The 429,727-nt window shown below is 37.4% G+C and overlaps 10 protein-coding genes and 1 non-coding gene across 15 annotated transcripts; 7 read left to right on the top strand and 4 right to left on the bottom strand.

Moving 5' to 3' along the window:
* Nucleotides 1–63,179: 63,179 nt before the first annotated feature.
* Nucleotides 63,180–133,889, bottom strand: LOC140756866 (uncharacterized). Its single transcript, XM_073092398.1, has 11 exons — nucleotides 131,852–133,889; nucleotides 106,540–106,962; nucleotides 73,824–73,935; nucleotides 72,117–72,592; nucleotides 71,521–71,663; nucleotides 70,964–71,060; nucleotides 68,199–68,596; nucleotides 67,545–67,694; nucleotides 66,402–66,576; nucleotides 65,730–66,011; nucleotides 63,180–64,105 (listed from the first exon to the last, which is right to left on the bottom strand). Exons 1-11 carry the CDS (start codon nucleotides 133,508–133,510, stop codon nucleotides 63,773–63,775), a joined length of 4,248 nt encoding a protein of 1,415 aa, XP_072948499.1. The 5' UTR covers nucleotides 133,511–133,889; the 3' UTR covers nucleotides 63,180–63,772.
* Nucleotides 133,890–144,219: 10,330 nt separating this feature from the next.
* On the top strand, nucleotides 144,220–265,068 carry dsb (scavenger receptor class B member debris buster). The gene is made up of 13 exons (XM_073092336.1): nucleotides 144,220–144,374; nucleotides 216,165–216,311; nucleotides 249,722–249,813; nucleotides 250,441–250,601; nucleotides 255,465–255,603; nucleotides 256,233–256,360; nucleotides 257,134–257,218; nucleotides 258,147–258,277; nucleotides 260,170–260,291; nucleotides 260,965–261,099; nucleotides 261,545–261,663; nucleotides 262,841–262,972; nucleotides 263,612–265,068. The coding sequence occupies exons 2-13, from the start codon at nucleotides 216,191–216,193 to the stop codon at nucleotides 264,104–264,106; spliced, it is 1,860 nt and encodes a 619-aa protein (XP_072948437.1). The 5' UTR covers nucleotides 144,220–144,374; nucleotides 216,165–216,190; the 3' UTR covers nucleotides 264,107–265,068.
* Nucleotides 265,069–276,204: 11,136 nt separating this feature from the next.
* Nucleotides 276,205–323,327, bottom strand: LOC140756995 (homeobox protein PKNOX2). Of its 2 annotated transcripts, none has more exons than XM_073092542.1 (12): nucleotides 322,979–323,327; nucleotides 286,672–286,774; nucleotides 285,706–285,895; nucleotides 284,739–284,868; nucleotides 283,904–283,980; nucleotides 283,003–283,093; nucleotides 281,887–281,958; nucleotides 281,152–281,303; nucleotides 280,137–280,272; nucleotides 279,313–279,393; nucleotides 278,478–278,603; nucleotides 276,205–277,323 (listed from the first exon to the last, which is right to left on the bottom strand). In XM_073092542.1, the coding sequence occupies exons 2-11, from the start codon at nucleotides 286,743–286,745 to the stop codon at nucleotides 278,479–278,481; spliced, it is 1,128 nt and encodes a 375-aa protein (XP_072948643.1). In that variant the 5' UTR covers nucleotides 286,746–286,774; nucleotides 322,979–323,327; the 3' UTR covers nucleotides 276,205–277,323; nucleotide 278,478. The 2 variants fall into 2 exon arrangements, with proteins under 2 accessions (XP_072948643.1, XP_072948644.1); XM_073092543.1 differs by lacking the exon at nucleotides 322,979–323,327 and adding an exon at nucleotides 322,398–322,410.
* A 1,277-nt stretch (nucleotides 323,328–324,604) lies between these two features.
* LOC140756879 (importin subunit alpha-1) lies at nucleotides 324,605–341,218 on the top strand. Its single transcript, XM_073092413.1, has 11 exons — nucleotides 324,605–324,765; nucleotides 325,420–325,573; nucleotides 326,020–326,167; nucleotides 326,792–326,873; nucleotides 327,941–328,158; nucleotides 328,892–328,983; nucleotides 329,695–329,873; nucleotides 330,492–330,685; nucleotides 337,474–337,645; nucleotides 338,789–338,890; nucleotides 339,512–341,218. The coding sequence occupies exons 1-11, from the start codon at nucleotides 324,709–324,711 to the stop codon at nucleotides 339,638–339,640; spliced, it is 1,527 nt and encodes a 508-aa protein (XP_072948514.1). The 5' UTR covers nucleotides 324,605–324,708; the 3' UTR covers nucleotides 339,641–341,218.
* Nucleotides 341,219–345,522: 4,304 nt separating this feature from the next.
* LOC140756801 (uncharacterized) lies at nucleotides 345,523–350,641 on the top strand. 2 transcript variants are annotated; one of them, XM_073092338.1, is made up of 7 exons: nucleotides 345,523–346,081; nucleotides 346,800–346,888; nucleotides 347,252–347,411; nucleotides 347,827–347,957; nucleotides 348,705–348,768; nucleotides 349,293–349,410; nucleotides 350,301–350,641. In XM_073092338.1, exons 2-7 carry the CDS (start codon nucleotides 346,801–346,803, stop codon nucleotides 350,433–350,435), a joined length of 696 nt encoding a protein of 231 aa, XP_072948439.1. In that variant the 5' UTR covers nucleotides 345,523–346,081; nucleotide 346,800; the 3' UTR covers nucleotides 350,436–350,641. The 2 variants fall into 2 exon arrangements, with proteins under 2 accessions (XP_072948439.1, XP_072948438.1); XM_073092337.1 differs by lacking the exon at nucleotides 345,523–346,081 and having other exon boundaries at nucleotides 346,588–346,888.
* Nucleotides 350,642–351,623: 982 nt separating this feature from the next.
* LOC140757000 (uncharacterized) lies at nucleotides 351,624–356,554 on the top strand. 2 transcript variants are annotated; one of them, XM_073092550.1, is made up of 7 exons: nucleotides 351,624–351,978; nucleotides 352,712–352,800; nucleotides 353,164–353,323; nucleotides 353,739–353,869; nucleotides 354,616–354,679; nucleotides 355,197–355,314; nucleotides 356,192–356,554. In XM_073092550.1, the coding sequence occupies exons 2-7, from the start codon at nucleotides 352,713–352,715 to the stop codon at nucleotides 356,324–356,326; spliced, it is 696 nt and encodes a 231-aa protein (XP_072948651.1). In that variant the 5' UTR covers nucleotides 351,624–351,978; nucleotide 352,712; the 3' UTR covers nucleotides 356,327–356,554. The 2 variants fall into 2 exon arrangements, with proteins under 2 accessions (XP_072948651.1, XP_072948650.1); XM_073092549.1 differs by lacking the exon at nucleotides 351,624–351,978 and having other exon boundaries at nucleotides 352,055–352,800.
* A 1,934-nt stretch (nucleotides 356,555–358,488) lies between these two features.
* LOC140757044 (uncharacterized) lies at nucleotides 358,489–362,443 on the top strand. Its single transcript, XM_073092598.1, has 6 exons — nucleotides 358,489–358,700; nucleotides 358,831–358,993; nucleotides 359,765–359,895; nucleotides 360,376–360,439; nucleotides 361,425–361,542; nucleotides 362,188–362,443. The coding sequence occupies exons 1-6, from the start codon at nucleotides 358,613–358,615 to the stop codon at nucleotides 362,386–362,388; spliced, it is 765 nt and encodes a 254-aa protein (XP_072948699.1). The 5' UTR covers nucleotides 358,489–358,612; the 3' UTR covers nucleotides 362,389–362,443.
* A 1,327-nt stretch (nucleotides 362,444–363,770) lies between these two features.
* Nucleotides 363,771–380,188, bottom strand: LOC140757004 (ankyrin repeat domain-containing protein 61). 2 transcript variants are annotated; one of them, XM_073092554.1, is made up of 11 exons: nucleotides 379,977–380,188; nucleotides 371,990–372,100; nucleotides 370,969–371,123; nucleotides 370,420–370,552; nucleotides 369,810–369,992; nucleotides 369,113–369,218; nucleotides 368,459–368,599; nucleotides 367,865–367,933; nucleotides 366,985–367,076; nucleotides 366,141–366,290; nucleotides 363,771–365,408 (listed from the first exon to the last, which is right to left on the bottom strand). In XM_073092554.1, the coding sequence occupies exons 2-11, from the start codon at nucleotides 372,098–372,100 to the stop codon at nucleotides 365,088–365,090; spliced, it is 1,461 nt and encodes a 486-aa protein (XP_072948655.1). In that variant the 5' UTR covers nucleotides 379,977–380,188; the 3' UTR covers nucleotides 363,771–365,087. The 2 variants fall into 2 exon arrangements, with proteins under 2 accessions (XP_072948655.1, XP_072948656.1); XM_073092555.1 differs by lacking the exon at nucleotides 367,865–367,933.
* A 3,316-nt stretch (nucleotides 380,189–383,504) lies between these two features.
* On the top strand, nucleotides 383,505–390,817 carry LOC140756973 (uncharacterized). The gene is made up of 5 exons (XM_073092519.1): nucleotides 383,505–383,549; nucleotides 384,829–385,006; nucleotides 385,808–385,977; nucleotides 387,037–387,203; nucleotides 390,610–390,817. The coding sequence occupies exons 2-5, from the start codon at nucleotides 384,829–384,831 to the stop codon at nucleotides 390,809–390,811; spliced, it is 717 nt and encodes a 238-aa protein (XP_072948620.1). The 5' UTR covers nucleotides 383,505–383,549; the 3' UTR covers nucleotides 390,812–390,817.
* Nucleotides 388,773–390,245, top strand: LOC140756972 (uncharacterized). The gene has a single exon (XM_073092518.1). It carries the CDS (start codon nucleotides 388,875–388,877, stop codon nucleotides 390,243–390,245), a length of 1,371 nt encoding a protein of 456 aa, XP_072948619.1. The 5' UTR covers nucleotides 388,773–388,874.
* A 31,815-nt stretch (nucleotides 390,818–422,632) lies between the features above and the next one.
* Nucleotides 422,633–422,705, bottom strand: TRNAK-CUU (transfer RNA lysine (anticodon CUU)). Its single transcript has one exon. It is a non-coding gene; the product is annotated as a tRNA-Lys (tRNA).
* Between the last annotated feature and the right edge of the window lie 7,022 nt (nucleotides 422,706–429,727).

Raw genomic sequence — 429,727 nt, 5'->3', positions numbered from 1 at the left:
ATTAGATATTTCTACCTGAGGTCGGCCACAGATGCGCCGCTACCTCTGAGTTCTAAGCTAGAACGCCTCGGATAAGTATGTCTCTCTTACCACACCCTTCAAAGCAGAACACAGCACCGCTTAAAACTGCTGTTATGAGGTAGAAATAGGCGTGGAAGTGATGCCGCCGGAGTCAGAGAACCCTTTGTGGTTCGACTTCGACTTATTTTTTTATTTTTTAAAGTTAACTATAATAAATAACTCTAATATTTTCATAATACATACTGTGTTTTATTTATTTGTTGTGTTATTTTTTCAACATTTCTTTGGGGTCACTCGAGACCGAATGCGACTAATTGGGCGATTAAATCAAATCAAATAAATCTTTATTTACAAATAAGGTTATACAATAGGTGTTAAATTAATATTATGTTCTCTCATTTTGCTAAAAAGCATGCAAATATAAAATTATAGTTACTTAGTATTACAATTATTAATTATGTTTATGTTAATTATTTTATAAAATATATTTTAGAGTCAATTTTTAACCAGTGTCAATATTTAATTTACTAATGTCACATTGAAATAGTTTTATGATTTAAATATTTACTAAATAAGATTTTCTTTATGCGCCTAATTAAGGGTTAAAGCGGCCTATCTTCAGTAACCATTGATCATGTAATTGAAATGCTTCATCATCATCAACCCATTACTGTCCCACTGCTGGGTCTTCTCTCATAATGCGAAGGATTGGCCATAGTCCACCGCTCTGGACAAATGCGAATTGGTTGGTAGACTTCACATACCTTTGAAAATTTTATTTTTTAAGATTTCTCAGGTATGCAGGTTTCCTCACGATGTTTTCCTTCAACGTTTTATCAAGTGATAATTAACTTGTAATACGCACATAAGTTTGAAAAATCAGCGATGCGTGCCTGGGATTTGAACCTCGGACCTCTCGACCAAGAGGCCGAGTTTCTTAACCACTAGGCTATCCATGCCAGTAAGCGCCAACTTCAAATAACACAATTTTTATAGGCGGGCTATCTTCTGTAATCATTGATCAAATAAATCAAATGCTTCATTGAAATACATTATCACATAATCCACAATTACTTTCCCCACTTCCGTGTTTGATAAAGTTGCGTGTTCTGACATATTAACTGACGGTCTGACGGTCTTAATTAATGCGATTATTATGTCAGTTTTCCTCCACAATGTCCGGCTTTGAAGCAAACGCTGTGGTGGAATTTCCTTGTAATGTGATGAGATTTTTGTTGATGGGTATTTTTGTATGCTTCTTGTTTATAATATTGAAAAACAAACGAGTAGGCAGTCCAGCTGATGGTAAGTTACTGCTGCTGAAGATCATCTGTAATCAACCCAGATAAATAAACGCTTTCTACACTCACAACCACACTAGGATTCCCTGTATCGTGGGTGCCATGGACACACACAGAGACAAATACACAAACAGTCAGACCCAGAAACAGTAACCTAGTCTAGCCGGGGATCGAACCCGGGATCCCCTGCGTGTCAGACCGGTATTGTGATCGCTTCGCCACGCAGGTCTTCAGATTAGATTAGATTCCTACCTAAGGTCGGTCACAGGTGCGCTGCTACCCGTGAGGACTAAGCTGGAACGCCTCGGAAAGGTATCTCACTTACCACACCCTTCAAACCAGAACACAGCAGCGCTACACTGTTATTAGTTTTCTTTTATATATATTTAACCTAACGATAAGGCAGACGGGCAACCTGGTGGAAAGCAGTGACCGTCACGTATGGACATTTGCAACACCTAAGCTTTCCGGCTTTCCAATACATCGTTGGTAAAAATAAGTGAGGCGGTGGTGCCGCCGGAATCAAATCACAGAGGGCTCTACGTTCTATCTACCATAATTCTATCATTATTCTTAGATTAGGTGGGGGGAAACTAAAATAGTCCTGATGCAACACTCGCTCACCTTTGCATTCTAAGTCATTAAATTCATTTCATCAATTGTTGTAACTAATTATTGACACCCACATGACGCATGACATACGTAAGGCCAATGCAAGGTTGTGAGGAGAAATTCAAGATTATTTGTTTGTGAATCTTGTGACTAATGTTGGTTTTTTTAATAACAAATGACCATTTTTTTATAATATAGGATGACGAGCATGCAGTCCAGCTGATAGTAAGTGGCTACTGCCGTTAATAGACATATGTAATCAACGCCAAGTAAGATCAGATTCCTACCGAAGGTCGGCCACAGATGCGCCGCTACCTCTGAGGATTAAGCTAAAACCTGGAAAAGTATGTCTCCCTTACCACACTTCAAACCAGAACACAGCAGCGCTACACTGCTGTTATAACAGAAATAGGTGTGGCGGTGGTGGAACCACAGATGGTTCTACCTTCAAAATTCTAATCTAGCTATTAGTTCGTAAGTAATTTCGCTTGTTTTTTTGTATGTATGTTTTTGGATTGCATTGTGTAATATGTATTATAAATTACTGTTGTTGCTTAAGTTTTTGAAATAAATAATATATCTATATATCGCTCTATCGATTACAATCGTATAAAAAGTTATTTTCAATATGTATGGCGCCACGAACAACGCATGAGTCTATAATATCGCTTCATCTTTTAAGTGTGTCAGGATTTGTATTTACCTAAACATCTGACTCAGTCAAGGTTGGCTGATTCAAGTGACAAAGGATGTTGAATATGTATCATAATTCTATATATATAATAAGGATGTAAGATTTGTCTGTCTGTCCATTGAATAAATTTACAAAAAAAAGCTAAAAACTGAGAAAAAGTATAAATAGCAATTTCTAACATTTTTAACAGATTAAAAAAATGAGGTTCTGTATGTATGTATGTATGTAGTATGTGTGTAATGTGTATGTATGTATGTATTTATGTTTGTATGTATGTATATAAGTATGTATGTTAGTAAGTTTGTATGTCCGCAATTTTTCAAAAACTGCTAATCCAATTTGGATGGGCTTTTGGTTATTAAAACTTTTGTCTGTTTGAAAGCGTATTAAACCTTAACTGCTAAATTGTATTTAATGGTTTTTTCTATATTCATAGTCCGTATCTTGACTTAACTTTGTCTTTATTTCATTCAAATCGATTTACTCTATCAGAAGTTATTCCAATTTAAAGTCAGAAGTATTTTTTCTATATTGCATAACGTGTGCGGAGCGGAGTTTCAGTTTACAGTGTGCTCTGAGCTTGATAGATGGCGTTGTACAATTGACATTATTCTAAATCGCGAATGAAGTCGCAGGCCCAGCTTGTCTATATATATAAAAGTAAATGTTTGTCTGTATGTCCTTTATAGAATTGTAAACTATGCATTTGATCATGTGACGATCTTTAGCAAAGTTGTGCATGAGCCCACGAAGGTTTCTGAGTTGGTACGACTAATTCGACAGATGGCGCCACTGTCATTCCAATGAAGGTATAAATTTTCAGTTACATATGAGGCTGCTAGAACCAGGGTGGCCTTACTGCATTTTAATGATTTTTGACCTATCTGTATTTTCGTAATTTAAAAATGTTGTATAGTCAGATTTATTATCGGAAAATCCAAAATTGGTGAAAGGTTACTTAGGTCTCAATAATTTAGATCTAGATTAGATACAAGAAATCTATTATTATGTCTGTCTGATATTTTTAGATATGCCTTAAAAATAGTGACTTTTTTTTAGGAAAAAGAGGTATCAATTGACCTTGCGGTCTTACTGATAGTACTTAAGTTTGAAGTAAGTTTGAAGGTGGTAGAACCCTTTGTGGTTCGACTCAGGCGGCACCACCGCCACTTTCTGTCTAATAACAGCAGTGTAGCGCTGCTGTGTTCCGGTTTGAAAGGTGTGGTAAGGGAGACATACTTTTCCGAGGCGGTCCAGCTTAGAACTCAGGGGTAGCGGCGCATCTGTGGCCGACTTCAGGTAGGAATATCTAGTCCATCTCGGGTTGATTATGACTGTCCATGGGCAACAGTAGCCACTTACCATCAGATGCATGCATTACTTCTCCAATCTTATGAAAAAACAGGATCAAGAATCTTTATGTCATTTACTAATTATTATTATTTGCAATTTCAATTTCGTAAAGGGTACAAAAGGGCGTCCTAAAGGCTGTAATTGTAATATGACAAGACACGCAGTAATGTCTGTCAGACTGTCGGTGTTCACTCACGCGTAGATCCGGGTTCAATCTAGCTTGTAAGGCAGAGGACACATATTTGTTGCTAAGGCAAATTATTATTAAGTTTAGTCCGAAAACTGCTAGTCCGCTCTGAATATAGAAATGAATCGCGTCGCGTCGCAAATTGTATGTCTATACCTGCTCGCAACAACTTCAGCGGACTAGCAGTTTGGCGCGGACTATACAAGTAGTTAATTTTGATGCAAGATTGGGCCTATTTGGCCACTGCTGGGTACGGGTCTCCACTCGGAATTAGAGGGATTAGTCACAGTATAAGGATGTATATAGTATTGCAACTCGGCCCTGACCTTGAATTATATACCTACAGGGGAGCTGGGCGAGGGTTCGCTTTAGGGCTGCGCGCCTGCAGTATTTTAATTATGTCTGAATTTCTTGTAGTTTTTTTATTGTAAATATTATATTTTAGCCTTTATATAGCCGGTCCTTAGTAGGTGAGAGGTTAACTGACATTTTGTTTTAGTGGAAAATAATAAATTATAAAAAATAAGTCGAAAATTAGTAGGTATGAAAGTGTAGTTATAATTTGATCATGTTCAATGAGAAAAGCTTTTGCTAAATTATCATTCGCATGTCATTTTCCTACGTCCTATCCCTTTGTTTATTTATGAATCCATTTATGTTACTTGGTAATAAGTCGAAATACCAATCTTTTAAAAAAGAAACAAATCATGTTGGTACTTACTAGTACAGACGCTATATAATTGTTTAAATAAAGATAAACTGCCTAAAAACCGTCACACCGACCGCTCATCACTGTGGCACATTCGCGCCTGTTCGCGTACCGAGTGCATACCGAAGTCGAGGCGCGTAGGTATAACTTGCGTACCGTGCGTTTGTATGAAGATAGAACTGTATAGATACTTATACTGTGCCATAGTCCACCGCGCTGGCCAAGTGCGTATTGGCAGCCTTCACATACCTTTGAAAACATTTTTTTTCTCAGGTATGTAGGTTTCCTCACGATGTTTTCCGTCACCGTTAGAGCAAGTGCGAATCTAAATATATATAACTCAAAAGTGACTGACTGACATAGTGATCTACGCACGCACAGCCCAAACCATCATATTATCATAACATCTACCTGCATGCCAAATTTCAGCCCGATCCGGGCTGTAATTTGGCATGCAGGCATCCGCTAAGAAAGAATTTTGAACAATTCTACCCCCAAGGGGATAAAATAGGGGATGAAAATATTACTTCGTAACGCAAGTGAAGCCGCAGGCAAAAGCTCGTTAATTTATAATACGCACATAACTTTGATAAATCAGAACGTGCCTGGATACAACCATGGACCCCTCGATTGAGTGTGTTTCAACCACTAGACGACCTGCTTGAAACATTATTAAAATTAATTTTAATCTCTAGTTATTAATTAATTTAAAGTGTATCCCCCACTTAGATCACACGCTGTGTTTTTGTATAAAAATACAATAATATATAAAATATTATGGCTTTAAGAAAGAATATAAACTATTTCATATCAAGTTTTGATTCTAGTTTTATCTTTATATTCGCCATTTTCTCGTGTATTTATCTTATGGAAGATTCAAACAGACACATTTTGTTAAAATAACATTGTTTAAGGTAAAATCCTTTGTGGTTCGTGGAAGGCATCACCGCCATACCTATTTTTGCCTTATACCTAGCATGCCTTTAATTTTAACTATTTTATTTGTTACTAGCTGACCCGGCAAACGTTGTGTTGCCATATAAATAAAAAAATGTTAAGGGTGAACAACCCTTACCACTTGGGGTATGAAAAATAGATAGTAGCCGATTCTCAGACCTACTGAATATGCATATAAAATTTGGTGAAAATCGGTAAAGCCGTTTCGGAGGGGTACGGTAACTAACATTGTGACACGAGAATTTTATATATAAGACTATAGCGACCATAGTAACATTCACAGTTTTAACATTTCAAATGGATAGACTATTACGATTTAAGAGATAAGGCCCTGTGACAGGTGGTAGAAACCTTTGTTGTTCGACTCCGGCGGCACCATCGTCACACCTATGTCTGTTATAACAGCAGTGTTAAGCGCTGTTGTGTTCTGTGAAGTGTGGTAAGGGAGTTTACACGCGATGTTCTGACCTACTTCTGTTATTAATAACAAATCTATCTAACGTATTGCCTTTTTTTTTTTTTGTTGACGAGGGGGAAACCTTCAAAAGGTACCCGACGCCATGGGAGTGACGCCGTGTTATGTGGGATTTTTACCGCACTAAAACCCCCCCGGTGGCCGTCCTCAGCGTTTCGTGGAGAACTCCGGGATCTCCAACGGAACACAACTGGAGATCTAACGTATTGCCTACCAAGGTTCGAAATTTGACAATATCTGCCTATTACAAATTTTCAAAATTCGATTTCGTTATTATTATTTAGCCCTAAAGGATACTAAAGCTGAGGCCGATCCCAGGTAGAAGTAACTCTATCTGAGATTGATTACAGATGTCCGTACGGTAGTGACTTACCATCAGGTGGACTGCATGCTCGTTTACTACCTCTACATCATAAAAAACTTTATTTAAAAAGTCTAAAACTTAATAAGTAATACTACAACATACATTATGCAAATTAGACTAATTGCCAAGTGCAAGTCGAACTCGCACATGGAGGGTTCTGCACAAAACATTTTATTATTTTTAGTATTTGTTATCATAGCAGCCTTAGTAGTGAATGCATTGTGAAAATTCGAACTGTCTATCTATTACGGTTCAATAGATAAAGCGAAAAAGGTCTGAAAAATAGCACTTTCTTGTATGGCGACCCCTATTTATTTTCAACTTTGTTTTGATGTGAAACATCTATAGCCGCACGTACAACCGATTTCTGGCGTGGCGACGCATGCCGTGTATATACAGTTATATTCAGTAGTGTGTACGGTGTGGCGTTTTGTGAAGTCACTAATTAAACGAATTAAGTAGTCACGATTTGAAATAAATTCGTAAATTTTTGTATTTAATGAAAATAAATGTTTATTCAATAAATAGTCATCGTTATCTGGAAAAAAATCGTAATATTTTATTTTATCATTATGACATATTTAGTTCCTATCACAATATGTTCTTTTCTGCATATTACTTTTACAAAATAATGTCGATGTTTCACATCTGCCAGGCGTCCCGTGACGGCTCACATGTTTTTTAATTTTAGTATTTGTTATAACATCCACCGTTATACATATTCAAGTGTCTATCGGTTCACAAGACAAACAGACAGACGGACAGACAGCGGAGGCTTAGTAATAGGGTTTTTACCTATTAGGTACGGAACCCTAGACATCCTTATTATAAGAGGAAAATTATGAATTTAAACTATTCTATACTTTCATATTATTGTGCATATCTGTGCAATATTGTCAAGGACATAAGGATTAATAAAATGAATCGTGCCACTGTTACGAAACTAATTTTAGGTAAAATATCTTAGTCAACGTGTATTAATTTGTTAGTTTGGTATTATTCATTCAATATCTGTTTTTATGTGTCAGTGATAGCCTAGTGGTTAAGAAACTTGGCCTCTTGGTCGAGGGGTCCGAGGTTCAAATTCCAGGCACGCCTGATTTTTCAGTTATGTGCGTATTAGAAATTAACTTCCACTTGCTTAAAACGCTAAAGGAAAAATTGTGAGGATTTTTCTTTTTTAAGTACTTGAAAATCGTAAAAATTTTTTTCAAAGGTATGTGAAGTCTACCAATAAAACGCTTTCTACACTCCCAGCTTTATTGCCCCAATGCTGGCGTGGGCGTCCCTCAGAATGAGAAGGATTAGGTCCAATAGCGAAATATCATTTCATTCCTAAATGATCTAAAACTACATTTTTTTAATATTTGTCAAACACGAAATTAGATTTTCTTGTTAGGAGTGAGTAATCTTTACTAATCTATGTAAACATAAAGATTATACCATATAAATGTATATTTTGCAAAGAGTTTTTCTTAAATATTTTAGTGCATATTCGCATTGATTTCAAATCCATTTTAATATATGCAAACTCAATGTCATTGGTTTTGGTGATAGTAATATTCCGTTGGATGCGTCACTTGAGGACTATACGTGGTGCGACGCACGAATACTGAAATGAAATCAAATTTGTACCGCTTAGTCATTCATGAAGGTTTTTATATAATATAGTAGTAGCAGACGAGCATGCAGTCCACCTGATGGTAAGTGGCTACTGCCGCCCATAAACATTCATAATCAACCTCATATGGATTAGATATTCCTACCTGAGGTCGGCCACAGACGCGCCGTTACCCCTGAGTTCTAAGCTAGAACGCCTCGGATAAGTATGTCTCCCTTACCACACCCTTCAAACCAGAACACAGCTCCGCCTAACACTGCTGTTATGAGGTAGAAATAGGTGTGGAGGTGGTGCCGCCGGAGTCGGAGAACCCTTTGTGGTTTGACTTCGACTTATGTTTTTATTTTTTAAAGTTAACTATAATGAATAACTCTAATACTTCATAGTACATACTGTGTTTTATTTATTTGTTGTGTTATTTTTTCAACATTTCTTTGGGGTCACTTGAGACCAAATGCGACTAATTGGGCAATCAAATCAAATGAAATGAATCTTTATTTACAAATAAGGTTATACAATAGGTGTTAAATTAATATTATGTTCTCTCATTTTGCCAAAAAGCATGCAAATATAAAATTATAGTTAGTATTACAATTATTAATTATGTTTATGTCAATTATTTTATAAAATATATTTAGAGTCCATTTTTAACCAGTGCCAATATGTTATTTACTAATGTCACTTTGAAATAATTTTATTATTTATAATATTCACTAAATAAAATTTTCTTTATGCGCCTAAGGGTTAAAGCGGCCTATCTTCAGTAACCATTGATCAAATTAATTAAATACTTCGTTGAAATACATCATCATCATCATCATCAACTCATTACTGTCCCACTGCTGGGCACGGGTCTCCTCTCAGAATGAGAAGGATTAGGCCATAGTCCACTGCGCTGGACAAGTGCGTTGGTAGACTTCATATACCTTTGCAAACATTTCTTTATGCTTCCTCAGGTATGCAGGTTTCCTCACGATGTTTTCCTTCACTGTTTAAGCAAGTGATAATTAATTTCTAATACGCACATAAATTCGAAAAATCAGAGATGCGTGGGACTTGAACCTCGGACCCCTCGATCAAGAGGTCGAGTTTCTTAACCACGAGACTATCACTGTTATAGTGCCAACTTCAAATAATACAATTTAAAAGGCAGTCTTTCTTCAGTAATCCTTGATCAAATAAATCAAATGCTTCATTGAAATTCATTATCATATAATCCACAATTACTTTCCCCACTTCCGTGTTTGATAAAATTGCGTGTTCTGACATATTAACTGACGGTCTGACGGTCTTAATTAATGCGATTATTATGTCAGTTTTCCTCCACAATGTCCGGCTTTGAAGCAAACGCTGTGGTGGAATTTCGTTGAAATGTGATGAGATTTTTGTTGATGGATATTTTTGTTTGATTTTGAAGGTGGTAGAACCCTTTGTGGTTCGACTCCGGCGGCACCACCGCCACACCTATTTCTGCCTCATAATAGCAGTGTTAACTGCTGTGTTCCAGCTTGAAGGGTGTGCTAAGGGAGACATACTTTTCCGAGGCGTACCACCTTAGTCCTCAGGGGTAGCAGCGCATCTGTGGCTGATTTCAGGTGGGAGTATCCGATCCTATCTGGGGTTGATTACAGATGTCCATGGGCAGTAGCCACTTACCATCAGATGGACTGCATGCTCGTCTGCTACTCCCATATTATGTAAGAAAAACTTTTTTTATAATGTTGAAAAAACATATGAGTACCTGCTGCCACCAATGGAAATTTGTAATCAACCCCAGATAAGATTAGATTCCTACTTGAAGTCGACCATAGATTTTTTTTTATCGTTTAACCTAACGATTAGGCAGACGTGCTACCTGATGGAAAGCAGTCACCGTCGCCTATGGACATTTGCAACACCAGAGGAGTCGCCAATGCATCGCCGGCTTTGTATGAGAGCTCTTTTTGCACCTTGTTTGAAGAGCCCCATGTCATAGCGCTCCGGGAATACCTCAGGAGGAAGTTCATTCCACATCTTACACGTCCGCGGCAAGAACGTCCGTGCAAACCGAACCGTGGAGGACCGCCACGAGTCCAGTTGGTGTGGATGGAACTTCATCCTTCGGCGAGTGGTGCGATGGAGGAATGGTGACGTAGGCACCAGGTCAAACAGTTCCTCGGAACACCCACCATTGTAAAGCCGGTAGAACACACAGAGGGAACCTATGTCCCTCCGCAAACTCAAAGGTTCTAACCGATCGGAGATCACCGGGTCGTTGACGATTCGGACCGCGCGTTTCTGCACGGAGTCAAGTGGGTTAAGTTGGTATTGGGGCGCCCCTGCCCAGAGATGTGAGCAGTACTCCATGTGGGGTCTCACTTGCGCCTTATAAAGCAGACGGAGTTGCCCCGCGCTGAAGTACCGCTTCGATCTGTTCAAGACGCCCAGTTTTCTTGATGCCAACTTCGCCTTAACATCCAAATGACCCCGGTACCGCACGTCACACGATATGTCAACTCCCGGGATCCCCACACTTTTACCAATGGTGAGCGGGATACCTTGGAACCGTGGCGCTATGACGAATGAGGTTTTTTTAGCGGTAAACGCGCAGACTTGTGTCTTCGTGGGGTTAAAATCAACAAGGTTAAGTCGACCCCATGCTTCATTTTTTATAATATTGGAAAAGCAAATGAGTAGATAGTCCATCTGATGGCAATCTATTGCCGCCCATGGACAGTTATAATCAACCCCAGATAAGATTAGATTCCTACTTGAGATCAACTACAGATGCACTGCTACTCCAGAGCCCTTACTAAGCTGGAACGCCTCGAAAAAGTATGTCTCCCTTACTACACCCTTCAAACCAGAACACAGCAGCGCTACACTAGTGTTATTAGTTTTTTTTTATATATATATTTAACCTAACGATAAGGCAGACGGGCAACCTGGTGGAAAGCAGTCACCGTCACGTATGGACATTTGCAACACCTAAGCTTTCCGGCTTTCCAATGCATCGTTGGTAAAAATAAGTGAGGCGCTGGAATCAAATCAAAGAGGTCTCTACGTTCTATCTACCATAATTCTATCATTATTCTTAGTTTAGGTGGGAGAAAACTAAAATAGTCCTGATGCAACACTCGCTCACCTTTGCATTCTAAGTCATTAAATTCATTTCATCAATTGTTGTAACTAATTATTGACACCCACACGACGCATGACATACGTAAGGCCAATGCAAGGTTGTGAGGAGAAATTCAAGTTTGTTTGTTTGTGAATCTTGTGACTAATGTTGGTTTTTTTAATAACAAATGACCATTTTTTATAATATAGGATGACGAGCATGCAGTCCAGCTGATAGTAAATGTCTGCAGCCGTCAGTAAACATCTGTATTTAACGCCAATTAAAATAAGATTCCTAACGCAGGTCGGCCACAGATGCGCTTCTACCTCTGAGGACTAAGGCCTCGGAAAAGTATGTCGCCCTTACCACACTACAAACCAGAACACAGCAGCGCTCAGCTGTTATAACAGAAATAGGTGTGGCGGTGGTGCCGCCGCCGTCGAACCACAGAAGGTTCTACCACCTTCATCCGTCGCTTAAATGCGTCGCCATTTCTGAGGATTAAAATGTTGCCTAGCTTAGGTAGAAGTTTAATTTTATCGAGGGTCGATTACAGATGTCCATGAGCGACGGTGACCACCATCAGATAGCTCGTTTCCTTTTTTTTTCGTGGGGAAACCCGTCAAGGGTTCCTCTCAGCCGCGAGGACAGGGGAGAGGATATGCCGGACTCCTACCGGCTAAAACCTCACGGCAACGGCGTCTGCCCATAACAGGGCCCGTCTCTGTGTGGGAAGGAGCTGGAGCTACTCCATCCCGTCGTCTTTGAGAAGCGCGTGGGAACACCGCGCGCGCCACCTCGAGGCTTATGATGTTTTTGACGTAGGACACCTCCGTGTCCTACGCCAATGCCTCCAGATAGCTCGTTTCCTATTCCAACCTTATAAAAAAAGTACTTCATTTCAATAAATAAGGCGCCACGAACAACGCATGAGTCTATAATATCGCTTCATCTTTTAAGTATGTCAGGATTTGTATTTACCTAAACATCTGACTCAGTCAAGGTTGGCTGATTCAAGTGACAAAGGATGTTGAATATGTATCATAATTCTATATATAATAGGGTTGTAAGGTTTGTCTGTCTGTACATTGAATATATTTGCAAAAATGTTAAAAACTGAGAAAAAATAATAATAGCAATTTCTAACATTTTTAACTGATTTAAAAAATGAGGTTCTGTATTGGATCAATTTGTATGTATGTATGTATGTATGTATGTATGTATGTATGGATGTATGTATGTATGTATGTATGTTTGTATGTATGTATGTAATGTATCATACATAATTTGTATTTTTTTTTTCAAAATTGCTAATCAAATTTGAATGGGTTTTTGGTTATTACAACTTTTGTCTGTATGTTTGTCTGTTTAAAATCGCATAAAACCAAAACCACTAAATTATATGTAATGATTTTTTTCTATATTCATAGTCTTTATCTTGACTTAACTTTGTCTTTATATCATTCCAATCGATCTACTCTATCAAAAGTTATTACAATTTAAAGTCTGAAGTATTTTTTCTATATTGCATGACGTGTGCGGAGCGGAGTTTCAGTTTACAGTGTGCTCTGAGCTTGATAGATGGCGTTGTACAATTGACATTATTCTGAATCGCGAATAAAGTCGCAGGCACAACTTTTTTACATATATAAAAATGAATGTTTGTCTGTATGTCCTTTATAGACTCGTAAACTATCGATTTGATTATGTGATGATCTTTAGCAAAGTTGTGCATGAGCCCACGAAGATTTCTGGATGGTACGACCAATTTTCGACAGATGGCGCCACTGTCATTCCAATGAAGGTACAAATTTTCAATTATATATGAGGCTGCTAGAACCAGAGTGGCCTAACTGCATTTTAATTATTTTTGACCTATTATCTGTATTTTCGTAATTAAAACATGTAGTAGATACAGTTCGCGTAAAATTGCTAGTCCGCTCTGAATATATAAATGAATCGCGTCGCCATCAAATTGTATGACTACACCTACTCGCAACAACTTCAGAGCGGATTATACAATTTTACTTTTCTCCATATTGCAAATCGTTTTTGTAGTTAGGCTATTCTGGTTCTAACAGCCTCATATACCTTTTTTTTTATTTACGAGGGGGAAACCTTCAAAAGGTACCCGACGACGTGGGAGCGACGCCGGGTTATGTGGGATTTTTACCGCACTAAAATCCCCCCGGTTGCCGTCCTCAACGCTTGTTGGAGTACTCCGGGATCTTCGAGGGAACACAACCGGAGTCCTCCGAGCGCGATGCCCCGGTCGGGCTCTGCCCTGGGGGGAGCACTTTACGCTCCTCCCTCACATCTGGTGTTTACGACGGCATGCGACCACACATGCCGCCGTCCTTCCCGGGATCGCTTACTGGACGGCTAGAGCTCCCACTCTTGCCACCCGCAACCCCGGAAGCCCCCTTTTAGTCGCCTCTTACGACAGGCAGGGGATACCGTAGCCCTATTCTAGTCCCGGAACTAGCCTCATATACCTATGACATGTTATTTTTTTAAACGCGAACGAAGCCGCGGGCTTTACTAGTTTATAATAAATATAAAACATTGAATTCACAATTGGTGAATCAAACTAAAGTTACATTCAAGGGTCTAAATGTCATATTTATAAATTTATTTTATAATGTCATATTTACGCATTGTTCAAGATTAAGTTAATGTTAATATAAACGGTATAAGGCCACGTTTATATACATTAAGTTTATATATAATAAATATGAAAATTTTAGTGGTACGGAACCCGTTTGAAGGTGGTAGACCCCTTTGTGGTTCGATTTCGGCGGCACCACCGCCACCCCTATTTCTGCCTAATAACAGCAGTGTTAGGCGCTGCTGTGTTCCGGTTTGAAGGGTGTGGTAAGAGAGACAGACTTTTCTGAGGTGTTCCAGCTTAGTCCTTAGGGGTAGCGACGCATTTGTGGCCGACCTCAGGTAGGAATATCATATCTGGGGTTGATTACAGATGTCCATGGGCGGCAGTAGCCACTTACCACCACGTACCATCAGGTGGACTGCATGCTCGTCTGCTACTTCTATATTATAAAAAAAACCTCCGTGTGCTCCGTTCCTGCCTGAGATTGACCGCAGATGCACCGCTACTCATGAGGACTAACTTGGAACGCCTCGGATATCCTTCAAAGCGGAACACAGCAGCGCTTAACACTGCTGTTATAACAGAAATAATAGCGGTGGTGCCTGAATCGAAACTTCAAAAAGTTTGAAAAACACCGATTACTTAGTAGAATACTAAGTCACCTAGTTAATCCTAGTTAATCCCTCCGTACAATTGTCAATATTTTTTGTACACATAATGTAATTATGACAGATCACCTGATTAATTATAGATCGAGATCTGTGCATAGATTGTGAAACATAAACCATTGTTAAGACACTAATTAAACAATTATTAGAATTATTATTAATTACATTGTACAAAGAAAGTCATTATATTACGATTTCCTACATGATTACAATAAATGTCAGGTTTTATTATGAAATCTATTTTTTTAATTTGTGTAGCAAACAACCTGATGGTAAGTCACTGTCCATGGACATCTGTCGTCATCAACCTATGACTGTCCCACTGCTGGGCACGGGTCTCCTCTCAGAATGAGGATTAGGCCATAGTCCACCGCGCTGGACAAGTGCGTGTTGATAGACTTCACATACCTTTGAGATCTCAAGTATGCTGGTTTCCTCGCGATATTTTCCTTCACCACGAAAGCAAGTGATAGTTAATTCCTAATCCGCAGATAATTTTGAAAAATATGGGGTGTTTACCTGGGTTTCGAACCTCGGACCTCTCGATTGAAAGGGAACGTTTTAACTAGGCAATCGCGGTTTATTTGTCGGTAACCTAGGATTCTAATCCGGACCTTTGACACAATGACAAATGATGGCATTCAAAAAAAGAGAATAATTATTATTAAAAAAAAAAGACAAACCCACTGAGTTTCTTACCGGATCTTCTCAGTAGAGGTCGCGTTCCGATCCTGTAGTAGTTTAAGAAAAATATTGTACCTGACAATTTGTAAGTGCCGTCGTTGGCCTATACAAAAATAAATATATTTCATTTCATTTCATTTCAAATTTCCAAAATATTTGTCACTTCAAATTTCCAAAAAAGATAAAATAGTACAGTAAATTGGAGAAAAATACTAGCATTAGCCAAAATTACGCAAAAATGATTTTTTCGCAATGGTTAACATAACATCGTTAGTCTACTTAACATAGTATCTAAAATAAGCCTAAGTAGCAAGTGGCAACCAATTATTTGAGCTTTATAAGGCGTGAATTGGCATCACATGGTCACAATGACATCACATGGTAAAAAGAGCTCTCCCCCAAAGCCGGCGATGCATCGGCGACTCCTCTGGTGTTGCAAATGTCCATAGGCGACGGTGACTGCTTTCCATCAGGTAGCCCGTCTGCCTCATCGTTTAGGTAACCATTACTGTCCCACAGCTGGGCACGGTCTCTCAGAAGCGATTTTACGAGGCGATTCTTTGTCATTAGATGTAGTTGTTTTAAAGATGTAAGAAACTTGCACGACGTTCCCATTTAGCTATTAGTAGTACTTTCGTTTGAAGGGTTATTGGGTGTGATTGTACATACGACGCATTCCAATTTAGTCTTTAGAGTCACTCGACTTAGTCTCATTCTTCCTACACTCTACACTCACTTTCTACAGTCACAGCCCCACCCCTAGGATTCCCTGTATCGTGGGCCATGGACACACACAAAGACGAATACACAAACACCCAGACCCAGAACAGATATCTAAATTCATTTAGATATCTATCTGGCCGGGGATCGAACCTGGGACCGTCCGCGTCAGACCGGTATGGTGACCGCTCCGCCACGCGGGTCGTCTTTAGAGGCACTCGGGTTTGAAAAGTGTAAGGTGACGCGTTCCAATTTAGTCCGTACTAGTGTTTGCCCGCGGCTTCGCCCGCGTTTAAAAGAAAATAATATAACATACTAACATACATAAAACTGTAAATTCGTAAAACTAATAAATATAGTTCAAAAAACTAAAAAACACGCTTTTATGATAAAATTAACTAAAAAGTAGAAAATCTAAATGAATCTAGGAATCAATTAAGGAACAGTAAATAGTATAATTGTGGAATAAATCTACAAAGTTTGAACGAAATCTGGCCGTTTAAAGTGGGTCAAAATCGCGCCCAAAGAAGTCGGTTACAAACATACAAACAAACATACAAACATACAGGTGAAGCTAATAAAAAGCGTGTAAAAAAGGCTTCAACTTTGCTAAAGATCATCACTTGATCAAATGCATAGTTTACGATTCAATCCTTACTAATATCGATTAAAATAATCGATGTTTTAGGTCCAATAGATCGATCCTCCGAATAATCGATCGTAGATCGCCATCCCTAGTTCCCGTAGGATTTCCGGGATAAAAACTATCCTATGTCCTTTCTCGGGTCTCCGACTATCTTTGTACAAAATTTCATGAAAATCGGTTCAGTGGTTTGGACGTGAAGAAGAGACAACCAGACAGACAGACAGACAGACAGACAGACAGAGTTACTTTCGGATTTATAATATTAGTAAGGATGATAGGCTAACTCCTCGGCCAAGTTCTCTTATACAAGGCATTCCAGCTTAATCAAATTTGCGACGTATCTGTGTCCGACCTGAGATAGGACGCCTAACTTATCTGTTTTTTTTAATAATATAGGAGTAGCAGATGAGCATGCAGTCCACCTGATGTAAGTGGCTACTGCCGCCTTGGACATCGGCAACCAACCCCAGATAGAATTAGATATTTCTACCTGAGGTCGGCCACAGATGCGCCGCTACCCCTGAGGACTAAGCTGGAACGCCTCGGAAAAGTATGTCTCCCTTACCACACTTCAAACCAGAACACAGCAGCGCTAAACACTGCTGTTATTAGGCAGAAATAGGTGTGGCAGTGGTGCCGCCGGAGTCGAACCACAAAGGGTTCTACCTTCAAAATTACACTTGATCACAGACGTCCATACCATGGATGGCAGTGACCTGACCATGAGGTGGATGACTTCACAACTTCTATAAAAATCCACAGTTCATCTTACGGTACCAGCCTGATTTAATTAAAGAAGATGGCGTCATTCTTAATTGTTGTACAAACAAAGATATGGTTATGTCTAGATAAGAACATCAAGCAATTATATTTTTTTATAGGAGTAGCAGATGAGCATGCATGAATGTAAGTGGCTACTGCTGAAAATCTGTAATCAACCTCAGATAGGATGAGATTAAAATTAAAGCCTATATCACTCCCAAAATTTAGCCGAATCCAACGACACCTCATATGTTAATCCGTCAAGCCGTTTGTGCTGCAGCGTGACACAGAATGACACATACATACATATTACATACAAACATACCTACATACACATAGATTATGCAAGGTGCATAAACATAGATTATGTATGTTTCATGGGCAACTGTATTCGCTACTACAATAAAATACCTGACCACATTTTGAACCTCACAGAAAAAAAGTTCAAACATGTCGTTAAACAAACGCTATGTAAAAAAAGCGTACTATAAACTAAGTGATTATTTGACTGACAAAACGGTGTGGTCTGAAGTAGTTTCAGTTCCACATGTACCATTAGGTTAAGTTTAACATTGTAAAAAACATTTTTTTTAAAGTTGTGTGTTATGGAGTTTCTTTCGCCGCTTCTTCTCCATAATGAAACACCTTGTGAAGTGGTGGTAGTTGTATTGACATTCAAAAAGTGTTCTGTAAAGAACCTATTTTGAATAAAAAAAATGATTTGATTTGATTTGATTTGATATACATACATAAATGCATAACTGGATTCTTTGTATACCTATGCTTTATTTAGCCACATCCAGCCAAATAATATTCAATGTAAATATAATTACACATTTTTAGACATCAATTTTCTAGTTCTTTTTGATAATTAAAAATTTATTACGGACTAGCTTCCTGTACGACTAGATTAATTTTCTTGATTTAAATTTGAAAACGTTTGATACGATTTTCAAATTTGTTTTTGTAAACGGATGTTCTAAGAATTTATTGATTGTTATGTGCCTATTAGAAATTAATAAGTTTAGCGGTAAAGGAAAATTTGACAAAGAAACGTATACCTGAGAGTTCTTAAGAAAAAAGGTCTCAAAAATCATAGATTAGTAAAGATACTTCGCCGCCTTGAAATTGAATGAAGCCACAAACGGCTTATTAGTAAGTTCTTTTTTGAATTCTTGACAAATAAAAACATTTTTAGAGAAAATTTTCGAATAAATAACTAATACTGAGTAATTTACATAATCAATAAATAATTATTTCAAATATTTTTGGGACATTTTAGCACGGAGACGTGGCAAAACTTTTTACGCAACTATTTCAATTATCAAAACTGGGTACATTTTCTTGTTAGGAGTGAGTAATCTTTACTAATCTATGTCAAAAATGTATAAAGTTTACTGCCGCACTTGGCCTAAGCTCGTCTTCTACTCAGTAGTCGGACAGTAATGTTTTGACTTTGAAACGAACTTACATTTGATCTGATTGTAAGACATCATCATCATCATCAACCCATTATTGTCCCACTGCTGGGCACGGGTCTCTTCTCATAATGAGAAGGATTATGCCATAGTCCACCGCGCTGGACAAGTATTGGTAGACTTCACATACCTTTGAGTTTTTTTTATATAAATCTCTCAGGTATGCAGGTTTCCTCACGATTTCCTTCACCGTTTAAGCAAGTGGTAATTAATTTGTAATACGCACATAACTTTTAAATCAGAGTTGCGTGCCTGGGATTTGAAACTCGGACCTCTCGATCGGGAGGCCAAGTTTCTTTACCACTAGGCTATCACTGCTGATTGTATGTACCCTATGGATATTTGTAATCGATCCCACATAGGATAAGCAACTTATTTGAGGTCAGTCAAAGCATTGTCAATTCTGAAGACTAAGTTGGAACGTTACACATAAGTGTCTCCTTACCACACTTCAAACCAGAACAGAGCAGCGCTACTCTACTGCCAGTCTGTGCGGCGAGCGTGAAGCTCACCTGGGTGGAGCCCGACTGGGCAACGCGCTAAGAGTCCAGTTGCGTTCCTTTGGAGATCCCGGAGTCGTCTACGCAGCGCCGAGGACGGCCACCGGGAGGGTTTTAGTGCGGTAAGAGTCCCACATAACCCTGTGTCGCTTCCACGGCATCGGGTACCTTTTGAAGGTTTCACCCTCATGAACAAAAAAAAAGAAAAAAATACTGCTGTTATAACAGAAATAGGTGTGACGGTGGTGCCGAAGTTGAACCACGATAGCTCTGCCAGTTTAAATAAAACACCAAATTTCCTTTATCTTCTCGCAACCCGTCAAGAGATGGCGCTACACGTTTCTGAATCACGCTATCAAAGTTTTCTCAACATCTTGCATATATACCAGCTCTGAACTGAGACTTGGAGCACGGCCGCTGTCCGGACATGATCACCTAGCACATAGAGAGATCTCACTTTGCCAAAAACCCCAAAGGCTTCTCTAATTATACAACTAATTTAAATAATCCTACAACACGACATATCGACACGATGTCGTAACGTTAAGTCGTGTCGTGTCGTTGTCACGTCGTATCGTAAAACATGTTTGACGCGTCGGAACTCATATATCCTTCACAACACGTCAAACCAGAACACACCTAGAAGTCTAGAAATATACACGTTTCTAGCCTTAGACCAAAAATAAGATAGACTTGAATAGAACCGTCTGTGGTTCGACTCCGGCACCACCGCCACATCTAATTCTGTTATAACAGCAGTGTAGTGTTGCTGTGTTCTGGTTTGAAGAGTAAGGGAAATATTGGACTTTTCCGAGGCATTCCAGCTTAGTCCTCAGAGGTAATGCATTTACGGCCGATCACAGATAGGACTTTAAGATTCAAAAGAATCTGGGGGTAGTAGAAGAATTACATTAATTTCATCTGAGATGATTATCATGATGATGATGATGATATCCATGGGCGGCAGTAGCCACTTAACATCAGGTGGACTGCAAGCTCGGTTGCTACACTTATACTAAAAAAATGCGTGAGAAGCATGCACTTCTTAAACTTCAATTTTATAAACAAATATAAATAAATCAAACTTGTAGTTCGCAAAATAAACATAAATGCAAGTTATTCTTCATTATTCTTTTAATAGTTCTTCATTATTCTTAAGTTTTAAGTAGTCTACCTGATGGTAAGTCACTGCCGTATGAATATCTGTAACCAACTCCAAATAGAGCAGGTTCTACCTGAAGCCGGTCACAGTTGCCACTCCTGAGGACTAGTGTCGCTTCTTCAAACTTTCAAAAAATTCAATTCATTCAATTCAAAAAATTCAAAGTCAATCTATTTTTTTAAAACATAAAAGATGTTTAAAATATTTATATGGTCTCATAAGATGTTCTTAAGTTAGCTAATAACGAAATAATTTAAGACAAGAGACTGAATAAATTAACCGACTTGGTATTACATGGATCTCACAACTTTTTACGAATTAAGTTGTGAGGCTTGTTTTTTTACAAGTTAGTTTTTGATGGCATACGTCTTTATTTTTTAGTCTAAGCATCCATATTGCATTTCTAAACCTATGTCTGACTGTCATCAAGTTTCAAAACTTGCAACTTATATTCCAACGGTGATAACCCCATACAAAAGGTCAGTATATAAATTTACATACATACTTTTCCATACACGGCAATCCAACCCTTATTTCATACACCACAAAGCAAAAAATCGTTTAAAATTTCAACACCAGATGTTTATAATTGCTTGCTTTTTAAAATACGGCTTTGTAAGGGTCTTTTAAGGGTGTTTTTTGAACGTGGTTGTGTGTGTGAGGGTATCTATGAATCATATTAGGGATATGTTCCTAGACAGGTGTTTTGTTTACAAACTAAAGCGTTATTCATATTGATAAGGGCAAGGGAGTGATATAGGGTTTGTTGTTGAAAGGTGCCTCAATACTTAGGCTGGCTTTTGACGAAGTGGGAAATAAAAAAATAAAATAAAAAGACGCCTTAGACGTTTGTGGTGGTAGAACCCTTTGTGGTTCGACTCCGGCGGCACCATCGTCACACCTGTTTCTGTTATAACAGCAGTGTAGCGCTGCTGTGTTCTGGTTTGAAGGTAGCGGTAAGGTGGTACATTCCGAGACATTCAAGCTTAGTCCTCAGGGATGGCGGCGCATTTGTGGCCGACCTCATTAATCTAATCTAATCTGGGATTGATTACAGATGTCCATGGGCGGCAGTAGCCACTTACCATCAGGTGGAATACATGTTCGTCTGCTAATCCTATAATTAATTAATTTATAACATACATTTCAAATCAAAATATCAGGTAAATGAAATTTCAACTTTATTTTTCTTTGAGAGACCATACTTCCACAAGGCTGTCACTATTTCAAATTTTTATTTTATGATCGTATAATTAACCAATTAGAATATTATAACGGCATTTTCTACAAATATAATTTTGCATAATATAATAGTCTAAACAGAATATTGTGTGTTTGCACGCGAAAACTATAAAGCATTTGACAATTTTAATAACAGCAGTATTAAAGGCTGCTGTGGTGATGAACCCTTTTCGACTCCGTCGGCACCACCGCCACACCTATTTCTGTTATAACAGCAGTGTTAAGCGCTGCTGTGTTCTGGTTTGAAGTGTGGTAAGGGAGAAATACTTGTCCGAGGCAGCTCCGTTCCCAGGGGTAGCGGCGCACCTGTGGCCGACTAAGGTAGGAATCTAATCTTATCTAGGGTTGATTATACATGTTCATGGGCGGCAGTAGCCACTTACCATCATTGACTGCAAGCTCATCTGCTACTCGTATATTATAAAAAAACCATAACATTTTTCAATTTCGAAAGGTACCAGTATGGTTCGACCGAGAAAACCTCGGAAAAGTATGTCTTTTACTACTTTCAAACCGGAACACAGCAGCGTTTAACACTGCTGTTATCAGCAGAAATAGATGTGGCGGTGGTGGAGTTTTTTAAATGCGGTTAAAACCGTGAGGCAAACCTAGTGAATAATATTCGCAACATTAATAACTCATTCGACGCAATATCGCACGATTAAAAAAACAAAATGGCGTAACGCAGCGCTTATAATTTTAAATTTGATCAATTTATTTACGGAACATAGGAAATAGCTATCTTATGGCCTAGATACTAGATTTATTGGCTTGTCTATACTTTTATAAATGCTAGCAAAAGTTTGTCTGTATGTCTGTCTGTCTGTTTTGTGTCATTCAAAATATGTAAATCAAAACTAACCTAACCTAACCTAACCAAATGGATCTCTGTTATTTGATATAAATAAATAAATTAAATTAAATTAATTAAAAGCAGTGAGTAGGTTGAATATTTTGTGATTCGGCTACGGAGGCACCACTGTCACACTTATTTCTTCTATAACAGCAGTGTAGCGCTGCTGTGTTCTGGTATAAAGTTTGGTAAGGTAGAAACACGCGGTATTCCAACTTTGTCCTTTGGGGTAGTAACGGTGTGGCCTAACTCAGGTATTTTTCTATAATATGTATATCAATGACAAACATGCAGTCCACACGATGATAAGTAGCTACCATGGACAACTGTTGATTACTCCAGATAAGATAAGAATCCTATCTCGGTCGACCACAGATACGTTGCTATCCCTGAGGACTAAATTGGAACGCCTCGGATAAGTATATCTCCTTTATCACAAACTTCAAACTAGAACACAGCAGCGCTTAACACTGCTGTTATAACAGAAGTAAGTGTGGCGGTGTCGCCGGAGTCGAACCACAAAGATCTACCTTCAAAGTCACGGGAAAAGACTAGTCGTAACTAACGCTTATCGCTATCGCTTGACGATACAACAAGTCATCTTTACATAATATTATATTATATGTCTTAATTTTATTTTATTAATGAATTCCTTGTATATTATAAACGAAGAGAGATTAATACTACATATTTATAATTCTAGGATATACATAAAGAATACATGGTATATCATATTTTATGTGAAAGGTTATGGACAGATGAACAAGGTTTCTAGTTTTTTAGTTATTTGCAAATGAAAATGAAGGTGACATTAGAAAAGATGGAAGGTAATCATTTTCGAGCGTATGCATGTATGTGTCATTCTTTGTCACATCATCAACCCATTACTGTTCCACTGCTGGGCACGGGTCTCCTCTCAGAATGAGAAGGATTAGGCCATAGTCCACCGCGCTGGACAAGTGCGTGCTGGTAGACTTCACATACCTTTGAGATTTTTTTTAATCTCGCAGATATGCAGGTTTCCTCACGATGTTTTCCTTCACCGTTTAGCAACTGATAATTAATTTCTAATACGCACATAACTTAGAAAAATCGGAGGTGCCTGGGATTTGAACCTCGTACCCCTCGATCGAGAGGCCGAGTTTCTTAACCACTAGGCTATCACTGCTTTCGATTGGAGGGTCCGAGGTTCGAATCAGGCTGAACCTATGACTGTTCAAAGTTGTGTGTTGGAAATTAATCATTTGTTATAACGTGAAGAAAAACATCGTGAGGAAACCTACGCGTTGGGTGGTAGAACCCTTTGTGATTCGACTCCGGCGGCACCACCGCCACACCTATTTCTGCCTAATGAGTAACAGTAGCGTAAGGCGCTGCTGTATTCTGGTTTGAAGGGTGTACTAAGAGATACATACTTTTCCGAGGCGTTCCAGATTGGTTCTCAGGGGTAGCGGCACATCTGTGGCCGACCTCAGGTAGGAATATCTAATCCTATCTGGGGTTGATTACAAATGTCCATGGGCGACAGTAGCCACTTACCATCGGGTGGACTGCATGCTCGTCTGCTACTCCTATATTATAAAAAAAAAAAACATACAACGACCCGCGTGGCTGCGCGGTCACCATACCGGTCTGACGCGCAAAGGGTCCCGGGTTCGATCCCCGGCCAGACAGATCTCTAAATAATGAATTTAGATTTCTGATTCTGGGTCTGGTCTTGTTCATTTCTCTTTGTGTGTTTCCATGGCACCCACGACACATTGAAGGTGGTAAAACCCTTTGTGGTTCGACTCCGGCGGCACCACCGTCACACCTAATAACTAACTTCTACCTAATAACAGCAGTGTTAGGCGCTGCTGTGTTCCGGTTGAAGGTGTGGTAAGTGAGACATACTTTCGATATACATACAAGGCGTTCCAGCTTGGTTCTCAGGGGTAGCAGCGCATCTGTGGTCGACCTCAGGTAGGAATCTAATCCTATATGGAGTCGATTACAGATGTTCATGGGCGGCAGTAGCCACTTATCATCAGGTGGACTACATGCTCGTCTGCTACTACTATATTATCAAAAAAAACATTTTAACTGAGTCAGACGATTGTCATCTAGTGATTCATACTGTGAATAGGAATTGAACTTATCAAATTTTATAGGAGTCAAAATTGGTACCAATATGTTGCCTTGAATGTTTAAACTAGTTTAGACTCACGACTCTGTCTGAGAACGTATATATACGAGTATTTAAGACATAGGTAGGTATAGTCCGCGTAAAACTGCTAGTCGGCTCTGAATATAGAAATGAATTGCGTCGCCATGGCAAATTGTGTGACTACACCTGCTCGCAACAACTTCAGAGCGGACTACGCTTACCAACATAGCTCTCAAAATTAGCAGGCTGAAGTGGCAATGGGCCGGCCACATCGCTCGAAGGACCGATAACCGGTGGGAAAGGAAGGTCCTTAAGTGGCGACCACGCGTATGCAAAAGGAGTTCAGGCCGCCCCCCGACCAGGTGGACCGACGACCTGAAGAAGACGGCGGGAAACCGCTGGATTCAAAGGGCACGGGACCTGTTGGAGTTGCGCCAATTAGGGGAGGCCTATGTCCAGCCGTGGACCTCGAAAGGCTGATGGATGGAAGTTAAAAATAATAATTTTGTATACTTACATAAGGAATATTCTTTAAGTCACACCTCAAATCAAATCATCTGCACACAGACAGCCTAAGGCACAATTTTTATATATTTACATACATAAAAAATATATATCGAAGTCAAAATCAGTAACTGCACCCTTGAACTTATAAACTTTACAACAATGGTCTTTGAGCATCTTTGTACTTAATGTAATGCCATATTTGAATAAAGATATGCGAACATAAAGTTAAGGTGTGTTTACACTGTTTTAGGGTTCCGTAATCAAAGGGTAAAAACGGAACCCTATTACTAAGACTTCGCTGTATGTCCGGCTGTCACAGGGCTATATCTCTAGAGCATTATTATAAAACCAGTTATGTCACATTGTCAAATTGTTATAATACTTATTAGTAAACGGTTTGTAAAAATGTCAATCGTCTTCCTAGTACGGTTTAACAGTTAGATCGAAAAATGCCGACAAATACCGGTTTGTTGTATGGAGACGCCTTTAATATTCAACTTTATTTTAATTTTAGTATTTGTTGTTATAGCGGCCACCGTTATGCATCCTCTGTAATTTCATGTGTCTATCTATTACGGTTCCGGAGATATAGCCCTGTGACAGACGGACAGACAGCGAAGTCTTAGTAATAGGGTTCCGTTTTTACCCTTTGAGTACGGAACCCTAAAAATAGATGGCCCTTATAACACTTTCAAAGGTTATGGAACCAGTATGGTTCGACCTGGGAGGTACCACCGTCACACATATTTCCAGCATGAAGCAGTTCCGTGTTTCGGTAGAAGAGTAGATTGACTTACATATGAGGACCTTAGTCCTCAGTGGCAACTGTGATCGGCTTCAGGTAGATCCTGTTCTATATGGAGTTGGTTACAGGTCCATACAGAGACTTACCATCAGGTGGAATGCATTCTCATTTTATAAAAAAATAGAATTTTTCGTGAGTTTGTAGGAGACCCGATGTACACTTCTTACTAATTTCCATTATTAATAATCTATCTTTGGCAAAGGGAGATCTCCCTGCGGGCTAGGTGATCATGCCCGGGGAGCGGCCGTGCTCCGACAGTCTCAGTTCAGAGCTTCATATATACGCAAGATGTTCAGAAAACTTCGATAGCGTGATTCAGGAGCGCCATCTCTTGACGAGTAGCGGGAAGTCGCTACATATCAATCTAATTTTGTTTATCAAGGATCATAATTTATCAATATCTAGTAGAAAGAAATTGTTAAATTCCGACCTTTGGTAGGATTTGCCTTGGATAAATTGAATTTAAATAACCCATACTAGTCATATTTTGAAAATTAAATGCATATTCACCATTACAACGAGCCAGTATTTTTTGATTTCAGTAAATACATGATAAAAACATTACTGTAGTAATTTTAATATTTTCTTTTTGTTTAAAAAATTAAAACGCATCCATTAAAACGTAGTTCAATTCTGTTATTGTTAAGTGGCATTGTAAATATTTATAAACGGACAAAGAATCAGAATTATGAAGGTATCATAATAATTAGAAATGGCTTTCGTTTGTTCGTTCGTTGTAATATAGGAATAGCTGGCGAGCATGCAGTCCACCTGATGGTAAGTGACTACTACCGCCCATGGACATCTTTAATCAACCCCAGATTACATTAGATTCCTACCTGAGGTCGGCCACAGATGCCGCTACTCCTGAGGACTAAGCTGGAACGCCTCGGAAAAGTCTGTCTCCCTTACACACCCTTCAAAACGGAACACAGCAGCGCCTAACACTGCTATTATTAGGTAGAAATAAGTGTGGCGGTGGTGCCGCCGGAGTCCAACCACAAAGGGTTCTACCACCTACACCTATGGCTAGATTAGTTATAAAACGCTAAATAAACGCTTTCTACACTCATACTACACACTAGGATTCCCTGTGTCGTTGGTGCCATGCACACACAGAGACAAATACACAAACACCCAGACCCAGAACAGATATCTAAATTCATCATATAGATATCTGTCTGGCCGGGGATCGAACCCGAAACACCATGCTCGTCTGACCGGTATGATGACCACTCCGCCACGCGGGTCGTCAAATAATACAACAAGAAACCAAAATAAATAATTAAATAGTTTTTAAATCAATAAATTATATAAATGCCGTGTCTATCTCCCATTAACGCTATATATAGCCACTAAGCGAATATCTGGCCACATTAATAAGATTACCAACATCTTGAGGTCACCACAATCACATCGAAATTGGTCCGCTATTGTGCAATGACCCTGGATCCTTATTGGGAGGTGCGTAATGCTTTAACAGTCACGCGAGCGTGCACGCGGGCGTTTTATTAACCATTTTTAGTTAGTTCATAGTGTTAGAAATATATTCAAATTATATATTTACTAGTTTTTCCTCGCGGCTTCGCCCGCGTTTAAAAGAAAGTAATATAACATACTAACATACATAAAACTGTAAATTCGTACCTTCAACTTTGCTAAAGATCATCACTTGATCAAATGCATAGTTTACGATTCAATCTTTACTAATATCGATTAAAATAATCGATGTTTTGGGTCCTAAAGATTAATCGATCTTAGATCGCCATCCCTAGTTCCCGTGGGATTTCCGGGATAAAAATCTTATGCCCTTTCTTGGGTCTCAGACTATTTTTGTACAAAATTTCATTAAAATCGGTTCAGTGGTTTAGGCGCGAAGAAGAGACAACCAGACAGACAGACAGACAGAGTTACTTTCGGATATATAATATTAGTAAGGATTATAATCCTTATATTTATAGTAAGTATCGTTTAAATAGTAGGGGAGCCCACGATGCTATGTATGTATATGTAGAAACTCGAGCGTCATTGGGACCTATACGATTGTGTAGATTAGACGTTAGAATGAAGAAAAGATTATATGATACTTTTCGATTCAGCGGGGGTTTTCTTATTCTGACGATTTGAGAAAAAATAGTATGAGAATGTATGAGGAATAATGTATTTTCCTAAAAATGAGCCTATTCCTTTAGTTTGTGATATATTATTACTTCCCATAATCATGCTAAGAAGTGACACTATCAGATAGCATAATAATACAGGGTGTTTTTTTTTTTCAAAATTACAATTTTTTCACTACTTATTTGTGGTAATCGGCAGATTATGATGTTTTCCGTTTTCTAGCATTATATCCTTTATATTAAATAGAAAATTGACCGCGCTCGAGCATGTCCAGTGATCGATGTTTTTACTAATGACTGATTTTTACTAATGGATACTAATGACGGGCTTCCCTGTGCAAACCCCCCGACATAGAAAGCTCATTTATGGTTTAGGATACTCTACAGGGAGTAAGATATCTCCCATATCCGCTCTTGGGTTGCCCAACAAAATTATTTCTTGTTATTTTTATAATAATAAGTTCCCATTTATATAGTCACTGACTGGTATGATTGTATGAGTTAGCATAATAAAGAAAAAAGAACGCTCTTGACGTTTCAGTTGTATTTTGCGCGGGAATAATAAAAAGTTGTAAATTGGATCAAGAAATACTCGTAGTTTTATTCTCTTAACTGATATAGTCCGCGTTAAACTGCTAGTCCGCTCTGAATATAGAAATGAATCGCGTTGCCATAGCAAATTGTATGACTACACCTGCTCGCAACAACTTCAGAGCGGACTAGCAATTTGGCGCAAAGTATACTTTATATATATATATTATTTTTTTTCAAAAACAGATGAATTTGAAAGACAAGTGATAGCCTAGTGGTTGAAAATGGCTCTCGATCGAGGGGTCCGAGGTTCAAATCCCAGGCACGCAACTCTGATTTTTCAAAGTTATGTGCTTATTAAAAAATAATTATAAGCTGCTTTAACGATGAATGTAAACATCGTGAGGAAACCTGCATATATGAGACATTTAAAAAAATGTGAAGTTACCAATACGCACTTGGCCAGCGCGGTGAACTATGGCCTAATCTTTCTCATTCTGAGTGGACCCTTGCCCAGCAGTGACAGTAATAGATTGATGATAACTCGAAAAAAACTTTACTGTAGTTGAATAGTAATTATAAAAACAGAAAACCCGATTGCTTAAAAATCATCATCATCACCATTGGGTAAAAAATACGAGCATTACCAATCGACGTATAGAAAGGAAAAATAACCAAAACTTTGAACAAATAACCGATAGGTCAGTGGCGTGCATCCTGGAGAATTAATTTCGCGTTAATATTGTGGCGTTCGGCACCAAAGGTCGTGACTCAATGCCACTGTGAACTATTGATGTGGTAATTGTGGATAAAAATGATAGGAAGTGCGTTCTAAAGCATAGATAGTGAGGTTAGGTTAGGTTGGCTCGGGGTTGGAGTACTCTGGTGTATAAATTAATTAAAATCATCATTTTGCTTTCAATTTTCAAAGGTGGAGGTCTATTTCGACACCACCGCTACGTCTATTTCTGTTATAACAGCAGTGTAGCGCTGCTGTGTTCTGGTTTGAAGTGTGGTAAGGGAGACATACTTTTCCGAGGCGTTCCAGCTTTGGCTTTAGGGGTAGCGGCGCATTTGTGGCCGACCGCAGGGATATCTAATCCTATCTGGGGTTGATTACAGATGTCAAAGGACAGAAGCCACTAACTATCAGGCGGATTGAATGCTCGTCTGCTACTCTTATATTATAAAAAAATCATAGCTTGTGGCTCATAACTCATCATAACTCAAAATTTTAATTAAACTTATAGGGCCACTTACTGATAAAAAGAACGTGTTTCAAGCAAGTTAGTTTTATAAAACTACTAGCTGACCCGGCAAACGTTGTGTTGCCATTTAAATAAAAAAATGTTAAGGGTGAACAACCCAACCACTTAGGGATATGAAAAATAGATAGTAGCCGATTCTCAGACCTACTGAATATGCATATAAAATTTGGTGAAGATCGGTAAAGCCGTTTCGGAGGAGTACGGTAACTAATATTGTGACACGAGAATTTTATATATAAGATTATCATAGAGCAGTGATAGCTTAGAAGTTGAAACTCTGCATCTCGATCGAGGGGTTGGATGTTCAAATTCTAGGCACCCCTGATTTTTCAAAGTTAGGTGCGTATTAGAAATGAATTATCCCTAGCTTATACAATGAAAAACGACGCGAGGAAACCTGCATACCTGAGATATTTATATAAAAAAGTTGTTTAAGATGTGATGTCTACCAATACGCTAGGGCAGCGCGGTGGACTATGGCCTAATCCTCATTCTGAAAGGAGACCCATGCCCAGCAGTGGGACAGTAATGGATTATCGTTCAGCCCTACATAGTAATTGTTGGAATGTAGCAAAAACCCAAGCCTCTCATCTAGTCTAATATATAAAATTCTCGTGTCACAGTTTTCGTTGCCATACTCCTCCGAAACGGCTTGACCGATTTTGATGAATTTTTTTGTGCTTATCCGGTATCTATGAGAATCGGCCAACATCTATTTTTCATCCCCCTAAATGTTAGGGGTAGTACAACCCTATTTTTTTTATTTATATGGCAATACAACGTTTGCTGAGTCAGCTATTTATATATAATATTCAAGTAGGTTGTACCTGATAAAGCTGGCAGCTGAAAAACATATATTTTACTTCTTCTGATTTGTCATTCTGTCAATGATTCGATATAATAAAAAGTATCTTTTTGGAGTGAATTTTATTTTATTATATTTCATAGTTTATTTTCTCGTTCTCCTGTGGCCATTCAACAATAATATTCAATGTCTATTACGCCTGTGCATTATTTCTGTACACTGCAATTTAATTTAAATCTTGCCCTTGTTTTCGATAAATGTCATGATTACCATCTCTGGCAGAGGTGCTGCCATTGTTTTAAATAAATATTGTTTATGCATGCAAGCAGTGATCGACTATTGGTTAGATTCGAGGGATCCAAAGTTTAAATCCCAGGAACTAAAATCAGAGATTTTTCATATTCAGTTATCACTTAGGAAAACATAATGAGGAAACCAAAAAGTACTTCATCAAATCTGAAGGTGAAGGTGGTAAGACCCTCTGTGGTACGACTCCGACGTCACCACCACCACGCTTATGTCTACCTAACAGCTGTGATAAGGGGGACATACTTTTCCGAGGCGATCCAGCTAAGTTTATTAAGCTATTGCATAGCTTTTATCGCGGGCTTTGAGCGCGGCGACCGAATCGAGAAATTCCGTAACGAAAATAAGTAACACCTTTCAACAACTCGGTTGCCTGGAGACTTGATATCCAACTATCAAGTCTCCAGGCAACCGAGTTGTTGACTGTCAATAGAAAAATATGGATATAATTGAATAAAGTATTATTTTACATTCCTTATTATTTTATTTGATATTGGCGACGAGATGTCGAATGAACTAAAAAACAATAAGGAAATACGAGCCACATTACGTGGGTTAATGAAACGAACCGAAAATTACATTTTTATTATTATTATTATTATTTATAATATGTGAGTAGCAGACGAGCATGCAGTCCACCTGATGGTAAGTGGCTACTGCCGCCCATGGACATCTGTAATCAACCCCAGATAGGATTAGATATTCCTACCTGAGGTCGGCCACAGATGCGCCGCTACCCCTGAGGACTAAGCTGGAACGCCTCGGAAAAGTCTGTCTCCCTTACCACACCCTTCAAACCGGAACACAGCAGCGCCTAACACTGCAGTTATTAGGTAGAAATAGGTGTGGCGGTGGTGCCGCCGGAGTCGAACCACAAAGGGTTCTACCACCTTCCATAACCTTCTTTCCTTCCTTCTTTCCTTAGTTTATAACTTAGTATAATTTGGTGGAGTTTTATTTTTCCTTATATTATTATGTACTCTCCAATGTGGTACCATCTTCTTGTGTCCCAAGGGGCCCTTATTCCTTTGGCCGTGGACGAGTGCTACTGGCGTACCCGTGGTCCCGACAAAAGGTGTCCAGAGGAGCACCGTGGGGTTTTAGCTGGTAAGAGTCCGGCATATCCTCTCTGCTGCCCCCGCAGCTGAGAGGAACCCATGGAGGGTTTTCCCCACAAAAACAAAAGGGGCCTTATTTCTTAAGGCGGCCTTGGTAACATCCTTGTGCCCTTAAAATATTTCAATAACGTATATTTAGCACAGAGCTCACAAACATTTCTCAATGTGCCATATGCAGGTAACAGCTGCGAGCTGGTAATTCCGTTGGAGCTAAATTCATAATCCAAATAATGTAGCTCACTTACCAACAGCAATAAGCGAGAAAAGGTTTAAAAATAAACGCTTCAGTCTCACATAAACATAGATTAGTAAAGATTACTCACTCCTAACAAGGAAATGTACCCAGTTTTGAGAATTGAAATAGTTGCGTAAAAAAGTTTTGCCACGTCTCCGTGCTAAAATGTCCCTAAAATAATTGAAATAATTATTTATTTATTACGTAAATTACGCAGTATTAGTTATTTATTCGTAAATTTTCTCTAAAAATGTTTTTATTTGTCAAGAATTCAAAAAAAGAACTTACTAAAATACTGGCTCTACGGTGGTGAGTGTTCCGAGGAACTATTTGACCTGATGCCTACGTCACCATTCCTCCATCGCACTCGCCGAAGGATGAAGTTCCATCCACACCAACTGGACTCGTGGCGGTCCTCCACGTTCGGTTTTCACGGACGTTCTTGCCGCGGACGTGCAAGATGTGGAATTAACTTCCTCCTGAGGTATTCCCGGAGCGCTATGACATGGGGATCTTCAAAAAAGGTGTAAAAAGAGCTCTCCTCCAAAGTCTGCGATGCATTGGCGACTCATCGTTTAGATATAAATATAAGATAAATAAATAAAGCGTAAAAATACTACCGTATAAGCTTTCAAATCAAATTTGGATGGCGCCAAATTTGATAAGTAGTTTTTGGGAAAATCGCGGACATACACATACATACATACTTACATAGCATTTTTGATGCCAGTTAATCCTTACCTAATATTATAAATCCGAAAGTAAATCTGTCTGTCTGTCTGTCTGTCTGTCTGTCTCTTCTTCACGCCTAAACCACTGAACCGATTTCAATGAAATTTTGTACAAAGATAGTCTGAGACCCGAGAAAGGACATAGGATAGTTTTTATCCCGAAAATCCCACGGGAACTAGGGATGGCGATCTAAGATCGATTAATCGGAGAATCGATCTTTTGGACCAAAAAAAATCGATTATTTTAATCGATTAGTAAGGATTGAATCGTAAACTATGCATTTGATCAAGTGATGATCTTTAGCAAATTTGTTGTCCATGAGCCCACGAAGGTTTCAGAGTTGGTACGACCAATTTTCGCCAGATGGCGCCACTGTCATTCCAATGAGGGTACGAATTTTTAGTATTATGTATGTTAGTATGTCATATTATTTTCTTTTAAACGCGGGCGAAGGCGTGGGCAAAAACTAGTTGACAGTTAAAACCGTGTGGAGGCCTAATTTTTCTGCCTTCACTTTCCTTCCACCACCATCGCTCATCGTACATCGCTTGTACTGAGGCAAGGTACAGCTACGTTTCAAAGCGGATTTATATAAGCTTTACATTTTAGGGCATGGACCGTCATGGCATGATGCGTCTATTTTTAGCTCGGATTTAAAGGTATGTAAATATTTGTATTTTTAAACGGAATTTCGACTTTTCGCTGCGATGGTATTACACTCCTATATTTTTTTTATTATGTAGGAATAGCAGACGAGCATACAATCCACCCAATGACAAGTGGCCACTGCCGCCCATGGACATAATCAACCCCAGATATTCCAACCTGAGGTCGGCCACAGATGCGCCGCTACCCCTGAGGACTAAACTGGAACGCCTCGGATAGTATATTTATCATGGTTTAAGATGCCAATATCCCACCTTCACCGAGCTGGTTAATGGATGAAAAGTTTTTTATATTAAATTAAATAAGTCAAAAAATATATTGGGTTGTCTGCATGATTTCAGTCCAGACTATAATATTTTTTTATCCCCGTCACAACTCCTAGGTAGGCAGGAAAACAGGTTTTTTTTATCTTATAAGAATAGGAAATCACTGTAGTTCCGGGACTAGAATAGGGCTACGGTAGACCCTGCCTGTCGTAAGAGGCAACTAAAAGGGGGCTTCCGGGGTTGCGGGCGGGTGTACTTCCGTTTAGCCCATACCTCCAATCGATCTGAATTTTGGTACACATATGGATTTTGGCTCCCTGATTAAGAATATCATACTCAAAATACCCGCAAATTATATTTTCAAGGTCAACTTGCTGAAAATGATTTTTTTATGGTTTTCCGGATACATTGCAACAAACATGAACGTTAGAGAAAAATGTTTCAAGCAAAAATTGTAAACGCTAAAAACATCAACATTTTTTGTTCTGTATGTTTTCCGCATAAACCCAGTTGTTTGGGAGAAAAATGTGGTGCACTTCCGAAAGCCCCCACGTCCGATCGATTTGAAACTTGGCACAGACTTTCCTTTGGATGTACGAAGACAACCCCTAAAGGGTTTTTGGCGCATACCCATAGTTGCCGAGAAATTAAATTATGAATATTGCATTTTAGCACACGCGTTATATTTATATAGTGCGGAGTTTTCTTTAGTCGGTAATGTAACTTTGCATGTCCCAACCTAACCTAGCCAGTAATATAGTATTTCGTATAGCCTAGCCTATAGTGTTCGTATTGAATTGGTTAGGTTAGGGTGGAACATATAAGACAATATAAAACTAAGCGAGCAGGGCGCTGCAGCGCCCTGCGAGCGGGTGGGTCCAATCCAGACCTTACCTTTATTCATGATCACAGGTATATCGTACTCAAAATACCCGCAAATAATATTTCCAAGGTCAAATTGCTCAAAATCGTTTTTGAGTACGATATTCTTCATCTGCGGGTTAAAATCCATAGTCGTACCAAATTTCAGATCGATCGGAGGTATGGGCTAAACGGAAGTTTATCCTTGCGAGCGGCAAGAGATGGAGCTCGACCGTCCAGTAAGCGACTCCGGGAAGGACGGCGGAATGTGTGGTCACATACCGTCGTGAACAAGATGGTAGGAGGAGCGAAAACTGCTCCCCCAGAGTAGAGCCCGATCGGGGCATCGCGCTTGGAGGACTCTGGTTGTGTTTCGTCGGAGATTCCGGAGTTCTCCAAAAAGCGTTGAGGACGGCCACCGGGGGTTTAGTGCGGAAAAAATCCCATATAGGCATCGCTCCCACGTCGTCGGGTACCTTTTGAAAGTTTCTCGCTAGAAAAGAAAAATACATGATAATTGAAAATCACATATAAAGTACACATCATTACATAAAAACCGTTTAACCCAAATATATTTACCTATATCGAAGAGATTTGGATAAACCCATGATTCACCATACTAATATTGAACGCGGTTTTCCTTATATGGCGTCGTCATGGCATTGTTTATTGTATGTCTGTCCATCTGTATACCGAACAGGATATGTTAAAATTTAATAGTTTTATTTTTCTAAAAAAATCCTATTATTTTGTTATTAATAATATTTTTTTTATAATATAGGAGTAGCAGACGAGCATGCAGTCCACCTGAAGCTACTGCCGTATGTACATCTGAAATCAACCGCAGATAGGATAAAATATTCAAACCTTAGATCAGCCACAGATGCGCTGCTACCCCTGAGGACTAAGCTGGAACGCCTCGGAAAAGTATGTCTTTATCACACAATAGAAGTAGCGAACGAGCATGCAGTCCACCTGATGGTAGCTACTGCATTGGATGTCTGTAATCAACCCCAGATGAAAGTCCTATCTGAGGTTGCTTATAGATGATTGCTACCACTGAGGTTTAAGTTAGAAATGTAACCTAACCATACCCTTCGAACCGGAACACAGCAGCGCTACACTGCTGTTATAACAGAAATAGGTGTGGCGGTGGTGCCGAAGTCGAACCACAAAGAGTTCTACCACCTTGATACACATGCTTAAATAATATAATTTTTATACTCATAGACTCACACTAGAATTATACTTGTCGTAGGTACTTGTCCCTGTAGTTCCGGGACTAGAATAGGGCTACGGTATCCCCTGCCTGTCGTAGGAGGCGACTAAAAGGGGGCTTCCGGGGTTGCGGGTGGCAAGAGTGGGATCTCGAACCGTCCGGAGAGCAACCCCGGGAAGAACGGCGGCATGTGTGGTTGCATGCCGTCGTAAACACCAGGTGTGCGGGAGGAGCATAAAGTGCTCCCCCCAGGGCAGAGCCCGACCGGGGCATCGCGCTCGGAGTACCTTTTGAAGGTTTCCCCCTCGAAAACAAAAACAAAAAAAAAAGGTACTATAAACACACAAAGATGAATATGCAAAATCCTAAAATCACCGTAGTACCAGTATGGTTCGTCCGGGGTGGTAGAAAGTTGTATGAATGCCCTCTGCGGTTCGACTCCGGCGGCACCACCGCCTCACCTATTTTTCTTATAATAGCAGTGTTAGGCGCTACTCTGTTCTGGTTTAAAGGGTGAGAGAGACATACTTATCCGTGGCATTCCAGCTTAGTCCTCAGTGGCAACTGTGATCGGCTTCAGGTAGAACCTGTTCTATATGGAGTTTTTTTTTTATTATAACATAGGAGTAGCAGACGAGCATGCAGTCCACCTGATGGTAAGTGGCTACTGCCGCCCATGGACATCTGTAATCAACCCCAGATAGGATTAGATATTCCTACCCGAGGTTGGACACATGCGCCGCTACTCCTGAGGACTAAGCTGGAACGCCTCGGAAAAGTATGTCTCCCTTACCACACCTTTCAAACCAGAACACAGCAGCGCTTAACACTGCTGTTGTAACAGAAATAGATGTGGTGGTGGTGCCGCCGCAGTCGAACCGCAAAGGGTTCTACCACCTTCAAAGGAGTTGGTTACAGATGTCCATACAGTGACTTACCATCAGGTGAACTGCATGGGTTTGCTTATCTTAAAGAGGCTAACAATCATAAATATTTAATATAAAACCTACAATTTAAAAAGCTGTTAAAAGATCATATCTACACCTTATCATATAATCTTGACAAATGGTTATTATAGCATCTTTAATACTATTTTAGACGGAACTTGTATCATTCTATTATACCTAAACAACGTTCTAGGCAAATATCTATTCATATATCTTATCTTTTAGGATCTGAAGGTTATATAGTGACCTTGGGAATGGAATTGGGAGCCCTTTTATGAACTAAAAATGCAAATGAAAACATACACTTTACTACATTCCTGAAAGATTATTTTATATAATATAAGATTCAGTATCAACTCCATTCTTTATTTTCTTTGACAATCCATTCTATGACATCTTATTCTTTAAACAATATCCTTCTTTTTTTATATAGTTGTGCGCTAAATTGCTGCTTAGCAGGTTATTAAGAGAAAATAATTAAAAAAAGTATTGTATTTAAAATGTACGCTTACATTCTATTCTAATTAAACAACATTCTAGTCAGAATATATATTCATATATCTTTTTAGAATCTGAAGGTTACATAAGGACCTTGGGAATAGGTTTTAGAGCCCTTTTTAACCAACTTCATAGGAAGTACATATGTGAATGAAAACACATATATTCATTTTTTTTTAATAGACTTAGCAAATTAACGTGTAGTCCATTTGATGGTTTGGCGGCGGGAGACATCCATGTGTGCTAGGACAGTCTCAGTTCGGATGTATAAATGCAAGATGTTGATAAAACTTCGATAGTGTGATTCAGAATACGTGTAGCGCCATCTCTTGACGAGTAGTCGCTACAATGGTAAGTGGCAACTGTCGCTTATGGACATATCCAACTAAATATAGAGCAGATTCTACCTGAAGCCGATCACAGTTGCAAAGCCTCTCCTGAAATAGTCGCCTCATGTGTAAATTAGGCGTAATCGTCATCATCATCGACCCACTGCTGGGCACGGGTCTCTCAGAATAAGAAGGATTAGGACATAGTCCACCGCGCTGGCCAAGTGCGTATTGGTAGACTTCACACATCTTTCTTTTTACCACGCTTTTATTAGCTTGACCTGTATAATTATATGTAACGGAATCTTTGAACATTGATTTTTACACACTGAAAGCTCCGAATAATATAAAACTCTGAACATTTCAAGAACCGTGACAATACACGATTTCAATAATTTTGTCCCATTCTCCACAGGATCGTCAAGATTACCGAATTTCCTTCTGCGATTTTAGCATGGTTTTTCGTTTTTAACTATAATTATTTTTACTTAGAATTATCAGACATGTAAGTTTCCTCACAATGTTTTCCTTCACCGTTTAAGGAAGTGATAATTAATTTCTAATAGGCATAAATTTGAGAAATCATTACCTGGAATTTGACCCCAGACCAAAAAAGATACCAAAATTCAGACCACTAGGTCATCATTGCTTTCTTACGTAATTTTAAACGAAAATAATCGCGTTAATCCAAAAAGGTTTAAAACTAATAAAATTATGAATGGTTGTCAACTTTACCGCGTGATTTATTAAGCTGTCCATGTTTATATGTTACGAAGGTAACATTAATAATAATAATACTGTTTTACTATTCTCTTAACGCTATTCGATTATTAAAATCGATTTTACCACGCTTTTATTAGCTTTACCTGTATGTTAATTTGTACCTATTTCTTTTATAACAGCAGTGTTAAGCGCTGCTATATTCTGGTGTGTGTGTGGTAAGGACGACATACGCTTAGAGGCGTTCCAGCTTAGTCCTCAAGGGTAGCGAAGCATCTGTTGCCGACCTCAAGTGGGAAACTAGTTTTATCTGGGGTTGATTACAGATGTCCATGGGGGGCAGTCACGTCATCAGGTGGACTGCATGCTCGTCTGCTACTCCTATATTATAAAAAAAACCTGTATTTAAGTATGTATCTGGTTATGTAACGGAATCTTTAAACATCATTTGTACCCACTTTGAACGATCAGGTTAAATCAAAATTTTGAACACGTATGAGCGAGGACGATTTTAATAATTTTGTCCTATTTTCCTCATCAGGATCGTCAGGATTAAGGATTTTCCTTGTACGATTTTAGCTTGGTTTTTAGTTTTTTGAACTAAGTATATTTGTTTATATCATCGAATTATGATCCTCATGGCGGAGCGGTCACCATGCCGGTCTGACGCGTAAAAAGTCCCGGGTTCGATCCACAGCCAGACAGATATCTGAATGATAAATTTAGATATCTGTTCTGGTTCGGGGTATTTGTCTTAATGTTTTTCTATGACTTAAATCGGAATCGTTAATTCTTAATAAATCGATTTTATACTTGTACTTATCGAGTTGTAAAGTCTCGATTAAGAAAACATTGGACATCACTTCAAGATTGTTCAGGATGTAAAAAATCGGCCAAGTGTGAAACGAGCTAGCACAAGGAGGATTCCGTACCACCATTTTATTTATATTTTTTGTTTATTTATTTATATTTTTTATTTTTAAGTTAATTATTACAAAAGACTTATATATAACGAGCTTTTGCCCGCGGCCTCGCTCGCGTTACGAAGTAATATTTTCATCCCCTATTTTATCAGCTTGGGGGTAGAATTGATCAAAAGCATGCCAAATTTCAGTCCGATCCGTCCAGTGGTTTGGGCTGTGCGTTGATAGATCACTATGTCAGTCAGTCACCTTTGAGTTATATATATTTAGATTTCGTGCTAAGGTACTGCTTATTCCTAAAAAATCTTCTTACAGCAGACCTGTAAAAGGAGATGGGTTCACACATGGTGGATATGCGTGCACTTGACTGAATAAGGATATGTTATTACTTATTTTAATACAGATATAATACCTAAGAAGGTGATAGAACCCTTTGTGGTTCAACTCCGGCGGCACCACCGCTACACCTATTTCTGTGTGGTAAGGGAGACATACTTTTCCGAGGTGTTCCAGCTTAGTCCCCAGAGGTAGCGGCGAATCCTATCTGGGGTTGATTACAGATGTCCATGACCTCTTAAAATATGGAATGAAATTTACTGCGGAACCCTAAAAATAAGGTTATTGTACCATTTATGGCACTCTTAATTAACATTATGTAATGATTCATATTTTTATGTCATAATAGTGAACCATATTTTATGGCCGTCCAAAAACATCCTATCTATCTTTTTTGGGTCTGAGATCAACGGTATCTTTATAAAAATAGGCAGACAAAACTTTTAAGAACTTATTCGCTTTTTTAGGACAGATTTTCGTTTTTGGTTTTATGTATGTCTTTTATAATATATAAGTAGCAGACGAGCATGCAGTCCACCTGATGGTAAGTGGCTACTGTCGTATGGACATCTGTAATCAACCCCAGATAATTAGATTCCTATCTGAGGTTGGTGACAGATATACCGCTTCCCCTGAGGACTAAGCTGGAACGCCTTAAAGAAGTATATCTCTCTTAACACAACCTTCCAACCGGAACACAGCAGCTTAACACTGCTGTTATAACAGACATAGGTGTGGCGGTGGTGCCGCCGGAGTCGAACAGAGGGCTCTACCACCTTCAAAATATATACACCCGCTGGCATTAGGTAAAAAGAGACAGCATTTACATCAAACGACTATCACCTCTTTTAGGGTTCCGTACCCACAGGGTACAAACGGAACCCTATTACTAAGACTTTACTGTCTGTCCGTATGTCACAGGGCTCTATCTTCTAAACCCTAATAGATAGACACTTGAAATTTTTACAGAGTATGTATAAGGGGTAGGTTTTACAGAGTATGTAAGCAGTGATAGCCTAGTGGTTAAGAAACGCGGCCTCACGATCGACGGGTCCGCGGTTCAAATCCCAGGCACGCACCTCTGATTTTCAAATTTATGTGCGTATAAGAAAATAATTATGACTTGCTTAGACGGTGAAGGAAAACATCGTGAGGAAACCTGCATACCTGAGAGATTTATAAGAAAAAATCTCAAAGGTATGTGAAGTCTACCAATACGCACTTGGCCAGCGCGGTGGACTATGGCCTAATCCTTCTCATTCTGAGGGGAGACCCGTGCCCAGCAGTGGGACAGTGATGGGTTGATGATGATGATGATGATGTATAAGGGTGGCCGCTATAATTGCAAATACTAAAAATTAAATAAAGTTGAATATTAAAGGGGGTCTCCATGCAACGAACCGGTATTTTTCGATCTAACTGTTAAACCCTACTAGGAAGATGGTTGAAATTTTTACAATCCGTTTATTACTATAACTGCTATTATAATAAATACAAATAAGAACAATAAAACATTTTTTTTTTTTTGAACTTTTTATATATTGTATATAGATTTATAGTTTGTAAATAGAAAATAAAAACACTTAAAAGTAAAAAAAAAACATATTTTAATATAGTTATTTTAATTTAATTATACGTTGTTTACGTAACATCATCACCCCAACGCCATCTATTGTTGTTTCATATAACTAACTATTAAAAAAGTAAAAATTAATGAACATTTGTTGGTACGGAAGTCTCAATGTGCGAGTTGGACTCATACTTGGCGAATTATTATATCACGTTATGTTTTGTTTATACTAAAACCTGATTTGAACTTTACATACAAGTTATTTCACGAATGTGTATGTAAATAGATTATGTACACTTGTACAAGGAAATAATTATTCATCTTATACATGTCTTATACTAAACTTGTTAATTTGCGGAAATCTGCAAATAACATTGATTAGTAATATCGCTTAATAATAATGAGATTTTTAACCGACTTCAAAAAGGAGGTGTTTTTCAATTTGGCCGGTATGTTTTTTTATATATATATATATATATTTTTTATAATATAGGAGTAGCAGACGAGCATGCAATCCACCTGATGGTAAGTGGTTACTGCCGCCCATGGACATCTGTAATCAACCCCAGATAGGATTAGATATTCCTACCTGAGGTCAGCCACAGATGCGCCGCTACCCCTGAGGACTAAGCTGGAACGCCTCGGAAAAGTTTGTCCCCCTCACCACACCCTTCAAACCGGAACACAGTAGCGCCTAACACTGCTGTTATTAGGTAGAAATAGGTGTGGCGGTGGTGGCGCCGGAGTCGAACCACAAAGGGTTAGTTACTCCGCCGTTAGTGGACCGATTTTAATTATTCTTTTTTTATTGTGTAGAGACGAGCTGGAAGTTGGTCCCACATTCATAACTATGTACTAAACCAACATTTATTTGAATTATTTTTTACTTAGTGACATAGAAGTCGGTTGAATTTTTTGTTTAAAATTTTTTTGTAGTATTTTGTCAACGTCATTACTGTCCCACTGCTGGGCACGGGTCTCAGAATGAGAATTAAGCCATAGTCCACTTCACTGACCAAGTGCATAGTGGTAGACTTCACATATCATTAAGATCTTTTTTATAAATCTTTTAGGTATGCAGGTTTCCTCACGATGTTTTCCTTCACATTTTAAGCAAGTGATAATTAATTTCTAATATGCACATAACTTTGAAATATCAAAGGTGGCTGGGATTCGAACCTCGGACCCCTCGTTCGAAGCAGAGTTTCAACTGCAAAACTATCACTTATTTTTTAAGTTTTATGTATTAGAAGGTAATTTAAGATTGCAGAATCCTCCGTGGTTCTCTGAAGGCATCGCCATACTTATTTCTGTTATAACAGCAGTGTAGCCTTGCTGTGTTCTGGTTTGAAGTGAGGTAAGGGAGACACGAGGCGTTCCAACTTACTCCTTAAGATAGCAATGCATGTAGCTGACCGTAGGTACGAATTTAATTTTATTTTAAAGCATCATAAAGCGTTTTATCAAAACGCTTTGTGATTCGTCTCCGGCGGCACCACGGCCACACCTATTTCTGTTATAACAGGAGTGATAAGCGCTGCTGTGTTCTGGTTTGAAGGGTGGTAAGGGAGACATACTTTTCCGAGGCATTCCAGCTTAGTCCTTAAGGGTAGCGGCGTATCTGTAGCCTTTACGTAGGAATATCTAATCCTATCTGGGGTTAATTACAGATGTCCATAAGCGGCAGTAGCTTCCCATCAGTCGGACTTTTTACAACCGATTTCATTAAAATCTAGAATTTCAGGGACATAGGGACTTCACAACACCTATTAACATTTAAGATAATTATATTTAGATGACACGTTGTAAATAAAATGGGTGTTGATAGGAATTGTGTAAAAACGTGACATTGGGACCATTGCACGATATGTTAATTAGATTAACGAGAATAATGATGAAATGGTGATCGTTTGGGTGTAAAATGATGTAACTCACGGATTTTCGCTTTCTAATGATTTTAATAAGTCTTGGTTTTTTCCTTATTTTGTTAAAATTTGATTATTCTTAGTGTCTTACCTTGGTGATTGTTAATGTTTCATTATTTGGATCCCGAGGGTTTCCTTGTCGCCTAAGCAGATTTTCAAGGGTATGAATATACCCACGTTTTGGGATACCAAACAGATATTATTATAAATACTCACATATTATATAATTATAATTCTCCTATCTATATATATGAAAGTGAATGCTTGTCTGTATGTCCTGTATAGAATTTTAAACTACGTATTTGATCATGATGATCTTTAGCAAAATTGTTGTGCATGTGCCTATGAAGGTTTCTAAGTTGGTTCGGCCAATTATCGACAGATAGCGCCACTGTCATTCCAATGAAGATAAATTTTCAGTTATATTGATGTCATGTTTAGTCTTTTAAAACGTGGGCGAAGCCGCGGGCTCTACTAGTTGATTATATTTGTAGCTACATTAAATAATTACATTAGTAAATCATCAATTTTATCGATCTTATAATAATAATAATAATAATGCTTTATTGCCACACAAGATACAAAAAAAAAAGATAACAAACTTAAATCTAATTTACATTTTGTTGTAAGCAAAGGAGGAGTCTCAGCTTGTGCTAGCACGGGTTACCTCGTGCAGCGCTGTTTTTCAGACTCTCCCTCTCCCTCAGGTGTTGTTTGGGGAGTTCTTATCAATTAGATCAGATAATATTTCGTAGTGTTACCAGTGGTATTTAAAACTCTATCTACAGATACAAGGGGCCCCGGCACTACACTGAAATTACGTGACAATGACCTAATATTAAAATAACCATGTTAAATACTAAGTATTTACTTTCAAAATTAACGTTTCCCACGCATACCTATATAAAACTTTTTCCAAACTTTTGTCACCAATTCAAAAATGTCTCATAGTATTCATTGAAATACTTTGAGTAAATATTAGTTATTCTATAACGTTCGCTTCAGTATGGAGGTGTTAAAGCTTGCAAATCGTCACAATATCTTTGATAAGTAAAATAGAAAGATACTTCACCGCTTTAAAATTGGACGAAGCCACAAAAGGCTGATTTGTTGTTTGAATTTTTGACAAATAAAAACTTTTTTAGAGAAACGTATTAATAACGAATACTGCGTATGACGTAATAAATAATTATTTCAAACATTTTACAGTTTTTTTTCATCTTAGAAATAGAAATAGAAATACTTTATTGCTTTTCAGATTAGGTTCATTACAATATATGTGTCCAGAGCCTCCTTTTAAGCAAAATATGCCTGTGTTAGGATTCTCTGCTCTTCCGCAGGGTTTACATAATACTATATAAAAATAACAAGTTACATATCATTACCAGTATTTCACAAGTACATAATATTAAAACTGTTCGTGCACTTGCATTTTTGTGAGCAATTGTATAAATAAATGCTTGTATGTGCGTGTGTGTATGAGAAACAATATCTTGACAAATAAAAAACATTTTTAGAGTAAATGTACGTATAAATAACGAATACTACGTACTTCACATAATAAATAAGTATTTCAAACATTTTAGAGACATTTTAGCACGGAGACGTGGCATAAATATTTACGCAACAACATCAATTCTTAAAACTGGTCATACTTTTTTGTTAGGAGTGATCAATCTATGTATTTTACTCATCTAAGTAATATCTATATTAAATCTTATGTGTGTTTGTATGTGTGTGTGTTGAGTAAATTTTCTAGTCCAATGTCATGTCGTAAAATCCGTTTATAATAGTAGAATCGTAAGAATTTTGCATATTTATGTAAGGTATAATGTGTCTATTATTGGAAATCAATATACAGGTTCTAACGACAATAATTAGCTATCACTTGGTGATCAGATTGTCATATAGTATCTCTTTAATTGAGCTGAAGTAGAAAATGGGCATACAGCCTAACAGTACAGTTTTTAAGGTAGAACCCGCTGAGGTTTGACTCCAACGGCATCATCGCCACACTTATTTCTGTTATAACAGCAGTGTAGCGCTGCTGTGTTCTGGTTTTAAGTGTGCTAAGGGAGACATACTTTTCCGAGGCGTGCCAGCTTAGTCCTCAAGGGTAGCGGCGCGTCTGTGGCCAACCTCAAGTAGGAATCTAATCTTATCTGGGGTTGATCACAGATGTCCACGAGCGGCAAAAGCCACTTACCATCAGATGGACTACATGCTCGTCTACTACTCTTAAAAAATACCTGTATTTTCATTTCTAATGTTTATGTCTCCTCAAATTTGATTCAAGTGGTAAATTTGCAGTAATTAACGCATAATAAATATTTAAAAAAATATATTTTTGAAAATTAAAATATATTACTTAAGTCACTTTTGTCCAAAATTCTCCGATCACGAGCTACTAATAACATTTGAAATGCAAAAGCTATGAGATATAACACTATTAAACAGTATAGAGCATATAATGTGTCAGCATGAGAGTATATTTTGGTACATTCGCTAAGAAAATATTTCGTCTAGATTTTTAATATGTAAATTTAGGTAAATTCATTTTGTATTTAAAAAAGCTTCAATATTCGAATTTAGACTTATACTAGCTGTCTTTAAATGTTAAGGTTGAACAACCCTTATCACTTAGGGGTATGAAAAATAGATAGTAGCCGATTCTCAGACCTACTGAATATGCATATAAAATTTGGTGAAAATCGGTTAAGCCGTTTCGGAGGAGTACGGTAACTAACATTGTGACACGAGAATTTTATATATAAGATTTCTAGAATAAAGCACTTACATTTCGGTTAAATGGTGTGGATGACTGACTTACATATGAGGTTTCTTAGTACTCAGGAGTAACTGTGATCGGCTTCAGGTAGAACATGTTCTATATGGAGTTGTTACAGATGTCCGTGAGCGCCAGCGAAATGAAATGAAATATATTTATTTTGTATAGGCCATTTTTTTTTTTTTTTGTCGAGGGGGAAACCTTCAAAAGGTACCCGACAACGTGGGAGCGACGCCGAGTTATGTGGGATTTTTACCGCACTAAAACCCCCCCGGTGGCCGTCCTCTGCGCTGCGTTGAGGACTCCGGGATCTCCAAAGGAACGCAACCGGAGTCCTCTAAGCGCGTTGCCCCGTCGGGCTCCGCCCAGGTGAGCTTGACGCTCGCCACACCATCTGGTGTATACGACGGTATGCGACCACACATACCGTCGTCCTTCCCGGGGCCGCTGGCCGGGCGGTTCGAGCTCCCACTCTTGCCGCCCGCAACCCCGGAAGCCCCCTTTTAGTCGCCTCTTACGACAGGCAGGAGATACCGTAGCCCTATTCTAGTCCCGGAACTACAGGGACATATTTTGTATAGGCCTATGGTGGCACTTACAAATTGTCAGTTACAATATTTTTTCTTAAACTACTGCCGGATCGGAACGCGACCTTAACTGAGAAGATCCGGTAAGAAACTCATTGGGTTTGTCCTTTTTTTTACCACGTTTTTATTAGCTTGGGTTGTATGTATGTAACGGAATCTTTACGGAACGGAACGCTTACCTTCACGTGGACTGCATGCTGGTTTGCTACTTTATAAATAAATCATCTGAAGGGTCACCTTTCTAAAGGCAAAGGTCACCCTTTGTGGCGGTGGTGCCTCCAGTTTCGAACCCTGACAATGTTTTTATTCACACCATTCTACCTAATAATAGCAGGGTTAACCGCTGCTGTGCTCTGCTTTGAAGGGGGATATACTTATTTGAGGCGTTCCAACTTAGTCCCCAGGGACAGTTACGGCATGGCTGATCTCAGCTAAGAATCCAATCTAATCTGGGGTTGATTATAGATCTCCACACGACAGTGACTTACAATCAGGTGGATTGTATGCACGTTTGCTTTACGTTTCATAAAGAAATCAAATCTTTAAACTTTTAAATCAAGTCAAGTTTGTGCAATAAGTATAACCTTCCTCAGCCCTTCGGAATTGATAGTGCCATCCTTATCAAATATGTTAATTAAAACATTCTCAGGAATGTGTAAATTAGTTTTTAATGAACAACATTCCTCAGTTTGTAAAAGTGTAGAAATTAATCATAAGTTAAAGTTCTCACACTCAAGTTTACTTTTTTATAATAAAGGAGTAGCAGACGAGCATGCAGTCCACCCGATGGTAAGTGGCTACTGCCGTTGGTGATTTGTAATCAACCCCAGATAAGATTAGATTCCTACCTGAGATCGACCACAGGTGTGCCGCTACCCCTGAACACTAAGCTGGAATGTAAAGTAAACATACATAATTGTAAATCAATCATGTATTTTTTCTGTATAAAATTACTAGCTTGTATCCGCGATTTCGCTCGCGGTCAGTGGTTTTTAAATATCCTTCGAGTACGGTACTTACTTTTCGGATAAAAGGTTTTCTTTTTCTGAATCTCTCGTTAAGACGTAAAAGCGTATAACACAAATAAACGAACAAACTCACATTTGCATGTATATGTAGTATGTATGTATGTATATTTTTTTTTTGTTAACGAGGGGGAAACCTTCAAAAGGTACCCGGTGCCGTGGGAGCGACACGGGGTTATGTGGGACTCTTACCGCACTAAAACCCCCCCGGTGGCCGTCCTCAGCGCTGCGTAGAGGACTCCGGGATCTCCAACGGAACGCAACCGGAGTCCTCTTAGCGCTGTGCCCCGTCGGGTTCCGCCCAGGTGAGCTTGATGCTCACCACACCGTCTGGTGTGCACGACGGTATGCGACCACACATACCGCCGTCCTTCCCGGGGTCAAATTAAAGTGTAGTAAGACCTTACCTATAAAATCTGTGACGTTTAACCTTTTTTTTTTTTTTTTTTTTTTACGAGGGGGAAACCTTCAAAAGGTACCCGACGACGTGGGAGCGACGCCGGGTTATGTGGGATTTTTACCGCACTAAAACCCCCCCGGTGGTCGTCCTCAACGCTTGTTGGAGAACTCCGGGATCTCCGAGGGAACACAACCGGAGTCCTCCAAGCGCAATGCCCCGATCGGGCTCTACCCTGGGGGAGAACTTTTGGCTCCTCCCACACAATCTGGTGTTTACGACGGTATGCGACCACACATACCGTCGTCCTTCCCGGGGTTGCTTGCTGGACGGTCCGAGCTCCCACTCTTGCCACCCGCAACCCCGGAAGCCCCCTTTTAGTCGCCTCTTACGACAGGCAGGGGATACCGTAGCCCTATTCTATTCCCGAGACTACAGGGACAGTGACGTTTAACCTAACACACTGATTTTCATATTTCGTGAAAATTTTCGCTCTTTTTTTAATACAAGATATATTTTTATTACATAATGTGGTCACGTCGCTGACAACACATACGCTTAACTTATAAAATAACCGTTATGGTATAGGGAAGGGTGTTCCCTAAAATCGAACTTAATAATAATCCTCAATCGTCCCTAAAAAGTAAACTATTTCTGCCTGATATTACAAATCCCAAAGGTCAATTGTGACTGGTTTAGTAGTGTGTTTACGACATATCTCATCAGCGAAAGTCCATTCACCTCCACATCTATACCTCATGACAGCAGTGGAAACGGTGGTGTGTTCTGGTTTGAAGTGTGGTAAGGGAGACATACTTTTCCTCGTTCCAGCTTAGTCCTCAGAGTAGCGGCGCATCTGTAGCCGACCTCAGGTAGGAATATCTAATCAAAGATTTCAAAGATTTATTCATCATAATAATACCTATATACGTACAAGCAAACTTAATATCGTAAACAGCTTAAATTACCATCACCACTTACGCCACTATAAAGCCACTTACCATCAGGTGGACTGTATGCTCGTATGCTACTCCTATATTATAAAAAACAAATAAGAATCACCCCTACATACCAAACTATTTCTGCCCGACATTTCAAAAACCCAAAGGTCAATTGTGACTGGTTTAGTAGCGTGTTTATGACATATCTCATCAACGAAAGTCCTTTTTTTATCAACGACATTTAAATACATCGCTTTTTATATCAGAGGTTCTCAAATTTATAGCGCTAAATATCCCTATTACAATATTTAAGCAACCGCAAACCCTTTTAGCTAGCTAGAGATAGAATAAAATGAATAATAAAATATAATTAATAAAGAAATAGTCACAAAAGTCAATAGTTATGTTTTAATTAATGTATTCATGTTTTTTTTCGTGCAAATCGAATAGTTTTTAGAAGCCATTATGTTTTGATTTGACCGTACGTACGAGTAGGTACACGAATTATTATGTAAGTGGTCATCGTCAACTCATTAATGTCCCACTGTTGGGCATCAGTGTTCTCAAAATAAGAAAGGAAATTATCCTAATCATGTCCGGCGTACATTTGTAGATTGGTAAATTTTACACACCTTTGTGAACTATTTTAAATAACACTAAGGGATGTATTCTTCATTAATGAAGCAAGTGGTAATACTTAATTACCTGCAAAAATAAAAGACCTGGGATTTAGATTTCAAACCATTTTAGTTTCACCGCTTAGCGTACCCCTTTTTAGCTATTGAACCCCAAGGGGTACACGTACCACACTTTGAGAACCTATATTTAGTTTTATACAATTCATCAGCATTGACATGTGAATGGTTTTGATCTTTTGACCTGGATTTCGATTGGAAAAGCTGATAGCCTCGCAACCTTGACTACATCCTGCTACTAGCTGGTTTGGCAGATGTTCTGCCTTCCGGTAGATGGCGTGATATTCGTAAACGGTTATGTATTGCGTACCATTGTGAGTATGTGACCGCATACCGTTGAAAACATAATAATATGACACTTCTCGAGTAATGAGTCCGGTTGTAGTCCATAGGAGATCCATGGTCTTCCACGCAGTGGTGAAGACGGCCACGGCAGTGGCGACTTAAGGGGTGGAACTTGGGCCACCGCCCACGGCCTCGCAGCCCAGGGGGCTTCGCGCCTCTAGCGGTAACCGAAAAAAAAGATCGCTGGAATGAACCCATGACTGGAATACATATTCCCTTGAAGACATTTGTAAAAGGTTATAAAATTAGATCAGTTTTTAGATTGAGGGCCTCATTCAACATTCCACCTCGGGCCTCTGACGAGCTTAGTCTGCCATTGGGCCTACATCTTCTTTTTTTCTTCTTTAATTCAATTTAATTCATTTATTGCAGGATTTATTTATATAATATAGGAGTAGCAGACGACCTGATGGTCAGTGGTTACTGCCGTCCATGGACATATGTAATCAACCCCAGGTAGGATTAGATATTCCTACCTGAGGTCGGCCACAGATGCGCCGCTACCCCTGAGGACTAAGCTGGAAAGCTTCGAAAAAGTATGTCTCCCTTACCACACCCTTCAAACCAGAACACGGAAGCGCTTGACACTACTGTTAATAGGCAGAAATAGGTGTGGCGGTGGAAAATCTTTAGTACCTATGTCCACTCTATAGCCCTTCATATTATTTAATTTTGAGAAGGTGGTAGAACCCTCTGTGGTTCGACTCCGGCGGCACCACCGCCACACCTATTTCTGCCTTATAACAGCAGCGTTAGGCGCTGCTGTGTTCCGTTTTGAAGGGTGTGGTAAGGGAGACAGACTTTTCCGAGGCGTTCCATCTTAGTCCTCAGGGGTAGCGGCGCATCTGTGGTCGACTTTAAATAGGAATATCTGATCCGTTCCGTGGTTGCTTGCAGATGTCCCTGGGCGGCAGTAGCCACTTACCATCAGGTGGACTGCATGCTCGTCTGCTACTCCCATATAACAAAAAAATCTTGTAACTTAAATCAAAGATCATCATCATGATCTACCTTATTGCAAAATCCTTATCTCTCATCTGACAAATATACAAGAAATTAATGAATGGAATTGTAATAATCAGTAATCTTATGTATTTATCCCCATTTTTCTATTCTTCTCATAATGGAAAATATACATCATTAAAATCTGACTGATGGCTGTTTCCACGGCACTTACGTCAATTTTATCAGTGAGTAATAAAATTAGTGTTGACCAATTTTTGCCTACATAAATTCTTAAATTAGGCAAAAATTGTATTGAATTGATTTATTACTAACCGGTGTAACCATGTTCTAGTCCGCTCTGAATATAGAAAAGAATCGCGTCACCATAGAAAATTGCGTGACTACACCTGCTTGCGACAACTTCAGAGCGGACTAGCAGTTTGGCGCGGACTGTACCAAAAATCTTTTATAACCCTTCTACCATCACATAGGTATTAAGGTTTTAAATTTAGCCTCTTGAAAGGGGAGTCGCAGGTTCGAATGTAGACAGTATCCTCTAATTTTTCAAAATTGTGTACTTATGTTAGAAATATATTAAAATAATTTAATTATATAATTATTTACTTCAATTATATTGTCTTATTTTCACGATGTGTTATTTTTATAATAATAACATCTCATTTATATAGTCACTGGCTGCTACGATTGTATGAGTTAGCATAAAAAAGAAAAAGAACGCGTCTTGACGTTTTAGTTGTATTTTGCGCAGCAATAATAAAAGTTGTAAATTGGTTCAAGAACTACTTTTATTATTTCACTATTAAAAATAATCACCGTCCTTTTAAATGTGCTCTGGTGTATATGAAGTCTACCAATCCGCACTTGGATAGCTGTGGACTGTGGCCTAAATCTTTTATTTTTGAGAGGAAACCCGTGCCCAGTAGTGGAAGAATAGGTAATAACTACAACAATTAAGTTATAATATATATTCAATTAATTAGCCTAGTGCTTAAGAAACTCGGCCTCTCGATCGAGGGTTCCGAGGTTCAAATCCCGGGCACGCTCTCATTTTTCAAAGTTACGTGCGTAGTAGAAATTAATTATCCATTGCTAAAAGGTGAAGGAAAACATCGTGAGAAACCTGAATACCTGAGAGATTTATAAAAAAAATCTCAAAGGTATGTGAAGTCTATCAATACGCACTTGGCGAGCGCGGTGGACTATGGCCTAATCCTTCTCATTATGAGAGGAGACCCGTGCCCAGCAATGGTACAGTAATGGGTTGATGATGATGATGATGATATATTCAATGAAATGATAAATGAATTCTTAGGAAAGTAACTTGTAAAAATCTGACAAATAATCTGTTAACAACAACTCATTGAGAAAGACGCTAAGTAGGTTAGTAAGGCAGTAGCAATCAAATTAATATGTAGATTTTAATTAACGACGATCTATAAATCCAATTAAAAGATGGTGGAATCTTTTGTGATTCGACTCCGGTGGCATCACCGTTACATATGATACGCCTGTTATAAAAATAATCAATATTTTCCAATCGTTATAAAAATAATAATCAAACTTGACCAATTTGTGCCTACCAAGAAATTTATGAATTTTTTTAGGCAATCATTGTCAAATTTTGAATTTTGGTAAGTCAAAATTGGTACATATTGTATTACGAACGGCTCATACCAGTAAGTTTAGACATTACATTTATCTATACTAATATTATAAAGAGGAAAACTTTGTTTGTTTGATTGTAATGAATATGCTCAAAAACTACTGGAACGATTTTAAAAATTCTTTCACCATTCGAAAGTTACATTATCCACGAGTAACATAGGCTATATTTTATATGAAATAATAAATATTTGATAAATAGATTTTGAGGCGGTACAAAGTTTGCCGGGTCAGCTAGTTTATATATAAAGTAGGTATGTTTTATATTTGTGTTAAGGTGGTACAACTCTTCGTGGTTAGACTCCGGCACCATCGTTCATATACCTATAGTTGGCTTAGAGTAACAGGGATAGTCGCTGTTTACTTCTGGTTTGAAGGATGTGGTAAGGCTGAAACTTACCTTCTAACGTTCCACAAGAAGCAACATATCTGTGGTGGACCTCAGGTAGGTATCTGGGTTTGATTAAAGCTGTTCATGGGTAGTATCTATTTTTCATTACGTTGACAGGCTCATTTGCTACTTCTATATAAAAAAAGATCATAATTATACATAATTATCATGACGTAACACTCCGACGTAACCATTTTCGTTACAAAAATCGTTTCACCACTTTTTTCTCTCTCAAAGCACGTCTAAAGAATAACTAGTCTCAAAAACGAGAAAATTTATAACAAAATCACACAACAATGGAAACAAACAATATCATGCGACATAGACAATAATTGTTACAATCTAATTGCAAAAAACGATGCGTGACTCTACATTGTTATGGCGCATTTCCGATAATTTTTATAATTGCTTTGCGAAAATCAATGACTTGATTATTAAGCAGGAATTGCTATATTTATTTAATCTGACTTCTGTTGTTACGTACTAGGCCTCGATTAGGTTGCCCTTGTAGTTCCGGAACCAGTTCTTACCATGAGTTTTCAAAACATCCCACAATTTTACGTTACGTTTACTCAATCCATTATTCTGTTCCGTTTGCTTCAGTAGTCTGAGTAAACGTTACAATAAGTAAGTGCTCAAGTCTTTTTGTCTACCTCACATGTTAGACAAAAGAGAGACAAAACATAAGGCGCCATTTTAGACATTTAATGTTACGTTACTGACACTACAGTTCTGATACAATCCGCTAGGGGCGCTGATTGGAAATTGTATGGGTAAATACGTAAACAAATACCAAAACAATCATATTTGTCAAAACGTAAAAGCTCATGGTAAGGGTACAGAATAGAGCTACGGTATTACTTAATTATCGTAAGAGGCTATTTTAGAGTAGGAGCTCGAACTGTTCAACCACTGTTGCGTCCTGGAAAGGACGGTGCTAAGTGTGGTTGCATACTGTCGTACACACCAGATGGTGTGGCGAGCATATTCACCTAGACGGAACCTTTTTTTATATAAAATAGGAGTAGCAGACGAGCATGCAGTCCACCTGATAGTAAGTGGCTACTGCCGCACATGGACATCTGTAATCAACCCTAGATAAGAACAGTCACACCTGAGGTCGGCCACAGATGCGTGGCTACCCCTGAGGACGAGGCTGGAACGCCTCGGACAAGTATGTCTCCCTTACCACCACCCTTCAAACCTAAACACAGCAGCGCTTAACACTGTTATTATTAGACAGAAATAGGTGCGGTGCGGTGGTGGTGTCTCCATTGAACCACCGATAATTCTACCACCATTACGATTCTAAGCTCTGTATTAAAGGTAAATAAAACCACAAAATAACTGTCTTAATAATATATTTCAAAGTTAAAAATAAAATAAAACTAACCAACTAAAAATCTAACTAAATATACATAAACTAACTGGCACATATATTATCTACACTCAAATATATCTATCTAATCTTTTAGCATCGGCGATCGATTTGATTGCTTCAGACGACAGCGATCAAACGCTACATTCCGCACACGTTTGAGAAGTCTCAGTTATTTTTGAATGGATGCAGCATAAAGACGTTAAAACGCACGTTCTAACAAGTCGCCAATACGTGATGCATTATCGATGTAAATGCCAAAACGTATATCGCCGATACCAAAGCTAGGTAGCCTGCTAGGGCCATTAATATTGATGATGATGATTATAAGTAATAATCAATCTTAACCAATTTTTGCCTATCAATTTAAAAGTGACAATTCTTCTAGGCTTTTCAATTCTATTGTTCTTATTGTCATATTGGCAACTTTTGGCAAGCAAAAATTTGTTAAAATCGATAATTACTAACGAAGTTAATGTTACATATAGACACCGGGTCTTGAACTAATTTAACAAAAAACATGTTCGATAAATATGCAAACATATACAGGGTGTTTTTTCAAAGGGTACCCAAATTGACACAGATGGTTCAGAAGCGGTTAAATAACCGATTTTTGAAATAAAATAATAAAAAAAATGTTAAGAAATATTGAACCATTTTATCCCCTAAATACAGAACTCATGGACATGATTTCAACAACGAAAACTATCATTCATAAGTTCTGCTATTTATTATCACACACTACTCTGAGCGCTCGCACACAAACATAAAAACTATGCAGGGAGATATCGGTAATATTCGGCTAGCGATCGCCTAGTTTCGTACAACCCCTTTCCCCCTCGTCCTCGCAGACACCTGTGATGCGCACCCGCCGCCCGCCGGCCGCCAGTGGCGCCAGTCGACCGTGACCGATTTTCGAATGTGTTTGCTATTTTTTATGAGTGAAAATGGCGGCACAAAATCAAATAAGTTATACGAACCGCGAGTATTATGAGATGGTACGGTGCTACATTTTAAATGGTAAAAGTTTACGTGGTGCGCAAAGACTTTATGAAAGTGACTCTTTACCGCGTTTACAAATACATGGAAATAACTTAAGAGTACCTAATACGACGACGATTTTAGCAGCTCCGTTAGACTCCGTTAGCTCCTTTAGACTTTTATTTATGGGGAGCAATTAAAAGACTTGTTTACGTTGAGGAAGCCCAGAGTTATGAGAACCTACGCAATAAAATAATTACAGATTTTAGTGAAGTGAAAAGTGTCCAGACACAAATAATGTTAAAAAACAATTTAAAAAAGCGTGCTCAGCTATTGAGAGAAATGGACTCCACTTTGAACAGTTTTTGAAATACCAGTGATATGTAGACAATGTAAATACCAGTGTGTTTTATAAGGGACATTCAATAATTATGTAATTAGGTAAGTTAATTTGCTGTAAATAGTTGATTCCAATTTTTTAAATACGCCATAAAATTTATACATTCGTTTTAAAACAATAAAGTCGTAATGTGGGTAGTGTGTATTTGTTCATTATGACGGTCCTAAGGCCTTGTGTGCGTGTCAGTCTCAATGAAGAACCGCGCGTCGGCATACTTGTATTACGAGTTTGTGTGCGTTAGTGCTAGTGTCATTATCAATGACTGCGCGTACTATGCAACGGTTGTCCATAATGTACGCAGAATTTGGAATAACTTAGAATTAATGTAATTAAATAATTAAGAGGGATTTTAAAGTTTTGACATTTTGTACATAACATTATTGATGTCTAGAATATGGTAAAAAAATTTGGGTACCCTTTGAAAAAACACCCTGTATATATGACTTTATGTTAAAACAACTTGTAAAATATTGTACATCTTGACTATGATGAAGTTATATTGATTATGATATACCAATAACATATTTTAATTTCAATGTTAAGTAATACTATAAACACAATTTGAAACAATATAATCTATTTAAAATATAATCCAATATATTACATCAAATCAAATAAAATATAATTTTAAACTGTGAACGTCTGGTTCGTTCTGCAGTCGAAAGACAACTAACACGTTATTGTAGCACCTTGTCCATTTTGTAGCACATTTCCTTCGGACGTTTTTGAGTCGACCCAATGTCTATTAATTACTCGATCAATGTGATTATTCATCATGATTTTAGTTTTTTTCGAGATATTTTTATACAAAATGACATGTTAATATACAGATCTTTATGGCAGTGTATATAGATATAAAAAGCATATTCAGATTATAAGAAAAAGCAGAAGGAATGTACATAAATGAAACTAAGCAAATATATAAGCAAATATATATCAGACACCTTTAGAAATACAATGACCAAGTGCAAAATAAATAATTATAGTTTAAAAACTAAAAACCTCGCTAAAATCGCACAAGGACAATCGTTAATCCTGATTCCTGACGATCCTGATGAGGTGAATGGGATAAAATTATTAAAATCGTGTATTGTCATCGGTTCTTGATAATTGTTCGAAATCTTAAATTAATCGGACCGTTCAAAGTGGGTAAGAATCGAGTTCAAAGATTCCGTTACATACATACATACATACATACAGGTGAAGCTAATAAAAGCGTGGTAAAAATCGTCAGATCAACCTTCCCATTATGAGAGGAGACCTGCTGGGCACGCAGCAGTGGGACAGTAATGGGTTGCTGATGATGATGAAAAATCGTCAAACTTGTGTATAAAAACACTTTAAAAAGTGCCAAAACTATCCACATTATGAGAGGAGACCCGTGCCCAGCAGTGGGACAGTATTGGGTTGCTGATGGTGATGAAAAATCTTCAAACTTATGTATAAACACACTTCAAAAAGTGCCAAAACTATCCAATGCATTGACTCTCGTGTGCTCACCGTACCCGCTAGATGGCGGCAGTGTCGATGTCAGTACCCTTACCATGAGTTTTTACGTTTTGACAAATATGACTGTTTTGGTATTTGTTTACGTATTTGCCCATACAATTTCCAATCAGCGCCCCTAGCGGATTGTATCACAACTATAGTGTCAGTAAAGTAACATTAAATGTCTAAATTGACAAAATGGCGCTTTATGTTTTGTCTCACTTTTTTGCGAACATGTGAGGCAGACAGAAAGACTTGAGCACTTACTTATTGTCACGTTTACTCAGTCTACTGAAGCAAACGGAACAGAATAATGGATTGAGTAAACGTAACGTAAAATTGTGGGATGTTTTGAAAACTCATGGTAAGGGTACAAGAGGCAGCTGAAGGCAACGCGCCTCATTCTAATGCATTTCTCTCGAGTGTGTGGTATTTGCATTACATCATTGTATTTCTAAATGTGCTATATATTTAATATTCTGGAAGATAGCAATTGAAAAAGTTATTTTACAAGTCAGTTTTTTTTTTAATATTTTGAAACAAAATCAGTTTTAGCACAGATTTCAAAACACTAGACGATAAACATTTCATTTATGAAATTACTAAAAAAATATCATATTTAGTCAAAATTTCGATTTTGAAGACTTTTCGACTAAAACGAAATGATTATATATTTAGTATAGTTGTAATGTAGAGAATAGGCTCCATCTGAATATTTCCTAAAATCTATGATTGCTTAAAAAAAAAATACAAGATTCATAGCACATACTTATCATCTAAATAACTTAAATAAGAACTAAACTTAGTTAAAAATAGTTTTTAAAACTAACTACAGTGGGTACATACATGTTATATATTAAAATAAAAATAAAATATAAAAGAAATAAAAGTAACAGTCTTTACACAATTACAGACTACTTATATACAAATAATATCAAATTTGCGTCCACACACTTGGCAAACATCGACAAATTGTTACGAATACAAACGTGTGGATAGAGCGTTTGACTTGGTTCGTGTGTCGGTGTATTACAAAATCAAAGAAAAAAAAATGCTTTCTACACTCACAGCCCCACACTAAGATTCCCTGTCATGGCTATGAACACACAGACATTACAGACACCCAGACCCAGAACTGATATATAAATTCATCAATCATATACAGGGTGTCCCGTAAGTACCACGACAAACTTGGGGAGAACATAGGTGAGGGTCTGACCTCTCTGGGGAAAAAAAATTACCTTAGTAAAAGTGTCACCGTTTTTGCACTATCAATTGTTTTAGATTTTTTGAGAAATTCAGGCCTCTTCAACTTCTTTCGTTAACTGCGTGTACAAATTTGGTGATGCAGTGTTTATTTTTTCTGTTAAATACTATCAGATAGTTGGTCTATCATATTGAAATGTAAATTGGTTAAAAGGTGTAAAGGAACCATGAAAAAAATAGGGATATTTTTAGATTTTAATTTTTTTACTATTTTTCCCTCAACTTTGACTCGTCGTTGTGAAAAAAAAGTGTACTGGACTATAAGTGTACATTGCACAAAAAAATATGTCCAGTTAATATTGATTTCAAAAAGGTACCACACTTACCATTTAAAGTTAAGGAAAAAAAGTTAAGGCCGTTTTTGCATGAAAGGTACTGAAACCAACTAAAACGTAATAATCGAGTTTTTATTTAAATTACGGTTTCTACCGACTCACAACGTGTCAGGCAGTACTAAATCACATTATTACCTGGTTACACACTTAAAAATATCATTCTTCATTTGTAAAAAAACAATTTAGTAACTAACTAGCAAACAGAGTAATACAATTTATTAAGTCAATTTTTACCTATTTTGAACTGTCGTTTCGAAGTGAAACTTCGTACATGTATGTAATTTGAATGACAATACCATAATTTAACATCTTGGAACAGATCTGATGATGGAGCCAGCAGGTGCATGGTTAGTTTCTTAGTAAATCCCTCGAGTTTGGGCTAAATTGGTAAGAGATCTACCATCCATATCCTGGCTCCATCATCAGATCTGTTCCAAGATGTCAAATTATGGTATTGTCATTCAAATTACATACATGTACGAAGTTTCACTTCGAAACGACAGTTCAAAATAGGTAAAAATTGACTTAATAAATTGTATTACTCTGTTTGCTAGTTAGTTACTAAATTGTTTTTTTACAAATGAAGAATGATATTTTTAAGTGTGTAACCAGGTAATAATGTGATTTAGTACTGCCTGACACGTTGTGAGTCGGTAGAAACCGTAATTTAAATAAAAACTCGATTATTACGTTTTAGTTGGTTTCAGTACCTTTCATGCAAAAACGGCCTTAACTTTTTTTCCTTAACTTTAAATGGTAAGTGTGGTACCTTTTTGAAATCAATATTAACTGGACATATTTTTTTGTGCAATGTACACTTATAGTCCAGTACACTTTTTTTTCACAACGACGAGTCAAAGTTGAGGGAAAAATAGTAAAAAAATTAAAATCTAAAAATATCCCTATTTTTTTCATGGTTCCTTTACATCTTTTAACCAATTTACATTTCAATATGATAGACCAACTATCTGATACTATTTAACAGAAAAAATAAACACTGCATCACCAAATTTGTACACGCAGTTAACGAAAGAAGTTGAAGAGGCCTGAATTTCTCAAAAAATCTAAAACAATTGATAGTGCAAAAACGGTGACACTTTTACTAAGGTAATTTTTTTTCCCCAGAGAGGTCAGACCCTCACCTATGTTCTCCCCAAGTTTGTCGTGGTACTTACGGGACACCCTGTATATTACATTTGTAACTAACAAAATGGATCTCTGTTGTCCGAAAATAAAATTATATATCTATCTGGCCGGGGATCAAACCCGGGACCTTTGCGCGTCAGACCCACATGATGACCGCTCTTTGCCACAAACATTTGCGACGCGTCCACACGTTGGCGTTGAGGTTTGGTGTTTGAAAGTTCCAAGTGTGTGGATACAACATGTATACTACAACCAAAGAAAGCACTATATACAATAATATCATGTATATAAACTGTTGACTTATATAGGATATTTATCAACTGGGTTAAAAGACCAAAATTTTTATATATTTTATAATATAGGAGTAGCAGACTAGCATGCAGTCCACCTGGTAAGCTATTGCCGCCCATGGACATCTGTAATCAAACCCAGATAGGATTAGAGTCCTACCTGAGATCGGCCACAGATGCGTCGCTACCCCTGAGGACTAAGCTATAATTGAGTGTCATATGATATGACGTCATTTAGTGACGTCATTGGAGGAGTAGGGGGATTCGAGACGCTAATAAAAATATTTGGATTATTTTACACACAATAATATTTATATTACAGTTACATTTTTAAAATTATACTCATTTATCTAACAACCATGATTATTAAGTAGTACTAAATCAAAAGTAACATAAAAATAATTATTTACATTTATTTAAAGGCTTAAAAGTGGTAGAACCCTATGTGTTCGACTCCGGCAGTACCGCCACACCTATTTCTGTTATAACAGCAGTGTTAAGCGCTGCTGTGTTCTGGTTTGAAGGGTGTGGCAAGGGAGACGAGGCGTTCCAGCTTAGTCCTCAGCGGTAGCGGCGCATCTGTGCCCGACCTCGAGTAGGAATATCTAATCCTATCTGGGGTTGATTACAGATGTCCATATGACATAAACCACTTACCATCAGGTGGACATGATCGTTTGCTATTCCTATATTATAAAAAAATATATGACAGTGGTATATTGTATTGGGATTTCTTTCCTGTCACGGAGTGACCGCGGATCTGGTCCGCACGCCACATACATGTACACAACAATTTACAGTCAAAATTAATAACAACCAAATTTCAATAAAAAAAAAATACATTTAGGATATACAGGGTGAATTTTTCAGGCCTTCAGAGGCCAAATCTGAAACTATAAAAAAATTAAAATGCTGAAAGTTACGAGGCCCATTTGAAAAATTCACCCTGTATATTTTAAAATGGAATGATTTTTTCTAGCCAATATTATTTCGATTAAATAAATTGCAATATAAAATGCCTATTTGCCTTCCACTTTTTATTTACAATGTGTGAATAGGACTAAATACACAAATAATATTTAATACACAATTAACATAGTTAGTAAACCAATACATTTTATATAAGAATTCTAATTCGTTGTTAAAACTGCCAATGGCACAAAAAAACGCTTTCTACACAGCCCCACACTAACATTATCTGCGTCGTGGGTGTCCTTAACGCACACAAAGACGAATACACAAACACCCAGACCCAGAAAAAGAAATCTAAATTCATCATTTAGATATCTGTCTGGCTGGGGATCGAACCTAGACACTCTGCGCGTCAGAACGATATGGGAACCGCTCTGCCATTCTGCCTTACTAAGGATACACCATAGAGCTAGATATCCCTTATAAAAGGTTGGAAGCCACTGCTATTATAACCTTTATGGTCCCTAACTTAAAGATTGAGAACCTCTGCTACTAAATTTGACAATAAAAAGCCTGTATTGATTAAAACAAACATTAATCTACATTTAATATGAGATTTTTATATAACGGGTATTACGTTATTAATATTTAATCTATCCAATGTTTTACCAAAGCTTAACATTTGAAAATTTCTTCAGATTCATAATTAGGTGTCCAAAATGTAAACAAAGGTGTTGACCTATCAAGAAAATACGTTTCAAATGGTCGTTTCTCATTTTTGACGATATTAATACAACGATAATAAAGAAATAATCATTATCGGTTCAGTATATCCGAAGATTTACCCTTACAAACAAATAAAGTTACAAACTTTACCTCTTTATAATATTAGTATAGATATAAGGCACTTACGTCTAAAGCACTGAGATTCCATTATTAGTTATGTACAAAAAAATACAGCAATTAAACAAAAAACAAAAAGTTACGGATATTTTTCGAAAAATTACCTCCTTGAACACTTGGAATTGAATACCAACGAATATTTTTCAAAAAAAAAAAAAAAACTTTTTCGAGCTCGCCGTCCACTTTTGGATTCACTTTTGGATTCATATGTCAATACTAATATGAGTACTAAACCAAGAAAGTTTAGTTATTTTTCATTCGTTCAGTGTTTCATTCAAAATAAACCCCGCCTCCTTTTGTAATGCATCCTCATATCATCGTCACTCATCTCTGTCTCCAATTTCAAGTACACATTTTCAAAAATCTACACATTTTGGGCTCCGCCCCGTTTTATTTATTTACAGACCGTATATCGCCGTAGACTCATCAGACAATTTTCAAAAATCCTACGCAACCAAATCCCTCAACTTCTAGACATTTAAGGCACTCTTTCCAAAAAAAAAAAAACAAAAATACAAATTTCCAAAAATTCTACGCGACCAAATCCCTAAGCTTCGTCTTCAAAAGCTTCACCTTCCTGTTCATAGCGTTCCTATAGCTCAGTTTCGACTCCGCCCCTTTTTGTTAATTCACAGACCTTACTTAGCAAGTAATTTTCCAAAAAATCTACGCGACTAAACCCCTCAAACTCTAGACATTTTAGGCACTTTTTCCAAAAAAAAAAAATAATAAAAATTTCCAAAAATCCTACGCGACCAAATCCCTCAACTTCGTCTTCAAAAGCTTCACCTTCCTGTTCATAGCGTTCCTGTAGCTCAGCTTCGACTCCGCCCCTTTTTGGCCCGCTCTCGGCCTGCTCCTGGACCGCTCCAGGAACAGCTCGTAGAAGTTCGGCAGCGGCGTGTCCACCAGCTCCGAGTCCGGGACCGATGAGACCGATGAGTCCGATGAGTCCGATGAGTGATGAGTGTGGTATATAGCCATGAGATTGTATTGTTTATTAAATACAAAATATTGCTGACCGAAATATGACGTATATTTTTCAAAAATATGACCTTTTGAATTACTGAATTGTTTTTAAAATTAGATTAAATAAAGGAAGAAGACTCCGCCCCTTTTTGTAACACACACTGATATCATTGACACTCACAAATTAGTCCAATTTCAAGTACACATTTTTGACTCCGCCCCTTTTTGTTCGTTCACAGACTTTATATCCTTAGTCTGCAGGTATATTCCAAAAAATCTACTCAACTGAATCCTTCGAATTCTAGACATTTTTTCCAAAAAAAAAAAACACCAAATTACAAATTTTCAAAAATCCTAGGCAACCAAATCCCTAAGCTTCGTCTTCAAAAGCTTCACCTTCCTGTTCATAGCGTTCCTGTAGCTCAGCTTCGACTCCGCCCCTTTTTGGCCCGCTCTCGGCCTGCTCCTGGACCGCTCCAGGAACAGCTCGTAGAAGTTCGGCAGCGGCGTGTCCACTAGCTCCGAGTCCGGGACCGATGAGACCGATGAGTCCGATGAGTCCGATGAGTGATGAGTGTGGTATATTGCCATGTTTTGGATGAAATGGTTGAACATGGCCGTTTCCGTGAACCATTCGAGGAAGAACTGGTTTTGTTTCGACGTCGCGTTCTTTATGAAGGCCTCTTTCTGTAAAAGGAAATATAAATAAGTAAAAATAATAAGTAACTTGTAAATAAGTATAATTATAAGTAATAATAATATATTTATTATTAGTTTAACCCTTTGGGTTAGGATAGGAGCAAAAAACTAATGTATTCCATATATAATGTATTTCACCTTATCCTGCAATAAATAAATGAATTGAATTGAAAAATTGAATTGAATTGATTTGACTTGAATAGATCACCAAAGAAATATATTAGAATTAAGAATAGGGTAAATTAAAATAATGTATTTTATTGTTAAAAGGCGAAGTATAAATAATAGTTCAAAAAACAAAAAAAAATAGAGCACCAAAAAAAAAAAATTTGAATTGAAAATAGGGTAAATAAAAAATAATGTATTTTATTGTAAACAAAAAGGGAAATACTCGTATAAATAATAGAAATAATACTAAAAGATATTCTTAAATAGAACACCATAGAAATAAATTTTAATTAATAATAGTGTAATCAACGAAAAAAATAGTAAAAAAAGGCGTGAAAAATATACTGGTACAGTTTAGAAGGTGATAGAAACTCTTGTGGTTCGACTCCGGCGGCACCGCCGTCATACCAATTTCTGTTATAGCAGCAGTGTTGAGCGCTGCTGCGTTCCGGTTTGAAGTGTAGTATAATATGTCTCTCTTACTTTCATTTTATTCCCGGCTAGGAAAAAGATATTTTAAAAAACGAATGATGCAGTTTTAGTTTTAATGAAAATCGGCCTCGTAACTCCTTTCAGCACTTTTCGCTAATCCTTATAGTTGAAGGCTATTATTAATCTGGCTAATCTAATCCTGGCTAATCCTTATTTGGCCCTTAAGGCCCATTTGAAAAATTCACCCTGTATATATTTGATGTACAAACACATAACTACTTTCCTATTATATATGAACTTCCTCCTGAGGTATTCCCTGAGCGCTATGACATGGGTCTCAAGAGGGGTGCAAAAAGAGCTCTCCTCCAAAGCCGGCGATACATTGGCGACTCCTCTGGTGTTGCAAATGTCCATAGGCGATAGTGACTGCTTTCCATCAGGTATAGTCTGAGTCATAATTAGGTGTCCAAAATGTAAACAAAGGTGTTGTTGACGTATCAAGAAAATACGTTTCAAATGGTAGTTTCTTATTTTTGACAATATTAAATTATTACAACAATAATAAAATAATAATCTAAATAAATTAAGATCAATTCACATTTTCTTATATTTATATCACCTCAATTTCGTTACATACAGTAATAATAATAAAAAACAAGCTTTATGGTAGAAAATTAAAATGTGATAATGGTAACACAATCAACCCAAAACATTTCTTGTGCCATCATTTCAAGTTTCATAGCTGATGTTATTCATTTTCGTGATTGTAATCGAACTTGAATGTATTATCGTTTTCATAGCGCGTTTGTTAAATTGTGAATAATTGTATTTTTTTGTTTTTTGTTGAGTTTGTTAAAGTTATTGTTTCTTGTTAATTTTGACAGTGACATTTGTTTGTTTACATTTTGGACACCTAATTATGAATCAGACTATAGCCCGTCTGCCTTATCGTTAGGTATAAATAAAAAAAAAATACTATGTATAATAATAAATAACATAAAACAATACTCACATCAAAAACAACCCCATTCTTCCCCAAATCACCATGCTTCACTTCCCCGCTCGAGAAATATTTCCAAAAATCTCCCAAAATGTCGACGAAGAATCTCAAAAACGCCTCAGATATCAACACGTTTCTCGTCTTAGTGTCCTCAATCTGTCTGTCCTTATTCTTTAAGGACTCCATTTGTAGAGACGTCTTTAAAGTCTTGAAACTCGTTGTAGGTAGGATTGTCGACTCGTCGCCTTGTAGGCATTGTACCTTGTTGGGTAGAGTTAGGTCTATGAGCATACCCTGGGGAAGAAGAGATCAAATTACTGTTAATAATTATTTGATAAAGATGTATATGCCATCAAAAACATTACTTGTACAAAATAATCAAGTCACATACAAACACAACTTAATTCTTCTACCAGAAAAAGTTGTGAGATCCATGTAATATCAAGTCGGTTAAAATTTTCAGTCTCTACTTAAGGGACCTTCTGAATTGAATTATTTCGTTCGTTTCGTTCGTTAACGATATCTTATGTGACCATATCAATATTAATAATCTTTTATGTTTTAAATAAATAAATTAACTTGGCAATCTTACTTAACAATCTCAATCCCAGAGACTACACAACACTTTCTTCTACAGCCCATCTCCACCATTGGTACCTAAAACAGTGTGACGGTAGTACCCACCTCCTCGAATGTATCCGCGCGTGTGGCGGGCGAGGCGAGCGCGGCGGCGAGTATCGGCAGCGGCGCGAGCAGCACGTCGCGGCGGATCGCGCGCGGCACGCAGCTGATCAGCGGCTGCTGCCACACCAGAGGATATAGGGACGCTTGGAGAGCCGATAGGCAGGCTGATACTGTGCTGCAATGAGGGAGAGGTACAAAGATTAGTATAAAGAGTGAAACTGAAGGAAAATAAACAGCTCCTTAGTATGAAAGATAAGCACGCGTAAGTGGCTCGCGCGTTTATGTATACGCGTGCTTGCGTGCGCGCATGTATGTGTATGTGTGTGTATATCAAGACAACCGTTACCTAAATCAACAACACTTATATCCCCACACCTTGCTCTAGAATTACACTCCTAAATCTCGCGAACCAGTATCTCATTAGATAAATATACTGCATTCACCTCGAGGTTCGAATCCAAAATAGAAACCAAAGTTCTCAAGGGCGTGTGACTTCTACCAATCCGCACTTGGCTAACGCTGTAGATCATAGCCTAAACCCCTTTCACTCTGAAAGGAGACCCGCGCTCAGCAGTGGAATAGTAACGGGTTGATTTCGACCACTTCCACCATCACCACCCCTTACTCACATTACCTCAAACCGATAAATAGTTCAACATTACTTAAACCCCCTATAACTCACACCATATTTGACGTCACATACGTAACCGCCTTCTGCCCGAAATCTGGTTAGGTATTCCGCTACCCTTTATGAGGGCACCAGTGCCATGACGTCATCGAACCCCCCCTTACCTTCTGCACACTCACCTCAGCTCGTCCCCCACCACCACCACCTTCCTCTCGAGCAGCAACGACGAAAAAAGCGCCGTGACGTCACCGTGACGTCATCGCCCCCCTCCCCCGCTCTCTGCACACTCACCTCAGCTCATCCCCCACCACCACCACCTTCCTCTCGAGCAGCAGCGACGAAACCAGCGCCGTGACGTCACCGTGACGTCATCGCCCCCCCCCCCCTGCCCTCTGCACACTCACCTCAGCTCGTCCCCCACCACCACCACCTTCCTCTCGAGCAGCAGCGACGAAGCCAGCGCCGTGACGTCACCGTGACGTCATCGCCCCCCCCCCTGCCCTCTGCACACTCACCTCAGCTCGTCCCCCACCACCACCACCTTCCTCTCGAGCAGCAGCGACGAGAACACCTTGATAAGGAGACCAGCCCCGAAGGCGTCTAGCAGTGTGGACATATCGTCATCATCTACACGCGGTTCCAGGGGACGTTTTATTGTATGCGTCCTGAAAGAAGAAAAGTATTATTGTTATAACAAAGAACCCTTGAAAGTGGTAAAACACTTAGTGGTCCGCCTCGGAAAAGTATATCTCCCTTACCACACTTCAAACCAGAATACAGCAGCGCTTAACGCTGCTGTTATAACAGAAATAGGTGTGGCGGTTGTACAGCCTGAGGCGAACCGATTCGGGAAAATAATGCAAGTGTTTATTTTACAAAAACCGACTCATAAAAATCAAGACCATGAAGTTCGCCACTACCGAACCACATTGCAAAAATCAACTATCAAAAAGATAATTTCAAATAGATATATAGTTTTTTTGTCCGATGATCACTATAATTTCGGTTCACTTAACTCATTTTCATTTTGAGCAGACTATGTTTGGATGCAATGTTACACACGTGCTCGCAACAACTTCAGAGCGGACTAGCAGTTTGGCGGGGACTATACTTTATATCTTCTAAAATTTAAATTATCGATTTAAAATAAATATTACTATTTCACTCACCTGGGCCCTTCGACGTTAATCAGAACACTCTTAGGGCTGTTATTATTCTCCACATCGTAAAATTCCGGTAATTCGTGCGCATCGGACACTTCGTCCGGTCTGTCCGATTTTTCCGATTTATCGGACACACTCTCCGTCACATCCGATAACGTTTCCTTCTTCACACATACATTCACCTCAGTTCTCGAGTCCAAACGCCTCTGATCCGGCAGAGTTTTACATTTGGCTAAATTTGACAAATTTTTGGAAATTTTCGAAAACTCCTCAACATTTTTGCTTGTGTACGTAATAGTGATTTGTTCTCCGGGATTCGGGAAATCCATTTCGAAGAGTTGTTGGAGGATTTGGTTTATTTCGATTTCTGAATCGCCGTGGTGTGATTCTATTTCTTGTAATATCTGCGAAATATGTAAAGCACCTTTAGAAATCTTTCATCATCATCAACCCATTACTGTCCTACTGCTGGGCACTGGTCTCCTCTCAGAATGAGAAGGATTAGGCCATAGTCCACCGCGCTGGACAAGTGCGTATTGGTAGACTTCACATACCTATGAGATGTTTTTTATATATCTCAGGTATGTAGGTTTCCTCAGAATATTTTCCTTCACCCTTTAAGCAAGTGATAATTAATTTCTAATACGCACATCATTTTGAAAAGACAGTGATGCGTGCCTGGGATTTGAACCTCGGACCCCTCGATCAAGAGGCCGAGTTTCTTAACCACTATCTATAAGCTATCACTGCCTTTCTGCTATCACTCGCAGGTAAAAGCTAGTAATTTATAAACGCAAAAAATCAGTAGGAAAGAAGGCAAAAGGCAGGAAAGTTCTTTGTATTTATATAACAATCCATTTATAATATCAATGACATGATTATAATTATTATTTTAAGTATATTTTAAGTATATACCATTTAATACTACTAAATTTTTAAAATCATCCCCAATTAAAGCAGTGACCATCCTTAAAGAGAATTTAAGTCAGTGTCACATTAAATTTAAATTTAGACGTATTTTAATTAATGACATATTAAAAGCTTTTAAAGAATTAACTGTTAAAAATACAGAGGACATTTGGGGAATGTCAGTAAAAGTTTGTACATCAATCATTAAAACTTTAGCTCCCTACTTAGTCACTATTTTTAATATGTGTGTTGATCAGGGCTGTTTCCCTGATTTAATGAAACATAGCAAAATAATTCCATTGTTTAAGGCAGGTGATACTAAAGATCCCAACAATTATAGACCCATCTCAGTACTGCCTGTTCTAAGTAAAATTTTTGAAAAGATCCTCTTACACCAAATGTTGCTTCATTTTAAACTAAATAATCTTTTACATCAAAAGCAATTTGGCTTTACTAAAGGCCGTTCTACCACAGATGCTGGTGTTCAATTGCTGCGACATATTTTTGATTGTTGGGAACAAGCACATGATGCTATAGGTATTTTTTGTGACTTGTCTAAAGCTTTTGATTGTGTTGATCATAAAACCTTATTGTTAAAATTACAATATTATGGTATTCAGGGAAATTCTCTAAAGTTGATAAATTCTTATTTAAACAATAGAGTCCAACGAGTGCAAGTAAATGGAGCATTATCAGCAGGTTCTAATATTAAAATAGGTGTACCTCAGGGCTCCATCCTAGGTCCGTTTCTATTTTTAGTTTATATAAATGATTTGCCAAATGTAGTAAAGGATTTATCTGAGGTTGTTTTGTTTGCTGATGACACTTCCTTGGTGTTTAGAGTAAAACGACAATCACAGGATATGAACGATATTAATGAAACTCTTTGTTGGATTCAGAACTGGTTTGATGCAAACAACCTACTCTTAAATTCTAATAAAACTAAATGTATTAAATTTATGCTACCAAATGTAAGGAGTACGGGGATGAATGTCGCTCTAAATGGTGAGACTTTGCAATTCGTCAATGAAACTGTTTTCTTGGGGATTACCATTGATTCTAAACTCCAGTGGGGTCCCCACATCTCTGCTTTGTCCAGCAGACTTAGTACTGCAGCTTTTGCAGTCAGAAGAATTAGACAGTTAACAGACATACCCACTGCCAGACTAGTCTATTTCAGTTACTTTCACAGCATTATGTCTTATGGCATTCTACTGTGGGGCAGTGCTGCTGACATAGACTCTATATTTACTATTCAAAAAAGAGCAATAAGGTCAATATATAGTCTGCGGCGTGGTGAGTCCCTAAGAGAACTGTTTCCCACTATTAATATATTGACGGTGCATAGTCAATACATTTATGAAAATATTATGTATGTAAGAAAACACACTGATATGTTTGAAAAAAATAGTAACCACCATAACTTTAATACCAGAAATAGAAATAAATTAGCAATTCCTAAACATAGATTATGTAAGGTGGCTAGATCTTTCGTGGGCAACTGTATTCGCTACTACAATAAAATACCCGACCACATTTTGAATCTCACAGAAAAAAAGTTTAAACATGTCGTTAAACTAACGCTATGTAAAAAAGCGTACTATAAAGTAAGTGATTATTTGACTGACAAAACGGTGTGGTCTGAATTAGCTCCAGCTCCACATGTACCATTACGTTAAGTTAACATTGTCAAAAACATTTTTTTTTAAAAGATGTGTGTTATGGAGTTTCTTTCGCCGCTTCTTCTCCATAACGAAACACCTTGTGAAGTGGTGGTAGTTGCTTTGACATTCAAAAAGTGATCTGTAAAGAACCTATTTTGAATAAAAAAATTTGATTTGATTTGATTTGATATTATTTACCTTATAGTAAAAACCAGGCGCCCTATATTTTCCAATTAAACAGTAGCATAGGGGAAGACATGTGGTACCACCCTCTGGTATCACACGACGGCAGTAACTGAAAACAAAGAGAGAAAACATAAAGCTTCTAGATTTTTCTAGAAAAAAATAGAAATTTGAGGGAACTCCTTAACGAAAAGTAGCAGGGGTTTTGTTTATGACTTTTCGGATTCATAGCATCAAGCAATTATAAGAGGCATTTATCCAATTACCACAGTGTAAGTAGAATTAGAAAATTAAACCATATTGTTATTTAATTTAAGGAATTGATCATTAAACGAATTCCCAGAAGAAATAGGTTATCTATTCGTAGTGTATGTAATTTATTCGGACACACTGCTTACGTTGTGATTCAGCGAAAAATCACTCCCGGAGAGTATCTCGTAGTTTTTTTTCCAAACATTTTTTTTATCTTTTTTATCTTTTAAGTACAATGAAAGTATTTTTCGACGCCAAATAATATTCACTCACTTAAAAGACCTTTCCAGCCCTGAAAAAGACCAAAAAGACCAACTCACCCATAAGACCGTTCGCCCAGTTCATCAGTGAGCACCAGGGAGTAGCACTGAGCACCTTTACCGCTGACCACACACTCCTCTTTGGACTCCGAGCTGATGGTTTCAGGGAAGATCAGGTTCTCTATGTGCGGTGGGACTTGTACCTGAAATATTTTGATGATTATCAACATTTTTTTATGACCCAATCAAGCTTTTATATATATAGCTATAGCAGCTTATTCCTCAGGGGTAGCAGCGCATCTGTGGCCCATCTCAGGTGGGAATATCTAATCCTATCTGGGGTCTATTGTAGACGTCCATGAGCAGAAGTAGCTATATGGACATCTATAACCATCTCCATATAGAACAGGTTCTACCTGAAGCCGATCAGGCATTGCCACTGAGGACTAAGATAGCCTTACATGTATACCCTCTAAATGTTCATTAGCTATATGTCTTAAAGTGTGGAGTTTCTGTTGGAGTTTCTTGCGCCGCTTCTTCTCCATAGCGAAACACCTTCCGAAGCGGTAGTTTGTTGACTTTAAAAAGTATTCTATGTGAATCCATTTTGAATAAATGAGATTTGTTTTGATTAAAAGTTTCATTACTAAACTCACCTGACTAGGAAAAACACTCTTCACATACGCCTCCCCCGTCATATAATTCAACCCTACCAACAAGCACACATTGAACAACCCTCTCTCCCGGGGCTCGAAGGGTAGACTTATATCCACACAACCCGTCTTCTCATCAATACTCAGATCATCCAAACTATCCATGCTGTTATCCGCAAAATCATCCTTCATCGACAGAACATTTCCTGTTGAATCTGTTAGGTTAAACTTCGAATCGGTGGAATCAGTCCTATCCATTTTATCTCTCAAGTTACTCTGAGATGTTCGAAAACTCTTCCAAGATCGGAAAGTTGAGTAGGGATTGTCGATAATCTCGGATTTGTACGAACAGATCGATGTTTGGTGCCTGAAGCGGAGGGATTTCAGATTCCTTTGGTCCAAGTACGCGACGCGGGAAGACACCCTGCGTACGTAGTTTTTGCGATTCTCTGTCAAACTGCGCGTTAGTTTTATTGATTCTGTGAAAATTAAAAAAAAATATATTTTAATATATAAATTTTAGTACTTAATACAAAACAGTACGTTTTACTCTTTTCATTCATTTTTTATTTGATAGGCTATGTGATTCGCGCGCGCTTAGAACACGTCCGTCTCTCGCCACCACCGGAGAAGAAATGACTCGAGTCGACGGGTTGCAATGTCACATTCATTATACGAAAGCGGGACTACCTGCTTTTATACTAATAAAAATCACATTACACAAACTACAATAATTGTGGTCGAATTTTGGCAACAACAAGACTAGTAAATTCAAGTCTTAAGATCACAATATCGAAGAGAAAATTGATTATGTAATCAAACAAGAGGTTATCTATAAATGAAATATAGGGAGGTGTACAAAATAAGATAATGTCGTGACATTGGTAAAGGTATCTAAGGTTGATACTATTTTTGACAACACATTCAAAATAAATTATAATTATACTGAGTTAAGAAGTAATTTATATCAAGTAAACTGCATTGGTTTTTTTAAGTATATAAAATGGGGCAAGAGTGGGAGCTCCAACCGTCCAGCAAGGACCCCGGGAAGGACGGCGGTATGTGTGTTCGACTCCCGTCGTAAACACCAGATGGTGTGGGAGGAGCGGAAAGTGTTTCCCCTAGGGCAGAGCCCGATCGAGGCATCGGGCATTTGGGGCTTGGGGGGGTGTATAGTGCTGTAAAAAATCCACATAACCGTCGTCGCTCCCACGTCGTCGGGTATCTTTTTTAAAGGTACACTCGTAAACAAAAAAAGGGACAGGCGGGGTTTCGAAAAATGTGACTAACTGTGACAGGGGAGGGGTGAACAAAGTCAAGAAATTCGTGTAACGTAATTTATGGATTACCTTATTGAAAAAGAGCGTTAAACAGTTACAGTCTGCGTCAAACTTCTAGTCCGCTCTGAAGTTGATGCGCGCAAGTGTAGTCAGAGAGCCAATGGGGTCGAGCACAACTACAAGCATATACACCGTAGCAACAGTAAGGGCACACTAACGCAGCTATGTACCCGTGGGGTGGTGGGGGGATCCGCGCTGTCTTCGTCCGGCTAATATCTACAATTTGCTATTGCGATCTGTACCCGTGGGGTGGTGGGGGGATCCGCGCTGTCTTCGTCCGGCTACTACAATTACTGTTGCGATGCGACACGTTTCTATATTCAGAGCGGACTAAAGTTTGGCGCGGACTCTAAACAACGAGTGATCTCACCTTCGCTAGTGCTCCCATCTGACTGCTCCGTTGGGAAGCTGGACGGCTTGTGATCGTCCATGTTGCATGCAGCCGTCACCGTCTCGTATATCTCCGTCATCAGACGGTTTAGCTGGAAAGAGGAAAAAAAACATTAAATATTTAAGAGAAATTCCCTGGTATACCCCGAGCGCTATGATACGATAAATGATAACATAACTTTTCATAAAAGCAGGGTTAAGCGCTGCTGTGTTCTGGTTTGAAGGGTGTGGTAAGGGAGACATACTTTTCCGAGGCGTTCCAGTTTAGTCCTCAGGGGTAACGGCTCAACTGTGGCCGACGTCGGTAGGAATATCTAATCCTGTCTGGGGTTGATTACAGATGTCCATTGGCAGTAGCCTTACGATCAGATGGACTGCATGCTCGTCTGCTACTCCTATATTATAAAAAATGAGGTATCTCCCATATCTTAACCTGCCGCGCTCGAGTCACTCCCGAAAACCCCTCTTGGGCTCCCCTACTATAGAGAGTTATATCACTTCTTCCTTTGTTTGAAAGTACGGAATCCGATCGCTCAAAGTTGGCCAGATATTTATGTCTTATACATATATCTGAGTCCATATAATTAGATACCTATAAACATAATCAGTTTGTTTACTACGGAAATATTACACGGAAGTTTAGTTTTCCACACTATAACAAATGGTGTCATAGGCAGATGTAGATCACCGATACGATTAAATGGTCCTATATTTAATAAAGTGCCTAGTAAAGTGATTGAATCCAAATCTAGAGCATTGATACCCAAAGTTTATGTTGACCCCCAGGTGTTAAGGTCTATACATAGATTAGTAAAGATTACTAACTCCTAACAAGAAAATGTACCCAGTTTTGAGAATTGAAACAGTTGCGTAAAAGAGTTTTGCCACGTCTCCGTGCTAAAATGTCCCTAAAATATTTGAAATAAATATTTATTTATTATGTAAATTACGCAGTTTTAGTTATTTATTCGTAAATGTTGTCTAAAAATGTTTTTATTTGTCAAGAATTAAAAATAAGAACTTACTAATAAGCTGTTTGTGGCTTCATTCAATTTCAAGGCGGCGAAGTATCTTTACTAATCTATGGGTCTATATGTGAGCGATGAAAAAATTGGAGGTCTAGTGGAATGGCAGCAATGGTCCATATGTGTGTGTGTCTCATTTTAACAAATTGTGTATTTATCGTCGAAGATAGCCACCGAATGGGTGTTATTGTGGTAAGTCCCACATAATCTCTGTAAAAACATAATGCATGGGAATTTACGAAGTTTTCCCCCGTCACCAAAAAAAAATACGATACTGGCGTGTCTCTTAACGAGAAGGGGGTCCATGTTATTTGTTATTACGAGACGAAAAGTTTGAGAACCTCTGATGTAGAGACTTGGCACAGAACTTACGCGAAGGGTGATAGGAATGGTCGTACTAGGAGTCTGGTGTCATATGCGAATAAATAATAAGCAAAGTGCGAGTCGAACTCGCACACTGATGGTTCCGTACCACCAAATTTTTTTTGTTATTTTTTATGCAAGTTTTTTTAGACGGAAAAAGTAATAAATAGTAAACATTACCGAAATACTTAACAATGTTTTTTTTTTTTTCATTTCTATTTTTAGCATAGCAGCTCCAGAAATAATGAAATTAAAAATATTTGTATTTAAATTTAAAACCCTACATAAATATATTATCGTACTGTTAACATACCTATACCTGTTACACTTTACGTTGGCTAAAACTTCACTAATACCCGTGCCCAGCAGTGGGAAAATAGATACGTTATTACAACCACCAATAAGTACTTTATATTACTTTATAAGGGTCTAAAGGTCACAGGGCAAGAAGTAACGTGAATTTTATACAAATATTTGACTATGATAACCTTATGGTCTTCTGATTACGTATTTCTAAGTTTAATGTCATTAACGTTAGAAATAAGGATAAAACTTCGCAACAAACTTATATTTATCATCGTAAACCATTACTGTCCCACTGCTGAGCACGGGTCTCCTCTCAGAATCAAAAGGATTAGGCCATAGTCCACCGCGCTGGACAAGTGCGAATTGGTAGACTTCACATAAAACGTTTTTTATAAGGAATCTCAGGTATGCAGGTTTGCTAACGATGTTTTCCTTTATCGTTTAAGAAAATGATAATTATTTTGTACTACGCACATAACTTTGAAAAATTAAATGTGTTTGAACCACAGACCCCTCGAATAATAGATATAATTTCTGAACCACTAGGCTATAATTGCTTACAAATTGAACTAAGTATTGTTATATTAATTATCCAAAAAATATAGAGCAACAAACCTGAATAGAGATCCATAAAGATATATAACATTTCAAAAGTCACAAACATAAAAAATAAAAACACATCACTTAGTTTTGGCACCATTTATTATCCCACTGCTGGGCACGGGTCTCCTCTCAGAAGAAAGGTAGCCGACACTGGTCAAATGCAAATAGAATTATTATTAATTAATAATATTAATATCCAAAACACTTTTTAAAAACACCTGTATCAATTTGGATGGCATCAAGTCACAACAACCAATGCACAATTTAATTAAATAACACAATTAAATTAATAATTAATTAATTTACACAATTTTCCTACACCGTTCAACACAGAAATTGTAAATGATCTAATTTATGCAATTATGAACCATAAAATATATACCGACGATATCTCATTATTACGATAGCCCGGGTCGACGTTATGCAGAATGAAGACAATTGTTTAATAAATTAATTTTCCTTATATTACTCTGAGCTTCTTTATGATTAATTCTTACAAAACTTTAGGCATAGGAAATACCGCTGTGGCGTCTTATATGTGTCGTAAAGATTCATATTTTTAAATGGTTCAGTACTCTTAGCATGAGCTTTTACGTTTTTACAAAAATGACTGTTTTTGTTTTTTTTACGTATTTCCCATACTATTCCAATGAGTTCTGATACGATCCGCTAGGAGCGCTGGAATGTATGGGCAAACACGTAAACAAATACCAAAACAGTCATTTTTGTACAAAACGTAAAAGCTCATACTAAGGGTGCAGTTGTGACAGACAAATAGAAAACAAAAAAAAAAGATGGTGGTATAACCATTTGTGAATCGACTCCGGCGGCATCACCGCTACACTTATTTTTTTAATAACATCAGTATTAAGCGCTTCGTTATGTTTGAAGGGTGTGGTAGTTAAGACATACTTATCCGAGACGTTCCAACTTAGTCCTCAGGGGTAGCAACGAGTTCGTCTTCAAGTTCATGGAGGACTCTCCTGAACCAATTCAAATCTACTTATTCGCACTTGGCCAGCGCGGTGAACTATATCCTAAATTCCTCTCACTCTGAGAGGAGACCCGTGCCTAGAGGTAAGTTATTCCAATTTTTATTTTTTATTGTTTAGCCTAACGATTAAGCAGACATGTTACCTCATGGAAAGTAGTTAACGTCGCCTATGGACATTTGCAACACCAGAGGAGTCGCCAATGCATCGCCGGCTTTGGAGGATAGCTCTTTTTGCACCTTTTTGAAGAGACGTTGCACGAACACAGTGACACGTGATTTACATTTTATTAAAAATAACCTTCACCAAGGAATTTATATTTTAACGCAATTGCATTGAAATATTAAATCAAATATAATTAAACACAGGATATGCATACATATATGACATCTGTGTAAAAACATGGGAACAAATCCCCATTGTTTTAAACATACAACGGGCTATATAGAATTTTCTCACACTTAGGATTGAAACGTGATCTCATATAACCATACACAAAGCAATGGTTATTAGAATAAGTTTAAGTTATTTTTGTCTTACATTATTTTATACAACATGCGAAAAATTGTCACCATGGAATCATCAAACTATTGTTCCTCTTAATAAGAGTGCTACGGTGAAAATGGGTAATTTAGGGCCTATAACTATTACCGTCCCTAAGGCCGAGGCCCTTGTCCCTTGTACTTTCGGGACCAGAATATAGCTACGGTATATCTCGACTGTCGTAAGAGGCGACTATAAAGAAGCTTCAGGGTTGCAGGGGGCAACAATGGAAACTCAAAAACCTTTCAGCCAGTGAACCCGGGAAGGACCGTCATAAACACCTGAGGGTGTGGTGAGATCACATGTGCAGAACTCAAAAGGAGACTGCGCTCGGAGGGTTCCGGTTGTGGTCCATCGGAAATCCCGGAGTCCTCTACTTAGTGCTGACGGCAAAGAGATTGACAACCGTAACCAACTTCATATAGAATCACAGATCCGTTGCCACTTCTGAGGAGTAAGATGGTCGTCTAAGATGTAACTCAGCCGTAAAGGTCAAAAGTGCTTAAGCATATATTTTTTCATATTTTCATGATAAGTGCTTATATATTTTATGAAGTAAATATAAAAGCATGCATTGCACCAGTCTAGCTTAAGACGAAGCCGCGTTCGAAGCTAGTACGATAACTTTAACTTGGTTCCCTTTCGCATAACGACCTCTGGGTCACTAAACAACATTGTGCGTGACACATTGCTGCGATAACGCCGAAAAGTGATGTACTTGTATCGTACATCGATATCGATTAAATTCTTGTGTATATCTAAATATATATAACTCAAAGGTGACTGACTGACATAGTGATCTATCAACGCACAGCCCAAACCACTGGACGGATCGGGCTGAAATTTGGCATGCAGGTATAGATGTTATGACGTAGGCATCCGCTAAGAAAGGATTTTGATCAATTGGGGTAGCCCAAGGGGATAAAATAGGGGATGAAAGTTTGTATAAATCTTCTTAGTTAATAATATTACTTCGTAACGCGAGCGAAGCCGCGCGCAAAGCTCGTAAATGTATAAGATTTGTATTTTTAACAGGCTTTTGTAATGCGAATAGTAGTTATCGATAGAAATCTGATAAGCCTAAATACAATGATATCTTTATTAGTTGAGGTTTAATACGAATGGATGCAATCTAGCAAAAAACCTTTTTTTTATATAATTTAGGAGTAGCATACAAGCATGTTCTCCACCTGATGATAAGTAGCTACTGCCGCCCATGGACATGTGTAATCAACCCCAGGTAGGATTAGATTAGCTTTTCCTGACTTTGATATTTTTGCGGATTCATGGCAAAATGTGTTAAAAGTGTGTCTAAAGCACACTGACAAATAATATTGATTTTTTATTTTATTTTTTTTCTTCTATTTTGACATCGACAGTTATCATTTAATGTTCATCTTAAATTGTATTTTTTTTTTCTTGTATTCTGTTTTTTTTTTTCTTTTTTTTTTTTAAAATATAATTATTAGAATTTTGAATAATCATGGAAACAATGTAACATTTTATACTTAACTATTGTATTTTCATAACTTGTCTCTTATCATCATTGACATTATTTTTTTTTATTTATTATTATTATTATTATTATTTTTTTTTTTTTTATTATTATTATAATCAACATCGACATTGTGAAATGATGTAATTTATTTTATCTGTCTATTGAAATTTATTATTTATAATGATTGTTAATAAGTGTAATTGGTGCATAACCGTTCTTCTTAACATTAAACAATAAATAAATAAATAAATAAATAAAAATAAATAGATATTCCTACCTGAGGTCGGCCACAGATGGGTTGCTATCCATGAGGACTAAGCTGGAACGCCTGGGAAAGTATGTCTCCCTTACCACACCCTTCAAACAGAACACAGCAGCGCTTAACACTGTTATTAGGCAGAAATAGAGTCCAACCACAGAGTGTTCCATCCAAATCAATCACAATCTAAAAGTTCACAAATTACTTTTAAATTATAAGCTCTAATAATAACAGAATCAAAAGCTCATTACACATAATTCATTCCGACGTGTCGCCTCTTACTAATGATATAAAACTTGTTTATTAACATACGATCCGACCAGTTTTCACACGTCTGTAAAGCTAGAAAGGTCAAGTCGGCAGAATCACTCGTTTTATATCTCAACATTTAGTGCTCATTTAGTGCTAATTTAGTGCTGATAACAGATATTTGGTGCTGTGATAGGGGGACTAAAAATGAGAACACTGCTAACTTTACATTAAGCTAGCAGTGTACCATTCGTGACCGCGCTATGATACGGCAGAATCACTCGTTTTATATCTCAACATTTAGTGCTCATTTAGTGCTAATTTAGTGCTGATAACAGATATTTGGTGCTGTGATAGGGGGACTAAAAATGAGAACACTGCTAACTTTACATTAAGCTAGCAGTGTACCATTCGTGACCGCGCTATGATACGGCAGAATCACTCGTTTTATATCTCAACATTTAGTGCTCATTTAGTGCTAATTTAGTGCTGATAACAGATATTTGGTGCTGTGATAGGGGGACTAAAAATGAGAACACTGCTAACTTTACATTAAGCTAGCAGTGTACCATTCGTGACCGCGCTATGATACGGCAGAATCACTCGCTTTATATCTCAACATTTAGTGCTCATTTAGTGCTAATTTAGTGCTGATAACAGATATTTGGTGCTGTGATAGGGGGACTAAAAATGAGAACACTGCTAACTTTACATTAAGCTAGCAGTGTACCATTCGTGACCGCGCTATGATACGGCAGAATCACTCGTTTTATATCTCAAAATTTAGTGCTCATTTAGTGCTAATTTAGTGCTGATAACAGATATTTGGTGCTGTGATAGGGGGACTAAAAATGAGAACACTGCTAACTTTACATTAAGCTAGCAGTGTACCATTCGTGACCGCGCTATGATACAGTTGGAGCGAGAGGCACATCACCTAATAATTTAGTGCTCAATTAGTGCTGCCTGTACAAGCAAACAGATATTTCAAAAAAAAATTTTTTCAATTTTTAAGTATAGATAACTGCTGACATAACGATACGAGCAATCATAGAGCTGAAAGATGACTTTAAAATCGGTATAATAGCAATAGTACTACTTTTAATTATGTAGATTATTGTACCATTTGACCGTATAAATAACTGATTAGAATTGGGAAATAGTCACTATCCTAAGAATTATCTTATGGTTCCAATTACTTTTTTGGGATTATATGTCAGGAATATTCTGTCCTTCTGTTACCTTGGGGTATTATGATAGAGATTTTCAATGCGTTGAGTTTTTGACAAATTTTAATAATTTAGTCATTGCGAAGTCATTTCCAGTGACCCTACTAAAAAAAATGTTATCGTGTTGGCAGCATAACTCATGACAGAAAAAATCAAATTGAATCTTATCTTTCAGTTGAATCCTCAAATTAGAAATTCGACGAAGAAAAAAAATTATAATTTGAATTTTCGGTAGTTTAAAAAAAACCTCAAATTTCTCTAAAACTTGCTCTAAACTTTGATATTGTAAAAATAGTTGTAATAAAAAAAACCGTTTATTCGAGTCCTTATCAATAGTATCTCGAACACATGTAATAAATTTCGCTAAAATTTTGTCAACCAATTTTGATAACATCGTTTCAAAAAAACGTGTTTAGAATTTTTAGTTTACGTTTAATTCAGCTTGAGAGCAAAATTTCCTAAGCTCTATCTCCTACACTGTTACGCCGATCGACTTGAAAATTTGAACGAATATTGTAAACATATTGTAAAATTTCATAAGCTCAATTAAAAAGATTTGATTATTCTGAAGCTCCCAAACCTATGTAACCCTTAAATCACGTAATTCATGAATCGTGGAATTAATTATTGTAAAGGTGAATAGTTCAGAACGCGTATTTAACTTTGATTGTTGTTAATTGAATTGTTGATGAAGTGGTTTATACAACAGATGAATTTCATAGAAAGAAAACTATATTATGTATCTAGAAGTATACAGAGTGACATTATACATACTTCAACAGTTAATACAATTTTTTCCTTATATAAAAATGTAAACTTGAAATTATTAGTCTTAAATTCTTAAAGTCTTAAATCTCAAAAATTTGCAGGTTATCCGTAACATTTCTATTATATTATTTAAGGGGACCCGATGGTCTAGCGGCCTAAAATTTAAGCTTTTCTAAAAAAAAATATTTCTATATGAAGGTATGACTAACGCTTTCAAATTTTTTTTTACACTTATTCTGTTACTTGTTATCTACACAAAAATGGAAATTAAGACCAAAAAAAAATTTTTTCACACACACACACACACACAGCGGCTCCATCGCTAGGGGAGTCAGGGTCGTTTCCTGTGACCTTATAACGTTGAGATCTGATGAAAACTCGATATTTGCAATACAGAATAATACCTATAACTTTTCGATTATTGAAAATCTTCGATTTTTTTAGCGGGCAGTTGAATAATGATTTTCCTAAAATTTTTTCTGGGTTCACCGGTTGCATTAATTTAGCACTAATTTGTAACTCTTTTCAATTTCACCAATACCGATTTTAAAGTCATCTTTCAGCTCTATGATTGCTCTTATCGTTATGTCAGCAGTTATCTATACTTAAAAATTGAATTTTTTTTTTTTGAAAAATCTGTTCGCTTGTACAGGCAGCACTAATTGAGCACTAAATTATTAGCTGATGTGCCTCTCGCTCCAAGTGTATCATAGCGCGGTCACGAATGGTACACTGCTAGCTTAATGTAAAGTTAGCAGTGTTCTCATTTTTAGTCCCCCTATCACAGCACCAAATATCTGTTATCAGCACTAAATTAGCACTAAATGAGCACTAAATGTTGAGATATAAAACGAGTGATTCTGCCGTATCATAGCGCGGTCACGAATGGTACACTGCTAGCTTAATGTAAAGTTAGCAGTGTTCTCATTTTTAGTCCCCCTATCACAGCACCAAATATCTGTTATCAGCACTAAATTAGCACTAAATGAGCACTAAATGTTGAGATATAAAACGAGTGATTCTGCCGTATCATAGCGCGGTCACGAATGGTACACTGCTAGCTTAATGTAAAGTTAGCAGTGTTCTCATTTTTAGTCCCCCTATCACAGCACCAAATATCTGTTATCAGCACTAAATTAGCACTAAATGAGCACTAAATGTTGAGATATAAAACGAGTGATTCTGCCGACTTGACCTTTCTAGCTTTACAGACGTAGTTTTCACTTTATGTTGCGATAGAAACCATTCATTAATACGCGTTTGATTACCCGGATTCGTCCGAGGTTTTTTGCATTCCACGCTTACACCTTAAAAATAGTCCGCGCCAAACTGTAGTGTAGTCATACAATTTGCTATGGCGACGCGATTCATTTCTATATTCAGAGCGGACTGGCAGTTTTACGCGGACTATAATATCTGAACATGTATTACTTCCCTGTAAAAGTACTTTCCTATGCTATTATTGAAACTTCCATCGAAATTACTTCTTTAACTTTTTCGTTTCATTTACTTACAACAAATAGTTGTAACAAATAAAAATTATAGTTTAAAAACTAAAAACCACGCTAAAATAGCATAAGGAAGATCGTTTATTTGTATTTTTTTTACTCTTAAATTGTTATGAGGACTATTTTCGAAATTGACTGTCTTATTTATTATTAACTAGTTTTATAACCGTGCATATTGTTTATTTATTTTGTCTATTTGAAATTGTAATGTGTGTTGCAATATTCCTGAATAAAGTATTTTCTTTCTTTCTTTCTTTCTTCAATCCAGATTCCTGACGATCTTGATGAAGAGACTGGGATAAAAATATTAAAATCGTGTATTGTCACCGTTCTTCATAATTGTTCAAAATTTTAAAGTGGGTAAATCGTGTTCAAAGATTCCGTTACAACATACATACATACAGGTCAAGCTAATAAAAGCGTGGTAAAAAAAAAACAAATTACAAGAGGGTCTCCATCCAAAAAATTAGTAAATTTCAGCATTTAATTATGTAAATTGTAATACTTTCATTTTCATTTTATTTACATGTACGATTTCGACTTAGCTCATTTATGTATTGCTGATCACAGGCCTCTCTACAAACAACTTAAGTATATCTGAAGTATGCCTTCAAAGGGAACTTCTATGACTATTACTTTCTATGACGTAACAAAAAACACACACCAGAATTAAGTAAAAAACAGACAACAAACCAACTATATTTATTTATATAGAGAGAAATCTTAAATTAATTATCATAAATAATTAGATATTCATCACACTTGATCAAACCATATAAACGCTTTCTATGAAGCCTCCAATATTGTTTTTAGTCTCCAAGAGGATTCACTGTGTTGTGGGTGCTATACACACACAAAGATAAGGCAAACACCCAGACCCTACACGAAATAGGATGCACGAAATGAAATACGAATTGGGACCGAAAACAATTAAATAGAACCAGTTGATTTCGTCAAAATTTGGTCGAAAATCATAATCTCATCAAGCTACCAAACAAAAAAGAAAATCGATATAAAAATGAAACAAAAAAGTTTATGAATAGATTTTTCTTACCTTTTTATATGAAGATCATCTTATATATAAAATTCTCGTGTCACAATGTTAGTTACTGTACTCCTCCGAAACGGCTTTACCGATTTTCACCAAATTTTATATGCACATTCACAAGATCTGAGAATCGCCTACATCTATTTTTCGTACCCCTAAGTGATAAGGGTTGTCTACCCTTAACATTTTTTAATTATATGGCAACACAACGTTTGCCGGGTCAGCTAGAATTACATATAATTAGCAAGTTATGTATTTACAGTCACAAGATTATGAAAGCAATCAGCAATTTACATAATCTGCTTTTCCAGGATTTGACTTCCAAGCACCTTTGATCTTACGAGGAGTGTCTATTGGTAAATAATTTATCATTCAGGTTGTAAAGGGCAATACATAAATATTTGCAAGGAGACTTGCATGTGTAAATTATTCATCGCTACTCAAGGAGTAAGATCACCCCGTCCTTGTTGAAGATATAAACTCAATGAAATGAAATGAAATATATTTATTTTTGTATAGGCCAACGACGGCACTTACAAATTGTCAAGTACAATATTTTTCTTAAACTACTACCGGATCAGAACGCGACCTCTACTGAGAAGATCCGGTAAGAAACTCAGTGGGTTTGTCTTTTTTTTAAATAATAATATGTAAATTGTTTGTTCTTTTTAATATATGTATTACCCTTTCCTATCATCGGTCTGTCGCGCATATCAGTGATGTGTTGTACTTCCGTATAATCTATTTCTGTTAATCCTGCAAGTCTGTTCAATTTTAATAACCCCAATAACCCCGTCTCGGAGTAAGGGTGTGGATGCTGACTCAGCTACATATGAGGCTAACATCTTACGGTCTTATTCATAAAAAATGCTTACAGAAGGTTTTAAGCACTCATTAGTTAAAGTGTTCAATAAGCTTATAAAACGTTCTATAAAATTGCTTATTCATAAACGTTCCATAAACCCTCTATAACTAATATGTCGCTTAAGTCAACTATAAATGAAAATGTTGCCATTATAGTGAAGTTCGGCGAACAAATTGACGAATATCCATAGATAAACATCATTAAATGACATTATTTCGTACTAAAAAATATTCTGTCTTGACATTCTTGTCAATGGGTTGTTGATAAAACCAAATCACATGTCAGTGTCATTTTATTTGTAAATACCGCGAATTTAAAAATATTTTATTTGTTAAAATGGGATGTGAAGCAAAAGTTGTTAAAAGATAAAGGAGTGAAAATTGGTTGGATATTAATGTTTTATGTAATATTGATATAATTATATAAAGTTAAATTCAATTAAGTTTCGTTTTGTAAACATTCGCAATATCTTATGGCAGTAAACCCTGTATTTCAGAAGGTGTACCAGGACCTCTGCGATCTAATTTACGATCATTACATACGAGATTAATTATAAAATTTACTGTCGATTTATTAAAGCGATAACGCTTCCTATAGTCTAATGAAAACAGATCACTCTTTGGTGCAATGTTCTTCGAAGTGGAAAGTTTTCTAGATTTTTAATAATCTAAGCTTTGTAAAATTTGCATTGTAATTTAAAATAGTGATATAATAATGTTATTTATCGGATATTAAAATAAATTATTACAAGTTTGTATACAAAATGGACATTGACATAATTTATTAAAAACGTATTGTCAAATTAGGTTAGTAATCACGAATCAGCTGTTGAGAGTCGGCCATCTTTGCCTTATAGCACTGTTATAGTAGGGTTCTGGGCTCTATAAGTTATAGAAGGCTTATAGAACGGTTTAGTGCCTAAAATGCGTTTATGAATAACACTTTTTGACAATCGTACTATAGCAACGTTATAAGTGTGCTATAACTTTTTATGAATAAGACCGTTAGTCCTTAGGAGCAAACGCATCTGTGATCGACTTCGTACAGGTGCTAGATACTGAATATTGTTAAATGATGTTTGAAAATACTAAATTTTCTCAATATGTCTTATAATATTATTTTTACGATTTTTAAAATAAAATCTAAAGAACCGATACATACCACCCTAAACTGTTTACGCCACAAATGGGTCAAGTTAGGGATTTAATCGTGGGTCTTGGGTCAAAGCCGATGTAATTAGCTCAAAAGCCTTGTTTTTGTTATTGTACTAAATAATGCAAGGATATCCTATTAATAATAATTGGATCATGATCACTTTGAGAATAATATTTGTGAATATACTTTGAGTAGTTGCTAAGAGATGGCGCCACTTGTATCCTAAATCACGCTATGAAAGTTTTGTTGTATTTACTTATAATAAGTGTATGCAACGAATGATCACCAAGCGAGACAGAGGACCTCCTTTTGCCAGATGAATTTATACATTATTTTAGCCTTAATGCAATTCATATAAAAATAATCATAAAGGCAATTTAATACATTATACTATTGGCTTAAGTTGTTGTGCTTAAACGGTGTAAACTTTCATAAAACGTTTAAATTGTTCATCGAAAGGGGGGATATATATTGGTGTGAAATTTTAAACGGAACGTATGCTGCCACACAAATACGTCACGACGTCACGTATGCTTTCAGGAACAAGTTTCATTAGTTCTGTAAGCGTACACTTTAATAGACAACTCATTGAAAGATACAGAAAATAACAAAATATAAAATTAAAAATATATGATCATACGAAAATTAAAATCTATCGCCAGTGAGCCGTCGCCTTGATCAGACCACCTAGATAACGCTACTTTAAAACGGAAATACGATAAAAAAATATTTATTCCGAATTTCGTCCAATTTTAAATTTATCGATAACTCACTCTCACATCACTAAGCAATTAACCTCAGATTATAAACGTCAAAATATTTCAAAACATCACGATCAGACAGTGGGACGCCGCACGATATCTGTATATAAAGCCCACTGTTGGGGTACCTTAAAATAATATTTGATAGTAGTATTTTCTTGGTTAGACTCTGGTCGAACCACCGCCACACCTTGTTTTGTAATACAGGAGTAACTACGAGCGTGGAGTCCACCCTATGTGGCTACTGCCGCCCTGTAGTCAACCCTAGATAAGATTAGATTCCTACCTGTGATTGGCCACAGAAGCCCCGCTGCCCCTGCGGACTAATCTGGACTGTCTTCAAACCAGAACACAGCATTGCCAAACACTGTTGCGAAATAGGTATGGCAGTGGTGCCGCCGGATTCTGCCATCTTCAACTCCTCATCATCAAATAAAAGACCCCTTCAAAGCTTATTATTTTCATATACCACGCAAATACTATACCTATATATAAATAAATGATACTATCAAATTCATTCCAACAAAAGATCAAAAACACCGCCTATCACTACAAAGCTAGCCCTAAATTGCTAATTAGTTCTTTGAACACGCCGCGCGCTTAGTGGGTCAAGTTTTATATATCTGCGCAGAACTTTCCATGTAGTTTAAACCCTATTCCATTGTAAAATGGTTTCTTTAATTTTATGTATGATTTAGGTTACGGGCGACAACAGATTTCCTTGTGATACCCCTAAATTGCTGGAACTAAATAAGCTTACTTTTACAAGTTTTACGTGCCTAATAACAGTAGTAGTATTAAGCGCTGTTGTGTTCTTGTTTGGAGGGTGTGTAAGGGAGATATGATTTTCAGAGGCATTCCAGCTTAGTCTTCAGGGATGATGGCGCACCTGTGGGCGACCTCAGGTAAGAATCCAATTTTGTATGGGGTTTATCACAGATGTCCATGGGAGTAGCCACTTATCATCAACTGGATTTTATGCTCGTCTGCAGCTCGTATATAATAAAAAACAACTTCATAAACAATAAAAATGTGACGATTGGTACACAAAAAAGAGGTATTAACGAATGACTAATAATAAGTTGCGTCGAGCGTCGCGAAGTTTTAAAAGAACCCAGGGGATACAGCTGTGTGTAAGGAACAAACCGCACACATTGATAAATACAAGTGTACATATACACATGTGTTACGTGCATAAATAACGGAATTTCCCCGGATAGCGGGCGATATAGCGTCCATACTTGCATAATTGTCATGATTCACACATATCACTTACATTAGTAATAATGTCTTACAAATTTGTCAATCAAAGTTCCAAATTTGATAAAGTAGGCAAAAATTTCAAATTTCCTTCAACAACAATTAGTAAAGATTGACTATCAATAAAGGGAGTTATTAGTGATAACATAGTGGTATGAAATTCAGTTCACGTTGGTCCCGGGTTCAAATTCGACCACTTTTTCAATTCTATATGGGTATGAAAAATAAATTATTAACTTTAATAGTAAAGTTAGACAGTTTTAGGAGTCTTACATAACAAATTTAGGAAGTATGTGAATTCGTCATCATCAACCCATTTCTGTCTCACTGCTGGGCACGGGTCTCCTCTCATAATGAGAAGGATTAGGCCATAGTCCACCGAGCTGGCCAGGTGCGTAAGGTAGACTTCATATACCTTAGAGTTTTTTTTTATAAATCTCTCAGGTATGCTGGTTTCCTCACGATGTTAACCTTCACCGTTTAGCAAGAGATAATTCATTTCTAATACGCACATAACTTTTAAAAATCAGAAGTGCGTGCCTGGGATTTGAACCTCGCACCCCTCGATCGAGAGGCCGAGTTTCTTAACCACTAGGCTATCACTACCTTTAACTACCTGTGAATTCGTACCATCCGCAATTGACCAGCGTTGGCTATGGCTTAAACTCAGTTTGAAATATGAAAAATATAATTAAAAAAATAAGGACGAAATAAAGAATACATTTTGAGATTTATCTGAAGGTGGTAGGACCCATCATCAACGCCACATGTATTGCTGTTATAACAGCAGTGTGCCGCTGCGGTGTTCTGGTTTGAAGAGTGTGGTAAGAGAGACTTACTTTTCCGAGGCGTTCTAACTTAGTCCTCAGGGCGCATCTGTTGCCAGCTTCAGATACGAATATCTAATCCTATCTGGGGTTGATTATAGAATTCCATGGACGGCAGTAGCCACTTACCATCAGGTGGATTGCATGCTCGGTTGCTACTTCTATGAAACATTCAAGGATCAAATCACGTATAACCCCAATTTGATTACCATAGACTCGAGTTTATGGTGATATGTGACGTCAGCACCATAAAACCAAATGAATGAACCTATGATTCACCCATGGAAATATTAAATTTTGCCCATGCATGTGTCATGCAAATAGCATAAGTGATGCGGCAGTCCATGGGCGGCAGTAGCCACTTACCAACAGGTGGACTGCATGCTCGTCTGCTACTCCTACACTATAAAATAAACGTATGTTTGTAAATTTGTATGTCCGCGATTTTCTCAGAAACTACTAATCCAATTTGAATAGTTTTTGGGTTATTCGAAAGTAGGTATATAACAAGGAAGGTTTTAGTATAAGATACATTAGGGATTTACGAATGTTTCCTTTGCAAAGTAACCTTGCTAGTGGTTCTACGTGCGATCAATATTTGGGTGCGGAAACTTATTGATCGTCTGGCTTTACCTTGGGATAGGGGAGCGGTCTCAGACTATTACCGGCGACCGCTGACGAAGCTACTGAATAGACATCTAACGTTCAAATGTCTGTAGTAGTCATGTATACTTTTTTGTATCAAATGTCGATGTCAAATGTCGTTCAAATGTCTGTAGTAGTCATGTCAAATGTCGTTCAAATGTCTGTAGTAGTCATGTATACTTGCTATAAATGGTCACGGTGTCTCCTCTCAAAGAGAAGAAGAATAATAATAATAAACGCTTTCTACACTCACAGACCCACACTAGGATTCCCTGTATCGTGGGTGCCATGGACACACACAAAGACAAATACACAAACACCCAGAAACAGAAATCTAAATTCATCATTTAGAAATCTCTCCGGCCGGGGATCGAACCCGGGACCCTCTGCTCATCAGACCGGCATGGTGACCGCTCCGCCACGCGGGTCGTCAAGAATAGATTAGGACTACATTTTTATAATATACATAGGATTAGCAGATGAGCATGCAGTCCACCTGATCGTAAGTGGCGATTGGTCGATTTAACCCTACTTGAGATCGGCCACAGATGCGCCGTTTTACCTGAGAACGAAGCTGAATGTCTCGAACAAGTATGTCTCCCTTACCACACTTCAAACCAGAACACAGCAGCGCTTAACACTGCTGTTATAACAGAAACAGGTGTGGCGGTGGTGCCGCCGGAGTCAAACCACAGAGGGTTCTACCACCTTCAGAATTTCACTAAGTGCGAATTGGTAGACACACGCCTTTGAGAACGTTGTCAAAAAGTCTCAAGCTGTATCTTTTCTAGTTTTCCTTCCCCGTAGAAATAAGTGATGTTTCTATGTGCCTAGGATTCGGAACTCCCACCGCATATACAGGGTGAATTTTTAAAACGGGCCTTCAGGGCCAAATCTGAAACTATAAGGATTAGCGAAAAATGCTGAAAGGAGTTACGAGGCCGATTTTGATAAAAACTAAAACCGCATCATTAGTTTTTTAAAATATCTTTTTCCCTAGCCGGGAATCGAACGAGTTCATTTTTTAAAAAATTACACCCTCTATATTATTCCACCATCTGATAGTGTCGCTTATAAGGATCAAATTCTGGGAAGTAATGTTATGTGACAAATTAAAGGAAAAGGAAAATTTTGAAGAAAATACATATTTTTCCATACATTGCCATACCAATCCTTAAGGATTATACATAACAAATGATTTATGTGTAATTCTTTAGAAACATACGTAAGTCATACCATTGAAGAATATGTTGGTTAATCAACTAATTATTCGATGTTATAACCGTGACATACGGCTTAGTATGAGAAAGTAATAGTTTGGCAAGTAAATTACCGCCGTTTTTAGGATTTATTTTTTAATAAAAATAGATAAGTGATTAAATAGTAAATTGTTATTGTTTGTTGTTTATAACTACGTTTCAACAGTAAATATAATTTTCCATATCTCTTTGTTTAGTTATCACTCGGATTTGACTCGAAAAAGACATTCTCGCAAATTGTCAATTTTACATCTGTATTAAACAAAACTCCGCCCATAGCAAGTTAAATCTATTATAATGGTCCTAAAAGTAACCTTAACTAAGTCGGACATAAAAATATAAATTCTTGAAGAACAAAACGTCCATTTCGAATGATTTGAAACATTGAGCCAAAAAATTGTTAATACGCGAAATGTTTAAATTGATGAATGGCGGGAACTTAACTGCCAAATTAATATCAAAAAGTATGTATTTTCTTAAAATTGAGGCTTTGCCTTTAGTTTGTCATTTATCATTACTTCCCAGATTTTGATCCTTATAAGCAACACTATCAGATAGTGGAATAATATAGAGAGTGTATTTTTTTTCAAAATGAACTTGTTCGATTCTCGGCTAGGGAAAAAGTTATTTTAAAAAAGTAATGATGCAGTTTTAGTTTTTATCAAAATCGGCCTCGTAACTCCTTTCAGCATTTTTCGCTAATCCTTATAGTTTCGGATTTGGCCTTGAAGGCCCGTTTTAAAAATTCACCTTGTATAATTCTATTTATACTATTCTTAGTATACTATTATTGTATTTAATACTATATTTGTATTTAATTGTAAACAAACACAATAATAGAGTGCCATTAAGTTCTGCGCATATTACTGGCGTGACGCGTGTCATTACTGTCATCCCATATTGCAGATTTTCTAAATAAAATAACTAAAAAAATGTAGCAGAAGTAAAAAACAAGCTTGTACTACCCGCCTATTGTCATTGCAGAGACATGTAACTTTATCATATGTTACTACATTACAAACTACTCGTACATTATAACCAAATTCGAAAATTATTCAAATAATTAATTAATATTAAAAAAAAAACACGCTTAACCAATCCTTATACAAAAGGAGACCTACTTAAAACTAATTATAAATGCTTTACTACAAACAAATCTGTATAAGTTCTCTTTACAAACGATATAATTGCAAACATTTATAGGCAGTATAGGTCAGTTTCTACTTTTGCTATATTTTGCAATACACAACTTATCCGGCACGCCTGTAGTTTGAGATGACCCTATACCATATCGTTAGACATACTAATGAAGTGTGGAAAAGGGAAATAACCGTATTAAATGCACTAAAGGTGATAGAATCAGAATGGTTCGACAGCGGAGGTAAAGTCCGCGTAAAACTGCTAGTCCGCTCTGAATATAGAAATGAATCGCGTCGCCATAGCAAATTGTATGACTACACACGCTCGCAACAACTTCAGAGCGGACTAGCAGTTTGGCGCGGACTATACCACCGCCACACCTGTTAGCGTGAAGCAGTTCTGTGTTTCGATGGAAGGGTGTGGACTGATTTACATATGGACCTATGGCATATGGACCTTAGTCCTCAGGAGTGGCAACTGTGATCGGCTTCAGGTAGAACCTGTTCTATATGGAGTTGGTTGCAGATGTCCATATGACAGTGTTACCATCAGGTGGACTGCATGCTCGTTTGCTACTTCTATCTTATAATATCATACATACCTTTAGTGCTTAGGAATTTTCAAACAATCCAATCGATAAAGTCACTTTCACAGTATTTTCACTTAAAACACTTAGAAAATCACTATTGCACGATTTTTGTTCCCTTTTACATAGTGTAAAGAGTAACACTATATTGGAATAGATTAGTTTTCCAAAATACACACATTATTTAGCTATTAATGTAAAGAACTAAACACCAATCAATTGGACTAAAATTGTAACTATAATATTTTAGTAATGTAACTAATGTTGTTAAAAATGCAACAAATAAAATGTGGCAATGATCACTCCCATTTTTTAAACATTAATTGAAGAGAAAATTCAAGATTTTTATGTATTACAATAATATAGGCTGACGAGAAAATTCAAACACAACCAAACTCTTTGGACTAAAATTGTAACTAGTTTTTGTGACATCCACGTAAACTAGAATTTCAACAATTCAATCATGCTAACAATCATGTCGATCAAAGAAAAAATGCACCCATTCTTTCGACCTCAAACAATTGTAACTATCTTTGTAATATCGAATCAATTGGAATGTTACAAAAAAAATCGGATTATTTACAAATTGTAACACACAAAATAAAACGCACTTACAAATATTTACAATAATCATTCGTACCAATTAAAAACTGTAACGCATATTTCACATTTCAAGTGACTATTTCTCTGACATTACTTTAGGTACCAATCTTAAACTTTTGTAACACACAAAATACTAGCACTAACGAAATTTTTAAATAATATTTCGTGCTAATTACAAACTGTAACACATATTTTAAATTAAAGGCACTATCTCACTGTCTTGATTTTAGGTACCAATCCAAAATTTTCTAACATACGAAATTAAAAACCACTACCGAAAATTGTCTATAATCTTTCGTACCTTTAATTTGATATGTGTTACAAAAAATTGTAATTGTAATATTTAATACATAATTGTAATTATATTTAAAAGAAAAGAAAAGAAATGTCACTTCTGACTACTAAAAAAGAAAGGAACGTTGTTTTTCCGATTCCCAATATAAGTGATAAAACCTCGATTTAGTTCGACAAGCCTCCGCCCTATACGTCGCTGCGAGACACCGGAGCCCTACAGGTACTATCTCAATGACTTTATTTTTCGTACTAACTCTTTTGTGACTTTTAGAACACATAAAATACTACCACTAACGAACTTTTGTAACACACAAAATTAAAATGCACTAAAGATTTTTTCACTTACAAACTGTAACACAAGTTTCACATATCAAGTTACTACCTAACTGTCGTTACTGACAGACCCAGTTTCAATTTAACCGTGAGTTTAGCGTTTTAACTGTGTTTTTGCACAAAAGCACGATTCACATTCATTGTTTGGCGCGTACTGAAGCGGGAGGTATACGGAAACCTTGGGTCATAGATAAGGTCGGTTTACATGCACCGAAAAAAAAATTAAAAAAGTATTTTCGAATAAACTTTTTCGTATTCCTAACAAACTTTTATTTTTCAAATATGCTTTTTCATAATTGATTAAAAAAATCTTTCATTTGATACCTATATCATGAGGTATAATTATATAATGTTGATTTGCCACCTAGCGGGTAAAAAATACAAAAATATAAAAAAAAAACAATCAACATATTTTCGAATAAGCTTTTTCATAACATGGAAATAAATAAAAAGTTGGTTCTCCATCTTACGGCGCTTAGCTAATAATGCATTGCCGTCAAAATTAAACATTTGTAAAATTTTAGCTCAATCGGCTGTGGTTAACTGGTCAAATTTTGTAAAATTTAGTTGCAAAATGACACACATGAATACACAAAGAAAGTTTAATAAAAGCTTATAGAAAATCAATATAAAGAAGTTTTCATTAAATTCGTTTACTAAGGCAAATGGTAAACAAGGACGCAGCTGCGCTACACTGCTGTTATTAGGTAGAAATAGGTGTGGCGGTTCTGCCACCCAAGTAGAACCACAAAGGGTTTCTACCACCTTGAAATATTATTTATTTTGAAAAAAAAACAATACCGCAGCATGTAAGCCCACCCTAAGAGATGTTTCATAACATGACGTCACTAATTAGAACATTAGAGTAGCACAAACAATTGTTAAGACCCATTACTCTGATTGCTGTTGTCAAGATCAACAGATAATTAAAATTCGCCTTAAAAATAGCTACACAAAATTTTTGATATAAAATTTGAAAGTCGTTATTTGCTTAAGGGAACATACCCATACTACGTGACCAATTTTTTAATATTTTTCGACCCCTCCCCCCCTCCAGTGACCACCCGTAGTATATGCTAAGAAAAAAATTGTTACGCAGTATTGCGAATGTGAATTTTTTGTGAAGCTTTATTTATACAGCCGATCGTACAACGACATTATTGTATACGCCTGTAGCACGGATTCTCGTCGACTTGCTTGCTTGCGAGATTTCTCTCGATGAATTCGACTACGTGACAAAAACCTAAGCCCCCCCTCCGCTCCTGTGATATAGCGTAATATTTTAAAGACCTCCCTCCTCCCCTAAATGGGTACGTTCCCTAAGTTGTATGGTGACCATCCCATTAGGACCAATCCCTATTCCCGTGGATGTAAGTAAACTACACGATCGATAGCGCGACCGACACGTTCAACCGACCACGGTCGTTAAAATCAGAGGTAAGAGAGGCATGGGATTCGAACCTGGGACTTCTGGGTACGAAGCCGAATTTCAAACTCATTTACTACTTCATTTAGATTTTACTACACGTAAATGTGTTAATTATTTTTGGTTTTTTTTATATCTTCTGTAATTTTATTTGTTACAATTATCCGAATAAAATATTTTCTTTCTTTATTCTTGAACTATATATTACATTACAAAAAGGCAGTGATAGCCTAGTGGTTAAGAAACTCGGCCTCTCGATCGAGGGGTCCGAGGTTCAAAACCCAAGCACACCTTTGATTTTTCAAAGTTATGTGAGTATTAAAAATTAATTATCACTTGCTAAACGGTGAAGGAAAACATTGTGAGGAAACCTGCACACCTGAGAGACTTTTATTAAAAAAAACTCAAAGGTATGTGAAGTCTACCAATACGCACTTGGCCAGCGCGGTGGACTATGGCCTAATCCTTCTCATTTTGAGAGGAGACCCGTGCCCAGCAGTGGGACAACAATGGGTTGATGATGATGATGATATATTACTTTATTACAGTATTTTAGATTTTTATCGCAACATTACGATTTGTTACCCTATTTAGGCGACACCATAGAAACCCACCCTTAGTTGTTACACATACCAAGTTTAGATTTTTTCCGGTCACATCGCGTGACTCAGAGATAACTGTCTGTTTGTTTGTCACTAACGATAAAAAATCAAATTATTTTTCAACAAAGTTTTGTTTGCAGCAGGACGTAATAGATCTTAGTTCTGTGAATACCTACTTTTTTATAATATAGGAGTAGCAGACGAGCATGCAATCCATCTGATGGTAAGTGGCTACTGCCGCGCATGGACATCTGTAATCAACCGCCGATAGGATTAGATATTCCAACCTGAGGTCGGCCACAGATGCGCTACCCCTGAGGACTAAGTTGGAACACCTCGGAAAAGTATTAAAACCTAGGTGGCCGTCCTCAGCGCACCTTAATCGACCTGTGCCCAGATGAGCAATGATTTAAATGTGGTTCTTAAAGGTGATAGAACCCTCGTGGCTCGACTCCAGCGGCACCACCACACCTATTTCTGCCTAACAACAGCAGTGTACGAGTAGCGCAGCTGTCTTCTGGTTTGAAGGGTAATGGGGACACACTTATCAAAGGCGTTCCAACTTATTCCTCAAAGGCGTCCTTGGGCGGCACTACCCACTTACCATCAGGTGGACTGCATGCTCAGTTGCTCAGATAATAGGTTTGGAGTTTACGGCAAACATTTGTAACGGTTCGTCGATGATTGACGAGCGTGTAGACAGCATAAGTTATTACGTACAGTCGCAACAAAAATTCCATCATTGTACACTGCGTCACAGATAACTTATCTTACGATACGTTTCGGTTCACGTAACACCACGATATATTCCTTATGTAATGTATTCAATTATTTTGCATTAATATTAACACTTTTATATATATCTACTTTTATATACTATCTACAAACGCACAAACGTGTGGACGGATCGCGAGTGCTTGCGGCAAATTCTCTTTGATTTGTCAATAAATCGATTACAAGCGCTTGCTAATGTCCAAAAACCAAGGCTTTTCTTCGACTTCCGCGAGTCTATGTTTGCCAAACCGTCACAAATTAAAACGTGTGGATAGAAACATGATTTGTTTAGGTTTGAGCTTATAGATTAGATTTTAATCAACAAACCGTTTGTAGAGTTTTCAAGTTTGCCGCAAACATTTGTAACGGTTCGGCGATGATTGACGAGCGTGTAGACAGCATAAGATATTACGTATCGCCGCAAAAATTCCATTATTGTACTGTATATAAAGTCACAGATAGCTAATCTTATGTTACGTTTCGGTTCACGTAACACCACGATATGGTCATTATGTAATGTTTTCAATTAGACGCAATAAATTATTTTAAGTGTATTTTTAACACTGATATCTCGTCATGTAAACACTATGAGAGAAAGAGCAAAAGATAATGATACACACGCACACACACATACATACATGGAGAAAGAGAGACAGAGATAGCAACAGAGAAAGATAGAGGAAGACAAAGACGGTAAACTTTTTGTGGTTCGGCTCCCGGGGCGCCATCTCTACACTCACTTCTGCCTAATAACACCAGTGTTAAGCGCTGCTGTGTTCTGGTTCGAAGTGTTTAAGGACTAAGGGAAAGACATAGTTATCCGAGGCGATCTAATTTTCGCACTTTATTAAAACTCAATCTATCCGATAATTACCAAGCAAAGATCGAAATTTGAAATAAGCTAGTGAAGAAATTGTCACATGTCAATCTTCGATAGGCAAAATCTTGGATAGATTGATTATAAATAACGCGCGACAGACCTCAGGGGTTAAAAGATTTGGAAACTTGGATAAAAAAATTGGAACCATAATAGCGAGGTTCTACATTAATGTCTGCCTAAAAAACAGCAGTGATAGCCTAGTGGTTAAGAAATTCAGTCTCTTGATCGAGGGTCCTAGGTTCAAATCCCACGCACCTCTGATTTTTTAAACTTATGTGCGTATTAGAAATTAATTATCACTTGCTTAAACGGTGAAGGAAAACATCGCCAGGAAACCTGCACACCTAAGAAATCTTGGGTATGTGAAGTCTACCAATACGCACTTGTCCAGCGCGGTGGACTATGGCCTTATCCTTCTCATTCTGAGAGGAGACCCGTGCACAGCAGTGGGACAGTAATGGGTTAATGTCATCTTTTTTATAACAGGAGGTAGCAGACGAGCATGCAGTCCACCTGATGGTAAGTGGCTACTACCGCCCATGGACATATGTAATCAACCCCAGATAGAGTTAGATATTCCTACCTGAGGTCATTAATTTAGGTAATTAAATATACAGTTTTAAAGATAAGGAAAGTTAGTTAAAACATACTAAACGGTAATATAATAAACCGTAATACGTAACCGTGACCGATTTTACCGTAAAGAGATGAAGGACATCAACTATAGTTAATTATTTGCATTCTATAAAATGTACTTATGTTGTATTATTTCGTAATTATTTTAGTATTACAATTTCTTTACTCTATATATTTTTTTATTACTGTTTAACCTAAGGATTAAACAGACGTACTATACAAGGTGAATTTTTAAAACGGGTCTTCAGGGCCAAATCCGAAACTATAAGGATTAGCGAAAAATGCTGAAAGGAGTTACGAGGCCGATTTTGATAAAAACTAAAACTGCATCATTAGTTTTTTTTAATATTTTTTTCCTTAGCCTGGAATCGAACGAGTTCATTTTGAAAAAAAATGACACCTCTATATTATTCCACTATCTGATAGTGTCGCTTATAAGGATCAAATTCTGGGAAGTAATGTTATGTGACAAATTAAAGGAAAAGGAAAATTTTGAAGAAAATACATATTTTTCCATACGTTGGCATACTAATCCTTAAGGATTATACATAACAAATGATTTATGTATAATTCTTTAGAAACAGACATAAGTCATACCATTGCAGAATTTGTTGGTTAATCAACTAATTATTCGATGTTATGACTATGACATACGGCTTAGTATGAGAAAGTAATCGTTTGGCAAATAAGTTACCGCCGTTTTTAGGATTTATTTTTTAATGAAAATAGATAACTGATTAAATAGTAAACTCTTATTGTTTGTTGTTTACAACTTCGTTTCAACGTTAAATATGATTTTTTATATCTCTTTTTTTAGTAATCACTCGGATTTGACTCTAAAAAGTAATTCTCGCAAATTGTCAACTTTACGTCTGTATCAAACGAAACTCCGCCCATAGCAAGTAAATCTATTTTAATGGTCCTAAAAATAACCTTAGCTAAGTCGGACAGAAAAATATAAATTATTGGGAAACAAAACGTCAATTTCGTATGATTAGAAACATTAAGCCAAAAAAATGTTAATACACGAAATGTTAAAATTAATGAATGGCGGGAACTTAACTGCCAAATTAATATGAAAAAATATGTATTTTCTTAAAATTGAGGCTTTTCCTTTAGTTTGTCATTTATCATTACTTTCCAGATTTTGATCCTTATAAGCAACACTATCAGATAGTGGAATAATATAGAGGGTGCATTTTTTTTCAAAATGAACTCGTTCGATTCCCGGCTAGGGAAAAAGTTATTTTAAAAAAGTAATGAATCAGTTTTAGTTTTTATCAAAATCGGCCTCGTAACTCCTTTCAGCATTTTTCGCTAATCCTTATAGTTTCGGATTTGGCCCTGAAGGCCCGTTTTAAAAATTCACCCTGTATGATGGAAAGTAGTCACCGCCGCCTATGGACATTAGAATCACAAGAGGAGTCGCCAATACATCGCCGGCTTTGTATGAGAGCTCTTTTTGCACCTTTGAAGAGCCCCGTGCCATAGCGCGCCGGAAATACCTCAACAGAAAGCTCATTCCACATTATTATTATTATTTTTACTATAATATAGGATTAGCAGACGAGCATGCAGTCCACCTGATGGTAAGTGGCTACTGCCGCCCATGGACATCTATAATCAACCCCAGATAAGATTAGATGCCTACCTGCGTTCGGTCACAGATGCGCCGCCACCCCTGACGAATAAGCTGGATCGCCTCCGAAAAGTATATATCTCTTATTAAGTCCTCCAACCAGAACACAGCAGCGCTTAACACTGCTATTATGAGGCAGATATAGGTATGGCGGTGGTGCCGCCGGAGTCGAACCATAAAGAGTCCTACCACCTTCAAATGTTTAATTAGAAACAATGACTAGTACAGTCCGCGTAAAACTGCTAGTCCGCTCTGAACATAGAAATGAATCGCGTCGCCATAGCAAATTGTATGACTTCACCTGCTCGCAACAACTTCAAAGCGGACTAGCAGTTTGACGCGAATTATACTACTAGTACGTAAGAAAGAGAAAGCTAGATTTTGTATAAGTTAGAAAGAGATGGATACGTTTTAAATTTGTAAAGTACAGATGAGTCATGTTAATTGAAGATGACTGTGATTTGATTCATCGTATCAATGTGATGGTTTAGTGGGGCTTACGCTATAAACTGGTGGTAGAACCCTCTGTGGTTCGACTCCGGCGGCACCATCACCACACCTATTTCTGCCTCACTATATGACCGTTTAGTAGATCTAACTATCTTTCCTTATTTTTACAACTGTTTATTAAATATCACTGACATACAAACTTACAATACATAGCGGTCGAATATAGAACCTCCTTTTTAGAAGTCGGTTCAAAACCTTTTATAAGTATAAAGCTATATTCCTTGAGTCTATCACAATAAAAGAAACATTTAGAGTAAGATGACATATTTTTCTTAATATTTTTATAACAATGACCATTATGACAATTGGCTTACGCCAAAACTCAATCTTACCTACACAAATGTAGAACCACTGAGTAATGCATATTAGCAGTGCGTATTGAAATTTGGCTTCTCGATCGAAGGGCCCAAGGTTCAAATCCCAGGGCACGCACCTTTTACTTTTCATAGTTAAGTGGGTAATAATAACCATTTGTTTTAAAGAAAACATCGTGAAGAAACCTGGGAGATTAATTTAAAAAATCTCAAAGGTATGTGAAGTCTACCAATACGCACTTGTCCAGCGCGGTGGACTATGGCCTAATTCTTCTCATTCTGAGAGGAGACCCGTGCCCAGCAGTGGGACAGTAATGGGTTTACGACTCACTTTCAACTCCCTTTTACATTTTACATATGTGTTATAAATAGATTTGTCTGTGTGTGTACCTAAATCCGTGTTAATCCAAACTAACTCTGTGTGCAAGTTATCTTCGTCATCTTCGTCACGTAAAAGGATGAATAAGACATTAGTGGCATTCTCACAATTGATGCTGGAACAATGCGTGTTTGATACATTATGTGTTACACTTGACTACTGTATATGGAACTGGAATCTAGATGTAACTGTATTGGAAATCTCAATGGAATAGTTAGAGTTTACGATGTCTCGTCTACAATAAAGAAGCTCTTCAAGCATTTAAAGATGGTAAAATCCTCTGTGATGTGGTAGAACTCTTTGCATTTTGATAACCTGGTGGTTAAGAAACGCGGCATCTTGATCAAGGGGTCCGAGGTACAAATCCCAGGCACGCACCTCTGATTTTCAAAGTTATATCCGTATTAGAAATTCATTATCACTTGCTTAAACGGTGAAGGAAAAACATAGTGAAAAAACCTGCATACCTGAGAAATCTTAAAAAAGTTTTCAAAGTTATGTGAAGTCTACCAATACGCACTTGTCCAGCGCGGTGGACTTTGGCCTTATCCTTCTCATTCTGAGGAGACCCGTGCCCAGCAGTGGGACAGTAATGGGTTGATGATGAAGAACTCTTTGTTGGTGCGAGTCCGGCGGCACCACCGCCATGCCTTTGTCTGCCTAATAACAGCAGTGTTAAGCGCTGCTGTGTTCTGGTTTGAAGGGCGTGGTAAAGGAGATGGGACTATTTGTATTCTGTACCCTCAGTATGAGATTTTACGTTTTTACAAAAATGACTGTTTTTGTATTTCTTTAAGTATTTGCCCATACATTTCCAATCAGCTCCCCTAGCGGACTGTATCAGAACTGATTGGAAATGTATGGGAAATACGTAAACAAATACAAAAACAGTCATTTGTAAAAATGTGCAAACGGTTGACCGTTAAATAAATGTTGGTTTAGTATTACATTATACATATTTCTGAAGTTGGCGCTCAATATATTTCGTTGGATAACGTCGTAAACAGCGTGTCCAATATGAGCGCCGACTTCAGAAATATGTACTCGTACTAAACCAACATTTATTTCAATTATTTTTTACTTTGTAGTGACATAGACGTAGGTTGCATTTTTTCTTTAAAAAAAATTTCACCCTTTTTAGTGATGATATACTAACGTATATATTAATATACTCGTAATATATGAATAAAAAAGTGTGTGTGTCAGCTACGACGCACGATTGGAGTTTACTCCTTACGAACGATAATTATGATATATATCGAATAGAAAATAGTTAATGTCGTTTTAATGTTTTATATATTGCTAATTATTTTTATTGTAATAATTACTTTCATATGGGATTTGAACTTACTGTATTTTAAATTAATAAAAGCACTCTTGATTCATATTTTGGTTAAAAACGCTACTTCCTTTTTGAGAGGATATGATGATTGTAATAATAAGGAGGGATTGTAATGGATCATTATTACGTTGCCGCCCAGCGACGTGTATACATGTCCGAAACGAAATGTACCGTAACCGTCCACGGACATGTATACATGTCCGAGTTTAGCACCTTCGTATTTGGCTTATTTTAAATTATCTATGTTTTATTTGTGGCTAAAAATACTTTTAATATGTAGTCTGTGAACCTATTTTACCGATACAACGCATTCCTTCACGTCACTAGTACAAAAAAATAAAATTATGACATTTCTATTCAGTGACTTCACTGGTGTTGCGTGTAAAGTGTGGATATATATGTTTGTCTCTTTCTACGTAACGCCTCAACTTTTCGTGTTACACTTGATTTTACTCCTCATAAAATTTCCGTACCGGGCCTTATAACTCAAATCGTTTCTTAAGGAGTAAACTCCAAAAATACTTATTAAAAAATTTACAAACGCACTAGTTACCAATACGATTTTTTAAAGTTCCCTTAGATTTCTCATCGTTCATAAAGAAAGAAAGAAAGAAAATAATTTATTCGGCAAAAAATATAAAATGAACACAAATAGAAAATTGCATAAAAAAATATTATCATTATTTTCTAACCGAAAAGGTCTCCACTCAGCTTTAATGTTTTAGGTAAGCTTAGTCACCTGAAACGCTGGTATTCTGTGGAGCCTGTAAGACACTGTGTGTGCGCGAGTGATACGTGTATGCATATGCGTATGTGTGTGTGTGTGTGTGTGTGTGTGTGTGTGTGTGTGTGTGTGTGTGTGTGCGTGTGTGTGTGTGTGTGTGTGTGTGAACATATGTGTGACAGAATGAGTGTGAATATGAATGAAACAGTCGAAGGCAAGGCAAGTGTACTATTGAATAGTAGGGGTCGCAATCCGGTATTCGAGATTTCGAAAATACCGGGATACCGGGCCAAATTTAGGTCTTATTAATACCGGTTTTAATTTCACAAAAACCGGGATATTCGGTATTTTCGGTTTTTAGTAAAATAAAACAAAATAAAGTTATAGTCATATAAATTGACTCCAATGGATTCTGGCACAATGCAAAAGACCATATTAAACAAGCGTTACAATCGACACAACCTATGAAAATCAACAAACATCAGCATTGGATGTCAGGTGAGACTTGGCGTATTGTATAACTTCGTCGGAGAGCTAAAGAAAAGGTTCGATTTGAAATAAAAGATCTCTTAAAAAATCCGATGTATAACCCATCAATTTAAATCCAGAACATGGGCTATTGAGGATTCTGATGGTGTGATTGGTACCGAAATTAAGGAAATCGTCAATGTATGGCAAAATACTTCATATCACTTTTCTCTAATAGTCGACCTTATACACAACATATGCCAAAAAATGATATACAAAAAGAACCATCTATATATTCAAAGATGAAGTACGCGCTGCTATTTAACTTATTAAAACGCGACAAAGCAATTAATATAGATGATATTCCTATTGAAGTGTTTCGATCAATGGATGAACTCGAGGTTGACATGTTGCATACCATATGTAATCGCGTCTGGGAAAATGGACAGTGACCACGACACTGGGCCCACACTATTTTCATTACTTCATACAAAAGGGTCGACAAGGAAGTGCAGTAACTATAGTTTTATGCTATATTTCTTGAGTGTATCGCAATAAAAGAAACATTTAGAGGAAGATGATATATTTTCAAATTATTTTATAACAATGACAATTATGACAATAGGCGTCAAGAAACAACCCGCCAACACGATCTTCGCTTTAACAAGATCTGCTGTCGATAGGCTTGATAAGATTTGAAGGAACCGCAACATATCAAAAAACACCAAGACAGACCAATATGGTTGTCGCAAGGGCCGATCAGCTGGTGATCTTCTTGTGTACCTCATTCACCTTTGGGAACAAGCTGTTGAGAGCAACGGGAAGGCATTGGCCGTAAGCCTGGACATCGCTAAGGCCTTTGACCGGCTCTGGCATAGGGTCCTTCTCGCGAAGTTACCATCTTAAGGTCTTCCCGAGAGGTTGTGCACATAGACAGCCAGCTTTCTGTCTGAGCGGCATATTAAGGTCGTAGTTGACGGGTGCTGCTCAGACACGGAGCTCATCAACGCTGGCGTGCCCCAAGGGTCTGTATTATCTCCCACGCTTTTTATTCTGCATATCAATGATTTGCTGCTATTAACCGGTGGCATTCATTGCTATGCAGATCATAGCACGGGAGATGGTATGTACACAGGCCGTGCGGACACCTCTCGGACATTCGTGGAAGAAAGCAGAATCCGACTTGTGTCTGAAATCGAGAACTCTCTGGAGCAGGTCTTGGAATGGGGTCGTCTTACCCTTGTTGAGTTCAACCCCATGAAGACACAAGTCTGCGCGTTTACCGCTAAAAAAGCCCCATTCGTCATAGCGCCTAAGTTCCAAAGTACCCCGCTCACCATTGGTAAAAGTGTAGGGATTCTGGGAGTTGACATCTCGTGTGACGTGCAGTATCGGAGTCATTTGGAAGTTAAAGCCAAGTTGGCTTCAAAGAAACTGGGCGTCCTGAACAGAGCCAAGGAGTACTTCACTGGGGGCCAACTCTTTCTGCTTTATGAAGCGCAAGTGAGGCCCCACATGGAGTACTGCTCGCATCTCTGGGCGGGGGCACCACAATACCAGCTTAACCCACTTGACTTCGTACAGAAACGCGCGGTGCGAATCGTCGATGACCCAGCGATCTCTGATCGGTTAGAACCCTTAAGCCTGCGGAGGGACATAGGTTCTCTCTGCGAGTTCTACCGACTTTACAATGGTGTTCTGAGGAACTGTTTGATCTGGTGCCTAAGCCGCCTTTCCTTCATCGCACCTCTCGCCGAAGGATGAAGTTCCATCCACATCAACTGGACCCGTGGCGGTCATCCACGGTTCGGTTTGATCGTTCATTTTTGCCACGTACGTGCAAAATGTGGAATGAAGTTTCTCCTGAGGTATTCCCTCAGGACTATGACATGGGGCTCTTCAAGAGGGGTGTAAAAAGAGCTCTCCTTCAAAGCCGGCGATGCATTGGCGACTCCTCTGGTGTTGCAAATGTCCATAGGCGACGGTGACTGCTTTCCATCAGGTAGCCCGTCTGCTTTATCGTTAGGTTACATATAAGACTTATGAAAAGTCTAGTTTTTCCTATCCTTCTCTACGCTGCAGAGACGTAGACGATTCGGATGCAAGATCACCGTAAAATTGATGCCCTAGAAATACTATTCTCTGGATCTACGATTATCTGGATTAGAATACTAAAATATTTCGGCCGCATATTTAGGGACGAGAACTCAGTAGTACGGTTGTAGTTCCGTGAAAGGTAGATGGAAAGAGGTCACGCGGCAGATCGCCTACTCGCTGAACAGACCTTATAAAATCTAGCACACAGTGTTCCCTCGTCGAGTGTTGCCGCAAGGCCAGCATAGAAGGCGGTGGCGAAGGATCGCAATAGCGTCTGTTCAAGGCAGCTGTGGATGACTGACCAGTTGTCATCATCATGCCACGACCACTCTGTCAAGAGTGCACGACTACAGAGATATTTTTTTCCAGCTTTCCACATATATTTTTATATAATTCATTTATTGAATTCGGAACTCATAACGTCGTTAATAAATCATAAACTTCTGTAATTAATTTGGTATTAAGTAATAGGACCTATTTTCCTTCGGAATTCCACTAAATTAACATTACATAGTAAAATGCTTAATAAAAATTAGTAACTCTATCTTAATCTCGAAAATATCGAAAATACCGGAATACCGGGATTTGTCTGGGGTCAGTACCGAAAATACCGGTTTTGCTTAAATGGTCCGGTATTGCGACCCCTATTGAATAGGATTTACGGTACGGTATACGACGAAGTTATCCGCGAACAAACATAAAAAAACATATACACGGTCGAATTGAGAAGCCTCCTTTTTTTTTGAAGTCGGTTAAAAATATAAGTCAAAAGTATTAGGTACTTACATTCTCTTTGTCGACATCCAGTTGATCCTTGGGCAGACTGAGTCCACACCGTCTCCCCTCCTTCTTGAACTTCCGATACGGCCTCACATCAGTGGAGAACTTCTTCTCCATGTGACTCCTCGCGGTCTTGAACTCCTCACTCAAGTTCTCCGTCGATTTCCATTTGGATTTCGTCACCAAAATCGGTTTTGGAGGCAACGTTGTCGGCTTTTCGATTTTATTAACATTGTCGATCGCTTTTAACGTGTTGCCGATTTTTGGATTTTCTGGTTTTTGGCTTTTGACACTGTCTAGTTTTTCCAGTTTTTGGTAGTCGGTGTTTTGGGATTTTTCGAAATTCTCGCGGAGTTTTTGGAATTCGCTTTTGGGTAGTTTCGGTGAGCTTGGAGGCGAGTCTTCGCAGGGTACATCGTAGACTTGATCCTGAAAAGAAAAAAAATCAAAATCAGTTTTCCAAAAAATGCATATAAGTTTGAAGTAGCAAATGGACACGATGATGATGATGATGATGATGATGATGATGATGATGGTAAGTGGTCACTGCTGTATGGACATCTTTAATTAACTCCATATAGAAAAGGTTACAGTTAGAAGAGATACCATGGGTTTTAATTATTTTGCACAAAATCCTAAATTCTTTTTCTAAAATAAAAATACCAATGTCACTCCTCGTAACATGAGCTAACCTGTCAGTGAAAGTCCCGTAAAATCGGACCAGCCGTTAAGGAGTTTAGCCGTAACAAACAGACACACAAATTTAATAATTACTTTGTGTAAATACCGCACATACTTTCTCGCGCTCTGAAGTTGTTGCGAGCAGGTGTAGTCATACACGATTCATTTCTATATTCAGAGCGGACTAGCAGTTTTACTTGGACCATACCTATATAATAAAATCTGTTTTTTTTTTACAAACCAAACAGACACTTGAATATTTATTTATTCATATACATAGATTGATCACAATTTACGCAATGACCCAACTTCATAACAGTTTTTTGACTAATTTATACACGTGACAAATTAAAACTCTTTTTTAAAATCAAGTTACGTAAATACCTAACAAATTCAATAATTAGTATGTATTAGTCACACGTTTCTAAAAACGAAAGTTCAAAACCGATAGATGTGGGAATGGAGAAATACTCGTACATTTATTTTACCTTTACTGCAATTATGTATATTGAATAGAATGTACTTTGCACGGTAGATTAGGACGCTTCCACACTAAGGCTATATCAATTTTCTGTTATGAAATAGAAATATGAAACGAAAATGCAATGAGATGAATTTCTACTACACAACTAGAGATTGATTATTAATAACGGACGAATTTTTTTAGGTTTTTAGAAAATTGAAGTAGCAACAATTATTCTTTCCTTTCTTTCTTTCTTTCAAAACAGTGACTTACGCTCAGACTTAGGTGATTTAACCCAGGAGAGATTGAAACAGTTTTTTTACATCTTTACTATGTGTTGTCGTGTTTCTATGTGTTATGTTGAAACGTATTTTTTTTGCATTTTTTTATATAACATAATATTTAATGTTTACAAATGTAATCGTAGGGAACGCAATCCACCTGTGATCAAACTTAGCCGATGTCTTGTCCTTGGCTTTCGTTGCAAACTATGAGGTCCAGTGATTATATACAATCATATACATATTCATTCTTAGATTACATTACATTACATAGATGAATTACACTACAATGTGGCAACGCCCTAACACAACTTTTTGCCAAGCATCGCCTATTGTAATGCTGAATCGGTTTCGCGTGTCACTCGCCACATACTGATAGTTCAAAGAAAGTAGCTCCTAGCCAACTCACTACTGCATACGGTAGCTTCCTTAAACATCGGTAATATGTATGCCTAGATCATGCTCATGTAATACTTCTTTGTTTAATATAAGAGCAAACGAGCATGCAGTCCACCTAGTGGTAAGTAGCTACTGGCGCCAAAGGACATATGTAACCAACTCCATATAAAACATGAGCTTTTTAGGGTTTCGTACCCAAAGAGTAATTATTGGCCAAGTGCAAGTCGGATCAACCCGGCGGGTTCCGTACCATCAAAATTTTCTTTTTTTTATTTCTTGTATTTGCTATTATAGCAGCCATTGGTTATTATAGCATATATTGTGAACATTTGAATTGTCTACCGGTTCGATAGTTGTTCGAAAAATGGCGAAAAACACCAGTTTGTTGTATGGGGACCCACCACATAGCACCCACACCCTTCTACCGAAACGCTTCACGCTAGAAATAGGTGTGACGGTGGTACCTCCCCTGAATTAGTTCAATCACACATGTTATATTAGTCACGTGTGCTAGCTACCTACATAGTTCACGAGGGTCAACTCCTGTGTGAACTGGTCAATTTAATTTGACTAATTAGTCGCAACAGGAAGAAATATGAAACTATGAGGAAAATACTGTCGCTTGGTGACGTCTAGTTCATATTTGTTGGTCTAGACTTTAATTTTAGACTTAGGAGGATAATCTTCGAAGGATAATGCTTTTTGTATGTAATTTATAAAAAAATAAAAAAAAACTGACTTAAAATATAGTCAGACGAATCTTACGACACCTTTTTAACCGACTTCAAAAAAGGAAAAGGTTTCTCAATTCGACCGTATATTTGGCTTTTTTTATTGTTAAAAGCCGTTTGGCCTGCCGGGCGAGCCAAAGAAAAAGGGCCAAAAGGGCGCACGCACACATCCATGCGCATACACGCACCCATACATACATACATACATAAATACATACGTAAGTAAAAATAAAAAAACTAAAAACCTTCACCAAGTAAAGAATCTGTGTAATTCTGTCATTATCAAAACAATTCAACCGTATGTATGTATAATGTAACATGTTACTCTACTATCAGTTTTATCGTGTATTGTTTTAACTGTTGTTAGTTACAACATAACTTGACCCCAAGACAATGGTAACACAGTTAAGATGTTATCTTGCGCGTTGAGATTTATAAGGCAGTGTGTCAAGTTAGAACGCGATATTCATACGAGATGCGTATTTTTTTTTATAATATAGAAGTAGCAGACGAGAATACAGTCCACCTGATGGTAAATCTACTGCTGCCCATAGACATCAATAATCAATCACAGATAGGATTAGATATTCCTACCTGAGGTCGGCCACAGATGCGCCGCTACCCTTGAGGACTGAGCTGGACCGCCTCGAAAAAGTCTGTCGCCCTTACCACACCCTCGAACCGGAACACCGCAGCGCTTAACACTGCTGTTATTAGGTAGAAATAGGTGTGGCGGTGGTGCCACCGGAGTCGAACCACAAAGGGTTCTACCAACTTCAAACTTCACTCTTTAAACAACTAACTTAGCGCTACTGTGTTCTGGTTTGAAAGGTGTGATAAGGGAGACATACTTGCATACTTAGTCCTCAGGGGTACCGGCGCATCTGTAGCAGACTTCAGGTAGGAAACGAATCTTCTCTGGGTTGATTACAGCTGTCCATGGACTGCAGTAGCCACTTACCGTCAGGTGGATTGTATGCTTGTGTGTTACTCCTATATTATTATATATATAAAAAAGTGTCGACCTCTCCACAAGGAGTTGGAAGGGTTGAAAAAAATGCCAAAACCACCTCATGTAATTAATCTTCTCCTTACTAGACTTAGTATCAGTCATGTGTTTTTTTTTCGTGCCGAAATCGGTCATAGGTTCCTCTCAGCCGCGGGGGCAGCGGAGAGGATATGCCGGACTCCTACCGGCTAAAACCCCACGGCGTTCCTCTGTACGCTCCTTGACGGGACTGCGGGTACGCTAAAAGCATTCGTCCGCGGTCAAGACGGCGTCTGCCCACAACCGGGCCCGTCTCTGAGTGGGATGGAGCTGGAGCTACTCCATCCCGACATCTTTGAGGTGCGTGCGGGAACACCGCGCGCCACCTCGAGGCTTAATGTTACTTTGACGTAGGACGCCCCCGTGTCCTACGCCAAAGCCTCCGTTATGGGGGTAAGGAGATGGGCAATTTATTACAAATGATGTTTAAATAACTATATATACAATATTATGTCATCCGGTTAGTATGTCACATATGAAACATTATTCAATTATGTCTTATATTTAGTTTATCACAAAATAAACAAAAATATACTCAGTTGACTCAACCTAATTAAAACAAATCACCCATTGATTAAATAAATTCATTATGATAACTGATGGTCATAGAATAATGTTTGGTAGAAGTGCCTGAGATATACATACGAGTAGGTATAGTTCGCGTGTCCCTGTAGTTTCGGGACTAGAATAGGGCTACGGTATCCCCTGCCTGTCGTAAGAGGCGACTAAAAGGGGGCTTCCGGGGTTTCCGGCAGCAAAAGTGGGAGCTCGAACCGTCCAGAGCAACCCCGGGAAGAACGGCGGCATGTGTGGTCGCATGCCGTCGTAAACACCAGGTGTGCGGGAGGAGCGTAAAGTGCTCCCCCCAGGGCAGAGCCCGACCGGGGCGTCGCGCTCAGAGGACTCCGGTTGTGTTCCATTGGAGATCCCGGACTGACGTTGAGGACGGCCACCGGGGGGGTTTTAGTGCGGTAAAAATCCCACATAACCCGGCGTCGCTCCCACGTCATCGGGTACCTTTTAAAGGTTTCCCCCTCGAAAACAAAAAAAAAGGTTTAGTTAGCATATACTCCGTAACGTATTGGCACTAACGCAGCTATGTACCCGCGGGCGAGAGCGGGCAGCGGCCTTTCCCGCGCTGTCTTTATCCCCCTAATATCTACAATTTGCTGTTGCGACGCAACTCGTTTCTACATTCGGAGCGAACTAGAACTTTGGCGCGGACTCTACCTCAATACCTCCCGGGCCAAACCACACTCGTTTAACGTTACATAACCCTTTCGCCACTTATCAACTCTATGACGGACAACTAACATTGATCTTATATTAATATGTAAATACATTTATCTCCACGCATGCAATGTCACCGGCACACGGTTCACGGTTTCAAAACACTGGCCTAAGTACGTAATTGATTTATAATTAATTAATTAGGACTGTGTAGTGTGCGAGCGATTAAGTAGCTTCAGTTTCCGACTTGAAGTTCTGGGTTTGATTCCCGGTCAAACAGACATGTATAGGTATTTGGGTAAAAACGAAACCGTATTACTAAGCATCCGTTGACTGTCCATCTGTGCGTCAGAGTGCCCTATCTAATGAGCCGAAATAGATAGACACATGAATTTACAGAGCATGTGTAACGGTAGCCGCTATAACATCAAATACAAAAAAAACTTGAAAATAAATAGAGAATAAGAAACCGCTATTTCCGATGTTTTTCGCTTTATATATTGAACCGTAATAGGTAGACAGTACAAATTTTCACAACACATTTAATTCAATGGCTCCTATAATAACGAATAAAAAATATTTTTCTACTCCTACCATCCTCCTTACCATCTGTCGGACCGAATTCCTATATGAGGTCCGGCTGATGGTAAGTGGTTACTAACATCCATCTGTAATCAATCCCAGATAGGATAAGAATACTATCTGAGGTCGACTACAGATCCGTAACTAAGATTACTCCTGAGGAATAAGTTCAAACACCACGGATAAGTACGTCTCCCTTACCACACATTTCAATCAGAATACAGTAGCGCTTTCCTTTAAAATATCTTAGCTATTTACGGATTACAGCCTTAACTCATTCTCTGATATCTTTACCAATGGGTATTATATAAATTTTACTGATTAAATCCTTGACAATATTTGCTTAAAGAATACTTTTATGTTATACAGGGCCCCATACATTTCATATCAGGTACCTCCGACAGCAGATGCGTGATAGCCTTTTTTTTTTTTTTTTTACCGCACTAAAACCCCCCCGGTGGCCGTCCTCGGCGCTGCGTAGAGGGCTCCAGGATCTCCAAAGGAACGCAACCGGAGTCCTCTTAGCGCGTTGCCCCGTCGGGCTCTGCCCAGGTGAGCTTGACGCTCGCCACACCGTCTGGTGCGTACGACGATATGCGACCACACATACGAGTACCGCCGCCCTTCCCGGGGTCGCTTACCGGGCGGTTCGAGCTACCCACTCTTGCCGCCTGCAACCCCGGAAGCCCCCTTTTAGTCGCCTCTTACGACAGGCAGGGGATACCGTAGCCCTATTCTGGTCCCGAAACTACAGGGACAGATGCGTGATAGCCTAGTGTTAAATAACATGGCTTCTTAATCGAGAGGTTCAAGGTTCCAACCCCAGGCACGTACCATTTACAAAATTAATAAAAATATATCACTTGCTTAAACGGTAAAGGAAAACATCGTGAGGAAATCGGCATATCTGAAAGATCTTTGAAAAAGGTCTTGAAGGTCTAATATCTAATCTATCTATCTATCTATCTATCTATCCATCTAATAATCTGCACTTAACCAACGCGGTGGACTGTGGCGTACAACCCCTTTCATTCTGAAGAGATAAGTACCTCGAGGGGGTCAAAAATCAGACGACAACGACCCCTGAGGATTGGAATTCTACCTGAGGCCTAAGGAAGAGATCTGAGGAGAACTAACTTGGGAGGCCTCGTACATCGCTTCAAATCAGATCATAGCAGCGAAACTGCTGCTATATGGTAGAAATAGGTGTCTTTGGGGTCAACCGCGAGTTGTACCGATCTGTATATTCCGCGCCAAACTGCTAGTCCGCTCCGAATATGGAAACGAGTCGCGTCACAATAGCAAATTGCTGATATAAGTGAAACGAAGACAGTGTGGGGCCCTTCCGGCACCCACCCGCTACCCGCTCTCGCCCGCGGGTACATAGCAGGCTTAATGTGCCCTTACATTACGGAGTATATGCTAACTAAACCTGCGCGCAACAACTTCAGACCGGACTAGAAGTTTGGCTCGGACTATACCTATGCTACTTATAACTTTCCTCCATTGAAACTTACCGACGGCGCAACGTCCTGAGAGAACAGGACGACAACGATTATTGTATCAATTACTGTAATTAGTCGGAAATTGTCGTATTTCCACTTTTTATTTGCATACTTATGATCTTTAGTGAATTTTAATTAAACATCTGATCACTATTACTAATGTATTTCGAGAGTTTGGAGATACCTGATGGTAAGTGACTACTGACGCCCATGGACATGGCATTAACCTCAGATAAAATTAGATTCCTCGCTGAGGTCAGCCACAGTTTCGCTACCTTTAAGGACTAAGCTGGAATGCCTCGGAAAAGTATGTCTCCCTTATCACACCCTTCAAACCAAAACACAGCAGCGTTTAACACTGATGTTATGAGACAGAAATAGGTGTGGCTAGGTGCCGCCGGAGTCGAACCACAAAGCATTCTACCACCTTTAAAGCTACTATTGGTTAGTAGCTACTGCCGGCAAAAGACATCTGTAATCAACTCCAGACAGGATTAGACTCCTATTTAAAATAGGCCACAGTTGAGTGACTACTCGCAAGGATCCGTGGTAGAACCTCTCCTTTTTATATTTATACCTAAATGATGAAGCAAACAAGCTACCTGATGAAAAGCAGTCACCATCGCCTATGGACATTTGCAACACCAGAGGAGTCGCTAATGCATCGTCGGCTTTGGAGGAGATCTTTTTGTAGAGCCTTTTTTTGTTTACGAGGGGGGACTCCTTCAAAAGGCACCCGGTGCCGTGGGAGCGACGCGGGAGGGATTTTAGTCGTCTCTTACGACAAGCAGGGGATACTGCTCTATTCTGGTCCCGAAGGTACAGGGACAAAGCACAGCCCTATACCAAAACTCTTGACGTCAAATCGATACTAGACTAATTAGAAGCGGCAGTGATACAAAGAGTAATCAGGATCGCAGGTCAACACAACTATTCCTTTGTTTCTTATCGGTTAAGATGAATCAGTTTCGGTTATTGTAATATTTAGTGACGTCATATTATTTAGTGATAGCTTAGTATAGTTATCGCTAAACTGCTAGTCCGCTGTGAAGTTGTTGCGAGCAGGTGTAGTCATACAATTTGCTATGGCGACGCGATTTATTTCTATATTCACAGCGGACTAGCAGTTTTACGCGGATTATACCTATGTTGAGGCAGTGATAGCCTAGTGGTTAAGAAACTCGGCCTCTCGATTGAGGGGTTCGGAGTTCAAATCCCAGGCACGCACGCACCTCTGATTTTTCAAAGTTATGTGCGTATTAGAAATTATTATCACTTGCTAAACGGTGAAGGAAAACATCGTGAGGAAACCTGCGAGATACCTGCATACATGCGAGATTTATAAAAAAAAAAGAATCTCAATGGTATGTGAAGTCTACCAATACGCACTTGGCCAGCGCGGTGGACTATGGCCTAATCCTGCTCATTCTGAGAGGAGACCCGTGCCCAGCAATGGAACAGGGATGGGTTGATGATGATACCTATGTTGGAATGCTTACTTACATGAAGTACGAGGTTCGAATTCTAACCCTTTGATATTTTTAATCTAAATGCGTAGGTATTTCAAATAAATTATTACTTTAACGGTAAAAAAAAATGACGTGAGGAAACTTAAATAACTAACCTGCATATAACAAAGGATTTTTTGTTTGTTTTTCGTATCATTCTCAGAAAACCCTTATCATTGAATACCCATAAGTGTGCATAAAAATAAGTGGCCCATCATCATGAATTTAGAATGACGTCACTAAATCAACTCGGTTAAATTCGGGGTTAAATGATTTAAAATCTAGTCGCAAGATTTGACCCTCACATACACGCGAACTAACAAAGAAAGGTTAATAAAAGCGTGTCATAAAAATAACTCAAAGGTAGTAGAACATTTTGTAGTAAATTCTACCTACAAGAAATTGTCTAATTTGTTCCAATTTTTGACTTTGTATCAGCATTAGACAATTTCTGCCAACTAGAAAAGATTTTTTTTTAATTTTAATCTTTGGTCGGCAAAACGATGGATAGATTGATTATTAAAAACGGGCAATAATCGCTAATAGTAACAACGCATCGACCGATAATCGAACTGATATAGTACTCAAATCATGTTTGATTCGGAGGCACCACCTCCACAGCTATTTCTGTGGTAACGGTGTATATTTGATGGTGTGGTAAGAGACATAGGTACTTATTCGAAGCGTTCAAACTTAGACCTCAGGTGTAGCTACGAACATGTGTCTAACTTCAAGTAGGAATCATTCTTATATACAGAATACAGATGTCATTTTTTTTTATAATATAGGAGTAGCAGACGAGCATGCAGTCCACCTGATGGTAAGCTACTGCCGCTCATGGACATCTGTAATCAACCCCAGATATGATTAGATATTCCTACCTGAGGTCGGCCACAGATGCCCCTGAGGACTAAGCTGGAACGCCTCGAATAAGTCTGTCCCCCTTACCACACCCTTCAAACCGGAACACAGCAGCGCCTAACATTGCTGTTATTAGGTAGAAATAGGCGTGGCGGTGGTGCCGCCGGAGTTGAACCACAAACGGTTCTACCACCTTTGAACCAATTGCTACCAATTAGCGGCAGTCGCCACTTACAATACATGATCATAATATGCTTCTTTATTATAGAAAAAACTCATGTAAGTACGTTTCCGCGAGATTTTCTCCACCACCCCATTCACTAAGGAAACCACCAAACCAATACCTTCAATCTATCATCTCCAATGTTTTGCCGCAATTTCTCTCAACGCGGAATCTCTCACGAGCGCAAACAATTGAACATTTATCATTACAATGACAGCTGACAGAGTATTAATTAATTCTGTCGCTTCTGTGTTACCGACATCAGTTAAAATTAGGGTTGAAACTACACAGCAAACAATAGCCTTTTTTTAAACAAGGGGGAACCTCCGAAAGGGTCCCGACGCCGTGGGAGCGACACGGGGTTATGTGAGATTCTTACCGTACTAAAACCCCCGGGTGGCCGTCCTCGGCGCTGCGTAGAGGACTTCGGGATCTCCAAAGGAACGCAACCGGAGTCCTCTTAGCGCGTTGCCCCCTCGGACTCCACCCAGGTGAGCATGACGCTCGCCACACCGTCTGGTGGGTAAGACGGTACGCGACCACACTACAGCCATCTTCCCAAGGTCGCTGAACGGGCGGTTCGAGCTCCCACTCTTACCACCCGCAACCCCGAGAGCACCCTTTTACCGCACCTAAACACCTCTTACGACAGGCAGGAGATACCGGATTCTGTTCCCAGAACTACAGTGACGAGCAAACAATAGCCTAGTTAGAAACCTAGTGGTTTTAAGAACCCTCTGTGGTTCGATTCCGACGGCACTACCGCCCCACACCCGTTTCTGTTATAACAGCAGTGTTAAGCGCTGCTGTTTTCCGGTTTGAAGGGTGTGGTAAGAGAGATATAGTTATCCGAGATAATAAGGCACAGGCAGCATACGCGTAGCAGCCGTCCGAGCAGCCCGGACGCAGGGGGCAAACTGAAAATCAACGCCATGTCTCAGTTTACTTTTTTTTTTGTTTTGTTGACGAGGGGGAAACCTTCGAAAGGTACCTGACGCCATGACGCGTGACGAGTGACGCCGGGTTATATGGGATTTTTACCGCACTAAAACCCCCCCGGTGGCCGTCCTCAGCGTTTGGTAGAGAACTCCGGGATCTCCAACGGAACACAACCGAAATCCTCCTAACGCGATGCCCTTCTATCGGGCTCTGCCCTGAGGGGAGCAATTTACGCTCCTCTCACATCCTCCTGGTGATTACAGCGATATGCGACCACACAAAACCACTGTCCTTCCCGGGGTCGCTTGCTGGACGGTTTGAGCTCCCACTCTTGCCGCCCGCAACCCCGGAAACCCCTTTTAGTCGCCTCTTACGACAGGCAGGGGATACCGTAGTCCTATTCTGGTCCCGGTACTACAGGGACAGATGTCTCAGTTTACCTGCACGTGGCACAAGCTGAGTTTGTCCCTTTTCGCGGTCGTAGCAACACATATTTTAGTAATAATTGAATATACAATTATTGTCCTGTTGTTGTTGTCTTTTTCCTTTTGTTTTACGTTATTATTTTTTAATTTTTGTCTCTTTCTGTTATTTCATTTGTGTTTCAATTATCCGAATAAAAATGTTTCTTTGTTTTTTCTTTTTAGATATACTTGGACCTCATGGGTAGCATGTGTTGCAAACCTCAGGTATGAATTACAGATGTCTATGGGCGACAGTAGCCACTTAGCATCAGGTGGACTGCACACACGTTTGCTACTTCATTATAAATACAAGAAACTGTCTCTCAATCAGTGGGTACCGAGGTTCGAATCCCACGCACGCTTGATTTGCTTTACTAACATTTTCTTAAGTTTCCGTTCCAAATTATGTCCAATAATAAAAAAATATGTTTAAAAAATTTAAGGGTACAATTGTACAATTGCGAAGTCATCATCAACGTCTGACTCATTTATAATTGATTTCTTTCTCTTTTACTAGATTTCCCAAAAGATATTCACTACAATTAATGTTATACAGGATTAGCATTATTAATAACCTAAAAACAGTAATTATCGCAACCTTATCAGTGTTATTGATATCGTGTTATCGATAAGGTATCGTGTTAATCCGTTAAGAGACATTTTATAAAATTTAGATTTTTGTTTTTAGAGCGTAGCCAAAAAATAGAAAACTGATTTTGAAAAAAGTACTTAGGACAAACACCCATAAATTTAAAACATTTCGGCGACACCACCGCCACACCTTTTTTTTATAATATACGACTAGCAACAAGCACCTGATGGCTACTGCCGCCCATGGACATCTGTAATCAAACCCAGATAGGATTCCTACCTGAGGTCGGCCACAGATGCGCCACTAGCCCTGAGGACTAAGCTGGGACGCCTCTAAAAAGTATATCCCCGTTACCACATCCTTCAAACAGAACACAGCAGAGCTTAACACTGCTGTTATGAGGCAGAAATAGATGTGCCGGTGGTGCCGCCGGAGTCGAACCAGAAAGGGTTCTACCACCTTCAAACCTATTTCTGTTATAACAGCAGTGTAGCGCTGCTGTATTCTAGTTTGAACTGTGATAAGAGGATAAATTTACACGAAACATTCCAACATACACCGGTCATAATAATCAATCGATCCATTGTTTGTCTACCAAAGACATATTGACAAATTCTACCTACTACAAAATGTACAATTTGTTCCAATTTTTGACAACCAAATATCGGCATTAGACAAATTCTGTCAACTATAAAAGAAATTGTTACATGTCAGTCTTGTCGGTAAAACATTGGATAGATTGATTATTAAACACGGGCATTAATCGCTAATAGTAACAATGCATCGACCGATAATCAACCTGATATAGTACTCAACTCTTGTTTGAAGTTGATAACAGATGTACAAACAGTAGTGACTTATTGTCAGGTGGACTGCATGCCGTTAGCTACTGCAATTACTAAAATATGACGTTTTGTTTGTATACCGCTAACAATAGAAATTCCTTTTTAGATTACTAACATAATTGTTATCAGCTACGCTTGTATAGGCGACGCGATTTTTATAAAACACTAGCTGACCCGACAAACGTCGTGTTGCCATATAAATAAAAAAATGTTAAGGGTGAACAACCCTTATCACTTAGGGGGATGAAAAATAGATGTTGGCCGATTCTCATAGATACCGGATAAGCACAAAAAATTTCATCAAAATCGGTCAAGCCGTTTCGGAGGAGTATGGCAACGAAAACTGTGACACGAGAATTTTATATATTAGATAGAAGTAGCTAAGTAGAAAACGAGCATGCATGCAATGCAGTCCACCTGATGGTAAGTGGCCACTGCCGCCCATAGACATATGTAATCCCCCATATATGATAAGAGTCCGACCTGAGGCCGGCCACAGGTGTGACGCTATCCCTGTGGACTATGTTGGAGCGCTTCGGATAAATATATGTACCTACCACACTCTTCAAACCAGAACACGGCTGCTCTCAAAACTGCTGCTATTATGCAGAAATAAATTAATCCATCAAAATTCAACTTAGGAACTAGTAAATATTATAAAAATAAGAAACCCGACCGCTTAAAAATAATGTGACAAATATAGTCTATGTCACTCCCACAATTTAGAGGAATCCAACGACACCTCATATGTTAATCCGTCAAGCCGTTTGTGCTGCAGCGTGACACAGAATGACACATACATACATACGCTCGAACAACATTACCCTCCGCAGTTCGATAATTGTAAATCTAAAGATACATCATACGAGGGGAACAACCCCCAAAAATTACAAAAATAGCACATCTCAATTCGGAAACAAACGCATGTCAAAATAGAACAGACAGACAGAATGGGGAGATGTGTCTATTTATAAAAACTACGGAACTGTAAATTTAACTCGCCCAAAAATAGTTCATCGCCCTATATTAAGTTTAGTATCACAGTAGTGATAGCCTAGTGGTTAAGAAACTCGGCCTCTCAATCGAGGGGTCCGAGGTTCCAATCCCAGGCACGCACCTCTGATTTTTCAAAGCAGCAGTGGGACAGTAATGGGTTGATGATCATTAAGTTTTCATTCGAATATTTCGGAAAGTTCAAGTTTTTTTAAGTTCCTTCTTATGACGAATTTAAGAAAAATATAAAATTTTTGCAAACTTACAAATAAAATCATCACTACGAAATTGGCTAGTAAATATAGCAAGTTTTGCAGGGAACAATGTTTATGTATTACACGTATAAGGTACAATGCGATCTGCCATATGGACATCTGTAACTAACTCGATATAGAACAGGTTCCACCTGAGCCGATCACAGATGGTCCACTCCTGAGGACTTGAATGTTCGCCTCACGTATGTCAGCTAGCATCCACGGTCTTCCACGGAAACACAAGAAATGCTTTACATATCGCTCCTGTCAAATTGATTTCATAGATGACTACGATATCTGCATATACCTTTTTTTTTTTGTTGACGAGGGTACCTTCAAAAGGTACCCGACGCCATGGGTGACGCCGGGTTATGTGGGACTTTTACCGCACTAAAACCCCCCCGGTGGCCGTCCTCGGCGTTTGTTGGAGAACTCCGGTTCTCACTCTCTTATTTCAGAGGACTCCGGAACACAACTGGTGTCCTCCTAACGCGATGCCCTTCTATCACGCTCTGCCCTGGGGGGAACAATTTACGCTCCTCTCACATCCCCTGGTGATTACAGCGACATGCGACCACACAAAGCGCTGTGATTCCCGGGGTCGCTTCCTGGACGGTTTGAGCTCCCACTCTTGCCGCCCGCAACCCCGGAAGGCCCTTTTAGTCGCCGCTTACGATAGGCAGGGGATACCGTAGCCCTATTCTGGTCCCGGTACTACAGGGACATCTGCATATACCTTAACAAAGTTCAAATATAACAGACTGGGAACACTACCGCAGGCGTGGAAGTTCTACCATCTTTGAGAATCATAACATAACATATTCCGCTTATACCAAGCGTAACTGTTACATCCATGTGCACCCACGTGTTACAAAATACCGTAACAATAGTTATTACTTGTTATACAACAAAGAATTAAACGAGGCTTTGATTCTTCAACTTTTTATGACATTGAAGGAGCAAGCATCCAATCCCAGGTGGATTGGTAACTGTCGTACGGACATCTGTAACCAACTCCATATAAAACAGGTTCCACCTGAAGCCGCTGGATGACAGTTTTTTTTGAAATCCTTTAATTTTGACTTTTTTTTTATAATATAAGAGTAGCAGACGAGCATGCAGTCCACCTGATAGTAAGTGGCTACTGCCGCCCATGCACATCTGTAATCAACCCCAAATAGGATTAGATATTCCTACCTGAGGTCGGCCACAGATACGCCGCTACCCCTGAGGACTAAGCTGGAACGCCTCGGAAAAGTATGTCTCCCTTACCACACCCTTCAAACCGGAACACAGCAGCGCCTAGCACCGCTGTTATTAGGTAGCAATAGGTGTGGCGGTGCCGCCGCCGGAGTCGAACCTCAAAGGGTTCTACCACCTTCGAATTATGTTTGAATTATGTTATTATTAAGAATTTACATACATACATACACTATGTTATAGTTTATGGACATTAAGTTTCAGGAAACAACTAAGTAGCATAAATAACTTCAGATTAATTTGAAAAGTCAAAACTGCCTAGGATCCGAACCTGAAACCATCAATGCTTATTAGCGAAGAATGAGTGAAGCGAAAGTCAACACGCAACCGTTGCGTTCAGTTGAGCAGGAAAGTGAATAGTGATTTACGACCGGAATATAAGTTGTTATCCGACTGCGGAGGGTAATGTTTTCGAGCGTATGTATGTACGTAAGTATGTATATTTATTGTATATAATACTAGCTGACCCGGCAAACTTGTGTTGCCATATAAAAAAAATTTAAAGATCTAACATCCAGCGGTATGAAAAATGATGAAATTACTGAAATGCCTATTAAAAAGTAGAGTTGGTGATAAAAGGGTAAGAATATTCATACAACCCGTATGCATTTTAAATGCCACATTATAGAAAAAAAATATTCGAAAATAAAAAATAAATGTTAAGGGTGAACAACCCTTGTCACTTAGGGGTATGAAAAATAGATAGTAGTCGATTTTCAGACCTACTGAATAGGCATATAAAATTTGGTGAAAATCGGTAAACCCGTTTCGGAGGAGTACGGTAACTAACATTGTGACACGAGAATGTTATATATAAGATTGAAGTAGCTAATTACCATACAATCCACTTCATGGTAGATCTGTAGTCAAACCCAGATAAGATTAGTATCCTACCTAGGGTCGGCTACAGATGCATTGCTACCCCTGAGGACTATATTGGAACATCTCGGATAAGTATGTCTCCCTTACCACAACCTTCAAACCATAACACAGCAGCGCTGCTACACTGCTGTTATTAGGCAGAAATAAGTGGTGGTGGTGCCTCCGGAGTCGAGTCATAAAGTGTTTACTACCTTCATATATGGAAGTATATATGTATGTATCATTCTTTGTCACGCTACAGCACAAACGGCTTGACGGATTAACATATGAGGTGTCGTTGTATATGTCTAAATTTTGGCAGTAACAAACTATTTCAAAAAGCAGTCGTTTGATTTTACAATTTGTGCCTAGTTGAAAACGTGGTTTTAGCAAACGCATGTAGTTCACCTGGTAATATAGGTATAGTCCGCGCCAAACTGCCAGTCCGCTCTGAAGTTGCGAGCAGATGTAGTCATACTATGGCGACGCGATTCATTTCTATGTTCAAAGCGGACTAGCTGTTCACGCGGACTATAAGTAGTCAATGCCACGTATGATACGATTACACGTTATGAATGTTGAAACATATCACAACTACAGTTGAGTAGTTGAATAAATCTTCGTGCATTTAACCGATATGTTAGACCTTGTAACGTTTGTTTACTGAGAACAGTTATAACGTGATTTCTATATGATTTTTTGTAATTATAGAGAATAATTCAACTGAGGAGGTAATACTGCTACACATTTTTTATAATATACTAGTAAAACCCGCGGCTTCGCCCGCGTTTTAAAAAAAACTTGACACACAACTGAAAATACATATTTTCATTGAATTTAATCAATGAAAATATGTATTCATACCTTCATTGGGATGACAGTGGCGTCATCTGTCGAAAATTGGCCGTACCAACTCGAGACCTTCGTAAGCTCATGCACAACTTTGCTTAAGGTCATCACCTGATCAAATGCATAGTTTACGATTCCATGAATGACATACAGACAAACATTCATTTTTATATACATAGAAGAATAGTAAACGAGCATGCAGTCCTCCTGATGGTAAGTGGCCACTGCTGCCCATGGACATCTGTAATCAATCCCTAATTAGATTGAATTCTGACTTGAGGTTGGCCACTGGTGGCCATTACTCCAGAAGTATAAGTTGGCAAACATTGTAATAATTGCTTTTTGATATAAGTACCATATATACAGAGTGAATTTTTCAAACGGGCCAGCAGGGTCAAATCCTTATCTATAAGGATTATCGAAAAATGCTGAAAGGAGATACGTGGCCGATTTTGATAAAAACTAAAACTGCATCATTCGTTTTTTATAATATCTCTTTCCCTAACCGGGAATCAAACGAGTTCATTTTGAAAAAAAAAGCACATCCTTTATTATTCCATCATCGGATAGAGTCACTTATAAGGATCAAATTCTGGAAAGTAATGATATATGACAAACTAAAGGAAAAGGCTAATTTTGAAGAAAATACATTATACCTAATAGTAAAGCGCCAAAGCATCGCCGCACGCAAACCATATGTTACATATTAATTCTCCAACGCAATCCCTCTACCAACTAGTAGATATCGCAAATTACAGGATGTAAAACCGGCCGGCCAAGGTAGTCATATTCTCATTAATAAAAGTAACAACGCACGAAGTGAACTAATCGTTTTTATATAATTAACTATAAGCTCGAACAGATCTACCACAAAAATAGACGAGAGCAGCGCTACCTAGCGGACCCAAATAAATATACTGTCTTACAAGCTGGTATGCTAAAAAATGACTTTGACAGCAGCCCCACCTAGAAGACCCAATTAAAAATATACTATCTTTCAAACTAGTATCTTTGAAAGTAGTAGAACCCTCTGTGGTTCGACTCCGACGACACCACCGCTACACCTATTTCTGTTATAACAGCAGTGTAGCGCTGCTGTGTTCTGGTTTGAAGGGTGTGGTAAGGGAGACATACTTTTCCGTGGCGTTCCAGCTCAGTTCTCAGGGGTAGCAACGCATCTGTGGCCAACCTCAGGTAAGGATAATCTTATCTGGGGTTGATTACAGATATCCATGGGCGACAGTAGCCACTTACCATCAGGTGTACTACATGCTCGTCTGCTACTCTTATATTATAAAAAAGCAACACTGTACCCACGTTCAATGCATACATGAAAAATATTCTACAAATCAATTCGGAGTCTATCGGAGTCTCACAACAAAAAATCTATGCGGAGTCTATTTCATTACAACTGATATAACATCCACTAATCTACATAAAAGCCGTTGATAACTAGGTGACAATTATCAAAAAAAGTCATACAAAACACATTCAAACAAAACCCATACTTATTCTTAAGACACTAAGCTTCAAAATATAACTGATACTTTCTCACCATGTGGGAGATTTTTGCTGCGGTAAAGTGGGTCTTAAACCACAATTTTAATGTTCAAAATCGCGTAGTGAATGTTGAACAAATAATTGTTCAGTGGGTACAGAGAACGGTACCCAGACATGTCATAGGGTTGTCACGATTTTGTAGTTTTATATAATATAGGAGTAGCGGACGAGCATGCAGTCCACCTGATTGTAAGCTACTGCCGCCCATGGACATCTGTACAACTCCAGATATGATTATACCTGATGTCGGCCACGGATGCACCACTACCCCTGAGGATTAAGCTGGAACGCGTCGGAAAAGTATGTCTCCCTTACCACACCCTTCAAACCAGAACACAGCAGCGCTACACTGCTGTTATTATGTGGAAAAAGGTGTGGCGGTGGTGCCGCCGGAGTCGAATCACAAAGGGTTCTACCACCTTCAAAACCTGTACCACCTGATGCTAAGTGGCTACTGCCGCCCATGTACAGATTTTTGACAAAAATCGGCACCATAACGTTGGCTAGTGGCTACTTGCCATCAGGTGGACTGCATGCTCGTCTGCTACTCCTATAAAAAAAATGGTGGACTGCATGCTCGTCTGCTACTCGAATATTATAAAGAAAAAATATATAGTAAGACTATATTATATTCTTATGGGCGGCAACCCTACGTCATACTCTCATTGAATAGTTGTATTGTAACACTTGAGTTGACACCATTCAAGAATATTGGTCGTACCTACTATGTGATGGCACCGAAACTATTGACTCCTCAAGACATATGCGAATTTTAAATGATTTGCAAATTGAATCCTAACTAATGTTATAAATGTGAATGTGTGTTTGTTTCCTTGTTTGTTACACTTTAACGCCTTAACTACATAACCGATTGTCATGAAATTTTGTACACACGTTGTCAGGGGTTCAGAAAAGGAAACAGGGTATATTTTATGCCGGAATAAAGTACCGTTCCCGAGGGATAGATAAAAATACTGACCACGAGAGAAGTCGGTGGTAAAAGCTAGTAAAATATTTTAAAAATACAGTCGTGTTAAGAATCTCCTCCTTATTTGAAATTAGAATTCCTTATTGGTTAACAAATCAGAACACAACAGCGCTTAACACTGCTGCTATTAAGCAGAAATAGGTGTGGCGGTGGTGCCGCCGGAGTCGAACCACAGAGGGTTCTACCACCTTCAAACTATCTTCTAAGAGACTCAAAGCCCATTCAATCCGTGCTTACTTATAACTGCCAGTTAAGGCTAGACACTATCTAAACTATTACCTCTTCTATCGTCCGTTAATAATATCTATCTATCCAATCTTTACCTACCAAGGATCGAAATTTAACAACATCTAGGATGAAGAAAATCTCAAATTTGATCTTTGTAGGCTTACTGGATGGTGTCCCTGTAGTACCGGGACCAGAATAGGACTACGGTATCCTCTGCCTGTCGTAAGAGGCGACTAAAAGGAGCTTCCGGGGTTGCGGGCGGCAAGAGTGAGAGCTCAAACCGTCCAGCAAGCGACCCCGGTAAGGATAGCGGTTTGTGTGGTCGCATATCGCTGTAATCACCAGGGGATGTGAGAGGAGCGTAAATTGCTCCCCCCCCCCCCAGGGCAGAGCCCGATAGAAGGGCATCGCGTTAGGAGGACTCCGGTTGTGTTCCGTTGGAGATCCCGGAGTTCTCCAACAAACGCTGAGGACGGCCACCGGGGGGGTTTTAGTGCGGTAAAAATCCCACATAACCCGGTGTCACTCCGATGGCGTCGGGTACCTTTTGAAGGTTTCCCCCTCGTCAACAAAAAAAGGCTTACTGGATGGATTGAATATTAATATTAATATGGATTAAATATTAATATCTTATCCAAGACACTCTAGGCCCATGCAATCCGTGTATACTTTTCTCTACCAGTTAAGGCTAGTCACTTTCTAACGCTGACAAGTTTCTAATGACACAATCAAAATGTTTTTAAGGTCGCGAAAATTGTCTCGCGGTGAAATTGATGGAGCGAAGTGCAAATCATTTGGCTATACATCTTTTGTATTAGTGACATGGTCGGCCATTACTGTTCCACTGCTTGGCACGGGCCTCCTCTCACAGTTTTTTATAATATAGAAGTAGCAAGTGAGCAAGAAGTCTATCTAAAGAATGGCCACTACCGCTTATGGACCCGGCAAACGTTGTGTTGCCATATAAATAAAAAAATGTGAAGGGTGAACAACCCTTATCACTTAGGGTTATGAAAAATATATAGTAGCCAATTCTCAGACCTACTGAATATGCATATAAAATTTGATAAAAATCGGTAAAGCCGTTTCGGAGGAGTAACTAACATTGTCACACGAGAATTTTATATGTAAGATAATCAACCCCAGATAAGATTCAAGTCCTACCTAAAATCGGTCACAGAAGAGCCGCTACCCTAGAGGACTAAGCTGGACTGCCTCGGATAAGGCTCCGTTACCACATCCTTCAAACCAAAGCAAGCGCTTAACACTGCTGTTATAACAGAAAACAAATGTAATCAAATGACATAATGACATCTCATCATACCTGGTATGTGTAATCTCATTTGTAAGAATGAGTTTGTAGTAAAAAGTTAAACCCTACAATTATGGTGTCGGAAGATTATAAAACATATTTCCGATCATAATAATGCGTTTTTAGGGTTCCGTAGAAACGGAACCTTATTACTAAGAACTCGCTGTCTGTCCGTCTGTCCGTTTGTCCGTCTGTCCGTCTGTCAGTGCTCTATCTCCTGAACCGTAATAGATAGAAACTTAATTTTTTTTTACAGAATATATATATAAGGGTGGCTGATATTACAACAAATACTAAAAATGCAAAAAAAGTTTAAAATAAATGGAAGTTTCCATACAAGAAACCACTATTTTTGACGTTTTTCGCTTTATCAATTGAATACATTTTCACAACGTATTTACTTCAGGGGCTACTATAACAACAAATACTAAAAATATAAAAAAATATCGATGATACGGAACCCTTCATATGCGAGTTCGACTCGTACGCCAAGTACGAGTCGAAGAATTATTTTATACTAAGAAATATAATTATTATTTGTAGATTTCTTAATAAATAATGTTGAGTATTTTTTAAGTCAATTAAGTAAAAGGAATTATAGAGTAATGGTAAGAAACCCGGCCTCTTAATCGAGGAGATCCGAAGTTAAAATCCCAGACACACTCTGATTTTACAAAAATATGTGCGTATTAGAAATTAATTGTCACTTGCTAAAAACTGTGAAGGAAAACATCATTAGGAAATCTGAGTAATGTCCAAAAAAAGTCTATAAATTCGCACTTGTCCAGCGCGGTGGACTATGGCCTAATCCTTTTCATTCTGAGAGAAGACCCGTGATCAGCAGTGGGACAGTAATGAGTTGTTGATGTAGATGACTTAAAGATTGTAGAACATTTTGTGGTTCGACTCCGGCGGCTCCATCTTCACATCCATTTCTTCTTTATATATCAGCAATATAGCGCTGCTGTGTTCTGAATTGTAGGTCAAACCGATTGTCATGATATTTTGTACACACGTTGTCAAAGGTCCAGAAAAGGACATAGGGTACCTTCCACCCCGAAAAAGTGCTGTTCCCGAGCGATACATAAAAACAACTATTGCCGTCGACCTCTGACAGGGCAAAGCCGCATATAAAAGATAATAGGTAAAACATATAATTAATTACATCACATACTACCATCATACGTATGAAAACCTTATTTAATTATTAGAATTATTCGTCATATGATGGATTAAAAATATTTTCCTCACTTGAATCAGTCGGAGGATAGCTATAACTGTTTTTATTATTAACCGAATTCAAAAAAGGTTTCTCAATTCGATCGTATATATCAATCGACAACGCCTAACACTGCTGTTATAACAGAAATAGGTGTAGCGGTAGTGCCGCCGGAGTCGGACCACAAAGGGTTCTACGTTTAAAAAACTAAATTAAAAACCTCAGCTACATCAACTAAAACCCCTCTAAATACAGGTTCTCGACAATTCCAAAGGATAATTCGATCCCAGCATATCAAGTGATCGTACGCCACTATGGGGGCGGTTCCCATCCGACCACGCGTGTCGACCTCGCGTCATGCTCCGTTGCCACGCGTTGAGTAACTTTAAGTTAGGGTAACTAACTAAATCTCCTATATGTTAGGCAACTAATGACCATTGTTAATAAGCAATCCATCAAAATGTTGCTTAACTAAGATCGAAATTTGACAATTTAGTATGTTATCTGAAGGTATTAAAATCGGTTCGACTCCGGCAAAGTGTTGCAAATGTTCATAGGCGACGTTGACTACTTTCCATCATAGCACGTCTGCTCCATCGTTAGGGTCAAACATAAAAAAGGAAAGAAATTACATTTTACATTTTTTTTTATAATATAGGAGTAGCAGACGAGCATACAGTCCACCTGATGGTAAGTGGCTACTGCCGCCCATGGACATCTGTAATCAACCCCAGATACGATTAGATATTCCCACCTGAGGTCGGCCACAGATGCGCCGCTACCCCTGAGGACTAAGCTGGAACGCCTCGGAAAAGTCTGTCTCCCTTACCACACCCTTCAAACCGGAACACAGTAGCGCCTAACACTGCTGTTATTAGGTAGAAATAGGTGTGGCGGTGGTGCCGCCGGAGTCGAACCACAAAGGGTTCTACCAACTTCAAATTCAATACCATCCTAATTATTCTGATTAACCATACCAGTAATAGATGAATGGGCTAACCTACACCATATAATATGTAATCCATCATTAGTAAAACAAAAGCATTGTGCAGTTATATATTTTAATTGCACGATAATACAATGGGCCGATAACATGACTAATGAGTCATTTAGTTACTGTATTAGTAATATCAAATGTGGTTTTCTTAAGAAAAAATATTTAGTTATAGAAATTATACTTCTCGATCTGAGAAAACAAATCAGACTATATTATTGCGGAGGGTAATGTTCGAGCGTGTGTATGTATGTGTCATTCTGTGTCACGCTGCAGCACAAACGGCTTGACGGATTAACATATGAGGTGTCTTTGGTTTCGTCTAAATTGTGGGAGTGACATAGGCTGTATTTTTAAGGCGTCGATTTTGTCACATCTAAATATATATAACTCAAAGGTGACTGACTGACATAGTGATCTATCAACGCACAGTCCAAACCACTGGACGGATCGGGCTGAAATTTGGCATGCAGCTAGGTGTTATGACGTAGGCATCCGCTAAGAAAGGATTTTGATCAATTCTACCCCCAAGGGGATAAAATAGGGGATGAAAATACTACTTCGTAACGCGAGCAAAGCCGCGGGCAAAAGCTCGTTTATTATAATTCTCTAGTTAGCATAGCATGTAGCACATAAGTTCTAACTTGGTACGTTACGCATTCAGATGTAACTCATAATTTTGCATTTGTGGTATTTACTTTTGTTTTAGTTAAGCCTAGTGGTTAAGAAACTAAGCCTCTTGATCAAGGGGTCTGAAGTTCTAATTCCAGGCACCTCTAATTTTTCAAAGTTATGTGCATATTAGAAAATCATTATCACTTGCTTAACGGTGAAGGATAACAGATGAGGAGAGAGTTTTCAAATGTATGTGAAGTCTACCAATTAACAGTTGGCCAGCGCGGTGGACTATGGCCTAATCCTTTTCATTCTGAGAGGAGACCCGTGCCCAGCTGTGGAACATTGATGGGTTGATGATAAGTTTTGTTTAGTCATTTGCTGAGTTAAAATTTGTTTCAATGTATAGAAATATATTTTATTATTTACACTAAAGAAGAATAACTCTTTATGTGAGTATATAAGTACACACACGCTTACATTGTCCTGACAGACTGACTGACTAATTGAATCATCATCACAGAGCCTAACCTACTGAAGATAGAAACATGAAATTTGGACAAAGACACCTTTTATGGCGTAAGGATCCACTTAGAAAGGATTGTTCCATCCATAAAAGGGTTATATAAGGGTTGAAAGTTTGTATTAAAATAAAATTGTATTATGATGATATGTTCTACGCATACAAATTCACTAGCAAATGCTAGTATTATTAAGGGTAGTATTATTCAATTATACTTTTGTATCTTTTTTATATTGTCCGAAATAAATTATGATGATGATGGTAAGGGAAGTAAATAAAAACATTCTAGAGAACATAGCTTCATTAAAAAAACACATCATTCAACAAAGGAAGTGTTACTCCTATCATGTTCCCATGGGAACCAGAATAAAGTATATATAAAATCTCTTAAAGAAAAATGCAATGCTGTGTGAACATTTGAAGTAAATCCATCAACTTTCGAGTTTAAACATACGGATACACAATTTTTATACTTAAAGATAAACAGACAATTAAGAAGAGGTTATATGTTGTTATCAAAGTATATTATGTATGTAATGTTTATATGCATTATTATCACATATGTTTTTGTATTTCTACATATCTTGAGGAAAAAACATCATGTGCACATGTGGAAATCATTATCCCATAATTTAAATTAATGTAATTCTATAACATGCATACTTAGAGTAAGTAATATTGCTTTTTATACAATATATAAGTAGCAAATTTAATGACCATGCAGTCCATCTGATGGTAAGTAGCTACTGCTCATGGACATCTGTAATCACCCCCATATAATTTGAATCCTATATGAGATGGACCATACCTGTAGCTACCGCAGAGGTCTAAGTTGTAACGCCTCAAATAAGTATATCTCCCTTACCACACTTCAAACCAGAACACAGCAGCGCTTAACACTGCTGTTAAAACAGAAATAGGTGTGAACTCTGGCACCTAACCATGAGTACTGCCAGATTAAACGAAATAATTTATTGGGCATCAGTATTATTTATGAAACTGGTAGAACCCTTTGAGGTTCGACTCCGGCGGCACCACCGCCACACCTATTTCTTCTTATGTTCAGTAGTGTTAAACGCTGTATTCTAGTTTGAAGGGTGAGGTAAGGTAGACATACTTTTCGAGGCGTTCCAGCTTAGTCCTCAAGGTTAGCGGCACATCTGTGGTCAATCTGAGATAGGAATATCTAATTCTATCTGAGGTTAATTAGACATGTCCATGGGTGGCAATAGCTACCATCAGGTGGACTGCATGCTTGTCTGCTACTCCTATATTATAAAAAAAGAAAAAAATGTGTTAAAACAACTCACCTCAGCTACAATCTTGTGGCTACGCAGATCATCCATACTCTTGCTAGTCTGCAACGAGTTCAACGTTCCATATTGGCTTCTATCGTTACCGTCTGAACCCTCAAAACACGGCACATCATATATATGCTCCTTTACAAAGAACTCAGATCTCGATGCCTTGCATTTACAATTCAAATGACAAATAAATCCTCCTTCTTTTTCGTTACTTTTGCATTTATTACATCTTTCTTCGTTAAACGTTGAATTCTTAATGTCCAAGCAATCGTTGCTGCATGAACAGCTATTACCTATGGAATTAGGGTCAGAGTTTAATCTTGTGTATGGCAAGCTACTCATTGAGTTGTTCGTTACTATGGCACAGTTTAACGAGTTGAGGCATTTGGAAAACGGGTCTAAGTTGCTTTGAATGGGTAAAGTCCGTTGTGCGATGTCTAAAATCTCTGTACAGAGGTAGTGCATTTCTTTTGGCTTTCTCTCTTTGGATTCAGTATGGCTATTGTGTTTAGATTTCTCAGCTTCGCGCTTTTCGAGCACTTGTTCGAGCTTTTCTAGCATTTTTCGAGGATCTTTTCGTTGTTTTGGAGACTCTGGGATCACTCCGAACGTTCTCGGAGGCTTTTTAGGTGGTGGTCCGGCCGGTAAGGGTTGCTTTAATGCCTTTTTGAGTGTATCCGTTAGTTTTAGATGTGGGTTCTTTTTCTCTAACCTCATTGTTTCGCTTGAAGCACAGAGATCGTTCATATTAGCCAGATTTGTGTTACTATCCGTTGTGTCGCTGCTTTCGTTATTTGAAACACTTTCGTTAGCTTCAGATATTTCTGACTTGTTTATTTCTTTGGGAATTTTTGGGATATCATCAGATTTGATAGATAATGTCTCTCTGGAGGTGTCAGATGGTTCAGACTTTTCGTACTGAGCGACTAGTTGTTTGAATTTACTAGTCTTTTCATCTTCCAAATTCTCTGTTTCAGAACTTACTCCGCTATCAGTCATAGCATCTTGCTTCTCAGTGGATTTAGTTTTCACAACCTTAGCGTATTGGTCTAGAATATGTTTGGGTACCTCCGAGTCGGGTATTGAAACCCTTTCCCTCACGTCTCGTACCTGACCAACAATAACAGCGTCAACTGTAACAGGAAACTTGTCTTTCTTCATCTGCTCCTCGATGAAGTCACCCAACAACTTCAATCGCTCCTTCGTGAGCTTTCGTTCACCCATTTTGTAAGAAAAGTCACTGGTTTCTGACCTACCGTTACAACTTCCGTGACGTTTTGGACTGTGGTTGATCTTCTGACTCCGGTCACAGCGGAACGCGTGACTTCGGTGTAACTTCTTGCCCGGGTCACTCGACTGTCGTGTCAATGACGTTTTTGAGTCACACGATTTTAAGTCATTTTTACCGTGTAAATAACTACTATTCGGTTTTGGACATTGAATGGTATTTTCCGCGGGATTATATTTATCGTGCGATGACGTGTTTTTGGTAAAATTACCAATTTCATTATCCTTATTGCCTTTTAACTTTTCGGGATAATCTACCTCTTGTACGCACAACTGTTTCGCGGTTATATTATTTTTTTTCGCCACAGACTCGTGTTCCACGTTCAAATTTTCGAATTTACTCTTTATTGCCTGCACTCTGTTTTTGGACGATATCATTATTTCATGAAAACGAAATACATTTTTAAGAAAGCAAACACTTATCAGTACTTTTTATGTAACACCGTAATATTTGCAAATTTATTCCGTTTTTAACACTAGAAATATCACTTTGTTATTAGAAGGGTGTTTGAAAACAGAACAGATGTATCATGTTTTAGAATGAACCTGTTGCACTTTTTTTTTTGGAGCACAGTCACAGGAAGCACTGTCTTTTTATTTTTTTAAATAAACAAAGCACTATTATCACTTCATCCAGCCAAGTAGCACAACTACTTTGTTATTCTGAGGAACTATTTTGAAACTACACAGATAGGCATCCAGTACGCTTGACAGAAAGTTTACATAAACAGTTGTCGATGTTACTCGTCGTTTCGTATCAAATCAAACGAAACAAGGGGCATGGCACTTTCGTAATTGTCAGTTGTCATACTTCGATACAAAATCTCCCAATAAATTTTAATAATCCTACTTGACTATTGATTTCTTTGTTTATTACAATAAAATATTCAACTCATTATTCAATTTAAATACTATTAATTAAAATAAATCATATTTTAATAAGCAATTAAAAGTGTTAAGTACCTAAGTAGGTATTGTAAGGTATCTTCCACATGACGTTGCATACTAATAACACAATTGTTAATATATCTAAGCCAACTTTTAATACACTTACTTTACATAATTAACAAAATATAAAATGCAACAATACAAATAAATCTTCAAATTTCCCCATTTTCTGGGTAATATTTCCCAACGCCAGCTGACAAATGTTTTCATGTAATCAACGTTCGGATACTCGATATAAAAATCGGTGCAATGTGTACTTCAATATTTCTATAAATTGGAAAAGCAATTATTTTATATTTTAGTAAGCATTTGATTATTATAAATCCTTAAACGTTTTAAAATATAATTATACTACCATTAGAACGTCTGGTAAAATGTTTTAATACAATATGTTAATATCGCCATCTAGCGAAAGAGCCTTGTATTAAAATTATGATCAACTGACTTTCCGAAAACAACTACTAGAAGCTTCAAACTAAAGTATAGGCAACGTTATCTATATTTAATTTTAGGCTTTGTTCTATAATTTTATAACTGTAATATAAAGAGGTAAAATATAATTTGATAATAGTATTTTTTGAGATATACATTAACACTCTATTACCGTACTGCTATTATTTTTATTATAACTTGTTGCTTGTTGCGACATCTGTTAACAAATAAGGAAAATTACTTTTCAATACAGAAACATAGATGTCAGCACTATTAGCATAAAGTCATTACGCTTACAAAATTTAATTAATTAGTACTAAAATTAGAAAATTATATAATTCGAAAGTAAGAGTAGGTTAAAATTGAAATAAATTAAAAATGTAGGTCACAAAATTTAGTTCAATGTAAAAATCATCAATTCTTAATGACTTCTAATGAAATAATAAAGTATTTACATCTCTCTCTCTCTCTCGTCAAAGTACGGATTTCTCAAATTAGCATTTCTTTGAGAATGTTTTTTTTTTAATATATAATAATTATAGAAGTAGCAGACAAGCATGCAGTCCACCTGATGTTAAGTAGCTACTGCTGCCTATGGACATCTGCAGTCAATCCTAGACAAGATTAGATACCTACCTGAGGTCGGCCACAGATGCGCCGCTAACCCTGAAACGCCTCGGAAAATTATGTCTCCCTTACCACACTTGAAACCAGAACACGGCAACGCTACACTGCTGTTAGCTTAACAGAAATAGGTGTGGCGGTGGTGCTGCCGGAGTCGAATCACAAAGGGTTCTACCACCTTTTAAACTTATTTTGTTTTAATTTTACTGTGGAGGGTAATGTTTCAAACTTATGTATTATATATATCATTGACGACCCGCGTAGCGGAGCGGTCAACATACCGATCTGACGCGCAAAGGGTTCGATCCCCGGCCAGACAGATATCTAAATGATGAATTTAGATTTCTGTTTCTGGGTCTGGGTGTTTATGTATTGGCTCTGTGTGTCCATGGCCCCCACGACACAGGGAATCCTAGTGTGGGGCTGTGAGTGTAGAAAGCGTTTATTATAGCGTTTATTAATTCTTTGTCACGCTGCAGCACAAACGGCTTGACGGATTAACATATGAGGTGTCGTTGGATTCGTCCAAATTATGGGAGTGACATAGACTATATTACTTTAATTTCAGTCAATTATTTAAACAGTCATATTTTTTATAATAATTCCTAGTATTTATTCTGATGATTCTGACAAAGTTCATTAGCTACCAGTGTCATCCTAATTGAATCATAGATAAAAAATTGTACAGATAACAAAAAATAGAATACAATTGTGACAAACAAAAACCATAGATAAAGATGTTTTTGTTTTAAAATAAAAACATTAATAACAAAATGTTTTGACAGTTAACCCATGACACTTATTAAGTCACTTGTTTTACCAAGAGAGATTAACTATCGCTATAAATCAACCCATTATTGTCCCACTGCTGGTCACGGGTCTCCTCTCAGAATGAGAAGGATTAGGTCATAGTCCACCGCGCTGGTCAAGTGCGTATTGGTAGACTTCACATACCTTTGAGATTTTTTTAAATCTCTCAGGTATGCAGGTTTCCTCACGATGTTTTCCTTCACCGTTAAAGCAAGTGATAATTAATTTCTAATACGCATGTCCGCGTGTGCCATAGTCCGTGCGCCCGCGCCGCGGAGTCCAGAACCCCCGCACCTCGTCTGCTCTCCGGTCGCCTGCGCCGCCCCCGTGCCTCACCTCCCTTCGGTCGCCTGCAGCACTCCCCTCGCTTCGTCTGCCCTTCGGTCGCCTGCGCTGCCCCCCGCGCGTCGCCGACCCCTCAACGGTTATATGAGATGAAACCGTCGGCCGAAACAACGCATATTTTGAAAATCAGAGATTCGTGTACGAGAACTGAACCTTGGACCCCTCTATCAAGAGGCGATAATTCCATCAGGCTATCAATGCTGTTCCTGCTGCAACTATTCCTAGTAGCCCTCATTTATATCTCAAAGGTGGTAGAACCCTCTATGGTTCGACTCCGGAAGCACCATAAGTAACTACTGCCGTCTATGGGCATCTGTAATCAACCCTAGATAAGGTAACGACCTGAGGTCGGCGTCAGAAGCATCGCTACTCCTGAGGACTAAGCTGGAACGCCTCGGAAAAGTATCTCCCTTACCACACTTCAAACCAGAACACAGCAGCGCTACACTGCTGTTATAACAGGAATAGGTGTGGCGGTGGTGCCGCCGGAGACGAACCTAGATTCTAGCACCTTCAATCACCTCTATTATTTAGGGTTTAGCGTTATTTTCAAAAACTGCACGCGGTCTAATCGTTACAAGTTTTCTATATAACATGTACCTTTGCAAAAACATCTTATTTTTCTATTTACGTAATATTTATGCGCAATTTTCGTAATATTTTTCAGTGTCAACAATTTTGATTGGCGTAAATTCCAAATTTATGTAATTTGGAGTTAAAAGGTGGCAGTGGCAATACTGTCGTCAACCCGCTGTCCCACTGCTGGGCACGGGTCTCCTCTCAGAATGAGGATTAAGCCATAGTCCACCGCGCTGGCCAAGTGCGTATTGGTAGACTTCACAGTTCACACACCTTTGAGATTTTTTAAGCTCTCAGGTATGCAGGTTTCCTCGCAATGTTTTCCTTCACCGTTTACGCAAGTGATAATTAATTTCTAATACGAATATAACTTGGTTAGAACTCTGTCTCTTTACGGGTCCGAAGTTCGAATCCACGACACGCAATGCTGATTTTTTAAGTTATGTGCTTATTAGAAATTAACTATCACTTGTCATAACGGTGAAGGAAAACTTCGCGAGAAATCCTGCATACTTGAAAGATCTTAAAATGTTCTCATAGGTATGTGAAGTCTACCAATACGCACTTGGCCTGCGCGGTGGACTATGGCCTAATCCTTCTCATTCTGATACCTGTTCCCAACAGTTTGACAATAATTCATTCACGATAATTGGCATTCAAAAACAATAATACGAAGAATCTTCATTACGAATATATTTTGATTTAATTGTTGCTCAACCGGGGAAAGAACCAAAGCAAGTTAGACCAGTATGACCACTGATCATCATGAAATCACACACTTAACTACAAATTGTATAATTATACGGTGAATGACGTCAACATGTCGTTATAAATATAATGTGTTTATTTTATACAATCATTGCCCGTGTTACTCCATTATACTATTATATACTATTATACTACTGTACTCTGCGGTTTAGCCTGCGTTTAAAAGTATAACTCTCCAACTACCCTACCCACAAAGGTGGTAGAACCTTTTTTTTTGACGAGGGGGAAACCTTCAAAAGGTAAAGGGACAAAGGTGGTAGCACCTATGCTTCGACTCCAGCGGCACCACCGCCACACCTATTTCTGTTATAACAGCAGTGTAGCGCTGCTGTGTTCTGGTTTTAAGGGTGTGGTAAGGGAGACATACTTATCCATCGCATTCTAGCTTAGTCCTCAGTGGTAACGGCGCTTGTGTGCCCGATTTTAGGTAGAAACCTAATCTTATCTGGGGTTAATTACAAATGTCCATACGGCAGTAGCCACTTATGGTGGTGCATGCTCGTCTGCCACTCCTATTTTATAAAAGAAAGCGCAATTTACTCTTTATAATATCAGCTAACTACTCGTACCATTGAAACTCCTGAGACAAACGGAGAGTTTTCAATACTTTTATATGCATTTATTATAAATCTATTCTTCTGACTATAAACAGACACTCAATTTAATTACTGTATATATAGATATACACTAGCTAAACCCAGTCACGCTTTGCTGTGGTTCAGTTTAATATATATTATTATGGAAGCAAACAAAATAATTCTATTTGCATAGATTCACCGAGAAAACATCATTCAATAACACTTACTTTATATTTTGTTACCTTTAGGAATTTTAGAATAAAACATATATAAAAACACACTTATATAGACATGCAACCTTGTGTAAAATTTTTACGTCAATCTATTTATTACTTATCTAGTTTTACGGATACAAACATACGGAAAATTATTTTTTTACATATTCATAGTTCTATGTGGCGTTGCCACGCTGGGTGTTTGCCACAAACTTCAAACATCTACAAATGTTTGGCTTTATTAATAACTACATACTTCCAAACCTACACAAACCAACTCGAACTCTCTATCCACACATTTTAGTTGTAACGGTTTGGCGAACTTACAGCATACAATAATTTGTCATGCCGCATGCCAAAGCTCAACAAACAGTTACAAATTCTAACGTGGGGATAGAGCATTTGACTTGGTTTGTGTGTTGCTAGTTGCAAGTGCTTAGATCTAATGGAATGTCGGTTTTCTAACAAGTGAAGTATTTGAAGATGGTAGAACCCTCTGTGGTTCGACTCTGACAGCACTACCGCTACATCTATTTCTGTTATAACAGTAGTGTTAAGCGCTGCTGTGTTCTGGTTTGAATGGTGTGGTAAAGGAGACATACTTTTCAGCATTCCAGCTTAGTCCTCAGAGATAGCGGCACATTTGTGGGCAACCTAAGGTAGGAATCTTATCTGGGGTTGATTACAAACGTCCATTGGCGGCAGTATCCACTTACTATCAGATGGTGCGTGCTTGTCTACTACTCCTATATAATAAAACAACAGACGACACACCACAAGCGCATGCGACGCGTCCACATGTGCGTTAAAAATTTGAAGTTTGTGGCAACTATCTAGTGTGGATACAGCATTATGTTACATTACGAGCTTATTTCTTAGTCAAAAGGGTCATTAGTCTTAACCTTTGCTATTATATAGCAGAGTTATTTACTTTTTATATTTTTCCTTACTACTGTTATTATAGGCTAAAGGTTAGGTTAGGTTAGGTTAGACTTAGGCACCACTGCGGCGCCTGTTTGTTTTAAGGTTCCGTACACAAATGTGAAAACGGTATAGTCCGCGCCAAACTGCTAGGCCGCTCTGAAGTTGTTGCGAGCAGGTGTAGTCATACAATTTACTATCAAATCAAATCAAATCATTTTTTTTATTCAAAATAGGTTCTTTACAGAGCACTTTTTGAATGTCAATACAACTACCACCACTTCACAGGGTGTTTCGTTATGGAGAAGAAGCGGCGAAAGAAACTCCATGGCGACGCGATTCATTTCTATATTCAGAGCGGACTAGCAGTTTTACGCGGACTTTATCCTATTACTAAGCCTCCGCTGTCTGTCCCTCTGTCACAGGGAAAATACCAAAAAATAGTGGTTTCTTTTATGGAGACCCCCATTGACATTCAAGTTTTTTTTTTATTTTTGTTATTTTTTTGTTATAGCGACCACCATTATAGACAGTCTGCTAAAATTTCAAGTGTCTATCTATTACGGTTCAAGAGATAGAGCCCTGTGACGGACGTACAGACAGCGGAGGGGTAGTAATAGGGTTCCGTTTTTACCCTTTGGGTACGGACCCCTGAAAATCAGACAAGATATATTTATATATCTCATGCTTTTATTCTTAAGTAATGTGGTGAATACTATGTGACGTTTTTTAGCTTAATGAATATATTGTAAATCCGTAATTGGCTTCAAGACCTATATTATAAGCTTAGATTGTAAATTGATTGTTACAAGCTGTGGATTTTGTGAATTAAATAAATAAATAAGAGTCAGCCCAGCAGTGGAACAATAAGGGAATGATTTCTTGTTTTTAGCAGAGGTTTAAGGAAGTTATTATATTTTAAACGTCCAAATCAACTTGAAGAAATAATCAATGATGATTTTTATAATTTAATTATTTTTCCAGCAATTACGTTTGATCCAAAATTATTTTGACCATGCCCTTTAAGGCAGGTGTTGTACTACAAGCGAATAACATAAAACAGCATCTGCGATGATTAAACTACATTTTGGTAGCTAGAAGATGGTAGAACGCTTTGTGGTTCTACTCCGGCACTACCGCCACACCTATTTCTGTTATAACAGCGGTGTTAAGCGCTGCTGTGTTCTGGTTTGAATTGTGGTAAGGTAGACATACCTATCCGAGGTGTTCCAGCTTAGACCTCAGGTGTAGCAATGCATCTTCAGATAGGAATCTTATCTAGAATTTTTTTATATAATATAGGAGTAACAGACGAGCATGCAGTCCACATGATGGTAAGTGGCTACTGCCCATGGACATCTTTAATCAATCCCACATAGTATTCGATTCCTACCTGAGGTCAGCAACGGGTCCAAGCCGGAGTAGAACTACAGAGAGTTCTACCACCTTTCAATTTCCCAGGCGTTCCAGTTTACTTCTCAGGGGTAGCGGCGCATCTATGGCAGACATCAGGTGGGAATCTGGTTTTTTCTGGGGTTGAGTGCAAATATCCATACGCGGCAGAGCCACTTACCTTCAGGTGGGCTGCGTGCTCGTCTGCTACACCTATCTTTATATATATTTTTTATGTGCGTGTGTATGTCACTGAACTCCCCCTAAGCGACTGGACTGATTTTGATGAAATTTGTTGTGTGTGTTCAAGGGGACTTGAGAATGGTTTAGATTCACAATTTAGTTCTGTGGGAAAAGGTTTTTTTAATTAATTTTTAATTCGTAAGCAGTTATAGAATCGGAAACTATGGATTTGATCAAGTGATGATCTTTAGCAAAGTTGTTGTCCAAGAGCCCACGAAGGTTTTGGAGTTGGTAAGACCAATTTTCGACAGATGGCAACACTGTCATTCCAATGCAGGTACAAATTTTCTGTTTTATGTATGTCATATTATTTCTTTAAAATGCGGGCGAAGCCGCGGGCACCACTAGTATTATATTAAAATATATTGTTTTCGAGCTGTAACTTACATAATCTCGCGTATTTCTGACGATGATCTGGCATAACCTTTAAAAAGGTTAAAAATAATCTTATGATTTGTGTCATAGTTAAACTTAAACCTTTTCCATTAACCACGATTTATTTATTATTATTTATAGCTTTATATATAAAAAAATATTTGACGCATCTGTATCTAATATTAAAATAAGATAATTTATGTTTGTTTGATTAGGGTTCCGTGACCAAAGGGTTAAGACGTGAACCTTTTACTAAGCCTCCGCTGTCTGTCCGTCTGCTGCAGGGCTCTATCTCTTCGCCCATCTCCTACCCCCATAACGGAGGCATTGGCGTAGGACACGGGGGTGTCCTACGTCAAAAACACCATTAAGCCTCGAGGTGGCGCGCGCGGTGTTCCCGCGTGCACCTCAAAGATGAGCGGATGGAGCAGCTCCAGCTCCATCCCAACCGAGACGGGCCCGGACGTGGGCAAACGCCGTCGGGATCGCGGACGAGTGCTATTAGCGTACCCGTGGTCCCGACAAAAGGCGTCCAGAGGAACACCGTGGGGTTTTAGCCGGTAGGAGTCCGGCATATCCTCTCCGCTACCCCCGCAGCTGAGAGGAACCCATGAAGGGTTTCCCCACGAAAAAAAAAAAAAAAAAAAAAGGGCTCTATCTCTTAAACCGTAATAAATAGACACTTGATTTTTTATAATATAGGAGTAGCAGACGAGCATGCAGTCTACCTGATGGTAAGTGATTACTGCCACCCATGGACATCTGTAATCAACTCCAGATAGGATTAGATATTCCTACCTGAGATTAGCTAGATGCGCCGCTACCCCTGAGGACAAAGCTGGAACGCCTCGGAAAAGTATATCTCCCTTACCACACCCTTCAAACCGGAACACAGCAGCGCTTAACGCTGCTGTGAGGCAGAAATAGGTGTGGCGGTGGTGCCGCCGGAGACGAACGACAAAAGGTTCTACCACCTTCACTGGATTTATTTATTGTGTGTACCTACTGCTATAACAACAAATATTAAAAATAAAAAATAAAGGGGTGTCCTTTGGTATACAAGAAATTGATTTTCCAATGTTCATATGTATTTTTTTGCTATAGCTATGATAACAGTAAAAATAAAAAATATATATCATCATCATCATCATCATTATCAACCCATTACTGTCCCACTGCTGGGCACCGGTCTCCTCTCAGAGTGAGAAAGATCAGGCCATAGTCCACCGCGCTGGCCATGTGCGTATTGGTAGACTTCACAGACCTTGGAGATTTCTTTTTTTTTATTAATCTCTCAGGTATGCAGGTTTCCTCACGATGTTTTCCTTTACCGTTTAGCAAGTGATAATTAATTTCTAAAAAATATATATGTAGTATTAAATATGTCATGTTAGTGCGGAACCCTTAATATGCGAGTTCGACTCGCACTTAACCGATTGATATTATGACAGGAAATATTTTAAAATTTCCGCATCGGAATATTCCAAATATGACCAGATTTTCTAGAAGGTTTCATTGAAACAAAACGTTTTGGTTTCAAAAATATTTTTTGAAGATGATAAAACCCTTTGATTTCAGTTCATCGCCTATGTTGGTACTACCGTCACACATTTTTCCCACATAGTATTTCCGGAGCTATGACATGGGGCTCTTTAAATCAGGTGTAAAAAAACTCTTCTCCAAAGCCGGCGATGCAATGGCGACTGACGGTGGAAGGCCATCTGTGGTTCGACTGGCGGTTATAACAGAAATAGGTGTGGCGGCACCACCGCCACATCTATTTCTGTTATAACAGCAGTGTTAAGCGCTGCTGTGTTCTGGTTTGAAGGGTGTGGTAAGGGAGACAGACTTTTCCGAGGCGTTTCAGCTTAGTCCTCAGTGGTAGCGGCGCATCTGTGGCCGAGCTCAGGTAGGAATATCTAATTCTATCTGGGGTTGGTTACAGATTTCCATGGGCGGCAGTAGCCACTTCCATCAGGTGGACTGCATGCTCGTCTGCTACTCCTATGTTATAAAAAAAGACTCCTCTGGTGTTGCAAATGTCCATAGGTGACGATGCCTGCTTTCCGTCAGGTAGCCCGTCTGTCTCATCGTTTAGGTATACCTAATTAGAAAAAAAATCTGCTGAGTTCTGTTCTGTGTTTGAAGTGTGGTAAGAGATACTTAACGATGCGTTTCAAATTAGTTCTCAGGTTAGCAACGCTAAGGACAACTTCAGGATTCTAATCCTATACCATCAGGTGGACTGCATGCTCCTTTGCATCTTCTATATTATAAAAAAAAACCTTATGTTTACTCCTGATAATATTTTTATAATAAAAATACCTTATTTTTACTCCTCATGAGTGACATTAGTAGTGACTTATCTGTAATCAACACCAGATAAGATTAGATTCCTACCTGTGGTCAGCTACAGATGCACCGATCCTGCGAGCTAAGTTGGAATGCCTCAAAATAGCATGTTTTTATATAATATAATATAGGAGTAGCAGACAAGCATGCAGTTTGCTTACTAGTAAGTGGCTACTGCTGCCCATGGACATCTGTAATCAACCCCAGATAAGATTAGATTCTTACTTCAGGTCTGCCACACATACATCGCTCTTGAATACTTAGCTGGAACGCCTCGGATAATGCCTCACTTACAATTTAAACCAGAACACAGCAGCGCTTAACACTGCTGTTATAACAGAAATAGGTGTGGCGGTGGTCCCGCCGTTGTACCACAAAGGGTTATACCTCCTTCAAACATAAAACTATGTATCCCGTACAAATCAAACCAGAACACAGCAGCGCTTAACACTATTAAGCAGAAATAGATAATTCAACGCTTAAGATTTTCACAATCATTTTCCAAACAATGCTAGTTACGGTAACGCAACTTCAGTCGGCTTCGAACTCGCGAACAGTTGAAACGCACGGGAGTGAAGTGATAGTGGTTAAAAAGAATCCGTGAATGAAATGTGATTGTGAAGTTTACGAGTATTTTTTCCGTGTCAACTTTTTTTTGAGGTAGGATTTGTTTTATTTATTTTTAGGATTAGTTTTTATATTTTAGGATTATTATTATTTAGCGTAAAAATATAATTATAAATTATAATTAATAACGGACTTTATCTAAATTATAGATAAATAAAAGAATAATAAATATATTTTTGGGTTAATTATTATTTAGCGTAAAAAATATTATATAACTTTTATTTAAAGCTTTTTACAAAACTTTTAACGTATTATGTCAATTATCTTTGTAACCTAAATAACAATAATAAATATAATAAATAAATGTAATATTGATAAATTAAAATGGTAATTATAAAAAATATAATTCCGCTTAAATATTTGTATTATAAATAATTAAAATAATATTTTTGGTACATTATATTTGCAAATAGATTTTTTGTAGTGGTTTTGTAATACCGGTATAATTTTGTAATGTAAATATTTTGCAATTAAAATTATGTAAGGTGATGCAAATTACAATAATAAATTAGGCATTGTAATACTCGTACTTTTATACTTTTTAAAGTTTAATTTTTAAATATCTTTTACAAGCACTAAACATTTTATTCGTATTTTTAAACGTGGACAAAACAAAAATTAATACAAATTATTCCAATTTTTTTTTTTTTAATTCAAAAAGGTTCTTTACAGAGCGTATTTTGATTCTACTAGAGATTTTTAATTTAGAGTATTTTGATCATCTCTCTAATTTAGATCATCTCTTATTTAAACAAATAAATGAATAATATTTAAATTACATTTCCCATAGCAATATTCTGACTTATATAACATATTTTAATTTTAATAATTTACTTAGTTTTCTATCCATTTTTTATTTATAGGTTGATAGTATTTAATAAACATGCAGTCCACCTGATGGTAAGTAGTCACTGCCGCCCATGGACATCTGTAACTAACTCCATACAGCAGGTTCTTCCTGAAGCCAATCACAGATGCGCTGACACTCCTGAGCATGGTCACCTCATGCGTAAGTCACAGACAGTTTTGCAGCAATATGATGATATTGTTTCTTTGTCTATATTATTATATTACTAGCTGACCCGGCAAACCTTGTGTTGCCTTATAAATAAAACAAAATGTTAAGGGTGAACCACCCTTATCACTCAGGGGTATGAAAATAGATAGTAGCCGATTCTCAGACCTACTGAATATGTATATAAAATTTGGTGAAAATCGGTAAAGCCGTTTTGGTGGAGTACGGTAAATTACATTATGACACGAGAATATTATATATTAGATATACGAAGTACATAAATTCAGTCACGCTTCGCTGTGGTTTCATTTAAAATAAATAAAAAGTTATATTAGGATCACTATCAGGTGATTACCACTAGAACTTCCGGGTAAAAGGTATATAAAAACATTCTTATATAGAAATGCAACGTTGTGTAAATTTTTGAGGTCAATCCATCTACTGCTTTTCGAGTTTTGCGGACACAAACATAATTTTGGAAACATAACTTTTATACATAAAGAAGGTGGTTCGACTCCGGCGGCACCACCGCCACACCTATTTCTACCTAATAACTGCAGTGTTAGGTGCTGCTGTGTTCCGGTTTGAAGGGTGTGGTAAGGGAGAGAGACTTTTCCGAGGCATTCCAGCTTAGTCCTCAGGGGTAGCGGCGCATCTGTGGCCGACCTTAGGTAGGAATATCTAATCCTATCTGGGGTTTATTACAGATGTCCATGGGCGGCAGTAGCCACTTACCATCAGGTGGACTGCATGCTCGTCTGCTACTCGTATATTATAAAAAAAAAAACTTAATTATATTTTATGGTATTCACTCCTACAATAAAAACATGACATTTTAAGAATGACTGAATTATAAATTATTCAAAAGTTTTTACAGTTTAAATTAATTAATGCGGAGACAAACATTGTTGGAAATTGATATTTTTATATATAACTATAACTGTAATTTTTAATTTAATTGTCCTTTTTCATATAAAATGAATAAATTAATCCATATATTCGTAACATAATTATTGTGTTATTATAATTGTTCATTTTTATATAAAATGAATAAATTAATCCATATAACATAATTATTGTAATATTATAATTATTTTTATGGTGTACGCGCCTACAATAAAAACATGCTATTTAATATTTTTTTTTCATAATATGAATAACAAAAGCGAACCCCTTATTTCTAAATTAAGTAATTATATTTATGGTGTTTGCTTTTACGATAAAAACATGACATTGAACTATCATTTAAAATTTAATTAATAAACTTAACTATTTAAAAAAATGATACAATTTAAATTATTTATAATTATGCAAATGAAGACCTTTATTACATATAATTATATTTATTTGAATTACATTTTTTATTAATATTAATTGAATGTATAAATAACAATATAAAAGAGCTTAGTAAAGTTTTTATTTTGTAGAGAGTGTTATAAATAAAATATTTAGAAAATTTATGATAATTATCATATTACATTCACTAGGCCTACTACTCCTTAAGTGTGAATTATGTGGTCAAATCCGTTGTGATTCGACTCCGGCGGCACTACCGCCACACCTATTTCTGTTATAACAGCAGTGTTAAGCGCTGCTGTGTTCTGGTTTGAAGGGTGTGGTAAGGGAGACATACTTTTCTGAGGCGTTCCAGCTTATTCCTCAGGGGTAGGAACAGATCTGTGGCTGACCACAGGTAGGCATCTAATCTTATCTCGGGTTGAATACAGATGTCCATGGGCGGCAATAGCCACTTACCATCAGGCAGGCTGCATGCTTGTCTGCTACTCCTATATTATAAAAAATATACATATTACTTTTACCTACAACATACAAAGTAGAATATAGAAAATATGTAAATATTATTTATTATTCCGTTTTAAGTGTTTGACATTGGCACACAGAACGTTCCAGTTTAGTCGTAACATGTTAGATAAGAGCATTCCTGTTTAAATCAATATTATGTGTTGATTATAAAGTTATGGTAATTATGGTATATAGTAATACCAACGGAATAAATTATTTTTTTATTGAAAATCAATTTTGTTATTAAGTGCTCAATTTAGAGCAATAAGATATGTATAATTATGTATTAGAATTTGGTTCGCTTATTATATTTAATTATTTTATCATAAGTATCTTAAAACCTGTTTTATATATATTCTTTTTACTTTTTAATTAGGGAAAATAATGTTTTGATTTTGTTTCATTGTAATAAAATGATTCTTATAATAAAACTATTATGTATTTTCATACATTTACAAAGCAATTTTTGTATAATTTCTTCACACGCAATATTTTTGAAAAATAGGTTCTTGTTCGGCAACATAAAAAATATGTAATTGTAAATCATTTTAAACTTTTATATTATTTTATTATTCATTTAAAAATACTCGTATACAGTACTTTCTATTATTTTTATATTATTATAATAAGGTACAATAATAACGTTTTTTAAAAAATATATAAATAATCCATTATTATAAATAATATTTTTTAAAATATTTTAATTTAATAAAAGGATGTTAAAATTTTTAAATTTCTATTTATGTACAAGCAAAAAGCTCACTATTTCTTTTCATTTTATTTCTAATGACATATTTTATTCACAAAATAATAATATATCCACCGAATTTCGACAACAAACCAAAAAGTATTATTATCAAAACGTATTGTTCTTTCATTTTATTTTTAAGACATATTTTACTGATAAAATAATTAAATTTCGACGACAAGTCAAAAAAATATTATTATAAAACGTATTAATAATCTTCACGATAACTCGATTGCAGATATTATGTCATTATTGACTTTTCGCTTTCACTTTAGGGATGTAGGGCAATAGTACATTTGAAAGTGTACGGAGGCTGTATTGTTGCACGAAAGTCTCGGAATGTGAACGGATGGTTTAAAATCTCACTGAGACGCAGTTTAAACAGGTGTGTTACATGCTTTAGCAGGTACTTTGAGTAATAAGTATTTTAGAATGTGTACGGATATATTTTCATTAAAATACTTTTTTATGTTACAAGAATGTGACAAGTTATTTTATTATAGTCTTTAATTGCTGGTGAGTAACACTCTAGCGGAAAATTATATATAAAGAATGATATTATAATGATGAAAGAATAGGATGTCATAGAATGCATTGTCGAAGAAAATATAAATGGAGTTATTATTAATTCTTTTATTATATAAAATAGTCTTTCAGGAATAATCAGCCTACAAATGTACGGTGCTGTTGGTGTTATTATGTAATGTAAAATAATTGATTTGAATGAAAAAAAAACATGTCAAAATAATTAATATTTAATTAAAACAAAATAATTGTAATAAATAAAAATGTAAATGTAACAATTTTGCTTATCCTAAATTACCAGAATATTTTATTTTGTGAATAGAATATTTTATTCTGGTAATTTAGTACATATTATTCTGGTAATGTACATTATGAATTATTCTGCAAATAAAAGATTTGATTTAATATTAGGATAAAATGTAAAGCGTCCATTACTTATGTGACGTGATTTTGACAATTGTGAGATGTCGAAAGATTTGTCTCTACCACCTAATTCTAATCTTACGATCGTTTTTTTAGTGTAAATCACTGACCTGTATCAAATCAAATTAATACATACTTAGTACATATACTATATTACGTAAAAAGACTTTTTCTTCTACTTTCTTCGTTTATAAATAGGTATTTATTATAAATATCTGGATATAACTATTAACGACATATTTGACGACCCGCGTTGCGGCGCGGGCACCATACCGGTCTAACGCGCAAAGGGTCCCGGATTCGATCCCCGGCCAGACAGATATCTAAATGATGAATTTAGATTTCTGTTCCTGGGTCTGGGTGTTTGTGTATTTGTCTGTGTGTGTCTATAGCACCCACAACACAGGGAATCCTAGTGTGGGGCTGTGAGTGTAGAAAGCGTTTATATATTAAGTATTTAAAGTTATTTTTAGAAGATTTTACTTGTCCGACCTTTATATCATTTAATTAACTAACTAACAATTAACTAATAAAGTTACCTTTATTATTTAAAGTCACCTTTATTATCTATTAATAATTAAGTTACCTTTAATAGTATTTAGTGCCAATTTCAGGACACGTCAGAATAAGTTTGTTTTATTTTAAAATTATTACATGTTTCTGGCCAGGAATCGAATCCGAATCATATCAGACCAGGGGGGTTACTACCATCTCTTAAAACAATATTATTTTAATCATACTTTTACTTTTTTTGCAGGAAATTTTACTTTTTAAATAAATATGGCAATTTCAGTTGGTTTTATACAATGGATAAGCGAAAAATTAATAAGGGTTTAAGTTTGTTCAACTGTGTATGACGGAATATTTTACTGAAATAAAACTTTCCTGAACTATGATGGTTTTTAAAAGATGGTGGTAGGCCCCCAGTACCCTTAGTATGAGTTTTTACGTTTTGACAAAAATGACTGTTTTTGTTTTTCTTACGTATTTCCCATATATTTCCAATCAGTTCTGATACAATCCGCTATGGGCGCAGATTCAATATGTATGGGCAAATACGTAAACAAATGCCAAAACAGTCATTTTAAAAACGTAAAAACTCATACTAAGGCTACTGTACTGTGACAGAAAAATGTGAGAAATGAAACCAACGCCATCTACCGGAAAGGGTGCGTCTGCCAATTACATATACTTTTAAAACCTGTTTCATACTAGTGATGTTCTATTCATATCGATATTCCAGTGAATTGATATAAGATACGATCCCTACTGTATCGATACTAATACATAAAACACATGTATCAATATATTTGAAGGTGGTAGAACCCTTTGTGGTTCGACTCCGGCGGCATCACCGCCACATCTATTTCTACCTAATAACAGCAGTGTTAGCGCTGTTGTGTTCCGGTTTGAAGGGTGTGGTAAGGGAGACAGACTTTTCCGAGGCGTTCCAGCTTAGTCCTCAGGGGTAGCGGCGCATCTGTGGCCGACCTCAGGTAGGAATATCTAATCCTATCTGGGTTGATTACAGATGTCCATGGGCGGCAGTAGCCACTTACCATCAGGTGGACTGCATGCTCGTCTGCTACTCTTATATTATAAAAAAAAAAGATGATGTCCACCAACTTGCAACAAAAAACTATTCGTATTTTTTTATATTGAAGTTTCAAACGAGCATTCAGTCCACCTGATGGTTAGTGGCTACTGCCGTCCACATTTGTTATCAACCACAGATAAGATTAGAGATTAGATATTGCCTGAGGTCCACCACCGATGCGCCGTTACTCGCGAGATTTAAAGAGGAATGCCTTGAGAAAAACCGTTACTCGCAAGGATTAAAGAGGAATGCCTTGAGAAAATGTCTCCCTTACCACACCCTTCAAACCAGAACACAGCAGCGCTACACTGCTGTTTAACAGAACTAGGTGTGGTGCCGCCGGAGTCGAACCACAGAAGGTTCTACCATAGTGAACACTCCACCACGCAGCTCGTCATTGGATCGATATAATACGATATGATGCTATCCAATATATCGATAAACGTCTTCAAAGGTATGTGAAGTCTACCAATACGCACTTGTCCAGCGCGGTGAACTATGGCCTAATCCTTCTCACCTTGAGAGTGCATTCCCAGCAGTGGGATAGTGATGGGTTGACGATAATATCGATACACAGTACCCAGATAGAACATCCCTACTACCTTTCGTGCTAGCAATTGTTTACCTTGACACAACCAGCGATTAGAAAACGGAATAATTACTTAGTTTCTGTAATATTTGATTGTTTTTGCTGTTTAACTAACGCACAGTACGCAACTTTTCCTACTGGGCATGGGTGTCCCACCCACGAGGAGTCTAGTATGAAAGGTGGTAGAACCCTTTTATGGTTTGACTCTGAAGGCACCATCTCTACACCTATTTCTGTTATAACAACAGTGTAGCGTTGCTGTGTTCTGGTTTGAAGTGTGATAAGAGATACATACTTTTCCAAGGCGTTCCAGCTTAGTCCTCAAGGGTAGCGGCGCATCTGTAGCCGACCTCAGATAGGAATCTAATCTTATCTAAGATTACAGATGTCCATACGCCAGTAGCCATTTACCATCAGGTGGACTGCATGCTCGTCTGCTACTCCTATATTTAAAAAATATAACATTTTTTGTAAATTGTACAAGTAAATCCACGTCACAAATCTAGTTTCTCAAACTCACTTCAATAGAAAGAAATTTAGCACATTGTTCAATAAGCACATTTACTTGAAACAAACGATTATATACCTTAACTATACATACATAAGAACGGTATTAGCGTAACAAAAAGAGTATGTCAATATTTTTTGATGTTGCATGCCTCTTTAGCAATCTCGCAAATATCTGCTAATTCATACACTTCCTTTATGTTGTGGATTTGTGAAATTATTGACATTTTGGAAGTGCGCTGAAAATAGTTTCTCTTTTGTGTCTAAATAAATTTGTTTGTATAATAAAAAAAAAGATTGAAACCAAGCTTTACGACTAAGCAGAGATTTTTTATTGAATCAAAAAAATGACTGTATAGAACTATAGTGTATGTCACTCCAAAAATTTATGCGAATCCAACGCCACCTCATATGTTAATCCGTCAAGCCGTTTGTGCTGCAGCGTGACACAGAATGACACATACATACATACGCTCGAACATTACCCTCCGCAGTGGTAAAAACCCTCGCATTGAATACCAATATCTTATGTTTTCTTTCACCGTTATAAGTCATCATCATCAACCCATTACTGTCCCACTGCTGAGCACGGGTCTCCTCTCAGAATGAGAAGGATTAGGCCATAGTCCACCGCGCTGGACAAGTGCGTATTGGTAGACTTCACATACCTTTGAGATTTTTTTTTTTATAAATCTCTCAGGTATGCATGTTTCCTCACGATGTTTTCCGTCACCGTTTAGCAAGTGATAATTAATTTGTAATACGCACATAACTTTGAAAAATCAGAGGTGCCTGGGATTTGAACCTCAGACCCCTCGATCAAGAGGCCGAGTTTCTTAACCACTAGGCTATCACTGCTTTATAAGTAGCCAGTGATAATTAATTTTTAAAAGGCAAAACGCTTCGAAAAATCAGAAATGCCTGGGATTTGAACCTGGGATCCGCGTTTCAGAGGCTGAGTTTTAACCACTTAGATCATCAAACCACAGCCTCACCTTGACAGGGCAAATTACCATAAACGGAGACTTGAACCCAAGACCTCGTTAAGCTAATTATCAATTGGCATTGACTCCGTGATCCTAAGTTTCCTTATTTGGCGTGTAAACGTTTATTATATTAATATTATATAATGATATGACGTCATAACTTTATAATATAGGAGTAGAAGAGCATGCAGTCCACCTGATGGTAAATACTGCCGCCCATGGCCATATGTAACCTCAGATAAGATTAGATTCCTACTTGTTGTCGGCCAAAATGCGCCGCTACTCCCGAGGACTAAGCTGGAATGCCTTGGAATAATATGTCTCCCTTACCACCATAGATTAGTAAAGATTACTCACTCCTAACAAGAAAATGTACCCAGTTTTGAGAATTGAAATAGTTGCGTAAAAAAGTTTTGCCACGTCTCCGTGCTAAAATATCCCTAAAATATTTGAAATAATTATTTATTCATTATGTAAATTACGCAGTATTAGTTATTTATTCAGAAGCAGTGATAGCCTAGTGGCTAAGAAACGCGGCCTCTCGATCGAGGGGTCCGAGGTTCAAATCCCAGGCACGCACCTCTGATTTTCAAATTTATGTGCGTATTAGAAATTAATTATTACTTGCTTAAAACGGTGAAGGAAAACATCGTGAGGAAACCTGCATACCTGAGAGATAAAAATCTTAAAGGTATGTGAAGTCTACCAATACGCACTTGGCCAGCGCGGTAGACTATGGCCTAATCCTTCTCATTCAGAGAGGAGACCCGTGCCCAGCAGTGGGACAGTAATGGGTTGATGAAGAAGAAGAAGTTATTTATTCGTAAATTGTCTCAAAAAAGATTTTATTTGTCAGGAATTAAAAAAAAAGAACTTACTAATAAGCCGTTTGTGGCTTCATTCAATTTCAAGGCGGCGAAGTATCTTTACTAATCTATGCTTACCACACAGAATTGTTTAAAATTAGCTATGATACTGGGTTCTTCTACATTTTAGGATTCCCTATCTAGAGAGTAAAAACGGGACGCTATTACTAATACTGTTATTAATATTCAATCTATCCAATATTTCGCCTACCAAAGATCAACATTTCAGAATTTCCTTATATTAGACATTTTTAAATTTCAAAATATTTTTGATAATAAATATATCAAATTAAAATAAAGTGTGGTAAGGGCCCTTGTTTCTACAAAACGTTCCAATTTAGTCCTCGAGGGTAGTAACGAAGGGAGTAATATTGAACTTTTGCACGGGGCTTTCCAATATAGTCCTTAGTGATAGCAACGTGACCGACCTCAGGTAGGACTTCAATCCTATCTAAGATTGATTACAGATATCAGTGCCGTGGATAGTTTGAAAGTGGTAGAACCCTTTGTGGTTCGACTCTGGCGGCACCACCGCCACACTTATCTCCGCCTCATAACAGCATTGTTAAGCGCTGCTGTGTTCTGGTTTGAAGGGTGTGGCAAGGGAGATATACTTTTCCGAGGCGTTCCAGCTTAGTCCTCAGAGGTAGCGGCGCATCTGTGGCCGATCTCAGGTAGCGAAATCTAATCTTATCTGGGGTTGATTACAGGTGTCCATGGGCGGCAGTAGCCACTTACCATCAGGTGGACTGCATGCTCGTTTACTAGTATTCTATATTATAATAAAAATACATAAAAACTAGTCCTCACATATTTTATAATGTTACAATGTATTGTAATGTTTTATTATGTACTTGTGCTTGCAAAAACGTGATAGAAATAATTGGCATGCGATCTAGATATAAAATAACAGTGTTTCTCAATCTTTTTGATATCACCACCCGCTATTTTATGTAAATACGAGCTTTTGCCCGCGACTTCGCTCGCGTTACGAAGTAATATTTTCATCCCCTATTTTATCCCCTTGGGGGTAGAATTGATCAAAATCCTTTCTTAGCGGATGCCTACGTCATAACATCTACCTGCATGCCAAATTACAGGCCGATCCGTCCAGTGGTTTGGGCTGTGCGTTGATAGATCACTACGTCAGTCAGTCACCTTTGAGTTATATATTTAGAGATTTCGCGACCCTCTGCTCTCGGCTGTATGTATGTATTTTATTAAGTTTCCCAATCTTTTTACGTCACGACCCCTTTATGTTACAGTAATATTTTTCGACCCCCTACTCTCCGTTTGTAACTTGTATTTTATACACATATTAAATTTGGACATTAATTTTATTTATTTTTGTAATAAGGTAACGGTTAAAACATAATGGACTATTTTAAAAAATATTTTTACATCGATGACGTCATCAAACGCACTTAATAAATACTATGTTCATAGATTAGTAAAGATACTTCGCCGCCTTGAAATGGAATGAAGCCGCAAATGGCTTATTATAGTAAGTTATTTTTTTGATTTCTTGACAAATAAAAACATTTTTAGAGAAAATTTACGAATAAATAACTAATACTGCGTAATTTACATGATAATTAAATAATTTATAATAATAATTTCAAAAATTTTAGGGACATTTTAGCACGGAGACGTGGCAAAACTTGTTTACGCAACTATTTCAATTCTCAAAACTGGGTACATTTTCTTGTTAGGAGTGAGTAATCTTTACTAATTTATGACTATGTTGAATAAAATGTTGGTTTTGTAATTTATATTCCTTTTATTTTCATTTTAAAATCATATTATTAATCCACTTATGTCTCGATTATTTTTGTTTATATTTTTGCTGACAATGCGACCTCGATCCCCCAGGGGGTCGAGAACCACTTTGAAAGACACAGTTTTATAATTGTCATAGAATTACAAATAATTATGATAATTATGAAATACTGTGAATTAATAATAACTGCTCATAATGCACATAATAACGTCTTGGTTAACTAGTTCACAGTCAGTTTTTTAGGGTTCTGTATCTATAAATGGAATTAGAAAACCCATGGCATATTTCCCAAAAAATAGGTAAGTTAAGAGTAGGTGGTAGAACCCTTTCGGGACCGCGGACGAGTGTTATTAGCAGGGCCAGATTTAGAGGTCTAGAGGCCTTGGGGCAACAAAGGAGTGGAGGCCCCCTGGCACCAAATTATTTTCCGAATAAAATGATCAATTTTTTCAATTGTGTTTTTCAATAAATATTTTATTGTGAAACGAAGGTAGATTCTTCTAGTATTCATGTTTATACAAAGTACTGTAGATAAAGGTAAAACAGCGAAAAATAATATCAAAGGAATATATATATATATATATATATATAGCATATATATATATGGAATATATATAATTCCGACTAGTAAACACTAGCATATATATATATATATACATATATATATATATATATATGCTAGTGTTTACTAGTCGGAATTAAAAAAAAATCCAACGTCTCTCTTGTGGGGGCCCCTCTTTTGTGGAGGCTCCGGGGCTGCTACCCCGGTTGCCCTCCCTTAAATCCGGCCCTGGCTATTAGCGTACCCGTGGTCCCGACAAAGAGCTTCCAGAGGAACACTGTAGGGTTTTAGCCAGTAAGAGTCCAGCATATCTTCTCCAATGCCCCCGCAGCCGAGAGGAACCCATGAAAGATTTTCCCACGAAAAAAAATAAAAAAGGTGGTAGAACCCTTCGTGGTTCGATTTTAGTACCGCGTCGTTGGTTAGTTGTGGCGGTGGTGCTTCTGGAGTCGAACCACTAAGGGCTTTACCCCCCCCCCCCCCACGGTGTTCCTCTGTACGCCCAGTGACGGGACTGCGGGTACGCTAAAAGCATTCGTCCGCGGTCCCGACGGCGCCTGCCCACAACCGGGCCCGTCTCTGTGTGGGATGGAGCTGGAGCTACTCCATCCCGTCATCTTTGAGGTGCGTGCGGGAACACCGCGCGCGCCACCTCGAGGCTTAATGTTATTTTGACGTAGGACGCACTAAGGGCTTTACCACTGTAACAATGACTAGAGAAACTAACTTTCCAACGTTCGTTCAAAAATTGTTTAAGATAAATTATTTTATTTGTAGCAGGCAAGTCGTACACAGTAAGGCAGTTAACACACTTGCGACTGAGAGGCAATACAAAAGCGATAGCGTGCCTTTTCATCAGAAATGTGCGAGGTATGTAAAGGGGTATCAAATATACGTGTGATGTTTTTAGCGATTTTACGAGCACCTTTCCAATCGCTTGCTGTCGGCACTCGCAATCGCTCATGTGTAACTACCCTTAGATTAAATACTTTACCATAAAAATTCCCAATAACATACGGGTTTAGAGATTATTAGTAAAACGTGTATCAACATGTGATTTAAATACATAAATTATAAAACTATGTATGTATCAAATATTTTTAATCTCTTTAATATCCTGTCTAGAGATCAGATGATTTATATATCGATAATTTTACCTAAGTGTCGATATTTATAGCATAATTATTCACGATATTATCAGATCTAAAAATGAAATATCGATATCCAAAATTTTAAATACTTTTAATAGAAATAGGATGAAGGCGGCGAAAAAGAAAAGATCTTTAATATCCTGTCTAGAGATGAGACGATTTATTGAAGTCTATCGATAATTTTACCTAAGTGTCGATATTTATAGCGTAATTATTCACGATATCATCAGATCTAAAAATGAAATATCGATATCCAAAATTTAAAATATTTTTAATAGAAATAGGATGAAGTCGGCGAAAAAGAAAAGATCTTTAATATCCTGTCTAGAGATGAGACGATTTATTGAAGTCTATCGATAATTTTACCTAAGTGTCGATATTTATAGCGTAATTATTCACGATATCATCAGATCTAAAAATGAAATATCGATATCCAATATTTTAAATATTTTTAATAGAAATAGGATGTAGTTGGCGTAAAAGAAAAGATCGTCAATATTAATATTACTCTATGGTAGAACTCTTTATGGTTCGACTCCGGCGGCACCACCGCCACACCTTTTTCTACCTAATAACAGCAGTGTAAGGCGCTGCTGTGTTCCGGTTTGAAGGGTGTGGTAAGGGAGACATACTCTTCCGAGGTGTTCCAGCTTAATCCTCAGGGGTAGCGGCGCATCTGTGGCCGACCTCAGGTAGGAATATCTAATGCTATCTGGGGTTGATTACAGATGTCCATGGGCGACAGTAACCACTTATCATCAGATGGACTGCATGCTCGTCTGCTATTCCTATATTATATAAAAAAATGTTTAAACTTTATAAGCGAAAAAAGTGCAAGGAAATTGAGTATTTTCCTATATTATCAAATATCCGCAAAAACTCGATCTTTGAAATAAATATCGATATTTTCAAAAATTCGCATCCCTAATCCTATGTTTTGATCAGCCTAAGCATAGTTCGATTAATTTTAAACTGGTTTTTATATAATAACGATAATTACAATGTTATGTTATAAGCAACATTTTTTTATTAATTGCACCATAAAATTCCGTTTGGTATATTTAGGTTCCTTTAAGGTTGTTTAGTATGTCTGAAAACATTAAGTTTTTTTTGTATTTATCAACCGATATACCGAAAAAGTAATTTTAATTGAAATATATCTCTACTGAAATATAAATCATATAAATAAAAAACAGTGATAGCCTAGTGGTTAAGAAACTCTTGATCGAAGAGTCCGAGGTTCAAATCCCAGACACGCTCTGACTTTTCAAAATCATGTGCGAGTTAATTGTCACTTGCTTAAACGGTGAAAGAAAACATCGAGAAAAAACCTGCATACCTGAGAAATTAAAAAAGAAATTGTTTGCAAAGGTGTGTGAAGTCTACCAATACGCACTTGTCCAGCGCTGTGGACTATGACTTAATCCTTCTCATTCTGAGAGGAGACCCGTGCCCAGCAGTGGGACAGTAATGAGTTGATGATGATGATGATGATGATGGAAGTATGTAAGTACGAGTATGTCTCATTCTTGACATGCACCCCTAATTTCGAGGGTAACTATCCTTATCCTTAGTAATATATATACTTATACTAATATTATAAATCCGAAAGTAACTCTGTCTGTCTGTTTGTCTCTTCATCACGCCTAAACCACTGAACCCATTTTAATGAAATTTTGTACAAAGATAGTCTGAGACCCGAGAAAGGACATAGCGTAGTTTTTATCCCGGAAATCCCACGAGAACTACGGATCTAAGACCGATTAATCGGATAATCGATATTTTGGACCAAAAAGTCGATTATTTTAATCTATAGTAAGTATTGAATTATTTGGTCAAGTAATGATCCTCAGAAATTTGATGTCCATGAGCCCACGAAAGTTTCAGAGTTGGTACGACCAATTTTCGCCAGATGGCGCCACTTTCATTCCAATGAAGGTACGAATTTTCAGTTTTATGTATGTTATATTATTTTCTTTTAAACGCGGGCGAAGCCGCGGGCAATAACTAGTAGGCAATATTTTAAGCCAGTGGATTTTTTATAATTATTCTCTAGATATACTTCTAGGTTTATTATTTAATAAAATTAAGAAGCACAATAAAGTTTTACACATCGTAGATTTGACACCACATATTCTGAAATGCTAAAAATAGTACCAACTTAAAGTTATGCTTTTAGGGTTTTTTAACATCTCACACCTCTTACAATTATGTTTATTAGCGACTTACTGTTTTATTCATCTTATGATATATGTGTTTATAAAAGGATTTTAACATATAAATGTATATAAGGTCGTTCAACTCAAACCGTTTGAGGAATCAGCATAAATTTTTCTATATCTGAATGTTATATCATAAAGAAGGTTTTTATGTACTTAATCAATTTTATTTCTTCTTCAACCTATTATTGAATAGAGAATTCTCAGACGTGAAGGCTTCACGATTTTTCCTTCACTGACGTGATAAATAACACACTTTATTCCTTACGCACAAAATTAAAAATTAGATGCCCGGGCTTGGGAATTGAATTTTTGACCACGATAAACATGCCAAATTTGAATCACCAGCTTTATCGCTGTTTATTTTAACTAGCCATGTTTCTACTTCTTTCATTAAAAAAAAAAAAAGAAAAAAAGAGTTATAATTATTATGGAAAAAAGACAAACTTACTGAGTTTCTTATCAAATCCTCTCATTTGAGGTCGAGTTCCGATCCGGTAGTAGTTTAAATCAAATCAAATCAAATCAATTTTTTTTATTCAAAATAGGTTCTTTACAGAGCACTTTTTGAATGTCAAACTACCACCACTTCACAAGGTGTTTTGTTATGGAGAAGAAGCGGCGAAAGAAACTCCATAACACACATCTTTAAAAAAAAATAGATTTTACAATGTTAAACTTAACCTAATGGTACATGTGGAGCTGGCATGTGGTTTAAGAAAAACTATTGTATCTGACAATCTGTAAGGCCTATACTAAATAAATATATTTCATTGTCTTATATATTTATTTTTGTTAAGACGACCTCATACCCTGAAGCCCACGCAACGTCGCAAGCACGAACTAGTATAACTATTAATTAGTTTATCGAAATAGACTCGATTTATTAAAATATGTAAATATATGTCACAAAAAATGTTTTCACACTTTTAATTAACATAATATTGTTATTTCACAGCCCATAAAAGCTCATATCATATTTATCAAATTCGCACAAATTTATCAAATGTGTGCGTAAATATAATAAAAAATATATAATTTATGACCGATATGTTAATTGTTGTGATTTTCCAGTACATCTATACTAATATTATAAAGAGGAAAACTTTGTGTTTGATTGTAATGAATAGGCTCAAATAGTAGAAGATCCGAAGCTAAATCGAACTGGACCGAGCTGATAATAGAATGAAACTCATTTTATAACGAAATTAGTACATTGGGTAATACATTAAAAATGGGTTTGCTAAAAAAATCCTGGACAGGATAATTTTAATTATTTTTTGAAAAATTAATTTTCATTTTGCAGACAACCCTATATCAACGTGTTCACAATAAAACAGCGCTTCTACTGATATAAAATTTTATCTATTATCATCATGAGTGAAAGTAGTTGCCAGCGAAATACCTGTTTATACCTGACAACCCAGTAGTTCGTCCACGTAAATAATAGGCAACCCAAAGCCTGCACATTCTGTATGTTTTTAACATTCACTCAGAATAGAATTTTCTTATTATCTTGATGTTGCAAAATTTAATTTTCAATTAAATTTTAATTTTTCAAAAAATAATTAAAATTATCCTGTCCAGGATTTTTTTAGCTAACCCATTTTTAATGTATTACCCAATGTACTAATTTCATTATAAAATGAGTTTCATTCTATTATCAGCTCGGTCCAGTTCGATTTAGCTTCGGATCTTAGACCAAAAAATACTGGACCGATTTAAAAAATTCTTTCATCATTCGAAAGCTACATTATCCACGAGTAACATAGGCTATATTTTATATGAAATATATTTGATAAATAGATTTTGAGGCAGTACAAAGTTTGCCGGGTCAGCTAGTCTTATATATAAAATTCTCGTGTCACAATGTTAGTTACCGTACTCCTCCGAAACCAAATTCTTTATTGATCGTATTGCATGATTCTTTATTGATCTTTTATGATTTTCACCAAATTTTATATGCATATTCAGTAGGTCTGAGAATCGGCTACTATATATTTTTCATACCCCTAAGTCATAAGGGTTGTTCACCCTTAACATTTTTTTTATTTACATGGCAACACAACGTTTACCGGGTCAGCTAGTTTAATTATAATTTTCTATCTTAGAACCAGTATGGTTCGACCGGAGGTACCACCGTCACACTAGTATGTACATATGAGGTCTTAGTCCTCAGGAGTGGCAACTGTGATCGGCTTCAGGTAGAACCTGCTCTATATGGAGTTGGTTACAGATGTCCGTACGGTTACTTACCATCAGGTGGACTGCATGCTCGTTCGCATTCTGTTAAAGGAATCTGTTCAGCCGCTTAAAGATTACTAGCAGTTAAATTCGAAACGAAGCTCCTCCTATTTCTGAAAATTTGACGCCTAAAAGGTCACATATGAACTAAATAGTATTTTAGGTTTGCAGAGCTTTAGCCCTTTTCACGGCATCGTCGTCAACCCATGACTGTCCCACTGTTGGGCACGGGTCTCCTGTCAGAATGAGAAGGATTAGGCCATAGTCCACCGCGCTGGACAAGTGCGTATTGGTAGACTTCACATACCTTTCAAAATTTTTTTTTAAGATTTCTCAGGTATGTAGATTTCCTCGCGATGTTTTCCTTCGTCGATTTTTACAGAGTAACCATTCTGTAAAAAAATCAAGTAGACATTTATCTATTATGGATCAAAAGATATAAAATATTATAGTGTTAAATGATTTTGCCTCTACAATTTTTGTCTATTTTAATATTGACGTGACAACGTCTTAAATTAGGTTGCGGCTGGGAGTCACTTATGAAAAAGTGTAACGCCCGGTAACGTTACGATGAGTCACCGAACGAGAGAGAGGCCCGCCGAATGCCTTGCGTCTCTCTCCCACTCAACTATGATCGGTCTGCCGCGCGCGCAGCACTAGAGAATTAGGCGCATTGAATCGGCGCATGCTTGTGTCTCTGTCTTTGTCTTTCTCGAACGTTCTTGGCGTTGGAAAAACAAGAAAGCGTCACAATACAAGTTCACACGTGTGGTTAAAGTATCGTCAGCTGTGTCTGTAGTGAAAATATGGAGTGCTTAGATTCGACATTTATCATTTACAACAACTACAACAATAAAGGTAAATAATTGTACACTGATATTTCATTATCGTAAACTATGATTGATTGATTAATTGTTAGATTGACACAAAAGTTGAGAAACTGAGTTTATAGGTTATGTCATACTGTTGATAAATGTTGATAGTGTTAAGTAAATTATTAGTTTAAAATTAATTAATTAATTAATTATTATTTTACAAATTTCTTTTGAAAAATGCAACCATTCCATCAGTATTTTCATATGACGTTGTCACGTTCAACTATCGTCAGTAAACCGACTTTACAGACAACCGATTTTTTTTTACACGCTTTATATTAGCTTCACTTTTATGTCTGTCAGTGAGTAACTCCGTTTTTCAGTAGAAAGAGATCAACATACATCCTTATCTTACCCTGCATGTATGAAAGAATGAAATAGAATACTTTTCTACTTTTTAGTTGATTTTATCATAAAAGCGTGTTTTTTAGTTTTTTGAACTAGGTGTATTTATTTTATTCCTTTCAAATACATTTTCGTAATTATAATTTGTATGAGGCAATACAGCATATTATTATCATTACTTTTAAATACTTTATGGTGGTACGGATACCTCGTTTTTGGCGGATTTTTTTCAAAAGGAAGCAATTAACATGTTTAGTTTAAGCTAATATCACTTAAGGTCCTGTTTATTTTACCCTTTTGTCTCCGAAACCCAAAGATTACACGCTTTTGCAAATCAAGTGTCAATGACTGAAGACTTGTAGTTAATTTTGTGTCACTAATTGGTCTTGAACCTTGTAAAATAAAAATTTAAAATAAATATATAACTCAAAGGTGACTGACTGACGTAGTGATCTATCAACGCACAGCCCAAACCACTGGACGGATCGGGCTGAAATTTGGCATGCAGGAAGATGGTATGACGTAGGCATCCGCTGAGAAAGGATCTTGATCAATTCTACCCCCAAGGGTATAAAATAGGGGATGAAAATATTATTTCGTAACGCGAGCGAAGCTGCGGGCAAAAGCTCGTTTAAAATAAACTTGTAAAGTTAAAAAATAAGAAAAAACCTGAAAATAATTGGGGATCGCCATCCCAAAAACCATTTTTTTTCGGCGTTTCTAGCTTTATTTATTGAAACGTAGACAGGTATAGGCCACGCAAAACAGCTAGTCCGCTCTAAATATAGAAATCAGCGCTTATATGACACGCTGTTTACGCCGTTATCCAACGAAATATATTGGGCGCCGACTTCAGAAATATGTACTAAACCAACATTTATTTCAAATATTATGTACTTTGTAGTGACACAGAAGTCGGTTGTATTTTTTGTAATTTTTTTTATTCTTTGGGTATAAAAGATTAATTACTAAAACCCTATCCAAATTGGATTAGCAGTTTTTCATGAAACCCCGGACATGCATACATACATACGTACATACATACATACATACGTACATACATACATACATACATACATACATACATACATGTGGGATCGTAGAAATGAGAGGTCGATGGTGATATTTAATTCTTATTTTATTTCTCGGATCTTATGTCAAATACTACGTACATCGTTTTAAACTCTTTCCAACTGACTTCCTTCTTCAGTGTTCCTACTTTGACTCAATCAAACTACGTCAGAGTTCTTATATAAAAATAAAAAGTAAAACTAAAATCTAACCATGTAGGTATTATCCCACACGGCCATCCTGCTCATTCATCAGACCCTGATGAACTGTAATCATAATCTTTCGCTTCTTCTGAACTAGTTCATATGGTCCCAAAAAAATTGAGTTCTTCTTATAGGAGTTAAATCACCAATATTGTATTCATAAGCTTTTTTTCTAACCTTATTGTAATATCTTCTATCTTCATCTTGTATTTTTTGTATATCTTGTATTTCTTTAGCTTTTATTCTTAAATCAGATCTCTTTTCATAAAAAATATCAATTCTTTCGTCTTCAATCATCTTCAGTATCTCATCATCTTTGTTTCTTACTTTAAAATATTTGCGATTTGTTAATTCTTCAGTCTTATCCAAGCTAAAATGTTCTTTCTCATGATTCTTTCGTACAATTACATACTGCATCTTCTTCTTCTTTGTTACTACAATTAGTTTGCTTCCATCTTTCTCTTTTTTAAGTATTCCGTCTTGTAGAAGGCAGTCTTTATAAGGTTCTTTCTCTGAAATTTTCTTTATTTTTTCAATCTGTACATCTTCGTCTTGAGCTTTTTTAATACGTGCGGTCATTTCGGTAACGATTAAACAAGCAGGCTGCTTGCTGTGTTGTCCATTCTTTTTCTTCGCTAAAATTTTCTGTTCCGACCATTCTTCTATTTGTTCATTTACAACATCTTCCACTAGGGGCGGCAGTTGACGTGGATTCTGGTGAAATGGATTATTATCGGTAAGTATAATTTTCTTTTCAATATTACTATATTTCTTATCCTTGTCTTCGTCGGGTTTATATTCTTTAATCGTCTTTTCTACATTTTCAGAAAGTCTAGCATCTTCCATCGTGTAGTCGTCGTGAAAATTCTTGTTTTCGGTCATCTTTATCAGATTAACGTTACTTCCAATATCTGTTGATGCACTCATCTCCACATCATTTATTTTAACCTTTTTACAAGAGGTATTTTCTACTACTTCTTGTTTCTGAATGTTAAGAGACTTTTTCGGCTGGTTAGGACATTCAGTTCCTTTATGTCCGAATTCATTACATCGGAAACATTTTATGCCTTTCGTACAAGCTGGTGCCATATGATCAGTATCGCCGCAGTTGTAGCATCTCTTTACTTTCCGCCCTGTGCTGGTTGAGGAACCTTTGTCATCAGAATTATTTCCTTGTATATTATTCTTGGAGTTAGTCTTTCTTTCAATTCTTTGTCTTAATTCTTCATAACATTCTAACTTCATTCTAAATTCTTTTAAGTTTCTAGCTCCATACAACATAGCTTTGTTGGTTTCACTGTCACGAATGCCGTCAATAATATAAACCATTAGGGCTGTATCTTCAAGGGCAGCGTGTAAGGCTAGCTCCTTCATGTGAAGAAAATATTGTTGAAACGTTTCTTCGTTCTTCATCTTACGTGAAGCAAGCTTCTTATGTATGATGGCGCTGTTCAGTTTCGGACTAAACTCTTCTTGGAGCAGATTCTTCAGAGTATCCCAATTCTTCACACTTCCTGTAGATCTGAGAAATAGTTTAGCAGTACCGGCAAGTAATCTTTTTCCATAAATAAGTTTCTCAATATCAGACCATTCCATAATTCCAGCAGTATCTTCGAATTCTTCAATCCAGTTCGTGATCGGATACGTGTCGTCACCAGTAAACGGAATCATAGACTGTTCTAAATCGTTAAAGGATATTCGTGGCCCACTGAATTTTAATCTTTCTCCATCGTCTTTTTCTTTCTTGGGCGGCACGGTTACGGATCGGCTTCTTGAGTGCATCTTAACTTCTTAATCTTTACTTCTTCAATATTTCTTCATTAAAATATTTAATTATACGTCTTTCATATCTTTCTCTTCAAAACTTTCTTCAGTTAATCATTCGGTTCGTATAGTGTAGCACGACCCTATGCATTCATCTAGTATAGTGTGCTACGTCCCGAAACATTCGTTGTTGACGCGTTGCTTGGTAACCGGCGTAAATTATTGAGAAAATTTCTTACAATTTTCTTGGAGATATTTTCGTAATCTTCGTCGTTAATCACCATTGAAACTGCACATGACGAGATCTCGGACGAGCCCCCAAAAGTTGTGGGATCGTAGAAATGAGAGGTCGATGGTGATATTTAATTCTTATTTTATTTCTCGGATCTTATGTCAAATACTACGTACATCGTTTTAAACTCTTTCCAACTGACTTCCTTCTTCAGTGTTCCTACTTTGACTCAATCAAACTACGTCAGAGTTCTTATATAAAAATAAAAAGTAAAACTAAAATCTAACCATGTAGGTATTATCCCACATACATACATACATACATTCGTACATACATACATACATACATACATACATACATACATACATACATACATACATACGTACATACGTACATACATACGTACATACATACATACATACATACATACATACATACATACGTACATACATACATACATACATACATACATACGTACATACATACATACATACATACATACATACATACATACATACATACATACATACATACGTACATACGTACATACATACGTACATACATACATACATACATACATACATACATACATACGTACATACATACATACGTACATACATACATACGTACATACATACATACATACATACATACATACGTACATACATACATACATACATACATACATACATACATACATACATACGTACATACATACGTACATACATACATACGTACATACATACATACATACGTACATACATACATACATACATACATACATACGTACATACATACATACATACATACATACATACATACATACATACATACATACGTACATACATAGGTACATAGTGTCGAATAGATAATTTCATTATCTCTGTGATTTCCACGAGCGGGAGCTTCGTTCCTCTCTCGTGTTCTGTTTTTACCTCTTCACCGGTCTGGGTTTCTCTCTAATTCTTTCAAGCTCCAATCAGCGCGGCTTTGGAATGCTCTTCCTGGGGAACTTAGAAAGATGTGCTCCAAATACACTTTTAAAAAGAATGCCTTTGCTCACTATTGTAATTTAGTTCATCATTAGATATGGTGTCTATACATTTTTTCTTCATTTTCACGTAGTAATTTATATTAAAATGTATTTACTTCTCATCTATTTATATCTTATTTCTTTTTTTTCTTTCTTTCTCACATTCTTTCTTTTTTCATGTTCTCCTTTCTCCTTCTTTTTTTCATTTAATTTTATTTTCTATTTTTTTTATTATTATTATCATTTTTTTAGTATAGTTGTACCGCCTTCAATTTTTCTGCACATCCCTAAGGCTGACTGGGAGATGCTATTTAGCATTAAGTCCGCCTTTGCACCACATTGTTTTTAACATGGTCAATAAAGAGTAAATAAAAAAATGTGAGCCGTCACGGGACGCCTGGCGGATGTGAAACATCGACATTATTTTGTAAAAGTAATATGCAGAAAAGAACATATTGTAATAGGAACTAAATATGTCATAATGATAAAATAAAATATTACGATTTTTTTCCAGATAACGATGACTATTTATTGAATTCGATTGCGCATGGCGACGCGTCGCCACACCGTACACACTACTGCATATAGACTGTATATATATACCATCGTATAGCGTGACGTCGCCACTGCATGCGTCGCCACGTCAGAAATCGGTTTTACGTGCGGCTATAGATGTTTCACATCAAAAAATAAAAAGCTACAAAATCTCATTTCGTGAAGTGAAAAAGCACAATAATATTTATATCTACTAAACATTAATCTAAAAACTATGTCTCGTGACCACCGACGGCAAGTGGTCACAAAAGTAGGTTACCAGCTGTCGTAACTAACCGGTCGCGTTGAAAGTGCATGCTAACTAATAATGAAATTATTTGTACGTAAGTTTGTTTACTATGACTATTGCTAACTATTTTAATAGAAATGAAGGTTGCTGTTGTGTGGTCATCAATAATCAATCCGAGATAGGATTGGAGATCTATCTAGATCGGCCACAGCATTGCCCGTGAATAAGGATACCTGTAAGGGCACTGTTGTGTGGTCATCAATAATCAATCCGAGATAGGATTGAAGACCTTCCTAGATCGGCCAGAGCGTTGCCCGTGAATAAGCATACCTGTAAGATCACTGTTGTGTGGTCATCAATAATCAATCCGAGATAGGATTGGAGACCTACCTAGTACGGCCACAGCGTTGCCCATGAATAGGCATACCTGTAAGGTCACTGTTGTGTGGTCATCGATAATCAATCCGTGATAGGATTGGAGTCACATCTGAGGTTTGGGTTTTCTATCTCGGATAAATATGTCTCCCTTATTACACTTCAACCCAGAACAGTAGCGCTACACTGCTGTTATAACAGAAATAGGTGCGGCGGTGGTGCCGCCGGAGTCGAACCATAAATGGTTGCACCACTTTCAAATTATAAGGAAAGTAAATAAAAAAATAATTCTCGTACATACTTTGAGATAAAAAGTATACAAAATCACTCTTATATAAAATGCAACGTTATGTATAAAAATCAACTCAATCCATTTATTACTTTTCGAGTTTTACTGACACAAACATACAGAAACACATTTTTATATATAACTAACTACCCGGCAACCTTTGTACCGCCTCAAAATCTATTTATTATAAAATATATTTCATATAAAATATAGCCTATGTTACTCGTGGATAATGTAGCTTTCGAATGGCGAAAGAATTTTTAAAATCGGTCCAGTAGTTTTTGAGCCTATTCATTACAACCAAACAAACAAAGCTTTCCTCTTTATAATATTAGTGTAGACGAAGGATATTCAAGAATTGCTTTAAATGTAATGTAGAATGTACAATATGTAGCTAAAATAATTAATTACTATGTACTTATTATCTTAGATAAATAAATATCAGATTAAATGCTAATAAAATGGGTTTTTTGACGCCATTTTTTGCAAACTCAAAGTTATCTTACATAAGATCATAAAGCTCGTTTTTATCACTTCTTATATATTTCCTGAAGAAGTTACATAACATATAATATGTTAAATGGCTCGTAATATAATATTAACCTTTTCATGGAAGTGGCAACCAACCATGTAGCCACCCGATAAGGTCGGTGCAGTATGGACATCTGTAATTCGTCGTCAACCAATATCCCACTGCTGGGCACGGGTCTCCTCTCAGAATGAGAAGGATTAGGCCATAGTCCACCGCGCGGGCCAAGTGCTTAGTGGTAGACTTCTTTTTTTATAATATAGGAGTAGCAAACGAGCATCAGTCCACCTCGCCCATGGACATCTGTAATCAACCCCAGATAGGATTAGATATTCCTACCTGAAGTCGGCCACAGATGCGCCGCTACCCCTGAGGGCTAAGCTGGAACGCCTCGGAAAAGTATGTCTCCCTTACCACACCCTTCAAAACGGAACATAGCAGCGCCTAACACTGCTGTTATTAGGCAGAAATAGGTGTGGCGGTGGTGCCGCCGGAGTCGAACCACAAAGGGTTCTACCACCTTCACATACCTTTGATATTTTTTAAGTTTTCTCAGTTATGCAGGTATCCTCACGATGTTTTCCTTCACTGTTTAAGCAAGTGATAATTAATTTCTAATACGCACATAGGTTTGAAAAATCAGAGGTGCCTCGGATTTGAACCGAGGACCCCTCGACTCAGAGGGGCTTTGAACCACTAGGCTATCACTATTATTTGACATGAATTCAATAGACACTATTGCAAATATAAGACCAAGGTAAAACTTTCATCATATTGCGTTGTAGACATATTATTATTTTAATATAATATTAATGGAGTTGAGAAATAACTAATCGATTTTACGATTTCTCATAAGCCTATTCCTGTAACATAATTTAAGAATTAACTGCCTTATGATAATTTATTAATGAAATCAGAATATTTTTATTTAAATTAGTTTCTTTGCGGCTGTGTTTTTCAATCTTTCTTACGAACCCCTACGTAAAAATATTTCTCGACCTGCTCTTCGCTGTTTCTAAGTGTCTTTTAATTAACATTGTTCGAAATATTTTTAGAACTTTATTGATCACGAGCTTTTGCCTGCGGCTTCGCTCGCGTTACGAAGTAATATTTTCATCCTCTATTTTATCCCCTTGGGGGTAGAATTGATCAAAATCCTTTCTCGGCGGATGCCTACGTCATAACATCTACCTGCATGCCAAATTTCAGCCTGATCCGTCCAGTGGTTTGGGCTGTGCTTTGATAGATCACTATGTCAGTCAGTCACCTTTGAGTTATATATATTTAGATTGTTGCTGAGGCTTCTCGTACTCTCTCGACCCCCTAGAGAGTTTGTTTCAGGGGATCGCGACTTACAGGTTGAAAAACACTTTACAGAATTATATTTGAATGTCAATTTTTACCATGGTGTTTTCTGGAGAAGTAACTCCATAATGTCATCTTTACTTCCTTATCCTTACTAATATTATAAATCCGAAAGTAACTCTGTCTGTCTGTGTGTCTGTCTGTCTAGTTGTCTCTTCTTCTCGCCCAAACCACTGAACCGATTTTAATGAAATTTAGTACAAAGATAGTCTGAGACCCGAGAAAGGACATAGGATAGTTTTTATCCCGGAAATCGCAGGGGAACTGGAGATGGCGATCTAAGATAGATTAATCGGAGAATTGATCTTTTGGACCCAAAACATCGATTATTTTAATCGATATTAGTAAGGATTAAATCGTAAACTATGCATTTGATCAAGTGGTGATCTTTAGCAAAGTTGAAGGTACGAATTTTCAGTTTTATGTATGTTATATCATTTTCTTTTAAACGAGGGCGAAGTCGCGGGCAAAAACTAGTTGTTTTATATTATAAACATATTTTTTATTCATAAGTGAAAATTATAGAGCTAGTAGTAGTAGAGCAATTTGATTTAATAGAACCACATGTCATTTAAGTTATAATTAATTTTATACGTTTTTTACCCGACTGCGGAGGGTAATAAACGTATAAAATAAAGTCTTTCAAGCGTATGTTTGTCTCATTCTTTAACATGTTTTTTTATCGAGGGGGAAACGTTCAAAAGGTACCCGATGCCGTGGGAGCGACACAGGGTTATGTGGGACTCTTACCGCACTAAAACTCCCCCGGTGGCCGTCCTAAGCGCTGCGAAGAGGACTCCGGGATCTCCAACGGAACGCACCCGGAGTCCACTTGGCGCGTCGCCCCGTCGGGTTCCGCCCAGGTGAGCTTGAAACTCACCACACCTGGTGTTCACGACGGTATGCGACCACACATACCGCCGTCCATCCCGGGGTTGCTGGCCAGGCGGTTCGAGCTCCCACTTTTGCTGTCCGCAACCCCGGAAGCCCCCATTTAGTCGCCTCTTCCGACAGGCAGAGGATACCGTAGCCCATTTCTGGTCCCGGAACTATAGGGACATCTTTAACACACCCTACAGATCAAACGGCTTGACGGATTTAACATGTGAAGTGTCGTTGGATTCGAACGTTAATTGCATGCAGTACACCTGATGGTAAGTGGCTACTGCCGCCCATGGACATCTGTAATTAACCCCAGATAAAATTCGTACCCGAGGTCAGCCACAGATGAGCTACCCTCGAGGACTAAGCTGGAATGCTTCGGAAACGTATGTCTCCCTTACCACAACCTTCAAACACGGGTACAATCCTTCACAGCAGCGATTGTACTGTTATGGCACTTGTAAATGCATAAAAATAAACATACACTGCAAGATAAATAAAAACATGTAAAACTAGTATGTAATCTTATAAAAAAGCGTGTATTTTGTATAATATAAGAATAGCAGACGAGAATAAAGATCACCTGATAGTAAGTGGCTACTGCCGTATGGACATCTGTAATCAACCCCAGATAGGATTAAATAATTCTAACTGAGGTCGGCCAAAGATGCGCCGCTACTCTTGAGGACTAAGCTAGAATGCTTCGGAAACGTATGTCTCCCTTACCACACCCTTCAAACCCGAACACAGCAGCGCTACACTGCTGTTATAACAGAAATAGGGGTGGCGGTGATGCTGGAGTTGAACCACAAAGGGTTCTACCTTTAAGTATCTAATCTTGTAAATTGCGTGTAAATAAACATTTTTACTATTTGAAGGTGAAAGCTCTGTGGTTCGGTTGGCAGCGTTTAATACTTTTTTTATTATATAAGAGTAGCAGACGAGCATGCAATCCAGCTGATGGTAAGTGGCTTCTGCCCATGGACATCTGTAATCAACCCCAGATAGGCTTAGATAGTCCTACCTGAGGTCGGGCACAGATGCGCTGCTACCCCTGAGGGCTAAGCTGGAACGCCTCGTAAAAGTCTGTCTCCCTTACCACACCCTTCAAACCCGAACACAGCAGCGTCTAACACTGCTGTTATTAGGTAGAAATAGGTGTGGCGGTGGTACCGCCAGAGTCGAACCACAAAGGGTTCTACCTTCGACAACACTGCTGTTACTACTAAAATACATTATTATTAGCCTTAGAAGTCGACGAATTCGCAGCACAAGTGAAAGTACTGAATTATTTGGTAATAAAAAATAAACACATTGACACAATTCGGAATGCGATCGACTATCAATTGATTGGGGCAATTGTGCTTTGTTCTGTAAATGGTTTTTTATTTTATTTGTGTTAGAGACCTTAATAAATAACGGACGAAGTGACGCACTGTTTCGTGTTAGGGTTCCGTACGCAAAGGGCTATTGGCGAAGTGCGAGACGAAATCGCACACGAGGGTTCTACCAAATTTTCATGCGTTTCTTTTTTATTTTTGTTAGGTATATTTATTTATATTTAGTGTTTCTTTTAGTTTATTTTATTTCTGTCACTGTCACAGGCTTTATAGCTTGAACCGTAATGTATACACTAGTATTATTACGAAGTTAGTATAAGGTCGGCCGCTATAACAACAAATACTAAAAAAAAATTTTTAACAAAAAAATACAACCGACTTCTATGTCACTAGAAAGTAAAAAATAATTCAAATAAATGTTGGTTTAGTACATATTTCTGAAGTCGGCGCTCTATATTTCGTTGGATAACGATGTAAACAGCGTGTCTAATATGAGCGCCGACTTCAGATTTTTTATGATTTTTCTGTCAAACTAATATCATCATTAACTCATTACTGTCCCACTGCTGGGCACGGGTCTCCTCTCAGAATGAGAAGGATTAGATATTAGTCCACCGCGCACGATATTGGTAGAATTGACACACTTTTGAAAACTTTTTTAGATTTCTCAGCTATGCAAGTTTCCTCACGATGTTTTCCTTCACCGTTTAAGAAAGTTATAATTAAGTTCTTTTAAGCTATTGCATAGCTTTTATCGCGGGCTTTGAGCGCGGCGACCGAATCGAGAAATTCCGTAACGAAAATAAATAACACCTTTGTTGGATATCAAGTCTCCAGGCAACCGAGTTGTTGACTGTCAATAGAAAAATATGGATATAATTGAATAAAGTATTATTTTACATTCCTTATTATTTTATTTGATATTGGCGACGATATGTCGAATGAACTAAAAAACAATAAGACAATACGAGTCACATTACGTGGGTTAATGAAACGAACCGAAAATTACATTTCGGGAATAGAAAAAATTGACAATGAAGAAATAAATATACGACTGAATTCTTTACAAGAAAATTTGAACAAATTATACGCGATTCAAGAAAAAATTGAATGGCTTACAGAAGAAGAAAATTTAGAAGAGGAAATAAAATACAGGTACGAATTTGAAGAAATTTAAATTTTTGAATGTACAAAAAGAAAATAATCGGCTAATACCTGAATGATCTTTTATATCAGCAAGAGCGGAAGTTTATTTGATAAACTGTTAACTGTCAAGGCACGCTTGAGACGTACACCTAATACAAAAGGGTTATCACCTTCTCAGTTAATGTTCGGCAGAGAGGTGAGAACCTATATGCAGGCCTTATTTAAGAAATCCGCCCCACTATCCAGATTACATTGCAATGCACCGCCAACGAAGGAGTTCGGACAAGGTGATAAGGTACAAGTCCGCAGTTACACCAACCCAAGAGTTAAATGGGAGTTCGGAGTCGTCATCCGAAGATTAGGTAGACTCCATTATGAAGTCAGAACTGAAAATGGCATACTGGTGCGCCGTCACCTTGACCAAATGCTGCCGGCGCCCCTGGTGGTGTAAGTGAAAATAGCGGTGGAGGACTGTTGGATATCAAGTCTCCAGGCAACCGAGTTGTTGACTGTCAATAGAAAAATATGGATATAATTGAATAAAGTATTATTTTACATTCCTTATTATTTTATTTGATAACCTTAATTCGTCAACTTGAACACAGATGGCAGTAATACACATTTTTTTATAATCCGTGCAGAAATCTTAAAATTGCGTGAAGTATATTTTATATTCCCATTATAAAATTCAAAATTATATTACCATATTATACAAATAATATGTTTTATCAACATAAGCTATGTTGAATTCTGGATTGATAAAATAACGTAAAAGAGTGTTTGTTATTTTTAAACGTACAATTACAACTGACAGACTTGACAGCACAAAATCAAAACGCCATTATGATTTATGGTACAAATAATTTGTGTAGAAAGTGTTTTAAATATGAACAACCAGTAATATAAATGGATCAATGCGATGATGCATTGATCCATTTATATTGCTGTTTGTTAATACTTTACGTCTCTTATTAAATACTTTTCTATTTTATATTTTAGAATGTTCAGTCTTGCTTGGAGTTATGAAATGTCAGCTGATATTTGCAATGTCTTATATAATGGAGATATGATAAAATAGTGGATAAAGATGTATTAATGTTGATGATTATGGAAGAATATATTGTATTTCTGGAATTCCTTCTGAGCGTTTTCATAGCATAAAAAATGCTATGCAATAGCTTTACCGCGGCAGTCTCCGAGTGCCACACGTATTTTTTTTTTATAATGTAGGTGTAGCAGACGAGCATGCAATCCACCTGATGGTAAGTGGCTACTGCCGCCCATGGACATCTGTTATCAGCCCCAGATAGGATTAGGTATTTCTACCTGAGGTTGGCCACTGATGCGCCGCTACCTTTGAGGACTAAGCTGGAACGCCTCCGAAAAGTCTGTCTCCCTTACCACACCCTTCAAAACGGAACACAGAGGCGCTTAACACTGTTGTTATAACAGAAATAGGTGTGGCAGTGGTGCCGCCGGAGTCGAACCACAAAGAGTTCTACCACCTTCAATTAAATTCTTAAACGCACATTTTGAAAAATCCGATGCATGCCTGGGAATGCACCTCGAACTTGACACAAATATATGGATTGTATATTTAGATTATGGGTTAAAATAGAGAAAAATACAAGCCAAATAATTAGTCAAAAATTGAGGGATTTCCCACACTACAGTCGTGATTTTTTCAAAGTTTTTTTGTTTTTGCTCAATTGCAAAAACGGTAACACATGCAAGCTTCAAGGTGATGAGTGCAAATCTACTCGTTACTTAAAAATAGTAACTGATCAAGTGTGAGTCGGGCTCGCACAAATCCGATCCGAAAATTAATAATAATTGACCCAGTATGACAAAGTCGAATTTGCACACGGAGGGTTCCCTTCCAAATTTTGTGATTCGTCTCCGGCGGCACCACCGCCACACCTATTTCTGTTATAACAGCAGTGTTAAGCGCTGCTGTCTTCTGGTTTAAAGGTCACACCCTTAAGGGAGACATACTTTTTCTCCAGTTTAGTCCTCGGAGGTCCTATGTGGTCCTCAATCTAATCCTATGTGAGATTAATTACAGATGTCCATACGGCAGTAGCTTACCATCAGGTGGACTGCATGCTCGTCTGCTACTCCTATATTATAAAAAAAGTACTTAACCATTTTTGTAGTTTTAAACAAACAAGAATAAAAGGAATTATATCTTAAGTTGATGCTAGTTGTGTTAAAAATGAATATTCATGTTTTAAAAGCAGTTAACGTTACATTTGAAATTCAAAATTTTTGTGTAATAAAGTTATGGTAGTTATATTTTTTGCATCAAACTTGTATAATTGTAGCATTTTTATCCGTATGTTGAATTGTAATTAGTAGTATTAAATATATAAATATACTAGCTGACCCGGCAAACGTTGTGTTGCCATATAAAAAAAATGTTAAGGGTGAACAACCCTTATCACTTAGGGGTATGAAAAATAGATAGTAGCCGATTCTCAGACCTACTGATTACGCATATAAAATTTGGTGAAAATCGGTAAAGCCGTTTCGGAGGAGTGCGGTAACTAACATTGTGACACCAGAATTTTATATATAAGATATTTAATACTACTAATAATTGTCTTAAATTGTAGTTGTACTATAAATTGTATTAAATTGTAGTTAGAAGTAGATAATGATTATAAAAAAGAATCAAAAAGCGATTCTTAAAAAATATAGTATATGTTACAGTTTAGAATCCAACGACACCTCATATGTTAATCCGTCAAGCCGTTTGTGCTGCAGCGTGACACAGAATGACACATACATACGCTTGAACAACATTACCCTCCGTAGTTAGGTAAAAAGTACTAAAACCTACAATTTTCTGTTTTTCTTTCTATTTATTTTTTACTTAAAAAACATCAGCCCCCTGGGGGCCGAAGATAAAAAGTTTGCGTAAACTTCTATTTATATATTACTTATTTTAAAGTATGGCGACCCGATTGGAGCTTTGAATAATACAGTTTATAACATTTTTGTATTTATGTAATTTTACTATTTCTTTATTTCTTATAAGTGTATATCTCGACCCCCTCGGGGGCTAGAAACTTTGATAAACGCTATTTGACAGCTATGTTTTATTTTTATTAACATGTATTTATTAATTTTAAAGAGCAAGTAGAAGTCGTGTCTCCAAGACGGCTGGTGACTGAAAGACACTGTTTATATCAGTAATTTATTTGTTGTTTCATAATTCATTTAAAGCGTATTCGCGTCCCCTACGGGGTCATACTTTGAAAGACTTATGTTGTTTATGTACACATCATATCAGTCAAATCTTTGGGTAAACAGTTAATGCAAATTGAAACGGGACTTTGTTTGTGAACGACAAGTTTTTACACAATCCTTTGTCTTTTTCAAAACATAGACAAAAAATTAGATAACTAACTAGTCTGAACAAAAACTAATTAATTCACGAACATGTACGTAATAGAATCCCGTAATTATTATAATTAATAGTTTGCTTGTTGGTTTCTTAAAAACATGTTTACAAAGATTTTATTGTTTAATTAGGTAGTATAGTCTGCGTAAAACTACTAGTCCGCTCTGAATATAAAAATGAATTGCGTTGCCATAGCAAACTGTATGAAAATGAAAAATGAATGAAAATGAAAAAATGATTTATTGATTCACAGATACATTACAAAACGTTGCCAGGGCCCCTGTACTGAGTACAACTCGTATTACTGGGTACCCCGCTCAAACCTCCTAGAATACAATTGAATCAACTTATAATATATTATGTAGAAAATAATAACAAAAATTTTGATATATCCACCGTGCGTTTGTGATGTTTGAATGTGCGTGTGTGAGTGTATGTGTGGTATGTGTGTGTGTGTGTGTGTGAGAGCATGTGTGTTTGAGTGATGTGTATTGTGTGTATGGGTGTGTGTGTGTAAGATTGTGTACCTAACGTTAACTAGTTTGTTGCCGTTTCTTATTAGTAGATAGTGATTATTTTATATCATTATATATAGTTAATAAATTAGATTTTCAGTTTCACTGTAATTTAAACTTAGTAGATATTTTGTTATATAGTGTCTTAATTTTATACGTGTCAGTGGGTAAACGTTGAGCCTGCTATTCAGAGAGTTATAAAGATGACTAGATTGGGATGTAAATTGTATATGCCTAAATTTAGTTTTCTTGTTTTGTGCGCTACAGATTGCGAATTTTCTACGTTTAGATGCAAGTTGAGGAGTATACGGTAATTGTTGATGTGTTTTCATAATACAATTTAAGATATACATTTGGCGTATCGTAAGCAGTTCTAGCGAGTTATAAATAATAATGTATGACTACACCTGTTGCAACAATATCATGGTTCGACTCCGGCACTACCGTCACACCTATTTCTGTTATAACAGCAGTGTTAAGCGTTGCTGTGTTCTGGTTTGAAGCGTGGTAAGGGAGACATACTTTTCCGAAGCGGTGCAGCTTAATCCTCAGGGGTAGCGGCGCATCTGTGGCCGACGTCAGGTATCTAATCTTATCTGGGGTTGTACAGATGTCCATGGGCGGCAATAGTTACCATCAGGTGGACTGCATGCTTGTCTGCTACTCCTATATTATAAAAAGCAAGTTTTTATTATATTTTCTTTATTAATTCGTATGTATATACCACTTAACCACAATTATTTGAGCTGAAATTTCTGAAGAGTATTTACACTTTTAAACGCAAGTAAAACCGCGGGGTATAGCTCGTAGTACATACATAAATCCATCATCATCAACCTATTAATGTCCCACTACTGGGCACGGGTCTCCTCTCAGAATGAGAAGGATTAGGCCATAGTGCACCGCGCTGGCCAAGTGCGTATTGGTAGACTTTACATACCTTGGAAATTTTTTTTTTTTTATTTCTCAGGTACGCAGGTTTCCTCAAGATGTTTTCGTTCACCGCTCGCAAGTGATAATTAATTTCTAATACGCACATAACTTTGAAAATCTGGGGTCCGTGTCTAGGATTTGAACCTCGGACCTCTCGATCAAGAGGTCGAGTTTCTTAACCACTAGGCTATGAATACTATCAAAATAAATCCATATAAAATAATTAGAATAGTAATTATTATAAAAACAAAATGTCGGTAAATGTAAATGAAGGCCTAACTCAAAAAAGATCAGGTTTAACTGCAAAAATTATCTAGGTTTATCCAAAAAAAAAATAAGGAAAATGTAGTAAATACATAGCAAATGAATTAGAATCGGTACAAATCCTGATAGGTAGATTTAATCAGAATGATTTATTAGAAACAAGTATACTCGTATGTTACAAAATATTTTAATTTTGCAGCAAAAAATAATACTGAAGAGGAGGTTAATATTTACGTCAGCTTTAGTTGAGTTAAATAAGGCTTATTACAAGTCTGCTACTATGGTATAAAGAAAAGAAAAAAAGTCTATCCATCTATCAATCAGCCTTTTTGTCCACTGCTGGACATAGGCCTCCCCTAATCGGCACTACATAGACGAGCATACAGTCCACCTGATGGTAAGTGGCTACTGCCGTATGGACATCTGTAATCAACCCCAGATAGGATCAGATATTCCTACCTGAGGTCGGCCACAGATGCGCCGCTACCCCTGAGGACTAAGCTGGAACGCCTCGGAAAAGTATGTTTCCCTTACCACACTTCAAACCGGAACACAGCAGCGCCTAACACTGCTGTTATTAGGTAGAAATAAGTGTGGCGGTGGTGCCGCCGGAGTCGAACCACAAAGGGTTCTACCACCTCAAAACATTACCCTCCTCTGTCGTTTATTAACATAAACATACCAATTATACCTCACACGTCATACAGAAAATATTAAATGTAAAACAGTGAAATAACACAGTAATTTAACTAATTGTATAGTTAAACTATTCTTGTAAAAAATAACAATTACATGCACAATGAGACAGTTAAAAATAACCTTATGACACCATAAAGATTAATATGGCTCAAAGTAATCAGTGGTACTCGTAAACGTAATATAAGAATAATAGTTACAGATCATTAAATCTTAAAGGGTCAATTATAATAATTGTGTGTGATTTCTAAATAAATTATGTGTCAAAGTATAATAAACTTTAATATTAGTAAGTTCTGTACTCTTACCACGAGTTTTTACGTTTTGACAAATATGACTGTGTTGGTATTTGTTTACGCATTTGCCCATACAATTTCCAATCAGCGCCCCTAGCGGATTGTGTCAGAACTATAGTGTCAGTAACGTAACATTAAATGTCTAAATTGACAAAATGGCGCTTTATGTTTTGTCCCTCTTTTTTACGATCATGTGAGGTAGACGAAAAGATTGAGCGCTTACTTATTGTTACGTTTACTCAGTCTACTGAAGCAAACGGAACAGAATAATGGATTGAGTAAACGTAACGTAAATTGTGGGATGTTTTGAAAACTCATGGTAAGGGTACTGTACCGATACCATGAGTTTTCAAATCATCCCACAATTTTACGTTACGTTTACTCAATCCATAGAAATAGATTTAAAAAATCTAATCTGGCAGTTTTAATTTTTAACAAAATCGCCCTCGTATTCCTAACAGAATTTTTCGCTAATATTTACAGCTTCGGATTTGGCCTCAAATGCCTACTTAAAAAAATCCCGACTTTTACACGTACAGTAGCACTACCATGAGTTGGCATAGAAACGCCACTATAGAAATTGTAAATAGAAAACTATTGTCATTTTGCTAGTGAATAACATAACTACTATCGTTACGGTATTTCTTGACAACGTCTGTCAAATTAATGACTCATGGGACCGAATTTGTATGGCAATAGATCATAATGACATTCGCTAGCGATTTGATTTCGATAAGTTTTTTACGTATCGAGTTACGCCACTACGGATTTTAGTTCTACGAGTAACCACCAGAGGCGCTGTACAATTTTTCATACATTTATTTTACGCAGTCGCTAGCGAGTAATACTTTTGTAAACTCATGGTAGTGCTACTAGAGGATACTGTAAGTGTTACTGTAAAAGTACACAGTTCGGTAACTCCTGAAATTTGCCAGCAAATCTTAACGTTTACCAACTCACAATGGTAAGAGCCCGAAAGGATTTAAGATCATCGTTTATTTGGGACTTTTACACCATTCACCATTTTTCACCACCACCAATAGAAATAAATTAGCAATTCCTAAACATAGATTGATTAAGAATACCTGACCACATTTTGAATCACAGAAAAAAATTCAAACATGTCGTCAAACAAACGCTATGTAAAAAAGCGTACTATAAACTAAGTGGTTATTTGACTGACAAAACGGTGTGGTCTGAAGTAGTTCCAGCTCCACATGTACCATTAGGTTAAGTTTAACATGGTAAAAAACATTTTTTTAAAAGATGTGTGTTATGGAGTTTCTTTCGCCGCTTCTTCTCCATAACGAAACACCTTGTGAAGTGGTGGTAGTTGTATTGACATTCAAAAAGTGCTCTGTAAAGAACCTATTTTGAATAAAAAAAATTAATTTGATTTGTTTTGATTTGATTCAATTGGTAAATCTTAGAATTTACATCAGAATATAGTGTTTCATACAGGGCTTTTTTTATGTTAGGTTATTTTAAAGCTTTGTGAGATACAGCTGAATTGCTCTCTTCTCTAATTTTGGCAATGTCCCACCAGATATCCGACTATCCGGCCACAAGGCTGGCCGGATATCCGGTATACGGCCAAACTGCTATCCGTTGCAACACTAATATTTACTAGTATAACTGAAAATTTGTACCTTCATTGGAGTGACAGTGGCGCCATCTGGCGAAAATTGGTTGTACCAACTCTGAAATCCTCGTGGGCTCATGGACAACAACTTTGCTGAAGATCATCACTTGATCAAATGCATAGTTTACGATTCAATCCTTACTAATATCGATTAAAATTATCGATTTCGATTCTCCGATTAATCGATCTTAGACCACCATCCCTAGTTCCCGTGGGATTTCCGGGATAAAAACTATCCTATGTCCTTTCTCAGGTCTCAGACTATCTTTTCACAAAATTTCATTAAAATCCGTTCCGTGGTTTAGGCGTGAAGAAGAGACAACCAGACAGACAGACAGACAGACAGAGTTACTTTCAGATTTATAATATTAGTAATGATAATTACGACCAAGACGTATAATTTCTTACTTCAAGTTTTTTGGACCATTTTTATTTTTGAAAATAATATTGCAATTGTTTTATGCTTCAAAATGTAACTAAAAACCAGATCAGAAAATTAATTATGGAGATTAGTCTAAGATATAACACAAGATAGTAATTAATTATATACTTTTTATATCCTTTGACGTAAAACCTAACTACATATCTATAAAATAATCTAAGATTGTAAAGAAGCGGTCTATAAATATTATAATTATTTAAGGTGGTAGAACCCTCTGTGGTTCGACTCCGGTACCACCGCCACACCTGTTTCTGTTATAACAGCAGTGTAGCGCTGCTGTGTTCGGGTTTGAAGGGTGTGGAAAGGGAGATTCTTTTCCGAGGCATTGAAGCTTAGTCCTCAGCATAGCGTTGGACTTGTTGCCGCAATAAGAATTTAATCTTATCTGGGGTTGATTACAGATGTCCATGGGCGGCAGTAGCCACTTACCATCAGGTGAACAGCATGCTCGTCTGCTACTCCTATATTATAAAAAATCATATTTGCGCTTTCCGATGAAATAATCTTATATATAAAATTCTCGTGTCACAATGTTAGTTACCGTACTCTTCCGAAACGGCTTTACCGATTTTCACCAAAATATATGCATATTCAGTAAGTCTGAGAATCAGCTACTATCTATTTTTCATACCCCTAAGTGCTAAGGGTTGTTCACCCTTAACATTTTTTTATTTTAATGGCAACACAACGTTTGCCGGGTCAGCTAGTAATTTTATATATCTTTTACATTAAATAATTCCCAATATTTTAAATGACTAAAATTAAACTTAGTAATTTCTTATATTACAAAGAAATTAAAATCATAATTATGTTAATTTTGAACATAATTTTATTATGATATAATGAATAAACACAACATTATTACGAAGATTATACTATATTACAGAATAACACTTAAAATTTACATATAATATCAATAACTTCTGTGATTTACATATGTATATTTATTATTTGAGTATGTGTATAGAAATTAGTTCTAGAGCGTATTGCTCGTAGTCGGCCAAGTGCGAGGCGGATTCACATACGAAGGGTTCCGTACGACCATGAAATATTTGACACTTTATATATTTTAATTGTTGTTAGTATTTATTACCATAGAAGCTATAGAGAACTTTTTAAAGTATGTTTTGTATTTATCATCATCATCGTCCTCATCTTCAATCCATTACAGTCCCACTGCTGGGCACGGGTCTCCTGAAAATGAGAAGGTTTAGGCCATAGTCCACCGCGCTGGCCAAGTGCCTATTGGTGCACTTCAGATACTTCTGAATACTTTCTTTAAAAGTTTCTCAGGTATGCAAGTTTCCTCACGATGGTTTCCTTCACCGTTTAAGCAAGTGATAATTAATTTCTAACACGCACATAATTTTGAAAAATCAGAAGTGCGTGTCTGGGATTTAAACCTCGGACACCTCGCTCAGGAGGCCGAGATTCTTAACCACTACGCTATCCATGCTTTTCTATGTTTTGTATAACTATAACAAAAATGTACATGACAACCCTTTATTTACCCTTTCATTTGACATGTCACTCGATTACATTACAAACATTTTTAATATTTTTCATTTCGCCCCCCAAGAGTCACCTCTTGGGCCACAGAAGTAAATTAGCGCCAAATTTTAACTAATTTGGTCAGTTTCGGTGCAAATCTGTGACAGACGGACAGACGCGCGATCCTATAAGGTTTCCGTTTTTGTATTTTCGTAAAGAACCCTAATAATACACGTGTCTTTAATCTATATTGTGTAAGTTATTGTAAGTGTATACTTATTGTATAGAATATTTAATACAATAAAATAGTCATTTAATTAATTCTATGACACAAAAACTATATCCTTATTTTCAAAAATATATTATACATTTTAAAGTAAAATTAAAAATAAAACATTTCCCATCTTTACATATCTAGCAAGTACTAATAACGTCCTAACAAAAAGTGCTACAAAGAAAAATAGCCACCAAATTTTGGTAATGCTATTTTATGTGATAAAATGTAACTAACTGTAAATTATTGCTTTAAACAATTAAACGAAGATGATTTGAAGAAAATGAACCCCTACGAATTGTTCTTTGCATGTTTTCTTAGGGTTTAGTATAGTGTACAAAAGGTGGCCGGGAGTCCATACATTTTGAAACATCTCCTTTGTAAATAAAACTATTTAAATCTAAACTTTAAGTTATAGTAGTAATAAATTATATTTTAATTTTGATTAGGTACATACATTTTGGTGGTAGAACCATTTTTGGTTCTACTCCGGTGACACCACTGTCACACCTATTTCTGTTATAATAGCAGCGTTAAGCGCTGCGTTCTGTACCCTTACCATGTTTTTTCAAAACATCCCACAATTTTACGTTACGTTTACTCAATCCATTATTCTGTTCCGTTTGCTTCAGTAGACTGAGTAAACGTAACAATAAGTAAGTGCTCAAGTATTTGTCTAAATCACATGTTCGCAAAAAAGAGAGACAAAACATAAAGCGCCATTTTGTCAATTTAGTAATAATGTTACGTTACTAACACTATAGTTCTGATACAATCCGCTAGGAGCGCTGATTGGAAATTGTATGGGCAAATACGTAAACAAATACCAAAACAGTTATATTTGTCAAAACGTAAAAACTCATGGTAAGGGTACTGGTTCGAAGAGTGTTGTAATACAGATACTTTTCCAAGGCGTTACAACTTAGTACTCAGGGGTGATTCTGGTCCTATCTGAGGTTGATTATAAACTACCAGACTGCATGCTCGTCTCTACTTCAATTTGAAAAAAATAAGAAGTGATATATAATTGTTATTTCAGTGTAATTGTTATAAATTATTCCACGACAATTATTGCAATAATAGAATACAATAACATTGTTGTAATATTCTATTATCCGTTTAATTATTGCTGCTTAATGAAGCAACTTTTTTATTAGCAATATAATGAGAATGGAATAGATTTGTATCGGCTGTTGCAAAGTGGCTCTTTTTTGTTCACGAGGGGGAAACCTTCAAAAGGTACCCAATGCCCTGGGACACAGGGTTATGTGGGACTCTTACCGCACTAAAACCACCCCTGTGACCGTCCTCGGTGCTGCGTAGAGGACTCCGGGATCTCCCTTTGGAGTTCCTTTGAACGCAACCGGAGTCCTCTTAGCGCGTTGCCCCGTCGGGCTCCGCCCAGGTGAGCTTGACGCTGCCACACCGTCTGGTACGTCGACGGTATGCGACCACACATACCGCAGTCCTTCCCGGGGCCGTTGGCCGGGCGTTTCGAGCTCCTACTCTTTCCACCCGCGACCCCAGAAGCCCCCTTTTAGTCGCCTCTTACGACAGGCAGAGGATACTGTAGCTCTATTCTTGTCCCGGAACTAAAGGGATAGTAGCAAAGTGGCTAACACCTTTTTAGGGTTCCATACCCAAAATGTAAAAGCGGAACCCTATTACTAGTGGCGGACTAAGGTCTTCGGAGGTTCGAGTTGAAAAGATGAATAGAGCCCCCCAAAAGTATAAAAAGTTTATTTGATTTTACCATAGATAAGAATATATATCTCACCGCCTTGTAATTGAAGGAAACCATTACATGACTTAAACGGCTGACAATTCTGTCAGCCGTTTAATAGCTGTCATGGTGTAATTTACGCGGAACAATGCCGACATGCCCAGTTAAGACACGAAATATCGTTTCATTCGTAAATGATCTAAAAACTACATTTTTTTTTTTTTTTTTTCAAACACAAAAATTGATGACAGTGACAATTGTCAAAGGGTTACATTTTCTTGTTAGGAGTAATCTTTACTAATCTACGGATTCTACAAAATGTGTACCTGTGTTCGGAGGCTCAACAGGATCGGAGGCTCGGAGCGGACAGCCCCTTCCGCCCCTTTTGTGTGGTCGCATACCGTCGTGCCCACCAGACGGTGTGGCGAGCATCAAGCTCATCTGGGCAGAGCCCGATGGGGCAACGCGCTAAGAGGACTCCGGTTACAATACTTTGGAGATCCCGGAGTCCTCTACGCAGCGCCGAGGACGGCCACCGGGGGGGTTTTAGTGCGGTAAGAATCCCACATAACTCCGTGCCGCTCCCACGGCACAGGGTACCCTTTGAAGGTTTCCCCTCGTAAAAAAAAAAAAAAAACTAAGCCTATTACTATATTAGTAAGGCGCTGTCTGTCCGGCAATCAGAGGGCTATATCTCTTGAATCGTAATAGATAGACACTTGATTTTTTTAAGATAATGTATATCGGTGGCCATTATAACATATACTAAAAAATTATAAATGGGGGTTTGCCGAACAAAAAACTGCTATTTTTCATAGTTTTTAACTTAACCCTTAAAAATTCGCAAAAGTTTAATCATGACTAATTCAAACAACCTTAAAACACCTTTATAACCATATTAGTACAAAAATGATTTCACAGATATTTCTACTAAGCCAACTTATCTAGGCCTAAGCGTGTTCTTGACCCACTTAGCCAGACACGGTTGACAGGTAAAAATATGTTATCTTGATTCCGATCTAAGATTTAATAAATTGCTTTATTTTAGTTTTAGACGCTAGAGTAACTACCTCTGCCCATAGTAAAGTTTCTTTTGTAGTGTGGAAGGTAATGTTTTTCTTATTGGAGGGTGAGTGGCCACCGCTGCCCATAGTTAAGTTTGTGTTTACTGTGGAGGGTAATGTTTGGGTAAAAATATATTATCTTGATTCCGATCTGAGATTTAATAAATTGCATTATTTTAGTTTTAGATGCTAGAGAGTGGGCACCATTGATAGTTAAGTTTCCTTTTTACTGTGGAGGGTAATGTTTGGGTAAAAATATAAAATCTTGATTCCGATCTAAGATTTAATAAATTGCTTTATTTTAGTTTTAGACTGTTGAGTGGCCACCGTTGATAGTTAAGTTTCTTTTGTAGTGTGGAGGGTAATGTTTGGGTAAAAATATAAAATCTTGATTACGGTCTGAGATTTAATAAATTGCATTATTTTAGTTTTAGACCGTTGAGTGGCCACCGTTGATAGTTAAGTTTCTTTTGTAGTGTGGAGGGTAATGTTTGGGTAAAAATATAAAATCTTGATTGCGATCTGAGATTTAATGAATTGCATTATTTTAGTTTTTAACGCTAGAGTGGCTACCTCTGCCCATAGTTAAGTGTGTTTTTTACTGTGGAATGTAATTTTTGGGTAAAAATATAAAATCTTGATTCCAATCTGAGATTTAATAAATTGCATTATTTTAGTTTTAGACCGTTGAGAGTGATAGTTACACCGTTGATAGTTAAGTTTGTTTTTTACTGTGGAAAGTAATATTTGGGTAAAAATATAAAATCTTAATTATGATCTGAGATTTAATAAATTGCATTATTTTAGTTTTAGACGCTAGAGTAATTACCTCTGCCCATAGTAAATTTTCTTTTGTAGTGTGGAAGGTAATGTTTTTCTTATTGGAGGGTGAGTGGCCACCGCTGCCCATAGTTAAGTTTGTGTTTACTGTGGAGGGTAATGTTTGGGTAAAAATATAAAATCTTGATTCCGATCTGAGATTTAATAAATTGCATTATTTTAGTTTTAGACCGTTGAGTGGCTCCGCTGATAGTTAAGTTTCTTTTGTAGTGTGGAGGGTAATGTTTTTCTTATTGGAGGGTGGCCACCGCCGCTGCTAGTCCGCTTTGAATATAGAAATGAATCGCGTCACCATAGCAAATTGTATGACTACACCTGCTCGCAACTTCAGAGCGGACTAGCAGTTTGGCGCGGACTATACCTACCTTCATGGTGTTGATTTTAAATGTCCGCGTCATAATAACTAGAGTATAACTTCAACTAGGGAATTATTAAGACCCAAAATAGAAAAACTGCTTAAAATATAGCCAAAGTTACTCACAATTTACCCTCCAACGACACCTCATATGTTAATCCGTCAAGCCGTTTGTGCTGCAACGTGACAAAGAATGACACATACATACATAGGCTCGAATATTACCTAACACTACCCTCCACAGAAAAAACGAAAGAAATGTAACCAGATGGTTATGAATCAAGAAAATCTAGGCAAGGTTGTGCAATTTATCTAGAACGCGACCTAGGCCTTGGGGAAGTACTAAGATACTCGTAGCTTATAAGAACTACTGTCACGCAAAACAAATTTTTTATTTTGCATTTAACAATTGCAAATTACTAGGATTTTACTATTTGGTAATTTTATTTACACACAATAAAAAATAATAATAAATATATATTAATCTTATATTTAAAACTCTCGTGTCACAAGTTATCGTACTCCTCCGAAACGGCTTTACCGATTTTCACCAAATTTTATATGCATATTCAGTAGGTCTGAGAATCGGCTACTATCTATTTTTCATACCCCTAAGTGATAAGGGTTGTTTACCCTATTTTTCTTTAATTTATATGGCAACACAATGTTTGCCGGGTCAGCTAGTATTAAACAGAATTTATATTATTAATAAATAAATAAATTATAATATTGAAGCAATCGAGCAGTCCTCCTGATGGTAAGTGGCTACTGCTGCCCATGGACATCTGTAAATCCCAGATAAGATTAGATTCCTACCTAAGGTCGGCCACAGATGCGCCGCTACACCTGAGGACTAGGCTGGAATGACTTTGAAAAATATGTCTCCCTTACCACACTTCAAACCAGAACACTGCTGTTATTAGGCAGAAATATTTAATAATATTAGCTGTGGTTGACTTCATATAAATCCAATCCTATCTTGGGTTGATTATAGAAGTACAAACGGTGACTTATCTTTATTTATACATGCTCATTTGCTTCTTTTATTGTAGTGATCTTTACGTCGTCAACCATTACAGTCCCACTGCTGGGCACGGGTCTCCTCTCAGAATGAGAAGGATTAGGCCATAGTCCACCGCGCTGTTCAAGTGCGTATTGGTAGACTTCATATACCTTTGAGATTTTTTTTTAGATCTCAGGTATGCAGCTTTCCTCACGATGTTTTCCTTAACCGTTTAAGCAAGTGATAATTAATTTCTAATACGCACATAACTTTGAAAAATCAGAGGTGCCTGGGATTTGAACCTCAAATTCCCAAGTAAGAGGCTGAGTTTCATAACCAGTAGACTGCTTCTTACCTAAAACCAGTCAAATAGAAGTTAGTCAGGTATTTTTATATAATTTTTAGTATGAAATAATCTGAGTTAGCCTCAAATATGTAAACAAGTATTGCAATATGCAATAAAACGAATTTATGTTATGTTTCTGTCTTGAAACAGAATTGGTATTTTGTTGAAATGTCTAAAATGTTTTTAATAGCCTTATTAAGGGTCTTTATCTAGCTACTATTAGTAGGTATATAGGAGTAGGTGACGAGCATGCAGTCCACCTAAAAGTGGCTACTGCCGTATGAATATCTATTACCAACCCCAGATAAAATTAGATTTATACCTGAGGTCGAGCTCAGACGCAACGCTACTCCTGAGGACTGAGCTGGTATGCCTTAAAAAAGTATGTCTACCTTACCATGCCCGTCAAAACAGAACGCAGCAACGCTTAACACTGATTTGCGTTTTTATTGCTGATATTTCGACCCAGTTGCATGGATCGTAGTCACGGCGATACTGAGGTGGAGGGGAGAATCTACCAACGTACTTGTCAACGGTTCAAATATCGGCAATAAAAAACGCATATCGTGAGTACCCGTTACATAATAAAATGTCTCAATTCCGCGATCATTTTAGTCTAAAATCATATAGTGCTAACACTGATGTTATTAGGTATCACAAAGATTACGCTATGAAGTTATTTATTTGTGTTTTACCTATTTTTACCCATCGTTAATCATACGAGTATAATTTAATTTGTGTTGTTGCTTACATTTGATCTCTAAATTAACTTTTTAATTACATTAATAATGATATATATTTTCCTGAATGGATAAATACAATTACGTTTCATAGGGTCAAATTGTTTAGGACCCAGTATGTTGGACTTTGCCTGGTAGCGATCTGTACTGACCAAGAAACTGTCTCGTCTGTATTAGTTCCTCCCGGTTCACCGGTATTTCTTCACGGGGGAAGGTCTTAGCTATTTATTTCCGCCTACTGCTTGGCTACCAATCGTTCGAGCACTTACCTCTTTCTTGGATACCTACGTGGTTTTTGAAGGTGGTAGAACCCTTTGTGGCTCGACTCCGGCGGCACCATCGCTCACCTGTTTCTGCCTAATAACAGCAGTGTTAAGCGCTGCTGTGTTCCGTTTTGAAGGGTGTGGTAAGGGAGACAGCTTAGTCCTCAAAGGTAGCGGCGCCTCTGTGGCCGACCTCAGGTAGGAATATCTACTCCTATCTGGGGTTGATTACATATGCCCATGGGCGGCAGTAGCCACTTACCATCAGGTGGACTGCATCCTCGTACTACTATATTAAAAAAAATAAGTTCCTTGAGGATTTCAATAGCATACGTCAGTACGTCGTCAGTCAGTCAGAGTGTGTGACGACGTCAGAAAAGGGATGGACGATCGTAAACTGACGGTGATGGCGCTTGTTGACTTTTCTAACGCTTTTAACACAGTCGACCACGATATTCTCCTCGCTATTCTTACTCACTTACAGTTCTCGCCATCTGCCCTGAATTGGTTCTCTTCATATCTTCGCGGGCGCCAGCGGTCCATCCGTATGGGTAATGCCTCCTCGGATTGGGCTTATTTAGATGCTGGCGTCCCGCAAGGCGGTATTCTCTCTCCTTTATTATTTTCTCTATTTATTGACTCCATCACTCCTTTTATCAACTGTTCGTATCATCTGTATGCTGATGATTTACAACTGTATGCTCAAGCCGAAGTTGATAACATCCACAGTGCAATAGGTGAAATAAACACTAATTTGAGTGCTCTCCGGAGTTGGTCTATGCGCTATGGGGTATCAGTCAACCCTGCCAAGTGTCAAGCTATCATCGTAGGAAGCTCTAGACTGTTGGCTAGGATTGACCGGAATTCTTTACCAGCGGTCATTTATGACGGTACGCAAATTCCAATATCGGAGTCGGTGAAGAATCTTGGCATATACATTGACAGCTCCTTGGGATGGACTACACAAGTTACAGAGGTGTCTCGTAAGGTCAATGTTACCTTGCGATCTTTATACCGCCTAAAGCACTTCCTTCCCGTTAAGACCAAACTAATGCTTGTGAACACCCTTATTTTGCCTATCATAGATTATGCAGATGTGTGCTACCCAGATCTGACCGAAGCCCTTCTGAATAAACTAGAACGCCTTCTCAACAATTCTATCAGGTTCATATTTGGCCTTCGCAAATATGACCACATTTCGCAGTTTCGCAGTCAACTCAAGTGGCTTTCTATTCGTCAGAGGCGTAATTCTAGGATTCTCTTTATGCTTTACTCTATCTTGAATGATACGAATACTCCTCCTTATCTTAAGGATCACTTCCAATATAGGTTTTCAACGCATGACAAGACGCTTCGGTTGTCTAATAATTTAAGAGCTGATATTCCACTGCATTCTAGCGGTTTTTATCATTTCTCATTTTCTGTTCAGGCGGTACTGGTTTGGAACGCCTTGCCCGTGCATATCCGGAAAGCCCCCAGTAAAGCTCTGTTCAAAAAGCTTGTCCGTGAACATTATCTGGACTCCTCATCAAACTCTTAATCGACTGTTATTACTATTTGTGTTTATTTATTTAATTATATATATGATGAATGGTATTTATGTATGTATATATATATATATCATAATATAATATATATTTATTTAATTATATATCTGCTGTTTTTTTTTATTGTTTGTCGCTTTTTATTTCTTTGTACACACCTGCTGCAAATTCTCTATATCAGCTCAGGGTTGACTGGTAGAGAATGCCATCAGGCATTATGTTTGCCCTTTTGTGCATTTCTTTATAGAGGTGATGCAATAAACTTTTAAATAAATAAATAAATAAATACGTGTTTGTTGCTTTATTTTTTTTGCGTTATTTTTTGTTTTTGTGTGTCACCGTTTAAAATGACATGTATATATTTCTGGACATTCTAAATCCGACTAAATCTTCACTTAACCAGCAACATATATAATAAGAGGAAAGACTCTGTGTGTCAGTGGGTCTGTTGCGTAACTGTTACACAACTAAACTCCAAGTCTGTGTTAGTGTCATAACGTAATAAAGTTCAGCGTTCGATTCTAAAGCAGTGATAGAATAGTTGACACTCGGCCTCTTCATCTAGGGAGGTCCCCATTTCATCCCATCCCATCACATTTGATTTTTAAGATTCCGTACGTATGGTGTATATAACACCCCCAGGCGCGGTGTCCCTTTAGACCCGGGACCAATATAGGGGCTGCGGTATCCCCTGCCATTCGTAAGAGGCGACTAAAAGGGACTTCCGGGGTTGTGGGCGGCAAGAGTGGGAGCTCGAACCGCCCGCGACCCCGGGAAGGACAGCGGTATGTGCGGTCTGCCTTCGTATACACCAGACGGTGTGGTAAGTCAATCTCACCTGGGCGGAACCTGACGGAGCTGTGCGCTTAGAGGACTCCGGTTGCGTTCCTTTCGAGATCCTTTGAAGAGTGTGGTAAGGGAAAGAAAAAAAATCCGAGGCGTTCCAGCTTAGTCCTCAGGGGTAGCGGCGCATCTGTGGCCGACCTCAGGTAGGAATATCTATACGTACTATTCCGTACCCAGAGGCAAAAACGGAACCCTATTACTAGGCGTCCACTGTCTGTCTATCTGTCACCGGGCTCTATCACCTAAACCGTAGTAAAAAATCTTGAAATTTTCAGAGAATGTGTATAACTATGGCCGCTGTTGAATAAAATAAATAAAATAATGGGGTGCAATGGGGTAAATGGCTACTGTGATAACAAATACTAAAAAAAAAAATTAATGAAAAATTTCGAGGTTCGGGACACTCTATATGCAAGTTCGACGTACTTGGTCAATTATTCATTTATTCAAAGTTATGTGCGTATTAGAAATTAATTATCAATTGCTTAAACGGTGAAGGAAAATGTGAGGAAACTTGCATACTTAAGAAATCGTAAAAAAAATCAAAGGTATGTGAAGTCTACCAATACGCACTTGGCCAGTGCGGTGGACTATGGCCTAATCCTTCTCATTATGAGAGGAGACCCGTGGCCGACAGTGGGACAGTAATGGGTTGAGGTGCGTAACTTAATCTACACTAATATTATAAAGAGGAAAACTTTGTTTGTTTATTTGGTTGTAATGAATAGGCTCAAAAACTACTGGACCGATTTTAAAAATTCTTTCACCATTCAAAAGCTACATTATCCACGAGTAACATAGGCTATATTTTATATGAAATATATTTGATAAATAGATTTTGAGGCGGTACAGAGTTTGCCGGGTCAGCTAGTCGACAATATAATTATAGTTTAAACTAACCTAAATAAAAACTACGCTAAAATCGCACAAGGAAAATCGTTAATCGTGATTCCTGACGATTCTAATGAGGAGAATGGGATAAAATTATTAAAAATCGTGTATTGTCATCGGTTCTTGAAAATTGTTCAATAATTTAAATTAATCGGACCGTTCAAAATGGGTAAAAATCGAGTTCAAAGATTCCGTTACATACAGGTAACGCTAATAAAAGCGAGGTAAAAACTTAAACATTAACTTTTAAACCTTGAAACCTTAAAGTTCAAACACTTTATAACATACCCTTCAACCTTTCAAACTGACATATTAATATTTATCTAATTTTAACGTACTTATCAAGTTAATTAAATTATGTTAATTAATGGAAATGGTTCTAACCTTTTCTGTCATTTAAAGGTCCAGATTCGAATCCAAGAATGCACTTATGAAAGGTAGAACCAGGATTCGACTTGGAAGGCACTACTGTCACACCTATTTCTAGTAAGCAGTGTTTCGATGGAAGGGTGTGGGCTGAGTTTTTTTTATAATATAGAAGTAGAAGACGAGCAAGCAGTCCACCTGATGGTAAGTGACTACTGCCGTATGGACATCTGTAATCAACCCCAGATAAGATTAGATTCCTACCTGAGGTCGACCACTACCCCGCTACCCCAAGGACTAAGCTGGAACGCCTCGGAAAAGTATGTCTCTTACCACACTTCAAACCAGAACACAGCAGCGCTACACTGCTGTTATAACAGAAGTAGGTGTGTAATATGGTGGCTATTAGATTAAATAATATCTAATACTACCTGTTATTTATACCTGTTCCAACGTATACGGTTAAGTGGACCATTTAAAATGTACAATCGCGGGTGCCGCTTAAGATGTGTAGGAATGGAAGTTGGTGAAATTATCGAAATAAATATCGATATTTTAACGATTGCCCAAATAATTGTCGATGTTTGGATAATACTTCGATAATTTCACTAATGTCACGGTAATGTCGATATATCGATAATTATAAACTTTCATGAAATATTTAAATAGGAATCCAATTGTTTTTTTGTTTAGAAAAGACAAATACATCGATAACTTCACACGGTAATGTCGGAATATCGATAAATATAATAAAAAATATAGGAAATCATGTTTTTCATGGACAAATTCGAAATATTATTTTGAATGATATTTTTTTCGCTGACCGATTTAATCTATAAATTGTTTTAAAATATCGATAAGTATTTTTTGATACGATAATATCTTTTCATTGATTGAAGAATATCGATATTTTAAGGTTGTATATGTATATAATACTTAGTATATCATACTTAGTTTAAAACATAGTATAAACATATCGATTTCTTTTAAATAAAGAGATAAGCACTAGTCCAGCGCGGTGGACTATGGCCTAATCCTCATTCTGAGAGGAGACCCGTGCCCAGGGGGACAGTAATGGGTCCATGATTATGAGATTGTAGGATCGATATCAAATTTTCGACATCTCTAGAGATGTAACTCGCAGATGCTGCGGATACCGGTTTAAACTTTCCCTTTCATATTAATAGGTTATTAACACGAAAGTATTTTTAGCTATGCACTGACCGGACCTATATCCTAAATACTACTATAAATGAATGTTTGTTTGTATGTCCTTTATAATCGTAAACTATTCATTTGATATTTTTTTTATAATACAGGATAAGCAGGCGAGCAGTTCGCCTGATGCCTACTGCGGCCCATGGACATCTGTAATCAACCTCAGATAGGATTAGATTCCTACCTGAGGTCGACAGATGCGCCGCTACCCCTGAGGACTAAGCTGGAACGCCTCGGAAAAGTATGTCTCCCTTACTACTCCCTTCAAACCGGAACACAGCAGCGCCTAACACTGCTGTTATAAGGTAGAAATAGGTGTGGCGGTGGTGCCGCCGGAGTCGAACCACAAAGGGTTCAAACCACCTTCATTCGACATGGTTCGACAGGGGAGGTACCACCGCAACACTTACTTCTGTTATAACAGCAGTGTAGCGCTGCTGTGTTCTAGTTTGAAGTGTAGTAAGGGAGACATACTTTTCCGAAGCGTTCCAGCTTAGTGAAGTTAAGATTTTTTAAGTTTCCATTTTTCGTACGATACCCTAAAAATATGAATATTTGGTACGGAACACTCCGTCGGCTCGCACTTGGCTTATAAGTACATTTTAAAGTCAGGTTTCTTCATCAATAAAAGTGATAATTAATTTCTAATAAAACCGTTTCGTAAATCACGCCGTGGATTCGAACCTTGACCTTCAGTCATACTCATAAATTCTTTAAAGCACTTTCACTAAACTGTGACATCAATAATATTATTGTAATAGTATTTTTATTTTTAATTGAAATTTAACTTATTTACTTACTTACGAATTTTCGATCAGGGCACGTGTCCTTTTTTTGTTTACGAGGGGGAAACCTTCATAAGGTACCCGACGACGTGGGAGCGACGCCGGGTTATGTGGGATTTTTACCGTACTAAACCCCCGGTGGCCGTCCGTAGCTTGGTGGAGAACTCCGGGATAGTACCCTTACCAGGAGTTTTTATATTTCGACAAATACCAGGAGTTTATATGTTTCGACTGTCTTGGTATTTGTTTACGTATTGGCCCATACGATTTCCTAGTTCTGACACAGTCCGCTAGGGGCGCTGATTAGAATTTGTATGGGCAAATACGTAAACAAATACCAAAACAGTCATATTTGTCGAAACGTAAAAACTCCTGGTAAGGGCACAGGGCACGTGTCCTGACGCGAGTTTAACATTTTTTACCCATCACAAAAAATGCACAACGCCGGTAAAGAAGTTTACACTTTAATGATATTTTGTCTTTTTTGTTCACAGGTAGTACTACTCATAGTGACTCTTCTATAACCAAGGTATAGTCCCACTGCTGGGCATTACTTTCCCATAAGTGGGAAAGACTTGGAACAAATCACACAGCATAATGAGGATTAGTGGATGATAGCAGAAATCTTTATTTTATTCCGGCGGCACTACCGTCACACCTATTTCCGTTATAACAGCAGTGTAGCGCTGCTGTATTCTGGTTTGAAATGTGGTAAAGGAGACATACTTTTCCGAGGCTTGCCAGCTTAATCCTCAGAGGTAGCGCATGTGGTCAACCTCAGGTAGGAATCTAATCTTATCTAAGGTTGATTACAGATGTCTATGAGCAGTAGCTTACCATCAGGTGGTTGCATGCTCATTATCTACATTACAAAAGATATCATTATATCATTTTCATTGTCATTAGTAAGAAATCCAAGTCTCCAAAATACAAAATCATAGTCAATTATACCACAAGGTAGTGTTTTTATGTCACGACAGAGGTCGCCATGGTCTACGAATCACTGTGACAAGAGTACCATCAAGTTACCTATTACAATGAAACTATAGTTTTTGTTAGAACTATGGTTTAATAATAACTTATTATAACTCTGTTATCTTATATATAAAATTCTCGTGTCACAATGTTAGTTACCGTACTCCTCTGAAACGGCTTTACCGATTTTCACCAAATTTTATATGCATATTCAGTGGGTCTGAGAATCGGCTACTATCTATTTTTCATACCCCTAAGTGATAAGGGTTGTTCACCCTTAACATTTTTTTTTGTTTATATTGCAACAACGTTTGCTGGGTCAGCTAGTTATAAATAAAATTATATTTTTGTTTTTTCTAGGGTTCCGTAGCCAAAGTGTAAAAATAGATTACTAAGCCTTCGCTGTCTGTCCGTCTGTCACAGGGTTCTATCTCTAAAACCGTAATAGATAGACAATTGAATTTCGCTATAATAAGAAATATTAAAAATTATACATATGCCACGGAACCCTCTTCGTGCAAATTCGACTCGCGCTTGGACAATTTTACTTTATTGTAATTATTAGTTTTAGAGTATTTTTATATTATTTAACAATAAAATACACATTATGATTTATAGTAAAATAACTTAAGAAACGAGCGGATTATTATAAAAAAGACTGCTTACAAATATAGTCTATGTCACTCCCAAATTAAACGAATCCAACGACACCTCATATGTTACTCCGTCAAGCCGTTTGTGCTGCAGCGTGACAAAGAATGACACATACATACATGGTATTCCCGGAGCGCTATGACATGGGGCTATTCAAAGGTGCAAAAATAGCTCTCCTTCAAAGCCGGCGATGCATTGGCGACTCCTCTGGTGTTGCAAATGTCCATAGGCGGCGTTGACTACTTTCCATCAGGTAGCACGTCTGCTTAAGCGATAAAAAAATACGCTGGCTAAAAAACTATGTTTAAACTCAATATTATTCTACGAAAACTGATAATTTTAACCTATAGATAAGTATAGATATCTCACCGCCTTGTAATTGAAGGAAGTAATTAAACGGCTGATTATGTGTTAGCCATTCAATAGCTGTCATGGTGTAATTTACGCGGAACAATGCAGTTAAGCTGTGCAAAAACACGAAATCGAAAAAAGAGCGGAGAAATATAGTTTCATTCGTAAATGCTCAAAAAACTATTTTTTTAATATTCTTCAAACACGAAAATAGATGACTGACAATTTCAATTGTCAAAACTGGTTATATTTTCTCGTTAGGAGTGAGTAATCTTTACTAATCTATGTTTTAACCAAAAAAATTGTTAGTAAAAAAGTTAAAATGCAATAATATTTTATGAAAATCTAATTCATCTACAAAATTTGCTTGGAATTTGTCATGTACTAAATGGTAGCTGACCACTTTTAACGGTACTAAAGAGCTACCATCATGGTTTTTTGACCACCGTTTTTACCGTTCAACAAAAAATACTGTTACTGCACAAACCTAATGCGTTAAGACGTTTTTATAGCTAATGCGAAGATATTGTGAGCGAGCGATTTTTTTTCAATTTATGAAAACACATTTAGTGTCTTTTAAAACATAAGTATATTTCATCAACATGTACCTAAAACAAAGTAATCTTTATATATATATTTCTTATGTGCGTGTGTATGTCACTGAACTCCTCCTAAACGACTGGACTGATTTTGATGAAATTTGTTGTGTGTGTTCAAGGGGACTTGAGAATGGTTTAGATTCACAATTTAGTCCATGGGAAAAGGTTTTTTAAATTAATTTTTAATTCGTAAGTAGTTATAGAATCGAAAACTATGCATTTGATCAAGTGATGATCTTTAGCAAAGTTGTTGTCCAAGAGCCCACGAGGGTTTGGGTTGGTAAGACCAATTTTCGACAGATGGCACCACTGTCATTCAAATGCAGGTACAAATTTTCCGTTTTATGTATGTCATATTATTTCTTTAAAATGCGGGCGAAGCCGCGGGCAACACTAGTATAATATAAATATTTAAATAGTTTATAATTTGATTGTTTATAATATGCGCAGTGCACATATACCTAAACTTGGTATTTTTACAATATTTTTCCTTGCCCTGTTATAAAATGTTTCCAATAATAGTTAATCCACATTATTTCCATATTATTTCAAGGTGGTAGAACCCTTTGTGGTTCGACTCCGGCGGCACCACCGCCACACCTATTTCTACCTAATAACAGCAGTGTTAGGCGCTGCTGTGTTCCGGTTTGAAGGGTGTGGTAAGGGAGACAGACTTTTCCGAGGCGTTCCAGCTTAGTCCTCAGGGGTAGCGGCGCATCTGTGGCCGACCTCAGGTAGGAATATCTAATCCTATCTGGGGTTGATTACAGATGTCCATGGGCGGCAGTAGCCACTTACCATCAGGTGGACTGCATGCTCGTCTGCTACTCTTATATTATAAAAAAAAAAAAATGTTTAATCCAATAATAGTTAATCCACATTATTTCCATATTATTATATTATTTTAGATCTTCTGTTACTATAAAGAGTTTGGTTATAAGCCACCAAGATTATTTGGATTTTTGGAGGAACACTTTCATATGAGACGAAACTATAATCTAATATATAAAATTCTCGTGTCACAGTTTTCGTTGCCATACTCCTCCGAAACGGCTTGACCGATTTTGATGAATTTTTTTGTGCTTATCCGGTATCTATGAGAATCGGCCAACATCTACTTTTCATACCGCTAAGTGATAAGGGTTGTTCACCCTTAACATTTTTTCGGGTCAGCTAGTCATTTATACAAAACGATTATAATAAACCAAGTACCATCCATTATAATATTTTTGAATCTTATTGCGCGCCTAAAGAAATATTGTTTTTATCTAGAAAATTAGTATAAAAACAAAAATACGCACTTGCTTAAAAATAAAGCACTTAATACCATATTTAAGATGAATCCAACGACACCTCATATGTTAATCCGTCAAGTCGTTTGTGCTGCAGCGTGACAAAGAATGACACATACATACACACGCTCGAACATTACCCTCCGCAGTTAGGTAAAAACCTAACCTATACCTACATATAGTGATAAAACATATCATGGTGGTGATGGGTGATGGGATGGATTTTTAAACTTTTCTAAAGCGTAATATATTTTCAAAACCACTGGAGCACAAACCTTATAAGTACTAACAGAAGATGAATAAGATGCTATGGTAATGAAAGTTTGGAGAATAGAAAGTTACTTTCATGTATTAAGTTTGAATTTGAGTGTAATCGTAGGTAAAGAACCTACCAATGTAAGCGTCATAATATAAAGTTGTATTTTATAGGGCTAGTTGTTCTATGGATTTATACCTTAAAATAACAATTGATAAATAAATATAGTAATTTAGGGCATAGGATTCAGTAGTAATTTATTATAATAATTTTAATAGTCGTTTTATGATAATGTTATAAAATGGATTCATATCTATTGTATCTTCGTTAGTTTAACTTATTAAAAAACTTTAATCATAAGTACTTTGAATGGCGCGACATTCAAATTTGGAACAGGCTTGGAATACTACGCAATTATGCAGGGAAAAACCATAGATTAGTAAAGATACTTCGCCGCCTTGAAATTGAATGAAGCCACAAACGGCTTATTAGTAAGTTCTTTTTTCAATTCTTGACAAATAAAAACATTTTTAGAGAAAATTTACGACTAACTAACTAATACTGCGTAATTTACATAATAAATAAATAATTATTTCAAATATTTTAGGGACATTTTAGCACGGAGACGTGGCAAACTTTTTTACGCAACTATTTAAATTCTCAAAACTGGTTCATTTTCTTGTTAGGAGTTAATAATCTTTACTAATCTATGGGAAAAAAACAATAATGGTTGATAAAATAATATTGTGGAAAATATATATAAATATTTATATATAAATATATACAAATAAAAATAAAAGTTAAAATGAATTATGATAAATAAATGATTTATTAATGGATTTGTTTGAACTTTTGTCCGTCGATGAAACCAATCAATCTTAAATCGTTGATGTAATAAAATAAACTCTTAATTTGATTGTAGTTTAAATAATTACGATTATTGTAGTGTATTTTTCATCAAGATAAAAAAATATAAGTATTTATGACGCTATATTTCTCGAGTGTATCACAATAATTATAATTTTAAAACTAAAAACCACGCTAAAATCGCACAAGGGAAAACGTTAATCCTGATTCCTGACGATCCTAATGAAGTGAATGGGATAAAATTATTAAAATCGTGTATTCTGTATTGTCATCGGTTCTTCATAATTGTTTAATTTTTTTAATTAATCGGACCGTTCAATGTGGGTAGAAATCGAATTCAAATCAAATCATTTATTTGCTAGAACATAGTATTACAAGGATCTTAAATATTATATAATGAGTACATAATGTTCTACCCATAGATAAGTAAAGATTACTCACTTCTAACAAGAAAATGTACCCAGTTTTGAGAATTGAAATAGATGCGTAAAAAAGTTTTGCCACGTCTCCGTGCTAAAATGTCCCTAAAATATTTGAAATAATTATTTATTTATTATGTAAATTACGCAGTATTAGTTATTTAGTCGTAAATTTTCTCTAAAAATGTTTTTATTTGTCAAGAATTGATAAAAGAACTTACTAATAAGCCGTTTGTGGCTTCATTCAATTTCAAGGCGGCGAAGTATCTTTACTAATCTATGGTTCTACCACATTGGGCGTGCAAAATTTATATATCCTGTTCAATAGTTTATTACATCATTAATTAAGTTACATGTCAAATTCAAACATAAATCGTACAGGAATCGTCAATATTAAAGATTCCGTTACATACATACATACAGGTCAAGCTAATAAAAGCGTGGTTCAGAGATGTTTTTAATAAATATATATGATAATGATGACAATTATGAAAACGCCAAAAGTCCATCTCTCTCCCCTCGCCTCACCTCACCTCTCCTGGCTCATCTGTCACCGCACCTCACCACATTAGAACATCTCACCACTGCTTCTTTACACATTTAAACTAACTCATAACTGCTTCGTTATATATTTTTATGAAGTATGAAGGTGGTAGAACTCTTTGTAGTTCGACTCCGGCGGCACCACCGCAACACCTATTTCTGTTATAACAGCAGTGTAGCGCTGCTGTGTTCTGGTTTGAAGGGAGTAAAATATATTTATCTAAGGCGTTCCAACTTCGTTCTCAGGAGTGATAAGATGGTAACGCAAATTGAAGTTTTTGAGTTATAATGTTTGCGTATGTCAAAATACTTTCTGTTTCAAGCTTAAAGAAGTTTAATTTCAAAATTCGTTACGTATTTTAAAAGTGCCAAATCATTCAATTTCTACTGTCAAATTTGAAGTATTCTTGAGATACTTGAGCTAAATGAAAGCTAATGTCAGGTTAATATAAAGCAAACGTTTTTTATTTACTAGCTGACCCGCCAAACGTTGTGTTGCCATATAAATAAAAAAATGTTAAGGATGAACAACCCTTATCACTTAGCGGTATGAAAAATAGCAGCCGATTCTCAGACCTACTGAATAAAATTTGGTGAAAATCGGTAAAGCTGTTTCGGAGGAGTACGGTAACTAACATTGTGACACGAGAATTTTATATATAAGATATAATTAAGACTCACCAACATACACCGTCGTCAACCCATTCCTGTCCCACTGCTGGGCACGGGTCTCCTCTCAGAATGAGAAGGATCAGGCCATAGTCCACCGCGCTGGACAAGTGCGTATTGATAGACTTCACATACTTCTGAAGGTGGTAGAACCCTTTATGGTTCAACTCCGGCAGCACCACCGCCACTCATTTCTGCCTCATAACAGCAGTGTTAACCACATCTATGTTCCGGTTTGAAGGGTGTGGTAAGGGAGACATCCTTTTCCGAGGCGTTCCAGCTTAGTCCTCAGGGGTAGCGGCGCAATGTTGCCGACCTCAGGCAGGAATATTTAATCCTATCTGGGGTTGATTACAGATGTCCATGGGCGGCAGTAGCCACTTACCATCAGGTGGACTGGTCGTCTGCTACTCCTACATTATATATATAACTAAAAAAAAAACTTTGTGAACCTTTTTTAAGATCTTGGAAATCGGATCAGTAGTTTTTTTTTATTGCTGACAATACACACATACATACAGAGCGGTCGAATACAGAACCTCCTTTTTTTAAGTCGTTTAAAAACAGCTAATGTCCGTTACTTAATATAAAAATAAACTATTAGAATATTATAAACACAGACTTAGATTTTTTTCTAACGATGATTACAAATGTGGCGAGCAATCAAGATTATTGAGCGTTTTGATTTATTTTTTACCAAAACTCATAAATATAGCTCAAATGACTATCATATAATATAATTAATCGACGGTATATTTTATTAGCTCAATTAATAATACGGACAACATTTATATGTATAGTAGTTTGGCAATTAAGTTCCCGCCGTTTTTTTTATTTTTAATTTTTGATCATAATTAGCGACGTGTTTTTATAATATTATATAAGAATAACAGACTGAATAACGGTAAGTGACTGCTGTCGCTCATGGACATCTGTAATCAACCCCAGATAGGATTAAATAACCTTACCTGAGGTCGGCCACAGATGCGCTACCCTCTCAGGACTAAGCTGAAACGCCTCGGAAATGAATGTCTCCCTTACCACACTTCAAACCAGAACACAGCAGCGTTTAACATTGCTATTATGAGGCAGAAATGGGTGTGGCGGTGGTGCCGCCCTAGTAAGTACCTTAAAAAAGTTCTCCTAAGTACATTTTTAGCAAATATTTGATGTACAGACTCGTGAAGCTTATTATATGTATAACATAGATAGAAGATATATAACATATCGCTGACCTGTATCCACTGACCTGAGAATTATGCAAGAAAAGCAAACAAATCAACAAACAAAATAAATTTAACACATAAATTAAAAATCTCGATTACAACATTTTTGTATTAAGGTACTTGTTTTATTACAAGTATTACAGCGAGTAATTTAAAAAGAAAGATTTTTAGGGTTCCGTACCCAAAGAGTAAGGGCGGAACCCTATTACTAAGTTTTCACTGTGTGTCACTGAAATATTTACAGTGTGTAGAACGGTAGTGCTATAACAACAAATACTAAAATAATAATTCGCCATATAAGAAAACGCTACTTTTCTACTACGCTGCTATGATAATAAATACAAAAAAATTAAAAATTGATCCATACGGGGCCGTGTGCGAGTTCAACTTGTACTTTTTTTTTTTTGATTTATAATATAAGAGTAGCAGACGAGCATGCAGTCCACTTGATGGTAAGTGGCTACTGCCGCCCATGGACATCTGTAATCAACCCCAGATAGGATTAGATATTGCTATCTGAGGTCGGCCACAGATGCGCCGCTACCCCTGAGGACTAAGCTAGAACGCCTCGGAAAAGTCTGTCTCCCTTACCACACCCTTCAAACCGGACCACAGCAGCGCTTAACACTGCTGTTATTAGGTAGAAATAGGTGTGCAGGTGGTGCCGCCCGAGTCGAACCACAAAGGGTTCTACCACCTTAAAATACTTGAACTTCACCATTTACTATTTTTACTCCTTTAATAAACGCTATCTATCTACACGGTTTCTTCCCGGTATCGTGGGTGCTATGGACACACACAGACAAATACACAAACACCCAGACCCAGAAACAGAAACCTAAAATCATCATTTAGATATCTGACCGGGGTCAGACCGGTGACCGCGCCGCCACACGCGTCGACAAGACAAAACCCTATTTTTAAGCCTAATAATAATTACTAGTTGGTCTAAATAGGTAAAACAGTCACTTAAGCTAACGTTTCCTACTCGCTTAATCGCTTGTAGTACGACAAGAAGTATTTTAGCCTGTGTCTACAGAATTTGACACTCGGATAAAATATTATGAAATGCAAATACATATAATTTTATTCATATTTGCATATGCTTTAAATAATTGAGTGACAATGGAAGTTTCGTCACACCGTATATTAGTTAGTATATTTAGTTTCCTTGTTAGATGATAGGTGTTTTTATAATATAGGAGTAGCAGACGAGCATGCGATCCTGATGGTAAGTGGGTATTGCCGTATGGACATCTAAGATAAGATTAAATTCCTACTTGAGGCCGCAGATGCGCCGCTACGGAGGACTAAGCTGGAATGCCTCGGAAAATGTCATCCTTACCCCCCTCCTCCCTACCCTCACAGTAGAACACTGCTGTTATTAGGCAGAAATAGGTTTGCGGTGGCGTCTAAGCCAAACAACAAAGTTGTTTTACGTAAAAACGGAAGCCTATTACTAAGCCTCCACTTTCTGTCTGTCACAGGGCTCTATCTCGTGAATCGTAATAAATAGATACTTAATTTTTTTTATAGAGTGTGTATAATAGCGGCCGGTATAATAGCAAATATTAAAAATAAAAAAAATTGTGAGCCGTCACGGGACGCCTGGCAGATGTGAAACATCGACATTATTTTGTAAAAGTAATATGCAGAAAAGAATATATTGTGATAGGAACTAAATATGTCATAATGATAAAATTCGAGCTCAGTGTAGCGAGAAAGATGGCTTAACGCCAGATCGAGTGGGAGAGAATCGCACAGTCGATTGCGCATGGCGACGCGTCGCCACACCGTACACACTACTGCATATAGACTGTATATATATACCATCGTATAGCGTCGCCACGGCATGCGTCGCCACTCCAGAAATCGGTTTCACGTGCGGCTATAGATGTTTCACATCAACAATGAAGACTCGGTAATACGGAACCCTCCCGGTGCGATATGAGCTTACTGATTCTAACTTTCAATTTCATAAAGCCTTTTGTCGCTCAAGAAGGCTTTACGAATACAAACATGCGACGTAATCTTAAAATGGGGTTATTTTTAAAAGTACCAAATACTCGTATTAAACTTCATTCAGAAAAGAAAGTACCTTTCTAAAATCGCCTCACTTACGCACTTGTTGTATTGGAAGCGAGCAGCTACTTTTGATGAGCGATAATCCCTTTTGGGTCATAGTGTTAGGCAAATCTTATATATAAAATTCTCGTGTCACAATGTTAGTTACCGTACTCCACCGAAACGGCTTTACCGATTTTCAACAACTTTTATACGCGCATTCAGTAGGTCTGAGAATCAGCTACTATCTATTTTTCATATCCCTAAGTGATAAGGGTTGTTCAACCTTAACATTATTTTATTTACATGGCAACACAACGTTTGCCGGGTCAGCTAGTTTTTCTTTAAAATACGGGGTCAGTTTGTAAGTTTTGTATCAAGCAGGGTATGGCTACCCCATGTATAGTTATTTAAGGGTTATAGAACCCTTTATGATTCGACTACGGCGGCACCACCGTCACACTATTTCTGCCTCATAACAGGAGTATTAAGCGCTGCTGTATTCTGGTTTGAAGGGTATAAGAAGAAATACTTTACCGAGGCATTTCAGCTAAGTCCTCAGAGGTAGCGGCGCATCTGTAGCCGAACTAACGTAGGAATCAATCTGTACCCTTACCATGAGTTTTCAAAACATCCCACAATTTTACGTTACGTTTACTTAATCCATTATTCTGTTCCGTTTGCTTCAGTAGACTGAGTAAACGTAACAATCAGTAAGTGCTCAAGTCTTTTTGTCTACCTCACAAGTTTGCAAAAAAGAGAGACAAAACATAAAACGCCATTTTGTCAATTTAGACATTTAATAGTACGTTACTGGCACTATAGTTCTGATACAATCCGCTAGGGGCGCTGATTGGAAATTGTATGGGCAAATACGGAAACAAATACCAAAACAGTCATATTTGCCAAAACGTAAAAACTCATGGTAAGGGTACTGTTCTGGGGTTGATTACAGAAATCCATAGGCGGTAGTAGTCACTTACCATCAGGTGGTATGCATGCTCGTCTGCTACTCTTATATTAAAAAAAATGTAATCCCATACATTAGTAACGATTACTCACTCCTAACAAGAAAATGTAACCAGTTTTGACAATTAAAACTGTCATCTATTTTCGTGTTTGACAAATATTAAAAAAAATAGTATTTGGAACATTTACGAATGAAACGACATTTCTCCGCACTTTTTCTTCGATTTCGTGTTGTTTTTGCACCACTTTAATGCACAAGTCGGCATTCTTCCGCGTAAATTACACCATGACAGTCGGAGGCATAATGTGTGGCATTTGTGGCTTCCTTTATTTACAAGGCGGTGAGATATCTATACTAATCTATGTGTAACCCTTGAAAATTACAATTCACTTTTCTATTTGTAACTTTTATGAAATAAAAAACTGACTCTTTAAAACATAGATTAGTAAAGATACTTCGCCGCCTTGAAATTTAATGAAGCCACAAACGGCTTATTAGTAGGTAAGTACTTTTTTTGAATTCTTGACAAATAAAAACATTTTTAGAGAAAATTTACGACTATATAACTAATACTGCGTAATTGACATAATAAATAAATAATTATTTCAAATATTTTAGGGACATTTTAGCACGGAGACGACGCAAAACAGACGCAAAACTTTTTTTACGCAACTATTTCAATTCTCAAAACTAGGTGCATTTTCTTGTTAGGAGTGAGTAATCTTTACTAATCTATGCTATAAAAATAATTAACTAAAAAGGGAAGTAATACAGTCTATGTCACTCCCACATTAGACGAATCCAACGACACCTCATATGTTAATCCGTCAAGCCGTTTGTGCTGCAGCGTGACACAGAATGACACATACATATCACACTGTCAATTGTCTGCCTATACTAATTGTGTAATCCTGTTTTGGCTTAATTTGCAATATACTGTATATATTGTGAAAATATTATATGTATCGCTGTTGGATTACCTAATAAATAAATAAATAAATAATGAATGAATGAATGAATGAATGAATGAATGAATGAATGAATGAATGAATGAATGAAGGAATGAATGAATGAATGAATGAATAAATAAATACATACGCTCGAACAACATTACCCTCCGCAGTGGGTAAAAAGATTTACTCGCGTCTCGCCTATCGTAGAAAGTCAAACGCTATATTATACGGACCTTTGCACACGTAATTTACGTCGGAAATAATTTTAATTGGCACTTTTTACAAATTACGGCTTAAATTTTGAGTCGTTAAAAACTGAGTTAAGCACCGTTTACCTACAGGCAGTGACCGTATCAGGCACGGACCGTGCCAGACATGTATAACCGATTGTCATGAAATTTTGTACACACGTTGTCAGCGGTTCAGAAAAGGGCATAGGGTACCTTTTATGCTGAAAAAAGGACCGTTCCCGAGGGATAGATAAAACAAAATTATCTTTTATACTGATGAGCTTAAGAACAATGTTATCAAAATATTATAGATAGATATAATTATTATTTTATAATATAGGAGTAGCAGAAGAACATGCAGTCCACCTGATGGTAAGTGGCTACCGCCGCGCATGGACATCTGTAATCAACCTCTGATAAGATTTGAGTCATATCTGAGGTCGGCCACAGTTGCGCCGCTGCTGAGGACTAAGCTGGAATGCCTCGTATACCTTACCACACCCTCAAACCAGAACACAGCAGCGCCGAACACTGCTATTATCAGAGTCGAACCACAAAGAATTGTCCAAAATTATCTTGGAACATCAGAGTCGAACCACAAAAGATTCTTCAAATTTTTCTTTAAACTGTAACCACAAGCAAAACCGCGGATTAAAACTAGTTAAAGCAGAAATAGGTATAGGTCAGAGTTCCACAGGTTGCCTAACCGGGCGTCGAACACGGAACCGGCGAACCGGTATAGCCACGCATGAAAGACGACCTTATTCTGAACCGGTTGGAGGCATCATCCGATTTTTCATAATCCGATTTCACAGGTTGCCCTTGACCAAAATACTGTGTTACGCACTAGCTAGCTACTTAACTGTGTTAATAAAAGTCCTGTTAGAATTTCAGGATAAAAAGTATATATAAACACTCTTAAATAGATATGTGATGTTGTGTCAAATTTTCAAATTAATCCGTTGAGAAGTTTTTGAGTTTTGCGGATACAAACATAGGGGTTTTTGTAATTTAGAAGTAGAAACCGAACATGAATTAAAACTGAAGTGGCTGTTAGCATCTATAGATATTTGTAATCAACTGCAGATAGGGTTAGATTCCTACCTGAGGTTGGCCACAAATGCGCCGCTCCTGAGGACTAAGCTGGAATGCCTCGGAAAAGTATTACCCTGACTACCCTTCAAACCAGAACACAGCAGCAATAAACACTGTTTTTATAACAGAAATAGGTGTAGGGGTGGTGATGGAGTCGAACCACAGAGGGTTCTACCACCTAATTTGTCCATCTCATCATCAGCAACCCATTACTGTTCCACTGCTGGGCACGGGTCTCCTCTCAGAATGAGAAGGATTAGGCAATAGTCCACCGCCCTGGACAAGTGCGTATTGGTAGACTTCACATACCTTTGAGATTTTTTTCATAAATCTGTCCGGTATGCAGGTTTCGCTCACGATCTTTAGCAAGTGATAATTAATATCTAATACGCACGTAACTTTGAAAATCAGGGGTGGGATTTGATCCTCGGACCCCTCCATCGAGAGGCTGAGTTTCTTAACCACCAGGCTATCACGGCCAAAGACCATCTACGCACACTTAAAAAAACACCTGCATTAAGACAATTGGCCAATTGTTTGGCCAACTCTTAAGTTTATCCACACATCGTGTAATATTTGTCGAATAAATAAAAAATTACGCATTAGTGTTGTGCATGGGTTTTGTAAGATTACTACTGTCATGTCACACCTATTTCTGTAAGCGCGTCTGTAAGATTGTAAGAACATGCAGTCCACCTGATGGCAAGTCACTGAACATCTGTAAGAATGGAGGATATGCCGGACTCTTACCGGCTAAAACCCCACGGTGTCCTGCCCTTTGTCGGGACCACGGGTACGGTAATAGCACTCGTCCGCGGTCCCGGGCTCGTCTCAGTTTGGGTTGGAGCTGGAGCTGCTCCATTGAGGTGCTCGCACCACCTCGAGGCTTGTTGGTTTGACCCAGAACATCCCCGTATCCTGCGCTAATGCCTCTGTTATGGGGGTAGGAAAGGCGTGGGGAGCCAGTCTCCTACGCCCGGTTTGTCGGCTGCGGATTGGGAGGGCCGAGGTCTCTCTCCCACTCCGCAGCCTCCTTCTGCGAGATAACTTCCTCACAGAAGGATTTTATAGCTTTTCAAGATCTCTCGATCCCGACCACAGCTTTTACTACGACGGGGAGCGAGAGGTCTGGCCCCTCCGCAGCGATGAGTACACGGATGCACCGCTACCCCTGAGGACTAAGCTGGAATGCCTCGGAAAAGTACGTCTCCCTTACACACTTCAAACCAGAACACAGCAGCGCTACACCGCTGTTATAAGGCAGAAATAAAACCTGGATAAGAGAACATAAAGAAAAATATTTACAACTAGAATTAACTGACAGTTTCGCCAAAGCTCAGACGTTTTATCTATCCCTTGGCAACGGTACTTTTTTAGGGATGAAAGCTACCCTATGTCCTTTTCTGAACCCCTGACAACGTGTGTACAAAATTTCATGACAATCAGTTATGTAGTTAAGGCGTGAAAGTGTGACAAACAAACACACACTCGCATTTATAATATTACTAGCTGACCCGGCAAACGTTGTGTTGCCATATAAATAAAAAATGTTAAGGGCGAACAACACTTATCACTTAGGGGTATGAAAAAAGATAGTAGCCGATTCTCAGACTTACTGAATATGCATATAAACTTTGGTGAAAATCGGTAAAGCCGTTTCGGAGGAGTACAGTAACTAACATTGTGACACGAGAATTTTATATATAAGATTTATTAAACAATATCTTAAATGTCATACGAATATTTTAATGACAACTTTCAATATTGAAATTGAAAATTGAATTTGAATAGTATAATTGACAAATTAATAATTATAATTGACATTTTTATGACTAATTGACACTTTCTAAGTTTTTAGATTTGACTGACCTATAGACGCTTTACGAAACGACTATGTTTTATATAATATGGAGTAGCAGACGAGCATGCAGTCCACCTGATGGTAAAGTTACTGCCGTCCATGGACATCTGTAATCGACCAGATAGGATTAGATATTTGTACCTGAGGTCGGCCACAGATGCGCCACTACCCCTGACTAAGCTGGAACGGAAAAATATATCTCCCTTACCACACCCTTCAAACCGGAACATAGCAGCGCTCAACACTGCCCCACATAACCCTGTGTCGCTCCCAAGGCATCGGGTACCTTTTGAAGGTTTCCCCCTCGTCAAAAAAAAAAGGATTAGATATTTGTACTTGAGGTCGGCCACAGATGCGCCGCCCCTGAGGATTAAGCTGGAACGCCTCCGAAAAATATGTCTCCGTTCAATCCGTTCAAACCGGAACACAGCAGCGCTACACTGCTGTTGTGAGGCAGGAATAGATGTGGCGGTGGTGCCGCCGGAGTCGAACCACAAAGGGTTGATTACAGGTATACGGGTGGCAGTAGCCACTTACCATCAGGTGGACTGCATGCTCGTCTGCTATATAAATTACTTGAAACATGAACAATAACTTAGATTTTACTTATTCTACAAACCTTAGGATTTATTTCCGCTCTGCTTACGTTTGCACAATGACTTATTAATGCCTTATAACTGGGTTATAACCGTAATGGTCAGTTGAACCCGAGTGCGATATGATTTATAAGGGTTTAGTACTGTTAACTGGTATAGTCAGCCAAACTTCTAGTCCACTCTGAAGTTGTTGCGCGCAGTACCCTTACCAGGAGTTTTTACGTTTCGACAAATACGACTGTTTTGGTATTTGTTTACGTATTTGCCCATACAAATTCCAATCAACGCTCCTAGCGGATTGTGTCAGAACTAGGAAATCGTATGGGCCAATACGTAAACAAATACCAAACAGTCATATTTGTCGAAACGTAAAAACTCCTGATAAGGGTACATGTAGTCAGAGAGCCAATGCGGTCAAACACAACTACAAGCATATACTCCGTAGTAACGTAAGGGCACACTAACTGCGCTATGTACCCGCGGGCGAGAGCGGGCAGCGGCGGTGCCCCCGCGCTGTCTTTTCCCGCTAATGTCTACAATTTGCTGTTGCGACGCGACTCGCTTCTACATTCAGAGCGGACTAGAAATTTGGCGCGTGCTCTGTTACTGCTGCATCAACCCCAAATAAGATTAGGCGCCTATCTGTCGGGCACGGACGTTTTGACCTGAGGACTAAGCTGGTACGCCTCGGGTAACCACATCTCCCTTATCACACTTTGGGAGGTTTAAGGCTCTTTAGGATTGAAGCCCTAACGCAGTGATAATGGTTGAACCTCGGCCTCTTGATCAAGGTACAAATCCCAGACGTACGTATGGTTTCACAAAGTTATATGCGTATTATAAATTCATTATGACGATCCACGTGGCGGAGCGGTCACCATACCGGTCTGACGTGCAAAGGGTCCCGGGTTCGATCCCCGGCCAGACAGATATCTAAATGATGAATTTAGATTTCCGATTCTGGGTCTGGGTGTTTATGTATTTGTCTTATGTGTGTGTCCATGGCATCCACGACACAGGGAATCCTAGTGTGGGGCTGTGAGTGTAGAAAGCGTTTATTTATTTATTTATAATCACTTGCTTAAGCGATGAAGGAAAACATCGTGGGGAAACATGCATGCATGCATACCTGAGTAATTTATATTAAAAAAATCGTCCTTCATTAGAATCATATATTGTCATCGGTTCTTGAGAAGTGTAAATTTTTTTCCGTAAAAATCGAGTTCAAAGTACTGTACGAAGTACAAAAAATGCTAAAAAAACTAATACGAGTTTTAATAAAATTATGTCATATATTAATTATTGTTACGACTCGCACTTCGCCATTTTTTATTAATTTAATTAGTTATGTATATTCAATTATGAGTTCCTGGAACAAACTAGTTTATTCTAGAGATATTTATCTATAAAAATGTCTATCTAACTATTATTTCTAGAATTCTGCTATAACTTAGACAAAACAAACAAATTTAAACTTCAACCCCTAATATTTTACTTAAATATTAGGGGTGGTAGATCCCTTTGTGGTTCGACTCCGGCGCCGTCCACACCTATTTCTGTTATAGCTCTTATAACAGAAATAGGTGTGTTGTGTTGTTGATGTAGTCACGCACTAAAGAAGGATTAAGTATTGTACCCCTAAGGGGTTTTAATTAGGGGTTGAAAGTTTATTTAAAAATACTGCTGATTTTGCAGCAAGCACTATGAAGATTTGTATTAGGTTTTCTGTTCAATGATTTTGTGAAATCAACCCCTAAAGGGTTATTATATTATTTAATAGTTTACGCATACAAAGTCGCGCGTAAAACCTAGTATGTTTATATCCTTATCCTTACTAATATTATTAATCCGAAAGTAACTCTGTCTGTCTGGTTGTCTCTTCTTCACGCCCAAACCACTGAACCGATTTTAATGAAATTTTGTACAAAGATAGTCTGAGACCCGAGAAAGGACATAGGATAGTTTTTATCCTGGAAATCCTACAGGAACTAGGGATGGCGATCTAAGATGGACTAATCGGAGAATCGATCTTTTGGACCTAAAACATCGATTATTTTAATCGATATTAGTAAGGATTTAATCGTAAACTATGCATTTGATCAAGTGATGATCTTTAGCAAAGTTGAAGGTACGAATTTTCAGTTTTATGTATGTTAGTATGTTATATTATTTTCTTTTAAACGCGGGCGAAGCCGCGGTCCAGAACTAGTTTTTTTATAAACCACCCATATAAGGCATACATTAGTCAAAGTCTAGGTAAAAAATTATGAACCAAACTAGATCTAATTTATATTCAGACACGTAATATGCAAATTTTATGTATGCAGTCAAAAATAGATAAATCAGTATTGGGGAAGTTACCTTTTATTAATTTTGATTTTATAATTACCGGAGTCTATTTTTTTACTGCTGTGGCACTACTGTCACACCAATTTCTGTAATAACAGCAATGATATAATCTGAAGTGTTCGGCTTTGAAGGGTGTGCTAAGAGAAATATCAGAGACATTTCAAATTAGTCCTTAGGGGTTGCAACGTTATAGTCGACCTCAGATAAAACTCCGATCTTATCTGGGGTTGAATATAGTTGTCCATACGGCAGCCACTTACCATCTAATGGACTGCTTGCTTTTTGCTACTAAAAAAACCTGAAACCAAATTCCTTATCAATGTCTCGCCGGGAAGTGAACCCGGAACCACGCAGACCGGTAATGACGTACATATCTGTGTAATAAATAATTCATAATATTATTTACATATCTAACAATATAAAAACATTTTACATCTAATAGTAATATGTATTTCGTATGTAAAAAATGCTAAATTTTATACCCAATTAGTCTTATCATTCATGAATCTTATGAAACATTCTGTTTGTACAATAATTCACTAACATTGTAATTTAAACTAGTAATTCCCGCGGCTTTTTTTATAATATAGGAGTAGCAGACGAGCATGCAGTCCACGTGAGACTGTGGTAAGTGGCTACTGCTGACCATGGACATCTGTAATCAACCCTAGATAGGATAAGATATTCCTACCTGAGGTCGGCCACAGATGCGCCGCTACCCCTAAGGACTAAGCTGGAACGCCTCGGAAAAGTCTGTCTCCCTTACCACACTTCAAACCGGAACACAGCAGCGCCTAACACTGCTGTTATTAGGTAGAAATAGGTGTGGCGGTGGTGCCGATGGAATCGAACCACAAAGGGTTGCCAGCAGAAGTTAAAACTTTCGAAACCTAACCTGAATAATAAAATATAATAAATAAATAATGAAACCAACACCCATTGACATATTGTTTCTATGCTGACACCGGATGTCATCTTGACTTTTGCTTTGCTTTGCCATCTTACGAAATTTCGATCAGGCCACGTGTCCTGACTCCAGTTTAACACAACCATCACAAAAAGCATAACGCCGCTAAGGATATTTTACTTCAAAATAACATGACATACATACAACTGCAAAGTACCTTCATTGGAATGACAGTGGCGCCATCTGTCAAAAATTGGTCGCACCAACTCAGAAACCTTCGTGGGCTCATGCACAACAACTTTGCTAAAGATCATCACATGATCATGCATAGTTTACGATTCTATAAAGGACATACAGACAATCATTTAATTTAATATGTATATATAGTTTTTGTAATTCATTTTAAATTTAACAATAGGTTTACGAAATTTAACAAAACATTGTTTATACGTATCATATCTTTTTATGTTATGTATAATTTTTTGGTAAAATAGAAGAAGCAAATAAGCATGCAGTCCACCTGTACCCTTACCATGAGTTTTCAAAACATCCCACAATTTTACGTTACGTTTACTCAATCCATTATTCTGTTCCGTTTGCTTCAGTAGACTGAGTAAACGTAACAATAAGTAAGTGCTCAAGTCTTTTTGTCTACCTCACAAGTTCGCAAAAAAGAGAGACAAAACATAAAGCGCCATTTTGTCAATTTAGACATTTAATGGTACGCTAGGGGTGCTGATTGGAAATTGTATGGGCAAATACGTAAACAAATACCAAAACAGGCATATTTGTCAAAACATAAAAACTCATGGTAAGGGTACTGATGGTAAGTGGCTACTGCCGCCCACGGACATCTGTGATTAACCAGGGATTAAATGATTCCTACTTGAGGTCGAACACAGATGCACCGCTACCTTTGAGGACTAAGAAATACCTCGAAAAACTATTTCTCCCTTACCACACTTCAAACCAGAACATAGAAGCGCTTAACACTGCTGTTATTAGGCAGAAATAGATATGGCGGTGGTGCAGGCGGAGTCGAACCACAGAGGGTTCTACCACCTTCAATTATTCGAAAAATCTGTCAACAGTCGATTGTTTATCCGTCTAAGGCCTCCAATCCCGGAGCGCTATGACATGGGGCTCTTCAAAAAAGGTGCAAAAAGAGCTCTCCTTCAAAGCCGGCGATGCAATGGCGACTCCTCTGCTGTTGCAAATGTCCATAGGCGACGTTAACTACTTTCCATCAGGTAGCACGTCTGCTTTATCAACGTCAGGTTCAAATATAAAGAAAAAAAAAATCTAAGAAATTAATCTAATTTTACGAGCTTTGACAAAGCAGGGGAACTTATGTTTATGAAGGTGGTAGAATCCTCTGTGGTTCGTCTCCGGCGGCACCACTGACACACCTATTTCTGTTATAACAGCAGTGTTAAGCGCTGCTGTGTTCTGTTTTAAAGAGTGTGGTAAGGGAGACAGACTTTTCACAGGCGTTGCAGCTTAGCCCTCAGGGCGCATCTGTGACCGACGTCCGGTAGGAATATCTAATCCTATCTGGGGTTGATTACAGATGTCCATGGGCAGTAGCCACTTACCATCAGGTGGACTGCATGCTCGTCTGCTACTCCTATATTATTATTATAAAAAAGACCTTTGGATGCCTCCCAGGACCAGAGGCCTGGAGCGGACCACTGAACCCTTAGTCCACCAGTTTGCCCAGCAATGGGACTAAATTGTTGATGTTCTTCTTTTTCAGACCACGAATGCCACACCGCCTAAACCATGGGACATAAGCAGTATCTCGCGGTAGGGCAGGCGGTGGGCGGGCGGCTGCTCGGGCTCCCAGGGCGCCGCCCTCCACCACTCAGCATGCTCATATCACACCGCGGCGCGAGAGCTCATGGTAAGTGACTAAATATTGTAGTTATATAAATATAACAAATCTATATTAATGTTATAAAGAGGTAAAGTTTGTAACTTTGTTTGTTTGTAAGGGCTAATCTTTGGAAATACTGAACCGATCATGGAAATTCTTTCACAATCAGAAAGCTACACTATTCAGGAGTGCTATAGGCTATATTTTATTATAATTGAATAAAAAGCGGACGAAGCCGCGGGTACTGCTAGTAAATAAAATAAGCAGTGATAACCTAGTGCGTAAGAAACTCGGCCTCTTGATCGACGGGTCCGAGGTTCAAGTCCCAGCCACGGACCTTAGATTTTTCAAAGTTATGTGCAAGTTAGAAATTAATTATCACTTGCTAAACGGTGAAGGAAAACATCGCAAGGAAAGCTGCAACCTGATAAGTCTTAAAAAATCTCAAAGGTATGTAAAGTCTACCAATACGCACTTGTCCAGCGCGGTGGACTATGACTTAATCCTTATTCTGAGAGGAGACTCGTGTCAAATGGGACAGTAATGGGTTGATGACGTATCTTAGTAGAGCTTAGCTAGTACAGATTAATCTCTCTTTCTCTCGCTCTCTCTCTCTCTGCTTCTCTCTCTCCCTCCCTCTCTCTACCCGTAAAATATTACAACGGAAACACAATTCAATTAAAAATATTTTAACAATTGTAAAAATAAATTTTAATGAATATTAATATGATATGACATTGAAATAATCTTGTTCTAACATCCTGAAATAGCAGTTGCACATGCTATTAAAAATTGTTTTATTTTAATTAGAATATAATAATATAATAACTTAATTAAAACCCGTCTAGTGCAACTGACGCACGTTTCCGTAGCACCCTTAGGGTATGAACGCACGGAGCGGTTTTTAAACGCAGCTTATTTATTTTAAATAAAACGATTTTTTTATAATATAGGAGTAGCAGACGAGCATGCAGTCCACCTGATGGTAAGTGGCTACTGCTGCATGGACATCTGTAATCAACCCCAGATAGGATTAGATATTCCTACCTGAGGTCGGCCACAGATGCGCCGCTGCCAGTAAGGACTGAGCTGGAACGCCTCAGAAAAGTATGTCTCCCTTACCACACTTCAAACCAGAACACAGCAGCGTTTAACACTGCTGTTATAACAGAAATAGGTGTGGCGGTGGTGCCGCCGGAGTTAACCACAAAGGATTCAACCTTCAAGTTGACCTCCATTGCAGCGGAAGCAGTTGACAAACTGTGGGTTGTCGACTGCTTACGGTGTCTATACATCGCACTATAAAGATGGCAACTATATTTTATTTTTACAAAATTTATTAAACTTGCTTTGTTAGTAAATAAAAATGTGAGAGTCAAAACTTGCAACAAATTTTTATATCACTGGGTGTATACCATACATGCCATGCCAACAAATGAAACCTCATAACCACTAGCTTTATGCCTAGACAGGGAGATTGCTGGGGAACAGGAGATAATAATGAAAAAAAGGATACAGATATTAATATTATATTTTCTTTTAAGGTGTAAATAAATGGTTTAGTTACAAGTAAAGCTAATATGAGAAGCATTAATAATGATGCAATAAAACAGTTAAACTGAGACAATATTTTTATTTAAACACTGGAATAACTCTAATTTCTATCCTATTCTATCTATTATATTATATGCTCCTATTAATTTAAAATAGAAAAACGACTGTGTAATTCATTTGTACAATATTTTAGGGTACCCTAGTTATAGAGAGCCATATTCAAATTTCAACACATTTAAAGTATACATTTTCAAATGAACAAAAGTAATTAAAATCTATAATGCAGTGACAAACAGCTGATATAGAATCCGCCATTTTATTAGCGTTTACGTTTTCTTCAGGGTCGGCGCGATCGCTCACTATGACATTTATCTTAGAATACGCTTCGCTAAACAATTTGACAAAAAAGTCAAAAGGTTGTCAAAGGTTGTCATTTGTATGGAAAAAAAGCAATGACATGAGCATTGTAGAATCGCTAGCGTTCTATTCTATCGTGTAACTTGGCTACGACTTTTCTACTTCGCTATTTTGATCACGTGATCATTGATAATTTCATACATTTTAGCGTTTCTATAGCGTTTCTACAGCGCAAGCGACTGTAGAATGTCAACTTGGCTAGCCCCCCAGTTTACCCCAACTAATTGTAGGTACTTAAATTTCGCATTCATGTTAGATTTAGTTCACAATGTGTGAATAGTTTCGTGACGTCATTCTTAATCCAATATGGCTGACGTCCAATGACGAACCAATTATTTTTCTGGACTCCAATAATATGGGTATTAAATCTAAATATATATAACTCAAAGGTGACTGACTGACATAGTGATCTATCAACGCACAGCCCAAACCACTGGACGGATCCGGCTGAAATTTGGCATGCAGGTAGATGTTATGACGTAGGCATCCGCCGAGAAAGGATTTTGATCAATTCTACCCCCAAGGGGATAAAATAGGGGATGAAAATGTTACTTTGTAACGCGAGCGAAGCGGCCGGCAAAAGCTCGTGGAATTATATGTTGAGAAGAAAAAGCTTGATTTTAAACGTTTTTAAACATAAATCTTAGATGCGTAAAATACATACATTGATCACTTCTAACAAGAAACTGTAAATAAAGTTCCGTAAAAAGTTTTGCCACGTCTCCGTTCTAAAATGTCCCTAAAATGTTTGAAATATTTATTTATTACGCAAATTACATAGTATTATAGTCGTCACAATTTAATAGGCCCATTTTGACACATGCCATCGCTACGACACTAAGCATGTGCCACATAAATCGATAACTAAAGAAACCGATTTTTACCACAAATCGATTACAACTCCCATATCGTCCTGTTTATATTACTTAATATTTTGTAAACAGAATATTTGTTTAGTATTTTTCTAAATCATCTTAAGATTTAATAAAAAAAAAGAAAAGAAAATAAATTATTTCGTTATTTAAAAAATTAATCATTTTCAGAAGATTAAATAAAGCATGTCCGTGCTATCGTAATCTGTGTTTATTTTTTTCATTTTAACAATCACTAAGGAACAAAGTCTCGATTATTTGAAAGTTAATCGATTATGGTTTCTTCCGAATGGTTTGAAGCTGCAAGCTGTAGCCGTAAATTGTCGTAAGCTGCTAAATTACCCGACTGATATAACATTGCAACGACGCCCTATGATACTTTTTGATGTAGGATAAATTGTTTTCTGGACACATTTTAATTGAAATAAAATGTGTAATACAATTTATAAATTTTACTAATTATTATTGTTAATAAATTATTTCGTAATTGTATGTCTAGAAGTATTTGACTTTCCAATTACGTGTTATGCGTTCATACAAAGTTAGTTCAAAAATTTTATGACATTAGGATGGCATGTGTCAAAATGGGCCTATTAGATTGCGGCGACTATAGTTATTTATACGTAAATTTTCTCTAATTTTCTCTAATATGTTTTTTATTTGTCAAGAATTCAAACAATAAATGATTTTGTGGCATTCAATCTCAAGGCGGTGAAGTATCTTTCTATTTTACTTATCAAAGTCATAAATGTAGGTGCGGATGATAACTGCTCCGTTAGTACTAAGCCTTAGATATTTGTAAGTATTTTTAGTATTAAGAGCGAGCAAAAACGGCAAAAAACGCTGGATAAAACCAGTCTTGTATTGGGACCCCCTTTTTTACTTTCTTTATTTTTAGTACTTGCCATATTATAGCGATTATAATCATACTTACTCTGTAAAATATAAGACTTCTACATTTAATCTATACTAATATTATAAAAACTTTGTTTGTTTATTTGATTGTAATGAATAGGCTCAAAAACTACTGGACCGATTTTAAAAAATTTTTCACCATTCGAAAACTACATTATCCACGAGTAACATAGGCTATTTATTTATTTTAAGGTTCACCAACACAAGATACATCGTCGGTGCTTAATTTCTAACATATAATATATTGTTCAATCATCATCATCATCATCAACCCATTACTGTCCCACTGCTGGGCACGGGTCTTCTCTCAGAATGAGAAGGATTAGGCCATAGTCCACCGCGCTGCACAAGTGCGTAATGGTAGACTTCACATACCTTTGAATTATTTTTTTTTACAAATCAGGTATACAGGTTTCCTCACGATGTTTTCCTTCACCGTTTAACAAGTGGTAAGTGATTTCTAATACGCACATAACTTTGAAAAATCAGAGGTGCGTGCCTGAGATTTGAACCTCGGACGAGTTTCTTAACCACTGGGCTATCACCATTGTTTAATCGTGTTTTTGCAATTACAGGTGAACACGGCTTACATATTTATTTTCACAAAAAATCCTTATAATCATTACGTAGGTACTACATAATTATTATAAGTAATTATTTTATAATTTTACAGAGTAGCCTTTAGTCGCTATAACACAAAATACTAAAAATAAATAAATAATGAAAGGGGTTTACATAGGAAGAAACTTGTATTTTTCGGCATTAGTCGATTTATCTATTGAACTTCTTTAGTTGCATATAACAATACTAAAAATACTATTTACTTCAATGCGGAGGGTAATGTTGTTCGAGCGTATGTATGTGTGTGTCATTCTTTGTCACGCTGCAACACAAACGGCTTGACGGATTAACATATGAGGTGTCGTTGGATTCGTCTAATGTGGGAGTGACATAGACTATATTACTTGCCTCTTCAGTTGATTATTTTAAATCATGTTTTTATTTTTAATAACAATAATCGGCTTCAGGTAGAACCTGTTCATATACTACATATGGAGTCTGACGGTGGTAGAACCCTTTGTGGTTCGACTCCGGCGGCACCACCGCCACACCTATTTCTACCTAATAACAGCAGTGTTAGGCGCTGCTGTGTTCCGGTTTGAAGGGTGTGGTAAGGGAGACAGAAATTTTCCGAGGCGTTCCAGCTTAGTCCTCAGGGGTAGCGGCGCATCTGTGTCCGACCTCAGGTAGGAATATCTAATCCTATCTGAGGTTGATTACAGATGTCCATGGGCGGCAGGAGCCACTTACCATCAGGTGGACTGCATGCTCGTCTTCTACTCCTATATTATAAAAAAAAAGAGTTGGTTACAGATATCAATACGGCAGTGACTTACCATCAGGTGGACTGCATGTTAATTAGCTATTTCAATCTTAAAAAAATCGGTTTACTGTAAAGTGGTTCGTCGTGCTGTAAGTTGAACGTGACAACGTCATAAGAAAATACTGATGGAATGGTTGCATTTGGCATTTGCCAATTTGTCAAACGCTGCCGAACGCGGAGGCCGATTGTGCCTCTTTGTCGCTCGTTCCGCGCTCTCGCTTGCACTTCAAGCCTTAAATGGAACGCCTCAGAGCGAGGTAACGCCGCATGAGTCATGTTTTTTGGTGCGTGCAACCGGTTCCATGGAACTATAACACGTTGTCACGTCAAAAAAGGGAAATAATAGGTAATAAAAAATAAGGATGTAGGAACAAAATAGACCTCCAAAAACACAGCAATACTTAATATGGCAGCAATAAGTGATGACTGTACAATCGAAGAACTCTTTAAAATTAAATATTACAAAATAATATTACGTAAACAATATTTTCTAACCTGCCGAGTTTACATGCCTAAGTTTTGCGTGCGTCATGTATTGTGGCTAAGTTATAAGCTTACAGCGATTAGCGGGTGTTCATATAAGCTTAGCGATTATATATTTATTTATTGTCAAATAGAACGGTTTACAGAACCAATTATACTAATTGACAGACACAAATTAAATGATAATATAAAACAATTCGATGTCCACATAAATAATAAATAAAAAGTAAAATAAAACAAAAAATAAATAAAAAAAATAAAAAAAAAAATAAAAAAAAATGTGAGCCGTCACGGGACGCCTGGCAGATGTGAAACATCGACATTATTTTGTAAAAGTAATATGCAGAAAAGAACATATTGTGATAGGAACTAAATATGTCATAATGATAAAATAAAATATTACGATTTTTTTCCAGATAACGATGACTATTTATTGAATAAACATTTATTTTCATTAAATATCGCACAGTCGATTGCGCATGGGGACGCGTCGCCACACCGTACACACTACTGCATATAGACTGTATATATATACCATCGTATAGCGTGGCGACGTCGCCACGTCATGCGTCGCCACGCCAGAAATCGGTTTTACGTGCGGCTATAGATGTTTCACATCAAAATGAGTTAAGAACTATAGCTACGCTTTTATTTACTTGACCTATATAAATCTAGGTATTTATGTATGTAACGGAAGCTTTGTAGGGTGTGGTTAGGGAGACAGACTTTTCCGAGGCGTTTCAGCTTAGTCCTCAGTGGTAGCGGAGCATCTTTTTTTGTTTTTTTTAATAATATAAGAGTAGCAGACGAGCATGCAGTCCACCTGATGGTAAGTGGCTACTGCCGCCCATAGACATCTGTAATCAACCCCAGATAGGATTAGATATTCCTACCTGAGGCCGGCCACAGATGCGCCGCTACCCCTGAGGACTAAGCTGGAACGCCTCGGAAAAGTCTGTCTCCCTTACCACACCCTTCAAACCGGAACACAGCAGCGCCTAACACTGCTGTTATTAGGTAGAAGTAGGTGTGGCGGTGGTGCCGCCGGAGTCGAACCACAAAGGGTTCTACCACCTTCAATCTGGGGCCGACCTCAGGTAGGATCTAATCCTATTTGGGGTTGATTACAGATGTCCATGGGCGACAGTAGCTTACCATCAGGTGGACTGCATGCTCGTCTGCTACTTCTATATTATAAAAAAAAACACGCCGTCTCTTCTAACTCAGGCCAGAGTATTATTACGAAAATGATATCATGAAGCAATGAATAAAAATTGCAGTAGCCGCGTTATATTTCATACCTATGTATACATTAGTAGGTCAGTGTGTTGTGAAAAACGCTTTAATGCATTTAACGCGTGGCGGAGCGGTTACCATGCCGGTCTGACGCGTCCCAGGTTCGATCCCCGGCCAGACAGATTTATAAATGATGAATTTAGGTTTCTGGGTCTGGGTGTTTTTGTATTTGTCTCTGTGTGTGTTCATGATACAGGAACTCCTAGTGTGGGGCTGTGAGTGTTTGAGCGTTTTTTTTTTATTATTTTAGTAGCATTGAAGTGAATTAAAAATTGATGGATTGAGGACCAACTTTACCAAAAATGTTCGGTAGAAAGTATATTAAACTGTTTGATACAAAATATGTAGACTAGACAAAGTCTGGATTGATTATTAACAGCGAATGTTACTAACTATTTGACATCAGATTTAAGACTAAATTAATTAGGGTAGCGAAAAAATTCTAAGTCTATGAAATTAATAGAAAAATATTTGTAAAAGTCAACAAAAAACCGACTGTTAACTGTGGGAAAGTAATAGGTTGATGATTAGAGATGGTAGAACCCTTTGTGATTCGACTCCGGCGGCACCGCCACACCTATTTCTGTTATAACAGCAGTGTTAGACGCTGCTGTGTTCTGGTTCAAAGTGCGGTAAGAAAGACATACTTGGAGGGAATCCTTTGTCCTCAGAGGTAACGGCGCAGTTGCCGACTTCAGATCGGAATCTAATCTTATCTGGCGTTGATATATATCAATTGGCAAAATCACTTACCATCACAAGCAGTGATAGCCTAGTGGTTAAGAAACTCGGTCTCTCGATCGACGGGTCCGAGGTTCAAAACCCAGGCACCCACCTCTGATTTTCAAAAATTATGTGCGTATTAAAAAAAAAAATATCACTTGCTTAAACGGTGAAGGAAAACATCGTGAGGAAACCTGCATACCTGAGAGATTTATAAAAAAAAAATCTCAAGTGTATGTGAAGTCTACCAATACGCACTTGTCCAGCGCGGTGGACTATGGCCTAATCCTTCTCATTATGAGAGGAGACCCGTGCCCAGCAGTGGGACAGTAATGGGTTGACGATGACTTACCATCTTACTCGTCTGCTACTCCTATATTATAAAAACTTAACATATAATAAGGTAGAAACAACGGAAGAGTTAAATTTTTAAAATATGTGCAATATGTATAATCATGATTACATTTATGACAACCTACTTGGCAGGCTGTGTTATAACTTATGTCAAATACAGGAAGAACTTTCTGTTAAAATAAATAAATAATGTAATTAAAATTCATCCTTGAATTATCGAAAGTTGATGCGCAAATACTTTAGGGATGGTAAGTTATCGATATTTTAACTGTTGCGTAAAATATTGATAAAATTATCGATAAATCTATTCCGGTTTAAGAGCCCTGTTACAGATGGACAGACAGGGGAGGCTTAGTAAGTCTATGTCACTCCCACAATTTAGAGGTATCCACACACACATGAGACACACATACATACATACATACATACATACATACCGACATACTCGAAAGACATTACACTCCGCAGTCGAAAAATAGAATCAACATTACTATTACAAAACAAAAAATAAACAAAATGATTGATAGATATCATAGTATATCGTATCGTATCGTATCATATCATATCATATTTGTTGTATAATACGTGAAAATTAAAAAAAAAAAACAACTACGGATTTCAAACGATCGTACTGTTTAAACAATCGATAAAAAATATCGGTAGCCCCATCTCTAAAGTGTCATCACTCTTAATAATATCGTGGCATTGAACCCAACACCATGCGAACGGAGTCCGACCGATAACCAATGAGCCATCAAGTAATAATTATTAAAATAACATACTAGTATTATGTTAACTGTTTCCTTATTAAATTATCTTCAACTATGCCTACGCCCACGCTTCGCACGGGTAGAATAGAATAAATGTCGATTCGTTTCGTATTGAACTATCAGCTTTTTGAAGGTGGTAGAACCCCTTGTGGTTCGACTCCGGCGGCACCACCGTCACACCTATTTCTGTTATAACAGCAGTGTTAGCGCTGCTGTGTTCTGGTATGAAGGATCTTGTAAGAGACAGACTTTTCCGAGGCGTTCCAGTTTAGTCCTCAGGGGTAGCGGCGCATCTGTGGCCGACCTCAGAGAGGAAAATCTAATCCTATCTGGGGTTTATTACAGATGTCCATGGGCGGCAGTAGCTTACCATCAGGTGGACTGCATGCTCGTCTGCTACTCCTATATTATATAAAAAAGAAAAAAAAAGGTTTTAATTGTTTGTTATAAATGTTAGAAGCGTGAAAACGAGTCATTAGTTAATTAATCTTATCTTACGATCACGGAAGTGTCGTGTGGAAAGACAAAGGGTGGTAATGTATTAACTAAACAATTAAACCTTAGACCAAAAAGAAAGACATCCCACAGACATATTATTTTCGACCTGAGACTAAACCGAAAGACTATGCCGCGCGGACCATTTTTTTAATATTGAAAGTACCAAACGAGCATGCAGTCCACCGAATGGTAGCCTCTGTCGCCCACGGATTTGTAATCAACCACAGATGGGATTAAATTCCTACCTGAGGTCAGCCGTAAATGCTACCCCGATAACTGAGTTGCCTCGGATAAGTATGTCTCCTTTACCACACTTCAAATCAGAACACAGCAGCGCTTAACACTGTCTTTATTAGGCTGAGATAGGTGTGGCGGTGGTGCCGGAGTCAACCACAGAAGTTTTTGAAGGTGTTAGAACCCTTTATGGTGCGACTCCGGCGGCACCACCGCCACACCTATTTCTGTTATAACAGCAATATTAGGCGCTGCTGTGTTCCGGTTTGAAGGGCGTGGTAAGGGAGACATACTTTTCCGAGGCGTTCCAGCTTAGTCCTCAGGGGTAACGGCGCATCTGTGGACTACCTCAGGTAGGAATATCTAATCCTATCTGGGGTTGATTACAGATGTCCATTGGCGGCAGTAGCTTACCACCAGACGGACTGTATGCTCGTCTACTACTCCAATATTATAAAAAAAAATACATAAGCTCAAAACACATTACCTTCCAAAATCTATTATATTTTACCATCATTTGATTTTCACAACACAAGAAAACAATTTATCCATCAAAAGTTTATAAAAACAAAAGTTTAAGTTTAACGTGGCAAAAAATCTAACATTGACTTCACAACTATACAATTTATTTTACCTGTCACAGAAACTAGATAATATACATGGAAGGTAAAGTATAAACAAAACATTATTCTCCTATGACAATTGAAGTGGCTTGACCCCTGTCTGCGACCTCTAGCTAAATTTTAGACGAAAATAACATGTTTGTGACAAACACGCTAATAATGTTATATTGATGCAAAAAATTACTAAGATTATATTGTTTTTAAAATTTATGATAATTTAAGAGATTTATCTTATAAGATTTATAAACAATAGCGGAGTGTCAGAGCGTACTTTACACACCTTTATAAAACGCTTTTATTAGCTTGGGTTGTATGTATGTATGTAGGTATGTATGTATGTACGTAACAGAGTAACGGAATCTTTGAACCCGATTTCTATCCACTTTGAACGTTCAGGTGAATTCAAAATTTTGAAAAAGTATCAAAAACCGATGACAATACACGATTTTAATAATTTTGTACCATTGTTCTTATCAACATCCTCAGGATTAACGATTTTCGAGGCGAGAGAAAGCGCCTTAGAGAAAGTTCACGCAAAGTTACTTGATTGATTTTTAGTTTCGAAAAATAATAATGTTATTTCCCTATTACTCAAATGTACTGAAACATATCTATAATGCCATCTTGTAGAATGATTTTTAGGATTCCATACTCATTATAATATAGGAGCAGCAGACGAGCATGGAGTCCACCCGATGGTAAGTTACTGCCGCCCATAGACATCTGTTCAACCCTAGATAGGATTAGATATTCCTACCTGAGGTCGGCCACAGATGCGCTGACCCCTGAGGACTAAGCTGGAACGCCTCGCAAAAGTATGTCTCTTACCACACTACAAACCAGAACACAGCAACGTTACACTGCTGTTATAACAGAAATAGGTGTGCGGTGCCGCCGGAGTCGAACCTTAGAGGTTTCTAACTGGACTGACTGACATAGTGATCTATCAACGCACAGCCCAAACAACTGGACGGATCGGGCTGAAACTTGGCATGCAGGTAGATGTTATGACGTAGGCAACCGCTAAGAAAGGATTTTGATCAATTCTACCCCCAAGGGGATAAAATAGGGGATAAAAATATTACTTCATAACGTGAGCGAAGCCGCGGGCAAAAGGTCGTTAATAATAAGTGTATAACATGACCTTCACAAAACTTATAGGATGTGCAAAATATGATAAATGTTATTGACATTGAAAGTTGTATCGAAGGAAGTATTTTATATATATATAAAAAAATGTCCGTCCTTTGTACGATAAGGGCTGGTCAATGAACATAGCTATCCGGCGAGATATTGGTTTAATTAGGTATATTATGTAATATGTAAATAATTGTTTGTCATTTAATTAGTATTATATAAGTGTAATAATATATATGTAACTTAAACTAACGCATTAGGTTTCCCTGTAAGGTTAGTTGTAAGTAAGATTGTTTAAGATAAATAAATAAATAAATAAATATTTTTATTTAGGTAGGTATACATCATCGACACTTTACTGTCCCGCTCCTGGGCTTGGGTCTCCATTCAGAAAGAGAAGGATTAGGCCATAGTCCGCCGCGCTGGCCAAGTGCATATTGGTAGACTTCACATACCTTTGGATTTTTTTAAGATTTCTCAGGTATGCAGGTTTCCTTACGATGTTTTCCTTCACCGTTTAAGCATGTGATAATTATGTAATAAACACAACTTTGAAAAATCAGAGGTGCCTGGGATATGAAGCTTGGACCCCTCGATCAAGAGGCCGAGTTTCTTTACCACTAGGCTATGACTGCTTACATTACATAAATAAACTAGCTGACCCGGCAAACGTTGTGTTGCCATATAAATAAAAAAATGTTAAGGGTGAACAACCCTTATCACTTAGGCGTATGAAAAATAGATAGTAGCCGATTCACAGATCTACTGAATATGCATATAAAATTTGGTGATCTATGAAGCTGTTTCGGAGGAGTACGGTAACTAACGTTATGACACGAGTATTTTATATATAAGATTTTTTTTTTATAATATACAAGTAGCAGAAACCATGAAGTCCATCTGATGGTAAGTGGCTATTGCCGCCCGCTGGTATTTGTTATCAATCCGATAACACAGCAGCGCTTAACACTGCTGTTATAACAGAAGTGTAGCTGCTGTGTTCCGGTTTGAAGTGTGGTAAGGGAGACTTTTCCGAGGCGTTCCAGCTTAGTCCTCAGGGGTAGCGGCGTATCAGTGGCCGAACTCAGGTAGGAACCTAATCCTATCTGGGGTTGACAAATATCCATACAGCAGTAGTTACCATCAGGTGGACTGCTCTCGTCTGCTACTCCTATATTATAAAAAATCTACATTTATTTTGTTAAACAGGTCATACATTTTTTATTTCATCTTTAACCAAATTAGAGTTTGTTTTAATTTGGCTATTACGTTTATTACCTATCATTACCACTAGTAAAACTCATTTTAATTAATTAGACAGCCACTTCATTATATAATAGTTATCTAAGCTTTACGGCAGTTGGGGATTGCACAAAGTATTGAAATCGAAATGATATCTTTCTCTTGTAATATACTAGCTGACTCAGCAAACTTTGTACCGCCTCAAAATCTATTTATATATTAGCGGCGTGCCTGTGGCTGACCTCAGATAGGAATATCTAATCCTATCTGGGGTTGATTACAGATGTCCATGGGCGGCAGTAGCCACTTACCATCAGGTGGACTGCATGCTTGTCTGCTACTCCTACATTATATAAAAAAAAGTGTGTGTGTGTCAGCTACGACGCACGATTGGAGTTTACTCCTTACGAATGATAATTATGATATATATCGAATAGAAAAAAGGGTAGGTAAATGAACGCATCTGCTAAAATGATAAGAGAAACAAACATATATTTTTTTTTTTTTTTATAATATCAGAGTAGCAGACGAGCTTGCAGTCCACGTGATGGTAAGTGGCTACTGCCGCCCATGGACATTTGTAATCAATCCCAGATAGGATTTGATATTCCTACCTGAGGTCGGCCACAGATGCGCCGCTACCCCTGAGGACTAAGATGGAACGCCTCGGAAAAGTCTGTCTCCCTTACCACACCCTTCAAACCGGAACACAGCAGCGCCTAACACTGCTGTTATTAGGTAGAAATAGGTGTGGCGGTGGTGCCGCCGGAGTCGAACCACAAAGGGTTCTACCACCTTCAAAAAGTATCTGTAATTATTCGGATTATTTATATTACTTCAATAATGCGTATTACATAAAGTATGTTACAAAATAATATAAAATAGCGCCATCTAGTGGCAAGTTTTATAAATTGTAAGTTTGCAAGTTTATCAATCTATGTATTTTGGTTCCAAATATTATAATGGTAACTTAATATAATTGTTTATATTAAAGTAAATTTTAATATAATATAATTATTTATATTTAAAACAATGTTAAACGTTTTATAACTTAAAACTTAATAATTATAATTTCTTTGCCATCTATAAAATATCCTTGTTGCAATTTACGGATGAAATTTATATGAGACTCAATAAACATGTTATTATATGTAATTTGGATTGTTTCTGAATGTTTTATAATTCTAGAATTCATTTAAAACGTATTGCTAATTTTATATAACTTATTTTGAACATAATTCATTAGCAATAATTCTGTAATAAATAATAAATAATACTGTTTTGATTTTGCCCGTTTATCGTTGATAGATGGTGCTGATCAATAATGCATCCATTTTTATAAGTTAAATTAATATATCAGTAACTTACAAAAGCCTCTTTATGTTAAAAACTTATTTTGCTAATATTATATCTTATTCAATTGCTTACTGATTTTATATGTTACTCTTCTTTAAAAACGTTCATAAAAGATTGTTAATCATATTATGGCGCCAATGTTCATATTTTTCACAGTGTTTATAAATGATCAAACCTATAACTTAATTTATGCAAAAATGTAAACAAATTAGTTAATGACGTTTAAATGTTTTATATATTGCTAATTATTTTTATTGTAATAATTACTTTCATATGGGATTTGAACTTACTGTATTTTAAATTAATAAAAGCACTCTTGATTCATATTTTGGTTTCCGTTATGCCTCAACTTTTCGTGTTACACTTGATTTTACTCCTCATAAAATTTCCGTACCGGGCCTTATAACTCAAATCGTTTCTTAAGGAGTAAACTCCAAAAAATAAGCTATTTATAAATTTCTAATGTATGTTATAGGAATCTAAACTTATCTGGGGTTGATTACAGATGTCGATACGGCAGTAGCCACTTACCATCAGGTGGACTGCATGCTCGTTTGCGACTATATCTATACTAATATTAAAAAGAGGAAAACTTTGTTTGTTTGGTTGTAATGAATAGGCTCAAAAACTACTGGGCCGATTTTAAAAACTCTTTCACCATTCGAAAGCTACATTATCCACGAGAAACATAGGCAATATTTTATATGAAATATATTTGATAAATAGATTTTGAGGCGGCACAAAGTTTGCCGGGTCAGCTAGTGTATTATAAAAACAAAGGTTTGTCCCTAAGCCTCTAGGGTCAGGGCTTTACCAAGTTCATGTTAATTTCGGGTACCATCCGGTACTTAGCCATGACCGACTTTCATTAAAAACATTTTTCAATCATCTTTTACATTCCTATCATTATTAACCGAAAATCAAGTTTGTGATTTTACAATCTTTCAAAATACTTTTACGATTTTATTGTAATAAAACTTTAGCTAATAATTGGCTACGTTCAATTTGTATAATTAATTATTATTTTTTAGGGTTCTGTATCCAAAACGGAACCCTATTACTAAGACTTCGCTGTCTGTCCGTCTGTCCATATGTCCGTCTCTCACAGGGCTATATCTCCGGAACTGCAATAGATAGACACATGAAATTTTGACAGAGGATGCATAACGGTGGCCGCTATAACAACAAATACTAAAAATAAAATAAAATTGAATAATAAAATAAAGTTGAATATTAATAATTATTGTGATTTTACAATACTTCAAATACTTTTTTTACGATTTTATTGTAATAAAACTTTAGCTAATAATTGGCTAAGTCGAATATATATAATAAAGGGTTCCCTACTAACATTTTTTTTTTTTTATAATATGAGAGTAGCAAACGAGCATGCAGTCCACCTGATGGTAAGTGGCTACTGCCGCCCATGGACATCTGTAATCAACCCCAGATAGGATTAGATATTCCTACCTGAGGTCGGTCACAGATGCGCCGCTACCCCTGAGGACTAAGCTGGAACGCCTCGGAAAAGTCTATCTCCCTTACCACACCCTTCAAACCGGAACACAGCAGCGCCTAACACTGCTGTTATTAGGTAGAAATAGGTGTGGCGGTGGTGCCGCCGGAGTCGAACCACAAAGGGTTCTACCACCTTCAAAATTAATTACTTAACGCCAATTTTAAAATACTATTTTTAGTATACATCGCCAACCCATTACTATCCCACTGCTGGGCACGGGTCTCCTCTCAGAATGAAAAGGATTAGGTCATAGTCCACCACGCTGGACAAGTAGTATTATTTATATCTAAATCAGAATCTTCCTTTTTTCTACCTCATAACAGCAGTGTTAAGACATACTTTTCCGAGGCGTTCCAACTTAGTCCTTTGGTGCAACAACGCATTTGTTGCAGCAAACGCAGCTGACTTCAGATATAATTCTAATCTTATCTGTTCCTATTTCTGTCTAAAACAGCAGTGTAACGCTGCTGTGCTCTGGTTTGAAGTGTAGTAAGGGTATACTTTTCCAAGGCATTTCAACTTAGTCCTCGCAACACAACCCATCTCTGGCTAACCTCCGATCTGAGGTCGGATTCTAATCTTATTTGGGATCGATTACAGATGTCCATGGGCGGCAGTAGCCACTTACCATCAGGTCATCTGCATGCTCGTCTGCTACTCCTATATTGTAAGAAACGATTTTACAATTACTCGAGTGTCATGTGAGAGCCCTAAATATAATTTGTTCAACCAAGTATAAAAATCTAATAAGGGCCTGTAGCACTACCATGAGTTGGCATAGAAACGCCACTATAGAAATTGTAAATAGAAAACTATTGTCATTTTGCTAGTGAATAACATAACTACTATCGTTACGGTATTTCTTGACAACGTCTGTCAAATTAATGACTCATGGGACCGAATTTGTATCGCAATAGATCATAATAACATTCGCTAGCGATTTGATTTCGATAGGTTTTTTACGTATCGAGTTACGCCACTACGGATTTTAGTTCTACGAGTAACCACCAGAGGCGCTGTACAATTTTTCATACATTTATTTTACGCAGTCGCTAGCGAGTAATACTTTTGTAAACTCATGGTAGTGCTACTGTAATCATTACGAACCTTATATGTTGGTTTTTAAGTTTTTGCAGACCTCTAATAATATTTAAGCATATGGCTACCTTTTCTGCAATAGCCCATAAGCTAAAGAATTATAATTAAGGTCAGATTTATAATCGTACTAACAAGTTATTGCACACGACTTTGTACACGTAAAATATTATATCAATGAATAAAAAGAAGAATATGTAAAATCAAACCCTAAAATTTAGCTTTAGGGGTTGGTTTTCCAAAAGCATTGAGACAGGTGTTTAAATTGTAGGAAAACGTGTTAAAAAAAACTGCTTTCTTAAAAATTGAGAGGTACTTAATTGAACAATTAGATAAATTGAAATATTATAGATGTATTGAATTAGCAACGCCTTTTTTACCCCCTTAGGGGTGACACACCAAAACGTGTTTTTTATTTGGATGCTTACATTTAAATTGAACTTATTGTCTAAAATGCATGATTCACACTGAACTGAACAACCGGGGTATTCCCGGAGCGCTATGACATGGAGTTCTTCAAAAAAGGTGCAAAAGGAGCTCTCATACAAAGCCGGCGATGCATTGGCGACTCCTCTGGTGTTGTAAATGTCCATAGCCGGCGTTGACTATTTTCCATCAGGTAGCAAACCTTTTTTTTTTCTTTTTCTCGAGGGGGAAACCTTCAAAAGGTACCCGACGATGTGGGAGCGACGCCGGGTTATGTGGGATTTTTACCGCACTAAAACCCCCCCGGTGGCCGTCCTCAACGCTTGTTGGAGAACTCCGGGATCTCCGACGGAACACAACCGGAGCCCTCCAAGCGCGATGCCCCGATCGGGCTCTACCCTGGGGGAGCAGTTTACGCTCCTCCCACACCATGTAGTGTTTACGACGGTATGCGACGAAACATACCGCCGTCCTTCCCGGGGTCGCTAGCTGGACGGTTCGAGCTCCCACTCTTGCCGCCCGCAACCCCGGAAGCCCCCTTTTAGTCGCCTCCTATGACAGGCAGGGGATACCGTAGCCCTATTCTAGTCCCGGAACTACAGGGACAATCAGGTAGCAAACCTGCCTAGTCGTTAGGCTAAATAATAAAAAAGTGTATATGAAAGATAAAGCATAGATTAGTGCCCTGGGGGTTTCTACCATTTGTTAAAACAATATTATTTTAATCATACTTTTACGTTTTTTGCAGGAAATTTAACTGTTTAAGCAAAATATGACAATTTCAATTGGTTTTATATAATGGATAAGCGAAAAATTAATAAGGGTTTAAGTTTGTTCAACTGTGTATGACGGAATATTTTACTGTTTTAAGGAGGAAATAAAACTTTGCTGAACTATAATAGTTTTGAAAAGATGGTGGTAGGCCCCCTGGCGTTGTCTCTTTAATACTTTTATTTTTAACGCTATCTTTCAAGATTGAACCAATAATACACATTCCCAAAATATACAAATCATTTGAACAGTTTCGTAGATTATCGTGTACAAACCATAGATTAGTAAAGATTACGCACTCCTAACAAGAAAATGTAACCAGTTTTGAGAATTGAAATAGTTGCGTAAAAAAGTTTTGCCACGTCTCCGTGCTAAAATGTCCCTAAAATTTTTGAAATAATTATTTATTTATTACGTAAATTACGCAGTATTAGTTATTTATTCGTAAATTTTCTCTTCAAAATGTTTTTATTTGTATAAATTCAAAAAATGAAATTACTAATAAGCCGTTTTTGGCTTCATTCAATTTCAAGGCGGCGAAAGATCTTTACTAATCTATGGTACAAACACATTGACACGTGATTTACATACATATATATAAAAACAGGTTTTAATTAATGCATGTGCAACTGTATACACGTATTATGGATTGATATTTTGGTTAAAATGAGGTCAAGTGCGTACCGGGTCATGGTTCGTTGTAGTTCATTTGACCCTAAATGGGTTCAACCATCTTTTTTTTTTACCTATATAATGTAAGGGTCAGAAACTCAGCCTCTTGAGGGGCCCGAGGTCCAAATCCCAGGCACCTCTGATTTTTCTTGACCTTAAAAAATATATTTTAATAAATAATGATGCAGTTTTAGTTTTTATCAAAATCGGCCTCATAACTCCTTTCAGCACTCTCTAATCCTTATAGTTTCGGATTTCGTCCTGAAGACCCATTTGAAAAATTCACCCTGTATATTAAAATTGTAAATTAACACTAAGGTATTTTGGACTTGTTTAGGCAATGTCTCTTTTTTTATAATATAGGGGTAGCAGACGAGCATACAGTCCACCTGATGGTAAGTGGCTAGTTCTGCTCATGTACATCTGTAATCAACCCCAGATAGAATTAGATATTCCCACTTGAGGTCGGCCACAGATGCGCCGCTACTCCTGAGGACTAAGCTGGAACGCCTCGGAAAAACGATGTCTCCCTTACCACACCCTTCAAACCGGAACACAGCAGCGCCTAACACTGCTGTTTTTAGATAGAAATAGGCGTGGCAGTGGTGCCGCTGGAGTCAAACCCAAAGGGTTCTACCACCTTTTACTATTACTTTTTTCATACTAAGCCCTAAGTTATGGTCATAACATCGAAGAATTAGTTAGATAAGGTTTAGTATGACAATGTATGAAAAAAATATGAATTTTCTTAAAAATGAGGTTTTTCCTTAAGTTTGTCATCTATATACTCGTATCAATACTTCCCAAAATTTGATCCTTATAAGCATCTATCCAAAAAATTAACTCGTTCGATTAAAACTAGGGAAAAAGATATTAAAAAAAACTTATGATGCATTTTTAGTTTTTATCAAAATCGGCCTCGTTTCTTTTTATAAATTAGGCCTCTAATCGCAATTTAAAATTTGGATTTTTTAATATAAATTAGGCCTCTATGCCATTACCTCGTCGTTACAGAGATCATGTAACTAAAACAGGCTTTAGAGCGCGACCAACTGACACACATACCGGAGATGGTCTAGAAGTGATGAAACTCTTACGTAACAACACTCTCGTGTTATTTAACCGTAACGTAATTAGTTGCGTTATTTTTATGAATAACGGTGGCCACCCATTTTTTATACGAAACGTATGTATAATGTGTAGATTTACGGTGGCGGTTATTATACCGGTCTGACACGCAAAAGTTCTGGGTTCGATTCCCGGCTAGCCAAATAACTAAATGACGGTTATAAATAATTGGCCATGTGCAAGTCGAATTCGCACACATAGAGTTCCGTTCCACAAAAATTTAAATATTTTTGTATTTGTTAGTATAGCAGCCATTGAAATAAATACATGGTGTAAATTTGACTGTCTACCTATTACGGTTCAATAGATAAAGCGAAAAACCTTGAATAATAGCCGTTTCTTGTATGTCGACCCCATTGATTTTCGACTTTTTTATTTCTAGTATATGTTATCATCATCCATTACTGTCGCACTGCTGGGCACGGGTCTCCTCTCATAATGAGAAGGATTAGGCCATAGTCCACCGCGCTGGACAAGTGCGTATTGGTATATATATACATATGTTATAGCGTCCCCCTTCCAAAAAATATATATAACTCAAAGGTGACTGACTGACATAGTGATCTATCAACGCACAGCCCAAACCACTGGACGGATCGGGCTGAAATTTGGCATGCAGGTAGATGTTATGACGTAGGCATCCGCTAAGAAAGGATTTTGATCAATTCTACCCCCAAGGGGATAAAATAGGGGATGAAAATATTACTTAGTAACGCGAGCGAAGCCGCGGGCAAAAGCTCGTATAGGTGTAAACTTACAAAAATCGAGTGTCTATCTATTACGGTTCAAGAGATAGAGCCCTGTGACACACGGACAGATGGCGGAGGCTTAGTAATAGGGTTCCGTTTTTACCCTTTGGGTACGGAACCCTAAAAAAATTACTTACCAAAAATGAAAAAGTGGTTTGAAGGGTGTGATGCATTCCAGCTTAGACCTCAAGGATGGCAGCGCATCTATGGCCGACCTCAAGTAGAGCTCTGAGCTTATCTGGGATTGATTACGGATGTCCATGGGCAGCAGTAACCACTTACAATCAGGTGGCATGCTCGTCTGCTACTTCTATATTATAAAAATCAACAAAATATAAATCTTCAGTAGTTTAGGCGATGCTAAATCATTCATGATAAATCTACAACATATTTGTCCCACTGCTGGGCACGGGTCTCCTCTCAGAATGAGAAGGATTAGGGCATAGTCCACCGCGCTGAACAAGTGCGTATTGGTAGACTTCACATACCTTTGAGATGTTCTTTTAAATCTCTCAGATATGCAGGTTTCCTCACGATATTTCCCTTCACCATTTTTAGCAAGTGATAATTAATTTCTAATACGCACGACTTTGAGAAATCAGTGGTGCCTCGATCCCGCGATCGTCAGGCCGAGTTCCAACTGAGTACTAAGCTTGAATGCCTCGGAAATGTTAGAATCCCTTACCACACCCTTTAAACCAGAACACAGCAGCACTTAACACTGTAGCGGTGGTGCCGTCGGAGTCGAACCAACAAGTTTAAACAAGTATTTTTTTATAAGAATAAGATTACACATATCAATACCACATCAAAGAATTCTTCTGAAGAAATTACTAATCCCATTACCTTGAAATTCAATTGAACTTCAAAATGACAATGGATAAAGAAATTGACAAAGCATTCGTCATATTGGAAGCCATCCAATCAGATTGTGAATAACAATAGGTGACCAATAAAAGAGTGGGTTTATGACCAATTGACCATCATATGTTTAATATAATTCTCTAAACAATTTGAAGGATTAGGGATTCTAAGGAAAAAGGAGGGATGGAAAAATCAATTTTCTCCTTTAGAAATCTCAGCTGAAAGATGTCGAATTTTTTTTAAGAAATTTTGTTTTTAATTCGAATTCATTGTTTAAGAAATCAATGGTGTATGTTTTTCATAATGGTTTTCTTTACTTTTTTGGAAAATCAGAGGTGCATGCTTGATATAAGGGTTGAACCACAAACCCTCCTAGTGAGAAGCTAAGTTTCAATGACTGTTTATTTTTTTTATTTTAAAATATAGGAGTAGCAGACGAGCATGCAGTCCACCTGATGGTAAGTGAGTACCATCAGTACATGGACATCAGTAATCAATCCAAGATACAGTAAGGTTCCTACCTGATATCGGCTACAGCTAAGCTGGAATGCTTCCGTAAAGTATGTCACCGTTCAAACTAGAACACAGCAGCGCTTAACACTGCTGTTATAACAAAAATAGGTGTGGCGGTGGTGCCGCCGGAGACGAACCACAAAGGGTTTTACCACCTTCAAAACTAAGTCTCTACTATAGTTAAAAAGTCCAAAGTTTTCGTTGTTATAATGGTCGACCTTCATGAAACCTCGATTATGACAAAGTTTAAAGCCTCAGGTAAGAATCTAATCTTATCTGGGGTTGATTACTGATGTCCATGGGCGGTAGTCACTTACCATCAGGTGGACTGCACGCTCGTCTGCTACTCCCATTTTACAAAAAACAGAATGCCACTAATAGTTTTAAAATAATACTTTAAGTTTTAGGGTGGAAATAAAAATTCAAAGAATATCATGGATTAGTAAAGATACTTCGCCGCCTTAAAATTGAATGAAGCCACAAACGGCTTATTTTAAGTAAGTTCTTTTTTTGAATTCTTGACAAATAAAAACATTATTTAGAGAAAATTTACGAATAAATAACTAATACTGTGTAATTTACGTAATAAATAAATAATTATTTCAAATATTGTAGGGATATTTTAGCACGGAGACGTGGCAAAACTTTTTTACGCAACTATTTCAATTCTCAAAACTGGGTACATTTCCTTGTTAGGAGTGAGTAATCTTTACTAATCTATGAAAAATCTATGGACATTTTGTTTGATACAGAAGGTCATTTTGAATAAATAAGGAAAATGTTCCATGTGTGTTAATATAAATATGATTTGTTTGTCTGTTTATATGTTTGCAATCTACTAAGATGTGTCTTTATTTATTTTCTATATAGTAAATATAAATAATACTATAAATATTCTGTAAGATATCTCTCAGCTTTACCCTTCAAACCAGAATACAGCAGCGCTTAACACTGCTGTTATAACCGAAATAGGTGTGGCGGTGGTGCCGGAGTCGAACTATAAAGGGATCTACTATATGTCTGTTACGACCCGTGTCTGCGACGTTCATTGCCTGTACATATTAACCTTTATAGTCACCATTATGCTAACTGTTTACAAAGGCGTAATTAGCAATTAAAATGAAACTAAATTAGTTTAAATGGTACTCGTAAAATCGGTATCATAATGGTGCGGAAAATCCACTTTCAAGATTGCATCTGTTGAGGTCACAGGTCTTGCGGTTTTGTTATTTACTAGATTAACTAACTTTTATACGGGTTCTTTCATGGAACCTAGACTTAACATACATAAATAAAGTCCGCCCCAAACTGCTGGTCCGCTCTGAAGTTTTTTCTTTTATATAATATAGGAGTAGCAGACGAGCATACAGTCCACCTGATGGTAAGCTACTGCCGCCCATGGACATCTGTAATCAACTCCAGATAGGATTAGATATTCCCACCTGAGGTCGGCCACAGATGCGTCCCTACCCCTGAGGACTAAGCTGGAACGCGTCGGAAAAATCTGTCTCCCTTACCACACCCTTCAAACCGGAACACAGCAGTGCCTAACACTGCTGTTATTAGGTAGAAATAGGTGTGGCGGTGGTGTCGCCGGAGTCGAACCACAAACGGTTCTACCACCTTCAATTTTTTGCGTTATTTGAACTCCAGACCTCCATAATATCGTTACATCTAAACCATTCATATCAATGTCACATAACTATATAAAAACTGCATAAAAACAGAAATGACAGAGTTTTTATATCCACGGTAATTTTTATTGTACTTAGCAATTATGTATGCATGTAACGAGGTCGGGCTTCGAGTCTCGGTTGAAGCAAAAACTAAGGTCGCGGTGTAATTTATTCTGCCTACACGTCGTATTAAGAGTGGATAAGCGAATATGTGAAACATCTTTTATCGCATTTGGGAAAAAACCGAGTTTATTTTTAGTAGGGGTCGGAGTTGCGCGCCCCTGTAACACATTGTTGACTTCTTTTCATCTATAGTCCGATTCATAATTAGGTGTCCAAAATGTAAACAAAGGTGTTGACCTATCAAGAAAATACGTTAGAAATGGTAGTTTCTTATTTTTGTCGATATTAAAGTAATACAACAATAATAAAATAATAATCTAAATAAATTAAGACTAATTCACATTTTCTAATATTTATATCACCTCAATTTCGTCCCATACAGTAAAATTTGATAATGGTAACACAATCGGAATCCAAGACATTTCTTGTGCTGTCACATTTTTAAGTGTCGTAACTGATATTATTCATTTTCGTGATTGTAATCGACTCGAATGTATTCTCGTTTACATAACGCGTTTGTTAAATTGTGTATATTTGTTAAATTTTCGTTTTTTGTTGAGTTTGTTAAAGTTTTTGTTTCTTGTTAATTTTGACAGTGACATTTGTTTGTTTACATTTTGGACACCTAATTATGAATCAGACTATAGTTTAGTATTTGTGTGTGTACGTGTATCTTTATGTGTATTTTTTCACTATATTTGATCCTTTTACACGCTTTATATTAGCTTCACTTGTATGTTTGTCAGTGAGTAACTCCGTTTTTCGGTCAAGAGATCAACATACATCCTTATCTTACCCTGCATGTATGAAAGAATGAAATAGAATACTTTTCTACTTTTTATTTGATTTTATCATAAAAGCGTGTTTTTTAGTTTTTTGAACTATATTTATATACTATTCACTTGGAATTACATCTCAATTGAATGTTTAAAAAATTATAAAAATCTTTCAAGTAGCTATATCCATCTCCATATCATTTCTGAATCTAAATTATTGTATTACTCGACTATGGTAATGTTGTTCGAGCGTATGTATGTGTGTATGTATGTATGTATGTATGTGTGTATGTGTGTATGTATGTATGTATGTATGTATGTATGTATGTATGTATGTATGTATGTATGTATGTATGTATGTATGTATGTATGTATGTATGTATGTATGTATGTATGTATGTATGTATGTATGTATGTATGTATGTATGTATGTATGTATGTATGTATGTATGTATGTATGTATGTATGTGTGTATGTGTCATTCTTTGTCACGCTGCAGCACAAACGGCTTGACGGATTAACATATGAGGTGTCGTTGGATTCCTCTAAGCAGTGGGAGTGACATAGGCTATAGTTCAAGCTATTTTCTTTTCTCGCTTCACAAAGCATCGTTTCTCGCTGTCACTACAACAAGCGTTTAACAAATCGTTATATTTACATATGAATTATTATGAAACTTTACAAATATGTATAAGTTTTGAACGCATATATACATAATTATATTCTTTCAACATTTTGAAATAAATTGGAAAATGCGTGGAAATTCACAGAAAATACAATTAATATTGCAACGATTAAAGGTAACTTTGTAGTTCGAACAAGTTAACAGAAATAGGTGTGGCGGTGGTGCCGCCGGATTCGAATTCGATTCACTTTATGGTTCGACTCCGGCGGCACCACCGCCTCACCTATTTCTGTTATACCAGCAGTGTTTAGCGCTGCTGTGTTCTGGTTTGAAGTATAGTAAGAGAGACATACTTTTCCGAGGCATTCCAACTTAGTCCTCAGGGGTAGAGGCGCATCTGTGGTCGAACTCAGGTAGGAATATCTAATCCTATCTGGGGTTGATTACAGATACGGCAGTAGTCACGTATCATCAAGTGGATTGCATGGTCGTCTGCTACTTCTATTTTATATAAAAAAAGAAAAACATATTTGTATAATTATGAAGGTCGATCAATATATTCACGCCACATATACACTAACGCCATCTATGATACTATTTATAAACTACGTATTGGTTATAATACCATCTGTTGTCAGATTTGACACATTTGACAACTTACCGCTAGGGATGTCGATTCCGAAAAAGATCGATTCTAATCAAAATGTAATAAATCGATTCAAATAAATAGAGGCCCAAAAATCGATTCACCATAAATCGATCTTCGATCTTTTCAGCCAAAATGGGCGAAGATAGCGAAAATAGTCATCAGGAGCAAACAAGTACCTATGTTGACCTATCAAGAAAATACGTTGCATAGTCGTTTCTTATTTTTCATGACATTAAAGTAATTCAACGATAATAAAACTATTATTAGGTAGAAATACTATATATTAGGTAGAAATCGGTGTCGCGGTGGTGCCGCCGGAGTCGAACCACAAAGGGTTCTACCACCTTCAAAAATAATCGATTAATCAAAAAGCATCGATTATTCGATCGATCTCAGATCGCCATCCCTACTTAACACTAAACTTTTAAGTTACAATGCTAACTTTCTAGAAAGTGACCGACAAAAACTTCAATTGAAAGAGAAAGTATATATAAAAGAAATCGTATGACTGTTTGTGCGTGTATAAAAGAATTGAAGTATTAAAAAGTTTGCACGCGAAATCTGAAAAGTTTTTTACGCAAAAATCTTTTTTTTGGGTTAATAAGAAATTGTAGCATAATAGCCTTTGTGGTTGAAACTCGGCCTCTTGGTCCGGAGGTTCAAGGTTCAAATCCCAGGCTCACTTGTTTTTTGAGAATTATGTGCGTATCATAAATTAATTATCTTTTAGGGTTCGATCCCCGGCCAGACAGATTTCTAAATGATAAATTTAGATTTCTGTTTCTGGGTCTGGGTGTTTGTGTATTGGTCTCTGTGTGTGTCCATAGCACCAACGATACAAGGAATCCTAGTGTGGGGCTGTGAGTGTAGAAAGCGTTTTTTGTTTTTTTATTTGTATGTTTTTATTCTATCATTCTTTCCTATTCCGTGTATTACCAATATTTCTATCCCTTACTTACTTCACGTACACTATCTGCTGATATGTTCAAAGATAATTTTCGAGTCGGTATGTATTACATTTGTATACCCCTACCTGTATTTCTTGCATCTGTATTGTTTTCTTTCAACAACTCTATGGTTGTCTGGAAGAGAACAATACAGATTCTTACAGAACAGACAGAACTTCCTTCTGAGGTATTCCCGGAGCGCTATGACATGGGGCTCTTAAAAAAGGTGTAAAAAGAGCTCTCCTTCAAAGCCGGCGATGCATTGGCGACTCCTCTGGTGTTGCAAATGTCCATAGGCGACGGTGACGGCTTTCCACCAGGTAGCCCGTCTGCCTCATCGTTTAGGTATAATTATAAAAAAAAAGAGATCGCTTTTAAGTGATAAGACCGCCTGTTGTACTTTTCATTATGTTTATGTACATTTTTCATGTATTAGTTGGTGAATAAAGCATTTTTGTATTTGTATTTGTATGACTTGTTTTAACCGTGGAGGAAAACATCGCAAGGAAACTTACCTGAGAGATCTTTAAAAAACTTGTCAAAGGTGTGAAGTCTACCAATTCGCACTTGGCCAGCGCGGTGGACTAAGACCTAAATTCCTCTCACTCTGAGGCAACCCAAGCCTAGTGGGACAGTAATGGTTTTGCCATTACTTAACAATATTTTTTATAATATAAGAGTAGCAGACGAACATGCAGTCCACCTGATGGTAAGTGGCTACTGTCGCCCATGGACATCTGTAATCAACCAGATAGGATTAGATATTTCTACCTGAGGTCGGCCACAGATGCGCCGCTACCCCTGAGGACTAAGCTGGAACGCCTCGGAAAAGTCTGTCTCCCTTACCACACTTCAAACCGGAACACAGCAGCGCCTAACACTACTGTTATTAGGTAGAAATAGGTGTGGCGGTGCTGCCGCCGGAGTCGAACCACAAACCACCTTCAATTTGATAAAAATAAAAATCACACACTTACAAAACAATTTACCTTACAAAATGACATTATTAAGGACAAGAATTTTATCTATATAAATATAACAACGACTAGCTTTTACCCGCAGCTGCGCTCGCAGTCAGAGGTTTGTATGTATCCCTCGGAAACAGTTCTTATTTTCGGGATAAAAGCTACCCTATGTCCTTTTCTGACCGCCTGACAACGTGTGTACAAAATTTCATGACAATCGGTTATGTAGTTAAGACGTGAAAGTGTGACAAACAAACACACATTCGCATTTATAATATTAGTTTGGTTTAGGATTCTATTTCTTTCTTCGTCTGTGATAAGTAGCAGTCTGTTCATTCGTTCATCTGTAAACTAGGATTCTATTTCTTTCTTTGTCTGTGATAAGTAGCAGTCTATTCATTCGTTCATCTGTAAACTAGGATTCTATTTCTTTCTTCGTATGTGATAAGTAGCAGTCTATTCATCGTTCATCTGTAAATAAGGATTCTATTTTTTTTCTTTGTATGTGATACTTTATACGTCTATTTATTCGTTCATCTGTAAATTAGGATTCTATTTCTTTCTGTGTATGTGATATTTTATCAGTCTATTCATTCGTTCATCTGTAAATTAGGATTCTATTTCTTTCTTCGTCTGTAATAAGTAGCAGTCTATTCATTCGTTGATCTGTAAATTAGGATTCTATTTCTTTCTTCGTCTGTTATACTTTAGCAGTCTATCTATTCGTTCATCTGCAAGTTAAATCGTCATTTGTATGATTTGAAACATTGCAAATAATCTAGTTAGTAGCTACTTAGCGGATGTGGCGAAACTTAGGAAACTGCGATTACTATTGCACATGTAGTGCGATTTATAAGCAATAGCGATTATTTAAATGCACATCAGTGCTGGATAAATTACCACATTTTATACAGGAAAAGTAGGAAAATCTGTTGAATGATTGCTCTCAGATCTGAATTTGGAACCCATCTTGAAGGTTCATTTTGAAGAACCCTTTGTGGTTCGACTCCGGCAGCACCACCGCCACACCTATTTCTGCCTAACAACAGCAGTGTAGCGCTGCTGTGGTCTAGTTTGAAGGGTGTGGTAAAGGGTAATACTTATTCGAGGCATTCTAGTTTAGTCCTTAGGGATACCAGCGCATTTGTGGACGACCTCAGGTAGGCATCTAATCTCATGTGGGGTTGATTAAAGATGTCCATGCGCGGTAGTAGCCACTTACCATCAGGTGGACTACATGCTCGTCTGCTACTCTTGTGTATGAAATACAAAGATCTTGCGTTTCGTTGGAAGGGTGGATGGATGCTGGACATCATGAGAGTATTTGTCGTCAACCCATTACTGTCCCACTGCTGGGCGGTATCCTCTCAGAATGAGAAGGATTAGGCCATAGTCCACCGCGCTGGACAAGTGCGTATTGGTAGACTTCATACCTTTGAGAACTTTTTTTAAGATCTCTTAGGTTTCCTTACGATGTTTTCCTTCGCCGTAAAGCAAATAATAATTAATTTTAAATACGCACATAATTTTAATAATTAGAGGTGCGTTCCTGGGATTTGAACTTCGGACCGCTCGCTCGAGAGGCCGAGTTTTATCCATTAGGCTATCATTATTGAAATAAATAAATAAATTGCTCATTTGGTTCAATTTAGCTTCTTTTTTTTTTTTTGTATAAAGTACCAAGTGACTAATAGGTACTTTATATTAATTACGATCTAGCCTAATTTATGACTAATGAGTAATTCTACGCTAACTTAAACTGCTAAATAATCATATAATGAAGGCGGCGTCGTGTAACACTGCACTTCTTTGTTTTAACACATAAGGGAGTAGACACGTTGTTCTTGTGTTCTATAATGTTCACTTATCACTATTTCACTAACACTACACTGTGTCATGGCACAAGCTCAAAGGGTTTAGTCCGTTTGAGTCTTCTCACTAGGTCCGTTGTATCGAGGAGCTGGATCGCCTCGATATTGACGTGATGATGAAGTCTTTTTTGATGACCTTCTGCATATGTACTGATTTAGCTTTTAAACATATAAATTTGTGTCGAATCGCTTTTCACATAGACCCAATCTTACAACACTAAAAAACCCCAATGACATGATATCTCGTTGTGGTAATGTAACTTATAATGTTTCCCAAGACTGACCATTCAAATGTTACTTTTGAACCGTCATCTGATCTCAGATCGCTCAATATTTTTTATTTTAGTAATGGAAGTAGCAAAATGGTCTAACTCTAGTTAAGTTGCTGATCCAATGGAATTACTTTTTAAACACAATTTTATTTAGTTACTAAAGTAATATAAACTTTATTTAGAGCACGAGCGGTTTTACAAATATGTGTGAACACTAAGATGTCTCCAAGGTGGTCTTAAGATGGTGGTAGAACCCTTTGAGGTTCGACTCCGGCGGCACCACCGCCACACCTATTTCTACCTAATAACAGCAGTGTTAGGCGCTGCTGTGTTCCGGTTTGAAGGGTGTGGGTTTTCCTAGACGTTCCAGCTTAGTCCTCAGGGGTAGCGGCGCATCTGTGGCGACCTCAAGTAGGAATATCTAATCCTATCTGGAGTTGATTACAGATGTCCATGGGCGACAGTAGCCACTTACCATCAGGTGGACTGCATGCTCGTCTGCACTCCTACGTTCTCTAACACCTATCTTTCTCACTAAAGATGCATTGTATCTTTACACATAATGTTTCCTATTCCACTCTTTACGCTAACATAACTCTCTTCTTTTTTAAATTACAAATTCTTTTTAGGATTGGATTTTTGTCTGTTCTGACTAATCTCTGAAATGGCTGGACCGATTTTGATGAGACTTTTATTAGCAGGTAGCTGATATAATAAGGAATATATCCTTCTTCTCCATAACGAAACACCTTGTGAAGTGGTAGTTTGACATTCAAAGAGTGCTCTGTAAAGAACCTATTTTGAATAAAAAAATTTGATTTGATTTGATTTGAATAACTTAGGCTACTTATATTTAAGAACTAACTTTTTTGTTTATGATATTGTTAGATTTCTTTTTAACGCGGGTGAAGCCGCGGGGCACAGCTAGTTATAAAAGCATACATAAGTGAGAAACACGTGTAAATTTTATAAGACAAGAAACGCCGGTCATCCGGTCAGTCAATTAGACAGATAGATTTAATTACACTAAATAGTCCGACCTTGATGAATGACTTGTCTTTTGCTATTTAAGGTCACATAGGAGACAGAATGATTTTAGAGTTCCGTAGAGAAAAGGTAAAAACCAAATCTTATTGATGAGACTCCGCTGTCTATCTGTCCGTCTGTCTATCTGTCCGTCTATCACAGGGCTATATCTCTTGAACCGCAATAGATAGACATTTTTTTTTCAGTGTATCGCAGTGGATGCTATAACAATGAATACTAAAAATAAATAAATTAGGCAAATGCGACTCAAAGTGACATACAGAGGGTTCCGTACTTAACACCATTTTTTTATTGATGTGAAACATCTATAACCGCACGTAAAACCGATTTCTGGCGTGGCGACGCGTGCCGTGGCGACGCCACGCTATGCGATGGTATATATATACAGTCTATATGCAGTAGTGTGTACGGTGTGGCGACGCGTCGCCATGCGCAATCGTAATATTTTATTTTATCATTATGACATATTTAGTTCCTATCACAATACATTCTTTTCTGCATATTACTTTTACAAAATAATGTCGATGTTTCACATCTGCCAGGCGTCCGTCCCGTGACGGCTCACATTTTTTATTTTTTTATTTTCATTTTTTTTTTTATTTTTAGTGTTTGTTTTTATTGTACCACAGTATTTAATGCATTGTGAAGATTTGAACTGTCTACCTACCACAGTTCAAAAGGATATAGCGAAAATCGTCGAAAAATATGACGCTGTATGGCGACCTCCATTAATTTTCAAGCTATTCTTATATTAAATACTTGTTGTTATAGCGGCTACATATTCTATAAAAAAATCAAGTGCCTATCTATTACGGTTCCAGAGATAGAGCCCTGGGACAGACGGACAGACGGAGTCTTAGTAATAAGGTTTCGTTTTTACTTTGAGTACGTAAAAAGTATGTTGGTTTTGTATCAAAATAATAAGTTATGTATTATCTTTAATCTGCCAGTGTTAACTTGTAATTTAGTCTGTGCCGCAGACCGTCTATACTCTATTTATTTATTTATTTATTCTTTATGAACCTTACAGAAATGTAAAGGCACAAAGGCGGACTTAATGCTATATAGCATTCTCTGCCAGTCAACCTTTATGACTCTACTATGACTATGACTATTATTTTCTCTCTATGACTTTACTTTTTGTACAATTCTCTCCTTGAATAAATCTCTTCTGCTGTCACAGTTTGAAATATTAAGTCGTTTTATTTTAAAGTAGATACCTAATTATAATGTTTTAGTCATGTATTTATTTTTGTACATTATATAATAATCGTAATTTATATTCAGGACCATAATGCACTTTTATATTACCCATTTTACATAAATAAACGCATCATTATATTTTTCCTTAACGAGGAAAAAACTATGAATCAGCTGTGCAATACCTTAATGCTGTGTTATACCACGAGCGAGTAACTACAAGCGAGTAGACTGCGGAGGGTTATGTAATGTTCAAATTTTCACAATGCTTTTACTTGAATGGATAGTATAATAAACAATACTACGAATACTACGAAGGTGGTAGAACCCTTTGTAGTTCGACTCCGGCACCACCGCCACATCTATTACTGTCTAATAACAGCAGTGTTAGGCGCTGCTGTGTTCCGTTTTGCAGGGTGTGGTAGGGGAGACATACTTTTCCAAGGCGTTCCAGCTTAGTCCTCAGGGGTGGCGGTCCATGGGCATATTATAAAAAAAAATACTAAAAATAAAAAAATATGAAAATTTTGGTGGTACGAATCCTCAACGTGCGAGTTTGACTTGCACTTGGCTATTTTTTTATTTATTATTTTTGTGTAAAAAAAATATTACTTTATTCTTTAAAAAAACGCCTGCTTAACATAGGTATAGCAATGATGTAATAATAATAATACTAAATCTATTAAAACTCGCTTCCTCGCTGCTCGCCGACGATAAGACAAGTGGTTAACCCAAATATGCAACTTTCGACAATGTTTTCGAAAACCGGTTTCCAAAAGACAAAGACGCCGTTATTTTTGAGAATTTTTAACAGAATGACTTGCAAAATTTTTCCTTGCAAAATTCTACTTAAAATTACGTAAGGAGAGCTATATTACTGAGGAAGTAGGTAATCAGACCGTTGTCCCTGTAGTTCCGGGACCTGTATAGGGTTACGGTATCTCCTGCCTGTCGTAAGGGGCGACTAGAAAGGGTCGGTGTTGCGGGTGGCGAGAGTGGGAGCTCGAAACCCGGCCAGCGACCAACCTGCTGCTCCCTGCAACCAACGTGTTGCTCCCACAGTACCGGGTACCTTTTGAAGGTTTCCCCCTAGAAAAGAAAAAAAAGGACCGTAATTGAACCGTTTTTAAGTGACTTCGGAGAGTAATGTTTTCTTGTGCGTATGTACAAGTATGTAGCATATGTACCTTAGATGAATCCAAAGACAAAATCAAATGTTTAAATCCGTTATGCCGTTTGGGTTGGCGTGCCAAAAAATAAGAAATACATAGACACATACATATATACACTCAAAAAACATTACCCTCCGCAGTCGGATATAAATGAGACGAGATGTGACGTAACAGAATGTAACCAAACGAGATACAATACGGTACGTGATGAAGTGACGAGGCGAGGCATAATGAAACGAAATTAATCGAAATAACATACAATACGGTACGTAATATAATGACAGATTGTAACGAAACGAAATGAAACGAAACGAGATACAATATGGTACGTGAAGATGTAACGAGACAGGTCGTAACGAAACGCAATGAAACCAAACGAGATGCAATACGGTACGTGATGATGTAACAAGATGTGACGTAACAAAACGAAACTAACCGAGATACAATACGGTGCGTGATACGATGTGATGAGATGTAACAAAACGAGATGAGATGCTAATATAAGTTTTGTTCTTGCAGGTCGCCTGGCAGTGGTTATGTTCAGCATCTTCACGGTGGCAGTCGGCATCATCCTCTCGTTCGTGCCGTGGTTAGACTACATTATATTTAGGGTGAGTTAATCATCCCTTAATTTAATTTTTCTACACATCCCTAAGGTTGACTGGGAGAAAATGCTATTTAGCATTAAGTCCGCCTTTTGCACCACACTGTTTTAACATGGTCAATAAAGAGTAAATAAATAAATAAATAAAATAAATAATTTAATGATGAAAAATAATACATAAGAAGTGGTAGATCTAGTTATAGATCTACCTTTTGTGGTTCCTCTCCGGCAACACCGCCACACCTATTTCTGCCTAACAGCTGTGGCAAGAGCTGCTGTGTTCTGGTTTGAAGGGTGTGGTAAAGGAGACGTAATTATCCGAGCCGACTGCGTCCAACCTTATAATATCTAGGATTGATTAGTACTAGATGCATAGGCATAGATGCCCTTGGACGGCAGTACCTACCATCAAGTGGGCTGACTACTCATTTCTACCGGACCGACTTGATGACTCGCGTCGCATCTAGGGTTCCAGGTTCGATCCCCGGCCAGACAAACATCTGTATGATGAATTTGGATAACTTCTGGGTCTGGGTGTTTGTGTATTCGTCTTTGTGTATGTCCATGACACAGGGAATCCTCGTGTGAAGCTGTGGGCGTAGTAACCGTCTTCACTATTATAATCTGATGGCAGGAATTGAAGCTTTGGAACGGGTCACTCAGCTACAGCTACTGGCAGAAGCCTGGCGTCATCAGGCTGACCAAGGTCTACATCTTCAACGTGACTAATCCTCAGGGGTTCCTGGAGAACGGAGAGAAACCTAAGTTGGTGGAAGTTGGACCCTTTGTTTATAGGTAGGTAAAAACACTTTTGGAATGTTTTTATGTATCCCTGGGAAAGGTATTGTGGGATAAAAGTACCCTAAATCCTTTTCTGAACCCCTGACAACGTGTGTACAAAATTTCACGACAATCGGTTACGTAGTTAAGGCGTGAAAGTGTAACAAACAAACACACACATTTGCATTTATAATGTTAGGTATATTGAACATGAATCTATCCGAAAAAAGATTTTAATCTACTATAAAATTAACTTTATGTAAAAAAGCTTATAATATAAATCAGTATTTAAATGATAAATCCGCATGGTATGACAACTCCAGCTCCAAAATCAATAATTAATTATATGTACCACTCATAGATTAGTAAAGATACTTCGCCGCCTTGAAATTGAATGAAACCACAAACGGCTTATTAATAAGTTCTTTTTTTGAATTCTTGACCCATAAAAACATTTTGAGAGAAAATTTACAAATAAATAACTAATAATGCGTAATTTACATAATAAATAAATAATTATTTCAAATATTTTAGGGACATTTTGGCACGGAGACGTGGCAAAACTTTTTTACGCAACTATTTCAATTCTCAAAACTGGGTACATTTTATTGTTAAGAGTGAGTAATCTTTGCTAATCTATGGTACCACTATGTAAAATTGTATATTATTTACCCTTTAAAAGATGCATATTTACACACGTATGGAGTTTCTTGCGCCGCATTCTCCATAGCGAAACACCTTCCGAAGCGGTGGTAGTTTGTTAACTTTCAAAAAGTATTCTATATGAATCAATTTTGAATAAATGAGATTTGAATTTGAATTTGGACTTTATTTAGGGCGGTTAGAAAAAAGATCGGATTTTATTTTTAACGTAGGACGGATTTGCGCGCTGATGTAACACATATTATATTTGTAGTATCTCTACGTAATAACAGCAATGTTAAGCGCTGCTGCGTTCCGGTTTTTAAAGTGCTAAGATACATACCTACGCGAGACGTTCCAACTTAGCCCTCAAAAGTAGCGACGGATCTGTGGCTGACCACAGGATTCTTCTTATCTGGGGTTGATTACAGATATCTATGGCAGTAGCCATTTATCATCAGGACTGCATGCACATTTTATTTACTTTAGAACGACAAAAAAAGTGCAAAAAGAGCTCTCCTTCAAATCCGGCGATGCATTGGCGACTCCTCTGGTGTTGCAAATGTCCATAGGCGACGGTGACTGCTTTCCATCAGCAGGGTAACACGTCTACTTAACCATTAGGTTAAACAGTAAAAAATAAAAAAAAGTAGCAGACTAGCATGCAGTCCACCTGATGGCAAGTGGCTACTGCCGCTTATGGACATCTGTAATCAACCCCAGATTCGATAAGTTGATTATTGCTGTTTTTAGACAGAAATAATGTGATGATGGTAAAATGTGGTGATTGCGCCGCTGGAGTCGAAACACAGTGTGTTCTACCACCTTCAAAGTCTGATCAGTTGGATTTTACGCTAGTTAGCTATATAACAAAACATAGAAAATACAATATCAAAAGGAAATATCAGACAAGTATAAAGGAGTTCCCCGTACATAATAGGTATATAAGTAAGTATATAATTAAATCAGTTGTCTTGTCCTCATGTATTAAGCTTGTGATGTCTTATGCACGCAACGATGTGTGTAATATGAACTATCTATATATATAAACAAATGAGAGTGTCTGTCTGAAAAGAAACTAAAACGAGTCCATACGTTTCTGGGTCCCAAATGTTACAAAATAATAAATATAGTTTAAAAAACTAAAATAACACGCTTTTATGATAAAATCAACAAAAAAATACGTGTGGCACTCGGAGACTGCCGCGGTAAAGCTATTGCATAGCATTTTTTATCAACTTATGCAATTACAATTATATATTTATTTTATTTATGCAGTATGCAAAGAGTCATTAACCCAACTGGCGTGTGCGCCCCGGGGCGCACAGATCGCTACTAAAAAGTATCACCGCTGTGCCGGTCGGAGTGGGGGGTGTTAGGTTTTTTCGTTACGGAATTTCTGGATTCGGTCTCCACGCTCAAGGCCCGCGATAAAAGCTATGCAATAGCTTAAAAGCAAAAAAAATCTTCAATCTAGGAATCAATTAAGGAACAGTAAATTGTATAATTGTGAAAAAAGCGTGGGGTTCTACATTTCTCAGGTTCGAAAAGCGCCCCACACTTTTTCCACCTATACTATTTACTGTTCCTTAATTGATTCCTAGATTGAAGATTATTTTTTGCTTTTTAGTTGAATTTATCATAAAAGCGTGTTTTTTTAGTTTTTTAAACTATATTTATTTTATTGATTTTTAGTATTTGTTGTACCAACCACCATAATGCATCGTTTGTAAAAAATCAAGTGTCATATATTAGTCATATAGTAGTTATAAGTAATTATTGTCCAGTTTACTTATTGTTGTTTTATTATGAGATTATATTGCATAGTTCAGGCAGCGTACGCAAAATAAGTAACTTTTCTGAAATATCTTACGGAACCCTATTTTTTTCTAAAATAAAATATAGCCTATGTTACTCGTGGATAATGTAGCTTTCGAATGGTGAAAGAATTTTTAAAATCGGTCCAGTACTTTCGGAGCCTATTCATTTCAAACAAACAAAAAATCAAACCTTTCCTCTTTATAATGTTATAATATATATTATAAGTAATAAGTATAGATTATGATTCGTGTGTATGCTGCATTTATTTACATATAGTGCAATGGTTTTCTTCTGTTTAATTTTCTAATCGATTGTTTAACAGCTAATCGATTATGTCATGAAAAACATTTTTTTATATTTCTCCAGTTCTAGATTGAGAAATATATAAAAAGTACCCATTTTTTTAGACTATATCTCAACTTGTTACATTTTGGCCCACTATGTTCATTCTCATTTCCTAGTAAAAAAATATTTTATTAAACTGGACAATATGCGTGTGAAAAAAATTAATACACTCACGTTATATCTACAGACATATAACGTATCAGACACGGGATGTGCCAAACGAAACTCCGGCGGCACCGCCACACCTATTTCTGTTATAACAGCAGTGTTAAGCGCTGCTGTGTTCTGGTGTGGCAAGAGAGACATATTTTCCGAGGCGTTCCAGCTTAGTCTTCAGGGGTAAAGCATCTATTGTAGCCAAAGTTGTAGTTGTAGTTGTTGTATCTGTTGTTGTAGGAGTAGCCATTTAATATCAGGTGGACTGCATGCTCGTAACAAAACCAAAATCAAAAAACCACACATACAGTACTGTAGGAAAACTCGTATACATGGGGAAAAACATCCAAATAAAATCACGAAACCCAAAAAGATCGCCTTATATAATAAGTAGACCATTTAAATACATTTTTTGTTTCACATGACATTAGGGAAGTCTAAGAACTCATAAATTAGTGTTGACAGTTTTCCTGTAACGTGGATGAGAAATTAAACAGACTCCTAACACGAATCTGTTATTTTTGACACATTTTTTTACAGTATAGGAATATCAAATAAGCATGCTATCTACGTGATGGTTAGTGCCTCCTGCCGTCCATGGACATTTGTAATCAAACCCCGATAAGATAAGATTCCTACCTGAGGTCGGCCAGAGATGCGCTGCTACCCCTCGGAAAAGTATATTTCCCTTACCACACCCTTCAAATCCAAACACAGCAATACTTTACTCTGCTGTTCAGGGCCGGATTTAGAGGTCTAGAGGCCTGGGGGCAACAAAGGATGAAGGCCCCAAATTATTTTCCGAATAAAATGAACTATTTTTCAGTTGAGTTTTTCAATAAATATTTTATTGTGAAACGCAGGTAGATTCTTCTAGTATTCATGTTTGTACAAAGTACTGTAGATAAAGGTAAAACAGCGAAAAAAAATATCAAAGGAAAAGATATTTTTTTTTACTAGTGTTTACTACTTAGTCGGAATTTAAAAAAAAATCCGACGTTTATTTGCCGCCCCGGTTGCCCTCCCTTAAATCCGGCCCTGCTACTGTTATAGTTTTATGAATGTTTATACCTAAACATGATGATTCTTCTCGATAACTCAGCTCCTATTCCGTCTTTACACTAAGGGGTTCGTGGCCAGGGCCCCGGTCATAAGAGGGGCCCCGAAAAGACAATATATTCGCTTACCGACACCCTAGATTTACGATCTATATTTTGATTGATCATTCAATCGTTGTGTTTTAAGTTTTACTTTTTATCAAAATCGGCCTCGTAATTCCTTTCAGCATTTTAAAAATAACTCTATAAAATGGTTGATATAATTATGTCGTAAATTAGAAGTCTATTTTTTTACTAAGTCTACGTCAACCAACTCAGGCTTGAAGAAGCAATCACAATACAATATTACTTTACTAAAGTGTGACAATATCGTAAATAACATCTTATTTATCTTAACTGAGATTTTATTTGTATTACTCATGTCTCGTATTTTAACTCGATTTGTGGAAGGTAATGTTTATCTAGCGTATGTGTTTACGGGGAATGATGGACTTAGAGGTCTTTCGATAATGTACATACTCTGCTCTACTGTATATAATACTAGCTGACCCGGCAAACGTTGTGTTGCCATCTAAATAAATAAATGATAGGGGTGAACAACCCTTATCACTTAGTATGAAAAATAGATAGTAGCCGATTCTCAGACCTACTGAATATGCGTATAAAATTTGGTGAAAATCGGTAAAGCCGTTTCGGAGGAGTACGGTAACTAACATTCTGACACGAGAATTTTATATATAAGATTTCATTCCTTTTACATTCTAATATTCTTCATTTCGGAATTGAAGAATTTTTCAATCTAATATTCTTCATTCCAGTATTCCAAAGTTTTTAATTCTATTATTCTTCATTCCAGAGAAGACATGGAGAAGGTGAACATCAAATTCCACGACAACGACACAGTAACGTACCAACACAACAAAATACTAAGATTTGTTCCCGAAATGTCAGTTGATAAGCATCAGAAGCTTGTTGTGCCTAATATTCCTCTGCTGGTGAGTTTTTGAAAATATACTTTATAGTATGCAGCAGTAAGGGTGCTTTTCCGTCGTACATGTTTTCAAGGAAATATGGAATCTAATTCTGAGGAGATCTAGAATCTTATTGTTTTGATCTGAGAAAATCGAGAATCTAATTATGTTTTGATCTGAGAAGATCGGGAATCAAATTCTTTGTTGATCTGTGAAGATCGAGAATCTAATCCTGTGTTGATCTGTGAAGATTAAGAATCTAATTTTGTTTTGATGTGAGAGAGCTAATTCTATTTTGAACTAAAAAGAACGAGAATTTAATTCTGTGTTAATTTGAGAAGATCTAGAATCTTATGTTGTTCAAAACAACGAGAAGATTTAGAATCCAATTCTGTTTTTATCTAAGAAGATCGAAAATCTAATTTTGTCTTAATCTGAAGTTAAGAATTTAATAGTATGTTGATCTCAAAACATCTAGAATCTATTTCTATTTTGCATCTGAGAAAATCTAGAGTATCATTTTGCTTTCATTTGATTTGTTTTACTCAGAATATGTTTTTGTTATACAAACCTTTAGACACAAAAACAACACAATTTTTAAAATTGAAAATCTAATTTCTAGAACTGTGTAGTAAATACAGCTTTACCCACAGACTGTGACGTCATTCTCGCCAAACCTGGCTGGGTTCCTCTTCAACTTGCTGGTCTCTGGCCTGGCCTTGACCTACAGGGAGCGAGCCAAGCCCTTCGTTCACGTGACTGCTGAGGAGCTGGTCTTTGGGTAAGGTATTCTCCATCTTTAGTGCATTGTACCGCAAAGGGTTTTGTTTATAATATAGGAGTAGCAGATTTTGTTCTTTTTTTACCACACTTTTATTAACTTGGGTTGTATGTATGTATGTATGTATGTAACGGACTCTTTGAACTCGATTTTTACCAACTTTTAACGGTCCGATTAATGTAAAATTTTAAACAATTATCAAGAACCGATGACAATACACGATTTAAATAATTTTATCCCATTCTCCTCATCAGGATCGTCAGGAATCAGGATTAACGATTTTCCTTGTGCGATTTTAGCGTGGTTTTTAGTTTTCAAACTATAATTTTTAATATTTATACCTAAACGATGAGGCAGACGGGCTACCTGATGGAAAGCAGTCACCGTCGCCTATGGACATTTGCAACACCGGAGGAGTCGCCAATGCATCGCCGCATGCAGTCAACCTGATGGTATGACTGTCGCCCATGAACATCTGTAATCAAGCTGTAAGATTAGTTTCCTAACTGAGGATAGCCACAGATGTGCTGTTAACCCTGAGGACTAAGCTGGAACGCCTCGGCTAAGTATATCCCCCTTACCACACCCTTCAAACCAGAACACTGCAGCGCTTAACACTACTGTTAATAGGCAGAAATAGGTGTGGTGATGGTGTCTCCGGTGTCTACCTACAAAGGGTTTACACCACTATCGAAATCTATTCACATGCTGCGAATATTACTGGAAAAAACTTGATTTTATTTTGCTTGAAAATAATTTTGACCCTTTTTCAGATACAATGACCCTTTAGTGACCCTTGCTCACTATTTCTACCCTAAAGGGAAACGACCTAACAGCCAAATGGGATTATTATTAGCGGTAAGTTGTTTTTACTTGAAGTAGCAGAAGCATGCAGTCCACCTGATGGTAAGTCACTGTATGGACTTTAACCAACTCCATATAGACCAGGTTCTACCTGAAGCCAATCACAGTTGCCACTCCTGAGGACTAATGCCACTTATAATCAACGAGCTTTTGCCCGCGGCTTCGCTCGCGTTACGAAGTAATATTTTCATCCCCCATTTTATCCCCTTGAGGGTAGAATTGATCAAAATCCTTTCTTAGCGGATGCCTACGTCATAACATCTACCTGCATGCCAAATTTCAGCCCGATCCGTCCAGTGGTTTGGGCTGTGCGTTGATAGATCACTATGTCAGTCAATATATTTAGATAATCAATTTATCTATCAAAGATAGGAAGACAATTTCTAGTACATATGAATTGTGATCTTGGATAGGTGACACAGTGGATAGCTAGATAACTAATAACGTGGAAGATTGTCTCATATGTCATTCACACCTTTCCACCGGAACGCAGAACTGCTTCACGCTAAAAGTGTGACAGTGGTACCTCCCCGGACGAACCGTACTATTTTATAATATAGGAGTAGCAGAGCATACAGTCCACCTGATGGTAAGTGGCTACTGCCGCCCATGGACATCTGTAATCAACTTCAGGTAAAATTTAATTCCTTTCTGAGAATGTCTACAAATGCGCCGCTACTGCTGAGGACTAAACTGGAAGGCCTCAGAAGTATGTCTCCCTTACCACACCCCTCAAACCAGGACACAGCAACGCTTAACACTGAGGACTAAGTTGGAACGTCTCGGAAAAGTATGTCCCTTATCACACTTCAAACCACACAGCAGCGCTTAACACTGCTGTTATAACAGAAATAGGTGTGGCGGTGGTGCTGCCAGTGTAACCAAGATATCTTCACATACTTACAAAAACCTATTGTTTCAGAGAAATGGTACTCTAGACGAGGTTTCAACGATATATGCTGGTCAATCTATGGAGAGATTTGGATATCTGGACAAAATTAATGGGTTGGATCATCTACCTTATTGGAAGAATCGGCCCTGCAACAATATTAGGTAAGTCAGTATTTTAATTCCAATTATACGGGTTTTTTTAACGAGGGAACCCTTCAAAAAGTACCCAGTGCCGGGGGAACGACACGGGGTTATGTGGGATTCTTATCGCACTAAAACCCTAGGTAGCCGTCCTAAGCGCTTGGTGGAGATCCGGGATATCCGACGGAACACAACCGGAGTCCTCAGGGCCGGATTTAAGGGAGAGCAACCGGGGCGGCAGCCCCGGGGCCTCCACAAAAGAGGGGCCACAATAGGGACGTCGGAATTTTTTTTATTCCGACTAGTAAATACTAGTAAAATATATATATATATATCTATTCCTTTGATATTTTTTTTCGCTGTTTTACCTTTATACTTAGTACTTTGTACAAACATGAATACCAGAAGAATCTACCTGCGTTTGACAATAAAATATTTATTGAAAAACTCAACTGAAAAAATTGTTCATTTTATTCGGTATATAATTTGGGGCCAGGGGGCCTCCACTCCTTTGTTGCCCCAAGGCCTATAGACCTCAAATCCGGCCCTGGGAGTCCTCCAACCTGATGCTATCGGGCTCTGCCGTGGGTGGAACTCCTCCCACACCATGGTGTTTACGACTGTATGCGGCACATACCACCGTCCTGGGGTCACTTACTGAACGCTCGAGCTGACTTCACTTATCTGGCCCAACATAAAAAATATTAAAGATAAAAAAATCAGTTAATAAATTATTTATTGTAAAAAAAAACATATACGTTAACAGTATTATTATTCTAACGTAAGAGACAGCCTAATAGTTAAACCTCAGCCTCTTCATCGTAAGGTCCGAAGTTCAAATCTCAAGCACAACTGATTTTTCAAAGTTATGTGCATATTAGAAATTATCACTTGCTATAAACAGTGAAGGAAAAACATCGTGAGGAAACCTGCATACCTGAGAGTCCTTAAAAAAAGTATGTGAAGTCTACCAATTCGCACTTGTCCAGCGCGGTAGACTATGGCCTAATCCTTCTCATTATGAGAGGAGACCCGTACCCAGTGGGACAGTAATTTAATGACGAATTTTAAGTGTTAACACTTATTCTGTAGAATCCCTTAAAAAATAGCGGAAATGACTCAAAGGTTGTGCACACACCAAATATAAAGAACCTTCTTTTAAATAAATATGCCGGTTTATTTAAACGGTTCATAAGGTTAGCTTGTATTGAGTATATACAAAATAAATTGAGGTGTCTGTTATGTCAACAATTTATTTTAAATCAATGTAAATATAATTAAAATCCTTTTGTGGTTTGACTTCGGCACTACCGCCACACCTATTTCTGTTATAACAGCAGTGTAGCGCTGCTGGGTTTGAAGTGTGGTAAGGGAGACGTACTTTTCCGAGACATTCCAGCTTAGTCAAGGGTAACGGGGCATCTGTGGCCGACCTCAGGTAGGAATATCTAATCCTATCTGAGGCTATTTACATATGTCCATGGGCGACAGTAGCCACTTACCATCAGGTGGACTGAATGCTGGTCTGCTACTCCTATATTATAAAAAAAATATGTATGCTAATATTATAAAGAAGAAAACTTTGTTTGTTTCATTGATTGTAATGAATAGGCTCAAATACTACTGGACCGATTTTAAAAATTCTTTCACCATTCGAAAGCCCATTATCCACGAGTAACATAGGCTATATTTTATATGAAATATATTTGATAAATAGATTTTGAGGCGGTACAAATTTGCCGGGTGAGCTAGTTTATCGATATTTCAGTTTTTCGATATGCTACCACAACAGCTTATATATCGCTTATCGGATATCAATATTATCGATACCTCAATATATCGTTGTATTTCTAATTTGCTCTCTTACAGGTGAACTGCATGTTTACAAAATTTTGAAAACATCTTTTTTTCAGGGCCTCTGAAGGATCCTTCTTCCCTCCACGATCGATCACAAAAGAGAACATTGTCTACGTTTATGATAAGGATCTCTGCAGAATTCTACCACTCAAGTATCGTAAGGATGTATATAAAGATGGTAATATACTTTTATATTTATCTAACGGTATAACTAAATGTACTAAAATAAAAAAAAGTCCTTTAATAGTGAGTTGTTTCGTATAGTTCACACACACACACACACACACACACACACAAGCATTCATACACACAAGCACAATCATAAACATGCACACATAAACTCATCAATTCACGCACACTTGCACAAGACCACACACACGTAAAAACATAAACACATACACATGCACAAGCACAAACACAAATGTCATTTAGTCTTCAGATTCAAAGAAAGAGTTCTTTACTCTGGTGATAGCCTAGTGGTTAAGAAATTCGGCCTCGCGATCGAGGGGTCCGAGGTTCAAATCCCAGGCACGCACCTCTGATTTTTCAAAGTTATGTGCGTATTAGAAATTAATTATCACTTGCTAAACGGCGAAGGAAAACATCGTGAGTAAACCTGAGAGATTTATAAAAAAAATCTCAAAGGTATGTGAAGTCTACCAATTCGCACTTGTCCAGCGCGGTGGACTATGGCCTAATCCTTCTCATTCTAAGAGGATACCCGTGCCCAGCAGTGGGACAGTAATGGGTTGCTGACGATAATGATTTAGTCATCTGGGGGATGGCAGATCTTTAATTTATGTATTTCTTACCTACAATATGTAGTTTAAGACATTTAATTTCATTTTCAGGCATCCTAGCTGGGCTGTACACGCCACCGAGTTCCACGTTCGAAACCGCTGAAGTAAACCCTGATAACCAATGTTACTGTGAGGGGGAGAAATGTCCGCCCCGGGGGTTGCAAAATATAAGCCCTTGTCAATATAGTAAGTATTTTTTTATATGTAACCTAAGGGATAAGGGATATTGACGGTGGTAGAACCCTTTGTGGTTTGTGGTTCGACTCCGGCGGCACCACCGCATCACCTATTTCTACCTAATAACAGCAGTGTTAGGCGCTACTGTGTTCCGGTTTGAAGGGTGTGGTAAGGGAGACAGACTTTACCAGCTTAGTCCTCAGGGGTCCATCTGTGGCCGACCTCAGGTAGAACTCTAATCTGATCCGCGGTTGATTACAGATGCCCATGAGCGGCAGTAGCCATTTACCATCAGATGGACTGTATGCTCGTCTGCTACTCCTATATTATAAAAAGGGTGACATACCCAAAGGGCAAAAACTGGACCCTATTAAGTACTAATCCTTTTGATGTCTTCCCATCTGTCACAGGTCTTTTGTTGTTAAATCTACTAATGTTTTTGGTAAATTTTCAGATGCACCGGTCTACCTCTCCTATCCACATTTCTATGACGCAGAACCCACCCTTCTGGATGACTTTGAAGGTCTCAGTCCCGACAGGAAGAAACACGAGAGCTATTTTATGATACAACCTGTGAGTAACTACCCCTACCCCTAACTAATATTATTAATTTTGAAGGTGGTAGAACCCTTTGTGGTTCAACTCCGGCGGCACCACCGCCACACCTATTTCTACCTAATAACAGCAGTGTTAGGCGCTGCTGTGTTCCGGTTTGAAGGGTGTGGTAAGGGAGACAGACTTTTCCGAGGCGTTCCAGCTTAGTCCTCAGGGGTAGCGGCGCATCTGTGACCGACCTCAGGTAGGAATATCTAATCCTATCAAGGGTTGTTTACAGATATCCATGGGCGGCAGTAGCCACTTACCATCAGATGGACTGCATGCTCGTCTGCTACTCCTATATTATATAAAAAATTAATGAGTTTGTGAGTTTGTTTGTTACGTTTTCACGCCTTAACTACTCATCCGATTGCTATGAAACTCTGCACATAATATTGTCAGGAAACCTGTAAAGAACATAGGGTGAATTTCATTTCGAAAACGTTCCCGGGGTATAAAAAACATTTAAAGTTTGTCGATTTCAAGTAAGATAAAATTTTCTATGTGTCTTTGTTAAGCAAACATTGGATAGATTGATTATATATAAAGGGTGGTAAGGATAAGGTTATTATATGGTCTTAGATTCGAATTAGGTATGACCTTCACCAATCCTTTTTGTTAAAAACTATTTATATTGTTTAAGTAAGTAATTAAAAAAATATGTTGCAAGTGCGTTTTCTAAAAATCGTGGTTATAGTTCATTTGTAAATTCAAAATCAAGTTTTTTAAAAAAATATGGAAAAACTAGCTGACCCAGCAAACGTTGTGTTGCCATATAAATAAAAAAATGTTAAGGGTGAACAACCCTTATCACTTAGCGGTTTGAAAAATAGATAAAATATTTGAAACTGCGATGGTAGCGAAAATCAACGAATTAAAAATTAATTAAATAAATCTTTTCCCACGGACTAAATTGTGAATCTAAACCATTCACAAGTCCCCTTAAACACACACAACAAATTTCATCAAAATCAGTCCAGTCGTTTAGGAGGAGTTCAGTGACATACACACGCACATAAGAAATATATATATAAAGATGTATTACTTTAAAACTCTCTTTTTTAGTTTGTCATATTATGTTACTTCGCAAAGTTTGATCCTTATAAGTAAAACTATATTCTTTCGAAATTAACTATTTTTGTTTTTGTTACAGAAAATAGGCGTTCCCATTGAGGGTCTTGTAAGGGTCCAACTGAACCTTAAAGTTGACAGAGCACCATCAATAAAAGTGAATAATATTCACAAATTTCCGGATACTACGTTCCCTATTATGTGGGTAGAGGAGGTAAGGTTTCTATCTTTTATCTATCTATTCGAAGGTAGAACCCTTCGACTCCGGCAGCACCACCGACACACCTATTTCTGTTATAACAGCGGTGTTAAGCGCTGCTGTGTTCTGGTTTGAAGTGTGGTAAGAGAGATATTCTTTTCCGAGCCGTTCAAGCTTAGTCCTCAGGGGTAGCGGCGCATCTGTGGCCGACTTCGTGTAGGTATAATCTTGTCTGGGGTTGATTAAAGTTGTCCACGGAGCAGTAGCCTTTTACCATGAAATAGACTGCATGCTCGTCTGCTACTCCTATATTATCTGCTACTCCTATATTATCTGCTACTCCTATATTATAAAACATCCTATCTCTACTTTTTATGAAGTTGATTTAGCAAACAAGCTTGCAATCCATCTGATGGTAAATAACTGTCGTATGGACATCTGTACAACCCCAGATAAGATTAGATTCCCACCTGAAGTCGGCCACAGCGTTACTAATGAGGACTAAGCTGGAACGCCTCGGATAATTATGTCTCCCTTAGCACACTTGAAACCAGAACACAGCAGCGCTACACTGCTGTTATAACAGAAATAGGTGATGGTTCTACCACCTTCATATATAAATGTTGTAATAAAAAATATTTGCTTTATTTTCAGGGAATGGAGAATCTTAGCACACCAATTTGGAGATGGATTTTCCTAGGGACCACCGTAGGCCCTATAATGGCAGGGTTAATATCCTACGGCCTTATAATAATAGGGTTAGCAACACTAATAACAGTCTTCATAAAAGCGTATAAAAACTTCGTCTTCAGCCAAAATTCGATAGAAATTGTCGAGTTAAGCAAAGAAACCATACGGAGAGGTTCCACTTTAATCATAAACGGTTCACACAAGTTTATACCTAAGGAAAATACCTACCAGCCCTTACAAAGGGCTTCTAGTAGCACGGAGGACAAACTACAGGAGTTAAACTTCATTAATACAGAGAGTTTGAGCCAAAGTATAGGCGAATTGAAGGGAATACTTCGCAGCGATTTTGTTAAAACAAATTTTGTTGAAACAGAAAGAGAATCGTTAATACGTTCTGACAATGAGTTTATTGTTTCTGAACGAAGAAGGTACAGTGTGTATCAATTACCGGATTTTTAAGTTAGGTTTAATGGTTTTCGGGTTATATTTGCCGTGTTTTAAACGGTTTGTGGGCCTGTGTCGAAACAAATTGTTTTATTAGACTTTGAAAAGGATAAAATCTTGTTTGTATCATATTTTGACTGTACCATGTACCGTATGGTGTGTTACGATAAATAAATGCGTTATAGATTGTATAGGAGAATGTTTTTGTCTGTAACGATACATGTCTGACACGATCTATGTCTGTAGATGATATTGACGTTGACTTACGTCCATTATCAATAATCGATCTATCCGATTTCCGCGTACCAAAGATCGAAAAATAAAGTCGAAAATCACAGCCTAACCTAACCTAACTAAGACTCCCTGTGTCGTGGGTGCCATACACACACAAAGATGAATACACAAACACCCAGACCCAGAAGACATCTAAATTCATGATTCAGATTGTCTGGCCGGGGATCGAACCCGGATCTCTTTGCGCGTCAAACCTTTATGAAGACTCCGTCATGTGGGTCGTAAAAAAGACAATGTTTTGTATATTGTCAATTGTCAAATATCAATCTCAGATAGATAAAACACTGGATAGATCGACTATTAATAACAGGCGGTAAATTGGAATACTAATTAAATTTCGAAAACATTTTGATTCGACACAAGGTAAGTTTGAAAGTCAGTGACGGACTAAGGTCGGAGGGCGGAAACTCAAATGGGGGCCCCTCAATGTAAAAAAATAATTTAATTTTTAAAAATTGTGTCAGACTTATAGAAAAATACGTATGATTCCGGTGACCATTTTGATTCTAACATAGATTAGAAAAGATTACTCACCCCTAACAAGAAAATTTAACCAGTTTTGACAATTGAAATTGTCACTGTCAAATTTAACAAGTGAAATTTTCGTGTTTGAAAAATATTAAAAAATGTAGTTTTTACATCATTTACGAATGAAATATTTCTCCGCACTTTTCTTCGATTTCGTTTTGCACCACATGTCGACATTGTTCCGCGTAAATTACACCATGACAGCCTCCTTCCTTCAATTACAAGGCGGTGAGATATCTATACTTATCTATACCTTTTTTAGCTACTGTGTTTGGGGGCCCTAGGGCCGGGGGCCCCTTAGGATCTGGGGCCCCTTCCCCCTGCCCCTTAGTCCGCTAGAGTTGAAAGTCATGACTGAGATTCTTCGAATGTTAGGTTTTAAATTGCTCAGTTTAAAAAGTCAATTGAATAAGGTTATTGGCTTCTAGGTATTTTGGTGCCTGTAGTGCTTAGGGAAATAACTATAAAATGGAGGTTTTCTCGAAGCTAATAAGTATTTAACCCCGAAATATAATAAGTATGGAAGTTATGTCATAATATATAAGTGATTTTATAAAACAAAGAAAGAAACATTTATTCGGATTTGCAACGCAAATGATTAAAATACTATGTGTCATTTAAAATTAAAATACTAAGTGTGTGCTTGAGAAAAATTTGCAAGTGCGACTCGAACGCTTATACGGAGGGTTCCGTGCCGCCAAATTCGTTTAGTTTTATTTTTAGTATTCGTTATTATAAAAGCTATAGAAGTAAATGTATTGTGAAAATTTGAAGTGTATATTACGGTTCAATAGATAAAGCGAAAAATGCCGAAAAATAGTGGATTTTTGTATGGCAACCCCCATTTATTTTGAAGGTTTTTTTAGTATTAACTGTAATAGCGGCCATCTTTATAGATACTCTGTGAAAAATTCAAGTGTATTACAGTTAATGTAATAAAGCTCTGTGACAAACGGACAGACAGCGAAGGCTTAGTGAGGATTCCCTTTTTACCCTTTGGGAATGGAACCCTAAAAATATTAATTATCAATAATAAAGCGCAAAATTTTCGATATTTCCAAAAACAAAACCATCCTTAAACTGGCTCACCATTTTAGTACAAAATTTAATTTGTAGCACTTTTATTCTGAAGTATTTGTGTTGTGACTTTATTTTAACATTTTCATGTGTCATAAATCTGTGAATATACTTAATGATATTATATTAACTTCCATACTTATTATATTTCTATTATTAATATAAGATTATGAATATAATACCAAATTATTAATTATAAACATGACAATAATGTTGTTGTACAAATAATAACTTTGGAATAGGTACTAGTTTTAAATACTAAAGCAAATTTCTCAAAATGTAGTACACTGTGGGGATAACATACGAAAATATATATATGTGTATATATATATATATATATAGAAATATAGAAAAAGGAAAAGATTTATATCAAAAGTTAGAGTTAGAGTTTTATGGTTCGACTCCGGCGGCACCACCGTCACACCTATTTCTGTTATAACAGCAGTGTTAAGCGCTGATGTGGTCTAGAATACTTATACGGGTATTTTGACTTATTCCTCAAGGGTAGGAGTGCTGTGGTCGTCCTCAGGTAGGACTTTAATCCTATCTGGGGTTGATTACCCGACGACCCGCGTGGCGGAGCGGCGACCATACCGGTCTGACGCGCAGAGGGTCCCGGGTTCGATCCCCGGCCAGACAGATATCTAAATGATGAATTTAGATTTCTGTTTCTGGGTCTGGGTGTTTGTGTATTTGTCTATGTGTGTGTCCATGGCACCCACGACACAGGGAATCCTAGTGTGGGGCTGTGAGTGTAGAAAGCGTTTTTTTTTTTTTTTATTACAGATGTCCATACGAAAGTGACTTACCATCAAGTGGACTGCATGCTCCTTTATAATCTAGAAGTAGCAGTTAAGCATGCAGTCCAATTGTTGGTAAGTGGCTGCCGCCCATGGACATCTGTAATCAACCCCAGATTAAATTCCTATCTGAGGTCGGCCGCAGATACGCCGCTACTCCTGAGGACTAAGCTGGAATGCCTTTAAAATATGCTTTTACTTCTATATTATAAAAATAACCTTTTTAATTTTCATAAGCTCTGTAGTTAACAGCAACATGTCGATTTCGTGTGACGGTATGTCATTTTTTTATATAAATGTTTTTCTTTATCGTTAGAGCTATAATAATTATTTACCACGAATTTAAGTACAAAAGAAAATTTGCTTTAGTTTCAGTAGCAATGTAGATTTATGCCTTAGAATAAGAATTAAAACAGTGTATCAATATCCTTATTACCATACTAGTCTGTTTTAAAGAATACTGTTTTAAAAATACATAGGTATAGTCCGCGCCAAACTGCTAGTCCGCTCTGAAGTTGTTGCGAGCAGGTGGAGTCATACAATTTGCTATGGTGACGCGATTTATTTCTATATTCAGAGCTGACTAGCAGTTTTACGCGGTTTCATGCTTCAAAATATTACGAAACTTCATTTCTTTATATGTTATTACTTGAAATGAGTTACTGTTCAATATTATTTAACTGTTTTACCAAGAAAAAATGAGTTCGTATGTAGATATGTACTATAATAATATTATGTACTATACTATGTATATTTCTAAAATAACTTCGCCAGAAATTAAATAGAATTCTTAAAACTTGACATTAAAAAATGTTATATACAACCGACCACCGTCTTAATGGCTTGATTAAATCGTCTTAAAAAGAAAATTATTAATAAAAAATTGTTATGGTAAAGTTCTTTTTTAAATTCAAGTGTCTATCTATTACGGATCTTGATATACAGCTCTGTGACAGACGGACAGACAGCGAAGTCTTAATAATAGGGTTTCATTTTTACACTTTGGGTACGAAAAACTAAAAAAATACTAACGTGCTCCCCAAAGAGTTCGGTCAATTTTTAAGCCTGTAATTAGAAATAATGATTTTAAATCAAAGCTGAAATATGTGGTTGTACAATCAAGGTTACTTTGGTCGGGTCACAATAATGGCGAAAAAATATTTTTTTTAACTTTGACATTGTTTACAATTAATTTTGATATTTTTATGTAATTTTGATATTATTATTATATAAAACTTATTTTTTTATATAAAAAGTAATATAAAATAATATTATATTCAACTTGTTTCATAAAAAATGTTATTAAAAATAGCGGAATTTCTACTTACCTCTCGCTTATTCTGTGTATATAACTGTCATTTTTGATTCCATTTTTTATTGATCCAACTTATACATTTTCTGAAAATATTTAACCAAAACTTATATTTACACAAAATAATAATATTACTCAAAATACAACGTCAGTGTAATTTTGTAGGCACGATATTGAAAAACTGATGAAATTAAATATAATATAATTACCTATATTTTTATATAAATATTCTATGAAAGCTCATTGAAAAGCTTTAAAGTACCAAGACTTCCTTTAGTATAAGTCCAGTGGTATAATAATGTGATGTTAAGCCAAAAAATAAGGGGCCCCCAAAAAGACAATATTTGGGGCCCCATTTTAATTTAGTTTTTAACTAAATATTGCAGTATTTTTTTGTTTTACAGCTGTTTTATTTCCTGTACATACTTTTAAAAACAGACTTACTACTTTTCAGTAGTCCTTTTGCCTTCATTTTTAACAATTTTAGATATTTCTATTTGTAGCTTATTTAGTTCTGATATTTTTTCATAATATCTATCATTATAGCACTTTTCTGTACATAATAAGTCTTTCGCAAAGGGGCCTCCCTGTGGGCTAAGAACTTTGCTCTCTCTCTCAGTTCATCTGTCTCAGTTCGAAGTATATATATAAAAATGTTAAGAAAACTTCGATAGCATGGGTCTAAATACCCATGTTTTAACACAGGTTTAAAAAATCTTTTCAAAGTATGGGGCCCCTTTTTAAGTCCAACATTGTATTATTATACCACTGATTAGAATAGTAAGACCACATTCCAGTTCTAATCTTATTTCGGGGTGCTGAGGTCTATTTTCTAGATCTAAGTTGTAAATAAAGTTATAAGGATCGAGAAAAAGTACTTTTTGTAAAAATCTTTGTTTATAATAAAAGGTTACATTCATTTTGTTTTTTTTATTTTACCTTTTAAAACATTATAGTATTTCCAATGAGCGAAAAACCAGGACATTTTTGAGAATTTGACGATTTTGTTATTGATAACTGATGCTCAAAAACAGTTTTTATGTCATAAACACTTGACTCAACTATAAAAGATTAAAAAATAACCAACTTTATTATATAGGAGTAGCAGACGAGCATGCAGTCCACCTGATGGTTAGTGGCTACTGCCGCCCATGGACATCTGTAATCGACTCCAGATAGGATTAGATATTCGTACCGGAGGTCGGGCACAGATGAAGACTACTCCTGAAGACTAAGCTAGAACGCCTCGGAAAAGTATGTCTCCCTTACCACACCATTCAAACATTCTAGTTTTTCCAGAAACCAGAACACAGCAGCGCTCAACACTGCTGTTATTAGGCATAAATAGGTGTGGCGGTGGTGCCGCCGGAGTCGAACCACAAAGGGTTCTAAAACCTTTATATAAAATATGAAAGAAAACAAAATATCTCTGAGCGAAACTGTATTTTATTGACTAGTAAAATATTATGCCGTATAATTATAACTTGAAACATTTGATATTACTAGACAAGCATTATTCTATAGTATACTAAGAGATGGACAGTTTCTCTATACTTTAATGGGTCTTGGGATAAAATAAAAAAAAAACAAAAAAGAATGAAAAAAATTTTTTTTTTTCGATTATTCACGTTTTTCTTGTCAACTGTACTGTTTTAATCTAAGTGTTGGTTGAAGTTATACTTATTTGTGTCACAAGAAAAAAATCGAAATCATTGTAGATAAATTAATTGTAAAATCAGCATAGATTAGTAAAGATACTTCGCCGCCTTGAAATTGAATGAAGCCACAAACGGCTTATTTTAGTAAGTTCTTTTTTTGAATTCTTGACAAATAAAAACATTTTTAGAGAAAATTTACGAATAAATAACTAATACTGCGTAATTTACGTAAAAAATAAATAATTATTTAAAATATTTTAGGGACATTTTAGCACGGAGACGTGGCAAAACTTTTTTACGCAACTATTTCAATTCTAAAAACAGGGTACATTTTCTTGTTAGGAGTGAGTAATCTTTACTAATCTATGAAAATCAGTTAAATATTTGAAATTATTTCAGTTTCATTGAAGTTATACTTCTTTCGAGGCGTTTAGTAACAATAATGTGTTTAAAAAGCAGACAGATAAATTGACACCATAAAACTGCCTAGTAAATATTTCAACTTTTGCTGAAAAAATATTTTTTAGGTATATGATACATGTCGTGTCGAATAATTCTGTCGTATTTTTTTGTTTCCTAATAATTTCACTTATTTTACATACACATACATATACTCGTACTTCCACATTTTTTTATTTTTTATATGTTAAAAAAGACGCCAAAGAAGCATAACTTTTAACTTCTTAAATTCGTTCATAAATACACACACTTTTATGTATATAATTTTATATTAATTACTTATAGACAGACATTGCCTCTCCACTAAAACTTTATATCTCAAAAACAGCGCCACCTATCGGATTTAAAAGTAAATATCTTTTAAGCTGGAATCAAACATACATTTCCAAAATTTCATTGAAATCTGTTAAGCTATTTCAGAGTTTAGCGTGTACAAACAAAATGACACAATAACATGTTTTTTATATATTATAGGAGTAGCAGATGAGCATGCAGTCCACCTGATGGTAAATGGCTACTGCTGACCATGGACATCTGTAATCAACCCCAGATAGGATTAGATATTCCTACCTGAGGTCGGCCACAGGTGCGCTAATACCCCTGAGTACTAAGCTGAACGCCTCGAAAAAGTCTGTCTCCCTTACCACACCCTTCAAACCGGAACACAGCAGCGCTACACTGCTGTTATTAGGTAGAAACCTATTAATATTACAACATAATCATAGTTAAGACACAAGAAGCATAACTTCTTAGCACAACTACATTTAATTTGACTTAGAATTAAGTCAAAAAATAATTTTACCCCAAGACATACCATTAATTCTTTCAAAAATACCTTTCTATCATTAGGTATGAATTAAAAATTATCGTAAAAAATCTTTTTCTTCACCATTCAATTACGTATATCCGTTTCTTCGTATAACAGACGACATCACCGACATTTTATATATAGATACAGTAGTCAGCCGTTAATATGGAGTTTCGGGATAAATAATATCTGGAGGCACGGCAGTGCCTCCGCCAAGTCGAGTAATAATAGTTTAAAAACTAAAAAAACACGGTAAAATCGCATAAGAAAATCGTAATCCTAACGATCCTGATGAGATGAATGGGACAAAATTATTAAAATCGTGTATTGTTAGCGGTTCTTGATAATTGATCAAAATTCTAAATTAATCGGGCCGTTCAAAGTGGGTTAAAATCGAGGTGAAAGATGCCGTTACATACATACAGGTCAAGCTAATAAAAGCGCAGTCTAAATACATTATGACCTTATAATCCATTGAAATGTTACTGATCCTTAGCGTAGAAAAAAGCGTTTGTGAACGCAATTTTACTTTTGGATGTCTAGCTAACGTTAATGTAGATAAATCCAAACTTGTAAGCTCCTAACATCTGCCCCTCAGCCGCCATCTTGATAAAGGGGTCAAATCGTTTTCACGCTTAATCAGGCAAACTATGGTCGCATAGAAATTCAATTTTAACTAACTACAACTTTAGTTCTATTACTTTATGTCACAACAAAAAATAATAACAGAAAATCATTAGACATACATGAAAAAAATATTTGCGTCGACTAAAGAACCGGAAAAAACCGGGAAGTCGGTTAAAACTTGGTCAAAATTTGGGAAAATACTTTCTGTTATAACTTTTTTGTGTCAGTTTACCATAGATTATGAGTTTTACGTAAATCTATTTATTATCTATCTCCCAGAAACTCATATTAACCACTGACTACTGTAATAATAACGCCATGTACTTACAAATTACACTGTTTCACTACGAACGAGTAAGCGATATAATATTAATAGTTTTGTGGCACAAATATACTTTATATACAAACTATAAAATTCAAATTGAATCCGATAGTAATAGAAATTAATGTAAATGACTTTAGAAGTTTTATATTGCAATAAAAGCATGCAGTCCATCTGATGGTAAGACACTGGAGTATGGACATCTGTTATCAATCCCGGATAGGGTTAGAGTCTTATCTGAAGTCGGTTATACGTTGCTACCCTTAAGGACTAAGTTGTAGCCTCGTAGAAGCCCTTACCACACTTTAAACCAGAACACAGCAGCGCTACAATGCTGTTATTAGACAGAAAATATAATGGATGTAAAAATATATACACAAAAGATAGGATGGAAATGTAAAAAAATATTATTACGATGAGGACTAAGCTGGAACGCCTCATGTTCTAAAATTCGTATCTCTCTTACTCGTTCGTAGAAAAACAAATCACTTACAAATATTAACAAATAACGCATAAGTCGAATTGTCATGCTATCTTTACATAAGAAAAGAAAAAAAATGCAATGAAATTAATTGTCTTTGGCACGTTATGCCACAGGCATGTTGCCATATTAAAAAATAAAAGAATAAGCCACTTCTATTCAGTTTACGATCACAGATAAGCAAAATAAGAATATATAACAATGAAAACTTTATATTAAGCTTATATTTAAACCGTAGACTAATATTATTTTCACTGGGATTGTCATAAATTTGTATACCATTTTATATTCACCATATTTCTCTTAAATATACATAAAAGTACGAAAAGTAATAACAAATTGATAAATAATACAAAAATATTGGGAAAATTTTGTATAGAGTCTGGCAACTTTCTTATGCTTCCTTTACACTGGGTATAGTCCATAGGCTTTTGTTTAGTCAAGTACTCAATACGTGGAATTTTTAATATAGTTGTAATGTAAATAATTAAATTAATTTCAACTTGTGTTTGTAACTATTAATGTAATTGAAACTGAAATCTGATATCCTGTAAAAACCTATATTTTTAATTGAAAATAATACTTTTTAAAATACATTTCTTAAAATTACTAATTTGTTTAAATGACGGCCGATACTGTCATACATTTTTAAGTATGTACGTACAAATTAATTCAATTATTTATAGTAAAAGTGTATGTTATCCTGTTACACACACACAAAAACAAATTGGATTATTAATAAACCAAGACGAGACTATTATTTTGAATAAAAATACAAAAAGAACAAAAAAAAAACATTCATAATATTTTTTAGTAATTCTTCTGTCATTAGTAATGAAAAGCGATAAAATATGGTATAATACACACTATTTATCATGATAAATAGAAAAAAATCTGTTTTACTTTACAATCCCATTTTAAAATTACAGTAAATTATACAGCTTCTTTTATTTACGTATTTAATGCAATATTTTTCATGTGTTTTTCAAACAATAAGAGTATATGAACGATATTTCAGTAAAAAATCGTTATATGACCAAAATATAACAACAAAAATATAGCTTAATACTAATAGCATATATTACAAAAACAATTCCTTCGATTTATAGAATTTAAATATGGAAGAAGCCGTTAGTTTGAAGCATTTTGACATGTCCCGTTCAGTATAAAAAAGTTTTTAAAGGTATGTGAAGTCTACCAATACTCACTTGGTCAGCGCGGTGGACTATGGCCTAATTCTTCTCATTCTGAGAGGAGACCCGTGCCCAGCAATGGGACAGTAAGGGGTTGATGATGATGACGTTCAATAATAAATTCTTAATACTCTGAAGCTTCTTACATGTTTTCTGTCCCTCTGCAGAGAGGGCTTATCGCTTCAATGGAGATCTAGGGAGTATGATCTACTCTACTAACCACAAACTAGCTAACTGTTAGTCTCAGCATAAACTTAAAATTATAATTATTATGCTAGCAATACTATGCATAGCGTATTTTGTATGTTAGTTGCAATAGCAGACGAGCATGCAGTCCACCTGATGGTAAGTGTCTGCCGCCCATGGATAATTAATCAACCCCAGGTGGGATTAGATTCCTAACCGAGGTTGGCTACAGGTGCGCCGCTAGCCCTGAGGACTAAGCTGGAACGCCTCGGATGAGCATATATCCCTTACCGTTCTAACCAGAACACAGTAGTACTCTAACGAATAATTTAAATTTCGTTTTAATTATTTATATCTTAAAATATGGCACCAATACAATATTAAAACTGAACTGACATATCAAAACACGTTACAAACGTTTCAAGCAAGATCACAATCGCATCGAATATTAATATAATCGATATAAATAACGATACATCGATATTACATACTATAGAATTAGTATACACAATGTATTCTTTCATTGTGCTGTCTGTCAAAATTAATTTTGAGTTTTGATTTTTAGAAAATACTTAAAAAAGGACTTCAAAAATAGAAAAAATGTTATATGAATCGTGTCATAGAAGTAAAAAGAGTTTGTTTTCTTATTTGTTATAAAAATTGAATGGGAGACATCAAAAAAGTTAAAAATATTCGTTGGTAAATTTAAAAAAGCCTTTATCTCAGAAACAGCGCCATCTATCGAATCTAGCTAAAGCTAACCGTTTTAAAACCAGTGAATGTGGTATATTAAATGTGCTTCTGTTTCAATATAGATGGCGTTGCTTACTATAACAAACATGTTATTTGATCAAGTATCAAATTAATGTAGATATTTATTCAATCAAAGAAATAAATCTGTCTAGAGCATGAATTTTGACACTTAAAACTTCATAAAAAGCTCATCAAGTCTCTATAAGTTCTTTAACTAGTAAAAATAAATACTTGTAAATAGTTGCATAAGGTTGTAGTATTTTTTACAAATAAATGTTTCTTTCTTTCTTTCTAAAAACAGCCTCACATTTTTCAGAAGCTTTCAAAATGTTGAAAATATTAAAAGTATAATCAGTTTTCTATTTCATTCACAGTAAATTATTTAAATTTTATCTTTATATATATATATATATATATATATATATATAAATATATATATATATAATATAATATATATATAAATATATATATATATATATATATAAATTGTGACAGACAGCACATACACCCAGCTATAAACATCAGCAAATTACACGTAAAAAACAACTTTACAATACAAAGTTATATTAAACCTTACGCTTAGAAAATTATCACCGAATCTTAATATTTATCGATTAAAACCGATTTAGCCTAATCGAATACTGTCATCGAATAATTTTGAAGATACTAAACATTATAATGGAGATGTTTTTAAGTATTATATAAGTTGAGTTATCTCCTAACTTCACTATTTTATAATTTGCGATATAGGAGTAGCAAACGAGCATGCAGCCCACCTGATTGTAAGTGGCTATTGCCGCCCATGGACATCTTTAATCAACCCCAGATAGGATTAAAATCCCACCTGAGGTCGGTCACAGATGCCCCGCTTCCCCCAAGGACTAATTAAACACCTCATAAAAGTACGTCTGCCTACAACCTTTAAACCAGAACACAGCAGCGCTTAACACTGCTGTTATAACAGAAATAGGTGTGGCGGTGAAACAAAGGGTTCTACCACCCTCAAAACTTCCCTATACTTTTTTATTTAATATTAAGGGGGTTGTTGCCGTTTTCCTTTACTTGTAATTAAAAATAAGCCAACAACACAATATTATCAATTTTAATAAATAACAAATAATCCTTCAAAATTACGTATTTTGACAATTAATTTGCAATTTTATGTTATTTTTGAGATTTTTTTGCTTTTCGGGACTATGTTATCTAAAAAATAATTATTGTATTCATTATTATTATTAGTAGCATTAGTATTATTATCTTCTAGCTCAGTAGATTTCAAATCAATAGTTTTTTTTGTCTTCGGGAGTATGTGATCGAAAAAATAATTATTGTATTCATAATGTTTATCAAAGAATCAAAACCATATTATCTTCTAACTCAGTAAATTTTAAATCAATAGATTTACTTATATAATATATAAAAACATCTTACCGCCTGTTACCATTAAAATTTACGCCTAAATTTAAAATTTCTCGATATTTCTTTATTTTATAATTATAGATTATTTATCGCGTATACGGCTTTGAATCGATTAGTTAGACTTTGGGTATACAAGTATTACGGTCGTATATAATCGTATATCATTTACTAAAGTAACTTACACTAATATGGCTGCTTACGAAAAAAAAACAAATATAATGAGTATATTAAAACTTATTTTTACAAATAAATACAAGTTTTGTGTATGGACGGTATTGTCTAGTTAGTGGTAAAAAATATTCTTAATACTATTTCGTTTCAGTCGTGAACTGTGGTGGAAAATGAAAGAAAAGCTACAATATTCACAACCGGCTTAAAATTGACAAATAATTGTCACTCGAAAAATAACTATTGTGAAGGGAAATTGTTTGGTATGGCAACACTTTACTGTCAAAATATTCGTTGATAAATATTATACGGGACTTGACACTAAAGATCGAGCGAGTCGAATGCGCCAGTAAAAGTATGCATGTAAACGACGAGGCATCACATTCGAGTATTGCCATGTTCACTGTATTTTTTGATTTATATAAACAGGCAAAATGGACGATTTTTCTTACAAATCTATATTTTTAGGCCAAGTAAGTTTCATATTATGATTGTAAAAAATAACTAATATTGGTAAAGCCACCATAGTCACTAAAGCATCCAAATAAAATCACTAAATAAAAAAATGTTCACTTAGGCCAATCTCAGATAGCACAATCTACATCATAAAACTAAAATGGAATATCTCAATTGCCAAATAATACAGATACAAGTACAAAAATTGACAAATGTTTATGAACAATCTTATATTTCATTTCGTATCTATTAATTTCTCATTCTTATAAGATTACGCTATTTTTCATTAAATAGTCCATTTTGATAGTTTAGATTCCCGCGCAAACTATTCAAATAAATCCAGGTGCGTTCCACTTAAACACAACAATGACTGATTTTAAATCTCATTCTTTGACACACAACTGAGATGCAGTCATATTGGTCGTTAAGTGGAACACGATAAAAACAATAATATTTTGACAGCTCATGTTCCCGCGCAAACCGAATACAGATAAAAGCATAATAATTACATTAAGGATATTAACTTTTTAAAATAGTGAGGTATAGATTACGTATACATGTTCAGTTACTTACATCTATGGTATACACAGTATAATGTCTTTTAGGGAAAAATAATTGTGACATCGGCTCTGTCATGACCCGGGCGGAGCCGGGGAATGTATATCCGTCTCTTTCTCTCGTAGGGAAGTAGCTGTGGGTAAAAAGAGACATATCAATATAAAATTTTGATAAAAATGGAATAAACAAAGGAAGTCTGCACAAATTCAGGAAAAAAAATTACTATATAAAATATATAAAATAATAATTTATTGTCATGTGTTATGGACACACAAAAAGGCAAGTAATTAAGACCCATAAAATATCTTAAATAAAGTACTTATATAAAAAGATTTTTCGTTTTTCTTTTTTTTTATAATATAAGGGTAGCAGACGAGCATGCAGTCCACCTGATGGTAAGTGGCTACTGCCGCCCATGGACATCTGTAATCAACCCCAGATAGGATTAGATATTCCTACCTGAGGTCGGCCACAGATGCGCCGCTACCCCTGAGGACTAAGCTGGAACGCCTCGGAAAAGTCTGTCTCCCTTACCACACCCTTCAAACCAGAACACAGCAGCGCCTAACACTGCTGTTATTAGGTAGAAATAGGTGTGGCGGTGGTGCCGCCGGAGTCGAACCATAAAAGGTTCTACCACCTTTACCACAATCAGTCTTTAATCGTATTTTTTTGTATTCGTTTTCTTTTTTCTGTATATTAATTGACTGAATCTTTATCAATAGACAATAATTTGTTTATATATTTACCCGACTATTGAGGGTAAATATATGAATTCCATTTTTGGACACGCCCTACAGAATAAAAGACATAACATATTATGGAAATATCGTTGTATTTATCTAAATTGTAAAAAAAAAACTTTTTGTTCTATATTTTTTGTACTGGTATCATAGATTGGTAAAGATACTTCGCCGGCTTGAAATTGAATGAAGCCACAAACGGCTTATTAGTAAGTTCTTTTTTTGAATTCTTGGCAAATAAAAAAAATTTAGAGAAAATTTACGAATAAATAACTAATACTGCGTAATTTACGTAATAAATAAATAATTATTTCAAATATTTTAGGGACATTTTAGCACGGAAACGTGGCAAAACTTTTTTACGCAACTATTTCAATTTTCAAAACTGGGTACAATTTCTTGTTAGGAGCGAGTAATCTTTACTAATCTATGCGTACAAATGATATGTTTATATTTTTAATTAATTCTTTTCTTAATTTATTCTTTATTTTTCTTTCTTTTTTTCATTTATTCTCTTGTTTATCTGTATTTTTTTGTCTGTTACCTCAATGCAAGCTCTGTGGAACTTGGGAGTAGCTACTGTGTTCGCTGGTGTCTTCCGACTGGGGTTCCTGTTCGTCACCAGATGGGTTGTCCTCCTGGTCCTCGTCCTCTGATGATGAGAGGAGACCTGGAATCAAGGTTATAGGATAAATATCAAATAAGCATGCAGTCCACTTATTATTTTTTTGTAATAAATTTAAATGTTTAATAATTTAAAATAATTAATATTAAATTAAGTAAATATAATTAATTGTTTTCTGTAAAAATAATTTATTAAATGTAAGCACACATACAATTCTACTTACTTAATATATTTTTTATATATGGCAATATAGTAATTACTTTTTATATACTTGGCAATATTTTTCGTAATTAAAATAAATTCCAGGGGCATGGCAGTGTATTCGTCAAGTACAAGAAAAAAATAATTTTGACCCGATGGCAATAGTTTACTTTTTTCAAATATATACACTGATATTAAAAAGTATTGGTAGAAAGTGTGTTTAAATGTAAGAAGAAAAAATACAAAAAAACAATATTTTCCTACACTTTTTAAATACCTTTTTTATATTACTTTTACAAACTTTTAAAATAAAAAGAAACTATATTAAATATTTTAAATACATTTTCAAATTATTATTAGTGTTTTTTATTAAAAAAAATAATAGATAAATAATAAAAAGAGTAAGAAGCAAATTATTATAAAAGTATGTAAAGTGTTACCAGCATGTAAAAAGTATGTAGTGTCACCAACTCGTAAAAGTATGTAAAGTATTACCAGTTTGTAAAAGATATGTAAAATGTTACAATCTTGTAAAATATATGTAAAATGTTACCGGCTGTAAACTGCGGGTTAGTCAACGCATCGGGCCAGTATCGCTTGCTTATAGACGAACCATTTTTGCTCTTTTTGCCTCCTGGAACAGATTTTTTTCACTTTAATATCAAAAAATGAACTTGGCTTAAGCTTTACAATTTTGTTAAGAGAAAGTTTACTCGTTTTTATTTTAAATGTAAGAATGCTAACTAACTTGATAACAAACAATAAATTTGTTTAAAAGTTATTATAAAATTATTTTTTATTTTAAAAAGCGTGTTTATTAAGCTTGATTGTTTTTTTATTTAAATATTGAATATTGAAAATAAAAAAAATAACGACTGATAAAAAACATTGACTAATTTGGAACTTAACTTGGCTCTTTATTTACCAAATAAAAAAAAGTAAAAACTTAAATATTGCTTAAATAAAAAAAAACAAGTAAATAAGACATTGGCTAATTTGAAAATTAACTTCGCTCTTTATTTAAAAAATTAGGAAGTTAGTAGATCCATTCGAAGAGTACAACCCTTACAACTATTTCTAGCGGGAAACAGTTCTAGTTTCGATGGAAGGGTGGGGATGTTAACGAACAACCATCTTAGTCCTCAGGAGTGACGCAATTGTGATCGGCTTCAGGTAGAACCTATTCTATATGAAGTTGCTTGCACGACCATAACAGTGACTCATCATCAGATGAGTTTCGAAAGGTAGATCCCTTTGTGATTCGACTCTGATGTATTTCTGCCTCATAACAGCAGCGGTGGTGCGGCCGGAATCGAACCGCAAAGGGTTCTACCATCTTCGAAGTGTCTGGGCAATGTGGGTCCAATGGCTACTGACCAGGTTTGTCAGCACAGTCCAGCATGGGTTGCAGGATGCGGCGCCTGGCGTTGATGAACCAGTTGTTGACCTGCAGCAGCGTCAGCCGGGTCTGCGCTGCCAGGGTCCGCTTCTCCTCCTCCGTTGGGTATGGGTGCTGGAAAGATAATACATTATTAATAAATAACTAGGTTTACTAGTTAGTTGTTTATTTTTATTTTATATAGTCCACCAACTCTTGAAATAGTTCAAGAAATGAAAATAGTTCGCGCGTAATTGGTTTTAGTATTTTCTTAATCTAGGTATATTATAAGTGAGCGAAAAAATAATCTAGCTTAAATTTTTTTTTGAGTTTTTATGGGATATCATGAACGAAATGATTCGTGTTTAACAAACACACGATGCTGTGACGTCGGTTCTTTTTTTTAGAACTTGGCCCGTTACTCTACCGCGTGTCTAGTAGCGTATTATAGTTTACATGCAATTTAAAAACCAATTTTTTATTTAATATCAAAATTAAAAAACATCATTTAATCAAAATGCTGAAATGTCATGTGTAAAATGACTAAAAAAAGGAAACAAATGAAATATTTATTGTAACTCCCTAATTGAGCTTACACTTTTTAAGACGGCAGCCGATGGACAAGAAAGGCAATCCTACAAAGTAGGATCACCGTTATACTATTCCTTTATACTTTATACCTTCACATCCGATAAAATTAAAATTGCGTTCTCTGAAAACTATCTACATTAAATGGCACTCTTTACTTCAAATTTTAATCACGCACATTTTTTGAACTTTTTTTCGTGCGTGAACAAAATTTCATCATTTTACGAGAAGTTGTTGTGTTGACGTCGGATTTAAAAAAGATGCACGTGAGTAATCTGTCCGTCTGTCACAGGGCTGTCTCAAAATACAAAAAATAAACATATGATGGCACGGAACCCTAAGTGTTCGAGTTCAATTTTATCAGATTTTTACATCCAGTTTTAACTAGTTTTGCAATAAACGTAAGATCTTAGCCACAATACATACCACGAGATGCTGGAACAGCCAAGCCCGCATCACTTGCGTAGCGTGTCTTGGTAGTACTCCGCGCTTCCCACCGCCCTCCTCGCCGCTCTCCTCCTCCCCGAGTGGAGGGGGAGAGCCCGATACCGACGAGCACGAGTTGTTTGAGTTCGTACCTGGGGACATACGAGCGTTTAAAGTTCTTATCTGGAGAAAATCGTGTAGTTTGTTCAAGAGTTTTTTGAGTTTAATGGAGGTTTAAATGTTACATCCAAAAGATAACGTTAGTAGCATACGCAAATGGCTACTGCCACCCATAGATATCTATAATCAACCCTAGATAAGATAAGAAGATAAGATTAGATTCTAAACTGAGGTCGGCCACAGATGCATCGCTGTACAACAGTATTAAGCTTTGCTGAGTCGTCAGGGGTGACGACTCAGCAAAGCTTAATACTGCTGTAGATAGACAACTAAACTACGTTTCCCACAAAAACTCTTGAAGATTGAATTTCCTAAACAAAAAATACATGATATCCAAAGAATCCTTTATCTTGTTTTAAAAATATTTAACGTAAAGAAAGGGGGCTTACATTTCTATCAATAATACAGTATATTATTCAATATTTTGTTTACTTTTTATGTCAAAATTCAACATAAATATAATACCATATTGAACCACAACAAAGCATAACAAAATTTAAATTTCAAATAAAATATACCGAAAAATCTAAAAGGTTTTAAAGAGTAGTAACATACCTGTGAAGGAATCAGTAGACAATAATCCAGCACCAATCTGACTTATAGGTGTAGATCCTTGTACGACTAGAGCTGAAAATATATAACCAGTTATAAATAAAGACATTAAAGAAAATATTTATTGAAAGTATATAACCAGTTATACACTCATTAAAGAGAATATTTAAAGGTACGTTGTAGAACTCTTTGTGGTTCGACTCCGGCGGCACCACCGCCACACCTATTTCTGTTATAACAGCAGTGTAGCGCTGCTGTGTTCTGGTTTGAAGGGTGTGGTAAGGGAGACATACTTTTTCGAGGCGTTGCAGCTTAGTCCTCAGGGGTAGCGGCGCATCTTGACCGACCTAGGATTCTAGTCAAGTAGGATTCTAATCTTATCTGGGGTTGAATACAGATATCTATAGGCAACAGTAGCCCCTAACCATCAGGTGGACTACATGCTCGTCTGCTACTCTTATATTATGAAAATGATCATCTTAGTCTTCAGGAGTGGCAACTGTGATCAGCTTCAGGTAGATCCTGTTCTATATGGAGTTGGTTACAGATGTCCATACAGTGACTTACCATCAGGTGGACTGCATGCCTTGCTACATCAATCCTAATCATTACTAATATTGTACATGCGTTTGTTCGTTTGTTTGTTTGTTCGTTTGTTTGTTTGTTAAACTTTCACGCCTTAACTACATAACCGATTGTCATGGAATTTTGTACACACGTTGTCAGGGGTTCAGAAAAGGACATAGGGTACACTTTATACCGAATAAAAGTACCGTTTTCAAAGGATAGGTAAAAACCATAGATTAGTAAAGATTACTCACTCCTAACAAGAAAATGTACCCAGTTTTGAGAATTGAAATAGTTGCGTAAAAAAGTTTTGCCACGTCTCCGTGCTAAAATGTCCCTAAAATATTTGAAATAATTATTTATTTATTATGTAAATTACGCAGAATTAGTGATTTGTTCGTAAATTTTCTCTAAAATGTTTTTATTTGTCAAGAATTCTAAAAAAGAACTTACTAATAAGCCGTTTGTGGCTTCATTCAATTTCAAGGCGGCGAAGTATCTTTACTAATCTATGGTAAAAACCAAAAACGCTAGTCGTATATAAATACTTACATGGATCACGGTGTGCCGACGGATAGGGTAGTTCTGTGTGTGTGGGGAACACGGTGGGGTAGGCCGGCGCTGGTAACGGCGCTGGGGGTGACTGGGGGATAAGCAGAATATAAGTATAAATAACTAGAGAATTAGCAAAATATGACAATGCAATACCTCTAGGTAAATTTCTAAATAAATCCCGGCTTTTCTAATCCCGGGGATCCGAGATTGAAGTGTATTCCCGCTAAAGTCCCAGGACTGTAAACAATTTAACTGTAAAAATACTTCGAAAAAAGAATGGTACAGGCGGGACGCTTTTATTTTTGTTCGACTTGGCGGGGGCACTGCCGTGCCCCCAGCTTTTAATATCTGGAGGCACGCCAAGTCGAGCCAAAAAAAAAAACTTATTTTGACAAAATAATTTAACGTTTCTAACAATAATGAAAATGAATTTACAATTACATTTTATTAAACGTAGTGCAAGTAATCGAAACTTATTTCTTTTAATAATAAAAAGCACGAATTGTAATTTATTAATAGTTATTTTAATTCAATAATTTTAATTTTAAATTTATGAACGCCCTACAAGCACAAATGGCTTGACGGATTAACATATGAGGTGTCGTTGGATTCCTCTAAATTGTGGGAGTTACATAGACTTTAATTTAGCAGACGGGTTTTTGTTTTTTTATATTACTAGCTGACCCGGCAAACGTTGTGTTGCCATATAAAAAAAATGATAAGGGTCAACAACCCTTATCACTTAGGGGTATGAAAAATAGTAGCCGATTCTCACACCTACTGAATATATATGCATATATAATTTGGTGAATATCGATAAAGCCATTTCGGTAACTAACATTGTGACACGAGAATTTTATATATAACATGTTAATTTACTAATCTATAGTAACTTTACCTGGTATTGTGGTGAATTTGACGTACTGGAGTGATCGTCCATTGTGCCAGATAAATTGTTATTGCTTTCGACACCACCTGAAAAGGAATATAAGGATTTAAGAAAAATCTATTACTCTCTTTTAGCTTCAAGGTATATTTAATTTGTTATTCTTATTCATTTTGTTAAAAAAATATTTTATAAGCAGTTTCAAGAACTACAGTCCGCGTAAAACTGCAAGTCCGCTCTGAATATAGAAATGAATCGCGTCGCCATAGCAAACTGTACGACTACATCTGCTCGCAACAACTTCAAAGCGGACTAGTAGTTTGGCGATAACTTTACCACATGAAATCTCAGTAAATATATATTCCAGACTAGCTTTTGCCAGCTACGAGTTAATCGTAACATAATACAATACAAACAGCCCCTATTTTACTCCCTTTAAGGGTTGATTTTTTTACAAAGCGCGGAAAGTCATATTAAGCGTAAATACGAATGAAACGATATTTCTCCGCACTTTTTCTTCGATTTCGTGTTTTTGCACCACTTAATTGCACATGCCGGCATTGCTCCGCGTAAATTACACCATGAGAGCCATTTAATGGCTGGCAGAATTGTCAGCCGTTTAAGCCATTTAATGGCTTCCTTCAATTACAAGGTGGTGAGATATCTTCTATACTTATCTATGGCGAAATATTATAAGAAAAATCTTCTTTGTGATAATGTAATGTGATAACGAATCAGTCAGACAGAACAAGAACAATTTTTTATAAGTAAAAATAAAAAATCACAACAAATGGCATAACTATGAACTAATTTTATAAAAAAAATGCGTCATAAATATGAAACTGACCTGAAGAATAATCTGTCCGTAGCAGATTCTCGCTTTGCATTTTAGTCTTCAAACAGGCGATGTACCGCCCGCAGAAGTCTCTGCACAGCTCTTGGACTTTCTCCAGCTCCAGAAGATGGATTCTGAGGACCTGGAAACGAGTGAACACAGCTTTTGTTGCTCAAAATTTCATGAGGCTTTTTTCAGTTTTAAAATAGCAAACGATGGTCCACCTGATGGTTAGTGGCTACTGCAGTCCGTGGACATCTGTAATTAGCCCCAAATAATATTTCTAGCCCTACCCGAGATCGACCAAAGATGCGTTGCTACAGGAGGACTATGTTGGTACCCCTCGAATAAGTATGTCTTCCTTACCCATAGATTAGTAAAGATTACTCACTCCTAACAAGAAAATGTACCCAGTTTTGAGAATTGAAATAGTCGCGTAAAAAAGATTTGCCACGTCTCCTGCTAAAATGTCCTTAAAATATTTGAAATAATTATTTATTTATTACGTAAATTACTTAATTATTACGTAAATTAGTTATTTATTCGTAAATTTTCTCTAAAGATGTTTTTATTTGTCAAGGATTCAAAAAAATAACTTGCTAATAAGCCGTTTGTGGCTTCATTCAATTTCAAGGCGGCGAAGTATCTTTACTAATCTATGCCCTTACCACACTTCATATCAGAACACAGCAGCGCTTAACATTGTTATTATGCAGAAATGGGTGTGGCGGTGGCGCCGTCGGAGTCGAACCACAAAGGATTCTGTCGCCTTCAAAGATTCTATCTTAAGCCGAGCATCGAACCCAGAACCCTCTACGAATCAAACCGGTATAGCGACTACTCTATATCTACTTGACTGAGAATCAAACCCCTCCCATACATACCAAATCTATATAACTACAACTTTCCACCATTTTAATAATTAAAAGAACTTGAATGACTTTTTCGTAATGAGCTAAAGAAGTCTTCGCCCACATACCTGGATGCTCTTAATCATGAGCCCGTCAATCTCAGGGTCGTCGACCAGGAAGGGGCGGCGGTCCCGGCGCTGGTGCTGCACGAAGGCCTGCAGGTCCGCACCGAAGGCGTCCGCGGCCGGAGGCTCCGCCCCGGCGGTGGCTTGCTCGCATCGCTCCAATAGTAGCGCCAGGAGAGGGAATAATGGGTGTCTGAAATAGTATAATATTAGTTTTTTTTATTTTTTTACATAATATATGAGTAGCAGACGAGCATGCAGTCTACCTGATGATAAGTGGCTACTGCCACCCATCGACATCTGACAACCCCAGATAGGATTAGATATTCCTACCTGAGGTCGGCCACATGCGCCGCTACCCCTGAGGACTAAGCTGGAACGCCTGTTAAAAACGCCATGTATGGGGATAAAAATTATCCTATTTTTAAAACATTTCGTTTATATTACTGATGTAGTGGCTGTTACCGCCTATGGATATGTCAACCCCAGATAAGATTAGAATCCTGCCAGAGATCGGCCATAGGTCCGTTGCTACCCCTTGAAAAAAAATGTTGGAAAGCTTCGGATAAATATGTCTATTATAGTATAGGAGTAGCAGACGAGGTTGCAGTCCACCTGATGGTAAGTGGCTACTGTCGCCTATGGACATCTGCAATCCAAGATAAGATTAGAGTCCTACCTGTGGTCGGTCACAGATGTGTTGCTACCTTCGAGTACTAAACTGGAACACCTCATATAAGTATGTCTCCCTTACCACACCCAAAAAACCAGAACACAGCAGCGTTTAGCACCGACAGTCTCAGTTCGGAACTTGTATATGAACAAGATATTGAGAAAACTTCAATAGCGTGATTCAGAATACTCGTGTCGCCATCTCTTGACGAGTAGCGGGAAGCCGTCACAAAAAAAACTGCACATAATTTCAAAAAATCATAGCATACACAACCGGGACTCGATCCCCGGACTTACTTGTAAACAGCGCGCTTGTCTGCCTCGAACTGCGCCTGGTCGGCGTCAGGGGCGGGCGCGCCGCCGCCCTGCATCCCGCCTATCACCAGCTCCGGCGACGCATCTGTGAAAGAAAGAAGATACTTAAGAAAATATACCGGCATTCCTATTAAGAAGTTTGGTTTGGTCAGGTTCGGTTAGGTTTGTCCTGTAGCTCCGGGACCAGAATAGGGCTACGGTATCCCCTGCCTGTCGTATGAGGCGACTAAAAGGGGCTTCCAGGGTTGCGGTCGACAAGAGTAGGAGCTCAAATTGTCCAGCAAGCGATCCCGGGGTGGACAGCGGTTTGTGTGGCCTCATGCCATTGTACACAGAAGATGTGGCGAGCTCAAGCTCACCTGGGCGGACCCCGATGGGGCAACGCGTTTAGAGGACTCCAGTCGTGTTCCCTGGAGATCCCATAGTCCTCAACGCAGCGCCAAGAACGGTCACCGGTTTTAGTGCGGTAAGAATCCCACATAAGCCCGTGTCGCTCCCACGGCATAGGGGACCTTCTGAAGGTTTCCCCCTTGCAAACAAAAAAAAGAGTTAATTAAGAAAAGGACTTTTTTGGTTCCTTACTCAAAGGGTAAAAATGGAAACCTATTATTTAAGCCTCCTGTCTCTCCGTCTCTCACAGGGCTCTATCTCTTCAACCATAATAGATAGACATTTGATTTTACATAGAATGTATAAAAACAAGAACTAAATATAAAAAAAGTTTGTAAATAAATTGGGGTCGCCATATGAGAAATTATTTTCGTTGTTTTTCACATTATTTAGTGAACCGTAATAGGTAGACAGTTCAAATTTTCACAATGCATGTACTTCAATGATTACTATAATAAGAAATACTAAAAATAGAAAATAAAAATGTGGTACGGAACCCTCCGAGTTCGACATGCACTTGGACAATTATTTAGAGCACAAAAAAATTGTAGGGTCGTTACACAATGTCTCAATAAAGTCCTAAATAAACAACATTAATCTTATATATAAAATTCTCGTGTCACAATGTTAGTTACTCCGAAAAATGAGAATCGGCTACTATCTATTTTTCATACCCCCAAGTGATAAGGGTTGTTCACCCTTAACATTTTTTTATTTATATGGCAGCACAACGTTTGCCAGGTTAGCTAGTACTATGTAAAAATTAAACATATTTAATATAAAACTTCTTAAAAAATAACTAAATGACAAAGAAAAAACTATCAAACAATCCGTCAAATAATGTGATAAATAACTTTATTCATTTGCAAAGATACCATTACTTACAAACCGAACCACAGGACAAAACTAGTTTAATAAATAAAAACCAAATAACAACATAATAAAAACTAGAATTCGCCAACAAAAGGGGAGATTTCCCCAACGTGGCAACACGTAACGCACTTGAGGCAATAAAAACGGATATTAAAAGCACGTGGCAACACATTCATCACAAGTGTTGCCAGATTGATATAAGATTTCGCGTAGATTCAGTGCAGTTCAGTCTTGTAAATGAAAAGGGTGTTTTAATGTTTTTTTTTTTTTTGAAGAAGGATTTGGGCAGAATTTGAAATTTATTTATTTCGGATTTAACCCCGAGATTTTTAATCTTTCTAAGTTATCAGTTATGTCATCATCAACCCATTACTGTCCCGCTGGGCATGGGTCTCCTCTCAGAATGAGGATTAAGCCATAGTCCACCGCGCTGGCCAAGTGCGTATTGGTAGACTTCACATACCTTTGAAAACATTTTTTTAAGATCTCTCAGGTATGCAGGTTTCCTCACGATGTTTTCTTTCACCGTTTTAAGCAAGTGATATTTAATTTGCGTGTGCGTGCCTGGGATTGAACCTCAGACTCCTCGTTCGAGAGGCTGAGTTTCTAAACCATTAGGCTATAACTTCAATGTTACCAAAAAAAACTATCTAAGCTGCTTGGATGTAACTCAATCCGATATTTCTTGCGATCTTTGGTATGAAAAGTATATAACATTGTAAAAAACAGATTTTAAAAATATTGTAAAAAACATTTTTTAAAAACATTGTAAAAAACATTTTTTAAAAACATTTTTTTAAAAACATTGTAAAAAACATTTTTTTAAAAGTTGGGTGTTATGGAGTTTCTTTCGCCGCTTTTCCATGACGAAACACCTTGTGAAGTGGTGGTAGTTGTATCGACTGTCAAAAAGTGCTCTGTAAAGAACCTATTTTGAATTAAAAAAAATATTTGATTTGATTTGATTATAGAACAATCTTATTCCTTAATAGAAATGAAATGTATATTTTTAGGATAGTCGATAGTAATTTTTCACTTCACATTAAAATACGGAAGGTGAATTTAAAACATTTGATGACATGTAATATTTAAATAAATAAAAAACGGCGGAAACTTAGCTGCCAACCTAATACATCAAGAGAAATCAAAAATCCTGTTTAACACACAATTTCACCTCATTATCTAGCACACACAACCCTTAATTTCGACGACCTAAAAAGAAACCCTCGGGGTAGAAACAACCCTAACCAAACTACCGTATCCTTCGGAATGGTAGGGGATAATTATTTTCGTTGTGCCTACAGGAAGGACGAAGATTGCTCGGCTGCAGTGAATCCCTTTAAAGATAGGGGTACAATGAGAGAAGTACCTTTTTTCCTTTCTTGGGGGAAACCATCAAAAGGTAAGTGCCGTGGGAGCGACACGGGGTTATGTGGAACTTTTACTGGAATTGTTACTACAAAATAAATCAGAATTATAAAAACGGGATTTTTTTATATAACTGACTGTTTAATATATTTTTTTCAAAACAATTAATTGCGAGATGGTGATGTTGATTTATGGCCAAAGGGCGCACTCCAGAAGTGAAGTCATAAATTCGCCTGAAAATCGTCAGATAATCCTTATCCTTACTAATATTATAAATCCGAAAGTAACTCTGTCTGTCTGTCTGTCTGGTTGTCTCTTCTTCACGTCCAAACCACTGAACCGATTTTAATGAAATTTTGTACAAAGATATTCTAAGACCCGAGAAAGGATATAGGATAGTTTTTATCCCGGAAATCCCACGGGAACTAGGGATGGCGATCTAAGATCGATTAAACGGAGAATCGATCTTTTGGACCCAAAACATCGACTATTTTAATCGTTATTAGTAAGGATTGAATCGTAAACTATGCATTTGATCAAGTGATGATCTTTAGCAAAGTTGAAGTTTTATGTATGTTAGTATCTTATATTATTTTCTTTTAAACGCGGGCGAAGCCGCGGGCAAAAACTAGTTGGTTATAACTAATAAACTATACAAAAAATTATCCTACGTACTTCAATAGATTCTATTGACCAAGTTATATTCAAAACTTCAAGTCAATCGGTTGAAAATTGTCTGCATTACCAAGTCCGGCCAACTCAAAAAATGCAGTTATGAGACAAACTTGTTTAAAGTTGTGAGAAGTGAAAAATCATAAATAATATTGCTATACTAATATTATAAATCCGAAAGTAACTCTGTCTGTCTGTCTGTCTGGTTGTCTCTTCTTCACGTCCAAACCACTGAACCGATTTTAATGAAATTTTGTACAAAGATATTCTAAGACCCGAGAAAGGATATAGGATAGTTTTTATCCCGGAAATCCCACGGGAACTAGGGATGGCGATCTAAGATCGATTAAACGGAGAATCGATCTTTTGGACCCAAAACATCGACTATTTTAATCGTTATTAGTAAGGATTGAATCGTAAACTATGCATTTGATCAAGTGATGATCTTTAGCAAAGTTGAAGTTTTATGTATGTTAGTATCTTATATTATTTTCTTTTAAACGCGGGCGAAGCCGCGGGCAAAAACTAGTTGGTTATAACTAATAAACTATACAAAAAATTATCCTACGTACTTCAATAGATTCTATTGACCAAGTTATATTCAAAACTTCAAGTCAATCGGTTGAAAACTGTCTGCATTACCAAGTCCGGCCAACTCAAAAAATGCAGTTATGAGACAAACTTGTTTAAAGTTGTGAGAAGTGAAAAATCATAAATAATATTGCTATATTTTCAATCCGCAATGTCTGCACCATACAATTGGCCTTCTAGATTATCGTCCTGCTCTTGCATTGCTATAGATTAGTAAAGATTACTCACTCCTAACAAGAAAATGTACCCAGTTTTGAGAATTGAAATAGATGCGTAAAAAAGTTTTGCCACGTCTCCGTGCTAAAATGTCCCTAAAATATTTGAAATAATTAATTATTGATTATGTTAATTACGCAGTATTAGTTGTTTATTCGTAAATTTTGTCTAAAAATGTTTTTATTTGTCAATAATTCACAAAAAGAACTTACTAATAAGCCGATTGTGGCTTCATTCAATTTCAAGGCGGCGAAGAATCTTTACTAATCTATGTGCATGCTATTGCATGTCAAGTGTCGACAAAACGGAGAATTCGAAACGGAATATTTGCAGGTTTTTCCCGCAAATATTTTGTGGCATCGAATTTGAGGTTCAAAGGGAACATTTGGAGTCAAAAAATAAAAAACGATTTTTGAACAAAAATTCTAGGGTGGTCAAAGGCAATGAAAATAAAAATAATAATGAAGTTATAACCAATACCCCAGTGTACCCCCATCCTAAACAACATTAACTAAACAGTAACCGGAAGTAACAGGAAGAGGAGAGCGGGGAAACTAAACAATTGTTTACTCATTTCGTTCTTCGCTTTATTTGGGCGAAATATATTAAAAATGTGTATGTTTTGGCACAAAACATACATTTTCTTATGTCAATATTTTCAAATTGTGATTGGGTGTACTGTTTTGAAGTTGTAGTTATTGTTGATTTATAAAGAAGTCTTTACATAGTTATATTCCGCGTAAAACTGCTAGTCCGCTCTGAATATAGAAATGAATCGCGTCGCCATAGCATATTGTATGACTACACCTGCTCGCAACAACTACAGAGCGGACTAGCAGTTTAGCGCGGATTATACAGAAATTTGCATGTAGTCAACAATGGATATTTGTAATCAACCTTAGATAGGATTAAAGTGCTACATAGTGTCGGACACAGATACGCAGCTATACTTTTTTATACATAATCTAGGAGTAGCAGACGAACATGCAGTCCACTTGATGGTAAGTGGCTTCTGCTGCCCATGGACATCTGTGATCAAAGAACTGGATTAGATTCCTACCTGAGGTCGGCCACAGTTGCGCCGCTACCCCTGAGGACTAAGTTGAAACGCCTCGGAAAAGACTTCAAACCAGAACACAGCAGAGCTTAACACTGCTGTTATAACAGAAATAGGTGTGGCGGTGGTGCCGCCGGAGTCGAACCACAAAGTCTACCACCAAAGTCTCAGTAATAGGGTACCGTTTTTACCCTTTGGGTACGGAACCCTAAAGACAAATTCATAACAAAGATGGCGTACTTGGCAGGCTTTTTGATTTGCAAAACTTTACTTAGATACTGTCAGTTTATTACATTTTATTAGATGTGGAGAAAGTTTCATTTGCTTGGCTCGCGTTCATCTTATTTATTTACGAAATAAGCAATGCCAGGGATTGTTTTACTAAATTAGGATTGATAAGAGGGAAACTTATTATATTTTTGTAAGATAACATTTTTTTTTCTTTTTATAATATAGGAGTAGTAGCATGCAGTCCACCTGATGGTAAGTGGCTACTGCCGCCGAAGGACATCTGTAATCAACCCCAGATAGGATATTCCTACTAGATATTCCACAGATGCGCCGCTACCCCTCAGGACTAAGCTGGAACGCCTCGGAAAAATCTGTATCCCTGTCTACTACTCTTATACTATACGAGTAAAAAGAGAAAAAAACTTGACTGACTTATTATTAATTCGATACAGTTTTCTAACTAATATTATAAATACGAATGTAAGTTTGTTTATGTTCCTTAGATGTCCATAACATAAAAATAGCGTAGTTTTCTCTTCTTACCACGATTTTATTAACATGACCTGTATGTATGTAACGGAATCTTCGAACTCAATTTTTACCCACTTCCAACGGTCCGATTAACTTAAAATTTTGAACACTTATCAACAACCGATGACAATACACGATTTTGATAATTTTATCCCATTCTCCTCATCAGAATCGTCAGGAATCAAGATTAATAATCTTCCTTGTGCGATTTTAGCGTGATTTTTAGTTTGTAAACATCTTATATATAAAATTCTCGTGTCACAATGTTAGTTACCATACTCCACCGAAACGGCTTTACCGATTTTCACCAAATTTTATATGCATATTCAGTAGGTCTGAGAATCGGCTACTATCTATTTTTCATACCCCTAAGTGATAAGGGTTGTTCACCCTTAACATTTTTTTATTTATATGGCAACACAACGTTTGCCGGGTCAGCTAGTTATTTCATAAATACGAATGCGAGTTTATGTTCCTTAAATGTTCGTAACATAAAAATAGCTAAGGTTTCTCTTCTTAATACACTTCAAACTTTCACTTTATGATGCTTTAAAATCATTAAGCAAGATATTAAAATATATCTGAACATGTGATTACGTTATGTTTCAAGTTAATCGATGCCATCGAGAATAACCCAGAAATAATGGCCTCAGGCTAGAATATGATTTATTGTTGTGAAAACTTCTTTAGCGACGTTGTGCGCTGGTTGGGGTAAAAAAATGTTAAACTCGCGTCAGGACTGGTGACTTTTTTTTTGTTGACGAGGGGGAACCTTCGAAAAGTACCCGACGCCATGGGAGTGACGCCGGGTTATGTGGAATTTTTACCGCACTAAAACCCCCCGGTGGCCGTCCTCAGCGTTTGGTGGAGAACTCCGGGATCTCCAACGGAACACAACCGGAGTCCTCTACGCAGCGCCGAGGACGGCCATAGAGAGGTGTTTTAGTGCGGAACCCTTCAGGTTTTTTTTATATTATAAGAGTAGCAGACGAGCATGCAGTCCACCTGATGGTAAGTGGCTACTGCCGCCTATGAACATCTGTAATCAACCCCAGATAGGATTAGATATTCCTACCTGAGGTCGGCCACACACGCCGCTACCCTGAGGACTAAGCTGGAACGCCTCGGAAAAGTCTGTCTCCCTTACCACACCCTTCAAACCGGAACACAGCAGCGCCTAACACTGCTGTTATGAGGCAGAAATAGGTGTGGCGGTGGTGCCGCCGGAGTCGAACCACAACGGGTTCTACCTTCAGAATGTGTGTGTTCGACTCACACTTGTCCATTATATGAGCCCTTAACGTGTGCACAAAATTCCATGTCCATGATGATGAATCGGTTATGTAGTTAAGACGTGCCAGTGTAACAAACAAACATCACATTTATAATATTAGTTAAAAATTTAGGATTCAAATGCGGCTAAAATAGTTATAAAAATTGATCATCATCATCAATCCATTACTGTCCCGCTGGGCACGGGTCTCCTCTCAGAATGAGGATTAGGCCATAGTCCACCGCGCTGGACAAGTGCGATATGGTAGACTTCACATATCTTTAATTTTTTTTTTAAGATTTCTCAGGTATGCAGGATTCCTTACAATGTTTTCCTTCACCGTTTAAGCAAGTGATAGTTAATTTCTAATACGCACATAACTTTGAAAAATCAGAGGTGCCTGGGATTTGAACCTCGGACCCCTCAATCAAGAAGCCAATCACCGCTATAAAAATTCAATTTAAGTAAACTATATTTCGATTTCATTCTAATTTGATTGCTATTTTGTAAACGGCTTCAAAAATGCTAAATAATCTATTTAAATGTCAACCTCGTTCGCGCGATTCTATTTCTGAATCATATCGTCTGATACTATACATATAAATGAAAGTGATTTGTCTGTCTATAAATAAATTGGAAACTAAACTCATATTTAAGATGTGAAAAAGAAAATAATTTTCACTTATTTTGTTTACGACAAAAAAATAAAAAATATTTTCATATATATGACATAATCTTGTGTTTAATAAAAAAATTAAATATAAATATCAAAATTTTAAAATAGGAGTTATAAAGGATGAAGTCAAATAAATAAATATTATAATGATTATTAATTAAGTACCAAACGTATTGAAAAAAGTAAAATCATTGGCAGAAATAAGTTTGCTTCCTTATTAAATAGAAAAAAATAAAACATCCGCGTAAATTGACAATGACATTTCCAACAAATATCCGTATGTTGGCAATACGTTCAACTTATTGGTTTTGTAAAGTTGGCAGCGTGTATATTGTAAATATTCAAAATTCGAACGCGAACGCGGTCCGCATTCAAATAGCTGTTTGAGCACATTCGTTCTGAAACCGAATATTGAGGGAGATTTAACGTATCAAAAAAATTCGCTTTGCGTTTCTTCACAAAAACTATGCATAGATTTATATTTCTTAGAATGTTTGAAATGTGATTAGATTTTTAAACGTTTCCACGTAAATAAGATAGGAAAATTTTGAACAAAAATAATAGTTTTTTTTTACAACTTATAAAAAACATGACAACGTATTCACGTCCAAAAAGTATGTTAATTATTTGTATGTACTAGAAAAAGTCTCTAAGAGTTTTCAACGTTTAAGAAAACGTAAAAAAATTTGAATTTACGAACAGATAAGTACTATAATTTCATTCGTACATCAATGAACCAAATACCTCCCATCCACACTAACAAGAAGCACCCTTGGTCCGATAATTAAAAAACAAACTGGGACTCTTGCCTTTTTGCCGCCTGTTAGCGCTAGAAGGAGATGGCAGCATGAGAGCCCTTAACAAAACGAGACGACAAGTGCTTTGCAATTAGCTCAATTTCGGAAGGCACGTACATATTTTTTGTGGATTTTTGAATGCGTTTGTAACTTTTTAGAGTTCCGTACATACGGACATAGATTAGTATATTTCGCCGCCTTGAAATTGAATGAAGCCACAAACGGCTTATTAGTAAGTTCTTTTTTTGAATTCTTTGACAAATAAAACATTTTTAGAGAAAATTTACGAATAAATAACTAATACTGCATACATAATTTACATGATAAATAAATAATTATTTCAAATAATTTAGGGACATTTTAGCACGGAGACGTGGCAAAACTTTTTTACGCAACTATTTCAATTCTCAAAACTGGTTACATTTTCTTGTATGGAGTGCGTAATCTTTACTAATCTATGCTAAAGAGTAAAAACGGAACCCTATTTTAGTTCGCGCCAAACTGCTAGTCCGCTCTGTAGTTGCGAGCAGGTGTAGTCATACAATTTGCTATGGCGACGCGATTCATTTCTATATTCAGAGCGGACTAGCAGTTTTACGCGGACTATACTAAGCCTTCGCTGTCTGTCCATCTGTCACAGGACTCTATCTCTGGAACCATTAAAAACACTTATTTTTTACAGAATATGCATAACAGTGGCCGCTACAACAAATACTAAAAAAAACTTGAAAATAAATAGGGATCGCCCATAGATTAGTAAAGATTACTCACTCCTAACAACAAAATGTAACCAGTTTTGACAATTCAACACTGTCATCTACTTTCGTGTTTAAATAGTAAAATATTTAAAAAATTTAGTTTTTAGATCATTTACGAATGAAACGATTTCACCGCACTTTTTCTTCGAATTCGGATTTTTGCACCACTTATCTGCACATGTCGGTATTGTTCCGCATAAATTACAAAATACAGCCATTAAATGGCTGATAGAATTGTCAGCCGTTTAGCCATTTAATGGCTTCCTTCAATTACAAGGCGGTGAGATATCTATACTTATCTATGGGGTCGCCATACAGAAATCACAATTTTTCGATTTTTCGCTTTATCTATTGAAGCGTAAGATATACGGTTATATACATGAGCGAATTCTTATAGTGATATGACGTCAATATCAACTCAATAATCTTGACATCCTAATATTATAAATGTGAATGTGAGTGTGTTTGTTACACTTTCACGCCGTAACTACATAACCGATTGTCATGAAATTTTGTACATACGTTGTCAGGGGTTCAGAAAAATACGTAGGGTATAGTCCGCGCCAAACTGCTAGTCCACTCCGAATGTAAACGAATCGCGTCGCAATATTACATTGCAGATATTATTGGGATGAAGATAGCTCGGGACCCCGCTGCCCGCTCTCGCCCACGGGTACATAGCTACGAGTACGTTAGTGTGCCCTTACGTTATGGAGTATATGCTAACTAAACCTGCGCGCAACAACTTCAGAGCGGTCTAGTAGTTTGGCATGGACTACACCAGGTTACTATACTCTTTAACTATACCTATAAATCCCGAAAAATACCGTTCCCGAGGCATAGATAAAAAGCTCTGGCGGCGAGCGAAGCTACAGATAAAAGCTAGTATTAAATATTTACTGAAAAACTGATAGGCTACTTCTCTTTAGTTAAGTCTCCAATTATTGTAGTCCATTAGAAAAAGTATAAAAAGCACTCAAACAGTAGCAGACGATAATTAAAAAACAAAACGTAGATTCCTGCCTTTTTGCCGGTGAAAACGGGACGGAGCTACTGAAGCGCCCTTGTGAGAGCGGGATAGCGCTATACAAATGCCTTTGACAGAGAGAGATGCACGATGACTCTTCAGACGAGATTGCTCTTTCGCAATTAGCTCAATTTCTGAATACTGTGTTGCCAGTGGAAATTAATTTTCGTGACTTATTAAGCGTAGTTAGGATTACATATTTTCAGTATTCAGCCTGTTAATCTAGATCTAGACTTAAAAATGTTTAAATAACTTTATTAAAGAAGATATTTATTTGTATTTCAAAGCACATAACATCATTTGAACGTATTCAAAGGCTCTTTTTAGAAAAACAGACGAAAGATAAGACAGTTTTTTTTGTAATATAAAAGTAGTCCACCTGATGATAAGTGGCTACTGCCGTATGGACATCTGTAATCAACCCCAGATAAGATAAGATTCGTACCTGAGGTCGGTCACAGATGCACCGCTACCCCTGAGGACTAAACTGAAACGCCTCGGAAAACTGTCTCCAAACCAGCCTCAAACCGGAACACAGCAGCGCTACACTGCTGTTATAACAGAAATAGGTGTGACGGTGGTGCCGGAGTCAAACCACAGGGTGTTACCACATTCATAATATGCCTACATAATAAACAAGTTTACGTACCAATGACCACACATAGTTATTGGTACAACAACCATTTTGTACCAGTTAAATCATTCACAAACAATGCACGGTATCGTTAATGTTGGTCTAATATTTGTAGTGTGGTACAAGTCACAAGTTAATACGGAAGGCTACATCGATTTTTAAATCATACTGTTGGACATGGGTCTCATTTAAGACTATAGTTGTCACAATTTAATAGGCCCATTTTGACACATGCCATCCTAACGTCATTAATGTCTTAAACTAACTTTTTAGTAGGCAGTTTACGATCACATGACGGTTAGAGATTGCAGCTTCAAAGCATTCGGAAGAAACCATAATCGATTAACTTTCAAATAATCGAAACTTAGAATTACCAATAAATAATTATTTCTCACTTTTTCATCATAACAACAATAAAATAATCAAGACTTTGTTCCTTAGTGAATAATAAAACGGAAAAAAATACAGTTTACGAGCGATGCCTTATTTAATCTTTTAAACATGATTAAATTTTTAAATTACGCTAGAATTTATTTTCTTTTCTCCTTTTTAATAAATATTTAGATAATTTAGAAAAATATTAAATAAATATTCTGTTTACAAAATATTAAGTAGGTAATCTATACGATACGATGTGGGGTTGTAATCGATTTGTCGTAAAAATCGGTTTCTCTGGCTATCGATTTGTATGTGACATGCTTAGAGCCTAGCGATGGCATGTGTCAAAATGAGCCTATTAAATTGTGACGACTATAAGGTCGTTTGGTACCGCACCGTCACCGAGCCGATACCGAGAACGAGATTATTTTGGTACCGATTTTAATATGTCGTGACGGCGATAGTTTGTCCACCGCGACCGATATCGGTGGTTTATTTGTTCCAGCTGTCACGCGTGTGACGGCAGTGTATGGACAAGCTCCAATGTGTTTTATATTGCCGTCAAAATCTCGTAACGGTGGCGGTGGACAAACAGCGTTAAACAGGCATAAACAATGAAAAATGGTACAGAATGGGACAGGTTAGTGAGAAAATCGTGACGAATATTTTTTAAATCACGATATAAGGCTTTGGGCATGGTTTATTTAATTACTGCTTTCCAATGAAAGCACCTACGCCTAGCTTACCGTGCACTGTAAACAGCAGCGAGCATGTTCAATCTTTTTTTTTTGTTAACGAGGGGGAAACCTTCAAAAGGTACCCTATGCCGAGGGAGCGGCACGGGGTTATGTGGGATTCTTACCGCACTAAAACCCCCCCGGTGGCCGTCCTCGGCGCTGCGTAGAGGACTCCGGGATCTCCAACGGAACGCAACCGGAGTCCCCCGTCGGGCTCCGCCCAGGTGAGCTTGGAACTCTCCACACCATCTGGTGTTCACGACGGTATGCGACCACACATACCGCCGTCCATCCCGGGGCCGCTGGCTGGGCGGTTCGAGCTCCCACTCTTGCCGCCCGCAACCCCGGAAGCCCCCTTTTAGTCGCCTCTTACGACAGGCAGGGGATACTGTAGCCTTATTCTGGTCCCGGAACTACAGAGACAGAGTATGTTCAATCTAACCAAGCGTTAACCGCTATGTAGACTATGTAGATTTATTACCATTTATTCAAGCCCTGGCGGTGTCAAAATACGTTTAATATTTTCGAAACAGCGTCAAATGTATCACATCGCACAGGTTACACAATTGTTATAAATTTACTTGTCAAAAAAATCTTTAAATAAAAACAAATCAGTCTGTGGTCACGTGCAATTAAGCGAAATTCCCACAAAAATACCCATTCTATACTCACAGTACAGTGGGTGCCATGGAAAGAAATAAGAAAACACAAACAGCCAGACTCAGAACTGGTACTAAATTCACCATTTATTTATGTGGCCAGGGATCAATCTCGGAACTCTGCGCGTCAAACCGATAATGACTCCACCACGCGCGTCAGCGCTTTACGTTCATCACTTATACCATACAACGTACGTAGACCACACACCAACCAAATTACGAGCATTTAGCATCGCAGACTCAGATGGAACATTTAATAGGTGTTAAGTTGTGATAATTCTCGTAAACGGGTCGTTTTTTGGTATAAACTCAAAAATGTTTTTTTGAATCGAAGATGGAGCTACTGTTTTGAAAATATAACTGTTCTAGTAGGCACGGGTATTTTTAAAATTGTCCCTGTAGTTCCGGGACCAAAATAAGAGTATCTTGTAGTATTCCCTCAGTGCCAAGACATGGGGCTCTTCAAGAGGGGTGTAAAAAGAGCTCTTCAAAGCCGGCGATGCATTGGCGACTCCTCTGGTGTCGCAAATGTCCATAGGCGACGGTGACTGCTTTCCACCAGGTTGCCCATCTGCCGTATTATTGGGTATAAATATATAAAAAAAAACACGGTATAACTTGCCTCTCGTAAGAGGCGGCTCAAATGGAGCTTCCAGGGTTGAGGGCGATAAGAGTGGGAGCTCAAACTGCTCAGCCAGGAATCCCGAGAAGAAAGTGGCTATGTGTGGCTGCATACTATCCTTCACACCGGATGGTGTGGCGAGCATCATGCTCACTTGAAGGAGGCCGACGGAGCAACGCTCTCAAAGGGCTGTGGTTGCATTCCTTTGCCAAAAGGACCACACCTATTTCTGTTAAAGCAGCACTAGTAGCTAGTGGTAAAATCTCTCAGAGGACTCTGGTTCCATTCCTTTGCCAAAAGGACCACACCTATTTCTGTTCTAGCAGCAATAGTAAGTAGTGGTAAAATCTGTCTCTCGATTGGGCGGGTCGAGGTACGAATTGAAGATGGCAACTCTTATTTTCAAAGATATGTACATATTAGTAATTGAATATCACGTGATTTTATAAGAAAACACCGTAAGGAAACCCACTCGTTTTAGAGTCCTTTAAAAAACGCTCCCAAATGTGTGTCATCATCATCAACCCATTACTGTCCCACTGCTGGGCACGGGTCTCCTCTCAGAATGAGAAGGATTAGGCCATAGTCCACCGCGCTGGACAAGTGCGTACCTATTGGTAGACTTCACATACCTTTAAGATTTTTTTTTTAATTTCTCAGCTATGCAGGTTTCCTCACGACGTTTCCCTTCACCGTTTAAGCAAGTGATAATCAAATTTTTATACGCACATAAATTTGAAAATCAGAGGTGCCTGGGAATTGAACCTCGGACCCCTCGATCGAGAGGCCGTGTTTCTTAACCACTAGGCTATCACTGCTTTTGTATGTGTGTATTGTCCACCAATTCCCACTTGGCCAGCGGTGGCCTAAACCCTGAGAAGGAGGCCTGTGCCCAGCAGTGGGACAGTGGGCTAACGACAACGAAGAGACACTATATATATATTTTTTTATAATATAGGAGTAGCAGACGAGCATGCAGTCCACCTGATGGTAAGCTACTGCCGCCCATGGACATCTGTAATCAACCCCAGATAGGATAAGATATTCCTACCTGAGGTCGGCCACGAAGCGCCGCTACCCCTGAAGATTGAGCTGGAACGCTTAAGAAAAGTATGTCTTATCACACCCTTCAAACCGGAACACAGCAGCGCCTAACACTGCTGTTATTAGGCAGAATTAGGTGTGGCGGTGGTGCCGCCGGAGTCGAACCACAAAGGGTTCTACCACCTTCAAAGCTATATGAAGCGTTTCAATTTAGTCCTTGCAAATTACATATTTATTACGCCAAAGAATTACCTATAACTGCTTACAAGTTTAAACACGCCTACTTTTTTAATTAAGCCACTACAATATATTAAATGAGGATTATTGTGTCACCATAACAAATGCAATAAGCGAACCCTGCGGCCCGCAAATCAACGCTCCGTATAAAATCACAATAAACAGACTTATATGATGAGAGACGTGATTCTCATATGGAATACTTGAAGACTTTCTGCTTTAATCAGGTTTTAGTCTCATTTTTATATAACTCAAAAGGTGGTAGAATCATTTGTGGTTACCGCCGATTTCTGCCTAATAACAGCAGTGTTAAGCGCTGCTGTGTTCTGGTTTGAAGGGTGTGGGAAGGGAGACATACTTTTCTGAGGCGTTACAATGTAGTCCTGTGTGATCAATACTTTAGCCGACCTCAGGAGTGCAAGACGATAATGCAGTCATGATGGTAAGTGGCTACTGCCACCTATGGACAACTGTAATCAACCCCAGATAGGATTAGATAACCCTACCTGAGGTCGACCACTGCGTCACTGCTCCTGAGGACTAAGGTAGAACGCCTCACAGAAGTATGTCTCCCTTACCACACCCTTCAAACTAGCACACAGCAGCGTTTAACATGCTGTTATGAGGTAGAAATAGGTGTAACGGTGGTGCCGCTGGAGTCAAACCATAAATGGTTCTACCACCTTCAAACTGCTACTCCTATACATAGATTAGTAAAGATACTTCGCCGCCTTGAAATTGAATGAAGCCACAAATGGCTTATTAGTAAGCCGAACGTATAAATACCTAATACTGCGCAATTTAAATAATAAATAAATAATTATTTCAAATATTTTAGGGACATTTTAGCACGGAGACGTGGCAATACTTTTTTACGCAACTATTTCAATTGTCAAAACTGGGTACATTTTCCTGTTAGGAGTGAGTAATCTTTACTAATCTATGCTCCTATATTATAAAAAGTTTCTTTTCACTGCATTATTTTTCTGTATATATTTTTCGTCACAGCTAACAACATATTATAAAGATAAGTTATCAATTAACAATTAATATTACTGATTTGGTAACAGATATTTTTTATAATCCGAACAAAATTCACAGATAAAAATGTCAAATATTACACAATTAAAATCGATAGCCCTCGATAAACTAATCAGATAAATGTTGTTATTAAATTGTTTATTAAACTAAGTATTTTGTAGAGCTTTTAAATATTATGGATTACGATTGTCTACTATTATAACAGTTTACTTTTAAAAAGTTAATTCACAGATTTAACTTATAGTAGGAGCCCAGGATGCTAAATGTGTAGAAAATCGAGCGTCATTGGGACCTATACGATTGTGTAGATTAGACATTAGAATGAAGAAAAGGTTATATGATACTTTTCGATTCAGCGGGGGGTTTTCTCATTCTGACGATTTGAAAAAAAATGTATGAGAATGTATGACAATGTTCCTAAAAATGAGCCTTTTCCTTTAGTTTGTGATGCATCATTACTTCCCAGGGATTCATGCTAATAAGTGACACTATCAAATAGCATAATAATAATACAGGATGTTTTTTTTTCAAAATGACTTTTTTTCACTACTTCGACGTGTGCTAATTGGCAGATTATGACGTTTCCCGTTTTCTTGCATTATTTCTTTTATATTAAAAAGAAAATTGACCACGCTCGAGCATGTCCTGTGATCGATTTTCGACCCCCCGACATAGAAAGCTCATTTATGGTTTAGGATACTCTACAGGGTGTAAGGTATCTTCCATATCTTAGTCTGACGCGCTCGAGACACTTCCGAAATCCCCTCTTGGGCGCCCCAACTATTAGAGTGTAACTAAAATATTTCTATCTAATAACAGCAATGTTAAGTCCTACTGTGTTCTGGTTTGAAGGGTGTAGTAAGGGAGTCTTTTCAGAGGCGTTCCGGCTTAGTCTTCAGGAGTAGCCCTTTGTGGCCGACGTCAGAAATATCTAATCTTATCTGGGGTTGATAACAGATGTCCATACGGTAGTAGCCACTTACCATCAGGTGGACTGCATGCTCGTCTGCTACTCCTATATCAATAAGTAACAGTTTCGCAATTGTAAAAGCACTTTGTTAATAGATAAAATACCTATCGATGCGTCCATAAACATAAAATATTTTCCATATTAGCTTATTTTTAAAGGAAAAACAAAATTTATTCGCTTACTTAGTAGCAAATATACAAAAGGTCCATATTTTTCGTGTAAAAAGAAAAAAGGGAACGCAAAAGTTTATAAGGAAATTGGTCCATTTTTATACTGGTAAGAATAAACCGGAAATGTCGGTTCAAAGTCAATGACGCATCTATTACTCATTGACAATAATATAGTCTGCGCCAAACTGCTAGTCCGCTCTGAAGTTGTTGCGAACAGGTGTATCATACAATTTGCTATGGCGACGGAATCATTTCTATATTCAGAGCGGACTAGTAGTTTTACGCGGACTATACTAAAGTAATAACATTACTTATTTATTATTTTAGATATTTTAAAAATCAGTTTTATAAAGGATTTATTTTTTATGATAAACTTGTTGTAATAATCTTAAAATATTATTTTTACTATTCTAGATATTCTATATTGTTTACAACTCAATTGTGAACATTCAGGTATTTGTATTAAAACTTAACCTTTGGGGTCTAAAGTTTTAAAAAAATATAGTTTCATTTGAAATATAACTTTTTTATAATTAGAAGGTATTACATTTCTTCATAGAAATAGTAACTTAAGGATTAAAAGTGTCATTTATTTTTTAATTACAGATATACATTTTTAGCCAGTAAAAAAGGAAAACAATATTTTAGTGTTGCAACACCGAAAAAGCCGCAGTTTTCTTACCCTGCAAAATGTATGGTAATATTCTTTAAATAATAGAGAAGGCGAGTATTAAGATACAAATTCTTGCCGAAGCGCGGAAAGGGTAGCTTATACGTAGGGTAGGGGTGGGTTCGCGTTATGATAACTTACTTAACACACACTTTGTTTATATATTAGGCCAGGAAAAGAGTATTTACTAGAAACATAGATTAGTAAAGATTACTCGCTCCTAACAAGAAAATGTAACTTTTTGACAAATGCCACTGTCAATTATTTTCGTGTTTGAAAAATATTAGAAAAATGTAATGGTGGTTTACGAATGAAACGATATTTCTTCGCACTTTTCTTCGACTTCGTGTCTTAAATGCGCATGTCGGCATTATTCCGCGTAAATTACACCATGACAGCCATTAAACGGCTGACAGAATTGTCAGCTGCTTAAGTCATTTAATGGCTTCCTTCAATTACAAGGCGGTGAGATATCTATACTTATCTATGACTAGAATAGAAAATTTGCAGATTTTTCAATGAACTCGAACGTAATATAACTATAACGCCGTTATTAATATTCAATCTATCTAATGTTTTAGCATTTAACAAATTCTTCGTCCAAGACGTTGTCAATCATTGGTAGGTAAAATTCGATAAATTAAATATAAATAATGAACGTAATTTAAGTACGTTAATAGCAAAATTAAAAGTATTTTTAAAAGCTAACTTTCTTATTATAATACCTGCATAAATATCTACATGCGGTATACATTTAAAGGCAGAAAGGTGTGACGATGGAATTGAAGAATTCCATTGAAGACGAACAACGTTTCCACTACGTTCAAATAATCTAAATATATATAACTCAAAGGTGATTAGTGACTGACTGACATAGTGATCTATCAACGTACAGCCCAAACCACTGGACGGATCGGGCTGAAATTTGGCATGCAGGTAGATGTTATGACGTAGGTATCTGCTAAGAAAGGATTTTAATCAACTCTACCCCCAAGGGGATAAAATAGGGGATGGAAATATTACTTCGTAACGCGAGCGAAGCCGCGGGCAAAAGCTCGTCGAAAGTATAAAACACAATCAATCAATACTATCGATACAACATTCGACAACCCTACAAGGGTTAGCATCGACATTTCCATGTAGGTCGCATAAAAATAACATTTTCGCGCGCCTCCCCAAAAGCACATCTGTTCAAATATTGAGTTGCTGCACAGTACGCCCGGAATAACAGATCAACTTCCGAAAATCTTGTATTTATTTACGAAATTTTATAACGAAATTGCTGATAATTTTGCAAGTGGATAAAATTAAAAAGAATACATATGTTCCCGCTTTAAAATGGATGTACTTCCGCTTATGACGTATTGTCTATGGTTTATGATGGCTGTCTTATTAGGTCTTAAAGAAGAACATATCACTACAGATAAAAAAATATAGAAGCTATTACTGGATGTACTTCCACCTATCACGTATTTTGTCTGTGGTGTAAGATGACCGTCTAATTAGGTCTGAAACAAGAACATATCAGTGCATATAAATAATACAGAAGCTATTACTAGATGTACTTCCGCCTATGACGTATTTGTCTATGGTTTAAGATGACTGTTTACTCGGTTTAAAAAAGAACACATCGACACAAATAAAAAATACAGAAGCTATTACAGCAATTTATATCTTAATTTTAGGCCTATAACTCGAAGTATTAATCGGTTTCCTATAAACTATAATTAATTTAATTTTATGATGGACATCGATAAATTTAATGCGCATTTCATCTGTGAATATTATACATAATTATATAGAGTTTAGATGTATCAAACTAGTTTGAGCTTACTTCCGTGTGTGTTAATTGATTTCTTCATATCGAATATTATGTTTCGTAATGATATCTATAAAAAGAATCAACAATAATTTTTTTGATTTATCACTATGGATGCAGGGATATATTAGTGCCTATTTCCTTCGAATATATTAGGGATTTTATTTATAGGAGTAGCAGATGAGCATGCAATCCATCTGATGGTAAGTGGCTACTGCCTCCCATGGACATCTGTAATAAACTCCAGGTAGAATTACATTCCTATAAGAAGTCGGCCACAGGTGCACCGCTACCCCTGAGGACTAAGCTGGAACGCCTCGAAAAAGTACGTCTCCTTTACCACACAATTTATTTATCTCTCTAAATAATAGAAAATTCCGTTTATATATCTCTCCAAATAGAAAGGTGACAAAATCAACCGCCATACTTTTCCTAGCGTGCAGCAATTCTTATATTTCGTTTGAAGGATGTGGATGCTAATTGACTTAGATATGAGATGACCATATCAGTTCTTACAAGTACCATCGCATCTGTGATCGGCTTCAGGTGGAATCCCCGTTATATATGGTTTACCAACAGATGATAAATAAAAAGTATTTTTTCCATGACATTTGGCTTATACTAACTTAAAACGAAAATCTTATTGTCTTCTATCCAATAACTAATTTAATAACAAACAGAATAAAGAAAACATCTTCAATACAACGAAAATGGACTCCCAACTTATCACTCGATTAGTCAACATCCAATTCTTACAGAAACAGGAAAACAAAACGCTGCGTTGCCGCGAAAAAAGTCAAATCAGCATCCCTTTATCCAAATTTGAATTCGCATTCGAGTCTCTTCCGGTCGGGTACGGAAAAAGTATGGCCGACCCCGCTTTCAATCCTTTGTATTCAGCACGTATTCGTTTGTAGTTTTAATTTTGCCGTCACGTTACGTCTGGGTATTTCGCGACATGATTTAGGATGGATGAATTATATATTGTAGTGGATTCCCTGTTGTACTATTGGTTTTATTAAAATCGTGATTCGATTTATCAACGCTTTTGTGAATTGTGTATTTGTAGATTATTAAGATAAAAGCAAGAAATACGACGTTTATTTGATCTTTATTTATTCTCGTTACTTTATTCTCTCTTTTTTGTAATATGAAAGCATAGATTAGTAAAGATTACTCACTCCTAACAAGAATATGTAACAGTTTTGACAATTAATATAGTTGCGTAGAAAAGTTTTGCCACGTTTCCGTGCTAAAATGTCCCTAAAATATTTGAAAAATGTATTTATTTATTATGTATTCGTAAATTTTCTCTAAAAATGTTTTTATTTGTCAAGAATTCAAAAAAAGAACTAACTAATAAGCTGTTTGTGGCTTCATTCAATTTCAAGGCGGCGAAGTATCTTTACTAATCTATGTATGAAAGTAGCAGACAAGCATGCAGCCTACCTGATGGTAAGTGGCTACTACCGCTTATAGACATCTATACGAACCCCAGATAAGATACCTACCAGAGATCGGCCACAGATGCCTTGCTGCCCCTGATTAATTAGTTGGAAGACCTTCATCGTATCATCGTCAACCCATCACTGTCCCACTGCTGGACTCTCATAATGAGAAGGATTAGGCCATAGTCCACCGCGCTGGCCAAGTGCGTATTGGTAGACTTCACATACCTTTGAGATTTGTTTTTTATAAATCTCTCAGGTATGCAGGTTTCCTCACGACGTTTTCCTTCACCGTTTAGCAAGTGATAATTAATTTCTAATACGCACATAATTTTGAAAAATCAGAGGTGGGTGCCTGAGATTTGGACCTCGGACCCCTCGATCGAGAGGCCGAGTTTCTTAACCACTAGGCTATCACTGCTATTAAGGAAGACCTTGTATAAGTATTTCTACCATACCACACTCTTCAAAGCGGTACATTGCTGAAAAAAGTATGGCATCAATAACTCCAGTACGGGAGACATACTTTTCCGAGGCGTTCTATCTTAGTAGCTGTAGCTTACAGATATCCATGGGCGGCAATAATCACTTACCATCAGGTGGACTGTATACTCATCTGCTACTCCTATATTATACCGACAAAAATCGAAGTGAAAATACAAAGTTCTTCTACCTCCAAGCTGTTTCTCAAGTAGAAATCAATTTTACGAAGTAGTTACATAATATTTGTACTAAAAGCTTTTATTAATTCATGTATGTACTAAAATCAATAGAATCTAACGAAATGAATCCAACAAGGCAAATGTTAAGCATATCTTATTTACTTGAGGGATCCATTGCCAGAGTCCATGTCGATTAGATCAATTCAATAATATCAGTTACTCTATCATCGTTTACATAATATTTACAAGGTTTCCTTTATACTTACTACCAGACCAAGTTAATAAAAAAGTTGGCAATTTGGTCTTCGTTTGCTTTCATAAGAAAAATACCAAAAGCATTTAGAATAAGGCATATTATTAAAAACTTTTTAATATACCTTCCATGAGAGATTCATATTAAAATTTTGGTAAATACATGTTACAATTTCGTAATATTTGGAAGTTAGTAAAACCGTATTCAAAGGTAATAGCGCCTAGACAAAGACACTGGGTCAACTGGGTGACCTAAATCTAGATCATTTTCGGCTTGGGGCTTCCTTTCTTTATGTAACACCCAAAACATTTTAAACTGGATTTCAATTTTCATTTCTTTTCGAGAAGGTAATAAAACAGTAGCATCTGGTTATGAAGAGAAACACCAAAAAATTGTAAATTTTTATTTTTGGGGAACAGTGCGACTCTTTTGTACAGAAACTATGTATTATACATGGAAGTAAGATAATTAATAGTATCTCAGTCAGCCTCTGGATTAAAGTCGAAATAATTTATTGCTAAGCCGTTTAGCGGTAAGAAAAATTCACCTAAATGCCTGAGAGTTCTGCAAAACACACACACACAAGCACACACACACACACACACACACACACACACACACACACACACACACACTCACACACACACACACACACACACGCGCGCACGCACGCACGCAAGCACGCACGCACAGAGACACTACTACAGCACATAAATATTACAAACTTCTAATTCAACTGGAGACATTAAATATAAAAGTAGCAGACGAGCATTCCGTCCAACTGATGGTAAGTGGCTACTGCCGCACATAGGCATCTGTAATCAACCTCAAATAAGATTAGATTCCTACCCCAGGTCAGCCAAATGCGCCGCTACTGAGGACTAAGCTGGAACGCATCAGATAAACATGTTTCCCTTACCACACCCTTCAAACTAGAACACAGCCGCGCATAAAACTGCTGTTATGAGGTAGAAATAGGTGAGGCGGTGATGCCGCCGGAGTCGAACCACAAAGGGCTCTACCACCTTCAAGATTAGATTCCCACCTGAAGTTGACTACAGATGCGTTGCTACCCCTCAGGACTAAGTTAGAAGATATCGGATTAGCATGTCTCCCTTACCACACTTCAAACCAGAACACAGCAGCGCTTAACACTGCTGTTATAGTCAGAAAAGGTGTGGCGATGGTGCCCCAAACACTTCCAAGTCCTGATCATCGATTCACCAGATTACACAAAATACAACAGCTAATTACAACTAATTATTACGTCATCATAAAAAATAAGTGCGCTTATATAATAAGTTCGCAAAAACATCATTAAAGTTCGCAGAAAAACTACTAAATTTGCGTAGGTTATATCCTTCAGCTATTTTCCTTTTGTTCTATTTCAGCTCTTAACTTTTGTTATAATGTTAAGCGAATAAGTTTCAGTAGGTAAGTTAATTTACAAGATTATGTATATAGTCGGTAAGTTTATGTAGTTACATAGCGTGTCAGACACGTGTCGAGACAGACAAAAGTATTATTCTATCCGTGTTAGTATCCTGTGTATTGGCGTATTTATATCTAACATGACACAGCCGTGTTTTTTGGTTTCCAACTATTTTGTAAACTTAGTTCATAGATACGTATAGATATCTCACCGTCTTGTACCTAATTGAAGGAAGCCATTAAATGGCTTAAACGGCTGACAAATGTGCCATTTAATGATTGTCATGGTGTAATTTACGGGGAACAATGCCGACTTGTGAAATTAAGTAGTGCAAAAACACAAAATCGAAAAAAAAGTGCGGTGAAATATCGTTTCATTCGTAAATAATCTAAAAACTACATTTTTTTTTATATTTTTCAAACACGAAAATAAATGACAGTGACAATTTCAATTGTCAAAACTGATTACATTTTCTTGTTAGGAGTGAGTAATCTTTAATAATCTATGGCTTAGTTAAAGCCTAACTCAACAAAGTAGGGTTAAATTGGCTACTTGACACTTTTTGGGAAAGTGTTGTAATGAATTAGTATACGTATTATATATGCCTTTCATTGATCACTTTTTCGAAAAAAGGGCTATTTATTAATAAAAAACAAAGTTTCTTTACGGTGAACGGAACGTCGCGTTAAATCAGGCAAGTGTCATTTTGTGGCGAAACGTCATTATACTGTAAACAAACAACGCTCGGATGAAAATAGGGAGTTATTTAGCTTTTATAACTAAAATTGAAATAAATGACAAGTTATAAGACGTGTGCAGTGACGATGTGTACAAGTACGATCGCTAAATATCCTAACAAATTTGCTTATACACGTTCCTAAACCGAAATCTCATAAACGTTAAAAGAACTTGCAGACAGAGGATTCAAACATATAATAGAAGTATTAATGAGAAAAAAGAATAAGGAGTGATTCCTCTACTCTAAATCATCAAACCCGGATGTAATCAGAACAAAACAGCAAGTTAAAGTATTCATATATTATAAAGATGTTTACAATAAAAATAGAGTTAGAATAGTATTAGTTAAGAATAGAATAAATGAATTAAAAGACGTCTACGAGAATTCTCTATTTTAAGGCCTCATTCTGTAATTAATAAGAAACAAACTAGTTATTATTACTTGTTCACGGATTAACTTACAGGACTGTATAATTAAAAATACATGATTTGCTAATTTTAATCTTTTATTAACCGACTGCTTTGTTTGTTGGTTTATATGGGTCTATTATTGAGTACACACCATAAAACTTTTGTATATATTTATCATTATATGTTACATTTACAATATTTACTACAGATAACCTCAAAGCATATTTAATATCGAATATCGAAGATCTTGTATATTGAAGCTCTTGCTAAGCTGAATTTTTGTGCTGCTAGAGGGTGTACTTTCTTCATTTTTTAAATTATTTTCTGTAACAACTAGATATATAATTTTTATCATTGTCATTTTGAGAAATCTGTAGTGCAATAACAGCAACTGTATGGTCTTTTTCCTTCCTTCATCTTGTTACTCAAGTAAAGAACTACTATTTCCCATTTCCTTTACTTTATGTACTTCAGAGTGCTGACCACCTTTGAAACTTTTGGTTCCTCACTTTCTATGACTCCACATTAAATCATGTTTGCTGCATCCTTGGGAGGCAGGACATTCATCACATTTAATAATACTTTGTTTTTCATATACAGTCCCATGACTGGACTGAGGACACTGAGCATGACTTTTGATGTACCTTGTATTCAGGACAACTTTTACTTTTCATGAAATACAAACTTGCCTGCCTCTTAAACTGCACATACCCTATAGCGTCGTTACTATACGAATGTCGCGAAGATCTGAAAATATAAATATAACCAATAAATAACCTTAGAGCAGTTCACATAAGAATATAAATATAGTTTAAAAAGCTTGATAATCACTTAAAGACAACCTTTCTTCTATCGGAAATCGGTTAAGAAATGTTTTAACTGTCCGAAATGATTAAATGTAAATATAAAGAATATTTTACTTACGTTGTTTATTTGTGATTTCCATAGGTTATTTCACGGAAGTTTTTGTATTCATTTTTATTTATTGCATTGTATATCTTCTTTAAGCAGATTCACGCTATCAGCTGTAATATACCGTGGATTCATTTCGGTTCACAACATAAATTCAACCAACTCTAACAGCAAACGATATCATTTTTATTTGTCTTGTTTATTATGCATGTGGTGACGTCATCTGACATTTAAGGCAGCACTGTCGCCGTTTTGGGATTTAAAATCCACAGATAAAAAATCGAAAATTTCTTTTAAAAAATTAAAATACTTAGAACGTATTAAAAATTATACTAAATACTGCATAATTTATATTTACTTATAAGCTATCATATTGGATATATTTCATATTTTATTGTTATAACTGTCAAGTACCCAATTGTCGAACAATTGTAATAAAACTGAATTTCTCCTTACAATTAACCTTAAAACCTTTTAACATTACGAACTCGACACAAGCATATTGAATATTTGAACCGAGCCTTTAAAACACAAAATATTACTATCTTTAATAAAACAATTTCCTTAAGGTCCAACAAATTTAAAATACAATAACACCTAGATACCCGTCCGGAGTGTAGAAACTGAACGAATTTTACACGCTTTCCCGCGAAAAAAGCGCTTTGACAGCGAAAAAGGCGGGAACGGCCGCCATTACTGGCAAGTGACGCCACGGCCAACGGTATAATTGGTGAGCCGGAGTTATGGGCACGGCTGCCAACTTTTGTAGACCGAAATATGGGACTAAATTGTTTTAAACGGTAAACTTGCTTTAAATATAATGAACAATAATTGCCACTTTTTAAGCCTGTTATTTATGTTGATACTTAATATTAGAAAGAAGGTTCGCCCAGTTTATAAATTCAACTATAATTTTCCATTTTTTTTAATAATTATATTTACAGCTTATAAATAGCTCATAAACAAAAATCAGTAGACAAAACTATTTTTATATATGCTTAAAATTTAAAATCAAAAATGCATTTTTTAAGTGTTGAAAAATCCTTGATGTATATTTTAATTGAATGAACTATCTCTCATATCTCAATTTTTCACGTTTTTCAACTTGTTGACTAGACTATTTGTCTATTTATATACTTTTATAGATAATTTATAGATTTTAAATAGTAAATTTTGATTCTCTTTTCTGCATTTTTTTTCTGAAAGCGATAAAGTTCGTCATTCATGACGTCAGTACCTTCATCTCAATACATATTTCTGCCTTATAGCCATGGTTTCAGCTACTGTAATATCATTTAAAGATTAATTTGGTAGAAAAGCTTATAACAATCGTTCTAACTTAGTCATTAGAAGTCCTATTCATAATATACAGACACGGCATTATAACTAAACATACAGCTATGCACAATAATTGTCAAGTACTTTTCTTTTACCAGCCATCATCTGGAAGTTGATTCACACGTTTAAGATACAGAAATGTCAATTTTTTATAATATACGAGTAGCAGACGAGCATGCAGTCATGCAGCATGCACCTGATGGTGATATGTCTACTGCCGTTCATGGTCATCTGTAATCAATCCCAAATAGGATTAGATATTACTACCTGAGGTCGACGACAGTTGCGCCGCTAAACCTGAGGAACAAGCTGGAACGCCTCGGAAAAGTATGTCTCCCTTACCAACTTTCAAACCAGAACACAGCAGCGCTTAACACTACTTTTAATAGATATGACAGTGGTGCCAGAGTCAAACCACAAAGGGTTCTATCACCTTCAAAACCACTAACGCTTGTATAGTCCTCGTAAAACTGCTAGTCCGCTCTGAATATAGAAACGAATCGCGTCGCCACAGCAAATTGTATGACTACACCTGCTCGCAACAACTTCAGAGCTGACTAGCAGTTTGGCACGGACTATATCTCATTACACAGACTTGGCCAGTCCCATAAGCATTTACATCCATTCCCATTCAAGATGGGACTGTCCCGTTAAATCAAAACGCCTGGCCTCAACACTCGTGGACAGATTTTAATAACACTAAACTAGAAGTTACGACGACTCTCTTATTTATATCTGGATAATATACAGTCTGCTGTGATTTGCGTACGGGCCTAAAATATATTGTATATTGGTGGCTAGGTTCAAAATTTTAAGCAAGTAACTTTAAGTAGGCTTTGATTAATAAAATATAAAGATACTTCTCTGCTTTGAAATTGAGTCCCCAAAAAGAGGATTTTATCATTTAATTTTTCAATTCTTGACCAATAAAAAACATATTAGAGAAAATCTTATATATTAAATTCTAGTGTCACAGTGTTAGTTACCGTACTCCTCCGAAACGGCTTTTCCGATTTTCACCAAATTTTATATGCATATTCAGTAGGTCTGAGAATCGGCTACTATCTATTTTTCATACCCCTAAGTGATAAGTGTTAATCACGCATAACATTTTTTTATATATATGGCAACACATCGTTTTGCCGGGTCAGCTAGTATACGTATAAATTCAAATTCAAATCTCATTTATTCAAAATTGATTCATATAGAATACTTTTTGAAAGTCAACAAACTACCACCGCTTCGGAAGGTATTTCGCTATGGAGAAGAAGCGGCGCAAGATAAATAATTATATTACGTAAAAAATTAATATTTCAAACATTTTAGGGACATTTTTGAAGTGGTTACACTTTCTTGTTAGGAGTGATCAATCTATGTATTTTACTCATCCAAGGCAGCAGGTAACACTTTTTTATAACATTGCAAGTATCAAATAAGCGTACAGTCCTGATGGTAAGCGGTGACTGCCATCCCGTTCTATGTAGAATCGATTCCACATATATCACTATCAAACTAACTGAAGCAGATCAGTGCTTTGTCACTTATGAGGAATAAGTTTGAACGTTTTTTTTTATTAATTATCAAGTAGCAAACAAACCTGCAGTCCACTTTATGGTAAATGGCTACTACCCATACATGTATCTAATTAACCCACGGAAGATTAGATTCCTATCTGCGGTTAACCACAGATGCGTTGGTACCCCTGAGAACTAAGTTGCAAAACCTCAGATAAATATCTCCCTTATCCTTCGAAGCAAAGTACAGAAGAAAGAAAGAAAAAAACATTTATTAGGATAATTACCACACAAATGAAATACTGTAATAGAAAGAGACAAAAAAAATAAAAATAACATAAAACAAAAGAAAAAAATAAAACAACAACAAAAGGACAATAAAATGTACATTCAATTATTACAATAATATGTGTTGTAACGACCATGAAAAGGGACAAATTCAGCATGAATTGCCACAGAAGCTCTTAACACTGCTGTTATTAGGCAGAAATAGGTGTGGAGGTGGTGCCGGAGTAGAACCACAGAGGGTTCTACCACCTTTGACTTGAGGGAACACGTTACCCATTCAAGCTAATTCTTCCATCTTGACACTGCTGTTATTAGGCAGAAATAGGTATGGAGGTGGTCCAGAGTAGAACCACAGAGGGTTCTACCACCTTTGACTTGAGGGAACACGTAACCCATTCAAGCTAATTCTTCCATCTTGACACTGCTGTTATTAGGCAGAAATAGGTGTGGAGGTGGTGCCGGAGTAGAACCACAGAGGGTTCTACCACCTTTGACTTGAGAGAAACCGTAACCCATTAATCAAGCTAATTCCATAATTCAATGTCATCAAAATCTTATCCAAAAAAATGAGTCATGGGCATTAGCTAAGATATGCACTAAGATAGCTCAGATAAGACCTAATTGCAAGGTCTCTTTCATTAAAAGCTTATCATTGTACGTTACTTTTATAATCTGGTTAATTAGTCGCATGATTTAACATTTTATTTAATCGCCATCACATATCGAACGATAGTTTACTAAAGATACGCTTTAGCAAGTGATTACATGAACTGTAACTTAACCTAACCTAATTCTTCCAAGATCAAACAGAAATATTAGAATTTTGCTTTCACTCTTCATATCCCGTGACACATGATCTAAAGCGAAATTACATAGAGAAGAATATCGGAAAGGCTAGTTAATAACTACACGAGAATGTATATTATTGATATTACGATGTATTAAAACACAAAAATGATTGAAAGTTTGTTTGAAAGTCCGTCACAATAATATTATAACATTAGCAGACGAACACGCAGCCCAGATAGTTTAAGTCCTATCCTAGGTCAACCACAGGACGCGCCGCTACCCCTGAGAACTAAGTTGGAATGCCTTGGAAAAATACGTCTCCCTTACCACACCCTTCAAAACAGAACACAGCAGCGCTTAATACTGTTGTTTAATAGGCAGAAATAGGTGTGTCGGTGGTGACACCGTAGTCAAACCACCTTTACACTGTCAATTTTTGAAGCAAGCTTTATGAAAGTTAGTAATTCCTAGTTAAAAATAAATATAATCGATAACAGATGCGTTTGCTACAGAATTCTACCACCTTTAAAATTCACATTGACATACCTAAAACCAACCTACAGTTTAATACTACGATTCCTATAAAATGCCTCAACCATCGCATCAAGCTTTAACGACATGCCTAATGATAACCAGGATAACCGGATGTTACCCGGAAATTCTCATGTAAACCCACAGGACTTATCTCCTACTAGTTTGCTCCCCAAAAATATTAGATTAACCCAAAAATGAACTCGACGGCCAAAGGAAATATACCTCAGACTTCCGTAAACATGCGCTATCTGGTACAAATTTCGGCTATCGTGGATAATAATATTTGCAAAGGTTGTACGATATGTGGGTGTTCATTGGAAACAAATTCTAACTAAGAGTTGAGATGTGCATTTTTTCCCGCTATCTACTACAATCTGATTTAAGAAGCAATATGAAAACTACTAATCATCACACAGAACGTAAAGATTTTTTTTACTGTTCACTTTAAAAGGCCAAAATAAAATTGATAGCAATCAGTAAAAAGGCTTAAAAATCAAAGTAAATTTACTTTGAAGAACTATCCGCTAACTACGAGTATAAGAATAACAAGTAAATTTATATGATATAGGAAGGCCAAAAGATTTATTATTTCATTTCATATAATGGCAGCAAATATTTTTGAAGATGAGCTGATACTGAATAAACATTTGTAAGATCTACTAACAGCTTTTTACTAGAAATAAAGAAATAAAGAGGTGCTACAGCTCTCAAAACATGAGAAGTTCTACCACTTTGTATACAGCAAAGTGAAATTTCACAAATATCCGCGTGGTATCTTCCGCTATTACTGTAAAATGTACGTGATACCGGATTTATAAAGATGTACGTTGAACGTATTAGGTACGTAAGACTTTGTTAATTTTCTGTTGAGTAAGACACTTCTTCGCAATTTTGAAAAATGATTTGTATACAGTTAGGTTCACGTTTTAGTTGGTTCTATATGGAACTTGGAGTGTTATTTTTTTTTTATAATTGCGCATTTTTTCATAAATCATTCTTGCAGTAAACGAGCATACAGTGCACCTGATGGTAAGTGACCGCTGACGGCACACATGTCTGTAACTGCATAGAACAGGTACCTATTATATGAAAAATGCGTAAAAACTGCTACAACTAGTATCTAACAACACTAACATGGCTAAAATAAAAGAAAGCGGACTTTCATAGATGTATTGACATCTTCGATCACTAATAAGAACTGACATAGTCAATACATCTATGAAAGTATTATGTATATAAGAAAACACACTGATATGTTTGAAAAAAATAGTAACCACCATAATTTTAATACTAGAAATAGAAATATTAATCGAAATAGAACATCGATTATGTAAGGTGGCTAGGTCTTTCATGGGTAACTGTATTCGCTACTACAATAAAATACCCGACCACATTTTGAATCTCACAGAAAAAAGTTCAAACATGTCGTTAAACAAACGCTATGTAAAAAAGCGTACAATAAACTAAGTAATTATTTTACTGACAAAACGGTGTAGTCCGAAGTAGTTCCAGCTCCACATGTACCATTAGGTTAAGTTCAACATTGTAAAAAACATTTTTTTAAAAAGATGTGTGTTATGGAGTTTTATTCGCCGCTTCTTCTCCATAACGAAACACCTTGTGAAGTGGTGGTAGTTATATCGACATTCAAAAAGTGCTCTGTAAAGAACCTATTGTTAATTAAAAAAAAATGTTGGTTTTGATTTGATTTGAAAGCGACACATTTTCTCAAATACATAGCCATACACCAGAAGCAAAGTGAATACACTCAAAATATTAACACGCAAACCGCCCGCTATCTTCCGCTATTACTGCTAAATTTACACGAAATAGCTAATTTGTAAGGATGTGCTAAGATAAGGTTTTCTTAATTATTCTATACAGCGGGACAGTTCTTTGTAATTCGTAATTTGTTACCACAAGACTTGAGACGAGCGAAACATTTTTGAAATAATTCGTAAAGGATGTAAGATAACGTTATTTTATTATGCATATTTAAGTTTTGTGTAAATACTGTGATATCTTACGCGCCTGGAAGTAAAGTAGCTGCTATAAAAAAAAACACTTCAGATATTTTTTTTATTTCTTACTCTTGTGGTGTAGAGCTGAGCCATATAGTGTATAAGTTAGTGTAAGAGTAATATTAAGCAGTAATAATAAAGACGTCAATAGAGCATAGATTAGTAAAGATTACTCACTCCTAACAAGAAAATGTACCCAGTTTTGAGAATTGAAATATGTAGTTGCGTAAAATAGTTTTGCTACGTCTCCATGCTAAAATATCCCTAAAATATTTGAAATAATTAGTTATTTATTACGTAAATTACGCAGTATTAGTTATTTATTCGTAAATTTTCTCTAAAAATGTTTTTATTTGTCAAGAATTAAAAAAAGAACTTACTAATAAGCCGTTTGTAGCTTCATTCAATTTCAAGGCGACGAAGTATCTTTACTAATCTATTCAACACAGTAATACGCCTCTCAATCCCTCACGAGCCTGCTTATTCTTTACATGGCGACCGTGACAGGACGGTGCGGTGACAGGACGGACGGTCATTTCTACCTCAACATGCTTTGCTCGTCAATTTTTTAGGGTGCACAAAAGGTAAAAACAAACCCCTATTACTAATACTAAGCCTTCGCTGTCTGCCCGTCTGTCGCAGGGATCTATCTCTTGAACCGTAATAGATAGACACTTGAAATTTTTACAGATTATGTATATAAAAGATCGAAAAATATTTTTCGGCGTGTTTCCCTTTATCTTTTAAACTGTTATAGGTAGACAGTTCTAATTTTCACAATGCTTTTACTTCTTTGGCTAATATGATAACAAATATTAAAATACGTGTGGCACTCGGAGACTGCCGCGGTAAAGCTATTGCATAGCATTTTTTATCAACTTATGCAATTAGAATTATATATTTATTTTATTTATGCAGTATGCAAAAAGTCATTAACCCGTCAACTGGCGTGTGCGCCCCGGGGCGCACAGATCGCTACTAAAAAGTATCACCGCTGTGCCGGTCGGAGTGGGGGGTGTTAGGTTTTTTTCGTTACGGAATTTCTGGATTCGATCTGCACGCTCAAGGCCCGCGATAGAAGCTATGCAATAGCTTAAAATAAAATTAAAAAAAATGTGTATTACTGCCATCTGTTTTCAAGTTGACGAATTAAGGTGTTAGGAATTTTCGTTACGGAATTTCTCGATTCGGTCGCCGCGCTCAAAGCCCGCGATAAAAGCTATGCAATAGCTTAAAAATGAAAAATAAATGAAAATTTTGAGGTATGGTATCCTCAGTGTGCAAGTAATTCTGACGTGCCAATTTTCTTTTGGGAACAGAATGATAATAAACATACAGAAATTTCGACGAAAACTTGATAACTGATAAAATCTGAGATGACTAATTAAGTATAATATTAAACATCTTAATTAATACACCAAAATGCAATTAGACAAATGATAATAATCTCAAAAAGAATGCATTTTAATTTCTTAGATCTATGATAATGTTAAAATTAATTTATCTTATCATTAATCAAATTTAATTATATAATCTTATATATAAAATTCTCATGTCACAATGTTAGTTAGTTAGTTACCATACTCCTCCGAAACAGCTTTACCGCTTTTTACCAATTTTTATATGCATATTCAGTGGGTCTGAGAATTGGCTACTATCTATTTTTCATACCCCTAAGTGATAGGGGTTGTTCACCCTTAACATTTTTTTATTTATATGGCAACACAATGTTTGCCGGGTTAGCTAGTATGTATATGTTATTAAAGACTTTTACATATTTTTATTCAACGACAACACTTTGAACTTAGAAGTGTCACCACCGCCACATCTATTTCTGCAGTAATAATAAGCAGTGTTATGCACTGTGTTCTGGTTTGAAGGGTGTGGTAAGGGAGACATACTTTTCTGAGGTGTTCCAGCTTATTCCTCAGGGGTAGCGTTGCATCTGTGGCCGACCTCAGCTAAGGATCTAATCTTATCTGGGGTTGATTACAGATGTCGAAGGATGGCAGTAGACACTTACCATCAGATGGATTGCATGCTCATTTTGAACAGAACATCTTAATTAAGTCATAAAAAGAAAATTATCCATTTAATTGTAATTGTTAGAACAACTGTTTAAAATAGTACATTACGATACGAGGACGAAAAATTTTTTTCTGACAAGTGTGAGTTTGCAGGCCGAGCCGCAGGCGAGGACTGCAATCACACGAGTCAGAAAAACATTTTTCGTCCGCGTGTTGTATAAAATTTTATATTACGGGGTCGGAAATGGGGGTTTTGCGCACGCGAAGCGTGCGTAAAACGTCAATTTACGCACGCCGTGATATAAAGTTATTTTTCACTGAGAATTAAAAAAATGTGGTTTCGTCATTAACAATCAACCTATCAAGAATATCAGGAATCTATCAATTATCAACAACTGATACCCAATTTAGATATAATCTATATAACTAACAATCCCAATATTTTATTCAAAGTATATTTTTATAACATTACTAGCTGACCCTGTAAACGTTGTGTCGCCATATAAATAAAAAAATGTTAAGGGTGCACAAACCTTACCACTTTGGAGCATGAAAAATAGATAGTAGCTGATTCTCAGACCTACTGAATATGCATATTTAATTTGGTGAAAATCGGTAAAGCCGTTTCAGAGGAGTACGGTAACTAACATTGTGACATGAGAATTTTATATATAAAATTAAAAATCAATAACATAGTTTCAGAAAGTATCTTACTAAGAGTTTCAGAGTTTTCAGAATAAAAATTGAGTAACTGTGAAAAAATAAAATCATCATAAAAACGTACATGCCTGTTTAAATGCGTACTTTATTTTTCCTAAATTAAATTCTATATTCTGCATTTTTTTAAGAAATATTAGATAATATTTTTTATTTATTTATTTATTAAAGGTTCACCAACGTAGTATACACTTATATAAATTACATTGCAAAAGTTAGAAAAATAAGTCGTGTACCCACAATTATAGGTGAACACGGCATTTACAGAATAGACGCTCTAGTAGATTTAAATATAATGATAATAAGACTACAATTTACATTAAATACAAGATAAGAATATATATTATACAATTTTATACAATTAATAAGAACTTAGAAAAATTAAATATATATAAATATATATATATATAAATATATATATATATATATATTTTTCCTTATAAGTCACCGCAACTCTTCATGACATGGTATGACAGACTTCTTTTACTTCTTAACTTGACTTAGTTTCAGTTTAGTTCACAATCAAGTAGCAAAATATTTACTTAAACTTTTGTATAATTGTTGTATATACATGTAATATTATCTACAAAATTTCGAGACATAGGCTTCTCCAGGTGACCTGAAGTTTTAATCCTAAAATATATTTTTAGCTATAATTATTTGCTTGTTATTTAGTTATAAATTTATTATCCTTGTTTTAACATAATAAAAGATTAGTATCTTTAGTATTTCATAGTTACCTTTTATTTAAAAAAAAAAATGTATTATCTATATACCTTATTACACACAACTCAGAGTCAATGCCAAATTACAATAAAGTTAGGCTGAAAGGCAAAAAGCCAAAGCCGTGAAACACCATTAAAAAAAATACACACAACTCAAGCCTTTGTGTAAGATATTCAATAAATATAAGAGAAAAACTGTTTTCCGCGAGTTATTATTACGTAGTATTTAACACCATCTCTATGCCGTATCTTTTAAATACTTAATTTTTATGAAACATACGTAGAAATACTAATCTATGCGTAGAAACAAACAAATAATTTAGGTAATCTCAAACGCATAAAATTTCAGTAGTAAACATTAAGCTTAGGCGTTGATAGTCGAGATAGTGCTTAATTAATTTATTATACGGTACTCAGTGATAATTTTTATTAAATTTACCTTTTGCAATTATACTTACATAAAAACAAACGCCAAAACACAAAATTATTTAAAAATCGAACACCAAATAAAAAGAAACTAAACGAGAAAATAGTGATGTACAATAATCATTAATGACCATGTTGACCCATAAAAAATGAAACAAAAAATCGATAACATCGATTCTAAAGAATCGCGTAGAAAGAAAGCGCAATGACTTAAAACCACGTGGAGCGCCAAGGTCGAATTTATGTTTTCAACTTGTCAAGCGCGGCGTGTGATAAATTAATTCCACGGGCTGTTATCGCTGTACCAGTTAGGTAACAATCGTCTTTATACTCTTAAACAGAAGGGTGGTTTTCGTTTGCGCAGCTTGCCCACGCATAGTCGCCAACCCAGGCAATATATCTTAGGCCGTATACTGCCCGTGACAGTTCGTAAACAAACTGGAGCTACCGCAACAAAGAGAGACCATCATTTTTTGCAACAAATAACACACATTGAGACTTGCATGTCATTCAGGATGTCCAAATAAACTACCTAATACATAATTATGTCGATAAGTAAGCATATATTATACTACATTGCATGAATTAAGTGGCATAACCAGCAAAAACTCACCAGAAAAACACAACGATGCGATACGTAACGCGGAGTCATCTGTAATACGTCTTGCACATATCGATCACAGTCTTGCAGTCTTCAAAAACACCAAGTAAAAAAAAGAAAGAGGTTAGCACCAAAAACCGAGAGCCGATTCTGTCTATCACTTATCACGATAAATCGTTCGGCGTTTATTGATTGGCCGTAAACAGATGCACTGCATGAAAATTAAATAAGTCGGTACGTTTTGTGAATCACAATCATAATAAAAATAATCTGGCAGACGCTGTGTCGACGGCCGCGCCACTGTCTGTCTGCTGTGCTGTCAATATTCGTCAAAACGAAAATGGCGACACCCTCGACAGAATACGATCAGTGCTGGACTGCTCTTTCGCCCCCTCTCGCTCTAATGCATTTGCTAGACAAGGACAGATGCCCGACGTGTTGTCTTCAACCCGACCGGACTGATTTGTGATGTCACGCCCAGCGGCGTAACGTTTTGCGTAATTACACACACACGATGGCTTGTAAACTCGTTTTAATAACTTTAATTTACGATCGTTTCGTATTATGAGGTCGCCGGATGAAAGTGTCGGTCGTAGCATAGGTTAATTGTAGTGCAACTCGCTCGCTATTTAGGGTAATACGTCTTTGCGCATGTTAGGCCCGTCCCACCACTCAATATCTGTCGTAAAAGCGCCTCCTACTTCTTCTTATTTTATTCAGTATTTTTTTCAGATGTATGTCTCGACTCCACTGCATTAATTCGACGCTGGCCTGCAGTCGCATTGCAGTTTGATTAATAATGGAGTTATTTTTAATAAAAGTTCGCTTTTTCCATCCTCTTTCGTTTATAATTGGCAAAAAACTTAAGGATAATGTAATGTTCAATTTACCTTTCTGCTTTGTTACTACCTGAATAACATTTAACTTAATTAAAATTAATAAATAATTAAATTTACTTTTGTGACTGGAAATATTTTATCTAGCTAATAGAAGAGTTTAAAATTTAGAGTTATTGAAAATAAAGAGAAAAATGTTTCCATCGAATATTTAAAATGTATATCATATGTTATTTTGTATTTTCGTGTTTTTTATATAAATACGATTATTAAAAGTAAATAATGTCCTACAGTCATAAAATAAAGCAAAAATAAAAAATATAGCACTAAATGAAAAATATTAATAAACTAAATTCAACAGACGGAGCCACAGTTTTGCATTGTATACATTTTCCAGGTACATATTTGTGTTACCATACCGTGCAAAGCTACGGGAAACGTCAAGATCTTTAACGTTCATAAAATAATAAAAGAGTTAATCGATAATTTTAATCATAATTATTACAATCGATATTTCTACAAACACTAATTTCGTAATATCCCAACCCTGGACTTTTTATCCAGTGACGTCTTATAAATATTGCCATATGTAACAAAAACTTACTTAAAGTATTTAATTTACGTGTAATTTTTTTTTTGTTAACGTGATGAGGAGTATTATTTTCAAAATATATAACAATGCTTTATTTACACAAAATTATTTGTTTCATTACGATTGAAAAAAATCATTTTACAAACATTTCATATGAGTATAATATTTGTAACAGCAACACTGTATTTAATTTCCGTCCGTTTTTCTTCAAATTGTTCAAATTGTTAATAAAGTGTTCAGAGCTTCGCCTCTTTAAATTAATTTTAATTTTTTTGTATTTAAATCGTTATAGTTGCTACGTTTTTGTTTTAATAATGTCGGAGAGATCATCAAGATTGTCGTCGTATAAAAATGCTGGCATTGGAACGACTGTAAGTATTCGAAATTCGAATTTTAGACACGTGTACGAAAATTAAAATCTTTTAAAAATATCTAGTGAGTATATCTTACGAAATAATAAAGTTTTGAAGTATATTTTCGAACAACATAAAGGATTTATTGGTTTTTGAACTTTTTAAACAAATAACTTCGAAACTCAGCTTTTTTTCTAACTAAAGCGTAATTATTTTACTTCTGTTTAACTACTACTTATGTCTACTTTAGAACAACATTTTTACTACATTCTGAGCACTGATACGTTAGCACTTTCCACTAACGTGTAATGGTACTAATTAACTAATCTATAACATGTCTATAACACCTCTACTCTGATCCGAACACTAGGATTTTTCTTGTGTCGTTGGTTCTATAGGCACACACATTTGGTTCCATAGGCACACACATTTAAACTTAACCCAGTCATAGGACCCAGTTCAGAAATCCAAAATCATCGACATATATGTCTAACCCTGAAACGACCCCGTTACTGCATGTCCAATAATCACTGGTATAGTCACCCTTCCGAATCAGAAATCCATCATCATCTACAAATCTGTCTAGCCAAGAATCAAACCCATTACCCACTGCACATTAAACCTGTATAGTCACCTCTCCGACTCTGCTCATCTCATAAATATCATCAACAGGATCTCCGTCGTAAACGTGTGGAGCTGAGCGTAACTCTACGGAAGCAGGCTCGTGATGAGCAACTCCTCAAGCGTCGAGCACTGTCTCCGGAGGCTGGTGATGAAACCCCACAGGAGAATGAGAAGGTCTTCACTCCAGCTGAGATTGTGGAAGGTTGGTTAAAAGGAGCCTCTGGCTATTTTTATGAAATTAAAAATGAGCACGCAGTTTATCTGATGTTAAGATACATCTAGCTATGAAAATATGATTTGAAGGGATCGAAGTTTTAATAAGAAGCAGCACAGACAACTGAAGGTGTGCGACACCACTGCCATATATATTTCTGCCTCATAATAGTGTGTTATATACTATTGTGTTGTGGTTTGAAAGGTGTGGTAAGGAAAACACACTTTTCTGATGCATTCCAAGTTCTTAGAGGTACCAACGAATCTGTGACAAATCTCAGGTACTATCTAATTTTTCCTGAGATTGATTACAGATGTCTGGAGGTGGCCATAACCATTCACATCCAAGTGGACTGCATGCTTGTTTGCTGTCTCCAAGTACAAAATAAATTATAAATCATGGAACTTCAGTGTCTTAAATAGAAATTCTTCCAGGTCTCAAGTCATCCGACCTAGCCACGAAGACAGCAGCAGCTCGGGCTGCTCGCAGGATGCTGTCAAGGGAGCAGAACCCACCCATCACCATCATGGTGAATGCTGGCATCATTAAGCCGCTCGTCAAGGCTCTGAGTCGAGATGATTGGTATGTACCAAAACATAGCTTTTTGACAGAATTGCAACATATTGAGGGTAGGATAATATAGCCTAGTAGTGTAGTAGTAGCCGGAGTCTTGATCAAAGAGTTCGAGGTTCAAATCTCAGATATGTGAAAAATAGAAGATAAAAATCAAAGATATGTGAAGTTTATCAATTCACACTCGGCCAGCACGGTGAATTATGGCCTAATCCTTCTCATTCTAAGAGGAGACCCGTGTCCACCAGTGGGACAGAAATGGGTTGATGATGATGATGATGATGACTTAAATGATAAATCCGTATGGTATGACAACTCCAGCTCCAACATCAAAAATTAATTATATGTACCACTATGTAAAATTGTATATTATTTACCCTTTAAAAGATGCAAATATGCACACGTATGGAGTTTCTTGCGCCGCTTCTTCTCCATAGCGAAATACCTTCCGAAGCGGTGGTAGTTTGTTGACTTTCAAAAAGTATTCTATATGAATCAATTTTGAATAAATGAGATTTGAATTTGAATTTGAATTTGAATGATAACAAATTATAAATAAATTTACCCTCTATCATTGTGTGAAAATTCCAAATATATTTAATAGAAATTCAGTAATCCATTTTACTTTTTCAGTCAAGACCTACAATTCGAAGCTGCTTGGGCGCTCACCAATATTGCCTCTGGGACCCATGACCACACTATGGCAGTTGTAGATGTGAGTATTACTTACTTTACAACTTTTTTACGTTTCGACAAATATTACTGTTTTGGTATTTGTTTACGTATTTGCCCATACAAATTCCAATCAGCGCCTCTAGCGGATTGTGTCAGAACTAGGAAATCGTATGGGCCAATACGTAAATGAATACCATAACAGTAATATTTGTCGAAACGTAAAAACTCCTGGTAAGGATACTGGTACCATGTCGACATTAGAAATTAATAATAATTATCACTTTGCGAGGAAACCTGCATACCTGCATATTTGAAGGTGGTAGAACCCTTTGTGGTTCGACTCCGGCGGCACCACCGCCACACCTATTTCTACCTAATAACAGCAGTGTTAGGCGCTGCTGTGTTCCGGTTTGAAGGGTGTGGTAAGGGAGATAGACTTTTCCGAGGCGTTCCAGCTTAGTCCTCAGGGGTAGCGGCGCATCTGTGGCCGACCTCAGGTAGGAATATCTAATCCTATCTGGGGTTGATTACACATGTCCATGGGCGGCAGTAGCCACTTACCATCAGGTGGACTGCATGCTCGTCTGCTACTCTTATATTATAAAAAAAAAAAAAAAAAAAGATTTATAATAAAAAACTCAAAAGTATGTGAGGTCTACCATTATGCACTTGGCCAGCCAATTGAGCTATAGCCTAATCCTCATGCTGAGAGGAGAATCGTGCCCAACAGTGTGATAAAAATGGGTTGACGATGATGATACAAAGGCAACATATGATTAGATTTTTATAAGATCGCAGTTTATATGATAGTAAATGGTCATTGCTTCACATTTGTGACCAACTCCATGTAGAACAGGTTTTATCTGAAGCTGATCACATATGGTGGTCTCCTCATATGTAAATAAGCCATCATCCACACATTCAGGCTACTACAACAAATACTGAACACAAAAATATCTTCAAACCCCATTTGTGTTGGCCATATAAGAAAACGCTATTTTTCATTTCGTTTTTCCCTTCATCATTGAATTATTACTAAAAATAAAATGACAATTTTCGACGAAAATGAAAGAGAACTTGGCCAATTATTTGTTAAAATCTTTTCAGGGCAACGCAATCCCACCCCTAGTCTCACTCCTCTGCCGTACCGGTGTAGTGGGTGAGCAATGTGCCTGGGCGCTCGGTAACATAGCGGGCGATGGTGCTTCGCCCCGCGACGCCGTGTTGGCCGCGGGTGCTCTGCCCGCGCTGCTGCCGATGCTGACTCCGACCACACCGTCCAGTCAGTTGCGGACCGCTACGTGGACGTATAGTAACTTTTGTAGGTAAGTAGCTATTCGAGATCGCGGACGAGTTTTTTTTTTTTTCTATAATATAGAAGTAGCAGACGAGCATAAAATCTACCTGATGGTAAGTGGCTACTGCTGCAAATGAACATCTGTAATCAACCCCAGATAGGATTAGATATTCCTACCTGAGGTCGGCCACAAGTGAGCCCTGAGGACTAAGCTGGAACGCCTCGGAAAAGTATGTCTCCACCTTCAAACCAGAATACAGCAGAACTTAACACTGCTGTTATTAGGTAGAAATAGGTGTGGCGGTGGTGCCGCCGGAGTCGAACCACAAAGGATTCTACCACCTTCAAAAGTTATTCCCTGTATATCGTTTTTTTTTTTTTTTTTTTATAATATAGGAGTAGCAGACGAGCATGCAGTCCACCTGATGGTAAGTGGCTACTGCCGCCCATGGACATCTGTAATCAACCCCAGATAGGATTAGATATTCCTACCTGAGGTCGGCCACAGATGCGCCGTTACCCCTGAGGACTAAGCTGGAACGCCTCGGAAAAGTCTATCTCCCTCACCACACCCTTCAAACCGGAACAGAGCAGCGCCTAACACTGCTGTTATTAGGTAGAAATAGGTGTGGCGGTGGTGCCGCCGGAGTCGAACCACAAAAGGTTCTACCACCTTCGAAAGTTATTCTCTGTATATCGTACTTTGTATGTTAATTTTACAAATGTTATTGAACTAATTGACATATTATTTTACAATCCAGGAATAAGAATCCACTGGTGAAGTTCGAGCAAGTTGCCCCAGCATTGCCGTACATATCTGATCTTCTAGAAGTCACTGATCAAGATGTATTAGGTATGTACTCAGTTAATTTATTGCAATATTATATTATGAACATTATTGATATTGTAGGTTTTTACGCCAATGAGCTTGGACAATCCCCATGGTGGAGACGGTATAATATTGATTTGATATGTTAAGGATATGTTATAGATGCTTTGGCACTCCTAAGGAATAAAATAGTCGCTCAATGTGTAAGTCAGTAATCTAAGTGTAAACCTTTGTGGGTTGACTCTGAAGGCTCCATTACCACACCTATTTTCAAATCAATCAAATCAAATCAATTTTTTTTTTATTCAAAATAGGTTCTTTACAGAGCACTTTTTGAATGTATTGTTTGCTTTTAAGGGAGATCTTATTCGAGATATTTTAACTCGGTACTATGAGGTAGGTAGGTATGGATCAATGGTCTAACTTAAGAAGGAATGTATTCTTATGTGGGGTTGATTACAGATTGAAAAAATAACAAATCAATAAAGCACAATAATATTTCATTCTTATAATTTTTTGTTTGATTTCGTCAAGGAGCGTAAACATACCAAGTATTACTATAATCTAAGTTTGATTGCTTCAGCGTTCAATGAATTCAATTTTGTCCTGTACTCTTTAAACCTCTCAGTGAAGGCTATGACAATCTTTCTTTTATTTTCCATTTCAACGAATTCAAATTCGTCCTGTACTCTTAATTTTTGAAACAATGGCTATGATTTTATTTTGGTTTTCTAGCCGACGCATGCTGGGCGCTGTCCTATCTCACCGATGGGCCCAACGAGCGGATTGAGGGTGTACAGAGCACCCCGGGGCTGCTACCCCGGTTGGTTCGGCTGCTGAGCCACACCGCCCCTGCAGTACGGACTCCGGCCCTTCGAGCCCTTGGCAACATGCTCACCGGCTCTGATACACAGGTGAATATGCGTTCCAGCTTAGTCCTCAAGGGTAGCGGTGCTTGTGCGTCGAACTCAGGTAGTAATATCTAATCCTATCTGGGGTTGTACTGATGTCCATGGGCGGCGGTCGACACTTACCAGTTGGCCTGCATGCTCGTCTGCTACTCTTGTATTATAAAAACTTCTTATTAATGCTGGAATGCCCGGCGACGCCAGTCATCAGCAGCCGTACCAACTGATGTGCGCCCTGTATCCCTTCAATACGCTCAGTCCACCTGATTGTAGGTGGCTACTGCTGCCCATGGACATCTTGACCCCACCTACGTCTAATATCGTAACTACAAAATGAAAACTTTACAGGAGAGAGTTTCAAAGTTTCGAATATAAAATGCGAATAAAATCTGCATTTCTGCAGGTATCTCTTTGAAATTTGGTATATATACTTTATTTTATACGCTTTATAACATTGCTTGTGGCTATAAAACACATTAAAAAAGGCAATTTATGCAATAAAAATGAAAAGGTACTTTAGTAGGACCTCTCGATCGATAGGCCAAATTTCAACCAGTAGGCTATCATTGCCTTGACAACAAGTTGGCCCACTTGTCTACATCTAACTCTACACCATTGTTACAGACGGACAGATGCCTCGACGCCGGCTGCTTGACGTCCATAGCGTCTCTACTGCAATGCGGCAAACCCTCGCTGGTGAAGGAAGCGGCGTGGGCAGCCAGCAACGTACTAGCGGGCACCCCGCAGCAGATCCAGCGCGCGGTGGACAGCGCGCTGCTGCCGCCGCTGCTGCGCGTGCTCGCTGTGGAGGACATCAAGTGGGTGCTATGTACCTTGTACCCGAGCTGTGATCCAGCAATGTGCTAGCGGCACCCCGCAGCAGATCCAGCGCGCGGTGGACAGCGCGCTGCTGCCGCCGCTGCTGCGCGTGCTCGCTGTGGAGGACATCAAGTGGGTGCTATGTACCTTGTACCCGAGCTGTGATCCAGCAATGTGCTAGCGGCACCCCGCAGCAGATCCAGCGCGCGGTGGACAGCGCGCTGCTGCCGCCGCTGCTGCGCGTGCTCGCTGTGGAGGACATCAAGTGGGTGCTATGTACCTTGTACCCGAGCTGTGATCCAGCAATGTGCTAGCGGCACCCCGCAGCAGATCCAGCGCGCGGTGGACAGCGCGCTGCTGCCGCCGCTGCTGCGCGTGCTCGCTGTGGAGGACATCAAGTGGGTGCTATGTACCTTGTACCCGAGCTGTGATCCAGCAATGTGCTAGCGGCACCCCGCAGCAGATCCAGCGCGCGGTGGACAGCGCGCTGCTGCCGCCGCTGCTGCGCGTGCTCGCTGTGGAGGACATCAAGTGGGTGCTATGTACCTTGTACCCGAGCTGTGATCCAGCAATGTGCTAGCGGCACCCCGCAGCAGATCCAGCGCGCGGTGGACAGCGCGCTGCTGCCGCCGCTGCTGCGCGTGCTCGCTGTGGAGGACATCAAGTGGGTGCTATGTACCTTGTACCCGAGCTGTGATCCAGCAATGTGCTAGCGGCACCCCGCAGCAGATCCAGCGCGCGGTGGACAGCGCGCTGCTGCCGCCGCTGCTGCGCGTGCTCGCTGTGGAGGACATCAAGTGGGTGCTATGTACCTTGTACCCGAGCTGTGATCCAGCAATGTGCTAGCGGCACCCCGCAGCAGATCCAGCGCGCGGTGGACAGCGCGCTGCTGCCGCCGCTGCTGCGCGTGCTCGCTGTGGAGGACATCAAGTGGGTGCTATGTACCTTGTACCCGAGCTGTGATCCAGCAATGTGCTAGCGGCACCCCGCAGCAGATCCAGCGCGCGGTGGACAGCGCGCTGCTGCCGCCGCTGCTGCGCGTGCTCGCTGTGGAGGACATCAAGTGGGTGCTATGTACCTTGTACCCGAGCTGTGATCCAGCAATGTGCTAGCGGCACCCCGCAGCAGATCCAGCGCGCGGTGGACAGCGCGCTGCTGCCGCCGCTGCTGCGCGTGCTCGCTGTGGAGGACATCAAGTGGGTGCTATGTACCTTGTACCCGAGCTGTGATCCAGCAATGTGCTAGCGGCACCCCGCAGCAGATCCAGCGCGCGGTGGACAGCGCGCTGCTGCCGCCGCTGCTGCGCGTGCTCGCTGTGGAGGACATCAAGTGGGTGCTATGTACCTTGTACCCGAGCTGTGATCCAGCAATGTGCTAGCGGCACCCCGCAGCAGATCCAGCGCGCGGTGGACAGCGCGCTGCTGCCGCCGCTGCTGCGCGTGCTCGCTGTGGAGGACATCAAGTGGGTGCTATGTACCTTGTACCCGAGCTGTGATCCAGCAATGTGCTAGCGGCACCCCGCAGCAGATCCAGCGCGCGGTGGACAGCGCGCTGCTGCCGCCGCTGCTGCGCGTGCTCGCTGTGGAGGACATCAAGTGGGTGCTATGTACCTTGTACCCGAGCTGTGATCCAGCAATGTGCTAGCGGCACCCCGCAGCAGATCCAGCGCGCGGTGGACAGCGCGCTGCTGCCGCCGCTGCTGCGCGTGCTCGCTGTGGAGGACATCAAGTGGGTGCTATGTACCTTGTACCCGAGCTGTGATCCAGCAATGTGCTAGCGGCACCCCGCAGCAGATCCAGCGCGCGGTGGACAGCGCGCTGCTGCCGCCGCTGCTGCGCGTGCTCGCTGTGGAGGACATCAAGTGGGTGCTATGTACCTTGTACCCGAGCTGTGATCCAGCAATGTGCTAGCGGCACCCCGCAGCAGATCCAGCGCGCGGTGGACAGCGCGCTGCTGCCGCCGCTGCTGCGCGTGCTCGCTGTGGAGGACATCAAGTGGGTGCTATGTACCTTGTACCCGAGCTGTGATCCAGCAATGTGCTAGCGGCACCCCGCAGCAGATCCAGCGCGCGGTGGACAGCGCGCTGCTGCCGCCGCTGCTGCGCGTGCTCGCTGTGGAGGACATCAAGTGGGTGCTATGTACCTTGTACCCGAGCTGTGATCCAGCAATGTGCTAGCGGCACCCCGCAGCAGATCCAGCGCGCGGTGGACAGCGCGCTGCTGCCGCCGCTGCTGCGCGTGCTCGCTGTGGAGGACATCAAGTGGGTGCTATGTACCTTGTACCCGAGCTGTGATCCAGCAATGTGCTAGCGGCACCCCGCAGCAGATCCAGCGCGCGGTGGACAGCGCGCTGCTGCCGCCGCTGCTGCGCGTGCTCGCTGTGGAGGACATCAAGTGGGTGCTATGTACCTTGTACCCGAGCTGTGATCCAGCAATGTGCTAGCGGCACCCCGCAGCAGATCCAGCGCGCGGTGGACAGCGCGCTGCTGCCGCCGCTGCTGCGCGTGCTCGCTGTGGAGGACATCAAGTGGGTGCTATGTACCTTGTACCCGAGCTGTGATCCAGCAATGTGCTAGCGGCACCCCGCAGCAGATCCAGCGCGCGGTGGACAGCGCGCTGCTGCCGCCGCTGCTGCGCGTGCTCGCTGTGGAGGACATCAAGTGGGTGCTATGTACCTTGTACCCGAGCTGTGATCCAGCAATGTGCTAGCGGCACCCCGCAGCAGATCCAGCGCGCGGTGGACAGCGCGCTGCTGCCGCCGCTGCTGCGCGTGCTCGCTGTGGAGGACATCAAGTGGGTGCTATGTACCTTGTACCCGAGCTGTGATCCAGCAATGTGCTAGCGGCACCCCGCAGCAGATCCAGCGCGCGGTGGACAGCGCGCTGCTGCCGCCGCTGCTGCGCGTGCTCGCTGTGGAGGACATCAAGTGGGTGCTATGTACCTTGTACCCGAGCTGTGATCCAGCAATGTGCTAGCGGCACCCCGCAGCAGATCCAGCGCGCGGTGGACAGCGCGCTGCTGCCGCCGCTGCTGCGCGTGCTCGCTGTGGAGGACATCAAGTGGGTGCTATGTACCTTGTACCCGAGCTGTGATCCAGCAATGTGCTAGCGGCACCCCGCAGCAGATCCAGCGCGCGGTGGACAGCGCGCTGCTGCCGCCGCTGCTGCGCGTGCTCGCTGTGGAGGACATCAAGTGGGTGCTATGTACCTTGTACCCGAGCTGTGATCCAGCAATGTGCTAGCGGCACCCCGCAGCAGATCCAGCGCGCGGTGGACAGCGCGCTGCTGCCGCCGCTGCTGCGCGTGCTCGCTGTGGAGGACATCAAGTGGGTGCTATGTACCTTGTACCCGAGCTGTGATCCAGCAATGTGCTAGCGGCACCCCGCAGCAGATCCAGCGCGCGGTGGACAGCGCGCTGCTGCCGCCGCTGCTGCGCGTGCTCGCTGTGGAGGACATCAAGTGGGTGCTATGTACCTTGTACCCGAGCTGTGATCCAGCAATGTGCTAGCGGCACCCCGCAGCAGATCCAGCGCGCGGTGGACAGCGCGCTGCTGCCGCCGCTGCTGCGCGTGCTCGCTGTGGAGGACATCAAGTGGGTGCTATGTACCTTGTACCCGAGCTGTGATCCAGCAATGTGCTAGCGGCACCCCGCAGCAGATCCAGCGCGCGGTGGACAGCGCGCTGCTGCCGCCGCTGCTGCGCGTGCTCGCTGTGGAGGACATCAAGTGGGTGCTATGTACCTTGTACCCGAGCTGTGATCCAGCAATGTGCTAGCGGCACCCCGCAGCAGATCCAGCGCGCGGTGGACAGCGCGCTGCTGCCGCCGCTGCTGCGCGTGCTCGCTGTGGAGGACATCAAGTGGGTGCTATGTACCTTGTACCCGAGCTGTGATCCAGCAATGTGCTAGCGGCACCCCGCAGCAGATCCAGCGCGCGGTGGACAGCGCGCTGCTGCCGCCGCTGCTGCGCGTGCTCGCTGTGGAGGACATCAAGTGGGTGCTATGTACCTTGTACCCGAGCTGTGATCCAGCAATGTGCTAGCGGCACCCCGCAGCAGATCCAGCGCGCGGTGGACAGCGCGCTGCTGCCGCCGCTGCTGCGCGTGCTCGCTGTGGAGGACATCAAGTGGGTGCTATGTACCTTGTACCCGAGCTGTGATCCAGCAATGTGCTAGCGGCACCCCGCAGCAGATCCAGCGCGCGGTGGACAGCGCGCTGCTGCCGCCGCTGCTGCGCGTGCTCGCTGTGGAGGACATCAAGTGGGTGCTATGTACCTTGTACCCGAGCTGTGATCCAGCAATGTGCTAGCGGCACCCCGCAGCAGATCCAGCGCGCGGTGGACAGCGCGCTGCTGCCGCCGCTGCTGCGCGTGCTCGCTGTGGAGGACATCAAGTGGGTGCTATGTACCTTGTACCCGAGCTGTGATCCAGCAATGTGCTAGCGGCACCCCGCAGCAGATCCAGCGCGCGGTGGACAGCGCGCTGCTGCCGCCGCTGCTGCGCGTGCTCGCTGTGGAGGACATCAAGTGGGTGCTATGTACCTTGTACCCGAGCTGTGATCCAGCAATGTGCTAGCGGCACCCCGCAGCAGATCCAGCGCGCGGTGGACAGCGCGCTGCTGCCGCCGCTGCTGCGCGTGCTCGCTGTGGAGGACATCAAGTGGGTGCTATGTACCTTGTACCCGAGCTGTGATCCAGCAATGTGCTAGCGGCACCCCGCAGCAGATCCAGCGCGCGGTGGACAGCGCGCTGCTGCCGCCGCTGCTGCGCGTGCTCGCTGTGGAGGACATCAAGTGGGTGCTATGTACCTTGTACCCGAGCTGTGATCCAGCAATGTGCTAGCGGCACCCCGCAGCAGATCCAGCGCGCGGTGGACAGCGCGCTGCTGCCGCCGCTGCTGCGCGTGCTCGCTGTGGAGGACATCAAGTGGGTGCTATGTACCTTGTACCCGAGCTGTGATCCAGCAATGTGCTAGCGGCACCCCGCAGCAGATCCAGCGCGCGGTGGACAGCGCGCTGCTGCCGCCGCTGCTGCGCGTGCTCGCTGTGGAGGACATCAAGTGGGTGCTATGTACCTTGTACCCGAGCTGTGATCCAGCAATGTGCTAGCGGCACCCCGCAGCAGATCCAGCGCGCGGTGGACAGCGCGCTGCTGCCGCCGCTGCTGCGCGTGCTCGCTGTGGAGGACATCAAGTGGGTGCTATGTACCTTGTACCCGAGCTGTGATCCAGCAATGTGCTAGCGGCACCCCGCAGCAGATCCAGCGCGCGGTGGACAGCGCGCTGCTGCCGCCGCTGCTGCGCGTGCTCGCTGTGGAGGACATCAAGTGGGTGCTATGTACCTTGTACCCGAGCTGTGATCCAGCAATGTGCTAGCGGCACCCCGCAGCAGATCCAGCGCGCGGTGGACAGCGCGCTGCTGCCGCCGCTGCTGCGCGTGCTCGCTGTGGAGGACATCAAGTGGGTGCTATGTACCTTGTACCCGAGCTGTGATCCAGCAATGTGCTAGCGGCACCCCGCAGCAGATCCAGCGCGCGGTGGACAGCGCGCTGCTGCCGCCGCTGCTGCGCGTGCTCGCTGTGGAGGACATCAAGTGGGTGCTATGTACCTTGTACCCGAGCTGTGATCCAGCAATGTGCTAGCGGCACCCCGCAGCAGATCCACCATATATATATAGCACCCACTTGATGTGGGTGCTATATACCTTTTAACTAAGCTGTGATATGTAAAAAGGTTCGGTCTACGTGATGGTGAGCGTCTGTGAGGGACTTTTAAACGAGCATACAGTGCACCTTTCTATAAGCTTAAAATCAATCTTGAAATACTGTCCACCTGAAGATAAGTTTTTTTTTAAATATAGGAATAACAGACGAGCATGCAGTCCACCTGATGGTAAGTGGCTACTGCCGCCCATGGACATCTGTAATCAACCCCAGATAGGATTAGATATTCCCACCTTAGGTCGGCCACAGATGCGCTACCCCTGAGGACTAAGGTGAAACGTCTCGGAAACGTATGTCTCCCTTACCACACCCTTCAAAACGGAACACAACAGCGCCTAACAATGCTGTTATGAGGCAGAGATGGGGGAAGCAGTGCCGCCGGAGTCAAACCACAAATGGTTCTACTAACTTCGAAGAAGAAGAAAATGAAAATGTAGTTCCTATGACAATAAGTTAACTGACAAATATGTAGTCCATCTGACGGTAAGTAATCTGACAAATGTGCAGTCTGTCTAATTATAAGTATACTTACAAAGGTGCAGGTCATCTGACAATAAATGCCAGAATTAATTAAGAACACACAACAGTAAATAGCTATAAAACATAAGTAACATGCAATCCATCTAACAATAATTATTGAAATTAATTAAGAACACACAAATATAACAACAGTCGATCTAAGCAAGGGGATTAAACCCGAAACCCTCTACGGGTCAGGTTTGAAGGTGGTAGACTCCGGCGGCACCACCGCCACGCCTATTTCTACCTAATAACAGCAGTGTTAGGCGCTGCTGTGTTCCGGTTTCAAGGGTGTGGTAAGGGAGATATACTTGTCCGAGGCGTTCCAGCTTAGTCCTCAGGGGTAACGGCGCATTTGTGGCCGACCTCAGGTAGGAATATCTAATCCTATCTGGGGTTGATTACCGATGTCCATGGGCGGCAGTAGCCACTTACCATCAGGTGGACTGCATGCTCGTCTGCTACTCTTATATTATAAATAAGAAAGGGTCGGACTAGTATGGCGACCGCTCCACCACATGAGTCATCAATATATAATTCTAATTTGTTCCAGATGCCAGAAGGAAGCCGCCTGGGCCATAACGAACCTCTGCCTCGGTGGTACAGTGGAGCAGATGGACACACTGATGCAGTCCGGCTTCCTGGAGCCCTACTGCAACCTCCTAGCCGCTCCGGACCACAGAGCTGTCACTATTGTGCTTGATGGACTAACTAATCTTATGCTGGTAGGAATATATATATATATATATATATATATATTTTATAATATAAGGGTAGCAGACGAGCATGCAGTCCACCTGATGGTAAGTGGCTACTGCCGCCCATGGACATCTGTAATCGACCCCAGATAGGATTAGATATTCCTACCTGAGGTCGGCCACAGATGCGCCGCTACCCCTGAGGACTAAGCTGGAACGCCTCGGAAAAGTCTGTCTCCCTTACCACACCCTTCAAACCGGAACACAGCAGCGCCTAACACTGCTGTTATTAGGTAGAAATAGGTGTGGCGGTGGTGCCGCCGGAGTCGAACCACAAAGGGTTCTACCACCTTCCGAACCCTACCTGTTTGTTTTTATAATGGAGTAGGTGATGAGCATGGAGTGCGGCTGATGGTAAGCTACTGACGTATGGACATCTGTAGAACCCCAGATAGGGTTAGATTCCTACCTGAGGTTGCAGATCAAATCAAATCAAATTTCTTTATTTGTGAATATACGTCTTACAGGTATTAAAATGGTTACATAAAGCTATATTCAACCATTTTTGTGCGCTATATTTGACAATTTTAAGTATACAAGTATCATAATTTAGTCTAATTAGAAATCATTGAAAGAAGTGTCATTATCATTATTTACATTTACAGATGTTGTTAGACCTAAGGACTAAGCTGGAACGCCTCGGAGAAGTATGTCTCCCTTACCACACCCTTCAAATCAGAACACAGCAGCTCTGCTATAGCAAATTGTAACTTTATACAGACATTATAGGTGTGGATTAGTTGAGGGTAGAGCCCTTTGTGGTTCGACTCCGGCAGCACCACCGCCACACCTATGTCTGTTATAACAGCAGTGTTAAGCGCTGCTGTGTTCTGGTTTGAAGGGTGGTAAGAAATACTTATCCTCATTCCAGTTTAGTCCTCAGGGGTGGCGGCGCATCTGTGGCCGACCTCAGATAGAAATCTAAACTTATCTAGGGTTGATTACAGATGTCCACACCGCAGTAGCCACTTACCATCAGGTCCACTGTATGCTCGCCTGCGACTGTAATTTTATAATAAATATGGTCATTTATACGTTTTATATCATTTTGGGAATTTATCATTTATGTGTATATGTTTTGTATCATTTTGGGAAATATATTTATTTCAGGCGGCTGCCAAATATGGTCAAGTGGAACCTCTCTGCCTAAAACTGGAAGAAATCGGTGCTTTGGACAAGATAGAGGGATTGCAGGAGCATGAAAACGAACAGGTAAGTAACGACCTTTTTACTCGATTCTAGAGGGTAATATCTTTGAGTATGTGTGTCTCATTGTTTGTCACGCTGCAGCACAAACGGCTTGACGGATTAACATATCGTTGGATTAGTTCCATGGGTTAAGTACTACTTCTACCTTTCACCAGTAACAAGAATTTATAATATTTATAAAAATAATTGGTCAGCCATATTGGATTTAGTGACGTCACCAAGCTGAACTGGCATTACCCTCCAAATGTGTTTGCATAGTTTCAGCTCAAGAGGTTTTTAAATTTGTTACTAAGCGAATGATTAAATTAATGAATGGCGGAAACTTAGCTGCCAAAGTAATATGAAAAAATATTTATTTTCTTACAAATTAGGCTTTTCCTTTAGTTTGTCATTTATCATTACTTCCCAGGATTTTTTTTATAAGCGACACTATCCGATGGTAGAATAATACAGATGCGTTTTTTTTTTTCAAAATGAACCGTTTCGATTTCCAGCAAGATTTTAAAAAAAGGATGATACCCTCTTTAACCCATTTGAAAAATTCACCCTATATATGCTCGAAACACATTCTCTCTGCATTCAAGTCAAAACTGGTTGAGACGGTTAAAGTTACTGCGTTTTCAGATCTACAGAAAAGCTCTTCACCTCCTCGACACATACTTCGTAGATCAAGACGACCAGAGCGCCCAGCCGGAGCAAACCGCCGAGGAGTTCCAGTTCGGCATGAACCAACCCCAGAATATCAATTTTTAATTATTCATTTATTAGGAATTATAAGTCGTGTCAATGATTTCATCATAATATAAAAGTAGAAAATAGTCACAATTCTAGCGGACTTCGGAAGAGGCGGGCAGCTAGGGGCCTCCGATCGTGGGGGCCCCCAATGACTCACTAACTATAAAAAAGGTCGAAATAATACGTATTTGTGAGCGAATAAGTCCATACTTTTGTAATTTTCTTAAATCAAATTATTTTTTTACACTGGGGCCCTCCATTCAACTTTCTGCTCAGGACCTCTAACCTTAGTCCGCCACTGGGTCACAATTTTGTAGTAATAATTATTAGCAGGAGAAAAAAATCAAAACTAGAAACCGATAAAAAATAGCGTGAAACAAAAAATATTATTGTTATTTTCTGAGTTTGTATGTATGTATGTAGTCTTGCTCTATATGTAGGGGTATAAAAATAATGATTGAAAATTAATTGCATCATTAAGATTTTTTAATTCGTGACCTTGTCTAGAGGGTGCTGTATTCAAATTAATGGGATGTCATATAGCCTATATTCAACGGACGGAAAAGAATCGAATGAAACCTCATTTTTGGAATTATTAGAGGAAATTACATATCCACGAACATAGATGATGCTGAAAATCGTACACTTTTTAACACGCTTTTGTTAGCTTGGGTTGTATGTATGTAACGGAATCTTTGAGATCAATTTTCACCCGTTTTAAAAGCTTGATACATTTTAAACTTTGCACATGTATCAAGGACAAATGACAATGCAATAATTTGACAACAGTTTCCCTTTAAAATAAAATTTAAGTTATTAAAATAATTCAATTCTGAGTAAAAAGCGTGGGGTGCATTTTACTGCGTTCATAACTATTCTCTCTTAGATATTGCCAAAATAATGATTGTTAGGTACATCTAAAATATCAAGTACCCCACGATTTTTACTTTAAATTTAATTATTATTTTAATAACTTCAATTTTATTCATCTTAAAAAATCGTTGGCGGTTATACAACGTTTTATTATTTAATGTTTTTAAAATTTCTAGGTTTAATCTGTTTAGTGTCTAATTAGTAAAATTTTCTGTTGAATAATTCTATTCTTTATTTATTCAAACGTCAAAGAATGCTTAATATACCAACTTACATAATATAATTCGCAAAGCTTTTGCAACTCCACTTTTTGTCAATTTTTTTTTAATTTATTTTGGTACTAAATGGCGTTGAACGAAATCAAAATAAATAAAAAACATACAAAAAGTGGAGTTGGCTGATTTGTGAATTAAGGTATCGATATGAGGTGAGCTTAGTCCTCAGTGGCAACTGTGATCGGCTTCAGGTAGATCCTGTTCTATATGGAGTTGGTTACAGATGTTCGTAAGGTGACTTACCATCAGGTGGACTGCATGCTCGTCTGCTACTAAGACCAGACTGATTCTAAGGCTAAGTTATTACAATTTTTTATCAAACTTTTTTATTTTTTGGATTTATGTACATTTTAAAAACAGGGTTAATTAAAGGCTGGTCCAAATTTTCAAAAATTATGTGATAACTAGATATAAGGTTTTATGAATAAAGTATTGCATTATTCTTTAATTTTTGTTTAATTTTATTAAACTTAGTATTATTTTTGAAGGTGATAGTGTTCTTTGTGGTTTGACTCCGGAGGCACGTGTATCACACCTATTTATGCCTTATAACAGCAGTACAGGGCTGCTGTGTTCTGATTTGTAATATGATAATGGAGAGACTTATATAATTTACACAAAACCTTAGTCCTCAGGGGTTGCTATGCTAATACCAACCTCAGGTAGAATTAAACTTATCTGGGATTGATTACAGATGTCCATACAGCATTGGTCACTTAAGACTGAATGATAGCTTTCTACTTCTATATTAAAAAAAAAAACAAATTTATACACAATATTTTTGATTTTTTAGTCATTACAAAAATAATTTGTCAAAATAAAACACAACATCACCAAATAAACATTTATTATTCAGGATAAACTTAGATTAACATAAAACTAGGGTAATATAACATGTACCAATAAATACAAATATGTTGAAAACTTAATTTTTCAGTTTTACATACTGTTATAGTCCACTCCAAACTGCTACTCCGCTCTGAAGTTGTTGCGCGCAGGTTTAGTTAGCATATACTCCGTAACGTAAGGGCACAATAACGCAGCTATGTACCAGTGTGCGAGATGGGACAGCGAGGGGTCACGAGCTGTCTTCATCCCACTAAGATGTGCAATTTGCTATTGCGACGCAACTCTTTTCTATATTTGGACTATACAATATTAATATGTTATTGGTACAAGTTACAAAAATTACAATTTAGGATGAGGAATTATTTTGCCTCCTTATTCTGTTCCTTCATTTTTTCAAGTTGGATTCTGAAACAAAAAGAATGGAAATAAGTCACAAGTGAACATCTACCTTAATAGATATGAGAAATGAACGTTTTTTTCTATAATATAGGAGTAGCAGAAAGCATGCAGTCCACCTGACGGTAAGTGGCTACTGCCACCAATGGACATCTCTAATCAACCCCAAATAAGATTACATTCCTACATGAGGTCCATAATAAATGCACTATTACTCTTGACGACTAAGTAACGCCTCGGATAAGTATGTCTTCCTTACCACACCTTTCAAAGCAGAACCCTTTGTCATTTTACTCCAATGGCACCACCGCCACACATATTTCTGTTATAACAGCAGTGTAGAGCTGCTGTGTTCTGGTTTGAAGGGTGTGGTAAGAGAGATATATTTGTCCGAGGCGTTTCAACTTAGTCCTAAGGTACAGCGGCGCATCTGTATCCAACTTCAGGTAGGAATCTAATCTTATCTGGGGTTGATTACAGATGTCCATGCAGCAGTAGCGACTTACAGGACTGCATGCTTTCTTGCTTACCATATGTAATAAAAAGCCTGGTGTAGTTCCCATAAACAATTTCTATCATACTTTCTGCACTTTTTAAAAATAAATGAGATTTATAGTTACCTCAATTGTTTGTTGAAGTCATCCTGGATGACGTCATCCTCCCAATTGTCCTCCCAAACTGACACATCCTCCGTGTCCAGCTGCTCTGGACCCCAATCTGAAAAATACAAGATGAAAGATGATTAAATACTGGTAAATGTTTTCTACATTCTACACAATTCAACAATAATATAAGAATACACATCTACAAGAGAAATGATAAAAAAACATTTGCTTTCAACATTTACACCAAGATTCCTTGTAACATGGATCCCTTGGTCACACACAAAGCAGCATTTAACACAGCTATTATAACAAAAATTGGTGGCGGTGGTGCCGCCGGAGTCGAACCACAAACGGTTCTAAAACCTTCGCAAAAATTCATCATTAGAAAACTACATACTCCGGAAGTAACAGAGGTGCAGCAGTCATTGAGTAGTAGAACAAGAAGTATGGTTTGATCGGGGAGGTACCATAGTCACGGCTACGTCTAGCATAAAGCACATCAGCGTTTGGGTGTAAGGACGTTGATGCTGGCTGATTTTCTTAGCTGGCGATCATCTTAGTCTAAGTCAGTGGCGGATTTACCAGCAGGCTGAGTAGGCTTCAACCTAGGGCGGCAGATTTTTGGGGCGGCAAATTTGGGGACCGAATGTTTTTTTTGCTAGGAAGCTAGTTCGTTCATGCCTTAAACGTGTCATGAATTGGCGTGACGAGCAAAAAAAAACGGGAACCGTACGCGGGCGCGGCAAGCAAATAAAAAGGGAACCGTGTCATAAGCCGGCGCAACAACCAAAAAACCCGATAAACTACCTAGTCCAATATACCACCTAGTCCGGGAAACTACCTAGTCCCTGAACCAGTATATACGCCTCTAATCTCTAGTAACACATGACAATAGTAGGAGCTGGGGCGGCAAAAACAGTTCAGCCTAGACCTTATTTTTTTTTAAATCCGCCACTGGTCTAAGTGTTGTTTAACCTGGGAGACACCGACACAACATTTTGCCAGTTTTTTAGCCTAAAATTTACGAATGCTACTAAAACATTTTACTTACTTTCGGTGGGAAATTCCTCAAATTCGTCGTCTTCTTCAAGTAATCCAAGATCTACTTTAGGTTTCTCCATGTTCTTAATGTGCATTACTCAAAATTAGTGAAGATTTTTCCAAAATGCCGTCTCAGTGCTCACACAACAATATGAAAATTGAAAATCACAATTTGATTATTTGACGTTGATAGAATGACAAATCAAAATTGATATATTTTTAATGTTATTTTTCTGCTTCGGATTCTTGTCTTTTCGCCTAAACTTTATTGAAATGAGATAAGGGATGTCATATATTGTTATATCGATAAATTGGACAATCGTTTTTTTTTACAAAGGACAGATATTTTTAATTGATATCAGATATACAGTATTGAATCGTTCCAAAGAATCTGAAAACATAATAATAATATTATAACTTTAAATAATTCAAAGATTAGAAATTATGAAAATCAGATAATAGTAGAAATTATTTACTATTTTGGTAATCTGAGAATACTTACAAAACAATATTAATTAGTTTTCAATTAATTCATCCATTACAGGGAAAGTGACATTATTTTTTTTAAGTTAGGGCATTTTCTTTAAGCATTTCCGTTTTTTGGATATGTTGCTACTTAGTAATTATATCTATAGATATTAAATATAAGTAGAAATTTATTACGATTACTCCGACGTATTCACCTTTTAGGAATCAATTATTTTCATAGGAGCCTTACTAGTTTTAACTTAAAATATTCACAATCACAATATTCAAACCGAAACTTTAAGTTTTTTGGGCATTCATTTCTACATTTTTAATTTATTTAGATTATTTGGTGACTATAATTTAATATCATATTTCCTACACTACATTAATGACAACAGAAACAATTACAAACTAATTCTCATCGTTATCCTTACTTCCTTACTAATATTATAAATCCGAAAGTAACTCTTTCTGTCTGTCTGGTTGTCTCTTCTTCACGCTTAACCACTGAACCGATTTTAATGAAATTTTGTACAAAGATAGTCTGAGACCCGAGAAAGGACAAAGGATAGTTTTTATCCCGGAAATCCCACGGGAACTAGGTATGACGATCTAAGATCGATTAATCGGAGAATCGATCTTTTGGACCCAAAACATCGATTATTTTAATCGATATTAGTAAGGATTGAATCGTAAACTATGCATTTGATCAAGTGATGATCTTTAGCAAAGTTGAAGGTACGAATTAACAGTTTTATGTATGTTAGTATGTTATATTATTTTCTTTTAAACGCGGGCGAAGCGGGAAAAACTAGTTATCTATAGGTAATCTACAGTAGCATGCTCTACGTCTTAGTAGACAATGCTCCGAACACGCTGCGGATCCGCTGCGTACAAGTGATAAAAACGTCGCAATCATGTCTACTAATCGAATTGCTAAAACTGCGACTATGATAACACTGATATTTTTATTCACCTATTGCGCCAATACAAGGTTAATTATAGATAAATTATGGTAAAAATATATCTTTATTTGATAATTATTATTTATCAGATAATATAAGATAAGTGTAGGAAACATTTGATATCTAATTATCCTCCGATCAGCATTGATTAGTTTAAAAATATAATTATATTTATAATTATGTGTTCGATATACGCACAAGAAATAATTAAGTATACATGATAAATATTAAATAAATATTCCACTAATCGTTAATAGAGGGCACCACACTGCTATTTAATCATAATCTCTATATTATAATCCACGTAAAACTCCTAGTCCACTCTGAATATAGAAATGAATCGCGTAGTCATAGCAAATTGTATGACTGCACCTGCTCGCAACAACTTCAGAGCGGACTAGCAGTTTGGCGTGGACTATACTAGAAATTTTAAGTTAGAATCCATATTCTAACTTTCTATATAACTAAGGCGATGATGTATTAAACTTCATTAAAAACACAGATTCCTGAAAGAAAAATAATATAAAAATTCCTATTATTGCGTACAAGGTATGTGCAGTCTACCAATACGCACTTGTCCAGCGCGGTGGACTATGGCCTAATCCTTCTCATTATGAGAGGAGACCCGTGCCCAGCAGTGGGAGAGTAATGGGTTGATGACGATTACGTACAAATGTGTAACTAAAGAAGTTTAAAGCTTTAAGGATTAAATGGGAAAAGTTTTATTATATAGTATTACATAGTTTGTCGTCTTAACAACAACAAATAGTCAAAAAACAAGTTTATCTAAATAAATTTATCATTGTGATCTAATTAATTATTCGATCTAAAAATTACCTAATTAATTATTCGACAAGAAAATCAGGTTCGATAACTCGATAAAAATTTAAATATCTATTTAATTATAGATATTTAAATTTATATTATTATTAGTAGTATTGAAAGTTGAAGCGTAGTCCAGTAGTTATTTCGTCTTCAATCTACAAGGTGAGTTAACATCGTTATAAGTACCTTATTTCCCTGTCCCTGTAGTTCCGGGACCAGAATAGATCTACGGTATCCCCTGCCTGTCGGCGGCGACTAAAAGGGGGCTTCTGGGGTCGCGATGGCAAGTGTGGGAACTCGACCGCCCAGCCAGCGACCCCGGGAAGGACGGCGGTATGTGTGGGGGTTTTCGTGCAGTAAGAATCCCACATAACTCTGCGTCGCTCCCACGACACCGAGTACCTTTTGATGGTTTCCCCCTCGTAAACCAAAAAAAGGGGCGTTTATTCTGTAACTCGTCTATACGTGCGCGTCTAACCCACACACACATGAATTATTGTCCAACATACTTGTCTGTCTGTGGCAGGGAGGACCACTGGTCATAATTTTTTTTTAATATAGGAGTAGCAGACGTGCGTGCAGTCCATCTGATGGTAAGTGGCTATTGTTGCCCATAGAAATGTCCATCAATCAACTCCAGATAAGATTAAATTTCTACCTGAGGTCGCCCACAGATGTGCTACCCCTGAAGACTAAGCTGAAATGCCTCAGAAAAATATATCTCCCTTACCTACCCTTCAAGCCAGAACACAGCAGCGCTTACCACTGTTAGTAGGCAGAAATAGGTGTGGCAGTCGACCCGTCACCGTCTAACCGCAGGATTCTACCACATTCAAACACATTAAGGACATGTTTCGTAATTTCAATCACAATTTTTCAGTATGAAACTTTGGCTGTTATTGGCACTAAGTGCCGTGGTGGCGGCGGCGCCCCAGATGAACGGAAATGAAGATCAAGTCTCCATTGTTGGTAAGTGACTCTTAAAACCGCTTTAGTAGTAAATTACAGTAATATCTCTTTCCGGTAGAGTCCGCGCCAAACTGCTAGTCCGCTCTAAATATAGGAATGAATCGCGTCGCCATAGCAAATTGCATGACTACACCTGCTTGCAACAACTTCAGCGCGGACTATACCATTGATATAATAACTAAAGATACGTTACTAACTGGCATAACTTGAAACATACAAAATACACCAATTGGTGTCTATCGACACCAGTTGCTCTCGTGCGGCGTAGTAATTGACACACATGTCACTGTACGCAGTTTTACGCGGAATTATCTTTACCCATAATTATATTTTAATTACTTACCAAATATTTTTTCAATTTAGATGAAGCAGACAGCCGCAATTTAGCGATAAACATCTTGGGTCAGTTGTTCGCTTACCTACGTCGAATCATCAACAATGGCTCCGCCTTCTTCGGACTCCCTCCTCTGGACCCTCTCCAGCTGGATGGCTACCGCCTGGAGTTACCAGCTGGTCTTATCAAGTGAGAAATCCATTATCATCATATTTTTAGAGTAAACAGAGAGGTTGGAGAATGGTTGCTATATATCTCTTTCTTATTTTTATAGGAGTAGCAGACGAATATCCAGTCCGCCTCATAAGTGGCTACTGCCGCCTTTGGACATCCGTAATCAACCCTAGATAAGATTAGTTTCTTACATGAGGTTGGCCACAGATGCGCCGCTACACTTGGAGACTAAGCTGGAATGCCTAGGAAAAGTATGTCTCCTTTACCACACACTTCAAACAAGAATACAGCAGCGCTACACTGCTGTTATAACAGAAATAGGTGTGACGGTGGTGCTGGAGTCGAACCACAGAGGGTTCTACCACCTTAAAATATATTTCAATGAAACTATACATTTTAAGATCTATACAATATGTTGGTAATGTTTCAGCCTCGATCTTCAGCTGAAGGATATCTTGGTTACCGGCATCGGTGGCTTCGTGGTCCGCAGGAGTGACCTTCGCATCTCCGACCTGACCTTCAACATCGATATATCCGTACCACGGATCCTCATCAAAGCTGGTTAGTTCTATGATCTTACACAAACCAAAAATTCGTTTTGTATGGACATCTGTAAATCACCCCTGATTAGATTATATTCCTACCTGAGGTCGGCCACAGATGCTCCGCTAACCTTGAGAACAAAGCTCGAATTCTTCGGGAAAACATGCCTCCCTTACCAAGCCTCCAATCCAGAACACAGCAGCGCTACACTGCTGTTATAACAGAAATAGGTGTGGCGGTGGTGCCGGAGTCGAACCACAGAAGTCTACCTTCAAAATCTGGTAGTGTGTAACTTTAGGTAATTATTATTGTGCATTTTATCATTGACGGTCTAGGGGGGGGTGTAGTCCTGGGGGCCTCGAAATGTCTATATGTTCCTGTAGACATTTGCAAAAGCTTGCAAAATTATAAGTATCAATTTTTAAACTGGAGGCCTCATTTATTTCCGGGCCTACTACGAGCTTAGACCACTAGCTACTTATATCTGAATTTAAATTTATTTCTATGTGTCCTAATATAATAATCTAAATATATAACTCAAAGGATTGACTGACATAGTGATCTATCAACGCACAGCCCAAACCACTGGACGGATCAGGCTGAAATTTGGCATGCAGGTAGATGTTATGATGTAGGCATCCTCTAAATAAGGATATTGATCAATTCTATCCCCAAGAGGATAAAATAGGGGATGAAAATATTAATTCGTAACGCGAGCGAAGCCGCGGGCAAAAGCTCGTTAAGTAATATAAGTATTACTTACAGGTGTATACGATCTGGATGGAGACCTTTTTGGCGCCATCCCACTCTACGGAAACGGTCGTGCTGAGTAAGTTTAATTTACTTTTCTTATATTTTATTTTATATATATTTTTATACATTTTATTTATGTGAATGATTTGTCCATCCATTTTCAAATTATAATTATATTAAAAAAATATTTAACCTAACGCTTGCATATTCTAAAAACATATTTTAGTCAACAATTTTATTTCACTCAAAAATTTTTTTAGTCAATACATTTTTGACATATTTAATTTGATATAAATTGTGAATTATAATAGGTACTAACATATAAGTAATCTGTTACTAACACACATTATATGGGTCTTTAGTTGCCTGAAATAAAGGAATTTTATTTTATTGTTATAAATGTTTCATCCATTAACCAGCTCAGTGCATTCGACCTATATTGGCATCTTAGACCATTATTTCCTATTTTACCTTGTATTTTGTCTATATTTTTATTTTTATGTTAACTTTTTTGTTTATCTACCTTGTTTGCTTATTTTTCATTTATTTTTATTTTACCACTTATTTTATTTAGTATTTTACCTTTTATTTCGTTTTCAGATTCATTATCGAGAACTTTAGACTCAGTGGGCTTTTGCACTTGAAGCGATCAGAAGATGGTGAATCTGTAGTCATTGATAGAATTGAGAATCCTACATTCGATTTACCATCCATTGAGGTATGTATTTTTTATGATCTGTGGTGACTTTCCATAATTTGTCAATAGATGGCGTCACGTACACTGAATCACGGTGTCAAAGTTTTCTTAACTTTTTGCATATTTGCTTGTCAGCGTCTCCTCTAAGAATACGAAGAGCTTTGGTAGAAGTAAGAAGGTGTGAATGGTACACCGCGCTGCTCAAGCGGCAGGCAATTGTCAGAAATGTACAATCTAGACGTGGCAGAACCCTCTGTGGTTCGACTCCGGCGGCACCACCGCCACACCTTTTTCTGTTATAACAGTTTTAAATGCTGCTGTGTTCTGGTTTGAAGTGTGGTAAGGGAGACATACTTTTCCAAAGCATTCTTGTTTAGTTCTCAGGGTTAACGGCGCGTCTGTTGTCGGAATCGGTGGTAGGAATCTAATCTTATCTGAGGTTGATTACAGATGTCCATGAGCGACAGTAGCCACTTACCAGGCTAGACTGCATGCTTGTCTCTCCTTTATTATAAAAAATAAGTAGTAAAAAGTGATTCATGACACTCGCAAATGGACATCTGTAACCAACTCCATATAGAACACGCTCTACCTGAAGCCGATCACGGTTGCCACTCCTGAGGACTAAGCTTGCCTCATATTTTTGTAGTCAGCTGTCACTTTTTTCAATTGTTATTCTTTTTTACCACCCTTTTATTAACTTGACTTATGAGTTATGTGTATGTATGTAACGGAATCTTTGAACTCGATTTTTACCCACTTTGAACAGTTCGATTAATTAAAAATTTTGAACAATTATCAAGAACTGATGACAATACACGATTTTAATAATTGTGTCCCATTCTCCTCATCACGATCGTCAAGATTTAGCGTGATTTTTACTTTTTAAACTAAAAATATTTTTATTTCAGAGTAATCTCGATGGAGTTATTGGTGGTGGAGATATCGATGCGATCGTCAATGCTGTGATCAGCGAAGTTATAGTGGATTACGTCAACCGATTCAGAGGCGTCATTTCCAAATTCGGTTCCGAAGCCATGGTTTAGTTCGGGAACCCCATTCTGGACCAGTTGGACACTTGGAAGTACCTTAGGCCTTTCGTCAGACCCTAGAAACTGCGAAAAAGTAGTCCGAGCTTTTTCTGTACACAGCGCCATCTATGAAGCAATTTTGATATCGTAACATTAAAAACATTGTATAGAGTCATTTTTATATCAACGCCATCTATCGAACAATTATAACTTCATTTTCTTTTCACAATTATAATTCAAAACAATTTGTACTTGTTTTTTTAATATTATTATAACGTTTTTATTTGTATATGTATAAATTTAAAAGAAAATACGTAACAATTTAATTACGTATTGATTATTTAATACAAATTAAAAAAATATATAAGTAAAATTAAAAATACGAAGTTTTAAGGTTTTCGAGAAGTTTGCCCATATTTTAAGTAAGTATTATTTAAAACTTATTATTCTTCATTATTGTCAATTACGTAGTCAATTATTTACAATATTAACCTAATCTACAGTGGCATGCTCTACGTCTTAGTAGACAATGCTCCGAACACGCTGCGGATCCGCTGCGTACACGCGATAAAAACGTCGCAATCACGTCTACTAATCGAATTGCTAAAACTGCGACCATGATAACACTGATATTTTTATTCACCTATTGCGCCAATACAAGGTTAATTATAGATAAATTATGGTAAAAATATTATTAATGAATATCTTTATTTGATAATTATTATTTATCAGATATATAAGATAAGTGTAGGAAACATTTGATATCTAAATATCCTCCGATCAGCATTGATTAGTTTAAAAATATAATTATATTTATAATTATGTGTTCGATATACGCACAAGAAATAATTAAGTATACATGATAAATATTAAATAAATATCCCACTAATCGTTAATAGAGGGCACCACACTGCTATTTAATCATAATCTCTATATTATAATCCACGTAAAACTCCTAGTCCACACTCCACTCTGAATATAGAAATGAATCGCGTCGCCATAGCAAATTGTATGACTACACCTGCTCGCAACAACTTCAGAGCGAAGTAGCAGTTTGGCGCGGACTCTACCAGAAATTCTAAGTTAGAATCCATATTCTAACTTTCTATATAACTAAGACGATGATGAAGAAAAATAATATAAAAATTTCTATTATTACGTACAAGGTATGTGCAGTCTACCAATACGCACTTGGCTAGCGCGGTGGACTATAGCCTAATCCTTCTCATACTGAGAGGAGACCCGTGCCCAGCAGTGGGACAGTAATGGGTTGATGACGATTACGTACAAATGTGTAACTAAAGAAGTTTAAAGCTTTAAGTTTTAAATGGGAAAAGTTTTATTATATAGTATTACATAGTTTGTCGTCTTAACAACAACAAATAGTCAAAAAACAAGTTTATCTAAATACCATTTATCATTGTGATCTAATAAAATATTATCTCATTAATTATTCGACAAGAAAATCAGTGTCGATAACTCGATAATAATTTAAATAGATAAGTAGTATTGAAAGTTGAAGCGTAGTCCAGTAGTTATTTCGTCTTCAATCTACAAGGTGAGTTAACATCGTTATAAGTACCTTATTTCCCTGTCCCTGTAGTTCCGGGACCAGAATAGATCTACGGTATCCCCTGCCTGTCGGCGGCGACTAAAAGGGGGCTTCTGGGGTCGCTAGTGGCAAGAGTGGGAACTCGAACCGCCCAGCCAGCGACCCCGGGAAGGACGGCGGTATGTGTGGGGGTTTTCGTGCAGTAAGAATCCCACATAACTCTGCGTCACTTTCACGACACCGAGTACCTTTTGATGGTTTCCCCCTCGTAAACAAAAAAGGGGCGTTTATTCTGTCACCCGTATTTACGTGCGCGTCTAACCCACACACACATGAATTATTGTCCAACATACTTGTCTGTCTGTGGCAGGGAGGACCACTGGTCATCTTTTTTTTTAATATAGGAGTAGCAGACGTGCGTGCAGTCCATCTGATGTTAAGTGGCTCCTGTTGCCCATGGAAATGTCCATCAATCAACTCCAGATAAGATTAGATTTCTACCTGAGGTCGCCCACAGATGCGCCGCTACCCCTGAGGACTAAGCTGAAATAGTGTAGAAAGCGTTAAATGCCTCAGAAAATTATATCTCACTTACCTACCCTTCAAGCCAGAACACAGCAGCGCTTTACACTGTTAGTAGGCAGGTGTAGTAGTCGACCCGTTAACGTCTAACCACATGATTCTACCACATTCAAACACATTAAGGACATGTTTCGTAATTTCAATCACAATTTTTCAGTATGAAACTTTGGCTGTTATTGGCACTAAGTGCCGTGGTGGCGGCGGCGCCCCAGATGAACGGAAATGAAGATCAAGTCTCCATTGTTGGTAAGTGACTCTTAAAACCGCTTTAGTAGTAAATTACAGTAATATCTCTTTCCGGTAGAGTCCGCGCCAAACTGCTAGTCCGCTCTAAATATAGGAATGAATCGCGTCGCCATAGCAAATTGCATGACAACACCTGCTTGCAACAACTTCAGCGCGGACTATACCATTGATATAATAACTAAAGATACGTTACTAACTGGCATAACTTGAAACATACAAAATACACCAATTGGTGTCTATCGACACCAGTTGCTCTCGTGCGGCGTAGTAATTGACACACATGTCACTGTACGCAGTTTTACGCGGAATTATCTTTACCCATAATTATATTTTAATTACTTACCAAATATTTTTTCAATTTAGATGAAGCAGACAGCCGCAATTTAGCGATAAACATCTTGGGTCAGTTGTTCGCTTACCTACGTCGAATCATCAACAATGGCTCCGCCTTCTTCGGACTCCCTCCTCTGGACCCTCTCCAGCTGGATGGCTACCGCCTGGAGTTACCAGCTGGTCTTATCAAGTGAGAAATCCATTATCATCATATTTTTAGAGTAAACAGAGAGGTAGGAGAATGGTTGCTATATATCTCTTTCTTATTTTTATAGGAGTAGCAGACGAATATCCAGTCCGCCTCATAAGTGGCTACTGCCGCCTTTGGACATCCGTAATCAACCCTAGATAAGATTAGTTTCTTACATGAGGTTGGCCACAGATGCGCCGCTACACTTGGAGACTAAGCTGGAATGCCTAGGAAAAGTATGTCTCCTTTACCACACACTTCAAACAAGAATACAGCAGCGCTACACTGCTGTTATAACAGAAATAGGTGTGACGGTGGTGCTGGAGTCGAACCACAGAGGGTTCTACCACCTTAAAATATATTTCAATGAAACTATACATTTTAAGATCTATACAATATGTTGGTAATGTTTCAGCCTCGATCTTCAGCTGAAGGATATCTTGGTTACCGGCATCGGTGGCTTCGTGGTCCGCAGGAGTGACCTTCGCATCTCCGACCTGACCTTCAACATCGATATATCCGTACCACGGATCCTCATCAAAGCTGGTTAGTTCTATGATCTTACACAAACCAAAAATTCGTTTTGTATGGACATCTGTAAATCACCCCTGATTAGATTATATTCCTACCTGAGGTCGGCCACAGATGCTCCGCTAACCTTGAGAACAAAGCTCGAATTCTTCGGGAAAACATGCCTCCCTTACCACGCCTCCAATCCAGAACACAGCAGCGCTACACTGCTGTTATAACAGAAATAGGTGTGGCGGTGGTGCCGGAGTCGAACCACAGAAGTCTACCTTCAAAATCTGGTAGTGTGTAACTTTAGGTAATTATTATTGTGCATTTTATCATTGACGGTCTAGGGGGGGTGTAGTCCTGGGGGCCTCGAAATGTCTATATGTTCCTGTAGACATTTGCAAAAGCTTGCAAAATTATAAGTATCAATTTTTAAACTGGAGGCCTCATTTATTTCCGGGCCTACTACGAGCTTAGACCACTAGCTACTTATATCTGAATTTAAATTTATTTCTATGTGTCCTAATATAATAATCTAAATATATAACTCAAAGGATTGACTGACATAGTGATCTATCAACGCACAGCCCAAACCACTGGACGGATCAGGCTGAAATTTGGCATGCAGGTAGATGTTATGATGTAGGCATCCTCTAAATAAGGATATTGATCAATTCTATCCCCAAGAGGATAAAATAGGGGATGAAAATATTAATTCGTAACGCGAGCGAAGCCGCGGGCAAAAGCTCGTTAAGTAATATAAGTATTACTTACAGGTGTATACGATCTGGATGGAGACCTTTTTGGCGCCATCCCACTCTACGGAAACGGTCGTGCTGAGTAAGTTTAATTTACTTTTCTTATATTTTATTTTATATATATTTTTATACATTTTATTTATGTGAATGATTTGTCCATCCATTTTCAAATTATAATTATATTAAAAAAATATTTAACCTAACGCTTGCATATTCTAAAAACATATTTTAGTCAACAATTTTATTTCACTCAAAAATTTTTTTAGTCAATACATTTTTGACATATTTAATTTGATATAAATTGTGAATTATAATAGGTTATAAGTAATCTGTTACTAACACACATTATATGGGTCTTTAGTTGCCTGAAATAAAGGAATTTTATTTTATTGTTATAAATGTTTCATCCATTAACCAGCTCAGTGCATTCGACCTATATTGGCATCTTAGACCATTATTTCCTATTTTACCTTGTATTTTGTCTATATTTTTATTTTTATGTTAACTTTTTTGTTTATCTACCTTGTTTGCTTATTTTTCATTTATTTTTATTTTACCACTTATTTTATGTAGTATTTTACCTTTTATTTCGTTTTCAGATTCATTATCGAGAACTTTAGGCTCAGTGGGCTTTTGCACTTGAAGCAGTCAGAAGATGGTGAATCTGTGATCATTGATAGAATTGAGAATCCTACATTCGATTTACCATCCATTGAGGTATGTATTTTTTATGATCTGTGGTGACTTTCCATAATTTGTCAATAGATGGCGCCACGTATACTGAATCACGGTGTCAAAGTTTTCTTAACTTTTTGCATATTTGCTTGTCAGCGTCTCCTCTAAGAATACGAAGAGCTTTGGTAGAAGTAAGAAGGTGTGAATGGTACACCGTCAAGGGGCAGGCAATTGTCAGAAATGTACAATCTAGACGTGGTAGAACCCTCTGTGGTTCGACTCCGGCGGCACTACCGCCACACCTTTTTCTGTTATAACAGTTTTAAGTTCTGCTGTGTTCTGGTTTGAAGTGTGGTAAGGGAGACACACTTTTCCAAAGCATTCTTGTTTAGTTCTCAGGGTTAACGGCGCGTCTGTTGTCGGAATCGGTGGTAGGAATCTAATCTTATCTGAGGTTGATTACAGATGTCCATGAGCGACAGTAGCCACTTACCAGGCTAGACTGCATGCTTGTCTCTCCTATATTATAAAAAATAAGTAGTAAAAAGTGATTCATGACTCTCGCAAAAGGACATCTGTAACCAACTCCATATAGAACACGCTCTACCTGAAGCCGATCACAGTTGCCACTCCTGAGGACTAAGCTTGCCTCATATTTTTGTAGTCAGCTGTCACTTTTTTCAATTGTTATTCTTTTTTACCACCCTTTTATTAACTTGACTTATGTGTATGTATGTAACGGAATCTTTGACCTCGATTTTTACCCACTTTGAACAGTCCGATTAATTAAAAATTTTGATCAATTATCAAGAACTGATGACAATACAGGATTTTAATAATTGTGTCCCATTCTCCTCATCAGGATCGTCAAGATTTAGCGTGATTTTTACTTTTTAAACTAAAAATATTTTTATTTCAGAGTAATCTCGATGGAGTTATTGGTGGTGGAGATATCGATGCGATCGTCAATGCTGTGATCAGCGAAGTTATAGTGGATTACGTCAACCGATTCAGAGGCGCCATTTCCAAATTCGGTTCCGAAGCCATGGTTTAGTTCGGGAACCCCATTCTGGACCAGTTGGACACTTGGAAGTACCTTAGGCCTTTCGTCAGACCCTAGAAACTGCGAAAAAGTAGTCCAAGCTTTTTCTGTACACAGCGCCATCTATGAAGCAATTTTGATATCGTAACATTAAAAACATTGTATAGTCATTTTTGTATCAACGCCATCTATCGAACAATTATAACTTCATTTTCTTTTCACAATTATAATTCAAAACAATTTGTACTTGTTTTTTTTATTATTATTATAACGTTTTTATTTGTATACGTATAAATTTAAAAGAAAATACGTAACAATTTAATTACGTATTGATTATTTAATACAAATTAATAAAATTTATTAAGTTAAATTAAAAATACGAAGTTTTAAGATTTTCGAGAAGTTTGCCCATATTTTAAGTAAGTACTATTTAAAACTTATTATTCTTCATTATTGTCAATTACGTAGTCAATTATTTACAATATTAACCTAATCTACAGTGGCATGCTCTACCTCTTAGTAGACAATGCTCCGAACACGCTGCGGATCCGCTGCGTACACGCGATAAAAACGTCGCAATCACGTCTACTAATCGAATTGCTACAACTGCGACTATGATAACACTGATATTTTTATTCACCTATTGCGCCAATACAAGGTTAATTATAGATAAATTATGGTAAAAATATTATTAATGAATATCTTTATTTGATAATTATTATTTATCAGATATATAAGATAAGTGTAGGAAACATTTGATATCTAATTATCCTCCGATCAGCATTGATTAGTTTAAAAATATAATTATATTTATAATTATGTGTTCGATATACGCACAAGAAATAATTAAGTATACATGATAAATATTAAATAAATATTCCACTAATCGTTAATAGAGGGCACCACACTGCTATTTAATCATAATCTCTATATTATAATCCACGTAAAACTCCTAGTCCACTCTGAATATAGAAATGAATCGCGTCGTCATAGCAAATTGTATGACTACACCTGCTCGCAACAACTTCAGAGCGGACTAGCAGTTTGGCGTGGACTATACTAGAAATTTTAAGTTAGAATCCATATTCTAACTTTCTATATAACTAAGACGATGATGTATTACATTTCATTAAAAACACAGATTCCTGAAAGAAAAATAATATAAAAATTCCTATTATTGCGTACAAGGTATGTGCAGTCTACCAATACGCACTTGTCCAGCGCGGTGGACTATTGCCTAATCCTTCTCATACTGAGAGGAGACCCGTGCCCAGCAGTGGGACAGTAATGGGTTGATGACGATTACGTACAAATGTGTAACTAAAGAAGTTTAAAGCTTTAAGTATTAAATGGGAAAAGTATTATTATATAGTATTACATAGTTTGTCGTCTTAACAACAACAAATAGTCAAAAAACAAGTTTATCTAAATACCATTTATCATTGTGATCTAATAAAATATTATCTCATTAATTATTCGACAAGAAAATCAGTGTCGATAACTCGATAATAATTTAAATAGATAAGTAGTATTGAAAGTTGAAGCGTAGTCCAGTAGTTATTTCGTCTTCAATCTACAAGGTGAGTTAACATCGTTATAAGTACCTTATTTCCCTGTCCCTGTAGTTCCGGGACCAGAATAGATCTACGGTATCCCCTGCCTGTCGGCGGCGACTAAAAGGGGGCTTCTGGGGTCGCGATGGCAAGTGTGGGAATTCGAACCGCCCAGCCAGCACCCCGGGAAGGACGGCGGTATGTGTGGGGGTTTTCGTGCAGTAAGAATCCCACATAACTCTGCGTCGCTCCCACGACACCGGGTACCTTTTGATGGTTTCCCCCTCGTAAACCAAAAAAAGGGGCGTTTATTCTGTCACTCGTCTTTACGTGCGCGTCTAACCCACACACACATGAATTATTGTCCAACATACTTGTCTGTCTGTGGCAGGGAGGACCACTGGTCATATTTTTTTTTAATATATGAGTAGCAGACGAGCATGCAGTCCACCTGATATTAAGTGGCTCCTGTTGCCCATGGAAATGTCCATAAATCAACTCCAGATAATATTAGATTTCTACCTGTGGTCGCCCACAGATGCGCTACCCCTGAAGACTAAGCTAAAATGCCTCAGAACAATATGTCTTCCTTACCTACCCTTCAAACCCGAACACAGCAGCGCTTAATATTGTTAGTAGGTAGAAATAAGTGTGGCAGTCGAGCCGTCAACGTCTAACCACATGATTCTACCACATTCAAACACATTAAGGACATGTTTCGTAATTTCAATCACAATTTTTCAGTATGAAATATTGGCTGTTATTGGCACTATGTGCCGTGGTGGCGGCGGCGCCCCAGATGAACGGAAATGAAGACCAAGTCTCCGTTGTTGGTACGTAGCTCTTAAAACTGCTTTGATAGTTAATTATAGTCCGCGTAAAACTACATTAGCGTTCTTCTATTAGCGTTGACTATACCTTTAGATAATTATATTTTAATTACTAAATATTTTATCCCTTTAGATGAAGCAGACAGCCGCAATTTAGCGGTAAACCTCCTCGTGCGTCAGCTGATCGCTTACATACGAATGATCATCAACAATGGCTCCGCCCTCTTCGGAATCCCTCCTCTGGACCCTCTCAAGCTGGATAGATACCACCTGGAGTTACCAGCTGGTCTTATCAAGTGAGAACTCCATTATCATCATATTTTTAGAACAAAAAGAGATAGGAGAATCAAATCAAATCAAATCTCTTTATTTGTGAATATAGGTATTAAAAACACAGGTATTAAAAAGTTACATATAGTGCGCTATATTCCACCTTGTCAGGTATACAAATATATATTAAATTAAATTATCAAAATTTATAACAGAAAAATAAAGAAAAATTGTCATTATAATAATTTACATTCATAAGTATTAATTCTATTCATTAAATTATTAATTACCATATTCATTTCAACCTTGATACAATTATTATCAAATATTATTAATAATCATAATTATGTCAGTAAGCAATTCGTGAATTGTATTAAATATAATTCAAACTAAAAAAAAAAATGTATCAAAATTAAATGTCAATTTAGAGATTTTAGTCAAATTTAGAATGGTTGATATATTTCTCTTTCTTATTTAAAATATAGGAGTATCAGACGAGCATGCAGTCCATTTGAAGGTAAGTGGCTACTGCCGTCTATGGACATCCGGAATCAACGCTAAATAATATTAGGGTCTTACCTGAGGTTGACCACAGATGCGTCGCTAAACTTGGAGATGCCTCCCTTACCGCACCCTTCAAACCAGAACACAGCAGTGCTTAACACTGCTGTTATAACAGAAATAGGTGTGGAGTTGTTGCCGCCGGAGTCGGACCACACACGACTCTACCACCTTAAAATATATTTCACTAAAACTATACATTTTAAGATCTATAAAGTGTGTTGGAAACTTTTCAGCCTCGACCTTCAGCTGAAGGATATCTTGGTGACCGGTATTGGCGGTTTTGTGGTCCACAGAAGTGACCTTCGTATCTCCGACCTGACCTTCAACATCGATATATCCGTACCACGGATCCTCATCAAAGCTGGTTAGTTCTACGATCGTAGAAAAATCAATATTAAATATACCTTGGTTTGGTTTTTTGTAACATAAAGAGGACGAGCATGCAATCCACCCGATGGTAAGTAGCTGCTGCTCGCAGACATCTGTAATCAACTCCAGATGAGATTAAATTCATGCCTAAGCCCCTGAGAACTAAGCTCAAAAGCCTCGGATAAGTATGTCTCCCTTACAACACTTTAAACCAGTATACGGCAACAGTAGTGTTAACTACTGCTTTTACTGAAATAGGGGTGGCGGTGGTGCCGCCGGAGTCGGACCTTTCCTGTAGCCTTCTTCTTCTTCTGGTCCTGCGCGCCAAATGTCTAGATCCCTTGTAGACATTTATAAAAGCTTGTAAACTTATTGGATTGGGGGCCTCATTTATTTCCCTCGCCCTCGGCCTCGCCCCGGGCCTCCGATGACTTTTATGCAATTTATTTATATGGGTCCTAATAAATTATTACAGGTGTTTATGATTTGGATGGAGACCTTTTTGGCGCCATTCCACTCTACGGGAAGGGTCGTGCTGAGTAAGTCCTTTTCATATTTTCGTATCAGGCGTGAATAAGTTTATAAGTCGAAAATGCACTGTTCATTGCTGATATTTGTACTTTTGTGAGAGAGTTATTTAATTTACAAGTTGCGTGTATGCAGTAATAAACACCCGTTAATTAACCTTACTCACTCTATAAATTAAACAATCCTTATGTTTATTTATTTATTTATTTATTTAAAAATTTATTGCATCACCTCTAAAAAGAAATGTACAAAAGGGCAAACATAATGCCTGATGGCATTCTCTACCAGTCAACCCTGGGTGGATGTAGAGAATTTGCAGCAAGTGTTACAAAGCAAGAAAGGAAAAAAAAACGACAAACAATAATGAAAACAGCAGATATTATAAATATGTATTAGAAGTAAGAAAAAATACATATTAAAATGATTTAATAAGTATACATTATAAATTATATTAAATATTAGCTTATTATGATTATAAGATGTATAATTTTGTATATTTAACGGCATTTATCAACCTTAGTATCCATTTTACTACTGACTTTGAGAATATGTCTTTCTCTGATAAATATTTCGAAAACAGCGTCATCTATCGGGATCAAAAGCATTATTTCAAGCTAGGACCAATACACGTTAACTTTTTTGATGTGAAACATCTATAGCCGCACGTAAAACCGATTTCTGTCGTGGCGACGCATGCAGTGGCAACGCTATACGATGGTATATATATACAGTCTATATGCAGTAGTGTGAGGTGTGGCGACGCGTCGCCATGCGCAATCTAATTCAATAAATAGTCATCGTTATCTGGAAAAAAAATCGTAATATTTTATTTTATCATTATGACATATTTAGTTCCTATCACAATATGTTCTTTTCTGCATATTACTTTTACAAAATAATGTCGATGTTTCACATCTGCCAGGCGTCCCGTGACGGCTCACATTTTTTTTTTAGCTTATTATCTATTTCTTATGTTACGTTTTATTATATTCCCAGGTTTATTATCGAGAACTTTAGACTCAGTGGGCTTTTGCACTTGAAGCAGTCAGAAGATGGTGAATCTGTAGTCATTGATAGAATTGAGAATCCTACATTCGATTTACCATCCATTGAGGTATGTATTTTTTTATGATCTGTTCCATAATTTGTCAACAGATGGCGCCACATGTATACTGACTCACGCAGTCAAAGTTTTCTTAACTTTTTGCATATTTGCTTGTCAGCGTCTCCTTTAAGAATGTGAGAGGTTTAGGTCATAAACACCGGGCTAGTCAAGTGGCCAGCAGAAATCTACAATTTGGGTAGTAGAACCCTCTGTGGATCAACTTCGGCACTTCGGGCGGCAGTAGTCACTTACAAACAGGTGGACAGACTGCATGCTCATCTGCTACATTATTAAAAAAAATAGTAAAAGTAATTCGTCACTATCGCATATGGACATCTGCAACCAACTCCATATGGAACAGGTTCTATCTGAAGCCGATCACAGCTGCTACTCTTGAGGACTAAGAAACCTCATATTTTTGTAAATAGCTTACCACGCTTTTATTAGCTTCACCTGTATGTATGTAATGGAATCTTTGAACTCGATTTTTACCCACTTTGAACAGTCCGATTGTTTTAAAATTTTGAACAATTATCCAGAACTGATGACAATACACGATTTTAATAATTTAATCCCATTATCCTCATCAGGATCGTCAGGAGCCCTTTTTTAACGTGGTCTTTACTTTTTAAACAATAAATATTTTTATTTCAGAGTAACCTTGATGGTGTTATCGGTGGTGGAGATATCGATGCGATCGTCAATGCTGTGATCAGCGAAGTTATAGTGGATTACGTCAACCGATTCAGAGGCGCCATTTCCAAATTCGGTTCCGAAGCCATGGTTCAGTTCGGGAACCCCATTCTGGATCAGTTGGACACTTGGAAGTACCTTAGGCCCTTTGTCAGACCCTAGAAACTGCGAACAAGAAGTCTGAGTTGATTTTCTGTAAACAACGCCATCTATGAACCATTTTGATATCGTAACATTAAAAACATTGTATAGAGTCATTTTTTTTATCAACGCCATCTATCGAACAATTATAACTTCATTTTCTATTCACAATTATAACTGCTAAAGAAATCATACATATTTATTTGTTTTATTATTATAACTTTTTTTTATTTTTTATACGTATAAATTTAAAAGAAAATACGTAACAATTTAATTACGTATTGATTATTTAATACAAATTAATAAAATTTATTAAGTTAAATTTAAAATACGAAGTTTTAAGGTTTTCGAGAAGTTTGCCCATATATTAAGTAAGTACTATTTACTACTTAAATCTGATTATTCTTTATTATTGTCGATTACGTAGTAAATTATTTACAATATTAACCTAATAGAAATACAAAAAAAAAAATGTGAGCCGTCACGGGACGCCTGGCAGATGTGAAACATCGACATTATTTTGTAAAAGTAATATGCAGAAAATAACATATTGTGATAGGAACTAAATATGTCATAATGATAAAATAAAATATTACGATTTTTTTCCAGATAACGATGACTATTTATTGAATAAACATTTATTTTCATTAAATACAAAAATTTACGAATTTATTTCAAATCGTGACTACTTAATTCGTTTAATCAGTGACGCATGCCACGGCATGTGTCGCCACGCCAGAAATCGGTTTTACGTGCGGCTATAGATGTTTCACATCAAAAATATTAATAAAACACGTTTTAAAATAGTTATGAAAAATAAATTAAATATAAAAAGTTTCATCCAAATTGCTGTCCTTTGGTAGAGTCCCCAAAATTATTATCATTTATTTATGCTTTTAAGTATGTTGTAGTTTTACTCATTAAAACCGATTTCTACAAGTACATTACTTATTTTAAACAAATAATAATATTTCTTGTTTACTTTATTATGTGATCCCAAATTATTAAACCTATTTTCGTACGTTTTCAATCAGGAAAGTATAGTCCGCACCAAACTGCTAGTCCGCTCTGAATTTGCTATGGCGACGCGATTCATTTCTATATTCAGAGCGGACTAGAAGTTTTACGAGGACTATACAAAGAAAATAATGAAATACTGTGCTAAAAAGGAAATAAAAAACAACTAATAATTCTTCACACATTTATTAAAAAATATAACCGAAGAATACATTTTCTTCGTTCACATACAATAAGTGAATTACTTAGCTTAAACGTATCACAAAATATCACATAATAATTATGTAATCAGACTACCAAAATACTTTGTTTTAAGCATAATATGGCAACACTGGGGTTGCTATATTTTATATATATTGTGCCTGTACATAGTACACTGTACAAGTACATTTATTTTGGTTTAATTTTCATATATTTTTTTAAATAGTGCACATTGAAGTCTTATATTTTAATCAGGATGTTTATTAATAATTTATAAAAAATATTTAATAGTACGTAAATATATATTTTTGATTTGTGACTTCAACAGATAACTGAGATACTTATTATGAAATGATAAAGTAATTCCTTTTCTATACAGTTATTATTTTCTCGTAAAAAATGATTTTGTTTAAAAAACATATTTCCGATGTATGTCGACTTATATAATGTTGTATCTTTCAAACGAATACATGACACTAAATTTCAAATTCTCATTTTTAATTTAAAATTGAAATCTTACATTAGGGTTTGTACTTGTATATACTTGAAAATACTATACAAATATGTATGTTCCATTTTAATGTACTCATATTGTATAAGCTTTAAAATTTAAAATCAAAAATTTCATTCAATCGCCAATCACTGAATTGAAGTGACTTGTAATCTATTTGTAATTGCAAATAGAACAAGTACATAAAACGTAATAGGTGTCTAATGTGGTTAAATTGGGTACTATAGACCTTTCTTGCATAAGAAATGTACTAATATTTTAAGAAATTCAAAGAAAGTAATGTGCGCTCTATTATGTAGATTTTACAGTTTTTATTAAATAACTGTTAAAATTATAAAGTGGTAGTGAGTACCGTTTCATACAAGTGATCTCTTGGAAAAGAATAATAATCGACTATTTAACAAAAAAAAAATCACAACTAACAATGATCCTTTTTACAAATGTTTAAAAGACATAGAATTGCCATTGTCCCCTGTTATTTTAACAAAAATATCTCATTACGAAAAACAATCTGCTTCAATCTAATTAAAGATATGAAAATTGAATCTTGCTTGACATATTGCTGAAAAATATAGCAATGTGTATACAAATATATTCGCAATATCACCGCTATAATTATTATGGCGAATATTGCTACATTGCAAGATAATCACTAACTCGCTAATCGCGATTACAAAATCGCAATCAGGAATTGCCACAAAATTAGCCTTACAGGGCCTTTAATTTTCAAAAAAATGAAAATTAGCCTTACAGGGGCTTTAATTTTCAACAGTAAAATGGAGACTGACTGAAGGAAAGATTACGACAGTCCCCGGAACCCCGATCTTAAAATAAACAAATCAGTACAGAGTATAAAAATACCTTAAAATATAATCAAAAGCTAGTCTACACGAAATCTACCGAAATAGTAGGAGTTTCTACGACTGGCAACACAAAAATGGCCGACACGGCTGTCAAATGTCAAAAGCGTACCACATTTGGCGCCTTTTCATTAGCGACATTCAAATAAAAGGTATTTATGGAGGATTGTAGGGACCTCCATTTTTCCGACAACATGTACAAGAGTAGGTCCGAAATATTTTCGAAAATATATCCTGACTTGCGCGAGGAGAGATATAGGAGTTTTTGCTTTTTCGATTAAGTGTTGCTTTTGGATAGGGGTAACGATGTTGTTTCTCTTTATCATACAGAGGTCGTAGGCCTCCGCTGCTTCTAGTAGGATGTAGAAGATGTGCTGGTGCTCCTCTGAAGTCACGTTCTGGAGGTGGTTGAGGATGCCGTCGGGGTCACGGAACTGAGTTTTCATTATTACCTGCAAAAAATACCCAATACTTAATTTTTGTTTCTGTATAAATACTTATTTTTAATACGAGGTCTTGATAGGAAAACATATCGTCGCATATTTTTCTAGGTAGAGGGGATGAAAAGAAAATAGAAGAAAAATCTATTGAAAATTATTAAAATAAATAATTATCCCATATACAACCTTCCTTTGGGAAAATGTTGCTTGAAAAAAGCATGGAAAAATGTTTTCGATAATTTCCTTTGCAATAAAACATTATTTTAATCAATGATATGATAATGATTTTAATATCTACTAAAAGCCTAAAATACTTATTTACTTTCAAAAATATATATTAAAACGAAAAATGTGTGCCTTAGGAGTACCGTGTTCCACTATTCCACCATATTTTATATCGAATCTTGTATAAATTCAAAATGTTGAGAAAGCTTCGATAGCGTGATTCAGAACATTAGTGGCGCCATCTTTAAGCAATTTTCAAAATATTACCACCACCACCGCTATCTATTTCTACCTAATAACAGCAGTGTTAAGCGCTACTGTGTTCTGTTTTGAGAAATGGTGATATACTTTTCCGAGGCGGTCCAGCTTAGTCCTTAGGGGTAGCGGCGCATGTGGCCGACCTCAGGTAGCAATCTAATCTTATCTGGGGTTGAACAGATGTCCATACGGCAGTAGCCACTTACCATCAGATGGACTGCATGCTCGTCTGCTACTCCTATATTATATATAAGAACATACCCTGGCACCATATCTCAGCAGTAACGACACAATATCAGCACTGGGTTCAGCATTGCTCGCTATATACTCAGCTAAGGCGGGCCTGAGCTGAGCTCCATCGTCCTCATTGTAGACCTTCAGGTTAGGATCTGCTCCACTCTCCAACAGGATCTGAAAATCAATTTATGTTAAAAAAGTTAAAAAACAAAGTTTTTGTTAACGTCATATTATTGTTTGTATTTTTTCAGAAAACAATTTCATTTTACATGCATATTTTGGAAATAATAATAGCATAAAAATCAGCCATCTTGTAGCGTCCGCCATCTTAGGACGTCCGCCATATTGGGCTTATAATGACGTCACTAAGCTTATCCATTGTTATTCAATCTTAATATGTGATGTAAATAATAATTATATTAATTTAAGTAGGTAGTTTTACTGGTTTAAGAATCGTAACATGTTTACGCAAATTTTCAGCTCAATCGTTGGAACTTCGTTGGAAGACATACTTTTCCGAGGCGTTCCAGCTTAGTCCTCAGGGGTAGCGGCGCATCTGTGGCTGACCTCAGGTATAAATATCTAATCCTATCTGGGGTTGATTACAGATGTCCATAGGCGGCAGTGGCCACTTACCATCAGGTGGACTGTATGCTCGTCTGCTACTCGTATATTATATAAAAAAACTGGTTTGAAATTCAGTTAGATTTGACCCTTACAAACATACGAACTAAGAAGGATGTGTAAACTAAAATCCGCACTTGGCTAGCACGATGTACTATGGCCTAACACTTCACTGAGAGGAGACACTAGCAGGGAAACAGTAATGAATTAATGATGAAGACTAAAAAAACTAAATTAAACTTACTTTGATGATTTCCTTTCTATTAGAGATGTTGTCGGAACATGCGACGTGCAGAGGCGTTCCGATGACAGTACTCGATGCGTTGACAAGAGCACCTAAAGAAAAGAAAAGAAAGAAAAAATGATTTAAGTTTTACGGGAAAATTATCTAAAACTTATAGGGAGAAACATAAGAAAGTAAAATACTTAATACCTAAAATTACACAATAATTTTCGAACCAAATCAATATGTGAATCTTGATTATGTCTTTGATCAACTCCATAGATTAGGTATAGTCCGCGTAAATCTGCTAGTCCGCTCTGTATATAGAAATGAATCGCGTCGCCATAGAAAATTGTATGACTACACCTGCTCGCAACAACTTCAGAGCGGACTTCCAGTTTGACGCGAAATACCTGAAATCGATCACAGATGCGTTGCCACTGAGGACTAAGCTTGTCGCTTTATATAATTCAGGTGGTATTCACACCCTTCCACAGGAATAACTATTTCTTGCTAGCAATAGGAGTGACGGTGGTACCTCATCGGTGGAACCATATTGGCTCTACTATCTTACGAAGGCATTTTTCAGTAATAGAGTCAGAAATATTAAAGGAATTGATTAAGAGATTGACATTTTTTAGGACTTTTTGGAAAGATGGTACAATAAATTAATAAGGAAATATGTCTGCCTAGACGTTCATTATAGATCTTTTAGATTTTTGACAAAATGATAACACTAGATGGATTGCATGCTCATTTGATTTTTTATAACATTAAAAATATTTTGATAAAAGATAGTTTAGCACATTTCGACATAAACATACATATAATGAATATTAAGCACACAACAATAATAAACATATAACAAGACCAATAAATATATTTAAGACAGGATTCGAACCCGGCACCCGCCGTGGAGACTCAGCCGATGGTCCTACGCCGTCTCCTGCTGATTTTGTGTCCGAGTTTTCTAAAATTAAGGTTTAATGGTAAAAAATGAAACGGAGAAACAATTAAAAAAGCATGTGTAAAGTTAAAAAAAATAAGTAAAAAGCAATTTTTGGCGTGTTAATTCAATTCTAATTTGTAGCTAACTTCACGATGTCATGTTGTCGGTTTTGTAAAATCTCGTGAAAAAATGCCAATTGTGCCAAAGGAAGTATAACTTGAGAAAAAAAAGTTTTAAACGCTTTAAAGGTTTTTAGTTAAGTTTAAAAGCTGTTTAATGGGAGATGAAAGTTTTTACATGTGTGTGAAAATGTAGGCCAAAAAAACGGTACACTTAATTACACTTTTTACAGAAACAGTTTTAACGAATTTTATTAGAATGAAGATTCCTTTAATTGCGTTATTATCTCATATATTTTTAAAACAAAAATGAATTATTCTTCACCAAATCTCGAAGTTCCCTTAAATTGCATGCTTATCTCATATTTCTTTAAAACGTATATGACAATTAAGTATTTTTCATCAGATCTTTTAAAATCTAACTCACCAGCTAACAACAGCATCTGCAACATAGCCACGTCTCCCTTCAAGATGGCAAGGTCCAGTGGACTTGGTTTATTCAGGTCCGGACATTCATAATTCACTCTTGCTCCTTGCTTGATGAGCAGGTTCACCACGTCTGTGTTTCCTGGGGGTTGGAGAGGAATATCTAAAGTATTTGGTGAATATTTGTGAAAGGTAATATGAGTAAGGGTCGATCGTGATCGGTGATAATATTTGAAAAATTCCTGTTTAAATTATTTTGAAAACTTAAAATTTGTAAACCCAAATCCCTCAAATTCGATTTCCTTGCAATTCGAAAAAATCCGTGCAATGTGACGTCAATAAAAAGGGCCATCTAAAATAAAAAAAAAACTGCCCTATAAAGTGCAAAATATTATCGTCTTAAAAGTACCCTCAAAATTTATAACCCCTAAAAAGTTTCTTAAATATATTTTTCCCCATAAGGGGATCTAATTTTTAAAAAGCACAAATAGCTGTTGCCTTTGGTGTCGAACCGGAAAGGGTTCAAAACTTTTGAAAAACGCAAAAAGAGCTCCTTTTGAGCTGGCGTTGCATTAGCGAATGCCCACAGGCTGCGGTGACTGCTTTCCCTGAGGTAACCCTGCCTTACCACTAGGTGTAATTACAGGTATCTTACCACTCAAAACAGCGTAATGCATGACGGTACGGTAGTCATTCCTCGCGTCGGCGATGGCGTTCACATCAGCGCCGTAGCTGATGAGGAGCAGCACCGCTTCTATACCCTGGAAAGAAGGTTTTCTCGTCAGATTCCTTATGAACAACAAGAGAACGTGTATCTTAAATAGATCGATTGCAATGCATGATTGGACGAAATAAATGACCATTACATATTTTTTGTGTTAAATCAGAAGACATTTTTGTAGACGGTAGTGACGTCATGACGGAAATCGTTAAAAGCTTTTTTTAAGAAACTGAAGTAGATCTGAATTAAACTGCCGCTCCAGGACATCTGTAACCAAGTCCATGTATAACAGGGATTATACCTGAAGCCGATCACAGATCCGTTTCCTTCTTAGAAATATGGTCACTTCATATGTTAGTCAGCTGATATCCATGTGTGTGGTCATAGATTTGCTACATTCCTGTCTGACTTTTCTCTTACAACACTCTTCAAACAGCGAGTGCTGCCCAATTATTTTGCCTCACTAAAGATCGAAGGAAGTTTGTTGAATTGACAGCCACCCTTCGCTAGTGCCAGAGACACTTTAAGAAAAATCCCTTCAAACAAGAGCACGCCAGCACTACACTTACAAACTCGTAGGGTTACTTTAGGGTTTTCTGTTTAAGCTGATCCTAGATTAGTTGACGCTTACGTTTCTCTGCCTAGCAGCCTTCATGAGCGGCGTCAACCCAGCTCGGTCCCTGGAGTCAGGGTTGGCGCCGAAGGTCAGCAGCAGCTCCAGGTACTCAGGGTCGGAAACCAGGTTGATCTCAGCGCCGAAGAAGTACCGCTTGTTGGGATCTGCACCGTGTTCGAGGAGAAGACGGGCTACTTCCTGGAAGATGACAATAAAAAGGATTTTAGCGGTTTTTATTTAAAAAATATCATTATGTTTGACAGTTTCATGATTCTCCAATTCCAAATAGGACTGGAGTCCTACCAGAGGTCAGACGCAGATAAGTTGCTACCTTGAAGACTAACGCCTGTAATTAACAATCAATCTATCCAATGTTTTGCCTAAAAATGATAGTCTTTGACAATTTCTGCCTACTACACTTGGGATAGATTGATCTCTTACAAAATTTCCTCTATTTGTCCAAAGATTTTCTGAACCTGATCACATTTCTATTGCTGTGTAAGTTTATTCTAAACTGATATACTTACAATTAACTTCTATGATTGTATAGTAACTGTTTTAATTTTAATATTGTTAGTCCTTAGATATCAAAGCTCTTCTAAATCCTATCGTGAGTGAAACTTACATAATGCTTATTCCGTATAGCGAGACGTAGGGGCTCGTCACATAGCGTGGTACGAGGGAACTCCTCGCCAGTGTCCGGCCGGTAGTCCACCGCTGCGCCACTTTCTAGCAAAAGCTTCACCAGTTCCACATACCTGAGGGAAATTGAGACAAGGTTGTGAAATTATGAATGGTGGAAGAAGAAAGAATTAGTATAGTTCGATTTAAAAGAAGGCATCTGTTTCTAGTGTTGAGTAGTATGCTGGGTGCGGATGTCGGGAAGCTTATGTATATACGCGACCATCTTAAACGGTAAACCTAAAGAGTAACAACACATCTGTGGTCGGCGTCAGGTAAAATCACTATATAGAGTTGGTTGACCTTTGGCACTGAAAGGCAATTTTGCTCCACCCTTATTGAGGACTAGAGCTATGGCTGTTATTATCTCTCAGGCTACCAACTGCAAATAGCCTGTTCTAACCTTAGCTGAGTAAAATAGAATCTATTTTTCTTATCAAAGGTTCTAACTACTAATACTAATATAGAAGGATCTAAGCTCGTAGCTTCTTACCCATGCTCAGCAGACAGATGCAAGGCGCTGTACCCACAGTCATCCTGGGCGTTGATGTCACAGCCTCTCACGAGCAGCAGCCTGGTGGCCTCCAGGTACCGCTGCCAGATGGCGTAGTGGAGCGGGCGGAGACCTTGAGTCACTGGTTCGTTTACCTGTGGAAGTTGCATCAGTGATCAAAGCCATACAGTACAATAGGTGGTAGAATCTGTATGGTTCAACTTAGAAGGTATAGTCCGCGCCAAATGGCTAGTCCGCTCTGAATTTGTTGCGCACAAGTACAAGCATATTCTCCGTAGTAAGGGCATACTAACGCAGCTATGTACCCGTGGACGAGAGCGGGCAGCGGACGGAAGCCGGGATGGCCCCACGCTGTCTTCATCCCGCTAATATCTACAATTATGCTATCTACAATTAAGCTATTCGACGCGACTCGTTCCTGTATTCAGAGCGGACATGCAGTTTGGCGCGGACTATTGCACCGCCAACCTATTTCTAGCGTAAATCAGTTTTGCGTTTAGTTAGGAAGGCATGCAGTCCATCTGGTAAGTGGTTTTAGCGTGAAGCAGTAAGCACTGAAAGCAGTGCGTTTCAGAAGATAATGCAGTGGATCTGACGATAAGTGGACACTGCCGCCTGTCCTGAAGCCGATTCAAATCTCATTTATTCAAAATTGATTCATATTGAGAACACTTTTTGAAAGTCAACAAACTATAAGTACCACCGCTACGGAAGGTGTTTCGCTATGGAGATCACACATGCGTTGGCACTCCTCGGGACTACTGGTCTTCGCCTTATATGTAAGTCAGCCGGCTTCCACACTCTTTCATCGAATCGCAAGGACTGTTTCATTCTAGGTATGGCAGTGGTACCTCCTCACTTCTCTGGTTGTACCATACCACGTTTTGAAAATACCCATACCTTTATTCTTATGATATTATCAAGCACTATTGCAATCTCCTAGTTAATCCAAAGGACTCTTCCCTTTTGTACATGTTACATACGAGAACTAAGATCATACCTTCGCCCCACAAGCCAAGAGTATCCGAATCTCGTCCAACGGTACCATCCTGATGATGGAGTCAGCGAGCTCCCGCTGCAGCGACTTGTCTGATATCACCTCGGACGGCATCTGGAATAAAGACAATAGTTGTATGTAAGACTTAGTTTTATAATATAGGAGTAGACTAAAATGGTGTACATCTGATGGTAAGTGCCTACTGCTGCCCATGGACATCTCTTAAACCCCAGGTAGGATTAGATTCCTACCTGAGGTCGACCACAGTTTTCCGCTACCCCTGAGAATTCGAAAACGCACCCTTCAAGCCAGACCACAGTAGCGTCAAACGCTGCTGTTATTTTGTCAGAAATAGGTGTGGCGGTGGTGGTGCTGTCGCTAGTTTCGAACCAATACAAAAATAGTTTTACCAATGGCTAAAGAAGTAACTTCAAATAACCTCGACATTTATTCACTTCTGGAATTCAAAAGTAACCTAATTTGCAAGCTGGAACCACCCAACACGGACACAAAATTTCATTGAAATTGTTTGAGGGATTTCGAATATTACGAGTACCAGGTACTAATACACGTGATTCATATAATATATTGAGGTATATAGGCGTAAATATATTGTTATATCTATCTATATAAAGTTACGTAAAACGATTTCAAATGGGCAACGTGCCATGCATGTAATATAGTAGGTTATTTACGCAATTTAAAAAATAGGTAAATGACCGACAAAGTAGTATATAAGATAGGTAGGTAGGTATCATTTCGAGGTAGTTAACCCATAAATTTACACAACATTATGCTGTACTTATTATTTACATCACACCTAAATTTGCCTTAAGACATTTTCCTACCGCGCGTGTCTACGCCCGCATGCGTGAATGCTCGCTGATTCGCGTGTTGTGTGCGTGTGCGTGACACGATAGGATGTAAGTGTCACGTGTACGGATCGGACGCACATGCGGGTGTAAATATGCGCGACAGGAAAAATGTCTTTACGGAAGTCATTGAAGAACAGATTGTATTTATCTAGACTAAGCACCAAGGTGATATGCATGAGCGTTGCGAACATACAAAAAGTATGCCTTATTCGAGATTCTTCTTTGTTTTACATAAGTACATAAAACGAGCTGAATTTGGTACCTAAATTCTTAATTTCTATTTGGTGAGAAGTCCTGTCTATTTTAGAAATGCCTTAATTAAACAAAGTATCAAGCGAGCGTCGAGCTTAGACTTTTCGGATTAATCGGTATAGTCCGCGCCAAACTTCTAGTCCTCTCTGAAGTTGTTGCGCGCAGGATTAGCTAGCATATGCTTCGGAACGTAAAGGCACACTAACTAACTAACGTGGGCGAGAGCCGGGGTCTTCGTCCCGCTAATATCTATAGTTTGCATTTTGCCATTGTGACGTGACTTGTTTCTATATTCGGAGGGGACTAGCAATTTGACGTGGACCATACCATAGTCCTAGATTGCAATCAGTGTCTATTAATGAACCATGAACTTCATTATGCGTTTTAGTATCTATATGAAACGAAACGCACGTGTAAAAGAACGTTTATATTATTTTTCAAAACGTCACAATCACACAATAACAAAACGTAGTTAGCTGTTTCCTTATCGTATATTTTATTTTAAAAATAAATTGCATCACAAGATATCATGATTACTCGTGATCAACACGCGTATATTAAAAAAAACTAAACAAAGATGGCGCGCGTCCAATGCGGTCGTTCGCGCCAATATATGACATCAGGTGTTCCCTGAATTTTGGCTTGTTTTGAACGGATTTTGCGATGACATGGCTTTGATTTTAAAGGTTACGTTTTCTTTGTTGACATTTGGCGCGGAAACACATTTAAAACGAGTAAGAATAAATTTTATGCGCAAGTAAAAGTCAATAAAGCTGTAGTGTACGAAACAAAGAGTACTTAAATTATTTCAAAGACATAGTTAAAGGTTGACCGTGGGGCGACTTTTAGGGGCGTTAACCTCAAGAAGAATCGCAACCCCTCAGGGGCATTTGATAAAAGGAAGTAAGAAGTAAGTTTCGTGTCTCGAACATTTAAATTTAGCTATGGAAGCTTATGACATCCACTTCGTAATAAGTTAATAAATGTCACAATCATAAAACATGCTTACAAAACAAAAGCTCATTCGGTGTATATCTATCCATTGGTTTTTATGTATAATCTGCATAACGTAGTTTTAAAATATTATTTAAGATCGAGGGTTGTGACCATCTAGAAGAATTTTTTCAACTAAAAACCAAACAATAAAAAAAATAACTCAAAAATGGAATTAATTGTTTCCCTTTTTCCTTACGTCTCCCGATTAAAAATTTTATCATCCATTCCACACATCAAAATTTGAATTTTCAGTACGGCTTTTAGTTAAAATCAGCTTCTTTTTATGTCCATAAAACTCAAAAAGTAATCAATGAATTGTCTTGAATTTCGTTTTTATATAATTTCTATCCGAAAATAAACAAAGAGTATGGATTTATCTTGGCTAGCTAATACGTCTTTCACACATCTTTTAATGACTTGTCAGCGGGCTAAATTAATGGATGAACACGAAAAACATTCGCAAAAAAACATCATTAACTAGAATTTTCTCTAAAACCGGAAAGTCTACCCATGTGCGTTTTTGGCGGAAGGCCAACTTACAAAAAACAGTGACAGTGAACTCGTTTTTCTGTTTTGCGTTGGAGATCTGCCGCCAAGTTTTAGTAGACTTCCCGACTGCATTCTTACGTCATGAGAATTTGCGAATTTAGTAACTTTTGCTTGGTCATCATTGATACAAGTCTTTTTTATAATATTGGAGTAGCTGACGAGCATGCAGTGCACCTGATGGTAAATGGCTACTGCCGCCCAAGCACATCTGTATTCAACCCCAGATAGGATTAGATATTCCTACTTGGTCGGCCACAGATGCGCCACTACCCCTGAGGACTAAGCTGGAACGCCTCGGAAAAGTCTGTCTCCCTTACCACACCCTCCAAAACGGAACACAGCAGCGCCTAACACTGCTGTTATTAGGTAGAAATAGGTGTGGCGGTGGTGCCGCCGGAGTCGATCCACAAAGGGCTCTACCACCTTCAGGGTGGCAAAAATACCCCGGATCTATTACTAATCCTTTGGAACTTGTAATAATTTGTAACCATAGATATTATACGTCAGTAGGATAATATTTGTTACCGGAAGTCGCCATTTTATTACACAAATGGCGGCCAATAACCTTGATGTCTATTCTCGTTTGTTTGCCACAAGATAGCGCCACGTGGCGTTGTTTACCAACATGTTTTGTAGCAGCTGATTTATGTTACAATAACTAAATGTAGTTACACTGCCAAATGTAAGTTGCGTAGCCCTACGCAGTACGGCTTGGATGAGGTAAGACAAAATGAAATTACAAAGAGAGTAAATTCGACGAATAGCTATTTACGAGTAAACTTTTGCATGTCATCCTGTGCATTATTTTTGACTGAGTATATTATGGCGTCACTCTAAACGGATCCGTTTCCTTTGAATTCAGCGATTTCCCGCCGTCTTCTTTTTTTTTTGTTTACGAGGGGGAAACCTTCAAAAGGTACCCGACGACGTGGGAGCGACGCCGGGTTATGAAGGATTTTTACCGCACTAAAACCCCCCGGTGGCCGTCCTCAACGCTTGGTGGAGAACTCCGGGATCTCCGACGGAACACAACCGGAGTTCTCCAAGCGCGATGCCCCGATCGGGCTCTGCCCTGGGGGAGCAGTTTTCGCTCCTCCTACACCATGTAGTGTTTACGACGGTATGCGACCACATATACCGCCGTCCTTCCCGGGGTCGCTTGTTGAACGGTTCGACTTTTGCCGCCTGCAACCCCAGAAGCCCCCTTTTAGTCACCTCTTACGACAGGCAGGGGATACCGTAGGCCGATTCTAGTCCCGGGACTACAGGGACATCAGGTCGTCCACCTGTGCTCCTGTAGCCTAACCGTTCGAAGATGGAATATATATTTTATTATATTTCTGTTATAATAGCATCTGTGGCCGACCTCAGGAATCTGATCTTATCTGGGATTGATTACTGATGTCAATGTGCGACTGTAGCCACTCCATCAGCTGCATGCTCGTCTGCTACTCCTATATTATCAAAAATATATATATTTCTATCCATTATCTATATAAGAACCATGCCTCTCATGGCTCCAATGTCAGGACCTATCAAAACTTGGCGTAGGACGATCTGTAACGTGCCAGGCAAATTTCTGAAAGTTCATTCGATATAACTGTCGATTGATGATGTAATTCACACCTTGTATTGTAATTTGTAATATAAGTAAGTTGGCAATGTGTCATCAATTTTATGTTGCAACGAATTTTATTGATGATTTTGCGGTGATAGGTACCTAGTTATAAATTTTGTTTATAATATAGAAGTAGCGAACAAGCAAGCAGTCCACCTGATGGTAAGTATCTACTGCCGCGCAAAGACATCAGGAGGCCTACCACCATCTTTTAAAAACCATCATAGTTCAGGAAAAAAAAATTGTCAACTTCAGAATAAATTCGATTCCTACCTGAAGTCGGCCACACGTGCTTTGCTACCCCTGAGGAATCCTAAGCTGGAATGCCTCGAAAAATTATGTCTTCCTTACCACACCCTTCAAACCAGAACACAGCAGCGCTTAACACTGCTGTTATAACAGAAAAAAATAAAAAAGAAATAGGTGTGGCGGTGGTGCCGCTGGAATCGAACCACAAAGGGTTCTATCACCTTTAAATTATCCATGAGCAGTGGTACCCACTTTCCCTATGGACTGCATGGTTTCATCATCATCAACCCATTACTGTTCCACTGCTGGGCACGGGTCTCCTCTCAGAATGAGAAGGATTAGGCCATAGTCCACCGTGCTGGCCAAGTGCATGCAATTTCAGCATGGTTTACTTCAGTTATTTATAAAAGAAAGTGAAACGGTTTGTTTTCATCAATCTCGTATATTTCAAGTGAAGTACGTACTGCAACATCTCAAAACAAGGCATTCATGTCAATTAATTCAACCGATCGTATATTAATGCCAAAGCGAGAAATGTTTTATTTCAGAAACGAAACGATTTCTGGAGATTGGAAATTGGTGTAAATGTCTGTTTATAATTTTAAAGTAATGCTTTAATGTGGTAGAACTTTGCGGGTCGAGGTAATCCCAAACATACGAGTATTTCTGTTATGACAGCAGTGTTGAGCACTTGTTGAGTTGTTGGTTTGAAGACTTTTCCGAGGCTAAGCTGGCTAAGCAGGAATAGCTTAGTCCTCAGGGATAGCGGCGCAGATAGGACACTAATGTTATCTGTGGTAGGTTACAGATGTCCATGGGCGGGTGTGTCCCTTGAGGACACGTCATAATTATGTTTCCTTACAACTCTCTTCAAATATTAAAACTGCTGTTATTAGGCAGTATAAGTGTGGCGTTGGTGCCTTCGGAGTTGAACCACAAGGAGTTTTACCACCTTAGCCTAATTATAATCGAAAAGCCTCGCTGATTCGAAGGACTTGCAGCTTTTTTTTATAATATAGTAGCAGACGAGTATGCAGTCCATTTGATGGTAAGTGGCTACTGCCGACCATGGACACCTGTAATCAACCCCAGATTAAATTAAATTCCCACCGGAAATCGACCACAGATGCGCCGATACCTCTTACGAATAAATTGTAAAGCCTTGGTAATTAAGCTTATATGAAGCATTCTAATTTAATTCAAGGGTAAAAATGCATCCGTAATACAGTTCCTGTTACAAAAATAATTCTAATTAAGATTCTTTATAGCCAAGCAATTAATCTTTGTGTATTAATAAAATAATACATTATATTTAATCTCCAAATTAATAACGCCAGCTCCAGACGCAATGTGGCGTCAAAACAAAATGGCGGACCGAAATAACCGCGAAAACAGATCTTTGACCGCATCCTTGACTTGAAGACATTTAGATCGTTCGATTTAGGGCACTGCGCAATGTTTTAAAAGGACATTTGAGTTAAGATGTTGTAAATAAATTTACGTTTTAGAAAAATATCTCCTAAGTACTATATCTATAGGAAATCATATATAATATACTATTTTCGAGTGACACTTATGGTACAAGTGTTGCCACTTGTTCTTTATAAACTTATTTTATTATAAAATTGCTGCATCACTATCATCATCTCATTATTGTCCTATTGCTGGGCACAGGTATCCTCTCGGAATGAGAAGGATTAGGCCATTGTCCACCGCGCTGGCCAAGTGCGTATTGGTAGAATTTACATGTTTCAAGATCTCTCAAGTATGCAGGTTTCTTCACGATGTTTTCCTTCAGCGTTAACATGCTAATTAATTTCTAATTCGCCCATAACTGAAAAATTAGAGGTCCGTTTATGAGATTCGAACCTTAGTACCTTCGATTGAGAGACCGAGTATTAACCAATAGGCTATGATAATGCAAACTCCTTCCAAAATGAGAAAACAAGAACATCCCTCACGTCTTGAACGAAACGAAACAGGAAAATAAACAATGCCGCGCGTGGGCGCATATTTATAAACGAAAGTGCGCATGTGCCAAAAATACGCGGCCTGTAACCCCAAAACGGAGTGAATGAAAACAACCTTTCTTTCAAAACAAATGGTGTTGCAATAACCTGTTTAGTTCTTCTATTTTTGACAGCTGTCAATATGTTGATTGTTTTGACGTCTGTCAAATTATTGTTCATAATTGTATAGGAGCTTTATCTGACGCTAGTAAGAGATAAGATTTGAATTAGTGTCTAAATTGGAATGATTCACGTAATAATTTTATTTGAAGGTGGTAAACCTCTTTGTGGTACGACAGCGGTGTTTCTACCACACCAGTCAAATTTTTAACAGAAGTCGTACATTATGGTTTAAAATGTTTGGTAAAGGAAGCATTTACGAGTACTTTTAAGTTAGTCCCTTTTGTTTCTCCTTTACCCTTCAAACCAGAACATAGCAGTACACTGCTATTATTAGGCAGACGTAGGTATAGCAGTAGTGCCTCTGGAGTCGAACCACATTGTTCTCCCTTTGTAAGATGTTACACATGTTTGTGTTCTTCATTGTTTACAAGGAGATTGAGCAGGAATATCAGAATTTTGCCTTTATTCTTATATATTAGAATATTAGCGAGTTTACATAGACTTATGAAGAACATTTTACTCCCTGTGACCGTATCCATTCATGGTAGCATGCACTAATCAACCCGATGTTAAAACGATTTTCCCCACCATTAAAACTGTATAGTAGAGTCATTTTTCTAACAGTGGCAGACGAGCATGCAGTCCAACTGATGGTTAGTGGCTACTGCCGCCCATTGGCCATAATTAACCCCAGATAAGATTAGATTCTTACCTGAGGTCCGCCTTAGACGCGCCGTTACCCCTGAGGACTACACTGGAACGCCTCGAGAAAGTATGTCTCCCATACCACACCCTTCAAAGAACACAGCAGCGCCTGACACTGCTGTTATGAGGCAGAAATAGGTGTGGCGGTGGAGCCGGAATCGAACCACAGAGGGTTCTACCATCTTCAAAACTTACATAAACCAATGCACACAAAGACATTTGTTTACAAACATACTTGACATGACAACATATATTATATATAAATATTTGACCATGGCATACCAATCATAACAACATTAGATAAGTGTTACGTACTGTACACATATAATTAAATTTTAATTTGATTGCCAATTAGAGATGTATATAAGAAATTATATGAAAAAAAAATAATAATACATTTATTTTTTCTTTTTTTAGAATTAAGACATCACCTCACTATTTTTTATATTTTATCTGTCTTTTTTACACTGTAGTGCCTCTAATTTTTGATATAAGTGAATGGTTTATGATCATAAAATGTTCATAAGATAAGTTGCTAGAAATGTTCTTAAAAACAATGAAAATGCTATATAAATGTAACACACATCATCAGATTTTAGATTTTAAAAACTTACCCTTTCGGCTGCAAGTCCAAACTCCAAACAAACAAAGCTTCACAAGCACAATGTCTTTGTCTCAAAAAAATAAACTACTCTACGCTTTCCCGCGCTGTCAAATTAGGGGTTTACCCTTGAAAATTTTCCCCAAATTTTGGGAAAATTGCACAAAGATAGTTTAATATTTTGATGCGTGTGACCAGTTGTCTAGTTAGTTTTGAACTGGTCTGGTGTGACGGGCGTGCAGGGTTGGAGGGGTGCCAAGATGGCGGCTTGCCAAATACGAAGTATGGTGTGCTTGCCCGATATTAGGGTAATGGCGACTGTTACTGACCTTACGTAAAATTAATAGTTTTTATATTTAAAAAATACTCGTACTTGATTTATATGGTTAGACAATCAGTGTTATAATTGAATTAAATATGGGATTATTTTGAGAGGAAAATGTTGTTTCTTATAATATTTGAATTACAAAGAAGAAAGCACTAAGTGATCACTGCTGTCAATGGACATTTGTGATCGATAAGTGTAATGTAATAAGGAAAAGGATCTAACTAGAACCTATTCCTTATTACATACATATACAGCACATCTGTAACCTGCTTCAGTTAAAGCAGGTTACAAAACATTAAATGTAAAGTGGGTATAAATAATATATTAACAATACAATCGAAATGTTTTACCATTTCGGTGTGTCCTATAAATTAATTAAGTGTCAAACAAACTTTTCGAAGGCGTTCCAACTTAGTCCGTACTTATCTATGACCAACTTTATGTAAGACTTATATTATCCGAGGTTGAACACCGATAACCATGAATGATACTAGCCACTTTTAACCTGGACTGTATGCTCGAACGCTACTCCTATCTAAATATATGTAACTCAAAGGTGACTGACATACTGATCTATCAACGCACAGCCCAAACCACTGGACAGATCGGGCTGAAATTTGGCATGCAGGTAGATGTTATGACGTAGCATCCGCTAAGAAAGAATTTTGATCAATTCTACCCCCAAGGGGATAAAATAGGGGATGAAAATATTACTTCGTAACGCGAGAGAAACCGCGGGCAAAAGCTCGTGTTATATAAAAAAGAAAAACAAAGAACTTTGTACCAAAACAAAAGTGACAGAAACGAGTGCATTCACCCTATCGGCACATGAACAAAGATATTGTGATGATGTATTGCACGCGAGGGCTTGCACCTTTGCTCAAACTACATATACTATGTACCTTAGACTAGGGATGTTCTGATACGAAACTTCGGATCTAAATATCGGATTAAGGCAATCCTTACTAACAACAGTAAATTACAGAAGAGTGATTAAAGTTGAAATAATTATAAAAAAGAAAATAATAAACTTACCTAATGTTGGATTTAAAATATTCATGTCGGTTAAAATCATTTCAAGTGAACAATTATGATTTTCGATCGACAATCGAGATTTTTGAACTTTTTTTAAATTTCAAATCACTCCTGTAATATTTACTCAAGGTCGCTTAATTAGGATTGCCTTTCAAGCTTCGATAGAGGTATCGATAGATATTATGTAGATTTATTAAAATTATTATATTGGTTTCGGATATGCTTAAACGTATATAAAATTATTTCGGATTACCCGGTAGTTCCAAAAAGTTGCAGTTATGAATATAAGATTTGCATGGAATTGTAAAAGTGAAGAAAATATGAAAATATATTTCATGGTATTTGTAAATTACATTTCATCAGCTCAAGGGTCTAAAACTGTTCTTAATAGTGTGTCATATATACTCTGCCGTTATCCGAAATTATTCGAAAGTTATAACAGATCCGCTAACGTTTCGGATATTATTTCTGATATCCGATAGTTTCGGATACGGTTACGGAGCTAGGGGTCCATAACAACCCTTAACGTAAAATTAGACTGTAGATGGCGTTTTTGCTGGCAACGGTACTGTTACTACGATCATAGATAAATATATCTACTTTATGATACGATAAAATTGAAACATCGCTTTAAAAATTGAAATATAAGATCGAAAAAAAGCGATCACTGTTTTGCAAGCTTTTATTCAACTTTCCTTATAAGTTCGTATGTATGTACTCGTATAGGGTCAAATATTGCAACTACTCTTTAAAACAGAATTATATCGATTAATGAGAATTATGATTATAACGAACGAATAAATTTTGCATAAGTTTTTTTAATAATATGGGAGTACCAGACGAGCATGCAATCCACCTGATGGTAAGCATGCTCGTTTGATACTTCTATGTTATAAAAAAATCAACATGAAACCTCTAGACTTAAAGTGAAATTACAAACCACTAGGCTTTCGAAACCAATAAGTACCTACCAGTAAATACCCACCGATAAATAGGTCACCAATATAATAGACCTTCACGAAATACTCGCTCCTGAAAAATCCCAACTATGTCTTGATTAAATCGCTCGGAGATTCCATTTAGCGGCTAAGATTGGCTTATGACAGCTATTAGAATGTGCTTTGATACACTGGGAGAAGAAATTTTCTTTAATTGTTGAAGTTAGACACACAACACATCTGTTTATAGTCAACTGATCAGAGAATGATAACACAAATTAATTAATATAATAAAGATAATGGGAAATTGTTATGAAATTATTGCATTGTCATTGGTCTTTGATACGTGTGCACAGTTTCAAATTTATCAAGCTTCTAGAAATGGGTGAAAATTGAGCTCCCATACAACCCAAGCTAATAAAAGCGTGTAAAAAAATGTAGAAATAATAAATATCGAGTCAATTCCACGAGTACAGATAATAAAGCTTCTGATAAAATTATCCAATTCCTTATTAAACCGTGGTGAATGCTTAATATCTGCTCTTTCTGGTGATAATACCGCAGAAATAGGTGATTTTACCTTAGTATGAAATAAAATGAAGATAAATGTTTTAATATTATACAGGTTCACCCCGGGCGTTTGTTTTCGGGGCGGCAAAGTTAAGCCGCCGCTAGGCGTTCAGTTGATGTTTAAGCGACTGACATGTTCGATGGTCTAACAACTGTTGTTCCTAATCTACTTATTCAATATTCGTTGAACTACTTTTGACAGGCTCTAAGCTACAGTAAGTAAAAGATGGTAGGACCCTCTACGGTTCGACTCCAGCGGCACCACCGCCACCCTTATTTCTGTTATAACAGCAGTGTTAAGCGCTGTTGTTCTGGTTTGAAGGGTGTGGGATATATGTATAGTTCTCCGAGGCATTGCAAATTAGTACTCAGGGTTAACAACGCATCATAATCATAAACATCTTCATTTAGTCAATTTTTGGCCTTGTGTTTGGTTCATCTGTTGCCGACCTCAATTTAATCTTATGTGAAGTTGATTACAGATATCCATAGGAGATATTAGCCACATACCATCAGGTGGACAGCATGCTCGTTTACTACTCCTACATAAAAAAGAAAAAAAGCTTGAAATTTATAAATCATATTAGTCCTAATTTGACACCCATTGTGACACAGCCCTAATCATCCCTTAACTAGACCATCCCTCGGTGGCGGGCGCCAGTCTCCGCGGCGTCTTATCGCGACCCACTGCTTCCAAACACACAACAGTGATAAAGTAAGATATCTATCTTTTATCTATTTTATCGTTTCTCAATCTGGGGTAACTTGTAGAGAGGGGTTCGAGTTTTGTTATTAGTTTTTTAAATTTAAATTACTATTTTTTGTAATTTAAACGTAGCAAACGAGCTTGCAGTCCACCTGATGGTAAGTCACAGCCGTGTGGTATTTGCTATCAGTCCTACCCACAGTTTACAAGTGTATTTCCAGACTTTAACTAATAGAGCAAAAAATATAAATTTTTCACTACTACTAACAACAACTACCCTTCGCATAATACGAAATGCGAAAACTATTAAATGGTGTAGTATGTAAATATATGGTAAGTAACTTAGTTTTAAGGCACTGTATCTTTTCCAAATAAAATAAAATAAAATACTTAATTTCCAATGTCATTTTTGAAAATGCAGCGGAAATAGGTGGGTTTACCTTAGACTGAAAACGAATTACTTCGTTGTTAATTTCTTTATATTATAGGAATAGCAGACGAGCATGCAGTCCACCTGATGGTAAGTGGCTACTGCCGCCCATGGACATCTGTAATCAACGTCAAATAAGATAAGATTGATTAGACTACCACTGAGGAGTAATTTAAAATAGGAGTAATTTAAATTTTTAAGGTGGTAGAACCCTTTGTGGTTCAACTCCGAAGGCATCACCGCCACACCTATTTCTACCTGATAACAGCTGTGATAGGCGCTGCTGTGTTCCGGTTTGAAAGGTGTGGTAAGGGAGACAGACTTTTCCGAGGCGTTCCAGCTTAGTCCTCAGGGTAGCGGCGCATCTGTGGCCGGCTTCAGGTAGGAATATCTAATCCTATCTGGGGTTGATTACACATGTCCATGGGCGGCAGTAGCCACTTACCATCAGGTGGACTGCATGCTCGTCTGCTACTCCTATATTATAAAAAAAAAATATTAAAACACCTTGGATAAGTATGTCTTCCTTATCACCCTCTTTAAAGTGGAATACAGCACCGCTTAACACAGTTATTATTAAGTATTAGGCAGAAATGGTACCTCTGAAGTCGAACCACAAACGAGTCTACCTACAAAGAAAAGGTAAAGTAAAATTAAAAGTAACAAAAAATTTCGTTGTTTCTAGCTATTAAAAATACTTTATTATATATTTAAAAACTGGAAATTAAATACTAATTAAAATAAACTTAACTACATACAAATAATGAAAGTACCTAAACATAACCTACAATTTTAAATTAAAATATAAATAATAACAAAATTAAACTTGTTTGTTGTTAAGTAAATTATTTCTTGAAGATGGTGTTCCTCCGGCCGGATTCTCTGCAACACCCAACCATCTGGCATCGGTTTACTGTGAACCGGAATGGAGTCACCCATCTCCGAGTCCAGGACATGACGGAAGACCAGGAGGAGCCTGCGATGGAGCTGCTGACCAGATACTTCACTGCGCATGAACCACCTTGTAGATGTATTGGTACGTATGCCTCCTCAACTACTCCATCTTTACCCCACGGGGCTCTGACATAAAAGGGGCACCAAAACCAATATATTCGTTAACCCAACACATTAAAGTTTTACGTTCAATATTTCTAAATTGAAATGTTGACACTAATCAGGTTTGAATTATTCGTTACATTATTTCTAAAAAGCCCCCGATTTCTTCTGTACACAAAGGCGGTATTCTGCTGACCCACTAGCTGACTGCTAGTGACCCACTGCTAAACACAGGTCTCAGAATAAGGGTCTAGATTCTAGGCCATAGTCCACCAGACGGGCCAAGTGCGGATTGGTAGACTTTCAATTTTTTTAGAAAAAGCCCACAAAAACCTACGTAACCTTTTAGTGATTTCCCCCTTGTTAAATAAAAAAATATCACTTCACCCAGCGTGCGATTTGCCTTTGTGAAAACCAAGTATTTTCAAAAAAAATAATTCTGTAATCGAGTATCTAAATTATCTTGAACATCATCAACCCATTACTGTCCCACTGCTGGGCACGGGTCTCCTATCAGAACGGGAATGATTTGGCCATAGTCCACCGCGCTGGCTAAGTGTGAATTGGTAAACTTTACATAGCCTTGAAAACTTTTCTTAAGATGTCTCAAGTATGCAGATTTCCTCGCTATGTTTTCCTTCAACGTTTAGCAAGTGATAATAAAAATTTTGAAAAATTAGAAGAACCTCGGACCACTCGATCAAGAGGCCAAGTTTCTAAACCACAAGGCTATCATTGCTTACAAATAATAATCTTGAACGCCTATATAAACTCTGTCCAGGTATCCAGAACCACCCAACAGCGTTAGCAGAGCTGCAGAAGCTATGGCGGAACACAATCAAGGACCGTCTGTCTGTGGTCTGCGTGGAGGATAAAGAGGACAGCACCCAAATCATTGGGGTCAATGTGCTGACTGTAGCTTGCAAGGATGATAAGGAGGAACCCTTTAAGGTAAAAGACTCTGTCTCTTTCTATTCGTTTATTTAATACATCTTTGCTTGTCGTCAGTATGAAATGTAATTTTCTATGAAGTTGAAGAGACTGCAAGCACTTGATGGAAAATCTGTTATCCATAGACATTTTTGGAAAAGAGATTAGAGTTGTTTTTGACCTCTGTTTCCATGGTAAGGGCGGCTCTTTTTGATGGAGACAAAACCAGAAATGAATATATATTTATTTATTTTATTTATTATTTAATGGTCACTAACATACTTTTCACTTGTACATAATCGAACATACATACATTATCGAATAATCTCTACTTGCTAAGTGGCAGTACAATTATTAGTGACGACATCATGCCAAACATCGTAATTAAAAATATGATAATTAATATACAATCATAATTCAATAATATTAAAATAAGACAATATTTTAATTAAGAAAAAAATAATGAAATTACAAAACAGACAACATGAATTAATTAAATAAGTTACTAATTAAGATCTTTTTTTTTCAACTTTTCACTACTATCGGAGAAAAGGTCTAAATTTTTGCTTTTCTCTAGCGAATTGTATTCACTTATAAATCTATTTATTGGAGCGTTACGACCTAAGTTAGAGTAGCACATCGGGTTATGTAAAATGTTAAATCTAGAGTATCTAGGCAGCTTAGAAGGAGCGGAATATTACCTGAAAAGCTTCGAAATACAATAGCGCCCCTATTCGGCACGTTCGGGGGCGGCAAATTTTTAATCGAGACCTTTTTTGCAAATGCACACCTGTTTACAAATACAGAAATTTTAAGGTGGTTTTTCACAGACATTATAGAATAAAAGTTGGCAAAAAGTCAACTTTTTTGTCGACGATATCCGATATTCCTTTTCTCAAAAGATTTTTCGGAAATTACTTCACGTCCTAAACATGCCGCCAATTTAAAAAACTGTAATACCTATATATGGTTTTGCCGCCCCTTCAAAGTGCCGCCTCTGCTCCTCCAAGGCAAAACCCTCTGTCCCCAGCGTATTTTAAAATATATTCAATGGCAAATAATTAATTAATCTGCTTGTAGACGGAAGACAAGATCTGGGCGAAGCTCTTTGGAGCAGTAGACACGGTAGCCAATGGTGTGAATGTCTTCGAGTATTACGGCGTTGATAAATACCTCACTGCGTATGGCTTGGTGGTAGACCCGGCCTGGCGCGGCATGGCTATTGGGAAGGAAATACTGCTGGCACGGTATTGTGTTGTTCATCTTACTTATAGTCAGCGTAAAACTGCTAGTCCGCTCTAAATATAGAAATGAATCGCGTCGCTATAGCAAATTGTATGACACCTGCTCGCAACAACTTCAGAGCGGACTAGCAGTTTGGCGTTAACTATACACACTTGCATTCACACACACACACAAACAGACACGTACACACACAAGCATTATATATAATACACGACACGAGTAACAAATATAGTAAGAAGAAGAAGGCGTTCATCCTGATGGTGGCTATTGCTGCCGATGGATATCTGTAATGAATCTAAGATAAGATAAGTCTTACCTGAGGCCACAGAAGCGTTGCTACCTTATTGAGGATTAAGCTGGAACGCCTCGAAAAAGTATATCCAGCGATGGGCAATAAAGATAACAATCAATATAGTACCAGAAATATGTCGTCTTAATACTATTCAAAGGAATATTGGGAAAGGAATTCCAGACATTCCAAGATAATATCGATAAATTCCCGAGCGGGAAGTAAAATTCCAGGCGTATCACAATAAGGTCGATGGGAATTTATTAAATTCCCGTATTATTTAGTGAATTTCGAAAGACATTCTTCATATTAATTATCATTTTATATGAATTTGAAGTAGGAAATAAGCACATAGTCCCCCTGATAGTAAGTCACTGCCGTACGGACATCTATAAGCAACCCCAGATAGAGTAACAATCCTATCTAAGGACCATAACTGCCTAATGGTAAGTCACTGCCATATGGACATCTATAATCAACCCCAGATAATATAACAATGCTATCTAAGGACTATAACTACCTGATGGTAAGTCACTGCCATATGGACATCTATAATCAACCCCAGATAGAATAACAACCTTATCTAAGGACCATAACTACCTGATGGAATATCACTGCCATATGGACATATATAATCAACCCCAGATTGGATAGAAATCCTACCAATGGAGACTAAAGTTACATAGAAGGTGATAGAAGCCTTTGTGGATCGACTCCGGCGGCACCACCGCCACACCTATTTCTGCCTCATAACAGCAGTGTTAAGCGCCGCTGTGTTCCGTTTTGAAGGGTGTGGTAAGAGAGACATATTTTTCCGAGGCGTTGCAGCTTAGTCCTCAGGGGTAGAGGTGCATCTGTGGCCGACCTCAGGTTCTGAGGTTGATTACACATGTCCATGGGCGGCAGTAGCCACTTACCATCAGGTGGACTGCAAGCTCGTCTGCTACTCCTATATCATAAAAAAAACATAGCATTGTTAAACATGAGGACTAAGCTGAAATGCTTCTACACATTGTAGCTCTACCTAAACTTTTTTGGGTTAAAAAAGGTTACTCAAAGTTTTAACGAACGGGGTTAAGGTAATTTTTGTTATTTACTACGACCTTTTAAGAGGATTGTAACTTTTTGTTAATACTGTTGGTACTTTAAGCCTTTTAAAAGTATTCATTATTATTTTTACGCGGAATTTCTTTAAATTTTATACACTTTCTATTTTAATTTAATTGTATTTCTAATATCGAATGGCTTTGCCACATCGATTTTAAAAGAGTATTTTGTCAATTTGACGTTTGAAAACGTCATATTATTGTAATCATTTTTACCGCTATTTATTTCTTATAATATTTACAATTTAAACTAAAGTTTTACATACATTTAAATAAAAATGCCAACAAAATCGCCCCGTAAGAAGCAAAGACGTTGTATTTGCGACACAGTAAAACTGTTGAAACAGATCACTGGATGCCCCAAACCATTGCCTCTGAGCGAAATAAATAAAATAAGATTGAATTTATTCACAGAGAGGAACTCAGATGGTAGTGGTTATCTAGTTTTGAGGGGGAAAGACTTATTCGATAGATACAGGAGAAGAATTAGAGACACCGATATCAGAGCCATCTGTGTGTACATTAGAGAAACTCCACAGCGTATCACTAAACTTGATTTGTGTTACAACGAAGTAACTGACGCGGGGTTTTTTAAACTCCTAAAAAAACTACTAGTTAAAGGCAGATCAAGTATTATCAACTTGAATATCATGAACAATAATTTAACTGAAGTATCAATGCTTAATTTAGCGAAATACGCAAAGTATGTTAAACTTAAATACTTGAGAGTAAACGGAAATAAATTTGGGACGAAGGGAGGGGAGTATTTCGCGGCTTTTTTGAAGGATAACAACACTGTAGAGTTTTGTGATATTGGCGAAACGGACCAAACGTTAAGCAGTGTTGCCCACATCATGTCTGCATTACGAATTGATAATGGAGCGAATAGTACATTAAAAGTAATCGATTTTAGTAGATTAATTCCGCTTTTTGATCGCTATAACTACGAAAGCAAGTGGTTCGCTTACCATATAGAGGGATTACTTGAAAGAAACAATACGATCATAGAATTACATTTACAGAAAAACGAATTTGATGGCCATGACATAGAGTATATTGTACGTGGCTTAAAATGTAATAAAACGTTGCTTTACCTAGATTTGGGATTTAATAGGATAGGGGAACACGGAGCGGAGGTATTAAGCAATTATTTGGCTGAACACCCTGAATTAATACTGTTAAATATAGCGGGAAATGGTATAAAAGACACCGGCGCAAGAGCGCTAAGTTTCGGGTTGCCATTCTCAAAAATTCGCGCATTAGACATTTCAAAAAATAAATTGACAGACACAGGTATCTTAGATTTATTGAATTCGATAAAAAAGGCGTACTATATGCGATTTTTTAATATTTGGGGTAACAAAATAACGCATGACAGCTGTGAAGTAATAGAACGAATGTTGATCAGTGGGGCTTTATTCCAACACACTATTGATGTGAAGATATACGAAGTTGATGGAGTTCTACATGCTGCGTATTACCCTAACCCTGCAGACAGGAACAAGCATCTTTATTACTGCGAATTGGAGTTCGGATACGCACAACCAATATACCATATAAAACGAAATTTGTTGCCAGAGAAGAAAATCGTCAAAGTCGATTGCAAGCAACGTCACAAATTGGACAAGACAGACAAAAATCGTTTTTAGCTGTATTTTTTTATGATTTTATTTTATTTTTGTATTTTTTTAAAATAAATGTATTATTTTTTATTAAGAAAATATACGTTTCATTTGTAAATATCGTTCCACAGCGTTCTCATACAATTCTTTGTTTAAAAAAGTTTCTGTTGCTTTTTTCTTTATAGCTAAAACTGAGTGGTTATATTCTTTTTGTTTATGGCTAAACACCTTCCGAAAAGTTTAGTCCTCAGGGATAGCAAATCATTTGTGATTGACATCGGATGGAACTGTAGTTCTTTCTTAAATCGTAAATCTAATTATAAGACATACTACCTGAAAGAAAACAACCACTGTCATTTATAATCGATTTACAAAGAAAAATCTATTTCAGGGTCCCTCTCTGCAAAGCGCTTGGTGTGAAGGTAACAGCAACAGTCTTTACAGCGGCTGCTTCTCAAGCAGTCGCCAAGAAAGCAGGCTTCGAAGATATCTTCGAGATGAGCTATGAGGAACTCGCTCGCAAAGGATACGTGTTTCCTGGCGTGGAAAAAGACACCAAATCCTCTAAATTGATGGCTTTGGTCATTGACTAAGTTCTTTATGTTACAAACTGTTCGAACTTTAGACCTGTGTGATGACATCACAGCAATTTTTTTGTAATTTAAGAAAAAATACTATCATATGTTTAATTGCCTTTAAGAGATTATAAAATACAGTATTAGCATTCAAATTTAAAACTAAAGTAATAGTCATATATATATATGATATAGCGTAGCGAAAATAATTTAAAATTGAGTGCTTAAAATATACTATGTTATAGTCCGCGCCAAACTGCTAGTCCGCTCTGTAGTTGTTGCGAGAAGGTGTAGTCATACAATTCGCTATGGCGACGCGACTCATTTCTGTATTCAGAGCGGACTAGCAGTTATACGCGGACTATACCCCTAGTTACTATAGTTTGAAGGTGGTAAAACCCTTTGTGGTTCGACTCTAGCGGCACCACCGCCACACCTATTTCTGCCTCATAGCAGCAGTGTTAAGCGCTGCTGTGTTCCGTTTTGAAGGGTGTGGTAAGGGAGACATACTTTTCCGAGGCGTTCCAGCTTAGTCCTCAGGGGTAGCGGTGCATCTGTGGTCGACCTCAGCTAGCAATATCTAATCCCATCTGGGATTGATTACAAATGTCCATGGGCGGCAGTAGCCACTTACCATCAGACTGGACATGGACTGGACACAGACTGAACATGGACTGCATGCTCGTCTGCTACTCCTATATTAAAAAAAAAAAGTTCTCTCCTCCTAACTTCATATGTGGACATTTCGTCAAACCGTTTGGGCTGAAGGGCGTGCCAAAGAATGATACGTACAGACATACGCACGAAGAACATTACCCTCGGCAGTGGTATAAAAATATCATTCTTTTTACATCAATTAAAGTTCTCAGCTCTCAAGTTATCGCGCACGGGTAGTACAAGATTTCACTCGTTATTTAGCTCATATAAAAGATGATTTAACAAAAACCTTTTTAGTTATTTATAAGGATTTTTATGCTTCCAAACCCACCGATATTTATAATGTAAATATTAATGTTTCTCTATTTTTTTAAATAACATATTGTAAATACAAAAAAATAATAATTTACCTGAAATTATGCTCTAATTTTTTTGTACTTTTATTAATCTTCTAATTTAACTGTGATATTAATTTAATTCAATATGCTACCAGTGATATTTTTATTATTTGTTACAAATTTATTTTTATAAGACACACTCATTATAAGACTTAGTAAAATAAATATTATTTACAGAAAATATTTTTCTTCGTGTTATTTTTACGATGTATTTACATAAAATGTTTATGATTTTTTTCTGTTGCCTTTTCCATGAACTTGTTGTTTTTGTTTATTTTATATAATGAATAATTAATAAGCATATCGATATTAATCTGTATACTCGTATTGTAATGTATGGTCATCTAAATTAAATAAAAATCATATATCAATAAAGATGTTTTTTATTTTATTTTTTTAATAATATAGAGGTGAATTTTTTTTTTCAAAATGAACTCGTTCGATTCCCGGCTAAGTAAAAAGATATTTTAAAAAACTAATGATGTAGTTTTAGTTTTTATCAAAATCGGCCTCGTAACTCCTTTTAGCATTTTTTGCTAATCCTTATAGTTTCGGATTTGGTCCTGAAGGCCTATTTGAAAAATTCACCCTGTATATTTAGAGAGATTGTTTTAATTTTTCAACGAAACGAATTTTAAATTGATTGGAATCAGTAAGGGCCATCTGGTGAAATAAATGTTAACTACGTTGTATGTTGGTACACTGAAGGTTTCAATGCCACTATATATTGTGGCGCCATCTAGCATCTAGGATATAAGATTTTGGAAACATGTTCCGATAGATGTCGTCCAAAGAGGAAAACAGAGACATTCTTGATTTATAATAGCGAATTATTAATGATTAAACAATACTTATTGTATAAAAACAATTCTAAATTTAATAGCGCTCAGAAATTATAAACTAAAACATATTTAATATTAAAAACATAACAACATTATAAAAATATAGGGAGTTTATAAAATGGTTATGGCAACAAAATCATAATATGGCGTCGGGTCTGCGACTCAAGGTCTACGCGAACTGTCAAACGGTTGTTGACTTGCGTTGCAACTGGGACCTCTCGGTGGTTTGTTCGCATCAATAACAACAAATTAGTGTCAATAATTCATAGCTCATGTCGCCAGTGACTGAAAGTGATTATATCAGACAGAAAGACACCAAAGTGTACTCGTTAGGTTAAATATTTCGTTTACGTTTACGAAAACCAAGGTAATCGGGCGTGAGCTGCCTTGTTTTCTAAACATCCTGTTTTAAGTGCGGATTGGTTTTCGTGTCGTTTTCCTGCAATTATCGTGAGACATAAAGGAAAAACTTAATCGTGAACGAAAAAATTATAGTTGTGTTATAATAGGCTGTATACATATAAATATCGTGTGTGATTGTTTTGTTCTTTTTTCAAATATTAGTGCGTTGTTTAAAAAAAAGTGTAATGTTTGTGACCGATGGATTTTTCATATAGAAGAGTCTTCTAGTACCCCCCGCATTGAAGGTAAAAATAAAATTTATTTTTAGACCTATTTTATAATTTTATTACGTGAACTAAGTAGGTAATTATGAAGAGTATGGCTTCTACATTATGATAAATAATCGTTGCTAATTTTTGGCTACTATGAACTCAAATAGAATACGATCTCAAGGATTAGTTCCCATAAGATTACCATTCTCATAGATTAGTATAGATACCTCACTGCCTTGTAATTGAAGGAAGCCATTAAATGGCTTAAACGGCTGACAATTATGTCAGCCATTTAATGGCTGTCATGGTGTAATTTACGCGGAACAATGCCGATATGCGTAGTTAGGTGGTGCAAAAACACGAAATCAAAAAAAGTGCAGAGAAATATCATTTTATTCGTAAATGATCTCAAAACTATTTTTTTAAATATTTTTCAAACACGAAAATTAATGACAATTTCAATTGTCAAAACTGGTTACATTTTCTTGTTAGGATTGAGTAATCCTTACTAATCTATGACTATTCTATTTAAGATTGTATCATACTATTGTAAAATAAACACCATATACTAGCTTTTACCCATTGCTACGCTCTCATTTGTAGGTTTTTATTTATCCCTTGGGAAATGTAAATTTTTGGGACAAAATGTACCCTATGTCCTTTTCTGAACCCCTGACAACGTGTGTACAAAATTTCATGACAATCGGTTGTGTAGTTAAGGCGTGAAAGTGTAACAAACAAGGAAACAAACACACATTCACATTTATAATACAAGTTTGGATTAAATGCTTTTTTCACTCACAGCCCCACATTAGGATTCCCTGTGTCGTGGGTACCATGGACACAAATAGACAAATACACAAACACCCAGACCCAGAAACAGAAATCTAAATTCATCATTTAGATATCTGTCTGGCTGGGGATAGAACCCGGGACCCTTTGTGCATCAGACTGGTATGGTGACCCCTCTGCCATGCGGGTCTTCGTATTATAATTATTAAACAATATTAGGATTAATATTATTTAATAATAGCACACATTCATTCAAAATAATTTGTCATTTTCCTTAAATTAGTTATGACATTGTTTTAGTCATAATCTTATATATAAAATTCTCATGTCACAATGTTAGTTACCATACTCCTCCGTAACTTTACCGAGGCTTTACCCATTTTCAACAAAGTTTATATGCATATTCAGTACGTCTGAGAATCAGCTACTATCTATTTTTCATACCCCTTAAGGGTTGTTCACCCTTAACATTTTTTATTTATATTGCAATATGTTTGCCGGGTCAGCTAGTTTTGTTATAAACATACCAATTAGTTGTTTTAGGTATTAATAATAGTTTTAAATACAGTTGGCTGGTGGTTTTGGTTCAAATCATGGATATTTCTTGCTTATTTATAACATTCTAATCGTAAATTAGCATGCAGTCCACCTGATGGTAAGTCACTGTATGGACATGTAATCAACTCCATATAGAACAGGTGCTACCTGAAGCCGATCACAGTTGCCACTCCTGACGACTAAGCTTGCCTCATATTTAATGAGTCAACATCCACCCCGTCCCCAAAATGCAAGAACTGCTTCATGCTTGAAATAGGTGTGACAGATGTACCTTTTGGATTGTACTAAACTGATTTATAATACAAAAATTTTCGCCCAACTCTGCTTAAATATTTAGTCCATTGCTAGGTAGTAAGAACAGTGGATTTTTACAATGGATCTTAGTGGACATCGCCGCTGTGTTCTAGTTTGAAGAATGTGGTTAGAGAGACGTAGTTTGTTGATGTGTTCGAGCTCAATACTTGGGATTAGCAAACAAACAAACAAACAAACGCTTTCTACACTCACAGCCCCACACTAGGATTCCCTGTATCGTGGGTGCCATGGACACACACATAGACAAATACAAAACACCCAGACCCAGAAACAGAAATCTAAATTCATCATTTAGATATCCGTCTGGCCGGGGATCGAACCCGGGACCCTCTGCGTGTCAGACCGGTATGGTGACCGCTCCGCCACGCGGGTCGTCAAACACATCTGCTACCAGCCTCACGTAAGAATCTAATCTTATCTGAAGTTGGGGTCTATGGGCGTGGGGTCTATGGTCCATGGGCCTATAACCTATAAGTATTATGAAAAAAAAAGTCTATTAGTATCAAAAACCTACTGACCTACCTATAAAATTTCGGAAACTAAGCCATTCTAACTGAGCAAAGTGAACTAGTTCTAACACTTTCATAATTAGACCATTGTTAATTATATTTGCAACGATAAGAGCTTTTGCAACGATAAGCTTGAGAATTTAGATGCTGTTAATATAATTATCATCTTATAAACCAGCTGTTTTTAGGGTGCCTACTAAAGTGTAAAAACGGAACCCTATAACTAAGACTCCTCTGTCTGTCGTCTGTCACAAGCTCTATCTCTTCAACCGTAATAGATAGACACTTGAATTTTTTACTGAATATGTATGAAGGTGACTTAACAAATACTAAAAAAAAGCTTGAAAATAAATGGGGTTACAAGAAACTGATTTTTTTTTCGGCGTTTTTCTTTTTATCTAACAAACCGTAATAGGTAGACAGTTTAATTTTCACAATGCATTCACTTCTATGACTGCTATGAAAAAAAAAATACTAAAAATAAAAAAAAAACATTTGTTTTTTTTTTTATACGGAATCCCCCATGTGCGAGTTTGACTTGCACTTGTCCAATTTTTATAATGTTTTTTCGACAGCGCAGGCTTAGTAATAGGGTTCCGTTTTTACCCATTCGCTACAGAACCCTAAAAAACGCCAACGAAGTAGCAGCCGCTAGTATAATCCGCGTAAAATTGCTAGTGCACTCGGAATAGAGAAATGAATCGCGTCGCCATAGCAAATTGTATGACTACACCTGCTCGCAACAACTTCAGAGCGGACTAGAAGTTTGGCGCGGACTATATCAAATAAATTAATTTTAATTTGGAAATGTAATGGATAGTGATACATCATTGGAATAATAATCGGTGCGGGAATCGAACCCGGTACAGTTAGGTCGGTTGCCGACAAAGTCAACTGTGCCCATTCTTCGAATAATTTGCATACTTATACAATTTAAAAGCACCGTATAACTTTAAATGATTGTAAATTTTATATAGTCATGTAATTATAGTACTGTTATGTGTTTGATTATAGTGTTTATTTCATACGAGCTGTGCCCCGCGGTTTCGCCTGCTTTCAAAATCGAAAACACTTGGAAAAATTCTTAGTTTTTATTTCTATTAATTTTTCCTTTTGAAAAATTAAAGTAGTCTATGTAACTCCTTATTATTTGAGCTAATTTCCAGTGAAAATCTTGTGAAAATCGATCTAGCCGTTTCGGGGATTAAGAATGTTTTTTATATACTTTTTAAACCGAAATTCCTACGAAGTTATTATTAATATCTAGCTACACATAACTGGATTATGCTAGTTATTTTGCAAAAACTTCAGAAATTCTTTAAAAATGTCGTTTCATTCCGTTTCGTCCCGTCCCGTCACGAAACGTCTCATCTCGTCACATCACGTCACGTTATATCACATCGCGTCTCATTCAATAAAAATCTTTTTTTTTATAATATAGGAGTAGCAGACGAGCATGCAGTCCACCTGATTGTTAGTAGCTACTGTCGCCCAACCTCATCCGTAATCAACCCCAGATAGGATTAGATATATACCTGATGTAGGCCACAGGTGCGCCGCTACTCCTGAGGACTAAGCTGGAACGCCTCGGATAAGTATGTCTTACCCTTCAAACCAGAACACAGCAGCGATTAACACTGCTGTTATAACAGAAATAGGTGAGACGGTTGTGCCATGGAAAGGCTTCTACCACCTTCAAAACACCATATCTTATATCTACAATGTACAGACAGCCTCATTATAATTTTATAGTAATATAGATATGATTGAAAATTGAAACCTGTTTATCTTCATTGATGATTCATGATTAATTGTTATTGATCGTTAATTATATACATATTATAATTAAAAATAAAATGATGTGTCTGTCTGTGATGTAGAAGTAACTGTATTTCCCTAAGCATAATTTGGCGTAATAGGATACGAGTTTGCAGATCACATGATGGTAAGTGGGTATATATCACTTACCATCAGGGGATTGCTTGCTCGTTTGATACTCGTACTTTAATATTAAAAGGCGTAGCTTCATGTCATCGTGCCTTTGGAATCGACAAGGGTTTTTTTTATAATATAGGAGTAGCAGACGAGCATGCAGTCCACCTGATGGTAAGTGGCTACTGCCGCCTATGGACATCTGTAATCAACACCAGATAGGAATAGATATTCCTACCTGAGGTCGGCCACAGATACGCTGCTACCCCTGAGGACTAAGCTGGAACGCCTCGGAAAAGTTTGTCTCTCTTACCACACCCTTCAAAAGGGAACACAGCAGCGCCTAACACTGCTATTATTAGGCAGAAATAGGTGTGGCGGTGGTGCCGCCGGAGTCGATCCACAAAAGGTTCTACTACCTTCATACGGGGTTACGGGACCCCTGTAGTTTCGGCATCAGAATACAGCTTCGGTATTCCCTTGTCGTAAGAGGCGACTAAAAGGTGGCTTCCGGGGTTGCGGCCCGCAAGAGTGGGAGCTCGAATCGTCCAGCCAGCGGCCCCGGGAAGGACGGCGGTATGTGTGGTCTGAGTGCCGCACCGCCGTAAACACCAGACGGTGTGGTAATTGCGTAAATTGCTCCCCCAGGGCAATCCAGGGCGAAACCCGATATGGGCATCGGACTTGGAAGACTCGGGTTGCGTTCCTTTGGAGATCCCAGAGCCATCTACGCAGCGCCGAGGACGGCCGCCGGAAGAGTCTTAGTGCAGTAAGAAGCCTACATAACCCTACGTCGCTCCCACGGTGCTATGGTATCCCCTGCCTGTCGTAAGTGGCGGCTAAGCAGATGTGCGGGGGGAGCGTAAAGTGCTCCCCCCAGGGCCGAGCCCGACCGGGGCGTCGCGCTCAAGGGACTCCGGTTTTGTTCCATTGGAGATCCCGGAGTTCTCCACCAAGCGCTGAGGACGGCCACCGAGGGGGTTTTAATGCGGCAAATATCCCACATAATCCGGCGTCGCTCCCACGTCGGGCACCTTTTGAAGGTATCCCCCTCGAAAACAAAAAAAAAAAGTCGCTCCCACGGCACCGGGTACCTTTTACAGGATTCTCGTAAATAATAAAGGTTACCTCTAAAAATCGAAAATCCATTCTCAAAAAACAATCTTTATTAAAACAGGCAACACTTGTTCAATGTAACAGCGTAACACGCCCATAAAGGTAGGTATTCGCGTGATTTCTCTACCATAAAGGGATGCCATACGAATGCCTTACGTAAAAGGGTTGGAACTTGAACACCGGCTATTGTTAGGTTAGGGTTGCGAAAGTGTTATGAAATGTGTGCTAATATATAAAATTGGTGTGTCTGGTTGTGTCAATGTTTACTAAATGCAGACGACCCGCGTGGCGCAGCGGTCACCATACCGGTCCGACGCGCAACGGTCCCGGGTTCGATCCCCGGCCAGACAGATATCGAAATGATTTAGATTTCTGTTTCTAGGTCTGGGTGTTTGTGTATTTGTCTATGTGTGTGTCCATGGCACCCACGACACAGGGAATCCTAGTGTGGGGCTGTGAGTGTAGAAAGCGTTAATATAGTGTGAATGTACTAGGGTTTTTATCTATCCTTCGGGAACTTTTTCGGGATAAAAGCAACCCTATGTCCTTTTCTGAACCCCTGACAACGTGTGTACAAAATTTCATGACAATCGGTTATGTAGTTAAGGCGTGAAAGTGTAACAAACAAGGAAACAAACACACATTCACATTTATAATATTAGTGAGGATTAGGATGTATATATGGATCTATAACTAAAAATTTGACCGTGGTAGAACCCTTTGTGGTTCGACTCCGGCGGCACCACCGCCGCACCTATTTCTACCTAATAACAGCAGTGTTAAGCGCTGCTGTGTTCTGGTTTGAAGGGTGTTGTAAGGGAGATATATTTTTCCGAGGCGTTCCAGCTTAATTCTCAGTGGTAGCGGCGCATCTGTGGCCGAGCTCAGGTAGGAATATCTAATCCTATCTGGGGTTGATTAGATATGTCCATGAACGGCAGTAGCCATTTACCATCAGGTGGGCTGCATGCTCGTGTGCTACTCCTATATTATAAATAAGGGTTCCGTTTTACGATTTTTCGTACTTAACCCTAAAAAAAGAAAAAAAAGCAATTATTCTTTTTTTTTGTCGTGTCCGTCTGTGGATCCCTACATAGCCCTTAGTCCTACAATAAGTACATATCGCCCTCAAGCAGCGAAGGGCCGGTTTATCTCTTCCATATAATTGAGGTCAATTTGGGTTACGGCCAGCAGATTAAATTGAGTATGACCATTTGTATATCACTATAAATATTACATCATTGTCTAACATGTTACTCATAACTAGTCTAATATTACTACATAATTGTCCGCGCCAAACTGCTAGTCCGCTCTGAAGTTGTTGCGGGCAGGTGTAGTCATACAATTTGCTATGGCGACGCGATTCATTTCTATATTCAGAGCGGACTAGCAGTTTTACGCGGACTATACCTACTATTTTGATGCTAGAACTCTGTGGTTCGACTAGTGGCACCACCGCCACACCTATTTCTGTTATAACAGCAGTGTTAAGTGCTGCAGTGTTAAGTCCTGTTTGAAGGGTATGGTAAGGGAGGCATACTTATCAGAGGCGTTCCAGATTAGTCTTCAGGGGTAGCGGAGCATCTGTGGCGAACCTTAGTTAGGAATCTTATCATATCTGGGGTTGGTTACAGATGTCCATGGACGGCAGAAGCCACTCATCAGGTGGACTGCATGCTCGTCTGTTACTCCTGTATTATAAAATCAAAACTACAAATAATATCTGGGGTTGATTACTGAGGTCCATGGGCGGCAGTAATCACATACCATCAGGTGGACTGCACGCTCGTCTGCTACTTCTATATATAAAAAGTCGACGCAATGACATACCATGGTGGACTGTATGTTCGTTTGAAAACGCATACGGCAGTGACTTACCATCAGGTGGACTGTATGTTCGTTTGTGTTCAATTAGTTAAAAGGAACGGAAGTGGGTTAGAACACCGGTAATTTAGCGTAAAGATAAGGGCACATTAACCCTTCGATAACTGTAATGAGTGGCTACCTGATAACAATGTAGGCAGGTACGTAATCCAGTGATAGGATTTGAGGTCTCGGGTTCGATCCCTTATTAAATACAAAGTGTACCTAAGCAGTGAAGAAGGCGTAAGCCGACATGTGAAATTGAGGTCTACGTTTTAAGACCCTTAGATTGGTTTTGATTACTTTACTTTTTTTTATATATTATAGGAGTAGCAGACGAGCATGCAGTCCACCTGATGGTAAGCTACTGCCGCCCATGGACATCTGTAATCAACCCCAGATAGGATAAGATATTCCGACCTGAGGTCAGCCACACATGCGCTGCTACCCCTGAGGACTAAGCTGGAACGCCTCGGAAAAGTATGTCTCCCTTACCACACCCTTCAAACCGGAACACAGCAGCGCCTAACACTGGTGTTATTAGGTAGGAATAGGTGTGGCGGTGGTGCCGCCGGAGTCGAACCACAAAGGGTTCTACCACCTTCATTACTATACTTACTTATTTGAAACTTTAAGTGTTTTAAATAAAACCCTGGCGTACCTTTTTTCAAAAATGTGTATCAGAAATATTTTTAGTGGCTCAGGAGTGGTGGCGCGTGTGATCGGCTTCAGGTAGAACCTGTTCTATATGGAGTTGGTTACAGATGACCATACGACGGTGACTTACCATCAAATGAACTGAATGATCGTTTGCTATTCCACTCTTATAGTATGTCTATACTACGTTGTTTCTTTTTAACGCGGGTGAAACCGCGGGGCACAGCTAGTTCTCATATATAAGTAGCCAAGTTACTCCTTATTACATCAGCTACCTGCCAATGAAAGCCCCATCAAAATCGGTCCAGCCATTTCAGAGATAACAGACAGACAGACAGACAGACAAAAATTGTAAAAAGTGTTATTTTGGTGTATGTACCGTATGTATATTCATATGCATGTAGTAAAGAGCGGTTATTTCAATAAAAACAGACACTCCAATTTTATTTATATGTATATATAAGATATAATAACACGTGTATGACTCACCTAACATAATTATGTATTGTATAATATAATATCAGCGATATTATATACAGTGGCATCTGACCACAAACGTATCTAGTTTATGATATTTATAAACGGTATCAGTGGTAATATTGTTTCTACCACATGAGCCCTTTTGTAAATAGACATCTATACCTCACCTCAGATAAGATTAGATTGCTACCCCTGGGTACTATGTTAAACGGTGAATGTAATGTGGTATGAACTTCCTCCTGAGGTATTCTCGGAGCGCTATGACATGGGGCTATTCACGATGCACTATAAACTGCCTCCTGAGCGCACCTCTGATTTTTCAAAATTATGTGCGTATTAGAAGTTAATTATCACTTGCTTAAACGGTGAAGGAAAATATCGTGAGGAAACCTGCATACAAACCTGCATACCTGTGAAGAACTTAAAAAAAGAAATGTTTTCAAAGGTATGTGAAGTCTACCAATACGCACTTAGCCAGCGCGGTGGACTATGGTCTAATCCTTCTCATTCTGAGAGGATACCCGTGCCCAGCAGTGGGACAGTTGATGATGATGTTATCATAGCAGCCATAGAAGTGAATGCATTGTGAAAAATTGAATTGTCTATCTATTATGGTACAGGATCCCTAGTATAGTTTTCATCATTTATTAATAACAAGCTGATTTTTCGTGAGTAGCTTCGTTTCGACAAGACGCCCAACATTTTTCCTTACAGCAATGTTGGTAAATGGTAGCTTGATGGGGCAGCAAGGATAAAATATGTTGACCGGACGAATTCTAAAAATTTATTAGTAACCAAATTTTTCTTTGTTAATTATCAAGATAATTATTTAAATAACGTGAAAAAATATTTGTCCTACAAAATATAAGGTTTTTATTAAGGTGTCCCCCCTCTCCAACATGTATCATAAACAAGGTCATGAAAAATAATTACTAACCAGCTGATTTTTTTTTTATTGGCTGTCTACCATTTACATAGTCTACCATGCACATTGTCCTACAAATTACATGGTATGTCATCTCGGACCTACGCTGAAAAGATGTTAATTCCGCAGGATTTTTTTTTTTATTAGTAACTGTAGGACAAAGGTATCACGTGATAGGATAATATAATTTTTATCTAAATAAAACAATGTCCTACAAAAAAAAGGGTAACTTTTATTAATCCTACAAGATTTGTAATTTAACTATAATATAATATAAATAAACTATAAAACTGGCGGACTGGAATAACGTACTTCGCAATTTGTAGGACAATGTGGGTAGTAAGCTGTGTAAATGTTAGACAGCTAATAAAAAAAAAATCAGCTGGTTAGTAATTATTTTTCATGACCTTGTTTATGATACATGTTGGAGACGGGGGACGCCTTAAAAAAAACCTTATATTTTGTAGGACAAATATTTTTTCACGTTATTTAGATAATTGTCTCGATAATTAATAAAAAAAAAATCGGTTAGTAATATTTTTTTTTGATTCGTCAAATCAACATATTTCATCCCTATTATTTTAGTTATAAACCACAATCGAGAACTTTCGTACGAGAATTTGTTGGGCGTCTCATTGAAACGAAGCTATTCTGGAACACTCAGCTTGATACTAATTATTTTTACATTAAGTATTAGTACTACAACTTTTAAGTGTAGGTCCGAGATGACATACCATGTAATTTGTAGGACAATGTGCATGGTAGACTATGTAAATGGTAGACAGCCAATAAAAAAAAAATCAGCTGGTTAGTAATTATTTTTCATGACCTTGTTTATGATACATGTTGGAGAGGGGGGACGCCTTAATAAAAACCTTATATTTTGTAGGACAAATATTTTTTCACGTTATTTAAATAATTATCTTGATAATTAACAAAGAAAAATTTGGTTACTAATAAATTTTTAGAATTCGTCCGGTCAACATATTTTATCCTTGCTGCCCCATCAAGCTACCATTTACCAACATTGCTGTAAGGAAAAATGTTGGGCGTCTTGTCGAAACGAAGCTACTCACGAAAAATCAGCTTGTTATTAATAAATGATGAAAACTATACTAGGGATCCTGTACTATTACGGCTTAATGGATTATGCTAAAAACGCCGGAAAATACCCAATTTTCGTGTGCGAGTTTAACTTGCACTTGGCCAATTATTTATTCACTTACATAGAATTGATGGAAAGTGTACACATAAAACTATGGCTAATTATCAGGGTTGTCACACGTGAGCACTAAATCGGTGGTATTCGACCCACTTCCCGCGCTCTCTACGGTTTAGTATGCCCGACGTACACACTACGTACAACACATGGTAATGATGGTGGAAAAAGAAATTAACGAAAGTCAGTGAATATGACATCGTCACAACTTCGGCGTAATAACAGTAGCGATGTTGTGTTCTGGTTTGAAGTGTAAGCGAGTCGTACTTTTCTAAGGCATCCCAGCTTAGTCTTCTGGGGTAGGAAAGGAAAGTGACTGAACATAACATGGGTACAACGTCTGCCTAATAACAGTTGCGCTACTGTGTTTTGTTTTGAGGTGTAAGGTAGTTTTCCGAGGTATCTCAGCGTTGTCCTCTGGGGTAGCAACGCATCTGTAGCCATCTTCAGATACGAATCTAATCTGGGCTTCTGCAGTGACCACTTAGATACTATCAGGTGGACTGCATGATGGTTTGCTACTCTTATTATAAAAAAAAAATTGGTTTAAAAATTGCCGTCTCATTCAAGGGGTCCGAGGTTCGAATCCCAGTACCGTCGAATAAGATATTTCAAAGTTATGTGCGTATTACAAATTTATTATCACCTGTTTTGACAGTGAAAGAAAACATTGTGAGGAAACCTGCGTACCTGAGAGATTTTTATTAAAAAAGCTAAAAGTATCTGAAGCCTACGAAAAACCCGACCTTTAAAAATATAGTCTATCACCAATGTACATGAACAACAAGTCATATGTTAAAATCTTTTAAGCTGGTGCTGTAAGGCGCGCCAAGGAATTCATACATACACTAGTGGCGCCCGCGGCTTCGCCCGCATTTTAAACCCACGAGGGTTTGGGAGTTGGTAAGACCAATTTTCGACAGATGGCACCACTATCATTCCAATGCAGGTACAAATTTTCCGTTTTATGTATGTCATATTATTTCTTTAAAATGCGGGCGAAGCCGCGGGCGCCACTAGTGTATGTATGAATTCCTTGGCGCGCCTTACAGCACCAGCTTAAAAGATTTTAACATATGACTTGTTGTTCATGTACATTGGTGATAGACTATATTTTTAAAGGTCGGGTTTTTCGTAGGCTTCAGATACTTTTAGCTTTTTTAATAAAAATCTCTCAGGTACGCAGGTTTCCTCACAATGTTTTCTTTCACTGTCAAAACAGGTGATAATAAATTTGTAATACGCACATAACTTTGAAATATCTTATTCGACGGTACTGGGATTCGAACCTCGGACCCCTTGAATGAGACGGCAATTTTTAAACCATTTTTTTTTTATAATAAGAGTAGCAAACCATCATGCAGTCCACCTGATAGTATCTAAGTGGTCACTGCAGAAGCCCAGATTAGATTCGTATCTGAAGATGGCTACAGATGCGTTGCTACCCCAGAGGACAACGCTGAGATACCTCGGAAAACTACCTTACACCTCAAAACAAAACACAGTAGCGCAACTGTTATTAGGCAGACGTTGTACCCATGTTATGTTCAGTCACTTTCCTTTCCTACCCCAGAAGACTAAGCTGGGATGCCTTAGAAAAGTACGACTCGCTTACACTTCAAACCAGAACACAACATCGCTACTGTTATTACGCCGAAGTTGTGACGATGTCATATTCACTGACTTTCGTTAATTTCTTTTTCCACCATCATTACCATGTGTTGTACGTAGTGTGTATGTCGAGCATACTAAACCGTAGAGAGCGCGGGAAGTGGGTCGAATACCACCGATTTAGTGCTCACGTGTGACAACCCTGATAATTAGCCATAGTTTTATGTGTACACTTTCCATCATTTCTATGTAAGTGAATAAATAATTGGCCAAGTGCAAGTTGAACTCGCACATGAAAGGTTCCATTGGGTATTTTCCGGCGTTTTTCGCATTATCCATTAAGCCGTAATAACAGATCACATTTTCATAATACATTCACTTCTATGGCTGCTATGATAGACCAGTGCCGAAGCCTTTAAAAATGGTAAAAAATGAAAAAAAATCACAATAGAATGAAACCCATTGGAAAAGGAGGGGAATATGATCAAAATGAAAGGAAAAATAAATTACGGTCGATCCGAGTTCGGGAAGTGGGAGAGGGTGAGTTTTTAAGGGTAAAAAATGGTTTATCTTGATTTCCGGCTAATCTACACGTCCTATGCGAAAAAGTTAAATGACAAAGTTGTAGGTAATAATAAGATCTACAACTTTTGTATTTGCAATTTTTTCACATAACCTCAAAATTTGGGTGAAAAATTAAAAAAACCAAGTTTTTGGTTTTTTATTTATATCTTTTTCAAAAAAAATTTTTTTTATACGAAATTTGGTGAAAACTTACCTTTTTATGTCCCAAATACACTGTAATTTATTTGATTAAAAATATTTATTTTTTCGCCTTATTTTCACTTAATGTCAAAAAAGCACCCTAATTTTCAATCGAAAATTCTGACGTCAAAATATCAGCTTTTTTCAAAAAGTTTGGGGGCTTTTTGTTCGTTGAAATATCTACTTTCTGATGGTGTAAAAGAAATATACATTACTATAGGAAATGTTCTCAGAAAATGCAAAAAATTGAAAAAAACCCAAATTCGAAAATTTTTTTTATATCATTATGTACAATTTTGAGGTATTTATTAAAATTTACACTTTAATTACTCAAAAAACGTAAGATTTCATGTTTTATTGATAAATGAAAAAGTTGCAAATTAAAATATACTTCAATAATTAACAAAGAAATAAGTTAATAAAGTTAATATTTAATAAGACATCTACAATATTTTGAAAAAGTTGTAGAATCTTATTTAAATAATATTTGTAGATATCTATTTACTGCTGTTTTAAGATAATTTATATACCTGAGTGACCTTCGGTAAATTTTAGCCCATTGTAAGTTATTTCATAGAGAAGTGGGGACGGACCTAGGAGGGTCTGGGCCTTACTACACACCTGCTATTTCGTAGCAGCTGTAAAAACCGTTAGCCAGTATTCGAGATACAGAGCAGTGTACAACATCGTTTTTAAAAATACACGTGCAGGTTCAGTTACTCTAAGAAAATTGTGAGAAATTTACTTTATTCAAAAAATCGTTTGGAATCTACATAGCAAGGTAAATACAATCTGTATTTAAATCTATATTAATCAACTTTAAAATAAAAATAGTAATATTTTCTTTCATAAATAGTATGTTTAACATAACATAACCTAAAAAATTAAAATTGAATGATATTTTAGTACAAGAATAAAAAATAGTAATTTCGTTAATTTTATACAAACAAATTTAGTTATACTCATGATAAAACTTTGAAGGCATTATTAATTTAATTTTGTCTTTTCAGATTATCAGTATGGATGGATCTGTTTGTATAATCTGCAATAAGTCAGATGACAAGCAAGTGTATGAAATAAAAAAATCAGCTTTGAATCGTTTAGTGGAGTCTAGCAAGAAGAGAATCGACAATAAATACAATTGGTTTTTTTTCAATTTTTTGCATTTTCTGAGAACATTTCCTATAGTAATGTATATTTTTTTACACCATCAGAAAGTAGATATTTCAACGAACAAAAAGCCCCCAAACTTTTTGAAAAAAGCTGATATTTTGACGTCAGAATTTTCGATTGAAAATTAGGGTGCTTTTTTGATATTAAGTGAAAATAAGGCGAAAAAATAAATATTTTTAATCAAATAAATTACAGTGCTTTTGGGACATAATAAGGTAAGTTTTCACCAAATTTTGTATAAAAAAAATTTTTTTTGAATAAGATATAAATAAAAAACCAAAAACTTGGTTTTTTGAATTTTTCACCCAAATTTTGAGGTTATGTGAAAAAATTGCAAATACAAAAGTTGTAGATCTTATTATTACCTACAACTTTGCCATTGAACTTTTTCGCATAGGACGTGTAGTTTAGCCGGAAATCAAGATAAACCATTTTTTACCCTTAAAAACTCACCCCCTCCCACTTCCCGAACTCGGATCGACCGTAATTTATTTTTCCTTTCATTTTGATCATATTCCCCTCCTTTTCCAATGGGTTTCATTCTATTGTAATTTTTTTTGGTTTCAAAAATTATCGACCCTGGTCTAACAAATACGAAAAATAAAAATAAACAAAATGGATTTTTTTGTGGTACGGAACCCTTCAATTGTGAGCTCGACTCGCACTTGGCCAATTATTATTTTTATAGTTATACCTAAACGAGCAGCAGTGATAGCCTAGTGGTTAAGAAACTCGGCCTCTCGATCGAGGAGTTCGAGCTTCAAACCCCAGGCACGCACCTCTGATTTTCCGAGTTATGTGCGTATTAGAAATTAATTATCACTTGCTAAACGGTGAAGGAAAACATCGCGAGGAAACCTGCATACCTGAGATTTATAAAAAAAAATGTGAGCCGTCACGGGACGCCTGGCAGATGTGAAACATCGACATTATTTTGTAAAAGTAATATGCAGAAAAGAACATTTGTGATAGGAACTAAATATGTCATAATGATAAAATAAAATATTACGATATTTTTCCAGATAACAATGACTATTTATTGAATTCGATTTCGCATGGCGACGCTTCGCCACACCGTACACACTACTGCATATAGACTGTATATATATACCATCGTATAGCGTGGCGACGCCACGGCATGGCATGCGTCGCCACGCCAGAAATCGGTTTTACGTGCGGCTATAGATGTTTCACATCAAAAATAATTAACTTACTGATGACTTGATGGTGTGTCATAGTGTGATTTTGCTTTCATTGCAGGAGGCTGATCACTTTCACTCTCTAAATTATCACGGTCAGACATTTTATTATTAGAAAAATAATTTGTTTTCAAGCATTGATCTATAACCTGAAGTTACGCCGCAAGCGGGCAAAACTTAAAACACAAAATACGTCAAGTGGTGTAAAACGAGTTAAAACGACTCCAGTCGCTCTCGCGCGGCGTAGTAATACACACTAATGTCACTGAACACGTTAAACGTCATTATTTTGAATTTTAAGCCTCAAAATGCCTTATTGTGCAATGCGTAAATGCAAAAATTATGCTCGAAAAAGAAACAAGCTTCATGGAATCACCTATCACACGTAAATAAAGAGAAATTATTAAATTTTGTTTATTTTACGTGTTCGATCCGCCATGATTACGTGAGTAACCAGAAAGAGACAAAGTATGTTTTTGTCAATGAAAGTGATAAAGACGCAAAATGCATGGTCATAGATCAACAGAACAGAAGTGACATTTTATTGAAGCTCACGATGTTCATATGTCGTATGTTATAGTTTAAGATCCCACTGCTTAATTTTTATATTAGTGTGTTTTTAGTCAAAATATAACTTAAAATCTTTTAAGCTGGTGCTGTAAGGCGCGCCAAGGAATTCATACATACACTAGTGGCGCCCGCGGCTTCGCCCGCATTTTAAAGAAATAATATGACATACATAAAACGGAAAATTTGTACCTGCATTGGAATGATAGTGGTGCCATCTGTCGAAAATTGGTCTTACCAACTCCCAAACCCTCGTGGGCTCTTAGACAACAACTTTGCTAAAGATCCTCAATTGATCAAATGCATAGTTTCCGATTCTATAACTACTTACGAATTAAAAATTAATTAACAAAAACCTTTTCCCACGGACTAAATTGTGAATCTAAACCATTATCAAGTCCCCTTGAACACACACTACAAATTTCATCAAAATCAGTCCAGTCGTTTAGGAGGAGTTCAGTGACATACACACGCACATAAGAAATATATATATATATATATATATATATATATATATAAAGATAAGCTCGAAAAACAAACGCAGTCGGGTAAACAGAGTCCTCCAGTTCTTAAAATGCTTATAATTTATTAAATACGTAATTTTAGATTTAGGTAACGTGAGCCAACATACATACGGGTACAATACATACCACAATAATATATGTAAATTACAATTTAAGGTTCTTTGCCTATCAAAAATAAATAATAACTTGTTTATTAACTAAAAACTACGCTAAAATCGCACAAGGAAAATCGTAAATCCGGATTCCTGACGATCCTGATGAGGAGAATGGGATAAAATTATTAAAATCGTGTATTGTCATCGGTTCTTCATAATTGTCAAAATTTTAAATTAATCGGCCCGTCCAAAGTGGGTAGAAATCGAGTTCAAAGATTCCGTTACATACATACATACATACATAGATACAGCCCAAGCTAATAAAAGCGTGGTAATTAGTCCAATTCGTTTATATTTTGTGTAGAGAAAAAGCAAAAGAAAAATAAAAATATTATAATTCGTTATAATCGGCCTCGGTATGATAAATACGCGAGCGGCTCGCCTTGTGTGCCGAATATAATTTAATAGGGCATAAGGGTTGTCGAGGTCGCGTAAAGGTTCCTTTACTTATGTTGATGTGCTATAACTAAGCTATAAGCTTTTAAATTGAAGGGAATACAACCCATAGAAGTAGTGATAGCCTAGTGGTTGCAACTCTAACAATATGTTACACACAAGATATTTATTTGTTCGCATACACACACACACACACACACACATACATACACACACTAACACACACACTCCTACACAACACATTCATACCTTTTCTTTATATCTATTTATTTTATTTTGTTTATTTATTTCTTTTTTCTACAAAGTCAAATTTTACACATACATATATTAATATTTGTTTAATATGGCTTATACTGTTATATATAATTGTATAAATTCACATAGTCATTAAATGTTTTACTAGTATATATGTACTTCTCCTGTGTCCGAAGGTGAGCGTAAATAGCTGCAACACAGTTTTATAACTATAGCAGCTGTTTACGATATTAAGTTTGCTTGTATGTATATAGGTATATGATGATCAATAAATCTTTGAAAATCTTTGAAACTCGGCCTCTTAATGGAGGGTCCGAGGTTCAAATCTCAGATATACCTCTGATTTGTCAAGATATTGTGTACATGCATAAATTAATCGAATTAATAGAACTTAATCGTTTCAAATTAATGATCACTAGCTCTAACGGTGAAGGAAACATCGTGAGGAAACCTAATCTGCACTTTTCCAACGTATGCCCTTTATTAATAACCAATCTATCCAATGCCTAAGCAATCCTATATTTGTTTTTTTGACGTGACAACGTCTTATAATTCGATGGAGCCGGCTGCACGCACCAAAAAACATGACTCATGCGGCGTTACCTCGCTCTGAGGCGTTCCATTTAAGGCTTGAAGTGCAAGCGAGAGCGCAGAACGAGCAACAAAGAGGCACAATGGGCCTCCGCGTTAACTTGATCAATTGCATTGTGATTTCCATTTACCTCCTTCTCTATATCCATACAAAATATCTATCAAACAAATAAAATTATAATTATCTTTTGAAAAATGCAACCATTCCATCAGTATTTTCTTATGACGTTGTCACGTTCAACTATCGTCAGTAAACCGACTTTACAGACACCGTTTATTTTTTCATGCTAGCCAATGTCAAATTTCGCTGTTCGTTAGGGATAATTTATTATTTTAAAGTAGGTAGTTAGTTGTGTAATAATTTTATAAGGTAAAAGGAATTTTAAATTAAATAATTTTCCTCTTTGAAAATGTTAATATATTTCGTTATAATACTTGTATAATGACTAACCACAGTTAGATTTGAATTAAACATGATAACATACGGTGAATAACAGCTTCTAAACATGACATTTTCCTGTTTTGTATTCTCACGAAGCATTTATCTTAGTTTTTAGGGTTCCGTAGGAAAAACAAAAATGGAACCCTTATAAGATCACTTGTGCGACACATGGACGTAGGCCCGTGTGTCGCACTCGCACTTGGCATTTTTTTGTAAATTCTGTGACACAAATAAGTTGACTTGAAGTTTGTCAGAATATGCTATAACAACAAATACTAAAAATAAAAAAATCAAAATAAATAAGGGTCGCCATACAAGGAAACGCTATTTTTCGGCGTTTTCAGCTTTATCTATTGAATCATATCTCAATGATAATGTAAAAAATACTATAAATAAATTGAAATTGGGTGGTACGGAATCCTCCTTGTGCGATCTCGATTCGCACTTTACATTTTTTTGTAATGATTATCAAGTTACTTATGTCATTAAATTTCTTGTAATGTTTAATTCAAATCATTTTATAGCTATCTCTTCACTAATAATTTAGTGAACACAAGCCTTATGGGAAGTGGAAGGTCGCGTGACTCACCTGTGACGTCACCGCCACCCTCACCCCTTTATTACATCATGGGGTGTGACTGTCAGAATAGGGTGTATTCTCATGAGTAACAACTAACAAATGAGCATGCAGTTCACCTGATGGTAACACTGTCGTATGGTTGGTTTCTGATACCAACTCCATATAGAACAGGATCTACCTGAAGCCGATCACAGTTACCACTCCTGAAAACTAAGATGATATTTTTATATAATATAGGAGTAGCGGACTGGCATGCAGTCCACTTGATGGTAAGTGGCTACTGCCGCCCATCTATAATCAACCCGCGACATCTATAATCAACCCCAGATAAAAAAAAAATTTTCTACCTGAGGTCAGCCACAGATGCGTCGCATCGACTGAAGACTAAATTAGAATACCTCGGAAAAGTATGTCTCCCTTACCTCACTTCAAACCAGAACACAGCAGCGCTTAACACTGCTGTTATAACAAAAATAGGTGTGACGGTGGTGCCGCCGGAGTCGAACCACAGAGGGTCCTACCACTTGAAAATACAGAATTATTTCTACTAGAATAGGTGTGGCGGTGGTACCTGCTCGGTCGAACCGTACAGGTTTTGCTTTCCTATTAGGGTGGTTTAGCCCTTGTCAATAGGTTGTATGGTAAACCCTTTATTACGTCACCCTTTAGGGTGGTGGTGCGGTTAGTGGAGTGGTGTTTTTGTACGGTGACTCTTTTGGTTTACGGAAGGGTGGGATTGATTTTTTATGATTTGTCAAGGACCTGTTTGTCACAATGGTTAGCTTATTAGCTACGTTTTGGACTTACGCAATAATATTTTTTTGCTTTTTAAAATTATTCGAGAGTGTGTAATGTTTTATTAATGTATTTTCTATGCATTATTAAAAAAAATAGCATTCTGCACTTCATCTCAATATAAACTGTAACTGTGGCAAATTTCATACTCGTCCGTCCGCGTAATTTTCGTAAAAAGGGGTTCAAAGTTTTTGCTTCACGTGTCACTTCCCGCTTCTTGTCAAGAAATGGCGCCACGAGTATTCTGAATCACGCTATCGAAGTTTTCTAAATATCTTGTACATATACAAGTTTCATGAGACTGTTGGAGCACGGCCGCTCTCCGGGCTGCATCACCTCGCCTGCAGGAGATCTTCATTCACCAAACACGTATTAATATACAGATTTTTCTCTGGTCAAATCAAATCATATTATTGTTTTTATTCAAAATAGGTTCTTTACAGAGCACTTTTTGAAAGTCGATACAATTTTTCTGGTTCTGTGTATTTTTACACTTGTCTTCGTACACATCTGTACACTAATATCGCATCGCAGATGTTTCCAGGTCAAGGTGGGTTGCGTTTATACGTTAATGCAGTGTTTGATTTCGTACGCGAATAACTCGGAATTAACTGTTCTGTTTAGCGGGTTTGAGTGAAAAAACGTTACGGTTTGTGTTTTAAAGGTTTAATTCAATGCATGTAGGTAGAGTCCGCGTCAAACTGCTAGTCCGCTCTGTATAGAAACGCGTCGCAACAGCAAATTGTATATTTTAGCGGGACGAAAACAGCGCGGGACCCTCTTTTTTTTTGTGTTAACGACGGTATGCGACCACATATACCGCCGTCCTTCCCGGAGTTGCTTGCTGGACAGCTCGACCTCCCACTCTTGCCGCCCACAACCCCGGAAGCCCCCTTTTAGTCGCCTCTTACGTCAGGCAGGGGATACCGTAGCCCTATTCTAGTCCCGGGACTACACGGACACCGCGCCGGGGGCGCTATCTGCAGCGCGGCACACCCTAGCACCCGTCAGGTATTACAGGTAGGCAAAGGTAGTAGAAACCTCTGTGGTTCGACTCCGGCGGCACCTCCGCTGCACCTATTTCTGCCTAATAACAGCAGTGTTAAGCGCTGCTGTGTTCTGGTTTGAAGGGTGTGGCAAGGGAGACATACTTTTCCGAAGCGTTCTAGCTTAGCCCGCTGGGGTAGCGGTGCATCTGTGGCAGACCTCAGGAATATCTCATCCTATCTGGAGTTGATTACAGATGTCCATGGGCGGCAGTAGCTTACCATCAGGTGGACGGCTCATCTGCTACTCCTATATTATAAAAAAATAAACAGCACTCGCCGAAGGATAAAGTTCCATCCACACCAACTGGACCCGTGGCGGTCCTCCACAGTTCGGTTGCACGGACATTCTTACCACGAACGTGCAAGATGTGGACTTGGAATAAACTTCCTCCTGAGGTATTCCCAGAGCTCTATAACATGGAGCTCTTCAAAAAAGGTGCAAAAAGAGCTCTCCTTCAAAGCCGGCGATGCATTGGCGACTCCCCTGGTGTTGCAAATGTTCATAGGCGACGTTGACTACTTTGCAGGTAGCACGTTTGCTTTATCGTTAGGCTCAAATATATAAAACAATAACACAATAATTACTAGTTCTCGTGGGCTTTAAGCGTTTCCTCTTGGCCCCTAGTTCGCAATCATTATAATATTTCACAATGAGGGCAGAGGGCCCGGTTCCTCTCGTTTCGCAGTGCGTCAAGCTATTTGGGTCAGGGTACCTCGTTAGTACTCGTTATGTACCTATATTTTTTATATAATATGGGAGTAGCCGACGAACATGCAGTCCACCTGATGGTATAGTCCACGTAAAACTGCTAGTCTGCTCTGAATATAGAAATGAGTCGCGTCGCCATAGCAAATTGTATGACTACACCTGCTCGCAACAACTTCAGCGGACTAGCAGTTTGGCGCGGACTACAAGTGGCTAATGTCGCCCATGAACATCTGCAATCAACTCCATAAAAGATTAGTTTCCTACTTGAGGTCGGTCACAGATGCGCCGCTACCCCTGAGGACTTAGCTGGAACGCCTCGGATAAGCATGTTTCTCTTACCACACGCTTCAAACCATAACACAGCAGCGCTTAACACTGCTGTTATGAGGTAGAAATAGGTGTGGCGGTGGTGCCGCTGGAGTCGAACCACAAATGGCAGCTTCAGTTATCTATACTTTTTTTTATTTTCAGACTTTTTTATTATTTTTATTTATTATAAATTATAAATATAATATAATTTCGTTCTCAAACAGTGCTAAAAATATAATGAAAATCCAAAAACTAAACCGGAACGCCCCATGCGCCACGGAACGTTTCCACTGCGTCAAGTTACCAGGTCAAGGTGTTTACATCTGCACTGCATTGCGTGATTATCGTGCCAACTTTTGTTTTCAGTATTCCAGTTTAGTGGCGCTTCACTATCAGCGAGCAACTATAAACGATGTTAATTTTTATCGCTTATATCATAGATCAGTAAAGATACTTCGCCGCCTTGAAATTGAATGAAGCCACAAACGGCTTATTAGTAAGTTATTTTGTTTTATTCTTGACAAATAAAAACATTTTTAGAGAAAATTTACGAATAAATAACTAATACTGCGTAATTTACATAATAAATAAATAATTATTTCAAATATTTTAGGGACATTTTAGTACGGAGACGTGGCAAAACTTTTTTATGCAACTATTTCAATTCTCAAAACTGGGTACATTTTCTTGTTAGGAGTGAATAATCTTTACTAATCTATGACTTATATGTGCATTCAATCGGCATATAAAGAAATAGTATAAAGTCAAAATTATTGCAATCATACCGTAGAAATTAAAGAAACTTGTGATAAAACGTTCAACTGAATTTATATTAAAACCTGTCATCCATGATAGACGGATAATAGATGGCGCTGTCCGGCCATCAGCGGTTAACTATGATTGAAACTTAGCTTAAAATTTTGTTTCATTATTTTTTTTATAGAAAGATGCATAATCACCTTACTATCTTGGCGTCGTTCCTTTTTTTTTTGTTCACGAGGGAGAAACCTTCAAAAGGTACCCGATGCCGTGGGTGCGACACAGGGTTATGTGGGACTCTTACCGCACTAAAACCCCTCCGGTGGCCGTCCTCAGCGCTGCGTAGAGGACTCCGGGATCTCCAAAGGAACGCAACCGGAGTCCTCTTAGCGCATTGCCCTGTTGGGCGTCGTCCCTAGTCAATAACCCGATAAGTGTTTTACCTGACGTCGGCTACAGATGCGTGGTGTTCCTGAGGTATAAGCTGGAACGGCTCGGAAAAGTATGTCTCCCTTACCACACCCTCAAACCAGAACACAGCAGCGCTTAATACTGCGGTATAAGCTGGAACGCCTCGGAAAAGTATGCCTCCCTTACCACACCCTCAAACCAGAACACAGCAGCGCTTAATACTGCGGTATAAGCTGGAACGCCTCGAAAAAGTATGTCTCCCTTACCGCACCCTACAAACCGGAACACAGCAGCGCTCAATACTGCGGTATAAGCTGGAACGCCTCGGAAAAGTATGTCTCCCTTACCACACCCTACAAACCGGAACACAGCAGCGCTTAATACTGCTGTTATAACAGAAGTATGGTGGTGGTGCCGAAGTGGAACAAAAGAGGGTTCCACTAATTTCACTCTTTTCTCTCCATCGGTGTGACATCGCCTAACACTGCAGGTGTTTTCATTTCTCTCCCTTTTGTCTCATTTTCAGTAGCGAGTACGTTTCATTCGGATTTTCTCATTTTCAGATTTTGTTATTTTTTTTTTTTGTAATGCTCTTTTACGTATAAACAATTTTATTGTAACATGTCTGTTTTACTCGACTGTGAAGTTTTTTTTTTTTTTTATAATATAAGAGTACCAGACGAGCATGCAGTCCACCTGATGGTAAGTGGCTACTGCCGCCCATGGACATTTGTAATCAACCACAGATAGGATTTAGATATTCCTACCTGAGGTCGGCCACAGATGCGCCGCTACCCCTGAGGACTAAGCTGGAACGCCTCGCAAAAGTCTGTCTCCCTTACCACACCCTTCAAACCGGAACACAGCAGCGCCTAACACTGCTGTTATTAGGTAGAAATAGGTGTGGCGGTGGTGCCGCCGGAGTCGAACCACAAAGGGTTCTACCACCTTCAATATAGTGAAATATTTTTGGTGATTTTGTATGTACAACCCCACTACACCTATTTCTGTTATAGCAGCAGTATAGCGCTGCTGTTTTCTGGTTAGAAAAATGTGGCAAAGAACAAGGAGACATACTTATACTAGGCGTACTGTGATCCCTTCACACTTCCACTCGAAAGGTTGAAATAAAGATGCGTTAATTCGACGGTTGGTTTATTAATACCTCACAAAAATGGCCGACACCCGTATTTATAATCTCGGATACAAATTATTAGTTAGTCATTTACAAAAAAAAATAAAATAAAGTTGGTGATCTAAATTATTATTATTAATTAAATTGAATATTAAATAAATATATTTTAATAAACAGGACCGCTAGCGAAGCCCCGGAAGTGGAACTCATAGTAATCAAATATTACTTGTAATTGGTTACAAAATTATACAATATAAATAAAATATAATAATCACTCTAAATTCTTATTACACAGTATTAAATACAGACGATTAAATATAAATACGTTAATATAAGATATGCTAGCGAGCTGTCGGAAGTGGAACTTGTAACAGTACAGTCTTAATGCTCAATGGTAGCCACTTATGTGTAGTTTACGTAAAACTGTAGGGAATCCTATTTGAGATTGATTATAGAAGGCATATTATAGACTAGCTATGCCCCGCGGTTTTACACGCGTTAAAAACTCATTCTAGCTAAAATATAAGTAGCCTGAGTTACTCCTTATTACATCAGCTACCTAACAATAAAAGTCCCGTCAAAATCGGACCAGCTATTTCAGAGATTAGTCAGAACAAACAGACAAGTAAAAAATGTTTTTTTGGTGTATGTACCGTATGTATATTCTTATGCATGTAGTAAGAAGCGGTTATTTCAATATTAAAAACACACACTCCAAATTTATTTATATGTATAGATATCACGATGGTAGAACCCTCTGTGGTGTGACTCCGGCGGCACCACCGCCACACCTATTTCTGTTACAACAGCAGTGTTAAGCGCTGCTGTGTTCTGGTTTGAAGTGTGATAAGGGAGACTTACTTATCCGGCGCATTCCAGTATAGTCCTCAGAGGTAGCAGCGCATCTGTGGCCGACCTCAGGTAGGAATGTAGTCCTATCTGAGGTTTATTACAGATGTCCACGGACGGTAGTAGACTTACCATCAGGTGGACCGCATGCTTATTTACTTCCATAATAAAGAAGCAGAAATAAGCCTTATATACAACAGACAATCTATCTAGACGGCTGTAAACTCATATATCATCCCAAATGGGTAATACTCGGATAGTTCCCGAAAATACTGAGTCACAGTTATAAATCGTTTTGGGAGATTCGTGGAATGTCTGGAGAGGGGGAATGAGGGACATCCTGAAAAATGGATCATGGCTATAAATATAAAACTATCTTTGTGTAGTGAGAGATAGAATGACTGTACATTGGTTACTATAGATTAAATAGCTAGTATAGTAAAACGTAACGTAAACGTAAAACTGCTAGTCCGCCCTGAATATAGAAATGAATCGCGTCGCCATAGCAAATTGTATGACTACACCTGCTCGCAACAACTTCAGAGCGGACTAGCAGTTTGGCGAACTACTTTAGTAAGGTTACATACGAGCTTAAAACAAAACCCAGGCACGGATCTCTGATTTTTCAAAAGTTATATTAGAAATTAATTATCACTTTCTTAAACATTGCATGAAGAGAGATGAACAGTGTATGAAGTCCTCCAATACGCTGCTGTTGTGTGTGTCCCACCGCTGGGCACGGGTCTCCTCTCAGAATGAGAAGGATTAGGCCATAGTCCACCGCGCTGGCCAAGTGCGTATTGGTAGACTTCACATACCTTTGACATTTATTTTGATAAATCTCTTATGGGTGTGTTTTCAACGCGATGTTTTCTTTTAACAAAGTAAGTGATAATTAATTTATGAAACGCACATAACTTTGAATAAATAAAGTTCAAAAAACTAAGAAACACGCTTTTATGATAAAATCAACTAAAAAGCTTTCGGTATTCTATTTCATTCTTTCATACATGCAGGGTAAGATAAGGATGTATGTTGATCTCTTTCTACTGAAAAACGGAGTTACTCACTGACAAGCATACAAGTGAAGCTAATATAAAGCGTGTAAAAATCAGAGGTGCCTTGGATATGAACCTTGGACCCATCGATTGAAAGGCCCGAGTTTCATCTAGGCTATCACTGCGTAGCCCCGCTTGCCCTCCCCTAGTAGGGGTAAAGTCGAAAATCATGACGCAACCCCTAAATATTTTGTCTATCGGACGCCAAGACGTCGCGCCTGGCGGACGTCGGATGACGTCACGGGAGCCATTAGACTCCCCTAGGAACATAAACTGAACAGGAGCTATTAAATTTTATCTGGAAAATGTTATGGGGTATTGCTTGTCATTGGTATTGTAGAATGTAGTGAGAGGAGGTTCGATTCCCGGCGAAGCATCTGAAGAATTTTGATTTCTTTTCAGGGTCTGGGTGTTTGTGTATTCGTCTTTTTGTGTGTGATCATAGTATCTACAATATAGGATATTAATTGTCTGTCGGAAATTGTGTGAATGTGGCACCACATTCGATTTTTTTTAATTAGATTAGTTTTTTTACATATCGACCATAGATTAGTAAAGATACTTCGCCGCCTTGAAATTGAATGAAGCCACAAACGGCTTATTAGTAAGTTCTTTTTTTGAATTCTTGATTAATTGAATAATTGAAATAAATAATTATTTCAAATGTTTTAGGGACATTTTAGCACAGAGACGTGGCTAAACTTTTTTACGCAACTATTTCAGTTCTCAAAACTGGGTACATTTTCTTGTTAGGAGTGAGTGATCTTTACTAATCTATGTTATCTACATAATTATACTATTTGTAGTGTAAGCAGTTATTACGCGTTGCTAAAAGGCTGTGGATGCCTTCTGACTTACATATGAGGCGACTTAGTCCTCAGGAGTGGCAACTGTGATCGGCTTCAGGTAGAACCAGTTCTATGTGAAGTTGGTTACAGATGTCCATACAGTGACTTACCATCAGGTGGACTGTAGGATCGTTTGCTACTCCTATATTATTAATAAGTATGGTTCGGCTGGGGAGGTACCACCGTCACACCAGTTAGTATGAAGCAGTTCTGCGTTTCGGTGGAAAGGTGTGAATGACTTACATATGAGATCATCTTCCACCCATTATTAATTATCTATCCTCTGTTTTACCTGTCAAAGATCACAATTGTCAATTTCTGTGTACTAGAAATTGTCGTTCTATCTTCGATAGGTCGATAGATTGATTATTAAAAACTGGAGTTTTTCCTCAGGAGTGGCAATTGTGATCGGCTTCAGATAGAACCTGTTCTATATGGAGTTGGTTACAGATGTACATACAGTTACTTACCATCAGGTAGTATGCTCACATGCTACTTCAATGATGTAAAAATATTTTAAGGGTTACCTATTTTATTTACAAAATAAATTCAATTATTCTACAAAACCAATTTTAGTAATACATTAGGATATTTTAAGGGCTGTTATTTAAATTTACGAGAGTTTTACGAGTTTCGAATCTAGAAATTTCCTCCCCAATCTCCCCATAGCCCCCATGGTAGCCGTGCCAAGTCGTTTCCGCTCCCCCTTCTCCACTTTAAATATGTTTTGACTGGAAGGGAAGTAAGCTTCATAGCAACTTTACCTTAGCATTTATTAGGAGTACATTTATTTTGTAGTTTTTAATACAAAATTCACAAAATAATTCGCCAAGTGCGAAACGAATCCGCGTTTCGTATAATCATTAAATTTTCAACTTTTACTACCTATTATAGTTTTCAAGCCCATAGACTTCTTTAGAAGCTGCTAAGGCCACCAGCAAATACACAATTTGAAATAAAATATGACAGGTCGATAGACAAAACGACGCCGAAAAACCCGGTTTCACCCTTTTCATTTAATTTATTATGCAAAGAGTCAATTGTCTATCTACGGCGATTCAAGGGATATAAAGAGCCCTATGACAGACGGACTTAATAATTCAGTCCCGTTTTAGCCCTTTGAGTACGAAAAAAGCATTTTGTTTTTAACTTGTGTAGGTACTAATCATCAGTTGAACTCACTTAGGTTTGAAGGTAGAACCCTTTGTGATTCGGCTCCGGCGGCACCACCGCCACACCTATTTCTGCCTCATAACAGCAGTGTTAGGCGCTGCTGTGTTCCGTTTTGAAGGGTGTGGTAAGGGAGATATACTTTTCCGAGCCGTTCCAGCTTAGTCCTCAGGGGTAGCGGCGCATGTGTGGCCGACCTCAAGTAGAAATATCTAATCCTATCTGGAGTTCATTACAGATGTTCGTAGGCAGCAGTAGCCACTTACTACTCTTACGTCTGCTACAGCTATTGAAAAAAAAAAAAGTTAAAATAATTCGACAAGTACGAGTTGTTGTGTTTATTGTTTTTTACTTAATTTTATTCATTTTATTATTTTCAACAATACTTAGTTATATGACACAACAATAGATGGCGTTGGCGTGATGATGAATGATACGTATAATAAAATAACTATATTAAAATATGTTTTATGGTTCTTATTTATATTTATTATAATACCAGTTATAGGAGGAAACTGATTGTAAAAATGTCAGCCGTCTTCCTAGTACGGTTTGACAGTTAGATCGAAAAATGCCGGAAAATACCGATTTGTTGTATGGAGACCCCCTTTAATATTCAACTTTATTTTATTTTTAGTATTTGTTGTTATAGCGGCCACCATTTTGTATAAAAGGGTCTTAGTAATAGGGTTCCGTTTTTACCCTTTGGGTATGGACCCCTAAAAATATAGTAGCAGATTTGACACATACATACTGACGTAACTAACATGGCAAGTTAATAAGAAGATTTTAAAAATAAGTCATAACGTTGTTCATACCGTATGGCAACATATGGTGACCATTGGTGTTCATTTCCCATCGGTCACCATATGGTGTTTGTACCCGCTATGGGACGTACCACTAAGACAATGGGAGTATGGTAGATTTTTCTATAACGTCTCTTTAAGAATGTTGTGTTTCTTCATAGAGGAAGTAATTATTGTCTTATTGTTATACGAGCTATGTGCCGCGGCTTGACTCGGGTTTAAGTGTAAATATTCGAGAGATTTGATGTTTATTTTCGAATTATTAAAAAAAAATAGTTTTGTATGTTTTTATTAAAGTTATGTGCATATTATACACTAGCTGACCCGGCAAACCTTGTACCGCCTCAAAATCTATTTATCAAATATATTTCATATAAAATATAGCCTATGTTACTCGTGGATAATGTAGCTTTCGAGTGGTGAAAGAATTTTTAAAATCGGTCCAGTAGTTTTTGAGCCTATTCATTACAATCAAACAAACAAAGTTTTCCTCTTTATAATATTAGTATATAATAGATTAATTATTACTTACTATAACATCGAAGAAAAATATGGTGACAAAACCTACATGCTCATAAGCCTTTAAAAAAGAAAAATATTTATTTCGTACTATTATTTTTTATAAGAAATGTTTTTTTATTATAATTTCGTTTTGATATTTTCTTGATATAATACTATTTTTGCTAAAGTAATTGAATAAAATAAACATAATTTTATTGTAAAAGAAAATCTCGGAAAAATATACAACGAAAGTATACAATTTTTTTGATTAAATTCAATAAATTAAAAAGTAACAAAAAATATTTCGCCCAACGTGGGGCTCGAACCCACGACCCTGAGATTAAGAGTCTCATGCTCTACCGACTGAGCTAGCCGGGCTGTTGTAAGCCGTGACGAATTGTGTGTACTGTTTCTACTATGTAGACAATTTTACTTTTTAAAGTTATTAGTTTGTGTCCAGTGATACAAATAACGTTATTAATAATCGATCTATCTGAGTTTTACCGAAGATAAGAGTTTTATAAAAGATCGAAATTTGATAATCTAGTACAAAGAAATTATCAAATGACATTTTTTGGTACGGAAAATAATACAAAGATAGATTGTGTTTTAACGGGCATTGGTGATATATCGCTAATTAATAATGGATCTGTCATTATTTTGCAAATCAAAGATCGACCTATAATGTTTTTTCCTAGTAAAAATTATAAATTTTCTATCTACACTAATATTATAAAGAGAAAAACTTTGTTTGTTTGGTTGTAACGAATAGACTCAAAAACTACTGGACCGATTTTAAAAATTCTTTCATCATTGAAAGCTACATTATCCACGAGTAACATAGGCTGTATTTTATATGAAATATATTTGATAAATAGATTATGCGGTGGTACAAAGTTTGTTGGATCAGCTAGTCTTTGATAAACAAAAAATGGATCAATCTATCCATTATTAACGAGAGTAAGCTGTTACTGTCCCTCATAGACATCTTTAACTCCATATAGAACAGATTCTACCTGAAGCCGATCACAGATACGCAGGGCCGGATTAAGAGGTCTAGAGGCCTTGGGGCAACAAAGGAGTGGAGGCCCCCTGGCCCCAAATTATTTTCCGAATAAAATGAACAATTTTTTCAGTTGAGTTTTTCAATAAGTATTTTATTGTGAAACGCAGGTAGGTTCTTCTAGTATTCATGTTTGTACAAAGTACTGTAGATAAAGGTAAAAAAGCGAAAAAAAAATAAAACGAAAAGATTTTTTCTTTTTTTTACTAGTTTACTAGTCGAAATTAAAAAAAATCCGACGTCTCTATTGTGGAGGCCCCTCTTTTGTGGAGGCCCCGGGGCTGCCGCCCCGGTTGCCCTCCCTTAAATCCGGCCCTGCAGATACGTCACTCTTGCTTGCCACTCTTGAGCCACTCTTGCCACTCTTGAGGACTATGATCGTAAGCTCGTCTCATAATGTAATTCAGACATCAATACCCCTACACCGAAACGTAAAAACTGTTGATAAGGGAAATAAACAATAGTTCCTGTTTTTATAAAAAAATGTGGTTTTACAAAAAAAACTTTTAGATAACTTGACATTATCAATTTGTACATGCGCCTGGGGGTAAAGACGGTTGAATGCCATCGCTGTCACTGCGGCGCTGACGTCGATGTGTTTGGACACCATGGACTTTCTTGTCAGCGCAGTGCTGGTCGCTTATCGCGTCACGCTACCATCAACGACGTCATTCGTCGGGAAATGCTGCCAGCGTCTTGGGAACTTTGCCCAAAGACAGTGATGGTGACATTTTTTTATGGTAGTGTTTCTGTTTTTCATTTTTGTTTATATGTAAATTTTGTAAATAAGTTATTTTATGTTTATAGTTTAATTTATTATTTTTAATTTTCTGTAAGCTTAATTATAATTGTAAATATTTTTCTGTATGTAATGTATAATAAAGAGGATTAATTATAAAGGTACGGTAAAACAAGTTATATAAAACACTCAAGAAATGCAACGCTATGTTGAAAAATCACGTCATTTCATCGACTACTTTTCGAGTGTTGCGCACACAAACATACGGAAACTGAATCCTAACTAATATTATAAATGCGAATGTGTGTTTGTTTGTCACACTTTCACGACTTAACTACATAACCGATTCTCATGAAATTTTGTACACACGTTGTCAGGGGGTCAGGAAAGGACATAGGGTAGCTTTTATCCCGAAAATGTGCCGTTCCCGAGGGATAGATAAAAACAACTTTTAAGGTGCCAATTGATGTCGTTGACCCCTAATCGCGAGCGAAGTCGTGGGTAAACGCTAGTTTTATATAATGAAGGTAATATAAATGTTGTATCTAATAGTATTTTATATCATTTTCCGGTCGGTAGTGACAAGCAACCCGAATGACTGGCGTGAAACGTGTTTTGAGTGAAATTGTGCGAATAAGAGCAGCGGCACACTGCGCTATGTTTTACCGCAGTGGTGTTCTGCCTTAAAATTCGTAGAGTACAATGTATAATACAATATTATACAAGATGAATTTTTAGATGGAATAAGAGAGTAATGTTAGATAGTATTAAGTTAAGATTAAAACTATTTCGCAACAATCCGCTACAAATATGTAGTAGTTTTAATCTTAACTTAATAGAGAGTAGATGGCCAAATCACAAGGTTCTCAAGGTGGTAGAACCCTCTGTGGTTGGACTCCGGCGGCACCACCGCCACACCTATTTCTGTTATAACAGCAGTGTTAAGCGCTGCTGTGTTTTGGTTTGAAGGGTGTGGTTAGAGAGATATAATTTATCGAAGTTTCCAGCTTAGTCATCGGCATCGGTGTATCTGACGCCGACCTCTCGCCGAATCAAATCTTATCTGGGGTTAATTACAGCATTCCATGTGCGGCAGTAGTCACTTACCATCAGGTGGACCGCATGCTCGTCCGTTACTCCTATATTATAAAAAAAGTTCGAAGGGTGTGGTAAGGGAGACAGACTTGTCCGAGGCGTTCCAGCTTAGACCTCAGGGGTAGCGGCGCATCAGTTGCCGACCTCAGGTAGGAATATCTAATCCTATCTGTAGTTGATTACAGATGTCCATGGGCGGCAGTAGCCACTTACCATCAGGTGGACTGCATGCTCGTCTGCTACTCTTATATTATAAAAAAAAAGTTGTTTTGGCGTAGTTATATGGTTTCGTTTTTAACCCGTGGGTACGGAACCCTAAAAAACAAGCAGTGTAATGTGCCGACACTCTAACCAATCTTCGAACCTACTCAACGTAGAAACGGTGACACTTTCTATGGAAATCTGTTAAAATTAACGCTTATGGAAATTGTCACGCTTCCAACCATTGTAAAGTGTTCTAATGTCACTAGACTAGGTGTGACCGCGGTGCCGCTCACATAATTCCATTAATTTGTCACATAACATACGCTTGTACAAATGTACATACACCTGACACACACATAAATTAAGTCAATCACAACCATTGACTTGTAATTTGTTTCATCATCATCATCATCATCAACCCATTACTGTACCACTGCTGGGCACGGGTCTCCTCTCAGAATGAGAAGGATTAGGCCATAGTCCACCGCGCTGGCCAAGTGCGTATTGGTAGACTTCACATACCTTTGAGAACTTTTTTTTTTTCTTAAGATTTCTTAGGTATGCAGGTTTCCTATTTGTTTATTAATTGTTTATTGTACCAACTTGTAATATTAATTTCTCATAGTTATTATTTAGTGTAATCCATTTTTGGCCATATTATATGTAACAAATTTTAATCTTGTTTTATCTATGTGTAACGCTGTTGGATTGCCAAATAAATGAATAAATAAATAAATAACATTACTTCCCAGAATTTGATCCTTATAAGCGATACTATCAGATAATGAAATAATATAGAGGGTGTATTTTTTTTTTTCTAAATGAACTCGTTCGATTCCCAGCTAGAGAAAAAGATATTTTAAAAAAATAATGATGCAGTTATGGTGGTTTAAAATATGGTGTGTTTGTCTGTCTGTCTGTTTATTCCGGCAAATCTCCGAAAAGGCTGGACCGATTTTGATGGGACTGTCACTAGCAGTACGGTTATGTTATAAGGAGTAACGTAGACTACTTTTATTTTAGAAAAATAATTAGGGTTCCGCTTAAAAAACCCAAAATCTTCAAGATATTTAAACACGTGAAATTGCAGGCCGCATTTCTTTAATTATTACATTCATAATTTCCTATTGTCCAACTCATTTACAATCAAACTCATTTGATTGCGTTTGACAATCAAAAATTTTGATTGTAATGTCCATTTGATAAGTGATACAGCGTTTTGGCTGTAATTTTGAATGGCTTTTACAGCTAGAGGTCGGCCTTGTAACCCTGTGGTCATTGGCATAACTGTTTCTGTTATAGTAGTGTTTATTACTGGTCTTATTGTGCGACTTGTGTGAATTTTTACCGCAGAGGGTAATGTTTTAGGTATGTAGACGTTGTCCCTGTAGTCCCGGGACCAGAATAGGGCTACGGTATCCCCTGCCTGTCGTAAGCGGTGACTAAAAGGGGGTCCGGGGTTGCGGGCGGCAAGTATGAGCTCAAACCGCCCGGCTAGCGACCCCGGGAAGAACAGCAGTTTGTGTGTTCGCATACCGTCGTAAACACCAGATCAACCCTAGATAAGATTAGATTTTTATCTGACATTGGGAGACGCATTCACGTTTTAAATCCCTGAGAACTAAGTTGGCACGCCTAAGATATGTACGTCTCCTTTTCAACACCCTTTAAACTGGAACACAGCAATGGAGGGTAAGTATAGTCCCCGTAAAACTGCTAATCCGCTCTGAATATAGAAATGAATCGCGTCGCCATAACAAATTGTATGGCTACACCTGCTCGCAACAACTTCAGAGGGGACTAGCAGTTTGGCGCAGACTATACCTAACAGTGTTCCGTTTTTACCCCTTAGGTTAGGTTTAAAGAAATTTATTCTCATAAAGACAGTTGTCACTTACATGAGAACATAGTAAGTTAATACAATAATTTCGTCGTCGCGCTTTATCAAAAGATTCTATACACCTGACGTATTCGTTAAAAATGTTAAATGTTAATTAAAAATGTATAGCACTACAGTATTAGGTATTGGTATAGATTCCTCTTTAATACGTCAAATGAATTCACATTTTTTATAGATGAGGGTATTTTATTATAAATTCGTGCTCCTTCGAAGGTAATCATTGTTTTACCGTAATTTGTTCGAGTCTTAGGTAGGACAATGAAGCTCGCTCGACGAGTGTTGCGATTGGTGACTTGTTTTTGCTTAGTGAACATTATATTAGTGTGGATATTCCTATTAAGTGTTTTGCGGACAAAAATGCAGATATTATACATGTATAATTTTTTTAAATTCATTATTTTTGTTTCAGTATATATTGTTTTAGTAGGCGTCAGATAGTGATAATTAAAAAGTAATTTTATTATTTTATTTTGTAAAATTTGGAGTTCCTCTAATCTTGTTTTTGCCGAGCTACCCCAGACCTCAATGAGATAGGATAGATGTGGTTTAACTAATGCATTATATATTGCGTACCGTAGTTTACGTGGTATGCACCGCACAATATTACGTAACGAACGAATGAGATTTACTAATTTGGTTTTTATGTGATTAATTTGAATTTTCCAAGTTAAGTGTGTATCCATATGTAGACCTAGATATTTTTCATCAGATTTTTGTGTTAAATGAATATTATTAATTGTAAGAGGTGCGTGTGGTGGTATATCTTTGTTTTTGGCCTTAAATATAATGAAGGAAGTTTTAGAAATATTTATAGTTAGTAAATTGTATTGAAACCATTTGTATAAGGTGTTCAAATCGTCTTGGGCTTGTGAAATTAGAGTGTGTATAGATGTGCCAAAGTAGAACAAAGAAGTGTCATCTGCATACAGAGTAATATGACCGTTTAAACTTAACTCATGTATATTATTTATATAAATTAAAAATAATAAGGGGCCTAATATTGAGCCTTGAGGGATTCCGCACGAAACTGGTAGTGAATTACTCTGGTACTGGTCTATTTTAACTATCTGAGATCTTTGTGTGAGATAAGATTTAAACATTTGTAATGATTGGCCGACGATCCCTATAGTTTCTAGTTTCTTTAGGAGGAGTTTATGGCTTACAGTATCGAAGGCCTTTTTTAAATCTATAAAAATACCGAGAGCTATATTTTTATTATCTATGTTCTGTTTTATTTTAGTGACAAGATCAATAGTTGCTGTAAGTGTATTACTTTTAGGTATAAAACCATATTGTCGTTTTGAGATGAAATTAATAGAATTTAAATAGTTATGTAATCGTGTATAAATAAGTTTTTCAAGAATTTTTGATAATACTGGTAACACAGAGATAGGCCGGTAGTTACCAGGATCTGTTTTTATACCCGATTTGTATATTGGAGTTACCTTCGCAATTTTTAATGTATCGGGGAACGTACCATCCAGTAATAATTTGTTAAAGCAGTCCGTCAATTTATATGCTATTACGTTTTTGATACATTTTATCACTTTGGTACTTATTCCATCAAGACCAACACTAGAGTTTGAATCAAGGTGACTAATTATGTTTAAGACTTCTTGTACCGTACATGGCTCAAAAGATGATAATTGTAAGTTTTGATTTGTAGGATGTGTAGGTAATGTATGTGTATAGTTTTCGTGAAACTCTATAGGTATTTGAGCTGCTAAATTTTGTCCTATTGTTGAAAAATAATCATTAAAAATATTGCATATTACGTTTGGATCTGTTACTTCTTTGTTATTTAATAAAAGTTTCGGAGGAGCACTAATTTGGTTGATTTTGTTATGCATAAGAGTGTTCACTAAATTCCACATTTTTTTAGGTTTATTACTGCATTTGTTAAATTCTTTGTAGTGGTATGAGTCTTTTTTATTTTGAATGAGTTTAGCTACTTGGCTTCTCTTGTCGTAGAATTTCTCCTTCAGGCTGTCGTCATCTAATTTGTTTTTAAATTCCGCCCACAGTGCATTTCTCTCATTTATTTCAGTTATCACGTTTCTATCTATCCAATCATTTTGTGGTTTGTTTAGAATTTTGATTTTTATTTCTTTACTATCTCTTATACAATGTTTAATAATATCTTCTAATATAGTGTAGTGATTAGTTAGTTTCTGTATTCCTGTGATTTCGACTAAATTCAGTAGCTTAGTGTAATTAATGGCTTCATATTGAGAATAATTCTTGCGTGGTGGTTTGACTTTCTTTATTTCTAAATAAAGCTGCTTGTGGTCCGATAATGAAGAGTTAACTGTTATCATGTGGAAGTTATCATTATTTAAATTAGTGCTAATATGATCCAAGATAGATTTTCTTGTAGCTGCTTCTCGAGTACAGTACTT

Source organism: Epargyreus clarus, unplaced genomic scaffold (genome assembly GCF_041222505.1).
Source record: "Epargyreus clarus isolate Ecla_fem2 unplaced genomic scaffold, WU_Ecla_fem_2.2 ptg000036l, whole genome shotgun sequence".
NCBI classification, from domain to species: Eukaryota; Metazoa; Arthropoda; class Insecta; order Lepidoptera; family Hesperiidae; genus Epargyreus; species Epargyreus clarus.
Note: the sequence above shows the minus strand (reverse complement) of the source record. Positions and strands in the feature narration are given on the sequence as shown.

Bases quoted from the DNA above. Each gene is read 5' to 3' on its own strand.
- LOC140756972 (XM_073092518.1), top strand. From the start codon at position 388,875: ATGCCAACAAAATCGCCCCGTAAGAAGCAAAGACGTTGTATTTGCGAC.
- LOC140756866 (XM_073092398.1), bottom strand. From the start codon at position 133,510: ATGATATCGTCCAAAAACAGAGTGCAGGCAATAAAGAGTAAATTCGAA. The intron at 73,936-106,539 runs GTAAGTACCTAA...TCCTCTTTCCAG, and splicing joins TGGATGTCGACAAAGAGAAT to CTAAACCGTCTGATGACGGA. The intron at 66,577-67,544 runs GTGAGTGTGCAG...CCCTCATTGCAG, and splicing joins GTGGTGGGGGACGAGCTGAG to CACAGTATCAGCCTGCCTAT.
- LOC140757044 (XM_073092598.1), top strand. From the start codon at position 358,613: ATGAAATATTGGCTGTTATTGGCACTATGTGCCGTGGTGGCGGCGGCG. The intron at 358,701-358,830 runs GTACGTAGCTCT...TTATCCCTTTAG, and splicing joins AGACCAAGTCTCCGTTGTTG to ATGAAGCAGACAGCCGCAAT. The intron at 361,543-362,187 runs GTATGTATTTTT...TTTTTATTTCAG, and splicing joins TCGATTTACCATCCATTGAG to AGTAACCTTGATGGTGTTAT.
- LOC140756973 (XM_073092519.1), top strand. From the start codon at position 384,829: ATGGTGTTCCTCCGGCCGGATTCTCTGCAACACCCAACCATCTGGCAT. The intron at 385,007-385,807 runs GTACGTATGCCT...AACTCTGTCCAG, and splicing joins ACCACCTTGTAGATGTATTG to GTATCCAGAACCACCCAACA. The intron at 385,978-387,036 runs GTAAAAGACTCT...ATCTGCTTGTAG, and splicing joins ATAAGGAGGAACCCTTTAAG to ACGGAAGACAAGATCTGGGC.
- dsb (XM_073092336.1), top strand. From the start codon at position 216,191: ATGGGACATAAGCAGTATCTCGCGGTAGGGCAGGCGGTGGGCGGGCGG. The intron at 216,312-249,721 runs GTAAGTGACTAA...TTGTTCTTGCAG, and splicing joins CCGCGGCGCGAGAGCTCATG to GTCGCCTGGCAGTGGTTATG. The intron at 255,604-256,232 runs GTGAGTTTTTGA...CTTTACCCACAG, and splicing joins TGCCTAATATTCCTCTGCTG to ACTGTGACGTCATTCTCGCC.
- LOC140757004 (XM_073092554.1), bottom strand. From the start codon at position 372,100: ATGCCGTCCGAGGTGATATCAGACAAGTCGCTGCAGCGGGAGCTCGCT. The intron at 371,124-371,989 runs GTATGATCTTAG...CAACTTCCACAG, and splicing joins TCTTGGCTTGTGGGGCGAAG to GTAAACGAACCAGTGACTCA. The intron at 367,934-368,458 runs GTGAGTTAGATT...CCTTAATTTTAG, and splicing joins GCAGATGCTGTTGTTAGCTG to AAAACTCGGACACAAAATCA.
- LOC140756801 (XM_073092338.1), top strand. From the start codon at position 346,801: ATGAAACTTTGGCTGTTATTGGCACTAAGTGCCGTGGTGGCGGCGGCG. The intron at 347,958-348,704 runs GTTAGTTCTATG...TATTACTTACAG, and splicing joins ACGGATCCTCATCAAAGCTG to GTGTATACGATCTGGATGGA. The intron at 348,769-349,292 runs GTAAGTTTAATT...TTTCGTTTTCAG, and splicing joins TACGGAAACGGTCGTGCTGA to ATTCATTATCGAGAACTTTA.
- LOC140756995 (XM_073092542.1), bottom strand. From the start codon at position 286,745: ATGCAGGGCGGCGGCGCGCCCGCCCCTGACGCCGACCAGGCGCAGTTC. The intron at 281,304-281,886 runs GTATGTTACTAC...GTATGTCCCCAG, and splicing joins GTCTACTGATTCCTTCACAG to GTACGAACTCAAACAACTCG. The intron at 279,394-280,136 runs GTCAGTAGCCAT...AATCTGTTCCAG, and splicing joins GGACTGTGCTGACAAACCTG to GAGGCAAAAAGAGCAAAAAT.
- LOC140756879 (XM_073092413.1), top strand. From the start codon at position 324,709: ATGTCGGAGAGATCATCAAGATTGTCGTCGTATAAAAATGCTGGCATT. The intron at 326,168-326,791 runs GTATGTACCAAA...TTACTTTTTCAG, and splicing joins GCTCTGAGTCGAGATGATTG to TCAAGACCTACAATTCGAAG. The intron at 326,874-327,940 runs GTGAGTATTACT...AAATCTTTTCAG, and splicing joins ACACTATGGCAGTTGTAGAT to GGCAACGCAATCCCACCCCT.
- LOC140757000 (XM_073092550.1), top strand. From the start codon at position 352,713: ATGAAACTTTGGCTGTTATTGGCACTAAGTGCCGTGGTGGCGGCGGCG. The intron at 353,324-353,738 runs GTGAGAAATCCA...GTAATGTTTCAG, and splicing joins TTACCAGCTGGTCTTATCAA to CCTCGATCTTCAGCTGAAGG. The intron at 354,680-355,196 runs GTAAGTTTAATT...TTTCGTTTTCAG, and splicing joins TACGGAAACGGTCGTGCTGA to ATTCATTATCGAGAACTTTA.